This window comes from Galleria mellonella, unplaced genomic scaffold (genome assembly GCF_026898425.1).
Source record: "Galleria mellonella isolate WM207_F2 unplaced genomic scaffold, CSIRO_AGI_GalMel_v1 utg223, whole genome shotgun sequence".
NCBI classification, from domain to species: domain Eukaryota; kingdom Metazoa; phylum Arthropoda; class Insecta; order Lepidoptera; family Pyralidae; genus Galleria; species Galleria mellonella.
In genome coordinates this window covers 3,670,221-4,133,308 of record NW_026442042.1, presented here as the reverse complement: position 1 = coordinate 4,133,308, position 463,088 = coordinate 3,670,221, and the positions used below count along the sequence as shown (strand labels likewise).

The 463,088-nt window shown below is 32.0% G+C and overlaps 6 protein-coding genes and 1 long non-coding RNA gene across 13 annotated transcripts; 3 read left to right on the top strand and 4 right to left on the bottom strand.

Moving 5' to 3' along the window:
- The first annotated feature begins 11,256 nt into the window (after positions 1–11,256).
- LOC113517449 (transcription factor E2F4) lies at positions 11,257–16,293 on the top strand. The gene is made up of 7 exons (XM_026902114.3): positions 11,257–11,473; positions 11,588–11,697; positions 12,598–12,699; positions 12,957–13,128; positions 14,291–14,371; positions 14,793–14,871; positions 16,023–16,293. The coding sequence occupies exons 1-7, from the start codon at positions 11,363–11,365 to the stop codon at positions 16,121–16,123; spliced, it is 756 nt and encodes a 251-aa protein (XP_026757915.1). The 5' UTR covers positions 11,257–11,362; the 3' UTR covers positions 16,124–16,293.
- On the bottom strand, positions 16,279–22,226 carry LOC113517447 (WD repeat-containing protein 46). The gene is made up of 11 exons (XM_026902113.3): positions 22,064–22,226; positions 21,865–21,990; positions 21,434–21,660; positions 20,793–21,044; positions 19,371–19,521; positions 18,637–18,872; positions 18,060–18,224; positions 17,547–17,686; positions 16,940–17,130; positions 16,512–16,610; positions 16,279–16,426 (listed from the first exon to the last, which is right to left on the bottom strand). The coding sequence occupies exons 1-11, from the start codon at positions 22,079–22,081 to the stop codon at positions 16,304–16,306; spliced, it is 1,728 nt and encodes a 575-aa protein (XP_026757914.2). The 5' UTR covers positions 22,082–22,226; the 3' UTR covers positions 16,279–16,303.
- Positions 22,227–25,762: 3,536 nt separating this feature from the next.
- On the bottom strand, positions 25,763–315,387 carry LOC113517419 (myelin transcription factor 1). 4 transcript variants are annotated; one of them, XM_031912258.2, is made up of 20 exons: positions 315,090–315,387; positions 302,503–302,608; positions 149,735–149,774; positions 92,768–92,799; positions 69,286–69,341; positions 44,585–45,645; positions 43,785–43,857; positions 43,467–43,507; positions 42,376–42,534; positions 40,498–40,747; positions 39,863–40,060; positions 39,421–39,631; positions 39,131–39,294; positions 38,930–39,027; positions 37,678–37,888; positions 28,567–28,776; positions 27,725–27,787; positions 26,986–27,275; positions 26,418–26,578; positions 25,763–26,051 (listed from the first exon to the last, which is right to left on the bottom strand). In XM_031912258.2, exons 2-20 carry the CDS (start codon positions 302,605–302,607, stop codon positions 25,908–25,910), a joined length of 3,567 nt encoding a protein of 1,188 aa, XP_031768118.2. In that variant the 5' UTR covers position 302,608; positions 315,090–315,387; the 3' UTR covers positions 25,763–25,907. The 4 variants fall into 4 exon arrangements, with proteins under 4 accessions (XP_031768118.2, XP_031768119.2, XP_031768120.2 ...); XM_031912259.2 differs by having other exon boundaries at positions 28,567–28,761; positions 315,090–315,386; XM_031912260.2 differs by lacking the exon at positions 27,725–27,787 and having other exon boundaries at positions 315,090–315,384.
- On the top strand, positions 37,350–42,869 carry LOC128200617 (uncharacterized). The gene is made up of 2 exons (XR_008252806.1): positions 37,350–37,663; positions 42,382–42,869. It is a non-coding gene; the product is annotated as an uncharacterized LOC128200617 (long non-coding RNA).
- A 29,463-nt stretch (positions 315,388–344,850) lies between the features above and the next one.
- Positions 344,851–360,392, bottom strand: LOC113517204 (armadillo segment polarity protein). 4 transcript variants are annotated; one of them, XM_026901785.3, is made up of 16 exons: positions 360,254–360,392; positions 359,890–359,958; positions 358,046–358,170; positions 357,152–357,257; positions 356,606–356,816; positions 355,654–356,236; positions 354,403–354,549; positions 353,982–354,104; positions 353,413–353,583; positions 352,489–352,659; positions 351,493–351,711; positions 350,648–350,762; positions 350,150–350,304; positions 349,059–349,125; positions 348,348–348,380; positions 346,714–346,819 (listed from the first exon to the last, which is right to left on the bottom strand). In XM_026901785.3, the coding sequence occupies exons 2-15, from the start codon at positions 359,924–359,926 to the stop codon at positions 348,376–348,378; spliced, it is 2,235 nt and encodes a 744-aa protein (XP_026757586.1). In that variant the 5' UTR covers positions 359,927–359,958; positions 360,254–360,392; the 3' UTR covers positions 346,714–346,819; positions 348,348–348,375. The 4 variants fall into 4 exon arrangements, with proteins under 4 accessions (XP_026757585.1, XP_026757588.1, XP_031768155.1 ...); XM_026901784.3 differs by lacking the exon at positions 348,348–348,380 and having other exon boundaries at positions 344,851–346,819; XM_031912295.2 differs by lacking the exon at positions 349,059–349,125 and having other exon boundaries at positions 346,682–346,819.
- A 2,128-nt stretch (positions 360,393–362,520) lies between these two features.
- On the top strand, positions 362,521–380,422 carry LOC113517418 (uncharacterized). The gene is given in 9 exon segments (XM_052894605.1): positions 362,521–362,889; positions 364,243–364,398; positions 365,034–365,157; positions 365,697–365,800; positions 370,663–370,812; positions 374,872–374,952; positions 378,698–378,785; positions 378,788–378,855; positions 380,061–380,422. Coding segments are annotated over 9 exon segments (1,425 nt in total). The 3' UTR covers positions 380,346–380,422.
- An 80,739-nt stretch (positions 380,423–461,161) lies between these two features.
- LOC113517642 (dynein light chain Tctex-type 5-like) lies at positions 461,162–463,004 on the bottom strand. The gene is made up of 3 exons (XM_026902395.3): positions 462,727–463,004; positions 461,837–461,983; positions 461,162–461,415 (listed from the first exon to the last, which is right to left on the bottom strand). Exons 1-3 carry the CDS (start codon positions 462,892–462,894, stop codon positions 461,179–461,181), a joined length of 552 nt encoding a protein of 183 aa, XP_026758196.1. The 5' UTR covers positions 462,895–463,004; the 3' UTR covers positions 461,162–461,178.
- Between the last annotated feature and the right edge of the window lie 84 nt (positions 463,005–463,088).

Here is a 463,088-nt window from a genome sequence, read left to right as displayed (position 1 = left end):
GCATCTAAGTAAACGACTTTTGTACAAAGTCTCCCTCTGGTAAAATAAACATATTATGAAAGATATCATGGAAACCAACCAATTTTTTTTTAAATGAATGATAATGGAATGATCACTCCCCCTGTGCTAACGGTATACGTTGGCAGTGCACCAGTAAGGGATAATAGATGAAAATGAAAAGGCAGACCAGTTAATCACCATGACGAATTTACTTGGAATTGAACAAAATAGTTTCCAAGGAGAACCGCGAGGAGGTCAACCTGACACTATACCGAATATATTCTGTATTGCTAACAATGGGGATACTAATCCCCATTGCTAATACCAATCTGTTTTCCCCGACCAGCCAATTTAGTTAATAATATGTAGTCAAATTTTAAAGATCATGATCTTGAAATGTATAATGAATCATCAAATTATTCTATACAGATAGATTATTTTGAAACACATTGAAACGAAGTTTTAATTCTTTCCATTCGCCCCGTTTTATGCTATTTCCAAATTTTGTTAGTAGGGTGAAGTACCGAGTAGAAAAAAGATTTGTATTCTGTGGTTCGTAGTTCCAATTGACCCATAGGGGAAAAAAGGCGGGAAACTCGAATAAGAACAAGCGGGTTTTTTAAATTTTTTTTATTAATTTATTAAAACTATCTCTATCAATTCTTATTATTGAATAAAATATTATATTTTCACTAAATTCAGCGACAGTAATATAATTAGCATTCATGGGGAAGCGCAGTTGTAGAAAAAGGAAAAAAAAAGATGACGATTCAGGTGATGTAGACCATGAACCTTGTAATGACAAGGATATATATTCGGAAGATACTTCTACTGACTCAGAATCTGAAATTGATAAGGCCGATAAGTATAAACCTTACTACGTCACAGATTATATTAGAAGATATCCCGAGGAATCCCCTGGGACAGAATTTGTTGTCTTTGTAGAATCCTCAGATAGTCAGAAAACCATTGGATCCAGAGACTTGCTCTCACTCTCCTCCTGTTTAAAACGATTTAATAAAGGGGTAACTTATCTTAGATCTATAAATAAATTCAAAATCGGAGTATACTTTCAAAAGCCAGACTTAGCCAATGCTTTTTTAAATAATAAAACTTTTTTAAATGACTACCATTTTAAGGCCAGTATTCCTGCTTCTTCAACAGAAGTTACAGGCGTTATTAGAAATGTACCTACAAATATATCTAATAAAAAAAAATATATACTATGATATCGAGTTCTAAGAAAATTATTGCTATTAAAAGAATTTTAAGAAAAAATACCTTGACTCATGGATATGTGTTACAGCCAACTCTAACCGTGACAATTACTTTTGCTGCATCTGTATTACCTGAATATCTGGATATTGGAGGTTGGCGCCACAATGTCACTCCATATATACCACCAGTTAAACAATGCTACCGGTGCTTGAGGTATGGACATTTAGCTAAATTCTGTAAGAATTCTGAGCGTTGCAGCATCTGCAAAGGTGAGCATAATTATAAAACTTGTACAACTGGAATGGAAAACGCTATTTGTGTACACTGCAAAGGAAATCACACAAGTGTATCACCGCAATGCCCTGTTAAACAAAAGAAAATTGCTGAAAATAGATCTAAATTCAGACCTGCTTCTTTTGGAGATATACTTAGCACTGAAATATTTCCTAAACTGGGTAACAAACCTAAAAAAAATGTAGACCTAATTTCAATTCTAAATTCTGATAACAAGAGTTTATCACTTTTAATAGAAAGCATAATCAAACTTATTTCACTACATAACACAAAGAACACATCTATTAACACTAAAAGTGTTTTGAATGTGTTATATGATACTTTTGGTAATAGACCTATTTCACAAAATTCAATCGAGACCAATTAACTATCATACAGTGGAACGCTCAGAGCCTACTGAGCAATCGACATATTTTTACACAATTTTTAAATGAACATCATATTCACATTGCTCTCATCTCAGAAACTTGGCTAAAACCACATTACAAATTAAAAATTAAAGATTATTGTATAGAACGAAATGATTGTGGTAATAACCACAATGGAGTAGCGATTATTATACATAATAGTATTAGATATAAAAAACTTCACTCTTTTTTCGACAATGCTTTGCAAACTATAGCTATTAGTATTGAAGTTAATAATTCTTGGTATTCAGTTGCCAGTATTTACTGTCCTACCAATAGTACACCTAGTTTTACTAAAGCCAAATTTAAGTTCTTTTTGGAGTCTCTTCCTAAACCCACTATCATATCTGGAGATTTAAATGCACATCATACTATGTGGGGTTGTACCTCCACTAATACAAGAGGTAAAGACATTCTTGATTGTTTAGATGAATGTAATTTGGTACTATTAAATGATAAGCAAGTTACTACTGTTGGCTCTCATATTTGGAGACCCAATGGCCTTGATTTAACTATGGTATCCCCATCCATATCATTAAAATGCGAGTGGTCGGTTCATGATGATCCGTTAGGAAGTTATCACCTGCCGACTTTTACTAAAATAAACACAAAGAACTCTTCATCAACTCCGTCAGGTGAACAACATGCTCCTATAGATGAAGTTAATAAACTTTTGTTAAATCGTATAAACCTACGTCTCGTTAATTGGGATCTTTATTCTGAAACTGTTAATCAATTACTTTTGGATTTCGAATATGATGTCAATGAACCCTTAAACAATTACAATAGGTTCTGTAAAATTATTTTGACAGCTGTGGAACGTTCCGTTCCACGTAGGAACTTATCAAATAGCGGTGCAAATACTTCAAAGAGGCACAAACATATTGCAGTACCTTGGTGGAATAACAGGTGTGCGACAGCTGTCAATGATAGTAAAGCGGCTTACCTTAGGTTTAAACAAAATCCAACTCTCGATAATTACATAAATTTTAAAAGAGTTCAAGCTGTTAAAAAGTTAGTAATTAAGCAAGTAAGACAACAGGGGTGGCAGGAATTTTGTTCCAAATTTAATAGATTAACACCAATTTCCACTGTTTGGCAAAATATGAGAAAACTAAATTCAAAACATCGTCAAAATCATTTTAAAGATATATCATGGGTCAATGATTTTTTACGCAAATATACTCCTGATTTTGTACACTCATCTTTTGATGACAAACAGTTTAATTCTGTTAATTCATGCCCAAAATTTCTCACTGACCCATTCTCAATTGATGAAATATCCAGTGCAGTAAAATCTAGAAAAGATACAGCTAGTGGCCTTGATCGCTTAACATACAATATGTTTCGATTGCTGAATAAAATAAACCTTACTAAACTCTTACAAATTTTTAACGATTTATGGAAGGACTGTATTATCCCACCAGAATGGAAAATGGATTGTTTGATTCCAGTAATTAAACCCGGTAAAGATCCTACAAATTTCGACTCCTATAGACCTATAACATTGACGTCCTGTGCAGGCAAATTATTCGAACAATTAATTAAACAGCGTTTAGAGCTCTTTATTGAAAGTAATAGTATATTACCATCGAATCAATTTGGTTTTCGCCGTGGATATTCAGCGCGCGAAAGTTTAGCGAACTTCTATGTCGACCTTAGTACTGCTTTGAATAACGATGAATATGTTCTATCTGTTTTTTTAGATGTCGTAGGAGCTTTTAACAATGTAAATTTAACAGTTCTATCTTCGATTTTATCCTCATTTCTTCCAATGAAACTTATCGAATGGATTTATAATTTTCTTAGTAATAGAGAAGTGTATGTTAAAGTAAATAGTAAATTAATAGGACCTAGGTTAAGCTCTAAAGGAGTATGTCAAGGTGGTATTCTAAGCCCGCTACTATATATTTTATATATCTATAAACTTAATTCAATTTTAGGAAACAGTGTGAACAACTTGCAATTTGCCGATGATTTATTAATTTATATAAAAGGAAAGAATATTATTGATATGCAATTAGTGTTAAATGAGTCATTAAAAAGACTTGAGAAATATTTTTCTCTTCTTTCCCTCGATATTAGTTTAACCAAAAGTAAAGTAGTTGTTTTTCATCAAGTTCATAAATATGTTCCATTAATGAATATTATATATAATAATCAAACTCTTCCAACAGACTGTAGCGTTAAATTTCTGGGGGTAATTTTTCATCAAATATTAAAATGGGATCTATACGTTGATTGCTTAGTAGATCGTGCTTTAAGAGCCACTAATATAATAAGATCTGTAATTGGTCGTAACTGGGGAGCTGATCCTAAAATTATCCTTTTACTTTACAAATCTCTTGTTAGAAGTAATTTTGATTACGCTTTCTTTTGTTATGCCTCAGAACATAAATTAGTAGAAAAACTCGAAAAAATTCAAAATATGAATTTAAGACTTATTTTAGGTGCTATGTATACTTCTCCAATTATCTCAATGCAAGTAGAATGTAATTTGCCTCCTATCCTTCTTCGTTTCGAATACCTAAAACTCAAATTTCTCTTCAAAGTTTTTTCAGTTTCCAATAACTCTCTCATACTCAAATTATTAAATTGCCCCATTTCTATGTTTTTGAATAAAACTATTGAACGGTGTGGACTGCCGTTCGGTGAGCGTGGACTGTAGGGGCGTTGGTTCAGGCTGGAGTGAAACACAGGGATTACTATTCTGAAGCCTCCGGTACCGTCTGAAGAGAGTATTTTTTCTTCTTGTCCTATTTCTTCTCGAGTGTAGTGCGTCGCTGCCCGGAAGCGAATGCCGCTCGACGAGAGGCGGCCTATCTTTATACCCGCCCGCTCGCATGATAACGTTTCCAACTCGCGTTAGCGAATCTGCGCGAGCGGGACGGGGCGAGAAAGAACGAGACGCGTGTCTCTTCAGATCGGTACTCTATAGCGTTTATTTATTGCAATTTACAATTTCTTAATTCTATTTATTGTTACAATTTCTATTTCTATTCGTAGGTAATAATGACAACACACAAAGAAATACTTTATTTAACTTACACTATCTTAAATCTATACAAATCTATATAAAATAACAGAATACAAAACGATTAACTAGGACTTAACAACTATAAATTACGATATATACAAATAATGTCGCGAACATAATCTCCCGCCGCAGCTCTCGTAGCTGGAGTTAACTCGTGTTCGCGTCGCTCGATGTCGATGTGGGCAGTATGATCAGCTTCTTAGTGGGTCGCCGTAGGATGCCCTTGTTCGTCCGCACGTCGACTGCTCGAACCTCGCCGTCTGGTCCAGGGTAGGTCGCCACCACCACGCCTCGCGGCCACGTGTTGCGAGGCAAGGTCCCATCAGCTATCAGGACCAGGTCGTCCATTTTGATGGCTCCGTGTGTAGCTCGGGGCTCCCGCCGGTGTTGCAACTCGGGTAGGTACTCCTTCACCCACCGGTTCCAGAAGCAGTCAGCTAGCCTCTGGCTGGCACGCCACTCCTTGTGTCCCGCCGCGTCGCTCTCTGTGAAGCTGCCTGGCAGTGGGACGCGCGATGGACCGCCCAATATGAAGTGATTGGGGGTTAGGGCGCTGTCGTCGTCTGCCGATGTTGACACGTGGGTTAGCGGTCGACTATTGAGGGTGTGCTCGACCTCGACCAGCAGAGTGTGGAGGACTTCTTCCTTGGGCGCCCGCTCGTTCAACGTAGCGGCTAGTGCGGTCTTCACGCTACGCACCAGCCGTTCCCACGCACCTCCCATGAAGGGTGCGCTCGGGGGAATGTAGCGCCACCGGATGAAATGAACTGATGACTCTTCTTGGATGGCTTCCTCGGCTGCTTTCTTCAGTTCGACGTCAGCACCTTTGAGGTTGGTGCCTTGGTCGGACCATAATTCCGTGGGACACCCTCTGCGGCTTATGAAGCGCCGCAGGGCCATTATGGCGGAGTCCGTGCTGAGGCTGCCGGCGATTTCTAGGTGGACTGCGCGCGTCGTTAGGCAGGTGAAGAGCACTCCGTATCGTTTCTGGTGAGTGCGGCCCACTGTCACGGTCATAGGCCCGAAGTAGTCTAGGCCGGTGAACGTGAACGGTCGTTGATGATGCGCCAGCCTGCTCTGTGGATGGTTGCCCGTTGACGGCTGCGCCGGTCTTGCTCTTCGTAGGCGGCACAGCTGACACCTCTTCAGTTCACTGCGGACGGCGTGTCGTAGGCGCAACACCCACAAGTGTTGTCGCACCTCGTTCGTGGTGATCTCGAAGCCGCCGTGGTGAAGTTTCCGATGCACCCATGCGATGTATAGGCGCACCCAGGTGTGGTTTCCGTCGACGATGGGGGCTCTCGTTGCTCGGCTGACAAATCGGCGGCGGCCGCTATTCTCGATCGAAGTCGCAGAATGTCGTCGTTGTCTATGACGACCGACAGCTGTATGAGTCGACTGGATGACGGCAGCTGTTTCCCTTGTTTCAATACTGCGATTTCGTCGCCGAACGCCTCTTGTTGCATCGCGCGAATCCATAGTCGTCGCGCGCGATCTAGGTAGTGTGTGTCTATGGGGATGAAACACACAGATGGACTATTGTTGTTCTTGATTTTCATCTTCGTCTTCTCTCTATCGACTTTCTTCGTGCGGGTCCAAGTGGGGTCGGCGCTCTCTTTCTTCTTGTTCCTCTTTCGGATGGCGGTACAGCGTTGACTGGTCGGTCGCAGGAGGTCGATGAACTGCAACACCCGTGCTGAACTGCGAACAAGTTTCAACCAATTAGAAAAACGTGACGGATCGGGTAATGCTATAGACAACTGCGTCGCGTTCTGTAGCTTGTGTACGCGTTCTTCTCCCGTTTCCGCTTGACTATCGTCGCTCGTACTATCTTCACGCGGCCACTGTTCTTCGTTTTTGTCGAATTTCCTTTCGACCAGTTGGAGACGTCGCATTGCCGATTCATAGTTGTCCGGCGGCACAGGGTCGTCCTTCTTCCACAGTAACCCCGTCTCGTATCCTCCCGCCGGTAACGGACGAGTTTTTCTTCTAAAATGCGTAGGGCGCGACGTTCTTCTTCATTGTAAGACCTCTTCGGTGCGATCCCCAGCGATTCGAGCGCGAAATGTTGCTTCATCATTTCTTCCATCGATTGTTCCTCTTCATGTGTCGTCACTATGTGGCTGATTCTGTGCACCTGCTGTCTTGCCCTGCCGCGACTCGTACCGTGCAGTACCCATCCCAGGTCGGTGAGTGATGCGACCGGCTGCGTGTCGGATCCTCTTCTAACTTCGTGGGCCAGCAGTAGGTGCCAGTTGTCTTGCCCCAGCAGTACCGTCGGTTTGCCCTCTTCGTAGACCAACTCCCTCTCTATGTCTCGTAGATGTGGACAGCCCTTGATGACGCTGCGCGGTACCGACTGCGGTGATAACTGCAGTCTGTCCATCGTCCGTGCCCCCACTGTGTATTCTTGTGAATTCCGCCCGCGGATCTTGAAGTGAACACGCGTCGATTGAGCTGCGTTGATCCGTGCCCCGGCCACACCTTCCATGTAGAATGGTGCGGGGGACCCGTAGCACCGATTCGCTCCGCCACCGTCGTCTCGATGATGGTGCAAGTCGACCCGTCGTCCAGTAGCGCGTAGGTGTCGCACGTTCCCGTGGGACCGGTGACTCGTATCGGCAGGATCTTCAGGAACGCGATCTTGTCGTTTCCCCTTGCCGATGCGGCGACTGCGGCGGTCTTGTCCTCGACGACGTGTGTCGTTACTTCATTCTCCGGCTGTTGTCGCGTGGTGTGCAGCAGAGGGTGATGAGTCTGCGTGCACTCATCTACTCCACATCTCTTGCTCTTGCAGGCGTGGCGAAATCTTCTTACTTTGAGGCAGCGGAAACACAGCCTATGAGTCTTCGCTAACTCCCATCTCGCCGATGTGTCTGCTTCCTTCATCGTCTTGCAGTCCGATGGAGCGTGTCCCTCTCGTCGACACATCGGGCACGGTGGTGTAGCGGGTTTCTCCTGCGTCGCGTATGTCTTCGCCGTCTTCCTAGGAGCGGACTCCCGCCGGTCTTCGGACGGTATCTCCTCGGCGGGGGCGAAGTTTCCACATCGTGCGGCGGTCCTTTGCAGGAACTGAGAGAGTGTTATGAGGTCCGGTTGTCCCTCCGGTTGGTCGTTGGCGAAATCGTAGTACTTGAAGCGTAGTACCGACGGCATCTTCTCTGTGACGTTTCTCACTATTTCTTCGTTGTAGAGGTAGTGACTCTTGTTCAGCGCTCGTATCGTGGCGACGACGTTCTGCACCTTGCTTGCGAAGAGGCAGACGTCTCTTGCGTTGTCCGAGAGTCGTGGTAGCGCGCGGAGTTTGTTCAGTTCGGCTGTGACGAGTGCTCCAGGGCGGCCGAACCTCGCGGCTAACATCTTCATTACTTCTTCTGCGGTCGTAGACCCGACGAATAGGGAGCGTGCCGCGTCCTTTGCGGCCCCCTTCAAACTTCTGCGCAGTCTTGCTAGGTTCTCTTGTTCTGTGAGTTGACTTGCGCTCTCTTCATAGGCCATCTTCCATGGTAACCACTCGCTCGACGATCCATTGAAGACTGGCAACTCGGTGACTCTTGACGCTGTGGAGGGCAGTATGTTGCGAGCGGCCATCTGCATGGCGATCGCAAACTCATTACAATCGATGCCCACCTTCAGCACCGGTTCTTCTTTCTTCATCGACTGCATCGCTGCTGCTATCGTAGGAATGGCGGCATGTGGGTCAACGTGGCGTGCGTGGTCCCGGTGAAGTGCGTCGCTGCTCGGCTGTGGCGGCGGCGCTCTCGAATCCTCTTCAACGGGTCTCGATGGGACGAACCCCTGACGCTTGCCGGTGACTTCTTCTATCTCTGGTACATGCGGCTCCATTGTGAGTGCCAGCGTGCTTCGACGAACCCAATCCGACGTTCGTTCTCTTCTGACGGTAGCGTCGTCGTCTTCTACTTCCTCGTCGTCCTCTGATTCGGCTTCCAGGGCGGCGACACGTGCGGCGGCCAATTCCACCTCCTTTCGAAGTAGCTCCTCCCGTGCCTTGGCCAGAGCCTTCTTCTTCTGCGAGGCCGTGGTGCGAACCGTGCGTGCCGTGCCGTGCTTCGGTTCCTTCTTCCTTGCTGTCTCCTCTGTCGTTCCTGTGGCTTCGGTAGTCTCCGTGGCTCCTGTGGTCGTCGTATCGCCGGACGTGTTCGTAGTCGATGTGGTGGCGGCGGTAGACAACGTGGCAGCGACAGAAGGCATTCTGACAGCCGCAGACGACGTGGTGGCAGCAACGGACGGCGTGGCAGCGACGGACAGCGTTCCGGCGGCCGTAGTCGACGTGGTGGCGGCGGACGTTGTGGCTTCGGTGACGGCGATTTTTTGTTGCGACGACTTCATGTTTCTCGTAGTCGGCATTTCAGCGATCCGGCTTCAGAATGGTCTTCCTCCAGCGATCCGGCTTCTCGATGTACCAACGGTGTTCCTCCAGCAATCCGGCTTCTCGAAGGACCACGATGAACGGTGTGGACTGCCGTTCGGTGAGCGTGGACTGTAGGGGCGTTGGTTCAGGCTGGAGTGAAACACAGCGATTACTATTCTGAAGCCTCCGGTACCGTCTGAAGAGAGTATTTTTTCTTCTTGTCCTATTTCTTCTCGAGTGTAGTGCGTCGCTGCCCGGAAGCGAATGCCGCTCGACGAGAGGCGGCCTATCTTTATACCCGCCCGCTCGCATGATAACGTTTCCAACTCGCGTTAGCGAATCTGCGCGAGCGGGACGGGGCGAGAAAGAACGAGACGCGTGTCTCTTCAGATCGGTACTCTATAGCGTTTATTTATTGCAATTTACAATTTCTTAATTCTATTTATTGTTACAATTTCTATTTCTATTCGTAGGTAATAATGACAACACACAAAGAAATACTTTATTTAACTTACACTATCTTAAATCTATACAAATCTATATAAAATAACAGAATACAAAACGATTAACTAGGACTTAACAACTATAAATTACGATATATACAAATAATGTCGCGAACAACTATTGTCAATGATTTGAATCTACGAGATGAATATAACATCTATAGTTCCTTGTTATAATGGCCTTTATGAGAGTAAGTTCTGTAAGATCAAAATTGTTATACGTAAAGACATAAAAGAAAAGCACGATATGTATGAGACTTTATCAGAATTTATTGACTACAGGCAGATATATACAGATGGTTCCAAAAATGCACTTAGCACTTCAGTGGCTTTTTACGATTTGTCAAATAGATTTGGTCACGGTTATAAAATTTCAACTTTGGCTAGTATTTACACAGCAGAAGCAAAAGCTATATTTTTAGCATTAGAATACATAGAAAAACAGGTACTATATTCGAAATGGATTATAATTACAGATAGTATGAGTGTTCTTATGGCATTAAAAAATAACACATTCATTTCATCATCAAACTACTTAATTCAAGAAATTCGTAATAAATATTATCATCTCTGTACTATATATGGAAAAGATATTATCTTCATCTGGACCCCTTCACATATTGGAGTGTTTGGGAATGAACAAGTAGACACTTTGGCTAAAATTATTAATTCAAGTGCTGCTCGTGTTCAAGATTTACCCCTTTGTTACTCAGATTGTAGTATTGGAATACATAAAATCGTTACAACTAAATGGGAGGAGCATTGGACTCAAATATTACAGACTAAAGGCAAATGGTACCGCAAAATTAATTGGCGTATTGGAAAACCGTGGTTCTGCAAAGGAAAGGACACAAACAGAAAATTTTACACCAATATTTGTAGATTACGAATCGGCCACGGACATTTCAACGAACACCTGCACCGAATGGGCATGATCGCTTCCCCATCATGCACATGGTGTAACTCAAATACAGCCCAATCTCTACATCACCTTTTTTTGATTGCTCTGAATTTGTCATTCAAAGACACATTATGTTTGACGAACTTAGGATTATCTTCAAAAAACCCGAAAATATCCCGCACTCAATCCCGCTTCTCTTAAGATTTCCTTCTTGTTTCAAAGCTATTTTCACTTATATTACTACAACATTCAAGGAGCTATAAGAATACTTTTATTGAATTGCAAGACAATGATTTTTTATAATTATTTATTTTTAATTTGATAAATCCACTGGTTTAAGAAAACTCAAGAAAAGATATTTATGAAAATGTACTTACCGGATTTGACAAATGAAATATTGAAGATTATGACAATAATTGAAGCGACATTAGAAAAATAAAATTCCAGACAAATTATCTTTTTGAAGACTAGGCAGCATGGTCTCCGACCTTAGCCTGTTCCAAACGGAACAAACGTACTAAAAAAAAAAAAAAATTGACCCATAGGTACCAACTTTTAATTAATCCCGCCGCGACGCAAAATTTTTGTTGATTTGTATTTTTTATTTACAACTGAACAATATTTTTAACGATGACGGAAGTAATTAATTACAAAAGATATGAAAAGTCTTTAGGTCTTCTTACAACAAGATTTGTGTCACTATTACAAAAAGCTAAAGATGGAGTTTTAGATTTGAAAATCGTAAGTATGCACAGGTATGGAATATAACATCAATAATCTGTCAAATGTTATTTAGGCACGAAACATAAACTTGGAATTTTATTGATATTAATTTAAAGTCTATTTATTTTTCAGGCTACTGATCTCCTGGCCGTGCGACAAAAGCGGCGTATATATGACATTACTAATGTACTCGAAGGTATCGGTTTGATCGAGAAAAGAAGCAAGAATAGTATTCAATGGAAGTAAGTGTTTATTTACATTATTGTTTATATTCATGCTAGGTCGCATGTCGGTACGTACAGAGAATCGAGTTTCGTAGACCGCTGATCTTACACACTTTTCTTTATCCATTTTCATAACAGAGAGAAGTCTCAGTGTACATATTGTGCACTGAACAAAACAAAACGCCGGTAACTGTAACTTCTCCCTCGCGCAATAAGTGATCTGTATTTATACTCAGTATTGAACAAAGCCCGTCAGATACCCAGCGCGGCAAAGCTAAAGGAGGTCCCTAGTTTAAGAAGTTGATATAATTTTATAAGTGTTTTATTTCGATGTGTTTCACCTCAAAACAAGGCAACTTTAACCGAATTAATAGATTATTACTCGGAGCCCAGTGTTGTTGTTTATTTTCATAATCTAGGCAATGAATATGTGTCATGATATGTGTGTGGACTGAATACCAAAGATTTTTTTTATTTTAATTTTTGTTGAGGCTTTAGTATACCTGGATGACTATGCCAGACTCAAAAGGAATAACTGAATGTTTGGTTTGTCAATTTATCAGGGGCACCTTTACCCACAGATAAAGGCATTTGGCATTGCGACTTCCAGGTTGACTGAGTATAACATTGATACTACTACTATATATACCTGTATATTATATTATTATATATATAAGATATCAGCTTAAACCCTTCGACTCAGTGCAATGATGAGCTATGAGAATTGTCGATGATCCCAGGCTTGCAAGCGGTATCAAACCCTTAAGTCTTAGGAATTTTGCCTCCTAAATAAATATTTTAAATAAATATTAAATAATTATTTTTATACATTCATGTATAAATATTTGCAGTTAAATTGAGAAATACTTTTTTTTATTATAATGGGAATGTGTTAATAATAGATTCTTAATGTTCCAGAGGTGCTGGACCAGACTGCAATACTAATGATATTGGTGCAAAAGTAATGTCACTAAGGAGACAAATTGGGCGTTTAGAAGAACATGAAAAATTACTTGATAAGTATGTGTTTTGTGTGAGTTTCCTATGAGAACTTAGATCAGTATTTATATAATAGAAACAGGTTTTTCTTTGAGATTATGAATGGGGTTCTTCAAAAAGGGTATAACATTTTCTTTAGGGTCAGCAATACCCATGTGATACTCTTGGTGTTGCAATTTATAGTACTTCATAGGCTATAGTTACTGTTTACAATTAAAGGAGTTTTGGTAAATTAATGTACATTCTTGTTGGTAACTAAGTTTCATTTCTTTTTTCAGCCAATTGCACTGGATTGAACAAAGTATAAGAAATGTATTGGATGATATGGACAATCAAGATTCAATTTATGTCACAGAGAAAGATATTAGTAAATGCTTTGAGAAAAATCAAGTATTAGTTTTAGAATCATCATTAGGAACTGATATCACAGCTGCTGTATTACCTACTAAGGTATTTTTTTTTATGTTTAATTAGCATGTAAATACATAAAAAAAAACTGGATTTTTTAGTACCACTTAAACCTCTTGGGCTTGTGTGTGATACCTTACATTTCGTTCTCAAATGTCCTTGCTAGTACAGCAGAATATTAATGTGATTTATAAATGAATACAATACTTATTTTTGTACTGTACATGTAAGATATATAAGAAAACCTAATATTATATACATTGTTTTGGTTTTTATTGCGTTTAGAAAGCCCCTTACGGCTTTATAAATGTAATAAACACCAAAACAATATTTTTTTAATTTTTTGTCCGTTTGTAAGTTTATGCACACTAATCTCAGAAGCCGCTTAATCAATTTTAATGTAGTTTTCACTATTGTGTTGCAGTTTGCTCTACTTAATATTTAGTGTTTCTTTTATTCCAATCAATTCATAAATAAAAAAGTTATATCATTTAAAGAATCATATATAAAATGCTATAAAAGGCGTATATTTTATGTACTAATTCACGCAAGTGAAGCCGCCAGATACTGCTAGTATTAGAATATTTTGGACTAATAAGTGTATCTCTGATATATTTGAATATTTCATTATATGTCATACCAGCCATTAACGATTCACTGCTGAACATAGGCCACCCCTATTGGGAGGTTTTGCCAGGAGTTTCTATGATTGGCAAGCAGGTTGGCATCTGCAGCTAGGTTTTGCTGATGTTTTAAAAGAGATGCTGCTGCCCATCCCTCCACTATTAAGTTCTTTTATTAGTTGCTTCTTACAACACTCACAGGAAAAAGGGGTGGCCCATTCTATGCTAGGATGGAATATGGATTCTATGATAGGATATACTGGATTTACCACATGGCTACATTAATATTTAAAACAAGATCTTCAATATTCTTTTTTAAATATTTTTTTTCACATAGCACATGAAATAGTATATATTCTTAAGAAAACTAAAGTTTTGATAGAAATGAAATTAATATTTCTAATAATAAAAGTGTTCTTTCTCAAAATCATCAAGTTTTTTAGGTAAAGCAAAAAGAATGTCATCAGCATATAACTTCATAATCAAAATAATGACATATGTATATGATAAAAAAATGGTTCCTATAGACTATTATTTAATTTTAATATTTATTTTTTATTTCATTATGAATTTGTTCACAGGATAAGGAGCCACATTATCTTTTACATGTAAAATCTACAGATCCAATTGGAGTAATATTGTGTGACAGAGACAAAGAAAAGGTATGTAAAATTTTTCCTTTATCTGCTGTAAATTGCTAGCAATATACCCTCTCAGCTCGATCTCCACGTGGCTGCTCTGGAGATCATTATGCTGAATTACAGGTGAATTCATGTTGCGGTGGGCTAAGTGACCTGTAATTTAATTTTCATCTATCATTCATCATTGGTGCCCCACTAGTGTATTCCGCTAGTGAAGTCGGGATTACCATTCCATTATCGTCTATTAACCCATACACATATCTGATGTTTCAGTCACTCACTTGTTCTTTCATACAGTCCATAATTTTTCAGTTTTTCCTCTTCTGTTATTTTCTTCTGTGAATTTTCACAGAATGACTTATCATTCCTTCTCATTACGCGTTTATACTAAGTTAACATAATTAAATAATAAATAGTTAAGTAACATTTATTTCTTTTCCAGGACTTGGAAGAAGATGGTATGATTGATAGTGAAGTGCAGAGTTATACAGAAAACATTGACAGTACATTGCAACATGGCAGTAAGTAATACAGATATTTTAATAAAATGAATTGTAATTATTTGCTAAGTTCGTGTTTTGGGTATTTCCTAAAAAAATATATGGATTAAAGGTGACATAAAATAATTCGGAATGAATGATTATGATACGGTCATGATATAATAGGAGAGTAAAATATTAAGCTATAAGACGCTTCTTTTGTCCACAACTTACACATCGTAAAACATTTTTTTAATGGGTAATAATGGAATGGTAACCCCGCCTGCGCTATCGGTATATTCTGCTTTCTAAAGGCAATCTGCTCTGTAAAGTCCACTCACGGCCAACAGCATAGACATTCAGAAAAAAAAGATAGTTTCCAGTGGGAACCGCGTGGAGGTCGACCTGATAACACAATACACCCGTATTGCTAGTAATACGGGAATTAGACTCCATTACTAACAATCTATTTCCTCCCACCGTAAAGCATCAACACAACGCAGGCTCTATCTCTTAATCAGGGAAGAGCGAGAATTTTTTCGACATCTTTTGTTTGACACTTCACATATTTTCTCCTTCGGTTTTATGTTAAATAATTATTTCCCAAATTTTCAAAAATTAACTTTTAGTACAAATATAAATTCTCGCGTCTCTCATTGGTGCAATTTGAATTTTATTTTGTGCTGAAATTGTTTACTGCATTTGGCTTTTTAGCGCCCCTTGCCATCGCCTAAATGATAATAATGACGCCTAAAGCGACCGCTTCTCTTATCTTAAGGCAGCGTTTCATTAACATGTTGTGGACGAAACATTATAAGCGTTTTGATAAAATTTACATCTGTGGTGTTTGCTGTAATGAGGTGTGGTAATCAGTTGCTCACCCATAAAACATGTGTTATAAGGATGTTGTTAAATGATTTCAATTTGGTCTAAAAACGAGCAGAACTTGTACTAATTGATCGAGATACTTAAATACATATGTTTGATATATAAAAAAACGCACAGGTTAATACAAAGATGTACTCATGAATACAAACATTTATATAAATAAATCGTAGCCATCAGGTGATGCAATGTGTAAACCGCTATACTATCCTGGTTAAGTTAACCAGATTATGATGAAAGTTATTTTTTCTGTTCTCAGTTGGCAACATTATACACATATCATTCAATATTCTTTTATTATTTTTCAGATTACCTCCTTCGTCTAAGTCCGCCAATCACAAAATATGACTTTACATTTACGTTACGTGGTACAGAAGGCTTGTGCGATTTATTTGATATACCTTGTTAAACCCCTATCAAAATTTAGTTTTTATAAAACTTTGAAGGACATTATACTCTTTGTTTTTTGATCATGTTGAAATTTATGTATGTAAATAGTACTTGTAAATATAAAGAAAATATATTACCCTATTGGATATTAATGTGAATATAAAATAAAATAAATTTTATGACTAAACAGTTATTATTATTATTTCCTAGATTTAGGTTTGGATACAAATCGGTCTAGAACTCCAAATGATTGTTGTGGTGTAGTTTGTTTTTCCGATAAATCCAACATTTTCTGTGCTTTAATAGCTTGTGCAATGAATTCCTGAAATAGAAAAAATGTACTTGCATAGTATACAAATTATATTTTTATAGAATGACTCAAAAAAAGTTAAGAGGTTGTTTATTACCTTTCTAGTCGTGTCTTTAATGATTTTTTTCCTTGCAATGTTGGTTTTACCTTTATTCTTGCGCCGCGGAGTCGTATCTACTTTTTTAGGTTTTAGATACTGTAAAAATATTGTTTATTTAGTAAGAAAAAAGGATAATTATAAATAAATAACATAATGATGTTATATCATGACATGAGTTCATGACTATAAGCCCTAATAAGGCAGTCAGATATTTATCAACTATTGCTATTTTACTGAATGTTGGACGCTCAAATTTAAAATTAATTGTGACAGGGGAGCGAACCTACAGCCGGGATTTCTTTATATTTGGAAATTTTCGGGGTAGACATCATTGGTTTATGGGAATAATATCAACGGTCAGTTAGTTTTAAATGTATGTCAGATTGTTGAAGAATCATATTACTAAAGATATTGTAAAGACAAACCAATAGTTTTTTCTTGGCTTCCATCTGTTCTTGCATCGTGGGTACATCTACTTCTGTGACCTCAAATGGATTAAGAGTAATAAGCTCGGCAGGAATTTTCTCAAGCAATGCTTTGACTTCTGCCTCCTTCCTTTGTTTTTTGGTTTGGAATGGATTGCTCTCTAAAGCATCAAAGTTGGGTTCTCCAGATCCTGTCGAGAAAAAAAAATAGTTCAATATGAATCTGAAATACAATTTTTTTTTACCAATACATCTATAATCATAAATAATAAAGGTCTCATCATGAAACAAGTGTATTTTTTATTATCGGAATGATATTGCAGCAAATATGTTTTGTTTATTAATTAGTGTTTATCATAATTATTTAGCTTATCAATCATTCATTGTTTTATGTATTGTTGTTTTTCAACATTTCACCCTAATGAAAGTCTTAAGCCAATAAATATTTTCAAGATAACAGCAATAATTTTGTGGGATTCTGTCTTGTATTAACACAGGTAAACATTTGGGATTCTTTTTTATATTCAAGCTTTTAAAGCTTCTATATTTTCTTATTTATTTATTTTTTTGTATATTTTTAAGTTTATGAATATTAATATTTACTGACCTGGTACTATAATACTGGTGAAACCTCCACTTGTTCCAATTCCTAGTACATCTTCATAAGGACAGAACTTGAAATTATTGATGGATTTAGACATTCTATGTCTTAAATAAGGTCTACTTGCTGTTTTAGAACAACAATCACTGGAAAAATAAAAAAGTTTGAATATTATCGAGTTAAAAACAACAAATCTAAATCTGTTGAAACTAGTACATTAAAATATAAGGCAAGTCAAATGTATTCACCACAACACACAGTGGTTAACTAAGGGTCTCTGCAGATAATAGTCATACTTGTATGTACGCTGTATACTAACACGACATTTTAAAATGCAATTTTTGAAGTTCTATTATGACCCAATTAAAATTTACGCCCAGGATTCTCGTCGTACTCGTCTGGGGAGAGAAGGTAAACAATGGGAAACGTTATCTGCAGACAAAATGTCCCTTGTTTACACAGGTCATAATGCTTCTAACTATTATTGTAGGTCCAATGATCCTACTAAAAAAAACATACTTGTATACTTCTACAACTTCTCCAAGGCCAACGGCTAACATATCTTTTTGTGAGAACTCTAATTCAACTGGAGCACTTCTTAGTCTATAATCTTGCAATGGGCCATCTAGATTTCTTATATCCCATATTTTCATACTACGGTCTACTCCAGATGTGGCCATGTACCTGAAAATTCAAATTAAGTTAAAAATTATTAAAGTATTGGTTCTATTTAATTTTTTCTTTTAAGCGTATACATTGCCTCCCTGATAAATGTCAATTTGATGAATTATTTTTAAGTTACTTCGAAGGATACCGAGTCCGTCTGCATTTTTTTTATGAACATAAACAGAAAAAATTGCAGGCGAATTCAATCTTAGCTAATCCTTATCAGTTTTGACAATTTATATTCAGTAGGAGTTACTCTCTTGTTGAGAATAATAAGTTATTAGTATATCTGATCTGATAAAGTATAGGGTAACTATCTTCTATAGACGTGAATAGCGTTTTAGCATTATAGAATGCTGTGTGTGTGTGCGAACATAGCTTTTTGTTTATAATTTGATAAATGTCAATTTAATTATAATAATTAACATACATTCCTCTATTATCCACGGCAACAGCTGTTAATGGGGTTTTATGACACAATATTTTTGCCAATGGTTCCTTGACAGTTGGTGACCATAAAGATACAACTCCCTTTGAGTTTCCTAGGCAGATAGTAGCATTGTAAGGATTTTGGGTCATTACTGACGTCCTACCACAACGATTATTATAATGGCCAACTACTTGTCCAATAGATACATCCAGCCACGTCATGAAACCATATTCATTCTGTAATAAAAATGCAAATTTTAAATATGTAAAAATTAACAGATTTTTTTATCGTATTAGACATAAATTGTCCACTACTGAACATAGTCTCCCTAATAAGGGGGGGTTTTGCCAGTAAGTGTGTTGGCAACCTCAGTTTGTCTTTTGGTGATGTTTTAAGAGTAACAATGCTGCCCATTTTTCGATCATAAGTTTTCTTAGTCGCCTCTTACGACACCCATGGGAAAGGAAGGGGTGGCTTTCTTTATGCCAGGATCTACAAGGTTTATTAACTGATTGCAGGAGTATTTTATTAGTTTTTAATGGCCTTTCTAATGTTTTCTTATTGCCGGTATCGGATCTATTGAACGTGTATTAATTTAGAAAATCATATATGGATAGATGCCTATGTTATGTGTATTATTACAATAAAATTAGATGCAATTTATAATTACTTAAAGGCTTTAATTTTAAACAATATATTGAAATTAATAAATTATACAATATATATATACATACCACAGCTGCTAACAGGAAGTGATAAGGCAAGAATTCCATTCGTAAAATTTTATCCATATTTTTTAAGCAATGTATTTCAGTGCCTGTGTTGTCATAGATGTATAACCATTCCTTCTGAGCTACTGCTAACATTGTCTCAATATGTAGCCAACTGCAGAATAAAAATATTATACATTAAATATAAGTATAAACGGTTAGTTTTGTATTGACACTTACCTCAATGTATATTTATGAGGTAGGAATATTTGTAAAAAAACATTTGTATTTATTTACAACAATGACAGAATATAATAGACCAGAGACCCCACAAAACTGAAACTACCCACTTGTAAGTCAACGCTGCATCAACAAAATTGCGGTGTAATGGCTATTCAAATTTATAATAGGATACCAAAAAAAAATAAGAGAATTGCCATTAAATTATTTTAAATTAAAATTGAAAACATGGTTAATAGAAAATAATTTTTACAATATTAATGAGTTTTTGTAAGATATAAATGCTGTGACATTGACTTAGTTTGAAATTTAAATTGTAATTTTAATTTTATTTGACATTTTTATCATTTTATTATTTATAGTAGCTTTATTGACTGTTTGTAATGCATGACCAAAGTGACACTTCGTACTAATAGTGATTTATTGTATATGTAATCGAAAATTAAATATATGATGTACCTGTATAAAATAGCCAATGGATAAATTCAATAATTAATATTTGCATGCCATTTGATGTGGCGAAACATAATGGACATCTTATAAACTTCACAAATGCAACACTTTTTCTACAATGTTTCTAGCAAATAAATTTCATTTCAATTTAATTTCATTTCATTTCAATTATTCACTAATATAATGAAAATGATCCTATTAATTAGGCTGTTTCTATTTTACATAAGACATTAAAAACCTATAACATTTTATAACAGTAAACCAACTTTTTCATATATTTGTAAACTAGACACATCCTGTGGCTTCGCATACGTGAATCAATGTATACTTTGGATTATGAAGTATATAGATTGGAGAAGAGATAATAACATATATGTTAGAGTGAAATAGACAAGTAGGACACTTATTTACACAATATATGCTAACAAGTTATAATTATTTTTATGTTTGCATGGCTGTATTTCGGTTTGAGGGGTGGGATATGGTAGTGAATTTAGAGGGTACAGAGGAAAAACACCTGAGTCCTCAGAAATGACAACACATTGGAGATATCATGGGTGAAACAGTATACTCTGTTATGTCTACAGTATTGTTCATGTCTATAGGCGACAGTTACTACTTTCATTAAGTGGGCTGTCAGCTTGTTTACCATTCTAAGTAGCATAAAAAAATAACAACTTTTGCATATATAATATTACTATTTTATATTTGTTTATAATAATACTAAATAATTAAGTATATAACTTCATATACCTTATATCATGTATAGATTCCATAACATTTATTTCACAATGCAATTTCTTCGTAACCCAATCAAAAGCTGCCAAATGCCCTCTTTTGCCACCAAGAAGTAAATGTCTGCCATTTCGAGAATATTTTGCTCTATATGAACCAAAATCTAATTTCAGATCAAATATCTTTGTTGCTGCTGCTATGTCCACATTGTTAGCTATTATACTTTGTGTTATTGCTGTAGTTTTCCTGTTCTCTCCAACGTCTAGAAAGCTTAAGAAATACAATCATAAGTACATAATTTGATTTTGTTATAATTAACTTTAGTACAATTCATAAACATTATATAGTAATATTCATATTAAAAACTAGATTTTACCTGTATTTTCTATGCATAGATTTTGGAAGAAGGAAAATAAAATAAATCACTTCTAGATGGTGTACTAAGATAAAACTTAAGTACACCAGATTTAGGAACACAACTGATGAAATCGAATTTAATTTGGTTCAGTAGTTTTTGTATGATGCCAAAAAAAAAACATACAAACAGACAGATGGACTAGTAAAACTTCTCAAGTTTTGGTCTCTATTTTTCTAATTAAGATTCCTCATATAATTTTTTTTAAATATCTTCTACATAAAAACATTACTGCACTACTTACCCAGTCTCTTCTGTCAGCAATATCTCAGCTCTAGCTGCTTCTTCTTCAGCATAGTTATGTTTCCGTTCTTTTTTCTTCAGTTTTGCAGCATGAAGTGGATGCCTTACACCTTTTCCAATTCCTTCGCCTCGAGAGTATTGTTCCAACTTCTTTTTATTAATGGGAGCTTTGCCTCTAAATATCTTTTTATTTTTTTTAATCTCATCTCTATTAGTTTTGTAATTTTTCTAATAAAATAAGTAATAATTAGTGGCGTAATTATATTATCTGAGGCCCGTGTTAAATTCATAGAATGGGGCCTTCCTTTATTTAAATAGAGATTATGTCACAGTATCTGTTCTGATACTTCCATAATCAAAGATATTCATATGAAATAAGCATAAAACTAATAAAAATGGGACAAAACGAATAAAGAGCTACAAAATACTTACATTAAATGATTGAGAGGGTTTCACTTTGTATCCCGGTTTAATTTTAATATTAAAAATTTGAACATTGTCATTCTTTTCCGATTTTGTATCTTGAGTGTTTTTCTCGTCTACATCGTAGTACCGTTTCTACAACGTTAGAGGTTATATTTACAACTATTCATAAGAAATAAAAATATTACAAATATAAAATTATTCTCACCTCTTTTCTAACTTTCATGGTATAAGATTTTTAATTATGATTTATATTATTTAATTGAAAAAACTTTTTAAACATAACACGTGACTTTTGTTTAGATCGCTAGCCAAGGCCTGTTTTGATAACATATTACAGATTACAGAGACTGCGTCCAAAGACAGATAGGAATATCTTACAGAGTAATTTGTACGTTAGTGATTTCACATTTCAAAGAGAGACCAATAAAAGAGTTATAGCTATCGATAATTGTCGCTCGAAATACCGATAATAGTGTTGTGCTACCATATTGATATTATTGTTCTAATTTAGTATAAAAATTTTATATTTAGACATTTGTAACAATAAAAACAATAGAAAATATAAATAAATGCTACCTAAATAATCTTTACACATACATTTGATGAGATGTGAGCCATTTAAACATTTCATTGGATGTAATGAGTACAATTGGCCTTTATAGGTTACTTAACATTATTACTTAAAAAGTTTAAAGGGAGCTGCTGAAGCTTAGCAAATTGCAGTGCTTATGGATTATTCCTTATTATTATTCCTTATGGATGTTCCTTCAGCACTTAATATAGATGTGAAATATTAAAGTTTTATGTTTAGTAAAACTTTTCTTTTTAAATATAAATTCTCCATATCATTTTCACAATTTGTATAAATTAATATAATACAATATATAAAATACATAGATTTTAAAATAATTAATAAATTAGTCAAGTTCGTTAGATTTTTACCGCATAATTTTTCAATTTCAAAATTGAAATTAAATTGACTAACAATCATGGAACAACTGAATTACATAAATAGGAAATTTACAGAATAAAAACTACAAAAAAAAAAAAGAAATTAAATACATAAAAGATCATATAATACATTATTAGGTCAATCTTCACGCGATTCTCCCTAAAAACCATCGTAGTTAATTCCTGATTAGTTCATCACAATGGGCTATCTGACTTGTTTTTATCCTCACCTATTATCTTCCATCCTGCTAGAGTATACCGTTAGCGTAGGCGGGGTTACCATTTCATTATTATCCAATCCCATTATAAAAATAAAAATACGCATCACTATGTAGTTTCTTTAATAGATAGTACGTTATGTCTATGGTAGTTTGTGATTATACATCATGGGTGTTCCACTAGTGTATATTGATAGTGTAGGCTGCCTTATCATTTCATTATCACTCATTAAAAAAAATATGCCTCAAGATAAAGGGCTACATTCTGATTATATCTGCATTTAAGGATAGACTTGAAATTTGAAATATGTCTTCATTATTACAATCATTAAATATGGTCGCTATTTTGATTAATAGGCCTACATATATTTTTTTAGTAAGCGTATAAAAATATTATATTATAATAATATACTATTAATAAAAAATAAATTAGTTACCTGTGGCGTAACTCGCGTCAAGTAGAATATAAATATCCTCTTTGTTAAGATATAACATTTAAGAATATAATCTACCCGACATCAAACTTCATTCTAATCCGTTCAGCCGTTTAAGTTTTAAGCGTGATTGAGTAATATTGAAACATCCAAACATTATTATAAATTTTCACATTTATAATATTGGTAGGATTGTATAGTACTATTACTTATATTATGTTTTTATATTATTGAGAAACATAATGGTAAATTGATTATGAATTTTGAATATAATTACTTGCAACCCCGAAAATTAGAGTGCATTATTTTGTCTTAAAATTATAGGTAGGTTATTTGTAATTTTTTTTAAATAAATAATTGAAAACAAATACTGTGCATGCGTATTGCACCAGAAGTTAGAAAACTATATCATAGTGGCCATTTGTTCTATACAAAAACACTTTTTTCATAGGTCTAATCCGAGAAAATACTATTAAAAATTTACTTTTACAAGGTTTAGTTGCCAATTTTATTGATATCTAATTTTTTACCTTTACTTGATGCACTTGTATTTCAGGAGTAGAAAAACTAATTAAATAGACTACTTTTAGACGGCGTACCAGATTTTAAGTTATACTATAAGGATACAACTGTGAAAATCCCATGCAATTTGGCGCAGTAGTTTTTGTGTGATGCCGGAACAAACATACAGACAGACAGACAAAAATTATAAAACGTATAGTTTTGGCATCTATTGGTTTATTAAGACCCCTGATATACATTTTTTTTTTAAATATTTCCCATGTACAGACATTGTCTAGTTACAATTTTATTACATTATACGCATATAGTAAGATCAAAACAAATCTCAAGTTTGAAGGTTTAAATTGTATAACTCAGCATTATAAACATATGTAGGCAGATCAAAAAGTATATAATGAAAATTAATTGGGTAGATAATAAAATACGACCTCAGTATTTATTATTTTTATTCTCTTTAACAACACATACTCAATATTTTACAGAAACGTATATGACAATCAGAGTAAGTAGTAACATAGTAATAGGTTTTAGTTTTTAAATGCGAATATTATTCATTTCTGTGTATTGGTGTGAATGTAAATAAAAAATTTGATAAAAGAAAAAAAACAAATTGTTATGTAAAATTACAAAAACAACGATTGCACAATGTTCGCGTGAGGAGCAGCGTTGTAACTGAATATATTGCAAATTAACATTTAACTTCATTAATTAAGCTATCACAATTTGTAAAGGTAACAATAAATAAGTAATAACACGTAACATAATCACAGCAAAGTGAACATTGGCTAACAAAGAAAATTTTAGTTTATCCTCTAAAATTGGTTATCAATTAATGAGTGAATTATTAACTTACTCGATCTAATGAGATCTCGTTATTTACTAATACAAATAAAAACGTCCCTATGACGCGACAACTATTATTCACAATTATTTACAAAACTGACTAGAAAGAGCTTATTATTCTTGTTTACATCGTTCATTATTCTCTATGTCAATATTTTAGTCTTAATACACCAGCGAGCGAGTCTGCGATAGCTGCTGTGGTTGAGAAGCGTTTGGCACAATCCCAGTAGGTATGTGTGAGAACTTAATGTCTGATAAATTTCATCTTACACACTATTTATTTGGTTTCATAAAAATCTGGGTCTGTATGAGTTCGTAATTTCACTAAAACCGTAACCATTTTCATGACAGTTTGATATATTTTATTTATATCGAGATGTACTTAGGTACAATATTTACATAGCCGAATTAACGCGTTTGTGGGGCTAAAATCGCTTACATACAGTAGTATAAACTTCTCCCTAACAATTAGGTAGTTTAATTTTAAGCATACGAGTAACAGTGTTTAAAATTTATTTAGGTCTATATTTAAGTCCACCTTATCGATAAAAAGTCGAACGAATCTTCAAGTGTTGACGTGATGTCATAAAGAAGTCACACATCGTATACAACGGTTTATAAAATAGACATCGGTTGCTTAATAATTAGAACACACACGTCCCGATGGCACCGCGGCATGGGTTATCTACGTTATGTAGTGAAATCGTAATATCTCCTCACTAATTAGTCAAATAGACAATCTTTGGTAAAATAGCTTTGAGACACTCACGAAACACAAGAATTGCACTAAGTCCACTGAGTCAGATACGCAAGCTCCGCCGATCGCAAACGCGACGTCCTATCATAGTTCACTGTCGTTCAGTATCGGCGGCGCTTTGTGAACCTTAAATAGGTGTTGGGAGCACTGTGAAGTCCTGAAGCGCGCTTTTAACAGTTTCGTAGATGGGGCGATTCTCGTCGGGGCAGTAGCCGTCGGGGGAGCACAGAGTCTGCAGTTTGGTGAGATAGGAGTCGAAGTTGTCATGGGCGGGTTTCTCGCCTGGTCCGGGAGGAGGCGCTGCGCCTGGTGGGCCTGCACTGGTTACTGGCACCGCTCCCCCCGCACCGCCCGCACCCCCGCACCGCCGGGGATGCGCACATGTTCTAGTAGTGTGATCACGTTGTTGCGAAGACTTTCGTAGTACTCGTTGAGGTTGTTGTTCCTTTGAGATATTAGTTGCTGCTCCTGGAAAGACGAGAAATACTCCTTTAACAGACTCTTATTGGTACCTAACAAATATTTTTGTGGTGACTGGTGATTGGTGACTCAAGACCTATCTGCTATTCAGTGAGTTTCTATTTGCACAGAGTTGTTACTGAATCGTGGTACCATAGACTAAATAGTAATCAATGGTACTCACGAATGTTTTGTGATGTTAGTAGCACTCAAAGTTGGACGTTTGAAGCCATGACAGTACCATCTAACATAGATCAAACAAAAATATAGAATTATAATAAGTTGGTATATTTTGTAATAACTGATTGTATATTTACAATAACTAAGGGAATTTTGAAAACGCACCTTAAATAACTTAATAAATGTTGAACTTACCCTTTCTCCGTGATTTAGGTGCGTCTCCATCGCATTGATATCTGATTTGAGGCGAATCATTTGCGACTCCACTCGAGCGTTTTCACGTTGCAATTCTGTTATCTCCTGTTCAAGAGCCATCAAATCTTCGCCGTTCCCAGTCTGCATGTTCATCTCCATACCTATGTAATGTAATAATTATCGTTCAAAATACATTTTAATATTTCTAGTAATAGATTAAAGAGTGTTAAATATTGAATTTGAGTGTTTTTTATTTATAGACTTCGGAGAAGAAAAAACGATCTGATGACCTAATTGATGTAAAGCGAGTGGGTAGCCATTTTTCACAGACAGGTATCTTAAATTTTATGTATGTCTGATGTCTTCTATTATATGCTACAACATTACCGTTCCTCTACAATTAGGGTGATACTGCTCTTATATTAAATATTGCGCTGTATATCTTACACTAATAAAAAAAAGCCCACCTAATTGAGGCATCTCAAAGCTTTTAAATGTAAGGTTTTGAGCTCTACCATTCAGTGAAACATCTATAAATAAATGACATTCAACAAAAAAAAGTACATACCTGAATAAGGTTTGGGGTAGAGAGGCGTTATATCATCAGGATATTTTGGTTTCTTTGGTTGAGGTGTGGGTGTCGCGGCGCCAGCAACTGGACACCCTGACAGGGACCTATGTGTGAGGAACGAGCCGTTTATATGACCCGAGCCGTCACAACCGGGCGTTGGACAGTTCACCCCGTCGAACTTGATGGCCGATGCCGCCGCTGCAACGGCCGCCTTGTGCTGTTCCACGGTCCCACCGCTTTCCAGCACTCGCATCTTGTTGCGATTCGCAATCGGGCAACCAGAGGCACTGTTGAGTGAAAAGTTTTGAGTACTTTTAAATATGTTTTTGGCATTAACAGACGGATACAACATGGTGTTGAGTTTTGTTAACTGCTCTACTAAATACTTATTGTGATCATAGTTGTGTTATTATCAATATTAATAATATCAAAATCGATACCGTCTGTCGACATATAGAAGTAGAACGAATTCTGAATTTTTTTCGAAGGTTTAATAAGCGTTTACGTTTATACGAGTGCATTAGAGGTAGTATAAGTAACAGTACACAAATTTTTGGATAAATAAAAGAGGTGATGCGTGAATTTGCGATACAGGCTACAATATGTCAACTTATGTTTAATATCCATCTGATTTTATCAGTTCTACGTCTTATTTATTAATGTACATAGATTTTTTATAAAGTCTACTTATCTAAAATCTACGTCAGTAATATTACTCCTGTGTTTGTACTCTTACCTTCGATGCGACAAGAATTTCCCTGTAGCGTGTCCAGACCCGTCACAGCCCGGTATTGGGCATCTAAGCAGCGTGTAAATAACCAACAAACTTATTGTGAAGTTGTAACGTAGGCAAGTATAGAAGTTTTTGTCCGTATCAGTAAACAATCGTATTGCAGTATAATGCTCAAGGACACTTCAACGTTGTAAAAATATTCACGTAAATAAGTAAAAAAAATAACAACCATAAGTATGCACGTTGAAATTTTACATGTCAAGAGCATTAACCTTATTAGATATATTATGAGATGTGTTGCAATTAACGATTGTAGTATCTGTGTCGTTTGCAATGCTTCATATATGTTGAATACAGAATTTAATATCATTAGTTTATTGACATACTCTACCTACATATTGCCAGGCTTATTACCTAAGCAGTCGACTGTACTAAAACCGATAACAAATAATAGGAAGGAAAATAATTCAATTATAATAAATATATCATGTACCTCCTACCTATATGCATACAATGTATACTACTAATTTTATTCTCAAATGTTAGCGTCTATGCTTGTATTAGGTACCTATTATGAAAGTAAGTACAAATAATGTAGATATTATCATATAGGTATGCATCAAGATACCTATTCGTGTAATCTAAAATCTCTTATTTACAATCTATATAAATAAATGAAGGGAAAGGTGTTTTATAATTAGGTAAAAGTTATAAGTAGAAATGTAATTAATAGCCGTCTTTCTCGTCTCGACATTTAACTTGATTAAGTTAATCCAAATTTTTATTCTGTAAACGTAACTAAACTCTAAATTATATAATTAGAATATGATGAATAGTTATTTTACCTCAGAGGTTCAGAGTCCTGTCCGTCTCTTGGTTTGCTCTTTGGTTTGTTAGCTCTCGGACAACCAGATAGCGAGCGGTGTGACGAGTAGTTGCCGGTCACGTGCCCAGAGCCATCGCACCCTGGTGTAGGACACTTCAACTCCTGAGAGTGTGGCTGAAGTTGTGAGCGGTCGGCGCGCGGACATCCCGATAGGCTGCACATATACAAACTGCTTACAATGGCGTGGCGGGGCAACATGCCAAAAAGTTGGCTGCACATGGAAATTGCTTGCAATGGCGTGGTGGGATAATATGACAAAAACTTGACTGCACATGTACAACGCGTACAATGGCGTGGTGGAGTAATATGCCAAATGTTGGCTGCACATGTACAACGTGTACAATGGCGTAGTGGGGTAACATGGCAAAAAGTTGGCTGCATATGTACAACGCGTACAACAGCGGGGGAGAGGATTGTTAGTTATGCGGACTGTGAGTCCTATTGCTAGCAATATGCCTCATAAGGTCGTCCTCCACGTGGTTCCCCCTGGGAAACCGCCGTGCTGAATTTCTGGTGTATTCATCACGATGGGCTAACTGGCCTCCTTTTTTATTCTCACCCATCACCCCTCACTGGTGTTCCGTCAGGGATACCGTTAGCGCAGGTGGGGTAACCATTTCATTAATCATCAATAAAAAAAAAAGGATACAATAGCATTGTCCAATATGCCAAAAAGTTGGCTGCACATGCATAACGCTTACAGTGACGTGGCGAAGTAACATGTCATTATACTAGGTGCCTATTGGTTGGATTTATAGTTTGTATAATTACATACGAATAAATATACCTCACTCAAATAGATATATGAGTCCTACGTAGTTTTAAATGACACATAATAAGAAATATTTATTGAAGAATAATGAGTTCTCATATTGAATATTATTGTTACGTGGTTTTACACAACAAATGGATTATTACCGGTACGGTTTGTACTATACGTTTAAACTACAAAGTACAGTCATGTATCTATAAATATATATACATTTGTTAACTCGGCTATATTATGTAAGTACGATGTTTAACGTTTGAGTTGATGAACCTTTTAGTATTTATTTAGGTATCTATAATAATGAAAATATTTAAATACGACTCGGTGTATTTAATATTTTGTCACACTAGCAGCATCACAATTAACGTAATATAATATACTGTATGTATCTACTTAAGTCTTTAATTACATCAAATTAAAGGCTTGTCTGTAAATTAATATTATATTTTAACTATATAGGTATATTTATAATAGTTACCTGTTCGATTTATTAGCATTAATTATAAATTTATATTTTAAGTATTTACTTTAAATAATCAGTTTGACATATACATAAGTATTTAACATTAGTAATTATATATCTATTTATTATTATTATTGCAAACTAGCCTATGTCCTTCTCCTTCCAAAACAATCTAAGTGTATATCAAATTTTATGAAGATCGAGTAAGTCATTAAGTTGTTAAGAGTTAACAAATAAATAAACAAACAAATTCACTTTCATATTCATGATATAACCTTTTACAACCTGAACGACTTCACCAATTGTGATTAAATTTGGTATATATGTACAATTAGGCATAAAGAAGGACATAGACTAATTTTATCCCAGCCAATCAATATGATTATCAGTCACGTGAACGAAGTCGCGGGTAAAAAATAGTAACTAGTATAAAATGCTCTACTGGTCCACAAAGTGTATGAAGTAAGAACGAATATCTATGTCGTAAATCATACAGTATTATAATTATTTAAATTGGTTTTACTCACGTATTAACTTTGGGGTTACCCAACTAGTTATGAAATTGATAGGAGATCATATTCATAAGCACAGTAAGAGTTATATATAAATAATTATAATAAAGTAAAAAGGAAGTTAATTTTTTTATGCAATTTACAATGGCAAACAAGCTGACGGCCCACCTTATGGGAAGTGGTAATCGTCGCCTATAGATATGAATAGATTCTCTTTTATAAATACCTATTTCAGTCAAATACCAAATAAAATATATTTAAGAGGTACTATCCTTTCTATGTATATATAGTTTACAGATTTTCTGGTAATAAGAAAATCCAATTGTTGCGCATGGATAGGTTTCCGAAGAATAAAAAGTCATCTTTTTTGTTAGATTTATATTTTACTGTATTCTTAAAACAGTCAGGTCTAAATATATCTATTATTATTGAGAAATAGGCTTTTTCAAGTAGAAAAAAGTGTAACATTGCGACCTCTGTGATTTTTTGTGCTAACCCTTTTTAAAGTAGGCGGCTAATTTCTGTTAATGATGATGTTTAAGATGTTCTTAGCAACGATGTTTTTTTTATATCCTTACGATATAAAGTATTTTACAAAGGAGATATATTGTTTATGTATAAGTGGGCTATAGTCGCAAATTATATGCTGTGGTGTTTCTTCTTCATCTTGACAAAATAAATAGAAGCTATCTACTTACTACCATTTTTTTTGTTTAAATATAGTATCTAAGAATAAAAGATATTTGAATAATAGATATTAGAGTTATATTGATGTAAGTTATTGTGTTATCAGTTTAATGTGTTAGTATCTATTATAATGTAATGTAGGACAAAGTTTTTACCAATGTCTTCTTCCGCATGGCTAGGATAATATCATGATTAACCACGATAAATGTATATCCGTTTTCTTCCCAAATATTATGCGTAAGCTAATTTACAATGATTATTCATAATTTTAAAAGGAGTTAATAAACAGAGATAAATGATTACAAATTGGTATCCCAAATACAAAATACAGTAACCGAAAGTGAGGCAATTAAAAAGATGGGAAGACGACGTAAAAGCCATTGCTGGAAATACATGGTCAAGGTCAGCTAGAAACAGAGAAGGATGGAAGGAATTGGAAGAGGTCTATGTCGAAAAAGGCAAACGGATACGATTGTCGATGTAATACGAGGTCTGTCCGGAAAGTTCGTATAAACTGGAATGCGAGAAAGATAAATTATGTCCCTAACAATGCTTCAGTTCTGGTCTGACCGCCGTTCCACGCCAAATACAACGAAACCCCGTCGGCAACAGCGAAAGTGAGGCAAGAATTGAAGAGAACAATTTATGGGGATGATGCTGTGAAGGAACCAACCGTCCACAAGTGGCTAAAAAGATTAAGATAGGGCCGAGAAAGAGTTCGAGGTTCGGGGGATTGTCCATCAAGAATTCGTCCCTCCAGGCCAGACAGTTGATGGAAAATTCTACGTCGATGTGCTCAGACGCCTCAAAGCTCGTGTGGCACGAGTTCGTCCAGAATTGGCGCGGGAGGGGCGTTGGATTCTTCACCACGACAATGCCCCTGCCCACACCTCTCTTGTTGTCCGTGAGTTTTTGAGTAAAAATTCCATTACGACCGAACACCCCCCTATTCGCCGGATTTGGCCCCGTGTGAAAAAACCAAATTGGTACTTCGGGGGCGGCATTTGGGGGACATAAATGAGATAAAAAAAGCTACGACGGGGCAGCTGAGAAAACTACAACCAGAGGACTTTCAAGGAGCCTTCTCACAGTGGAAACGGCGTTGGCACAAGTGCATTATGTCAAAGTGGGAGTACTTTGAAGGGGATAAAATTGATTTACCTGAATAATTGTAAAATAAAATTTTTAAAAAACTTTTATACGTACTTTCCGGACAAACCTCGTAGAATAAATTAACTAGAAATAAGAATAAATATTATTATCCGAATTAAAGGCAATTATTATTTGTTTATTACTAAAGTTTATAACGATTGGTTGAGTTGTTAAGGGATGGAACAAATTCATTTTTACATCTATAATATAAATAAGGATAAAGTTATTGAATTTTCTTCCTTACTAATGGAGCAGTTATTTACTTACATACTCTTTTAAATTATGATTATTAGTGCACAATTTATGCAGTAAATTATATTTGGCCTCGTATATAATATTTTGTATGTATAAGTAATGAGAGTGCTAGCTTTACTGAACATGTGTAAGTAGACGGTGGTATTGATAAAATTTATTTATTTATTTAATATTTTTAGTTAAGTGCAATTTATATAATAAAAGAAAAATTTAATGCAAATATTTATTTTCTAGAAAATCGAATGAATAAATGAATGAGTATACTTTATTTGCATTATACAATATAGGAAATAAGCAAGTCAATTTACAAGTGATGTTTTGTCTAGATTTGAGGCGTAGAGGCATTTACACAAACTGCCTGTATTTTAGAATTTAAAAAGATCGATATTTCAAATTAAATAATGTAACTTTATTTCGGTAAAATAAAAAATAAAAAGTATAAAAAACAAATGATACCATCTTAGATCAGAAAAACCATTACGTCAAATAAAATTTAATATACTCATATTAATATTATATTTATAAAATTTTAGTTGCATCGTGTCATAATAACTGTCGGTGTAAATGGGTCGTCAAGCACAATACTGAACATGGTAAACTTGGCATGCGGTTATTGTGTTCTGCAGTTGAATCTCGCGAGACTTCAATTGGGTTCGGAAATGCGCAAATTGTCGTTCAGGGGCGCATTCGTCGCTGCGCTCTGATATCACCGCGTTTCACGAATATTATACCCTTTTATAAGGTTGGCACAAGCGTGATTTAAAATAATGTTATTATTAGTTTTAATATTCGCATTCAAGCAATTTATACTTTATTCGATTATTTCTTTCGTATATTAATTATTCTAAAAAAGTCTAATATAATAGTATTATATTATGTTTATTAAACTTTCAAATAAATAATTAATAATATATATTATTAGACATCAGTACACCTTCTGTATTGTGGCCTAGTAAATAGTGTTAGTATGTTAAAGTAAGATATATGGTACTCTCTATTGAGATTGTGGAAGTAGTTTAAATTACATTAAGTTGAGCATTATTTGTAATTGTTTATAATTTATACTCATATTTTCAACAGGTTTAAGGACGCGGCAACCCTATATGACAATATTGCCACCGCGAAAATACGTGTGTACCGCACGGATATTGGCGCTTGCCTGCGGTGCGTAGCGAAGTTGCCCGATATGTGACCGGAGCCGTCGCAGCTCTCGACGGGGCACTGGATGAGCTCCCTCGATTCCCGAATCCGGTAACCCAGTTTGCCGTAAAAGTCGTCGCGATGGAAGCTAGTATGAATAAATACATACGTATTCATATAAAACAACTCAATATGAACAAAAAAGAAATTACACAACTAAAAATAGATAATACTAAATGAATATAAAATTAAGATTGTATAAGAGCGACCTTAATTATATGCTCACTCGTAGACATACTCCACAAAGTCGTAGAGTGCGCAATGTATCAGCATGGTGTTCTAAATAAAGAATAAACAAAGTTCTATCTTTAGAAGATCGCTATCTACACGAAGTAAGCACCAAATGTTTACAAAATTATTAATATTATTACTCATTGTTGTTTACACGTCTTTAAAATTCAAATGGAAAACTATTTCAAACTTTTATAAACTTTTGTATCTCACCTGTTTCGCTGCATATCTGTGCACTTTGTGATGTTTACGATATAAATAACACTATAAAAACATTAAATGTGCGTATATCTTATCGTTCAAAAAGTTTATCTAGTTATGCTGTTAATGTGCGCATAGCGTGGAGCGCGCCTGCGCTCGCGCAGGTATATTTAGACTGATCCGCCGAGTGTGACTGGGCTGCGTTCGAAAACGTTCTGTTGATAATTTTGTAGCATTTTTATAACCTAACGCTTGCAATAATTACACGTGGTTATCGAACATGAATTTACGTTCTGTTAATAAATTTAAATAACTTATGTTACGTAATGCAATAAGATTTCAAATTGTATTTTTAGATGTATTCTTTTTATTTATATACTTCCGTATTCATAATAATATGTTTATAAACAAAAAAAGCATATCGTATACAATACTCAATGTACTTAATACTTAATAGTGTAGATGTATGAAAGATTTTTAATTCGTCTTACGTATAAAATATTAGGAGCGTTTCCGAACGCATCGGTCGATTGTCGCCATTGAGAAGTGAGTCAAAGTACGTTAAAGCCGTAGGTAGAGCGAGAAAGCGAAACGAACCACATACGGTTTTACTTACATCATACTTGCATGTCATTAATTTTTTTCGTAAGTAACCAAAAGTTTTACAATAAAAATAAAATGACAAATAAGCAACTCAATTATGACAAAGTTTTTATAGATATGTGTACATTATTATATACGCCTAAGGTACTTGTCAAGCGACTTCAAAAGGATTCCAAATTTGCCTAATTTATTTTCAGTGCGTTACGCTAAGATATTAATAGTTTTTTTTTTAGTTGATAGGGTTCACTTTTATAATAATAACTTTGTTACGATTGAATGGCACGATTTTTTTTTTGGGGTGGTAAATTTTATACTTTTTGCTTAGTATTTACTTACGAGTACCTATGTAATGAACAGGTAATTATTGGTATTCGATAGAAGAGTTATATTAAAATTAAAACAAATATACTAGTAGACAGATATTTATCTATCAAATAACATTTAGTATGTTTATATGTGTACTGTTGGACATTAGGATTAAATTTAATGTATAACATTTAAAAATTATACGTTGGGTAAAAATAAATGAAATAGTAAAAAAAAATTATTTAATTTAAATTTGTCTAAATAGGTATAAAGTAAAACTCAAATTATATGACTAAGTTATTAAATACTTACTTTACGTAATTATGAAATAGCAGTAGTCCATGACATCACGAACCTATTTATTTTGTCAAGGCAAATGTGCTCGAATGTGCTTTCCTTTGTATATGTTATGTCTTAGAAATGTGTTCATATTGTGAATGGTCTTATAAAGGAGCATAACAAAGCAAGTGGTTTTTAAGATCTTATTAAGTAGGAAGGTATTGATGGACTACTCTTGGATAGTATTCAATACAAACATGTTGTTTAGAAAATCAGAACCAGTAATAGTTTTTAAACTGTAGTTTAACTTAAATACAAGCTGTATTCTAGTGGAACTGCAAACAAGTGTGTTGGATTTCATAAAAGTATCTGCTTTTGTGAACTTGTTTAGTCTTTAATTACGAAGACTTTACTATTTAAATCATTTTAATTATAAATGTCAGTAAATATCTAATACAACGTCACGTAAAATATATGGGTAGCGCATATAATTATCTAGAAAATAGTATAATATAATGAATTTTGTTATCTGCTTTTACAATATAATTTAATAGAAAAATTAAGAAATATAATTATTATTACACTTTATTCTTACATTATTATGGTTTTCTAACTACTTATACAATCATGGAAAATACATACTTTATATTTATAAGATAGAAATTCTGCAGCTTATTATGGTGTTTCATAACAGGTCAATGTGATCAACAAATGCCAATAAAACTAAAGGTTAGAAACAAGTATCTACGTGAATTATACAGCCATCGTTCTTATATGGTTCGAAACATAAAAGAATGACATTGAAGTCTGGCAACAATAGACTGTGTCGGTGTTGAGATTGATTGAGTCGCTTTTCTCTAAACCTATCTTTAAATCTAATATTTTAATATGGTTGTTTTGCAAAATTACAGTTTTATGAACCACATTATTATATAATAATTTTCACTTAAATCTATTAGAAATTTAATTTACATTGATTCTTAGAATAAAGACTTCACTGTGATATTAAATGGAAATATTAATTTTAGAGAGAGCCTTTTAGTCTTAGACAAATAGCGCCTCAGAATCTTTTATGAATTTAATGTGGTAATTAAAAAGAAAGAAATGACGCCTTCGATTCGACCCTATTAAGAGAGTACATAACAAAATGTGACATTTATCTGTAAAATTTTTAAAAATAATTGAATTATTTTAAATGTTTTTGATGGATTACCTATTTAAAAAGTATTTTACCTACGAAATAAAACTATAATCACTCAGCAATATTTTTATTAAGCTGTCACTGAAAATTTGGATTTTGATAGCAATTTTTGTTAGTTTTTGAAAGTTTTAATGATATATTTATATGCAACGAATTCTATGTTTAACGTTTTGGTTAGCCAACAAAGGACTTTTTAGATAAACAATCAGAAACATTAAAAAATGTTATATATTGTTTTAAATTGATAGATAATTGCAATGTTGCCGTACTTAAACAAAAGTTATGAACACTCTTAATAATAGAACAAGTTGTATTAATCAACTAACGAACTACATTTCAACTTAATTTTTTGCTTTTGAAATTTACAATAACTTTATACTCCTTACAAAGTTGAATTAATATAATAAGATTTGAATAGCACGATAATTATTTTAGATCGTAAATGACGCTGTTTATCGGAGAATACTTTTAACCCATTTATGGATTAAGACGCAATTATGTCCCGTACCTAATACCCAAAAATTTTTCAACAAATAACAACCCTCCGTTGAATATTGGCGCAGATTTGGCTGTTATCCTTACTAATATTGTAACTGTGAAAGTGAGTTTGTTTGTATGTCACTTTTTGGAACCTTATTGGTTAATTCAATCTTCATAAAATTTTATACATACCTACGTAACAAACTATTTGAGATGATAATAGCTAATATTTATGTCAGCTAATTAACATGTCCTGGTCAACAAACGAAGTCGCGGGTAAAAGCTAGTAAGGAATAAGGGGGTGTTCAAGGCGTTCAATTTAGGGAGGGGGAGGGGGTTTTGTAAAACGTAACGATGCTTTACAGGGTGAGATGGTGGTTCGAAAAACGCGTTACGTAACATTTTTTTTTTATTTAAATAAAAAACTAAAATTCAAATCTCCATAGTTGGTAACCCTTTTCGTTTATGTTTTAAGGGGAATCCCTCGACTGTATTACACGTAATTTTTATTTTGTTTTCATTGTCACTAATTAGTTAGTGTTGAGACTTTTAGGTCAAAATAACCACTTATGTGTTAAATATCGTTTAGTGAGAGAACAGGGAGGGGTGGGCTTACAGAAAAATATTACGGCGAGTTACACAGGGAATGAAGAGTCAATAATATTCAAAAATTGCGTAATGTAATACATGAAAGTCCCATAAGGAGATGGTAACACGGTTGGTATATTCACCTGCTGTCTTTGGGCTTGTCGTGCGGCGCGTGCGGCGGTGGCATATAGCAGGGCGGTGAATATGGCGGCGCGTGCGGCGGGTACGCGGGCGGCGGGTACGCGCCGCACTGGTATTGGTAGCCGCCGTAGCCTGCCGCTGCCGCCGCTGCCGCGTAATCCGGCTGCCCGAGGCCGTAGCCCGCAACAGGATGGGGACTGACGCCGCCGTAACCTGGTGTCAAGGAAAAATCGTTTTAATTTTTTTATTTCCCAAAATTAGATGTCAGTAATGAGAACATTGTGTTATCGTATACAGCTAGCGAGACATCAATAAGAGATGATAGATGAAGATGAAAGCAGGTCAGTTGGCTCATTGTTATTAACTAATGTTTCCAGGGAGTTAATCGGGGGACCGCGTGGAGGTCGACCTGGCAGGGTATATTGTTAATGATGGGGTTCCTGTTAATGCCAATGCTTCCCTATTCTCCAATAATGCGGATTAGCAGTCCCATGAAGTTAGTCAAGCTCAATCAAATGTGACTAATATAGAATTAACTGTATTTTTTATATTAGAGCGAGACGTCCTACTTTATCGTTAGCAAAAAAAAAACGTTATATAGATATAGAAATAAATATATGAAAACCAAAGGATCGTCTTTTGTTTATATTGTATTCATAATACAAATTATGTTATTATTGTTCCAATCCTTATAAATCTACCATATTAGTAGAATATGTTGGATATTCTACTAGTATGGTAGATTTATAAGACATGATGATACTTAAAGCTTTAAAATGCACTAATACGCAAAAACCTCTGCATAGAGTACCACAGGGTCGCACAACTTAGTAACCGGCGTCGCGGCGTGAGGCGTTTGTATTAGCAGCATTACTTCGGGCGCATGTTGCGGTTCGCGGGATACAGCGGGGAGTCATTACGCGGTCGCGTTTTAATTTGTACGACGTGTTTTACGGCACCGCCGCGACGCGTCGTATGCACGGGCCTTAACCCTTACACGTATACGGAACATGTGATAGCTCATCTGGTTGATTATTGTAGGGGTGTGGAGTGAAGAATTCTTAAGTTTCATTTTAATTATTAACGCTTTCATTATATTTAATTACTAGCTGTTGTTATCCGGGCGAGATTTTGTTGGCGTGTCTTTATATTGATTTTTATTTTCTATGCGCACATTATTTGTTTTATAATAAATCTTTGTAATTGTAATGTAAATAAAGGAGATAAACTTCTGTATTGTAATAAAAATATTACCAGCTGCGTCTCGATGATAGGCTTCTAGGTATGGATGACTTCCCCCGCTGTCTGGCGTTGATTCTCGACTGTACGACACACCACCGGGGAAACTGCGACTGCATAATAAGAATAAATATTTAGAATATGTTAATTTCTGATGTGCAATGGTTTTACGAAATATTAAGTTGTCATGCTATTAGTTCCTACTGAATGCCTCACCTATGTGGTAAACGTGACACACTAAGGTCGAGGGTCTGGCCCTGCGGACTGGGCACCTGTGGACTGGCGGTGAGCTGGGGCGAAGCGCCCGGCTGTGGACTGCCTCGGGCTCCGCCCCCGCTGCCGCCACCGGCGCTCGTGTAAACCGGTGACGCATATGGACCCTGTTGTAAAAATTTACTTTTTATATTCGGGACCAGATTATTATTATAGAAATGGATTCATTATTTATATGTCTGTTTGTTGTTTATTGTAGATCTATCATAAAGTTGAATGTCTTCAAATCTCACCTGTGGACTACCACTAGACGTGGAAAGATCTATGGCCGGACGGGGATCTCTGGGATCTCTTGGCGTAGGACTGCGCGGTCGTTGCGCTTGTGCCGCCGCTATCTTCACCGAGAGGTTGATGGCGGAGAAGCCTGGGGGCACCCCGGGCCCCATTGCGCTGACGCCGCCCACTGCACCTACTCCGCTACTCGTTTCGTAGTGGTACATTGGTCTAGATGGACAGGATGGGCCGTTGAGGATCTCACTGAACGCTATGATTCTACTAAATATGAAAAAAGACGAGATACTAGGCACCGTACTGCGTAAGTAGATGCGTAATAGTCACAAATAAGCCGAATGTTTTTCGAGTAGAGAAATTTTAAGAGGGGTCTCGTTTACCACAATAGATAAGGCATTTCTAAATTTAGCTTAAGCTAATGACATGGAAGTTTTCGCAACGTACCTAGGGTAAATTGGTCCGGAGCTGGCCTCCTGTTCGGACTGGTCTGTTTTCATAGGCGTGGGTAAGTGAGGGTCGTGGTACCGCTCTTCCTCCCAGCCATACGAGCGCTGCGGACATTGTGCCGGATCATACCGCTCGAAGGCTGGAGCGCCTTCGTAGCACCGGGATTCATAACCGTACCGCGCTTCGTTCATTTGACTACGGGAAAGATGTTTAGGTTATATTGATTTGCAAGACTTATTAAAATATTATATCTTACTAATAATAATATATTATGAATACGCATGTCGTGGCGGCCTTTAATTGAGACAGCATTTTATAATGTAACCATATTATCATGTATTTTTAGTAGATATAAATGTATGCTTTGTTGGTTGTTCTTAAATAAATAAATAAAGTTAGTACGCTTCTGTCAAAAAATAAAGACTCTTAATTCTCGTGTAACACTGCATTTTTTTCCTCAGAATTTTAATACAATTATGTCATTTGTATTTCCCAATTAACAGTTATTTTTAAAGGAGTGGCTGTGTTATGTTTCTAGGGGTATTTTTTCCATGATCATCATATTAATTCCCTATTCCTGAAAATGGGTCTTTCAGTGTTTTTTCTATAAAGATAGTAATTGAAAAATATACCTGTAAGAGCGGACGTGGTCATCTAGTGGCCGCTCATACGGCGATCTCTGGTCTGGCGGCGCGCCGTAGCCGGCGTGGCGCGTCTCCATCCCGGGAGAGTCGCGCTCGGGCTCGGCGGCCTCGCGCTTAGGGACCAGCAGTTCGGGAGCTTCTCGCTTCACCGCGGGACTGCGCGGCGATGCCGCCTGCTCGCGTTCGCGCACGTTCACTGTGCTCTCGCTTGTTATTGTGATTGGAGTTTGTGGCGGCACTGTGTAGGCATAAAAAACAATTAAATCATCATCATCATTATACACGCCTTTAACTGTCCACTGCTGAACATAAGCCTCCCCCTTGGGGGTTTTTGTCATTAGTTGCCATGTTTAGCAGACGGATTGGAAACCGCAGTTAGGCTTTGGATATGTTTTAAGAGGGAGATAAAAAACAAATAAATACCACCGTATACCATAAATCCCACAACGTCTGTATACTTTTTTTGTAAATGTAAACTTAAACCGCTTTTCTACCAAGGATGTTAAAATTAAGTATAAACAATCAACATCTTCAAGCTGCTGCTAAAGCCTATCAGATGGCGCTAAAAAGTAGTATCAACAATCTATTCATCAAGATCTACTTAAGTTATTAAAAGTTAGTGTGTCTATATTATTTACAATATTTTTCCCCTTGTTTTCTAGAATTTACTAAGCAGATACGTCGTGGAGTCATTAATTACTAAAGGTTTTTTAAACTCCATCTTATAATACTACTATCACATCAGTACTTAGAAACTTCATTCTTGTATTGTTATTGGGTCTTTCTAAATTTAGTTAGTAATACAAATTCGTCTATTTGTAGTAATCTTTGTTTTATATAATAAAGCAATCGAGCTGATGGCTCATTCGATGGAAATTGGTAATCGTAGTTTATTAAAGGGCTGCTCGTATCACCGAATACAGCTTTACATTACATATTAGATTACAAATACTTTACGCACCTCAGACTACTAACGTCAACCCAAGTGTCAAACGACTGAAATTGGGCTCCGAGCTAAGATTTATTAATTGCCTAATGATACCTAATTTAGAGGTGAAATACGTGTCGTAACATGTACGTAGACTGAATAATGGTCAGCGATTGATAACTAAAAGGTGAGGTCGTAGAATTACTATTAATAATTATAATTAATCTTCAAATACTGGCATATTTCAGGATTGATTATTATGACGCATATGGCAATGGTAGTGGAATGAAACAATTTTAATCACTACTTGATTGATAAGTGATATGGTCTCCTGCAAAATAACAGTGAAACATATTATGGCTGGAGTTACGTATTCCATATTCCTTTTCTTTCTCTATGAGTTCCTAACAATATTACCGAATCGAATTCGAAACCATACTTAAAATAACTAAATAATGTACCTACTTTTGTACTGTAAAGAAAACTTACGACGTAATAATATTACTCAATATACTTTTTTATTCATACTACGAACGTTAAATATTTATTCGAGCTGACCTCATTTTTCTCATTTGTAATTCGGATATAACAAAGAAATACACAACTTTGCTACTTACATAAAACATATATTTTTATGCATGTTTTAGTAACGGCAACGGATCAGGTCATTTTAAACTAGGTATTTCTTATTTTATTTACAAAATTGTCCACGGTGTTATCAATATATATCTATAGGCGACGGAGGGCATTTTTCCTCAGGTGGGATCCCAGAATTTATGTCATTCTAAGTAACCCAAAAAAAAATCTACTTCCTGCCATGTCTCTTAGTCTGTATTTGAGATGCGTATGTGTTGAGTGTTACGTTTACCAAAACGGCGACAGTCGACAATGACTCTGATTACACCAATAAGGATTATACAGCATTTTTTTTTATTTACCTGTAGGCCTAGCTCTTTGTGACCTGGCGGCTGCTTTCCTGGCAGCAGCGGTCGGGCAGCCGGAGAGCGAGCGGTGTGTGCTGCGGTTGGAGCTGACGTGACCGCGACCGTTGCACCCCGGCGTGGGGCACTTCAAGATCGTCTCGTGCAACGCCAATACTATACAGAACGAATTATAATGTATAGAATTTGTGATTGGAAGTGATCTACTCGTATTATAAAAATATATAACAACAGTGCTCAGGAAATAATACGTATTTCTTTCTTTTTTTTGTTTAATGTATTAATTATCATATTTTTTCTGATAATATATAACTATAAACCAAATCTTTTTGTAATATGGATAAAATCATATTACGCTGACCCCAAATGATTGGGATAGGGGTAGGAAGATGATGATTTTTTCTGAACAGTAACCGCGTATTTTATTATATGTTACGCAGTGTATTTACAGAATAGATTCCTTCATCGTAGTACTTATAATTAATCAGATTTTTTTAATCTGATACGTATATGGCTTTGGTTCTCTCACAGTTTTTTTTTAAATTTAATTATTAGAAATAGATCGATTGACATTAAGAATGTTTTTGAGTAGTTTGTCCATTATCTGGTTTGTCGACTGTACCTATGTTTTATTATGTTTCTTAAACAGTCTCTATTTCATGTCTGTACCTATGGTCTGTAAAGAGATATACAGTTCTTTCTGTTTACTCCGTAAAGAGTTGATGTTATTCTAATTATTGTTCTGATTACATCTATTTTTATACGTTTCCATTAGATATTTGAAAGTATCTACTCCTTTGTTAATATGCACATAGGAGACTACATATTAATATCGAATAATTAAATGAAATCTACGATAAATAAAAATTAAGTTTACTGGAAGAAATGAACATATTCCGGCACTTGTGTGTGATAATACAGGTAAATCGCAAATAAAAATAAATGATTAAATAAAGTAAGTAACAGTAGCAAATAATGAAAATAATAATTGGCATGTAAAAAATAACTATTTGACTAAACAAATGTGTAATAGGTTATAATGATAAAAAACAATATGAGAAGGAATATTGTTATTTGATTTTACTCACTCTCCGGTGTGACTTTATCCTTTCTTGGGCATCCTGACAGACTAAACAACAAACGATAATATTTAAGTATGGATGTAAATTGTATATGAAAGTTGAAGAATAGATAATATACAATATATTCGATGTAGGTACGTAGTTCAGTTGATCAAGATTTGATATAGATTTTGTACAGGTATAATTTAAAAAATTAACTACATCGTTATTGTTTAATCGATAATCGATTTGAGTTTTGAAAGTCACATTCTAAGGTTAGTATTAGGGAGGATCTCGTTCGTTTTCAGTTACCACTGCAATGCATGAGAGTCATCGACAACTCACCTCCTGTGATGCGTGTACAGGCCGGTGACGTGGCCCTGCCCATTGCAACCGGGAGTAGGACACTTGTTGCCTTCTGTGAACAAATCGACCGGTGCACAAATTAGTATTTTCCTAATCATCGGGTGGGGGCGTGCGAGGCCGATCGATACGGGCGGGCGTGCCGCCGACGAGGCGTACCTGCGCGGCCCCGCCCCGCACCCGCTCTGCCCCACCCCATCGTCAACTTCAAAGAAAAAATAAAGAACGCCAGGCGGCTGCGCGCGGACTCACAATTTTTCTTTCAGGAGTAGCGGGGCGGCGCTATAGCGCCCCGCCTACCGCCTGCCCTGACCCGTTTTTATTGCGCGTCACCCTGACATAAACCTAGCTACTGAGCAATACGAGGAAAATGTTTAGGTACCTTATATACGATATCAACGTAGGTGGAGTCTAACCTTACTTTAACCATCGTTGACTAAATTATGAAAGACATTTTACAAACGAGATAATTTGTTGCTAGCGTTCTAACTAACTGTCTAAAGAAAGCAGGATTATCTTAAACAAATATACTTAAATTGAATTATAGACATCAATTCATATTTAAGATTTATACAGAAAGTTATCGCTTTATTGAAATCACACAGAAATAGAAATGTAACAGTCCAAGAACAATAGGATTGACATCGACCTCGCTATGTTATGAGATATCGCGGGACGACCTTGAAACAAACTTCGACTTAGTTCATAACGGAGCGGAGTTCCGTGTTATAGCCATGTCGTTAAGAAAGTTTGACTATCGTTGTCTGTGGTAAGACCGGTACCTCTAGCGACCGGCGGGGAGAGTGCGGCGAGAGGTCGGGAATCTCGCGATGGTTGCGCTGAAGGCACAGTCCGAGCTTCTTGAAGGGCGGTAGCAGCACGAGAACCCGCTCCTGCCGGTTGTAGGACTGTGTACTGTTTGGACCCTTTGTGAATTGAACTCTTCTCGTGATCGTTGGAATATCCACCAAACGGTTCACTTGGAAGTGTAGCTCCGTGAATTCTATGTTTAACTTCGGCTGGCGGTTTGAAGGCAGATGTTGTAGAATACGGTAACGCTGCAGTGGCAGCTTTGTATGCACTATAGAGCGATTGCTTGTTCACAGTGATCATTTCGTTCTTACGTTTTAACTTGGAATCTCTTTCGTCGTCGTATTTGTCCTCGTTCCGATCTGACATATCTATTTCTAACTCATTGGAAGACGAATCGACGAGCTCGTCGAAATTTGGTGCATCGTAGTTATTAGAATATTTGCTATGTTTATCGTAGTCTTCGTTACTTCTCTCTCTATCAGACCTTTGAGATTTATTTGTTTTTTCTTCATTATCACTAGTACCGTTCGTATTGTGGTCGTCGGTTTGATGATGTAAACTATAACTTCTTTGTGAACCATCAGCACTTTCGGAAGACGGCGAAGGGGAAGACGGAAGCATTTTATCGGAACGTTTATCACTGAAAAGGTTTTCAAAACCATTGGCATCATCATTATCGTCGCAACTATTTGTCGAGCCCTGGTCCCGAGGCCAGCTACCTGAAAGTGTTTTTAGAGCGGCTTGAGTTTCCCGGATGAGTGTTTCATCATCTTCCTCGGATTGCCTGCACGCTTGCGGTCTATGTGATGTGGGTACAGGACGGCGACGAGTGTCGGGTTCTTCGCGTCGTTCATCATCGAGGAGACGTCGTCTTCGCTTGCCTAGTATTTCCTCTTCATCCATGGAGCCCTCACTACCGGCACGTTCGTATCGCCTGTTATTCAATCTGAACGTTTCAACATCCACGCCGAACTCCAATCTTCGTTTGTTGATGTGCGATAGCGATGACTGCGTATTCAGTGGCGCCGTCCTGTAACAAATACCGCTATCAGATGCATTCCCAGGATAATTCAACACCAACATCAAATATTTATTGACATTAATGAAATAGAAATATGTATTGTACTTGCGATTCGATTTTCCATCCACAATCAAAATATTTTTACGCGGAAATGATTCTCGGCGTTTTGAATCGACGTTGACACTTTAAAAGCACTTGGTTATATTTATTTGCACAAAAATCGTTCCCACGTAAAAACCATTTCACTCAAGAGCTTTCAGACCAAGTATTTTTGACATTGGTGAAGGCATAGGAGTAAATATTATCAAGTTATGGTAAATAATTAAAATAAATCAAAACGGTACTGTTTCAATTGAGTTAAGAACACCTCAATATTTCATAATGAAGTGGGTAAGTATGTAAGGAAAATATAATGTTTAGTCCAAATGGATTAATATGTAGACTTCTAATTACTATCACACCACGCATTTCCATAATTGTTTCTTAAATATTTCTATTTTTATATTCCTTTAACTTATTATAGAACACAGTAAACTTTGTATTAAACTTTTTATTAAACTTTTCTCAAGTTTTTGATTCACGTCAAAATAGATTTTTTTTTAATTATTTTGCATCGGTATCTAGTGACGGCTTTTTTGAGTACATATAGGTTGCATATTTGGTATTTTTTTAATGTTGTGGTTAGTAAGGTTAATTATAGCATTTCAATTCTTGATTTGAAACATTGAATAACAGATTTGATAAATATGAATTAATATGGTCATAATAAATCCGACTATGGTCATCAGTGTATTTATTTGTTGTTTTAATTAATTTGATCTTTTAACTCGAGCAGTTCCATGTAATCAATTAATAGACAATATATTTACACACAATTTATTGAAAATTGTGTTTTAGTACAAAATAAATTTATTTACGAATAAATATTGATAAGTGTATCACTTCAGAATGTTTGAATCGATTTTAAATTTTTTTAATGTTTATTTTTTGAAACTATTGTTAAATAAATTTTATTTGATATTTCTTACTAACGAATTATATTATAAATTTCATACTTATTACTTATATTTGGATATCGTTTTAATGGAGATAAATTTTGATAATAATATTTATTAGTTTTATTGATACAATAACGTATGTACTTTAATCATCAATTTTAATTATAATATATATGTATATATATATATATATATATATATATATATATATATATATATATATATATATATATATATATATATGTATACAAATATAATTTCTTCATGTTAAATATTTTAAGAAGTAAGTAGATAACTGAGTGCCAATAGTAATGAGTGGTTTATATGCGTCGCTTGTGTCGCTTGAAATTATTTTTATTTCGTTTTTTCATCACAGCGCCGTAGTTTGTCTATTATAAGATCTTTAGCATAAGAATGGTTAATTATATTAATTATAAAATAAAATAAATTATTTCGCGTATTGTATTGTATATAAAAAATGAAGTCTATGAAAATTAAGAATTTTGACAAAGTAAAAACAAACTTACACACACAGAAACTAACTACTTCACTCATAAAAAATATGCAAACTATAATAAATTAATCCTATCCTATTTGAATGAAATAATATTATAAATGGTAAGTTTGTAAAGATGTTTGGATATTTATGATTCAATTATATTTAAGATGTTTAGTTTTAGGTACAGTCATTGTAAATATCCCAAAAATTTCTATATATTATACCTACTGTAACTATATATTATTAGAAAAATGTAATAAAATATATTTACCTAACAATTACTTACTTGACACAACAATATTTTTGTTGTTTTATGTTTGTTTTTCGTTGTTTTACAGGTTTTGCTATCTTGATTATAATTTAATTTCTCATATGGGTAAGGATATTTAATATTTATACTGCAAAGGGCTTTTAAAATTAATTTAATTAAAATGATGTTCAAAATATATGTATTAATTTATAAATGAAAATAGAAACCCCACGTGTTTGACAGTTCTTTCTTTATAACTATGTATATTTAATATTGCATCCAAGTTAATTGAAATGACGTTCTTGTTCCGTCATGTTTGTCTTTATTTTGTAATTGTTGATTTTTAGATTTCTTTTATTTTAAAGAATAAAAAATTTAAGAAAATATTGTTTGTAAATAGTAATTTTTTAAGTAATCCGTAATCTCTCTTTTAATGCAATTTGTTACTTATTTGTATGTGCGTATGTGAGCATAGTATATGTAAGCCATATCTAATTTTTAAATTTAATGTGTATGGTGCAAGAAGTTAGTTTTTTTTTTATTAAAATTATCGTTTTAAATATACAAAAGCGTTTATTCCGAGTATATTTGATTTTCTATATATTGCTATTGTATAATTAATGACTATTGCCATTTATTGGTTTGTTCTCTGATTAATAATTTTCTAATTACAACATGATGTGAAAATAAAAAGTATAAATCATATAGTTTTTTTTCAGTCATAGACAACCTAATAAGTAAACAGAATTTGTAAAAAACCAAAAAATTTAATTTTAATTTAAATATAGAATTATAATAATTAGTAGTAAACAATTACATAATATTTTAATCGCTGTATAGATAGTATGAAAACAACATAGGAATATATCAATAATTTCATAGAAGTTTGTTTGCAATATTTTCCATGAATTTTTGATTACTGTTTAAAAAGTACGATATATCATAATAAACCAAATTCTATTATATTTTTCCAACAAAATAATATGTATTATTGTTATTTTATTAGTTTATATGTATTATTATTACTTACATATGAAGGTGTAGTATACAAATACTTATTATCGTAATATATGTTTAGTTTTAATAAGGTATTATTAAGTTTTATCTTTAGCTGTATAGTTTTTACCTTCGAACATTTTAGTTTTCTTTCAGCTTTTCATAGCTTGATTGTAAGAGATCTTTCCATGGGATCAGTCCGCCATTGTAGATTAAATCTTTTTTATATGTCCAATATACATTTTGTTCAATAAAGATTTTACAATAATACTGACAAACTAGCGAATCGTAACCGCATACAGTTATAGAATTAGATTTATTGATCGGGATTATTTCCTTAATTTTGTGCAATATGCGTCCAACTTTGCCTTAGATAGTAATCGATGGCCCTTGACGAAGATACCTACGAGGGCGCCCATAGGAAGGCCGAAGTATCGATAGTACCAAAATCCGGCAAACATTTACGTACGTGACGCATCCCCTAGTCACTGTCGACGTTAAGCGAAGTTACACGAAACGTGCACCGTATTCGGATGTGGAATACGGTTTGTAACGCGCGTTACTATGTAAGGGAAAACTTTTGTGTTAGCGTAGGGTAATTAGATAAACCCTGAGGGCGGTGGATGCTTAACCGGTTTAAACTAGTGCTCGTGTGGACCTTTATCAGCGGGTGGCGAGTGGCGGGTTATCTCTGGGCCGCGTTAATTGTAATGTCTAAAGATTAGGGCGCGATATAAGGAGCGTCGCGAGAATAAGCAGATGCGGAGGATTAACCGAATATCCTGGAGATGAGACGTGACTATTTTGCATGATGGTAATATTATATGATTCATGAATACAAGGTATAATAAATGTAGTCAAGATCAAAACGAATATGTTACTTTACGAATAAGGAATTTTGTATTTTGCTTTAAAAAGAGTTATTTTAAGCATACATGTTAATAATACGCCTATCGTAATTGAATTGATTTCAAGATTTGTATAGTGGCTGTTTGATTCTTTCCATTTTCACTTCAGGGTCCTTATGGGGTAAACTGAAAGAATCAAGTGGCAATAATTTAACCTTAACTCTAATCACACACTAAAAGTATATAAAAGAGTCATGCAAATAATTATATTTTTATCTTTATATTTTATAATTATATTTATATAATTATATTAAGTATGTTATTATATGGTATTTTTATTATAGTAAAATGTCTATATATTTATAATACATTCTTCTTTTATAAGTTCCTAGGTATAAATAAAATGAAACTGCAATGAGGACGTTTCTATACGTCCAATTTTTTATAAAAATATAACGTCGAAGTCTCAGCCCAGGTGTTTATCGAATATTCTCCTTACATATATAGCATTTCTTTATATAAATTGCAATTATTAGTAATTCCTTAAGACTGTGCATAATTCCTAAGAAGCCAGAATGAACGCGTAGGAGGCGAGACCCTTTCACCGCGCAGCAATAACAAACACGCGCGGGCCACCCGCAGCCCGACATCGCGGCACCCAAATTCAAATTGCACCTTAGAATTCTTAATTATTGAAATCATAAATCAAAAGGTGCCGTCTGTAGAACCGCCATAAAATTCTTAGCGAGGGTCCGCAAGCAAACTCAAGTGTGGTAGGATTAAGACATTATCACTTTTCTTTCGAGCAGTCGCGCCCTCGCTCTGGCTTGGCTCGGCTCGGCTGTAAATCAGCGGCTAAATCCTCTGGATTAGATTCATAGAGTTGCCGCTGCCTGCGGATCGCGCTCTAGCGATAATGGCGTCGTGTGCTCGCGTGATTTTGCTTTTAAATCGACTCTTTGGAGAAGATAAATACACTTCCAATTTGGCCTCAACCCCGAATTGAGTTCATCGTTTAAATGGCTTTAGCTGGAAGTTAGTTGGAGTTTATAGCGAATAACAACTGACGGCTACTGATAACTGGACACCCAAGATGTAAAAGTTATTGAACAAAACAGGCTGTCATAACTTATTTGATCTCTGGGATTAAAGGTGCTTCAAAATGATTAAACAGGTCCCATGTAAACACAGTGAGTAAAATTATCTGCAAGATTGTTACAAAAAGAAACTAAGAATTTTAACTTAATAGTAGACAGGGTGGTGAACTCTGTATTTGCTATGTTGGACTAGAAAATGATTTATCATATAATCAGAATCAGAAATTCTAGATAGTTATGGTATGTTTTTATAGTATTGCAATTACAATTGAAAAATGTTAATTACCTATATGTCTTGAAAGTTGGTAACTGTCATCCAATATAAACCAAAAATAATAGTAAAAAATGTATGTTTAAGAGTTAAACTACGTTGTATAGAGAAAGCATTACGCGATACCACTTGTGATAAGGAGGTATAATGTTATTTATGTCAGAGATTGGACTCTAATACTTTACTTTTATTTATGATCTAAAATAATAGTAGTGTATTTATAATATAATCACTATGCAATATATTGACGTGTATTTTATATATGTATGTTCATCTATACACGCTTATCGCAGATAGATATCTGTGTTTGTAAAATTAATTATATGCATATAGATAAAATTCATTTTTTATTATAGTACAAAACAAAGTAGCTTCCCGTCTGTCTGTCCCTAGATTAATTTTGAAAAAATTACGCAATGGATTTTGATACGGTTTTTTTAATAGATAAAAGTGACTCAAAAGGAAGGTTTATACGTATAATATTTGCATAATATAGTAGAGAAATACTGATAATTTTAGAGATCTCTAATGTGAGGTAACATTTTGTGCTTTTGCAAATGCTGGCTGAACCCTACTAGATAGATCAAAATAATATACTACACTATTATACACCTTAAGGTGGTCTACAAAAAAGTCCGCGATGGTATATGGTATGATATATTTATCTCTTAGGGATAACTCGTAATAACCATTTTTTATCCTTAACTTTTTACGAGAAATTTACGAATCGATTTGACGAGACTTATTTACGAATTGATTTTAAATAATACAGCATTAATCTTTATTTAATTAAATACCATAACTACATTGTGCATTTAATATAGATTAATATGGTCCTTTATAGCATGTAATTTAAATGAATATTTTCGAAGATATTTACAGATTTAGATTTAAAATACTGGGACATAGCGGTTGCGGCGGTATCGGCCGAGGGGCCGGCGGCGCTATTTAGTATTAGCATTGTACCTGTGCGAAGACGGGGTGGATCGCTGGTTTTAATTAAAATACAATAAATAATAAATTGCCATGGACAATTCTACACCGTCATCTAGTACTAGGCGGATACCTAATAGACAATTATAGTTTTGTAAATGTGTTTAAATATAATACACAGAAAATGTTTAGACCAATATTGTCACAGTAATGAATAAAAATGTTTATACTTATTGTGTGGAATTGAATTCGCGCCCAATAAATGGTGATCAAAGCTGTTAGAATTAAGTTTGATTCCCAAGTATTTTTAATTTTTTTAATTCTATCGCTGGATTCGTCAGGTTATTTCTGAATTTGAAACAAGGCTCATTAACAGATTTAGTTGCTATTTATCTTTTTTATTATGTATTTTTAAAATTCTATTCAATAATAGACAAAGGCATGAGAATTAGGCAGTAAAAAAAATTTATAAAATGATAATAAGGTAGTTTTATGTAATAATATAATGTCTTTTTATCTAATAATGTTTCTTTGAAATTAAGTATACTATAATTAATAATTACACCTATTATATTTGTTAATAATTACCGACAAAGCTGTATGATTAGTATTAGCTGTATGTAGTAGTTTTATTTACTAAAAAAAAAATAAGTATATTTTGTTTTAAAACAATAGTAACCTTGGGCAAGAAAAAAGCTACAACTTTCTTTATCATAAATACCACACATATTTTAAATTTATGACGATTGGTCGAGCCATTAAGGTGTCAAGAGGTGATAAAAAAAAATATTTTCAGAATTTTTGAATAGTAATTTTTTTATGAATCTTTTATCTATTCGAAATACAAGTTCAGCTGGGAAGAACGAGTAAGAAATTCAACGTTTGCTTTTTTCACAAGAGTGATTTAAATTATTAAAAAATCAAGTCCTTTATTCTTTAATACCGGTGATAGTTCTTGCGTATATACAAAATATTTGCATATATGTAAAGTTACAGTAAGAATAATAATTTCTTTAAATTTCTTTCTCAGTGAAACACGACTTCCTAAACAGTAAATGGCTCAAATCGCATATTTCTACAGAATAAAATCAGCTGCTGTTTCCAAATACTATAAAATTACTTAAATATACAAATTTTGCAGTATCAGAATTGCTACTCGTGTCCTGTCTAATTTTGGGTAGTTTAAAAGCCGCAGAACTCAGCTTGACCGCAAGGCTTTATATATGAGCAAATGATTCTGAGAAAAATAGCAGAGTCTACAACGTCAAGAGTAATGTAATCTATTTTAACATTAGCTTCTATCTGCGAATTCTTCCCTGTGACCGGGATATGTTTATTAACCGGGATAAAAAAATAACCTATATTCTACTACATCGCATATAGTACGTGTACACCAAATTTTATAGTGACTGGTTTAGCTGTTAAAGCACTATAAGATACGAAATAATCTCACTTTCATATTTATAATATTAGTATAAATTAGAATTAGATTTGGGATACCTAGAATGTGAAAAGTTTACACATTTTGTTTTCTTAGAATTTAGTACAAGATTGTTAATATTAATTCAATTTAGGAGACATAACAAAACATTATTTAGTACGTTAAATATTAAAGAGTGTCATCTATCTTGCATGGTAAAAAGCAGATCCTTTACATATACTAAAAATAAAAAGTACCAAGGATTGATCATTTAGGGAGACTCATTCTTATAAAAACATGAATTCTATCAGTCAAGATTAATTTAATTAAATATAAAGCTTTATTTTTAACTCCGTAGAAATTAAGTTTATCGACTATTAGTATCGATTAATAAGCGCAATTTTTTCTTAGTTTGTAACTAAATGTGTACTGATATATAAAATAAATGATTGTTTTATGAATTTCTCTACATCCGTCTTGATATCGATGATGCCGTAACTAATAATAATCTTAGCTACAAGTTCTTATCATGTACTAAAGTAAAAGAATACAGTTGGCGGAGGAAATTAGACTAATTATCATTGGATAAAGCGTGTATTGTCAGAGGAAAAAAAAAACATTTCGGGAGCCAACGGGTATACATAAGACGATGAGCAAGAGATGTATGTGGATAGTGGAATATTTGATTATCTCTGTTTATTTCGTAAGGGACGTGACGTGAAGATAGAGATTAACAGATATATAAAAAATTAGAATTATTACCATCAAGGGATTTTTAGAAATCGTTGAATTCGAATACGATGTTTAAAAACGTGATAATTAAAAATGACTCGAGAAAATGAGTATAATAAGTTTCTCATTTTTGTCGGCTGCAATTTTGAATTTTCATCATAATATTTGTGCCCTATACATTTAAAAAATGATTTTCATGTTAGGAATATTTCTTGGTTTAATAATTTAGTTTAAAGGTAATAAGTTTATAATTCAGTACTATAAAAAATATATTTAACAATATGGACTGTGCTGTGTTTGTAAAGATGTGTGTTACTTAATTAAAGTTAAATGGCTAAAGGGGTTTTAATGAAATATGGTACATCAAAAGTCTATTTTTTTTATACCACTGATATCAAGCATATGGCCCACCTGTTGGTAAATGGTTACCATAGCCTGTGAACGCCTGCATTACCAGTGGTATTACGCGCATGTTGCTGAATCTGAAGAAAGTTCTTTACCCCCTTTTGAATAACCCCATGCTGTAGTCTCTTGGGAACACCTCGGCATGGAGCTCATTCCATAACCTGAGTGTTCGTGGGGGGAAAGAGTTTTAGTAATGCGTTCTAACAGTTCCATTGTAAGCAATATATCCTAACAAGTCGACCTCCACGCGGTTTTCACTGTAAATCATCAAAATTAAATCTTGTCCAATTTTTCACGATGGGTTGACTGCCCTGCCTTCATCCTCACGTATCATCTCTCACTGGTGCTCTGCTAGCGTATACCGTAGCGTAATCTGTCTATATACCTTAATTAATTACAAAAATATATGTCGAGCTACCATATACCTAGTCAGATGGGTTATACATTATTTTAATTTAATTTATGTAGGCGATACTGAGTAGTAGGAGTAGGAGTTATTCACTAATAATTTATGATTATGTTTTACTAAAATCGGCTTCAATATTGATTAATTTAGTATGAGAAAACAAATCTTTTGGTTGGCTCGAAATTAATTTTAGAACAAATTAAATATAAAGGAGGTTTTACTGTAAATTCTGTATAGTTTTAAAAAATTTAAAAGTTATTAAAAAAAAACAACATTTAATATTGTGATTTTTCTTAAATTTTAATTATGACTTATAATCGTTATCTAAAAATATGGAAATATTCTTAATATAATTATTGAGTGATTAAAAAAATTGTTTTGGAAAAAGAATAGACTCATATTTATATATACTGAATCTTGATAAAATTTATATTATCTAAACAAACCATTTGACCAAATAAAGAAATTACAAAAATGATTCGAATTAATAAATATAGATTATAGTTAATAAAGCATTTTAAGATTAAGTTTCAATATTACAGTAAAGTCTAAAATGAACTCGTCATAAAGAACATCTTAGTAAGCAAAATTAATATAAAAATCTTTTAAATAAGTGTTGAGATTTACCTGTTATATTTATTTGATGAAAAAGATAGAGGCCCGTTATTCAACAGTGAGATAATATATAATTTTTGCTGATAACAAATTTTGAATACGATTACAAAATTAATACTCCGACCACTTTTTTATGAAGGCCTATTAACTACAATACATAGCATAAATAAATACCATCATAACTGAAAGATAAATAAAAGACCGGAAAACGAACACAAAAAAATGAAACTTTATACATAAAAACCTTCGTCTTGAAACACTATTTTTTGATAAAAACCACATTTAAATCCGTTGTGTAATTTATAAAATCTAGGCGTACAAACGGCGGAAAGCGACTTCATTTTTTATTAGGCAGATATATATGCAGAAAGGGATTGCTAATTATAATTAACAATTATTGTGATAAAACTTGTAGGTAAAAGTATAAGGAACATTTTGATCTAACAATATATATAAAGGTATGGTATTAGACCAGAGTCTGTCACACTTTAACCCCATTTTATACATACATAGAAAATACATAACATATTTGTGTTGTGATAAGCCAGTGTGTTAAACAAGTATACCTTCAAGGTTGTCAGTTGTTATTAATAAATATCTATTTAATTTTGTCGTTATAATTTTGTGAAGTAATTGAATTGATTTAATTTCCCACACAAGTCTGATGTTTAGGTTTGGTAGGTATTAGGTAGAAATTAAAAAATATTTGTAGGTATTCGAGGATTCCTGATAATCGTAAATATCATGTTAAATATATTGAGAAAAATGTTTGCAATATGATTAATATACAATTGAGACTATGCGTTTATTTATGAATGATGAATAATGTTTTTCAGAAAATTGTAGATTTTTATAAGTTAACAAATATTTCTAAGTATGTATGATTTTTGAAATAACGCGAGTACTATTAGAGATATTTTGAGAAATATATTTTAATGGCTATAACTATATAGTTATATTTATTACACAGGAAGAGTTCATTATTTACGTTAAAAAATAATAATCAAAATGGATTTTTAAGTAGTGTTGTTATTGTATATACATAGTATACACAAAATACTTATCGTATAGAGATGATTTGAGAGTAACTTCCTTTCTTTTAAATCGAGTTAAGAAAAAAATTATTCATTGCTTATTATTTTGAGTATTCAATAAATACAATCATTTATGTATCTATAGGTGTTAAAATTATAAAGAGGAAATATTGGATCGTTTGTTTATATCAGATAAACTCTAAAACTACTCAACCGATTCTTTAAAAATTCTTTCACCTACACAAAATTACATCAGTAAGTAACACAGCTTATATATTATTTTCGAAAATTATATCTACCCGTGCAAAGTCAGGCCAGATTGCTAGTTTATACTAATTATGATATTCTTATTTAAAGACTTGTTTCTATAGGTATATATGAACAAAGATTATGTAAATTTAAAGAATCTTTACTGCACGGTAGGTGTATAAAATAACATAAGTGTATAATAATTTTAAATTGAACATGCATTTTATTTCTACAGTAAATAATTTTCATAAAATTATTATACAATAAAAATAAACCAGTAAACCAAATTATAATGGCGTCATGTGAAACAAAATTAAACAGAAGTTTCTTATCGATTATTTTTTGTAAACAGCAAAACACATGAGTGCAAAAATCAATAGCGAAATAGTTTAACTGAGTTTAAATAAGTGGGGTAATAGTACCTCGCTGCATTGTATGCAGTCGGCAGCCTCGCAACGTGCCCTTGTTCAACCCTCGCGAATTACAATCAGGGTTGCCAATTCTAGCTAGTTTAGTATTTAATATAAATATGAACTATAACGTCAAATATAACAAAATTGTATTATCTATTAAAATTTCAATTAAACATGATATTTTTTATAAGTTCACTAAAAAAGTAGAAATAAAAATTTTGTATACTTTTTTAATCAATACGTAGCAAGTAATATCGACTAAAAATTCACAAATTTACAGGGTATTTATTTAGTTACTCTTTATTGCACCACTTAAAAAATAATGCAAAAAATATATACATTACATTTATGAAGTACAAAAGGTGGTCTTATCGCAAAAGTAATCTTTTCTAGATAACCTTTAGGTAGAGGAGAAAAGGTATGTTCATTAAATGAATACTAATCTGTTTATTTGTGAAAAATTTGGCAGACTATAGAAACCAGTATATGATTGTAGAGATAACAGATGAAGTAAGTTTAGTTCATGTATGTCAAAATTTTTGATTAAACTTCGTCACTTTTTTAACTAAAGTTGATGTAACTACTTCAAGGGAAAAAACTAGAAGAAAAATATGTGGATAAATAAATAAGGAATTAGACTGTTTTGATATTAAGTGAAAATGAGTTATTTTATTCATATATTTCATAATAAAAGATTATTGTTAAGATATCGCAAGAGGTAACTAGTGAAATAATGCACAATGACTACAAAAGAAGGACAATTAAAAAATTTTGATTAAGCCACCTGGCTAACATTGTAATTAGAAGCTGCATTGTATCTAAAAGAATTAATTCTCTCTTATGAAAATTGTTATGGTCCGTACAAAGTTTTGAATTCGAATCGATGTAGAATTCAAAATAAGTCCTGGTAGTATTCATAGAATTTAAGGAATAAAATCTCAAGAGATAGATACGTATAAGAGTAAATAAGAGATTAAAAAGAAAAAGAATTTTAACTGAAATAATTTCATACCACAATTATATTCTCCAATTCGCGCTTCTATGTGTATAATAATAAAGTAGTCGTGAGTCCAGATAATATGTCTAGGCACCACTTTTTTGAGAAAGTAATCTACGTGAATTGGATGTAGAGTTGTATAAAGTAATTGTGTAGATACTTTATGTAGACATTTTTATATATATATTTTTTTAAATCGAAAACGGTAAACAAGGTATTATATAACAATCTTTCTGTTGAAAAGTGCAGATCATCGCCTAAAACATAATAATAGATATAAAAAAATACTTTAAATATTTTAACATTCCTGTGATATGATGTGTTATGCTTTTATTCAATAATATAATAAATCTTCACATCTATAAATAACGATTGTGTTACGATTTTCTAGATGGCAGCTGATTTTATATGATTTTGTTATAATTGACGAAAAACATAAAAACAAAATGATATATATATAATTTTTATGAAAATTGTATAGCGACAGCCCTAATTGTAGGACTCACTCGGGGTGAGGGTTATCGCACGGTGTATCGGACCCTCATGCATGCGGACACGTTCACCCTGTTTTGTTATTAAATTCAACACACGGTTTCTTTAGAATCCAGTAAAATATTTAAGTTTAGTGTTGTTGGAATAAAACCTTTAGGAACAATTTGCTTTTTATTGGTATAAATAAACTGAAATAAGTAGGTAACTGCATAAAACAATTACAAAAAATTAAAAAAAATATTTTGTATATCTATAAACTTGATTACTTTTTATATAGATTTGTTTTATAAAGTAATGGAAAAATTGTACGTTATTACATAAATATTAGATGCAAGAATTTGTCGTGGTAACTGTACTAATAATTTTAAAATAATTAAATTACATTTTTAGGTTCTGTTGTAAAACTTATTCAGTATGTTATAAACAAGATAAGCAAGTAATATGTGTAGTACGCTAATGTTCTTCTTGTATGGGAAAGCCTATGCCTAGTAAAAGTCGTTATGGTTATAGTATAGTTATAGACTGTGACGATGATAATAATAAATTTAAATACCTACATTTATATTGATAAAAAAATATTGAGGTGAAATCACGCGGCAAGGCACCAATATTTTAGTTTATTGCAACCTTTGGCGTTTTTCATACACATTTAAATTTATTTTTGGAACTTCACATGACACTATTACAGGTTAACAGATCAAAAAGAAACTAAGAAAAGCAAAGTAACACCGACTTGTTCTTATTCGTGTTGTTTTGTTCTTGTTTGTAGATGGGACATTAACCAAGTATTATATACAAACTTGGATATACACGTGAGTATATGGAAAAATTGAAATCATTAGCATTATTGCTTTAAAATCTTTCATGCTAACTGAACTTGTTCAGCAATCAATTGAGTACGGAATGTTTCTTTACGGAAAACGTTCAGTTATATTGGTAACACATTTAAAAAAAAATCAACATAACTTCACTCTGTAGAGGAAGAAAACACTTTTTAGAAATTTAAACAATAATAATTCATTAAAGTTTTTTTTATCAAATATTTCTTTATATATATATATATATATATATATTAATTTCAGACAAATGTGCATTATTATTTTTAAATTTCACTATGTATGTATATGTTTTTGGCTAATTTCCTTGTTCATAAATAGCCCTAACTTTGAGACTCCGGAGACTCTGGGGTGAGGGTTATCGCGCAATGTATCGGACTCTCGTACAGACATGTCCGTCTCCGTATGTATAAGCCCTATTCGTACCTTTAACATCCATTACACAAGAAATTCTTTAAAACTTGTCTCAAAGATTTTTAGGAGACTCAGAAGACCTATAGGTCTATTTGGTGTATTATAGACATTAAATATATGTACCTATGTTTGCCGAAAGTATTTTTAGATATGTATATACACATTAATTATTTATTTCTTCATCATATATCAGCTTTTAACTATCCATTGCTGAATGTAGCCTTGGGGGGTCTGGCCAGTAGTTGTTATGTTTGGCAGGCGGATTGGCAATCGCAGTTAGGATTTGGAGATGTTTTAAGAGGGACACTGCTGCCCATCCCTTGCCCTCCCTTAGTCGCCTCTTACACCACCCAGAGGAAAGGAAGGGGTGGCCTATTCTATGCCAGAATCACACGCAATTTTTTTTTTCTTGCTAGAGTTCAGAAGTGTAATTTTAATTATATAAATAAAATAAAGAAATTTAGAGGAATGTATATATATGTATGTAACTATATATAAACCACGAAATGTTTCGCTGATACCTCATATTGTAAACAATTCGAGTTTATATATAGATATGCTCTGCAAAGAAAAATGGCAACATTAACTGTCACGAAAATAAAATCATAAGCTAATTACAAAAATAGTTAAGAAAATCAGTTCAGAATTTCCGACGTAATTACATGACATAGTTACAATAATTTAGACGATTCGAGAGCCTTCTTTTAAAAGAACTTTCTTAATTTTACAGTAGTATTAAAGAATATTTATTAAAAGTACAAAACAGAGATCACGGCTTGTCTCAATAAAAAATAGAGTTACGGATTTAGGTACCCGAAATATCTATTAAAATAATAAAATAATGTTTTCTATAACAATGAATACAACAATATAATCTGTCTGATCATAATAAATGTAACAAACAATAAAATAATATCATGAAATAGGCAACATTTCCAATTTGACACAGAACTGTGAAATGTGTGCCGAGCGCTATTCAATCAGAACAATACACTAGTACTATACACGAATACAAAATAAAGCACAATTAAACAGCAGTCCCATCAGATATGTGCAGCGGCGGTGTGGAAACAATTTAAAGCCGCTATCTGATGGGCCGCCCGGCGCCCGCCCGTGCCTCTGAGGCGTTACACGTGAAATCGTACTAAATAGACGAATTAAATGTTTACGCAAACAGGTGTACTCCGGTAATGGCATAACCCTATCTGTGTGGCTAGAGAATTGTATGGTAAGTTAATGTAATTTATTTTAGCAAGTTTCTAAGAGTGGAGGATATTTAAAGGTTTATTTTATATTACTGGCACTAGGTGATAGTTTTGTATGAGGTACCACTATTTTAATATCTGCTGGCTACTGCAATTTTCTAATAGTCCTTCTAAAGTTAAATAAATATAAATCGAAATATAAATCTTAAACAGACGAGGGTTACCACTTTTCATTACTGTATATTATTATTATGTTCTCATTTAATTCAGCAAATGTGAAAAGATAAGTACCTAATTATTAAGATTTTGTTTCAAAATAAACTGATTTCAATTCTGATAAAAAGTAAAATTCCGATTAAACTTTATAATAATTGTTAATAAATCAAAATGGAATAATTAATACACCTATATCTTATAATAAAATTTTCATTGCGTAATAAGAAATAATTATGAGTTCCATGCTTACTAAATTAACTATTATCTTTATAATTTATATAATTATAAAAAAATATGTAATCCGAATAGTGGAAGAGACTTGTCGAATAAATTCTACTCTCTCCCTTTTTTCTTACATATAGCTGCACAGAATATGATATTAGTAATAATTTTTTGTATTTATTAATTAGCAGTTATATAAATTCATATTTAGGTATTAATATTTATGTGTATAATTTCTTACAATTTCCATTTATATTACATTCTTACATTTTCCTGTTTTACAATTGAAACGATAAGTTAATTCGCATTTAATGATGCGAAGACACGCAGATTCCAACAATTATTCCAAATTTAAATCGCCTAATTTTCTGGCAGTATTAAATACAATCGGTAAATGCATTTTATTTCACAAACGATAGATAGGGAATACAAATGAAAAAATAAATATTATGTTTCGTACTCTTCAGACTGCACTGTAGAAGCAAATCGAAACGGAGTGAAATTTAAGGTATAACAAATTTACTATACTTCTTGAAGAATTAAGTAAGATTGACTGGAACGAGACTCAATTGTAGTGTATACACACATTGTTTTTTACGTAATAATATTTTACCGGACCGAGAGTGCAGCAAGAATGGATCGAAAGCGGTACTATAGTGTGGATCCAACTTTAAGGTATGAAATAAAATTACTCGTATTATATTTAAATTTCAAAACTTCAAATTGCGAAAGTAGTTTCAAAATGGTTTCAATAAACTAGTGTAGTAAAATTAGATTACAGTCATTACTATTAGTAGATTATGGTTCTGTGAGCTATAAAGTTTTCGCAACGTTAGTTTACTCTTAAATGATAAATATATTTGCATAATTTAATATAAGTTTCATTTAAAATTCATATAAAACTGTTGTAAATCTAGGTTTGCTTATAAATACTATACTGAGTCTTATCAAATTGCATTTAGGTAAATGAAATTTATTAAAATAATTACATCCAGTTAAGGAATAAGAGCTTCAACTGTTTTGCCATTTTCTTAATTTCATTTTAACATTTATGAATTTTGATTAATTCTAAAGGTTAAGACAAAATTGATTTTGAATATTGACTCTACGACAGTTTAAATACTAATAGTTGTTCAATAAGAAAGATGTGTTTAGAATGATATAGTTGGTTGACCTTTATGGATGGTAAAGTTTGTCACATTCTATCACATTATCGAACTCATATCTTAATATTTGTGTGACATTATAACAATATATTTTTTTTATTATGAAAAGTCAGTTGGTTAAGTTGTTCCCCATTATTATAGTTCTGTTAAGATGATAATCTTTAAAATAGCTAAATTAACTTAAAGTACGTCAATATTCTTTAAGTTGGAGCATGAAATACTGGAACTAGCCTAAAAATTGTGAGATTTATGACTGTTAATTTTATGTTGTGCTTCGGAAATTACGTATCACTTATTTTTACTATCTAGATTATTGTACATTTTAAAGTTTAACGTATCAAATAATTAGTGTATCCAAAAATGTGCCATCTTTAACTATATTCTATTGAATTAGGTGTTATTTTGGAGAAATTTATATTACTGGTTAGTTGTTTAGAATTATTTGGTTTAATTAAACGCGCTCACTTATGTCAGCAGAATTAATATAAAATAGTAGTGTACGGATTTTTTCTTTTTTCTAATTATTCTTATAGTTACTATAATTTGATTCCATAGACAATTCTTATTTTCATATATACTCTTATGATATTCGTCTACTACGTTCGTAGACGAATTTAAGCTTAAGTATATACATACTTGCTGAAGTACGTAATAAGTACCTAATTATATTTTATAAAAGGAAAAAAATACGTTGAAGTTTCAATAAAATTTAATTCGAGTGTTTTAATACTTACTAATCGAAAAATCGTTATTTTTCGATTAGTAGGTATGAATATAAAATATTTATTCATATATAGTAGAATCTTTTTATCATTTATTTATTTTCGGAGTTGCTTCGCTAGTACTAGATTCGATAAACAAATATCGAAGATAAATATATATGTAATCCCGATGTATATATTGCTAATAATAAATACGATTGATCGTTCGTTAGTCTTTTACCTGTTAGTTTCTTATTAAAATATATTAGAGACAATAAAATAACAGTATAAAATTTTATTTATTTGTTAAAATTTATATTTCGCCTTATTCGCAATTAAACGTTCTTTATTTTAACTATTAATGTGGTATTGATTTAATTTATAATAGACTGATTTTTGCAACTCATATTTATATGTAATGGTGGATTTAAACAGCATATCTATATTGGTAATCATGAATATTGTTTAACATATGTAGAGTTATTATTTATATAATAATTACTAATATATATATTTATTATTTATATATAAGTACATATTTTTTTATTAGATGCTAAATAAAAAAAAATACTAAATGGTAATTAAGTAATGGGTGTTAATATTAAGAATCCCATGTGGGTCTATCTCCACTAATGTTGTAGATGTTTGCCGAATCGCGAATACAGTTAATGAAAGCGATTAAATTACTGCAGATACGCCAAACATTGAATCTATTAACAACTGTCAGAATACCAAATACACACAACCTATTCACTTAGCATTCCATAAACGCAAATTGTATAAACATCCATGATGGTTAGGTAGGTATATTTAATTGCGCATATCAACAAGAGACAATTTGAAAGCGTTTCGTGAAATGGTTTTACGGGCGTGGGATTTGTGCGTAAACGATTTATTTGAACTTTTATCTTGACACTTCTTCAGTTTTTTCACGTTGAAAATTCGTCGCTGAAATAAACGTACGTATTTAAAATAAAACGCAAACACTATATATTGCACGTTCAACTATTCGTCTCTTACGAGTAAAAAAAAATAGTTGACGGGATCGGAATTGACCTTTAAAATATATCGAGCGACTTACCAAACAGGTCGGACTAGGGCCGACATCGCTACAAAATGAGGTGACTCCACATCGCGCACTAAAGTTTAATTTTTTTCGAACACGAGCTCACTAATTTGAAAATAAAGGTTTTCACAGCACAGAGAGATAGCACTTTGTGTTAGTGCGCTACGAACGTATCGCGGTGTCGTAGTACGGCGTAGCGCTACGGAAAAGTTTGTCGACGAGGCGATGCAGGCGCGGCGGCGAGTGTGGAGCGAGCGCCGCGGTGCGGGTGGCTCGCGGGGCGCGATTCGCGGACTACGCGGAGGTTGCGGACAGGGCTGGCTGGCGGGGCCTGCGGGGCTGGCGGGGCCGCGCGGGGGGCGGTGCGCGCGCACGCCGCCGCCCACGCCGCCCCGCCCCACACACCCGCAACCTATTTATTTCTAGTTACGTAAAATTTACGCGCAATACCCGATACTGCATTTAGCTTATGTTACCATCACTTTACCGTATATAATGGAGCTATGTGTTTTATCACCATCCTATAACGGCACTCTTTGTTTAAAACAAAAACTTAAATCAATCTTGTTTACGGCTACTTCATGACGTTATAAAGGAAGTGTGCGTAGGTAGATACGTTATATTATTTAACTTGTTATTGTCAATAGCCGAAGAGCTGTAGGTATTTAGAAAAGAGCATTTAAGAATTTACAACAGCATAAAAGGGAAATGTTTATTAAACGCCAATCGGTGTATTTTACGCAAGGCCACTTCTGGCCCCGGGCAGGTGAGGCGTGAACTGAAAAAAGAAGTCGCCGCCGGTCGCCGGGGGCGCGCCGTCAAATTTGGCAGACGAGTTTTTTCGGCCGCAGCCGATGCTATCTATGTCACTTAAGCGAATTGAATAAACGAGTCGGAGGGCGCCTGCTGTCTGTCTGCGGGGTCTCTCGTCACTGGACTCTCTATCAATTTTCATACAGTGCGAAAGTTGCTTTTATTATTCACACCATGAATATTTCATATTGTCATATCTTTCATCATATGAACAATATATAGGTACAAAGATAACGATACCGAGTGAACTGTAAACGAATTAAAGCAAAAGTTCGATAAACTGTGTCGTCATAATCAGCTGTTCGCGCCGCGAGCGCAACAGACAATGCGATTAAGATCTACGCAGGACAACTTTCGCCGGCGCGCCGAGCGGCAGTTAGTTGTTATGAAAGAGAGAAATTTGTAAATTGTTGGCGCCCGAGTTCGCGAACTCCGTCGAACTGGAGTTTGTTTTAAGAGTCCAACCTTGAAACAAGAAGAAAAGTAGTCCTGTAAAACAAAGTTTTGCGGCCGCCGTCGCCGGCGCAAGCGGTTCAAGGATTGTGCCCGAACTGTCTGTCTGTACAACTTTACCGATTAAAAGCTCAAAAGCTTCCAAAGTCATTTTAAAAGTTTATCTGGTGGCGGGCGAGGAGGGGCGCGCTGCGGGGGGCGCGCGTAGGCGCTGCTTCGTTATCACCCTGCCACAATACTTTAGTTAAAACCTAGTTAAACTTATTTATAAAACGTCGCCGGTCGGCGGTCGGCGGTCGGCGGCCGCGGCCTCGAATTAAACTGTCAAAGTAGCGGAGCGGCGGCCGGTGAGCCGGTGAGCCGGTGAGTGTGACGCGAGACGCGCCTACCGCGTACCTATCGGAGGACATGTGTTCGGGCGGCTCGCGCCGTCTCTCGGCGAATAGTTGCCAACGTACACACTAAGTTCCTAGACCCTTCGCTACTTTGTTTTACAGCTGTTCCACTTAGCGAACTATGCCTCGAGTTGAGCGCGAGTTCTTGCATGTGTATCGGCGGCACACACCCGCATCCGAATAGTTTCATAAACATAACCCAACTTAGTTTTGGATAACTTTTCAAAGTCAATGCATACTAACTTTCGATGTCTGGGAGTGCGATATTACGATTGGATCAGTTTGCGGGTGACTTTAATGCATTCGTTTGTTCGAAACTTTGTTTTATTGGATCAAACTTCGCAACAAGGTTAAGTATCTTCATTTACTTTGTGTTACTGAACATTGTTACTGTAACTAAGTTTTGAGCGCATTATATTTATGTAATTACTTAAAAAGTTTTCAGCCCAAACATGGGTTTTCTGATAAAAATCACTCAAGTTTTGACATAGGTTTGAGAGGGGAATTACTACAATGAGTCGTGTAGAGATGTAAGGTAGATGTAATCTAGGCATACTGGCGGACATCGATGACTGAAACTATTAGTTATAAAAAAATTACACAGTAAATAACATATATACAGTAGACGAGAAACAAGAGAATATTTTTTATTTTTTTTCTTTAAAGAAGTTGAATGAATGTTGATATTTTATTAGCCTTTTTTTAGAAATTTAAAAAACATCAGGATTTTGGGTATAAAGCTAGGAGACACATGTTTCAACATTTTTTGAAAATGGATAAAATGAGGCCAACAGAAACTTGTTTCAGTATGTTTTAAATAATTAACTCTTAATGAGCTGATGTCGATGCTGAATCCAGAAATAATTTCAAAAATATTTAAATCGATTTTATAAATTATTTCACTAGTAAAAAATTACATTATTTTTCAGTAAAAATAATTTATTTTTCAACCGACTTCAAAAAAAATCGTCTGCTATCGGTTTTGGCCACAACCGCAGCTATTCCCGTAGAGGGTTCTACGGGGTTTCTAAATTTTTCCAATTAATAAATTATTACTGAAATATATATTATTGTAAATATATAGGTGTCTATTATATATATAAGTTTGATATTTATATGTTTTGCAATATAATTAAGAAATGCTTTTAGTTAATTTTATTTATATTAATTTTACTTATACTATATATTTCATTAATTTATAATAAATAAAAACAAAGACACTGTGTGATCCCGGCATAGAATGGGCCATCCTTTTTTCCCATGGGTATCATAAGAGGCGACTAAGAAAACTTAATGGTCGAAGGATGGACACCAGTGTCTCTCTTAATTAACTGCGGTTGTCAATCCGCCTGCCACGCTTGGCAACCGCACCACAGGCGCACTACTGGCAAAACTCCCGAATTAAGGGAGGCCTATATTCAGCAGTGGACAGTTAATGGCTTATTTATGATGATGATGGTGATGAAAGACGAAGATAATATTAAGAATATTGGATAAATAATCTGAAGTATTTCAAATCAAAAATATACATTTAATTCTATTCGGCTAGGTATGTTATTTTATTGGAGCCTTTCTAATTCAGCACCCACCTCCAGAAACCGGTAAAGCACGATTCGTTCTCATAATCAGTGTAATTATCGAAATTTCTGTCGGAGAGTCACGATCAACAGTGAAGCGAGGAGATAAAGCTGTACCACGACCCTCGGTGCGCTGAATGTCATCGCCACAATAAGTTGATCCGTCCTTCCCCTTGAGTATTTAAACATTCACATATAATTGCAGTAATAGTATGAATTTAGGGGGTCTCGGTATTCCGGTCGCGACGTACGTGTTATCTTGCTTCGGCAATAAGTCACGCAATAATTACCGCGAGTCGAGGATCACGCGCGCCCCGGCACATATTTATGCACGTTACATAAATAAATAAATATGGCACGCGACAATCGTAGGCGGGTTTATGGTTGTGCAGTAATTGGCGCCGCGGGCTCTCGGCTTCAACTTGCCAGTGATTGTGTTTTGACGACTTTTTGTGACGTACACTTTGTTGTCGTACGATTAAAAATGTCTAATACTGGCGTTGTTATTCGTGAGACTGGGATAAAAAGTAGATTACGTTTTCATTCAAATTTCATAGTGATTGTCAAACAAACAAAATAAAAAAAAAAAACAAAATAAGAAATAAATTTCACAGTATAAAGATCTGCTTTTCATAACTTACAATGTGATATTAGTAAGGATTTAAAATTATTTTGTGATTCTTCAGATGGACAATTTCGTTAACATATCAAATAAATTTGTGTAATGTTGGTAGGCTTGCTACCTGCCGCATTAGTTTCTAATATGATTAATTAGGGCGAGAGATGGGCTGCAGTAACTAACCAAGCGTAGTAACTACAGGCAGAATCCTCCAAGGGGAGGCTTATGTTCAGCAGTGGACAGTTAAAGGCTGATATGATGATATAATGCTTGACCAAATGTCAGCATATTAAGTGTTACGTTCAAGACAATGGTAGCAATTCTAGGACTGTTAGTAATGGGTTCTAACAGCTCTATTGCTAGCAATATACCTTATTAGGTCGATCTCCACGTGGTCCCCTCTGGAAACCAATGTGGTTATTTCTTGCTGAATTCTTTACGATGGGCCAACTGACCTACGTTCATCCTAACCTATCATCTATCACTAGTGCCACGCTAGCGTATACTGATAGAGCAGGCGGAGTTATCATTTCATTATCATCCATAAAAAAATGGTAACAGTCGACAAATGCCTTTGACTACTTTATTATTGAACATAATAGTGAGTTTAAACAACTGCGGGATCAGGGGTCCATTTTTCAAATAGTGTGTAGTAAGCAAAGAATTCTTTTACGAGAAATAAATCGTCAAAACATAAAATAAATAAATACCTAAAATAAATTACTAAAAAAAAAACCTTGAAATACATAATAAATTTGTTGCCAATTTCCCTGAGTAATTAAATAAATCATAAAAACATAAAATTTAAACTACTACGTTATTTCCTAAGTCACACATCAATCTATTAAACTCTTTAGAATTAAAAATAGCAACCTATAAATTCTAAATCACTCTTCACCTCATTCATGCACACATACCTACATGCAATTATGATATTTAATAGATAGGTAATGGTATCCCGTGTTATTGTACTGTCAAAAATTTTATTTAAATTCAGGTAAAATCATTGTATATTAAGAACAATGTTTGATTTCTTCAGGTAGAACGAAGCAATAGTAGTTTATGGTTTATCTGTGATATGCATAAGTATGTTATAACATGTAACAAATAAACAAATATTTATTTTAAATTAGTATAAAATGAATAGAGTTAAAAGCTGTGATTTTTATAAATCTCTTGAATATACCAACTTTTTTTATGTTATTATACATTTTGATTGTGGATAGAACAATAAAGTAAGTGTGATTATATTTAAGCGATTAATTAGCAAAATGTTTAATATATCGAGTACAAGTTTCACTTTGTACTTACGTTTTTGAAGTTGATGGCCGGAAAAGTTTATGGGTTATCTGCTCATCATCTGGCGTCTGAAACAACAATTAAAATAACCTATTATTTTTACTACATAAAGTTTTAAAGTAATAACAAATATGTTTAGTGAAATAAATAATACGGGAAATAAGTAATAAATTTAACTGTTTATTTGATTAGAATTATTTTGTTTAATTTCGTTACTACTAGTATGAGTTTGTTTAATTCCGTTACTGCTCGTAATAGTGTGACTGCCAATACTCGAAGATTGACCACAACTGCCATTCGACTGTCGGAGCTTGATGGCTAATATGAAAGGGTTTGGAACTTCAGGTAGTAATAGTGTTGGTTAATCTCCGAGTGTTGGCAGTCACACATATACTAATGGTAGCAAAATTAAACAAAATAATTCTAATCAAATAACCAGTGATATGGACGTTCGTAAGATAATATTGTATTTAATTCAGTAAAAGATTTATTCAATTTAATAAATATACGTTATACTCGTATTACAATTTCACTTTTAAAGCGCTTTAAATAGGAGGTATTACTGATAATTTTTTTTAAATAAAACATTCTGTTGTTTAATTTTCAATTAAGAAGACTGATAGAAAAAGAGCATGGCTTGCATCAGGTTTTTTTTTATTTAAGGTTCTTAAATATACCTTTTTTCTTTTACAATTTAGTCTAAAGACTAATAAGTAATATAAACTAATACAGAAAATAATATTAAGAATATGTCCAATAACATTATGTTTTTATTGTATGTATGACGAGGAAGACATTTTGTTTACTTGTTCTTTATAGAAAGCATTAAATAAATTAATTAATCTACTAATTTCTTTGTTTTAAAATATTGTATTTTAGTTTGAACTACTAAAGTTGTCAAAGAATCCGTCGCGTTTTCATTTTACGAAGGTCAAATAAAACAACAGTTCGAAAGGGATTATCAAATAACAATAATTATAGTTTTAAAGCTATTTTCAATAGTCGTGCGGCTAATCAGTGTAGTCGGGAGGGCAACAAAGCCTAACGTAATTACGTAAGCAGTGGTTTAGTATCACTACGGTATGTTCATGGAAATGAGCACATTACGTGTTTACAGGACGAAATGCGATTTTAATTGATGTTACACTGGTCAATAAACTATTTATTTTGTGTGGATAATATTGATATGACGGACATTTATGGGTTTTAAATTATTAATAAAAGTATGATTTAATTCGGTTTGTCACGAGTCACCGAGTATATCTTACTAATAAAATTGTAACTAGACTGTGTCTGTACATGGGAGATATTCAAGAAAAATTAATATGAGGATTTTTAATAAGGAAAATAGAAGACGAAACAATAATTTTAGAGATTTTATCCGTGTATCTGTATGTCTGATCCAGTATAACGCAAAAATTGGATGCGGTTTTCACAGTTGTGTTCTTGAAGGTCGAACTTAATTTCTGTTTTTGTTTATGTTTTATGATGATACGTTATCTAGAAATTATAATTTTATTGGTTTTCTTAGTTCTGAATTTAGAAAGTTGTATATATAGACGGTTTTTTGTTTGCACGAGTTGTTAGAAATACAAAGTGAAACTATTAAGCAATCTTTATTAAAACCATTAATATAATGAACTAATACTATAAATGCAAAAGAGAATTTTTTTTGTTTGTTACCGCTTGGTGTTTTAATGGCTTAACTAGTCACCATGTATTTTGGTATAGAACGAAAGAAAGAATTTTAATTCAAGTGAATTTAAATTTAATTATTCTTGAATAATCATATGTTTTGGGCTATTATTTATCTTAGTTATCTAATAAAAAGCTAGACGATATGATGTAATTAATTTATTAGATGCAAAGTCAGCTTCATAACAAAAAACTTGACAGCAACAATAGAGGTTATATGTCACGAAAAATTGCAAGGCTAGATGTTCTTGCACACGACATAATAGGCAACTTTAATAAGAACGAAGAACCATTATGTTTAAACAACATTATTGAATAATCACTTATAAATATTAATTAATCCTCCATTACTGAACATAGATTTTTCTCATATTTTGGCACAACTTATGATGCAAAATCACATGTGTCACGTTACGACAGACAATTATTTACTCCTTGTAATATTTTGAGATAACTAAAACTGTCTAGAATCACAAAAAAAGGACAATATTAAGCATAGCTCAAACCGACGCGAGGTTATGGTACGGGGTGGTCCGTAAATTTGATTTTAATATTGAGCACGTAATGCCTGTTTGCTCAGGGTAGTAATTGATACGTCCCTCTTAGCACGCGTCTAATGTCCGTCATTATTTTCCAATTCGTCGGCTTTCGCTTTTAAACGGTGGATTACTTAAACCTTCCTGGTCCCAAATTAATTTTGGGTTACAGCATGTTTGTATAATTGTAACTTGTACAATTTATCAAAACTTAGATTAGCTGGTTTAGAAGAGAAATTAGTCAGACTGAATACGTTTCATAACAAATTTGTTTATTATTCATTTGGTATTTTGTTTATTAATATGGACGGGGATTAGGGACAAAAGAATATATATAAATATGGATGTAATATTTCAGGTTTCTTTATCTCCTATAAGGTTGTGATATAAAAATTTAGTTGGTTGTCTTAGTCCCAAATACACTACAGTGTTGCAAAATATATAACAGTTAGCATGCATGTTTAATGTAGTATTTGTTGTAATATACATTTATTACATTATATATATTATACAATGAAGTTACAGGGTACAGAGACATATTACCTTAGTTCTCAGGAAAGACAACGTATGAATGGTGTTATGGGTGACATAGTATACTGTGTTATGCACATATTGTTCACGTCTTTAGGTGATGGTTATCACTTATCAGATGAGATGTCTGCTTGTTTGCCATTCTAAGTGGCATAAAAAAATATTCTTTTCTTATAAGGAAAACGTTTTTATTTCATGTATAAGAAGCTTTCCTAATTAAATATTTTGATTTAACCAAATTGAAACTGTTTACGACGACATAATTTGATAGACAATTGTAAAACCGATGGGAATAATATGTGTTCATCGTGTCATTGTAGATTCATTAAGTGAACTCTTATAAAAAGAGTAATAAATTTTCAAATTCAATTTTTTAATTAATTATTTTATAATTAAAAAAATATTTTTTTATCGAGATAAAAATAGCCTATATACTTCTTTGACAGTAAGTGCATGCCAAATTCATAACTAATTCTGTTTTATAGTTATATTATTAACAAAAATAATATATACACGAATTAAGTCCATCGATAGATACCTATATGTTAACAGCAATTCATATCTAATACAGGTGAAGGTGCGACTCGCAAGACTCCCCTCAGCCGCAGAGATTATGGCGGCGCCATCAAATATGCATAAAAGCCATAAAATGCCGCACTTAACCGCTCCCCGACGCCTCGCGGCGTTGTCACCTGTGTGGCTCGGCGGCTTGAGCATGAGCTCAGCCACCATCCTCCAGACAGATGCTCAGACGTCGTAGTAATTAAAAATTGCGTCACATAAATTTGCATGCGACGCGAGACATTGGCTGCTTTTATAGATTGTAATTCGGAATGCTTCTCTTTATTGTAAGGGAGACGAGTGGTTGTATTAATTAAGAAATCATATGCTATATGGCCCTGACTTTAATAGATTGTTGCTAAGTAAAATCAATCATCTAAAAGTATATTGGTAATTGTTAGACTTTAGAACATATCTTTATAAGTAGTGGAAGTTTCTTTTATACCAGTCATTTTTTTTTTACATTTATTTTTGGAGGTTACATAAGTTAATGTATTGTGAGGAATTGGTGTCTGAAGTAGGATAAACCTGTGTTACAGATCACCAGTCATTAACTGTCCACTGCTGAACTTAGGCCTCCCCTATAACGGGAGTTTTGCTAATAGTTGCCATACTTGGCAGACGGATTGGCAACCACGGTTACGTTAGTAATGAAAGTAGTACAAGACATTTGCATATATAAAATTCAATCTTAAAGTAACTTTAACATGTTTTGGTTAAAAGAATTATTGATAAATTAATCCTGACTGATACGTTTATTAGAATTTTAGAGTGAATAAGCTAAAATTTATTTACATATAAAATTATTCTCACCAATGATAAAATTAGAGAAACAAGAAAGAACTAAACATTTTCGATTAAAAAAAAATACACAACATAGAAACATTCATAGAAACATGAAAATATCAAAATCTCTACAGTATTGTTCATGTCTATAGGCGACGATTATTAACTTTTTCTATGGTGCCATTCTAAGTTAAATATAGAAAGCCTTTTAGAAATTTCACTAGTTTTATTTTATCGTATTGGTAAGTTGAGTTCAGTCAGTGTAATTTAATAAAAAGTAGATTCTCTATATTACTAGTAGATATAGAATATTAAATCTGTTCTTGACGAGTGCCGTACATTTACAATGTTTGTACATATCAAAACTTCAATTTCGTAGCCCCCAGTTAATGAAGTCGGCACTACACAGACGCTAATATCAACTAGTCGACTGCATCTACAATCCCATTATAACAATCATCTCCGTTCATTACGCGAGCTAAGATACTAAATTTAAATTAACAGCCCCTTGTTAGTTAAACTATATAAGTATATCTACGTCGGTGTGAATGCTCGTTTCGTAAGTGAAAATCACGACAGCTTTGCATTTCACGACACTATTTTTCACTAACTTGAAAAACAAGTATTTCAATTTAACTGCATATTTATTTTATGTATATTAATATACCATAAAGAGAAAATGTAGTCCAATTGAATTTGATAATTGAATGTGATTATTCCAGCGTAAAAAAATTACTTTAATATTGGCCAAATAATGGGACCACACTTTGTTTCGTAGAACATCAATATAACTTTCAATGTTGAATATTTTTATAATTTAGAAATTTTTTCAAATATGTATATTTATTTATTAATTCTTTATTGCGCAATAAAGTATTAATATACATGTGGAGAGCTTAATACCATATGATATTCTCTACCAGCTAATCATTAGGTAAGAACAGAAAGCATATAAAGGGTAGTGGCGGTGAAATATATATATATATATATATATATAAATATTATAAAGTTTAGCAAAAAGTAGTCTGTGAAATTGTCACTGGTGCGCTCCTATTGTACCTAGTGAGAACAGCCAATTTAGCCTTCTCCTCCGCCGTCTTTATCGTATCTTTAATGAACACTCATAAGCGCATACTACTTAACGTATTGTGTTGGTTAGACGGTGACACTGTAACCACTATTCCCTGCAGACGAAGCCGCAGGCTTTGTGGATTTGCGTTTTGTAGATATTCGCGTCACTTCATTCGCGACTTAAATTATTACGTATAGTTTTGAGTCCATTTATTTGTATTAAGAACCTTGATTGGAGATTGGAATGGATTGAATATAGAAGTTGGAATATGAGCGCAAACTTTATTAAAAATCATGTTACAAAATATTCTAACAATCGAAATTGTATTACATTGATTTCTTTCTTTGTTTTAATACCAAATTTTTATCTTATTACCCTCTAAAATTCACTAAAAATTTTCATTGGCAGAGGTTTTGTTTCAGTTAGGTTTATCCAGACTTTCCTGCAAATATTTCAAATAAAACAATTCCATATAAACTTTTTGTGCCGATACGAAAGATTACAAAGTTAGTCCTTAATATCCAAAAAGGTTTTTTTTATACAACTTAGAATGGCAAACAAGCTGACGGTCCACCTGATGGAAAGTGATAACCGTCGCCTATAGACATGAGCAGTATTGTGGGCATAACAGAGTACATTGTTTCGCCCATGATACCCCTCATGCATCGCCATTCCTGAGGACTCAGGTGTTATTCCTCTGTACCCAGTAAATTCACGCCATATTCCACCCTTTAAACCGAAACACAGCCATGCAAACAAAACTGCTTAACGATTGAAACACGAATGGGACAGAGGTACCCAAGCAATCGACTTTTGTACAAAGTCTCCCTCTGGTAAAAGGTGGAATACAAATTAAATTGAGATGTAGCAATAGCATGTAATGAATGAGTATACTTAGTATACATAACATAGGAATGCAAAGGGATCAAAGTATTCGTACCTTTGCCATTTAAAAAGTTTTCTCCTAGGTAACAAAAACTTTTCCGACCCTTCGTAGACATCCCTGTGAAACAATGTAGGCCCCGTACGGGAAATGCTAATATGGGGCCGTTCGGTACAAATTGATACTCGATCGTCGCTCATATAAAACACTCTGCGAGCAAGATCGCCTCATGAATAATAAAGAATTGCCAAACGCCGACAACGCGACGCGAAATGTGCTCCGGCTCTGCTACGACGAAATTCACCAATGTTATCTCTAGATATTACGTTTATATATACTTCTATACTTACGCATTGTTTTATATAGTTAACGTACAAATAATAACAATGTGAATTTCCACATTGTTATGTTATAGGAGTAAATATGTCAACTTACGTGATTTTTTTATGCCAATATATAAATATATACTACATGTCTTTATTTATAATAATTCCTACTACTTTCAACTTAGGATGTCCTGTATTATGAAAAAGCAACTAATGAATATTTTGAGGTAGTTAGACACTTTCTCCACATGTTCAGTTATAGTCAACACTTATACAATCATTATCATTTCAACCATTATTCGTCCACTGCTGGATATAGGCCTCGCTCCATAGACTGCCATATAATAGTTAAGAGTAATTTAGAGAAATTTGTTTCTTAAATTAATAAAATCAAGAAACAAATAACGGACCTCATTTTCGCATGCCAACGTCATAGAGGCGATCAATTATATAAATAGTGGCACGGATATACTCAATACAATACACACTAACCTTTTAAATAATAAATAAAATATTAAAAATACGTCTAAGGAAGGCGGCACATTATGGTTCCTTATTCAATGCGCGTCCACTATAAAACATAACTGCGATTTTCATAAAGCCTCATGTACACAGTTCTCTTGTGTTTTCATTCTGTTAAACATCTCCCCTTTGTGACACATAAAAATACCCCAAACGGTTGTAAAAGTCAATGTCGCCGCGTCGAGAGAGCAATATTTAAATTACAGTATCATTGTAATGTTTTCGCAATTTTTTATTGTTGGCAAATAAATTGGTAAATATATATATTTCTAATATAGTCGATAAATATATTTTTCACATAAATCAGTTGATATCAAAGTTGAAACTATTACCATATCTACTAGAGTTATTAAACAAATTATAGATTGAAATAAAAATGTTACCAGATACTGAAATAATTAATATTATTTTGTCGATACTAAAAAATACTAGGCACAGTAATCATACTTCATTAAAACAGATTTTTATCAATAATTTATTTAGCATATAATAAGTTCCCGTGTGATGGATTGCTTGGTTAATTAATATTATCTATATATTTTGTGTTTACAATTTTCTTTTTACTATTTCACAATCTTCGAAGGCAGTATTTTTTTATTTCATAATCGTTAATAATTATTAACGATTATGGAAAAGATTTTCAATTTACAGCAATTGCTATAAATTGTAAATCTTATAAATTACGCCATTCTATTACCAAAATTGCGAGGTTAGAATGTAAATTAACTTAATCATACGTCAGAGTGAAGCAGCTAACGTATTAAGTGAAATTGTCATCAAACGTAACCGCTCGCATAATAAATATTAGTAGGAATTAAATCACTACTCGTGAGTGCTCGTTACTCGTGAATTGCAAATAACCGGAGCTTATCGATCTTTAATGTAGTCGCGTAGTAGTTTATATCAATCTTACGTTAACACTTAACGTACGAGTAACATGATAATGATGATATTTGTTTTAATTTTTTTAAATATTTTTTAATCTTTTATTGTAATCGCATATAGTATGTAGCGTTATATACAGATAGATTAAAAAATATCTTTATTTGTTTCATAAGTATTGTATGCATTTGATAAACTTTTTGCTGCAATGTTCATTGTAGGTACTTTCTAATCTTTATATTTATTAGGTAGTCGGTCTCACGTAGTCCATAATTTAGTATTATAATTAGGTACAATGTTTTAATTTTAACTAATATATTTTTTTATGCCTTAATCTGGTTATTGTACAAGTAATTTAGTTTAGTCATTGCATTATGGAATATATTTATCGCATGATCGTTTCCCTTAATTAAACTATCACTTAAGAAAGACGTTAAATATGTAAGCAGTTTAAAATAATCAGCCTCTACAAAATTGTATTTAAAGAAAGTAATTTTATTTAGTTACTATTTTTATACATAAAGATCTCTCAAATATGATTTCTCTGTACTACACGAAACGTTAACGTTAACGTAACCGGTTAAATCCCTTAATTAATTACTCGAAAACCACAATCGTATTCGTAATTCACAATGTGTGGCAGTGTGTAAATGGTAGAGGGCGTGTAGTGTTTACCTGCGGAATCCGTACAGACAATTAGCTCTTTATGCGATTAAACGTTCGCATCAGCAGGTGTCGACTACATGACACGCGAACGTTTGCGTAACACGTTGTTGCACGTCACTAGCGAGTGATTTGTGAATAGTAGTATTGCGTTTAGTTAATGATTTGTTGATTATTAGTTCATTGATATCTACGTGTTTGTAAACATTGCATTGCGTTGAAGGTTTACTGCATAGATTAAGTTTATTGCTTCAATAGTTATGTATTTTGATGTATTAGCGTAATTTCGACAAGTTAATTTAACTACTTGTCATAAGAATATTTAACTTAGTTTATAAGTACATATATATGAGTAAATATATCATATATATAAGAGTGATATATTCATTATACCTGCAAGCAATTACCATTGTATTATAGAAACTATTATTTCAAAGAAATAAGTAGTGAAAGGCTAGGATTAGAATATTAATTCTGATTCTAATATGAGGTTGTAGATTCAAATTTTGGTCGGAGCAAAGGAAATGGATTTTTTAATTTGGCTTGAGTATGGTTCATTGAAGTGATAGTATGCCTAGCCTGTATTCTTTTTTACAATACAGTGAATACAGTGAATTTTAAAACCAGGCTTAATATGATCACAGTTAATATAATACTATACTAGATGACTTATACACTATCAACTTTATAACTGATGCTTCCACGGTTACTTCTAAATTATAAGTAGGGACAATTCCGAAGGAAGGTAAAATAACAATTGTTTACAGTATCTATCATCACTGGATTAGGTTAGAGTAACACGCATTAAAAATGTTAGTTTCAACCTTACATATTTTTTAAGTCGTAATGGTGTATCGATATATTTTACGATTTTCTCTGTGTTATAATTTTTTTGGAAATTAGTTACATCGGTTTTTAATCAGTTTAATTAATATTTAATAGAGATAGAAAATAAATTCTATTAATTCCATAATGGTAGATAATTCTTTCATAACAAGCTTAGGTTTGTTGATATGAAAACGAAACAAACAAAGACGTCGGCACATTGCACCCCCTTTATCTCGGCGGTGTGTGGAGAACATCAAATGTGCATTCAGCATTCAGACAGGACGGCGAGTGTCGTGAGAGACAGCCCTGAAGGAAGAAGGAAATGGAGCACAAAGCAACGGCCCTGACGGCTTGCTGGTGTCTCGGCGAACTGAACATAGATTAATAATGTAGATGCGACATTTCTTTCTTTCTTAGTAACGACTTGCCTATATATTTTACAGATGAATAAAAGTATTTCTGTTACGTTGGTTCGATATTTAAAACACATTTTAATATTCGTATTTACGAGTAATACGATGTACTTTTGATACTTTTTTAAGTATAAAAATAAAACATATTTAGAGCCATAGGTTTGCTCTAAATATATTTATATTTCTAAGTTACTGACATTAGTGATTGATGCAAGTGAAGAATTATAAGGAAGAGTAACTAAAATATGCCCACATCTTTTATTAAACAATTCTCTTAATTATAGAATAACTTTTTAGAGTACGAATTTAAAAATTTGACTACAATTTAAAATGTCCATTTGGAATAATCAACGCATGTTAAATGTAAACGACATTGCCATCTGATGTAGTTCAAGCCGTAAATGTAAAATGAATAATATATAATTTATAAAATGAAAAGTTATAGCTAACAAGAATTTTTTGCACTGAATTACGAACATATAATTTCTTGACAATTTACAACCATTATATATGAATTAAATAAAATATAATATAGTTAGAATATGTTATATCCTTGCCCCTTTCTATCCTAAATACTAAGTGTATGCCAAATTTCGTAAGGAATGTTTGAGCCGTTGAGGCGCCAAGTGGTAACAAACAAACACACTGTTATGTTTATAATATTAGTAAGGATGTAACCTATCTACGGTATTTATTCTATCCGTGAAACGGTACTTACCTTAAACGTACCCAAGGAGGCTGATTCAACAGCAAGTGCATCAGCCTTCAGCGGTAAGGAGTATAAAGATATTGAGCGTGCATTGTCGCGGGAAGCATTGTGCGCGCCGCTCACCGCCCGGCGCGAATCATACGATAAGGACTGCCGCCACCGGCCGCTTTGTCTCCTTAATTGTTATATTCCAACAAAGCGCAAGCAGAAACAAACGACGCCACTGCTTGTTAGCTCCCAGGCTAAACGCTTATGTTATTACATGTCTACGAACAATTGTTCAATGTTTTCAATACGTTAGGAAATTGACTATACGCGATTGCAATGCGACTCGACCGGCTTTTGTTGTGAACATAGATTGTACCTTTAAACGTTGAAATCTAATCTGTACTGCCGTTTTGATTGACAGGTAGCTAATAAAAATGAACGAGGGTTGTGAAGTAAAATGCAAAATTCCATCGTTAATAACGAATCGACGGGAGCTCGGTATCGATATAGCGCTAATGATCTTCATTTTGGAACCGTTCGACATTTATTCGTTTTAAAATGCACAGGCGAGGCAACGGCGGCGTCTCTGAGCGATCGCCCCCGCCCGCTCTATGGCATCAATCATTTTTAGAGGGTTTCGCTTATCCAAGTTTTCTTCCTGCCTCCGTCCTCTACTTCCAACTTTTACATCGAATGATCTCCGCTGAACCAACACAGCGTTCGGAGTAACGGCGTTTTGTATTATTTTTTGTGAATAAATAATATTATTCCATCGAGGGAAAGGGGATTGGATTTCGTTAAATATGGTTTAGTAATTGAATTGAAATCTCTCAATGTCGACGTTCAATTAAGCTTTAGATTCCGTGCTTGATGAAGGTATTTCCTTTGTTTCTTACTTAGCAATAATTTAATTTATTTGAACTCTTGGAATGCGAATCGAATTAAATCTTAAATTGTAAAGTAATTACGCAGTAAAATCGAAATTTCAAAACACTATACTTACATTTGTCGATTTCGATGAAAGTTTAATTTGAGAATTTTGTTCCTTGTCCTGTATTTAATTCCAATATAAATTTGCAGTTTATCTGGTACATTTCTGTGACAATATTATTAACATTTTCATAATTATTTGGGACTCGTGGAAAGACCGAAAATAAATTAGATTCTAAATGGTCCAAATAGAGGACCTAATTCACATATTATAGTATTTGAATTTCAAAATTCAGATTACCAATGCATTAATTACATCATATCCATTACAAGGGCTGTCAAAAGTGATTAATGCTAATGTCAGACGCAAGATTTTTAACTAAGTTAAGATTAAAATAGCTTAGAGTATTATAATTCTTTGGCTCCGGGCGGATCCGTCATCTCTCCCTAGCAAATTATAATGACACATCCGCGGGGAGGTTTTAAGCCAATTCAACTTTCAGGATTGCTGATACCGAGGGCAGTGGATCCTGTGTAAGAGCGAAAAATTATAGACGTCCCTAAAAGGTAAATTAAGAGATTACTTTAAATGTCATAGGATGTTTTTGTCAGATTATTTGTTGCTAAATGTTTTGATTGAAAAATAATTATTTGTTACTTGTTTATAATTGTAATCTTTGTGATTTTGTAATTGTTATCAAAAAATTTCTTGATTAATAGATGATGAAAGTTGTCAGCAAACATTTTGTAGGTCTATTATATAATATAAGATCTATTTTAAATTATTAACACTGATTTACAATTACTAGAAATTGAAAACTGTTCAATTTCTAGTTACTACGACTGAAATCATCTGATGTAATATCTAATTGATGGAAAATCAGTCAATATATCGTTACATATGTATATATATGTATAAATCATGTAAAGCATTTTGAATTTATTTCTTTGGAGAAATATAGCAATGTCAAGTATGCAAAAATTTGTTTTTGTTCATAAAAATATAAACAAAAGCTAATTTCCATAATTTACGTTTATCTTAAATACTGTTTGAAATAAATTGTTCTACCGGATATTAAATAAAAAAAAAATTGTTACCTATAATAAATTACGCAAATGAACCGCGGGAGTGCATCGAATGGCTCGTAATCCCATGTGTTTTTTCAATGCTACTCTAATAATAATTTTAAAAGCTGCCATTCCAAGCAGTATCGATTCACGGGGGTTCCGTTACGAAACAATTTGTGGTAAAAATCTGCGCTGATAGGCGCCGATATGAGCAGCGGGAGAGTTTTTTGCTTATTTCTACACGGGGGAGATCGCGACTGATCTTTGTTTTATGAGAACGATTAAGAAAAGCATATTTGAAGTGTGTACTCCAGTTTTATTTGCGCCCCGCAAGGGAAGTCACGCTTCATTGATCCGTAATCGTTTTTCACATTTTGCTGCTACGTATTAAACAAGCGTGGGTAATGGAGTCACATTATGTGTATGTGTTGATATGTTGCGTTCGTTCTGGTATAAATCGTGGTTGGAATTAAATAATTAGAATGAAGATGTTGTTCGCGACATAATTCAGACGGGGCCGTGTTGAGATCCTGTTATTTTCGCACTTAATTTTGCGCTGTTAAGGGTTGTATTGTGGCGGGAGGCGGCTGCTTGGGTGATTAGAATGCTAAGTACGCTCCATAAAAGGGTTGGTGGTTCTCTTAATTTTGACGTGGTCGCGGACCACACGAATCGAGCATTGGCTGAGTAGAACGATCAACTTTAATGGGAAAATAAGGAAATTATGCTTGAAATTATTTAACGCTTCATCATTCATTTCAGTCATTAACTGTCCACTGCTGAATGTAAGCTTTCCCCATAGGGAGTTTTGCCTGTTGTTGCCACGCTTGGCAAACGGGCTGGCAATCACAGTTAGGTTTTTAGAGATGTTTTAAGAGGGACCTGCTTGCCATCCCTCTACCATTAATGTCTCTTAGTCGCCTCTTACGACACCCAAGAAAAAGGAAAGAGTGGCTTATTCTATGCCGGGACCACACGGCTAACATTTAGGTACTTCTAAATATCAATAAAAGGATCTTACTAGACTGTTTTGTTTAATTTTTTACTGTTGTTTATTTACAGGATGTCTATTAATAACGTGATGTATTTTTTCTTAATTTGGACCGATTTTATGAAACCCATAATTTTTTGGAAAACCATTCTTATAATCCCATATATGAGATTTTAATTAACTTCATTCGATATGATAAATTCTCTTCAAAAACCTATTAAAATACTAACTTTATTTTTTCATCATCATTTCAATAATAATTTTATTTAAATAAAATCAAAATTTTATCTAACATTATTCTAAGAAAATATTTGCAATGCGGAATTTCTGTGAATTTAGAATGCTAAATGTGGTCGTTAGTGAAAATTTAACTGAACAGGTATCCGCTACACTGTTAGACACAATTAGAAATAACGCACGTTCCGTTTTATATTTAAATTAAATTTTGTTACAGTCTACATCTTTATCAGTATGAATGTTATTTAAACTAGGTAAAGAGTAATAACAGTTGAGTTTTATTAGAAAGAAAAATGAAAAACCATTGTTTCGATGTAGGTAATATTTTCGTTGGATAGCCTCAAACGTTGCACATCATCCAAGTAAATATTCCATCTACACAATTCATAAATTAACTCGGTGCGGTCCTTTTGTTTTGTGGGAGCATAACACAAAATAGAGGCGTATTAATTATTCAGAGCCACACTCGACGCAATCAGAATAAGTGCTGATGTTTCTGTCACCCGATGCGGCGGCGGTGGCTGTGGCAGTTGCGGTGCGCATGATTAGAATTCTTAAGCCGCGCCGAAGGCTTGATTAGAGGAAATTAAAATCATTATACTTCGGCGCGCACCGCACCATCGCCACAATGCCGTCATTTTACCCGGCCGAAGGAAAAATGAACGGGAAACGCACATAAAGAAGGCCTGCCGGAAACGGAAGCGGCACCATCTTGGAGCCGCCGGGCGGGGAAACAATGGATTCGTTAATTAACATTTTCTTACGCCTCGCGGCTGTCGAACGAACGGTTTATCGGACAAAATATTTATGACGCAGACGCGATGGAAATTCCACCATGAAATTGCACAAGTGAAAATTCGGATCGTTAAGATTATGAAAATGAGTGCGCGCGTGCCCCTTGATGGCTTTGTTCCCGATTGTACGTCCTTAAATTAATATCCACCGTTACATAAATCTACAAATGTATACTTATTAGAAAATGAAATTATTTGTATATATTTTAATACCATTTCAGAACAGTAGTACAGTCGACCGTGTGGTCTCGACATAGAATGGGCCACCCCTTTCTTTCCCGTGAGTGTCATAAAAGCCGACTAAGGGAACTTAAAGGTCGAGACAATGACAGCAATGTTCCTCTTAAAACATCATTAAAAGTATAACTGCGCTTACTAATCTACCTGCCAAGCGTGGCAACTACTAGCAAAACCCTCTCTTATAGGGGAGACTATGTTCAGCAGTGAATAGGTAACGGCTGATATGATGAGGATGATGTAGTATGTAACCATGCATTTGCAATCAAATTGTATTTTATTTTTTCTATCTGTTTGTTACATTGATTAACTGGATTCAGATTCGAATTGGATCATGTTCGAACAGCGCAATGCGTGAAATGGAGATGGAGTGTTTGGCGCCTGGGGCAAGCATGTGATGGGCGCTCTGAAAAATACTAGCCATCAATAACGAGATATCGATAGAGATATCGACGAGTGATATATTGTTCTTATTTGTACCAATATTACACCTATATGGCATGTAATATTTATCTAGGTCTAACAGAATATATTTTTTCGAAACATAATTTTTTTTAGTTTAGTCAATTAAGAAGGTGCCATTTCTTAGAAATGATCTAGAATAAAACTTGAATTCTTATTATGATGTTGCATGCCCTTTTTATTACTTTATATAAGCATCATAAATATATGATATACTCATTTTTTACTCTTAAAATTAAACTTATATTTACGTATATAAATAACAACTTATTAATGTCACACAGCAATATACTCGTATATAGGGTTTCTCACTATAAAAGTAGAGAATTATACTATTACCAGGCTTAGCCAGATAACGTTATTGGTAGTTTTTCTTTTTTTGTACTTTTATATTATGCTTTGCTTTTTAGTTATTTCTTACAAAATTTTGGGCAGGAAAAAGAGGTAATACATTTTTATTGTTGTAGTCCATCAATATATGGATAAATCTTAAAATGAGAATAAAAACATTGAATATAAAAACTAATAAGTAACAGAAGGTACAACACTAGCATATTGAACATTCATTGTGTTCGTATTGACCTTTTGACGCAGTGGTATTATTCGTCAAACTGAGCGTAGTTCTATCGTGCTTGCAGTTTGATACTGACGGGAACATTACTCGTGGTCACTGTTGACATATTGATACTGTTGAATAGCTTTCATATTGTGTACTAGCTTTTGCCTGCATCTTTGTACACGTGGGTTATGGAAGTAGATAACCACTGATGGTGTTTCAAAATAATACATATCAGATTTTAAGTTACATCTTAAAAAATATGACTGTGAATATCGCATTCAAATTGGTGTAGTAATTGTTGCATGACGCCGGAGCAAACATACAGAAAAAAAAATTGTTTCTATTGCTCTTATGTCAATCTTTTCTCTTTTTTTAAATACCTTTAACGTATTTACTGATATTGTCTAATTACAGTCTTATTAAATTAGATAACATAAGACTAGTAAGATAAGATTGGTCACATGAATTAAAATGAAAAATGCTAATGCTAGGAAAATAATTATAACCAATATAATGTAATAAACGTTTAAAAATATTTATTATACAGAACAATGTCATCATAAAATCATCATTCCTTTTAAGGCAGTATTCTATCAATAAAACTAAATATGTCGTAAAGAAATATGCTCGAAAAATAAGATTTAGACCCCTAATTCTGATGTACGTAAGAACAATTAATTATGGTATACGACAAAGACGTTTATCAAATTATACTATAGCTATAACAATAATATACATCAGAAAATTTAGTCACACCTTTGCAACATGTACCTACCGGATTATCACATAGACAAAACTGTGGGCAGCCAGCATCAAATTAATGGACTGAATTAATTAAAACACTACATTGCAATATTTAAATAGCCGAATGTGAAGCGGCTGCGCGTGGGTTTAGACAGTCGTTACAGCGCAGTAAATCGTTCTTAGTACCGGATTACCGTCATTAACAACACCGTCAGTTGTAAAACGAGTGATCGATGCGAACCTCCATGTTTATTGTCTTATATGGACGAGGGACACTACTGATGGACTCTGTACACATTTGTTTATGAGTTTATTACACTGTACAAGTTTATGCAGAGGTTATGGACGGGATCTGTCGAGCCTTGTTTTGTTATTAAGGACAAGGTTATTAAATAGTTAAGTACCTATTAATTGTATAATCATTCAAAGGAATTTATTTTTATATATTATACAATATTATAAAGAGGAAGGATTTGATTTCTTGTATATTTGTTTATAATGAATAAAAGGAAAAACTACGTAATCAATTTAAAAAATTGTTGTACCTGTGAAGCTACACTATAATAGATTATAAATTATTTTTGAAAATTAGAGATTAAAAAAAAATAATAAATACAAATTACTATAATGTAAAAAAAATGCCTATTAAAGATACTGTAAATTAATTAATTAAGCTAAGACGGATTGCTAGTATTAAAGAAAAAAATCGTGTTGAATATATGTAGAGCGCAATAACTGAATACTGAACCGAATTCCCTTATTTAGAGCAAAATACAGGTAGTTCGAAAATGATAATGGCTTTTTGTGGGTTAATGAAAATTAGATGGAAATTAGAGGTTAATGGATATATAGAAATTTTATTTATTATATATATATATATATATATATATATATATTAGGAAATTTAAGAAGTAGTCTACCGGAGGCCACTTGTTCTCAACTTTGTAAGTAAACACACAACACTACAAAAATTTCTTTATATTTTTGTGACAACAACAACGAAAAGGGGAATACGTAATTTTTAAGACACAGCGGGCGAGGACTTGAAGTCTAGAGTACAGCCGCAATCGCAATTGTCTCGATTATTAATTGTAATTTTTGACAGGCACCTGTCAATTTCGCAACGTTCAACCCTTCCTAATCCACCCCAAGATGCGGTACCGGGACTCTCCTTCTCCTTAGCTGCTCCCCCGGAATAAATTAGCTTTCTCCCGGCCACATCGGGATATAAAATTTTGAATATGAATGGAAAATTTTGCATTCGTAATAAACCGCTTTCGCTTGTAACGCTGCAGATGCGTACTCGCGTACTGGATAAAAATGGAATCCGCAGTGTCGTTTCTCAGGTGGCCCGCCATAAATATTTATTAATTATTTTTTCAATAATCTCTCCTCTCTCGTATCCTCAAAGGACGGAGGGATATCTCCTCCGTTAATTGCTTTTTGTTTCATTTGAATAAGTATTGTTTTTGACTGCTCGAGCGTTACGCGGAGTTTTATAAAATCTCAACGATGAATAATTTTGTTGAAACAAAGTTAATTGAATTCCTATTATTGACCAAGTTATTTTCCATTGGAAATATTCTAATAACAATCAGAATTATTAGGGACAGGGAAATTATCAGGGTCTCGTAATAATGCTTACAGTGGACTTATTGAAGAGAGTTTAAACATCGTTCGTCGCATATAAATGGACCATAGTATTTATATTGTAGGAAAGATGTTTTAAAAGTAGGTAGGATTAAAATTAGTTTATGATCAATTAAAATAGAATTCAGATTTTTATTCATTTACATATTAGAAAAACCATTTATCTATATGGGATGCATCAACTGAAATAATAGTGAATTTTACATGCATTTTTCTGAATACGAACGGCAATATAATAAAATTCATACATAATTTTATTGAACGGGCTCGATACCGAGCCTGATCTCCATAAATTATTCTAATTGAAACGAAGGATATTTGTGATTTAAAAATACAATGTTGTGTTGTTTAAAATATTGTATAAATTACGTAAATAAAGTATCTATATACACCTACGCTTTGTCGTGAAAGAAGTTAAAAATTTAGATAATGGAATTGAAAATACGTATCTATATGAATTGCTTTTTATATAGATAACCTTTGTAAATGATAATAAAACTTGCGTAGGTTGGTTTCAGATATAGTTTGAACGATTGATCCAATTCATTCACGTAATACGTGGCCACCCCTCGCGACATGTAAATTTTTTATTCGATCAAGATTGGTACCGTCGCGAGCAAATAGTTTGATAATAAAGCCAATTTTTTGATAATGCCATGTCTTAGGACTTTAAGCAGTTTATTCTATTAGTAAGGGGGAAATTACATGAGCAGACGTGTCATTTTCTGGGCAATTTGAATGTCGTTTGATTCTAATTTATCTCGTTTACCGAGAATTCATTTATTTAATGAACAAGGTAGTTTTTTTGTGCGGCACATAACTATTTCATTACAATTGAATGTTAAGTAATTGATGCGTATCAGAAATAAATTACTGTTTTTAATTTTTTTATACCACTTAAGTGGTAAATAAGCAAATAAGCATACAACGCGCGCGTCTATTGCAGGCGTTCATGATGGGTGGGCCGTATGCTTGTTTGCCACCTCAGTGGTATAAAAAAAAAAAAAAAACCTGATGGTAAGCGGTTACCATAGTCTATGAACGCCTATAACACCGGGAGCATTAAGCGCGCGTTGCCGACCATGAAGGAATCTCTTTATGTCTTTTTTGAAGAACCCTCTACTGTAGTCATTGAAATAGCCTCGATAGGGTGTTCATTCCATAACCTGAACGTTTGTAGGAGAAAACATCTTTGAAACCGCGCTAAACGCGACCATCTAGCTCTAAAATAATGTTATGTTTTTTTAATATATTTTTATATTAAAAAATCAGTTTTTAAAGTGAATACTTAATTTGTAAAGCCAATAATATATTTATAAAGTACGTAAAGGTAATGTAAACGGTGTTAAGTATTTTTGTAAGACTGTCTCGATGACAGGCAATAAACTAATATAATTGTAATTTAATTTCAACATCAACAATTATACGGTGTCATCGTCCATTTCTTGTGTTACACCGGTAATTTGTCCCAAAGGCATTGTTATCCTTAAATTGATAATCGATGGATGAATACAATGGACCGCTAACGAGCGACTCGTGAGCATTATCAATCTTCGTGGTGCGACGTCACGACACGATGCCAAGGTCACAGATAATGGGGAGTTGAATGATGATATTTTCATAGGTATATAATTTATTGTAACAATTTTGTTCCTCTAGAATTAAAAGTGACTGTAATTAGAAGAAAATTAGAAAAAAATGAATGAATAAATGAATGAGTATACTTTATTTGCATTATACAATATAGGAAATAAGCTAAACAGATAATAAATTGTAATGATACAGTTGTATAAGTATAGTAAGGCGGTCTTATTGCTAAAAGCAATATTTTCAAGACAACCTTTAGGGTAACGGACTAATTGTTAAAAATTGTTTACAAAAATTTACTATTTTTAAGCTAGAACTTAATCAATAAACAATAAATTAATATAAATTGTGAGATATTACAGTTAAAAACACACACGTTCATTTATAACATGATTATAAAAATATTCTAGCAAAGCCAAATATCATGAACCATTTCGAAAACCATGGAAGTTTAATCAATGTTGTTCCGGTGGGTATCTAGATGTCGCGATAGGTGCACAGCGGCCCGCTATCCGCGCGTAGAGCGGGTTAATTTGTTACTCGATGTTTATCGGTCAAATCGACCCCGCGTACATTTGTCTGACACGATTGCTTGATATGAGGATGACGGGTGCGTTTAATTTTGTCAATGTCGATCAGCCATTGCTAGCAGCCGGAGGAGTTTGCGTGTCGTTTTTGTATTTTCTGATGCAAAATATGTCATTTTTTTGATACGTAAAATAGAGTTAATAATTATATAAAAAAGTGAGGTAATCTGTTATCGACGATTAATTTAATGTTTATACGTGATTTTATTAGGGATAAGGTATATACATACGCTGAGAAAGTGAGTGAAAGACGATTGAATACATTTATTTCACGAGGTTAACAACAATTCCCGAATTGCTTATTGTAAGTTAATTAAGTACTTGTTTATAGCTGTCCTAAAATATGGATTTGAAAGCAAATTGGTAGCAAAGTGATTTGTCCACAGATGGACTAGATAAATAGACTTTACGATGTCGCAGAATAATTGTTAATACGTAGATACGTACATTTATTTTTATTATTATATTGCCCAATGCTAAATATAGGCCTTCCCCATAACGGCAATTTTGGCAGTAGTTGCCACGCGTGGCAGGCGGATTGGCAACCGCAGTTAGCCTTTGGTGACATCCAATCAAATATCAATCGATATCCAAGGGAAATAAAGGAATACGTGTATAATACACATAAATGTATTTACGGGTAGGTACATAACTCATAGACATAGGTCGCATATAATTCGAGGTAATTTAAAAACTTTTAGAAACGATTCACAGTAATTGTGGCATGTTATCAAGGATTTATTATTGACATTAAACCGCTGTATTAGCTTAATAAAGATGATGACTGATGTGATCCAGCAGCGCTCGTAAATCAAGCGGTAACTGACTCTCAGAGACGTTTAGGGCAGAACCTTAACTCGCGTAGGTTAGGTACATATTGCGTGTTTTTAAAATTGCTTCCACTGACACTGATTTTTTTTTTATTTAGCTGTTAAAAATAAATACTATAATAATTACTAGGTATATAAGAAAATAAACATATAAAATCACTAAAAATAACATTTTATACATTGTTATAATTCCTATTTTATACAGATACTTGCATTTTATTAAATTTAATGTGATTTCGTCAGAACATCATATTAAATAAAAAAAAAATAGTAAAAGTATCTATGACAAATATGAACGAGAATAGTCACAGACAATCCAGTGGTAATGCTCGGATCGCGTGAAATTGAACAATATCTACCGTCGATTGACTTGCTCCAAGGAAATGAATAGATTTCATTTTAGTGTCATTTGTAGAGCTAATGGCGCCTACGACTAATGTCGTGGTGAAAACGGCACGTGTAAACACGGGGCGGGTAATGTTGATGGTGAAGTATTATCGACTCGCTGACAGACTGTAACAGCGTGGGAATTGACGCTGTAAGGAAAATAATTGGCTTTACGTTTTCTAGAATGAGATTACTCCAATAATTTGTGCAAATTATTTAATAACTCAAATAATTATTATTTGACTAATTATATAATTAAATTATATAAATTATTTGACTAATTATGTAATTAAATTATATAAATTATTTGACCAATTATAATTCTGTTAACAGAAAAGTCTGTTAAACATTGAATGTAATTTTGTTTAAAGCAAAATTATGTCACTTCATATTTATCTCTAAAATTATCTCTAAAATAAGTTTACTATTTATCCAGCCTTCAAACTGAGATAAACATGCAAGCATAGCTCCTTGGTGATATAAACATGAGTCGGGCAAACGTATAACTGTACAAGCTTTTGTATTATTTCCCTTGTATTTTGAAAGATATGGATAATAATAATAATTTTTCATTCACATTTACATTTTATTCGAGATTCTTATATTGTGGTATATGCAGCTATCATACAATATATTTTAATCGGTATCTATTTTGGTTTATTAATATTATGCACATAATTTTGCTGTGTGGCCCCGGCATAGAATGGGCCACTCGTTCTTGTTCCGTGGGTGTCGTAAGAGGCGACTAAGGGAACTAAATGGTCGAGGGGTGGGTAGTAGTGGTATAGAAGAGAACTATGTCCAGTAGTGGACAGTTAACGTCTGATATAATATATAATAATTTGTTACTAAGACAAATTTATAGCTAAAGCACTTTTTTAAAACAAATAACTCCTTATTCACGAGTACGTAACAGTCAGTCGTTATCAAAGATTTCAAATCTACCTATAATATAAAAAAAAAAATGTTCGATCCACGGTAAATTGCTGTTGCCCCATATAACATCGCTCAATTACGTCGCAATGTCTTTTTTTGTGTTTTCCCCGAAATAAAAACCTCCCTAATAAATAATACCGTATGTCATTTCTCAGCACGTATGAAATTTATAACACGCGGAACGATTTGGTGGGGCAATTTATTTGTGATAGAGACTTGGTGGGGTTCACCCAAGAAACGTCGACAGAGAAGTTAAACGATGGCTTTTCTGTGACATAACTTTATATGTCCAGACTCCATTGGATATCTTACCAATACTATAAATGTAAAAGTTTGTAGAGATATTTAGATATTTGTTATTGAAATACGTTTAAATAGCTGCAGGGATCTCAATGTTATTGACACTGATGAACCATATTTTAAAACGATACATTTTTTGTGTTACGAAATGAGTTAAGACTAATGTGATGTTAAAATATTAATTTTAACTTTTTCACATAAAATATCGTAGAAAATCGTATCGTAAAAAGAACTTATTTAAATTTTAGTACTTTCCGAAGCAATTTTTTTGATATTGAGACAGTGATAGAAACAGATAGAAATAGGTAGATAGAGGAAGAATAAAAACTTTAAATTTAGTAATTATTTTAAAGGTTTACAAAATCGATGAAAGAATAAATACGACTAGTAGTAATCTATTGTTTAATAGTCTTAAATCTATAGCTGTAGTTAGATCAACTTACGTCTAAAAGTCATAGAACAAATATACACGAACTAAAAAATAGAAAAAAAAAAAACAATAAATAGAAAAATATAAATTAGAGACCGACCCTCGTACGTTCGGAGCAAAAGGCGCCATGCCGCCACGATTTGTGACTTAATCACTTTATTGGCAGCGGGGGAGCCGGGCTTATCGGAAAGAAATACCAGTTCGCTGATATATGAGTAAACAAGCTTGCACTTTTCCAGAGCGACTTTTGGCGGTCACACAGGCCATAATCTCGTCGCCGAAGTTTTCGATTGCGCTATGGGAACGCCGGAGTGGTTTTAGAACGTTGTTTTTTGTTGAAGCGAACTCTAACTGTAATCTTTTTATTTACCTTTTTAGAGTCCTCGTCGCAGTCACGTGCATCTGAAAACAAAAATAAAGTATTCAGTAATGGATAATGTGGCTGATAAGGTATTTGGCACAGGAGTGGAATTAAGAGTGTTTGTACCATGGTTTGATAATGTCTGTATTTATTAGTCATGTTCAAAAATAACTGATATATTTTTTTTTTATTATTGAAAATAAAGACGCTGTATTAAAACGTTAGTTATGCAGTAAGATTAAACTATGATTGAAATTTTGACTTATTTATTGCAATAGATTTATATGCTATGATTATCTATTCTTATGATTAACGTTTAAGTTTACTAGAGGAGCATATTTGAAGTAATCATTCAGAAAATTGGAAATCATATTTGAAAAATGATTTTTTTTTCTAAATTAAAATTGCAAGGAAGCTGATGATCTACCCGATGGAAAGAAGTAAGCGTCACTTGATGAAACATGAACAGAACTATAGATATCATATATCACGCCGTGTCAGCCTCGGTCGGCTACTATACTATACGACTACCCGGTGGTTTGATTTATATACATATGTTACTTATTACGATTCGTGTTCCTACCGTGAAGCAGTTGCGTTTGCATGGTTGTGTTTTGGTTTGAAGGGTGGGATATGGCAGTGAATTTACAGGGTACAGAGAAATAGCACCTGAGTCCTCAGGAATGGCATTGCATGGAGAGTATCATGGGCGAAAGAGTTTTCTCTGTTATGTCCATGGTACTGCTCATGTCTATAGGCGACGGTTACCACTTTCCATCAGGTGGGCCGTCAGCTTATTTGCCATTTTAAGGTGCATTAAAAAAATAATATATATATAAAAGAATATAATTATACGTTTCACAGGTTCATCGACTATTAATAAAAGATACATAGATACGGATAAATTATTATCAGTTTTTCTTTTATTATCATTTTCCGAGCAGAAACGACTACCTCTCAAATATTTATTTTTCGCTTAAATATTAATAATAACAAGAAAGGGGTACATAAGGCGTTGAATATACAAGCATCCTTCGCATCCCGGGCAGTGATTAGCCAGCGCACACTACCGCACGGCACGGACCTAAATATGTTTGTATTTTGGCTTTTCTGGTACACACACCCAATATCGGATCCCTCCTGAGGATCAGCTATTACGCAGCCTCTTAACGTCGGACGGTTTTAATTAAAAACTTCTTGCATTAGCATGTGTCCGTCCAATCATGATACTAATCCCTTCAAAATATTATTTAATTTCGGAGGGCAGTCTTATTGGATTCTAACGATGTAACCGTTTTTACGCGTGTAACTAGATCTGATAGTGGTATACTGCCCACGTGAATCCGGTTTTCCTGTTTTTGTGGGAATTCTGAAAATTCATTAGTAGATGTCTACATCCCATTTGATTTTACGGAATCTGAGCTGCTTAATTAAGCGGCTGAAACGTTGATGATGATATCAGTTGCTAACTGTCTACTGCTAAATAAAGGCCTCCCCGATATGGCCTTTTGCCAGTAGTTGCTACGTTTGGCAGTCGGGTTGGCAACCGCAGTTAAGCTTTGGCGATGTTTTAAGAGGGACGCTGCTGTCCATTCCTTGACCATTAAGTACAAAGTCACAGTGTATATACAATTTTCAAGTACATATCTACTATTATTTATTGTATACCAAGGGTTGAATTCTATTATAATATCAACCGCTACCGATTGTTTTGATTATGCAGATAACCGGTATGAATATCGATTGCTATTTTCGAATGTTATTGGTGCATCACAACTAGGTCAAGAGGGTTATCCTATCTCCTAAGCTAACAAATACATTAGGATGGAGTGGCGCAGTTTCACCAGTAATAAACAGGCTCAGATATAGCTACCCGTCCGAGCTTCAACCGCTGCTGTCCGGACTAACTTGGAAAGTATTCGTAAGCGTTCAAACATACCGGCCTCGTTATGCATGCCTCGCTGGGTTTAATCACGGGGCAACCCCGCCCCGGGCGGAGCTAATGTTTTCACTATGTATTTTTTAAGTACCGGTAACTTGTACCGGTATTCGGAGGCCGCGAGCCGCTCTCTATATTCTTATTAGCTTGCCCTTGCTGAGTACCTACTACATAAATAGGTACTTCATTCGTAAAAAGTAGAAATTGGAAATTTTTTATTAATTCTTTTCTTCAAAATGATAACCTTAATATAAGTAAATCGCATCGAACTAGCAGACGTTGAGTGCTTTATTGACGTTACACGTGTCAAAGTTGTAGTATCGAGTCGAAGGTCCTCAGACATCTATTAGCAGTGTTGTATCCTACATTCGCCCACATCCGACTCTTGGTGCCCATTATGTTACGTGTCCAATATTGACACGGTGTCCCGCCGATTGTGTGCACCTGACAAAGATCCCTCGTCAGTTCAGTTGAATTTGGGTTTCAGTATGTCGCTTAGATATCGCCGTATTGTGTAATACAGTCTATTGAACAATAATGTGCTTATGTGAAGACAGTAGATTTTTGATGCCTAACTTGGCTTCAACGAGATAAATTTAAAAGGTTATTAATCACAGGGCACTCGGCTAACGCTCGATTTTGTTTGACTTGGCGAAAGTTGTGCCGACTCTTATTTATTTTTTATCAATTTCACCCGAGCGAGCCTTAAAAGCGTCGCCCCGTTTTATTATAGGGACGTGAATTAGCAAAAAGAGAATGGATTTTAGCTGTGATTATGTCAAAAATAATTAATTATTATCGATTCGTTGGCGGGAAGGGGACTGGATTGATGGAGGCATTGAACGCAGCCTTCTTTAAATTGAAAAGCTAATTACACGTTTACGAGAGAAGGCCTGTGGTAAACTAAAATTTTAGATATGAAAAATATGTAGTACAGAATTGGTTTTACGTATGATCTTGGATTACAATTTAATGAAACATTAAATTGTGTTGAGGAAATCCAGTCACTATATTTAGTTCAGAATTTAAGCGAGGGAGGGCAGGGCTAAAACCACGTTTGAGGGGTCCTGAATTTCTTCATTCATTAACCCGGTGTAGCATCGTGATCGGCCTGCCCAAGTAGTAGTTACATTGTGTACAGAGTCGATGAACAAAACTTTAATTTAGGCTTTACTGTACCTGCGGCCACTTGGTCCATTCATAATGAATTGCGCCCTCTGTTTTGTTTTACAATGCAATATTTGGTATGTGACTTACATTTTCTATGGTGGACATTTAAATTGTGAACAAATTCTATGAGATGCACTATTGGAGGTAGTATCTGTGGCATCAATAAATCACCACGCTGAAAGTAAAAGCGCTAAAAGTAAAATCACAGTCATCGGCCTCTTTTTAAATTAACGCCATTAGCTCAAGATTTTCTCTTTGGAATAGAGTGCAAAAATTACCTCTCTCCGTCTGAACGAGTCTAGTAATTAGTAACGCTCGAGTTTTATTTGTTGACGTTCATTATTCGTTGATTTTGGTGTGGTGTGAGAGCGAGAAGGATATATTCTTGGTATGAGGGTGAAAAGAGACGCGAATGTTCATCGTGAGGCTGCACCTGCCGCCGTCAAATTTGCAATTTAAATTCCTAACGAATATTTCGAGAGGACCTTCTTAACACGACATCTGCTTAAATCGTCGACGATAGAGTGACTGTTGAGAGCTGTGGTCTGGAAACTCTTTGTGATTGCGACTTAATTGAAATAAAACAAAACCCTTTTATGATTGGAGGGCGATTAAGAAATGGGATCAATCCGTGGTTAATTACGTTTCAAATTGAATTTCATCTTTAAGTTTACAGTAATAAATATTTAATAATATTAACTTGTAATTTAAATTCCAATTTTAATTTTGTACAATAAAATAAAAACAAAAATAGTCTATTCTAATTAATCTGAATACTTATAACTAGGTACTATTTTATAGGTCCATTGGTATGCTTTTATATTTAATTTTTTTTTAGATGTGTCATATTATGTTATATTGTTTTATATTTGATGTTTTTAATTCAAAGGAATACGAGTATATAGTAGTTTCTAGAATGTTCGAGAGACGTCTTGGGTATCTTAAAAAAAACTTTTTAATACATAAATTCAATGTACAGAACTACAGATATAGATTTTATTCTCTCAACTCTTTTGTGTAGGTGAATATTTCTCATAATTCACTATAGAAATCAAACAAACAAAACGAAGGGTTGTAACGTTTATAATTTGCGAAATTGATTGATACGCCTGTAATATGATGATGTATTGCATTTGTTGACGTACGGGACACGGTCGGTTAATAGGTGTTAGTGGGTGAAAGAAACGGGCGGAGCCGCGGGTCATTAATAACTATCGCCCTACCACTTCATTAACAATCAATCACATGTGGCCGTTCTTGGTCGGGACAGGACGGGAGACGGGTATTTTTGTTTGATTAATACTTTTTGGATGATACGTGATCTTGGTAAGGGCAGCGAGAATAAATATGAGAAGTATAATAATGTGTAACAGTATATATATTTTTTTTTAATAAAATATATAGTTTTTTGTCTGCGTTATCGGTGTACGCTAGCAAATCACCAGTAAGACATAATATGTATAGATGGAATTAAGTGAGGCAGCCAATCATAGCGTATATTCATTACAAATTCCTGATTGAAAACTTTGACAGTTTTCAAGAGACCACAAGGAGATAGCGTCACGTAGATATGGTTATATAACTTGCCATAAAAGGAGAGTTGACATGAAGAATAGAATCCAAGGAAAACCATCTACAGCTTTTCTTTCTTTATATTCTATATTCTTTGTTGGAAAAAGTTATTTAATTTCATGAATAACTACTATCGTTGGATAACGATTTGTAATACCTTATACACTTATTTATAACAATGACTAAAGACTAACTCTTAAGTAATAACCACCCTTTAATAGACCCAAAAGCAATATTTCATCAAAGTAAGTGCGGTGAGCGTTCATGTACAAGAAAGAAAGAATTACTCTACGAAAGCAGTTAATAATCTTATTAATTTGTTCGCGTGTTACCCGCGGTGAGCGCGTTGGTCCCGACGTTCTTTGTAATTAATGAGAACACCTCATCTATTAAATTAGTAGAAGGGCTCGTGGATACACACGTGTGAAACGACCTGCCAGCATTTCTTGACCCATTATACTCTCCGCTATGCCTTCAAAAAAGGATCTCGTTAGAGAAATATTAAGCCAACTTATATGTCTTCATACGCTGGTCGGATGTCATACAGACTTAACACAATAAATAAATTGCCCGTGAAGAAAATGAAGTAAGAAAATTAATTTATCAAAAGTGCATGTAACACGAGTTTCGACATATTGTATGATTGATTTGAAAGTAAATCGTATTAAGTGTGTCTTAATTGGTTTTGCATGCGAACCTTATAAGACTAAATATAAATTACATTATATAACATTCAAAAACATAATTACATTTACATTCTTCTTTTACATCATTATTATTTCGGATCATAACGATGATAGTACAGTTACAAAATTTTTCACTGCTTTTTTTTGTTCCCAAGATCGTACTCACCTTAAATTAAAAAAAAAATTCAATCCATTTTACTAGAGGAATTTACATTTGTACAAAAGTCGATTTCTTTTGATTCGTGTTTCATATAAGCAGTTGTGTTTGCATAACTGTGTTTCGGTTTGAAGGGTTGGATATGGCGTGAATTTATAGGGTACACAGGAATAACACCCGAGTCCTCAGGATTGGCAACGCATGGGGGGTATCGTGGGCGAAACAGTATACTCTGTTATGTCCATGCTACTGCTCATGTCTATAGGCGACGGTTACCACTTTCCATCAGGTGGGCCGTCAGCTTGTTTGCCATTCTAAGTTGTATAAAAAAAAATCCATGTTTGGATCATTTTAAAATTATTTCTTCAGAGGCATATAACGCAGAGGCATATATCAGAGGCCTTCTACCTGCAGGGACACACGTTTAAGGTCTTCACCTCATCTATTTGGTGTAGTAGAATCATTACTTTTGTCCTGCCGTACGAGAGTCTGTATTCCATATCGGTTATCAGATGTCTTGAACTGTGTAATTACCTCGTGTTGCGTGTAGAATATATATATGTATGAATTTAGATTATTGATTCTGACTATTTTGGGTTAGTTGTTTTTTTTTCTATATATTTTCATAACAAAAAAAAATGTTATAGGTAGAGACAGAGTAAATATTTATAATGAACACTAGCTGTTTCTTTCGAAATCGACTGCGCATTTTGTGCCTTATTTCTTTGAAAACTATATGTGGTTGTTATATAATTCTCAATAACAATAAATACTTCTCAATACTATTATAAATTTCATGTTTCAATTAGTGAGTTCCTTTTCTTATAAGATACGAATAATTTTTGTAGTAAAAATATCTTCAGTATAAGTTCCTTAGATAGTAATATAAACATATACATACATTATAAAACACATACAAAACAAATTTATAAGTTTTTGAGTATTAAAAATAAAATGATATCGATTCATAAATCGAGTCTCACTAAAGGTTGACAGTATCAAAAGCACAGTTATTATATGATATGTAGTGTAAACATTTGGTCACAAGTACTGTACCGACTCTAAAGAGCTCTCGTAATATTACAGTTCACAAACTATACGCTTTGATCAATTAAATTTTATTACTGGCGTTAATTAAAGGGCGGCCTAAGTGAAAGATTTATTGGAGGTTTATCCTCATAACCGTAGCTTAGAGGGCATTACTCAATACGAGACGGGCCTTTCTTGGGATAACATCTATGAATACATGTGAAACTATGATACGTCTACGAACCATTGAAGTGTGTACTCCGAGATGAGAATGTTGCAAATTGATGTATTTTGTATCATATTCGAGTAATATTAAAGCGACATCCAAAGCGGAGGATTTTAAACTTGTCTATTATTTTTGCGTGTAGATTAGTACTTTACATATTTTTGCCATGTAAGTAGATATGGTTTAATTCCATATTGGTCCCATATTAATTTTGTTCCGATTTTTTGTCACGATTGGATAAATAATTTTTTTTTGTATATTGAAAAATTATTAGTACCTTGTATTATTTCGAAGTGTTTTTTTTATATATTTTAATTTTTTTTTATAGTAAATAACTTTTGTAAACTATAAAACCATTATTTGAGGATATTTGTATTTATATTGAGTCATGCAAAATACTATCATGAGTTTTGTAATTAATCTAACAGCACCTAAACGCTTAGTTGGCGGACGTTCCGGCTGCACTACACACGAAATAATTAAATGCGTTATAAGCGAGGATTTTGAACCCTTACACCCATTTATATTCTATAACTACATTATTATGTGGGAATATATTATACAAGGAAATGAAGTAGAAAACATCACAAAATATTACATTATATCGGTATAAATATTCTTTACATGTCGCGTCCAGCTGTGATATCCCACGATGGATTTTTTGAAATTTTTCGAGATATGTTTTTATTTTGGAAAAAAATGTTCTGTTTCACAACTACATTGATTTGCTTATTTTATACGTTCTAAGAAACGAACATAAGCTATTGTTTCCTATATAGAACTATATGTGATTTTAATTCGGATTCTCATTTATTTTGATTTATTAACATGTAAACAAATACTATTATTAATCAACCTAGCTTGTTCTCGCAGTTCAACATTCTAACGGTTTTTATTTCTAGTCAAGGAAATGCTTGGAACTAATACAAAAGCTAATTACACTGCGCTTACATAGTAGACAATGTAACATTGCTCCACAGTGATATATGCGCAGTAAATTCTAATGCGACCGACGGCCCCGCGAGGTGGCGCTGTAAAGCCGCGCCGAATACGAAATGATCATAATAAAGTATGATTTCTTGGTCGGGGACGCGGCCTTAACTCGGATAATCACTCCTCCGGCGTACCCATATAATTCCTTAGTGCATAATGAAAGTTGATTAACATTATACCCGTACGAGGCCGCGCGTGTGTGTGTCCGCCACAGATTCCGAGTCCTAATTAAGAGCGAGGGAGGAGAGGGTCGCGGCCGCCGGCGGGGGCGGGGTATCGATCATCGCCCGCCAAGGAATCGACGCAGGGACCCGCAAAAAGGGGATGCCCTCATCCGAAAATCAGCGGCTAAGCCGCCGGCCGCTCTCAGCACATGTGTTTTGATTTAAATACGCGCTAAGGGTCAGTTTAATACGCGTGCAGAAACGGAACGCTTCGGGCGCGATTTGCAAATCCGATGTGAATAATTACACGGCTTACGAGCGCTTACCTACTGCCTTATAGTGATTTGCATATTTTCTTGTGGCTTTGTGCCGGCTGTCCATCGAGGTGTAACCTAAATATGTTCACAGAATAATTACTTAAACTTCATTTGAATCTTTTTGATATACAATTGAAGTTGTTCTAAAAATAAATCATCATTGCCTTACCATTTCCCATTTATTTGGGGGTCCGATAATAAATACACCTACAAATATAGTTTCGATATATTCACTATATGTATGTAGTACAAATTTATGATTAAGTAAAGGGTTGGAAGGGAGCGACTTAAAAATGACTATGCAATGTTCCGCGGTCCTACACAAGGGGTTAATTTCCGAGTTATACTGCAAAATCGTATTAGCCTGTCGAAACTGACAGGTCTCGCAAGATGAGTGAGTTCTTCTATAGCCAGCATATTTAAACATCACGCCTATTATTAAATTTTACTGTTAGTGAAGAAAAACATATAATTACGTATGAAGAAGAAAAATATCAATGAAAATAGAAATGTAAAGAAATTATATGACAATAATAAAATTTATGTAATTGACGAATCATAAGTATAAAAATTGAATAACAGTTATTAATACTTTGTTTATATTAAAGTTTATATAACGGATTTAACACCTAAGGACTTTATCTACTAGCCAACCATAATGTATAAATAAATATTTCTTAAAGGGAAATGCCCTTTGAGAGAAAAGAAATAATTGGTGTCCATCTTGTCAGGTCGTCGAACAAAAAAAGTCCGAGTAACACGAAATACTAACAAAGCTGCTTATAAAAAACGTTGAAAAACACTTATCCCGCTTGAGTGCAAATCGTCGGCTGTCACTTGAAATCCCGTCGGCGGACAAAACGGGAAAAAGTAACAAAAATAACAATCAAATAGAGCATCCGAGGAAATGAGATCTGAAGGAATGATCACGCGCGACCCCGGGGACCGGTTGCCTCTCCAAAAGGACTTAATCTCTCAATTCACTAAGGAGTTAAAGCTTTAAAAATATATTTCGATAGGCAACAAAGGGCCCCTCTGTAGTCGCGGTGTCTTTGACACGTCGTCGGATTTTTTCGCGAGACCTCTTTAGAGACGGGATGTCACTCACTTTGTATCGGCTTTGTCGCGAGAGGTTAAGCGCCGGTTTATTAGGATCCACTTCCGATTTGCAAACAGAGGGGCCGTTAACAGAATCATTTTCGATGTTCGGATTGAGTGTTGATAAAAAAATGAATCGCTTATCGTGATGTATACTGCGATTATATTCGATTTGACTCGATGTGAAAATGACAAATGGTTTCCCTACCGACTCTTAATTAAGAATACGTGACAAAAGACGAGACATGCACATAAATACAAGTTGTATTGAAAAAGGTCCGGCACGGCACATAATCCGCCCTGTAACCCTTTTGCGCTTTTGATTTTAAACGTCGCGTGAAGTGCGAACCGGTCGTGGCTTTTAATTTGAAAGAAGACTTGACAAATCTGGCTTCGGACGGTCCCTCGTTTAATCGAGCTACACGTGACGTCGATATGAATGTTGATACAATGAAATAATAGCGTAGAGAGGCGGTTACTATGGCAACGGGTTGGGTTGGACGGAAACCTTATTTGAATGGAGCTGCGAAAGGCTTTTAGCCCCGTTTGACCATTTGGCGTGGGTCAGCGTTTTAGGTGCTGACGGTGCAATGGGATAATTAGCAGGCAAACAAGGAGCAGCTTGCGGGCACAACTTCGCGGACCATTCAGGTGCTCAGCAAACAGCAATGCAAGAAGTTTAACAGCAGTTTAATTGCGGAACGAAAACAGAACCGTACTGAACACAGTTTATTTCAGTGAAAAGAACCAGCTACGCTATTGAGGTTGTACAAGCGCTATGAGAGTTTGTGTTCAAAGTTTATTAAAATATGAAAGTGTGAAAATTTAATGGAATAAATTGTAGGGGTTTTTAGAAATAAATAATTAAGACGTAGTAAGAGTAAATAATTTATAAGAATATTTTGTTAAAAATATATTAAAGGGTAGGTGTTTTATATTAAATCGTTATTAATATTATGAATATGAAAATAAGTTTGTTTGTTTATATTTTTTTGACACCTTAACGACTCAACCAATCGTTATATAATTTAGTATCTACTTGTACGCAGTTTTTAAGATAAAGAATTCATCTTGATAATTTAACATTTTCGGGCTATGCGGACGAAGTCGCGGGTAAAAGCTAAAAAGTAATATGACAAATAATTCGATAATACTAATTACCAGTTGGATAAAAATTACCTATTAATTTTTGAATTTTATTTTAATGAATTACAAATATTATAAGTTCTTAATAGAGCTAAATGTATGAATTAATTTCTTATTATAGTTCTTTGAATTAAACCTTATTTTGTCAAAGCCTTAATATATTTCGTACTATTAAAATTTTGTAATAGGTTTACCTACCTAAGAGCAGTGTACATTGGTCCATAAATCGGACTTGTCAACAACAGAGTGGGGTAAAGGTGCGGACACATGGGTGAGATAAATTAGCGAGCGGGACACGCGCGTGACGTGCGTGTCGTAGTTGTAAAGCTGGGTGTACACGAACGTGACGAGAGGGTTACTTTCAAGGAAGAAATTAAGAACTGGATAACACAAGGATTCATTATTATGTTATATACCGACTAGAGATCCGCTCCGGCTTCGGATAGATTGAAAGATAAATTAGTCCTTTATATTGAATAGGATTCAATAGCCAAATTTTTGGCACCTTATTTCACAATATTTTAGTACTTACTTGCTATGTTACTTGCCAGGAACGTAGTTTTCTATAGTTGTTTTTTTTTAAATAGATTGAGTAGTCTACGTTTCTTCATCACAATCAAAATAACATAAAATAACTCGAGTCTTTAGACTTTATAATATTAATACAGATATAGGTGATAATATAATTATGTATGTATGAGCAAAGTAAAGAAAGACTTGTGTTTAAATACACAAGTCTTTCTTTACAGTAGCTATAATAAGCGTGTACAGTTATATTTTGTTTTGAAGTATTGTTTGAACTAATTTAGATAAATGTAATAACAATTGGTATATTTAAATCTTTTACGTTGACGAAAGTATGCTCGATTTAGGACATTATGTCGACATTTCACTTAACTAACTTGAATGAGAATAAAAAAAAAAAAAACAAAGTATACTATGTATATTATAATATAGGCGACTAGAAAAATGTAGACTTATTTTTTTCTTCGTATATATTTTTCTTTTAAAGGCTAATAAATAGGACTGATAAATAAATAATCCTTCTAGAAAGAAAATGCGTAATCCTTACTTAATGTTATAAATATGGAAGGGAGTTTGTTTATTTGTTTCTTATTTCTAAGCGTCTAGTTTAATCAATCACGTATATTCCCGTTATTTACCTTAACTTTAACGAACTTAATTTTTTTGCAGCTCCTTAAGAAATTAAATTAATTTAAAAAGTATCACGTGAGATTTTTTATTAAATAGCATAAAAAATTGACACCAAATTGGTGAGACGTTTCTTAGTAAATAATATAACTTTATAATCCCAGCGGTCTCACACGAAAGTCTATATAGCCAAGTTTTGTTTAATACGTAATTGGGACCAAATCCCTATTGGAATCCGGGTACGGAGGGGCTGGTTTCTTAGTGCGTGTTCGGGGGAAATTAATGAAATTAAACAGTAGGTATATCGCAGAAAATAAGGAAGGTAGATGACAGTAATACTACACTTGTTTACTTCACTGTGTACAGATTAAGAGAACTTGATTTGTTCTGAACAGGTATAATAGTTCTAGTATATATCTTATGCATAATATTTAAAATTATAATGAATTTATAATTAGGTATAGAACTTTTCCACTGCAATGTGTTTCAGTAACAACTGAGAAAAAAGAGAAATGTTACATATTGGCATTGTTCAGAGTATCTTGTATATTTCAATTTCTGAAGTCGCTTTAAGTCTTTGTCATTTCGTAAGTCATAATCTTGAGTGACTAAATATTATTATTAACTTAACTTTCCACTGCTGATCAGGGTGAGACCTACCCTATTGAGATGTTTTGCCAGTAGTTGTCACGTTTGGCAAGCGGGTTGGCAATCGCAGTAAGTTTTAGTGATGTTTTAAGAGGGACGTTATTGCCCATCCCTCGACCATTAAGTTGCTTTAGTCTAGGGTAGTCCATTCTATGCCGGGACCACACGGTAGCTTGAGATTACATTTAATGATATCTAGTTTAGTAATATATTCGAAGATATATGATTTTATTACAAATTCGTAATGTGGCAAAATAAATATCCCTGTAAAAAAACAGACAAAAAGTTATATACGTAGGTATATTTGAACAAGATTTATGTATTAGTACGATGGAGAGTAAAAATAAATAAATGTAGGAATTTTATTTTTTTAATTTATAAAAAGGTGAAGTGACAGAAATAAAAGTACAATCAGATCGCAATCTTGCGGCACCCCGACCGCAGTAGATGGCGCTATGTCTCGACCGCACGCCGCACAGCCGCTGCGGGCAGGAGGTATCTGAAGCGTGCCGCTAAAACATTTTCTCGCTGTATTATTATCATATTTAAATTTAATTATATTTGAATGGCAATTGTGTATTTTTTATATAAATTATTTTACTATAAGTGTTATTATTACTTAATATATCTAATAAACTATAAATTATTTGGAGGTATTACTAAAAATAAATCTAACATTTTTGGTAACTTCAGTAAGAACAAGGTTTAATATTAATTTAGCTATGATGTATTCATCATATGTAGAGATTCATATTTATGTAGAGCACAGATATTAGGACCGATTTTTTGACCCATTTATCGTACTCCTCAATATTTTAGAACTAAACAGTTATGACCCTGAAAACTGTAATTTTGATAACTTACGAGTATCAGATTTTGATATTGTACTTTTTAACTTGAAATTGAAAAAAAGCAAAGAAAATAACGACTATATCACAGAAAAAGGCGTCATAATTATCATTCATATGTTGTCAGTGCCATTTTTGTACCAAGGTGCACTTCTTGTATCAGATGGATCAGAGATCAGATTCATAAATATAGACGATACCAAGTAACATAATATTATAAAATTTTACTTTTATTTAAAAAAAAGCAATAGTCAAGTTGCTTATCTATTCTCTTTCGCTGAAACAGTTTTCATAAATTTGGTGAAGAAATTAAAAAAAAATATTCACAGGTACTACAAGTAAACTTTATTTTAATAAAATCAATTTTATACGTAGTCCATTTTCTTGTGTGACAATTTCATCGATGATTTAATGTAGCTTGACCAATTTCAAATAAAGAAATAATTGTATAATTCGAACTATAGTAATTACACTGACGAAGGGCACTGTAAATATGGATGAAAAAAATGGAATTCAACTTGTGAGTGGGCGCAATTATTTTTCGAAGTCAAAGGAGCAGCTGTAAAGGCAACATTCAAATGACATAATAACCCAAATTAACAAGTGAAACTAGCTGTTGTTACGTTCATTACCCCTGCTGTAATTCCCGGGCGTACCTCGTATCGATCGCAGCGAGCGACAGAAAACTTTCTAGACAGCTTTTATATGCACCGACTCTTTAGCCTGTAAGTATACACCTCGTTGTATGGAGCATCGTGAAATATAGTGTGAATTATAGTTCAAATAACTTGATGTGGATTCTATCAATATTTTTAATTTAATAAGCTTTGTATAGATTTAACTGGTATATTATTTAGATTATTCCGACGTCAGTGATTACGGTTATATGTCAGCAAGTGTAGATAAACAAAAGATTTGGTTTTCTTAAAATAAAATGAAACTACAAAGCTAAAGCTTCTTTAATTGTTCTATTTTCTTTATAATTTGTTAAATCATTATTTTTAACTGTATTCAAGATAATTAAAAGTACATAATGTGACTGTTAAAGTTACAGAGATTATTAATCTGAAATTTACATAATTATTTAAATTATATACATTTATTATAGATTGTGACCTTTTTATATATGTATTAGCATTTTGTATAAATGACATCACATTAGGTAAGTGAAACATGGATTTCTCAAGATACATCAGGGACAGATCGTCCTGAGGTGCATTAGTCTAGGTACTTTTTATACTTTAGATACTTTTTATACATTTAATTGCATGAATATGTATTTTATGAATTACATAATAATAATGTCCACAAAATAGGTCCTTATTAAGGTATGTTAATTCGTTAGACAAAACTCAAAATACCCAGACTTGAGTCCGATTCACACAAGCTCATTTTCTAAATTGGTCCGATCGAGACATAAACCCGAAACCAAAGCAACGTGCCACAGAGGTCGTTGTAATAATAATTGCAATATTTTGAATGTTTGTTTTGATTTGTTAAGATGTCAAATACGACATCCATGGCATGCGGCCGACAGTTGATAGGGGTGTACTATCAACATGAAACCCGAGTCGCAATTTTGATACAATGTTGACACAGGATTTTGTAAGGTATTTAAGGATATCGTAGACTCAATTGGATAAAAAGAATGTTATATAATAATAATTAATTATCTTATAAACCGACTTTTTCTAGATCCTATTACAGACTATTTTTTTAATTTGTAAAATTAATACGTTTAATTTTGCTATTTTATGTATAAATATAAAATACTAGCGAATCAGTTTAACTTTGCACGGGTAAACAGAATTTTCAAAAACGATATAAAGCCTATATAACTCGTTAATAATGTAGCTTTCTATCGGTAAAAGATTTTTTTAAATCGGGTGAGGAGTTTGAGTTCATCCACACATTACAAACAAAAAAAAAACAAAATCATTCCTATTTTATATATATATATATATATATATATATATATATATATATATATAGAGAGAGAGGAAAATAAAGAAATAGATATATAAAAATACTTGTAGATGAGCTTTAAAGTTTATTTTCATTATGAGTTAAAATAAGAAATTAAAAGTGATTTCATAGTATTTTAAGAATTGAATAGAAACGAAAACTTAACTCCCAAACTTTGTAAAAAGATATTAACTTATTAAATAACTTATTTTAGTAAAATTGTATACTTTCGCATTTTTTAATAAAGACTTTTTTAACTTATATATAACTCAAGGTTAGTAAGTATTCTGAAAACCAGTGTCCATTTTAAACTCAACGGTAACGTATAATGCGTATAACGCAATGAATACCTAAATATAGTAGTTTAGTAGGTAAGTACTTGGTAGTTACAATAGTTTTAATTATTGTAAAATTATTGAGCAAAATTTCCTTCATTCATATTTCTTTTCTGTAAAACACATGTATAATGAAGAATCTCATTTAATTGTTATGTATTATTTTTATATCAATCAATACATATAATAAAATTGTAACTGATCGCTGTTTGTACATGGAAGATTTATAATTATTATACGGGGGCTTTATGAACGCAATAGAACTCAAAACAATGGTTTTTTTTATCAGTTCAATTTTATTTCAATCAGTTCATAAATGAAAAAGTTATATCAATCTAAAGAATTACATATAAAATGCTATAAAATAACCGATCAGTTGAATTGGCTGAAAGAAGGTATTATGTATGTAAATATAATTTAAGTATATAATACAATATAAGACCGGTTCATGAAGGGTTTCAATGGGAACTGCATAGAGGCGGACAACGCCGTGGGAAACGGATAGTTATCACAATATTTTTAGGATAGTTTATTTACCTATAATATAAAATTCTATGTGTAATAAGGCTTAACTAATTATCTTCATGACATATTAGATCCTTTTGCATTGTTTTAACTCGTCTTTTTGCATGTGCGCTTAGTAATCCCTCTCATTATTTTATTGCGAAAAAAAGGATAACACGTAATTATGAATGAAGTTGCTTTCAGAATTTTTGTGTCTGTCTTCCATCTGTGAGACGTCAAATATGACATTAGCGTTATGGCGTGGATCCGACAGTTGATAGGGGTAGCATCAACATGGCAGCTCGCGTCGCTATTCTGATGCACGATTCCATTACAATCTCGAATGGCACGCTATGAATGACATTATAGTAACATTAAAATAAACGTAATTTGATTTGTACCTACTGATAAGTCTAAGGAAATAATAACATTAGAACTTCAACTGTAAATTATATCATGTCTTCAATTAATAAAAATACAATGATAAAAATTGTATTATGATATAATATAAAAATGATATAGAAAGCGTAGATACGTCACAAGTATATGTTTTTTTTAATGGGTGAAAATCGAATGGTATCCCCGCTCGCGCTATCGGTATATACCGATGAGGCATCAGTGGAAGACGATAGGTGAGAATGAATGCAAGTGAGTTGGCCCACCATGATGAATTCAATAAGAATTAACCATGATGGTTACCAGGGGGAACCGCGTGGAGGTCGATCTGAGAGGGTTTATTGCTAGGAATTAAGCTATTAGACCTCATTACTAACAATCCCTTTCTCCCCACAAGTATATGATTGTAAGGAATTTACAGGGTACAGAGGAATAACATCTGAGTCCTCAGGAATGGCAACGCATGGGGGGTATCATGGGCGAAATGGTATACTCTGTTATGTCCATGGTACTGCTCATGTCTATAGGCGACGGTTACCACTTTCCATCAGATGGACCGGCAGCTTGTTTGCCATTCTAAGTTGTATAAAAAAAAAAGGAATGGTACTATATTCTTGTGATTCTACCCATTATGATCCATTTTATTATGATAAACTCGTGTGCATGAAATATGGGTGATATTATAATTCATTTATGTCATATGATATTAGAATCGGTCTATGACTATTTATATCTAAATCTATATATGATCTATCAATATTCTGTAGGCAAAATATTTTCTAGAATTGTTTTGTGGTTTAAATTAAAATCAGTAAGTAGTAAGATAACAGGATTGGATATATTGTGAAAGTATTTTCTTACATTTATTATAATAATAATAATAAATCTCTTTATTTTCAGGTATATACCCATAGTTTACAGTTACAAAAGTTATTATATATTAAGACTGATTTTGTATTCTTCCTATGTACAATATCGTCAGTATTATTCAGAATAAGGACATAACGTAATCGTGCGATCCCATGTGGGGTTAGTCTAATCAGCTATGAAAATTAGGTTCCGCCGCGTATCTTCTGCTTTGTACTCGTAATGTGGAATTTAATTACTATTTCCAAATATTATATTGCCTTATGATGCTTTAGATGGAACATTCTTGATGTCTAATTTACGTTTAATCATAATATTTACTCCTTGTCGTGGGACTCAGTTTAATTTGATTTGACTTTGATAAATACCTATAATATTGGGTTGTTAAAGAAGAATTTTTTTTTGATGGGTGAAAATAGAATAGCTTGCGCTAACGGGATTCGCTGGCGGAGCACCAGTGAAGGGTGATAGATGAGAATGAAAACAGGCCAGTTAGCCCATCATGATGAATTAATCAGGAATTAACCATGATAACCCGGGGGAATCGCGAAGAGGTCGACCTGGTTGGGTATATTGCTAGCAATGGGATTCTCAGTTTCCATCACTAACAATCCCTTTCTCCCCAAGAAGAAATATTTAAAGTCCTAAGATTACCTTAGGTATGTGTAAAACATAAGTTGATTAGAGTTAATATTGTTTAATTGAAAGCATTTTAATTTGTTATTGCTTTTGAGTATTTATTTGTAGTTGTCATTAACCTTAATTGTATATATTATGTTATTTAAACCATAATGAAAAACTGAACGTTGTCATCCAAATTTGGCCGGAAGCGCACCTGCAATGCTTCTGGTGTTGCAGGTGATCATGGGTGGCAGTAGTCATTTACTATTAGGTAATATCAACAAAATATCAGCCCCATGCTCGTTTTCCTCTTGTGTTATAGAAAAAAATGTTTTCTTCTTTTTTATTTTTATTCTTTTTGTAGTTTTATGTATATTCTTAATAATAATAAAAAATAAGGTTTATTTTCGTATTTTCTAATTTGGGATGAAATATTTCTCTACAGTAAAATATATAATATATTTTTTACTTATAGCCTAAGCACTGAGTTCTTTTTACATTAAATTTTATAGTTTTTGCTATATGCGTGCATAGACTCGATCTAGTTATAGTTATACTACATACATTATTATTATATTTATTTAAATACATAGATGAATGATGAACGTGTAAATATACAATATCGCAGTGCAATAGATATTTTAGAGCACCGCAAAGGTCTCGAAGCCCGTGGTCTTAGCATCGATCATCCAATTAACTGGACTATCAATCATCGGGCCGATCACTCCCCAGGCCACACACCTCGATGATTTTTTTCTCTCACTCTTTCGCATCTGAGCCGCTGGGGACTTGTTAATCACTCGCGTGAAAGATAAGTCGTGTGAAATGTTGATAAATTATTATTTTTTATTCTATTTCAATGGATATGGTTTCAACGAAAAACAAAATGAACAGAGAATGTTCAATAGGTGTAGCCTGTTTCAATAGAACGTTAAAGAAAATGTTCTTAAATTAATAAATTGATCTGACTATAAGATTATTTATTTATCTGCTAATATCTAACAGCATTAAAAATAAACAATCGTTAGATTGATTAAATAATTGAATTCTTTATTTGATGTTGATGACCGTTTACCATCGGACGAGCTGTATGTTTATTTGCCACCTTTGGGGTATAAATAAAATTTAATTGAATTTTGTTAATTAAATTTAGAGTGTTCTTATGGTAATATTAACAAAATGTGGTTACCTCTCAATTAAGTTTTATCGAAACAGTCTATAATTGATTTATTTTATGTTTTTATATTACGAAATTTAGCTTATAATATATATAGTGGGTATTCGGAATGGAGAAAGATATAGGCTACCTGGTAACAACAAAAAAGTTGCGGCCAATTGTATAATAATAGCTTATATATTATAAAATAATTAAATTCAGTCGACGATTATTCAACTGACATCAACTTAGAACATGTAGATTCACAATTTGTTCGTTATGTTTCATCGACTCTAAAGATAATTGAAATTAGAACTTCATTTAGGAGAATCAATGTTGTTCTTATTTTTAACGATACATGATAATACAATATGAAAATAATGAGCTATATTGTGCATTATATACTTATTATATTATATATTTGATTTAAATTATAGTAATAAAATTATAATGACATAATTTTATATTTTTTAATCGCATATTTTATTTAAATTGTTACGATAGCAATATTTCTTTTCATTTATTTATGCTTTATGGTCTAATGTGGTTAACACTACAAAAAAATATTTGGCGCAAAAGATAGACTCAATACTATAAACCTTTTTCCCAATCAACCTTTGGAAAAACTATTTGGAAAAATTATATGTAATTATGTGGTGAAAAATATTGAAAATTGTTGTGAGTAAATAGTTACAGATATATCTGTATTCACTCATAAATTATATAATATATTATAATATATATGTAGAATTATTATTTTTTACTTATATTTATTACAAAAAAACTTCTACATTTTTTACCTACTCATATATGGTATCCACTTATACAGATGTTAAAAGAATATATTAGTAGATTTTAGTCTATTGATCAGTCAGGCTATTTACTGTCTTGCGTGAAAATAAAAAAAAAAAAAAAAAATAAGCGAAAGACGAAAATATATATGAAATATTTTCTGATAGCGAGTGTTTCAAATCGACACTCTTTCAATCACAGCAATATAAAACCCAACAAAACGGTGCGCTATAAAAAGATGAACAATAATTCTTTTTTATTACGCGCCAAAGTGGGAATCTCATTGTCGGCGAGGAAATAAATAATATCAGGAAGGAAAAGAAAAAGGGAAATAACACAACATAAAATATTAAGATTCACCCTGGATTGGCATCATTCTGCGGTCGCCACGATTTCTTTTAGGGGGCGAGGATACCTACATCTTTGAATGTTAATGTTATTTGCATATCCGAAAAGTCATGAAATAAATCAGCCGAGACGGACAACAGGGACGGCTATTCATTACGCTTTCTTTGTTTGCACAAGTAGCAATTAATGTAAAACATTATTTGTTATTGTGTGATTCTTTTTCTTTTGATTTGAAATCCTCTGATTTATTCAAAGTGTGCGATAAAAATATATGTAATAGAATATGCTTCGAAATCTCTAAAGCGAAGTGTAAATCACACTTTCCATTCAAAATCCCTATGAGTCAAGAGGTGAACCCTTGTGCGGATAATGCCAGCACACAACATCAAATTGCTCCGTATTGTGCTCCAAATGCGAGAAAAACGAAGAAAATGTTAGGGCAGAATTTACATAAGTTGAGACAGAGGGGCTTCAACAATACATACAAAAATATTCAGGGCCGAGGTGATGAGAGCCCTTCGGGCGACTTCCATGCATAGCCTTTATGATGGGGAAAATATTTACAGGCGGCGCGAAAACGCAATATTTATGAAGCGACTGAAAATACGTAGATCAGCTACTATATGAGGGAGCGCTGCAGAGATGATGCGGTTTATTGTTACCACATACGGACATAATAAATTACAACTTACGTTGCACGAATTCATAACCTTCACGCAGTTTTATGGATACAATGAATTTACGAAATATCTACTTCTTCTGCATCCTCCAGCGTGTGGCGAGTAACAATTTATATAACTCACGGCCTAGTAACGTGGTTTTGTTTACAAGCCGACAGTGTGATCGTTATCGATTGCAGGCGGGAAAGTTTTTATGAATTAACCGTCAAACAAGTAAAGAAGAACAATGAAAAAACAAACTCTTCAAACAAAAATCGATGACAATCTGGGCCAAAAACTTTGTGGAACTTCGCCGGCAAAAAGATTTATATACTTATAAAAAGTGAGCGGGAAAAGAAGTTTTCGAAAAACTTTAAATTGCGACCTTGAACTGGCGAACTTTGTTTCAGATTACTATTAGTGAAGTTGAAGACTGGAAGTTTTTAATAGGAAGGGGTTGATATTTGCAGACAGCGCATGTCAGTGGCCCGGCGTAGTATAATGGGAATATTTTTATTTAGATCGAGTTTTATCTTCCTGTTTTAGTTTTGGTATACACGTTTTATAACAGTGAGTGGAGTGCGATGAACCAGCATCGATCGTGGATGGGTAAGAGCCTGCCACCAAAACTTTTGGGTCCGCTTTAATGAAACAATTCCGCCAGGCAACTCTGAATTTAGGTCATGTGTACAACACTTGTGTTTAAGTCTCGTGTATACACAGTACAACTGTACCACTGTGGTATTTAAATACTGTAATGTATTAAATACAAACAAAACTAGGTAGCTATAGTCAACATAAAAGCATAGATTATTACATAACATTGAATATGTAGGTTATAATTATGACAATTAAAAATAACATAATTACTTTGTTTTTAAAGACTTAAAATAACACATATATACTGTACTTGTATTTGATATTTATAATCTAAGATTAAATTATTAAAGACATTTAATTTTTATTATTTTGTATCTGTATAAATGCTTACAGAATTAGAACAATTTTCGTGCATTTGAATGTATATTCCCTTTGTGGAAATAAAAAAAAAAAAACAATCGCGAAAAACAAAACGGTCCAATTTGATTAGTCCATTCACAATGGAGTTAGCCGGAGAGGCTTGTAAAACAATGTGCCGTCACATTTCCATCTAAAAGGTATTTAAAAAAGCAGGCCCCGTCAATTGGGACATCGTTTTCTTTTATTAACTGTTAACTAGGACCGGGTATTTATGTAAATTGTTATTGCTTTTTTAAGAAAAAACCTCGTTTGACACGTCGCGACGCAGCCTCGTTATTACTGAGGAAATCGCTTGGTCCCGCTCGGGACACAATGGGATTTTGAAGGTAAATAAGTCTTTAAAAGAGGAATAAGTAAATTAGAAGCGACAAGATAGGAATCTCCCCTATTTTTTCGAAGCCTGGGGTGAGAAAAAAGGCGATCGCCTTAACGTAAGAGTCAGTGGGTCGGAAAAGTGTGGAGTCGGTTTTTTTTAGTTCATTATGTAATAAGATTGTTATCGACAATACATTAAAATATATTGTTTAATCCATATAATATTAAGCGATTTTACTGTAATAAAAAAATTCTAGTCATAGATTTTTATTATTTTCGCTCATTGGATGTTTGTTATTTAATTAAGCTGAAATATGGTAAGCACATAAAAAATATCTTATATTAAAATATAGAATAATGGATATCGTAATTTAGATATGAAAAGTTATATGTGGAACAGTTGAATAAAAATTATATATTAATATTTGTAATTTACTTAATATGAATGAAGGTAACCTTAAATTGATTAACATGTTATATTTTTACTGTAATAATTACTCTAATATTGGTAAATTTTTCTACTTAATTTGCAACTTGTACTGACTATTTCTTTTTGTTATTTTGTTTGAATAGTTCTTTAACTGCTACAGAAGCCTCTTCTATACTATGTGGAAAGAGAAAAAATCTTTTAAGGGAGAGCGCGGTGACACTCGTCCGGTATCATAACAGCTGCTTCCAGCGATACCTACTTATTAAGACATCGACCGCTTTAAGTAGGCTGCTAGCTAGTCCTCCTCCTGCTTGTTCATGTTTTTAAATTAACATCACAGGTGTACTAGGCTGCAGTGTTAAAAAAGAAACTTAATTTTGTATGTAAACAAGCCATGTAAAACCTATGACGTGAAGACAGATATATTTAATGCTTCGGATGGGAACTTCTAGAAGTAGTCGAAGCTTCATGAAAAGTATCGGTAACACACTAAGATTATAAGTATCGTTCCAACAATCTGTATACAAATATACCATAGTCAAAATTTTACTTTTATAAAGGGTCCTTTGATTGCTTGGAAGTATCTTATGTAATTTGTGTAACTATTTGATTATAAATAGGAAAAAATTTTTATTGTGATAGAAGTATGAGCTAGAAAAATCATACTCTTGAACATTTTAGTTTAAAATAAAATAATTAAAAAAAATCAACATATTTTGTCAAAGTCTAGTAATGATTTTATTTACTTATTTATATATGTAAGACAAAGGAACATAATGCTACATAAATGTAATTGCCATTATAGAAATCCAAGATTAAGTTTCTGAGGAAGAAATTTGATAAATACATGCCAATTTTTGTTTGATTATTAAAAATAAAAAAAGGTCGAAAATAAAACAGAAAAATGTGTGCAAAAGACACCTGAGATTAACTAAATACCTACTTATTAAGTTACTAAATGTTCAAAACGAATTAGCTTCGTTCGCCGGAGGGCCAACTGATTGTGTCAGCTGTCAAACTGTTGCTATCCCGGGAAAATTATTATTAAAACTTCCAGAGTGAAGCTCCAAATGCGATGATCATAATTTAAACGTTCAAATATTCAATGCGAAAATTGGTAGATATGACCACACAGAGGGAATGTAAATAGTGATAACAAAGTGACATTATCAGCAAAGAGCATTGTCTTTATTTATTGTATTTTTAAAATATTCGTTTAATTAAAATGTAAAAGTCAAGGTTCTCTTGTGGAATTTATTCGCTTCTTAACCAAAATGAAGTTTTTAAGAGCGGTTGTGTTAATTTTTTTATGCTGTGCAATATCTTCGTGAAACCTGATTAGATTTTGAGGATTCTTTTTGGTATTTATTTGGTTTATTTCCACATTAATTTTGTTATGATTGTTTTGTTTTTATTTTGAGATCTAAATCTTAAATCTATACTAACATAATAAAGCAGATTTTTTTATTTTTTGTATATTTGTTTGCAATCAATAAACTCAAAACCTACTCAAGTTATTTAAGAAAAACTTTCATCTATAGAAAGCTACGTTATCAGCAAGTTACACAGGATATACGAATCAAAAAGTTACAATAATGTAACTCAATATTTCAAAAATTTACCTATTAAAGCTAATATTAAATACTAATATATCTTTGTATCTATCTACTCGTGTATAGTCGGGGCACATTGCAAGTTATTTTATGTATTTGCTATGACAACTTATTACTTACATTGTTTATTTTTTCATTTAATTTTCTGTTTGTTGTCTTAAAATATATATTTATACCGAAAATAATGTAAAATATTTTCCATACTTCAGCTTGCGCTATCAAAGGTAATTTACAAATGACTCCCTTTTACTGTTCCCAGAAGACGACAAGAGTTTTGCAGTGTCTGAAAATGATCTTACGAAGTATAGGCCGCCATTGCTCCCCGTAGTCGCCTGGAGGCTTCAAAGCGAGTGTCGATACAGAGTTCTAGAGTTATGCAAATGTTATGGACAGCAAAAAAGTTAATGTCAATGATAAGTGCGAGCCCTGGGGAACGATCTTGTATACTGTGCGCTTTTTCCTGGCACAGTGGGGACCAGCTTTTCTTATTTGCGCTCACCCGCCATTATTCTAACCCTCTTTAATTTATTTTGCAAGTTGTTTATGGTGCTCAATTGATGATAATCTTGTATTAGAAACTTTGATGCCCAAGTGCTTTGTTTAATGAGCAAAATGAAAGTTTGTTCTAGTAGAAGTCTATTAACTGTACATTAAATGATATAACTGTAGTATGTTAAACCTTAATTATTGAATTAGCTTAAATAAATATCTTAATTGATTATACCGTTTAAAATATTATTTGAAAACCTTGATTGCTTTATATTTTTTATTTTTTTTTAAATTTGATCCGGCTGGAAGGACTACTAGATAAGTTTTTTGGGTAACAAATAAATTCAATCGATTTTTATTAATATAGATTTAATTAGAGAAGTACACAATTGCGAGCTTAATCGAATAGATCAAATAAAGAGTAAGGAGAGAAATAGATAAAGAGAGCAGGAAACCTCTGCTGTTAATGTAATAAGTAGTAGTGATGCATTTATGAATAACGCTATCTATTATATTAACAGCAGAGTTATAGATTCAGGTAAATTATACATTATTCACATATTCACAAAACATTTCTTACCAATATATTACTTATGACAGCTTTATTCTAAATGTAGAGATCTTGTTAATTAGATAGCTATGTTTATAGAAGAGTCTACTAGGTGGTGTTAATTTTGAAAAATGTCTATCATTTTCATGTTAGGTTTTTATAAATTCATAACAGACAGAACAGAGAGAACTAAGTGTTAAAAGCTTGTAATAAATAATATTTAATAATTAAAGTAATATTGCAATTGTCTACTACCATGATAATAATACCACGCATACCAAGCTACGGGTACAGCTAGTATAATTAACTCGACATTCTTGAACAACGCCCTTCGTTCCACCTAATCTTGAGATGGCGTAGTTGAAGTTTTACATGCAAATGAATTAATTCTTCTCGTCGGAGTGTTCGCGTTCGCGGTGCATCAGTGAGGCGATGCATCGTTGCATTTATAATGTGAGTTCATTACCTTGTAGGGCTGAGACTACGAGCTCCCGTAATGGGTTCGGAAGAACGTTCACTTCAATTATGTGTGGGATATTAAATCGGCAGCTATCTATCGTTGGTTATATGCAGAAGGTAACGAATAATGGTGTGTTGGTATATTTGTGTACTCATATATATAGATATAATATCGTGGTATTTTAAGTGACTATAATAGAAAAAGTATGAGGTCCTAAATACGAATTTTTTGTATGCACACATTATGGTATGTTTTTGCTAATTATACTATTTACTTTTACATTGATTTTATAAAAAAAATTAAAATGAGAATTAGACTTTTATTTGTAGTAAAGTAGCTATGCGTTATTATTTTAATTGGAAGGGTGAAAATATCAGTTTAACCGCAGATATCTCAGTACTTAAAACATATGAGGCTTTTAGTGTTGAGATTGCTATATAGGTCATTTATTAACACTTTCTATCAATTGTCTTATCCGTTTATTTACAGTAGAAATTATATATATTGATTAAAGACATATATAACGGGTACTTTCTGGATTATGTGATTAGTAGAGGGTTTATGTGAAGTTTACACAAAATCGGTCGAACGGTTCTTCATTTATCACATTTTTTGTAACAAATGAATTCAATAAATGGTGGATTATTTTGTTAATGGGGATTTTTGTGTCAAATTCAAACTATTTTTAAACATATATATATATATATATATATATATATATATATATATATATATATATATATATATATATATATATATATATATATCTTACTTATTTTTTATACCAGACACAATTAGTTTGTACTACTGTAGTGTACAATAAAATATTAAACACCAACAAGTGATATTCATTGTGATATTAATAAATGAATTTAAAATGAGAAAATCTTATATTCTCTTAGTTTAGTTTCATTAAAAGTAAAACAACGCGGTTCATTATAAGAAAAACGCGAGACTCTTTTAATATTTCATAGCTATTCGGTGGGTTTAACATATTTTCCTTGAGGCGTCGCACTCGGTGTGTGCATTTTTAATTTTTATGCCCACTCTGTGGATGACTGTCTGAATTTTTACTGAAGCCTCTTTCTATCTTATTAACGGGGGTGGGTTAATTGCAAAACAAGCTTAACTGACACCCATCGTTGCGACGTAAAGAATTTCTAGTAGTAAATTAATGGGAAATGTAAAGCAAGCCTTACACAGCGTTTTCTTAATTAAATGAACGTGAAAACTTATAACTTGAGTGGAAATCCATTTAAATCTTTCATTTCCATATATATTTTATACTAGCTGTATATCGTGGTTTTGGTTACTTAATTTAGGTGAAACGTACCCTATGTATTAATCTGAGTTCTGTTTTAAATTTCATTGAACAATTTTAAGTATGTCGAATAACAAACGTCCAAATTTCTTTATAAATGTAAAATAGTATTGATATCTTCTAATATAAAACGTTTTTTAATTAAAAAACAAACACATTAATTATATGTACTTACCTAATAATATCTATAAATCATGATAAATAAAATGAAATGAAATATGAAGATTTCATTGAAACTTTTCTTCATTATTGGATGACAATTCTAAATTTAAAAGATCAATTTATTAATAATGATTTCCCGTTCATTATCCTTTCTAAGAATCATATTATATAATTAAATATATATCTAAATCTATTTTCAATTTATGAAGTTTGTTATATTATGTTGATATCAGTTAATTTAATATTGCACAATGATGCATTTTCAATACGTTGTATGACTTGAGAATAATCAAGTGAGATTGATTATGGCTTATATTTTTTGTGGTTTATATTTATGACTCATAATTATTGTTATGTTATGTAATGTATTAAATATTTTTAGTTTAAGTTTGATATATATTTAGGTTAAGGTATACGTTACTAGAAGCCTGTGTAATTTAATATAGTACCCTACTCAAGGGTCAAAACAAATAACTTTTCAAAGACAGAAAGCAAGGGTTGATATATGTTACGTCGTGTCTAATAAAATATATACCCTTCCGATATGTTTATCATGACACCATGATTTAGAACTCGACAGTCCCATTTCACGTGCGTTTCCAAATTGAAATGATATGTTTCCGCTAACGTCGGTGGTGTGGCGGGCTACGGCATTTTTCCGACCATACCGCGTATGACGCGGCTAAGCGACCGGAAAATGGTGTATGGTTTGCAAATGTATTATTATATAATTATTACTAAAATTTTCTAAATTTCTATATGTCGAGTAAAAACAAAGCGAGTAATGCTCATTTATTTTTTACCTTTACATATAATGCTTAGGCATAAAAGAAATATGTTTACTATGCAGAAATATATAGAAGAATTTTTATATTGTAAATTAACCTATCGTGATTATTGATAGCTGAAAAAGAAAAAGATGAATCATGAAAGAAAAAGATGAACATATTATACTTTGAAAATTACAAAATATCCACCACACTAAATTATTTATTATAAGTATTAATATTATGTTGCTTCTATTCCTGTTTTATATTATCTGTAGAGAATGCTAAGGAATTGCATGATCTGGTTTTATCATTATCACCAGAGGGCGAGTTTGTACAAAAGTCGATTGCTTGGGTACCTCTGACCCATTCGTGTTTCTACCATGAAGCAGTTGTGTTTGCATGGCTGTGTTTCGGTTTGAAGGGTGGGGTATGGCGTGAATTTAATTAACATCTGAGTCCTCAGGAATGGCAACGCATGGGGGGTATCATGGGTGAAACAGTATACTCTTTTATGTCCATAGTACTGCTCATATCTATAGGCGACGGTTACCACTTTCCATCAGGGTTTCAGCTTGTTTGCTATTCTAAGATGTATAAAAAAAATATCACTTCACATTTCTCTCCAAAGAATTAGAGTTCTTTCAAGGCCACACGGTCTGTTTTTCTTTAGACATGTAAGGAAAATGTCTTCTATTTATTTTACATTATGTATTCTTCTAGGCCAGTACCGCAGCGGTAACCATCCTCGTCTTACAAGTGTTTGCGGACAACGATATTCACTTCCTATCAGGTGAATCATCAGTTCGATTATCTTATCAAAAATAAAAAAAAGAAATAGTTGATTTTTGCACACCGTACACATCACGTGAAGTGTGAGATAGGGGTGCAGTAAAGAGTGCAAACGATCGGGTCGCGGTGTCAGATCCCGTCGCGCAACGCTTGCTAAAAACATTAGCAATTTTATATATCATCTTAGCTTACTTTGAAGATTTGCTGTATTGTTTTGAGCATTTACTATTAAGTATAGAGGGACTTGTATGATTAGTATTTGTTGAATATGTATAAAACAGTATCAAGTCTGTAATTTTTCACACATGTATGAGATGACGATATAAATTTAATACCTAGAATATCTCTAAATAAATATGTATGTATGAATAATTGATAATACTCGTACACTCTATGGTAACTTACGTTGACATATATATTTATTTTTAAAACTTTTTAGATGGCGGTTCTCGTTTGCCGTTTTTGTATAAAGAACACGAAAATGCAAACAAAATAGTCTCCCACCGATAAGCAGAGCCTTGCGAAACTTTAAAAATGTCTACAGTAAACTATGTCCCCTGCAGCGACTACGGCATAGAAAGGCGCACCTTGCCCTACCGGCTGTATCAAAATGATAAAAATGTAGAGATCCAATAACCATTCATCCATCAAGTGTCAAGATATAATCTTGGGATGGTGGTGCGACTTGCTTAGCCCTTAGGCTTTGGTTTGCATTGCGGAGAAATAGCGGATTTGTAAGCTTTGACTTTCGAGACTGATATTGTATTAGTATTTTATGCTCAATCGCGCAAAGCGAGTATAAGAATATATTAAGATTGAACTATCGTATGGGGCCGTACGTTTGTTTGCCGCTTTAGTGGTATAAAAAAATTAATTAGATGCGATATGATGCGAGTTACAGCAAGTAAGTCAATTAAAATAAATTTACATAAGGCATTCAAGTTTATGACATTGACATTGACAATGAAAATTAACTTGTTTAATTTATTTGAAGTTAAAGTTGAAGAGAAAAAGACAACTAACATAATTGTTGTACAAGTAAAGTACAAAATCTTAATGCTATCATGATATGTGATAATAAATTTATAATCGTTACTGGTTTTATACTTGATACTTGGTACATGTGGATTTCGAAACTTGAAATATTGAAATAGACTACTTTCAGATGTTTTGTGGTTAGCTACAAGAATGACAAGTCCCGCTCCTCGCCGTCATTCAGTGCGCGACCGAAACTTAGGGTGAAATTGGCGAATATAAAAATGCCTGAAAGATTTACAGGTTCTGCTAGAGAGATAAAGTCTACAGATTTCGGCTGCATTGTGGCGCGCCGCTTAGCTTTAGGTAGCTTCAAATATAAGTTGACTGTAAGAATTATTGCGTACACTTTATTTGTTTCTGATAAAGATATTGTATTATTACTTTGATTTTTTTTACCTGCTATCGAATAAAAAAGCATATGTAACTAATATATATTTTTTTATTTTGTATTATCTTATTATGTATGTAAGATGGTTTGTTCGGATCTTTAGCACAACAGGTTGTGTGTTTTAACTGCTTGATTGCTTTTATTATCAATCTATATAAAAAGATACTTAATATCTAATTATAAAGATTTTAGCTGAGTTAAAAAGTAGTATGTATATTAATTTAAGTTAAAGGTTATCAAATTCCTTCATCTGTTTAAGTGTAATTAATAAACTTTTAAATATTTAAATATCATTTATAAAATATATTAAGCTGAATGCACCTACTAAAAGATACGAAAGAGCACAATCCTAAACTTATTACCTTTCCAAGTAGACTCTCAAGATATCATAACCCGAGTGTGGGGGCAGTCAAGAATCTGTTTGTATCTGGCATTCCGGTCCGCCGAGCGATTTAAATCTCTTAAGCTGGGCGCCACCGGCCGCGGCGCTCCAAGAACTCACAAATCTTTCATAATCTCGTAGAATCCCACGAGGGGCGTTTTTCATAGTGTACTTGCGACTTTACGGGGACAAAAAGAACTATTTTGTAAGGCGATGTATTATTTGTAAGTACTGTAGTTCTAGTTTGCATTAAGGGTAAGTTGAAAATTGTTTGATATACACGAAAATTTATTTATTTGTGTACATATATTTTAATTATACAATATTCCTGTGATATAATAGATCTAATATTTTTTGATGCAATTGTCATGAATTATACAGCAACAAGAGTTGTAACCAACAAGTTCTAAAAAGTACGCCTTTGTTTTTTCATACTATTGACGTGAGTAAAGCCTCAGGATACAACTATTTGAATGTTTGTATAGTTATTCAATTACATTTAAACTGCTAAATAAATTTTAGTAAAATATGGTATACAAAAAAAAACAAAAGAATTTATATGTTTTCCCCAAAATAGACTCCACCGATGACATTTTAATTTTATTTTCACGTATCGTATCATATATTTATAGGGACAATATGCCGGGCACGGGCAGGTATTCATAAGCAAATACAAGGTGGGGGACCCTATAATTTTCGGTTTGCATTTTTCCATCTCGACCGCGAACTCGATTTTCACTCCCAAGGGCTAGCGGGCGGCCGGCCTCAAAAATATTAATGAAAATTTTTACATAAATTTATTCGAGGGGCCCAGTCACCGAGTCGATGGGGTTTCGCTCCTGTTTTTTATTTATTAATTTAATGGTATTTTCGGTCTAATTACCTGGCTGAGGTATAATTCATTGGCTTCGCATAACGAGTATTTGTGGCCGCCGTGTGTGGATATATCGAATGTAAAATTTATGAAAAATAAACATGTTATCAAAATTTTGGGCGGTATTTATATTGAAGAATAGAATTAGTGATTAAACTTAATGTTGTGTTGTTTGTTTAATACTTTATACATTTATTTGTTCATTTTTAGTGGGTTTGAAAAATTCAAAAAGTTGATGCCATAATACAGTTAAAATTCTAGTCCCAAAGCAATCGCTTGAAAGTTCTGCAACTTGAATGCATGAATTTATTGATTCCTGTTTAATTTACTTCCTAAAAACATTTCATATAGGCTGGCATCGGGCGTAACCCTTCGGTATATTGGACTTGGTATAAAAAGCAAAGCATTCTTGGCTTAACCCTTCACCGGCTTCAAAAGAACAAACGCAATATATCGGGGGTCGGCTTAATTTGCCCGCTGCCTAACTTTAATGCCCGCTCGGATGCTCCAAATTACTCCGCTATATTTTTAACGTACGGAATGCAACCGTTTTGGGTTACGCGAACAATATTAACCCGATCGCCGGGTAGGGTGTTTACAGGTTAAGAAGCATTGCTCAATGGACGGTGGATTTGTTTGGATGGTTGTCTCTGTGGAATGCTAATTTTATTCGGCAATAAATATTCTTTCTATGTATAGTAATCAATTCGTGATCGTAAAGTCAAAAGCATGGATACAAGCCTTTGGTTTTATTAAGACCCCTTATATTAATCATCATCATCATCATCAGTGGTCAGTTGTTAACTAACCACTGCTGAACATAAGCTTTCCCCATAAGAGGAGTTTTGCTGGTAGTTGTCACGATATGCAGGTGATTTGGCAACCGCAGTTAGGTTTTTAGTAAGTGTTTAGTGAGTGCTGTTCATCTCTCGACCATTAAGCTTCCTTAGTCGACTCTTACGCCTCCCACAGGAAAGGAAGGGGTGGCCTATTCTATGCTGGGATCACACTGGCAATATATTATTATAATAATAATTCTTAAATATCGTCGTACATCGTCTAGGTACAATTCTATTATGTTAGTAAGATTTTCTATAGGCTCTAACGATAGAAAATATAAAAAAAATTACCAATTGTTATGAGTAAAAATTTTGATTTTTATTATTATGTATTTATCACAATACTTTTTACTTGCATGCTGTTAGAGTTTGAGCATAAAATTAAACTGAATTTTATAATCATCCCAAAATCTCTTTCTATAAATATATAATATTAAATGAATATGTTTAGTTATAATTAAAAATAGGTTATAAGAAAATCGTTGATTGAAGATATCACATATCATACATATAAAAATAGAGGCAAGTTCAACGAGAATCTATTTTTAGATTTGAATGCGAATAAAATTCAGGCAGGGGAATTAATTCGTCTTGGTAAGACCCAAATTTTTTCTCCAAATGAATTTTCCATCTTGGGGGACATTGGCTTCTTGGCTTGTTTGCGAAGAGCGTCCCACTTTGTTCTCTAATGAAATTATCGGTTTACTGAGTAAATGAACAAAGCCAGATTTCGCTTTCGACGGTTGGTCAAAAAAGGGGCTTGTTTTTGTTTTGAGTCGGAGGTGGTTATCCTTTGTGGTTCTATGGCGTAGTACTTAATCAATTATGAGCGATTCGTTAATTCAAGATGCAAAGGAGATTAAATATGCGTTCTTATTCTAAGATAAAAGTAATAGATGTTGTTATGTTGAATTTGTTAAATAAGATGTTGGGTATAATTAAATTTCTTATTTAAAATAAAATTACTTTATGCCACTTATTAGGGTAGTTTCATAATAATATCGTTTCTTACATATTTTGTCTTATGATCTTAATGATTATAAGTTACAATAACTGAATGTTTGTTTATGTTATATCTATCAAAATATTGGAGTTGAATATGTTATCAAAAATTTTACGCGAACGGAGAGCCATTCAATATGTTATACAACCAAATTCAATATTTTTTTTTCCACATTGAAATGGTATGAATATAATACATACATAAGAATATGTATGTATATATATATATATATATATATATATTGTAAATAAACGGATAAGACAATTGATAGAAAGTGTTAATAAATGACCTGTATAGCAATCTCAACACTGAAAGCCTCATATGTTTTAAGTACTGAGATATCTACGGTTAAACTGATATTTTCACCCTTCTTATTAAATAATAACATATAGGTACTACTAATATATATATATATATATATATATATATATATATACACACACACAGGTCTCTCCTTAATGGGATGTTTTACTAGTAGTTGGCAGGTTACTAACTGCGATTGCCACGCTTGGCAGGCGGTAACCGCAGTTAGGTTTTGGTGACTTTTTGCTGCCCACCTCTCAAATAGTTTCTTATGACATTCACAAGAAAGGAAGGGGTTGCCTTTATCATTAATCCCTGCAGGATCAGAAAAACGATCGGCTAAAAGAATGAGCATGAGATTAAATGTTTATATTATTAATTAAAATTATAAAACCTATAAAAAAAATTAAAACACAAATAAAACGTGTTCTGAGTACATATAAAGTACATTCACTACTTATCAATACTTACGAAAGCAAAAATGTATAGCGCGGCCAAGTCAACAGAGTCGCAATTAGTTACTACCATGAAAAGAACATGGCGTCCCTCGCCTCGCGACACTAATGGCCATTCCACTTAATTATATAAAGTGCTTAAGTAAATGATAGCTAATTCTGAGTCGTGCTCGTTGCCCCGTAAACAAGAGGTGTGACTTTCCACCATTGTCGGTGATCTGTCACTTCCATTTCCGCTCTCCACAATTCTTTCATTGTTGCCTTTTGCTCTCAAAAGAAAGAATTCTTTTCTTTTTTTTTTCATCCGGTGCTTGCAATTGTCACCCCCAGTCAGTGTTTGTTGATTAAATACCGCTGTCAAATTTCGTTAATTTTTCCTTCCTGTAGAATCATGGTTTTGACAATTTAGATGCAAAAATAAAGAGGTTTAGTATTTTTAAATTTTGTTTTACTCTAATAAGCTATAACATTTATTTGTTTGTTTGTAATGAATAAATTAAAAAAAAAATCACTTAACCGATATTAAACATTCTTTCACATATAATAAGTTATCACTATACATTGTCATTATTTTACACTACCATTATAGGCCCATATATTAATATCTATCTACTTGTGCAAAGCCGGGGCTGATTGCTAGTATCGTATAATTTTACGGAAAGATTTAATAAAAAAGGAATTTAGTATTTTAATGTTCAATTTTACGTCAATGATATATTTAATAAAAAAAATTCGAAAAGAAATGAATGGCAAATAAGTTTTTACATTTTTATGCATCTTGATTTTCCTTTTCCCAATTTGTATAAGTACCTACTTTGCCCTGATCATTATTATTTTGCATTATTATGGCGGGCCCGTCAAATATTTTGATTCTAAATTATTTTTTTTATCCGTGTCGTCGGCGTGTCGGGCTGAATTTACATTTAAATAGAACATCTGCGAGCAGGTCGACCCTCTTAAGGTTTCCATAGAGTTTTTCTTACCCGCTAATTTGTAAATCGCTCCGTAATATCGAAAAATTAAAATGCTGATGTCATATTTTACTCGCCATTTATATGCTAATATTGACGTTGCGATCGGCGAAGGGATGGCCCTTGATTAAAATATCAATGGGTAATTTGGGAGGTGCCAATTTAAGACGTTCTCATTGTGACGGAACATGTCTAGAATTGAAATATAGGCGCTTGAAAAACATTTTCGGTGGAAATTCTAATACCGGCTATTACAATGCTAAATTTTCTCCAGTATAACAGCTCTGATGAGCTTTAATCGTGACGCTTATCCCATTCCTCAAGGCGTAACACCACTGCAATTATTTGTAAGACGAAGGGTTGAGAGTGGCGCAGTAAACGTTATGCCGCAATATTTGTAAATTAAGAGTCCTCGGCACAGTGGGCCCAGTAAATATTATTTTTTTATGTTAATGACCACCCGATTGCGTTAATAAAGCCTTACATCTAGTAATTAGTCGAGCCATTGTCTGTCGAGGCGGCGGAGCGGAATACGCAAGATGAATTGAAATATTTTAGAACGGCTTGGCTATGAATTTTAATTTATATAATTTTTATTATGTATATCTATATGTATATATGTAACATAACCTGGTGACTATAACTATAATACAGGTTTATCACCTACCACAGGCACCAGTTTCCACAAATATCCAATATTCTAATTAATATGGTAAATTAAGTTCCACAATTGTTTGAGATACAATATATTTTTTTTTAGTATGTGATAATATGACATGTGTATTGCGCACTGAATCTTAACTCCAAAGTTACACTTGAAAGTTTACCTTCTCAAATATGCATACAATCATGCATATTATTAATTGTATAGTGACGGTTTGATTTAATTCTATTATCACGGGGAAGCAATTATTTGAACTGAATCTCCATGTACAGACATAGGGTAGCTAATCTGTGCCACTGCGGAACACCGCCTCATCATCGCTTCGCAACAGTGGGTCCATTAATTAATAAATTAAACAATGCTCTTCTTAATTTTCAAGCTGCTGGTTTAAGCCGCAGTCAAAATATTTGCCATGTATAAATTCAGGCAGCGTGATGAAGACAACCCTTCGACGCCCAACCTTCTTTATAGCTCTATTTGTGTGTTTTAATTACTGTCATTATATGCTAATGACGACCATCCCTTTTTCTTATCCGTCTAAATGGGTTATTGCAGACTTATATCTATATCGAGCAGTTTTGTCGACTCATTTTGAAGATTTAAATAATAATAATGGAGTTAACTGGCGCGGAAGGATTGCTCCTTAATTTTTTTCTCGGTCGAATGTTTTGATTAATTGTTTCGGTGCTGCTCGGAGATTTTGTTCGTAATTTGTTTTGTGTTATTAACTTGACGAGGAAGTCGTTTGGCGGCCTGGAAAATTCGGCCATTTTATTATATTTGCGACTATGCTGATCATTACCTAGACAGCTGTTGAAAAAAATTTACTGCAGCGGGTGAAAAAGTCACATTATTGTATTTTATTGTTACACTTAATTGTGTTTTAAAAGTTGTTACAAACTACAGTGTAAAACAACTCATAAAAGATAAAGTGTAACATTTTCTAAAAAGCATACAACTATAATAAAGTTTGTGAGTTAAAATTATGTAAGTAAAATATTATAACATGTTTTAAACAACTGATACGTGGGATAATAAAAAAAGTACTTAGCTTTTCAGAATTGAAGACAGAGAATATCTTAAGTTGGTTATTATCATAAATGTAATATCGAAAAAAATAACACAAAACAAATGAGTGCAATTGTATTTAACAAATGTTTCCTAACGACAAAGGGATGTATGAAGATTTTGTGAAACAATGCGAAATGTGATATAATAATGTTTCATCGTGAGAAAATACACCCCAGAAAAGAGTGTAAAGATGCAAATCGGTGGCAGCCACGTCTTAACGACACATTCTCTTTCCCTCGAGTGTGGAAATCTCGGAATACTTTTACATAATCATGTGTTGAAAATATAACAGCTTTCTAGGGGGGCGCTTGATAAACTCGCATATGCGGTTTGAGTTCTTATTTAGCATAATCTTCGGTTGATTTGTATGCTGTTCCAGTTATAAATCGCTCACTAAACAATAAAATGAATAAAATTGCTATAAATAGTTATACTATATTTCTTTTTAAGTTTATGTAAATTTAATTTTCTTTTTGTTATATAATATAATATTAGATTTATATAGTTCTTTGTAGGTATAATGTAAAAGAGATTTGCATAATAATGCAACGTAATCGTGTTAACACTCCTATGTTTGTATAAAAATAAAGCTTTATTGAACCGAATAATTGATGATAAATTTGCAATGTTTATTTTTTCTTTACTCATCTCAGATTATTGAATCCATTATGTAAATGGTCAAATATTGTGTGTAGTTGTTTTAGTAAGTAGGTTTTTAATCATAATGTGATAATTATTATTTTAAACATTTGTTTAAGAAAAAATGAATCCTTTCTCTCAAACTTATCTCAAACATCTATTAAAAATATTTAATAGATGTTTGAGAGAAAGGATTCATTTATTCTTTATTGATGAAGATGTTTGGTACAAAAGGCAGACTTAATGCATCTGTCTAACAATATAAATACTATATTGCTAGATAAAGTATCTAAACTGAATTGTAAAGATATTTGGATGTTTATTTTTCTTTTATTATGGTTGAAAATGGAATGTAACCCCGCCTGCAATATCGGTATACACTGGCGGGGCACCAGTGAGGGATGACAGGTGAGGATGAAAGCAGGTCAGTTAGCTCATTGTGACGAAATCAGCAGGACTTAATCACAATGGTTTCTAGAGGGAACCGCGTGGAGGTCGACCTGATAGGGTATATTGCTAGCAATGGGGACATTACACCCCATTATTAACAATCCCTTTCCCCCTTTAGATGTTTATAAGTTATACTAAAACAATTGGATGGATTTGAAAGGATTGGTATATATATATATATATACATACATATATATAGATCATATATTAAAATAGGAAATTTACGTAGGGAAAACAGCGGGTTACTAACAGAATATTATGTAGTTATCGGTGTTTTCAAATATTGTTGATTAGTTAAGTAATTTCAGTGCTTGTAGCACAGAGACTTTATGATTTTAATACTTTAACATCTGTTAAGTGATACAAGGAATAACAATAAAAAATTAGCTTTACACGTCTCCCTAGCTGCGGTAAGAGCGTCTTTACAGTTTTTACCGTAATTCAGCCGTCTGAAGACATCGCCTGTCCATATTTACCGACATCGTTGCTTTTTACGGAGCGTCATTCCATCGTGTTTACGACCGCGTCACCGGTTTATTGTTATGTTACAAGAAAAGGGGTTAATGCTGCATTTTTGTATCGCTGCAGCTGAACTTTTAAAGCTGAAAATGGTTGCGGTAAAATAGAAATTCATGGGGGATGTCTAAACGGTTATTGAAACTCAGTAATTTAAATATGGTTGTGTGTGCTTGAAAAATACTATAAAATATTAGGTGTTGACTAGAATAAATATATAGCATTTAATTATATATTTTTATATTTAATATAGAAAATAAATTATTATATGAACTAATATGGTAGGTGGTAGACAATCAAAGATAATCCAACGATTGCTCGTGACACTTGGATTATTATTGATTTACCTTTTTCAGCTAAGAAGTAGGAGCGGCGTTTGATCATGATTTGTGCAAGGGTGGCGCCCTCTGATATTAAGAGTTTCTAGACAGCCTTCATTTTTTCCGAATGCCTCAGACATGGCGTTAAATGATGTCTTGATTTTTGAAATACTAGAGATATAAATTCAGTAGTAGAAGGCATAAAAGTATCGTCATAAGTGTTGCTGGTAACAGGCAAGCTCACAAAATATGAATGTCGAATATTGAATTACAATTCCTCACAAACAAGAAACATAAATACTTGGCTTACACATTTATTGCTATTGAAAATTCAGTTCTGGAAACGTATTCGAGCGTACGGAGCGTGGCATGTTTCCATGTCACATTAGGCATAAGTAGTGCTCTCTCCTCACCCTATTAACCGTGATATATGCGACAATTCTTTTCCCAAATCCTCGAAACAGAAGGGAACCGGTGTCATATCGCGCGCTTCACTTACGAGCGATAGAGGAGCGCTCGCGTTGCGCGATGCCAGTACATGCTAATTCCACGTTGATAAATCATGGATGGGGATTGTTTTTGCGATTCATCGTCTGTTATCGGATTTAACTTGTATTACTCATTTGAGTTTTCGAGGAATTTATAAAAATGATAAGAATCAAATACAAGGGTTTTAATTGCGTATTTTTTTTATTATAATCCCCTTTTTCTTCTTTCGAGTCAATAGGAAATCTAAATATATTTGGACCAGAACTTAGAAACTTTCACAGTATAGTTAATTCTTATTTAGGTTTTCATTTGTCCGAGATAACTGTGATTATACAGGTCGACTTTGCTGTTCGTTGAGTTAGATGGTAAAGCGTGCGTGCAAGAAAGGAGCATCCCCATGGCGCACTTGGAAACAGTTGGACATGGTACTACAGTATCCAGACTGACCAATCCTCTCACCACAATGGCAATCCCAAATTTAATTATATAAGAAAATAATAATCATTATTTATGTCTAGTAAATTAATTAATCTTTAGAGGTAAAGTTTAACAAACATGTTTATTTTTATTATATATTATGATTATGTAGTATAATTATGTTGATATAGTTGGTTATAATTTTCAGATATGTATTTTAGAGTCAATTTTACTGCTTCCAGGAAATACTTAATTTGAGGCAATTCAACGTAATCGTAGTTTATATGGTTGGCAATGCTGTTTAATTTTATTTTTAGCGATTTACATAGAAATGATATATATATATATATATATATATATATATATATATATATATATATCGCCGTCAGCTTGTTTGCCATTCTGTCATATAAAAAAAATTCTTTAGGAATTCATTGCAATTATATCTGTTTATAAAGTAACGACGAAACATATTTATTTAGATCACATCAGCCGTTAACTGTCCACTGCTGAACATAGGCCTCTCCTAAAAGGGGAGTTTTGGCAGTAGTTGCCATACTTGGCAGGCTAATTGGCAACCGTAGTTAGTTAGACAATTTATGTGGATATTGTAAATTAATTATTATTTTTTTAATAGATAATATTTCAACGACGAAGTAGTATTTATTATATTACGTAATAAGTATTATATATTTTAGACTAAAATAAAGCAATTTTATGTAACGTTTGTATCCAAATAGAAAGGTGTGGAGACAACGTTGTAGACATAGCCGGAGGGCGATTCAACGAAAAACCTTTACGCAATCCAGACTAATAAGAAGCGAACACGCGTCCCAAACGCGGTTCACATGTTCAGATAGAAACCCCGTTCCCCTCCTAAGACACCCGTGTGTGATGTATGCAAAAAGGGAATTGAATAAGGTGATTTCGTTCCGCGGGGTCGCTCCCGTAGGAAAAGAATCCGGTAATGGCGAATACAATAAATTTTCATAAACAAATTGCAATTTGATGGCGGCATATCGGAGCGCGGCGCGTGTGCCAACTCCCAATAAGGATTGATAGGGAAACAATGTTGCGACACTGATTGAATGTCAATTTGAGGTTGGCAACGTTGCGGCCTGTCGCCCGAATAATTCCGCGTAATGGCGTACACGTCGCCTTAACGATGTGTGGATGGGAGACACGCGTAGCAGAATGGAAATCGCGTCTTGTCGCCGAATCGTTTAGGATTTGGTATCGATTTTACTTCATATTACAAATCAGAGAGATGCTTTTTTTATAAGAACAAGCTAATGAGTACGAGGTTAATCTGGTAGCAAGTAATCATCAATGGTTACTAGCATTAGAGGAGTCGCATTTGCGTTGCCGGTTTTTTATGCGCTTATGGTTTTTCAAAAAATATAAATAAAGTAAACTGAAAGTTTTTCTGCCTGTTATATGTTAGTTGAATTCGTACACTGAGGGTTCCGTATCAATGAAAAGAGATTGGATAACACACAAATAAAAATATTTGGTATTAAAGACTATTATTTTTTAATTAAAATTATACTTAAGAGACCTCAAGTTGCACGTATTTTTTTTTCTTAAATACAATAAATAGATTATTCATATGGCAAAATAAAGAGTGTTCTGTCATATTTATGTTGTCTACAGTCAAATTAACATTTTCGATCTGATAGACTATCAGCCATTCAGTTGTTTGTATATATAAATATAACATTATTAATATTTTTTTTTATTTATCCGAATAAAAAAGATATTATGTACATTAAAGAATAATATTAAATTATTCTTTATGAATCAAATGTAAGCCAAGTGACGGATTTTAAAAGTGAAAGGTGTGCTAATTTCTAAGTTGAGCGCACCTGTGCTAGATGTGCCGACATTTACGCAGACATAAATCATGCGGGTACTGCGTCACACGCAGCCATCGTCTGCTGTGAGATACGACTTGGTGGAGGGAAAAAAGTTCAGTAATTATAGACAGGTACGGTAGGTACTGAAAAGGTTTAAAAAGAGCTAGGAATGTATAAAAATAGGGAAAGCAGTATGCTTATTATTAAACACTCGGAAAAATAAAAATTATAAATATAAATGATAATATAAATAAAAATGGGAACAGTTCTAATTTCAAATGTATCAAGAATTGATGTAATTTTTAATTATACCTACTTACTAGTTATACTTTGAAATTTATTGCAAATTTGAATTAAAATAATTCTAATTCTCTTTTGTAAAATTTAAATAAATTAGAAAAGACGTAACCTATTATTATTATACAAGTTGGGAATAAGCGACCTTGTATCACGTACTGCGCAGATAACAAGAGAAGTGTAACATATGCCGCCTACTACTACGTACTGGTGCGAAGGTAGGGCGACAGGCGGGCACGGGAGTGCGCGGGCGAAGAGTTTTGACTTGCAAAGCAGCCGAGCCGGGATTTTTCTGGAGGGCGGTAATGACTGCTTGATGTGTTTTGTGCTTATATGATGTGGAAGAGACTTGTTTACGCCTATTTTTGGTATTAAAAGAACGTTCGTTATCGAAATTCTTTAGAGAAATTCGTTACTTAAATTGTTAGGAAATTATTTTGGTTCGGTATCCGAAATAACATCTATGCATAAGTACTTTTTGCTAGTCTAAAAAGATCTCAATCGTAATAATAAAATTATTAATTAGAATACGAAATCGCGTGACTATGAGTATATTTTACTCTACAAATTTTTATTTCGCAAAGAAACACGTCACATATTTATTGTCATGAAATTAAAATGAAACTAACGTGGCAGTAAACCTTATCGTTAAAATCGACTAAGAATTATCGAGGTAATCGAGTAAAACGTTTTGAAAACCTTTTTCTTTGCGAAATTATTTAAAAACAATGTTAATTCAGATTACTAATATAATATCAAATAAATATACAGAATAAAGCCCATAATTCATATAAGTCAATAACGCACCGCATTATCAGATATACATATAACGATTCATACTTGTAGCACACAAACTGGGACTTCTCATTAAGCATTCAAATACCATTTCCTCACATATGAAGGAAACGGGATTGTCACAATCCTCATTGTTTCGGATCTCATAACCCGTAGCCCTTTGATGGAACATTTCCATATAGCACAATATTCCATACAAAACGATACAACATAAAGGCACCTCCACACTTGGTTAGCTCCCAGGCGCGTCACCTTTGATGCGCGTATGATTGCCCGCGCCCGCGACACATTCGATCTATATTGTTGTCTTTTTCAAGTTTCGTAATAAGGGATGAGGGTGTATTAAAGCCTTTTATCCGGCTCGTCACGCCGGGCGTGGGGTCGGGAAGGGGTTTAAGGTGAGCAAACATTAGCTCTTTTACATTTTTGCAATTTCATCGACGGAGCCTCACGACTGTTTGCAGTGACTGGAGTTCGGCACGGGCCACGCTTCTCAAGGAGGTTTTCGAGGGTGTTACAACTTTAACTCTTTTAAAAAGGGCTTGGTAAAGTAAACGAGTTTTTAATGTTCCTCTAGTCAGTTATTTTGTTATTCAAAAGCTTATAGTCACGCGCAAAACATCGAGTGTTAAAGTTAAGCTCCCTATTAAGCCGGTGCTAGGCCCGAGGCCAAGTCTCTCAGCCGCAGACTGCTTGCAAATCTTGGCTGCATTCTCGAACATTCCAGAAGGTATAGTGTGGATTAAACGAGGTAGTATATTCAGCAATTACAGTATATCCGAGTCTTGCAGGTAAGACTGCATATTTCAGAGCGAGACAATATTAACCGCAGCGCTCGACTGGAAAATGAGACCGTTTTTGGTGGCTAATTTACAATGACTGAAATGTTGCGGGACATGTCTAAGAAGCAGTTTGCTTGTTCGTTCTTTAATTAAAAACTATTTTTTTACCTTTACTACTAATACCTGCGACTTTGTTTGCGTGTTCAAGACCTATGTCCTTTAGTCCAAATGCAATGCAACGATTAGTTGAGCTATTAAAGCACCAAGAGGTAATAAACAGACAATCAAACTTAATTTTGTATTTATAATATTACGTTACGTTAGTATAGATATAGTTTAATTCATGACTTTGAAAGTATCAAGGGTCAGCTACTAAGATTCAAAAGACGTTAGTCACTGTGAGTTTGAATCTGGCTAAAACTTTGTGTATCAATTTAAATTTCCGACCAATTCTGAAGAGTTGATAATAGGCATAGTAAATATATTGTTCTTATAATATATGAACAATATTGTGAAGGACGTTTGCGGTAAATAACATCTACATAGATTTACCATCAATAAGTAAAACTCTACCAGGACGTTTTACAAGTGATAAGATGTTTATCTACTGATGGATATTTTTACTTTTGCTACAATTGCCACTTTTAATGCAATATCTAAATCTTAAATAACTACAGTATTTATTGTAATAAATCTTTAAGAGTAGGATTGTTTATCTCTCGTTTATATTTATATCACTGCAAGGCGTAATCAATAACGAGATAGAGATTCAAACGCTGCACTGTTAATTGGCGCAAGTGTTAAAGAAGCTAGGCGCCGCGGGCGTCCACAATTCAGAAGTGCTCATAATTCAAGTGTAATCTGTACCGCGGCGCGACACCGCTGCATCCTGGATTCCTGGGGTTGATAGCGGCATCGCGCTTTGTGCGTTTGTGGCAAATAATTAAGTATCGTACCACCTTTATCTGTTCCGAGTATAAGAGGTACCTATTGTAGTTCATTATTGTAGTTGCGATTAAAGAAATTTTAATAAAGATAAAATTTTAGTAATGTGGAAGTTGGAATACTAGAAAAATGTAAAAATAAAAAAGACTATTGTTGTATATATAACATTTTTCTAAGATAGGTTGGTTCATTAAAAGTATTTATCTTTCTTTCCGCTACAATTAACATGCGTGCGGCTTTTGTAAAAAAAAAAATTAGTGATATATTTATATAAAAACAATAAGCATGATTCGAGTATTTACTTGATGTATAAATGTACATGTGATGATACTTATTAGAAGATAATTATATTAAAAAAATAATATTGCAACATACAAGTTTGTATAACAACAATACGTACGATAAAATCTATTGAATTTTACCAGAATTTAATTTTTGCATCTATGAGACTGATAACTATAAAACGTATACGAATTTGAAGTAATGAAAACAGTGTAAAATAAAAATCCATCTCGAACCGAGCGAATCCGGCATACAAGGTAATATTAAAACAAACGCCGTTACAACAATGAATGTATTCAGTATTTAGCACATTATTCAAAAAGCACGTGATGCACGAAACCCTTAAAATTACACACGAAACAGTGCTCTTTACCAACTTTCCCATAAGAGCCCATTATTTACGGAGCCACCGTACCATTAAGATTCTCCACATATCTTCGAAAGGCGCGTTATGGTAATTACGGGTCGCCATTTTATCTCGCGACTCTTCGCGATTAGAACTCGCGCACTCCCGCTCGGTTGCACGTAGAAATAACAAGTCCGCGAACTTAGTTCGTTTCTGAGGAGGAACGTTCTGAAATTAATTCGGATGGAAGATATCGGGCTGCGTGATAGCGAACTCTCATTTAGGGTTGCCATTTAGGAAACTACATACGTATAAGTGACCCATATTGCGGTACAATTACAATGAATTTAATGTATCGAGATTTTTAATTCGTGTCTGCTGAAGATAACAAGACAGTCTCTTAGAAATGTAATTACTTTTTTTGGAATATTCGGAATGAGAATGCAGCTATACAAACTTATAGACAGCCCTTGCTCCTTCCGCGCCATTTATTGCTCGTGTGGTGGGTATCGGTGAAGGGGTAAAGAATATCAAGATGTAACGAGCGGCAGCCGGAAGGCTCGCAAATGAGCTCGGCGACTTATCTGTGTTAATGTGGGTTAGGGTTAATTTTGTCTTACATGAGCAATTTAGAGATACGGCCCCACGAAACTTACATTTGTTGCTAATATACGAATATCTGTTTCGCTATAATGCGCAGTTGCTATCGTGAATTCGGTTCTTGAGTGAACTTTTATCGCATTCACGTTGGATGTAGTTACTTCATTATTCGTTTAATGTAATGTTATGTTTAATGTTATGTAGAATTATAGAGGTGCTGCTGCTCGTATCGGAATAAATCCATTTATTATTTTATTGAATATGTATTTTGAGGACATTAGAACATTATTATTATGATGAAGTTGGTACGATATGAATGTAATATCTATTATCATTATCATATCAGCCTTTAACTGTCTACTGCTGAATATAGGCCTCCCTCTTGAGTTTTGCCAGTAATTGCCATATTTGGCAGGCGGACCGGCAACCGCAGTTAGCTTTTGGTGACGTTTTTAGAGGGACGCTGCTGCCCATCCCTTGACCACTAAGTTCCTTTAGTCGCCTCTTACGACATCCATTGAAAAGGAAATGGTGGCTCATTTTATGTCAGGGCCACCCGGCATAGAATACATTAGGGTACACCTTGAGCTGTATACTGTAATATTATAATCTATTATTATATGGAAATGCCATTACTATATAAATATGTTGGTATATATATGTTAGTATATATATTTCTTTGTCTTTTTATTCTTGTATTAGTATCTGCACTCGACTTGCTACAACGTAAATACCTTGGTAATTGGGAATAAATTTTAAATTTAATTAGATGTATTATGGTAAAAAAGAAATTATGTCAACTAGAGATATTAAAAGCACGCTACATAATAAAATGTATAGTTCATTAGCTTTTTCCTTGCTATTTGTACGTGTTATTGTTTTTTTTATGCATTATTTATTTCAGAAATAGGAAAACCAATGAAACCACTTCTAGATAGCGTATTAAGTCAATAAATGTACCAGATTTGAAGTTAGATGTTTAGGAACTCAACTGTGTAAAATTCTATTCTATTTGGTACAGTAATTTTTGAACCAAATAGTGATGCCGACCAAATAATATAGGTACAAACACGAAGGTATAATTTGTAAAAATATTTATTTAGATTTCTACTGGTTTTATTAAGATCTCTTATACCTATTATTCTTAAATATCTAACAATACTAGTTAATTAATTTATTTTTAGTATTATATTAGTTATATAAGATTCCGTAAACAATAATAATTAAATAATAATGAATCATCTTTAGTTATAAAACTAAAGCTTTAGGTAGCTATGTTTCATAAATATGGAAATTTTAACAAGGTGAATCTCTCGGGCACTTTACTAATATCTTACGAACATGTGTATTAGCAGAGTAATAAAGTAGCAAGAATCTACTTAAATATTCGTTAAGATTTCGTCTAGACAAAAGGAAAATATGGTAACGTCTGTGGCGTAAAATGAATGCGGTCGTGCGCAAACACGGATAGATGGCATACATGAGCTTGTACGAGTATTAACATAAAGCAATAGTTAGATATTATTATAGGTAAGCGTACCTTAAGATTTTGTTTGAAGGCTTTTGGCGAGATTCGTAAAAACTGAATATGTTATGGGATATTGATTTACCAAGTGCTGTTTTTATCAATATTAGAATTTTGTATTATTGGCTTTTACGCCTAAAGAGTAATTGCAATGTATATTTTTTCATATAAAAAAAAATATATTTTTTTTTTAAATCTTGTCTAATTGTATTCCTGTGATACATTAACGCTACTTATATTAAGGTAATATATTTACATAAGTAAGGTATAGATTAATTTACAGAATTGAACCGCGAAAAAATAAATCCCGCAGAATTAAAAATATCTAGTCCAATGTGGGGAATAGTTCTACTTTCCTGATATAATTTATTGAAAAACTACGAAATAATATCTCAAAGCTGTGTCTCTGACAATTGTCGAACTGCTGCATGGATTAATTTTACTATGTATTACAGAATGAATCGAAATTAAGTCTCGAGTGCGATCTGCGATGTATATGTTATAAATACATACATTTTGCACAATGTGGTATCAAGTACAATACAATTTATCAAACATTTACTTAATGCTTGCGTTCAAATATGTACTCTATTTAATTATAGAGCGAAATTACATTCATTAATATTACTACAAGGGAATCTTCTCAGCCAGCCAGCGGAACTGAATATTTTCTTAAAGAAATTTGGGTTGAAAAATAACGCGTCCAAATAACAAGTTGGTATGGAATGAAGATATTTTAGTAGAACAATTTAATGGTTTCACCATTACTCTGCTTAGTCCAGAAAATATAGTGTAAGTATTGGGTTTCAAGAGACGTATAACGATAATATTGTTTTCTGTTATTATCAAACAGATATAACTTTGTTAAATTAATTATTTATATAATTAATTAATAAAATTATTATTAAAGAATTGTCGTAAAGAAAATCAAAATTCGATATATTTCAGGAAGACAATCCAAAAAGTATATTTCTATAAATTGGCCTGTGTCTAAGTATTCTAATTTGAGGGCCAGAGTTTTTTTATACTAAGAAGTTGGCAAACAAGTATAGCCTGTCTGATGGTCGATCGGTCACTATAGCATATGAACGTTTGCTGCTATACTAGAGGCGTCACGTACGCGTTGCCGACCCTGAAGAAACCTTAATATACCCTTTTTGAAGGACATCAAGACTTTTCCCTAGAGACTACAGTAACATACTGTAGTCCTTAGGGAAAACTTCGACACTCATTCATTCTACAGCTCAAGAACCGCACTATTTGCGATTATTTAGGTACTAGCGTGTGAGGATGAATTCCCCGTCGATGGCGAGCGGTACGTATTGATGTGTTTGATTTCTTATTTATATAGGTACCTGAATGATTAGCTAATTTGTAATCATTTGTATAGTTATTATAAGCTATTAAATAAATAAATTACTTAATTTAACAATTAATATTAATAATTTGTGATACTATAAATGTTTTATAAAACGGAATAATGGTAGATGAATATTAAATTTATATACATTTATATTAGTTTTCTGTGCAATGGTAGAATAACAATAGATTTATATAAAGCTGGATAAGCAAAGCGGCGAACTTCGAAATAGAATAGCGGCTATTCTACGGATTTCCCACGCTGAAATATTGAATACATTGGTCAAAGTTGGTCTCATGTAATATGCAAGGAGGCAAGATCAGCTCAAAAACCACTGCTACGCTGTTACGTCTGCTACGTGATCGGTACGACAACACTGCTACGAATATATATTTATTTTACTGTAGTATTAATATTACTTTACTGTACTATTAATATTAGTTTTAGCACTAGTTATAACTCGTGGTTTTGCTTGCATAAAGTATGATAAAAATTTCTTTCTAATTTTCTTTATACGGATTGATTTGTTACGTCAACAATGCTATGAATATTTTAATATATATTTTAATGTAAGACTTTATTATATTTAATAGTGCAAGTTTACTATAGTACTTGTTTTATTTGTGGCTTAACTTGCATATATTATTATCACGTGATAATGAACTTTTATCATAAAAGTTCATTATCATGCGATAATTTAGAACATTGACGTGGTACTGAATTAACGCATAATGTTTTAAGACTATGACAAGACTTTTTATGTACTTATCTTGTTTAAACGTCAGATTTGTATGAATTTATATTTAGAGAGTAATAAATAAGTGTTCGTATATTAGTAAGATTCTATTATTAAATATTTCAATAATCAAATATTCTTAAGAGTGATTATAACTTTAGCTTACTCTAGTGTGGCAATTTAGCAATTAACTATCAATTAAAAAAAAAAAACAATTTTTAATGTTTTAACTGAATGTTTAAAAAGTTCTTTACTAGAGAACTTCTTAGTTCTCTAGTAAAGAACTTAGTCATACAGTAATATTCTTATTGTTATTGAGAATTTTGATAGTATAAATATATTTAAAAATTACAAAACAAATTATGCAGTAGGTAAAAAGTTTTTAGTGGCAGATTTACAGGCAATGTAATCTATGGTTAGCATTTTAGTTCGTTAGGAGAGCATTTTTTAAATATACAATCAGAAACATTGTTACGTGTTCAATTACTTTTGAAAGTAATGTAACTAACTACTTTTGTATAAAGAAATTTATTTATTTATTATTATTATTATTATTACTTTTGAAAATTGATAGATTATTGCAATGTGATCATATTTCAACGTTCTTAAAAACAATGATTTTATAATAGGAGAGGAGGAAATAGGATATATAAGGATAGGATTTACTTTAATAATGACTATTTAAAAAAAAAACTTATTTTATAAAATATAAAAAGTAGTAACTACTCGATTTTCAATTAAATAAAAACATTTACATTGCACTTCAAATAAATAACAATTTTGTTTTGCTTTGAAATCTATCGCCCATACAGCTGTATATACAAAGCGTTTGCGGTCGTAGGTGCGATCTCAAAGGGCTAGTTCACACTGCAGGTTGCGGACGGCGCGCGGCGTCAAAAGGATTGACCGAGAGACGTCCGGCTCACGCCCAAGCCGCAATTGAGTCGAAACGACCACGTTTCGTGTTTTTGTGTAAATATCTACTACATTTCGAGGGTAGATTGTGTAGTTTGCAGACATTTGTTATGTGTACGAAAAATATTGAGACTTGTAGGTATTAATAAAATAAAAATTGTATGATTAAAAAAGAATGAGTGAGTATATGTACTTTATTTGCTTTATGTAATATAGGGAATAAGTAAGACAATAAATATAACGATACAGTTCTATACGTACAATAAGATGGTCTTATTGCTGTGGAAATCTTTTGAATAAATATAAAATAATTAAAATATAAAAAACAGTGAACTCTTTTGTCTCTTTCTTCCTTCGTACATTATTGGTTACTATTTTTTATATTATTTATTGTAATTATTCCATTGATACTTATAATTATCAAAAGTAATTTCTTTGTTATTTTATTTTTAAGCGAAATTACTAGCGAAATATAAACGAATAATTAAGAATTATATTTTGAGAGAGAGAGAGAGAGATAGATACATATTCCATATTCATAACTTCATAAAGGAGGAGATCCTCACTTTGTCTGTATTTTTGTATGTACGTATGCTATAACTTTACTAGTTCTGATTGATATTTTTTGAACCTTGTAACGATTGAAATATTTTTTTTAACGAAACAAAAGCTTAAATTATAACTATGTCTATATGAGTACAGTTTCTCAGTATCTTGAGATAATATATAGCTGTACAGAAACCTTGTACATTTATATAATAGGTAACAGCAAAGGTAGCAAGCAGAAGGAACTGTAAACTAGCTGTTTACGTGAGGGCCTCCGGCAAACACCTGTAAACGCCTTTGCCTCGCTTCTATTTGAACTGGACGGTCACGAATGCCGCGTACAATTAGCCTTAGATGTCTCACCCGAATACAAATTTAATATATAGCACTGAGAAGCCAATTCTGGTTATATTTTGAACTTTATATCCTGTATTTAAAGTTGTTTTTATTGTTTTAAAACAAAATTGTTAGCGTGGTTAGTTTAGCATTTGAATTTGGTGTCGCCTTTTGAGTATTGCTGAGTACTAGATCGTTGTTAATTTGGAAAATGTTGGATCTCACCTCATCTTTCCTTATGGAATGATTTGTTTTTAAATATCTTTATTTTTTTACGCAACTTACATTGACAAACTAACTCACGGCCCATCTGATGTAAAATGGCAGCTGTTGCCTATAGACATAAATAGTACCATGAACATAACAGAATGTACTGTATCGCCCATGATAGCCTTTATTCATGAGGACTAATGTGTTATGCTTCTGTATTCTGTAATTTCATTCCCATATACTACCCTTCAAATTAAAACACAGCCATGCAAATACAACTGCTTCACAACAGGAACATGAATGGGATAGATGTGCCCAAGCAGACGACTTTTGTACAAAGACTCCCTCTGGCACTTTAATTCTTTAATTATATAAATAATTATTTTTTCTATATTTAATCTGAATATTCAGATGTATATAAAAATTTAAACCCGAACTTATTCAGGGAAAAAATGAAAAAAGTCGATCAGTAAGATCGACAAATGTTATTACAATATTGACGAATTTTTAAGTAAAAATTATAATATGTTTTCTTTTGACATTTACTAATTTATAATTTTATTTGATTTTATGACTTTATTAATATTGTCCTCTTCTAACAGTAATATTGAAAATATTTAGTTTGTATGTAATTTGCACAAAATTATAATACGAGTATATTTTGTGAGGTACTTAAAACTGCCACTGTCCTTGGAAGAACATTTTGCACGCTAATTAATATTGTTAATATTAATATTGCTAATGCAAAACATATTAGATCTATACAAATTTAATGAATAATCAGTATATCTTTGTACCTACTATACATATGTTTGCAAATACATTTATCTTTATCTTTATAATTCGTTTCAATTTCAAAAACACTTTATTATTCTTTATGAATTCTTGAATCACTGTTGACAAGAATTTTATAAATAAAATTATCGTCAACAATGCGCATTTCATGTTTACAAAAATATAGTCTATGCTTAAATAAAGAAATGCAATTTTCAAAACCATACTAATATTACCATGCCCCTTCAAGAGCCCTCCATCATTTTCGCAATGTTGACTTCTGGAAACGGTACGACCTCTCGACTCGACATGATCATAATACCCTCCGCTGCATCCAACAACCCTTCTACATCCATAAACCGGCAACAAATCTTAGCCAGCGTTCGGCATCTTTATAACTCGAGTAGGACGATCCTTTAACCCAACATAATGGCCAGGTTTACTGAAAGGACCGTCGTAAAGTGTCCCGTACATCGCGCTCCACGCTCGGGACCCTTCGAAATTTCACGAACTATTTGCCCCGCACTAGCCCTCCCTCAGCTTTTTTACCGGGCTTTATTGTCCGGATTTTCTGCTCACCTTTATCGTTATTGTATCCGCTCGACTTCATAAAGGACTGTACACTATTAGGACGTCATAAGCGTGGGAAAAAATGACCTCTCTGTTCATTTTACTGTATACGTATTTATAAATAACAATTGTAAAACCCAAATTTTTTATTTGCCTGTACTTTTATGTAATTTAAAATTATTTTTGCAATCGACAGGATTTACTTGTCCCATGTGTCGGCCCCATAGAAATGCAATTAAATTGTGACAATTAAAATTGCCATTTTTCTTCGCAGAGTACGAAACTGTTCGTCGCAAGGCAAAATCTACTTGTACAACATTTTATGTTCTAAACTTAATTAAGGGTTACTATTATGTTAAATATTTTTTTCTACACTTTCTCCCAATCACAATTTTTTATTCATTTTCACTAAGCTTTGCTATACAACTAGAGAGCGATATGTATATATATATATATATATATATATATATATATATATATATATATATATATATATATATATATAAAGATCTAGATAAAAAGATCCTTCTCATGTTTTATATTTCTTATCATCATATTAACCAAAAGCGCATGTGCCAGTAGCAGTAAGGACATTATTATCTTTTATTATGATTGAAGATGCTACCTTTTTAGCTAAATGTACTTGTTACAAATGTAGAAGTGCTATCAATAAATTTTGTACAATTGAATGGAATGCAATGGGTGTGTTAATTGATTGGGTGCGGCCGTTGGTCGTGGAACGAGTGGACAGCAGTCATTGCGTGAATGATAATTGGTGGATCGCAGGCTACCGCATAAATTCGGACTATCGGTGTGGAATAGAATGGATGCATGTTCAATCTAGTACGTGATGTCGCGGATGTAGAGAATTGAGTTTTCTGGATATGAGTTTAGCAATAGAATTATATTGACGTTCAGAATTCGACTTCTGTAGCAATTCTGTAATAATTCTGTAGCTTAAAATTCAGTCATAATTTTTATGCTTTATTCTGTGAAAATTTTATTACAATTTAGTTAATTTTAAGCTAGCACTATTTACATTTGTTTCGAACATTTAAAATCATGTTAGGTATCTTCTATGAATTTCCATTTGTAAACTCAATCATGAAAATTACGAGATGCACACTATAGCCTTTGCAACTTTTGTTTGTCGGTGATATCAATAAATACAATTTTATTTGCAGCTACTTATACCTTAGTATATGAATAACCTTGTTCCCTAAATACTGCCTAAATAATTATAAAAAAAAGCATAAAGTATTTTGAAAGTCTTACAATTACATGTACTACCTGATCTTTATACTATTTAAAGATATGATCATCACAAAACCCAATCAATTAATAGTGGTACCAAATATTTTCTATATTCGTGTCTGAGCACCGACAGGACATGGGCCCAGTGCATATTGCCCGTAGAGATAAACGCATACGATTACACCGGCTCCACAGGTGGTGTATAACATTTTTCAGGCGGGAGTGCGGGTCGGCGGGCGCACTGATGGCTGCCCGGCTTAATTCGAGGACCTTCCATGGTCGATTTGCGCAGTTTGTTTTTATTGAAAACCGTGGGAATGTGTGTCCGATGGCGGTGTTTATTTTCATTTTGTATCGGCCACACGTCATTGGCTACGATGGGGTTGTCAATGACTGTTGCCTTTTAGGGCGACTTTGTTTAATTTTATTTATAAGGTTCATTGTACTGTATTTAAAAAATGAAAATGTGGTATAAAATCGTGATGTTTTGTTCATTCAAATCCTAAATTGGTGATTAGAAATGCAAGTCTGGTAATACAGAACATTGTACAGCAAAGTTATCGCGATATATAAACGTCTTTATTTTGAAACCCGCTTTAATATACATTAGAATATTTGTTGTAAAAATTAGGTTATGTTGCTTTATTATTCGAACACACAATTCCTAGTAATGGAATTCAGAGTAACTCATTGATAAATTGCCACAAAGCCTACATGTCGTTGCAATAATTTGATACAATTTTGCCGCCTTTTTGTTCACGGGCCGGCATTTACATATGCGGGGCGGGTTATGCAAATATATTTTTTACGTACTGTTTACCCTACGGAAGAGGAAACACTTCGGGCGCGCATTTTAAAAAGATTTACGCTCTTTGTCGGATCATTAAGTGCGGAACTAATTTGCTTACCTTTGAAATGTGTTAAGCATTGTCCCGAATAATTGCTGGAGGGTAACCGTCCCCGTAACGTGATATGCAGATTTTCACGAAGTGTGCCGTTGGCTTTTCCTGGCCCTATATTAGTATCTACTAAACATAATATATTATGAATGTTACTTTAACTATCTAAAACTAAAATTCTAAATTCTTGAAGTTCATGTCAATGCTTTGGACGATTCCAACGACATAGGGTTTTTGAGAATAGAAAAATAATCTAATTGGATGATAATGAAATCATAAGAAAAATGCCATTTAAATAAACGAGCACAGCATATTTGAAGACGATTTCAATAGATTGTAGTGAATCGAGCTTTAGTAGTCAAGATAATTGAGAATAATACAGATAATTTATTTATTTATTTATCAGTACCAGTCAATCATACTATACCATAGTTATCAAACTAAGATATTTTTTCTTTGAGACTACGAGATGCAGATTGTTTTCTAAGTTATCTTGACCGAGAACTGGCGTGTAACTAGATAAATGAATCGAGGCGCCATACCAGTTTTTAAAGTAGGCAATGTATAAAATATAAATAAGTAAATTATATTTTTAATAAAAAAACGCCGTAAACTTTATCGCCTAAATATTTTAGAATATTAATATAAAATTAGTCATTAACTACGATCTTATAATTATTTGAGTCCACAGATATTTTATGTAAATTAACTTAAATTATGCATATTACTCGTAAAAGTAAACACTAGATAATATGTTATGCATGTTATTTATATATATATGTTTGTTTATATATGTAATTTTATTATCTATGTATATCAATAATTAACAGTATCGCATTCGAGAATTCTGACACTTCCCTATGGTTGACTGGGAGAAAATGCTTTTAGCATTAAGTCCGCCATGTACACATATATGTACTAATAAATAAATAAATGTAAAGGCTAAAAGAATAAAACCATATCTAGAAGACATGGTTTTACTCTTAGTTATATAAGAGAGAGCGAGTGAGCTCGGAGTTTCACTGTGCAATGGAACTTGAAAGGAGTACATATATCCAGTAAAAACAATCTACATAAATCTGATTTTTTTACCTAGAAATTCTGAATAAATTGTAAATTGTGCTAATATGGTTATTTATAAGGTATCTATTTGGGGTATAAACTTAAAAGTGTATAAAAAAAAACTAAATTAAAGTAATATAATATAATGAAAATATAAAAAAATATTTTTTATAAATGCATAATATTTAACGGAAAAATAATAATAAATAAATTATTGTATTTGTTTTTAATTTTCATCGTAATAAGAGCATAACTTCTTAGCGATATTGAGTATGTGGGAATCGTCGAAATTAAATTTTCTTTGTTTTTGTCGGGCACGCGGTAGACTCTTGGCGTTATTAAATTTCCTTGTGTTTTTTAACACAGCCGTATCATTAGATTGAGGGTTTCCGTCAAGAGGAAATTGTGGCGAGGGGAGCGAGCTGAGCACCTAAACATATTGAAAAAATAAAAATCCTTACTACTTACTGTGTACGCGTATAGTAAGTTTCTCTACTTAGGCTTTATAATGGTTTTTTAGACCTATAAGTAAAAACGGTATCATTTTTTTAATTTTTCGTACCCATAATTAAAAACGGTATCATATTTACTAATATTATAAATATGAAAGCGAGTTTATTTGTTACTTTATAGCGCCTTAATGGCTTAACTAATCACTATAAAATTTTGTATACATGTACTATATGAGATGGAGAAATATATAGGCTATTTTTATCCCGGTCAGTAAAAATTTCCCAGACGAACTCGCGAGTTGAAGCTAGTATTAAATAACTCAACTATTGATAAAAGAATTCATATGAAAATAAAAAAAAGATTATTATATATATTTCATTTAAAAGTATCATGACTTTAATATTATTTCGAGATTAATTAACTCATTTATATACATACATAAACATTTCATATTATAAAATAATACATATACTAGTAAAACCGAACAGATTTGAGTTACAAATGACATTTTCTCACCACAAAACTTTAAGTAGAGCCACTTCGCTTATCACAAAAAGCACAGAAAGACGTTTGAAGTGGTTTCGTGTAATAAGTATAGCCGCGACAGAGTTCCGCCGCTTGGTTTAGGAAATTTTACCTTAAATATACATATTACATTACGTGAAATTGCCCATTTTTTCCACTCTCCACCCCAGCAATTAGGGTTCTTCCAGTATAAATATTGTATAGCCCTCATTAATGTGCGTGTACGTTTTACTACATATTTTTACTGGTCGCCTTTTGGCGTCTACGAGCGAAGCCGTGGGATGTGATGAATAATTAAGTTTGAGGGAGATTTTTTTTCTTTAAGACTGATTTTTTATAGCTTTGCGATATCTATGGGTATGATATTGCTTTTTTTACTAACCTTGTTCCGATGGTGAAGGCATTCGATGTCGCAGTGAGGCCTGTAAGAAAATGAATTTTATTTAATATTAGAGATAATATTGTTTTAAAACATCATCATAAAATGATAGAGAATGCAATGAGCATTGTTGCAAAAGAGGGTTTAAATATTGTAATTTTAAAAGGCTATAAAAATACATACAAATACAAGCAATGTATAATAAGTCAATATATATTTATGAGAAGACGCAAGCGACGTTTTATTTTTTATTGTAATTTAATTATTACAATGACATTCAGCGGAACCTAAATAAATAGAATGAAGCAAAACAAGAATGATGACGGTTTTACTTGGAATTAATAATATTTTAATATTTTCATTTTATATATTATTGAACGTTCATATCTAGTTTTTTTGTTATTCCAAGCTGCATAAAAAAATTAATAATGTATTCAACAGTACGTATAACTGCAATATTAAAATTCATTACTCAACTGCCAAAAAATATTTTGAATACCAAAATTAAAATATGACGCAAGTGAATGATTAAAAATCCCTCCAAGAAGATTGCATTTCGACAATTAACGCATTAGAAATTCGTTCGCCAATAAGGAGTAACTCTTAATTAACGGTCCCTGTTAAAAATTGAGTACAAATTCAAGTAGCAGATTTCGCCCCTGCTGGGGTGGGATCTAGTGAATGGCCTGTAATATTTTAGTTTGCTTGAAACAAAAACGCGTCTCGAAACCCGAGGGGTTGAGGAGTTGAGGAGCTGTCACGTAGACACAATAAGCCTTTTAATTCGATTCGTCAGGACGGACGCAGGAGACAAAGGGCCGGAGTTATCATTCAATGGGGCACTTCTACCTTTTCTTATTACTTCGCTTCGGTTTTTCTGAGGTGGACTCGAGTGCTACCACACGACGTGATTATCGGAGTAAGATAACGTTAACGACTTTACTTCGAGTTTGTATTAAGTATTTTAGATATTAGTGTTATTTTCAATAGACTTCAAAAAGAAGGAGGTTCTCAATTCGGTTGTATTCTTTTTTTTATATTTGTTATCCCATAATTCATAACAGTTGTAAACCGGTTTGGAAAATTCCTTATTTATCTGAAAGGTTATTAATAGTTATTAAAGGTAATTAAAGTTTATCAATAGATTGGTACTATAACAGTAGTTTAAGTGAAAATTATTTGCTTTGCCAAAAAAAATACCAGTAATTAGAAGTATCAAAAACTTCATGTCGTATTGTGCCCAATAAAAATCGGTTATTTTTGTGGATCACAATTTTAATTAAGACATGAAGTTTTTGAGACTTCTAATTACTGGTATTAAATAAGTACATTATATTTTATTGGAAACTGTTTAATTTACTGTTATAATAATGTTACATTGTCGAAAATGATAATTGTTTTCTTTCCCTAAAAATATTCATTAGTCCAAATGTTTCAAGTGATGCTCTTACCAACAAATATGCCATTCGTTGGTAAAAGCATCACTTGAATCACACTATAAACTTTTGTCATCATTATCAACATCACTCTTAATATTTATTTATTTATTTAACTCTTTATTGCACCATAAATAAAAATATACAATGACACGTGAATAATTCATGTGAAATACTGTAACATAAATACAGATTGAAATATACACATAAAGGTACAAAAGGCGGTCTTATCGCTAGGGCAATCTCTTACAGACAACCTTTATTTATTTATATAACCAATAAATTACAAGAGAATAATAAAACAGTGTTATTCTAGTAAAAAACTACATGGAAATAAAACATACACATTTTATGATAACATAATAAATAAATCCAAAATATTCAATTTCACCTCGTGTGTATTGTACCTATGTAGTGCACTTGATCCCGTGTGCGCCCGTGACCCGACTACCGATTCTCAGCTAACAGCTTTATTTGTTGCCACCACTCTTTAAAACTACCCCTTAATACATCTATCTTATTATATTAACCCCGTAACTTCCAAAGTGTAATCGTCATGTTTATTAACTGTTGAACAGTCGTATATTATTAAGAACGTTTCAAATATTAATGTTTTCTGTCTTGAGAGATACCAATAACCTTTAAATGCAGTATATTACTCTTTAGGTCGGAATATTAACAAAGAATGTTTACAAGCACATTTTGCTTTATAATTTCAGTAATGAATATATACATCGATGAACGAAAAGATGTTGCTTCGTCACATTACATTAAAACAAATATTTAAATTTAAAATATCGAAACGATATGAAATCAACACGGGTATAAACGTTATAGATTGCAAACAGTATCGTGATAATAATATTCAAAATAGATGACATAATTGCATAATATTCATTCATTCTTCTTTTAAAGCCTTTTTTTTCTTAAAAAGTAAGAATATTCTTGTAATATAATATAATAAAATAAAAATTAAAAAGAAATAACTTGTGACTTTTTTATTTCGTTTTTTTTTTAACATCACATTTCATCAGGTGCAGGGCTAGTAATCAATAAGTCTTCAACATTGAATATTTCATAAAGGTAGACACGTCTCGAGACATGATAGCTATCAGCACATTTCAATTTACCAACGTCGGTTTTATCTTTAATGGTTGGTTGGTAATTATGCCCCAGACAGGATTCCAACCCCTTGTTAACCTACGTATCAGTTAGTGCTCCTGTATACATTTTATTTTCAGTGTTGGCACACTATGTAAATTAATTGTGATTTGACATGCAATTCTGCTATAAAATTATTGATTGATTCATTGATTGGTTTTGCTTCTGAAATATTTTTTCGAAGTCATTAATTTTCTAAAACACATTGGACAGATTAAAACTAAAGAGATTTTGCTGTATGTGTACATACATCGTTTTTGACAGCGATTATAACTTTATAACTGTTATAACTATACATATTATAACCTGTTAGTGCACTTTTCTTTGATTAAACATTTTAGTCTATTTAAAGAGTTACCAAAATTGTAAAAGTGGTAGTTTCAAATAATCTTGTACTAATTTAGGATTAAAATATTGTTTTTTTTTTTATTTTTTTAAGAGAGTCATGGCTTATCAACGTTTTGTACTAACTGTATTTTCTTATAAACGAAAATTTACTATTTTCCATTAATTAAAAATAAAAAATAGATTGACCTTAATAAACTAAGCTAATATATTTTAAAAAACTTGTCAGTTTATTAAATATTCATTTATAAATAACGAAAAATGATCCTTGACTATTTGCATCGATTGAAACTCACTTGAAAATATTAAATAAGGATAATGTTTAATTACACGATAAAAATATGATAAATCTTAATGTTTGTAAATTTATATACTAGTCTAAATGGAAAAGTTTGAAAACACATCTGTATAAATAATGAAAGATTGCAGTTACTTCACGAAGATAAACAATAATCCGAGAGTCGCGTTCGCGTTAATCACAATATGAAATGTGTTCGCTAAAACTGAATACTTTAATTAGTCTAATGGCACGAATGTTAATTACTATAGAGATTGGAGTGGGGCGACGAGTGCGCCACGTGAATTATACAATGATGTATTATTGTCATTTTAATGATAATTTGTAAGTTTAATGTGCTTTTAGGGCTGCGAAAAACTATCGAGATAGTCGGTTTTTGCAATAGACACTGCCAGAAGTGGCGTTATATATTTCTTTTCTTAATCTTAGTTGTATTGTGATGGTATTCACTAATTTAGACGGCTTGATAAAAAATGGCCTTTCAACATTTTATTATCATTGTATCATTGCTGGATCATCAAGCCTCGCCCAAAACGGGGGAGGGTTGTCAATAGTTGCCACGCTTGTTAGGCGAGTTGGCAACCGCACTTAGGCTTAGGTAAAAATATTTTACGAGAAACGCTGCTGTCCATCCCTAACCATAAGATCTTCTTAGTCGTCTCTTACGATACCTACGGGAAAGGAAGAGGTAGCCAATTCTGTCGAGACCACACGGTGATCAACATCTGCTACAAATAAACTTTGAAGAAAAAAACCATGGAATGTTAATATTCATACACTAATGGAAATTGTGTAACAACCAAATAGATGTCCATCTACTTAATAAATAAAAGTGGTTGTTTTTGGCACCTACCTACTACATACAGACTGAAAAAAATTGTTTTGATAAGCAAATTTTAGACACTCCTATTATTTCATTTGGTCTAGAAGAAATTTCTCAAACTTATGGCTTCACATAGCCTTGTTAGGCTTTTTAAACCAGCGCGAATCCTTCAAAGAAATGACTATCGATAGAACAAATAAGGTATTTATTAAAAAGAGATACAAAAGAGCAGTAGTTAAATATTATCTCTATTATTTAGTCAATTTAGTATGACGGGTTTGCTTGTTTTTTTATGTAAATGGTATCGATTAGGAAAGAAATTTTACTCAATTTGAATCTTAATTCAAATTCATCGATTAAACGATACCTGTATTTCACCAGGTGTGAAAATCCGTTCTTGTATAAATACAAATTTTACGTAACGGCTACGTGAAATTTGTTGCGAAACATCTACGATTATTTGGTGCACTCCAAGTGGTTCGCGTATTCCACTTTGAGAAACGCTGGTCTACATTAAATATTATTGAGATAAAGACTTTAAGTAATAAGAATGTTATAGTTCAGTATAAGTGCGTACATAAAGGCCAAGTAAGTAAAAAGTTGTAAATAATAATAAAAAAAAAAACAATACAAAAAGAGCGACAAGTTGGAAAATATCACATCAATTATAGTATAATGAAATGGGCGTTAAATCATGCTAATTGCGCTCCATGCCGCTTTTGTTTTTATTTTCGTCCCATTTTTTTTTGTTTCGCGCAAAGCGTCCTGAATGGAATGCTTTTATTCGCCCGAGCACAAACAGCCTGTTTACTAAACCGGTTGTCGACAAAAGATATTTAAAAATAATGTCCGCGATAAATTTAGAAGCAAATATATTTTTTTCATGGCTGAAAGAGCTACCCGATATTAATAATAAAATATAAAATTTTTATCTTAACTCTCTTAACTTAAACTTCGCATAGTAATTTATAAATAAATAATAATACGTATTTTAGGAGACAAAGGTTTCCAAACTTTCGGTCTGTATATTCTGTATACAATTTTACTGAACTAGGCGTAATCTTTCGGAAGTCCATATCACTGGTTATTTGATTAGAATTATTTTGTGTAATTCCGCTTCCATTAGTATATGTGTGGCTGCTAATACTCGAAAATTTACCATCAATATTACTACCAGAACTTCCGTAATCTTATATATTAGCCATCAGGTTCCGACAGCCATTTTGTTCACGCACGTTTTGTGACACGTGTTTTAACTCTAAACAAGGCATCTTCGGGCAAATTTTATTTTATGTGATTATTAGATCTGTCTAATTATATCAATTATATATATTATATATTATAGTCTATATATTTCAAAAAATATACAGGGTGTTTCAAAAAAATGTATACACACTTTGAACTTATTTATCACAAAGTTATATATATATTATGAAACATAAATTACAAATGTTAATACTGTTCAAATTGGTGACCTGCAGCATCAATATATTCTGAAAACCACTGATTCTGTATATCAAAACGTTCAATGAGATTTCTCTACACACTGCTTGAATCTCGTTCCAAAGAATGTCTAGGTTACGTGGTTTACGTTTGTACACCTCATCTTTTACTGTGCCCCACAAGAAGAAATCCAGTGGTGTAAGGTCTGGAGAGCGTGCTGGAAACTCGATTGGCCCCCTGCGTCCTATCCACTGGCCCGACAAATTTCGATCCAGGTAAGCTCGTACGTCCCTGTGATAGTGCGGCGGGGCACCATCTGACTGGAGAAATATAACATTAGCCTTGTAGAGTGGGAAAACTACAATAGTTTAAAGTGTGTATACATTTTTTTGAAGCACCCTGTATATTAATGTTCGAGACGTAACAATATTTTTTTAGTCATTTGCGGTAATTTATAAAATAGATAGGTACCTTATAGAATAAATAAATATAATATTGTATAATATATATAAATAACATATAAGTACGAGTAATTGTAATAATTTTTATTAATATTATAAAAGTGAAAGTGCGTTTGTGTGTTACCTCTGGTGCTTTAATGTGAGACATTAAAAATCACAAAATTGTATACACGACCTAGTTGCAGATGAAGAAGATGAAGAAGCATATAATCTACTTTTTATTCCGCTTAATCAATATATCCCTGTTATTCAAAGTCTATAAAGTATAGACTAGTATTAATATAAAATTAATCTTTGAATAGCCGTCAAAAAGTCTTTGACTATGTGTACAGGAAGCATCCGTCTCCGGACCCATTACGTTCCGCAAGCGTCCTGCGCGTGTCCTGTGCGTCGTCACGCCGTGGTCACCCCACTCATCTTCTTAATTGTTTTCTTTAGCAAAGCACTCATGTCACAATGGATAATGACACTAGCTTTGATCTGTTGCGTATTCACAAGTTAAAAGAATGGACTTGTTTGAAATAATAGGTATGGTTTTTGTTACTCGTGTTCTCTTGTAGATTCCGTTCTCGTTATTAGAGTTTGTTTCGATTTTAAACGCTTATGCTGAAAATGTGTATGAATTGAGTTACAAATTAAATTTTCTATATACATGCTGCTTTTAATGTTTAAATTGGAGATATATATTTATGAAATCTTAAGCCTAAATATTGGTGTAGATAATATGTTAGGATGTCAACAAGCATTTTAATGTCGATAAAAATGCTGATATTGAATAGTAAAAAATGCGAAGTGATTACCAGTATCATGCTTGTACTCATCTTAGGTTATATAGACAGAGAGTCTCCATACAAATGCTTCAAAAAACAAGACAAGTTTTTCATACAATTTTGCGTGATAAATAGTTTAGAGTGTTTCATTTATAACCTATATGTTTATTATGTTTTATAATTTTTGCATCTTTTTAATGCGTAAAAACACTTTTTGTTTATTAAATAGTTAAATATAGATACGTCAAGATACGTTATGTGCGTAAATTTTATAATTAATTGAAAAAAGTTGAGACTTGATGCTCTATTTATATAATCTAAGGTACTCGTATATAATTGCGAATAAGAGATATGATTGCTGGTTATGATTACGTACTTGTATTTAGTAGGCACCGTTCGACGCCTTGTGATTTCTAATTATTCCATACGAGAAAATTATACAGCTTTTTTATGTATGCTTTACAATTATTTTATTTAAAAACACATTTGTCATTGATTAGCAATCATATCAGTAATATTAATAATGATTTAATTGACATGATATATAATCATTTTCATTGCACATATATAATTTAAAAACCATTGTTTATATCCCTTAATAGCCAGAGTCATCTAATCACGTAGGTCGAAGACACGTGACATTTTGGGAACAGCGGGCGCAAAACAAAACACAAATTACGCGGCGTGTCGCGTCGGTGTGCCGTTTTCGACATCGAGTTAGTACGTTTGTGTGCGTGAGCCTGAATTAGACGCGAAACTTTCAAAGTTTTCCCAAATTTCTGCCCCCGTACCCCTCCCAGGCCCCCGGATCGATAGCGGGCGCCGAGCGAGCGAGCTCCATTCGCATCTCATGAAAATACCGGACAACACTTTGCCTAGTACATATTTGCCGTGACGTGTTTGCGGCGAGAATTGCGCTCTTTAGTGGGATTTTAGTGAGTGCATAACTGATTTGAGTACACTTTAATTTGTAATGCGCTTGTTTATATTGCTAACACGAATGAATGCAGAATACAGAATTTAGTTTACGGAAAGCGGGTATTCGTTTATAATCCAATTTTTAAGCAATACGAGTATTAAACAGGATAAGGCTGTTAAATCGACTGCATTTTATATACGTTACATAGAATAATTGCTAGTCCTGAATTTCATTAATTTTTTAATCGAAAGAGTTTTACGCCGCGTTGATCCCATATTAATTTTGTCAAGATTTAAAATAGCTCATTTCTGTAGAATAAAAATTTACATTACAATTATTAAATAGAACTGTATCAATTTTAATATAACAATGACAGTCGTCGTTAATCTAATTAGAATAGTTGGATTGGATCTAAAACAATAGTAAAGCTAATACCGTCTGTGGATATCCCATTAAACCTGCGATGTCACTTTCGCTTGGATAATCAAAAGTCAGGAAGATCATCTAAACAGAGACGAGGCGGACATCTTGTGTTACCTTCGTTAGAAAACTTAACAAGTCAATCGCACTGGGAATAGGCATTGCGTGAGCGGGTGAGACCGACCCGTGCCAACTGTCACAGAGCAAAACAACAACGACAACTGAAAATTGGGCGCGTGAGAGGCACGCCATTGTTTGTCATTAATTGAGGGCTTTGCGATGATCTTCGTGCTGAAGTCCCGCGAAAGGCCCGAGGGCGACACTCTTGGGAGATATCGGCTCGCCAATCGCGATGACAGCGACCCTCCCGAACCCACTGGACAGCCGAGGTGGGAAAAACTACCGGCTGACACTACTTAACGGGCCGAGTACGTTTTCTTGAGTGCTTGTTAATGTTTTATGGGCGGAACTTTTTCAAAGTAGTGCGTAGATTGACGTGTTAAGTGTACCTACATAATTTAACACGTTTCCCTTTGGACGTATGATTTGTTCGACTTCAACATTAGTATTTACACGGGCGGTATCTACATAATGGATTGTCCATTAAGTACTCAACGTGTAATATACGTCCGCATGATAGATATGACTAATTTTATCGTAATAAAAATCCAATTCCGAGATCGGATATAAAAAAACGGCACGATAAAGTTTTCTGATTTATAACAATTAATATTTGAAATATTGACAATATTAAGGGAAATGGCCGACAGCCGACAAATCATATAAAACCGCCCCGGAAGGAGGAAGCACTGGCCCGCTGCTCAGGGACTTTATTTGGAAATGGAAAGTCTAAAAAATAAACGACAGCCGAGTGCGGGGCCGTGATTTATATGGAGCGGCTAGTACGCGTTCGATTATCGAGATGATATTTCTCGATATTAAAGTGTTGCGAAGAGGATCGCGGACAATATGACCCAGGGAAGATTTATCGGGCAATTCGGATGACGTCAACGGCCGTTACGATTATTTCATTATATTGCCGGCGCCGTAAAAACGGTTAGCGTTTTATTTTATTGCTGGCCCGCGAACAAATTTTTATTCCAATATTTTATTGCGTTGTAAAACCGAGCTGCAGTGAATTTTGCTTTGATAAATTTGTGCATATAGTGTCCCCGGGAATGTTAGGCGGAAGTTGAATTGCTTTTTGTAGCGAACCCTATGTCATATTAATACTGGATATTATAGAGATATATAAATGCTACTGAACATGTATAACTTGAAACTAATAAACAAATAAAGCAGAGGTTAATCAGTTGGCTGGCCTAACCAGTGTTACATAATATTACTAGAATATACCATACCGTATCAGCTGTTAACTGCTGAACGGAGGCCTTCTCCTAATAGGAGATTGTACCAGTAGTAGTCACACTTGGTAGGCGGGTTGGCAACCGCAGTTAAACTTTGCTGACGTTTGAAGAGAGATGGAGGGAAAAATGTGTGACTAAAAATATTTAAAAGGTTTCGACTAGTATACTCTGCTGGTCAGACTACTACTGAAGTCGTTTCATCACAAACACAGCCAGAGCGCCACGTCTGTATATAATCACATACATTGGAGTAAAAATTTGGATAGCGTACCATGTTAACGTAGGCAATCTATGACTGTATATTTAGTCTAGCTAATCGATTGGAATTCAAAAGAAGTCAGTACATCGATATAACTAAAGTAAAAGTTGAAAGGTCCACAGTCGGCATGTCGCATGATTTGTGCGTCTCGCCGCGCGCCACGCTACCCATGTCGGAATATCAGGGGACAACGCGCGTGTCGGCCGCACGTGTGTGTAGGCATGAGAAAAAAAACTTCGCTCTCGATAAAAGTAGCTATGTTATGATTAATCGTGATTTGAACACTAGGTAAGGAATAATTAGGACTTAATTAAAACTAACTTTAAGACGTAACTTCGTTTACGTAACCAGGATAAGTTAAATGATCAGGATACCATGTAGTATGTCCTTTTCCATACTGCGTATATATCAAATTTTTTGACGACTAGTCGAGCTGTTAAGGCAAAAATGTAAAAAACAAATAAATAACCTTTTTACATTTATAATATCAGTATAGTATAAAGAACTTTTCATTGTGATAATATTCAAGTTATTCTTATATTATTTCCATCAAATTATCTAGTGAAGGATAAATAAGGAAATTATTTCTCATGATTTAAACATAAAGCAGAGGTAACTTTAATATTTTGTTCCAAAAACAAAAAAAAAATAGTCTTTATTGATTGATTAAATACTTTTTTTTTAATATTAATTGGTTTCTGATTGTAATAAAAAATACTTTGTAGAATATATTAGTCATTTAAAAAAATAATTAAAAAGTCGTCTATATGTGGGAACAAAATTTTATAAGAAATGATATTTATAAACATTGAATTAAACTAATCACATCACTAAATATCTTAAATGTACGTATGTCTACGGAGCACGAATCCTTTCACAGTATCGTAAATCCCAACCTCTGTTGGCTTATTGAATAACTGCATGAATCACTGCTGCACGCACCGCTGCGCTCCCCATACGTTTTGTCCAACCTTACAAACTTCCCTTAACGTCATGCTCGGGAATGCTTTTTATTTGCTAAAATCTTGTCTTACATGAGCGACTAAAAGCGATGTAATGCGCTTTAAATATATTTAGTAAACAACATTTTACAGGTCTTAGTAATACGTAAATATTATTGAATCCATTATCCAAAGTTTGCATTGAAAAGATTGCTTTCAGCATTAAGGGACTACTAATATCAATTGTCTATATGTGTAATACTGATATTTTTATCTAAACATACAAATACATGCATCGTGCAAATAAAACATGTTCTCTCACTCATACTGTTTTCGATTCGAATCATAACATAAACTAAACAACTCTGATCATATAGTTTATTTTATTTCGAGTCTATAAAAATATCATAAGCTACATTCCTTTTCTTTCCCGTGGATGTCGTCAGAGGCGCCTAAGGGAACTAAATGGTTGAGGGATGGGCAGCAGTGTTCCTCTTAAAACGTCACCAAAATCCTAATTGCGGTTGCCAATCTGCCTATCAAGTGTGGCAACTACTGGAAAAATCCCGCTTATGGTGGTGGCTTATGCTGAGCAGTGGACACTCGGTAACTGATATGATGATGATGATAAACAAAATTAAAAAAAATATATAATTCAGTAATTGACGACTATATACAGAATTGTATTATGAAGTAAGCTATTCTAAATAACCGCAGAATTACCACATTTTACAATATTTTTTAAGATAGTATGTCAGCGCTCAGGTATGACAACATATCAATTGTTGTATCTACTAATATTATGTCATTTTTATCATGATTAAGAGTTCCGATCTAAGTTCTGATATTGCTTTTAAATGTCATTTATGTTTTTGTTGGCTCAAAATAACCGAACTTTCCGCATCACAAATGCGGGCGTCTTTTATTCCCTGATGTCAAGACTTTTTGTCATATCCAAGGTTTCTTAAGAATCTTTAATAAGAATTTATGGTTCAGTTGTCGCGAACATTGGAAGTCCACTGTCGTAAATGCTTCTGTTAAAAGCAAGTAGTCAATACTAATCAAAAATAATAATAAAATTAGTCTGTAAATATGATTAATAATAAAAAAAGAAAAGAAATATTAAGACAATACATACATTGTTTTTTTACTGAAGTCAAAATGAAATGTGTGGGTTCCGTAGTGCGATTTGAAATGCGAAAAGCCTCAACATTACTTTTGCTAACGAATCAACGTCCAGGGTGTAGCATAATACGAAATCAACTCTGGCGCTCATTGTAGAATTGTGGACTTATCGCGGCATTCAGCCTGTCGCACACAGAAACTTGCCAGCCACGTGAATGGCTTCACATCAGGAATTTGTAAAGAGAGGACGTGTGACGCATGCATATGGCCAAGCTTTATCTTGCTGTTCTCGAGTTTTCAAAGACGGCAGAAGAGGATAAGGTATCTACCATAGCCGTAGATATGAATAATATGGAAATTGGCTTAACTTTGTAAAATATAATAACCATAATTATAAAGCTTTATTCACATAAAACATGATACAGTAATACAAATAAAGTTTACACGTGTAAGCGCCTTGCTATTTGAACATTTACAAGTAGCAACATTGCATATCAATTAGATTGACGAATTGTGCATATTTTATTATTGTAAAATTGATATTATACACATAATTTTTTGGCATTTTTTTACTATTAAAAGGTCGCGCGTTTGAGTAAGGTTTTAACTAATGATAAGTGACTATAAAATCGAAAATAAAGTTCCAAACCCACTAAATAGCCCATTCACTTTTGCTTTGAAGAGGTTCAGATTAAGTAGCTATTTCTTATTTTATTTTTTTTATTAGTGAAAGATTTTAATTAACAATATCTTTTACATCTTATTAATTATTTTTATCAAGTCAAATTCCCTTCATTCCATCCTGTCAAATTGTACAATCCTAAATCTTTCTTATTCTCTTTATTTTAATGTCCTAATTATGTTTTACTTAACGTATCTATATATTATTGTATGATGTAATAAACATATCATAATTATTACATTCCAAAACATATTTCAATATATATTATCCTTAATTATTAATTATTCAAGATTGAATAAATCAGAAAATATAGGATAAAGGTAGAGTTGTCCCACGGTATACCTTATCCATGCCTTTGTCTAAATGTGAGTCGACGCGAGTCTGATAGTTCCGGCCCTCACTCAATGTACGTGTCAAAACTGATCTAGCTAAGGCAATGTTAGCTCTTGCCCACTCTTGGGAGTTAGGGTGATGTTTGTTTGTCTATTTTAGTTAGATATAGTAATAATGCATACTTTGTTTTTGGGAGCAATTAATAACGACTTGGTCAAATTAGCTCTATTCTTTTTGTTTACACTTTAAGATATTTGATGTGAATATATAGATTACTAGAATAGATTATATTGGAAATGGATATGGTAATGAATGACAAAAACTTTTTTAATATTAAAAAAATTCGGTGAATATAATACCTACTTAGAAAAAAAAAATCCTCTAAAGATGGAGTTCTAAATATTATTTTTGTAAGGTATAAACATAGTTGAATTAAAGGCAAAACTAATCCCCTGAGAAAGACTGTTATTAGAGCCAAATGTAGATTGAGTAAAAGGCCGGATTGACTCTCTTATTATTATTTAATTATCCCGCGGGAATCACACGAGTGAGTCGCAGGGTGACCTGTCTGGAGCCGAAGCCTCGCCTTAACTATGCGACGGCAATTAATTACGCATAAACTTCTACCTACCTGAGGTGTCTATTTTAGCTTACAAATATTTTAAATTATTTCTATTTGTATATTCTTTAATATTATATTATTAGCAAGTAATCACTAGAAATATAAAAAAACGGGCACATTAAGCATTTGCATAAGAAAAGATTATATATGTATATTTTATATACTTTGCGTGATATATTCGACAATTCTTCTGTTTCTTTTTCAATCAGCCAATAGAGTTTAATCTCGTTGTGTTCACATTATAGTATTATACGAATTTTATCAAGATTGAAACCAGTTTTTCATTATGAAACAAAAACCTGCAATAAAAGAACGTCAAATAACAAAAGAATGTATTGACGTAACTAATTAATAAAAATCAATAGCAAACTTTCCCGAGGATAAAATTGTAGGTACACATTACTATACAAGCAGAGGCAAAAACAGGATGGCGAAATAATTTGAATACGTAACGAATCGGAGGGTTACGGACGGTCGTGCCATTCTTTAACTCGCTCTCCTATGGATAAAGAGCTAAACTTGTTTTTAAGGGATGACCGATCGTGAAAATTTATGTATCGCGAACAGTGCCGCCGGCTGGACCCCGCAAAAAGAGGTATCCGCTAGGGTAGATACAGGAAGATGGCAGATGGAACGAAGAATTATGCTCCCCGCAGGCTGATGAGGAAAATGTGATTGTGAACTTTCGGCTATGCAAATCAGACAAGCGAGACGATATACGCCGGACCGACCGGATTCTGTCACGCCGATACGTCTCTTTTATTTACACGAATCTGAATTGACGTATCGGGGGACTGAAGTATTGTAACCGAATGGTCTATATTTTTTGTTCGCTTGTAGGTATTCGTAACTTTATGTAAACTTTAGTTAGCTGTTGTCTGAACTCAATATATTCAAATTGATGGATCGTTGGTCTGCGAAAATACTTGAGTTGAAAACGTTACAATAACAAGCTATTACACTTTCAGCGGTGCTGTTTCGATATTCGAATCATAGAATCTGTTTAGATAGGGCTAGTGGTGTTTTATTGAAATACAAATGAGTGTTGGAGGAGCAAGGCGACCCATGGTCGGTGTGTGCTTCGAATAAAAGGGCCACATTAGAATAATTTGACTACCGAACGAACACAATTCTTCACATGGAGAGACCTTAAATTTTACTATTTTACATAGTCGGGATTATCATATCTGCTCGGGTGTCGAGGGCCCCGGGCTCCGCTTTTTGTTATCCGCACCCGACCTCTATCGGACCGTCTCCAAAATATTTAGTTGTTACTTTTTGTTGGACGGTACGTGAGCGAATTCTTAATCATCGGGAGCGTTTCGTTTTTGCGGGTATTTCTTATTATTATTATTATAAACTAACGCTTTTTTGGGTTGTAAATGAAAATACATCATTGTAGGTATGCTGAGTAATTTAGGTTATTAATATATAAGTAAAATTAATACATATATTGAAAATATTTATTTCAGGATTTCCACACACCATAGGCTGTATTTTCACTATTAGAACTATTTCGAGAGTAAGTACATCTGTCGTATATTTGTAACGAAATACTAAACATTAGACCTCAGTTAACCCGGGTATCGGCTGTGCGGCCACAGTTATTGTCGACGCTAACCGAGCTCGCAGACGAAGCCCCTCAACCCGAGGGGACGAGTCGAGCCTGATCGAAGGTGGGCGAATTAGCCCAACTCTAAAACCTCAATTAAGTCTCGTCTAGCGCGCATTCAGAACGGCCACATCCAATTATCGCGGGAGGAGCATTGTTTCGATTTCGAAACCGAGACTCGGTTGAGATCCTGAATGGTATCGTGAATGTATTGGTAATGCTTGCTTTGCTATATATCCAATTAGAATTTCGTTGTTAAGTTTCATAATTGTGTTTTTATTTTTAAGCAAGATAAGGAATTTGATAATAGTATTCGACAATGGATATAGTTTAAGCAATTATATATGTATCATAAAGCTATTTACAAGAATATGTAGGAAGAGATATAATGTTTTAAGCGAGTTTCCAAAGGTGAAGGTGTGAGGTTGTGAATAAGTTATGTAATATTTTCGCTAAATTTGTATCGATATTTTTATAATATTACTATATTAATAAATTTTATTCGTTTTGAACAGTTGATAAGAAAGTTCTTATTGCATAGGTCAAGAGTTCTATTATTTAACTAGTAGAAGGCATTAAATTCTCGTGTTTATTTTTGACGATTAAAGTTGCATTTATTATGATGTAAATATTTGAAGTACTAGTAATGCAGCAATATACAAGAGTTTCTTTGACTAGAAGTATATGGCTAGACAAAAATAGCTAATCACGTTCATATAATCAGTCACGGGTTCATGGATGATCTTACAATTAGACGTCATAAAGACGGCGTGACACGACGGGCCCGCGGCGATGACGGATGGCGCGATAGTCATCGTCAAATTAACCCGCGTTAAGTGCGGAAGTGTGTACGGTGTGTCGCACGAGACAATGGCGCAATTAATGTCTTTTACCCTTTATGTTTTCTGTAGACGGAAGAGATTCTTTGTCTCTACGGTAATAAAGGACTTATGCGACAAGAAATACACTATTAAAATAGGTCTTTATAATTATGAGGTCTAATGATATCTTATAATTAATTAAATATACACAAACTTCAAGTACTATATGCCTATTTACAATACTATGAATATTATATATATCACAGTAATTCTAAAAATTATTATTGCATTTTATGTATATGATTTAAATGTATCTTTAAGAGGCAAGTATAATTAATTTAATTATATTTTAAAGTATTTTACATTATAAATAATATTTTAAAGTTTTCCGTAAAAAAAGGGTTTAAAGGGACAAATACTGAATTCATTAAATGAGTATTCAATTATCATAACAACCTTTAATTGTCCACTGCTGAAGCATCGCCGTCGCATAGTTAAGCCTTCCCCAGAAGGGACGATTTGCTAGTAGTTGCCACGCCTGACAGCCGGGCTGGCAACCACAGTTAGGCTTTTCGTGATGTTTTAAGATGCTCGCTGTTGCCCATCACTCGACCTTTAAGTTCCCTTACTCGCCTCTTATAGCACCCACGGGAAAGGAAGGGGTGACACATTCTATGGCGGGACCTACACAGGGAACAAAAATTATCGGCAATAGATGTAAAAATAACTTTTGTATGTTGATTCTTTAAAGAGGCAAATTAAAGGATGAAAATATTTCAGGTCTTTTTTTATTAATTATTTTATATTTTAATAATATTTATATCATTCTATGCTAATATTATAAAGAGGAAGTATTTGATTGTTTCTTTGTAATGGCAAACTCAAAAACTACTCGATTGGAATTCAATGTGCTTTCATCTATTCAAAGCTACATTGTCAACGAGTAAAATGGCTTATATATATTTTTTTAAAAACTTGTCTACCCGTACAAAGAAGAGAAGGATTGCTAGTTTTTTGTAAATAATGATATATTCTTTCGATAATATCTAAAGAAAAGACCTTCTAAGAATTGAATGGTTGGTATAAGAAGAAGAATAGATATAGTTACTATCAGTTCCCTCTAATGAACACAATAACTGATGATCTAGAAACAACTATTAAATGCTTTAAAACCACAGTACTTACAAATAACACTAACATCTTTCCCTAAAGGGATAACAAGATACAGCATGGTTATAAATCAAGCACAATGAACTATAACGAGAAATAAGGCGGCAGATACGCAGGCAGGGAACCACCGCTAAAATACAGGTAATTGTGACTTAATTTGTTCCTTTCAGACGTGGCTGTCTGTTCAACAAATTATCCTGGCTATAATATTACCTTATTTATGGTTTTGTACAAGAATAAATCAAGTTCAGAACGAACAGTAATGAGATTTTGCTTGGATTTGGATAGATCTTGTCAGAAGATGGATATGTACTAATATACAATTTAGTAGACGGATAACATTGGACTCTAGATATTGATAATGACAAGCTTTATATAATTTTGTACTAACTTTAATAATTCTCAAGTAACTTCTGAATAACTTTGATAGATACACGATATAGTATAAACGAGTATAAAAACAACAATTAGGTACATAGTATGTAACAATTATACGAGTACTAATATGTATATTCTGCTTTGTGAAAAATCACTGTTTTTATTTTAAAGTGACTGAAAGAAATATATCTCGTTTCGTGCAGCTTTGCTATTGGTTGAAACAGTATATAAAATATTCTATGTGTTAAATTAGGATATACTCTACCCGTATACTAAAATTCATTCAAATCCATTCAACCGTCTAAGCGTGATTGAGTAACAAAACCAATAATTATCTTTACAAACTTTCACATTTACAATATTTGTAATAGTTTGTGGAATAGTAGTATGTATTTTCAAGTAGATGTTAAAGCTGTCGTGTTTGCATGGCTGTGTTTCGGTTTGATGGGTGGGACATGACAGTGAATTTATAGAGTAAAAAAAATAACACCTTAGTCCTCAGGAATGGCAACGAATGGAGGTATCATGGGCGAAACAGTATATTCTGTTATGTCCATGGTACTGTTCATGTCTATAGGCGACGGTTACTACTTTCCATCAAGTGCCCTCTTAGTTTGTTTGCTATTCTAAGTTGCATAAAAAAAGAATATTCTGATAAAAAATAAGTATCGGGAGTAAAGCTAATCGATTGCAAAGGATTATCATAATCAGTTTAAATTCGATTCAACAGATATTGCGTAACATGCATACAATAATTTAAGATTGTGTTCTATAAAAAAAATACTTCAATCGTGGCAAAGCGAATTATTTTAATTTAAAAAATTCAGACATTTTGATTTAAAAATAAAAATAGTGAACCGATTTAAAAAAAATATGGGTGACCAATCTGAAAGTATATTCTTTCAGATGAAAAAAGAATATTCCAAATCGGTTTACAATTGACGTAGTTATGAGGTAATAAACATAAAAAATATACTACAGAATTGAGGACCTCTTTCTTTGGGAGTTGCATAATTAATTTCGCACCTACGGGGAGGAATATATTGATCGAAGCGCAATTTACTAAGTATCTATCTCCTAAATTATCTAGTGTCTACTCGGTGTTACCAGTAATTAATTTTATTTTATTTCTCGACAGCGCACCCCACCGTGTTGCCATCGCGAAATTCTCCTAGTAATTGGGAAATTTATTGCAAGGTGTACACACAGCGGCGTGATGTTTCACTTTGCCGCCAATGATTTATTGTGTTTCGAAACAATTTTAATTGCTCTTAGTGACACAATGTAAACAACTATTCGATTAAGTTAATTCCATTATTTCAGAGCGTAAGTAATTAATTTAAAAGCAGCTCGAAATGGGCTTTAAATGGCGAATCATTTGGCACTTTCTTCGATAATAATGTTTCATTGTTAAGCTATTACTTATTTTTTTAATAGTTCAATACATAATTTAGTATAATTATCATTAATTATAATAATTAATATTTAATGTCACAATTATTGTAATGCAGGAATATTTTTGAAACTCATCAAAGGTTCCGTCATAAAAATAAACGGACGTTCTCATAAGCTGTGTGCAGACCACAAAAACAACTTTGAGCATGCGAGCATTAGTAATTATAATTAAAGCTCTCAGCAACCGACCTGCGGCGATAAGATGTTCTATCGAGCATGAAATAAGGCCCTCTCACACGTGCTCGGAGTCTGCTCTGTAATATGGTGGTCTATGCAAGTTCAGTCATGCGTCCTGTATGAGATGCCTTTGTCGGCAGTTGAAGAGTTAAGTGGCTAGGTTCGCTGGAGTATGTTCTAGTATTTATAAAACTTTTTAGATATTATTCAATTGTGGGTAAATAGGTAGTAATATAGACATGTAACTAAAGTCGAAAATTGCACGCGAAATAGAAGTCGTAACACACTACGCATTAGTGCTACGAATGGCGCCTACGACATGTGTTTATTTTTTATATTTTCCACAGATTTTTTATGGCATTAAAAATAAAGCATATTTGGACATGTTTCTAGAAAGTAATGTTCCTGTTTAGTAACTACATATGTTACTTAACAGTAACATTAATTGGTTATTACGATAGTGTACTTTGTACAAGAAAAGATTAGAGGAACCCACTAGATGACTAGATAGGACGACGATCTCAAATTTGTGTAGGAAGTCGATAGATAAAAGTATATTAGGTAAGTATATTATTTTTTCTAATAATAAAAAGTTTTCTCAAGAAATATCCTGTATATTATCTTAACTTTGTTATGAAAATCAGCTACGAATAAATAATATAATATAAAAAAAAAAACAAAATAGATACATAGAGATATTTCGGGGAAGTATGGTCATATCATCTGGTGATTCTGTTGAGTTTTGGCAACCCGCTACGGGCAAAAAATAGTTTCAAAAGTTTTTTCCATACTAACATAATAATTAGACTAAATACACTTATATTCTTATGGTGATAGCATGAAGGTTAACCATATTTTGTCGTTATTCGACTCGTATTTATTTAGTAAATATATTATTTTATTGGTATTACTTCTTTTTTAAGAAGCTTTCAATGAATAAACAACAGTAAGTACAGGTCTTAGATTATATAGATAGAGCATCGAGCCTCAAAAAAGCGTCAATTTTTTGTCAACGGCTCGTTTTTTTATCAGTATTTACGTATAAAATGCATCTTGATGTATTATTTAATAAATAAAATAAGTGTTTACGCAATAAAAAGGTGCAGAAGTTGCAGAAGAAGACAAAATACATATAGAAGTTATAAAGAAATCACTTATAAATATTTATCACGCAAAATTGTATGAAAAAGTTGACCTGTTTTCTCGAAGCATTTCTATGGAGACACTCTATCTATATAATCTAAGGTACGAGTATATTCCCTTTAGTATTTAAATAGCATAATAACAACGTAGGACACTGACAAACTATCTCACATCCGGTGGTACCGAGATGCATTAGCGCCGCGCTCCTGAATTTTGTTACACGAATTACAATGTCGACATGTTATTTTCATGAGTAAGTTCAATGCATATAAACATATAATTGTCTGTCATATAATACTAGTATTAATATTATATGTCCAAATAATGAGATGGTGATGGAGTAAAATTATAACTGTCCCCCTTTCTAATTTTTCTCGATATCGTAAAAGGTGACTAGTAAAATAAAACGCAATATTCCTATGCAAGAAAAAGTAAGCTCGATATATAATAACCTTTAATTAAACCATTTGATCAGCGTTGGGCTTCCTCTTCCTTTCCTCTGGATGTGGTACGAGGTAATCAAGGAAACTTAATGGTCGTGGGATGGGCAGTAGCGTCCTTCCTAAAACATCATCAAACTTTAACTGCCAACCTGTCAAGCGTGGTAACAACTGGCAAAATCCCACTTATGGGGGAGATGTATGTTCAGCAGTGGACAGTTCACCGCTGATATGATGATGATAATGATAGGTCATCTAGTTTAAAACTAAGCAGAATCAATTGTATTATTATTACTAAACAAAAATGACATTTTTCTTTCATAAAAACATACATAATTTTGCATAAAAAATAAACCTAGACCAATACAAACAGATGTACTTATGAGTACAAATATTAGTATTGTACGGGGTATGAACTGACTATCATCAGATGACGACGTAGTGTGTTAATCCGCTACTTCATTAAAGTCGTTAGTAATTATAGTAACCTGGTATTTTTCTCTTAGAACGAAAGATACTTGACTCTGCCAGTGGATCACTATTACATAGTACAGAATTACATATACATATTAATATTGAATTAGATTTTTACATATAAAACTCATAATTTATTAAAATAAAATTATTCAAGAAGGTGAAATAAAATGAAATTATAAAACGGGATTATTTCATTAGATACAAATTTAATTTGCAATCTCATTTAAATGCATACTAATATACCTGGTATAGAGGTCGAGAACCTAGTCTCATTACACGCTGTGGTGTACTAGAGTATTAATTCCCGCGATATTCGCTCGGCAGACAACCGGTTTTCAGGTTTCGGGATCTTATACAGTTTCCAACGCTCAGACTATTGTTAATCGATCGTTTATTATTCGATTCTTGGCTATTGGCTATATTATAGCTATATTGGCATGCGATAAGCGTTGCGGTAGTGCAAGCATTTGGTATTATATTGGTATTTGATAGGTAGGTATGAGATAGATTGCATATTTTTTTGGTTATTTGATTAAGCTAATATTTTTGATTAAGATTAATTAGATTCAGTTCGCCATTCAAACTCCGAATGGTTCACTAGGCGATCTAGTAATTTACCTGAAGATGCCTCGTTTAGAGGTGAAACACGTGTTACAAAACGTGCGTAAACAAATTGATAGTCCGAAATTGATGGCTAATATGGAAGGTCTGGTAGAAATAGTGGTGGTCAATCTTTGAGTGTTGACTGCCACACAAATATTGATGGCAACGGAATTAAATAATATAATTCTAATTAAATATTCAGCGATATAGACTTCCGTAAGATTCTAGTTCAGTAAAATATATTTCTTTTTGCTATCATCTAATTATATTTAAGTTACTTCTAAAAGAAGGTTATTCCTAAATTCGTATTTTTTATTATAACTCTCTACGCGATTATTCGTTAATTCCCCATCTGTTTATTTTTTAATCTCTTAGGGTTTACTTTCATATTGGTTCTATATTAATTTTGTGACGAATTTTCTTTACGAAGTGGAAGATGGTTGCGAACTCACGAAGCAAAAACTAAATACGACATAATTCAAAACTTAAACATTATCAAGCTAACGTGTTTTTAGATCTTATCTTTAGTTAGTGTGTTTTTTTTTCACGATTGAAGTCGACTCTTTTTAACCACCTTTAAAAAAGGACAAGGTTCTCAATTCGATCGTTTTTTTATGTTTAATTTTGTCAACTTTTAACTTCGTCAGTTGTAAACCGATTTGGATTTTTTTTATCTAAAAGGATATACTTTTAGATTAGTTCCATAGAAATTTTATCAAAATCAGTTCAGTATTTTAATTTCTAAATCAAAATAATTAGATTTATTAATTACAACAATTGATTTTGCCACGATTGAAAGATCGGTTCATTTGTGGAATACAACCTTAAATTAATATGTTAAATCAACTGTATTTTTTTATATTTATATATTTTATAGTTGTATAATTTTGATAAATTTTGATAAAAATTATACATATAATATCTTTGTATGTACATCGGTTTGAAGGATGGGATATGACGTGAATTTGCAGGGTACAGAGCAATAACACCTGAGTCCTCAAGAATGGCAACGCATGAGGGGTATCATGGGCGAAACAGTATACTCTGTTATGTCTACGGTACTGCTTATGTCTATAGGCGACGACTACTACTTTCCATCAGGTGGGCTGTCAGCTTGTTTGCCATTCTAAGTAGTATAAAAAAAATTAACAATTTTTTTTCAATTCCTAGCGAAGCATGACATCAGATGGGTTCCATTTTAGGATCGTATATGATTATAAGTTACATCCAAAATATTTTTTTTGCTGATCGAAATGAGATTCAATAAATCGGAAAAATACTAGCAATCGTGTCGCACCATATTAGATTCTGATTTATTCGCGGGCAGCACTGCAGGGTGGACGAGTCTTTCCGTTTCGGTGATCTGATGACCATTTTACTACGACCTCCCCGGCCCCTCTATGTTTCTATCGAACTAGGCACTAGAGGGGATTTTAATAGTAATTCAGGTATCTTCCTAAAATGGATGTCTTATACATTCTCAGGAAACAGTGATTGCTCAATACGGCCGATTGAACGCATCTCCCCATACTAACTTCCCTCCCATTTAACGCGTATCCATGCAACAAAGGAGATCCCGCGTCAAATAAGAAAACTAGCAATCCTTCCGTGTATGAGTTGGATGTAGATTTTACTAAAGGATTTTATTGTTATCTATATGATCCTTAGAGGTGCGATCGCGCGAGATAAGAAATATTGTTGTGTATAAACGAATAAGGCTGCTATTGAAATTGGATTTGAATAGACGAAACGTTTTTTTATATAATACCAGTTTTGAATTACGTAAACATATTTACTTTATAAAATATTTTTACATAATTCAAAAATGTTGCTTAATAAAATTAATATCAGTAAATGATTGTAACATAGACCTATTATCAATAAATTTTTCCACAATTTTTCTGACCATTTGTCTTCTTAATTTAAGGAAATATTGTAAATATGCTTCAGAAAAATTATAAAATTTTATTGATTAAGAAACGTCAAAATTATTCATTACAATACAAATATTTCAAGTGAACCCTCACTAAATGTTGAATACAATTGCCCAAGGCCCAGTATTTGCAGTATTCTTAATAATTACTTCTTCCGATTTGTTTGCGAGCATTCAAGAAGGGTGGGGGTGAAGTGAAAAGTGAATCCGGGACGGCAGAGTCAATAAATAATAATACTAAATGCCCATCGGGTGACCGGGGGCTGTATTTCGGGGTAGTTCTATTTGGGGCATTATATTTGGAAAATGTTGATATAAATTGATTTTTAAAACACCTACAGACATAATATTTTTTTAATATAATTACAAGTACGTATTTGACGAATATTGTATAGACAATTATCATTAAAGTTACATTAATAATTTAAAAATAAATAAAGTGTTTCATGGCACATGTACTCTATTTGGACTCATTTCACGGACTCGATATTTTTAGAGTTCTAGTCTGTTGAATAGCAAATTATTGAATAAATGACATCAGCTACTTTTATATAATTTGTAATATGGAGAACGACTAAATTTTGTCTTCAATATTTTTTATTTTATATTTATGTAATACGGTGTCAACAACATCATGTTTTAATTGTTCTCAAAATTTTATTAAGATGTTTATAATTTCCACTATTTATTTTTTACTATTATGTGTATGTTTATGTCTATACCATTTTCCGTCAGTTAGGCCATCAGCTCGTTTGCCATTCTAAGTTTCATAAAAAAAATAAACTATTATTGTTAGATCGTATCATTGAAAAGTTCCCAAATGGGTATGACCCCGGCCGCTAATTATTTAGGATCTATTTTGTTAGGACACAGTAGGGCCCTCAGCGTTTGCATGTTTGGACCAACTGGCTTCCACTCGATTCGTTCTGACATTTTCGCTTTTAATAACGGACGCTTAGGAATGTTTGAAGGGAGTTTTATTGGTTGCATTAGAATTGATTTCAACGTTTTAAACGAATGTACATATCTAGTCGAAGAAATGAAAATATAGAATAATATATTATAAATATATATTAATATTATAAAGAAGAAGTATTTTAATTTTTTTATATGTTTGGTTGTTATTAATGGATAAAACTAAAAACTATCTAACAATTTTTAAATATTTATTTATTTATAATAAGCAATATTATCATAGAGTAATATAGGTTGTGTGGTTCCGACATAGAATGGACCATCACTTTCTTTACCGTGGGTGTCGTAAGAGGCGACTAAGGGAACACAATAGTCGATGTATGAGCAGGAGCGTCCCTCTCAAAAGGTCACCAAAACCTAACTACGGTAGCCAATCCACCCTGCCAAGTGTGGCAATTATTAGTACTCCCCCTCCCAATAGGGAAAGGTCTATGTTTATTAGTGGACAGTTAACGGTTGATATATTTTCCATCTATCAGTTTGTCATATTTGGTTACTGTTATTCTTTGGACATAATTATTTTAGAACACTCTGTATAGAAATAATATATTTTTAAAAGTAAATTTCTTTGCGTAGGTATCTTAGTACTTAACATTGAATAAAACAATTTCAGCTTTATCAGATCGAAGGCTGGCATAAGACACCGAGATGAGTCGTAAAGAATAGGCGGCATGGCAAACTTTTCCCATGGAGGGCATAAATTGGATTCGGAAGCAGATCACGTAACGGTTAAGAGTTCACAAAACTGTGCTATAAATCGGACGCGCGGAGGTGCGCCGGAGACAAACGGCGCCGGACGCGAACAGGGAACGAATGGAGACATACTCCTATTGAAATATATCAAGTCATATTTTCAAGGATTAGATATATAAAGCTAACTACACGTACTAGCTGACAATATGTGAAATTTATCTCAATTAGCTTTCTAGTTCTTTTTTTAAATATCCCTTTTGGACTCTAGTATATATTATACAAAGTGAAATTGAAATTAGTATCACCTTATTAAGGAAATGTTACTACTGAAACTAAACATTTTCTCCGAAGAAAGAATTAAGAATAAATTTTTGCGTCTCATATTAACATAGCGTGCCGAATTATCAACTGTCATGTATATATGTTTAGGTAAAATTTTTAGTTACAGTTGTTGAATACTTGCCTAAAATAAGGTTAATTAAAGATTTCGACTTCTTACTGTGTGATAGAGTATAGTTTGTATTGATTTTTTATTAACTATGTTGACTTCGTCCATGTCAAAGAAATATTGTTGGACTGGAATAAATGCTACATTTTAGGAAAATAATGAACTTATTTTAATTTGTAGGTAATAATTTTTTTTCTAATGCTTATGTTTACATTTTCTTTATTTCGCTCTACAGCCTCTCAAGTTTAAAACCAATAGGATCCACAAAGGAGCTATTTAAAAGATAGCATTAGGATAAGCCCCCGGGCCTAGGCGGGCGTGTTATGACCGTGTAATTCTTATGGTACACCGTATTCATAATATGTTCTAGAGAGAGAATTTATTAAAACTGGTTGTAATAATAAAAGTTAATATGGAATTAGATTTCATTCGTTCATAAAATAAAAAGGAATTAATTAAAAAAATATAATTAGCAATAATGACAAAAGATATGAATATAAATAACATAAATTTTATTCACTGTCTATGTGGTGACAGTGAGATACAGTAAAAATATTTTAAATAATATTATATAATCGATAAAATAAATATTGTTTCATAATCTTGTAAATATATAATAAATCGTAGTGAGTGGCAAACTTATGTCCAGCACAAGAGACATGCTCTTAAATGGATAGATGATAGAATCTTGTAAATGGCTTATAACCATTCCTTTTGGCAATATTTATAAATAATATGTATTAATATATAATACATAATGGATGATGAATTTATAGATAATTATAATTTTCAGAATGTTTATAAATAATAGTATTAATATATAAACACAGAAAAATGTTTTGATTTAAATAGTTTTTATGTAATTATATTTTCAATGAAACACAGAACAGTTAAAAATTTCTAACATGAATAAATGTAAGAAAAAAAAAACAGGAAGATTGAAAAACACTTTTTGTATTTTAATACTTTTTATATATATGTATATATATATCAGATATTATGCCTATTATTAAATGGGCTAAAAGTTTCATCATAATGATAAAAAAATTCGTTTTCTTCTCGTATCAAGTTTATACTTGTTTTATGTTCTAAAGAACACAATATCTATAAAATTGAGAAACATCCAATAAATAGCACTGGAGAATACCGCGGCCGCAGGCGGTGGAGCGAGTAACGAGCGTATAATTCTCTCCGCCAGGTGGCGCTGTGGTTTGTCTCCGTGGACGCATAAATGTCGGCTAATTCATGTAAATAGCTTCTTCACCTCACCCTGCCATTTTTGATGGCCCGTGTTGTATTTTATAGGACAAACCTGATAGAACTGCCCCGTTCTCTTAAGCATGAAAGTTTAGCTGTTCCACTTTCTAGTTTATTATTATAGTCTTTTTGCAATCAATAATTTGTATGTTTTTATTATTATATTAATAATATATTACTAAATAAATTAATGGTTGTTAGGTTACTAGTAAACAATATATTAGATGTATATTTTAGTATAAAGCCTAGGATTTATATTAAATTATATATCTTTTATATTTATATTTCAGTGGACTAAAGAAAAATTTTATATTTGAAAATAAATAAAAATGATAAGAAATATTGAGATTAATTCGATTATTTCAATATATATAAATTAAAAAAAATATTGGACAGAACAAAGTTATAAGTACCCAAAATATATTGACATAATTTTGAAAATTATATGAAACACATTATATACATACTTGTATAGTATAATACCATATTAATATCAAACTAATAATTATTTTTAATTGTGTTGTTCAGTGGCTGATTTATATCATCATACAGAGTTATAATCATCATAACTTAGTTTCATATATCTAATCCGTTTATAACAAAGTTTAATCAATATCATGAGGACATATAGATGTCAATCCCTTGCATTAACATTAAATTGTATATTCACAAGCATATATAGATTGCAAGACTTAGGAAATCCCATTTCACGCGTCTAATACAACTCCTTGTTTAGAGGTCTGGCTATATTTAGAAGGTCGGAGGCAATCTAAGAGGTATTCAGCCTTAGAGCCGCCGACAACTCGCCGATGCCCCACGTAGGTTTTAGGTCCCTGAGGGGTCTTTGAATAATATACAATTGGATAAGGTAGTTCTTACATTATTTAAGGAATGACGTCTTTTTAAAAACACATACGAGTACGTTATTAAACTATCTGATAGTGAATGAAATTTAAATAATTATTGATATATTTAAAAAAAAAGTAATATAATTATTATCAATCATAATTTAAATTTATATCAAGGCCCAGGTAGTGATGTGTGTGACTTTAAAAGACGTTATACTTTATTCATTTTAAGATTTAAAATTTAAAATGACTAAATGACGAAGTCTTGATATCTTTGTTAAATAATTCGACTGTGAAAAACGGAGGGTTGCTCTCTGTAACATTATAAAGTTATTTTGACATTAGTTAAAAATTTTATTATATCAATAATAATGTAAATTTAATAAAAAATAAAAGAGAAAGTTTATGTAAAATAATTCCTAAATTGCTCTATAAATTTTAAATTGTTTTAGATATGGCATTGAGATACTTTTTAACAGCGAAAAAAATATTTATTAAATGCATAATTGGAATGGGATTCCAAATACAGCTCATACTGGCTTATTCTTTTATACTAATACCGATACAAATGATTTCTAATACTGAAAATGAAAAATTGCATAATTTGTCATAAATTTCAACTTTTATTTATAATTTTTATTACGGATAATATAAATATTATATTAAAAAGAAAAAGTACCTTATCTATACACCATTAGTCGATTCGATCAATGCGCACTAGGGCTGCCCTCTCATTATTTACGAAGGGCCGATGGGTGAAGTGTGTGACAACTGGCACGTACGGACGCTAACGAGACGCTTTGTGACCGTCCACTATCTCCAGTGAGTGTGGTCAATGCTTGTTGATTTTTTAATGGACAAAAATATATTTATCCAAAAGCCCGCGGAAGTTGCGTGCTTTGTTAAGTCGCTCGTCTTTTATTGCATCTACGGACTTGAAAACTGCATGCATGTGGAGTGTTGCATTGATTACTGAATGAAATAAAAAAATAGGTAACTTATTTAGGCCGTTTGCAGAGTGAACATTGCTATTTCTACTATCAGCCAATTTTTTATATAGCAAGCAGATGGTTTACATGGAAAGTGGTAAAATTTTGCTGTAAGCAAATATTTTTTACTTTCCATCTACTGTTACCATGAATATGACAAAATGCGATATGACACCCATGGTATCCGTTCATATATTACCATAACTAGAAACTAAGGTGTTCTGTCTACCTATATATTATACATATATATAATATAAGCTGTAAAATTACTATTTAGTATTACTAATCGGTATTTTGATTTAAAATAAAAAAAATGTCACTGGAAGAAAAAAGTAGGATACAGTTATTTACGCAGATGACTTATGTTTGATGCTTGGAACTTATTATGCAGAAAACAGCTACATTACTAAGAACGTTTATAGAGATAGTAGTTTGAACGTAATAAAATCTTTTGACTAAATAACTCATTGTATTCATATAACGAAATAGAGTACTAATTTCTATGCTGCTACATCCACAATATTCCCATATTCATAATATGGACAATGAAGCTTAGACATATTGAATTTAGAAACTCGACGTAATTCATACTATCCCAACAATCATAAAATCACACTCGTATTCTCTCCGAATCCAACTATAAAATCGAGCAGACACTGCGAAACCGCTTTCCTCCGATTTGCTCTCACAATAGCTCATTTGTTATAACCTGATAGCGTAGCGTTATTACGGCCAAACAAATTGAGTCGAGCCTTCGCCACCTCAGACTAATGTAATTCCAGAGTGCGCGCGCTCAAGAATAGATATTTAGAGTGGATTGTTTTCGACAGACCGTAATGAAACTCTGATGCCGGGGCCCAAATCAGTTTCGGAGGTGAAAGCGCCGCAGGGGAGGCGAGCTACATTGTAATAAGACGAGGAATAACCTAAAATAAACCGCCGAGTGTGGTGCAGTACAAAGATGGACACGGGCGGCGCGGGTAGGCTGGGCCCCTTACTGCTTAATTTGCCTACCGTAATTACTGTCCTCTCGGGTTGGGGAAGGACCCCGGGGCTCGACCCAGCCGTCTTGCAGGTTATATTGCGAGCGTGCGGGCGCCGCATGTATGCTTAGCAAATACTACTACTCCCTAGTCGTTAAGTATGAATACGGGTGTGGACAAAATGTATTAGCTTAGGCTGAGATTCGGACCGTGTTTGCACAACGATGATAGATTTATAGTAATTGTGTTATTAACGTTATGGGATAAGGGTTTTACGGGACTTAAGTAATGAAGGCTTTTACCTAATGCTGGGATTTATAGTGAATTTGCACACGTGGTGCGCACTGAGTAATCAACTTAGTTGTTTGGCTCGCAAAACGGGAACCGGTTATAGTCGTACCTATTTTGTAATATTATTTATATTTATTAAATTATACAGAGTAAAATTATAGGAATTAAAGGAATTCTTAAAAATTTACAAAATGTTACGTGTATCTTCTTGAAATACTAGCCTTAAACCGAGGCTTTGCCTGCGTGAATTTGGTCAAAAGTATTCAGCTATTACGTCCACTGTGTGTGTATTCAGGTACACAATTATATCATGTCTTTCGACACTTTATTCACATGAGTTATTCTTGATAACAGCTCAACATGTGGTTACACCGTCCTGTGTGAGAATATTGATAATATGGTCAATGAATACGATAAACCGAAAAAGGGAGTTTTGATTGAATGGTATGCTTTATTTGTATTATACAATATAGGGAATGAGCAAGACAATTAATAAATGTAACAATACAGTTGCGTAAGTAGAGTATGACGGTCTTATTGCTGAATGCAATCTTTTCAAGACAACCTTAGGGTAACAAATTTAATTAATAAATTTAGTTTGTTATCTAATTTTGTAATTGTTGTACAAGTAAATATGATAATATTGTATAAATTAAATATAATAATAACTATGTTATATTAATTATTGTACGAGTATATATTGAGTTCTGCCGTATAATCGTGATTAAATAGCAAATATCCAAACACAGTAAATTTTTTCCTCCTTTATAACTTTAGTACGATTGAAAATAAAAAAAATCATTACTTCTTATTTTCTTTTATATGTTATAAATACTGGTTAGGTATATTCAAATTGACAAAATTTTCACATATATAGGTATCGATTTATTTTCCATATTTAATGAACGTCATTAAGCGGAAAGTATCTAGTACTTATTTATTTTTAGGTTACCTTCCTCACAGGACCAGTAACGAGTAAAAATGCAAAAACTTTTGCAAACTCATAATGATGAGGACATACTTTTTTTGTTTTGGCGCGAGCTCCAATTGAATAAAACATTTATGTCAATGGAGTCCATTAGGATTCGACGAAGTTCGAAAAGTTTTTTTAATGTCTTCCATGTGTATTTGTCGAACTGGTATTGAAATCGTAAATAGGTACGTCTCTATTTATGATTCCATTACTCTGTAATTACACGTGTAATTTGTCGTGTACCCAATCTTTAGTCGTCATAGTCGGTCTGTCAAGCGAGGATAACTCCATTTTGTGAAACATAATTAACACTTTTACGGCGGCGGTTACTCGGGATCATCCCGTAATAACCTTGTTAACCCTGGCGCACCGAGCGAGTTGCCTTTTAACGGGCATGTACATAGCATTAATCCGAAAGCTATCGGTTTTTGTCCCTTTCATTCGTTGGGTATATGGTATCTTTTGTTTCTCGTCTCCACGGGTCCAGTCCGGGGACCGTGCCTTTTAGTGTGAGGTTTTCGCTCGCCTTAACGAAGGGAAGCAGTGCAAAGGTCGTCATTAGGGCAAGCGCGGTGTAAACAAGGTCCGAAGCGCCCGCTAATGACCAATTCGTGCGTCCTTCTAGAGGTGACCCCAGGTCCGTCTCAGGCCACCGTAAATGGGCTTTTAATTGCAATTTTGATAGAACGCGCTCGGATTAGTTTTAGTGTGTTCTCGTTTGTATAGTTTGTGTATACATGTAGAATGTAAGCGAAAATGAAACTAATATTTTGTATTAAAGCATCCTATAAATTTATATATAACTCATAAAACTTACATGTGTACGCAATATAATGTCTATATTATTACATATTATGTGCATGTAATTTTGAATTGAAATATTTCACTGAAATTAATTTGAAATTACTGGGTCTGGAGGTATAAAACTTTAGTTTTCAGAAATAGTAACATACAAGGCTGTACGGACATCATTTTTAGTGTATTTATAGTGCTATTTATGTTGCTTCTTCTTTTAGATTTATTGATATTTCAATCAATGAAAAAAATGTGTCTATATTTTTGACACCATTTCCTTTAGAAGAGGCAGAGAGAATTTAGTGCCAATCGTCTATCTTGACATACACTTTTCATTTTGTACATTCGTATCTCATAGTATGTGCATGCAGTTTTAAAAACTTTTAACCTTAGAAGACGATTTATGATTAGAAGGAAAGAAAGTTCTGATCTATTACACATCCAATTGTATCATACAGTAGTGTGAAGACCTGTTAAGAAATAGCTATTATAGGTAAGGTAGATAAATATGTAATAAATATATATTTAAGCTATTCTAAATATTAGAGTCTCTTAGAATGTGTTTCTTAGAAAAAAAAATGCTTCTCTTTTAGCAATGGAAGAATTCTCTCTTCTCTTTGCTGCAACCACATCTAAAATAACTAATTTGTATTTGTAACTGATTTGTCTTCCGGCGATTGTGTCTATTTATATTCATACTTTATTTAATTAAAAAAGAACCCAAAATTGAAAACATATCTAAACGTATGATGACATTAGTAAACCCAATTATTTTTATTAAAGCTACGACCGACCGCGCGACACCGTTACCGCAGCGTCGCGCGACACGTGTTTGTCGCGGCGAGTGTTCTTGTTCGGATGTGAAATTTAATTTCCGCTATGCGGGAATCTGTCAGCAAGCGACGAGGCAATGGCGTAGCGGCGAGGGCACCGGGGTGGCGGGGCTCGAAGAAATATACCCCGCTCTAAACTTTGTCAATTTATTTGTGGAGTGAAATTAACTCGATCCAATCTGCGGGCGACCTGCGTTCTGAAACCGCAACATTCATATTTTTGTTGCAGGTAGATAAGTGAGCATAGCACTTTATAAATTGATAGATATGTAAATGTGTCTAGAATGATTATATACATTTCAATGCTTTTTTTTATACAACCTAGAATGGCAAACAAGTTGAAGGCCTACCTGATGGAAAGTGGTAACCGTCGCCTATAGATATGAGTAGTACCATGGACATAACAGAGTATATTGTTTCGCCCATAAAACCCTCCATACGTTGCCATTCCTGAAGACTTAGGTATTATTCCTCTGTACTCTGTAAATTCACGCCATATCCCATCCTTCAAACCGAAACACAGCAATGCAAACATAATTGCTTTACGGTTGAAACACGAATGGGACAGAGATACCCAAGCAAACGACTTTTGTACAAAATCTCCCTTTGGTAATCGATGCTATGATAATACTAATCGAACAATGATTTAACTTTTATTTAAACAAGTATATTAGTTGTACCCCTCACTACATTCGCTTTGTAGTTAAAATTAATTGGCAAAATATTAATAGTGTAACATATCAGAGTAAGAATATTCATTTGCAGAATGTTGTTAAAGATAACCAGTGGAACCACAATGTATTAGTACAAGAAAAGGAAAATTTTAAATAAAGTCCAATTGACGAATTTTATATACCACAAAGACAAAGGCGACTATTAAAGTGTATCTTTGACATGACTATAATTGTGATAAAAGATAAAGAAAATCTAAAAATTTTACACCAATAGTCAAATACGAGACGTCCTGACAAAAATATATAACGTCCAAATTACCTCTTAAATTACGGAGCCAACCATCCGTGGAAAAGTAAAAATACGCATTTTCAACTTCGTTATCCATATCACAGGGCCGCGACTCTCCCGAGAGCGTATTATTAAAATATATTGTGCACACACCTTCATTTTCAGTACCCGTGCCGACTAAGAGCAAATAAATTAGTTATGCCCAATATTTTCACCCCTAAATGTTCGAAATGTATGCGCACGCGGAAATTGGAAGGGTATTATCAGATGAAACGGTATCTTAGGATCGACCCCCACTCCCACTTTCTCATTCTTATTATGAAGTGCAGAAAATTTCCGATCTCAGCTATTTTGCATACAGACGCCTCGCACACAGGTGACGCCCCTGTAATTACATTCGAGAAGTTTTGGCCAAAAGTTTATGTAAATTGTGTAGCTAGTTTCTTTGGCTACTCACCAAATAATATATAAATATTAACTTAACGTTTTTTTACTACAGTATAAGCAAAATATTATTATATAACCTATTCTAAAATATTACGATCCAGCATGAGATTGTAAGTAATAAGAAATTTTTATAATGAATGGTTTTACAGTTGAATTAAAATCTTAAAGAATATCTAAGACAATAATTTCAGTTCTTTTTCAAAGCACCTTTTGATACCAAAAGGACTTTATTACAATCTAGTTTAGAAGCATTATCCAGTTATAAAAAGCATAAAAATGTAACAATGGTACAAAATATTCCAAAAGGTAATATTATGTAAGTACCTATCCATCTTTTCAACACAATATTAGAGTCAATGTTCTAAATTTCTCATAAATTATAATTATAAAGTTATCTACAACATGTAAGAAGATTTTGATAAATTGTAACAAACATTTACCCTCATAAAGCTCGCTAGCAATTCTCATAGACTCAAAGAGCTTATTAAGCCTAAACATCGGTTATTAATAACAAATATTGACTACCAAATTAATAAGGAGTTTCTTTTGAGAATCGTAAACGGCGTCGCCTCTTTAATTACGGGGAATGCAAATAGAGGCGTGTTTAATCAAGGAACGTATCTTTACATCGGCTAAATGAAAGCTGAAGAAGTCGTCAAGAAACTATACGTTTCCTATTTACTTACGCGGGGGAGATAAATAAACGATTGCGCAAAGAGACTTTAATTATGGAAATGCCTTTTTCATTATTTTTCTAACTTAGATAATATGGGTTATAGAATATTTTAAAATAATATTTGAAAATTGTAAATTAATAGGCGGAAAAATATTATCTTGTTTTCTTTTTTAAACAGGTTTATTTATTTGATTTATTTTTATTATTATATAAGGTCTAGTGTGATGTAAAATTTATTATTGATATATTTAAGTTTGTATATATAGGATTAGAATCTACGTCTGCTATCTCCATCAATATGTATATAATAAGCGTAATCTCTAAATATGTGACATAAATTGCATCTATTTAAAAAAAATCTTATATATTTTTATTTCACATTGGAAATCCCACGGAAAAGAATAATAGTAATGGTTAATTTTATTATCTTCGGATTTCTAAATCTATACTGTAAACGTTGAACAATTTTAATAACTTTTACATAAAATCAGGTCCATTGATCAACTTACCTTTTGTCGTGAACTTTGCATGAAAATTGGTAAGTAGTATTAGTACCTAGATTATCTTTGACTATTTTTAATGAAACTGATTATAGTTTTAAATTTCTTATAACATTATTATCTATCCTCGTCGCTTCTAGTTATTCTTGCGTTAAGAGTTGCAAAGTTGAGTCGACAAAGGCCTCGAGAGGAAACCATTATGGCACTCGACGTCGTCGGCACCGCGGCCGCTTCATTAGAACCGCGAAAGAGTGAAGTACCCCGCCCCGCACACGCCCTTCCGACCCCGCTGGGTATATGCATGCAGTCGGGGGACCGTGTTGATAGAGGTTCCTTATATGGCATTCCTTATTTCAGGCCTTATTATATAAAATATACAATAGTAGATGCAATTCGTAGCTTTATTATAAGATATGGTCATCCTTATTTTAAATTTGATTAAAACCCCATTTTTCCGTTTCAGGGTGATCGAGTAAAATACTTAACAAATATATTTATGCACTTTTTTTTCTATAAGTATGTGCATGTAATTTCATACAGTTTTTTTTATGGGTGAGGATGAAAGGGTCATTCCGCCTGTGCTGTCGGTATACACTGGCGAGACACTAGTGAGAGATGATAGATGAGGATGAAGCACCAGTTACCCTATCGTGACGTATTCAAGAATATACCACGATGGTTTCCAGGCGGAACCGTGTGGAAGTCAACCTGATAGGGTATATTACTAGCAATGGGAATATTAGACCCTATACAGCTAGAAAGACCTTTCCCCCAATACAGCTAGAAAATTTTCACAATATATATTTTTAAATTTACAAATATTAAAAAAAATTACTATAAAATATATACTTATTGATATTATTACCTAAGTAATTTAAGATAGCAGACGCCAAGATCTCTTGACACGTCAGTCACGTAACCCCAGTTCTAAAGGCAGATGGGAAATCGATGTCATTATGATAGATTATCTGTTAGGGCAGCGACGTATGCCGTTGATTGGCTTTGTTAGTGTTGCCCGTCTTTGGCACCTGAGAGCCCACTCTATTGCGACGAGCGACTAATTTGACAGATCGATGGTCGCCACGCATCTCGAGGAGTGTGGGATGACCTTAATGGCTTCGTGGATGGAGGTTCAGTGCTTGGGTAGTTTTGCTATGTCTATATGTGTGTTCGAACTATACTAAATTCAGAGACATCTCAAAATATTAATATTACTGTATCTTCGTTCGTGTATTTGATTTTTTTAACATTTATTAATAAAATAAACAAGACGTTAAAGTTATAGTAAACGTCAACATCAATTAATTATATACTTATTAAAATAAAATTATATTTAAAAATTATCTTTCGAGAAATCAAGCAGTGTATATAACGAAGCACATTTCAGACTTAGCATATTTAGATATATAGATTATATAGTTTACAATGACTATTTCATTGTTGACTGAGAATTAGGAAAGAACACGATGCAAGTTGGTTACCACTAGGTTTTATTATTATTTTGCTGAACTATAATCTACGAAAAAAATACATTTGGGGTTTCAGCAACATACCTAATTATAGTTATTCACTTCATGATATAACGGCCGATTCCACACTTGACAACGTTGTGTAAGTAAGTTAAATATATTATATTTTAGTAAGTGCTGAGGTCAGTGTAGTATTATGTTATATAAGTCAGCATACTAAACTGAACCAATTTAGAAAAATTTGTATCTAAAATAAACCCAACTGAGACTCGACTATATAATAATAAAGTGTAATAGTTATATGTATGTATAGTAATAACTATTACACTTTATTATTATATATCATAAAGTCTGTATACAGTTATAGACGCAATTGTAACTATTCGTCCCGTGATGTAACGGCCGACTCCGCACTCGACAACGTTACGTGTATGCAAATTAAACGTATTTCATCTTGGCATTTTCACGGGAGCTTGTCACTGTCAAGCTCATATGTCTGTTTATTAACTTTTTGCTAATTAGACAGGCTCCGGGCGTGTCTGCGAGTATGTTGGCATTTTTAATTACGCGCGATAATTTTGTCTGGTGTGCTGGCATGCGCGTTCACGTACTGGTTAGGTTGAAACGTATTACACCATAACACACAATTAACATCATTGTGTAATTCTTGTTTATTTAAGTGCTTTTATTAAGAGTGATAAGTGAAACGAGAATAAAAGGTTACAAGGCTATATTTATGTTAATGGATGTATGATTATTTTGATATATTATTACTTGAGTGACGGTGATAGACTGTCTCCTTGTTATATTGGATTTTAATATGCTCGGAGAAATATGGGTATGCTGAGTAGATACGATGTTCACAACAATGGCAGTTGACAGAAGACTGTGATTATCAGGTATATTTTTTTTATATACAGCGTGACTTTATAAATGCTCCGTAATGTGAATAGTTTGAATTCAATTTCTAAAATTTTTTATATCACTATTAATACACTATCAACAATAAAGATAATTATACATACGAATATATTAAGAATTTTGAATAATGGATATACCTACTATAAAAAATAATAAATATAAAAAAATAAATCAAATTAAGACAAATCAAAACAAATTAAGGGTAGGTATGTAATGTAATCACTTGGATCTGTCAAACACACGCGCAGGACCAGGTACAAAACGAAAGCATTTAAGTTAAAATTTTCACTCCCCAGTAGCTTTTTACTAATTTGCCAAGTGAAAAGGGTTCGAAGTAATACAGTTTACTGCTTATTCAGTATTTATACGATTTGGGGGGCTGCCATTCTAGCCGGCGGATGTAAGGATTTGTAATATTTGCTTCAATTAGAAATGTTCAATAACAAATGACTACAAAATAAAGTTCACCCACTTTGGGTACCTACGTATTTATGTCTGGTCGATTTTCATGGTTCTTTTTCCATTATAAGCGTCAGGATGAATTAAAATAAAAACCATCGTCTACAACAATGTGGATATTATAAAATATACTATAACTCAAGAAAATACAAATTAAAAAAAAATAACAATTGAATTTCTTGTTCGTTCTTCTTAGCTAAAACTATATTCTGAATGGGTGGTAGAATCATAAAAAAAATATTATTCATAAATGCTTAAATTAACGTTTATTTTATGTCTTTGTATCATATTTTGATTACCATTATCAATCCTACTATCGCTATGTGGTCCCTGCATAGAATGGGCCACCTCATCATTTTCCGTGGGTATCGTAAGAGGCGACTAAGGGAACTTAAAGGTCGAGGGACGAGTAGCAACATTCCTCCTCAAAACATCACAGTGATGTTTTGAGAGGAACGCTGTTAACTGCTGTGAACTCTAGTTAGCTTAGGTTACCAACCCGCTTGACAATAGTGGCAACTATTGGCATAACCTCCCAATTGGCATAATCTCCTCTATAAAGGAGGCTTATGTCCAGCAGTGGATAGACAACGGCAGATATGATGAGGATGATGATCCAGCCCTACCTGCAGTTTGCAGCATCGCCGAGGTAAGAGAACTGTTTAGTGGTAGAAATATAAATGTGACAGTGGTAACTCAGATGAACTTTGTACAAAGCCTTCTTTAGGTAAATTTATACTTTACTTGCTATATTTATTTACAATTTGTTAATTTTTTGTTGCTGTTTCAGTTATAATTTTATGTCAGTTAAAACACACAGGCATTTAGTATACATGTAGTCGAATCTCGTACTCAGTGAAGGCGAAATAATATTAAAATCCAGCAAAGTTAGATAGGCAATAAAGAGTTAGGGTGTAGGAGCTTGGGAGGCTCTTTGTTTACGGGCCGGATCACATATCCAATCGCGCGTAATGTATTTATGATTATTGTAGTACAAGGAAAAGGTACGCTTGTATGTATGTTACCTATATATTGTTCAACTATTGATATACATTATACATGGTTATACATTTTTGACTTGTTTTTTGTAATAGAATTAGTTACATTAGCTTATGTATCAGCTGATAATTAGCTACTGTTGAACATAGGCTTCCCTTTAGGGGGTTAAGCCAGTAGTGGCCACGTGTGGTAGGCAGGTCGGCAATCACAGTTAGGCCTTGGTGATATTTTAAGAGGGACGCTGTTGCCCATCCCTAGATCATTAAGTTCACTTAGTCGCGTCTTACAATACCCGCAGGAAAGGAAGGGGTGGCCTATTCTATGCTGGGACTATACGGTAAAGACTATGTAAATTAGTCTTAAATTATTGTATTTTTTTAATTTAGGACATAGTTTATCTGTGTATCAAATTCGTCTCAAATCCGCTCAGTTACTGTGTTAGTAGTAATAAAGAAATTTTAATTTTACAGTATTTGTTTAGTAAATTAAACTGTATAATAATCTCTAATAATCCTTATTAATATAATAAATGTGAAAGTGAGTTTGTTTATTACCTTATAGTGTGTTAACGACTTAATCAATGACTATGAAGTTTGGTATACACGTATTACATGGGATGGAGAAGTATATAGGCTATTTAATCCCATTCAATGAACATATTCCGGTTACATGTACAAAGTCGCGGGTAAAACCTATATTTTATATACCTATGAAACCAGGAAATATTTATAGAATCCTGAGCGTTTCTCGGTTAAGTCTACGGGCGTGCAAACATTTATATATTAGCGTCGATGCCCTAAATATTGGAGCCTCGTCTTAATCCGGCGGTGGCGAGACCAAGCCGCTCCTTAATCCATCACGTAACTGAGAGCCGTCGAGAAATCGTGTTACATCAACGAAAAATGTATTATAGAGGGGGAAACCCCCACGATCGGACAAACTTTGCTAATACCACCCTCTAACATAATCGCAGAGCCTTTTACGAGAGGAATTTATGAGGATGGTCCCGATTTCTTGGTGTATTTATGGTTGAACGTGGCTGTTACGTGCTGCTATGGCTCGGTAGTTAATTACAAGAACTAAAACAGCGCACACTTCGATGGAGTTTACAGGAGTTCTACAGTCTATAATGGAAATAAAAATATTTGTTGTCAACTAAGTTAGCTTATCAATTAAAAAGTGAACTAGAAGTTAATTTTACACCAGTCTTTTTTATTAGATCTCTTATGCTGGAGGTAGGTTGAAGAAATTGCGTAAGCATCTATGTTTCTTGCTTTATATGAACAATTTAGTGAATGTATTTTAAATCTTATATATAAAAACCTCGTGTCACGATGTTTGTGGTCGAACTCTTCCGAAAAGGGTCGATCGATTTTTAGGAAATTTTTTATGTATATTTGTTAGGTATGAGAATAGGTCGTAAAGTATATTTTTTTATCGCTAGGTGATTAGGATGTCTCTATCCAGAAAAAAAATATTTATATGGCCGCACAACATTTGCTGAACCCAGCAAACCAGCTAGGAATATTATAAAAAATTGGTGGTTTACTAATCATTCATTTAATAAACTTATATTGAAATTGCTAATGATTCATTTTAGTGGGTGTATAAATCTCTGAAGAAAGCTGCTAGATTATTAGCATGCACCTACCGTTGTGCTGAGTTGCGGAGCATTCAAAAGGTATCGATTGTGGTCTAAGCTTAGTAATTCAAGACTGCATCGTACTGACGTCAAAGTTGCGAAGTCTTACCAAGTCCGGGCCCCAGGTGAGAATGTGCTAGACGCTAACTGGCTAGACGAGCCACGGGCTACTCGCGAGCCAATAATGTTCTATGCGAACGTAGCTGACACATCGACACAGTCAATAATGAGTAAACTAACAAGCATGGACAATTTTCATTTAGATGGAGCATCGAGTGTTAAAAACTATCATTTAGTTATGGTATTTTTAATATTTTTAATAATTTTATATAAACAATGGCGTACTTACATAAGATAAAGAAAAATAAGGACTAATTTCAGTTTGGGTAATTTAATGTACCTGTTCGTGCTTATGAAGTCGCAGTGTAAAACTTAGTATTTAAAGAAACTAACAAATTCAAAATCCATTAAATTTCTTACTAAGCTATAAAAAAGGATTGTCATCGTAACATATTAGCTAGGATCTCATTTGGTATTCCGAGTATAGTATGGAAAAAATCTGTAAAGATTCAAATCTCATCAATTTTAACAATCAACCCTTTAGTCTGTGTGTGACATTGACGTATAAGTGAATTCAACAATACGTGTATACTCGTACTTATATATGTGAAGGACGCCAGTTGCGGCTTTGTTCTGGTAACTTCGTCTGCCATTGTGATGTATCTTATTGCACATGCGGCCACGAAGGTACAGCTGCCTTTGTAATGCATTTCCACGAATTTCTAACACATATGGTTAGTTGTTTGCTTTATAAAAATAATATAAATGTTGAGTATAGAAATTGAATAATATTAGTAATATGAAACTTGAGTTCATTTGTTATTATTAATGTCTTGTGTAAGGCTGGCTTCATTTGATGTCAAGAGTTTTCAGATTGCCTTCGTTGTCATTTAATGTAGTTTATTGGCAGTCCAATATTATATACCCTTTGAAGCATAAAGCAAATGAGAACAAAAGAAGTAGAGTCTTGGAGTAACAACGCATTAGCTTGTTAGCTATTCCTAGTTAATATAATTTAAAATTGTATTTCACAAAAAAATATTGACTTTGATAGTAGCAAAACCAGATATTTTTATTTAATAACTAAACTACTGAACAGATTTTTACAAAATATCTCTCATCTAAAAGTATATATGTATATTCTTTTATATAAAAAAAGGAATTCTTCTAAATCTGATTGTAACTGATGGAGTTATGCTGTTTAACATAAAAAAAAATACTACCGAATTGATAATCTCATCCTATTTTGAAGTATCAACTGACACTAAACTAGTATTTGCCTCAAACACTTTCTTGATGCTGTATTTTGAATTTTTAACCTAAATACCATTCTAAAACTAATTGTCATTCCCAAAACCATAGACTCGAGTCGGCCCGCACGAAATCTTTACGCTTCAATTGAGCTAGTTTATGGCAAAATTAATTGCTGGCTAGAGAGGATCGAGTATAATAGTTTCCCAGTGAAATTATTATTGTGAGGGGACCACGGCTGCCGAAATTGTGTCCGAACAAGAAAATTAGTGAGCGTAAAACAGGGTGTGAATTTGGGAATCAAGGAGGATAGCAAAACTTGTTTGGAGTCTATTGTGATGGCCGATCATTTACATGGGATGCTACGCACATACAATTCAGACAAATTATTCGTTAGAGTATTGGGCTTTGATTGAAATTAGTAGGCGTAGGCGGCTCCGAGTATGTGATCAACAATAGACCTTCGTTTAATTAATTTATGCTTTTGTTGCAGGTAAAATTTTAAAACATCAGATTAATTATTTCCGAAGATAAAAGTATCGTATCATGTCGTAGCTGTATCCGCGATTTCGTTCGACCGCGATAAATAGTTGCCTGTATTTTTTTTAAATTTAAATATTATAGGTATATTAAGTTTTAAAACCTTTTATTGAGCCCATGATTCATAAATGACTAAAATTTATTAAATACAATTTATAATATAATATCTACAAATCCTTAATAGATTAGTAAAAATGATATGGAATACTTGTTATTACTTTTGAGTTCACTGAGTTCGCCCACATACCTTAGAGCCTGGATGGTTGCGTATAGCGCGGACGTTTAGGTTATGGAATAAGCTCCCTGTTGAGGTTTTTCTAAAAGACTACAGCATGAGGTTTTTCAAAAAGGGGTAAAGGGGTTTCTTCAATGCCCCTGGTATTACAGGCGTTCATAAACTACAGTAACCGCCTACCATCAGATGGGCCCTAAGCTTGTTTGCCATTTCAGTAGAAATAGTATATAGAAAAAAAAAACACTGACACTAAGTTATGAGAACGAACATTTATGGATTCTTTAACCCTTATATTATAACCGTGGAAGATCATAAAGTGGTTTCGATATTAGTTACTATATTCCACTTAAATATTTGATGGGTAAGAATATAAATTTGTATACAAGTGGACTACATATTTTATCGTCTTTCTATATATAAATTTTATTGGACAAAGAATAGATTTATCAGGCGGGTAAAGCCGTGAGATATGGTTAGTTTGGCATAAACGTTCAACTTCAATAATTTCTCAACTGTTATATGTAGAATAGAAACAAGGAGCATGTCGGGAATCAAACGCGCTGTCTCTGCGGTGGAGATATTGCGATATATGGCTGCCTAGGGAGGGGCCAGCCGAGATTTACCAAACCAGATTTATGGCTCACCTTGAAGAATATTAATCAATTCGCTTCTACATATTATATTTGAATTGAAATATGAAAAGAAATACTAAACAATTTCAAATGTTGTATAAATAATTTTTTTAGTATTAATCATTATGTAGGCAAGTCGATTATTGTATTTATCATAAATGCTGCAACAAATATCTCTTACCACTGTATTAAGGATTATATTGTCTAGAATATATTTTTTTCTTATTAATCATGATTTTTATTTAGCCTAATTATTGTATTTAGTTGAAAATAGTATAGTCGACTATAATATAATAATATTAATTGACAGAGTAGGTAAAACAAGTGGTAGTATTGTTCCGTAATATTTTTAGACAATCATAGGGAGTATGAAAGATAAGTTACGTTTAGATATTATAGTTTATTGTGCCTATGTTATATAATATTCTATTATACGGATACATTATCTTGACATTTCAAGATAGAAGTTTTAAAACTAATTTTTTTCCTAATTATTTAATGTGTAATTAAGTTTCTATACTCGAATTTAAAATATTTATTAAAAACTCGTTTCCGGTATTACAGGTGCATAAAATCGCCACAGTAATGGTAAAAGACTAGGGCCCATAAACTACATCAAGCTCTGTAATACAAAAGAATTAACTATGAAATATGCGAAACTCGGGTATAAACTGATTTATGAGACAGCGATCTCCTTTAAATATTGTTTGGTGCGTCTTAGGACATTTGTATAAGGGATGCTATGGGGATATCGGTGTGTTAATATTGTAAAATTTTTATGCCTATTTCGTTCAAATGTAACAAAAAAATTTTGTTATCAGTCCTTCCGTGTGATCATTGTGTTTTCATATTTAAAATATAGAATTTATTTGGATGACGATTAGCAGTAAAACAATAAAAAAATGGCATAATAATAATGTAATCGAAAAAAGATAAGTCGTGCTAAATCTAATTTGTACACTTTAAATAATTTAATTGAATATAAATTAACATTTTTTTCTATCTTACTGATACATAATTGTTTGTTTGTTATACTTTACTGTACAGCAGTCTTAAATTATAAGATACAAAGTTATTAAGAAAAGAATGAGGACAATGACAGATTTATCCCATAAAAGGAATCTCTTCCAGTCAACATTTGAATGTCTGATAGGAATTGTGAATTTGTGGAGACAAAAAATAAAAGGTGTTACAGTTACAACATGAGCACAATATGGATACTGTAATATAACACATCTACATGATACCTAATACATCTAAAAGGATTGTAATTTTAGCATAACACTTCTAATATTATAAATAAAGAGGAACGTAAATTTTATTGTATTAACTTAAATTTTTATTTTATTGGAGTCTTTACTGTTGTTAGTACCTTTATTGTTTACTACAGATAGTTAACAATATTCATCATAAAATTCTTCGCACTGAACATTAAAACTTGCAACTAATTTAAGCCAAGTTCATTTCGTTGCACAGCTTTACCGCGACTCTGCAAACGGCCGGCTGTAAATCCCGCCAGACAAAACTGATTCACCTGCACTCATTATATTTACGCCGCAATAATAAAACTTCCCAACTTTGAATATTGAATTTGTCGGCGAGAGTCGCCTTACTTATTGCCGTCAGTTATGCAATATGGTGGGTACGTTTTAATAAAGGCCTCACCAACAGGGCATTTCGAAAAGTTTTCGTTTCGCGAAGGCGGATGCTATTGCGTCGACAGTGAGTCCACTAAGCCCCGTCAAGCCGAGTTGAAGCGTTTCGTTTGACTAATAGCGGCAGTTCATTTTGTGCATCATTGCTATTTTGTATACAGATATGAGGAAGGATATACGTAAAAGTCTCCTTTAAAATGAATAATCTAAATAATCGAATGTTTCAACGAAATTTGTCTAAAATTTTAGCGGCGTTAGAAGCTGACGAATTATGAAGTGGTTTAAGTTCTTATGTATGAAATGAAGAATATTAGAAGAAGAAAGGTTGAGGAAGCAGTAGGTGTACGAGTAGCACGAGAAATTTAAAGTCTGCGTTCAACAACGACTGACATTCTATTTAATTTTAATTTATTTTAAATTTCCGTAAGAATTTTGAATAATTTAAATTTACTTTAATGATATTTATTTCATTTTTATTGCACATACAAAAAAAAACAGAAACAAGTTAATAGAAAAGTATTGGAAGAAGGGCACGTATAATAAAAAAAAAGATGTCTTCCAGCAAACCTTCATGCTATTTTTTTTTATCTAATTCGCATTGTAACTCTTATGAATAGATGAAGTATTTATAATAAGTCTTTAGCTAAGCTATTATAACAAATTTAATCCTGCATCAATATACTATTTCATTTAATACCAACACAACACTGTTAGGTTAAGTGAAAAGTTACAGCACTTCCGAACAGGGTAACTCGTGAGCTCGTCAGACAAATGGGATATCAGTGATGCGTCAGTGCACCCGGGCAAATGCAGGTAATAGGATCCTTTGCGACGCGTTCCTTAGATGAAGTTATGAAAGTCTAGCTACTTCAGACTACGCTCATATTTATTTACATCGGTTTAAGAAAACAACAATAAAATAATAGAGAATAATCCAAGAAGAAAATAAGTTTTAGTAACTTCTTTTAAATAAGGATTTATGTACAAATCTACACAACTTTAACTATATTATTAATAATAAACGATGCTATTAATAATTTAATATGAATATTATTAAACTAGATATGCATTTAAATACTATCACTACTTTCTAGGTATTAAAGAGAATTAGAATTGAGAATTGCTAACAAATATATATATAATTTCAGATACAATAAATTTCATCAACATCATCATATCAGCCTTTAATTGCCCACTGTTAAACATAGGCTTCACCCTTGGGGGGTTTTGTTAGTAGTTGTTATGCTTGGCTTGCGGATAGGCAACCGCAGTTAGGCTTTAGGATTGTTTTAAGAGGGATGCTGCTGCCAATCCTTCACCCTCCCTTAGTCGCCTTTTACAACACCCACGGGAAAGGAAGGAATGGTCTATTTTATGCCGGGATCATACCGACTATAAATTTATCCATTTAAAAATGTATGCTTAATACTATATTTTTGTAGAAATCAAAGTTTTGGATTCATAAGCCAATGTTAACATTAAATGTTTAAATTTAAAATACAAATAAGGTTTAGTATAGAATGTTTGTGCACACAAGCGCATAGGTGCATCGGGCTGTATGTCTAGGTGAATTTGAAAGTTGCGCGTTGAACGCTCGGGCTGCGGAAACACCGTAGCTCGCAGGAAATTGAAGTCACCTCACCGCGTGCTTTGTGAAACAATGCTTTGTGAAAGAACGTCTAATTTATCTGTGGCTTGTTTTCAAGAACCAGTTTAAATTGAGTATTGATTTCGAGACACTCATCTAAGTTATAGCTGTGCTAGTTATTGAAAAATTCTAATACAGCATTCGTGACGTCATGTCAGTTTGCATAACATTTTTAACAGAACTTATTCTTCAATCTTATTTTTAACTAATGTGGCTGTTATCGAACACTACCCTACAATTGTAATTTTTTATGGTTCCAATAAATACATTAAAAAAAAAATGGCTGGGCTCATTTTAAAAGAGACGAGTGTCATATCTTCTTTCGCGTTTTCATCTTTTTCATTTTGAAGAGTGATAATAATACATTTAAATGAGGTAACAAGTGTAATTGTAATTTCTATTTATTTTCTTTTATTTTGTATTCAATTATATAATAAAAATAATATTATATATATTATAATAATAAAAGCCCGAATTTTAGAGAGAGGATTTAATTTTGAAATATCATATGATTGTACTTTATTCTTTGAATTAAGAGACTTAAGTATCCGGGGACTCATTAAATCTCATGTTTGATCGTCTCAGATAATGTATAGCAACCGCAAGGCAGGTGGCAGCGGCGCGCCCGCCACGCACGCCACCCATTGTAAATATTAGTTAGCGAAACTCATCAATTCCGCGCTCAAACTTAATAAAATACTTGGCGCTTAATTGAAAATGAATACTGGCAGCCGATCGATAAAATATTCCGCAGCTCTAATCCGCGATAATGAAGCGCCCGCGAAGGGTTGCTGAGGGGCCCAGTAATAAATGTTGCGTCCCAAATTTAAAATCAAAGTGCGGAATAAATTTTGATTAAGCGATTAGCCCGGTCCTGTGAGGTGTTTGTGTTTCTTCAGTATGCTATTAGTGATGCTACGGCAGTTCGGTTGACATTCTCGTGCAAGGGATTTAGTTGATCCGAACGGTGATTGGGTTTGCAAAGAAATTTCCTATTAGCTGATATGGTCGGAATTTTGAATCTAAATTAACATATTGCCCGATTAGTTAGAATAATAATTACTGGATAATGACTACTTTGTTTGAAAACTCAGTAACTTTCAGTATTTCGTTAGTTTTTCGTTTTAGTTTTCTGTTGTTTTCTATTTCTGCATGCATTGTGATGATTTAGTCTAAAGAGTTTAATCATTGATACTTTAGCCTATAGGTGATTTTGCTTTTGTCTTTTTTTACCGATTAAGTAGGTATACCGATTTATTCTTGTTAACTCTTCATATCTAATTTATAATTTATTTATTTCTTTATAATATAAATAAATAAGCTTTACATATATATTGGAAGTAAGTTTGTTAGATATGATTTGTAAACATAGCACCGTATCCAATCAGTCATTATTTTAATGCACACGCGAATTCGTATTTGATAAAGCGGGTATAATGCACTGCTGAGATTCATTATAATTTTATTCATGCACCCGTTCAGAAGTTTATTAGCAAGTAGGTACGGGACTAGATATCGTCGGTCTGCGAGCTAAGATTTACATTCTAAGAACGTCTGCACGTAATGAATGAGTATTGCCTTTGCATTTAAATATGACGGCATAACATTATGTCGTTTAAACTTTACATTATTTTTTTTCTAATCGGAATCACCATTATATTTACTTAATAACATTAGATTATGGAAATTTCAAAAGATTATGACCTAAATTAAATGTAACTGGAAATCTACGTCGAGCATGTATAGTGTGCCAACCATTCTTTTGTTGCCACGGTTTTATGGATATGAATAATGAATTAATATAAATTAGATTTATTATTAATTTAAAATCAATAAATTTAAGAGAGCATCGCTTTGAAAGTAAAAAATCTGAATTAATTTAATTTTAATCATTTAATTCAGGTATCATCATCATCTTCCTCATTTAATTAGGATAAGGGTTATCCTAATTATTATTCGGGGTCGGCGTAATATGTTTTTATCCATATTATAAAAAGATTCGGCTTATAGTTTTACAACCGGTCGCCTGCCTGACGTCAACCATCATTTAATTCAGATATAAAAAAAACAATTATACAACAAGGGCTAGATTTTAAATTCTCTTACTCAATAGAAAATATTGCATTTTAGAAGTTCTCTTTATCTTACAATATCAGCCGTTAATTGTCCAGTGCCAAACATAGGCCATTTCCTATTGGGGGTGTTTGCCAAAAGTTGCCAAGCTTGGCAGGTTGGTTGGCAATCGTAGTTAGGCTTTGGTGATATTTAAAGAGGGACGATACTGCCCATTCTTCGGTCCTTAAGTTCCCTTATCTGTCTCTTACGATACCCACGGAAAAGGAAGGGGTAGGGCAATCTATAACGGGATTACACGGCCTCTTTACTTTATTTCGTGAAATACTCAATGGGGGGTTTCCCCATGCGTTGGCATTCCTAAGAACTCAGGTGTTATTTCTCTGTACCATGTAAATTTACGCCATATCTCATCCTTCAAACTGAAACACAGCCATGCAAACAACTGCTTCATGGTAGAAACACGAATGAGACAGAGATACCCAAGCAATCGACTTTTGTACAAAGTATCTCTCTACTAGATAAAATTAAATCATTGACATCAATTTTAATGGAATGTACTACTAGTGAAATTACAATTTTTTTACAAAGGAAGATAAGTCGAGAATTGATAAAAATAAAAAGCCTCTTTTACTAACCTGATGGCCGACGCCAACATTTTTTTTTCTAGGGGAAAGAAACTGAATATTTTTTATTGTTGTATTATTAGAACACTTCCTTAAAAATATGATTTCAATTTGCAAGTTTACTCCGATGTATATACAGAAATTTCAAGACAACAGATCCTTACAAAATCCTAGACAAGACATGTACATGCCCCATCTCCCCTTCAGGTAAAATTTAGCATCATACGGTTAATTACGCGATGTGCGAATGTTGTGATTTACGACGTCTGAAGAAAGCAACGAAACGCTGTTACGTTGATGATATGCGAAATTAAATTTTATGCTTCAACCATTTCGACATGCCATATGAAGTGTAGCATTATTATGAAAAGAAGTAATTTATTTACACGGTAACGGAAAATGAAATAATAAATAAATAAGTGTTATTTACACAAAATGATTGAAGGAATCAAATAAATATGAAGTAAGAAAAATGATAAGGTCGTGTGGTTCAGGCATAGAATAGGCCACTCTTTCCTTTTCCGTGGGTGTCGTAAGAGAGGGCGAGGTATGAACAGCAGCGTCCCTCTTAAAACATCTCTAAAGCTTGACTGCGGTTGCCAATCCGCCTGCCAAGCGTGGCAACTACTGGTAAAATCCCCCAAGGCTTATGTTCAGCAGTGGACAGTTAAAGGCTGATATGATATGATGAAGAAAACTGGTATATGTATAATATAATCTAAGTTTATAATAAATGAGTAGATTTTGCTAAGAAAAAAATACTTTTTTAATTGTAATAAATAACAAGAAAGCAAAACTATCGATTTGGAGGATAGGATATGGAAATGACAATTTATGGTATGGCGATATAAGAGCATAGTCCTTAGGACTGGCAACGCATGAAAATCAAAAATAAAAATTATTTCTGAGATATTTATGTTTATAGACTACTTGTGAAACGTTTTATCAGGTGAGTTGTTAACTTATTTGTCATTCTAAGTTTTATAAAAAATAGTGTAATATAATTAGTTATTCTTTAAATTTTTAATAAATAAAAATATAAGTGAAGTGTAGTTTTTCCGAGTTTTAATTATAAACATAACCTTATCTGATATTTATTAATCGTGGTATTGATTATGAAGTTTTGGCATAAATAAATTTCTAAAACAATATAGCTAATAATAGTCTTACGGATGGAAACAATAACGAGCGTGTGAAATAAAAATTGTTATTATTATTTATGATGTATATAATATGTAGCGTAATAGGTTTTCATAGTAATTTAACTACGTAATCCTAACTTTATATATATATGATATATTCTTTAGCATTAAAGGTTGTAAGCCTCTTAGTAATAAATAGAAATGCAGCACAAGTACTCACAGTTTATTTATTTTGGATGTCATACTATTAAATCATATATTTACTTATTTTACTTAATATATAACAAATAATATAAAATAAATACCCAACTTCTGTTAATTCATTGACACTTATTTAACTATAGCTTCTTTAGGACTTCCATCAACAATAATTGTGATATTGTTGATATATTTTATATAATGACTATGTGGTTTACCATACTTGCTCGCTCTTGATGCGTTAGGGAGCTCTTTAGAAAATTTGGTATAATAACAATTTTAACATTTTATTATTTTTATAGTACGTAGTTAGTTTGATTTTTATTTATAAATGTAAGTACACATTTTGATACAAGATGTTTAAAAAAATTAATAATTTAAGAAAATTAATAATTAATAAATTTATAATTTAAATATCTAACAATCGCAATTTTTTGTGAAAGATCTTTTTATTACGTTAGAAATATATAAGAATGATTAATTAATTAATTGTCATGAAATTTATTCGTTGAATATTACGCAGTTATGAATTTACTTTTTTGGTCAAGTCAGTTTTAAAAGTTTAGCTTGAAAGTCTTTAAGTACTTGAATTGTAATTAAAACTGACCTTATTTATTCGTTTATACATATCATATTTGTAATTTAAAAAAATTATTTGTTGAACATATTGTCAGTGTGTATTTATGATACCTACTGTTCGTGTCCTAACACATTAGTGGAATTATTTGGAAATTAAAAGACTTAAGAATATCAGAACTGTGTGTATTTATGATGTTGTTACTCTTGATGTTTGTTTTAATAGTTTTTAAGTTCTTGTATTGCAATTAAAAGTGACTATATTTACTTATGATAGAGTAAAATGAAGTGACGACCTTAAGTGCATTGCAGGGAGTCAGTAGATGCAAGTGGTTCAGGACCGTTCCTTATGGCAGTCTATCAAGGAGGCCTATGTTCAGCAGCAGATAGATAATGACTGAATTGATGATGATGCAGATATTTACTTATCCATTTAAATCAGATTTGGAAATTATAAAATTTATTCGTTGAACGTTACGATCGTGTGTATTTTCAGTGTTGTTCGCCTCCTAATACGCCGGTGCACTAGAGGAGAGTTTACTTCATCTCGGCCAAGTAAGTTTTTAAAAGTCTAGTTTCAAAGACTTTAAGTACTTGCATTGCAATTAAGACTGACAAGTTTAAAATGCTTTGATGAGAGCGTCGGGCATTTTATGAAATGGATATATAGGTAATTTAATTTTGCAGTTTGTCTTGCTGTTTTGTCTATTAGAGCTTCAAGTTGTAACAGAAATAGCTCAAAGAAGAATACAAGTAACGCAAGTTTTCTTGTTGACGTTTTGTTACTATTTATAAAAATAGGGGAGCTGGGCTTCTTTACTTATTTATTTTTGCATTTATAACATTGATAGGTATATAAAAATTGCAAGAAAGTCAACGTTATCATAAAAGTAATATATTGTAAATTTAATATAAAAAACTGTAATAAACTTTTAATGTGAAAATGTTTTGTAAACCATAAAATTTTTATTAGTTTATCAGCCTCAAGGGAATTTAATGAAATTTGGTATTAAGATATGTCAAATCTCAAAATAACGCGTAAGATTATTTACACAAATTTATGTCGGCAAAACCACAGAAAATGGCCATTATTTACAATATAAATACTTGAAATATATGTAGAGATAGATAAAAAAAAATTACTTAGTGCAGAAAGCGATAAATCCAATTGTGATAGTTGAAGCACAAAAACAAAACATTTTTCATCGGTCCCGCTTAATCCAGGGGAGTTGTAACAACGTTAACCGGTCCATTTCTCAATTTGCCCCAGTATATCTAAGACCCCTTCCTGAGATGGACTCACAAAAGATATACCTTAACCCTTCGACAGCCCGCGGCACTTGCTAAGTCAGGAACTGCAGCGCGCTATCTAATTTTATTGCTTTTCGAATTCTGCGGGTTGAAATTTAACTTTTACTGGCGATAAATAGATTTATTATAGGTATGTATATTTTTTTAGTGTATCCATTGTTATATCGGAACCTATTATTTAAAATTTAATTAAAGAAACGACAAGAGAATTTATATTTTCTTTACCAATGCTATTTACTTATTCGTAATTCCATCTCATCATCATCTACTCGCAACTCCATACGATGGATTTTGGAAAAAAAATAAATGACGTATCAAGACGAAACGTAGACCAGATTTTAAGTTAGATCTTTAGAAATATTACAAACATTATAACAAACATACAGACAGACAAAAAATACTAAAATTGCTTTGGTTTCTATTGTTCTTCTAAAAAATCACAAAATTTCTGATTTTTTTAATATTAGTCATACACACACAGAGAGACATCATTTAGTAACATTTTTACTATTATAAAATAAAATTAATACTTAAGTAAGTCGCAAATAAAAATATGACTGCCTTGTCAAAACGAACTATTTCCAAAACCTTTATAGCCATAGTCTGATTTAACGACACCCCATATACACATACATTCATTTTGAAAACATTACCCTCTTGTTTGAGCAGTTGCGTAAATATACCTCTAAAGAACACCGAAGAATACATTGTAAAAAATTCCAAAATTTTCTCAATCCATCTCTCCGGTCCGAGCACTCGAAACAACACGAGTGGATGGCGTCTGCCGCGGTCGCATCCGCCTCATGGCATTATATTAAATTTTATTATAGCCCTGGACTAAGTAATGGGAATATCGTGTAAGGAGCGGTCGTCCGGGCCTCGAGCAGCGGGGGGGTTGGCGGTGATTAAAATTTCGACTCCCGTTGGTGATGTGTGCGACAGTATCGTTGACTGAAGGGATTAATGCTGGCTATGTGAGTGTATTATATTATTATAGAGAGCTTGGACAGCAGTGTAGCTTAATTTCGATAGTCTATTTCCATTATAAATTTATTATATATGTATATATTACACACACACACACATATATATATATATATCCGTCACGTCTGTCTTCCACTGGAATAGGCAGAAACACCACATATTTCAAATAAAACTGACCTTTGCATTTAAATTATATAGAAATTTTGTTGATGAGCTCTAAAGAAAATTACTATGACGTATAATAATGATTATCAAGTAAACTTTTAAGTTCAACAGAGATACATAAAATAGGCTACCATAAGAAATACTTCAAGTACTCGTATGTAATGTATAAAAATGAAATTTTAAATTCTATATTACATTTTCCTTTTAAAAACGTTGGCAGCACACCTGCAATTTCTCCGGTGTTGCGGGTGTTCATAGATCCATTTTTACCTATATTATAAAAAGAAAACACATATCTCCGATTTCTAAATTTGAGTAAGTATTTAGTTTTAAAAATAGCATTTGCAAGCGAATTATAAAAACTTTTAAAAATATATTATCGAAAATAAAAAAAAATATCAAAATATCTATAAAATTATTCTTAAATCAGTAAATTATAAGTTATCAAGTTCGTGGCAAATTTGTATAAAACATTTTTTTGTAAAGATGAATAGAAAACTAACGAACAATGAGACATAGATAATATTCAATTCGGAGAACAAACAAAATTCCAGACTGGCAGTTATGAGCGTTATCGTAGAAAAAACTATTCCATATTTCGAAATGCGACTGAAAAGACAAATAAGAAAGCCAATAAAACTAGTAAGTGTCCCTTAAAACGATGATAAACTGAAAAACAAACGTATAATCTGTACGAACTTCTCCTATAAGTTACAAATATTGTATTCTTTGTAATCACTGCGTCTATTAATATTAAACATATATATTAATCAATAGTTCTTTGAATACGATAATGAAGTAAAGTTAGAGTGGGTGTATGCAAAATTTCAAGATATGCAAGATATGCAAGATTAATCAATAGTTCTTTGTGATAATGAAGTAAAGATACGAGAAAAGGGAAACTCTAAATAAAATCTATTCATAAATTTAAATATGTAAGTATTATATTTTATTTATACCACTGAGTTGGCAAACAAACATACGGCCTACCTGATGGTAAGCGGTTACCGTAGCCTATGAACTCCTGCAATACTAGGAGCATTACGTGCGCGTTGCCGATCCTGAAAAAAATCTCTTTATTACTTTTTTTAAGAACTCCATGCTGTAGTCTTGGAAAAACCTCAACAACTTATTCCATATTAATTTTAAATTAATATACTTTGTTACTTTCAAACAATTTATGTACTATATTATTGTTATTATATTATAATAGGTACATTGTTATCACAAAATATATTCATTATGTTTTCCAGAAATTAAAGTAGAGAAGCAATTACAATCCAAATGTACCCAAATTAATACAGTTCTTAACTTACAAAATATTTAAATTTACTTTAATTACTTTTATTTTAGCCTTTAATTATTTCCCAATAAATCTTCAACGCCGCCTGCGTTGATCTTTCAAGTGTGAAGGTTTATTTAAGGGCGGCAATATTTTTTTCTCCCTCCACTCGAAGCTCACTTCGTTATATTTATTAAAACATCGTCCGAGATTACAAAGAACACGATATTTTTTACACTGGAAGATGTGAAAACCAATTAAGGAGATAAAAAGGGAATCCAGCGAGGTGCCTGCATTAATTTCTTTTTTGCGGGGATTATTTTAAAATTGCATTATATTCTTGTTAGGACGCCGAGCGAGCTCCCGGTTAATGATACTACTACCCCTTCTTTTTTAATTGCCTAAGGCTATTGCGAAATGAGTAATCTAACGGTGCTCGGTCGCTCTTGAGATAAAACTCTAAAACTTTGACTTATGAAGTAAAAACTGTTTATACTTATAATTCACGAATGGTAGATTAAGACTTAAGATATGTATAGTGATATGAAATGTTGTTAAACCAAACAAAATTTCTTACAATGGTATTTTTATACCTTGTTTTATCAACCGTTAACTGTACACTGCTGAACATAGTCTTCCCTATAAGGGGGTTTTGTCAGTAGCAGCCACGCTTGGCAGGCGGGTTGGCAACCGCAGTTTGGCTTTTGGTGATGTTTTAAAAGGGATGTAGCTGACCAACTCTCCACCACAAGTCACCTTTTACAACACCCTTGGGAACGGAAGGGGTGGCCCATTCTATGCCAGGACCATGTAGGTCCCGGCATAGAATTTTTATTACTATTAGAAGTAAATTATTAAATATATTGTATATGTTAAAAACGTGCCATGTTGTATTATATGCTCGACGAAATACGGGTATGTTGAATGTTACCTACACCACAACAGCAATAGTTGACAAATGCCTCTAATTATGTATTAGGGATCGTAATCGTAACCATATAGAGTTTATTTTAAATTCTTTTGTATACTAAATTTTAGACTACTTGACTGTTGTTGGGTTTTAGATAGAGATGACTTTAAGTTTATATAAATTAATGACTTCTGTTTCTAAAGAAAAGCTAAGTCGCTATCTTATATTCGCCATTACTATCTTACCTTTTTACATTATATTTATAAACCTATACCGTTATATATCTGACTAGTCGTTGCACATTTAGTGAACAAGTACCAACCTTTAAGTATTACATGACAATAAGAGGAGTTACCTCTCCTACATCCTTTTGTTTGAAATAAATAGTTGAAAATACTTCAAAGTTGTTGATAATAATCGTATCATATATATATGATAGTATATGAATACTATATACCTATACAATAAAAATATACGTTTGAATTTCAAACCTCTTTCGATTTGAAGTTGGTTTTAAATTCTAAGGCACGATATCAGATATCATGATTTAATAAATAAATAAACAATTAGGTACTGAAATAATAAGCGAGTATCGTGTTTTCGTGTCATGTTTCACATTATAAATAGACACGACACGCCATCATAGAAATGGAAATGAAGAAATAATTCCCACAAACGTATAAATTGTGCGTCGATACGGTTAAGTATAGATATAATTCTGACACGGATCGCTCAATTCGGGGGCGAACTTCTAAAGTGTTCACTAGAAGTGGTCACGATTATAACCGAAAGTAATTTAATGCATTATCAACATTGCAGACTAAAATCATCCTTATGGTTGAAAAAATAAAGTCGATTCAATACGCACGAAAAAGCTTGGAAATCGTTTGCGATTACATTCGTGCAAATAGATTTTTACAATTCTTTAGGCCTTAAAGACATTGTAATAAGGTTAAGAATTATAAATTTATGTTATGTAAATAAGTTTGTGCGAGTTTATTAGTCATCGATGGTGGCGCGATACGGTGGTACCAGGCGCGGGCGGCGCGCACGCATTCTGTCAACACCGCCCTAATGAACGACGGTTATACAACGCACGTGATCCGAAACGTCCGTATACTTCCTGGCGTAATTTCACTGTAATTTGTGCGTATTTGTCATGTAAGGAGAAATATAGCTCTATTATAATCAAAGAATTGATAACGACAATTGAAATTGTTAACCTTGGTGGTTTTGCTTTGTTGTAACATATTTTGCCAAGAAAGCAAAAAAAGAAAATATTACATCGTTAAACATAGTTCATGTGTTTTATATCTGTACGTAATATATGTATATATTATAAAAGGCATAATTGAAATAATCAGCAATATTTTAAGGGGGTATTCCTATTAGTTAGACTCAAATTTTTTACAAAGAAAAATAGTAGTAAGAAATGTAAAAAATCGATAGTGTTAAAAAATTGTAGATTTACAAAATTTTTTGATGCAAAAATATTCAATTTCAAAACCTTTTTTTTTAAGGCTTTTAATGATTTAGATTTTATTACGTATATTTTGATAAAACAAAAGAAAAAACCAAATCACACAATAAATTTATTTAACTAAATTTAGAAAATAGTTAGACTTTCATAAAATTAGTTATTTATTCTCCACTGTTGAACACAGGTTATACTTATAAAGTACGGAAAAACTTAATAAGGAAAAATACTGACTCATTTACTCTACATACTATTACTTAGGATGGTAGTGACGTTGTTTACGCTGCGAATTTTCGTATTTTTATGAAAAAAAAAACATTTTAATATAGTAAATAAAGGCCTTATATATTGAATCAGGTACAATGTTATCACCATATAAAATTTAATCAAAATCCGTCCAGCAGTTTATTATGATGCTTGCACATATAAAAGAATATAAAATAAAATGTGACGTGATCTAGATTCAAATAAAAATATACAAAGCAACATCCTCTGTTAGTTGCATTCACAGTCTCCCTATAACATATTCGAGGAAGATTGTCAATTCACCTAGTAGATAATTATCCTATACTACGTTTGCTTAAACGAGGTCGTTAATTAGGAACTTTTTTTTTCGCAAATAGATACAAATATTAAAGTGTATTTCATTGTTTCTTCTTAACCTTGTTTCTTTAAACTATGTATTTTATTATAATTTTGTACTTTGTAAGCAATTTCACAACAGTTGCAACCTTTGTTTTATTATAGTATTTAGTGTGCACGAGAAGTAAAAATTAAAACACGACGACACAAATCATAGATACAAAAAAATCCTAGATTAACAAAAGTTATTCTTAAAAGTATTCCAACTTAAAATAAATTAGTAGTTAATATAGGACAGTAGATAAGAGGAGTTGATTATTTGTCGTAACTAGGTCATAAATATAAAACTCTGTTAAGACCGCATATTTTTACAAAATTCATGAACAGATTTCAGGACATTTGGTTATAAATGTTTCTGTTTGATTAAAAACGAGTGCATGATTTGTTTCAATGCGCTCTATTACCGTACCGTCTTTTATTGTTCAACTGTGCATCTTAGATTTTTTGTATATCAATAACGACTATGGAACGAAACGTGCGACGACGAATGCTAATTACCGTCTATATTTATGCGACTGCGCCGCGGTCGCCTTTCGTGACACAGCCTTTGCAATGGAATAAATCGCGTTAACTTAAAACTCCCGTTGCTGTTTGTAGATTTGAGCCATAAAGTAATAGTTGGGCATTTTATACGTACATACTTGATACTATATATATCTATGCATAGACAGACAAAAAAGTAAAAAAAAATTGTTGTGAAATTTGTATTATCCACATATATTTTAACGCGCGCGTAATAACCTTGGTATTGCAGGTATTGCAGGCAGGCCGTGTGCTTGTTTGCCATCTCAGATGTATAAAGAAAACATGGTAGACGTTTTTATAATTTAGCATAGCACGACACGATATCGTATGATTTTAATTGCTCTTAAATATACGTTCAGGATATCTTCGTGGAAAAATAAAAGCGTATTAATATATCTTAATAATAATATTTAATGTACTAATTTGTCTTTTTCATGGTTTTCTCTTGTACTTTTATTATAATTTCAGATTAATATAAGCTTTCGTCATGATATGCGCCTGGGCAACCTACTGCTTTCTCTAACTAGAGGAAAATTGTCAAGTACTGCGTTTGTTGGTATAGGTTCACTCTTTGAAAATAATTATTTTTCATTAATTATAGGTTTTTCGAACTATATGGTAGGTTATTTCCGCGTGATAAATTGGCTATTGTAAGACAAGATTTTGACTCGGAATATTTTAAATACTTGACGTTCTACATGAAAAAAAGTGGCAGAGAAAAAGATATTTCATAAAATAAATTATGACTAATATTTTATTTCTAAACGTATCTAATACGTGGACAACAACAACAGTAACCGTACAATATGCACCGGAGTTTGTTTGTGCGCACGTGACAATGCCGCAGTGTTGCGGATTTACTACTTGATATACTGTGATTAGCTTTATATTTTATTACTACATTTTATAGTACTAAACAACACAATAAAATTTAAGTACTTGATCAGTACTAGATACAAATTTATTTAAACAAAAAAAAAACATAATAATCTTTTTCTATTTGAAGCTGTACTTGCATAATTGAAATATTTGTGTTCATATGCGACCAGTTGACTTGATGAACGGTGTCTTATCCAAGAGTAATTTTTTTCTCCTAAAGAATTTAATCAAAATTACACGATAGAAAACGTTACAACATAATTCTGGAAGGACAAAGATTATTATTAATGAGTCCTCATTAGATAATTGAAACTATCTATATAATAAAATAATAATATTTTTTTTAGGAATATACCCTGTATCTGATTTTCATGCGGTCCGCTTTGCATAATTAAACGGTCGTGGTTATTTCCTAGTGAATTTTTTTTTTATATTTTTTATAGAACTTAGAATGACAAACTCTGACGGCCCATCTGATGGAAAGTGGTAACCGTCGCCTATAATTAACACGGTTTCGCCCATGTGGTTATTCCTGAGGACTCAGGTGTTATTCCTCTGTACCCAGTGGATTCGTCACGATGATTTTTTTTATGCAACTTAGAATGGCAAATAAGCTGATTGTCCACCTAATAGAAAGTGGTAACCGTTGCCTATAGACATGTGCAGTACCATGGACATAATAGAGTATACTCTTTCGCCCATGATACGTCGATGGGGAGCCGTACGATGGTAGAAAGTGGTGTTACATCGTAGGTAAAAGGAAAACAACTGTTATGTTTTAATTAAATTAGTTTATTTACCTTAACTAAGTTTCGCCGAACAACGTGACAAACGCATTGTTTACCTGAAACAATACAAACATGTTAAACATTACTTGCCACGTAATAACTATGTTACATTAACAGCGAACCTCATCGTTGAACAAGCGCAACAAAATACGAGTTCCATTACGAAGTTAAAGTAAAGCGGTAATTTTATAATCGGAGCGTGCAAAACCAACATCGTAAAGCTTTCAACGGCGGTATATCTCAAATAACAAAATGGAATTTCCCTATACGTAGCGCCGTGCTGAACGGATGCGGCGTGCGTTTGGCCGGATGCGCTGTAGCCCACATCCGTATCAAGACCGCGTTATACTTTGAACAGCTTTGACCGGTGGCAGCTTTAAAATATAAAGTGACATTCTAATTTTAAAAATTGTACATATTTCATATATGGAGTTTGATTTTGTCGAGATTTTTATGGCCAAGTATTAGTATAATGTAACTAAATTTATATCTATACATATAATAAAACTATAGAGATCGAATGTCTAGATGTCTAATGTAATTATAATATATATTTATGTACATAGAAAAAAAAACGGTAAAAACCGAGCCAGGGAGATGTTAGAAGTGAAATAGAACACATCCAGATTTTTTCAATTTTTTTATTTCTCTGTCTGTTTATCAGTTTGTCTGTTTGTACGGGCTAATCTCCGAAACTGTTAGACTGATTTAAATGGAATTTTGCATGGTGGTACCTTATAATCTCGGTCAACATTATAGATACTTTTAGTCACGGAAAATTAAAGAGTTTCCGTGGGATAGTTAGTACACAACTTACTTAAGTAAAGTCATTTTGCTCTGAGGCAAAAAGTGAGAACGACACGTCATTTGTTAATTTTGGTCCAGTATTCCCAGACATAGCTCACTACAACAAGGAAGTGAAAAATCTTAATCGAAGGAATAACAAATACCACGCGGACAAATTCGTGGACATCAGCTTGTAACAAATATAACAAATTTTCGTACATTCACAGATCACGGAATCGGACTAACGGATCGGATCAACGAATCGGATCATAGAGATCGGATGTATCGTTTGTTTGTTGCTAATTCTAGCAATTTTACATAATTTTATATTTTATTGTATGAATTTATTGAAGTGTATTACATTGTTAATTTGAGTAACTATTCATTTTTAACATTTTTATCAATAATTTGCAGTTGACGAAATACATTTGATTACTACTATTGGGAATTATCGGGAGTATAGTTTTGAGTTGTATTACTATTTAAAATTTGTGTTAAAATACATTTGAATGGAAAGTTCCCAAAAAAATAGTATCCTGTTATAACTAGTATGGTATCAATACGGTGCTAAAGCTTGTAATTGTAATGTAATTGTATAAGTAAATATTGAAATATACTTTAGAAGTAGTGATGATATTATGTAACATATGTAGGTATACATACAAAAAAAAAACATTGTTAATTGAGAATATGTAGTATAAAATAAGAAGGGAAATTTTTAATGAGAATACATTTTTAACCGACTTCAAAAAGGGAATTTTTATTTAAATTGCTAGAAAATATAATTACAACACATATTTGAAAGCTGGTTATATACGAGGCATTTTATAACCGTGGCAGTTCCTATCCGCGCCTGGCACCACGAGCCCCTAAACGCATTAATTGATTCACCAGATAAACCCGGAATGTCACTAGGCGGATGCGACGGACGTGACTTGTGTATTTTGACTGCGGATTTTGTTATTTAACGCTTGAGTGAGCGGTTTGATTTTATTGTGCCTATAGAGGCTAATGTTTGAGGGCTCAGATTTCATTATCACTTTATCGTGGATAAAGTTTAATTAGTAAATTATAATTAGCAAAAAAATATATCATTGCATTCCCCAGTCATTACCATTTGTATTATCATTACCATATTAACAGTTTTCCTTCATATTTCATTGTAAAAAAGGTTTTTACCTATATTTTGTCGGCTTCCTTTAATCTTTCATTAATTTTCTCTAAATAACAAAAATATTAAGTATCTAACATTTACATACCTATGTATGATGAAACATGTGCTTATTGTTTTTTTTTATGAAACTTAGAATGGCAAACAAGCTGACGGCCTACCTGATGAGAAGTGGTAACCGTCGCCTATAGACATGAGCAGTACCATGGACATAACAAAGTATACGTTTTCGTCTATGATACCCCCCATACGTTGCCATTGTATTTTATATGTAACATTCTGTATCTCATGTGGATGATACATAAACATTAATAATTATTACATAACTGAAACAGGATTATGTACATAAAATAACTGGAAAAATACCTTTATAGTATTATATTATATTATAGTTTGATAATTTTATGGTAACAATACAAAGCTGCAGAGGTATATTGTAATGTAATGATATTCATCTTTATATATGTTTTTATTATATAATTTTAGTCAGTATTTAATTGTATTATAGGAAATCAGTCGATGCAGGGGGCTTAGGATTTTATAGCAATCTATAGGGCAGGCCTAAGTTTAGTATCTAATATGATAGTGATGATAATGATGAATGAAATCAGATTATTTTAAACTTAAAAAAAAATAGAACAAAGAATGCTCTCAAAAATTCTCTTCAGATATAAAGACTATTGGTTAAATAACCACGAGCGATAAACGTAATAACATTGATATTGATTCAGTATAATTATTGTTAAAGTACACCATATATCAAAATAAAATTTTAAGACAATTAAAACACAACGCATTAATCATAAAAGCGATTCTTTTATGGGGGCCTTTGAAAATCCATAACAACGTTAATATTCCCACCCTCTAGAACAATCTATGTAATGAGAGAGCATAAAACAATGCCCCTGTAATTTACGAGTTATACTGGCGTTGAGAAAACTCGGACCTCTCCAGATTTTATATTTTACCTCGACTTCTATTTGATAATGCTCCGGCTTTTAAAATGAGCATTAAGATTAGGAAGGAAAATGTTATTGGGGTAACCATTCGCCGTGCTTTATTATTCAAGCCTTCAAAGGAATAAAAATCTGTTAGATGGATATTCTAGTCGTTTCGATGTGATGTACTCTTGTCCGGGAAACTCTTGTTTGACTTTGTAATGTGGCATTAACATAATATTTAAAATATTGGAATTTATATCAACCTGTTTAATTTTTTTATTAATAAATTAGATGGTTATTGGTTTTTAGTCTTTGTTTAAGTTGTTTTCATTACAATAACATAAAGAAAATATGGAATAAGTATTAATGCTATATAAAGTAGGAAAATTATATTTTTATATATGATAAAACTACTTTAAGTTCTAGATGTATTACGTTTTAGAGATAAAAGATATTGATATTACCAATTTTTATAAAACTTAATATCTGTCTGTTCATTAATTGTATATATATCTACAATATCTTCTGGTTGACGAAAGTGCATATTAGTAGTCTAAAGATCATTATTTATTGTTTTTTTAACACATTTTAAACATGTCACAATGAAAACTTAAAATATTTCTTTGATTCTGTTCAATGTTTAGTTTATCTGATTTGAGAGTTATAATAGAATAGATTTATTTATTTATTTATTTTGAATACAGTTCTCATTTATTAAGTAAACAGTTTTTTTTGAAAATTATATGAATATAGTATTTTATAAAGTCGCTAAATAATTTTACAACATATAAATAAATTTACAATAAATTTAAAATATACGAATAATACGAATTGTATATACGTCATCATAATTATTAAATAATTTATAATAATTACATTATAAAAACTATAACAAGAACTATAAATATAGCCTATGATCTCATATCTATAAAATTATTTACAGTGTAGAAACATTTGTCAAGTATTTTTTTTAAAGGTAATTTTAAAACGGGTTAGGTATAATTCTCTTGTATTTTTGGAAATTCTACATGTTTATCAACATAAAGTAACATTTACACCTATGTTGGTCTTATAAAAGTTTTGTAATTATTGAAGAACGAGATCTTCTCTTTTATTTTTCAATAAATTTGCATCTGATATTGGCACGGAAAATAGATTTTCATTGTTAAATAACAATTTCCATTACTATGACAGACAGCAATCGCATAGTCTTACAAGTAATATCAGAATAACAGATATACAGAAATCAATTTTACAATAATACCCACATAGGTATAGTCGATAGCGTAAGAAATATAAATTAAAATTTGAATGGGCGGGCGGTAATTCGACAATAAAACGCAGCTGAGTCGCGCCCCAATCAGATGGCGATCTTGATAAACGACCGCCGTGAGACTGCATTCTTGCCTTCGCTGTTGTATATCACAGCACGATAGAAATATAGGGTATAAAAAAATAAAATTTTGAAAGAAACTAAAAACTAAATTGAAAATTTAAGAATACCTAAGAAATAAAATTTAACAAGTAAAATTCGCAAGAAAAATTACTTTAATCATGAACACACATATCATAAATGATATTTTGTAGATACAAGTACATTATTTAAATATTTTTTTTTATGAATAATAATGGAATGGTTACCCTGCCTGCGCTATCGGTGTACGCTGGTGGGGCACCAGTGAAGGATGATAGGTGAGGGTGACAGCAGGCCAGTTAGCCCATCGTGACGAATTTCACTAGAATTAACCAAGATGGTTTCCAGGGGGAACCACGTGGAGGTCGACCTGATAGGGTATATTGTTAGTAATGGGGCTGTTAGATTTCATTATTAACATTCCCTTCTCCTCTATTTAAATATTTGAATATTGAATTCTGAATTGAAAAAAAAAACTTCGTTTCGTGAAGTAGAAAATTCAATAAAATGTAATAAAACAATATGCATTGGTAATGTTAAAATATTAAATAAAATTAATATTCTTCTTTCGTGACACTCGTATAAATACGAATTTCATCTTGGTATTAATCTACGAGTATCATTCTCATCATCATATTAGCCTTTATCCCACTGCTGAATATAAGCCACCCCCTTGGAGGGTTTTGTCAGTATTTACCATGCTTGGCAGGTGGATTGGCAACCGCAGTCAGGCTTGTAAGATTTTTTAAAAGGAACGCTGCTGCCTATTCCTTGCCCTCCCTTAGTCGGCTTTTACAACACCCACGGGAAAGGAAGGGGTGGTCTATTCTATGCCGGGACCACACGGCCGATCTATCTATGAGTATCTATGACAAAAAACCACTAACAATGAAAACTAACGATCGTCATGCCTGCATACTGATCAACAGTTTTCATACACATTTATCACTATCACAGATTAGTATCTGAATTATGCGGTAATTAAAACAAGTACTTTGTTGCGCTCAAAATGTAATAGTGTACGCTGACTTGCACTATTTGAACTTTCTGGAACATTCTATGTTGCAATAATTAAGGTAGCTATCTTATTAATTTTGCTCAGCTGATTGTGGGTGAGTTTGTTTATTTAGGAAAAGTGCCTTTTAGAGGGAGTGACTTGAAGTCAAGATGGTTTTCAAATAGATATATTTACACTATCATAAAATCGCAGGCATCTATTATTTTATAATATAATGAAATAATAATATTAAAAAATATTTATTAGAAAACCTGCAATAAAATACAATGGAAAAATAAAAGGATGTAAGTATGTAAGGAGGAAAAATACAAAATACCCTATAAATATCTATCTATAACTATTTGTAAAATGACTACATGTGACTTGTGAATGTGAGAAGATGTATAATGTAAACACATTAAATTTCAAATTAAAATTAGTGCAAAGTGGGTACTGTATAGAACGACTGTACTTTTTTTTTGGTGGGTGAAAATGGAATGGCAATCCCACCCGCGCTAACGGGATACGCTGGCGGAGCACCAGAGAAGGGTGATCGATGAGAATGAAAACAGGCCAGTTAGCCTATCATGATGAATTCATCTGGAATTAATCATTATAATTTCCAGGGGGAACCTCAAGGAGGTCGACCTGGTTGGGTATATTGCTAGCAATGGGATTCTCAGTCTCCATTACTAACAATCCCTTTCCCCTGTACGACTGCATTCAGATAAACAGTTAGTTATTAACAATTTTGTTTTGAATTTGCTGGAGGTTGAATATAAAAAGATTTACATACTTGTATTCCTAAATTGCAGTTGTATTTAAAAAGAAAGCATTATATTGATTACATACAATACAAATATTTATTTTTTTATCTGTTTTCTTAATTTCAATAAATGAATTAGGTTAAGTTAGTTTCTGGTAGATGAGTTGGCATCATCAGAATATCAAATAGTAATTGTCCACTGTTGAACATAGGCCTCCCCCATAAAGGGGGGGGGGGGGGGGGTTAGCCAGTAAGTAGTAAGTTGGCAATCGCAGTTAAGCTTTGGTGAGGTTTTAAGAGGGACGCTGCTGCCCATCTCTCGACTATCAAATACCCTTAGGGAAAGAAAGAGGTGGCCCATTTTATGTCGGGATTACGCTGCATTAAAAAAAGATAATTTAGGATAGCAACTAAATATATCCAATATTTGCTTTATCAATGTACTTATTAAAAGCTAATTCCAGTTGAGGCTTCACCTATAGAATGATGCCAACACATAAAAAATACACGGCAATGACAGAATAGAAATAATTACTTCGTATCCCGGGCAAGGCACCCGTAACGTTCAAATGAAACGTGCCAAACATCCATATAACTATCCTTTTCGGCCTTGTAAAAATATTCGAAGAGTAGAAAGAGACGGTTAAATGTTGCCTAAATAAAACATAACGACTGAGAACACGAGCCATATTGCCTCGGTGGAAAAGTTTTTAAAAGTTTTCTTTGCGGACCCATTACAAGTACGGCGTCTTTGTGTGTGTGCGCTCGATACACGCGGTCGATGAGCCCGTTATGTGTTATAAAATGGCCACAGGTTTAAAATTGTGTAAACTATAAGATAGGTTTGATACAAAATAAATATTAAATAGATATGTTATTATCTGATAATTATAAACACTAAAAATTTCTTCGGAATCGGTTGTGTCTATGTATTACTCTTAGTGTTGAAAGTGTACTGTAACATTTACCATCAGGCAGACTGTATGCTTGATTGCGGCGAACTTACGATATGAAAAAAAAAATAATAAAAAATGTTTCGTTCGCCTGATTGTAAATAGACGTAATCATTTAGTATAGTAGTTTTAACCTTAAGGCCCTACATTATTTATTTTAAAGGATAAATAGGGGTTTCCACTATACTTAGTATTTGCAATAACCGTCACATACCAATCCATGTGACCTCCACAACTCTGTGTGGGTGTACAGTTACACACACAAACGAGTAACCGTGTACACAACGAAAGTAGGTTTATTTCCATGAAAAAGTTTTGAAAATCGATGGCTTTAGCTCCTACGCTGGCAAACTTTTACGCCATATAACCATAAATACGCTCGCTCCGTGTTTTGCTCGCTGCGCCTGTAGACATTTAGCCGCTGGAATTTTCTTGTAATATTTTGTAATCTACGTTCGCTATGAATGTTTTTGGTGTAATAAAAAGTATTTTTTAATATTTGAGATTGGTACTGGTATCTACTGCATATTGTGCGATACGTTTTTATATGAAAACGGAAAAAAATAAAAAAAAGCTTTAATTAGATTTTAAAAAATATTTTTTGGTTATTCCTTTGTTCAAATGAAATAAAAACTATAAATTTATAAAAACAGAGTTTGTCAGTTCTTTTTAGAATCGTAAGTAGGTTTTATTCGCACGTTGATTTTATATTTATATTGTCACGATTGAATTTTCTTGCGCAATAAAATATATTTGTGTTAAACATCAAAAAGGAATATTATGTAAAAGACACTGTATAATATTATGTATTTATAAAATATGTCGGCAAATATATACACACAAATAAACTCCTTTCCATACTTATAACTTCAAAAACTAATATTAATAATATACAAAACAAAATTTTACTGTAATAATAGTAATACTATTTTACTGTAACTTTACTTCAATACTGTAAAAATCGTCCACTTTATATTCACAAATGAGAGTATATAACCTCATCTATTTAACATCTCTGCGCAGTATGACGCATCGCTTGGTCTGCGGCGTGCGCCATCTTGAAAATATCGCTTTGATATATTATTGTTTATAAATAATGACTCGAGGACCCTCCCAATTTAATTGTGGTATCCTCTAGAATGGCTTATTAAACGGCCGGTTAATATTTCCTTATTGGGCTATAATTAATTTCGTTAGTCAGGTGCGACGCCTGAGGCGGTTGTTCGGGCCTCTAAGCGGTTATTATCTACCGAATTATTTTGTCGTGGCCAATTTGTATGAGGCTTTTGACGGCTGAAGTACAGTTAATTAAGTCCTTCATCGAAGATAATTTCGATTTTGTTGTGATGCCGTTCAGTGATTGCCGCCGGTACTGACAGGGCGGGAAAGGTTCGAGGAAGGTGAAAGTTGAATTTTTTTTATGTATAGTAAATTTATTTATTTAAATAACTTTATTAAAAAAATGGTACAAAAGCCAGATTTAATGCAACTACTACTTAGCCTTTGGGATGAACAGTGAATCACTTCATTATTGGAATAACACAATAAATAATACATACTTAAATAACATAATAATACATAAACAATAAAAAATAATCATTATTATAATATAAAGAAAATGTATATATACATGTATAGATAAATATAAATAATAATAAATTAAACATAAAAGATGATGACTAGTCACTATTATTGTAATGAGTTCACAAGGTAAGCATGGTTTTTTTTATAAAGGACATTGTAGATAGATAAGTTTTTTTTATAATATATCGTAAAAGTTTATTGATCGTTACTTAGGTAAAAAATAATTTACATTATAAAAGATAAGAAACAAGTAGATATTAATCCGCAATAAAAACAGGAATTCCAAACGTAACAAAATTATAATTAACTAGTAATATCACTATAATATCATATATTTTAAAATTAATAAAATGCTCTTTAATAAATATGTTAGATTTGAAATATTTAAATTTATAAGTGCATTTTGTTTTATAAAAAATATTGTCCATAAAGAAATAACGGCATATAAATTTTAATAGATATTAATCATCTATGTGACAAAGTAAATTAAAATAAATAATTACAATTCCTTTATAATAACAAGAGACGATGCCTGTATCATAATATTTTTTTCTTCTTAAACAAATTTGCAAAACAAAAAAAAATGTGCTTTAGACTATAAGGCGAATATTTATAGTTCACAATAAATCAAAATCTTAATAAACAATGTATATTTTCTTCATAAGTTTAAAATTAAGGCATTGGAGTTCAACATATAATATAAACATGTATATAAGATTTTAGAATAAAAAGATTCAAAAATATAGAGATTTAAGCCAAATCTTAGCAAATTTCATATGAGACGAACATCTACGTAATCGCGTAACATAACCACGAAAAATTTTGACGAATTAAGAATATCCTTATTTTGGTAATTGTATTTGGTAGTTTAAAAATTTAACTTTCCTTTTTTCAGCAATTGAGTAAAGTAATTGAGAATCTTATCGTTTTAAAGTCGGTTAAAAATGAAGTGCGAATTACAGACGACCGAGTTGTAGGCAAGGTCAAATTAGCGCCATGACCTTCTTGCAGCCCTGGGTCCGAGTAGTTTCGAACAACTGCCATAACTCGGGTACTCTGAAACTGGGTGACGGTAGCGGCCGTTGACTCCGAGAAAAAGTTCTCTTTAAATATCCGCAACTTTAGTTTAGCAACTCAAATTTAGTTTGGCAACAGAGCAACAACAAGTCGCAACAAATCCCGTTGGAAAGTTGCGCGCGAGTCGTTTTCAAGTTCATAGCTCGGCGTGTTGTGTGAGAATTCCTGTTGCTGCCTTTAAAGTTGAGCCGAAACTATCTTCTTACCCGACTACGGAAAAATTAAGGGTAATGACTTTCAGGTATATTTTAGGACCTTGCTGATTTAGCTTAATTATATGAGTGCTAAATATCATGATAAAATAATAGAAATACTAATATATATAAATATACTATAAAAACCTACCTACCTACACACTTTGTCGACGGATTTGTGTATTTTATATGTATAAAATTTAGAATATACATATTTTTGAAATATATGTTACTTTCATAATTTTCCATAATTGCATTGCAAAAATAATATAGATAAATAACATTTTTAGAAAGTGTATTTTGTGCATTAAAAAAAATAAAAATTTTATGTTCTTATGGAATGCGAGTAAATAATTATTCAAGTGAAGATTATATTAATTTTTATTCAAATATATGTTCAATAATTTATATTATGTAAGTAAATTACTTTTTTCAATATCTAATCTCCGTAGCTCTCCCTCATGCTACGTCGTAGGACTGTAGCCATGGGCTACAACGTAGGCGGTGTCAAGCTGCCCGCTACGGGGTGGAGATTTTGTATCGATTGCTTTTGCGATACTCTTAGAATGACCTAACTAGTTTTGTTGTCTATGGTTTTTTCTTCATACTTAAGATTATTATTTTTTATTTATATTACCTCTGTTTCAAAAGTAGTGAATATAGCTAAGTAATAATTAAAAAGAAAACTGTAAGAAAGGCATGACAATGTTTAAAAACGATTTGATCAGGTTACGTCAACCATACTGGTTACGTAACCACCATCATGAGTAAAGAGAGACGTAAAGCCCCTGTGTCGGTACCAAAGTCCTGTGTAGGACTGTCACGTCAGCTTTGCGGCTAAAGAAACGCGCATGCGCCCACCCTCCCCCCACCTCCCTCTACCCGTAACACGGAAAACTTTTCCCCAACATAGCTATAAGCACAACCGCTCACCCGTCGGCAACACTTTTTGCCCCCCTATGGGTAGGGGAGGCAAAAGTTTCGCAGCCCGGCTCGGTACTCCGTACACATCGCTCTTCCACTTTTTCCTGTATATTGAAATGGAGGTGCGGAGAAAAGAGTAGAATTTAGAAGCTGTCGTACAAATTTTAATGAGGAGTGAGAAGGTGAATGTTTTGTGTAACAAGCGCCTAGGCTTTGTATGGACATTTTAATACTAATATCAAGCCGTTTGTATCATTCAATTTTGATTAATATTACATATTGAAAATAGTTAGCAAAAAGTCTGAATAATATTGTACTTGTTAGACAGAAAACTCGACTCTCTATTATGTCGTAGTCCTTTAAGTTTTAGGAGGGATCGGTTGAAATTAATTTGGTTTAGAGACTGATAACGTAGTCGAGAGCTGTGTTTGTCCATAGATATACCCTTAGGCATAGAGCAGTGCATAAAAGATGACCGTTGGTCAGTGGTGGTAGTAGTTAGTGATAATGACAATTACCTGAACCGCCACTTCATCACGTTGCCACTATTTGATAACGCAGCTATAGTGAATGATTAATAAGATGAATAGAGGTTTGTTTGCCGTCCGACCGTCCGGGCCGAAACAAACTTATGAATATGCCGCGTTCAACTTAAAATCGATTTTCTTGAACCTTCGTTACGGTATCCTCTTAATTGCATGGGTTATTCAAACATTTCGTCGGGTGCTGTCAACGGCGAGATATTTGAGGTCTGCTCAAGGTACATTCATCACGAGCGGGTAGTTAGTGCAACGTGACCCTACGTTATCTTGTAAGAGCAGCGACACGACCCAAGTGACTGATGACCCGCTTTAATTAAATTTTATGAAGCCTCAACTATTTAGTTGGGTTGCACATAAAAATAATGTACTCAGTACATTAAACCGCAAACAAAACATGGGTATGATCATGAAGCTTTGTAGACGAAATAATAATGTAATAAATAATAAGTACCGTTGGAAACATGCGATACTTATGTTACAAATAAAGTAACAATACAATTATATATTATATATTTATACAGACGTGACAAATAAAAAACGTATTGTGTGTTCAACATCCTTTTTTTTTTAAATTGATTTGACAGATTACAAATTATTTTCAATAAAAAATGTAACTGCCAGAAACAGGTATAATTTAAAATCCAACCTGCCACAATTATAGTCTTTCAAAAATAATGAAATATTATTTGACCTTTACACGTTAGGTTTCTAAATGCTCTCTGTCTACATCTAGTCATGGAATAGGAATATAAGGTCCATCTGCAGATAGCAGGTAATAAACAACTATTTTTAAATATCTGTCATTAAGAACTCCTGATTCTTTCATCCTGATTTTCCTGATTTGATAAAGGTCTACCTTAATTGAATACTAGAAGCACAATTTTACTTAATATTCATATAATTAATAGTCTAGGTTCCGTTTGTTGTAATTTATATAGTTAAATACAATTATGTCCACATCAATAAAATTTATCGTTTTTTTTACTTGTATTTTAGACATTAAGAGATATTATCTAACTAAAAGGATTTATATTAACATTAAAGAAAAGGAAAGTAACATATCAAAAAATCGCAGGTTATTTTGAGAACTTTCTATTCTATTCAGTTAAAAATCAACGTTAAACATAATTAATGGACTGCATTCCCACAAATCACTAGAAAATTCTAATGCATTTCCACCTGTAAACGAGCTCCGACATCCACATCCAAAATTCAAGGTATAAAGACACATTCGGTCCGTTGGAGTCAGTTTCTGATGTGCGCAAATCAAAGACGATATTCCTGAATTAGAGCATGGAATTAGTCTGACCGGCCAGCTTAAATAAACAACCGCGGTATGTACTACCTCCGTTCTGTTTTTGAATTTGTGAGTTGCTATGTAAATAGTGAATGTAGCGACGATGGATATAGAATGCTTGCGAGCTGTTGATTTTAGATTATTTAAAATATTACAAGCGTCTGCTTGTAATATGCTATCTGTGTAGGTTTAAAAATACATATTTACCGCCATGTTAGCTGGTATTATCGGGTGGTATCTCTCATTATTAGTATTTTGGTTAGAAAATTCTAGGTCACTATAATTTTAAACAAAGGTCTTATGGCTTACTGGACTACGGCTTTACTTAACTGGGTTATATCCATGAAGCAAGTGACAATATTTTTCTAAAGATTCTGATTAAAAGTGAGACGGGCTGTATGATTGTTTATCACTTATGTAGTATAAAAAGTGTCTTAGATGACGACACTTTTTTAAATGCTTATCTGACCAATAAACTTGACATATTGTAAATTTATGTCGGCTTTACTCGCTTTATAAATTCGGGGATGCTCGACTAGTTTTGAACAATAGTAGTCCGTATTTAACAGCGTGCTGGTCACGCAGTGCTACTTGCGATATATTCGTGAACCGTGCTCATGAATAAGGTATCCTATTGAGTTCGAAACTAGTTAGGCATCTATAAACTTAAAACGTAAGTAAAGCTAATGCAAATAATTATAGCACAGTATGACTTCCGATAGTTATTATTCAAACTTTATATAATTTTTCATTCTTATTTTTTTTACTATTGAAGGATCCCGCGATTGATCACGACCTCACTTGATGGAAAGCTAAGATGTGGTCTAAGTTGGGGCTCGCAGACTCACAAATAGCCTATTCAAATTTACATTAAATTGGTACAAATTATATTACGATGAAAAAACATAAGCAAGGAGATCTTATTAAAGGCAATAAATAGATATAATGTGTATTTGAGAACGTGAAATTAGGAAATATTTTTTTTAAAATCGATAAATTTAAAATCGGTATACCTTTCAACTTTGCTTTTAGCGAGTTGGAACACAGCCATTGGTTATAGACTGGAACGTTCTATTAAAATTATTCCAATCGATGTTTTCGATTCAGTTTTACTCTAATTAAAATTACAGCAGCCAAACTTTCGAGAGAAGTCACTTTTTTAATGAATGAAAATAGATTCTAAATGGAGTTTCAGAAACTGTATTTTTACGTGTGTCTATAAAATAGGAATCCAGCTTAAAATTGAACACTCTGTAATAAAGTTATCAATTACGTTATTTAATAAAAGAATATTATACCCCAGCTATTAGTAAATGTGTATAGTTATTATGTACATACAAATTCTTGAATTTTGATATTCTTAGATTTATTTTTCTAATGATTAAACCTAATATTTGTGATAATCTTTGCCATTTTGCCGTGTGGTCCCACAATAGAATAGGCTACCCCTTCATTTCCCGTGGGTATCGTAAGAGACGACAAAGGAAGGGCGAGGGATGGGCAGCACCGTTCCTCTCAAAACATCTCTAAAAGCCTAATTACGGTTGCCAACCCGCCTGCCAAGCGTGGCAACTCAAGACTCCCCTTATGGGGAAGGCTTATGTTCAGCCATGGATAGTTAAGAGCTGATATGATGATGATGATTTGTGATAATCAGTTACATAATTAAATTTATTAAAATACTAACTTTTATCCGTGACTTCGTCTATGTGATAAGGATATGTTCACTGATAGGGATATAAAGTAGTCTTTATCCATCCTATATAGTGGATATCCATCAAATTTCACAATAATTAATTTAACCGTTAAAGCGCTAAGAGGTACAAATAGGAAACAAATAATACTCAAAATCACTTTCAAATTTATAATATAATGGAGGACATATAAATGTGAAAGTCTATAAAGGTCTTTGTATTTGTGTTACTATTTTTATATATGATTTAAACAAAAAATAAATATACCATTTTTTAGAGGAAGACATTTTTGCCTTAATTTTTATTAAAAAAACGCCGGGTTATAGCTAACATTATTATAAATTGGATAATATTTTTTTAATTTTAATAAATTATTCGAAAAACCAACCGTGAACAAAACAAACCGTGCAAACATGTTATCTGTTAATAAATGAAAACGTCAAACGTCACTGCACCTATCGTACTTCGTAGCAAAACAAAAGAATGTCGCGACATTTAACCAAAGACGGTGCCATAACTCAGTCTCTCAGAGCGGCCCGCTCAGATTTATTGGCGCAATTGACAAAGTGGCAAATGGCCCATTAGAAATTAGAAGTTTCACGAGAAACGCGCACCCGCCACCGAAAAATGTACCGCAATATTTTCTACTGTACGCAAAATTGTAAGCAATAAATAATACCATAATGTTGTGTGCCCTCTATAGTTCATTTTGCACAGAATACGAATTAATTTTGCAAGCCGCTGATTCCGTAACATAATACTATTATAATTCAAAAATAAGACTATAAAAAATTATGGAAAATCTATTTTTTATTTGTAAAAAAATATATAAAAGAGAATATATATCACTTATTGATATAAAATATAATTAAATTTAAACTATACTTATCCCTTTTTGAGAATTAGACATCAAGTCACAAGAAAATGATACAAACGTAATGAGTTGATTATTTAATTAATTTATTTATATTTTTTGCATTCCATATTAAGTAGGAAGAAATTGTATGTTTTTGTAAGACTTCATAATTAATAAATTACAATTCTATATAAATTATGATAACTGTCTCTAATAAAACCACCGCAGATTAAATAAACGGATAATTTGTTCTATTCTATATTTTATTTTATGAAATATTTATTAAATATTAAAAAAAGTAAGCTACTTTCAATGATCGATTTTAAATAAAAATACCTGCAATGCTATATACATTATATAATCGATATTTTATATCGATATAAGCAGTTGATGATTATAAGTCTATAATATATAAATTTGCGTATAAAACTTGATAATCATACCCAATAATCCAATCGCATCAGATAAATGGGAACTAATCCTATGAATGTTTTCAGTCGATATCTTACGAAATGTTTATCGTCATTGAGCAATAAAAATGCGTCTAATGACACGGGAAACTCTGTAAAACTGAGGCGGAATTGTCTCACTATTTCATATATGGGTCAATAAAATTTTATGTACAGTTAAACTTTGTTAAATGTTTCGCATTCTGCAAGGAAATTAGGTTCCGATAGTATAATATTATTGTTTGTTTTTACCAAAATGTTTATGGATGGCAGGCAATCAGTTTGTCATTTCATGTTATTTAAAAAAGACTTATCTTTATTTATAATATTATGTATTATATCAAAACTATTATATAGAATTATAAATTATTAGTTCATACGGGACATACAATATTAAAAATATTTAATATAAAAAATAAAATACGAAAATTATATTTCTACGAAAAAAGGTGTTTTTATTCATATATTTTAAAATGTAAAAAAGAAAAAGGAATTAAGACCAATATTTTCAATTAATGAATACACATATATTTTTGTCACTTGTAGGTATAATAATAATATAGTATAAATAATGATTGATTATAAAAAAAGTAGTTTAAAATACTTGTTAATATAAATTCATACGATATCGTGGGACGACGATATGTTATGATAAATTAATTATGATATGTTACGTATTTAATTATTTATAAATTGACCTATTATTGAAAAAAGTTAAGCATTTAAAAAAAATTGGATTAAAGTTATCCTGGGAAATATTGGTCTTTGTTTTTAAAATTGTCAGCAAACACATTAGTGGGTGTTCGGTATAAAAAGATTATCTGGTAAAGGCGGAAGCGAGTAAACAGATTATAAAAAAGACGTTTCTGTACAAACCCCCTCAGGCTACTTGTATTCATAGGGATACGGTTAATGTTGTCTCTTGCCGGGAATGGCAAGAAATTGTCTACGTTTCGGAGAGTATATTTTTATTTTATTACTTTATTTTTAGGCATTTTCTACTAAGTTCCTTAACCGTGTTTTTTGTTTGTAATTTTTACATTGTTTTTATTTATTGTATATTGTAATTTATGACTAAATTATGGAATAAAATTGTTTCAAACCATCAAAATTATTTATAAATGAAGGTATATTAAAGTTATAATGAGATAATTTTTGTGTATATAATTTTTATTGCATAGAAGATTTACGTGAGTTATTAAAACGTTTAATTTTGTGTAGAGACTGATGACTTGTTACTAAAATCTACTTGTAATAATAATTAAATTAATTTACAGTATTTTTTGTATTAAGTATTATTTTACATATGTACAAACCATACAACGGAAAATATTTTGAATAAGAAGATATTTTGTTTCCTGATTTGAGTGTAAGTGGAAAGTTTTTTACATCTTCAGTTACGAATATCGGATACCAGAAACAAACAGATTTCCTCTTTGAACCTCTTTTTTGCGTTCCCGCGGGTGCAATTCGTCGATGTCCCGTTGTTACGTTCCTGTAGCCATTTCTAACCCCTCACCCCCTACCACTTCCATCTTCCGCCCGCTTGTTCGTGCGTGTCGATAAAAAATAATTGCTTCCCGCGGAACAAAATTACAATATAAATAGCAACATTTTCTTGAATTACATAAGAAGTTTTTGAATATTTTTATTGAAAAAATATGAGATATATAACTTTGGATTATGATCTAAAATAGAACATACATTTTTCATTCTCAAATGTATCAGTCTGAGATATTGTGTCATGTCTTATGAATCGTGATCTTAAATCAGTCGCAGAAGCTACTTGCCTTTCATCTGTGCTTATTTTTTTTTTGTAACTATGATATATATTCCTTCAAACCAAAATTCTTATGTAAGGAACATCTTTGCGCAATTTATCAGGACCTGGAGCGTAGGTCAAACTCTTGAAAAAGTATTTAAAACATCCTATTTATTAATCTGAAATACATACACAAAATACACAATATATACTATATTTTATTAAACACTGTCTAATGTTTCCTGTGGAGTAGTACAGTAGTTAATATATAAACATACAAACTTTTTTATTTATAATATTAGTAGAATTTATGGCTAAACGCTTTAATTAATTTGGACAACAATATTTTTGAATAGCAATTTATAATGTGGACTGCATAAATCAACCATTAACAGTCTATTGCTGATTATAGGCCTCTTCTTATTGGGAAATTTTGTCAGTAGTTGCTACTCTCGGCAAGTGGGTCAGCAACAGTAGTTAGGCTTTGGTGATGTTTTAAGAGGGACGCTGCTGTCCATCGCTCGAACATTGAGTTCTTTTAGTCGCCTCTTACGACATCCACGAGAAAGATGGGGCATGTGACATATATGTTAAAAATATTATATATAATACAGACATTTATAAATCAACTATTCAGTTACAGCTAAATGTAATAGTATAGGTAAACATATAAGTAAGAGGAATATTATGTCTAACTTTGAATAGTTAATCTGCGTTCATTTTCACATTGAGCCAGTTAGTTCACTGACTGGACTTCAGAACAATGGATTCACTGAAGTAAGATTCGATACTAAGTTACATTATTCACTATTTCAAAGTAGTGCGTGTGATTAGTTTGCCTTGATCGTTGGAAATATGTAAAATATTTGATGGTAGTTGTAGAATTTTGATGCCTTATTTATACTGCTTGAAACAGCAATGGGTGCATTTTGACCTAAAATCATCTGCGTCATTATTTCAGTTAATTTCTGTTCACTGTTGGACATACATAAGTCTTCCCTAATGCCTTCCATCATCTGGGGTCCTCTGCTTTTCACATTAATCCATTTTCGGTCATCATTTTAATATCATCAATTTTCTTCTTTTTTTTTTAATACTCTCTAATATCACCTATTATCCCTATTATCACCATCATATCAGCCATTAACTGTTCACTGCTGAACATAAGCCTCCCCCTTACGGGGTTTTGTTAGTAGTTGCCACGCTTGGCAGGCGGATTGGCAAACGCAGTTAGGCTTTGATGATATCGCCATGAACGACAGAGAATATTAGAAATATTTTGTGATGTTCATCCATGTATTCAGGCTTGTGCTTATTTTTTTCCATCTGATTGGTTATTCAATCCGATTTTTCCAATAGAATCGTATTAATTAAAACAGCATTATATCAATAACATTGATAAATACTATTTTCGAAAGCTATATTAAAAAAAAGTAGGAAAAATTTAAAAAAAAATTGCGTAACAAAAGCTTTCCTAATCATCTTGCAGAGTTTGCGACAAATAAGCCGAATGCACACGTGAGGGCTCCCATTCAACAAGTCAAACGGCCACATTGTGCGCGGAGCCGCGATCAATCATAATCACGGGCTCTTTCACGTCGACTAATGGCGCACGAAATGTTGGAACGCGTTTAAAATCTGCGAACAGTCGGGGGCCACCGCGTATTTGAAGGTAACCGTTCGGAAATGGGCACAAAGAGACTGGCTGCGGGCTGATCCATCATGTGTCGCGGTGTGAGCGCTCATACTTGAAGCGGTTTTGGTTATTGCTTTTAAGCAAATTGCCACCCTTAATTTCTTTTGTTTAGCTATCTCATTCGCTGTATAGGTTTCAATATAATCAGTGTAGATGATATTGAAATCTACAGACTAAATATTAAGAATTTTGAAAATTCGAGGTAACCGATATTTCTATTTTTTTTCTTAGTTATCTAATCTAATATTAAAAAAGGAAAGATTTGTATTTTTGTATGTTTGCAACGAATAAATTTTAAAATAAAACTTACTGGGCTGATTTTAAAATTTCTGTCATCATAAAAATGACTTATCACACAGAATACATTATCCCTGAGTAACAAAGGCTATATATAATATATAGTAAAATTATTTAAGTCTATCCGTGCGGAGCCATGCAGGTCACTAGTAATTAATAACTGGAAAAGTAATTTACTTAAATATGTTTTTATAAAGATCTATAGCAAAACTATCACTATTACAATAAAAAACAAAAAAAATCACAGTTTTCTTTAAATGAACATGATTTTATATCAATTTTCTATATATGCAATTTTATAGTAATTGACATTGCACATTAATAAAAGAAATATTTATGCAGAAATTTACAAGGAATTTAATTTTACAAGTTTTTAAGTCACGAATACAGTACGAGTACAGCGTCCTAACGTAAATCGGTCGCCTTTTCCCCGCGCCGATCCATTGTATTCTCTGTTATTTTAATTTTTTCCCCACGGAGGAATGTCTTTGAGACTGTTCAAATGACGCATGTAATATCAAGGTTTGGATTCGTTTGATGTGGAAAGATTACGGTATTTGTGATGAGTATTTTTCACTGCGAATAAAAGCGATTTTCCGGATCCCTTTGCGGTGTGCAGTGTTCGTTTACATTGGTTTTTTGATGTGGCTACTTTGTTCCGATGTCTGTCTGTAGCGTTGAGTTTGTTTAGTACTTGCTTTCGAAGTTCCAGAGGTGGCGGTAAGTCTTGTTGGATGCTACTTAGTTGAAAGTCGGACAAGCCGTGGTCGCAATAACTTTCTTAGTTTTCATTTGGTTAGAAAAATATTTTTCTTTTAATTTTTTTATGTCCATAATATTATATAAATAAACGAATAATTTGATTATTTTGAAATAATCAACGATGTTACGATAATTTTTTAGAAGTTGAAATTGTTTTTACTTACATTTTTAATTTTTACTACAAGTGTGCTTGAAAAAAGTTACAAATATTTTGTGCTCTACTTATTACTGTTTTTTTTAAACAAGTTTAATTTTTATTATTTATTAAAAATTTTTGCATATTGCATTTTTTCTGTAACAAGTGATACTATGAGAATGCTCTCATACAATTGTTGTTATACTATCATAACGTCATGTTTCTATCACTTGCGCTTTCATTGACAACGAATATGTTTTTGTTTAATGATGTAGTAAGATATATTTTAATGGATATTTAAAAGGAAAATAATTAATCATTACCTAAATTAAAAAGTAGGTAAATATCAAAAAGGAGGTCAACCATAGGAAATAATTTTAATGAGAAATATCAAGTAATAAATAAGTTAACAAAAAGCATAATTGTATTTGTACTACTATTTTTGATTATTCATTAAAATTTCATTTTTCGTTAATAGTAAAATTGTTTAAATATTAATGTATAAAGTATATTTTTATCCTCGAGGTCAGCTTGTGTATACATCCTGACATATCAGATACAGCTCTGTAGAAAGTTGGAATATAACACGAAATATATCCAAGGCACCGCATGGGTCAGAGAGCTGTCCGTAGCAATCCACGGACGCTAAGCAGAAAATTCCATTCCCGCAAAGTTTTGATTGTCCGAGGCAGCTGGCATTCTTGGACGACACATTCCGCGAATCACTGAGGAGAGCCGTTTTATTGTGTTCATATCGTACAAGTTTATTCTCGTAAACTCATCGGCAACTGTCATTTGGAAGGACATGAATGTATCCTGATATTTTCCAAATATCAAGCACAAATTAGTTTTGCGTGTATTGTATGTATCTTTCAAAATAATGTACATTTCTTTCTCAACAGGAACTTCGTTTTATGACAGTTCAAGTTTTCCATCCAATAAACATACTAGCCAACTGTTACGAACTTAGTAACCATCTAAAATATTTATAGTAACATCAAACTTTCAATCTAATGGTTTCATTTCAAAAGGGAGCTATTTTGAATACTTTATCTAGTGAATAAGTTAAATATTATTATATCATTGATTCAATAAACATGTTAGATTTATAACATTTTTAGCACCTTAATCTTTAATCCTTTACAATTAAAAAAAAAATATACAATATAATCACATGATCGTACTCTCACAGAATATATAGTGTTTTAGCAGTTTAAAACTAGGAATACCCCCAATAAACCGTTCAAAATTAAATTGAAACTGCCTATACAATTACCATATCCGACCCTTGTCCATTTTTATCCCCACTAATTGTAATTTCATTGATAACACAGTTTACAGTTTGACCGGTCCATTAGAGAAACAAGGTGGCGTCCGGCCTTTTGGGGGTATTTATAACCTTTAGTAGGTATAGTTGTGGCAATAATTTCATTAGCAGGGCACAACTACCGGACAAGACAAATGGTAGCCATTAGGAGCCCTAACGACGGCCCTCGTCAGCCCCAAACTTTTAACGACGAGAATCAAAGTAAATACGCAACGTTATCTTGCCGATTTGGCGTAATCATAATTCTAGGTGGGCAAGGGTTCCGCTAATGGGGCGTAGCCAGGTACGTAACTAATTAATACATATAGTAGCCAATTTAGATGGACATTGGCCAGTGCTTTGTAGTCTCGGATAGATTGTAGATACAATGAATGCAACTTTTAATTAGCTATAATGGAAAGCGTACTTCAAAGTCATCTTTGAAGTTTATTTGATTTTAGATAGTACATACATATATAAGTTAACTGCCTACTATGTAGTAATTATTAGTTATAAAAGCAGAAATGTTATGACAATTGTCTTGCAAGTGATATCTATGGTCTTGTTAGTGTATAATACCCCTTTACAGATGTTCCTTCAGCTTATTTGCAAGTTGTATATAAAATTCTTATATTACCGTTATATCAAAATTATCTGCAACTATATTCGAGATGACAAAATAAAAATGGCGGGAAACTCATCATAACTCCTTATAATGTTCCCTTCCATCCTCTTAGGCCGGGTCTCGCGGGACAGTCGCGGAAATCAGTCGCGCATTCGTGCCGGCCTCGCGGCACTCACACGTTATTGTGTCCAACCCCGGTCATTAAGGGCCATTCGAGGTGAGTAACTTCTTCTGGCAGACCGTAATGTGTTCGGGCTCTGTAATATTTTAGACAAGACGCTCTTGTTTGTTTATTGTATGTTTTAGAAACTATTAAATCAGTCCCTGTAATTGTAGAAGCTATTTATTATTTTTAATAGATTTTAAAAAAGAGAATTTTCCCATGCCACTGTCTGATTTAGTTACGTCGTGGATACTGTTATTTAAAGTAAATCTATTGTTAATTAATAAATATTCTTCTTTTTTTGTTAAAAGTTGTTTTCGTTTCTTATTTGTTTTGTTAAAATTAAAATTGACAAAATGAGGCTGTCATTGTTTTTCCGTTTTTTATGTATCTTGATTTATAATTTTTCTGTTGACAAATGTTTTACTTTGTAAATAGATAGTCCAATTAGTCTTTTTTAATGTGATTTTTTTTTATTACAAAATCGTACAGTGAATGTATATTATCAATCGTAATCATAACTATAGTACAAAATGGTGCAATTCATTAATGTGTACAAAATAAAGCTTATCGAAGTGAACATTCAACATGCGTAATCCCGTGACTGTATACCGGGGAGGGCTGTCTCGTCCGATGCCTCAGTCGCGCTCATTACGCTCATTACCTCCAAGACTCGTGTGATGGGGACCTAATAATTTGGATCGACTCGATTAGTTGACTTACTGGTTGGTAGATGTGTTTTGTGAACGTGATAACTACTTTATGTGTTTAGATATACGTGTATCAAGCAATTTGTACATTGGCCATCGCCGCATAGTAGATATTTTTAAAATCCTGAATTTTGGAATCTTAGTAATATAATAAAATTGTAACTAGACGATATCATTTACATAGGAGATATTTAAAAAAAAATATATGATGTGTAAGAGTAATAGAAGCTAAAAAATAATTTTAAGAAATTTTATGTCTGTTTATATCTGTTTGTACTTGTACACGTATAAGCATCTTCGTTTCTTGTTCAACCAGATTCTGTTTCTATAACTGTTTCTTGATTTATGCAACATTTTTCAAAGCAATGAGATTACTAATGCAGAGCAATGAATAACTCCTTAACCGCATTTAAGGCATCAGCTCTCGATGCCTGTACATTACTGCATTTTATAAAAAGATGTATAAATAAGATTATAATTTGCAAATTTATGATAAAAAAAATTAAAAACCACCCAAGACATGATGGAATTTCATAATTAAATAAAAACTATTTATAATTATCAATGTGATAATATATAGTATTCGAATAATAAGTTATAATAATTCTAAATTTAGTAGGCATAATACAAAAATTTTGTAGAAAAATACAGTGGGATTACAGAGGATCTTCATAAAACGACTCAAGTGTCGGGCAGTGACGCGAGTTACGTCAACTCATTTGTAGGGCTGATGAGTAGCAATGAAATATATGTATACAGGATCGATACAATTAGAGCGACTATAGGGAAACATTTACGAAAATATACTAGAGTTATTGAATAAATATTTGCAATATTTTATGTCTAGTTTACAATTTTGAACATAATCTGCATAAAAAATCTCTTATTTTTTATGTAATCGAAAATTGAAAACAAGATGACGACCCATCTGATTGTAAGTGGCAACCGTCAGTTTTAATTATAAAAGATACTCGTGGACAAAATTAAGATAGTGTTTCATTAAAAACAAAAAAAAAGTCTAAGTAATAATTCTAGTAAGTCGTGTTTGCCACGACTTACTAGAATTATTTTTATTAAAAAACTAAACTACAGAACTAATTTTGTTTAAATTTCTACGGGATCAATCTAAAAGTATATCTCATATATATACAAAAGAATGTTCGAAATTAGCGTATAAATGACGGAGTTATGAAGTCACAAACATAAAAAAAAATACAACCGAATTGAGAATCTTCTTCTTTTTGAAGTCGGTTGACAAAATACTAAGTGACGCTTATAGCAAATAAATATGTTGTACAAAAAGAGAGCATATTTACCACTGTAAAACAAAACGGCTACACTGAGTTGTAATATGCCCAGGTAATTTAGTTTGATTTAGTTAATTAGTTATTAAATAAATCAAATCTTTATTCCATGTTCAAATAAATACAAAAACAATAGTATTTTTTATACAGAATATAACAACCTGTATAGTTTGTGTATTTCATTTCGCACATATTGCTAAAGTACAAACCGTGGCGTATTAAGTTAATGAGAGACAACACGCGTCATTCCAGCGCGAGCTAGGGGATATTGCGGCCGAGTGTACTTCATACGTCGCATTCGGAATACGAATTTATTGTTTCATTAACACGGGATTATATGACATGTGAGTCTCGGATACAGCCACTTGACGCGATGACACCCTAAATATTATGTAGGATTTTGGTTACCAATGATAAAGAATAACTAACACCATGATTTACGTTTGTTTTGGAATTATATTTTTCTTAAGAGATAATCTGCCACCTTTCATTGTAATTGTGTGTGCATGTTAAAGTTCTTTTTTTTATGCAACTTAAAAAGGTAAACAAGTTGACGGCCCAGCTGATGGAAAGTGGCAACCGTCGCCTATAGACATGAGCAGTTCCGTGGACATAACAGAGTATACTGTTTCACCCATGATACTCCCCATATGTTGACATTCTTGAGGACTCAGGTATTTTTCCTCTGTACCCTGTAAATTCAATGCCATATCCCACCCTTTAAAGCAAACCACAGCCACGCAAACATAACTGCTTCACGGCAGAAACACGAATGGGACAGAGGTGCCCAAGCAAACGACTTTTTTACAAAGTCTCCCTCTGGTGAAAAAGAAAATCATATATTTAATGAGGCAAAAAAATGCAATTTACTATTTAAATTCGTTGTCAATAAAGATAAATCAAATCTACCTGTTATCTATTAAAATATTTACTTTTTAAAATACTACCATAATATATTGCTTTAATAAACAAAGCGTAATTAAATGTTATACACAATTACAAAACCTGTTTAATATCGATTAATAATGACATGATTTAAGAGTTTATTTCTCAATAATAATAATATAAATATGAAACCAATGTAAACACTATCGATATAAGAATTAAAAAAAAAATCTTATAATGAAATATTACTTTTATCATAAACATATACAAAAAATTCTGTAGCAATGCAAACTAGCAAAAAGAAGTACCGACTCTTATTTATAGTTATTAGAAAAATAAAAATTACTTAGTTCGAAATATGAATATATAGATTTGTATCTAACTCAAGGTCGCTGTATCCATCTATAAACTTTCCAGATAGATCAACTTAGAGACAACAAGAATCACTCAACAAATTATTCAATGATGAAATACTTGATTTATTCAAGAAAAATATTTGGCTTCAATAAAACATTCTTTGGAGACGAGCCTTTATGCACATTCATATAATTAATTTTATCATAAACCTACTATAGAAATTGAAATGGAGGGACGGGGGTAAATGGAACACACGGCCGCTAGGTACTTTTTATTAATTTACGAAATAAAGTTATAATCTTGTTAGCGTCCCGGCGACTCCATTGTGTCGAAACGTTACCTGGACATTGTAATAGGATCAACTTATTAAACACTAAGTACGAAAACATCAAAAGCATTTTCGCGAAACGAAAGAATGGTGCTTTGTTAAGAGGCTTTTTATTTTTATATTTTGATTCTTTTAGATTAATTCTGGTTCAATACCTACAGAAATATTTTATGACAATAAGTATATGAAAACAAAATTTTGTATTGTTCAACGTGTATCACAAAAGTTTTCCATTCTAACATCAATAATAACATGAAAGTGCTTAATATAAGCCCACTTGAATAAATAAACAGAGTGTACCGAAAAGCAATAAACATGATAACATCGTTTTGCTATAACAATTATGGGGCAAAATATTTGAGATCCATTTACCAAAGATATTAGCCGTTAAAGAGGTGCTTGAAAGGCAATGGAGCCTTTACCTTCGGACCCTTTGGGAGGCGTTTCCTCAAGGAGCTAAGGAAGGTGTTGCGCCCCAACCTAAATACGATCTAATTACGAAATAGTTTCACTTCTTGATTTATAGATTAAGTTTAGCCAAGCCCGGGTCGCACACGCGGCGCAGTGGTACACCACTGACATATTAAAATCCTTTCTCGCATGTCCTTAATCGATATTGTTATTTAGTATATGGAATTTAATAATTACTATGGTGTTTACAAATATGACTGAAAGTAACCTATGTGTTTCATAATAATAATTTACTAACCATATTCCCAGTCAATTTTGTTATTATAACTTTTAATTGAACAGACTAGGAAGTAACAGGTAGTATTATTGTAGACCCGATTGTGTAAATAAGAATATAAAAATGCTAGTACTAAGGTATAAACTTGAATAGAAAACTTGGACATTGCAAATTTGAATGTGTTTATATTGATATTGTAACGTCTTTTATAAATATTTAAGTCAAAGGAAGTTATTTAACTATCCATTGAGATACAGGCTCGGCCTAGTTCGGTGGCTATTAGAATTAAATAAATGCAATTTATTATTAAATAAAGACAGTAATTATTAAAAAAAAGGAACATATTTTAATTAACAATATGAAAATAGTATATAAAAATAATATAAAGCTATCCACTAGTATATTATTTGTAAAAATTGAATTAATCAAAATTCTGATACGGTAAAACGAAAACAGCATTTGTTGCCAAACACACATTTTCTACATAGACTACCATTATTAAGGTTATATCACGGAAATATTAAGATACTATTTCATTAAGGAAGTAAATTGCCACATGCAATCTTAAATAGATACATTATCAATTTTGTATAAACACTAGAGTATTCATATACAGGAAGGTATCGAGAGGTGTTAAGGGAAAGACGGGACAATCTCGAAGGCATTATCGGATTCCGCGGGTGTTCGGCCCACAATAGATGTTCCTGACCGAGCCGAGCTTATACTGTGGGCCTAGTGCTTTGTACCAAATCACTTCGCGTAGATTTATTGCCTACTGTCCCCATTACCCCACTCTCCCCCTATATAAATTGTGGAATAAGTGTTGCCATATTTACCGGTGACGTATTGCTAATCGGGCGCCTTCTGGGCTTGCCAGTTGTGACTTGTGAGTAGTGAGTAGTAATAATAAATCTGGGCATCCTGATGACGAATTTGAATAATTTATATTTGAAATTTATAGCTGTGAGGTCCGAAGATCGAGGAGAGCGGAGGAACACATGCGACGTCAGTGTAATCAGTGGATTGTTTCACGCATTTGTAAAAGTACAGATGTGGTTTCATTTATGGTAGTAAATATATAATAGAATATATTTTATTTATAAATAAAAAAATAAATTCACATCACATACAATTCTTTTTCAAAATAGCGATCTTTGATTTGTTATTTATATTTATAATAGAAATATATTTTTGTAGATATTTTTTAATTAACTAACATTTATAGTAAAGAGATTAGAAATTCTCTAAGCAATTACACAGTTAAACATTGGACCGCCGGTACAAACCTTCATTAATTGCCGATTCATCAATCGAGCACGATGACCGCTGTCAGTCAAACGAACCGCGAAAACCAAATTAACCGACCAGTTTAGAGTGACCAATGACAGGTGTTTAATATCGAAATGTAATTAGTGAATGCCTTTCAGTGGGTATACGTTTGCTAATGGCCGGATTATTTCGAAACAACAACCAGACCAAAGTGAATTTGTAATAGGGCTGAGAATCTTGAGCCTTGCCTTCGGCTCAATAATTTATTAACTACTCTGATGATACTTATTTAGGCAAGGGTAAGGTGTTGGTAGTGTTTAGTTTAATTTGAATAATAACTAGCTATTTATAATTTTACGATTATATGCGTTAGAATTAGTAGCCACAGGATTTTTGGTTCGCTTAGTCTTTAATATAAAAAAAAAAACAATTGTCTTTCGTTTTTTAGTCACGGCACAGCATATGTCAGAACGATTAGGACATTAAAAAAATCGTTTCCTGAATTAATTTTAGAATCGAAACTTAGATCTAGTTTATCCAAAGAAGTTCAAATTAGACTCAATAATGTATGCTCTTGATCTATCGAGTTAAAGCTCGTTAATACGTTGTTGTGGCTTTTTACTATTATTGTTATTTAAAGTTTGAGCTACCTCAGGCAAACCTATATCACTGCGACCATCTGAATTTATTGTGTTCGCACATTTCTTGATGAGACACAGAAAGAAAATTATTAGGATTATTGGGGATTGATATTTGCTTTTATGTTACATTTCAATAACTAGCTATAATATAGCATTGTGAAATTTAACAATTTTCTCAAAAAAATTGGGATAAGAAATGACAACTAACTTATAATCGGCAAAATAGCAGAGTTTGTTAAAAAAAAACGTTATTGTTCATTACTGTCTCTCTATCATTAGATATTAATAAAAAATAATGATTATAATTATTTGATTACTTTTACCAGCAAGGTCCAGTTAATTAACAACCTAAAGGATTAATTTTTAAACCAATGAATTATATTTTTAAGGGATCTTTAGACCAGTAAATGTTAGAAAAAATGATTCCCAGAGATATAGTAGGACTAATATAATCTGCTAGAATTAACTTACGCCAGTGTTTAACAAATATGTCCATGATTATAAAATGTAGATCATTGCTAATCCAAGTTTGAAGCAGCTAATCAGTGAGTTGATGTAAGCGGATGCTCAACCCACTCTATGCATTTAATTAATTGAAAGAGTCATCGCGAAGCTACGAGGAAACTACTATTCCTGTTTACCTACGCCAGTATTTGTGCAACTAACGAATGAATCCATCTCAATTATGTATTAATTTATTTAATTTATTATCCACTACTAGAAGATAAATTGCATCACATACCCAATAATAGTAATGTACTAGCAATTACCACTCCTTTGTCCTAACAAAATTAATCATATTTGCCTTCCAATTTACATAACAAAATTTCCGCAAGACCCAATTTCAGATAATTATCGAATTAAAATGGGCCGTGCATCCGTCGGGTTGGAGAATTGCATTAAAGATCCTTATTAACCGGTTTAATGTGGAGGTGTTAAGTAAATTTGGGTGTAATCGTGCTAAGCCTTTTTCCGGGGTGGCGACCGATAACTGAGCCGTGGGGCTGAGAAAAATGCGTCGGAATTTATTGGCTTGTTACCGGGATTTAAAAAAGGAGCGGTTCAGACGGGCCAGTCGGACGGGAAAGAATGCGAGCGCCGGTCCCGACTGTCGGCGCATTTGATGGTTCAAAAAAGGGTACTTGGTCTGATGTTCATTTTTGTAATCGTTTTGATTTTTTAGATTAATTTCTTCTTTTGCATTGCGAATCCAAGTATTCGTTATTTGGATGTACTACGGTATTTTACTTTTTATAGTACCTTTTATAAAAAAAAAAAATATTTGGTAAATGTAAATTATACAAATGAATAATTTGTTTATTTACACAAATTTTTTTTATACCACTGACAAACAAGCATATGGCCCAACTGATGGTAAGCGGTTAAATAAATATAATATATCGTATTATAAATGTGAAAACTAAACATATTTGGATATTTGTTTTAGAAATCTGTTTAAACGGCTGAATTGATTTTAATGGAATTTGGCAAACAATATATATTTTTCAGTTTATATACTTAGGTTATATTAATGTATTTACTATATATAATGGTTAGCTGGTAGAGAATGCCATATGGCATTAAGCTCGCCACTTGTGCAAAGTCTTCTTGTGCAATAAAGAATAAAATAAATAACACGAGCACAACCCAAACATTGTTATTTCATGACTGCAATATTCAGCAGAAATGCAATTGATATAGAAATATTTAAGCAGATGACTTGTACAATGTCATGATTGAAATATAATAATTAAATTATGTTTTACAAAAAAATCTACTCCAATTGTGACTAAACCAGTTATTTTGATTTAAAACTTAAACTACTACACCGATTTTGATACATTTTCTATGAAACAAAGTTGTTGGTCTCTCCTTTGAGATAAAAAAAGATATTTTTCAAATCGGTTTCCAACTGACGTAGTTATGACGTAACAAATAAAAAAAAAACGTACAACAGAGTTGAAAACCTCTTTCTTTTTGTAGGCATTTGATAAAATAGCTTATTGTATACAAAATAGTCGACGTCTATATCAATATTGAAATATGTTAGTTGTCTTTTAAATAGATTGCGGGTCTTTCTGTAACTTGATTTCTCATCAAGCATTTTAAGTGACTCCTCCCAACCTCTTGAGACTCTCTCAAGGGCTTCTTAAATATTCACAGGGAGTGTTCTCGATCGTATCTTTCAGTTATAGGAACTTTTATAAACTGGAGACCCCTCAATGTTATTAGTTAATTCGAAGGCTAGTCTTGCGATAGGATATTTATACCTTTTAATTATATAGATAATATTCTAGTTTAATGTCTTGTACATTGTTCGATATACATTTTGTATAATATTTCGTAAGTAATACTATTCTTGAAATTTTTTTAAACGTGAATGTGAGTTAATTTTCTTGTTTATCATCTCTTAGTACTAATCATTATGAAATTTGGTAAGAGATGGAAAAAGATATAGGCTGCTTTTTATCTCAATCAATAAACATATCGAGATAGGCAGATGTTATAATATCACGCGGGTGAAGTCACGAGTAAAAGCTAGTATATAATAATTTAATACATAAATGTTAATCCATATAGCTATTAAATGTATGAAATAAAATATAAATAAACCAATCGAATAATACCAAAACAATCATTCTTTTAATACGATAAATATTGAGACCATAAAACAAATAGAGCAAAACAAAATGTCGAACAAACAACACGGGTTCGAAAATACTGAAGTCGCAGACTCATGAATATTTTATATGTAATACAAAACTCTTTTTACTCCTTCCGAATTCAACGTGACTCGGGGGAACAAAAAATAAACGAGGTAAATTAATAAAAGGAACGGTTAGTTACAATTACGTTTTTAAATGTAAGCAAGCCGGCTTGTTACGCTTTGATTTTTCTTGTGCGACACGCCATTTGTCGGTTGAATACCATGATACAGGCGAAGAGAGGCGTTTCTGAAAATTTTCAAATCTTAAAATCAAAATAAATATTTTTTTTATATCACAGGTGGCAAACAAGCATACGGCCAACCTGATGGTAAGCGGATACCATATCCCTTGAACGCCTGCAATACCAGGGATATTACCCGAGCGTTGTTGACCTTGAAGAAACCTTTTTACCCTTTTTTCGAAGAACCGCATATTTTGGAATGACCTCGACATTTCATAACCAGAGCGGTCATAATATTATCAAGGATTATACTCACGATTATAATCCTTGATCCTAATTAGAGGTGCTAGACGAATTTTCAATTTTTTTTACCAATCGATTGTTTCTATTTTTTTGCCAATATGATTTAAGGCAACTCGCTTCCCATTAATTGATGTTCTAATATCGATTTACTTTTGTTTATGTCAAATTTAGATTTTTACCCAATAGTTGAAAAAAAGGTAATATTAATAAACTATACTTTTAGTATTTATATTTATTTAAGAACTAAATAGTACTACTGTATAACACGGTTATGAAAGAAGCTGTCTATTTAGTTGGTTTTCCTACTTCTGAAATCCACGCATACGAAGCAGTGAGCAAAACTTAGTGTTATACACAAATATAAATTACGTATTATATATAAATATAAGTGTAAAGTTTTATTTTAGATGCTCAGTATTTCAGTAACTATATAATATATATTTTTAATTTTAATTTGAACAAATTTTAGCTAAATCCATTTTCGTCTTACCCGTCATTAAGCTTTGATTTCGTCGCGAAGCGCAGGGGTTGAAATAAAAATCGCATCCCTCCTGAGAAAAATCGGGGCAAGAAAGGGTTTGTAAAAAGAATCCTTACCCGTTGTTTTTAAAGACGAGGGTACCCAGGTATCCAGTCAAATGAATTGTAAACAGCATTATTATTTCCTACAGGAAGTCGTATATATTGCGGGGCGCCTTTATTTTAACGTTTCTTGCCTTATTCATTTTTTACCCCTTTTTTATAGCTGACAGTCTTGTAATATATTGTAAACGCACAGCAAGTGCCGGCTGTAAACAACTATTACAAGTTAATAGAAAAATGGGGTGTTTTTTATGCGACTTATTTCTTTTACTTTCAAGATAATTTTATTAGATTTCTCAAATGAGATTTGATATATTTTTATTTAAATGTGACTCTAGAACATGTCATATTGATTTTTTAAATATAACTATATTAGGTAATTGGATATAATTATCAATTAAATATTTATATATATCTATGATACAGAAGCGATACTTTTTTAATCAGTTTACTTTTTTCGTAGAGAGTTTTTTCTATATTACTAACTACAACTAACCTAATGTAAAAAAAATATAAATATACACAAAAAAAAAATATAAAAATATTAATAAGAATTTTTTTTTTATTTAATAACGTCTATAAATCGATATTAATTCTATCTACATCACTGTAATATTACATCTATGTATGTTATTATTCGAATAATTAGCTTGAACAAAGACTTTAACAAGATAAGATCCTACATTCCTTGGATGAATAGTTTCGCTCATAAAATCCGCTATAAAAGGGCGATAACGGCCGATTATGGGCTTTCTAACGGCTCTCTAATAATGAATTGTCTTTAGTATAATGTTGATCGTGATTGTAATACAGCTAGCCTTTATTCTAGATTAATCTGTTGAAAATTGTAATTGTTCCAATAACGGTTACAACATTTTCGACAGCCTCATTATATCTTTAGAACTGAATTGAAAGATTATTTGGGATGTTATTTATGTTTTTGTTTATACCATAGAGTATAATATAAATTAAAGTAAAAATATAATAAATCTGCAAAAAATGTTTAAAAGATCGATTTTAAGTTTATTTTATATACGTTTATTTGAGTAAGTAAATTAAGATATTATCATAGATATTGGATGTTTGTAAGTTAATTAGTTTATAAGGCAAATTAGGTTCTTTAGAATATTCGTTTGAAATAAATAATTCAAATATGTTTTTATTTAAACAGTTATATTATTCATTTATTTATAACAGCAAACAAAAAAAAAACAAAAAACAAACATATTACAAGTAGATACGAATCCTTCTATTATTGTATCATGTAACCGAGATTTTTACTATAATGTTTTAAAACTTATAACTAAATGAAAGATATTGTGTGTATAAATATTTGTAACTCAGTCACGATTAAATGACTGATTGTATTTTTGTGCACAGATAAAATCATATCTTAGATTGACACAAAACATACGGTATATAAAAATACACGTAAGCAAAGTCACCAGACGTGGTTAGGCACTTTTTTCATAAAATAAAAAATAGGAATTATATCTGAATAATTTAAAATTTAGTTCTTCAATTAAAAATGTGATCAATCTGAAAGTATATTATTAAAAATATAAAAAAACAATTTTCCAAATGAGTTTATAAATGACGGAGTTATGAGGTAACAAACATAAAAAAGTACAAACGCATTGAGTACATCCTCTTTTTTTGAAGTTGGTTGTAAAAGAAAATTTAATTTTATCTAGCACATTCTCTTTTTATTTAATTTAAAACTTGCAAAAATTTTTATCTGAATATTTATATATAAGTCCGCAACACTGTACGTCGAAACAAAGGCTAATTCTTCCACATAATGGTTGCACAACATACGTGTAGCTATTTGAAGAGCGTAATAAAGCAGCAGAACGGAGCCAATAAACGTAGATTATCGGGAGTTATGATGCGATTCACGTTAATGCGACATGACAATAGGCCCCGGGCCGGGACCCCGTGGAGTGGATGCGTTTGCGTGGAGATAGAACTTGTTATGGGAATTATTTATTATTGAACCAATAACTTTTGATCAGTTCTTTAGACGAGTATTTATATTATATAAATAGAAATGTATATAATCACTACTACAATTCCTGAGGACGGCTACGTTTTGACGAATATTTATATTTATCAAAATGTATATAAATTTGCAAGATTATTTATTGTTTAATAAATATTTTCTTCTAGCAATAATACATATTATACGAGTAAAATATTTGTTATTAATAAAGTCGAATTTATTTTCATTACGAATGAAAACAATAAAAGTCAATACTGTTGTGAAATTCGACATAAAAATTTAAATATTTACATAAAACTAGCTTTTATGTATATATGTATTATGTATGTGTATTTATATAAATTATGTATCTTATTACAAGTCATCGTTTATATAAACAGTTATTTTTATAACTAATAGAAAAAAGCCTCTCAAGAAGTAAAAATATAGATTGAATACTATATTAAATATCTATAGTTTTTTAAATTCTTTGACTGAACAACACAATGCACCTACTGTATAAAGAAAATAAACCAATTTGACCTACCCATTGTGCAAACTTCGACATCGAGTCAATGTTGACATTTTCTCGGTCACCCCTATGCGTATAACATCAATAAACAGTATAAATAAATTACTTTTTGTCATTCTATGTACTTCACTCTTATTTGTTTCAATTAGCCCGATAATATGTTGTTATTTATCTTTTTTTTTTCTTTAAAGTAACTAATGTCACTCAGCATACTCTACTAGTAAATTATTCTTCAGGAAAAAGCAACTTAAAAGATAAATAATTCCTGAGTGCTCTGGGATCTTGGTACTTTAGTACTACTATGTGTATGTGTTACATATACACACACTGATAAATGATGAGATGATTTGTATATTTCATTGAAAATATTTGAATTTAGAACGTAGAATCGTATTTAAGTAAATGGAATTTTTTCGCAGTAAGAAGTATTTCGCTTTGTAAAAATGGTGCTTTTAATCATCATAAAATTTCATCAAAAAAGAATAATGGAAATGAATTTCAAAATAAAAGTAACGTAGTTAAATAATTTTAAAATAGCAATATAGTAACAAAAAATCTAATGAATTGAGAATCTCCTACTTTTTTAGTCGAAAAAAGAAAATGAACGGTCCCGTTGGGAAGCAATAAAATCCTATTTGAAATTTCAGGGTAAACCAGAGTATAAAGATATCGATGGGAGCAAACAAAACGGTATGTTGACCGTGCATCGTAAAAAACACGTTAACATCCATTCACATTTATGCCCCCTATTTGTGCGGATGGGAACCACTGGCCACCGACACAAAGTAACTGATTGCTTGCTACAATGTGTATGGTGGTTTTTACAAAACCAATCGTATTTTACAAATGTACTTATTTATTTATAAAATATAAGCAAAAACCAGTAATGAGAAATACGTATTTGAATGAACATAATAATTGAAATTAATTGATATTACGTATTTCATCATATGATGAATTAATACTCTTCATACTTAGAGAATTATGTTATTAATTAATGGAGCAGAAACATAATTATTTAAAGAATAATGTAATTTTTACATAATGTACGTAATAATTTAAGAAAACCTCTGCACAAAAAAATTAATAAGATGAAAACAAAACATATAACAAATATTCAACAGTTTAGTTTATCAGTTTGTATGTTCGCGGTATTATTGATAATTTGAGAGTTTGGTTCATACAATTGATTTTGATTGTTTCAAAATGTGTATGGGACCAACACAGGAGTACATACCACTTGAAAAATAAATTATGTAAAACGCTTTTCAAATTGCGTAGATACAGAAAATATGTGTAAAGTAAGAATCTTAAAAAATCGCTTACAAAGTGAATAGGTATTATATGATGGAAAGTGCTTCAAGCAAAATTTACTTGTACTTCAAGTAAATAACAAACATGAAAACATTAAAAATAGAATGCAAACAAATTGGTTTTACTCCATGACTATATATAGTAAAGTAACATCCCCTCCCCACCCCCCTAGCCCCGAGTTAGGATCGAAGGTGCTCAAAACAAAAGTTTCTACAGAAGTTTTATCAACGCTCCCCTTTGGCCGAAGGGAGCCCTTTGACCTATTTTTCTCGAGATGATCCACGTTTTGTTATAAACCAGAGATATTTTTTACTCTCTTTTTTTTTTGTAATATAATAAAAATGGGAAATAATTTCAACATGGCGCAACATATCGGTCTTATAAGTACTGTTTCAATATTATACTGAATTATACTATGCAATCGCCCGAACACTATATAAAACAGACTTATACCTGGATGTCATTACTACTAAACAGATAAGCTTTATCCATGGTGAAATGTACCGAGTGCGCTGCATTGTTTTCATATAATAATGATACTTCAGTTATGTTTTAGACTGAAAAGAGAAGGAGGAGTTCAATTCATGAGAACAGCTGAATTTTTTTTTATAATAAATTTTATTTAAAATTTCTTATTGTATTTACATTTTTAACTACTTCATATTGCATAGACTCAACACTTATAACTGGAAGGAAAGGTATTATTAGTAATGAGATCAGCCTTAACAATATATCCTAATAGGTCGATCTCCACGTGGTTTGCAATTAAGGCATCGTGGCTATTTTTTGATGAATTCACCATAATGTAACAACTGACCTACTTTCATCCTCACCTATCATCCCTTACTGATGCCCCATCTGCGTATGCCGATAGCGCGGGGCGGGATAACCATTCCATTTTCACCTATTAAAAAAATAAACACTTATGACTATGCGTTAATTACATATACATTTTCTCCTTTTATTTAATACACTAGCGATCTGATCCGGCTCACCATGAGTAGATAGATCGATAAATGAGTATTTTAAATTAGTACTTTACTTGTACCAATAGAAGATAATAACAATATTAAACGTAGGGCTCTTATATCGCGGTATTTTTCATACTTTTACCCGAAGTAACTACTTAATGCAAGTACCAAACGAGTACTTTATCAGAGGGAGACTTTATATAAAAGTCGATTGCTTGATTACCTCTGTCCCATTCGTGTTTCAACCGTGAAGCAGTTGTGTTTGCATGGCTGTATTTCGGTTTGAAGGGTGGGATATGGCGTGAATTTACTGGGTACAGAGGAATAACACCTGAGTCCTCAGGAATGGCAACGCATGGGGGGTATCATGGGCGAAACAGTACACTCTGTTATGTCCATGGTACTGCTCATGTCTATAGGCGACGGTTACCACTTTACATCAGGTGGGCCGTCAGCTGGTTTGCCATTCTAAGTTGTATAAAAAAAAACAATTCGTACGACTTAGAGAAATTTACATTATATTTTATGAAACTATTCAGTTGTCATAAGTATTAACATCATGAAACGAATGTTATCATCTCTCGATGCTACCCGTACTTCGATTGACTAATTGAAACAAAAATAGATTATTCTGACTAAAATTAAAATAGTTAAATATATAGTCTCGCGGACGGGTATTTTGGGTAATAATGGGTAGTATAAATATGTAGGATATTAATTTATGTATCATTAATCATTTTTGCAGCGTACGCTAAATTATGGCTTTTATAGGAAAATTTTTAATACCTTGGATTACTTTGTACTCGTAGTAATTTTCGTAGGGACCGCAAATTTTTTAAATAGTAACATATACCTACTATAGCCTACATTACTCACTAATAGTGTAGATTTATATAAATGTTTTTTTTAAATAGGTTTGTGGTTCTTGAGTTAATTTTTTTTATAACACCGAGGTGGCAAACAAGCATACGGCCTACCTGATGATAAGTGGTTACCGTAGCCTATGAACGTGAATGTGCGTTGCCGACCCTGAAGAAACCTCTTTACCCCCCTTTTGAAGAACCCCATGCTGTCTCTTGGGAAAACCTCGGCTACCACCAATATACAAACGAACATAAAAAAAATCAAATCTTTATCTTTTATAATGTTAGTTTAGATATACGCAGTACAATATGTAAATAGAACTGTAAATGTTTTGTATCGAATCGAACATTTCTCCTATCATGCGTGCACCAAGAATATCTCCGGGCAGCATATAAATCCAAGATGGCAGACAGTCATAAATACACGTCCACGGGTAGACATACAGCGGGCTCGCTTATTGAGTTATCACAGTTCCACGCGAGCAATAGTTATCGATTGTACAACTCGTACGTCTTGAGAAGTCACAGAGCTCATGTTTAATATCGTTTCATAAATTGACTAGATAGTAACACGGACAAACAGTGCAACTATGAGTGTAACTTATTTAATTTTTTTTTTATTTCGTTACATTTTTAAACAACTTGAAATGGTTTTTAATTCATTTTTCTAAATTGCAATAATAATAATAATAAAAATTATCTTTGCACTTTTTATAAATTGTGAAATGAATTTTGATTTTTTATTTTTACAAACAATCCTTGTGGCTTATTACCGTTATGGTTCCTTATTACTGTTGTGACGATAGTAGCTGATGATTTTATTTGAAGAACGAAACAATATGAAAATATTTACAGTTATTTATTATTGACTAGAGATCTGGCTTGGCTTCGTCCGGGTAAATATAATTTTCAAAAATAATATATAACCGATATTACTCTCTGATAATGTAGTTATCTATAGGGGGAAAAATTATCGATACGAAAATATCAGTTCAGTGCTGTTTGAATGTAGTTGTTACAAACAAACAATCAAATCTTCTTTGTATTATTAGTATAAATTTACTGAGTATTTTTCTCTGATTATAGACTCTTTGCTGACACTAGTCCATACAAATAGATAGAATGACAGACAAACGTAGCTTGAAACTTTGCATATATTAAGGATGAAGTAGCAGTATTACTTCTATAGTAATTAAGATACTGAAACAAATTAAAAAATAAATTAGTCAATTCTAATTCGACATTGTCTAGTTAAGATATAATCTAACTTCTCTGTCATAAGGGATGTCCCAAGAAATACCCGACAATTACCGTAAATAGATCAAGGAGAGAGGCAAATAAGATTCGTCTTCGATCTTATTTATTCTCCTCTATAATTCGTTTGCCGACCCCGTTTAATGTTGATTACATTTCACTTCTAAGGTTCAACTTTGAGATGGAACTCGTTACATCTATTAAGTAATTAGTCGGTATAAAGCGATGCTTAAGTAATGAAGCGTAATTATAAGACAGGACACGTCGAAGGAGTTGAATAATTAAATCAATCATCCCTCTCCATGGTATATAATCTTTTCTGAATCAACTTTCGAGTCGAATTCTCTTTTGAAAATCGGAAACTTTAAAAGTATTAAGGTATTCTTAAAGAGGAGTAACCAGTAAAAAGGAGTAAACTTTTAAATATATAATTTATATCAAATATGATTTTAATCAATTCAGCTATTCATCTTCTAGCTTGAATATGTCTTTCTCAATGACGTTTTTTAGATATTTAAATGTAGACAACTGAGTAAATCTTTGATTGAAAAAATCAGTTCATTCGCAAAGATATCGCGTGACATTTATATGATAAAATGCTTGCAGGCGAATTGAGAAACTGGTTTTAGAAGTCGTTTAAAAATTAAATTAAAAAAAAAATTCAAGCACTCATATTTCATTCATATCGTAACAAGTGATCAAGGATTAATTCATACTAATCGAGGCACTCTATGAGGTAGACCTATGTTTAGCAGTGGACGGATAATAATCGAGATGATGATAAATAGCTTGATAAATCTCAACTAATATTATAAAGAGAAAAGATTTAATTTTTATTTATAATGTTCAAAAAATACTTAACCAATTTTATTAGTTCTTTCATTTATAGAAAGTTACATAATCAGAGAATAACATGGGATGTATTTTATTTAAAAAAAAAATCGTGCGCAGCCAGTATGAGTCGCTAGTTCAGAAAAAAAGGATAGCTTTTTATTTTCACTATAACATTTTATACAAATAATATTTGATTGGTAGAATAATTTACAGAGATCGCTTGCGAGCCCCAGGGAGGGCTGGGTCCCACCGAACTTTTAAAGATATTATCCGAGAAGGGTTGAGACGTGCGTCCTACGTGATCCGGCGCGCCATCTGTCTTCGGCGAAGCTAAATTTGTTTATCTAAATTATAGAGGTATAAGTCACAATTCTAAGTTACACTCCACCATAATTATCAGAAAAACGACAAGGTAAAGATTATGAAAATATCAATAAATTTTGCAAATTTATTGACATTTGTAGTGTAAGATAATAAGAAGATTGTTCTTCCTAATTGTCGATCATCAAGTTTGCTGAGAAAGGGATTATAATGAAAAGTAATTGAGTCTAAAAGCCCCATTGCTAGCATAATACGCTATCACGACGACTTCCACGCAGTTTTTCTGGAAGCTTTTTTTTTTTTTTTTTACAACACAGGGGGCAAACGAGCATGCGGCTCACCTGATGGTAAGTGACTACCGCCGCCCATGATCACCCACAACACCAGCGGCATTGCAGGTGTGCTGCCGGCCTTTTAAAAAGGAATATATTATTCTTGAAGGTTATGTTGTCGTATCGGTTCGGAAATACTGCTGCTGGAAGTTGATTCCAAAGAATGGTTGTGCGTGGAAGAAAGTGCCTTGAAAAACGCACAGTGGAAGACCGCCACTCGTCCAGATGATTGGGATAAAACTTTAGTTTGTGGCGGGTTGTACAGTGGTGAAAATCAGCAGCAGGTATCAATCCGAACAATTCCTCAGAACACTCCCCATGATAAATTCGGTAGAAGATGCACAGAGATGCAACATCCCTGCGCAGTTTCAGTGGATCAAGTCGGACAGTAAGGCGTTGACTATCGATAATTCGAGCCGCCCGACTTTGAATGCGGTCTAACGGAAGGATTTTGCAACAGGTGAGAACAGTATTCCATATGCGGCCTGACTTGGGCTTTATATAATTTCAGGCGGTGTTCTGGCATGAAATATCGTCTCACCCTATTGAGCACTCCTAACTTTTTGGAAGCTATCTTAGCCTTCTCCTCCAGATGACCGCAAAACTGGACGTCGCAAGATATATCAACGCCCAGAATTCCTAGACTCGACTTTTTATCAAGGGAAGTGCCCTGAAAGTGAGGAGATACGACAAACGGCATCTTTTTTGCGGTAAACGCGCAGACTTGTGTCTTTTTGGGGTTAAATTGGACAAGATTTTGTTCACCCCAGATCGAAACTTGATGGAGTGAAGTTTCGATTTCAGACATTATTACAGAGCTATTTATTTCTTGTCAAATTCGTCACAATGGACCAATAATTTGCTTTCATATTCACCAATTATTACTCCTTGGTACCCCACCAGCGTATATAGATAGAGACCATTCCATTTGAATAGTTTCACCCAAACCATTAAGTTTAAGTTAGGAGTCTTATTTGTACTATTTTGTGGAAGGATCACTCTTTCAAAGAAAATTTGTATTTTTTCTTTATATTTTGATATAGTTTACTGCACATACATAAATTAAAAAGAAATAAATAATAAAATATAATAAAGTATAGAAACGGACTCATCTTTAGGAGACATTTATTCCAATTATTCTTGTGAAGCAGGAAGTTTTTTTTTAATAGTGTACTATCCTATAATATTTTACCTTTAAAACCATGCGAAATATGTCGATGTAGAAATAATTTAATAGTTTTACAAATTTATAACTTATTAGTGAATTTAAATACTGTAATTATAGAATACTTAAAACAGAAAATTGGTTAGGCAAAATTTTAAACCCGAATTAGAACCCAAATTACACGTACATTTAATTACTTACTTCGAATGTATTTAATTTAGAAAATGACATGGTTAACTCAATAAAGTTTAATGTTTTCTCGGTACTAAAAGAAAGGCAGGTTTATTAGAAAATATTTTCCAGAAAATACGAGTACAATGAAGGAGAAATATAACATTTTTTTCAATAGCCACGGACGTTGCCTTCAAGAAATCCTGGCAATATAAATTATGCAAAAGTGCCGCAGTAACCATAAAAAATCAAGACTTTTTCCTCGGGAGACGTCGAAATGTATCGGGACGGAACTGGACGGACATAAATTTATCATTTTCCACTGCATAAAGCATAAATTCGAATCATTGGTGCTTCCTTGAAGGGCTCTTTGTTGCAAAAATTTTGTTGTAGGTGCTCACTACAAAGTGCGTCATTGAATATGTCAACAAATAATTCAATTCATATTAACAAAAAATCTACCTCATTTCAAGAATTTTATTTAATTGGGGGGAGCTTTTTCATATAGTTGCATACTACAAAGATTGCGTTCTACAAAACAACTCACTTTAATTGTGGCAACGTCAGTTACATGTATTTCGATTTCAAAATTAAACTACTCAATCGATTTTAAAAAATAAATTTCTTTGGGACCAATCTGTAAGTACATTTTTTCTGATAAGATTCTTCCAAATCGGTTTAGAACTGCCAGGAAAGAATAGGCAAATAATAAACTACTTCTAAAATATATACACTAAAACATATACTAATATTAAATAAAATATACAATAAACAATGTACATATTTAAATTTTACAATGCCAAATGGAATGTATTATTGAAAATTGAAAAAAAGAATGGTTGAATAACCTCACCACCTTCGTACAATACAGAGTTTGCCTTCAGCGATCCGTGCCCACTCGTCACACAGGGCCGAGGGTCGAATCTACATAAAAATATCCATATTTTAAATTTGATTTGAGAACTTGTCCATGGATGGATGTTTGCTATTGAAATACAAGTGACGTGACAGAAATTCTATGGTCGAAACGGTGCATAATAAAAGACACAGTCTGTCCTGAAAATATTGATTTATTTATATGTATTCATTTATACTATACTTATTTAAAAAGGGTTTTTCAAAAAGGGTATACTAAGGTTTCTTCAGGGTCGGCAACGCGCACGTGACTCTCCTAGCATTGCAGTCATCCGTAGGCTACAGTGACCGTTTACCATTAGACGGGCTAAATGCTTGTTTGACACCTTTGTGGTGTAAAAAAAATTTGGTACATATCTCATATTAAACTAGTTTTTACTCGCGACGACGTTCACGTGACTGAAATATGTTGACTGATAGTCTATGTTCTCCTAATCCCAATATGCCATTCCAAATATTACAGGTAAATGTGTTAAATTTCATGACGCTTGGCTGATTTTTTAAAACGGAGAGGTAACAAAAATAACTTTTTTTTTAAGTTATGGTAATAGAAAGGCTAATCTGACGAGATTATTTTGTTAATTTCACGAGGAGCTTTAAAATTATGATAGTGACATACAGACTGACAAAAAGAAAATTTGATAAAAATATAAGAAATTGGTACCTATATTTTAATCAACTTGTTCACAGAACTCTAAATGTAGTTCTTTTATCATTGTTTATTCGATCATATAAAATGATTTCATATTAGAGTTATATATTTAGATTAAATGTCGTAAATACAAATTGATATATGTAACATATATATGTTATAATATGCGGACAAAACAGAATGGTTCTCTGGAGATCCAAAATACCAGTGGTTACACGAAGTACCGCGCCCTCCGTAAGTAAATAGTCATGTCTCAATGCCCGCTAATAACCGTCGCATAGGCGCGTCTGTCCCGAGGCGTTTTCCCTTGCCAGTGGAAAACTTTGGACGCTTGTATACAGCATTGTACACATCTGTGCTGGCCGCAGACCAAGTTCTGGTACAGTGTTGCGGTGCTGACGGCTCCCAGATATGTCATATTTGAAACTCCCCCCTTTACCCGCGCGCCGCACCACGCTGTGGACATCTTCTCGTAATGCGCCGACTGATGTAGATAAATAGCGGGTTAAATTAATTTTGATATTTGATTTTGTGTACTGAAATGAAAATAGCATTGTAATAATACATTTTAAATTATTAGAAATTATCAGTATTATGTAGTAGTCTTTTCCACGGTGCTGTTCATATTTATAGACAATGCCTACTTTTTCTTATAAGGTGGACCGTTACCACTGTTAGCTTATTTGCTATTCTAAGTATTGTAAAAAAAAAAATAAGATCTCAACTTGGGGGTTCGATAAGGTTAATTTAGTAAATTATTTTTTCTAATCTATTAATTTTTTTCTAGTTTTCTATCGGGCATAGTTAAATGAATAATAGTGATTCTGATTTGAGTTCGATGTATAAAAAGTATTTCAAATAGAGTTTAGATCAAAAATATTGTTTATTTCTATCATTAAGTAAATGTATTGCATTTACTTAATGATAGAAACTACATTTGTATGTTAATTTAAACAATGGTCTATTTGTATACCAAATATATATATATATATATATATATATATATATATATATATATATATATATATATATATATATGCAATAATAGGTGTATTAGTTAATAGCAAGTAGCACGTTTACTATCAGATGATATAAATTCTTTGTATTAATTATTAATAAGTGCAATCAAATATCAAAATCATTCAAGTCTTGTATAAGATGGCGACTGAAACGAGTTGGTTTGCCCACACTTGGCAAGCAAGTTTTCTAACGAAGACGTGGCATATGTGACCTACTCACTGATTTAACCGTACTGTTTGTTATTTCGAATCCAACAATATGAGTAGTGTACATATCATTATATATATATATATATATTGTATATAGTGTATGAGTATGTTTTTTTAACACGAGCGTTCATTCAAAGGTTATCTCAAGAGATTGTTTTAGCAATAAGACCGCCTTTGGTAATTCAGAAGTGTAATATATATAATTTTGGTATTATTCTTTACATGATACAATAAAGAGTAAATAAATGTGGCCGAGATCCTATATTGGAGTACCACAGTCGCAGGCCGTCGAATTAGCCCAGCCGTACTTATATATAGGATTGGCAGCGACCGCATCCAATTCTCAATCTGTTAAGGATTGATCACCTTCTTCTTGGAAGTGAGAAGCCAGGAAGCATCATTGAAAGTTTGAATAATATTCCCATACGCGGTGGAGGTTCGGATCTCTACTCCTTCCCATTCCTCTGCCATATCAAACGTACTATGTACTATGGTCTTGATAGTCTTAAATAAATAAATAGCTCAGGATTCTAATTTGTAAAAGCTACGTTATTATCTACATTGAGGCAACTATTCTTTTTTTATTTTCAACTTTAACCATTATTTATTAGTAATAAATAAATGTGCATAAATTTTACCAGTTATATGAAATTGAAATTAATAAAATATTAATTTAATAAAGAAAAAACAGGAATGCAATTAACCGATTTATTCACATAACTAATAATTACTTCGATTAAAATCAGGTTTCAAATAAAAATAATCACGTTGAGTTATATACAGAGAAAGGTTTTAATCTTATTACAGCCTACTATTTGTGTTAAGGATTAAAAATATATAAAAGAGCCTATAGGAATATATAGTAAAAAATATGTATTTGGATTTAAAATTTAATGATAATTAATGAATTTTTGTATTCATTTCTCCACCTTGTAATCTTTAGTATATAAAAAATAATACGTACATATGACATGTAAAACATATTATATTACATTTTATTAAGGTTTTTTTATAACATAGAGAGCAAACGACTCACCTGATGGTAAGAGTAAGTGACTACCGCCGCTGTCCATTATTAAGTTGTAGTTTTGTAAAACACGCCTTTGCATTTCTTCTATGAAGCAACAATCATCAATATAGAAAACGTTCCATTTTAAAAACTAAGTACACTCAATAATCCAGAAATAAAAAAATAAAATGTTGTTATTGTTGAATAATAACCATGGAGAGTCATATCGTATTATATTTAATTAATTTCATGTATTTAACTAACGTATTTAACAAATTAAATAAATATACGAAGGAGAAGATATAAGTAGACGAATAGAAATATTTCTCTAGTTCAAAAATATTCATTGGTTGACTAAAAAAACCTATGCTTTAAATGCTTGAATTCCATAAGTAAGTTTACCCCAAAGTTTAAGTTCGAGCGCCATGTATCTACTTTAAAGGCGAGCTGCAAATTCCTGACAATCCTTTAAAATCAGCGAAGCGATCTAGTCTTCTACGTTGGAGTGACCGCATCCTGATTCCATTAATACCTCACCGCCTCCCTCTCCCCACTCCCTTTCTCGATGCCCAAAGGAAAGTATCTCTTAATCTAAGCTGGACATCGCGATAACAATATTATAAACCATTGCCGCCGACTACAATTCGCTTTTAGAGGGGCATTACTAACTTCAGCGCATTTAATCTGAACCCCATTATAGTGTGAGGACCTCGGGGTAGTGGCGCAGGGTTGTACGATTACTTTTCGTGTATAAGTATGTGAGATTAAAGGCATTGATAATCTCGATAATATCAAGATGTACGTGACTGACTGTCAACGTTTTATATTAGCATTTTGGAGAAAAATCGAGAAATACATGTTAAGTATTAGCTTTAGGTATAACTTAAACAAAAAAATTACATTAAATTACTACTTACTGTTTAAGTTTACATTAACATATATAACGAGTATACGAGTACAATATTATTATTAGCACGTAAAGTGACTAATAAGTGATTATAATGTTTTTGATTACGAAATACGGTTTTTAGATTTTTGTCAACCCTATACCAAGGGTCAGAACATCGTCTAGTAATGTCCACCGAAGGATTGTCAGGCATCTGTGTAAAGCAATTAGCGCCTCTAATGTGGTCGGGCTTTAAGACAGACCCTAAGACACGCTATAAGACAGACTGCATTTTCAGTGTCGGAATTCTTGGGACGGGTTGCCATAGACGGAATGTCTTGTAAGTTTTAATGTCCTGAGGGTTTTATGGTCTGTTCCGATTCAGTTTACTTAAAGGTGAGGTTTAGAGATGTTCTACTAAAAAAAAATAATTAGTGTTGCCTACTAATTGATTATCAATTAATCGATATTATTTACCAAGAACAAATAAACTATACAATAGTATTAGGTTTGCGCAATTATATCAAAACGATATAATAATAGGTTATAAATGATTGCAGTATGCAATAATATGGATACTATCGATTAGATTAATGACTACTTAAAAAAAGCTATTTTGTTAAATTATATAATGATTTATATAATCTTGCATGTGTAGTGTCGTGTTTACCCTTTAAGTTAAAATTTTCAATAATCTTTTCCTAATAGATGCTTGTAATTGATTACATCTTATTATCGACTAAATAATCGATTAATACATGATCTATTTGCGGCTCTAATCGTGGCATTGATACTGCACTATTCGAAACGCATGTTCACATATTATTTAATTTTAATTATTTCTTTAGGAGTCTTTTCTTTCTTTTGCTTTAAGCATTAGGTTAAAATTTGCAATAATGCAAGTAATTAAATTAAAAGTTTTTTCCAATACTACATGGGATCTCGCAATTTTTTACAATGTAGAAATTTCTAATCTATATCTGAGACTTGACATATAACAATGTTTATTTAGTAAATATTCTAGTAACTGCTATAAACTTTAAATTAATAATGATAATTCTTTCGTCTTTATAAATCTGTCAGTGCTGAGGAGATCTCTTTAAACTCCATTATTCGTCTGGTCTAACCCTTTTAAATCCACTTTTTTCTATTAGATTACAATTAGTAGGTACGTCACATGTGCATAAATCCTTTTTCAAACGATACGCTACAAGCAGGATTGCCTTTTCGTGTAGTGTCTAGATTATTTACAAGTTTTGATTCATTGATATCTAACAGTTTTTTAGAGATAACAAAATAGGCATGTACTAAGTTATACACATTTAGGTATTATAAATTATTTTATTATTAGCTAAATTTAAATCAAACATAATTTAATGTGCATTATATTACTACTATTTAATATAATATCTGTTATAATAATATCTAGCTATCTATATGTCTAGGTATTTGATATATACGAGAAATGTAAACTATACTAAAATTAGAAAAGTATACTATCTTATTAAAATTTAGACACAGTTCTAAATTATCTATGTAATAATAATAATACTTAGTAAATGTAGAAGGAACTTAAAAGAATATTGACCTTGTTATCAGTGTGCACTTTGACCATTTTAATGAGAGATTTTTGATAACGGCGAGCGAAGTAAGGTTTTCAGCAAAAGCGGTCAGTTTTGAAGTAAGCGAATGAGCGTGAGCTTATTTTTTAAATATTCTTAATTTTAATCAAAATTCTGAATAATATACAAATAAGAATAAGAATATAAGAATAAGAATAGGAATAATACTAGGTTATCCGATCCGGCTGCGCATATGTATATTAACGAAGAAAACATTAAACTAAATAATTGAACGTCAACCTGGTAATTATGTAAATATTTTTTAAGATCTCCCCATTGTCTTATTTCACTCACTCATTTCTTATATGGAGATATTTTAAGCCAAACTTTTTCATATTTTTTGTAAACAATTTCTTTCATGAAAACTTGACAATTATAAAATATAAGAAAAAAAAAACATAAGCCAAATATGTGTAGCCTTTTTGGAGTGATATGCTAATATATCGTAACCTATGTGAACCATACGTAAACTGCTGGTTTACCTCCCTGATAATTATATTATTCCCAAATTCATGTATAATATAGTATATATCATATATGTGTAAGTATATTTGTTATTCATATATATTTATTCGTTTATATATGTAATTTTAGTATGTATGTATATCAATAATTAGTAGTACCGCATTCGAGTATTCTGACACTTCCCTATGGTTGATTGGGAGATAATGCTTTTAGCATTAAGTCCGCCATGTACACATATTTGTACTAATGAATAAATAAATAAATATATTTAGCTAATGATTTTCATTTATACATAGATTCAGAGAATCAATTTCAAGATATAATAACTATAACTTCAAGTATTTACCTCAATGGTTTATGTAGCGTTTAGATAAATTTATTAGATCAATATAGTTGGAGAGGACTAGCCGGGCACCGTAATGGTTATCGGTCTAACGTTTAATTACCCCACTCGAAGACAGTGGTTAATAAGAAACGACGCCTCAGCACTATTCCTTTGATTTATAGAGGCACATTCGTAGTTTGTGCAAGGAGATTAGACGTACTAACAATGTTTATAGGTGTAGGAAATCTATTGTTGTATAATTTATTTGAATATTAGTAATATTGGAGGGGAATTGGCTTATACCAGTATTACGTTACTTTCATGTGATCCGGACAGTATAGTCATACTATTATATTATCTATGGCATAGTTATTGCATTTCAGATGCAAATTTTGAAAGTACTTTTTCAAAAATAATAATATAAATATAAGTTTATAATAAATAGATAGATACTCTTTATTGTTTCCTTCATGAGATTAAGTTAAGTTAAGTGAGATCAATACCAGAGGGAGACTTTGTACAAAAGTCCATTGCTTGGGTACCTCTGTCCCATTCGTGTTTCAACCGTGAAGCAGTTGTGTTTGCATAACTGTGTTTCGGTTTGAAGGGTGGGATATGGCATGAATTTACAGGGTACAGAGGAATAACACCTGAGTCCTCAGGAATGGCAACGCATGGGGGGTATCATGGGTTAAACAGTATACTCTGTTATGTCCATGGTACTGCTCATGTCTATAGGCGACGGTTACCACTTTCCATCAGGTGGGCCATCAGCGTGCTTGCCATTCTAAAATGTATAAAAAAATACAACCAATTAACAAGAAAATATTACACTGAGAAAACAATTGGCGGCCTTATCGCTAAAAGCGATCATTCCAGGCAACCTTTGGATGGAGAAGAGGAATTATAAACAGTGAATATGATAGTAATTTCGAAAATAATGTGGAGGTTGACCTGACAGGATATATTGCTAGTAATACGGGCTGTTAGACCCCATAACTACAATCCCCCCTCCTACGTGTAGGTAGGTTTCATACTGTACATATTATTATAAAGCTAAGCAACTACATCAAAGATATCCAGTGAATATTCAAAAGGATTGGATGGGCATTATGTTGTGAAACTATTGGGAACACCTCGCCATCCTAATTGATTGAAATATATTCAGAGTAACAATTTGAACTAGTGTGGTAGATTTGGTATTGGACAACAGTCTTACAAACACAGAGTAGGATTCAGGGGTATGTTCTAAATTAATACTTAACAATTCAATACTATATATACTTACTCGATTTTTACAGAAGGAAGATCAACATATTATTTTAAGTCAGTCAAGAAAGTTAACTTTCCATGCAAATTTTTGTTTATAATTTATACTTAAAAATATTATAAAATGTGCTTTTTATTAATTATTGACATTTTAATATATGTATGTATATATATATATATATATATATATATATATATATATATATATATATATATATATATATATATATATATGTATTACAGTCATGGGATGTCCTCTCTATTAATCTGTCCGATTGTGGAGTAAGGGCATACGGGTACGCAACCCCGGCCTCCATAGCTACTACAGTTACAAAACCTATGTCCTCTCCGTAGCTGTAGTATCCCCCATTTTTCCTATAGTTCCTTTCCACTTATCACCTCCTTTCCTTATAACCTATTCCTTTCCCAATGTAACCTATTTCCTTTCCCTATCCGATGTTAAGAAGAGCAGTTCTTTTTCAAAATGATAAGAGAAATTAAAACGCAACTACCCCAGGAGGGTACCGGCACTGCCGGAGAATCCGTCCCTGAGTGCAACTCAGGCAGTCCCATCGTATCTGGGGGGGACAAATTTCTCATCGACGGCGATGCGTTATGCCACGGGTCACGTCATGTAAATGGCAAAAAGAGGGCAAAGGAATGCCAAATTGCAACGATGAATGTTTGTGGAGGTATGGATAGTAAAATAGACGAAGTATGTGAGATGATGAGTGAAAGAAGAATTGATGTATTAGGAGTAAGTGAAACAAAAAAGAAAGGCTGCTCTATTACTACTTATGACCGATATACTGGGTACTGGTCCGGAGTTAATGACTCTGAAAGAAGCAGCCAAGAATTTGAATTTGTAAGTCCTAGACTCCTCTGGATACGACTGAAAGTTGGTTTGACCCGTATTTTTCTCCTTTGCGCTTATGCCCCAGATATGTCCAAGCCACCAAAGGTCAGAGAGGATTTCTGGGATAGTGTAAGAGAGATTATGACTAAATGTAAGGAGAATGAAAGAATTATTTTGATAGGTGATTTTAATGGCTGGGTGGGAATCCGTCGCGATGGATATGAAAGGAATTTAGGAATGTTTGGAGATAAAAGAGTGAATGAAAATGGTGAAAGTTTATTAGAAGTATGCCTGGAGAGAAATCTGGTGGTGACTAATACTTTGTTTAGTCACAAACTGATTCATATGTATACATGGCAAAGGCAAACTGAGAGAAGTATGATTGATTTTGTAGTTGTGGATGAACGATTGAGAGCGAAAGTGAAGGATACAAGAGTCTATCGTGGTACGAATGTCGGAACCGATCACTTTTTGGTGATATCGAGAATAGGTGGCTTATTCAATAAATGGCGACATCGTCCACGTGTTCGTATGTCAGAAATAGAAAGAGTAAGAGTAGAGAGACTGACAGAAGAACAGGTTCGAAATCAGTATCAAGAAAGATTGAATGAAAGATTTAGAGAGCTACTGAAGAAAGATAACTATGAGATAGAAGAATTTTGGAAGGAATTTAAATGCGGAATCTTTGATATAGCTACTCAAGTTTGTGGTGTAAGTAAGAGGAAGGATGTTAAGATGAGAATGAATGTATGGTGGGATGGCGAAGTGAAAGAAATGGTGGCTCTAAAGAAAAAGGCATGGATGGATTTGTTAGCTACCAGAGCTAATAAGAGAATGCAAGGTAATGTAAGTGACATTGAAAAAATTGCAAAAGAAAAGTATGATGTAATGAAAAAGAAAGTTAAAGAATTAGTAAGCAAAAAGAAAGAGGAATGTAAGGATGAGTATGAAAGGAAATTCTCTAGAAATTTTCGAGCTAATCAAAAGCTTTTCTGGCATTTAGTTCGAACAGCTAGAGGTAAAAAGAGAGATCCGAAAATGGGCGTGATAAGGGATATGGATGGTAATGTTATCACGGAACAAAAGGAAGTCTTAGATCATTGGAAGAGATATTTTGAAAGTTTATTTGAACGTGGAAGTGAAAGAAAGAATGTTGAAAATGAAATAATGGACGAAGAAGTTGACAGTGAAAGTGATATAAGTATGGATGAAGTAATGAATGCAATGAAGATTATGAAATTTGGTAAAGCAGCGGGATTCGATAGAATATCTGCCGAAATGCTTAAAGAAGGTGGAGAAATCATTGTAAACCTTCTGTGTCTGCTGTTCAATAAATGTTGGCGGTCCGGTTGTGTTCCAGGTGACTGGAGCAAAGCTATTATTGTGCCACTATATAAAGGCAGCGGGTCACAGCAGGAGTGCAAAAATTTCCGCGGAATAAGCCTTCTTAGTGTTGTAGGCAAATTGTATGCTAGGATTTTGATTAAAAGAGTGATGAATGAGACGGAAAGTAAAATTTGGGATGTGCAAGCAGGGTTTCGAAAGGGTATGGGATGTACGGATCAAGTCTTTTCCTTAAGGTGCATAACAGAGAAAACCTTAGCTCAACATCAGAAGGTTTTCTGCGCCTTCATTGACCTTGAAAAGGCTTATGATAGAGTGGAGAGGAATGAACTGTGGTCAACACTGGCAATGTATGGGGTGAGCAGCCATTTGATACGGGCATTCAAATCTTTATATAAGGATTCAAATGCCTGTGTCAGAATAAATGGAGTCTATACAGACTGGTTTGGCATTGAACGCGGTGTTAGACAGGGCTGTGTAGCGTCTCCTTGGCTGTTCAACCTATTTATGGACAGTTGCTTGACCGATTTGAAAGGATCTAATTGTGGATTCAGGATGAATGAGTCTCTGTTTAAGACTCTTTTATACGCCGACGACCAAGTACTTTTTGCATCGTCGGAGTATGAATTACAACAAATGGTGACTATAATGAATGAAGCGTATGCAAGAAAAGGTATGAAAATAAATGCGAAGAAGACGAAGGTAATGGTTTTTGAGAGGAATGAAAGTTTAACGGCATTTATGATAGGAGATGAAAAAGTGGAGCAAGTGAGTGAGTTTCTATATTTAGGTTCTTTGTTTACGAGGGATGGGAAGTGTGACAGAGATATTGAGAGGAGAGTAAAAGCGGGAAACAGTGTTAACGGTGCACTGCTCTCGATTATGTCAAGTAAAAATGTATCGAGCAAAGCTCGCCTTGCTATAATTCAAGGAGTACTGACACCAACACTTGTATGGAAGCGAATCGTGGGTATGGCAGAAGAAGCATGAAAGTATAAATGCTGTACAGATGAGAGCTTTGAGAAGTATGTGTGGTATTACTTTAAAAGATAGAGTAAGAAACAGTGTGGTTAGAGAGAAGTGTGGACTGAAAGACGATGTAGTGACAAAAATTGAAAAAGGAATGTTGCGTTGGTTTGGTCATTTGGAGAGGATGGATGAAAGAAGAATTACGAAAGAGATTTATCGAGCAAGAATGAATGGAGATGTCGGTAGGGGCCGCCCTAGACGGACGTATGTCGACCAAATAGGCGACGTGCTGAAGAAGGGCCAAATTAAAAGTACCCGTAACCGACGAGCGTGTATGACAAGATTGATGAATGTGGAAGATATATATATATATATATATATATGTATGTATATGTATGTATTACAGATTTTGATCTTTACTTAAATCTAAAATGATTTCAATTAATTTGTATAATTTCACCAAGTACATATTGATTATATTATATTATATTTATTATTTATATTATACTATTATATTTTTTATACTACTAAGGTGGCAAACAAGCATAACGCCAGTCTGATGTTAAACGGTTACTACAGCCTATGGAATTATTGAAGGAAATCTGATCTAAAACGTAACAAAATACGACCCTGTCTTACCAATGTAGATGAAAGGCTTCTAAATAATTGATTAGCTTTTATAAGACGCTCGAGGTCGCAGTGGAACACCCTAAATCTGTGTTATTCAAATGGGTACAACCCTACAGATCCTTGTAGATTTCTCAGACCAGAGGTCACGCCTCGTAACTATGGTGGTATTTATAGGCTAAATAACGTATATTTATTTTAGTTACGATATATCAATTTATATCGTATAAGTATATTATGCAGATATTTCTGAATATGTATAACAAATTTGGTTTGACATCATTCTTAAAAAATAATATATTTCATATATTACATATTAAATATAAAACAAAAAAAAACAAATAATGAGACTAATTAAGTAAATTTAATAATACTATAACTAGACCGTAACTTTAAATTTTAATTATAAATGCTGTTTTATGTCCTTTGTTTCATGAAGTCAGTGCAGGTGGTTCAGGATGGTGGCACTCCTTATTGCAGTCTATGTGGGAGGCCTATGTTCAGCAGTGGACAAATAACGACTGATAACATATAATAATGGTGATGTATATATCCTATGCAATGCAAAAAATAAAAAAAAATAGGTGATCTAATTGTTGTATGTTTGACCTCCTGGCTTCATTCCTACTTAGAAACATATTTATTTCAAATAAAAAATAACAACCATTTCTCAAGAAATATAAGTATCAGTTTTATCAACAAAAACTGTTATGCGATCTCTGCTATCTTCTAAAGGCAGGGACACATCGGACACAAGCGCCTACATAATCTGCGATCTAATGAAACCGCGCCAGTCAGCTGACGCCGCGCCGCGAAGCACAACTTTTCTTATCTATCCAACACTTTTCATAAGAACGGTGCACCACTTGACTCATGTGGGGTGGTTTAGGGATGTAAGAAATTATGGAGGAGAAATTATAGTACGAGTATTAATATATCAGTAAATACTTGTAATGTATACTGTTGATTTGTGTTGTTATTAATTGGGTATACTGTGAAAAATAACATACACCTTTTTTACTGTCCTTTTTTTGTTTTCACATAAATATATATATATATATATATATATATATATATATATATATATATATATATATATATATATATATATATATATATATATATATATATATATATATATATATCGTATCGGTCGGCGTAATATTTTTCACTCTTTCTTAAATAATTGGAATAAGAGTAGAAAGATGGTAATAATAAAATTATTACTTATTTAACACAATTCTAAACTCGTTATACAAAGGATATGTTTTTTAGTTTATACGTATTTGTAGACGATAGGACTTATATATTTAAACTTCAAAATAAAATTCTCAATTAAATGTTTTTTTTTAAGTTATGTATATTACGAAATCTGTTCGCTTATTTTATTTATATCTATTTGGACGAGTATTTTAAATGGTAATTTCTTTTTTAATTATATTTAATTTAGAATTATTTCATCAAATTAATAAATATGAAACCAATACGGAGGAGTATTTAAACCTTATTGATTGTAAAAAGAATTAATCAATACGAAAAAAATACACATCTTTTTTCTCATTTCGCCACATATATATAGTCGAATTAATATCAGATAAAGTTTTTTTATGTTAAGTAAGTTATTGCTCTGCTTCACATCCAAACAAGACTATTCGCGGATCGAGGCGCATCCAAACTCCGTACGCAGCATTGTTTACCAGTCGCGATCGCTCGTTACCGATAATGCCCGGCGACATCTTGCGTGGCGGTGTGGGCACAGCCCAACGATAAGAGCAAATGAGCGACCAGATAAACGCAATGCTGCCGTTTTTCTTTTGTTTCTGAAAACGCCACATCACTTGTTCTTTGTTTTTTTTTTTCTATTAGTTTACTGTATAGATTATTCGAAGTAGACGATGTAAAAGAGAACAATGGGTTGGAATTGACATAGCGTGCGCTTGGAACCTATGACTTTTAACAAAACATAAATCATTTGAAAATATTATTTAATATAAATGCCTTACAACTATATAAATCGCCTGATCTTCAAGCTACGATATTGACGTATAAAAAATAAATAAATTCTGTATTTTTTTATTACACTTCTGAAAATAATAAAAATATGTTTATATTTATATAATTTTTATTTTCAACATAAAAATCAAAATAATAAACATTTAAAGGTACTTTTTCATTATCGATATCGCTAATAGAACGCCAGGCACTTTGAGTACCGGCCATCTTAGTATTATAGTAGGGTCCGGATTACGTACCTTCGTAGCTTGAAATATTTTATTAATAACTTCTTACTCATACTCAGTTTTTCTTTTTATAAACTTTATCTCGATTGTTCTTGGATTACTTTATATATTATTTGGAGTATATATAAATTCATTTATTCATATTTAAACGCTACGTTCTTGTCGGTGGATTTCTTGCCAGTTAATACTATTTTCAGTGACTCTCATACCTCTTAATACGACACAACACCAACTTTTTCCTTGGTCTGCCTGATATAACTCTGCTCTAGTTTCTCCCTACCTTTCCTCTCTTCCATTTCATCTTATAATGTTCATAAGTTTTTCGTGTTGTATCGTATAGTCCCAATATATTCTCCCTTCTGATTGCAATAATTTTTATAATTTGTCTCTCTTTTTTTAATAAAATACGAGACAATATTTAGTTATATTTATATATAGTCTTCAAGGGAATATTTTTAATTAATTTTGTATTGGAAATAAGCTGAGTGTCCATGTGATAGAAAATTTCTTACATATATTTTGTTATATTTCAGACAAAAATGCAAAAAGATCTGTATGTTTATAATGATTTCATTATACATTAACTAATAATTCCTACAAGTTTAAAGATATTTATTACAGTATTGTTGCATATTTTTTTTTGTTTGCTATATGTGATAGTGGTAATGGTACAGCAGGTAATGGCGTCAAATAACAGTTATTAAATATTGAATTATTAGTGAGTATTTAATTCTTTTATTAAAATATTTTTTTAATTTTTAATCTTAATGTTTTCAACACACATTTCTTTTTTTTTCTTACGTTTTTCTTTTTTTTGGTCCGTCACATTGCATCGTCAATTATATTTTCTGTTATTCCTATCTACACTGGACTGGTAAATAATTATGGTGGTTACCCCACCATTTATATTATAAGGACATTTATCTTCTAACAAACTTATTATTTCTTAGGTAAATATACCTAAGAAATAATAAGTTTGTTATATTTATTGGAGGATTGATAGTTGCAGACTGTTGTGTAGATGAACAGAGTTAAGCGAAGACAGTGCAGCGGCCTTCATATTAAATTTGATTATTAGTCCCACAAACTTTGATCGGTGAGTTGACCCCGACGGGTTTATCGATCCGCCGCGACTTTCACCCGGATCATAAACTGAGCCACCCACTTTCAAAACTGAAAAAACAGTTCCCAACTCACTTCAAAACTAAGTCTTCCTAATCACGCGGCGCGAACAAACTTCGGCCAAGTTTTTTCCAAGTTCAGTTTAACTTCATTGATGTGGAGATCGTTCACCCTGCTAGGGACACTTGCATACGGCTCCGGTCGGCCCATTGAAACAAAATGTGGAGCAAGGTTGGACGGTATTACTTTCGACCCAACTTTCCGCCGATCGATATGAAAGTTAAAAGTTTATTATGGTGCTGCGACACCGCTCGTTAACCACCAGCCCCCGGCGCCATCGCGAATATTCCATTTACATAGCTATTTATAATGAATCATCAGTTTACGACGCAACCCGAAACAGCTGCTCCGTTACATAAAAGCCTTAAAGAACCTTTATTTACTTTACATATCAGCATTCGTAGCTAACGAGCATAATACCTGCTCAGCATTCGTATTCACAAAAGGTTTTTCTACCTACGCCGGCGACGGGCGTAAAATAGGAGGCGAGCGGGAAGGAGGCACAAAGGAGAAAATAAAATAAAGACGGAGCGAACGGATGCGAGGTCCGCGAAAAAAGTACAAGGAAAGCGGGCTTAATGGTGTGCGCAGGTGAGGTGGGCGGGGTCGGTGGGTGGTTTACGAGGATTGGTCGGCGCCGCCCAGCCGAGAGTACGCCCCGTGCCCCCTGCCCCTTCCCCCGGGCGCCCCCCACACCCGCGACCACCGGCTATCGCCTGGCGACCACCTACAGCCACCCGGCGCAAGCTATGCCTGTGTCGGGAATTAGTTTCCCAACTCGCTGTCTATGGCGGTACTGTAAGTATGGACGACTGGCTGAATAATCGATAAAGGTGTTTATTGAAAACGGGTAAGGACGAAGCTCTTTATTGCTTCTTTATTATTAAAGTAGGCGCTGGGATACTCGCTTAAGCTGAGGAAAGGGCGGCCTCGATGTAGTACTTGAAACACTCGATGCAGACGTACTTAAATATCACGAACAGAACTCCTTAATTTATGGGTACACTTATATATTGGCAAGATTTATCTTCAATCAATATATCGAACAATATTGAAATGTTTATCTACCATTATCACCAAGCAATCTTCGTGCTAGTTCAGATTTAGTTTAATTCGTGCTAGTTTAGTTAGATATTTCGTGAGACCTACGCTTGCTGCCATCTTCATTTTCCTAATTACATTATTTAAATACTTTTTATATTCATAATTTTTACTTGAGATACAGTATTGTATTAGATGTTATTGTTTCACAGGATAAACTATTCAAAGCGAACTTGATAAAATCACAAGTATGGGAAATACACGTGACATAAAAATTAATATGAGGTTTTTTAATGGACGGTAATGAAATGGTATCCCCGCCTGCGCTAACGGTATACAATACTGGGGCATAATAGGTGAGGATGAAAAGGCAGCTCATCGTGATGAATACACCTGGAGTTCAACACGGTCGTTTCCAGGGGAAATCGATCTGACAGGGTATATTGCTAGCAATGGGACTGGTAGTCCGTATTACTAACAATTACCTCCTTAGTTATTGATATGGAATTATTTAATAAAATTTGTAATTTTATTACCAGCAACCTATAGAAATGGCTATGTTTGAAGTTTCACTAGATAATATAATCCAACAAACTGCCAACAAAATGTAAGAACAAAATGTTGCTAGTGACTAGAACTTTTATATCACTTTATATTACCTGACTATTAAGATCATTAGAAAATAATCCGTTAAATCAAAACAAACATGGTAAGCACTATTCATGTCTATAGGCAACAATTACTACTTTCTATTAGGTGGGCTGTCAGCTTGTTTGTGATACAAAGTTGCATAAACAAAAAAGAAACCAAATCCTTGGAATTGTATCCCATGCAATTGTATGGTAATTAAAGGGAAATCTTGTTGATAATTTCAATTCCAATTTGTAATATAAAAATCTTTAGATTATTTAACAACAAAAATAGTGTTATGAAGTAGGTATACTTCGTTCCAATTTAAGTATATTAAATAAAAAAAAAATCTATTGAAAGATCACAATACAAATGGTGAATTATACGTATTGTCAACATTTTACTGCATATACAAATTAAAGTCAGAACGTATTTTCTTCGCCGAATTTTCTCATAAACATATACGAGCACGTATATGACTCGTGAACTATTACAATATTAGTGCTCAGGTACAATACACGTCATAGCGTCTATAGTTCCCCTTAAAGACGGGGGCGACAACCACAGCGCCCTAACATGTTTATGTAAATTCTGCCCATGCCTGCCTAGTCTTCACTATAAGGAGAAGTACTTACCACACAACATGAGGTTTAGAACATCCTTTGACTAATTCGTTAAGAAAATTGGATTATTTTTACTTTAAAGTGAGTGGTTTCATTTACGTAATTAATTAATATAAATAAAATAAATAAGTAAATAAATTCAATAAAAATAAATCTGTGTGACGGCGGTTGGTTCGACTTCTGATAGACAGGATTCCAATATGTTAGCAAAATATAGCAAGTTGAGTATTACGTTCACTACAACAAATATTGATACATGAAACACTTTGTACTTCTTTTTACGAAAATTGCATGAACGGAGGAGTATGAAATTTGGCACACTTATAGTTTATATATAGAAGGAGTGCAGAATACTAATATTTTTTTTTTAAATTATGCATAAACAATATATTAAATCAATAAAAAAATACACTCACTCCCATATATTTGACACAAAAACGCATATATATTCTTTTGTTTATTGTTAAAATCTGTGGATAAATTGAGAATAGATTAATAGTGTTTGTCTTTAATATTATTTATCTAAAGTCTTACTGAGTGTCAAACATAATCATAATAAATTAATTTATTATATGTTATAGTCGAATTTTGACCACTGGGCGATCTCTAGTCAAATATAAATACAGCTGACATTATATTCTGAGAATATTTAACTTTTTATTCTTATAAAAACTTTTACGATAAACATTTACTTTTAAAATCTGTGCTTTTTATGTGTGACAAAAATATTGGATTGTTACGTTATTATCTTCATAGTTCTTATAAAAAACAAACTCATAAAGTATATTACACTCCTCACTATCAGCTCGCAAGTCCGTCATGGCGGCCATCATTCATTATTTCATGGTACATTTAACACGAAATTCACACGAGAGGGAGTTTTTGTATAAGACTTCCTGAACAAACATTTGTTATTTGTGACAAATAAAACTATATTTGAATTACCTTAATTTAATTCTCAAATTATAAAAATATAAATAATCTTTAATTCTCTTTTTTTACTAATATTATAAACGTTAAAGCGAGTTAGTTGGTTTATGAGTAACCAATAATTATAAAATTTTGTATTTGGGATGGAAAACAATACAAGCTACATTTTATTGCGTACATTTAATTGAACGGAACCCCAGGTAAAATCTAGTATCTTATAATCTAGTAACGTGTTAATAACAAGGCCGTGTGGTTCCAGCATAGAATAGATCACTCCTTCCTTTCCTTTGTGTATTGTAAGAGTTGACTAAAGGAATTGGTAAAGGAATGGGTGACCCTCTTAAGATTTCTCCAAAAGTCTAACTGGAGTTGGCAACCCACCTATCAAGCGTGGCAACTACTGGCAAAACTCCTTTTATAACAAAAGCTTATGTTCAACAGTGGACAGTTAACGGCTGAAATGATGAACGTGTTTATAACATGAAAGTTTGTTTGTACAGTCCATATTAACATGTATAGTTCGATAAGTTATATGTATAAATAATGTGCGAATTACAGAAGTTTTACTTCAATCATTTCTCATATGAAAGAATCATATGCCATTAATTTTATTTTGGCATAATTATTTACACTGATTTATTTTTATCTCAATCGAATTAAGGTCAAATCGATAATACAATCAAATTATAAATATAAAGTTCATTTGATTTATATTAGATGAAACTTCGATTGAAAGTCAGTCTGCAGTTCATTTACAAGCAAAAAAGTTTAGTCTTACAATTTAAAAGGATTCGATGCTAGCCAGTTACGGAATTCGAAAAATGCCGATAAAAAATAGAACATAATATCCCCTACCATTGTCCGCCCGGCACAATGCCTTTACGACACCGGGTAAATAACATTGCGAAAAATGTAAAAAAGTACACAGTTTGCGGGTTCCGGGTAAACACGTCCTCGTACCCCTTATTGAGTTGATCTGGCCATTTGAACGGTCCCTCGCCCTTTGCATTTTGAAAAAAAAAGGAATTCGGTTTGCGAATTCAATTTTCGATATTCATTTTTGACGTTCCGTGATTAGAACTCAGCTTGATCGTTACCCGGGTATGTTTTCGATGGCCGTTAGCTATCGCAAACGTTTATTTGATCCTTTTTGGTTTTAAGTGAATTCGACAGTAGATATGGTTTCCATGGTCGGTTTTATTAAAGGAAGTATCTCTCCTCTGTTTGGAAACATTCTCAATATAGAATGTGCATGGTTCTTGTTTTGTTTTGTGGATATGATAATGTTACGTTTTTATGCACGAAAATTTATTTACACAAGTATTTATTTCTAACAACAATCTGAACCATTACAATTTTATTTTGAAAAAGTTTTAAAAACAGAAATGACTTTTTTTTCATTAAATCAATTTTCGTTCATTAACAGTGAAGTAAACGTTGTGTTATTAATTATTATAATTACGTTTGTTAACGTATATAGAATCATTATACTATTATACATTAACCTTACTCGTGAATAATGCCATCACTTTTGTAATATTAATGAGTATATATTTTTAACTGACTTCAAAAAGAGTAAAAAAAAATCTATTGGACTTACAATGATACCATGGAAATTTTATCAAAATCGGTTCAATAGTTTAGTTTTTAAAGCAAAATGACCAGATTTATTACAATTGAAGTCGTTTTTTCTTTTATAGAATACAATCTTAAATTATATTAATTATTTAATATAATTTTAATATTTTTAACATTTATAAGTTATACAGTAGATAAATATTAACACACTAACAATCAGTTAAAGTTTCGTTTATTTATTTGTAATAAATTTGTTGACCATTTATTACATAGTTCAAAAGACAGATTTAATACTGGTAGTAGATGAAACCAGAAATTGTTATTTTTATATCTTTGGTAGTATAGCGGTTCAAGGTATTGTCTCATCTTCTGATGATGGCGAGTTCGTTTCTAATATAAATAAGTTCTACTTTGTTTGGGAGTTAGAGGTGGTGATCAGCAGTGTTATTCATTTATGCCAGTAAATATTATAATGAGAAAGTTTGTAATAATGTTTTTATGTTTGTTACTCGATCACGCTTAGATAATTGAATAGATTTAAATGAAATTTGGTACACGTATAAGTTTTATCTTAGCATACATACATTCATTACATAGAATGCTTTACAAATTGATTCGGGCAGGATCAAAGCTGCGGGATATAGCTAGTTATTACTGTAGCTGGGGCTGGCTGGGCTGTGCCAATCCTAGAATTGTCTAGTTCCTACCCCAGAATAAAGAATGGAGGTTTCAGTTATAGGCAAAAATATGTCCGAGAGAACATGTGTACCTTCACCCCTTCCTCCTTTATGTTTCTTCAATTTATGAATGCATCGCATACTTATTTGTTTGTCCAATAGTTGATTAGTAGAGAACATTGTCCAGTTTTAAGTCCGCCAAATGAACATACATTTCCATTGTGCATTAAAATTTAAATAAATAAATAAGTAACTATAGAGTATTAATAAATATAATTAATATTTTCCAATAAATTAATAAAACTATCTTCTAATACATCTCACGAATGTCTCCCAATTGTCTTGTAATAATAAATATATCATAGTTATACCCGAGGGGCGAATAAAAGGGAAAATAAAGCAAATCGGCCCAAGGAAGGGACGAGAAAGAAAAGCGATTAATATTAACTGAAATTGTTATTGCCTCTTTATAGCGTCGATTTAATATTTTTACTGCCGCCTTATGAAAGAGTTGAGTCTTTGAATTAGATACTCGTTAAATTGGCAATTATTAGAATGGCACGGTTGATGCAATGTATTTGTACCTATATATAATATGTTTTGTAAATAGAGATGAACGAAATAAGAAAATATATTACGCTAACTCCAAATAGATGTGGGAAATGGGTAGGAAGAAGTTACTATGTGTTTTGTATTATAGAGTGAAATTATTAGATAGCATGTTCTTACGTCGTGTGGTCCCGCATAGAATAGGACACTCTTTATGTTCTCGTGGGTGTCGTAAGAGGCAACTAAGGAAACTTAATAGTCGAGGGATGGGCAGCAGGATTCTTCTTAAAACCTCACCAAAAGCCGTACTACGGTTGATAACCAACCTGCCAAGCGTGGCAACTATTGGCAAAACTCCCTTAATGGGGGAGGCCAATTCATGTTCAGCAGTGGACAGTTAACGGCTGATATTATCATCAACATTTCAGCCACTTAATTAACCAGCTCAAATTTCGTAAAATGTAAAATGATGATGACCTTTTTAAGGAAGTATTCCATAAGGTGCATGTGTTCAATAGAAACGTGGGTCGAAATACGACAGTAAATTTAAAGCTTCCCTTAATTACTAACTTGACAACTGGATACTCTGTATTGGTATGGAAAGGTCAATATTTTTGAAGACTATAAATAAATCATTTACATATATTTCAATTCTAATTATACCATTCTAAGTGTCTATACGAAGAAGCGGAACAAAACCAAGAATGAGAGCAAGAAAAATGAAATATACTTTAATCAAATCTCAGTCCATAAATACACAAAGCAAAAAGAGTCAATAGTGCCGCGGACGTGAAATTATCCCCTTAACGAGCGGTACCGTCACGGTATTCTTGCATTAAAATGTAAACATTACTACCCCTTTACTGCCAAGTCGATGGAGGGCCGAGTCGTCATTTTGTCTGCGACATTAAATTTGGCCAGTTCGGCGTTCGAGACGCTGCGGTTTATAATTGACTTTTTTGTTTAATTTTAAATTGCGACCTTCAATGATAATACTTTGTGTTAATAGAACACATTTGGGAAGAAGAGATTAATAGTAATGTGGACTACTATTGTTAGCAATATTCCCTGTCAGGTCGACCTCCACGTGGTCCCCCTGGATACCATCATGCTGAAAACCAGGTGTATTCATCACGATGAGCTAACTAACCTGCTATCCCTATTGTTCTTACCTACAATCCCTCACTGGTGTGCCAGTATATACCGTAAGTGCGGGCGGGTTTGCCATTTCATTATCATCCATTAAAAAAAATACCACGTCATTTGTTCGTATAATTGAGACAAATATTTGTGGTTGTTGTGTATATATAAATAACACTTTAAAAAAATTATATCATGTTAAATTAAGAAACAAGTTGAAATAATAAATGTAAGTAATATTTCTCACTATTCTTTACATATTATTTATTTATAAAATTATTTTAGTGTCAATAAAATAAAGCTAATAATGTATCATTTTTATCTAAAAAGAACTAAATCGATTTACGAGTGTTATGCGATTTCATATCTTTTGAATAAAACGTCGCGTGAAAACAACTCGTGTACATTGTCCCTATAATAAGAGGGTCTCATCTAAGCATAGAAGCTCCAGAGTGGTCATCTCAGTTGGGATCACTCCCATGGGTGCCCTAGACCCAGGAATCCGGGATTTATTCCGCAGGAATAGCAGCGCGCCAACGACACCGTTGCGACTCTGAATGTTTTATGGTGCAATGTGAAAATGTCTTTGATTTAGATTAAAATTGAAAGTGTAAAACAAATATTCACGATATCCAGATACGAATACATAATGTCTGTACATGTCGACAATTAATTTGATTCATAAAAAAAAAGTTTGTTAGTAGAAAAAGAAATCTGTTTTGTAGGAAATAGGAAATTAGTATGTATATCATCATCATCATATCAGCCCTTAACCGTCCACCGCTGGACATAAGCCTCCCCCTTGGAGGGTTTAGCCAGTAGTTGCCAGGCTTGGCAAACGGTTTGGCAGCCGCAGTCAGATTTTAGAGATGTTTTAAGAGGAACGTTGCTGCCTATCCCTTGCCGTCTCTTAATCGTCTTTTATGACACTCACGGGAAAGGAGGGGTGGCTTATTCTATGCCGAGACCACACGACTAATATGTATGTATATACTCGTATATAATATCTATAAAAACTGGGCACGAGCCTTTTTTATTTATTTAAACTTTATTGACGAATAAAATGTGGTATAACATGGTCTTTCCTCATAAAATACCTGTAGCTTACTATTTACTAGTGCCTAATATCTATAGCTTACTATTTACTATTATAGTTAGATGGCTTAGTACAGGATTTTATTTCAATTATAATTTTCTTTTATTGGTGTATCGTGCTTTGTTTTCTTAGTCGTCTCTTACGACATTCTGGACACAAAAATCTAAGGTGATAAATTCTTTTTACTCCGCCACTACACAGAATAAAACAAAAAAATGGTATAAAACCAAGTTCTTGTAGCATGCAAAAAGGACCTAAACTTAGTAAGTAGTTGCAAGTTTTAGTTTAAAGAAACAGTCGTGAATTTTATTTGCATGCAAAACAAGTCTAGACGTAATTGAAATCATTGTAAAATTAGAATACTAGAAAGATATAGATGTAAACAGTGTATACACGTATATGTTAGTGTTCTTATTGGATAGTATTGTTATAATCAAATGTTTCAGTTTTGTTAATAATAATTTATTGATGATTTGGTGATTTCTATTTTATTTGATATCTTCTGTCGTAGTCGGACATTAATTTTGTTAACATTCGATTTTTTAATTAAAATAATTATATTTAGTTCTTACCTACCAAATACTTTTGAGACAGCGAAACTTTAGATTAAAAACACAATTCGATACATCAATAAAAAAACCTTTAATTAAAAAGACACCATGTCACAGTTTAAATATATTAAAAGAAGTTCAGTGCCCAAATCAAATTTGCGAAGTTTCGACCGGTTCCTTAATTCCGTCTAACGACTGTGAAGACGGTCGAATTCTTTAATTATTTAGCTCTAATGGCGCCCGGGTTTGTCCTTTGACGTCGCCCGGTTTAATTTGAGATTCCTCCCCCAAATTAAAAATATAATGAGACCAAAGGCGGTGTTAATTGGAAACCGATCTATTCGAGCTTAGTTAAAAGTGTCCCTTATCTGATCGTCAGAGCCATGGTTTCCAACGAAATTGACAGCGAGAAATATAATTAAGACAGCGAATAAGTAGAACTTTGGAATTTTCTTAGAATGTTCTTATTTTTTTTTTAGAAGAAAATAAGAAAATATACTCCCGACTACAACAATCCCTGTCAGGTTAGAGGCATTTGTTGACTATTATGGTTTTAATATTTATTTTCTCTTAAGATTTAGGTACAAATCATTTAAATTAAGAAAGAAAGAACTCTTAACATCCACTTAATATCTATTGTTGGCGCAGTGTAATCTATTGAACATCAACTGAAAATAAAAAATCATTCGAAACTACCTTCATTTTATATAATAAAAATATATGATGGAATGTCATCAACATCATTTCAGTTATTATTTGTCCATTGTGAACATAGGCCCCCCCACATAGATCGCCATAAGGAACGGTCTGAGCATCTGCATCCACTGACTCCCTACAATGCAATTAAGGTGGTCACTCCATCTAGTGGGGGTGGGGGTCGTCCTACACTGCGTTTGCCTGTACCAGGTCGACATTGAAGATACTTTCTTTCTCATCGGTTGTGGGTTCTTAGAGCTATGTGATCAGCCCATTGCCGCTTCAGTTTGCTTATCCTTTGCCCTCGGTTACTTTGTTTTTTTTTGTGGATACCTCATTCATCACGCAAAAAAACTTCGAACATAGCCTTCTCCATAGCTCACTGAGTAATTTGTAGATTTTGCATATGGGTAATTGTGTAGGATCATGCTCGATGGAATGTAAAGCGACTCAATACAACAGGCCATTTACAATGTAAGAACAGTATTTACAATCTTCGACTTGTTGATTATTACCATTATGTGAATGTAGAGACTAGAAATATTCACACACGACTTCGCCGAGCATATATTGTTCTAATTGGTCATGTTGTCCCGGCATAGAAGGGGCCACCCCTTTCTTTCCCGTGGGTGTCGTATGAGGCGACTAAGGGAACTGAATCGTCGAGGGATGGGCAGCAGTGTTCCTCTTTAAACATCACCAAGGTCTAACTGCGGTACCAACCCGCCTACCCTGAGTGGCAACTACTAGGAGGGGAGGGGCTATGTTCAATAGTGCACAGTTGACAGTCAGAAAATTTATATTATATAAAATAAAGAGTATTTTTATATTTTCATGTAGTTTCCAGAATTTACAAATTAAATTCTAATAATTATTTTATAGTTTAAATATAATGTATTAACTCTATCTGATACTGAAAAAAAAGTCAAATGCTAAAATTATACTTTAGTAGAAAATATTGCCATAGATAAATAAATGAAAAAAAAATGAATAAGAATAAAGGTTTACAAGGGGTAGATACACGGGTAGGCCATCAACGCTCGTGTTTTTTTAAACCATTGACATATTTGCGACTTGACGTAAGTAATCGTTCTCATCTGTTAACTGAGCAGATGGTGTAAGCGGAGACACGAGATTATCGCGTTTCTTAGCTTTTCTCTTTTTTTTTTTTGAATAATGCTCCGTGAATTTGTAAGGGGGTTACCTTGTCAAATGTATCTCGGTGACACGTGACGAATTATAAGTCGCATTTAAGAAAATTCTTTTATTTTATTTTTTTATTTTATTTAATTTTTCTGTTTATATAATTAACGTTTCTTGTGTTTTGAATTTCCTAACTACCTGTGCGCTGATTTTTTATTTTTGTTTTAGTTACTATTTATTAATAATAAGCATCACACAGTTATGTCAATCGTCTTGTCTTCAAGTTAGAATATTTCCTGTTATGAGGAACTAAAACGTAATGTATTATTTAACTAGTACGTGTTTATTATTATTGTCTTTTTGTGATATATATTGTTATTATTACACCTGCCGGCGTGAATCTGTACATTAAGTACATGAGGGATACTAAGTTTGATGCGTAACAGAGTAATATATCCATCCACCATTACAAAATTTCACTTTTATTGTATTAATAGGATTTAGGATAACAAAGACATTTTTATTGTTTTTATAACACTTAACTAGTCGCAGGAATGACTAGTCGATTATATCTGTATGTACATATCTGGCGTGAATTCGTAGGGTACAGAGAAATAACACCTGAGTCCTCAGGAATGGCAACGCATGAGGAGTAGGATGGGCGAAACAGTATACTTTGTTATGTCCATGGTACTACTCATGTCTATAGGCGACGGTTACCACTTTCCATCAGGTGGGCCCGTCAGCTTGTTTGCCATTCTAAATTGTATAAAAAAACACATAATTTTATTAAAATTTGTTTAGCCATTTAAATTGGATTTACTAACCTTCAAACATTTTTACAAAACTTCCCATTTTGTAATATTAGTAAGATGTTGAAATTTTTATTGTATTTATTAAGAGATTTAAAAAAAAAAAAATATTGTATATAAATGATAAGCCTTCTCCTAGCACTCGTACTATGGATTCATTTAAACAGTAATATAGACAATACGACTTTTGGGGGACAAAGGCGTCTCCCAAAAGTATCAAATACCTTCAGAACTAGCGACATTCATATTCATAGGGCCGGTCGCGTCGCAAAAAAACAGTAATAGATTCAGAACAAAATCCATCAGACTGACATCGCGTGACATTGGATGTATGTGGGCATATTGTCATTCTGATGTATACAGGCTGTTTGTTTTTATACGTTAAAAAAAAATATAAAATATAATTTGCGTCGTCGATCATTTTGTTTGATCTTGTTCGTATGATGCAATTGGATAAATTGCCTATTTGTTCATGATAGTAAAATTAAAGAATCCAACACAGAAACAAAGATCATTAAGCAAAAAAATGGAAAGAAAAATTTTCCATACGAGATGGACATACGGATGATTCCTTGTTTGTTCTTTTGTCCCGTAATTTTAATTTTTTTTTATTTATTTTTTATAATACAATAAAAGTTTGTATAAGTAGCTAACTTAATGTCATATAGAATTCTCTACCAGCTAACAGTTTTTTGTTTTAATTTTTATGTTTTATACAATGAAACAGAGTTACCTACTTGATTTATTTTTCTTCGCTTAGATACTTTACTAATATAAAATAACATAAATTAATAAAAAAAAAATAACTATTCAGGAATTCCGAAATTTAATTTAACTTGAATAAAAATATTTCTTTTTTTCAATGTGTAAAATATTTTTTATGTATTTTTGTGCGTACATATTTATATGTATATATATAAATAATATTTATTATTCATATTTCTATATGTACAGATAAGATCTCTTGCCAGTTCTTCTCAGTTGACATTAGTATCTGAACTAGAAACATTATGCCGTGATGCGTGGTGGTTAACACAAGCCTTTAAATTGGTAACAAGTTAATGAAAGGCGACCGCTTGACATCAAATTAATTTATTGATTAAGTACCATATTCCCTTTCCAATTTATAATTATACTTTAACGAACGAACACTAATGCGAGGTATATATATTCATAAAACAATCATCCCGTAGCTACCGTTTGTCTACGCGGGCACTGCAATATTTTGCTCACCTTTGGGGTCTCCACATTATGCATAACTGATAAGCTCGATTTTGTATGCATGCGATCCTTGGCCTCCGAGCGCTGTACGTTGTGGTAATGACGTCGTGGCCCCTGAGAATAGTGTTTTTGCTAGACCTTGTTTGACTTCTTCACTTGCTTGTTAGTAGTGATCATATTTAATAATAAACAAAATATATTTTTTATACAATTTGGACTGGCAAACAAGATGATGGCGTACCTGATGGGAAATGACAGACATTTACAGAACCATGGACATAAAAAATATACAGTGATGTTTATATTAGCTCTTAGGGATTTATTTAAAATTATGTTTATGATTCTAAACATACGAAATTGAATGAGACAACAAAATCTTGCGTTTTAATCTTTCTCGTGTATGCGGTAGAGTAAGAAAAGTAAGAGTTGTTTTACAAATTTGTCGCTAATCTGAAGAAATATCAATTATCATATATTGCGTTATACCAATATACATACACTAATTTTCATTCGCTTCAAATTTTCTATATTTTATCTATCAATAGATTTTATATATTTGATACAAAAAAATCGCAGTGTAAATAACACTATGATTATTTTTTATCTACTTGTCTCATTTTTTCACAAAATAAGTTTAATCCATTTTTTGTATTTCCAAATAAAGACAACAAGCCAGTATCAAAACAGGACCGCATTTGAAATTCCGAGCCCGTACCAATCACAAAGCGAGTTACATTCCCGGATATTCAATTCGTGGACATGTCCGAACTAGAGCGAAACAAATATTTATCAAAACCTGTAAGGAATACGTAAAACGACATAAAACATGTCAGGCCAGGACAAACAAATAACCGCCCGTGATAGATTATTGCAACTGACCGCCTCTATTTCCTATTGGAATAAGAAATTACCATATGCGCCTCCTGGGCCGTGCGACCTACGGCGTGATACTATGGAGATGGCGTTTGCTATATCACATTTTTTGTATTTTTTGAACAAACTACAAAGGAAAAGATACTACGGCCAACAAGCATACGACCTTAAGAAAAGTGGTTACCATCGCCAATAGATATATGTCCATAGTGCGCTTCACGGAATATACTGTAATCACAATATTACTCTTTTTGCATTGCCGTCTTTTCCATCTAATGGAAGAAGGTTACCGAGGATTATACTTTCTTATATATGTAACTGTAAAGAAATCTTAATTTCTAAGAATTCCATATTGTAATCTCTTTGAAAATAGGTAACAGATACACAATATTTTATATATATTGAAATAATATAGTACCTAGTTGTAAATAATACGCTTCTAATTAAAATGATCTTTGACACTGTGATTCAATCAGTCAGTTTACGTAAATCGATTATAAATTGCATGCGAGTATGATCAATAATAAGATAAATAGTATTTTAATAAGTTATTTACAAAGCCATGAAAATTAGATAAACAACACAATTACTATGGGATAATACCAGAGTAAATCCTTGTGGATAAAAAATAACATCAAATATGGTTTTAAAATAGGCGAAAATAATAAAATCAAGTAACATTCACACACAAAAATACACTTATTTTTTAATTATTCCAAGATTAATAATGCTATAATTTCTTAAAAATGAAATAACAAAATATTTTTGTAAAAGCCTCTTCCATCCAAGCGTAGCATTCATCACGTTGGTCTGGTGCGGTCGGCGTCGTGCCGGAGTCCGGGAGACCCTTCAAAAAGTTTCATAATAACACCAGCAGTGCCGGGGAGCGGTAATGTGACAGCCGATACGTCGCCACCAGCCCGCCATGGCCACCGCTACTGGACAATTTAAATTTCGAACCTTCATTTGTTGCGGCCAGTACCATTTTTGCTATTTACATGTGGGAATTGAGGTTGAGGAATTGTGGAGAATTGTATGAGGTTTTATGATAAAAAAATCTTTAATTTCCTTAAAAATATATCTAGCGCCAGTTTCACATGTTTTTTTGTATGTTAATAAAATACAGCCCATGTTACTCACTAATAATGTGGCTTTTTGTAGGGGAATTTTTTAAAAAATTCGATTAAGTGGATTTTGGGTTTATTCACTACAAACAAACAAACATACAAAACATCTAACCTTTTTTTTTTATAATATTATTTCCGATTCTGATTATAGTGAAATACGTGTCAGTATGAATTAAAAGAAGTGTTGGCAACCGCAGTAGTGGGCTGGGTTGGGCTTTGGTGATATCTAAAGAAGGACACTGCTGTCCACCACTTGACTATAAAGATCCCTTAGTCGCCTCTTACCACACGGCAATTACATTGTAATAAAATTATAGATTGCTAAATTTTTACCACAGATATATCTTAGTATATATATTTATATAGGTATAATATATGATGTTAGTGCGCCTCTTTTATATATATTTTTTTTTTTTTTTGATAGGTGAAAATGGTAAGGTAACTCTGCCTGCACTAACGGGATACTCTGGCGGGGCACCAGTGAAGTGTGATAGATGAGAATGAAAACAGGCCAGTTAGCCCATCATGATAAATTCATCACGAATTAACCATGATAGTTTCCAGGGAAAAAAAACAATAGGAGGTCGACCTGGTTGGGTATAATAGCAATGGGATTCTCAGTCTCCATTACTAACAATCCCTTGATCCCTCCCAATATATTAATATTACTTCAATATCCTTTGCTAATAGACAACATATCAAACACTTCATAATAACCACTCTGTTAAAAAAAATTACAAGAATGCTAAACATTATCAACATGATAAAAAAAAAACATTATCTTTACCCACGTCTCATGATACAATAGATTAACCGAAGTAATAACAAAACTTGATCTCGCAAAAGAAACGCGGAGACGGCAATGACAACGCAGCGTGGTAATGATAAATGAGACATTCATGAGGTGTCAGCCGACAGCCGTGTGGGATTACACATGTCGTTGGTGGTGTAATGCAGTGGAAACCAGGGGAGACACTGATGACGTGACCATACTGGGATAAGCGAGGTGGATGAAAAAAGGAATGAATCGTCACTATGCGATTATTTACTAAGGTAATAATTCGAGTAATTATTACGGCATGGTAATGATATGCTAGCGATAATAATTAGACAAAAAATGTAATAATAATACAATGGCTAGCATGTAATGATAAAAAAATAACATCTATGCGATTATCTTTTATTACTGAGGTAATAAATAATTTAAGTAAATATTACGGCATGGCAATGATATGCTAGCGATAATAATTAGACAAAGAATGTAATAATAATATAATGGCTAGTATGTAATGATAAAAAAATAACATGTATGCGATTACCTATTATTACTGAGGTAATAAATAATTTAAGTAAATATTACGGCATGGAAATGATATGCTAGTGATAATAATTGGACAAAGAATGTAATAATAATATAATGGTTAATATATAATGCTAAAAAATAATTGATAAAGAAAATAAATTGATATTATTTAATGAGATAGTTTATGATTTTTTAAGTATAATTTCTTAGAATTATTATCAACTATAACGGAATACTAGGTACTTCTATAGCCAATAGATACTGTGAATGAAATGAGGGCTACGTTAAGTTACTAGAGTTCTAAACTATTGTTATAAAGACAATATTTTTGATTTATGTTTGTAATGGATGAACTCAAAAAGTATTAGGCGGATTTTAAATATTCTTTTACTTATAGTAAGCTATGTTATAAGCAAGTAACATGCACTGTACTGTATTAAAAAAATCCGTTTAGCCTCTTACGTGAAATGAAGTCTAACTGTCTACCCGATAGAAGCTGGGGCGGCTCATGAGTCTAGTCTTTTCTTATCTAAAATGTCAAAAATGAGAATGTAGATTTGAAATAAATCTGTACCAAATAATTTATTATTTAAAAAATGTAACTAGTAAGCTGTTAACTGTCCACTGCTGAACATAGGCCCATAACCCATAAGGGGGGTTTTGCAACCGCGGTTAGACTTGGGTGAAGTTTTAACAGAGACGCTGTTACACATCTCTTGACATTAAATTCTCTTAGTCGTCTCTTACGGCACGTACGGGATTTTGCTTAATACGACAAAATATAAAATCAAAATAGGAACAAAGTTAATCGATTTCAATAAAATGACCAAAATCTGTTCTGAGGTAGTAAAGATATCATATGTCACACAAAAATAAATACGAGTCCAGAATTTTCTCCTATTAAAAGTCATTTGAAAATATATACTATATATCTGTTACTAAAACACTATTAAAATATGTAAATCATATTCTAATATAATTATTGTGTCATTAAAAGAATTTCAAAGCGGACGGTGTATGAACCCACACCAATTAGGAACTAGCACTATCTTCAGTGGCTGTGTGGTTCCGGCAAAGAATAGGCCACCTCTTCCATTCCTGTGGGTGTCATAAGAGCTGACTAAGGGAGGAGAAGAATGGCCAGCAGCATTCCTCTTAAAACAGATCTAAAGCCTGACTGCGGTTGCTAATCCGCCTGCGTAGCATGGAAATTACTAGCAAAACCCCCCAAGAGGGAGGTTTATGTTCAGCAGTGGACAGTTAAAGGCTGATGTGATGATGACTACCTTCAGATAGTAATTATAAAATTTTCTCCTTACTTGTATAATATTAGTCGCAGACATAACAGTATAACTCCATGTTCTCAAGTACCTATCTATTCGGTTGACATTTTGCCGAATCTGGTTTAATTTACTGAAATATTCAATTATCTGTCGCCGTATCAGGGCAATAATTTAGAAAGTTGTACATATGCCGACGAAAATACCTGCGAGAAACGCACGAAAACATTATGTTTTCCACGTATCCACTAGTACGGCGAATGTCGCAAAATAATGCTTGGTGATTCGTGAATTAATTCTTTTGGCAACTTACCAATTTATTGGTGTAATAAAAAATATTGTTATGTTAATATAAGAAATGAATTATGGTTTACTCTTCAGGCATATAAACATCATTTTTATGATTATGCTATTTTCAAACATGCCACAGATCGATAAAATAATAATAAACACTATTATAAGATGGTGATGGTGACGATGACGATGACGATATATATGTAAATATACATACATACAGCTATTTAGTTGATTTTATTATAGGTTATTGTATTTTAGTAGCAATTTGTGCAGTGCAAGGATAAAAAAATAAGTATAATGACAATTGTGTTAAATGTACTATTAGAACTTAATTTCGACGTGCACCACGTGGTCACAATAAAAAGTAGGTATCCAGGTTCTATATACCTGCAATTTTTCATCGTGTTAGGTCCCTATAGGGAATTTAAAATATAGGTAAACAATACAAAATTTTAAAATTTATTATAATGACAATATTTGTTGATATTAATCACTTATATTAATTTAATTTATAGATCAATAGAACATTATCACTGCTATACTGTAAAGATTCGCATATACATACATATATTCAAACTTCAAGAAAACATTACCTTCGTATGACATTTGAGTTAAAATAAACTATTTTATTTAAAGTTTGTAAAGTATAGCTTTATGTTAAATCTTAAATAAGGAACGAATCTTCACTAATTTCACAATTGAAATAGCGCAAATCAAGTGTCTTACTTGACATTTACAAAGGTTGAGTGATGCGTTGTGACAAGTCAGATGCTAATCAGTCAACCCTTCAGGTCGACAAATCGGAAATTAAGGACGCATGAGCGCTCGCGGGTTAACCCTACTTCTACCAAACCGGGGTCTTTTCTACCCGGGAGGCTCCCAATCCTGTCCTGTTCTTTGAATATTTAACACGACACAAATGCCGTTTCACATGAACAACGGAAATGGACGTGGAAAAGTAGTTTTAATCCATGTCGGGAGGTTTCACCCTATACGTCAACTTTTGTACTCAGACCATTCATAACGAAGTGTTGCAACGTCGCATTTACCTGTCAATTTTAAAAAACAATTAAAAAATAGTCAATATTTCTGATTGATTATTTAAAAAGCGTTCTGCACTAAAACGTTAATTATAGAATACGTTTTTTCTTGCAATCAAAATTCAAATTTTTGGTCACAGCCTACAAAGTATATTATTGCATGATTAACGTTTTAGTTAAATAACAGAGTATTTTTAAATAATTAATCGGAAAAAATGGAAGTTATAAATTATTTTTGAAAATTGACAGATAATTGCGACCTTGCAACACTTTGTCATGCTAAAGTTATGAACGCTCTTAAAATGATAAAAAGATTGACTAAAAAAAAAAAAAAACAAAAAAAAAGTCCAGGTAGATGTTATAGGCAACATTATTATAATAAAAGTTAATAGTAAAAGTATTTTCATAAACGTTCAATATAAATTCATAATAGTAAAAAACAAATAAATAATGTCTTTTAATAGATAATTACAAAATAAAACAATAACGTCTTAGAAAAAATCATTTTTAATATAAAATGTATGTCGCATGTGATGGAATACCAGTCAAAACACCTTGGGTATTACAGACTACACTATAAGATCAATAACGTCTCTCATACATTGCCATTTCTAAGGATTCGACCTTATAATGTACCTAATAATTTATTTTTTAATACATAATAACTATTATAGAAGGACTGCCTAGAAGCAAAAATATTTAATCAAATAATTATACTTTCATTGTAATGGATCCAAAAATTCCACTAAATTAATTTAATTAGTAAAAGCAGGCTGATAATTTATAGATATCTAAAGGCGATGGTAACCACATTCCATCAGGTGAATTATTAGTTTGTTTGTTATGTTGCGTGCAAAAACAAAACATTGAATGCAAAAATAAAGTTTGTACGCAGCAATTGTATTTTTGACTCTCTATTATTTTGGTCAATCCTATATTAAATCTGCACAGAAAAATGAAAAATAAATATGAAATAGAATGTAAAACAAATAAAATATAAAAATACAAAATATAATATTAAATTGTATGATTACTTACTTATACAGGAAATATCTAAGAGAATTTATCTATACCTAATTATGTATTTGTAGTTACTTCCCATATTGTTTTACTTTTTACTGTTGAATGTGTATTTGGTATTTCTGTCTATTCAGTGTTAAATATGTTTTTTTTTTATTATTTTTTTATACAACTTAGAATGGCAAACAAGCTAACGGCCCACCTGATGGAAAGTGGTAACCGTTCGTGTTCTATTTACTTGTGGAAATTTTGCTAATTTGTATGTTATTTATATGTTAATACTAATTGTTTTTTTTTTAAATATAAGAAATACTGGCTGGCTAAATTGCCAGCAACACACATAATCAGTACATTATATAGTTAGATTGGAATGTTATCTACTTTGATCTGGTACCGTCGATCGTGGGCGTATTTAAAGAACCATCGATTTAGGTGTTTGAACTTTAAAACGACTTCGGAAGACTTTATAAACACAAGTCTTTGAAGTTGCGTTCATAATGACTGGTATCGTCTTGCAAGTACCCGTACTAGTGTTATTTAGTGCTGTACGAGTATATACGCTTAATTTAACAGAATAGGGAACAATACAGTATTATTTATTTTTATAATAATTAATTACAGAATAATTAATAACAGATAATTATTTTTATATTTGTGAGATTTATTATAATTAACCGACTCCAAAAAGAAGGAGGTTCTCAATTCGGTTGTATTGCTTTATGTTTGTGACCAGTTCTAAACTGATTTGGAGATTTTTTTTAATTATTAAAAAGGATTTTTACTTTACGGATTGGTCTCATGGAAATTTTATCAAAATCAGTTTAGTAGTTTAGTACTGGAATCAAAATAACTGGTTTTGCTACAATTGAAGTCTTGTGAAACACAATCTTTATTTACATATAATTGGACAACGAGAATTTAATGAACCTATATATATTTGTCATTTCCGATAAATATTTAAAATATTAAAAATAAATAAATATTTTTTTATTATATTTTATTGTTTACTAGTTTATTACGATAATTATAATAAAAGTAATGTGAATCATACGTTTTTAAATAGGTTATATTTTTGTCAATTCTTATCCGATTTTATACATTCTTTTAGTGTCCCACAATGTTTCCATATAAACTTTATAACGATTGCAGTAGATTTTTTTATATAACAAAATCTTATTTTTATTATGATAATAATCGTGATATAATGGCACTTGATGGGACTTTATACACATATTGATAATACAAATGTGGAAAAGTAAATGTGTTTTTCTAAGAAACAAATTATTTGTATAGAAATATTTTACTAATATAATAAATTTGAAACTGGACGATATGGAAAATATTAAAAAAAATCTGTTAGTAGTTTTTTTTTATATCCAAAGCCTAACTGCGGCTGTCAACCCGCCTGCCAAGCATGGCAACTACGAGTACTAGCAAACCCCCCAAGGGGGAGACCTTTGTTCTGCAGTGGACAAATAATGGCTGATATGATGATGATGAGGGATTTTAATCGGAGCAACAGAAGCCATAACGATAATTTTTAGAAATTTGGTCTTTCTGCCTGTCTGTATGATTGTTCTGGTATCACGCAAAAAGTACTACATCAAATAGAATGCAATTTTCACTGTTGTGTTCCAGAAGGTTGAACTTAAAGTCTGGTGTTTTATATTAATATGATACTTAAAAATGGTGTATTTTATTGGTAGCAAAACCTGAAATTCGCGCGTACCAAGTAACAGGCAAAAACTAGTAAGTTTTAAAACAAAAAATAACTGAGTTTTAATTAACAACAACAATACTTTAGACAATTTTATTTATTGTTTCCTATTTCGAAAAGAATTATGACAATATTAAATTTACAACATTAGAGTAATAAATAATTAAGAGGACAGTACAATATGCAAACACATTCCTTGATGCCCAGATGTTGGCGGATATCTTAAATGGCGACCCTTTCTTCAGCTGTTGACTTTCTTCCCTTTGCCCTCTCATGTGGGGTTCATATAATTAATAAATGACCACCACAGACCCTTGTATCCCTGTGTAGTAAGAAACTCTAAGTAGTATTTTAAAATAAAAATTGGCTAAGAACAGGTTGGATGCGTATTTCAAGAGTCCCGTAGCGTAATCTGTTTTTTATTTTATTTAAATAGCATTTGATTACAATGTTGTGAATAGAAATTTATTATTTGGAAACAGTAAAAATTTCATTGTCAAATTTCTAGCGTTTTAGATAGATAGAAATACTTGTGGTGACCCCTATATTAGTTGTACCATAAAACTGAATATATTATATAGTATTTTCATCGGAATTTATTGTTATTTTTTTATAACATGCAAAGGCAAACGAGCATGCGGTTAACTTGATGGTAAATGATTACCACCGCCCATAGGTACCCGCAACATTAGATAAATTATAAGTGTTTTGTCGGCATTTTAAGTAGAAATCTACTCTTTTCTTGTAGATGTCAATGAAAATCTTAACCTAAATAATTCCTATATACATTGCTTTTTTGGAACTTGAAATATTCTACTGATTAGACATAAACTGATGATGCAACTAAAAGAAATATCTGACGAATATTTTAAACATACGATCGCAATAATCATAGCATAACGATCGAGATACGATCTTAAACGACCCGCACACACCCACAACACCCATTAATTACTTAAATTTAATTCATACGAGGGCCACCACTATTTACATTCAAAAAGCAGCCCACCGCGCCCGCATCGTAACCCTTGCCAACAAACTTGGCGACCCTAAGACGCTAACTCCTAAGAAGACTTTCTTTGATAGTGCGCTCCGCTGGTTCTAAATAAAGGCCATCGGGTCGATAGAGTTTTGATCTGTAATTTTATAGCTTTGAGGCCGCCCCTAGCTTACGCTCAGAGGATTGTGGCATATCGATCTTGTTCTGTTTTTGTTAAGATATTAAATGCAGTTATGGATGAACTATAAGCCTATACCTACAGGTACGGGGAATACGAAAAATAATATATGATTGCGAGTGCATTAATTTACTTGATAGAATTTAGAAATGTTTGCGAATCTTGTCTTCGCAGTCTTTTTGAATCCAAAATTGAATGACACATTAAATATATTTTTAAAATGTTGTTTCAAATTTTTTAATTTGTAAAATAAACCTATGGCTCACTACACGTTTTGGGATATTGTAAGTGTGATGAGTAATTTATAAATGAATAAAAGTAAACAATAAATTTGAATAGATACAATTTAATTATAGTTATTTGTAACAAAGTTTTTTTGGTAATTTAGTTGGTATAAAGTAATGATTTATAAATTACTTTTCTTGTTTAATATGGTTTTTTTTTACAGTTTCATCATTATTATCATCATATCAGCCATTAATTGTTCACTGCTGAACATTGGCCTTCACCTTGAGAGGTTATGCCAGTTGTCGGCTTTGATGAAATTTTAAGAGGTATGCTGCTGTTCATCATTTAATTATAAAATTCCTTAAGTCGCCTCTTACGTCGCCCACAGGGAAGGAAGGGGTGGCCCATTCTATGCCGAGACCACACCGCGATGGCGTTTTAAAGTTTAAAGTAAAAATATATTTTAAATTCGAACTGTTTTTGAATAAGAAATATTAAATCATGTTTTCATTCACATACAAAATCATATTGTTGATAGGATTACATGTTAATATAAATTTGAATAATAAATGATAATTTACAATTATCATATAAACAAAGTAACAGAGGTTCCATTGAGCGATTTGATAGAACGGTATATAAAAAAAAAATACTTAGGCGACATAACTATTTCACTAGTGAAGTGCTAAACTCATGTGAATACTTCTTAGTGTCACGATATCTCAATGTAAATACCTTTAAAATCTAATAAGAAAGATCACTGCCAAGGAAGGGATAAGCTTTATCGCAGTGCACGTAAACCGGCGATACTTATATGAGTGGCCCTTTTATTGCATTATACGGGAAGGGTTGCTTCCCTTAGTAGAATACAGGAAGAATTTATAAATAAGTTAAAGCGGGGGTCCTTATTCTTCGCCTCAGCGTCTTACTTTGTTTTATCATATTTAAATTATTAGAGTCAGATGTGGAACGTGTACCTAATTGCTGTACTTTGTTTAAGATAATGTACCTTTGGCGCGACTCCACTTTTGTTTTGTTGTTGTCGAGATATAAATCCAGTAGAGGACGGCCTAACTTCGCAGTTCTGTTTTTGTGGACGCTCCTTTTGGCGGGAAATAAAATTTGTTATGCAGCTCCAGGTTTAAGGTGGTGGTAACCTCGAGATTTCGTCGAGTAAAATTAAGAGATGATTTCGAAAGTTTTCAGACGAATGAATTACGGTGTGCAGCGGTTTAACAATGAGATGCAGGTAAATAACAATGATTATTTTTGTTGATAATGGCTGGAAATATTTTGATATATAGACTCTGACATAATTTTAAAATTACTGGTTCGATATTACATTTTGTTTTCTTGTCCTTCATTATTGTAATAAAAATACACAATTCTTTTTGAATAAATTTTTCTTTCTAATAATCACTATATATTTCATGATTTACAACAATTCTATTTATTGTTTTCATATTTTGTTCTTAATATGCAATTTTATAAAAAAATGCATTGCAGATGTAACTCTATAACGAACATGTCATCAAGAAATATTGTTAATCAATTATACTTAATTAGCATTTATTTTTGTCTAGTTTTTCCTTCGACATCGTCAGTGTCACCGGGATATATTCATTTACTGGTATGAAAAGAGCTTCAGTTTAAAAGCCTATGCTCTTCTCCATCCCTTATATACATGTAAAAATTCATGACGTTGAACTGTTAAAGTGCAACGAGATAATAAATAAATAAATCCACTTCACATTTATAATATTAATAAGGTAATAATATTTAATTTTCATAGGAATAAGTAAGTATTAATAAATAGTGAAAATTATTGAATATATTCTAACCCTCGTTTGTTTCATTTATTTTTCAGTGACGTATGTATTAAGTATATGTTGTGTATATTTTAAAATAGTTAATATTATATATATTATAAAAATATTTTTTAACATATTAATAAATAAAATACAACTATCTTATATCACCACTAAAATACCATATATTAAACATTTTAATTTACATTTTAATCGGAACAAAACAAACCTTAATTTAGTCAAGAAAACAATATCTCATTCATATTATAATATATTTAGCTTCATAAATCAAATTTAAGTGTTATTTCATTTCCTTGGCCCCGCATGCAGCACACGCATCGAACGAACAAGTAATTGAAACGAACTTTTGATTTTACGAAATGATTCCACCCCACGGAATCTTGTGAAATTATTATGAATTTCCCGTTTAGCTGCCTACTACATGGGCACGTCTTAAGATAAATGGCTTACCTTTTCATGTGCGCAACGGGAAATTTTCTTGCTTGAAATCATGTTATGAGAATGTTAAGTGAAAACAGGTAAAGGATTAATGGGGAAGGTTACCCTGTGTGTTTGACTTGGGACTGAAATGTAGAATGACAGTGTGGAATTTTTAAATTAATAATAGTTTCCGCGGCAAACATTACTTTGCTGCCTTAGATTATATAGATAGAGCATCGAGTCTTAAAAATAAGTCAACTTTTTGTCAGCTAAGTATCAAATTAGCTAACTCGTTTTTTTATCAGTTTTTTTACATACTTACGCGTACAATGTATCTTGACATATTATTTAATAAATAAAATGAGTTAAAAAAATGCAGGAATTATAAGACAATATAAATGAAGTTATAAAGCAATGACTTATAACTATTTATCACGAAAAATTATATAAAAAAGTTGACTCATTTTTTTTTGCAGCATTTGTATAGAGACACTCTATTTATATCATCTAAGTTTGCTCTATACCACCACCACTAGGTTAATTGTTCTTATCAAGATCTATCTTATCTCTAAGTTGGAATAAATAATACGTATTACTGCGACACAGTCTCTGTGACTAATGCAGTTATTATCGAACCTAAAAACAAAACTGTAAATTAAGCTAAGGATCCCAAATAAAAGTATTTACAAAATTTCATTAAAATTAGTTGAGCGATTTCGTGATGAACATCGTGACACGTGATTTTTATATATGTTTTTGCTGATACAAGTAGTATGATTGATTTCTTCGTACTTAATTTACATGCTTTTATTGAATTAATTTTAAAATAAAAACAAATTATCGAAAACTTACTTGTATTTTTCATTTTTGATCTTTTTAAACAATTGTAAAATTTATTAAGTATTAATTAAGTACTGAACTTTCTTTTGTTCTATATTTTACTAACTAAATGTACAAAATATTGTATATTCAATAAAACACAACACTATTAAGTTACTTCTTACAACTATTGGCCTGAAGGCTTGATGACAAGATATTGTCGAGACCCTCCGACACTAGAGCTTGTCAACAATCTTGTCAGATACCATTTGAATGGCACAGCTACAGGAAACAACAGTAAAGTTGCTTTTACATGTATATACAATTTAGAAGTTAGAATAAAATTGGTATATTCTATTTTATTTACTTTTTAATAAGAATTAAATTAAGAATTATTTAGGAAGAAATGAACGAGAAAATTTTGAAGGGTCTACGAATACAAAATAGAATCGATTTGTGGGCATACATAGTATTTAATATACAATTCTATTTTTTTCTTTTTTTATACCACAGGTGACAAATAAGCATACGGCCCACCTGATAGTAGGTAGTTATAATATGAATCTATGAACATCTGCAATATCAGGGGCATTACGTGCGAGTTGCTGACCCCGAAAAAACCTCTTTATCCCTTTTTTGAAGAACCCCATGCCGTAGTTTTTTGGAAAAGCCTTGAGATTATTTAGATTGTAAGTCAGTTTATCTTAAAATATACTTAATAATCGATTAGTTGACTATTCGATTACGATTCGACGTTAAGACATTCTTATTATTCCGATTAAACTCGTTACAACGAGCAAGATGTTTGCAACACCAATAAACAACTACAGAACGCGCGCGCGAACGCCAAAAGTTTCAAGCGCGCGGTGAGTGCAGAGGAGCCTTAATGAGGGTTAGAAATTTCGGCACATTGCGGCCCAAACCGCACCCGGCTTCTTGGCTTATTATTAATTCCGTAAGACGTGTCCCCGATGTCCAAGACGTGCGCCGAGATTCGAGACAAAAGTCACAAGGGCGGAAGGGACTCCATCCCACCACCCCACGTACGTGTGGAGCGTCGACAAGTCGACAGGAGTGTGGGATTTACAGGTGGTTTTAATATCGGCTGCCACTAATGTCGCGTGATGAATACTTAATGGACGGATCATCGCAGGAGCGGAGAGGATTCCACGAAGACAGTTCACTTGACTAATAATAAAGGATGCATTGCTAAAATGGATGATAGCTAATTAAACATAAGGTAGTTAACCCCAATAAATTATATAAGACTGAACATACATATAATACTGAATACTTATAACTAATATTACAGTGTAACTGAAACTTTTTACTTTGAAAGAGTTTGAAATGAAAATGCAAAAAAAACTTACACTTTTCAGTACTCCATTTCCGTTCATATCCATTTCCAGTAGACAACAATTTAGTTACAAAGTGCAAATCCCTTTAAGATGGCTTCCTTGTCAGGGGTGCTTTCAAAAACTCGTTAGGCGGTTGGCATTCTGCGGTGGAGGGTCACGTCTCGCGATGCTCCGTGGCCGCTTCCAGACAAAGTGTTACAAAGTTGATGGTATATTGTCAAATTTCAAGACATTTATACGTTACATAGCTACTACTGTAATAGCATATGATTTTCATAGTATACTCTGTACTTGAGTGAAACTTTGTAAGACTAAATAACGATAACTCGTATATATGTGACTATTAATTTTAGGTATTAATTAATCTGTATAAATTAATCTGTATAAATTAATCTGTTCGATTAGCAGTCACAACTGAATGAGAAGTCCGAAGAACCAGCAATCGGAAAATCATATTGGTACCAATACCTTTGAAATAATATTTAAAACAAATTTTTACATAAGTTAAAGAATCACTTTCGAAATTCCAATGAAGCAGATGGCGAGCTTATAAAATAAATTACCAAAAGTGTTTCCTCTTTTTCTTATTTTACTAGATTTATTTTAGTGAAATAATGTATAACTGTGACACCAAAGATATGGTAGTATTTTGTTATATAATTTATTTTTATATTTATTACTAGATTTTTTCTTCAAGAAAAGCTCTCTGAATAAAATATTGGAAGATGTCCTTCCACGATTTCATTACTTCCTTTGATATTTGATGAATTTCCTTGTTTGATCTTTACAAACTTTCATTTTTCTTGTGACATATAGAGCATGCTCGTAATTTTTAAAAAGTATAAAAAAACAAATTTGTAGGCCGTATTTCCAATTATTTTTAAACCACGCTATTGTTTTCGATACGCGTTTCACTGTCATTTACGTGTCAAATGTGGGGTGAGTCATTATTAATATAACACATATTTCTAGCATTATTAACGAGAAAATTGCCAATAGTCGATAGGTAGGTAGTTAGATTGGCACTGGCATGAGCTCGTGAGTCGCACACATTACGACCGTTTCCAGCCAAGTGCCCACCCGGGAGCTATATCCAACGGTAAAATGTGCAATTGTAACTTATTGCGACAAGATCTATAGGTTCGCGTGGCCAACGTGTAACTGATTGTCTTGCCATTGAAAAGTTTAGTGAACACTTTAAGGAGTTATAATGGTAATGTGCACGCATTTGACGTTATGGAGTCGAGAATTTATTATTTCAAGGTTTTATGATTTTGTGTGGTTTATATTTTTTTTTATACAATTTAGAATGGCAAACAAGCTGATGGCCCATCTGATGGAAAGATAACCATCGCTTATGGACATAAACAGACCATAGACATAACAGAGTATATTGTGTCGCCCATAGTACCTTTCATGCAACGCTATTCCCGAGGAATAATTATTACTTATTAAGTTATTAATTTTTTTAACTTAATTCATTCAATTATTTTTCAATTTTATGACGACAAGAATATATTATATTAAATCAATAAAAAAATGAAGCCATGACAGAATTATGTTTCCTATGTAAAATGAATTCTTTGTATTATTAATAAGTTTAAAAAGAAATTTGTTTATTTGTTTTTTACCTCATGACAGCGAAATGTTCATGAAATATGGCATATTTTATAGTGTTATTTTAATATGGTATTAATTCATATATTTTTTGGGATGGAACAGGACACAGAATACTTTCAACTAGATTTTATCCACGTTACAATGTTGAAGTCCCGGATAAAAAGCAATCCCTACTATTATATTTCTTTAAAAGTAAAGACGTGATCAAACATCTACATATAAGTGTTTTCACTCAATAAATAACAATTAGTCGTTAGATTTCAATCGGACAGTCGTACATTACACGGGTAGCGGTAAATTACCGGCCGAGGCGCGAGGTGGACGGCGGAAAGAAATATCGCCGTCAGCACCGTTGCACTTGGCCTAGAGATGAACCGTCATATTAGAAGTCTTATATCGATATCGATAGTTAATCAAATCTTTTTAATATAAGTATTCTTTGTTTGTTCACTACTTTATTCTTGTGACCAGTATAAAAATCTCTATGTTCATCATCATTCAAAATGTTATATATTGTATGTCAAACTACATGCGGATTAAACGAATCATTAAAGCGCTAAGACAACAATAATAAATAAACAAATACTAATACACGTCAAGTCTGGATTGTGTATCTAAAATATTTATAATATTATTAGTAATGATATACTCTCGAAGAACAGCAGTAGTCTATTTGAACACAGAAAAAAAAAAACCTAGATTTCTAAGTGTAATTATAATTTTTGACAACATCTTCAGTGATAAATTTATTTATATGACTAAGATAATTAGTTAGAGAGATAACACTAAGGCTGCCAGTATCAGACTGTGTAGGAAAATAAAGCTACCTTCATTTCAACTGTAATAGTCTCTGACTACATACCACAATACTTTCATAATATAATATAATAATAATCCTATCCATATTATAAATGTGGATATTTGTAAGGATGGATGGATGGATGTTTGCTACTTTTTAATGCAAAAACTATTAAACGGATTTCAATGAAATTTGGTAAACATGAGTTATATTCTAACATAGCACACATGATACTTTATGTACTGATTCGTGTAGACAAAGCTGCGGCAAATAACAAATAGGACATAATTATGTTGAAGGTAATTTATGGATACAATTAACTCCGATAGGACTTTTCAGCAGTTTTTAGCAGTAAGTAACAGTATTGAGAATTGTTTAATAACCATTTCTCGTACATTAAATTTTTATTGATTTTATAAAAAAACCTTCCCAAAATTAATTATTGTTCATCGATATATGATATAAAATAGTTACCTCACTAATAATCAGAGCTTTTATAACTGTTTAACAAATCGGCGTGTAAAGACTGCCGGGTTGCCGGCCACCCGCTGAGCGCTTAATCACTTAACACTCACCGGATTAACGAAAATTTATTGTACAAAAATATCCCTGTATATGTAACTAATGCTAAACTTTTTGACGTAGGCAATACAAACATATATAAAATATATTATGTCATTGTTTGTTCTATAGTTAAAAATAAAACAGTAATTTATTATGTTAAAATATAAAAAGATGGTCATCTTTTTTTATATATTGCCCTTGCAAGGTATTACAAGATAAATTATGTGATGTTCATACACTATACGTGTGTAAAAATACTGAACACTGAAGCAATCAACTTATAGTTAAAAAAATAAAATGAATCTCATTTACATTTGAACATACGAATATGTGTCTATTTGGAATAGGAATTATTGTTGCTTTACCTTATTACCCGATAAAAAAAAAAAACAAGGAAGAAATATAATTAAATAATGAATACGTGAATTTACTTAATAAAAAAAAATTACTTGAAGCAAATATCGTAACATACTTGGCTATAAAATGAACATGTCTTCCTAAACCACGTAGTAACCGAACAAACAAATCACAGTGAACTTTGCAATGACAAACGTTGACCATCAATCTCGGACACGAGATATGTGTACCCTCAAAAAGACATTAATTCTTACAGGAATGAAATGAGAGAGCAGGCGGACAGGGGACGGCTTGCTTTATACGCGAGCCCCGGAGGCCGGAAAGAAACCCTTTTTCTCAGACGTGAGGTGATATATGGACATAACTTTTATTTATTAAGTCGTAAGATACTATTAATAATTGTGTATACCTATTTGACTTTAGTATGTAGCTAAATATTCATCATCATCATCGTCAGCTGAATATTATTTATTTTAAGAGGGACGCTGCTCCTACCCACGAAACAGGAAGGGGTGGCCTATTCTATGCCAAGACCACACGGCAAATATTATATATATATATATATATATATATATATATATATATATATATATATATATATATATATATATATATATATATATATATATATATATATATATATATATATTAAAGTAATAATGATAATGACAATTTGACAAATATGATTAGACATTATACCTGAAAAGGTATGAAGAAATGAATGTTTGTGATGAGTTATATATAAAAATCCTTCCAAAATTTCACTAGGATAAGTGTCACATTTAATTTCCTATTTTAATTTGTAGAATCCATAATATTAAAATAGTCCATATTAAATAATCTATGTATACATATACTATGTATTCTAAACAACTCTATGAGTTGTTAGAATACATTTTACTTAATTTAGATAAGGTGGTGCTGTATAACAATAATAAATAAACATCACAAATTGAACAAATTATGTTCTGCAATAATAATAATTTATATATTAGGCAATAAATGTTAAATGTCTATATGGCAGTTGCTAAAATTACACAACTAAATTTAAAATATGTTAAAATAGTTTACACTGACTATTGAAAAATAAGTTGTCTCATCCTCATTATTCTTTCGTCACCCTTTACCAAAAGACAATCGTATATTTGTACGAGATCATCGGGTGATCAAAGCGATCGCCCAATAAATAAATAGTTGATTTGCTTCGTAAATAAATACTGAAAAGTTACGCCGGATAGTTTGACAAGAATTCGGTAGGGTACACGGGCAACTAAGGAGAACTAAATAGATTTGCTTTTCAGTACGGAATTCCTTTTTTGGGTAATTCGTTTGAGAATCCTTGTCGTTTTTTGAAAATTTTTGTCGTCGTAAATTTATCAATTAAAAGAAGGCTACAGTAACCGTTCAGCATCAGACGGGCTGTATGCTTGTTTGACACCTTCATGGTATAAAAAAGTATATAAAATAGTATAAATAAATAAAATATTTAACGGTAATATCATAAAAAATTATATACAAAATGAACAGATTTCATGTTTTATTTTTTAAAGCTTTAACTTTTATTCATTTTACAATAAAACAGTAAATTTTGATGCTAATCATGTTAAATTTGGTTGCACCAAAAGCATCTTAAATATTGTAAATTTGAGTATGTGTTTTTTTATAAATTTAGAATGGCAAACAAGTTGACGGTCTACCTGATGGAAAGTGGTAACCGTCGCCTGTAGACATAAGCAGTACCATGAACATAAGAGAGTATACTGTTTCGTCCATGATACTCCCCATGCGTTGCCATTCCTGAGGACTCAGGTGATATTCCTCTGTACCCTATATTACCCTATATGTAAATTCACGCCATATCCCAACAAAATAACTAAACACATAAAATACTTCGAATAAAATATCGAGAGCGCCATCTAGTCGAGGGTAGTAAAACTACGAGAGGCTTCCCGCCCTAAATAAAGCATTCATTCACCGTTACTCACAAGGCTAGCCTACGAAAAGCAACCAAATGGTTCGTTTCTAAGCCAATATTCGGCAAACACGACATTTCCATACTTCTAAGAATAAGTAAACGAATAAGATTTTACTATCATGTTTCTTTATACTACTATTATATTTATTATTTTATCGCTTTAAAGAAAAATATAAACAGAATCATTTTATGATATTAATTATTAATAAAACTGTTTCTTAAAATAATTATTACATAATTTGATAAGTAATAACACAATTCTTACTTTTAATGTGACAATGCCATCTAAGTGACATAGCAACATAAATGTCTTAAATACTTATTATGCTTATACAAGTCACAAGTGGCGCCACTAATAAAGAAATTGTACAGAAATAATGAAGTAAGGAGTCGATTCTAAGGAGCTATTTCTTTAAATTTACCTCTAAAATTTTAATAATGAAATCTTTATTGTAAGGACTAATATGGACTAATTTTCTAATTAATTTACATCAAAATTTTAAAGTAAAATAGTAGTTTAAGTGATAAATTTAGATAAATGACACCTCAGAATCGGTTTCAAAATTAAATATGAATTGCTTGTATATTTTATTTAAATTGATTTTTATATTGGTAATATAATGGTAGTACTTAAATTGTGATAACTTATTTCATTTTCGATAATATAAAATAATTTTTAAGTTAAAATTTGTTGTACCTATATACAATTACATTTCTCCGAGCATTGAAATAGTAGTCATACTGCCTTTTTAAAGGAAAATTTCACCACAAACCTTGGCACAAAACATTTTTCTCAAAAAATAAACCCCTTTCAAAAAAATATTACTAGGAGAATTTGATGAATAATTTTGATTTTACTATATCTAATCTATATCTGGACGACTAAAAGTGTGCTGCATTCATTACCAAACTACGCCTGGTGAATGTAGTAACTTTAACAGCTAATAAGATTTTTTAGCAACACGGGCTAATCATAAATATTATATTGAAAAATTTCACTTCGCGATTGCTTAATCGTCATGATTCGAATCCTCATTATCGTCTTATCCGGATGAAGTGCTTTCTCTGTTATACCATGAAAGGAATTATTAAATGAAAATTTTACGTAATAATGTAATTTACACGTGTAATTGTGAAATCAACCTGGACTAAACTGAATATTCATGAAAATTTAATATTCAGATATTTAAAAATTAATCCTTCACTCTTTTGTCCGAGCTAAAATAATCTTTGTTATAATTAAAGTAAATAACATTATAAAGAGATGAAAAAATAGTGTTACTAATATCTAGAGATACGATTGAATGTAAATAAGATGTAATAAATACTTATTTATATTCGTATGTGATATCACCTACGAATTTCTTTATGAACTATTCGCTTCGATAAATCAATAAGGAACAATTAAAAAAAGAATACTTTTATGTCATAATTAAACGCTAAAGTTCACTCGAATTAATATTAAAAGATAAATATGCGTATGTTTACTCCACGGAGCAAGATAGGCCAACGTATTGTTCTAAAATTTACTCCAATCAGTGCTTTAAGGTCGTGCTTTATCGTTTGTTCATTAATGCTTTATCATTTATCAATTAATTCATTAATATCGTGGATTAGGATTATAAATAAATTAAAATAATATTATTGGCACAAGATTATTTGTTTTAGGGTATCATCATCATCACCATCACTTTAGTCGTTAACTGTTCACTGCTGAACATAAGCCTTCCCCATAAGGGGGGTTTTGCCAGTAGTTGCCACGCTCGGCAGGCGGGTTGGCAACCACAGTTAGGCTTTTAGAGATGATTTAAGGGGGACGCTGCTGCCCATCCCTCTACTATTAAGTTCCCTTAGTCGCCTCTTACGACGCTCACAGGGAAAGAAGGGGTGGTCTATTCTGCCGAGGGCCACACGGTGTTTTAGGGCTTATTATAAATTAATAGCATAAAGGTAAAATAAGCATTCGTATATCTTGATAAAAATATTTATTTAGTAGTCATTGGTATCTCCATGGGAGTCCCACAATAGAATTTTATTTATTAAAAAGACTATGTAGTTTATTCCTAGGTAAGTTTTTTTATTTATAAGTGGATGCCAGTACATATGAAGTAATAATTTTAGTTATTAATAGATCTTACTTTGTATGTGTATGTGGTTTATAACACAGATAATACGTTTTACAGCTGTTACAAATGTCAATGACCTTAGTCCAGCTTACAAATACACTGACCTTGATACAGGGTCCAGGTGGATGACCAGCGGGGGGACTGCGCGGCGCATTTGGCAACTGTAGGAGGTGACGAATGCTGTACCCCTGACGGGACTTCCTTGACATTCTGCAAAACATAAAAATCATTTAAACACAAACATTTAGTCGAATTTCTTTAACTCCATAATATGTGTTTGAAGAAATATATGATATAAGTTTGTGCAAAAAACTACCTTTCGAAGACATGTAAGTAGTTAATTATGTAAATAGGTGAAATAGATAGAGAAATATTTATTTATTAATTCTTTATTGACCACATTGCAAAAAATGTTTACTACATACATACATCAAACAGTCTCATAAGAATATCATAATGAATATGTTCACGGCTATAATCTGTAATGGGGTAGTTAGAGATAGTCAACTGTTCGTTACGGGGAACGTAACATTCGATATGAGTACATTTTTATGAGTGTATTAGAATCCAACATGCCAGGGGGCTAACCTATCGTCGTTACTCAGATTCATTAGAAAAATAAAACATTTATAATCATCTTCCTACCCTTATCCCGATTATTGTTTGGGGCCGGCGTAATATAAAGAGAAAAGAAAAATAAAACATGAGTAAATATTGAAACGATATAAATAAAGACAATAATTAAGAAGCACAAGCAAGCTGTGGTGGCAAACTGATAACCGATAAGGAATAAAGATTCTTAAGTGGCAACCCAGTAGGGGCAAACGCATTGAGAGATGGCACCCCACTAGATGTAGTAATAATCTCTAATGTTGTGCAAGGAGTCAGTGGATGCATGTGCTGATGGACCGTTCCTTATAACAGTCTATGGGGAAGGCCTATGTTCAACAGTGGACAGATAACAGCTGATATAATGATGATGAAATAAATAAAATAATAAGATATAAATGAGAGAATAAAGTACAAGACTGACGACACTAGAACATATAAGAGGCTATAGAAGAAATCCTAAAATAAAACCTTTTTTATCAATACGACTAGGCAGCGTAGTGACACTTTCACTTCTTCTTTCGCGTAATTTCTCGTAAGTTTTTCTAGTAGGAGTTTTGTCCATCAGGGACGAAGTATTGAAATTACATTCCCCTCCTCACACAAATAAAGGACGCTCAGTTATATAATTTACTGAATTAATTATTATGTTTAATACAAGTGAGTTAAAGTGATTTCAATCGTGACCTATTTAAACAATAATACGGGTCTTTAGAAAGAAGAGACCTTGCCTAACTGGATGTAAATAATTGGATCCCAAACGAAAATATTATAGTAACATTTACCTTAATTTATATTCATTAAATACATTAGCGGAATAAACTTCGATATTGTGTTTGATTTGATACGAAAATGAACTTTACGTCGATGAATTAAGTCTTGTTTTAGAATGACGTATTATAGTTGATCTACGGGCTCTGAAGTCAACGTTAGAAGCTGTTGAAAGAAATTAAAATTTAATAGCTTGCAATAGAATTCGTATAGATCTCCTTGAAGTTTTTAGTATTCTTTGTACATTTCGTTTTTAATCTGGAATTTCAAATTTACATATTTGTAAATTTAATAAATCAAAGTTTAAGACTAACAATAATATTGTTTTCTCTTAAAGTCAAATAATTTACAAGTTTTATCGAAAAATAGGTATATAAAACATACGAGACATAATATAAAAGGTTTTGCTTGACTACTTTGCTGTTTAAGTAAGCTTCCGGTATTCGTATTAAGTTCATCATACATACAGATATATTTATACAGCACATTAAATTGAAACATAAATAAATTTAAACGTTTAGACTTTTATGCTGCATATTTTACGGTTTAAATAAAAAGGGGAATTAACGCGATTATTTAGGCAAACTATGATATCTACTTTACGACTAGGTTATGCTAATGTCGGGTTAATTCTGGTAAATTGTCACAGTTTACTTAAATGATTTAACGCGATAATTTTTCATCATTGCATGTTTTTTATTAACAATAAAATAAATGTTAAATAGAAAATGATAAACATATTTAAAACAGTAATTTTTATCACCTATGTAATACTTAAAATTTAAAAAATAAGGCGTTATATCATATATCAGTAGAGAGAGACTGTACAAAAGTTCTTTGCTTCGGTACCTCTGTCCCATTCATATTTCAACCGTAAAGCAGTTGTGTTTGCGTTTGGCTGTTTCGGTTTGAAGGGTATGGCAGTGAACTTATAGGGTACAGAGGCATAACACCTTAATTCTCAGGACTTGCAACGTATGGGGGTATCATAAGTGAAACAGTATACTCTGTTATGTCCATGGTACTGATCATGTCTATAGGCGACGGTTACCGCTTTCCATCAACTGGGCCGTCAGCTTGTTTGCCATTCTAAGTTGCAGAATAAAATATAAAATGATACCGAATTGGCGAAGATATTAAGCAACATACAGAAAATAATAATAGATTATTTAATAATTAAATTAATTTTTTTAAGGTGTCCGGTGGAAAGTATGTATAAAAAATTTACAATATATTGAGAATCTTTTCTTTTTAAAGTCGGTTGCTAATTATAGGGAAAACCGAAAACAAAGCCAAGTAGACAAGAGGATGTCATGACCTGGAACAGATTTAACAATGCTTTGGATGTATGTCCAGATCAGTGGACTGTGATGATCGGGATGTACCCACACACCTTGGAATGCCGATTATTCTTTATGCTGGATCGATAACAAATACCTAAAACATAAGAATAAATAGTCTTCTTCTACACAGAACCTATTGACAATCATATACTATCATTTTTGATGCAGCAATCTCGTTAAAATATATCCTTTTTTCTTACAGACCATGCGTAGATCGGAAGGGTCGTCACAAACTTTTGCACAAGCATTTGTTTATAATTTAATGAATGTGTGGCGACTCAATTGACACAAGTATGAGTGAGTGCGATATCTATCGGTAGCAAGCCCTGATTTAATGAACGGAACATGAACGCGAGCCGTCAGTGTGCCATTCAAAATTTCATTATAGATTTCATAAAAGTATCAAATACATGCATCAGAATCGGTGCTAAAAACTGATTCGTATAAATTACAGAAATTAGCCGATTAACTCTAAAAACATCCATCGAGTAAATGCCAATATGAAAGTGCTTCAATGATTTAAAATCAATAGACATGATGATAATATGCTTCCGCTTAACATTGTCTTGTCTGTCTTGAGTTTAGAGTCAATAACTAACTCAATATTAATCTGTTCCAATGTCATTTTTTTCTCTTTCTAATATTAGGTTTTCAAAAAGATGGAACAACGATTTTAGGCTGTAATCATGATAAATGGGATATCGATTAAAGTTGTTATTAAGAGCTAAGATCTTATCGAAATTTAGCGACATCATCTCATCATAAGAAACGTTCACAAATAGAGCATATTCAATTCCAACTGATGTATTGAACAAATTATGTTCTTATATAATAAATCCTTACCCACACATGTAGATATAATAAATGTAGATACGCACACATACATTGTGAGAAACGAATCAAAACAAGATGAAGGTCGCATTTAATAAGCATGTTGTATCGGAAGTATTTACTGTCAAAGGGGACTGGAAGTTATGGATGTGGTTATTAGAACTTTCACAAATAAGTTGACAAGGGTAGATTAAGTATCAATTTCAAATATAGACCTACTCCATGCCATAATAGCATGGTTGATTCGTGTCGTTAATAAATCAATATTATTAAAATTGATGAACACATTTGCATTTATAACTATTATTTAAATATGAAATTATCCAGTAATTTAAAAAGAAATCGAAGCGGTCAGGGTTTGAACTCGCTCTACTAGAGCTAATAATAAAAAAATATTGTCAGTTAAAAAAATGCCAAGTCTCAAATAACAAATTTAACAATATTGTAATAATTAGCAAATTTTTTTTGTTTTTTTTTTTATACAGCTTAGAATGGCAAACAAGCTGACGGCCCACCTGATGTAAAGTAGTAACCGTCGCCTATAGATATGAGCAGTACCATGGACATAACAGAGTATAATATATAAAATACAAAGTCTCCCTCTGGTAATTACCAAGTTACTGAAATTATCAAGTAACTAAATTAATGATATAACATTGTGTTTATTTTAACTATCTACACCTAGATGATTAAGAAGACCTAAACAGGTGTCACATGGAATCCATCTCCGTGGTTCTAATTTTAAATTATCACCTTAACTATAACAATATCATTAATGTACAATAATTACAACTAAGTAGTATCTTGTATATCTAAAATAATTATTTCTATTATTTTTGATGTAATGATTATTATTTATTATGCTTAGTTATATTACACACACAAGTTTCCCCTGACTCTTTTAAACATGTTAAAGAAGTACAAGTATATGTATGAAATAGCGTTCTAATAGTTGTTTTATGACTTGTATAAACTGTGGTAACTTGGTTATTATACAACACAAAAACTAGTAATAGGTAGGGAGTTATTATTTAATATACTTATATAGGTATATACAGCTTAGTTCCATTTGTATGAAGTTTTTGCAACTATATTGACATAATTTGTAACAGCCATAAATTTAGAATGGTTATAGAGAGGTATATATACAATGTATTTTTTTTTCTACAATAGATCTAAGCATATAACGCTACAAATAATTTAAATGTAGAAGTTTTATAAAGTTATATTTGATATAAGCATTTTATGTCCTGATCTTTTATGTTACTTCGATAACATACAATATACTAAGCGTATTGAATAAAGCGTCTTTAAAAATAGAAAAATTTAAGTGCAGATTTATAAAATAAATACGTATAAGAGCTGCTGCATCGAAATAGAGAATCATACTCTTTTATTGTTTCATATTGTGGTACAAATTTTCGTCTTTCTTTTTGTTACAGGTAATTTATATTTATATTTTTTGTCTATATGTTAAATATATATGTCCTTCTTGTTTCTCTCTCTGATCTGATCCTTCTATATATATTAGTCTTGCTTATTATTTTGGTGATCTCATCAAACCATTCCATGGATTGCCTTCCGAATTTCTTTGGACTAAACTTCGCCTTTAACATGAAATATTTTATTTTGGTCTCCTTTGTTTAATTTTCTACAAAATAGTGGCCCTTCAAGCCGTATACATATATAAGATGTAATCGATATACAATCTACATAACAATAGCATTTTTTATGCAACTTAGAATGGCAAATAAGCTGACGGTCCACCTAATGAAAAGTGGTAACAGTCGCCTATAGACATGACCAGTGCCATTGACATAACAGTACAATGTCTTGCCCATGATACCCTCATACGTTGCCATTCTTGAGGACTCAGGTGTTATTCCTCTGTACCCTGTAAATTCACTGTCATATCCCACCCTTTAAACCAAAACACAGCCATGCAATCATAACTGCTTCACGATAGAAACACGAATGGGACAGAGCCGCCCAAACAAACGACTTTTGTACAAAGTCTCCCTCTGGAGCATAAAATAACTTATTTGTTTTCCAATAAATGGATTTATTTGATGACATTATTACAAAACTTACTACAACTTTATCATTTATTAGTTACATTACCTACGTATATATAGGGTACTCTGACCTTACAGTTCTATTTCGCAGACTTATTCCCTATTCATGAATTATCCAATAAAATCGAAGGCGGCCTGTTTATATTCGCATAATATAGTTAAGTCACGTACCTATACAAGGCGGTTATATAGACCTGAGTCATTTATTGTCGAAAGCAAATATAAAGAAGTGGAAGAAAATTTAAGCTACGAATAAAAATGTACAAATAGCTGTTACATAAAGAAAATTGAGATCTGTGTAAACAAAATAAGGCATAAAGTGGAATTGTTTTGTATAAGTCATTAACGGAGTTCCTATCTCGACTGCGTAATTCAGAGACTAATGATGAATTATGAATATTAGTTTAGTATGTCGTGTATACGAGATATATAATTTAATTAAAACGTTACGTGATTTATATTATTCCTGTTTAAATTAAAACAATTCTAAAGAACGCGGTGAGCTTGTCCATTGGCGGATTTTAATGTTCAATGAAATGTGGGTCAGTGGTGTTTCCGTTCATCATAATATGTTGCTGGCAATTTGGTCAAATGGCCTTTTTTATATATTTGTATTTTTATATATATTTTTGCATTACTTTTTATATACTTTTTCGTTAGCTCAAATAATTATGTACAGATTTTAGTATCGTTGTATATATATATATATATATATATATATATATATATATATATATATATATATATATATATATATATATATATATATATATATATATATATATATATATATATATATATATATAATACCTGTCCCCGTAGCAATTAATTTAATACTCGTCTAAGCATATATTATGTTAAATCATTATATGTTAATAAATACCACAGAATATGTGTAATATTTGATTCACAGTACAGGTATATAGCAATTAATAAAGATGCTTGCGTAGTAATTCCGCCCACCGCTTATAGCCCACTAAATATATTCGTATCTGTAATATTTCTCTATTGGTATAATTAGTAAACAAAATTAATTAATGATTAATAAATTTATCTTGTTGTCCCGGCATAGAATGGGCCACACCTTCTTGTCTCATGCGTATCGGAAAAGGCGACTAAGGTAACTAAATGTTCGAGGGATAGGTAGCAGCGACTTCTTAAAACATGTCCAAAACCTAACTGGGATTGCCAACCCGCCTGCCAAATTCGGCAACTATTGGTAAGACCTCACTCAATGAGGGAGGCCTATGTCCAGCAGTTAACAGTTAACAGCTAACAGAAAAATAATAATAAATAATTTTGGCAAATCTATACTTAATACACTTTTTTTAAAAAGAATATACATAGAGGTTAAAAATATTAATCACGAATATCTACCAGAGGGTGACAATATATAAAAACCAACCGCATGAGTACTTCTATCCCACTCGTGATTCTGCCTTGAAGCAGCTGTGTTTACATGGTTATGCTCCGGTTTGAAGGATAAAACGTGATATTAAAGTTAAAGGGTACAGAGCAAAGTATAAATCTTATTTCTCAGGAATGGCAACCCATAAGGGGGTACCATAAATATCACAGTGTGATCATGATGCTGTTCGTGTCTGTTCGTGTCTATAAGTGACAGTCATCACTATTCATCATCTGTGTCGTCAACTTGTTTGCCATTGTTTGTTCCATAATAAGTATATAAATTTTAAACGTTATTTTAGTTATCTCAGTGCTTTAGCGCCGAGAGCGATGTGACTTCAAGTTACAGATCTCAAAGGTCGTGGGTTCGGATCTCGTCAACTACCAAATTTTTTATGTACCTGTTTCTGATCCGTTTAAATTACTGGTGATGAAAAACACTAATAACAATATAAATACTATGATATATATATTCTGATATATACAACGAAATGAGGGGGTGTTGAAATGAGGGGAATGTTACGAAAACGGCATTAATCGACAAATATATTTGATTACCTCATTAGGAATTTTAGTCGTGGATATATTTATTTTTATTTTTTACGTTGTTTTATTATTACCAAAAGAACAAGGAATAGATACTGATATAAAAAGAATTCTCAGTACCTCTTTCTTATGCTATTACTTTGTCCAAAAATAACATTTTAATACAATTTTACATAAATATATTCATGGCAATCTAAAGTGACCTCTTGCTCCTTTTTCTAAGAAGAGGATGGAAGTTGAGTATATTTTGTCTGCAAAATTTTTATGTCGAGCGATATTTATTGATTCTCTCATTGTACTCAGTGGTTTCATTAAGTATTTCTGTTGCTAAGGATTTGCGTTTGGAAACGAATGAAACTGACAGTTTTACGATGTAGACTAACTTTTTATCGTTTTTTGCAACTGACATTGTACTTTGCTAAAATGAAAAAGTAAGATAGTTGAGCGAATACTTTTAATAAGTATCAATTTATGCAATGGTGCCTTTGTCATCGCAATAAATTCAAGAGTTATTCAACTGTGTTGCAGTCATAGGTACCACCGAGGCTATTGTTTTGCTAATTTTTTTAATTTCTGTTACATTTTAGGAATAGTAATCCCCTTATTCATAAAAATTAAAATCCACTACAAATCTATTTTAACTATTGAAATGTTTTGCCACTTTTTTCTAATCGGGAATGTAGCGTAAAAGAAAGAGATAAAACAGTTCAACAGCTAAAATAGATTAATGAGACATTTGAAGATTTTAAGAGTAAGAGCTTAAATGTTTGGAGTGTGTACTCTTCCTAAAATATTTTACTGAACTAGGTGTTATCTTGAAGTCTATGTCACTGGTTATTTGGTTCGAATTATTGTGTTTAGTTCTACTACCATTAGTATGTGCATGACTGCCAACACTCGAAGATCGACCTCCACTTTTACTACCATAAGTTCCACAAACTTCCATATTAGCTACGAGTATCAATCTTCGATTGCCATTGTGTTCGCGCTCGTTTCGATAAAATATTTGTAATTCTATAATTTACGCCTTTTAAAGTGACTTTTAAAAAAAGAACGTTCTCGTTTCGCCTGTACTTTCAAAATTTTTTCAAGGTCAAAATAAAAGGTTAAATTGGTAACACTCTGGGTTTGTTGCACGCGTCCGTGTAGCCTTACTTCAGGTTGCAGCTGAAAATCAGTGCTTTGCTTTTAAGCAAAGGTATCACTTTTTTTTGGGTCACTGCGACACACTTGCTGAAAACATATCTCCAATATTAATTTTTTTGTTTTATATGTTGTTTTATATTTGAAAAAATGAAATAATCGTTCTCGTTGTCGTCTGTACTTTTTTGTGTATTATGCAATTCAAAACAATTTTTTTTTGTTTTTATTGTTTTTTATGTTCATTCAGTTTACTAACGTATTAGTCCCATAGCAGTTTTGTTATGCACATTTGTAGTCGCTGTTTGTTTTTTTACAATACATCTACCTGTTATGATATTATGTTTGACGTATAATTCCATAGTACTTAATTAAAATTTAAAAACTAATCTGAGATTAATGTAAGGACACAAATAGCAATGATAAATTCTATTGTTGTGTAGGGATAGAACTATTATAATATCATTAATTATATTGTATAGCATTAGCCGTTAACTGACCACTGGTAAACATAGACCTCCCCCGTAATAACGGCGTACCAACTTCTAACAAACATCCCATAATGGGGGTTTACCAGTAGTTGGTACGTTTGGCAGGCGAGTTGTATTGTGTAAATTATATTACATAACTTTTAAGAGTACCATGTAAATTAAATAAATCCAATAGAGATTTTATAAGTAAATGTACCTACTATAAATCAACCAGTATTATGATCAGATTTATATTTTATCTTGCAAAACTTTTTTATTATACTTCTATCGTGGCGTTAATTGAAAATCCAATTGGTTCTTGGTACTTATACATACTTCTTTATATATGTATATTCCTGGTGCTTATACATAGTTGCATTTATATTTTATGCTTGGCACAGATTGCTATGCGACGTCGAATTGCTCTTTTTTATCTAATATGGGCACTACATATAATGTATTTTTTTTTATATAACTTAGAATGACAAACAAGCTAACGGCCCACCTGATAGAAAGTGGTAACCGTAAATAGACATGTACAGTACCAATGACATAACAGAGTATACTGTGTCGCTCATAATACCCTTCGTGCATTGCTACTCGTGTGGACTAAGGTATTATGACTATGTACTCTGTAATTTTATTGCCTTATTCCACCCTTTAAAGTGCAAGAAAGTCATGTAAACACAATTACTTCACGGCAGAAATATGAATGGGACAGAGGTACCCAAGCAGACGACTTTTGTAAAAGTTTCCCTCTCCATCAATGTAGAGTTTACTTTTAAAGATACTAAGTTGATAGTGTATTAAAGTTTTAAATAAGTCTTTACCTAAATATTGATTTGAATCACGTCTCCAAGCAGTGCCCAAATTGTGGCTCGTGTATTGGCAGTGACTTACTTAAAGTACATTGAAACAAAACCTTAATGCGTTGACATAAGACTTACTTTGGTCCCGTTCTGTATATATCCCGGTCGCTAAACCGGCATAGAGATCCCTGTTAACTCCCGATTGATATTGAATCTAAGTTGTATTAAGTTACACAGAGGTTCATAATGAGTTAACCTTGCCGATTTCAATATCCGTTGCGAGCCAAATAATGTTTGTTTAGGTAGATAAAACACAACTTGAGTAAATCGTGGCCTACTATAAACTGATAATAATTTCTGAGAACTTTTGATTGATTTTGATTATGAATTCTATTAATTTATTATTTGTTTATTAAAAGCTTATTACGTTACATTAAAATTTGTCAATTTAATATTATAGTGACTGACAATATATTTTTTATGAAATCTCGTAACTTTTAACTATACGTTTTCGATATTGTATTTAATAATGTTATATTTTAGCGAATTATATTATTATAAACAAATAAATATTAAAATCAAATTATACATTATAAATAAAAATAGAATGAAAAGTTACGTTATCTATGTGTGTGTTTATATATGATTATATTTTCATTTTTTTATTAATCCCCCTCCCTTCTCCTTTTTCCCTTTTTGAGAAAGATCTAACATAGATCCCTCTCAAAAAACGGAGACAGTAAACGGCTGATATGATATGATAATATTTTTATTTATTGTAATAAGTAAGACAAAGGAAAGTTTATTTGTAAGCTCCAATAACACATATAAAATTATACATAAGAGAATATTTAATATTATAAAAAGCAACAGAACATGAAAAATTATACGTATAATTCTAATATTATATATGTAGGTATAATAACTGATATAGGTAATAAATGATGAAACAAATAAATTAAGCAATAATAACAAAACTGAAGCATTTATCTTGTTTATAAAACAAAAAGCTAGAGAAATGAATTGTTTATAAATCATTATGTATTATAAAAGCTTCTATTAAACTTCTCTACTTTATAGAACTGTCAAACAGTGATTACATCATAAACTCAAGATAATTTCGCATTGATCACACAAAAACATCAGTGAATCGATACACCCATAACACAGCTGCAGACGACGCCATTTTGAAGTGCTTATTTCCATTATAACATTGTACTAACTACACTGAAATGTTCTACAAAAGTTCGCGTTTTGCTTCGCGAAGTCCACAACTTTTATCTTAGCCAGGCGCACTAACTCCCCAATTGGCATTACGCAAAAACAACGTTTATTACAAGCCAGTACAGATTGAATTAGCTCGCGGTGAAATTCCGCTTACAACTTTCCGCAAATACGCCAACTTCAAGTTATCTGAAAAGTTATTTAACAAAGTTTCATAGCTTTCTTGGGCGTCGCGCGAGACTACGTCCTAACTTGTTAGAGATTAGGTTAATTATTGTTTGAAGGTCGTACTGTTGATCAGACCTTTTGGATTTAAAGCGCATCTGCGTTATCCCATCGAGAGCCGTGACTGTAGAAAGATTTTCCTTCTACAATGGACTGAGACTGGGACCGGTTGCTGAAATGACTTTGTAATGGCGTCCTCAATAAAACGATCCAATATCGTAGGCCTTTTACTTTATTTATGACTTAGTGCCGCAGAAATATCTTCAAGGGACATGTAATTCTGAGAACATGAGACTTTTTTTATGAAATATGACTTGTTTATATAGTGAATATTATGATTGGTGAATACATTACAATGATTTATACTTTTTATTTATTACTAATATTTACACGAATAAAGTAATGTGCCTATTAAATATGCATGTTCAATGTATAACAATAATTTACTTAAGTAGTTTGAAACCACTATAGAGGGGATCGCGATGTAATGTATGTACGAGTATTCTGTAGCTATGTAGATAACTTTTAATGAACTCAATTCCAACTTAGAGTTTCATCTAACACAATTTGATTAGTTAAATTCATACAAGAATTATTTACTAAACTATCAAATTAACTTATACTCGTACTTTGTACTGTAATACTTATGACAGTTATTGTCATAAAATATAATAATAGTAGTAAATATATCGTAATATTATTTAAAGTAAGATTGATTAATAAAAAAATATTAATTAACCAATACGCCAATACAAGGTTATATCTTCCACAATAAATTATTATTTTAAAATTTCCTTTCTGTGATGCTCATAGCTTCGAGACCTGTTTACTTTGTTTCGTTTAGAATAATTTATTTGTTTTCGATTACTTTCTTACTTGTTTTACATGTTTACAATATGAATAATTTAATCAAAATGTTAATGAATTTGAAGCCGTTATTTGATTCATTGATTACATTAGCAAAATAAATATATTAAATATTAATGTAAATATAAAAGTAATTAATTTTCATATACATCAGGTAATTATAATATTAACTGAGATAGGTGCATTCGCTTACTTAAAAGCAACAATGAAACGTACATTAGGTTCCGTCAATTAAACTCTCCCCACTTTGTTATCGTATGTGTTTTACACTTATGTCACTGAAGTAGAACTCGTGAATACTTTTTGACTGAAACTTTTCAGTACCAACTTTCTTGTGTAGGAATAAACTAGTAAAACTAAGTTTCACTCGTCACCTGTCACTTATCCTTGTGTCCGGACCATAGGCAAGGTCAAAAAGTGATCGCAGCGTCCCCCTTACAAGTGTTGAAGTAAACACAAATTACAAGAGCGTCATCCAACAAACGTCACCTGAGTTACACTTCAAAACAATAGCTGAAATCGGCACAAACACTCGTATCCGACATGTACACAGTAACTATAACACAAAAACAACAGCACCGAGTTACCAAAACGTCTTTCGTCTTTCAGCATAACCTCAAAACATCTTACTGACACTCCGCGACCCACAGGAATTAATAAAAAGTTTCTTTATAAAACAAGTGGGTTGTGAGCATGTTCCAAAATGGCGGAACTTTGCGTTAACTTCGGAACGTAGAGCGACGTGAAGTTGTAGGGTGCGCGACTCGCGCCGGCCGCGGTGCCGTTGCGCACTCACCCCTAACTTTTCTCATAATACCTAACTCACCGAAAAAACTTGCCAACACCCGGTTTATCGATAGAAAAGTTTTTCAGTTGCGACAAAAGTAATTTTAATAGTGTATAAATGTATAAAAGTAGTTTGGAGAGCGTCTACGGCGAGTTGCGAAGTGGTGTATCGCGTGGAAACTCCCTTGCAAGAGCGCGAGCCGCTTAGTCGACAGGGGTTCGGTCGTAGAAAATCAATAACTTACGGCCGACTCTCTCCGCCGCTCTCCGCGTTTAATCATACACTTTGTGAGCAAAACATTAAAACTTGTCCGTTTGTTTGTTGGAGGCGGATCGTCTGCGATGCGAAGCGAGGTAGCGAGATGGACGCGGGCGCGGAAGCGACGAGCGGAGCGGACGGCGGTCGGTCGGAACTAGCTCGTCGCCGGCCGAGAGTTTACTTCGTATAAAGTTTTGCGAGGTGTTCTTACAAAGAAGTACGCTTTTGTACTGCAATGTGAGAAGATTGGCGGCGGCCCCGCGCCCCGCGGCCGGCTGTTTAACTTTGGCTGCATTGTTATCGGTAGCCAAGTTCAAATTAAAAGTTTGTCGGTTGTTTAATAACTTGCCGTAGTCGCTGGTACTTAGAAGTATTACTTTCGCGTCCCACTTTTAGATTAGTTTTTAATATGCGTGCGTGACTTGTAATGTCACAGTGGCGCTTTAATACGTAGAAATGATTTTGCTACGACGATGAATGAACATTAATTATTTGCTTAAAGAATTAATTTCCAATTTAATCGTATGAAAATCTGTTTGCATTAGAGAAAAATTCTCGTGAAATAAATTATAATTTAATATTCATAGAAATGTATTATGTAACTATATTCAAGGTTTGTGGTTTAGCGGTTCAGCAGTCCTCTTCAAAAACCTCTGCGTCATGAGTTTGAATCTAACAAATGAACTGATTTTGTTTTGTAATTAAAGGATGTCTATTTCTAATATAATGAAAATGATACTTTAACAGTTAATATCTACCTTAAAGAGCATCAGAGAACAAAAAGTTTCTAATATTGTATTAGTGAATGTGAGTTTGTTTATTTATTTGTTCCTTTGTTATCTTCCCCCACTTTAACCGCTTACCAATGGTAATAAAATTTAGCATATACGTCGTATTTAGGATAGAGGATTTACTTTTACTTTTGATTACTTTTATCTCAGTTAACTAATATATTTCAGTTATACGGACGAACTCGCGGGTAGAACTTGTATATAAGGTGTACCACACTATAATAATTGTAAACACCATACTATATTATTGTTGTTGTCGTATTTGTTGTTTGTAACAATTATGTTGTCTAGTCATTGTGTGGTCTTCTATAATCGTATGTAGACTAGACAAAGAAAACCGGGGTTCTTAGAGCATAATTCAGAACTAGGTAATCTACTATAACGAAAATAACTCTAAATCACCAAAATTCTAACTTGGAATTACATAAATTGACCAAAGTAAATATCGCCCGAAGTGATTTAATTCAGTTAGTAGTGAAAACAAGTTCGTCCTTAAATTATTGCTTTACCACATGCCTTCGTTGTATCTTCGTCAAACATGTCTCTAAAGAAATCTACAATCTAGATAACCAACATTAATTGACCTGCAATTCCTCCCTCGGGAGCAATGATTTGTAAATGTAATAGAGACGAGTAAATAAACTTGTAGAGATCTTATTAGGGTGGACGTTTTGCTAGACCGGTTGCTCGATTAGTCTAGTTTAACAGAGGAAAAGTCAACTCAGTCCAACAACATCAGTCTGTATACAGTATTAACAAGTATTTTACGAGATAAATAAGTTAGCTTAAGAGACTGTTGATATTTGTACGAATAGAATGTAACTTAATACTTACCTACTTTTGAATGTTATGTAAGTAATTCTATGTTTTATGTTATCAATCTTTATTATATACTTGTTTAGAGAGATGTGGAGATTATATAATTCTAAGGCAACGGTTATGTTCAACTTTTCTGTTTTACAATTAAAATATTAAGGGTTTTTTTTTGCAAAAAAAAGTAATTGACTTCAACTGTGGTAAAACAAGTTATTTTTATTTTGAAACTAAACTACGGAACCGATCTTAATAAAATTTCTATGGGTCTAATTTGTAAGTATATCTTCTCACATGACGAAAGATTTTTTCAATTTTTTTTATGTAACTTAGAATAGAAAACAAGCTGACGGCCCACCTGATGGAAAGTAGTAACCGTCGCCTATAGACATGAGCAGTACCATGTACATAACAGAGTATACTCATGTATATAGTGAGAGTGTTTCGCCCATGATATCCCCATGCGTTGCCACTCCTGAGGTCTCAGGTGTTATTCCTCTGTACCCTGTGAATTCATTGCCATATTCCACCTTCAAAGCAAAACACAACTATGTAAATACAACAGCTTCAAGGTAGAAACAGAAATAGGACAAAATCTCCCTCTGGTAATTAAAAATTAGTTTATAATCCACGGATTTATGATGAACGAAGAAAAAACACCGGAATTGAGAATCTTCTTTTTGAAGTCGGTTAAAAATAAAGGTTTACTTTCATCAATTCAATTCTGGTAATAATAAAAAAAAAGAACTATATTGAAATACAATATTTTTTGTTTATTAAAGACAACAAAAAATATTTTAAAATGCGGTATATTAATAAACATTTTCCTTCAGATAATATTTTTTATGACATACTACAAAGCGTTGTCTAGGCACAAAATAGGCAGTACTTCTACCATACGTACAAGACAATATAATCAATAAATACCTATTTATATATAACGAAGCAAGAGGAAATTAATGAGAAAATGTTAATAAATAAAAGTTAAAAATAAATAAGTTTAGAAAGCATTAAAAATACTTATTTATAAATGTAAACGTATTACTCTGCCCACACGTCTAAAACGCTCAAATCAATAAAAACAGACAGAAATATGAATACAAATATTTGTATTGTGTGGGAATTGAGCACGCAAATAGCAGAGGTAGTGCGTTAAACTGCTGTACCACCAAGGTCATATATTGATACACATATCATAAAATCCTAATTTTAAGTCCTTATATCACAAAAAATTACTCTTTTTTATAAGTTACGAGTGAATAACATATAGATATGGCTTTTTTATTAATAAAACTGTACAGTTTATAATAATGATATATTAAAAACGAATTATTTAGTATAATACATAATTTATCTCGACTTATAGCTTTTATAAAGTACTATATTTATTGACGGGATAACAAAATAGTCTATGTCTTTCTTCGTCTCAAATTATTTGTAAAAATTCTTTTGTAAAAAATCCATAACGATAAATATGCCATTTAAGAACCAAAAAGTAGAAAATAGTTAAATAAACAAACAAATATGTAAAGATATTTTTTAAAAGTATTCTTTTATTAGATAATAAAAATATATGTTATTACTATTTCACGAATAATAATTTAATATACATTATTAATAATTTAATACAAATACAAATAATATGTGAACTGACATATCAAACTACAAGGGTTGATTGACACGAGTTTCAATTCTGCACGAAGTTATGAAGCAGGGACTGAACTCGACAATAGTTTTGTACGTAATATGATGCAAATTAAATTAAACTGTCCGTTGTATCTCGGTCAGTTGTTTTAGGTTAAAATATATAATTATTTTCTCGTTAACATTCCCTTTATTTATCATTTAATTTTAAATATTTTTTTTTTATTACAATAAAAAGATTGCCAGCTAACATAGTAGATAATTCATTGTTGTTCTTTTTAAATAAACTTATTTGTCAATAAGACTAATTTACCGATTATCAACAAATGGCTTTTTCGAGGCAAAAAAAATATATAAATAAATGATTTAAAAAAAATATTTTATGTAAGGAACCATCGGTATGTAACTTCAACTCGCACTAGACTGTTTTTTTTTTCTACTATAAATATTTATTTTTAAACATCCAATGATGTACTACGAATTTACGTTGATCCGTAGCGAACCGTAGCTACGCCTACGCCACTTGAAATAACGATATTATCTCTTACATTATGTTCGTCGTTTCAAAATATTAATTTGTAATATAATTATTTTCCATTATTTTAAGGACATGTTTTAATAAACCTGGCTACTATTTGAGATTTCATAGAACGAAACTAACTTGACAGTATAAGTTTAGTGACCTTATAATGTCAAGTTTGCTTTTATCCGTATGCCACAAAGTGTTAACTTATAACGTTTCCAATTAACTTCAAAAAGAAAGAGGTTCTCAATTCGGTTGTATTTCATTTATTTTGATTACCAAATAACACCGTCATTTTTTATTCGATTTAAAAAAATATTACGTATTGGTTCAACAGAAATTTTATCAAAGTCGTTTCAGAAATTTGTTTTAAAAAAAAAACTAATTTTGCCACTACTAAAGTTAGTTTTTTTATGAAATTAAGATTGTACCTAATTTTGTTAAGTTACATTTGTATGATATCTCATAAAAATATTTTTAAAAGATAATTGTCACAAAAGTATTGATTAAAACAAATTTACGTGGAAACAAGTGCAAAGTTTTAGAAATTAATACACTATAATTAACCCGTGGATTTTGTAAGAGGTGATTAAGTGAACTTAAAGGTCGAGGATTTAGCAGAAGCCTCCCTCTTAAAACATCACTGAAACATAACTGCAATTAATAGGAGGGAAAGGGATTGTTAGCAATGGAGTTTGACATTCCCATTGCTAGCAATATACCTTATTTAATCGACCTTCATGTGGTTCCCCATGGAAACCATCGTGAACAATCCTTGTTGAATTCATCACGATGGGCTAACTGACCTGCTTCATCCTCACCTATCATCTCTCACTGGTGCCCGGCCAGTGTATACCGACAGCGCGAGGTGGGGTTACCATTCCATTATCACCTATAAAAACAACTGCAATTGCTAATCCGCCTGCTAGACGTGGCAATTACTGGCAAAACCTACCTTTTAGGGGAGGCCTATATTCAGTAGTAAATAATAAACTGCTGATATGATATGATGAATTAATATAAAACAGTACTATTATAATATTATATATGTAAAATTTTGGAAAGATGTTTGTATGTTTGTACTCAATCACGTTTAAACAGGCAAGTTATATTCGAACTTAACACATAGTATAAGTTCATATAGACGTGTGATCCCGGCACAGAATAGGCTACGATTTCCTTTCCCTTGGGTATCGTAAGAAGCGACTAAGGGAGGGCGAGAGATATGCAGCAGCATCCCTATTGAAACATTTCTAAAGCCTAACTGCGGTTCTCAATCCGTCTACCAAGCGTAGCAACTACTGGCAATACCCCTGAAAGGGGAGGCTTATGTTCAGCAGTGGATAGTTAAAGGCAGATATGATGATAACTTCATATACTATTCCATGAGCAAAAATTGCAGTAAACAGTTATTTTAAAAGATATCTATCAATAACGTTTGTACACAATATCTTACACAGTATCTTCGCCATCCTGTAAAAGACCTGTCATGAATATATAAACACGGATAGAATCATTAAAATTGTATTAGCCCACAATTAGTCAAAATACGCCTATAGTTGTTTTTAAATGAATTCAATACTTAATTCAAGATTTTAATACTTAATTTAGGAACTTAACACGTTTTCCCTTTTCCCCGATTTTGTTTCCTGACAAGTGACATTCTTTAACCCTTTCACGGGTCATATTAAATATCGCCCTTTAAAATATATTCTTTAAAATGTTAATTAATTATGTATCACCCCATGGGATGGTCGGCCGAAAATAAAATCCATTTGCCATTTTTGAACCACGTTCTTTTTTCGTCCACAATTCCACACTTTATAGAGAGAAAAGTTAATTAAGATTTGATGTATAATAAATGCGTTAATTTAAACAAATGTTTAAACTAAGATAATCTTGGTTCAAATTTATTATATACCAAAATTCTTGTCCATAACTGAATAATATTATTTCATACTTTTCATTTGATAAAGTCGCAAAATATATCACCAACTCATGATGTTAGTATTTTGCGGTTTATAGATTATCGGAAGTTTAGATTGGGTTAACAAATATTTGCTTAAAAAGTAAATAATAATAATAAAGGTGAATAAATGAACTGTTGAACCACCCAGCAGATCACCCATTTAATTGTTGAGTAAAAAATATGTGGCCAACTATATTTTAAGTAACTTTTATATTAATAAATTAAATATCTATGTATATAAACAGATAAAGCGTGCAAAATACATAATTGTGTAAGTAAATATTACAAGAAAAATAAAACTATTTTTAACCCACCTCTTTCTTTTTTAAGTACATTAACAAAAATATTTCTTACTTTTTGTACAAGTATCATTGTTCACGTTTCAAACAAATACATTAATATACTCCAAACATATGTCTTATTTCTTATTGATATATTTTATTTGATAAGAATCTTAAGTTAATAACTAAAGAAATCTAAATTAAATTATAGTATATAATTTAAACACGATTATAGAATAAATTGTACTGTACAGATATAAATATATGGCCTCTCACCCTGGGAAAGGTCATGATTCTTAATCTGTCTCGCGTTCTCAATCCGGAACTGTAGATTACTAATGGCAGAAAATAACACCTTTTAGTAGATTTTTGTATCCAACTAAAATACTATACGTATTTGCAATTTTGGACATTGTTAGTGGGCCAGATACAGGAGGACTATAAGAAGGATGATGTTTATTTGTATTCAAAGATTACGTAACTTAGTGAAAACATCTAGTTAATAGTTGCTTGTACCTACTAAATTTATACTTATGTATGAGATTATTATATAGCTCTGTTACTTAGACCTGTTTACTATTATCAACGCGAAATTTGGTAAGAATTGGATAGATAGATGTTTGATATTCTTTCACGAAGAAACTATTGAATAAAATTTGATACACGGACATTATATCTTAACGTATAGGATACTTTATATATTGATTCATGTGGGTAAAGGCGTATGTTTATAATAATAATAATAAACTCTTTATTGCGCACAGTAGAGATGTATACAAGGAGTATTTATACAGAATGTACATATACAAAAGGCGGCCTTATCGCTAAAAGCAATCTCTTACAGACAACCTGGATTATAGCTAGTTATATATTTATAGTAATAGTTTCTAATTACCTAGTAACTTTTCTACGAATGAAGAAAACATAAATCAGCGTAGCACTTAATAATACGAGCAAACAGTATTCTGTGATCTTTGACTAGCCCAAATAAAAGTATATAATAAATAAATCAGCTAGTAGTAAAATAATTCCAATTTCAAAATTATATGATTTCACGAGTTCTACATACCTATTTACAATATATATGTAAGTAGTTGCATGAACTGAGAACGTACATCAGCTTGGAGCCGTTCGGTCCGTCGGAATCTATTAAGAGGATTACTAGATGCAGCCAAAAGACGAGGGTCGCATCCACGTCTCATATGAATTATGGACATCCATTACACCGACACGTAATGTTTATATATTTATCTCTAGACGGTAAACGTTAGAGGAATTACTTACAAAACAATTTTGTAATTGAAATTTTAACAACATTCTTTATGTCGCTTAAAAACAGATATTTTTTTTATACAACTTAGAATGGCAAACAAGCTGAAAAGTGTTAACCGTCGTCTATAGACATGAGCAGTACCATGGACATAATAGAGTATACTGTTTCGCCCATGATACCCCCCATGCGTTGCCATTCCTGTGGACTCAGGTATAATTTCTCTGTACCCTGTAAATTCACGCCATATTTCACGCCACTCTTCAAACCGAAACATAGCCATGCAAACAAAACCGCTTTACGGTTGAAACACAAATGGGACAGAGGTACCCAAGCAAACGACTTTTGTACAAATTTTCCCTCTGCTAAATAATAAAATACTTTTAAAAAGCGAAATAATGGTTAAATGATTTACTTTATTTGAATGGTTTTAATAATAAATGAATGATTGTAATTTGCGGATATAAAAGTACATTTACTATAGCTATGTATTTAATTACCTGAGTGTATTATCTGATGAAGAAAAATTGCCGCTACAGGTAAAAATAATATTTACCATCATTTTAAACGGTCAGCATCTTTTAATTTTATCACTATGGATATTTCGCTCGTTTTCTCACAAATTAGACATTATTTTTTCTTTATTATAGATTACAAAGATCCATTTTTGTTAGTAAAATTTGATTTAAACTATGTTAGTAGAAAAAAAAATACAAAAATCATTTTATAGCCCCTATAATAATTTGGACCCACAATGAGAGGATTGGGCTATAGTAGGTATTTATTACACAATGCCTACTTATTCATATTAATAATATTTTACGTACTCGTATATCTATTGGTGCGAGTTGTGACCACTTACTATTATTGTGAATTGATTCCTCAATATGAAACCATAGAAACGTATGGCAGCTCTATTATTCCTTTGCTTGTTGATTCTTCGATTAGGTACTTTATTTCTTTCCCGGATATTCTTATTTCGTATTCACACAGTGAAACTATGAGCATATTATGATACATAGCTAGCTACACCATATGTACTATCATACATAGCTAAGCAGATTGACGTTTCCTCATATTTAGATAAGCTAACAATGGCAAGCATTTATGACATTCCATTAACGTCCCACTATTAAGTATGGGTTTTTTCTCACGTGAGCAAGCTATCAGCCTAATATCACCACATAATTCAAGCAGCTTGGAAGTAGGGTTTTATTTCAACTTATCCCTTTTTCCATTGGTATGTTGCATTTTATTCCATTTGTTGCTTTTGACCACAACCTGGGAATGTAAATGAACGTATTTCTTATTCGTCGACCTTGACTTAGCGGAGGGGCATATCGCCTTACCATTATGGGTTCGATTCCCGTACAACACAAAATATCTGTGGTCTGTTGGTCTAGGTATTTTAATGTAAATGTATAACTTGTTAGTATTTAACAAAAAAACGTATTTATGTATTTCTCTTAGTTATCTAAAATTCATAGATATAAAATATATGCTTAGTTAGGAATTAGTTGGCGTTGTGTGATTTGTCCAAGAGTATTATTATTATTCCTTCATTGTACTTATAACCCTAATGTTATATATAATGTATAATCAATGACTAGGGTAAAAAGTAGTCTTACTCCATCAAATATAATACATATGTACTAAATTTACATAAACAAACTCACATGTATATTAATAGTAATGAAATTTAAATGTAATTTGTATAGAAAACAGTATGATTGTTGCACTACACTCTGAATAAAGTCGTCCTTAATCCACTGTCGGCTAAATTATTTATGCATTTAAAAGGATTTACTCTTTAATATGAAGTGTAGCAGCGCGGTCACGACTTCCCCACTCCACGTCGGCTACGAAAAGTTAATTAGGGCTGCCATAATTAATGTATAAAAGTTACTACTACAGCTGTCAAGTTTTTGTTTTATCCGATTATTGTTATAGAAAATTCTACTACTTATAAGATGGAAACTAAAACTCAATTGTGAGAAAATTGTGATAAATTCGATTTAGGAAGAGACCTAATAGAGCGAAATTTTTTCTCATGAATATATAGTGGGAAGTAAACGAATAAACATAATATTTTAGTATTAATATAAGTGGATATTTAACATATAGAGAAAATATTTAAATAATATTCAATTATATAAGAACATCATCATATCAGACGTCAACTGCTGAACATAAGCATCCTACTGAGGATTTTGCCAGTAGTTGCCACGATTGGTAGGCGGATTAGCAACCGCAGTTAGGCTTTAGAGATATTTTAAGAAGGACGCTGCTGCCCATCCCTTGCCTTCCCTTAGTTGCCTCTTACGACACTTACGTGTTGTAAGTGTGCAGTTACGCTTTGGAGATGTTTTAAGAGACCCCTTCCTCTTATGGTACTGACGGGAAAGGAAGGGGTGGCCTATTCTATGCCGGGACCATACAGTCAACATATAATATACCAAATAATATACTAATCGATTACTACAAAATACATTATCACAAAATACCACGCGATATACAGTAAAAACACTTACTCAAAGTTACTGTACTTATACAACTGTCTTACTTATATATGTAACTTATATAACTGTATCATTACATTTATTAATTATCATGCTTTTTATAACGGAAATAGGCCACCTATTCTATGCCGGGACCACACAGCCAACATCATTAATGGTTGATATAATATCAACCGTTAATTGTTCATGGCTGAGCAAAGGCCTGCCTGTACTGGGAGGTTTTGCCACTATTTGCCATGCTTGACAAGCGGGATGGCAACGTTAGGCTTTAATGACGTTTAAAGAGGGACACTGCTGCCCATTTCTCGATCATTAAGTTCCTTTAGTCCCTTACGACACCCACTGGAAAAGAAGAGGTAGTCCATTATTTAAAGGGTGGTCCCTTTATAGATCTTAAATCTATATATAATATAAAAATGTGCAATTATTAGTAACAGATTAATATTTACACGTGCGAAGAGGATTAAGAAGTTTCTATGTAACCTGCGCTGGCTAATTTGTAAGCTACGCGAGCGAATCTGTAAATTTTCTATCTAGTTACATATTGAAATATAAAAGAATTTTATATACAAATAACACAGCGAACAATCTATCACCACCAAAAAGGGTCTCGACATTTCAATACAAGTTGAAGCAGACAGTTTCAGTCACCCGGAAATTGGCAACGGGAACGTTTTCAATAGCAATATATTCCAAGAATAACAGATACAATATTTTAATAGAAGTTCATTAGGTACGTCTATACCTATGTATGTATGTACATAGTAGAGTGATAGATAAAGGTAGTAATACCAATTGATATCGACATTATTAGCATCCCTTTATTGTTCTTTTATCAGCGAAACTGAACGTTTTTCAACCGACTTTAAAAAGAAATAGGTTCTCAATTCGGTTCTATGTTTTCTTTAATGTTTGTTACCATGAGGTTATGTTATGTTATGAAACTCTGTCAGTTGTAAACCGACGTTATAAATGGAAAATTATTTTTTATTTGAAAGGATATACTTACAGATTGGCCATAGAAATATTATCGAAATCGTTAGAAAATAAACTACTGTAGTTTTTAAATCTAAAATAATTGATTGTGCCACATTTTTTTTTTGGAATATAATTTAATTATCCTGAAGGAACTTGGGTGCAAAAACTACAAAAAAATTGTCAAGCACTATGAAATTTGATATATACGTACGATATAAGATAGAGACACGTGGATGAAGTCGCAGGTAAAGACTAGTATTCACATAAAGTATATTAAGAAAATTAAAACAGTAACAAACATATATCTTATGTCTAGATTAAACTTTTTTACTTTTAGGTCGAAACAACACTGGCTGCGTTATTTTAATATAAGAAATTATTGCTATAAGATAGAAAGAAATAAGATGTACTACACTATCTTATTTCTTTCTAACTAGTTTAAGTTAAGTGAACATGTTTATTACGAGTCTATTTCCTCTATATATTGACATAAAATAATAACACAAGAAAATAATCGGAATCGAATAGGATAATCGAAAATAATCTCTGATGGGATGTTAAGTGAAAATTTTTATGTCGACTTGATTGGAATTTATGACCTTTGTGGTTATATGTTGGAGTAGTATCGCTAGGCCACAACACCCTCAACATACCTTCTACCACTTAATAAAGTAACGCCTACAAAAGACAACAAAAAGAAGCCCAACAACAATAGAGCAGTAACATTTTGTTCAAACAATGCTGAAATGTTTTAAAGCAATTCCTAATGTTACACAACGTGGCCTTTTACTTTTGTTGCGTATGTCGCCCGCTCGACGCGCAGCTATTGTTCACCTCGTTAATAACTGCGAATAGCGTCAACACCAATTATAAAGTTGGCACACCTTTCAAAATGGTAGGTAACGCGGGGATACAAATTGCCTTCGCACTTCCAAGTTGCGTCTGATTGACATGTTTTCAGCGAAATGTTGACAATAACTCCGAAATGTTATTGTCGACTGAACACTGAGATTGTACAAATTCTATGTGTATGATTTATTTAATACTAATTTTTACATGCGGCTTTGCCTGCATTAATATTGATTATTGATAATTCTTTCAACAAATCAATTTCTAAAACAATATTGTTGGTATAGGTAGAGATAAAATAGATACAAATATAAATTCATCTTTTTAAAGAGTAGTTTGAACAAAGAAATATGAATATTTTAATTATGCATCGACATGAAACAATAATTCTGCAAAGTTTAAAGCAAATCGGACGACGCAAAGTTTCATATTAAAATTAGTCCTTCCTCCCCCCACTCCTATAAGTTTTTCGCAAGAAAAATTAGCCTATAACTGTTTCCAAATCATATCTATCTCTACACCAAAATTCATTATAATCGATCAAGCGGTTTAAGCGTGAAAATGTAACAAATGAACTCGCTATTACCTTTATAATATTAGTTAAGATTGTGGGAAAAATCTTCTTATTTGATATTATGCTGAGTAGGGTTTCAGGTGTGTACAAATTTTCCTGTTTAGACATAAACAGGAAAATCTGTAAGGTATCATAAAGCAAATCTGATTGACTGGTATATTATTATTTTATCTACGCCGGCATATAATATTTAGAAGAAAAATTACTGTACAATCGAGCTATAATAATGGAAAGAAGTTTTAAATATTCATTTGGTAAAAGTTTATTAGAGAAGTTAGCAATTTATGAAACCATTGGATTGAAAAATCAATTTATCAGTTGTATTTCTGGAAGTGTTAATACTACTGTTGCTAAGTAGCTTGATTGCATACTGTCGTCATTGTTATCATAATTTTAACTATTCGTTATCTATTGTGAAATATAAAATTTTTGAGTATTCAAAAAGTAAGGTCCTAAGCCACTTGCATCCACTGATTTTCTGCACATGCGATTTCGTGGCTCTATCTAGTGGGAAGATTGTCTAACAGCTTGTTTACCTATACGTGGTCACAATTAGTGATAATTTCAATTCTATCATTTGCTAAGTTATTCTCTACCTACAGATTCGTCCTTGATATTCTGATATATGTATATGCGTATTGTAACCATATCATAAGAACCCATAACCTCTCAAAATTGAGCACAAGTCTTCGTATTAAAGGAAGATATTTTCACGATGGCCAAATGGCTTGGTATACCTAGCCTTCTGTTTTGAGTTCACACTAATATACAAATGATTAGGTAGTGATGAAGTAGGTAGGTTGCACACGCAGTCGTAGTAGAACATAATCTCATTCACTATGAGATTATGTTATATTTATGTTATATACATATTATATCACTGTCGTTTTTATGTATATTACTTGTAAAAAAATGTAACAGTAAAATAGACATGACATTATGAATATTCTAAAATAAATTTATCGACTTGTTCGTAAAAACTATAACATATGATTTACCTATGTTAAGTACTACGGACTAAGTAAATTTGTTTTGTCACTTTCTTTCTAAGTTAGGAAATATGTTCTAAATAATAAGACAAAAAATGTGTATTCTAAATAATCTACATCATTTAATTCTCATCAAATCAGACCTCAACACTTAACCGAACCTTTTTAAATAAACCGCAAACCACAATATACCCTTCGAGATTTAAAACAGTCTTAACTCAACCGCAAACGGGGCAGACGAATTCATTTCTTCTTAAGAGTATTAGCAGTAAGATTTCTTGGGCTCGCAAAACTAAATTTAAATTGTGGAAATATTTCAAAGATAACATTGAGGGCATTTACTTACTTTTTGTAACGAGATTACATACTTATTATAATTGCTTCAAAAACTAGTAAAACATTTATGATTTCGTATATGAATGTGTCTGTAGATAAATAATTCAAATAGAGAGCTTTGAACTCCTAATAAGATAGACATATAATATACTCATATTTATATATTACTCTATTTATAACTAAGGTAGGCAGACCGTCGATTCTAACAGACCTCTTTTCATCGATAGAATAACATCTATGCGTTAGCGTTTTTTTTTTTATACAACTTACAATGGCAAACAAGCTGACGGCCCACCTGATGGAAAGTGGTAACCGTCGCCTACCGTACGCCACCGACACGTAATCTTTATGTATTTATCTCTAGACAGTAAACGTTAGAGGAATTACTTACAAAACAATTTTGTAATTTTAATTTTAACAACATTCTTTATGTCGCTTAAAAACAGATATTTTTTTTTATACAACCTAGAATGGCAAACAAGCTGACGGTCCACCAGATTAAAAGTGGTAACCGTCGCCTATAGACATGAGCAGTACCATGGACATAACAGAGTATACTGTTTTGCCCATGATACCCCCCATGCGTTGCCATTCCTGTGGACTCAGGTGTTATTCCTCTGTACCCTGTAAATTCACGCCATATCCCACCCTTCAAACTGAAACACAGCCATGCAAACAACTGCTTTACGGTTGAAACACAAATGGGACAAAGGTACCCAAGCAATCGACTTTTGTACAAAGTCTCCCTCTGGTATTGTTATTTAACATAATCTGTGTTTTACCACAGAAAATAATTATGATATTACTTTTAGCTTAGCTAAGTTAAATTCAGTATCATAATTATTATACCTAATAGATAAAAAGTAGTATATGCCCTTCTCCATTCCATATAGTATAGTATACATTTCGTGACGAGCTGTTAAGTTGTTAAAGCAACAAACAAAAAACAAACTTACTTTCACATTTTAATTTTAGTAAGGATATTAGCAATAATAGTATTACATAAAAATATTTATTTCTTAATATTACAATATCTGTATTTACAGTCACTCACTTTCAGTCGGTAAATAAGTTGCAACCTTTAATTGAGAATGCCGGTTTTCGATGGTGACATTATTTTTGATACGGTGGACGCGGCCGTAGGCGTCTTAGCAAAGTTTCTGCGACCGGCTCACGGGACTAACGAATAACTTAAAAGTTGTCGTCTTAAGTTGGCCTCTGCCGTTAGTTGTAAACGTAGTCAGTTTTTTCTTTATCGGCGTCTTCCTCACTTGATCCAGAACGTGGATTTAATTTTGAGAAAATATTCATGAGACTTGTATTTTATACCTATAAATATGTATCTATTAATGATAGATGGTAAGTGCTATCAATCACCAACCACATGACTCTCAAGCTAGGATACTTTGTGTTAGAACTTCGAGGATTCAGATAATGAACATCAAAGAGTACAACTCAAATTACTCAGACCTAAACCAATTCAGAAAAGTTCGTTTCCTAAATTGGCCCGCCCGAGAATCAAACCCGGGACCTTATTTGCGTAAAGCAACGTGCCCTCCACTGCGCTACGGAGGTCGTTGACATATTTGTTCCACTACTAGGTATATTTCTTTTTATCACAGTTATTCTAGTTTTTGTTCTATGCAGAAACCTGAAACTTCGCAAAACCTTTTCAAAGGTTTCGTTGAAATAACATACGAGTTAGTCTCAAATAATAAGCATTATAAAACAGCTTTATATGTAAGTAGTCAGTACAGAAACCTAATACAGGATTTATAAAATAATTAGCTATTTCCTGCAGCTTTGTCTACGTGCTTTAGTATAATAAAGAACACTATATATTATATTAGGATATAAACTGCACTTGTTTCAAATTTTAATTTTAATTATTTATTTATTTAATTATAAAATTTTAAAAATTACTTTTTCTCATGATAGTGTAAGAGAAAGAAAACGCGATATAAAATCGATATAAGGATAAGAGTAAGCAAATATCCTTCTTTTTTGGGGAGAGATCCATGCCCACAAGTGGGACCATAATAAGTAAGATATATAGGTATACCATACTATAACAGCAGTTAATTGTTCAATGACGGACATAGGTCTCTCCCTATTGGGTAGTTTTATCAACAGTTGCCACGCTTGGCAGACGATTTGACAACTACAGTTAGACCTTTAGAAATGTTTCAAGAGGACGCTGCTGCCCATTCCTCAATTAAGTTTCCTTAGTCAGCTCTTACGACAACTATTCTATGCCGGGTCCACACAGCAAGTACACGGTGTATAAACAAAAAAATATACAATTTTTTTAATAAATACTTATTCATTGATAATAATAAGCTATACCTAAATATTCAAGTACCTTTATAAATGAACATTGTTTGTTAGCGACACAAAAACAGACTCCGTAATCGCGCCGAGACTCTGTAATCTAATAAACAAATAATAACAGAACAAAAGGAAAGCACTCAATCAGGAAATAATGAGTCGGAAGATTAGATAAAACGTTCCGAAGTAAATTCCATGGGACAGAGGCAATAAATCTCTCAGTACCAATTATAAGTGTATGATTGTAGCACGACGCAGGAATCGAACGTTGTCCAGTACAATGGCCCTTTGGGGAAATACTCGCGACAATTGGGGTCGATCTAACCTCGGTAAGGGTTAGATTCTAATATCCAGGTTATTGGAGGTGTTGAAATTGTATTTTGGTTGTAAAGGAATAAAATTTTCTTTAAGATATGATATATTTAATAGGTATTTTGTCTTTCAATAATAGAAAAAGATTTATCCTTATTGTAGTTTTAACTGAATCAATTGTTAATAAATTCATTACTATTTATTTATACTTTATTAATAAATACAATAAAACTTTGCACAAGTGGCGAGCTTAATGCTATATGGTATTCTCTACCAGCTAACCATTAGGTATAAAACAGAAAGCGTTTGAAGGGCTTTATTGGACATTATTCAATTGTTAATAAATTCTTTAATATATTAATAATAAATAAATAGTTACACTAATATATATTAAATGTATACATACATATACATATAGTAGATATTTAGAGTAGAAAACGATGACATGACATGAATTGAACTTTATGACAATAAGTTCTTGCTTCATCATCATTTTAGCCATTATCCGTCCAATGCTGGACATAAGCCTCTTCCATAGACTGCCATAAAGAACGGTCCTGAGCCACCTGTATCCACTGACTCCCTGCAATGCAATGCATGTTCTTGCTTAAATTCTGTTATTAAGATAATTTGTAAAAAGTTTCTACGCGATTCTTATTCTTACGCAATTGTAATCTAAAATCTGATAATAACTATCATGAGGCATAATGTCTTGTGATTATTTATTGTCAGCTTTACTCATGTTTTAAATTCATGGATAATAGTCACCACAACTATGTTGTACTGTTCACGATACAGCCGTGAGCTGTATTCATGAATAAAGATATAAGAGTTCCTATTGTGTTCTAATAATTTCATCATAAATAAATATAATAAAATCCAATATACTATGTTTCTAGTTAAATACGCAGATCTCAGATATTTAAAAGGTATATAAATAATTTCATTTTAACAAAATACCAAAATGGTATGAATAGTATAGGTAGGTATATAACTTATTTTCACTTTTTTATCTTACAACAATAGCTATGAAATAGTTTCAGACATAATACAAACAATATAGTACCTACTTATACACAAATAAACATAATAAGCAGGCAATAAATGAGAAAGAAATCATAATAAATCCACCCCTGAATAAATGAACTAATCAGAGCCAAGAGGGCAGAATGGGATTTTTTCGCAGTCCAATAAAAAAAACAGTTCGCTGTTCGTAAAAAAAATCTCATTATCCTTTATTGCAGTCGGCCTAATTTGAATTGAGTGCTATGCAGTTATGAGTCAAGAGAGTGGATAATTTTAAGTAACTGCGGACGGGGAAAGACGTAAACAACGTTAGCTGGGCTTAACATTGGACCCAACGTTGGCACCAAGTTAGGAAGTAATCCATATTCCGCCCTAATTTATTTTCAAGAAAATTCTCTTTAAGTAACTGCTGATTTGTAATTTTGCATTATAATTTATCCAATTCAAAATTTTGCAGAAATAGATAAGTATGAGTTTATAAATATGTTCTAGCATCTTCGGAAGCTTTTTCATGTGGCTTTGTTCGCAGGAAACTGTATATTCATGTATACTAGTACATTCTAATCTTTTTTTATTTCTATAACGAATTATTAAGTAATTTAAATTATGTTATTAGTTTTAAAAGTTCCATAGTTTCAGAGACAAGACCACTATAATAATAAAACTCATATAGAGCATTTCATGCACGCATAGTCTAATATTAATACCCTAATTTGCAATAAACTTATCATATCAAATGATAATTGTTTCGTAGTGACAATAAAATTTTGTTAAACTCCAGAGATTCGACCCGGATTTATAAGGGTCAATAGAATTTTAGAAATAATATATAGTTTTTTTTTTTATACAACTTAGAATGCCAAGCGACGGTCCACCTGATGGAAAGTTGTTAGACATGACAATAACTGAGTATACTGTCTCGGATCCCTCCAATTCCTGAGGACTCAGGTGTTATTCCTCTGTAAAAACATAGTATATGTTATTCCCTGGTAATGTAATTTTCTATTATACATGAAAGAAGTTTTAAAATCGGTTGAGTAGTTTTTGAGTTTATCTATTACAAATTTTGAATGTTTAATCAAATCTTCCCTTTTTATAATATTAGTATAGACTGTTGATCCGGTCCGGCTTCGCACGGGTTGATAAAATTTACTTGGGCTCACCTTGACTGCAAATTTAGCGTAAGTGGTACATGCTCAGGATGCACCAGGTTTCAGGAAACCACGCTTCGTGAATGTCACAATGGCGCGCTTTAATTTGGTCTACTCGTAAAAACTACACTATATACATATATCAGGTAAACAATTACTCGCGATACTTTGGAGTAATCAATAGGGAATGTCCCTGGACATTCATGAATTCTCCACACAGTAAGAAGGTTCTTGATGAAGGTAGGCACAAAAACAGCAACCTAATGCAGAGTGTTACGCGGTAGACTGGGGCCGACCATTTGTCTGTTCGTCTTAAGTCAGGGAATGCATAGAATATTACGTGATTGGAGGGTATTATAAAATTTATAGGGATGTGACTTTCTTAAACAAATATAAACTATTAATTTTTTATTAAATCAGAATCTTAAAGAATAAATTTATTATTCACTTATTTATGTTATCTATAGCTATTTGTTTTGATATTACGATTTTAGAGGGGTGTAAAAGTAGAGCACCTCAAGGCGACAGCATCCAACTCTTGTCTGGACCCTTAATTTATGTGTGCTAAGATAAGGCTTAATAAATACGCAGCAGGAATAACGTTTTAAAATAATCACCATTAAATTGCCGTTCGAGTAAAACAATAAACGCGTAGAGATGCCTACCTTTTTTTTTATTATTTCGACCCGTAAATTCAAATAACTTTTGCGTGATATATTTTTGTCACAAAAATACCTATAGATGTAGTATGTATCTAAATCAACGCTTACAGTTATAAGAATATTTATTTTGAACATTTCAGATCTATTTTACTATAAAATCGAATAGATTGAGTTGGATTTTACCCATTTTGTTACAATTAGAAAATCAGATAATTATACAAAATTTTTATTTCTATATGTTATCTTATTACTTATAAATGCGAAAGTTTTTAACCGACTTCAAAAGCAAGAGGTTCGACTGTATATTTTTTTGTTGAGGTTTATTTGTTCCTCTTTCACGCAAAAATATACTGAAAAGACATGAATAAAATGTGGAGATTGATTCTATTGTAGTATAGAAGCCAGGATATTTTATGTACATGTAGTTAGAATTAAAATTATTACGCTATGGGGGACTAAGAGATAGGTCATTTCTATTTTGTAAGCTACAAACCAACTAGCAACTCAGCAATAATCATATATTCATGGAAATATTTTACTAAACTAAGTGTTATTTTGTTGAAATCTATATCACAGATTAGTTCATTAAAAATTATTTTGTTTAACTCCGTTACCATTTATATGCGCACGACTGTCAACACTCGAAGATTGACTACCATCATTAGTACTAACCAGAACTATTCATGGTTTTTGTCATTGTATATACACATTCCTTCGGTATATGCTCATCAGAATTTATTTAGCACAGGTACCTAATAAAGAGGGTTCCAAGACATTTCAGTAACATAATTCTGATCGAGTCGAAATTTTATCTTAGTTATAGACAACTACGACATTATCTAATAAAGTTCAACAAACGTTGATTACATTTGTAACGTGCATCTTCATAAGTTTTACAAGCTGGCTATATCCGTCATTAATTGGGATTACTAGATAGTTAGCCAAAAATATTTAAAATATATTCTTACAGTTTCCTAATAAATTTAAAGACTTAATTTTCATAACAAACAATATATTACGTAGACATAAACCAATCTAGCACCACTCCATTTAGTGCTCTGTTCCATTCGTCTTAATTTTAAGAAGAATGGTTGCGGAACGAGTGCCCGCGGCGTTATAATGTACTATTAGGTTGTACGTCTGGAAAATAGAACGGTGAACCAAGAAAATCTTGGTTACATAATTTAAAATGTATTATGTAAAAGATACCTTATATTATAATAGTCATTTAGGGTTGTCAACACTAAAATATTCTTTTCACATAATTTATGATAACATAGAAAACATAACAACGCATATTCCTTAATAAATATATGCAAAAACTACATTAGCGTATGTAAGATTATTATCCAGGGAAGGCCAGGTCCCTTAATAAAAGTTCATATGCAGTTTCAGTATGTTTTTGTAAAGCTTTGCTCGCATCCTGAGTCGGGTAGAAGATGATTCTGGGATGGGCACGACCAATCTGTTCCTCCCAACCTAAATACGCCTATAAAAAACTATGTACAATAAATTTTCAAACTTATGGTTCTTCATATGAATTTACTATTAATTTTACAAGTCAAAGTGACTTGTAACATTAATAGCAAACCAATTCTACGAATGTGAATGGACTTACTTAGCTACAATTTATTTAATAGCCCATTCAGCCATTGCTTTTTGGTGCCTACTAATTTACTAAGTGTTAAAAAAAAAGTAATTGCTGTATTTGTATTTTTGTATGTGGCAACATTATTCTGTTTCCCGCGTTTTTTACAGTTTCTATCGTTGTACCTATTTTTTTATTATGTGTTTAAACTATATTAAAAATAAATCATAAACGAAGGTTAATTGTATAAAATAAATAATATAATATAATAATAAATATTCCTAACACTAAGTACTCGTATTTTATACCCATATAGACGTAACTACATATTTTTTATATATTATGTATACAAAGTTACATTATGTAATACCTATTTACAAATAAAAATACGAAGAGAAAACAAAAAGAATCAAGATTAGAACTAAATTAAAGTAACGCTTAAAAACTTCTCCGAACTCGTGAAACTAATCAAAGAAAAAAGACAGCAACATAAATGCGAAATAGGTAAAGTTTCTCCGGTCTTCGGGTGCGCGGAATTTAATTAACATTCCGGCGTGAGCACCACCGCCGTCGCCGGACAGTACCGTCGGCCGCGGCCGCCCGTTCTAATTGCGGACTGTCGCCACCAGACTTCGCTCACCCTACTCCCAGTTTTCCACGTCAAAACCTTTAAACTGTACGCTACGGGTTAAATTTGTCGTTAATAAATAAATACTATCCTTTTTATTCATAAAAATAAAACCTACAAACTTATTTACTTAGGCTTTGGTAATGTTTAAAGAAGGACGCTGTTGCCCATTCCTCGACTGTTAAATTCCTTAATCTCTTACGATACCCACAGGAAAGAAAAATGTAGCCCATTTTATGCCGAAACCACACGACGAATCTTATACATAAAAATCTCGTATTATTCTCGGTGGTTGTGACCTCCTTCGAAACGGTTCGACCGATTTTTATGTATTTTTATACATATATTTGGTAGGTGTGGGAATAGGTCGTAAACTATATTTCATATCGCTAGATGATTAGGGTTTCCCTAGTCAGAAAAAAATATTTATATGAAAGAACAACGTTTATCGGATCAGCTAGTGTGTATATATATAATGGGAATTTTTTAACTTACTATGAAATCGCATTCCTCGTATTTGAGGCACCATTAAAGTGATAAACAAGCATACAACCTGCCCTAGGGAAGTAGTTTTTAGTCCTCATAGGCGCCTGCAATACCTGGGGTAGGAAATACGTGCGTATTGCTCTCTCTCTCTCTCTCTCTCTCTCTGAAGAAATCGTTCGGTTTTTATTTTATAGAAACTTTAAAATTTCACTATTTCTTTTTTTTTAATACAAATATTAATTATCTAAATATTAAAAGTCAAGTTTATCTACAATACGAGTATATCTGTGCTCATTAAAACTATATTCAAGCGTTGGGATGGAGCATAAGTGGTACTTTTAATGAAATAGAATTTCCAGATATATAGAGAGTGTATCTAGTACCTACTTACATATCTATTTATAGTATAGGTAAGCAGGTAATGTTTAAAAAGTAGTAAAAACTCTCCGACATTAATCCGGTAACAGTTGGCAGGTGAGAGCCGGTCGATACTTGAGGATCCCCTTGTGAAATTAAGAAACTTCCAATAACAAGCTTAAATGTTCACCAATTTTAGGGGTTTCTTTAATTTATAAATCCGGGGAAGACCGACAAAAGTAAACATAAACACTGGTAATATACGTTAGCTCAATAATTGATTACTTTCAAATAAACAATAAGGTCATTTATTTATTCAAATATTTATATCACTTTCCGTTTAAACTTAATGTTGCTGGTTTTTTTTGAGTCATAGATTTCTATTTGCTCTTCTATTACAATTAATTGTTAAATATAGTAATATTTTATGTATTTATATATTTATTTATTTAATATATTATGCGTATGTTTATATTAGTTTAATTATATGTTTATATTATATGAAGTATTATTTTATTTTTCTTCTATTCAATAATGCACAGCCTACTTGTTTCTCGGTTTTCCCAATGATTGATTGGTAAAGAATACTGTCCGGTGTTAATTTCGCCAAATGTAATAAATGTAACTTCATTTGCGTGACCAAATGGTTTTTGCGTGACTGAGATAAAAAGAAGTCTATGCTCTTCTTCATTCTGAATTACATGAGAATTGGTCGAGCCAAATAAACTAACTTCAACGTTTATAATATTTATAAACAAGGAGAGAATCACATCTCGTCTACACATAATGGTTAAATTGAAACCACTCAGCTGTTAAGCATGACTGAATAACGAATGTCCAAATATTTAAACATCTAAACATTTTTAAATTTAAATATATATTTTTAATATTAATAGAATTATAAATAATATTTGTTTATTTATTTAAATAACTTTATTGACCAAAAGGAAAATATGGTACAAAAGGCAGGTTTATTGCTAGTAGTATTTTTCCATACCAGAATTTTTCAAATCACTAACATGTGTAACATAGGTTTAACAATTCATTAACAAATTCTGAAATGGAAAATTCAAAGATGTTATCTTGACTTACCCATTAATTAACTGGACAGATGCTGTTTCCGTGTTGTCCATAAAACATTATCTTCCGCCCTAAAACAAAGGTTTATTAAACAGTCGTAAAGGCGAGCACTGCAGGGGATCTCAGATACGATGCAACCAATAATGATACCCGTAAATGAAATATGCCATAAAACTGATAAAATCTTATATTTTTTATGAAACAAAGAGTTTAAGCTTACGTAGTTTCTAGAAGTGCTTGGTATAAATTAATTTTAAAAAAAAAAAACTGAAATTATGTGACCATCCTTATAAGAAAATGTGGAATAAGATATGATTCGTAAGACTTCATTCATGACTTCGTATCTTATTATATTGCGGAAGTAGGTACATATCACTGGTAAATTAAATTGAATTATTCTGTTTAATGATAGCGAAATTAAACAAAATCATTCTATTCGACTAACCAGCAACATGTAATATGTAACTCACCTGAGAAGTTATTCCGATTACTTCTTCTATACTGAATATAATTAATAATTCGTAGACCCTCGATTGTATAACCGAAATACCAAAGTGTAAACCTCATCTTTTACATTTAATTACATTCATAAGAGAAATTGATATAAAATCTTATTGTACTAATTTCTGTCGTGAATTTGGTAATTGTTGTGCTTTGATGTGAAAGACAAGAAAAATATTTCGTTGATATTTTAGAAAAATATTTTCCCACAATAACATATATTCAAAAAAGTTCAATTTTGCTCTAGTTCTTTTCCATGCAATCAATTGAAAAATGGCTGCAAATTATCAGAAATAGGTTCAAATATATATCATATAGTTTTTAAAAAATGTAATATTAACAGAATAGATTAATTATTTAATTTGTTAGAAATAATTTATCATTTGATCTATCCCGTATTCAGAATAATTAATTATTTAATATACATAAAAAAAACAAATAAACTTTGGCTGTTTCCGTACCATGTAATAATCGTTTGTACATTGCGATATTGAAACTAAAAGAATAATTTTTAGAGCTCTATTGCTGTATGGCATGAACGGAATGTTGAAAATATCATACCTGTCTTACATACAGCATTAAATAGCATTACCTATATTTTTAAAGCTTAATTAGATTTTCAGAAATTTTCAGCAGATGCTTCAAAAATCTAATTGCATAGGTAATCCATTAAACTAAATAATGTTTTACATTTTGGTAATAGATATGTTAGTACAAACCATTAATTACACCTCTAATTAGTACTCGAAACATGTAAAGCTGTCTAATAATGAATTATTAAGTACGTACGTACGATTGGAATTTCTACACAATAATTTTCGAAATCCCTGTTCACAACTCACTTGGCCTATGAAATTTTGTAGCTACACATACATTTAAGTTCACGAACAATAATTATCGACAACAGTTCACTCCTCAATAATTATTAATAGTATTTATATTCAATTCAAATTTGAACCTTATTCCCACTAACATGAAGTACACGAATTATTCATGTAGCATTAACCTTAATTACTAGTGAATGTCGCATGGGAAAAGACCGAACCATAGAGTGCCTACAAGAATGAAACATGAGTAGGTAGGTATCTAAATGATTGCCGGTTTCTAACTGTGATTTGGAAACTCCCAGGTGAATAGTAAATAGTAGCGTTACTTGAATTAGTAGTTACATTTGTTAATTTTCATAGCACAGTGGTAAACTTTGCTTTGCGTATATAAGGTCTTGGGTTCGATTCTTGATAGGATTGTTTTAGAAAATATGTTTTTCTAAATTGACTGCGATGGCTGGATGCTTCCAATTGCTCCAGATGTTCGTCGTACAAAGGATCGGATGCTTCTCTTGGTCATGGTTATAGGTGATGGTTTTTTTTTTAATATTACTACTTGCTTAATTCATGACGATCCATCATAATGGGTGATATGATTTCGTTCTCACTCTCCTCACCTATCACTTCAATTAGTACATACCCCGGCAGCGTGAACAGTAACGCTGGCGGGGCACCAGTGAGAGATGATAAATTAGTGAGGGATGCTAGGTGAGGATAAAAAAAGGTCAATTACGTCATCGTGACGAATTCCACAAGAATTAACCATGATAGTTTCCATGAGAAATACGTGGAGGTTATCCTGATAGAATGTATTGGTAACAATAGGGCTGTAAGACCCCTATTACTAACGATTTCTTTTCCTCTCGCGCGGACTGTTTTTTTTTAATGGATGGTAATGGAATGGTAACCCGTTTGCGCTATCGGTATACGCTAGCAGGACACCAGTGAGGGAGGGTAGGCGAGGATGAAAGCAGGCCCAGGATCTATTGGCCCATCGTGACAAATTCATCAATAATTAATCACAATGGTTTTTAGGGAGAAACACGAGATCGTCGACCTGTTAGGGTATATTGCTAGCAATGAGGTTGTTAGACTTCATTACTAACATTCCCTTTCCCCCGCGCGGACGGGGTTATCATTCCTTTGTCAATTTGAAGACCTACTTAGCGTAGTGGCAAGGTCGCTTTAGGAAACAAACATATCGGAATTGGCTTGGGGCTGCTTATTTTGGATTGTGTCCTCAGATATTTGTTGCCTGTTCCCTCATAATACAGAATGTCTTAGTTTAAGAACCTGGCGATTGGTATGATTGTTTTTTTTTTATAATACAGGGAACAAATCAGCATGCGGCTCACCTAATGGTAAGTTACCACCGCGGCCCATGATCACCCGCAACACTAAAGGCATTGCAGATATGTTGTCGGCCTTTTAAAAAGGAATAAGCTCTTTTCTTGAAGGTTATGATGTTGTATCGGTACTTATTACTTACTAGTTAAATCCCGTAGCTTTACCCGGGTATATCCTTACTAATAGTCATGTGGTCCCGGTGTAGAATGGGCCAGCCCTTCCTTTACCATGGATGTCATATTAGATGACTAAGGGGACTTAATGGTTGAGGGATGGGCAACAGTGTCCCTCTTAAATCATCAGATGGCAAGTGTGGCAACTACTGGATCTCCCCCCCCCCATCATAGAGGAGAGCTATGTTCGGTAGTGAACAGTAATCCGCTGACAGATGATAATGATTCTTACTAATATTATAAATTCAAGTCTGTTACCTTATAACTTTGCACCTTAATCAATCACTATGAAATTTAATATACATGAGCTATATGCTTTGGAGAAAAATATAGATTATTTTAGGTTCCGGTTAATAAACATATCCTGGTCACGCGAAGGAAAACATGGATAATATAAATAGTATATAAAGTAACCTATGTGTTAAGTACTTGAACCTTTCACCAGAGATTTGGAGTTCACCCATGTGCATGGCATAACACTACTGTCCATGCATCCCGTTTATTTCTACCTCGTATATCTAGGTTGTAGAATGAGCTCCAGCTTTCAATTTTCCCTTATTAATTAGGAGAATTTAAATAAGTATTGGCAAAAAAATATATATAAAAAAAAAAATTAATGTGCCTATAAACATTTAAAAGGCCGGCAACGCACAAGCAACTCCTTGTTTGTTTCAGAGGTTCATGGGCGACGGCCGCTTTCTATCAGGTGAACCGTCTGCTCGTTGGCCTTCCTACGATGAAAAATAAAACTAGAACCAAATTTCGTTCAACTCAGTTTTTGCGGGGAAAAAGCGGCAAACGTCCATCCATCCTAACCTTCGCATTAATTTATAATGAGACTTATTAAATAAATATCTTATACGTAGATAATACAAACTGCACGACTTTTAGTTTATCAACCTCGCAATTACAAGGGGCAACTATTTTCTCAATATAGAAGCGCGTCGAAGTTAGTGCAAGATTAGTGCTCACCTCTGTCTAAGTCCTAATTGCACATAATAACTATCAGGACAAAGGTGGGGGAAGTTGGGTCGCGGCTTGCGGTGTCACCTAGCTTCGCTAACAATTTGCGGACTAGCAGAGTACGCTGTCTTTGGTTCCATGTAGTTTAACCATATACATATTACTTTGAAGTTAAAGCTCAAATGACTGTTGCATTTACTTGTACCTATAGCACTTGAATGCGCTTCAATTAAGCAATATCTGCTTATCAAACTATGTCCGTAACCGTTTTTATACACCTACCTTAGATCAATTGTTAAATCAACTTGACTGGTATGACACACGGGGAATATATAATTATGTCAGTGATTTCAATTTTAAATTTCAAATCTAAAAGTAGTTTTAAAGATAAATAAAAAAGATGTCTACTTCTCAAAATTATGTTTTGTTGGTTTATTTCTAAAAAACATTCAATTCTTTCGGAATTTCTTTCTTTGGTTTACCTGACAACTGACAGGCCAAATCTCTATCGTACAGATAGGTATCGGTATAGAAACTATCCTATCTTTTAAGTTGGCAAAAACAAAAGGCATATTTAAGAAATTTCATTAAATTATAGACTTAATAACTTATGTATTATTTCATAATCTAAGCATTAAATTGAGTGATTTTGGTAATTAGTATGAACAAGTATTTTCATATACCTACATATTAAAACTGCACTAGAGATGTCCGATATTATCATTTAAGGTGGAGGTTCTCAATTCAGTCATACTTTTTTTATTACCTCATAACTCCCGTTATTTAACGATTTTTGAATTTGTTTTTATATGCGGGGACATACTTTAGGTATTGGATCCACAGACAATTTATTAAAGTCGATTTAATAGTTTGGTTTTTAAATTAAAATAACTTGTTTTATCACGATTGTATTATTTTTTATGGAACACAACATTAAATTATAATATTGTATCTTGTTTTAATGACCTATTTCATGTTTATTATAAAAAAAATCATATGGGGTGGACTTTTAGAGCCTGAAATGGCTCCTAAAAGTCCACCCCAAACTAAACTTAATGTAATAATTTCCCGATATTATTGTTTTATGGTTGTAGTGTTTACCTCTCGGTGTGGTCTCTGTATAGAATAGCCCATCTCTTCCTTACCCGTAGGTGTCATAAAAGGCGACTAAGGGAGGGCGAGGGATGGGCAGCAGCTTTCCTCTTAAAACATCTCCAAAGCCTAACTGCGGTTACTAATCCGCCTGATACTGGCGAAGCCCCCTAAGACGAGGCTTATGTTCAGTAGTGGACAGTTAAAGGGTGATATGTTGATGATAACTGTTTTATGGATAATTTATAATTGTAACTTAATTTTTTTAAAATTTTGTTGACATTGGTCTTCGGAATAAAGATTCGACTGTTATATTAAATTGAAAGTTTAATGTTAGAAATAAATTTAGAAAAATGGCGTCTTAGAGGCGACCCCATTGCCCAATTTATCTATAAAATTTAAATTTGAGTTTAGCAAAACTATCACGGCGTGTACCATCGAGAATTAAACGCAACTAAGTTCTGACGTAATTCTATTAAAAAAGTTTGTATTGATCTTTAGAATCATCATTTCGATGTAATATAATATTGAAATTTTAGTTTTAGAGATAAATTAGGTAATTGGCTCGATTCTAGTGTGGAGTTGGTGGTTCAGAATTGACTACAGTATTTGAATGTTTCTATTGTAATTAAATTTAAAATATGTAAAGCTCATAATGTTGCATGTCTACAGGCGACGGTTACCACTTTCATCAGGTGGGACGTTGATTTGACATTCCATGTTATGCGACATAGAAAAATGGGAATGAAATAATAGGATAGGATAAGAGCTGGTAGCTACTTTGCCCAAAAGATAAGTTTGGCAATCCAAAGAGGTAATGCTGCCAGTATCTTGGGTACGCTGCCTCGGTGTGGTGCGTTGGGAGATTACTTTTAATTGTTATTAGTATTTAAGGAATTTTGTAAAAAAAAAAAAGAATTATATTTGTATTAGATTTGAACAAAAATAAATATGAAATAATATAAGCACTATAATCAAAAAAAAAAAAAAAAAATAATAGGATACCGCAGTAAGTATAAATAATACAAATATATTATTTAAATTAATTTTATTATCCATACATAAATGGACACAAAATAATTTGAGCACTGTCTTCATAAACAATGAAAGCAGTGACAAATTGTGTAATAGAAAAATTATAGGTTGACCTAAGAGAACATTATGTAATTATTCCTAAATCTTACCCTAATACAAGAGACTTCGTCAAAGAAATCGCTGAAACCATGGAGTGTGGTAATACGTAATTAATTTTATTTCACCAACGACAAAGACGTTTGAAGACCATAGTTATACGCGTTGTATTTGACGAAGTTAGGATTACATTATTCTATACGATATATTCTGCTATGGGTGGGTTAGTATTTAGTATGGAGTGCATTACTAAGTCTGAATATCATAGGTAAAAAACTGATAGTGAAATGTTTTACTTAAGTACAATTTAATCATACCAAACGAAATATGACTTGTATAAAATTGAATAAATAATATAGATATAACTGGGATTTATTTATTGTACAACTCATGCAATGGAAAGTATAAAGCGGAGTTCATCCAGTGGAATATTGCAACATTGTCTGTATTGTGAATAATTAAAACGCATAAAATTAAGTCCAAATAATGTCTACTTAACAAATATTGTAGAGAACATTGCCTCTTTTACTACATATCTTAAGTCAATTAAAAAAAAAAACGCATCAAATGGCAATTATTACCAATCACACTACCGTAGTTTGGCCACCATCTATTATATTAATAAAAAAGAAATACACAGTTCTGTTAAAAATGGCAGTCACCCATTAAATACATGCCTATCAATCGACCAGTCTTATCCATTATTTAAATAAAACGCTTCATACATTAATTTTATTGCAATAACAAAATACACACGATAAATGATTCATTCAGTAATTAATTAAATAAATCAAAATACTTTTTTAAATGCGCGTATAATTTCAATTACATAGACAACTATGAAATACGATTTAAAGCCTATAAAAATCTTAAAAGTTAATTTACCCTATTTCCCGATTACACGCATTTTATACGTACGCGTATAAAACGAACGATATAATCAATGCAGGGCGTACGCTTTCACACAATATCTTTTTTTTTTAATAATTTTTTTTTCTCAAACTTAGCACCAATTGAAAAATTAAAAGGGGGTGAATTGAGTCTGTCATTTTGTGTTTTTTTTTTTTCTTTTTTATCGAGCGCTTTTATAGCTGCTTAATTGGTATCACAGGTATTTTGTTCCATTTGAACGTTAACTTCTCTGATATTGTTACGAGTTTTGTGAAAATTTATATCAACAGCATACGAGTTCAACAGCATAAGTGAGAATAAATATTTTGGTAACGCCTTTTTAAACTACATATCCTCGCTAGATAAGGCAAAGCTTAGCGTAGAGGGGAAATAAGTTTTTTTTTTTATTTCATTGAACAATATGCTGTTGAGAATAATTAAGATAAACAACGTACAGTATTCTTTTTTTCATGGATACGGTATTTTTCATTTTGTCATTCACTTATTTCTTTTTGAACAGTGACAAAAATAGCAAAATCATAACACTATAAATGAATGAAAATAGGTCTAAAACGAATAAAATTAAAGCGAGTCTCATGAAATAAAACGTTTGGACTAAAAAACAAAACTTTCATTTCTTACACGAAAATTCTTCAATTTTGAATGTCAAATAAATTTTGTTAACTTGAAAAACACAACCGTAATGTCATCATCGTAAGATTTAATTTCATTTTTTAGTCCAAAAATAATGTAGGTTCGTAAAACGCAGTCTAGTAACAACATCTAATCGAAGTCGTGGCGGGATCACAGGTCGGTGTCGTACCAGGCCGCCACGTTGTTGTTGTCATGTGGCGGCTCAGGGAAAGCGAGGTCTGCCGACGCCGCGCCTGCACCTTCTGTTTCACCTATATCCATTTCCATGCCGAAACCGCTGCCAATTTCTAGACCCTGCATCGAATCTATCGGTATTTGATCGTACCCTGTAAATATTAATGTGGTTATGTATCTCAAAATCGAATACAAATAAAACATATTTGTTTTTTTTTTCTTGTTTAATAAATAATGTGTGGTGAATTTTAGAAATTTTATATAGTTTTACATATTTTTTTTAAATCTACCATACAATGATAACATTGGAGAATGTACTAAACACAATAGTGTAACAGATAATTTATATATATATACATTCAGTAATTCTTTAAATTAGCAATGGTACAGCCACAAATGTCTCAATTAATTAATATAATTACCAAACTGGAATGTGATCTTTATTAAAATAAATAGTTTGTATGATGCGTCACTTGATAATTTAGAGAGTGCAAGAGTTTGAAGCTTTAAACGTATTATATTATAGTAAAATATTGCCAGTTTCAATATGGGTTATAATTGAGAATCTTTGATAGATATTTAATAACTTAAATATGACAGATATTTATGTGACGCTTGATCTTTATTTAGAGTAGTACAAATGACAAAATAGCTGAAAGTCGATTAACAAAATGGTAATCGACATCTATAGACAAGAACAACATGATGAATGTTATACTGTGGACACATTATACATAGATTTTTAATGTAGGACGTCGAGAACATTAGTGGCCGTGATTGCCGAATTGGACTTCTAATAAAACTTAATTCCAATTTAAATTTCAACGAATTCGGAAGTAATTGTCGATACGAAATTGCAGTAGAATCGTCTGCCCGTACGTTAGATAAAATATGCTCGATATTTGCAAATCGTGGACTTGAGTAAGTTCGACGAAATATGGCCATGTGAAGTGTTACGTTTACCACAAATGCAATAGTCGACGTATGCCTTTGAATTAGGGATTACAGTCATGAGCATCTTTATTTTTTTATTGTTACATTCACTACAACGGTAATTATCGACAAATTATCCTATACGAGACCAATCGAGTAGAATTTATTTGATATGAATCATATTGTTTTAAGATAAATAATTAGATGAACACAAATACGATTTAATAATAATATTAAATACAGCAATGAAAGCAGCTGCTATTACGATATAGAATGAAGCAGCGTCTCCAAGCTATTGATATATGGTTCAGCAAAGCTAACACAACAAAATATTATAAATTTGCCATGTTACTTTATATCAAGCTTCATAGTGGATACTTTGCCATTGTTTTGCAGTTACATAAAATGTAGGTCAAATTATGATCATGGATCGGAACATAAAAAAGGGTATAAAAAATTAGTTACATGCTTGTGGCACAGCTAATTTCATAATAGCCTTTTTATATAGAATTTAAAGTATATTTTACATAATGAATTATGAGATCATATTATGGAGATGAACAAGTTATGTTTGATAAATTTAAAAGGTAAATTACACCCACTTACTAAATATCTGATAACATGCTAAACGCATTAAAACAATATTATAATAAAACTTATGCATATGAATACATTAAAAACATTAAATAAATAATATAAACATGAAATTAGAACACAACATAACCATAAAAATAATATTCCCATCACCTGAGTTTAATGATAAATAGGGCCCGGATTAAGCTGCGTGAAAAGGACAGAGAAAATATATTTATAAAGATAACATCAAATCTTATATGATAGGAACATAAGGTGCTCTTAATTATATGTGTATATTGAGATATATTTCGATACAAAATACGTCATTCGAAAATAGAGACTTTTTAATTTGACGTTTGCCGAAATATCTCCCAGAATAAACTCAAGATATTACAAGAGCTACTTTCATTAAAATAAACATGTTATGGTATATTATTATTGAAATAATGTACATTTTTTATTTTGCATGATTTTTTTTTTATATTATTTAATAGTTTCATTTGAGTTTGGATGAAAACTAATATGAAAAATCCCAATACATCTCATAAGAACTACATAAGAAAATGCATCAAGCACTAATGCATACCACAAAAGAATTTTGATAAAAACTATTTCGGTTTTAAGTTTTATGAATAAGACTTCGTATTTCGTTTTCCTTCTTGGATTTTTTTGTGATGATACTTTCTAAACTTTTCTTATTGCCACATTTTAAAACTATATAGACATAGACAATATGCTTTTAATCAGCTGTTGTAATACCTTGTACCACTACATATTAAAATTGCAATGTATGTTACATACATACTCAATAAATGTACGTCACATACAGAGTTCATATTCAGTGTTAGTTATACAAACATGTGCACGCCATTTGCATCTTACCTTGTTGGTGAAATGATGGACGCGTGCCATACAGCCCTTCGTAGCCCTGTTCCGGCCCGAGCATGTCCTAATGAAGGGTATCGGATCATAATCAAACGAAATAGGAGTGAATTAGGTCTAAAACTAAACAGGTTAAACGAAAGGGTGACGTTTGGAAATAAATTTTAATGAAGTGGAAGTTGAAATTTTGCGTTTTTGAAAACCATGTGTTGTGCGAGGAATATTAAATTCACAATTTGCAAATGACACGAGAGAAAAGCCCTTCTATTAAATAATTAAACACCATGTGCATTTATACAGAATGTAAGGGAAACAATTCAGAAAACTGAGAATAACATTTGTTTTTTAACAAATTTCAAAAGATACTTAATTTGACAATTGAATAACGATATCTAATTGTAAACCAAATTTATCTATTATTTTAAAATAAAAAAAAGGTTCAAATGGTGGTTTCAAATTAATTTTATTAATAATTTCAGATATAATAATAATATTATAAACAACATTTAGTAAGACGCTCTTTCGTATATTATTTTGTAAAAAATACCTTTCCTATATTTATTTCAGTTTTCAGAAACATTATCTTACATCTATGTGATGATCTGGTATAGAAAAGCGTGTAAAACACCAACAGTAGATACCAAGTTGAATAGATATGTGCTCAAAATTAACCATCTTATTATATCAGTATTGTGCATGTTTGTTTTGTAGAAAATTTAAAAAAAAAGTAGCAACAAGAGATATAATAGTATATTTAGAAAAATAAAATCCTTTTCTTAATATTTTTAATCAATAATTTAATCAATCAGTTCCAATGAACTTTAATTTGTACATTATAATAATTAACACATGCAACCTATTTAATTTTTTTGTTAAACAGGACCCACTATATTAACATAATTGACATATCTAATTAATTTAGTATCTGTGGATCAAATCCGTTACAATTAAGTTACATATTTACTGTTAACTTGTATGACAAGAAATAGAAGTATTTCATATCTTGGAGGACTATTGCATTTTTTCTAATATAACAGTAAATATATAACTGGAAACATAGTATAGTGTTATGTGTAGGTGCCATATGTTACCTGTAACTCCGGTTGCATAGCCAAATCAGCTGGCCACATTTGTGGATCTTCACGGAATAAAGAATTAGTCAATTCCATAGAGAGTCTCTTCTTATAATCGTGAGGCTTATCTTCAGACAGACGGAACAACACCGCAGCAGCATAAGTAGCGACACCTATTAAGAATTATTTATGATTAATTTTAGTGTGCTCTTTTTAATCAGCAAATGCCTCCATTTAACTAATTCTGGATGAACAGTTATGAGTATAAATTTTTTGTCATGTACTATCATAATATATACTTCGTACATTTTAAATGTTTTTCGTTTCCAGTATGTTTAAATTCATCACCATATATATGTTACTATTCATTTATTGATAAAGTAACTTTTAAAATCTGGGTGAATATCACCAACTTATGGGATGAAGAAGTAGCAACACTTTTTACTACATCTTACTTTGGCATCACACAAAAAATTCCTATTAGTATATAAAACAAATTATCATTAAAAAACGTACCTTCATTGCGCGAATGAAGTAGTTCAGTTAACGGAGCAGTAGCGCCTTCAGCCTCTATCATCTCTGCGCCTTCTTTGTCTACGGCCAGCTCGCAGAGTACTCCAGCAGCGACACGCTAAAATTTAAGCAAAACATAAATATACAAGTACACTATTTTACTTGTACTTAAATATACAAATGTAATTTAATACAGTTTTTTTTTTAAACTTAAAAATAAGTCTTCAAACAGATTATAATATACATTTTCAAATAGGTTATATGTTCATTCACATTAAAAGAAATAAGTATCCATGCAATAAAAATATTCTATGCATTTTCAATCTAAGTTTTTAATAATTTAACAATAACAATCTCAACAAAATTGGTATGGAACTAAGACTGCAAAGAACTAAGAATTCAAAGGTGGTTGATCAGTCTTTTAATCCAAAGGTGGAAACCTTTGGATTAAAAGACTGATCAAAATAGGTCTATAAATATTGAAAATGTCGTCTTATACATATAAATAAAATCTAAATACGGTAATATGATCGAAAAATAATCTTTCAAAGTTTGAGTACCCAAATAGTTAACACTAGACTCAGAGCAGCGATTTAACAATTTGCCTGTGAATGCCTCGTTTAGAGGTGAAACATGTATCGCAAAACGTGCGTACACAAAATAGCTGTCGGAAATCGATGACTAATATGGAAGATTGTGGAACCACTGGTAATAATGGACACCACTGCCACTAGTATTAGTATTTGTGACTATCAACGCTCAAAGAATGACCACCAATTTATTCTTCGAGTGTTGAGAGTAGCGGAATTAAAAATAATGCTTATGAATGAACGTAAAATTGTACACACTTGTATATTCTCGATCTCGTTGAACAGCAACTGAACAAATATCGGTATGACGTTTTGTTGGCGTATAAGTTGTTTGTTGAGCGAGTCCCTAGCGAGAATATGCAGTGCGCCCACAGCGCCCTCTACAATCTCTTCCATGCGGACGCCATCTGCGTAGGCGCCTCCTGCACCACCGACACCGCCAACGCCGCCACCACCACCAGACACCGAGGACCGTTGCTGTCAGAAAATTTAAATAATTTTTATCTATAACAAATCTTGGTTCCTGACAAACTGGCCTATTCGTTATAGAAATGGTCACTTTGTAAAGTAACAAATTATTGTTACTTGTAATTGCATACATTCGCAATCATAGATGTAAATAGAACCATATTTATGTAAGTAAAATATTTATTTATTTAAATATTTTTTAATTATCAAAATAATTTTTAAACTTTCTAATATTATAATAGTTTATTTTCTTCAGAATACCAATAAGTATATCTATTATATTCAATATAAATTATTACAAAGAGATTTATGTTTTTTATTTTACACTTTTCAAACTTTTACAAATATTTTCTTCTTTTATAATCTTTTCTAAATAAAATAGTGAGTATGTTTAAAGTAGTATGTTTTGTTTTAGTTTCAATTTATTATAGTAACGAATAAAAAGAACAAGCACTAAGAATTAACCTGCCCTTTTCTCCTTTTTCATCACAAAATAATACTAAAAAATAGTATAATTTTCATAAATAATATTAAAATAAAATGTTTGAATATAGACAATAAATTGTACTTTTTATTTATGTGTAAAATTTATTTTCTTTTACGATATTTAAGCATGATTAAATAACACTTTTATTTCTATAATATTCACATAATTATTATTTAATTTAAAATTATCCTATACTCATATTTCAATATGATGGTGATTGTTTATTTTGTAAAAATTAAAAGACATATTATATAGATTTTTAAAAGAGAAAGCTTGATAAAATCCATTATTACACTGACCCTTTGAGTATCGTTGAATGCACGCATCAAAAGTCGAACGAGATGATGAACAGCACCGTGTTCACGCAGTGGCCCGTAGTTAGCCGAGCACAGCGCTAGGTTGCGAACCAAGCCAACCACAGCCTTCACTAACGGCCAGCGAGAAGGTGGCTGCAGCAGCTTCACTATCACCTGTGGAGTGTATTACATTTCTAATTACATATTTTTTATAGTTATATATTAGTCCCTGTAAATGTATAACTATGGGGATGTATAGAGACTCCTGCCATCTGTTGCGGACGTCGCGCAACAGTAGTGTAATTATGTACTATTTTTTTAGAAATTGGTGCAAATACTCGCAAATCATCAATCAGTTTACTTCAGGTGACTTAAAGGATTATTATTTTATTTATCTTCTATATATGTATACATAAATTATTAAAAATAGATATCGACAATGCACCTTACAGAAGCCCTGGACAAACTTTTGCTAGCAATATAGGATATATTTTGTCTAGTTGACTTTCACATGGTGGAGACTGTTGTGATAAAGGTAAATTTGTCACAATGGGTTTACATATTATCATCCCTCATCCTTCACTGGTAACCTGCCAGCCTAGTAGCACGGGCTGGATGGCTATTACATTTTCATCTCATAAAAAGAATCCCATATCCATATGTATTAATTTTATTTTATTAATTAACATTTAAAACTACCTGTAATGTTATTTTTGTCAATTATATATTCAATATAATCCTATGTACGCCTGCAACACTAACTATAGACATAAAATAAAAAAATATTTTATGTCTATGTGAAATACACAATCAACTCCATGAGCATGCGTAATAAGCACCATGAATCATTTAGCACAATGATTTTTATTATGTCTGGATGTAATTCAGAATTAAAAGCATTAATATTTCGTATCGTCTCTCACTCACCGGCAATCCGTAGTGCAGGCGAACGGCGTTCTGAGCCATCTCGCTCTCGACGTGGCGCGAGGTGAGGTGACGCAGAGCGCAGACGGCGGGTTCGGTGATCTCTTCGCGATCTCCCGCTGATACTACAGTGCGAACAAGCGCGTCTACACCGCCCGCCTGACACACTGTTACCTGTACAAATGAAAATAAATAAATGTTTATTTCTATTAAAAACTTCTATACATATGAAAGCTGTCGTTCAAAAAAAAAAAAATTTGAAAACATTAACCCATTTTGGAAATTGTTTTTCAACAGAAGTGATTTTTGAATATATTTAAATGTTCATTTCTGTAATACCCTTCCAATTAATTTAATAAATAGATCAGTAATACACGTTTTGTTGACTTTACATCATGTTAATTTAAAAAGTCAAATTAAAAAAAAAAATTAAGATTAGGTAGTTTACTAACTACTTAATCTTATTTAAGAAGGGTCTTATGATAATAATATTGTAAACATATTTTTTTTTTCCAAAAAGTGTGTTAAATATGAAAGAATAGAATAAATATAAATAGTGTAACATCAATTACCTTATTACGTTGATTGTTGCATGTCAAGTTTGATAGAATGCCAGCTGCACAGGTGACAATGTTGACATCAGTTGAGGCAAGGACTTGCACCAGACTTTGTAACAGACCTTCCAAGCCCTCGACCTGTAATTTGTTTTTTATTTGTTTTGAATAGGTGTTAAAAAGTTCTCACTTAATAAGTAGAGAGCTTCATATTTAGCTAACATTGTGCATGCTAATTATATATAGTTCTTTTTTAACATTTCTAATTAATTTTTAATTAACAGTACATAAATTCATACATGTATACTATGTTATATTATTAAATAATTTAAATTAGGAAAATTACATTATAATGACCTAACTACAAGAAAAAGAAATACATAGTGGCTTCGTGTAAGTACCGAATCAGAAGCAATAATATTGATAGACTAGTATTTACTTTAGTGGCAGCATCAGAAAGATTCCTCAATGTCCAGAGACAGTTCTGAACGAGTCGGCCACTTGCATTACCAAGATGCATTGCTAGAGCTTGCATGCCTCCAGCCTCGACAATAGCAGGCTTGTTGCTTGAGCAGACCGAAAGCACCTAGACAAAAGAAAAAAATGTTATATGTATTATTATATTGTATGCTAGCGGCCCGTTCCGGCTTCGCACGAGTGGACATTTTTAAACTTCGACAAAAAAAAATGTAATTATAATCGTCAAAAAATGTTGAATATCGCTTACATCCGCTGAGCAACCCGACCGCGCGAATGAATCTATCAGCTTATAAAATGTAAAAAGTGATTGTAACAGACCGTTGTTGGAAAATGTTTTTATGGTAGTTATCAAAATGAAACGGATGCTTGCAAGACACTTTTTTAATTAATCCACAAAACAACTACAAACTAACAACAACTAACTCGTGCACACACGTGTCACAGGGCAATCGTTTGGCGCATGCGCGCCGGCATTAATTCAATCAAATGCTAACAGATGGCGCTAGTGGTTACAATTATAACATTTTACGAGGTGCGAGGTACATCGCTTACAGTGATTATTGTGACATAACGATAATAGTTGGACATATAGTATCCCAAAGTTTTTTGTAGTTATTGATATTTTCTTCAAATATTGTAGAACATATTTTTGTTCTATCACAAATAGTTTCCGCAGCGCACGGGCCGAAAGATATTTTATAGCATTGTTTTTACACCTTGAGTTACGTTACTAAAGTTTTAGTAAGGATCCCTAATCTTTTCTAACAATAAATATAGCCTATGTTACTTAAGGTGAATGTAGCTTTCTAATGGAGAAAGATTTTTTTAAATCGGCAAAGTAGTTTTTGAGTTTATTCATTACAAATATACACACACACAAAAATACAAATCTTTCCTCTTCATAATATTAGTGTACATAAAGGAGTAACTGATATTTGTTTTTGATAAATGTTTATTGTACTGGACCTAAAGCTGTTCATAAGCATTGTTTCAAATGATATGTTATGTTATATATATTATTTATGTTAAGCATGTAAGGCACTTTTACACATATTTTGGTATAGGAATCATGTATTTATTTAACTAAACACTATATAATTCTAAATAGGCATGAACAGAAATATAAATCGAGGTGGTCCCGCATCTTTCACTAGAATTACATTACCTATTATCAATAACATTTTTTAAAACTTAAAGTACTTGACCTTACCTTTAAAACTCTTGAGGTGGTCCACAGCAGCTTTTCGTAGTCGTAAGAACGCATAATTCGTACCAATTCGATCGGTCCTTGAGAAGCAAGGATAATAAGTTTCGATTCTTGATTACCGTATGCCAAAATCTGCAGGCAATCTGTCACAATGGCAAGGAATTTAACATTATTTCTTTGGAGCAGAGCCACCATTTTCTGCAGACCTCCAGCCAGTCTTACGGCCATTTTGGATCCATCCTGATGTAATAGTAGGTTGTGAAGAGTTGTGATGGCATAGAAGAGGACAGACTCTACTGGCGAGCTGAGTAACTTGACCAATGCTGGTATTCCACCACTCTTGAAGATAGCCAGCAATCCTTGACGATGGTGAGATAAATTGTGCAGGGTTCCAACTGCTCCCTTTGTTGTCTCCAAGTCGTTACTATTGGAAATAGCGCGAACTAAAGCGGCTACCATCTGTGGTGAATTCATGATAGCATGCCGTGAAGCCTCTTTCTTTGAGAGCTGGTGGACCATCATGGCAGCTTGAGATACAACCACTTGATCTTCATCATTCAACAATTTGATCAACTCTGGTATAGCTCTGTAAAAGAAAATTAAAATCTTCTAAGTTGCAATTTTAGATAAAATTTATTTAATTATATTAGCTTACGAAATTATATAATTTACATGAAACATACATAAAATAAATAATATATAAATGCTTTTAAATGTGGCAAATTATAATTTGTTGAAAATTATAATCAAATTATTAATTATATTTCTGCCAAATATATTTATTATTTAAATTAATCCACAGCTTCTTTCTGTCCAGCTTTGTCCCAGGATAGTCTTAATCTAAGGTATGGTCCACTCTTGTACTATTTTTATTCAGTCATTTCAAGCAAAAAGGCACTTAAATGTTTGTTACTTTCTGTAAAAGGATGAGTATGCTAAAAGGCTTTATTCTTACCTTGTAGCCAAATCAGCATCATCTTGGTAATTGATCAGATTAACAACAGCATGCTTCAGCATCTGTGATGGTTCAGAAAGACGTTGGACTGCAGTGGGTTGAGCAGGATCAAGCTGGGTAGAAGGAATCTCAATGCCTTCTTCCAGTGTCTCAGGGAACATAGCAGCACGAACACGCTGAGATCGCGTTTGTGAAAGCTGTTGATTCATATCTGGAAATAATTTGCAAATAAAATTAATTGTATTGAATGTAACACTTAAATTGTCTACATTTCATTGGACATATTTGAATTTAATGGAGCAAAAACCAAGGCTATCACATTCACTCGGCTTTATTTGGTTTATTAATGGTATTCCAATACCTGCAAAAGTATTAGGAAAGATGTCCAAAAGACTAGAATACCTTAGTCCTATTATAAATTAGTGAAACCATGGGTGATATAATATAAACTGTATTATCCATGGTTATTCCACCTTTATCTAGCTGGTCGAGTTTCTCTTTTTCAGTATTAAAATAAAAATAATTGACTACGATATTAACACCTACCATCAACTTGTTCCTGAGTAAAACCTTGTGCAAATCCTTGGTCCAAATCAAACATTAGTTGATCGCCTTCCATCTCGTCATCTTCCTTTCCAGTAAGTGATGGAACCTACAAAAACCAATAACTATAGCATACCATATACTGTAACTAGAATTGACTGACTTTCATCATTCAGGCTATACAACACCCTTTGACATAAGATCCGCCTCAAGCTAATTGATATTCAAGCATAAACTATGTCCTTTTTATTTAGAATCCCTAGAATCATAATATATTTTAGACATTATTGATTCCCTTGTATTTATTTTTTGTCTGACATTATTTTTTATTATATAATATATAGGTTATTTATAAATTACTGTTTTTCTTTTTTATTTATTTACTTATTATGTTGCACTGTCAATTATATTTTCTGTTATTCCTGTCTACAGTCGACTGATAGATAACGACATATGGTGTTAAGTCCGCCACTTACACTAACTAGATGAATTTAATAAATAAATAAACTATGGTAAAACCATGTTGAGAAATTTAATGTAACATTAGAAAATATGCCTGAGATCTCACTATCCCATTGTGATATGCAAGTGTAATTTTGGTGCAAATGTAAAAACATAGTTTTCTTGAATGAACCAATTTAAAAATTATTGCATTAATAGAAGGCATACAGTACACCCAGGTTAGGCAAGCTTCACCCTCATTCAATATATTTTTAAAATTAAATTTCGTAAAGGGTTACAAAATTAAATTTAAAAAATACTACTTATTTTTTTTAATTTATAGATATTGATCTTTTTAACCTGATTTATATAGGCATAGCTTAGTTACATAACTAGTAATAAATACATATGAATAGTAAACAAATTTTAAATTGAGAAAATAAAAATATAACATACCTGAGTGGCAGCTCCCGAGTTAATACCAGAATCAACCAAGTAGGAGTTCTGCTGCCACATGAGGGTCTGCTGCTCCTTGCTTGGAGCCATGGGCACATCAGATCCACCATAGTTGCTGTGAGACACTGTAATCAAAAAATATTTATGAAAGATGAAAATAATTTTTAAAGCATTTTATAAAAGTATTTTCTTTACAGCAGTTAATTCTATTTTTTTTTATTTGATTATAATTATTTTATTTAATTCCATTACTATCAGTTTGTGTGTGACTGCCAATATTCGAAGATTGACTACTATTGTCATTGTCTGAAGATGCCTTGTTTAGAAGTAAAACACATGTGCTGTCGAAATGGCAGTTGGAGATAGATGGCTAATATGGAAGATTGTAGAACTTCACATAATAATAATAATTATAATAATAATCATCATCATCATCACATCAGCTGTTATCTGTCCACTGCTAAACTTAGGCTTCCCCTTAGACTGGCAAAAGGGACAGTTCTATGCCACCTGCATTCATTGATTCCTTGCAATGCATTTGAGGTCATCTCTTCATCTAGTGAGGGGTCATCCTACACTGTTTTTGTTTATATGAATATGAACCAACAACCATTTATATTTAATTGCTACTTCAGGCTTATAATTCCAGCTATGTTGGTTACTTTGATTCTTTTGGGTATATTCTCATTTCTGATTCTCTCATGCAAAAAATCTAATAATAATAATAATAGTAGTCAATCTTCGAGTATTGGAAGTTGCACACATACTAATGGTAGTAGATTTAAATAAAATAATTCTAATCAAATAACTAGTGATATAAAATATTGCAAACTAACACCTAGTTTAGTAAAAAATTTAACAGAATAGGCATAGGTACATTATGAATTATTATACTATGTTTTTTATCATTGTGTATGTAGTATCATTTTCTATCACTCATTTTCATTCTTAAAAAGTTGTATGAGATAGCTAATGGATCAAAATACAATACATCCTACTTTTCTTGCCAGTGGAAGTGCTATTTCAAGCTGCCTTATCAATACATTCAAAGATTAATTACTACTAACTGCAAATACATGCACATAACAAGATGTAAATTAATTTTAATGGGTATGAGAATAAATATCCTATAAGAGATGAAAATAAACATTATTATTGTACAAAAGTTGCCAATATGGTCCCACTAATGTTTCTGTGATGAAATAGCTGTGTTTGCATAGCTGTTCAGTTTGAGGGGTGGAATATGGTATTTATATTTAGGGTATGGAGGCATAACATTAAATTCTTAGCAATGGCAATACATGAGTACCATGGGCATCTTAGTATTCTGTTATGTCGGTTACCATTTTTCAACAGGTTGTTTATCATTCTATCATAGATAAAGAAAATTATATATAATTATTTAACTGGTATTTCAAAATAATACTCGGTTGATTTCAGTTAATGATATTGCTTATCCATTGACAATAAATAAAGTGAAAAAAATATTTCAGTATTGATTAAATTTATAATATGTTTATTTTACGAGTATTTCCTTTCTAAAGTTAGTTGTAAACTATACAAATGATATTTATGTTTTAGTGCATTTAAACAATAAATCATACTCAACTTTCACCACAATTTTGTAACAGGATAACTTATAAATTTTAAAATTAATCCCTTTGTGGCTGGTTTATCAGATGTACCCTAGGTTACAGTATTTCTCTACAAGCAGTCAATATTTCTAGCATGAGTCACAGTATACAATACTAACGTACTACTTAAACATGACCATCTCTATACACTTTGTTAGCAAGTGTATTTAATATTATTAGATCAATATAAACATGATAAGATTCACTTACTGGTACGGCTCTGTGACGATGGCATCTGATAACTCATGGTATATTGGATGCACTAATGCACCCTTGCACCTACAGAAGTGTAAAAACAATTACATTAATGACTATGCTAGATGAAAATATAGATCCATAAATACACATAATACAAATATTAATGAATAACTATTAAACTTGGAAACTGTTCGAAATGTAATAGGTTTTATGCAATCGAATTGACTATTTAACTTCGATTAAAACAAAACAAACAAAAATCTAATTCGTGAACTGAATACCACACCCCGATTAGATTATAGGATTTTATAAACAGAGTTTAATTTTACACTAAACACAAACTTTTCTGTAACTATATATAGTGACTGGTTCTTACCTGTATTTTATAGATATCGAGCAATTTTCAATCACTGTTTATTACACCTTTTAGAAAATTCAATTCACAATACATAGAAGGAGCGTCACAAAATCTGACATTACAATATGGCGCCCGGTTCGGCAACTTTCGTCTTTACTGAAATGTATCGATAACAATAATATTTCTATCGCAACTCTTCATACACAAAATGTATATAGGTGTTTCTTTCTTTCAGATAGGATCCAATAATACCAACATTACTATAGTAACTCCTCAGTTTTTTTAAGATTTTTTTAAAAGACGTGGATACCAAGTTTTAAGCCATCTCTTATTAATTTTTACACTCAAATAATAATTACAATATTTTAGTATCATTCATAACTTAACCACTTTAATTAAAATAAATTTAAATAATAGCACAAAATATTTTTTGTTATTATTATTTTTCAGGTCTCAGAATGATTTGCAATTAGGGAATTTTATAGCACACATATTTTTTATAGAAGTTCGAATGGCAAACTAGCTAACAGTCCACCTGATCGAAAGTGGAAACCGTCGCCTAAAAACATGAGCAATACATACAGATATAACAGAGCATACTGTTTCGTCCATGATACTTCCTGTGCGCTGCCATTCCTGAGGACTCAGGTGTTATTCCTCTGTACCCTGTAAAATCACTGTCATATCCCATCTTTCAAACCGGAACACAGCCATGCAAACATAACTGTTTCACAGTAGAAACACGAAGTATTTTTATGAATAAAAGTATTATTTTCATTCCAAAAAAACTTATCTATTTAAATATTTTTACAAGCATGCACAGAGCAAATAATCACTACGATAGGTAAAAGTGGAAGAAATTGTTTTCGTTGTCGATGATGCATGAGTTTTGGCGGTAAAATAATAAATAAAAAAAAAAAATAAAGATAATGTTTATGGTAAAATAAAAATTGTATTAAAGTTGAATAATAATTTACCTATCTGAAATTTTATAATAGGTAAGTTTTATATACTCAAACATATAAAGATAGTGTGCCATAAAAAAAACCAACTTCGGTTGTGACAAAATCAGTGATCTAAAAACTACTTAACCGATTTTCATAATATTTCTATGGGCCCAATTAAAGTATAACTTTTCAGATAAAAAAGACTTTCAAATCTGTTTAGAATTCACAGAGTAATGAGATAAGAAACAAAGAAAATACAACCAAATTGAGAACCTCCATCTTTTTGAAGTCGGTTGAAAAATAATCTCGTCATAGGGCATAAAATAATATTTTTAATGTAATGTGTCTACGAAACACATGGCGTTCATCAAATTTTTTTTTTGTACCGATTAGTCGTTGGTTTTGTTCATAAAGCAAAATTTTGTCATTTATGTATATATGAATATCAGTATATAATATTAATGAATCATAAAATATTAATACATTAGATATGAAATTAATGAATTATAAAAGGAAAGGATAGTTAAAATATAAAGGAAGACGGAGAGGAAAATATTGCGTCGTTCCTAAATATTGACAGTTAAAGGATCAAGGCTATCATGTTACGGAAAGCCTCAAAAATACTCGTAAGTGAAAAATGATACAGTTGATGGGTTGACATATAAATTATGTTTATTAACGGTGTCCATTACGAATAATAATGTTATGGGAATTGTATTTTCTTGTGAACTATAAAGTTTACTTTGTTTTAAGACTTACCTAAATAACAGAGTACTAGAATTGTGTAGAACTTCAATAATCAACGTATATTAACTGACAAATATATCATTTTTAAAATAATTTTTGTATCATCATTTTCTTTCTTTTTCTTTTATTTATTTATTTTTATTATAAGATGTACTAACATTAGGCTAAGATTATGTTACTAACAAATTAGGCCATTGTAGCCCAGAATAATAAAGATTATTATTATTATATCAATGAAATAAATAGTTTTTTTTAGTGATTACTTCATCAATTTTAGATAAGGACAAATTGAGTAAAATTTCGAGTGCTATAAAAAACATATTAAACACATGTTCAACATATGAAATGTGACAGAAAAAGAAAAAGCAAAGTACCTTAATATAAACGTAAAATACTTAAAAAAATTAGATGTAGGTGTTTATGTGAGAAGATTCTCAAGGGTAGGTTATTACGCTAAGGTGTACATTTGTTTTAAGATATAGAAGACAAAAAGAATGTGTCATGTATGGGTTTGGGAATGACACTGTCACTAATTTTATTTTGAGAATTGTGATTATAATTGATCTTAATTAACTATTCATTTTGTGAAATATGTCTAAAAGTTTTTATAATACATCCAATTTAAGCAATTTTAACGTTATTACTTATAGCCGATTTAATTTATCTGAGAATGAATCAGACATACATGTATTTGTCGACGAATATAAAGAGCGTATAAAAAAACAATTACTTCGTGAAGAAGAGGCTGCTAAAACGCAATTTGTATCGTTCGCCGAGAAACGGTTCAGCGTTACTGATATAGAATGGCTTCAAGACAATGAAGAGCGATTCTTTAAGGACACAGCAAATGAAAATTTGTTAAAAATTGATTATTTATCCGATCTAGGATTCATTTGTTGTATGATTTATTCTCCCGATGGAGAATATCTTATTGTTGGTCACTCTACTGGATTAATACAGGTATCTATAACATATTATAGGTAAGTAATAAAATAAGAAGATAAATTATTATCATATCGAATCATTTACTTACAACATTAAATTTTTTCTTCCGTCAAACAATCTACTTATTTGTACGTAGTTCCTGCTATAGGCTGTATTTTTTTGATAGTATGTAATTTAAAAACATTGTCTTTTTCGGCTTTATATTATTTATACATACCTATCTACCTAAATATCTATAATAAGTGATGATCTAGTATGTCATGGTGCAACCATATTATATTATGAGTGATATAAATTCTATTCTTGCGGAATTTGCTAAAAATCTTCACATTTATTACGACAATGAGAAGAGCCAGAATATTTGGTATCCTATGTTTTATCGAGGAAAAATTCGAAAACCGAACAGTCACCCTTGGGTTGAAGAGAATTATAATACATTTCTAAAAGGCACACGGAATGAAATCACTTATAATAGATGGTATTCTAGCGAATATGGGCCTATATGTTCGCTAATGTACTCTCCACACGGCTCACATATTATCGTTGGCCATTTGTCAGGATTAATCCAGGTATAAATTATTGTTTGAATAGAAATAATACATTTACGTAAATGAAAATATATTTATGTATGTAACTTTAATATAAAATGTATCAAAATATAGATGAAAATTTTCATTTTTAGGGAGACCGAAAAGTTTCTGAAAGTAAAAAGAGACTTTTTAATTTTCTACTGGCTTCGACTGTATCCCAAAGATAAAAGGTCGCGCGTGTCATCCATCCTAAATAATAATTAGGAAAATGACAAATTTTATAACAATTGTTTGATTAACAAACAAAATTCTTAACACACTTTTAAATTTACTAGTAACTATCTTTTGCCCGCAACTTCTTACGTATAGATTTTAGAAGTATGAGTAGATATATATTTATCGAAAGTGTATTAAGATAATAAATCTTATGCCAAATTTTAAGTTTCACCTTCAAAACCACAATTATGAAAATGGCGTTCAATTTGATGTAGTATCAAATTGAACATCATCATCATCATATCAGCCTTTAACTGTGTACTGCTGTACATAGTCTCCTCCTCCTCTTATAAAGAGGGGTTTTGCGAATGGTTGCCACGCTTGGCAGGCGGTTTGTCGCAGTTTGGCATTTGGTGTTGCTTTAAGAGGAACGCTGCTGCCTATCCCTCGTCCTCCCTTAGTCGGTTCTTACGACACTCACGGGAAAGGAAGAGGTGGCCTTTTCTATGCCGGAACAAACATACTAACAGAAAAAAAACTAAAAAATAATTGTTTTGCCTTCTATTCAAGTTTAAATATCTTGTATGTATTTATTGTAATTATGATTTCTATTTGTTGCCAGATGCGACATGGCAGTACTGGGACAGTGTTGTGTACATTACGTAATATACAATTCCCGCCAAAACCAGTCTATGCTTTATCGTACAGTCGGCTAGAAGAAAAGGTTTGCTATGCAGCTTGCATGGATGGAGCAATATATAGAATCGAAATACCAAATGTACGTAAAAGTAATATTATTTTTCTTTAACTGTGATTCTTAACATCATTTATTTTAATGACTTTTTGCCATTATTCATATAAGTGTGTTGCTTATTTATAGCACTAGTAAAACAACATTGCCGTCAAGCACGATTGGTACTACACCTATTAACTATTATTCCATATTTTTGATATATTTATTCACTTTATTATAATCTTATTTCTAATAATATAATAAATGCGAAAATTTGTAAGGATGGATGGACGGTTATTTGTTATCCTTGGACGCAAAAAAAATCATGTACCTGATCCTTTGTTTGACGTGTGCAAAATCTTTAGAAAGACCGTCCCGTCTCTCGGAGGTAGAATGAGGTGTATGGAATTTTACATATAAAAAATTACATGATTTGAAAATGGAATAATAACCTTGGCTCTCTGTCGTTATACATATATTGGCGGGGCATCAGTGAAGGATAATAAAATAGAATGGAACCAAGTTAGTTGGCTCTTTGTGACGAATCCACCAGCAGTAAACCATGATGTTTCTCAGAGGTCTGCATGGAGGTCAATCTGACGGTATATTACTAGTAATGGGGTCGTTGTATCTTATTAAAAGTAATTCTGTATCTAATATCTACCATATATTTATATCAGGTATCTGCATCGACAGACTTACCTCCAGAATATTGTATTCGAGCAGACCCGGGTCTTGAGTGCCTTAATATGCAGTTCTATGGAACACCAGGAATATCGTCACATTCAATTCCTTTTATCACACGTACGTAAATTATTTAAAAATACTAGACAGTTTTTATGTTTTATTTATTGGGACTATTAGTAATGCGGACTACCAATCCCATTGCTCGCAATATAATTTCTCAGGTCGACCTCCACGTGGTCCCCCCTGGAAACAATCGTGCTGAATTCCAGGTTCATTCTTTAAGATTAGCTAACTGACCTGTTTATTCATTCTCACCTATCATCACTCACTGATACCCTGCCAGCGAATATTGTAAGTGTAGCGGGATTACCACTCCACTATCATTAATTAAAACCTATGCAGATGTATTTTTTTTGTGTGGTTTTTACAAATATAATAACTAACAATACAAGTAAATACTGAAGATGAAGCTCTTCGTTTATTTGATGATGACGTCATTGTGCATATATGACGTTCACAACAAGTGAGGCATTATAGTTATACTGTGACATCTACATGTTACTATAGTATACACAAAGTGATGTGATATATTATACACACACATCTTCCCAATATGTTATGAATATCAATAAAAAATTGAACTTATTTTTTTACAGAAAGATCTCCGGCGCTTTCTTTGGGATTAACTGCTGACCAATCGAAGATGGTCGTTGGATATGCTGACAGTTCAATAAAAATCTATGATATGGAAACCCAAGAGGTAAGGTATATTATAATAAATTTTAGGAGTAGACACAATGGTTACGTAATTAAAAATGCTTAACTATACAAACTGAATTAAAGAAAATCTATCTACATATTGATAATTTATTTTGAAATTGCATATTAATTAAATCTATATCGATAAATATAGAATGTGGAAAGAGAATTGTCAATTTTTTATTAGCTAATAATTAAGTAAATTATTCTATTTTTATGTAATTCTAGATGAATTACATAAAAATAGAATAATTTATAAAGAATTCCCTAGATAAGTACAGACGATATAATGTTTAAAACTGATATACCTATTCCTGATATCAAATGTATAATAGTGCGTATTCTAAACATTTTATTTGGATATATATAAGGATAATATTGAGGGTATCGTAAGAGGCGACTAAGGGAACTTATGGTTGAGGGATGCGCAGCAGCGCACCTTCTAAAACAACACCAAAAGTCAAACTGCGGTTGACAATCCGCCTGCCAAATGTGGCAATTATTCCCAAAACTTCTCTTATAGAGGAGGCTATGTTTAGTAAGGGAAATAGTGTAAAAGTATCGAACTATTTTTTATAACTAAGTAAGTACTTCAATTTCTAATCTACTCATAATACACCTATTTATCACGACTTTGTTCTGTGTACATATTGCCAGAATATTACCTTTGCCGGTTTTATTGTTTGTTATTTTACTGGAACAGAATGGAATAGTTAGATACTAAAATGTTATTTTGTTAGTGAATATGTAAAACATACCTAAATTACATATACAATGTGAGTGAGCAAAGTGATTTAAGATTTCTCGACGTAGTTCAGTAAATTTATACTCATTGGATATTTTATTATCTTCGAAACGAATATCTTTGAAACCTTAGGAAAGCAATAACAATAAAGGTATTTGCATCTAGGCAGTTGGCTTAACATTTTTATATCATCTGTCTTCACGCTAGATCTTATACTTTTATATTAATATCATTATACTAAAAGGAAACACTGCGGTTTCGCCCACGCGGAACCTACTTTCATTTATTCTCGTGGGAACTTTGAAAAACGCTTCCTCAATATTTACTGGTAAAGAATCTATTTACCTTACAGTTTTGAAGGTAAAAATATGGTGGTTAGTCAGTTTATATTATTTATAGTAGTATTTTTTCTTATTTTTAAATTTTAAAGTTTAAATTGCACTTTATACTTTTACGACTTTGAGGAGTAATTTTATACATCTTTGTTACCTGTTACCTGCTAAAGCCACGATGATCTAAACTACATACTCTCTGATTATTCTTACTTGTGTTAGGGACATGCGCAGTTAAACTTCCCGCTTTTATAATATATCGAAGGTCTAGCTTTTGTGGCTCTTGCTCTATTAGACCAAAACATTGAACACTTAAATAGTTAATTTTCTAAATTGAATATTCTAACAAGCTTTTAACCTCTTTGTAATCCTTTAGGCGATGCATTTTCATAAATCAATTTGTGTCTTCAATTTTTTGTAGAACTACAAAAAAATACTGTGTAAATTTGCATATTCTTAATATGCAAAGGCTTATATAAATCTAAGCTTCTACTGAGAAATGCTAGTTAGTACTTTTTTCTTTATAAACTATTATCATTTTGATTCGAATTCAGTCTTTTGTTTTAGATAACTAGTATTTTGACACGTTATGTATCTTATTAAGATATTAATAAAGATATCTTCACTTTTCTTGCACCATTAGAAAGAGAAAAATTTGATTATTTGAAAGAGCTAAAAAAAAGGTAAAACTTGATTCATATCCTTTCTCACTAGATACATAGAAATTATTAATAACTTTTAAAATTACAGTAAACAGATCAACCTGTCCGTTATTTGGGTTGATGATACGAGTATATCTTATAAAGTTTATGTTACAAATTATTGTTATAAGACTTCATTACAATGAAGGATAACACCACAAAGCCCATTTCAAAAGGATAATCTAAATAATATAATGCTCACAGCAAACCACGTAATACCCAACGAGTTCGCATGAAACGCAATATACAATAAAAGATTACAGCCTAATCTTAGTTTATTGCTACAATAAATTCAAACACTGCATCGGTTTATGAGGTCCGTGAAAGCCTTTGATCCTTCAGGATGTAGAATACGACTAAATACGAATTATTATTATCATAGAACTTTTGATTTTTGAGAGTTTTTGTAATTTGTATGCTAATAAGGTAAACTTATTTTTTCTCAAAGATTAAGTAGGAGCGAGTATTTAGTTGACTAAAATTTTATAAAACAATTTTTCATTCCAAAATCGACAGATGTCGATATAAATGTATTATCGTAATATCTCCTCCATACAAATAGCTTACTGTGTTATGATTTCAGTAGTTTTTTAATGCCACTTAGAATGGCAAACAAACTGACGGCCCATCTGATGGAAAGTGGTAATCGTCGTCTACAGACATGAGCAGTAACCAAGGATATAACAGAGTATACTGCTTCGCCCATGATACCCCCATACGTTGCCATTCCTGAGGACTCAGGTGTTATTCCTCTGCACCTTATAACCCACCCTTCAAACCGAAACACAGCCATGCAAACATGACTGTTTCACGGTAGAAACACGAATGAGGCAGAGGTATTCAAGCAAACATCTTTTGTACAAAGTCTTTCTTAGTTCCGCTTAATAGTAATGAACTTCGTTAGAACTTTTTTATTTATAACATAACATTTATTACTCTTTGAAGTAAAGACGATAGAATGCTATCATCATTTCTTTCACCATTTTTTCTACTTTGTGAATTCAAAATTTTAGAAAATAAAAACCAATATGACTAATCTAGTAATTTAGTGACATATTTTTTATTTGATGATTATTTCGTAACGCCATATTTATTATCGAAGACTTAAACTCGACTAGGAAAATTTTCTTTTAAGAGTCACAAGGGATCGCCTAAAATAATAATCTTCAATTTTGACGCTCAAATATTGGACAATCTTGTACTATAATATTCTTGTTTTTTTGCTAAGAACAATTTGACAATCTCGTTATATATGTATTCTGTAGTTATTATTTATGATTTTTTATTTAGTATGCTTATTATTATTAGATTCAATAGTTATATAATATATATGTAATTTTAAATGAACTGTAATTATAGATATAACTATTGAATAGATTTTGAAATAATATCCTATGTAAAAAACATCACAAAATATGTACTTAATATTTCTCCTTAAAATCATGATAGGCCTAAAAGTGTACATGTAGTAAATATATACTTGTATATGTACTTTATTTAATCATCGAGGGATGAACAGTAGCGTCTCTCTTTACACATCATCAAAGCCTAACTGCGGCTGTCAATCCACCTGCCAAGCGTGACAACTACTGGCAAAACTCTCCCAATTGTGGGCTTACATTCAGCAGTGGACAGATAACGGCTAATATGATAGTAATGACATGTACTTTAAGTTTGTTGTAACTGAAATTAAAATTGATTATTTTTATTATCTTATACTTACTGATTCTCCTTTTAGTAATGAAAAATACAGTAATAACCTATATATAATTAAAAAAAAAAAAACCTACATTAATATCTATCTGTCTGAGTTAATTTGATATTTAACGTTTTCGTTGTACGATAGAACTGACGCACCTAAAAGGACAAGCAATTTTAAATAAAGACCAAAAACTTTTTCGTAAATATACACAATAACTATAAATATCTTTAGCAAAATTTCTTATTATTTTCAATCTGTCTATACCATCTCTCATGCATTATCACTTATTTTGAGACATGTTCGTTTCTCGAAATTATTACACAAGTAAAAATCTAAATACGGCATTTATACACTATTTTTCATGAATGACTAATAAATAAAAATTTACATTTGTTATGTGCAATGTGTGCAATGTGCAATATGTTTAAGATTACGTTGAAGTTTTCACCATTTAACTTTAGTGCTACGAGTTATCCCCAGTATTCCTTGTAATAAAGAGTTCTAATTTAAAAATGGAGTTGTAATTGAGATTTCTATTTTTTTTTTAGGTTAATTTAGGAACTGAATATTTCTTAATTATATCCGGTCTTGTTATGCTGGAATGATCCAGAATAACTAGTCTCGAATCAATTAAGAGAACTTATTTTTTTGCTTGACTTGCTCTTATAAAAGGATGTTCTTGTGATAGATATTCTTGATTACGAAATAATTAGTAAGATTGTTACGATAGTATATAACTGCTAAAGAAAGTGTTCGTGATATATCTCTTAAACTATATTTATATAGCCTATCATATACGAGTACATGTAGGTATTAATAAAATATATTTTATTACATCTAATTACCTACGACGTTATGTAGACAGCAAATTGGCAACATGTAACAAAGATGCGTCAACAGAAAATAAAATTTTCAAATGAAACCTCTATGTGAAGAGCTTAAAACATAGATAAACAAAATATATTTCATTTATAGAAATATTCGGATGGACTTAAATAGTTACTCGTATTTTGACGGAGAATGCTTAACTTGTTTAAAAAAACCATCTGTGAGCCTGAATGACAAACATTCGTCATGATACGAACGTTGATCTCTTACTCGTTTTAGACTTATAATATTTGTTTATAAAATTTAAATCCGTTATTTGTTGTATTTATAAGATAATCAGCATAAAGTTATTTTATAAGAGCTGTTTGTGTGTATGTGTGTGTGTGGATTTAATATTAAATAAAATAAATAATAATATAAAACTGTTAATAAAAATATAATACAATTGATTTTATTACTCAAAGATATATATAATTAGAATTGTAAACTACTCAGAATTAATATTTGAATATTGTTTGTGGGATTTTATGGTCATTATGAATTTTTGTATTTCAGGCCGCAGTGACTTACAAAGTACATAAGTTGCGATTACAGTTTATACCCAAGAAATTACAACGTATCCATTTTGGTCAAGTGTGTGCTTTACGATGTCATGACCAGAGACCTTTTATATTCGCTTCCGGAGGTTGGGATAAAACTTTAAGGGTATGTATATATATTTTTATGACACTGATAATGCCGTAACACGGCGTAACTGGTCAAGTCGTTAATTTTTTTTAAATGAAATAAAAAATGTGTTTCATATTATATTATCAGTGATGTAGCGGTTAGTTTTTGATGCACGATGCCAATGCCAATAATGATTCGAGTTTCATAATAACTTTTGTAATTAATAAGGACTGTTTCCGTTGTTATTTCATAGTAACTACCCTCCCCGATTTCGCACGATTATACTAAGTTTTAACGCAAATATTTCACTTTACCATAGGATTTTTCAAACATTGTTTTTCATACAAATCTTTTCCTAATAATTACAAATACAACCAAAAAACTAATTAGCCAAGTAGTGCAGCTACTCTGAAGTAATGCACTTACATATATTTGGCAATTAATTATTAAGTTTATATCGATTGATCCCGCTTTTTTATTTGCGCAACATCTAGGTACATAAATCACTTTTTAAATTCAAATATTTATAAGACTTTTCATGCTCCATGAGCTATTTGATCTTAAATTCCCAATGTATCTTATCTATAGTATATATATATGTAAAGTGTTTGCTGTGCATTTGACTCTCGATATACGAGTAGGTAGAAACTGTTGGTTCTCTCGGGCTTAGTCCGAGCGGTACTCTTTATCTTCCATTCCTGTAGGAACTCTTTTGTTAGCAGACACTAACACCCATTAAGGAAAGTTTAAGCAGAATTTTATTCTTTTATTAATTTTGACTACATACTTATATATTAGTCAGTCAGTATTAATTGTTACATTGATTTAACGAAGATTATTAGACCATTGCTTTAAGTGACGGTCGAAATACTCGTATCAAATGAGATTCAAACACGAATTTAAAAATTCGGAAGTTTAGGTCATATCTCGAATTTTGGGATCCCTCAACTGACTGCAGTCAAAAGCTGTCTCAGCAGCCATAACAACTAGCTTGTGATAGCTATTATACAGATAATCTAGTTAAAAACTAGATAGGGCATTGAACTATTAAAAAAAAAAACAGGTATACAAAGATTTGTACAAAACAAGTAAGCGTTTAATATTTACTTTAGCAAAGCGCCAACCACAGCCAGTACGTTTATTATTGCTCACGAAGCTGCTTTACAAAATTAAAAAAAAGCAATGTACAAAACACTTCAAAGGCTAGGTCTGACGTAGTTTGGTGGCTGTCATGCCTATTAACAGAGAACAATGTGTATTGTTATAGTTTTAACTTTGTTGAAGCAAACAAAGTTTAGGCATTTTTGTCATATTTTTTTTTTAATAATATAATACGCAATAACGGGCTTTCAGTTTTAACTAATTATACAAATCAGACAGTCGGAAATAAACTTTGTAAATCTAAATAGATTTTTTAATTTCCAAATATTTTTAATTATATCTCGTTATATCAGAAATAATAGTCTAGATACAGATTAAGAGCCTTTTTAAAATAGTTGAAATCTTATTTACCGTAATCGCGAAGAAGTACTGTATGTTTACAGAAATATTAAGTAATATTGTACCTTTACACCTGTAATTTTTACTTATATAAATAGGCACATTACATAACTGTTAATCAACCAATGAATTGATTAATGATAAGTTTCGTGAGAGTTATAGTGCAAATTTATCGTTAAATGTAAGTGTTGATTGTAGTTATATCCAAGTGTAAAGCGGTCAGAGACTTGCTTGTAAATATGAACAGCATGTAGATTGCACAAAAGTAGCTATTCCTGGAGACAAGGATTAGGGCTCAGCAGTATCCTGTAATATAACTACTATATTCCACTTTTCAAACTGAAACACGGATTTTCAAGCACTGCTTTCGAGAGGCAGAAACGTGAGCGAGAATTATCTAAACGACTTTGTACGATGTGCAACTCTAGTGCTGTTGGAATACATTTTCAAGATTAAAAAAAAAAGATAATAATAAACATTAGACAGCGTCGTGACCAAGTAGTACCATTGATTATATGCCGCAAAAATCGTGAATGCGAATTTATATACCGATACTAAAAAACTTTGTGTATTAAATTATATAATACTTTATGTTTTTAATGTTTGGTAAAAAGAGAGCATGTCGAATGTTACATTTACTACAATGGCAATAGTCCTCAGAATGGTAACCTAACCCGCGCTGACAGTATATGCCTACGGGTATCATTGAGAGATGATAGGTGAGAATGATAGCAAGCCAGTTAGCGTCGTAATAATATAGAAGGGGTAGGTACTATGAGCGTCACAATGTATTCTGTAATAGCTTCATAGACGTTATGATGCTTTTTATATGTTTAATTATTCGATGGTTACCACTCTCAGTATACTGTTGGCTGTTGTATAAAAACTACCTCTGACTACTCACTTTGAGACAACATATTTTTTCCTGTTTATAAGGATTATTTAGATTTATTTCGAAGTTATAAAGGACAGATCAGTAGTTTCGTATATATCATTGGTATTCATTTAAACACGATATACTTGACTGTTGCTTAGACGCAGCGGATGATACGGTGAGCCGACACAGCTTGCAGCCTGAAACCACATTGTGAATAAAACAACGCGGCCAACGACCGTGTACAGACACAAAGCATCTCTGTCGAGATTAAAATATTTCGCTTAGCGGTTAAACTGCTCAAATTATTTATTAAACGCTCCTTTTATGTCGCCACAAAGAATTGTCCTATGCAGGCACACGTGCATTATCTATTTGAATTTCCACATAGTTATGGCCATTCCGCTGTATGTAATTTTCTTGTTATATCATTGCTTTATAAAACTTTTAACAATTTGTTGCACATTTTTATATTAGATGCAAAATCATTATTATTGATATATGAAATGGAATTAGCATCACCAATCATAAAATATGTATGTTTTCTACCTCAATTAGTTTTATTTAGTAAATTCATTTCATCCTCATAATACTCATAATAATCAGCATTATTCGTCTACTGCTGGATATAGGTCTCTCCCATAGACTGCCATAAGGAACAGCCGTGATCCACATACTTCCACTGTGTGTGGAGTGGAGGGTCGTCTTATCACGAACTTTTCTTCCCCATCGGTTGTCGGTTCTTCGAGCTGTGACTAGACCATTGCCACTTCAACTTGCTTATCCTTAGGGCTATGTCAGTGATTTCGGTTCTTTTGCGGATATCTTCGTTTTGGATTCTATCACGCAAAGAAACTCCGAGCATAGCCCTCTCCATAGCCCGCTGACTAATTTGAAGCTTTTGCAATCGTGTAGGATCATGTTTCGGTTTCATAAGTTATCACTGGCAATACACATTGGTTAAAGACCTTTGCCTTCAAACTTTGAGGTATTTTTAAGGAAAAGATGTGGCGTAATTTTCTGAAAGCTGAGTTGATGTCGTCAGTTAGTTTAGTCTTGTCCATGTTCATTTTAAGACCTACCTATTGAGAAGCACCATTGAGGTTATTGAGCATAGTATCTAAATCCTCGTAAAATCTTGGTAAATTCATTTGTTCTATGACAAATATTCATATTTTTTAATAAAGTCCATCCGTATTTTTCTGTTTTATTCTTTCTTTTTTTCTGTTCATAATTTTATTTGAATTTTTTTATCCTTTGTATAATATCCTAGGGGCAAGGACAATACATTGTATTTATTCTTATTCCGTGACGACACGGATGTAACATGGGTTCAAATGATACATTAATTAAATTAAATAATTCAAATTCTAATAAACGTTACACCAGATCGTAGACCCTTGTTGTATACTGTAATTAAAAGGGGAGATCCCTCACTCCGCGTTGCGTTTTATTAAAATTATTTACGTATAATATCTGTCAAATGTAATTTAATGTATTTAAAGGACAAATAAATATTCAATGCAGTGAAATATATTCTTCGGCAGCATTCAATGTATGTTTATATGTTACTTTGAGAAGCTACTGTAGGAATTTTGATACGGTTTCCTCGGAAGTTTGTGTTGGGAAATGTCGTGGCCAAAACAGTAGTTTCTATTCCGTGATACTGCGATAGTGTTCATATATATATAGCTTATATACAAATCTATCTTTTGTTCCAGATCTGGGACACTCGTTGTAAAGTTGGGTGCGTGATGACTTTTGAAGGTGTCGATATCTGCAGTGATAGTATTGATTTAAATGTTAGTATTAATGTATGTTTTACTAGTAGTATTATAAATTATTTTGATTGATGAGAGTGTAATGGAAAAATCATATCTTTGCCTCTCCATCTCATTGCCAATTTTTTGATCGTATCAATTTTTTTAATATATTACTGAAATAAATGTTATCTTGCGTAAGTAGGTTATTTGATTAGATTTTTTTTTATTTCGACTACTCCTATGTATGTGTGTAACTATCAATAATTTAAGATCAACCATCATTATTATTATGAGAAGTTCTACAACCTTTCACCACCAATTCGCAGTTTGGGTGTCGAACCGTTAATACTAGGGTTCAAGTAGCAATCTAATAATTTATCTGAAGATGCCTCGTTTAGAGGTGAAACACGTGTCGCAAAACGTCAGTGAACATAATGGCAGCCGGAGATTGATGGCTAATGTGAAAGGTTGTGGAACATTGCGTAGTAAAAGTGGTGGCCAATCTTTGGGTGTTGACAGTTACACATATAGTAATGGTAGCGGATTAAACAAAATAATTATATTTTTTTTTTATACAACTTAGAATGGCAAACAAGCTAACGGCCCACTTGATGGAAAGTGGTAACTGTCGCCTATAGACATGAGCAGTACCATGGACATAACAAAGTATAGTGTTTCGCGCATGATATCCCCTATGCGTTGCCATTCCTGAGGACTCATAGGCAATTTACACAAAAAAGGAATGACTTATGCCTATCACTATTAACTAAAAGATATTTTACATATGCAAATACATATGCGTGTATGTACCGAGTGTCGTATGTTTTATTTTTGAATGGTTATATTTTTTAATCACAGAAGGGTGAAGTCAATACTAGTGAGTGTCAGGGGGTGACCATACTATACGGAGTAGTACTTACTTATAATTTATCTTAAGTTATAAATAGTTATATATAAATTAACTTTAGTTATATTTATATCAGTATACACAACAATATTATTTGACCCAAGTTGGAAAATTACTTGCGAAATGTTTAATATTGCGCTGTAGATAATTTGTTTTCTCGGCGGGACAAAATCGCAACGAAATATTTTAGTATTAATATTTTTTGTCAGTAAAGTAGACAAGACTGGAAAAATACCTAGAAAAATTAATTTTATATCAAATAATACCGAGAGCCTAGTAGGATTATTTAGGATTACCTACCTATTAGAAATTTGGTAGATAAGGACAGGTCACGTCTAGATTGAAAAATAGAAATAGCCTAATGGATGAAAGATATTTTAAGTTGAAAGCATTAATAGTTAGGTAAGAATGTAAGGGATGGCCTATTCTATGCGGGGACCACACAGACAATTATCCTATACTCACAGCATATTCTGTTATATCCGTGGTTTTGTTCATTGTCTAGGTATACGGGGTGGATAATGTAAAGCAATATCTATATATTTTAGTTACATTATCTATATACTGGTCCAATAACGAATATGTTAAGAGTCTGTTATTAAATAATATTAGATAATACTTTTGCTTTTTTACATAATATATTTGAAAATAAATATCCGATCAACATGGACGATATCGAAATGGTGGATGACTTTTTTCGCATCAAGGATATTTGATCGATATCCATCAACCTATGCCTTGTGCTATCCGTCTTTTGTTTGTCATTCTAAGTTGTAGCAAATAAAAAAATCTTAATTATTATTAAAATTTAATGAACCATCATGTTTAAAAAATAGGTAAAATATGTTTAATGAACAAATTATTCCTATACTCGTATATCAATTTATTATATTTACGTCTACTCCGAACGAGAGACAAAGAGAAAAATTTGTTGTACTCTTTTTTCCCAGTAAAATGGTAATAAATTTCATTGTGCGTGCAATAAATATGACCGTTCTGCTAGATGATAATGAATAAGTGTCTGTACAATACACTATGTAGTTAGATATTCTTCTAAGTTACTGTATCTATCCTACGATAAATAACCACGGCTACAAACCTCAATGGCGGCAGCTTAATTTTATTATCTAGAAATCTTTGTTCTGCGTAGAATTGAGTAAATTACCCCACGGGGACATTACTGTAAAAAATCATGTGTTAATCCAGAATAATAATTTTTATCTCTCTTAATTCAAAGCTACCTATTACGTCAAGTGATTTTAGGTATTTGGCATACGATTGAATAATTTGTTTCCTTTGTAACTTTACAAGATAGATTCAATGTAAAAAGCTAAGTACCCATCAATAAGTATCTTCATATTGCATATTGGTGTCGGCAGTTCAAACGATCTTAGTTAAAACAACTTTACCTATATTCAAAGTTGTGTAAGAATATTGTGTAATTTTACTCCTATTGCATTATACTATACGTGCTCGAAGCTAAATTCGAGGCACTTTTAATTAAAAACTCAGCCTTTGTCATGTTACCAACTTGCCAGTGTTTCATCTGCTAAGTCGTGTCTCCCTCATTATGAAGTTTGAGGTTTTCATAGTTTGTTGTTCGTCTTTGAGCAACGTTATTTTTCCACCTTCAATTATTTTAGTTCGCCAATTCCTTTAAGTTTGACGTGTGTAGTTTATAGATAAGACTATTAGGTATATAATCCTATTTTATAAAATAAAATTGTAGCGATAACTATATAATTAAAACTTATTCAGTAATAACTTTTATAAGCTTGAACTGAATCTTTTTATTACCTCACATATTTATAAATAAAGGCAAATGTGAATATAGTCGATAACAGTAATTTTAAAATTATTAAGTATGGTCTCATCTATAAACGAGATTAGAGCAGTTAGATTAGTTTATCTCTTTGTACTCTTATAGAGTAGGTTCGCCGAATTTTGTAATTTATTAATAAACAAATGAATTCTTTCTTAGGATTCATCGAAGAATTTGTTGTATATCTATATATGTAATGTAAGTCAGCAAGGTCGCATGATATTTTATATTTATGATATATTATTAATGAATGTAGAAACAGGTGTGGTCTTAAAGGCTTTGATAATTATCAAATAAATCTAAACTTATTTATTTTTTAATTTACGTTTCTAAGTTACATTTTGATAAAAGACTAAGAGTTATTGGACAGAGTTGCCAAATATCTTATCACAATCGGGAAAATTTGATTACGAACGACGAAGCATAGAACAGTCTAAACCAATTTAGAAAAGTCTACGCATATTAAATTGGAAGTGGGTACCTAAAATAGAATTGGTTCAACCCCAGAGTACTATTTGGAGGTCTTTGTTTTATATTACTAGGAATTGCTATTGTAACTCCTAACAAGATTACGCTCCATTTGTTGGAAAATGGTAAACCTTTGCTTAATAGACTTGAACAACAATAGGGATGTCATATACCTCACTTATCACTTTATTAATGTGTATCTAATACCAATTATGTAATGTTTATGTTACTGTTATGGACCAGATACGGAATTTAAACAGGAGCTGTTCAACATTTAAAATAAAATGTTACTAAGCATTTGAAACAACAATGTATAACTATAAAAAATAATTTAATATTAGATTTATTAAATATTGTTCTTAGATATATTTAGAGTAAATTCGATAATGGATCTTCATAGAAACAGTATCCTATAACATTGAAGTATACAGGTAGATTGCATTCTATTACAAAATCTGTTATATGAGATACATTTTATCTTAATTCAAACGAGTAAACCCGTGGGACATAACAAACCTAGTAAACTATTTTTGTGCAAAATAATCACTATAGACCAGTCTAACAGAGAAACAATTCATACTCTTCAGAGAGATCACTGCATCGCTGGTAGTTGGCAACCAACAGAAGCACTCACTGTATGGGACTTGGTCGCTCGTAAGCGACTCAACATCATTAGGTACAAAATCGTCGCCCTGATGTTGACGGTGAATACATTTATGCCTGTAGATATTGGAGATCTTCACAGGTAATATATCCAGTCTATGTACCTACTTATCTTAATTACCCTCAAAGGACTTATCTAAGAGAAGCTATTATGTAAGTCGTCAGCCCATTTAGGAAACGAAATAGGAAAAAGGTAACAACCTTAGGTAAATTTATTACGATCCCAAAATTAAATACAATCCCATCTCGTTGAGATATAAAAAACTCATCTGTATTTATAATGAAAACATAATTTTCTTAAAATAAACCTTACAATTGAATCATCACGGAGCTGCCATGAACAGCGATAGCTGAGATTTCACAACTCTGTTTTCCTTTAATTCCCTTCTCGAGCACAAAGTACTAATATTACTGAAGTTTTGGGATTTCGGATGTAAGGTGCGGTCATGTTGAAATCTTGGTTAGAAAGTTGGAATGTTCGAGTTTAATTAAATTGACATAAATTGTTAGGTAGGTACCGTTTCTTTAGTTAATTTTGGAGGTATTTAAAATAAATGTCAAATAATAAATTATGGCGAAACAGGCTTTTAGTTGATGAGATTTTGGGTTTTAATTAAGGTTTGGAAGACAAGGATATTTACTTTGAGGATGTTGTTTGGTTATAATGGAATACTTAAATGATGGAAAATGATGACTGCCCTCTGAAGACAAAGAATATCACGACCTTACTGTGTTTGCCTCTTACGCTTTGCTACTTACGATGTCATAATACTTCTTGTATCAAAGATAGTACTGACAATTAATATAGTTGGTGCAACTTATTATACATTTATTATAATCATTATCGTCATAATATCTTAACATCGTAATATAGCAACGTAAGCATTGCCGCTTCATGAGAATACCTATTTAACATCTAACTGAAACTTAAACTTTCATTGTGTTACTAGTATACTGTTGTACTTAATAATATGCCATCATCATCATAATCGTTTTTTGATCCTGTACTGGTCATAATATATTAAAGTTCCTCACTTTTACTTTCCATTATGATTATATATACTTTACTAAGTACTTATACTTCAAAAGGCGGTCTTCATGCTAAGTAGAAATCTCTTTGTTTCTAGTTGAGATTAATGGTTATGGGTAAAACGATGCTATAATGAGGTGAAGCAGTGTTGTAAACTACTTTACTATCGCTACACTAAGATTAGTTTGATGAAATGATGATGATGAGCTTTAAACTAATTAAACGTTATATTGTATGACAGATATTCCTTTTTTCAGTATAATCGTAAAGGCAAGTATTGTATTATTGGTGGAAGCGGCACAAATACGATTGAAGTTATAAATCTTCATAACAGGTATATAGCTTGTTCATATCCAGCAGCTGGAACTATCCTTGCGATAACAAGTCACGAGAATCGTATAGCATTCGGCGGAACTGCTCCAGTATTCAACATTGTATCATTCCACGACCCTAAACATGAAAAGTATGATGCTTTCGAAAATTCTGATGCAGATTATAATAAAGGCGTTGTAACATTATTCGATGAAGATAATAAATATTAATCAGGTGAAGTAGACGATGAATATTTTTAATCTACTTGAGCAAAACTAGGTCTTGGAATTGAACTGATTCTGCGATATGTTAATGGCTTTTATTCAGTACCTAGATGATTTAAATATTAAAGAATTTGAAAACAAAATTGATTTTATTAGCTTTAAGGCTAACATATAACATTGTAAATTGAATATGCTTTGCTTTACGTAGAGTATATTCAAATAGACCAACCAGGAAAATGTTCGTAAACACTTAAAATATATATTAATTGATATAAAATGTACCTACTACCTGTTAAGGTAAATTTACAACATCTTAATTTAAATGCTTTTACTAAGACAAATCTAATAAATAAAATTATTTCGATATAAAAATTTCGATATTTATTGGTACGCGAATAAAGCATCACGTTCAAGAGTAATCCGCTTCAATTTTGTTAAAGTGACATTTGTGTCCATTTCAAAATTGTGTCGTAGCCAGCTCAGCAAAACATTCTCGCAACCATTACAATTTTCAAAGCTTGTTTTAGCCAAATTGGACCGCTGGTGTAATAACAATAAAGGCCATTCGGGAAAAAACAGTGTTGAAATCCAACAACTCTAAATTGAACTTCTGAAGGGGTAGAAAGCAATTGCACAAGTTCTCGCAAAAAAAGTTGGTGTGCTACATTGAAAAATTAGAGTTGGCATTGCGAATTCAGTTGAGGCTACAATGGCGAACAAGTTGCAATAGAATTTAAATAAAGAGAGCGTTCCCTAACTGCGCGAACCGTGCGCGGGGCGTTGTGAACTTTCAACTTTTACCCGTTTATGTAGCGCGGGAAACGTACCTCCTTTCAGTGCGCTCCTCCCTCGTACTGGTAGGGGGCTTTCCGTACTTGGAGCGAATATTTACAGCGCAACCTAAATATAGCGTGCCGTTGCTCAGCTGGCACGGTTGAGGGAAGGTAGGAGGGTAAACATTCTCCCATCCATCCCCCTCGAGCTGTTACTGCTCGTAGAAGGCCATTCGGGCACCGGCTTCTGAGGTGAGCGGACGTTTCTTGTTTAATACAAGGGTAGCAATATGGCCATGACCGTTGCCTGAGAGGTGGACGCACGGTGTTTCAAGGTTATAACTTTAGAATCGATATGCTGCGATAATTCTATAAATGGTACTCTTTAATAAGGATATTTCTAAATATAAATAAGCGTTCTATTTGTTTATTTACATTATCACACAGTACAAATAAGCTATTAGAGCTATTACGACAAATGTTCCTTCGTTATACTATTTGTGAATTATTACAAATTTTTATTAGCGATGAAATAATATCAAAAATGTCATCAAATTGCTATCATATCATATCACTAGTGATAGTATAATCTTTACAGCCATAATATTAAGATTGGATTTTAAATGCGTAAATACTTTTATAACGTTTGAATGATTAACATGTAGGCAATTTGAATTCATGTGCATCTATTTATATTAATGTGTATAGACACCTCTGGATTAAAATAAATATAATGATATACTAGGCAACTTTTTGTTAATGTAATTATCTGGGTTCTCGTTTGTGAGTTTATATTAATTTGGAAAGCCTATAAAATTGTTTTACCTCGAGTACACAGACTCTCCATTACGTCCAGTGCAACATTCTGGATGTAATATTTCATTTTGTGATATTTTTTGTCTGTGTTGCAAACACAGCTCTTTTTTATCAAACGTGTTAACTTTTGGATGGAAAATTAGGTACATGGGCTTTGCTTAGGCAGAATTTAATAGAATTATCTTTAACACTTGCGAAATCTCAATTAGAGTAAAATATACCGTTATTATAACAAAAAGAATCCCTAATGTGCAATACATATTTTCTGCTGTTTTTATTCAATATTTGTATGTACCTAAGTATAAAATGTATTAAAGGATTTGACCTATTAAATAATCAATAATCAAGATGATTATTAAAAAGTAAAATTTTTGTAAGAAAAAGTTTCACATATGTGTATAATTTTATTATTTTATAGCTGGTGGCTATAATCTTACAAATAAAGCGTAGGTATATGGATAGATAGTTGATGTGTAACCATAGAAAAAGAAATGAAGTATTATTATTTTGTCGATGGTATAAGTAAATACGGGACCCAATCTATTTTACCGCTCCGGGCAAACATAATATTTACTGTCCTTGATAATGACACTTTATAAGTTTTATATTATTTTGACGACGATAGCAGAAAGCGCTCACTCTTAGTTAGCCGTCAGCCGTTTTCAATTTTGTAATTTTGCCCCCTGCCATTATTGCCCCTCTGGGCGAATGTTTGGTTGCCTCTTTCCCTAGAATTCATTCTGACAAAATTGGAACAGGTAATAGACTAAGGTACCTACTACAAAATTTTCGGTCGTAATGTTTATCTAGTTTGGTTCATTGAATATGAAACAAAAGCATTTTGATATGATATCATGTTGAAATTAATTCCATTTGTAAACAGAAAATGGAGGTGGTATGGTTAAAAATATTTAACAGTAGCCCATTTAAGGTGATCTTGTTACGTTACTGCGTAGCAGACCTCTTTAATGGCGGTTATATGTAACACAGCTGTAATGTAATATAACCATTTCGAAATATACAAGTAAATATTGCTTTTGTAATATAAGGAATAGAGCTTTATAATTCGTGGTTTCAATAATGGTGAATATGAAATGAGCTGAACATATCGATGTTTGATATTATATTATTAATACGTTTATATATTAATCTCGCCAGACACAGACTTTTTTACGAGTATTTAAAGTTGTTTACATCTACATCTATCTTACTTGATTTTACCACCAAGTAGTCATACTTGCGTGGATGCGTTTTGGTTTGAAGTGTAACATGGCAGTGAAATTACAGGCTATAGAAGCATACCTTATTTCTCTGTAATGGAAATTCATCTAAAATAAAATATACTTATAAATTCTGTGATTATAGTGATTTTTAAAAGATTCATGGTGCTATTCATGTTTATAAACGGTAGTTACCATATTCCATCATGGTGAGTGGTCAGCATGTTTGTTGTTACAGGTTCAAAAAAAAGAATCAATCATGATAAAACACTACATAAAAAAACACAAGGTTACGTAAACATTTTTAGATTGAAAATATTTATATTTACAAAGTAGAATCGCAACCAAACCGCAACTCTAAATATAATAAACCAGAAGGATAATAATTCCTATTGATCCCAAAGAATGATCAAAGTTGTTTAAGAATTGGTGTCGCATCTAATTCCGTAACACGAGTATAGTAACAAAATATACAAACGAATTGAGTTTTACTAGTCGGAATAAAAAACCACTAGTTCCCAACTCTTTTACTTTCTTTTGATCACATAAAATAGACCAAATTTGTATTCAAAGCATGACGGAATCATGAATGCAAAAGTTAAGACTTTTAAATTCAATACAAAATGTCTATACTTATGCCCAATATAACTTTTTTGTTATTGATTTTGTCTACTCGTTAGTAAAGAGTACTCGTTAGTATTTGATTTATCTAATAAAATATAAAAATATGTATAACATTATTAAAAATATTTTTAATAAGTTATTTATTTCTTGAACATTTTTTTTATTAAAAGTAGCCTATTAATTGAGTATATTTAGTAAGTAAAGTTTTGGTATAATTTTATAAGTAAGATATATTAATACAACTAAAATATTATTTATTAATTACGTAACGCGATATTTAAATTCTGGATTTTTTTGATAATTTATTTACATTCAACAGAGTTTACTTTTATGTTAGTTTCAGATAATTTTATCATAACAAATGTTACTGACTTTTTAAATAAAAATTTTTAGTTACTCGACCAAACGTTATGTAAACAAAACTATGTAAACAAATATTTTTGTGATTCGATAATGTCTCTCGGGGCAAGTTATTCAATTCTGTCCATGCCATCACTATGTTACAAATTAGAACCCCTATTATGAACCGAACAAAATGTAGTTTCTTTTGACTTAAAAAAAATATCTATGTCTCCCGTAGAAAACGTGTATACGCAAAGCTACGAGAATGTATCAGGCGTAGCGTGCGGGGCGGCGCGGAGGCAGGGCGGCGCGGCGGGGGCTCGCACGGGCACAGGCTGCATCGATCCACAGGCCGTGACCTTGACACGACCGCCTTCCCGGATGTGCCAGCTCGCCTAGTTGCGCCATTGTCGCTTTATTCAGCCCTGCCTTTTATTAGCCCCCGGTTATTTCTGTGCTATGCTATTATGAAATTGAGGTGTCCGTTTTATATTTTGTTTAGACTACTATTTTGAGAAATGCATCAAACGTGGCCATCTCAAACGAGTCAGTCTTTAAAATTAAAGTAGCTATTTTTATCACCATCTTTCTCAGTAGAACGTTTTTGGTTAAAGTTGTGTTACAAATGTTTGCTAAGTATGTGAAAGTGTGTTTGTATATTTGATAAGTACTTCTTCTTCGCCTTAACAAGTCAACTAATCGTTATGAAATTTTGCTTACACATAATAATATTGTGCTTGGTGTTGATATTGAAGGACATCTTTTTCATCACGATGTATCAATAGGTATAATCCGGTCACGTACAGCTAAGTATGTCAATAATTCTTTTACCGCAGCACAGATTCTGTGGTTCAACAAAATACATACTAAAACATAATCTAATACAAATAATATATTACTAGTCTTACAGATATTGTATGTAGTTTTAAATTAACCTTTAAGTTTTATAAGTAATGAAAACAGTTTGCAAAAATATTGAATCAATAGGCCTAAGTACAATTGAAGTTCTCACCTCGACCTTTATCTGTTTACACTGAATATTTTTTAGATGAATAAGTTTTTCAGCGCCTATTACTTGATTTTTCGTTACTTACGATTGACCTATATTACAAATTTTGTAGCTAGGTAACTGTCTATTTGCTAAAATACATATATTTACATACTTATACACTCATGTAAGATATTTATTTATTAATTGCGAATATTTTTTATAGAAAACACTTTGTTTAAATAAGTACCCATATTTTATTACTAGCTGCTGTAACAATTTATTTAATTACTGCGTAATTACATAAAGACTTTTAACATGAAAACATCCTAATTCTAAATTTACTAAAATACAATAAAATTAAAAGGAAAATAGGTGATTGAAATAATAATTATTTGTCTATGTAATATAGAAAATGAAATATATAAATTAGAAATTTACTACTATTTTATAAATATCAGTTTAGTTAGTTATTAAGTTTTGTGGTTAAATATCGGATAAAGGAAATAATTTTGTATAATTTGTATACTTTGCTCGTACAAGGGCTTAATTTATTGAAACACGGAATTGTAAAAGAAACCAAATTATATGCCACATCGAACTCATGAAATGTCATAGGTATTTACTTGTACAAAAATAAATTGAGCGTACTTTTAATATATGGATAAGATAATGGTACCAAAATGATATGGAAAATATTATATATTACTATAATATTCATATTGTTTTTGTTAATTTTATACCTTTCTTCTCAACTATATCTTCAACATTAATATATCAACCGTTAACTGTCTGCTGCTGAACATAGGCCTCCTCTATAAGAGGGATTTTGCCAGTGGTTGCTACGCTTGGCATGCGGATTGGCGTAGTTAAACTTTTGATGATGTTTTAAGAAGGACGCTGCAACCCATCCCTTAAGATATGCTTTTAAATTGGTTCCCTAGAAGTTATATCAAAATTGGTTTAGTAATTCAATTTTTTAAATAAAAGTAACCGATTTTGTTATGATTGAAGTCGGTTTTTTTTTCTTTGGAACATAATCTTAAATTATCCATTAATTATTTAATTAGTCTTGCCATAATTATTAAAGTAGATAAATGCTTACTTATTTATTGAATAAGCTAGGATTTATTCGAAGATGAGCAATGAAGTTTATTTCTGGGAAGTTATATTAAATACTCGTATCTTTAATCAATATTCTTTCTTAGAAATATTACATTAATGTCGGATTTATCTCGTTCAATAAGAACTCCATATCGATACAGATGTTTCAAGTAATGCCTAATGTTTATTACTGAGGGCTTATATTAATTTTATTAAAACTGTAGTTTTTTTGTGGGACGGTATACGAGATAAAGAGTTTCTCCATTAGTTAATACACTACTTTAGAACGGTTAAATTGAATTGGTTATTTTTATTGTACATAATAGTGTGCTTAAAGTTCTTAAAGAAAGAAAACATTATTATTTTTGCAGAATTTTTTATCAGATGTTGAATAAAACTTAGGTAATTATAATGTGTAATATTGATTGTAGGTACATATGTGCTTCGTGTGTATAATTCGACGTCTTGATCCTACTTTAAGAAATAAAACATGTTTGTGACAGAAATATGTTTTTATAGACCTGAACATAATGATGATGAATACTTACAGTTATTATTATTTACTTATTTACAGTTATTATACACCCTTAGATTATATATAGATACAGTGTCTCCGTACAAATGCTCCGTGAAAAGTGGGTCAACTTTTTCATACAATTTTGCATGACAAGTAGTTGTGAGTGTTTCCTGTATAGGTAACTTATATATTTATTTTGTTTTACAATTTTTGCATCTTTTAATGCGTAAATAGTTATTTTATTTATTAAATAATTAAATATAGATACGCCAAGATATATTATGTCCGAATACTGATAAAAAAACGAGTCAGCTAATTTGACAATTAGCTGACAAACAGTTGACCCGTTTTTGAGACTCAATACTCTATCTATAAAGCTAATATAGGGTACAGTCTTAGGTTATATACCTAAGACTGTACCCTATATTAGCTTTATTAATTACCAGCTACTCGTAGCGTGTCCGCTTCGTCGCATTAATTTGAGTTTAGATTGACAAACAAGCTGACGGTCGTGGTATACCGCATGCATTGTCATTCTGTAATTGTTATATCTCGCCCTTAATATTGAAAAAAAAACCATCAAGACAGTTGGCAGAAGGCAGAAGTAATCAACAAACCGACGGAAGTATTAACATGAATTTTTTTATAAAATTCCAAACGTACAGACGAAACTAATTTCAAGTTATCATCTAAATATTCGAATATACCTACCTCACGGCCTGTCACGTGTTTTCCAACAAAATTATGCAAATGCATGCAATCTGGTCGGTGGGACTACTGGTGGCCGTGCATAACAATGTATGCTAATCAAAAGATAGCTGCGGATGGTTCGTGGACATACCGTAATGTTGATTTTAATTTACACTTTCTTAATGTCCTTTATATAATAGTAGGTAATCGGATACCAGTAAATAACATAAGTTCGGTTAACAGTAAGTTCTTAAAACAAATAAAAATAATTTTTTAAGTATTTTTTAATATATTTCTAGAGATATAAATATTTGTGTATTTTTTTATGAATTACTGCCCAGTTTGGAATACAATATCAGCTGAGGCATAAAACTCAGCTGTTGTTAAGTATTAATTAATTTTAAAAAATCAAATAAAAATTAAGTTTATAACAAAAAATGTGAATGGATAATAATAAAATAACTTAATATTTATAAAAAAAAACTACAATCAATTACAGTATCCTTGAATAGATCAATCACTACTGGAAGCTCCCTTTTACGAGTATGACGGATGAGTCAGCCATCCTTGTATTCGACCGTATTATAGGGAGCTCCATGTCCCAGCCTACCAAGCCACCACAAGACTAGACATTACAGTGAATATGACTTGTCATACGCGATTACGTCAAAAGAATTGAAACCAAATTGAATGTGACAATCAGTACACCCACTCGCTACAACATTAAAATTTTATTTATAAAAATGGACAATTTTCACTTATTCTATTAATTTAAAAAATCTTTAAAAAAATTACGGCCCACAGTACTCTATATAACAGATTTCCTTACGAGGTAAACAAAAAAATACAAGAGACACAACTAGCAACAAATAAAAGAAAGTACCGCCACACACCTGTCTGAAAAGACCATCTAAACTCGAGATCTCCTGAATAAGAAATTATGCTTTTCACTCAAAGGAATAAAAAAGAAATGTCCGTCATAGGTAAGATAAATAAACATAACGACTTGTAGGTATTTCGTCTTTATTCTGTTATTTTTACGAATCTTTATTTCTTAAACATTATTTTCATAAAATATACGTGCGTACGTTCTACTACATTTATGATAAAATTTGTCTATATTTTCATGAAATGTGTTTATAGGTACTGTCAAGGAAGTTTTATTTGTATTGACGTAATGTATAAACTCGTTGAAAGTATTCAATAAAATTATTGAATGAATGTTTATTGGTAGGTATATTTTTTTGTTATCTTATAAACTTATAAGCATGACCCAACATATGTGTTTGTATAGATTATTATTGGCATTCTCGTGTTAAGGTAGAAGTCACCACACATTAAAGAAATTGGTAGGATGTTGCCCAAAATTAATGTATAAAGTATAAAGTCGTTTATCTGTACAAATTTGAACTTATGAACCTGTCCATTTTCAAGTCAGAATAAGCTAGTAAGTTTATTGGGACTAAAAAAAAGGAAAGGAATGCTGCACTTATTGAAGGATGCACTTATTGTAATTGCAATGTTTGAAAGTTTAGAAGTAAACTAAAAAACCAGTAATTAAATAAAAAATAATATTAAATCTAAGCCGTGTATGCCCCGGCATAAAATGGGCCATCCCTTCCTTTGCCATGGATGTTGTAAGAATCGACTAAGGGAGGGCGAGGGATGGGCAGCAGTGTTCCTCTTAAAACATCTCTAAAAGCCTAACAGCGGTTATAAACCCGCCTGTCAAGCGTGGTAACTACTGACAAAACTTCCCTTGTGGGGAAGGCTTACGTCCAGCAGTGGATAGTTAACGGCTGAAATTATATAATATATAGAGAAAATAAAAATTAAACCTAACTCAAATGTAGGTTACTTTAACCCTACAATAAAATAAATACTAATATTGATAGACGTGGATTGCTCAGGATCAAAGTATAACATTGAAAAGAAATTTTGTTTTGAATAAAGATTTAAATGAAAGCTCTTGATTTTGTAGAATGTAAAGCGAGAAAATTCTACATAAAACATTATTACGCAAGGGGCTAAACAGTAGCAGAATGTCGTAAGATCGTAGATATGGTTATTGGTTTAAAAAGGTACTGGTGTTTATTATTTAAGTAATCGGGAGAAAGCGTCTTGCAAAAAAAACGGAGATGAATGCCCAAACATTCTAAGATTTCTTCTTTTCTTCTCACCTTTCAACTATTTTTATTATAAAAGTACTCACAGTTTTTATTAATGAATCTTTATTATACATAGGTCATTAATTAAACATTTTGATATATAAGGTACAATTAGCATAAAGTAAATAAACACAACTTACACACTTTAGGGATTTCGTCATTGTGTAAATATCGGATTATACGTAACTGGGGGTCGTAATTAATTTAACAGGGTTGCGCCAACTTTGACTTAACAGTCTAACTTTTATTGCTGTTGTATTCATGAATAATATTCAACAAAGTTTAATTTAAATGTTATTGTTAATTTTTATGTTTATATTATAATATTGTTTTTATAGGTATATAAATTTATGTATTTACATGCAATACAGGTACGTACCTGTTTCTGGCATATCGAATATAGATTTTTATGTTATTTTGCAACAGGCGACTAAGCAAACCATAAAATGTAGCATAGACTGTTAGACAAAGATATATACTTTACTATAGACTTTTAGACCAAGATGAAAAATTCTAAATTCTATATTAAACTTTGTGAGAAATAATGCCTAACTACCTGTTACCCGTAGCTTTGGCTACGTGCATTAATAGGTATTTAAACTCTTCTATGTATCAAGATATGATCAATCTATGTACTATATCATGCATATTAAATAGTCGTTTAAGTACAATAAATATAAAAACTTTATCATCATTAATATTTATAAATTTTAAAATGTTAATATTATATATTAAAAAAAAAAAAGATTATTATCTATTCGAGGACGTTATAATGTGTTTTTTGCTCTTTGTTATTATAAAAAATAAATCAATACAAAATATAAGGAATGTTTCATCTTGCTGAGTATTCACTATTTATTTGGATTAAGAGATCCGTTGGTATCGTTGCCATCAGTGCTATCACACGATCTAACTAGATAATAGACGAGAAACAGTTTAGCACTTAGATCTAGGATTTTAGTGTTGGATTTTATTATTATGTCCTGTTTTATTTATAAAACTTATGTTTAATTTAAACGATATTTATGTATATGCATGCAAATGGCATTTTACGAATTTACTGTATGTGTCGTTTCCAACAATTGTTTCGGCTTCATCCGGAAATCTTTTTGAGGGGGCGTATGACGGCGCTTTGCGTCACAGCGAAGCGAGTACTATATTATATTATATACTATGTTATATATTATGCCCTGATTTTACCTTATTATTGAAGTTCCATTTTTTCTATCTACTGTTGATCCTGTAACTAAATGTATACTTAATTTTTTAAGTATATTTTACATAAGTTTTACATCAGGTAGGTTGAGACCCACATATTGATAAATATATATATTTTGTTACAGTCTTACCCTATTCATCTTAATTCTTCGAGATTCCTCGTTAAAATAGATACCTATAAGACAGTTAATCGAACTTTTTTTTAACATTGAGTATCCACCAATTGACATTGTATATATGTATGTAACTACTCTGTTAATCTACATAAATGACAGACAAATGTATTGATAAATATTGTCGTGTACATCAAGTTACAAATATAGTTTTTTGTTTAGTGAGAACGAGACAGCAAAATTTGGTGGCTTGCTCTTATAGTGTTTATGCGAACGAAAATAAATCTCCCAATAGATTAATTTTCCACTTATCAAAGAGAAAAGAACGCAATACAGTTTATATTGACATGATAAATAATACGAAAAGTTATCGGTATCGACCTAGTGGCTAATGTAATTCAATTTTGTTCGGGTTGTTTGTAGGTGTGTTAGTATGTTTTATTTTCACAGAAAAAGTCCTAAACCAACAACCGGGAAATTTTCACCTACAGGGCCCGTTGTTAATCAAATTTGCAAGCCGGTATACGCTGTGACTTACCTGCAGTATTATTAAATTGGTGATATTTGTTTATGCTGTAAATAAAACAGAAACTTTGAGCAACAATAATATTTTAATTGTGTATTATTTGTTTTTCTAAAACACCATGTAAATATTACAATAAAATAAAGTACCTACGTAAATATGCGAGTTAGCAAAACAATAAGATAAACTCATATCTATTTTTAAATAGATAAAATTTAATTATTAGGTACTAAGTAATTGGAAGAGGGTTAAAATATTGCAAAAGTATAATACAGATGTATCCCAATCATCAGGAATATTATCACGTGAGAAGTTCTACGGGGATAACAATAATCTATGGTGTTCGCCTACTCATGTAACAATTACCACTACCGAGGTGCATTGTTTGCACCTGAAGGGTAAGGGAAGTGCAGTATTAGTCGTGGGTGACTACTATTACTAGTACAAATAAATATGATTATATTGCTGTAAATCAAACATCCCTCAAACATCCCGGACATAGAATAGGCCACCCCTTCTTTTCGGTGAGTGAGTATCCTCCCTCTTAAAACATCTCTAAAGCCTTACTGCGGTTGCCAATCTATCTGCCAAGCATCACAACTACTGGTAAAATCCCCCAAGGAGAAGCTTATTCTCAGCAGTGGACCATTAAGGGCTGATATGATGAAGTCAAACATAACATTTGGTCTCTAGGTCGCTACGTAAATTAACTTTACTCCATGGTAGCTTCCATTGGGATTGATTGTGGCATACTAGCTTAATGTATTTTAAACGAATCAATCAATTATGGATACAGGACTACCAGTTGTGTGAAAACGAAAGGAGAAAGGTAGTGAAATTTTTAGTATGCAATGAAACTGTTATGTGCTCTTGTGGACGGTGATATTGCAATATCTTAGATGGAACATTTTAAGCTAAGATGATACAAATATAGCAATAGAAGCCATTACAGTATTTTTAGTACTTTTGATATAGATTCAACCAGATAGGTATAAAGGGCTTTATGGGGGCTCTATTTTTGTTATTTTTCCAGAATAAACACGTAAGCAAGAAGTTAAAAATGAGTTAGTCAATTATTATTTATAAACATAAATTCAAAACATACATAATAACGAATTAAAAACGAATTATAAGAAAACAATATAATGAACATCAAACATCATACATCTTTATAAAATTTTACGTTTGTAATATAACAAAATAAAAAATAATATAGTATTCATAGCTTGCTTAAAATTAATGTTTCATGAAAAGGCTGATTGAATATTTAATATTGAAGCTTACGTTTATATTAAAATTAAGGTAATAATAAAATAAAAAAGTTATGTTATAAATATAATAATTTTACTTGTCTATTGTAGTACGTAAGGGAAGGACTTGCCCAAAATTAGAACACTTTAGAGGGCACAAAAAGAAAAATTCAAATATTTCTTTACTTCATAACTTAAAACAGATTTGGGATAAGAGAGGGAAACACTGACAAGTTACTGTAAGCCACTCATCTCCCCTTTATCCATGCCTGGTTTTAACTGACTAATATAACTGAGGACTGCTACTAATATACAACTTCAGCACTAGTGACAGAGCAAAGTAGGTATTTCAAAGGCTGATACACTTTCAATAAAACATCCATTTCACATTTAAAATATTTTAAGTATCTAATACATTTATAGAGAAGCCAATTTGTTTCGAAAATATCTCAAGATTTCATTTTACCCAAGTAGTCCCTTTCCAGGTAAGAAACAACCCTTTTCTCCAATTTAGAAATAACAAATAGCACTTATTTTCTTTGGGCTTTATACCTATTTATAATTTATACAGTGTAAAAAATTGTGTTACTTTCACTAAAACAGTAACAGTCGAAGAATGCCGCCAATTATTTCATTAGTAATTACAATAGTGAGCATAATTATTTTATAAAATCTGGTATAAAGAAAGAATTACGAAATTGTTTTAATTCCACTAACAGTTTTAGAAAATCTGATAAAAAAGGTGACTTTTTATATTGATGTGTAAGTTTACACAACTACAGGAAATAAACGAAAGTCTTCAAGGAAAAATGGTGTACAAGGACCACTTTGTTCTCTAGATTACTACTCGTAATGTGTACTATAGAATGTCACAGATTCTTCATAAAAACACATGTGAATAAATTCAGTAAACGGCCTTCTGCCCTTTATTTGGGCTTATGCCAACTGTTTTTGTCCTCTAAAACTATTCGTGTATGTAACATACATGATATCGGATATCTTTACATGACAATTCTAGCTACTTACTGTACTATTACATAAACAGGGCAATGGCGTGCCTGAAGTAAACAGATGTTACATGTGTTCATTCTTATTTACTTAATCTCCTCCCCCCCCCCCCTCTACATATATTGGTAGCATTTTATTCATTACGTTACGAGTGTCCTTGCTTTTTGATTTTGCATCACTTGGCCTTTATCTCACTGTTTGACGCAGTACGTTTTCCTTTTCTTTTGATCTGTCAGCTTTCGTAGTCACGTTCACTTTTCTTTAACACATTATCGATTTTTATTCAGCCTGTCATATTTATTTATCCTTTCCTTATTTTTAAATTCATCCACGTTTATAATAAAATGTATATTATAAGCATACAAGTATAATTCGTTAACTTGCAACTTTTCCTTTTTAGTAATTATTTAAAACACTAACCGTCTTAGCACAAAAACGTATCTAACATCTAAACAGATGTTAAAATAAATATGTGTAAAAAAAAGAAGTTTGGATTATTAAAAATAAAAGGCATTTAATGTAATAAATTTTGTTACAATAGTTTATAGATTTTATTTCATTACAAATAAGCATTATTACATCGAATAGATAATATTTAATTATTTAGATAGACTTTTCCCAAACAGTTTTTTTAAATTGTTTTTGTAGTAAGATTGTTAGTTTCATTATTTTTAACCAACTGCCAAAAAAGAAGGGTAATATTGTTTAGTCTATATTTTTTATTGATCTTTTAAGATTTTAAACTGTGTGACTAATTATTAAAAATAATATAAAAAGTTGAAAGTAAAATTTTTGTGACATTCAAATACATATCTAAATATAAATCTAAAAGTTTCAATGAGGCTTACCAATCTTACAACTTTGAATAATCCATTATACTTTCAACCACCCACATGGTAGGTTTTCTTTGATGTTACCTACTAGAAAATTAATGATTAACTCTTTAGATATCAGACGACGAAGTCAAATCATTACTTACAAGGTTTTTACATGTTCAAGATGTCTATTATTTACTGATGCCCTTACATAATATTAAGTTAACAAGACATCAAAGACTTCCCTTTTCACCGTTTCTGTTTGTCGTCAAACAGATTTATCAATAGAAATTCTTTGCTTCATTTAACTTAAAGCATCGACGATTGTAAAAAAAATACAGAGATGTATAGATATGGTGCTGTGAATGTTTTGTAATGAACTTTTATTTTTAAGAGTACTAATGTCACCAACTTAGTATATTTTGGTGATTCTAAATATTTCACTAGCAGTATTTCCAAACCGATACAACATCATAACCTTCAAGAAAAGAGCATATTCCTTTTTAAAAGGCCGTTAGCGCACCTGCAATGCCTTTGGTGTTGCGAGTGCTCATGGATGGCGGTAGTCATTTATTATCAGGTGAGCCGCATGCTCATTATGTTATATGAAAAACTACTACTAACCAAACTAAATCCTAACTAAACATAACTATGTTATAAAAATACACATTAAGAAATTATTCAATATTCAATCAAATGATATAATTCAAAACAAACAGTGACTTCTTTAAAGATTTTGTTTTTTTTCTTTAACTTAACCTAAATGTATATTTTATCTCTTGGTAATTTATTTTGAGATAAAATTATCAACATTAAAGAAATATACCCTCTGGATATTTAAGTATTAATGTCTATATATACTTCATTTAATAACTCTGGACTTGACAGATTTAAGATTAATAAGTTCAACGTACCGACGCCTACACATTTATTAAGATTACTTAATTAAGTAAGTATATCTTTTGATAGCTAATCTCTTTGATAATATCAAAATAACAGAAAAGTATAACTTTCCGCTTCGTTTAATGTTCATTCGTAGCCTCTATTACCCACCATTATCACGCTGAAGATATTTTTATAAATTTGACCTTTTATTGATTTTGAAAATATATCCATTTTTAAGTTGAGCTAATATTTTTACACTCATTTTCTCGTCACCACAAGAAAATAAGTGAACAAATAAATACCAACGAAATTTTGATACATCACGTATCAAACGTCTCTGGCTAATTTTCTAGAATATAAGTTGGAGAAAGTATACAAACTTTTTTAATCTAGTTTTTTTTTATGGAATATTTGCCTACTGATTTATTTTTAAAAACCTAAATATGTAATGTCTATAGATAATATAATAAATACATAACAGGTATAAAGTGAAATAGTAAAAGTATTTTTATGAAAAATGTAAAAGTATAAAGTTTCGTCAAGTATAAACTTTTTTTAAACATGCTTGGAAATGTGAGTATTATTTTGACAATTTTCTTTGAGATAAATCAAAATTGCCGTACTGGCCAGATACATGCGGGTAGCGATCGGCATAAGTTGTATGAAAATCCATATCTGTCGTGTTTTGCGGGCGGATAAATTACTATGTAAACTTATATCTATTCTGTAATTTAAAAATGGAATGACCTTTTACTTCGAAACATGGCTGCTAAGGAGGTAACTAATAAAATGTTTTATTTAAATTTCGAACTGGCTTGCAAATAGAAAGCTGTTTATTGAAAAAAAAAAAAAAGGAACATTATGGCGCGTGAAAAATTATTATTGTTCGTTATTCGTCATTGAACTTAAAAAGTAAAATTGTGTTTTTGATTTCCGCGCATTGTTTGAAAAAGTACTATACAAGCCTTGGCCACAACTAGGCGTTGATGGACTCATGTATCACACTCTCTCACTCGGCCCACATTTGCACGTTCGTCCATCAATGCCTCAGTTGCTGGCTGCTGCAGTAATGTACTATAAATGTAGATAAAGTACCAAGATAAAATTAATATTGTAATGCAGGAACCTACCTATTAACAATAATTGGGCATTAACAATAAAATTATTATTTACCGTTTGAAACTGAATTGATTAATATTTACTTATTCCAATCAAGCGTAGCTACCTGATTTGATTAAGTAAATACGAACCTGACTTATTTAGTAACGGTCCAATTAGGGATTTAATGAAAATTGCCGTAATTGGAACGTTTATTGGAAATGGGCCGTTATTGAAAATATATATTTTTTGTGTATTTATATTTTAAGTAAATGTGTGTATACAATAAATACGCAGGATAAATTTATAATATTTTTTTAAATAGCTTTTATACAAATAAATTTAGACTTTGATCATTTTGTTTTATAAAATAATCTATTATACATTTTAATTATTTTTGTGCTAATAGATAAATTTTGGGTTGACAGTGTAGTGACTAATATTTTTCTGATTGTAAAATGAGTATTAATAAATTAATAAAAATATTTTTTATTGTGATGCGATACGATAATAGGCGATGACTTTAATATCAGTAAGTACAGAGTGAAATCAAAATATTATTAACAGTTTTGAAGAATATGTCATTTGCTCTGAACATTTACAACTTATTAGTACTTCTTATTAACAAAAGTTATTATTACCTGTAATGTATTTTATTAGAATCTGTATTAAGCCCAACATATTAAGAATAACAATATTCTACATATGACGGGAATAATCCAATTACTACAGACCTAAGTACTTAATTACCTTCACGTCAAAGTATTAATCAAAACCAACACCTGCTTTCTACCTATATTTAGGATTTGGTATTGGTAACTGTGATGTATACAATAAATGTTGTAGAGAGTAGATCAAAGATGGCGATACACGCAAACAAGTATCTGTTATTTGAATGTAAACCCAAGGAAAACATACATGAACACAACACTAGCAATGTATTTTTTTATATAACACAGTGGACAAACGAGCAAATGGTTCGCCTAATGGTAAGTGACTACCGCTGTCCATGAGCACCCGCAACACCCGAAGCATCGCAGGTGAGTTGGTGCCGGCCTTTTAAAAAGGAATTTGTTTTTTTCTTGAAGGTTACGTATTTGTAGAAAATTTAATCGTAATAGAAAAGGTGAACTGCGAAACATTAGGATACGATGTTATAATTATAAATTTGATTACTATCCTACTATTATAATACTGGCTTTTGCTCGTAACTGTGTATAGTCTTCAGGAACTGTGATCTGTGTGTGACATTTAGTTTAGTGCAGTAGTTTTTGCGGATTAGTTCCGGAAAAACGGCAAAAGAGACATAAAATCACTACAGATCTTTTTTTTTTGCTTTTATTGAGATATTATTCTTGTTAGAAGCCTTCATATGAATTTTGTTTAAATATTTTCAATGTACAAATAGGACAGAAGAAGGATATTTTTAAATTAATTTTATAATATACGAGTATGTATATTAAAATTGAGATCGGACAATAAGATTACAACGCTCAAATTCATCATCATTTAATTAAAATTTTTGGACAAGAATATTGATATAAATAAGAAAGTGTTAATTCATATTTCCATACAAAACGTTCGATTCGAGAAACTGTGCTTGTACAATTAGGTTTCTGTTCTGTGGATCTCGATCGATTTGCCTACACAGACACATTTGGAATATTGCCAAGTGTTATTGCATCCTCGCGGTACAATATGCTACGTAGATTGCAGACACGTTATGGACTGAACAATCTACGGTTTGTATTGTCGCCTTTTTATATGTATTATATTTGTACTTGGGCTAAATTTTTATTTCATCCGGCGCGACTTCAAAAAGGAGGGGTATTTTAATTAATAACAATATTAAGTACTACACAAACATATTAACTGCCTGGTTTTCGAAGTATGATATTTTGTGTTATGAGATATCAGAAAATATCTATGGTTCATATAAGAATATCCAGACCAGAGTTAATTTAAAAAGAAAGTGCTTTTCCTAAATTGGTCTAACCTTAAATTGAATCCTCGAAATTTCTTTTTTAATATTTAAGCAACATTCAAAAGAAAGAAGTTTCGATTACAAAGAATTGCCAAGTCTATTTTTCATAGTTTTTTTTATAAATCGGTAGAGTTTATAATTACATTGAATATATTACTTATTAGCAATAAACTATAAACATATAATTTCACGTGATCCAGCGTGATACTGAGTTTGTGGAAAGAAATAAACAATGGAACTCTAAAATTTTAACTCCTAACGAGTTACCAAGGTTTATTATCGATAATTTGATGCTGATCCTTAGTGATGTATCCTTAATACAATGTTAAAGGCATATAGATGATAATTCCAAGCAAAATTTTCTAATAGCATTTTGCCCAATATAAAATATTACGATAAATCTCCCAAAACATAATTTGAAAGTAACAAATGATTTGAAAATTTAAGAATTGTTAGTAGTCTGCTACATTTATTTAAAATAGCGTAGACGTAGGCGGGTACAAGTAAATTGTATTCTGGAAAAAAATCTTGATAAGTATTAACAGTAAGCAGAAAGAAGTAATAATATAAAATTACTTTACTGTGAATAATAGTTCAGACCTAATTAAATCTACAAAATAGAATTTATATTCGTGAAAAAAATATTTATATAATAAAAAAAAACATTCGAAGTACATATTTAATAAGTAGAGTCCAATTCTGCGAATAGATTATTTGGAAAAAAAGCTGGCCTACAATTTAAAGTAGTAAAAATAATCTATAGATATAAGTAACACGATAGAAATAGCAGTTGTGTAGTAATGTCTGTGTCACTCATGGTGTTGCTATTCTCTTTTTTTGTAGAACAAGATGTCCCTTGTATTGAAGATTGTGTTGTACTATTTAACCCAAAATATCAAATAAGATGCCAGTCAATCGAAACAAAATTTGAAGACAAAACATTTATGTGATTTTGAGAGGAGAGTAATTTTTATTTTATTTCAAATAAAACTTAGGGAAAATACTTGTAGTTCAATGAACGGTTGGGACTTTCTGATCTACAATTAAAAAATGTCATTACAAACAACAAAATTCAGGGAATGTCACCGACACAAACCGGCTCAGCGCTGGCACAGAGCCAACGACTTTCAAACCTAGATGAAGACTTTGATATACCGCGAAATAACTTATGTGAACTTTCAGCTGTATTCACGCCAGTATGTCTTTCTGCTATCTCTTTGTTGGATATACAACCTATTTCCTAAAATCTGACTTTGAATTTAAATACCCGTTACACTAATCTAGTATAGTAGCCATTAATCATTTTGCAAATTCCATGCGATTTCTGTGATCTGAATGTACTTATAGTTTGTGAAAATCGTAGTATCATTTCTTTGATACTACTATTAATAGACTGAACTAATGGAGACTATAATTAGCTGACAAAATAGCAATTAACGTTAACATTAATTTTATTTAGCCTAAATAAATTTTCTACAAAAGCACTTAAAACTACGCTTTGTCGCGTCCTAATTTCTTGTTCTATTTCTTTATGAGTATAAACGTCTTCCAGCCTAGATCTTTCCTGGATTATTACGGAATATAAAATTGTATTTTTAACTTACTTTTAAAAGATTCTGATATGTTTGTATTCTTGTGTGTGTATATACAATATTATATATATATATGTAATATCTTCGCTAAATCAAATAAATTTGACACTTCGAACTGAAATGGTTTATCTCCGTTGTTTTCATACGAGATTAACTTTTACTAAGATTGAAGTATGTTTTTTTAGAATAAGTTCCTATATCATTTGGCAAAAGTAGTCTTTAAAAATAACATCGTCATCATCATCTCAGCCGTTATCCGTCCAGTATTGAACATAGATTACCATAAAGAACGGGCCTGAATCATCTGCATCCACCGACTCCCTGCAATGCATTCGAGATTGTCACTTTATCTAGTGGGGGCTCGTTCTACATTGCGCTTGCCCGCACTCAAGAACCTTTTTTTCCTATTAGTCTTAGAGCTGTGTGACTAGCTCATTACCACTTCAGTTCGCTTATCCTTCGGACTATGTCGGTTACTTTTGTTCTTTTGCGAATATCCTGGTTTTGAATTCTGTCACGCAAAGAAACTCCAAGCATAGCTCTCTCTAAGCTCGTAATTTGAGTAAAGCTGAGTAATTTGAAAAAATTACATAGCTCGCTTTAAATGAGGTGAATACAGTACTAAAAAGTATTGCAAAACTTAGGTTTATAATGTTGCACTGAGTGGATCTTTGGCATGAGTCCAAATGTGCTACGGTCTCGGTTTATTTTCCGCTAGTTAACAAAAAACATCCCCACGTGCACAGTAAATACATTTTAACATAACAAAGTAATAAGTGCTTACAATTTGTTTAATACTAGTTGTTTTCTTCGCCCATGCCAACGTGTTATTTCTCACTTCTGTAAGAATTTCTCGTTTATTCATTGAATCCCGAAAATGTTTACTTTAGTACCTATTTACCCTGTAAGAAATCTTGTTACTAGAATTTTCTGCTTCTTGTTAATAGGTCAGTTAGTCAGTTTCTTCTGTTATTACACAGATTAATTGAAATTTGCAGCTTATCACTCATTCATAAGAATTGTTATGTGATAATATATATTTTACAAACATTCGAGTTTATGATATTAAGAAGTTCTTATTGTTTTTATAGTAAAAATTTTATAGAACCTTAGAGGTGTTAGGTTCTGTTCTATATTAAGAAACTAAGTTTCTTAACTCAGTTGCCAATTGTGACGAATTCAAGAATTAACCACGTTCGATAGATCTAGATAGATCATCGCGTGATGGTCGACCATTTAGAATATATCGTTAGTAATGAACCTGTTAGTCCCCTTTATTAATAATGACATCCTCCTTTATATTAGTAAATAGGATCTATTATTATGATCTAATAAATAAAAATACGTACTTAATAAATCTCTAGTGGGGTCTAACATCGCCTTTGCTAGTAATATATCCTATCGGGTCAACATCTACGCGGTTCACCCTGTAAACTATCATAGTTAACTCTTAAATTATAATATTATGACTGGCTGGCCTGCTTTCATATCCATTTATCATCTCTCATTGTCGCTAACATATATCGACAGCGCAGGTGGAGTTACAATTCTATAGTAATCCATTAAAAAATATATATAAATTCTCACAACAATACATTCTAAGGTAGCCTGAAAGAGATTGCTATTTATCGATAAGGCCGCCCATTGTTGCCTCTTTTTCTTGCTTTTATGTAATTAAATTTATGTACTTGTAATTATTCATTTTGTTTATGTACATTGCGTTAATCTTTATAATCTGTATTCTATGAGGGGAACAATAAAGAGTTTTCATTCAATCATTCAATAATACAGAAAAAAAAATTAAATTAGAGACATAATTTTTATTTGTCGGCCTCTAGGGCATTATGAATCTACTTCACAAAATACCTTTAATATATATATAACAAATACAACATGTGGAAAAAACATTTTCCTGTTCCTTCTTTGAATGACATTAATCATTTGTAACTCCATAATATCTCATGTTTTTCCCATGAGCGGTGAATTGGGAAATGATTCAAAATAACCATTTCATGTTAGGAAGTTATATTTATAGGTTGGCGTTGCAAAATTGAATGACGTCACGTTTGACCTAAATACGGTAAACGTTAATTAACGAATTGTATAAGGCATAAAAAGCGACCTTTGTTCTGACAGAGGTATCAGATAATGAGAATCGTTCACCGAATATTTGATGAGCTTTAAATTAAAACATTTATTCTGGACTCGTTTGTTATCATTAAAACGTTTGTAAACAGAATAATTCCAAATATAATATTTGTAAAGAGTTATGAATTTTATTATTTCACATACTTAAATATGAGTAATAAGTATCTGAAAGTATTTAAATTAGATATACATTAATTATAAATACAAAAAAAATCATAAAAACCTTTTTGCTAGTCCTCTGTAAATTTAAGTTTGTTTGTTTGTTATTTTTTAGCGTTTCAATGACTTAACCAACTACTATGAAATTTTGAAAACACAGTGTAAAAATAAAGTAGTTACGCGGACGAAGTGGCGGGTAAAAATTAGTTAGTAAAAAGAGATATTCGTATTAAAACCGTTATTTTTTATGCAACTTAAAATGGCAAACAAACTGATGACCTATTTGTCTATAGACATAAACTAATGTTCATAGTACTCCATCTACATAATAGAGTATATACTATGTCGCTCACTATAATCTTTATGCATTACCATCAGAGAACTGAGGTGATATGCCTCTGTATTCTGTAATTTCATTGCCATATCATCATTATCATCATATTAGTCTGTAACTATCCACTGCTGAACATAAGCCTCCTGCTTGGAAGGTTTTGCCAATAGTTACCACGTTTGGTAGGCGGATTGGCAACCGCAGATATGCTTTAGAGATATTTTAAGAAGGACGCTGTGCCCATCGCTTGCCTTCCCTTAGTCGCCTCTTACGACACCTACGTGAAAGGAAGGGGTAGTCTATTTTATGCTGGGACCAAACAGCAAAATTAACATATCACACCCTTCAAATCAAAACACAGCCTTACAAACTCAAATGCTTCACGACAGAAACACGAATGGGACAGAGATACCCAAGCAGATAATTTTTGTACAAAGTCGTTCTCTGGAGGTTATGTGATTTTAAAAGAAGTTAGCGTAGAAATAGACAGATATAGTTAGAGATTTTATTTTATATTATTTAGATATAGTTAAATATATAAGAGAACATTCGTATCCTATACCGTTTTCCAATAAAAATCTCAGAGTTTTCGTACGGGCAATAAGTATAAATTTATTTCTATCAATGCGAGGAATCTCGGCTGAAAGGAAGCCAAAGGTCGAAGGTTTTATTAAAAGACTTCAATGTGGGAATTGACGAAAATATGACTCCAGCAAGAAATCCACTTATTACCACTTTATTGAATTTCCTGACGTTTCACCTCGAGAGTGCTACGGGAAAATCTCTCTGCCTTCTACTAACAATGTTAAACGTGAAAATGTGATTTTTTTTCAGGGGGAAAAAAACTAAAAATGTAACACAGGTCCGTGTCCAATATTTCTCAATTTGGTAACTTTACCTTAGCTAGGCACTAAAGAAGACTTAGTGGAACAAATTACTTGCAAACTGTAGCGGGGATTGATTGCTTTATATAGGTACTCATAAAATACGGAATCGCTGTACCAACTTTGTAAATTTATCTTCGGTAATCGAGGTGTTTCTCGTTTATATTTGCGTGGAGATATTTTTCCTTATTTTCTATTTTAATTATGTAACTTTTACATTTATATATATATCTCGTGTCAATTTAAACTTTATAAAAAGGTATCTACTAATAGGAAGGGCTGGCCCTTATCGCTTTAAGAAAGTTTAATCGACCCTAAAATAATATCTTTTGTTTGAGAAAAAAACCGCTTTGGCATTTTGAAAGCGATCCGCTTTAGTCGACTGAAAAAAAAAACTTTACCCAGTCTGAATTTTTCATTGTTTCAAAAGGATACTACTTCCCATTATTTCCTTAAATATTTGTATAAGAAACCTCGTTTAAAGTAATTCCTTTTAAGTAACAGGACAGTATAGTCCCGTTAATGGAAGTTTTTGTTTCATTTTACTTTATCTTTTTCTTTAATTACAGGTAGATAATTTCATTAAGGGGAAAAATACTTTAATTAAGATTATTTTTACCAAAGTTTGTATACTTACATTTTTAATTAATAATAATTATTTTTATAATTGAAATAATAGCTGGATTTTTTCCTATAATGTAACCAAAATAGTCGACAACAGGAATAATTTGTATTGCTATTGTTAACTATTATCGGTATTATATTTAGTGCATAAAAGTATATTAATCTGAGCAGTAGACACTTTAAATTTTTTTTTGTAATTCATATCTTCTCTTAATCTGACCATGTAAGAAATAAATATATAAATTATCTGTTTTGTTAATATTATACATACGAAAGTTTGTAAGGATGAATGGAAGTTTGTTACTCTTTCACGTAAAAAATACTGAAAGGATTTTAATAAAATTTGGTTATATCTTATCTAAGCACATAGGATTATCTTTATGTACGTATCCACACAGATAATGTGTGGGATACAGCTACTGTAATATAATGTTAATATTACAAATTAATATTAAATAATGTTTTTAACACAAATCGTTAAATACACAGACAAAATGATAAACAAGCACAGGGTTTGACAGAGATACCGGAACCTATGATCTTAATTATTCAATTGAAACATTATGTAAGATTTGCCAAATATGAAGAAATCCTATTGAAAAATCCTATAGTCTTTTGAAAAAATTTAAGCATAACTTCCTTTTAGAACTAACTTATTATTAACCATCGTAAATTGCCTTATTATCTAAGAATAGGAAGTATAAATTATAAGTATCTACAAATTTCGCAAAAATTTTCTCAGTTTTTATAAGAGAATATTTTATATATAAAACTTAGATTATTGCTTTATCTTTATCCAAATTTGGTATAAACCTGAATATTATTACGTATTTGGTGTAAAAAAGCAGATAGAAAGAGCTATTTTCTATTCAGTTTCTCCCGGTCACGCGGATAAAGACGATGACACAGCTAGTGAAAAATAATAATGGCTCGATATATAAAATTTTCTTAATGTAACAAGCATTTTATCAAAGGATTCATTACGTAATGGAAATATTCGTTTGTTTGTTGGCTAACAGTAAGGATTTGCTATTATAAGTGGTTCCAAATTAGGGAACATAAAAGCTTACTCCGACCCATTTCGGAACAATGGCGAAGATAAATAGGTCGTCCTTTATGTTTCCTGTTTCCTTCAATGGCCGGCACCTGGTCTCCGAAGGTTGAGTATTATTATATAAATTATATGTATCTACCATTTACTAGCCGTTCGTATATGGAAGTTAAGATATATGAACATAGTTATATAAGTTTGTAAGTGTATACGTTTGACTCAATAGGCTATGTTCAAAGGATCTAGCAGTTTAAGTATACGAAAACTGTACTCACGTCTGATAAAGAGGTCTTACCTTGTTTCTATTGTTCTTTATCTCTAATAGCCATACATTTATTTTAAACAAAAAACAATAAAAATCGTGAAAAACAATAAAGGCCGTGTGGTCCCAGTTTAGAATAAGCCATCCCTTCCTTTCCCGTGGGTGTCGTAAGAGGCGATTGAGGGAGGGCGAGGGATAGACAGTAGCGTCTCTTTTAAAACATCTGTAAAGGCTAATTGCGGTTGTCATTTTGTCTGCCAAGCGTAGCAACTACTGGCAAAATCCCCGAAGGGGGAGGCTTATATTCAGCAGTGGACAGTTAAAGGCTGATATGACGATGATGATTCTATTTATTTGTTTATTATATTGCATAGTTATTATATTTTCTGTTATTCGCTCGAAGGTTATCTAGTAGATAGCATTATATGGTGTAAATTCTCTTTACAATGTTTAGATGTTTCACAATTTTTAAAATCACTGTGAAGGATTACTTAAGCATTTTTTGTGAATCATTATACGATTCGTTTTGTATAATAGGTACTCGAGTATTTTGTGCTAAAGTTGTAATGTTATAAATCAGTGATTAAGCCTGCCAGCGAATATATATATATACACCACCGATCAGAAAATCGTCTATAATTACCAATGCTCTTCGCCTTATACATTGCCTCTTTTATCTGATATAAATTTTTTAAAGTTTATTTTGATTAAATTTCATTTCACTTATAAAAGCATATAAATTACTGATATTGGTACTTACAATTTGGCACCGAAAAGGTAAAGTGTAAAACAAAAGAAAGACTAAAGAAGAAAAATCCGATACATTTATCGTTTTCTGTATCTACTCATGTTATGTTCTAGAACAATTAAAAAGTGCAAACTGGACTTTAAGAGATATAATTTAAAAACTTCCAAACAAACAACAATTACGGAAGCAATCTTTGAGTAACTAAACCGAGATACGGACAAACTTGAACGCGACGATTTATTTGTTTACGCCTACAAAACAAAAGTGGAGCAAACTCTGTCGAAAACAGAACTCCTTAAGGATCTAATTAGAATAAACGAAATTAGTGAGCTCTGTGCTCTCCTAGGTACTTACTCTCTATTCTAAGTGCTTTATTTTTATTTTTAAAATGTTCCTCAGTTTTATTATTTTGTTTAATTGCGGGTAGTTTATATACTAAGACTCTAAGGAAAATCATTACAGTTCTTCTGAAGCTCTAGGTATTCTCCAACAATTTTAAACACAGAGTTTTTAGTGTCTATCCAGTTTCTACTTTTATACTCTTAAAAAGCTGTAGACTATTTATTTATACTTTATTGTACACAAAAATTACATTATTATAATTATAAATTAAATGAAGATGGCTATGTTATATTTTTATTATTAATGTGAGTTTTTTACAGGGGAATAGCGTCGCTTTCAATATATATTTTTAATCCCGTATTCCAACTTTTTTAAATTTAATCACTGAGAATGCAAAAAAGCTGATATTCTACGTGACATGATGGAAAATGGAAACACTAAAGTAGATAATTATCATGATTTTATTTTCTATCGCTGAATACAACAAACAGACTCGAGTCAGATGGAGTAAGAATATAAGAAAACCTATACAAATTGATTTATTATTAGATACTTGGCAAATCTATTCATTGCAGATAATTATGAATTTATCATGAATACATGAAAGTAATATTCTAGTCATAATTATTATTTGATTGAAAATAATTTCTCAATGGTCAGAGTTAGTGATAAATGATGGGCAGAATATTATTTTCATATTTTAATAACATTTCAAGAATATTTATTATTTACGTCTTTCAATTAATTAATGTAAAACAGGACTGGAATTGTGCTCGTAATAGCGGTAAGAGATTTCAGTGTCTTGGCGTCTTCAACTATTTGAATAATTCCCATTTAGCACTGTTCCAATGCGGATCTCGGAGGAAGCGGTAAGGAATTTCGATAATCTACATAATATATACAAAATTATATTGTCAAGTAGATGATTGTATCAATAATTGAATATTGAATTTATTGTACTCGTATTTAGTTATCAAGTGTATAACTTATATAAATGATAAGAGAATAGCATATATTTCGGGTTTATTTATTCATTTACTCGTTATTATTATATTATTATGTTATTATATATATATATAAATATGTATATTACTATCATCATCATTTCAGCCGTTAACCGTTAACTCTGTTAAGCCATAAGAGTGGTTTTGCCAATAGTTGCCATGCTTGGTATGCAGTTAGGATGTAATATTTTAAGAGGGTTGCTGCTGCCTATTTCTCGCCCTCTTTTAGACACCTACGGGAAAGGAAGGGGTGGCCCATTCTATGCCGGGATCAAACGGCAACATACATACAAATATTACTATACTTTTAGTGTATTTTTTTTATTTTTATGTGAAATAGTTGCAAATTACCATGTGTTTTACCTAACGGGAAGTGATTACCTCAGTTCATCGACACCAGCACTACCAATGAATTCGTCGATGCGTTGCAGCATTTTTTAAAGGTACAAACTCTTTTCTTGACTATGTGTTTATGACTATGTGTCAACTATATGTATCTTGTATATGTGTAGATGTATATATCGATTTTAGACCAAAATTTAATTCAACATACACACAGAGCAGATTTACAAGAAGCTGTGAAACCCTACCATTCCTAATTAGTGTGAACCGACGTCGCTTGTTAACCTAGTTAGAAACGCCGCCGGAGGCGGTCCGCTCAACATCGCGGCTTCTTTCGAATTCTATAAATGAATAGTTACAAGTACGTTTAAAATTTATCCAGACTATTCTACATATTTATAATTTATTTGTAGGTACCTTAGTCACTAATTTGCGTCTAGTTATAGGTCAAGTAAAGCTACAGTAGGTATAATCTGAGTGGTTATGCAGTAACTACTAATAATATTATATCATTATATATTTGATAGATATTTGATATCTAGAATAAAATGGTAAACAATCTTTTAAATTGTATACATGACAAAAATATTTTTAGCAGCTATAAGAAATCGTACAGTTAAAACTAGTACTTTTATTTAATGTATTAAAAAAATATTTTAGCCAATTTTCCCAAATTCTCTCAAACAATTAAAAAAAAATCTAACTAAAACGTACTATGAGAATATTATTATAACAATTAATTTTTAGTATTTTGTCTTACTAAGTTTTGTATCTGAAGAATCATGAAAATATTGAATATTAATGAATTGAGATAAAGAAATTATTTATAATTTTCTTTGAAAATTCTAAACAATAAATAAGTAGCTTACTATCGACAATTCTGTTCAATGTATATACTATTATAGTATATATGGCATCTAATTAAGGTAGTTTTATGATAATTAGAGCTTGTATACATTGATAAGATAATTTATGAAAGGTCTTTGCAAGGGGCGTTGCGGTAAAATTAAGAGACGTATTTCGGGGACGTTATGATTGATGATGATTTTGAGGCCTCGGTGAGCCTGTAATTAGAGGAGGTAGATGCCAGCATTAATATTAAAGACGTACAGTTTATTGCAGACAAGGATTTTAATATAAAACAAATTACATCATTCAAAGCGGTATAGCAGTTGGTAATCTGTAATCTTATTATGTATACACACATTTATATATATATATATATATATATATATATATATATATATATATATATATATATATATATATATATATATACATGTTTCTTTTTTGTATATTAACTTTCTAATACATAGGGTATGCTTTAAAAAAATATAGAGTCGATATATTTAGTTGGTCCAAGTTATTAACTTCGATAGATTAACTAAATGTTAAAGTCGACAGGAATCATGAATATGGTAATATCCTTTTAATAAAATTTACTAGTTTATTTTAATTATGAGAGAGATCAATTCTTGTTTGATTTATAAGTAATAATAAAGCAGTTGTATAGATATTTAATTTGTATGTAATAAAAATTTGTAATCAATTATTATAATAACATTAATTGGAATAAAAAGTATGTTCAGAATAGATAAAATGAAAATAATAATTTCTTTAGTTCATTCTTACATTGTTTTAATAAATATTTTATTTTTTTTGAAAAAAAAACCTAATACATTTTATTTTGGTACCACTAAGTTCACAAACAAACATTAGAGATGATAAGCCGTTACAGACGACTTTGTCTGCATATAATCTGCTAACCCAAAACTTTGATGTCATTTTGGAAAGGCCAAAGCTTTGATTTTTCCATTGAAAACCCTAGTAGTATTACTTGAGTATTACTTTTTCCACGCAACTCATCTATATAAGCCGATTTAGTATTTACTTATATAAAGGGTTTTTATTCAAACCCGTTTTGTATAAAATTGACTTCCTTGCTTCAATGAGCAAAATGAAGGGATATTGTATTGTTCATAGGTTCAATATCTATGTATCTATCAACATAAGCTGGCCTATTCATATTTATATTGCCGTACTTGTATAAATATGAAAATCTATTAATTTTTCTGAGTCTGCGATCAGTTTAACGTAGGCGATTGCGTTTTAGGAGTTACTATTGGGTGCGTAGGTACGTAAATACCTATGCATTTTATAGCTTTACAGTGGTGTTGAACAATAAAGTTAAGCGGATTAGGCATGCAGTCTAGTGTCACGGTATTGTGTCATGGGTCTTGTTTGTTATAATTATCGCTTCATCATTATTTTAGTAATTTATTGTATGCTTTTTAATGTAATAACTATCGGTTTTATTTGTGTGTAATTAGATCAAGAAAGCTCGATTAGTTTCGGGATTAATTCGTGATCCTTTATCATAAGCGACTGTGACGCGAGTGCGAGCCTGACTTCGCGCTTCGGACTGCTGAGCGCGAGGTGTAGGCGATTGTGGCACCGTCACAGATAAGAAAAACAGCGTTCGGAACTCTTTTGGTATGAACGGCTGGGCTTCGTAGATTTTCTCTTCGTTTGCCGTGTTATTGTCACTGACTGTACTGGTAAGCTGTCGTGTAAATACAATGCTTATAGCATAGCTCATAGCACCTTTTTTACATGCTGTTGAAGAAAAATATTTTTTAGAATGCATATTAAATATTATGTTAAGATGTCTTGTAAGACAGCCCTGGTAAATAAATACATATATTAAATGCTCGCTAACACCTTGCGTTGTTAAATTTTATTACGCCCTGTAACTATTATAGACATAAAATGTGCTAGCGTTATTATTTTTAATACAAAATACCTATATGTATGATGTTATAAGATATAAATTTCTTTTATGTGTCATTTAAAATTCATCTCATTTCTTGAAAGCCCATAACCTTTGCAGGTGAATTACAGGCTTTATAATGCGAGCTATTAATATTGATATTCTAGACTTTTAGTACCAATATTTGATATATCAACATTATATACAATACAAAATTGTATTAGCTTTTAAACAATAATACTCCGATATAAGATTTTGCTTCTTAAATAAATATCGACTTCAACCAACCGATTTTGATAAAATTTCTATGAGAATAATTCGAAAGTATATCCTTTCTGAAAAAATCAAATAGATTAAAAAAATAAAATTGTGTTTAATTTAAAAAAGCCTACTTTAATTGTGATTAAACCAGTTATTTGGATTTAGAAACTTAACTACTTATCCGAAAGTTAGCATGCATACAAAAAAATACAGTCAAACAGGTGGTATGAGTTAGTTACCAATGATTACAAATAAAAAAGACATCTTCAACCATCACTAAATCAATTAACAACTGTGTAAACCCTATCGATTATAAAAAGATTCATAAAAATCGAATTAGAATTGGTGAAACTTTATCGAGTATCATAACCACAAAACATCTGACAAATTAAGAACCTTCTTTTGAAAGCCGGCATACTTAAGCATAAAAAAACTATTTCGATTAAAAAAGAATCATCTAAATCAGTCCAGTATTGTAAACAATGTCATGTAATGTAGACATAAAACATGTAGGTACAGTGGTTTTAAAACATTCTCCTTTTGAAAGCTGAAAATACCAAGCAATACAAAAGACTTGTTTACCGCACTTGTTTAGACAGTGTCACAACGTCCCTTAATATAAATTTCAAAATAACAGCCATAAATCATTATGTTAAATATGAATATGTTTGTGTCCTTGTACTTTAATGCCTATATTTATATCGATGTAATATCAAAAGCTTACAAAAACAAGGCACTTTGATGTATCGCCTCCCCTTTTAATCGATTAGAGAGATATAACGACGATTGCATGATCATCGACGTCGAGTCGACAAGGTCATGTCATGTCGCGACCCGGTTTAATATATTGGGGTAAGTGTTTGTAGGGTAGTATGTTCTAGTATTTCTTTTATCTTAATCGGAATCGATTTATAAGTAATTGATAGATAATTGCGCGTTTACCTATAACGATATCTTATTGTTTAATTTATATGTTATCTTTTTTTATTCTTTTATACTTCTGCTACCTATTTTTTAGAGCAAAATTTGCTTATCTGAACTAACATTTTATCTTGTTATAATCAGTAAATGATAAAATTTTTTTGTTATAGCACTGAGGACTGAGAATCCTTATGGATATATATATATATATATATATATATATATATATATATATATATATATATATATATATATATATATATATATATATATATATATATAAGAGAATGTTCCATTTTCAACGGAAAATATTGAATAAGAATATTGAAATATTATAATTTAAGGTTCAATAAATCAAAATCAGTTTTTTTTTATTTAAAAACGAAACTACCAAACCGATTTTCATAATATTCCTATTAAACCAATCTGTAAGTATATATTTCCAGATAAAAAAGTAATTTTTTAAATCGGTTTACAACTGACGGAGTTATGAGGTAATAAACATAAAAAAAATATAACCGAATTGAAAACCTCCTTCTTTTGAAGTAGCTTCATTAAAATATAAAAGTTATATTTCAATAGTCATTGAAAATTTTAAAAGTGGGCGGGATTTGAATTAGCACATTCTACGCCATGCCGCGACCAGTGTTGTTAGTAGTTTTATTTTATTGGGTAAAAATGGAATAGTAACTCGCCTGCGCTATCGGTATATTCTGGCAGGGCATCAGTGATAGAATAGGTGAGGATGAAGGCAGATCAATCGGCCTATCGTGAAGAATTAGACAAGAATTAACCACGATGGTTTCCAGGGGGAACCACGTAGAGATTAACCCGATAGGGTATATTCGTAGTAATGGGGCTATAAAAACCTATTACTAACAATCCCTTCTCCCTGTATTGCTACTAGTTCAGCAAATGAACGTTCCAGTGAAGTGATAACTGGTAAGAAGGAGAAAGCGTGGAAAAGAAGTAGAAAGTGCTGGTTTAAATTCCATCCATTTAGTTTTTTTAATACCACTACCATTTATTAATAGTAACAGTTTGTAAGTATGTAGTTATTTATCAAATGTTCAGTCATTCATAAAACTGAGAATATTGGTTACTTTTTGTAACTGTAACTAATAAAATAGTACGCGTTTTATGAAACTAAAAATCAATTTTCGTGTTACATTGAAATATCAAGGCCATATCAAGAGACATGTCTCAATGTCGCTATTCAATATTCAACCACATTACACTTTCAGAATTGCTTGTTAAGTACCTAACACGTGTCTATACTTGTTCAATAAAAAACTTTACACATACCCTCAAACCTTATTTCGTTGCAATAGGGCTCATATTTTAAAACTTAATGTTACCAGATAGAGCTCTACTTTTCTTGTAGCCTGTATGTGAAAATTTTCAACAATCTGTGTTACTATGATACATTACTTCATCGAATTCAAGTTTGAACGTCATGTCTAATGCACGCTAGAATTCCGTTTGTTCGTATGTGGATTCGCATTTGGAATATCAAGAGACTTACGTAACTAATGTTAAACATTCTTCCGATCTTTTTTTAATGGGTAAGATTGAAACGGTAATCCCAGTCTGCGCTGTCGGTAAACGCTATTGGGGTACCGGTGAGAAATGATAATAAAGGCAAGCCAGTTATCTCATCGTGTCACGAAAAATTAATCACGATGGTTTTCAGGGGGAACCACAATGGAACTTTTAGACTCCAAAATCCCTTTCACCTCAATAATCAGGTGTTGTAAGGACTTATATCAACAAAGTAAAAATAGTGTAATTTATGAAAGAGCCAGGTGTAAAAAGATCCTTGAGTAGGCGTATTAATGCAAATACAGGTAAAGACAGTTAACGCAAATATTGTGTATGAAAATTGAGGGTATCATAGCTCAATAATTTGTTGTGATATTACAAATTCATTGAATGCAAATCCTTTACAAAATGTAAATTTGTATTTGTAAATTCTCAAAAATTTTAAACACAAATTCAATATAGAATCAATATTTAGCTAGAATAAAATCTTTTTGGGTTTATTTTATAGTAAAACCAAATCAAAACAATAAATTACCTATAATTAATTCGAAAATCTATTTATGATAAGGAAAAGATATCCTACGATAGTACTATTAATGTAATTTTTATTCAAATTAAAAAAGTAAACGGGTATCAACTTGTGGCGGTGGATTGAAAAGTACCCTACGTAACTATGAAAATAAACAGTTACCTATAAGGTCAATTATACTCCTATTGATGTAAAAAAGTAGCAGTCCACTATAGATTATAACTAACCGAAATGCAGTAATGCACAGACGCAGAAATGCTTGGTGGAGGAAACATGAATGTCACGGCGGTAGGTACCCACGCACAATACTTTTGTTAAAATCTAAGAACAAGGAATTACATAGAAGGTATGATAAAATAAAAACTGTAAATCATATAATTGCCTCCTTTTTTTATGCTTATGCAAATATTATTAGTAAAAAGATAGGGACAATAACGGGTCATTGTCCATTAAACAAACATTTATACACAATAGGAGCCACAGACAGCCCTCTATGTCGAGGCTGTTTCGACGCTGAAGAAACGGCTGCTCACGTAATCCTGGAATGTACACTATCAACGTTGCTATTTTTGTTAATTTATAACAGGCTAGTGTACTCGTATAGAAAATGTTATACGGCTGTATAACCCTACCAAATTCAGATACAACCTGCTTGTATACTTTCTACATAAACTGTGTCGAATATATAATCTAGTAATGTAATATTTGTCATTGACAATTAACATATCAAATATTTTGTATATACTAGCCTGCTATGAATTGAGAAGAATATCAACTGATGATGTATCTTTCATCTTCTTTTTACTAATTATATTTGAATGAATGAATAAAAATTTATTTCAATAAAACCATAACACTTACATATACTTAGATTATGAGTAATAACAAATTAAAAATATATATATATAGAAAAAAAGTTTACATTTATATATTCTTTATATGTAGTAGAAATCAGTCAGTGTTATGGTAAAGAAAAAGGATGCTAATTCAGCTAAAGGTTCCTGCAAAAGCAGAAACGCTGATTTTCAATTAGCACCTCATCACCTAGCCCGGTCCATCAAGATCATGAATAAGTAACACAATACACAAACATGCGCATAACAAAAGATAATATTTGCATAAGAAAAAGGAGGACAACCATATAATTTTATCATTCCTTCTATGTAATTCCTTGTTCTTAGGTTAAAACAATTTATCTTTGGGGTACTGGATTATACTTTCTGTTAGTAAGTATAATATATGATGATGACCTTTACAGATACGTATTTTCATCTCCGCTAACGCTTATTAGTACGTGATCACCGTAAGCAAGGGATGTGGACGCGGGCGGCGTAGGCGGTCGCTACATCGATCGCGCGACCCCTGACATTAAATGAAAGACAGAGCCCGTTCAGGGTGAGGGACGACGAGTTCCTGTTGTAAGCCTAGGGTTTTATACATGGCAAATATATATTATTTGACCTGTTTGTTTACGTGCAAAAACTAGTTTAGAGCTTATAACACTGCAGTCTAATAGATGTTAAGGAAAATATAAATAAACAAAGAAATAATTTCAATGGCTAAGTACATTTTCGTTATAATCTGATTATTTATTGTATTTAATATTAAAAATAAATGTACGCAGAATGGTCTGTTGTTCTTAAATAGTTCTACAAATCAAAGGTCTATTAATTGATTGAATGTTTCGATTTGTTACTAATTTCATTTAGAGAGTGTTTCTATGATAATTTCAACAACACATTGTTATCTTTTCATTAAATTCTATTGAAACAGACTATAATATTAATCAATAGTAGCTTAGTTTTTGATAAGACGTTAAATGTAGAACATATTATCTTTTGTCTCCATACCGTTATATCTATTAATATAACAATAAAAATGTTAATATTAAATGATAACAGTTAAATATTGTATTCTACAAAAAAACCTACTTCAATTGTTACAAAACCACTTATTTTGATCTTAAAATTAAACTGCTAAACCTATTTTGATAAAATTTTGTATGGGACCAATTTGTGAATATATCTTTTCAGCTGAAAAAAATATTTTCCTAATCGATGCATAACTAATAATATTTTAAGGTAACAACCCAAAAAAAAAACGAATTTAGAACTTCTTTCTGAAGACGGTTGAAAATAACCAATTATATTCTTTCAGAGTTTCCCACCAACCGAAGTTTGAAAGTACAATATATAAAATAAATTATATGTTACTGTAATAAATTTCCTTCGTTTGCAATAAAAATATCTGGAATTATATGCCAGATATTTCACTCGCTCCATATAAACCACCCACTATAGAGGCAGTATTATCTGACATTATATGAGAATAAGCTGGCAACCCTAGCACGGATGTAGGCCACACACACTCTGGCGCCTTGCACACACGCATGCTAGTACCTACAATGTTAGGGCTGTACGCAGTCTCTGCACGTAGCTACCTGGCTCTGGAAGTGTGTAGGTATACAGAACAGTATTTTAATAGTAGTCCGGTTATATTTAACTCGGCAGCTTAATGTTAGTTGTTCTGTCGTAAATTAGAGGCGTGCGAAAGTAAAAACCTTTTATAACATGTTGTTTACTTATGGAATCCAAACACCACATGGCTTGGGCGGGTCATGATTAATTATGGTAACTCAATTTCTTTAGAGATTAAATGTAGATGTATATTAAATATGCGGTGAGATCTCGGCATAGAATGCCCCTTCCTTTCCTGTGGGTGTCGTAAAATAGTATGGTCGAGGGAGGAGCAGCAGCGTCCCTCTTAAAACATCACCAAATCCTAACTGCGATTAGTATCCTGCCTGCCAAGAGTGGCAACTACTAGCAAAATCCTCCTTATGGAGGGGGCTTTAGTCCTGAACAGCAATATGGGCATTACAGGGTACACTGTGATTGATATTCATAATGTCATTCAAGCGTTGCCATTCCTGAATAGATCACCACATCCTTTCCCGTGGGTATCGTAAGAAGCGACTAAGGAGGGCGAGGGCCTGGCAGCAGCGTCTCACTTAAAACATTTTCAAAGCCTAACTGCGGTTGCCAATTCGTCTGCCAAGCGTGGCAATTACTAGCAAAATTCCTATGGGGAGGCTTATGTTCAAAATTCCTATGGGGAGGCTTATGTTCAGCAGAGGACAGTTAAAGGCTGATATGATGATGGTTTTATGCCTGCGTATTGTGTAATTTCATCGGCAAATTTTATCTCTCAAACTTGAGCATAATCGCGCAAGTAGGTATAAAATAGTCAACTGTTTTACAAAGTCTGCCTCTGGCAAATAATTGGTCTAGTGAATATTACATCTATTATATTTTAAATTAAAGCAATTTATATTAGGGCTCATTGTGCCAAACAATTCGCCCCTGTCAAAAAGATAACATTAATTACGTCAGCTGTCTGAATTACAAAAGGTTAAGCCTATTGACGAATCATGTCCCACTTGAGTACTTGAGCGATAAATTGAATTTCTGAAGAGATCCAATATATTACATTCAGATTTGGCGGCTGATATTGGATCGCAGTATTTTCATAGTTTTGCTTTAGCACTAGCTGTAACTCACTGTTTTGCTTACGCTTATTCTGTAATTTGTTTTTACCGCAACTTCCTACACGAAAATTTGGCAGTAAGTAATAAGTTCTAGATAGCATATTAAGCAAACATATATATCAAATTATGTAAAACTTTCAGGAACCAATTAAAATCTAGATATCATTTTATTATGTTAATAATTATATAAAAATTGTAGTAAGTAAGTATTTGTATTAATCTGTAATATAAAAATGCACAAAAATTTTACTACTATATATAATATATATACTTTTACTCTTTGATAAATATTCAAACATTTTCATAAAGTACATACAGTATGAGAAAGAAAGTAGAGAAACACAAATTAACATAAGGCTATCCATTGATTCAGTTATTTATTTCTAAATGAAATACAATTTTGTTTTTGTTATCAATATTTTAATAAGTCTTATTTTTTTTTTCTAAATTATTATTAGTATTCAAAACATTAAATTTGTTCTCGTAAGCTCTGACAAAGTTGATCATAAAAGTTATTATGATTTAAAAATTAAAAGCATTTAAACGATTGTTCTTTTAACTTTACCCCTGCGCGAAAGTCTAATCCAGTTATGTTAAATAAACTGTTGTTTTCTGTGAAAACAAAGGCCTCTAACTTAATGACTTTCATTTTAGTTTTACGAGCATTTTCTTTACGAAAAGAATATTTTAAATGTAATTATAAGGCTATGTTTTCTAAAAGTTGCCATGCGTATATAACTTGTCGTTTATTTAATGAATTTAAATTAAATTAATCAATTTAATTTTTGTTTTTGTTTTTTTTTTACAAGTCGGCAGTACATCTGTATTTACTCCGATGTTGCATGTGCTCATGGGCAATGGCTCATTTGCCTCCTATCTTATAAAAAAAACAGTTTGCTTTGTTGTAGGTTTACGGTTACCATATTTCATCAGGTGGGTATTAGCATGTTTGCCATTCTAACTTGCAGAAACAAATAATAATCTCAAGGAGTCAAGAGTGTTGCATTTTTCGTTGCTTATTGCATGATATATACATTCCATTCCGATTATTATGATTCTGTTTATAATCAACAGATTTTACCAACTGAACTCGGTGTTTATTGTGGCAAATCTCAACTGTTTATTCGTAGTTTACCATTCCTCAATACACGTGATAACACAATGTTTCTTGATTTCTTTTAGATAGTTAATAGCAATTCAAAGATTTAATCTTTAATATTTTCTTTTAATACGTAAGTAATAATCAACTATGATAATCTATTTATGTGCCACTACTGAGCATGGATCTTCCCATAACTAGAGGTCATATTAGTGTACACATCATCTTCCTCTTCTTGTTTATTCAGTCCTTCTGTTTATCTTTATTTGCAGTCGTCGCAATTTTTCCTTTTCTAGTCACGTTATCTTTCACACAGTCTATACATCTCTTTTTTATATTATTTTACAGATACAATCACCCCATCACACCATTCTCTTCATCATTCCTTGCCTAATATTACTATAATAATATAGTTATTATGAAAATTTATTTTCCATCAACTTAAAAGAAGCTGGTTTTCAATTTATTTTTATATGTTTATGTTTGTTACCTCATAACTCCATCAGTTGTAAACCAATATGGAAAATTATTTCTTTATCTAAAATTATCTTTTTACTTACTTACAAATTGGTCTCATAGAAATTTTATAAATTTTTTTACTATTGCAAGTATCCCGTGATTGATCACGATCACACCTGATGGAAAACGATGATGTAGTCTAAGATAGAGCTCGCGGGTTCACAAATGGGAATAGCGATTTGCCTTGAATTGGTGCAGATTATGTTATATTTGGATGGAAAAACATAAGCAGGGAGAGAGTTTCACTACTTGGCTGTACGCAGGATGAAAGGAGACACAAAGTGCTACGTGCGTACATGTGGTATATTTATGACGTAAGGATGGAGGTTCTTGTCCCGTCTAGTCGTCCGATGTCGAAAGGTTGAAGGAAGAATTGGTTTAGTAGTTCATTTTGTAAATCAAAATAACTAGTTTTACTACTATCGAAGTCAGTTTTTTTTGTGGAAAACAATCTTAAATTATCGTGTTTCAGTTAAAGAAATGTGTACTTTATATATACTCATATTATGTTCGCATTCGATTACTCACTAAGAATGTGTTTAACGTGAACTAGGTTAATGGGTATCAAACACAATGCATGTATCACCTTTCGTGCACTTTACTTCCAAATTTAGTGGCATAGATAACATAATACTTTACGTAGATGTAAGTAGATAATACAGCGTTCAAATTATGTCTGTGGTTCATTAAAATGATTTAATACAAAGAGAGGACACTGAAATGTTATGGAAAGTGCAAAGGTGACGCTGCAATTCAAGTCTATTTATAGCAAGCCCTGGGAATTCCTACCAACCATTCTAGATTCAAAAATTGAAAGCGTTTCATGGACGAGTTACATACCACAGTACTATGTTCATAAAAAGTGTTACTTTAGTAAGTATAAGTTGAGTATATATTTAAAAATACAGTCAATGTATATTTTACACTCTGTGTATGAATATAAAATATTAGCATGTTTTTTTTCGATAAAGTAGTAGTATCCTATTAAATTTATATTGATGGATAAACATACGAGTACAGTATGTTTGTTATTATTTCATGCAAAAATTACTAAATGGATTTGAATGAAATTTGGTACATGGGTAGGTTATATCCTAACTTAGCACATAGTATACTTAAATACTGATACACGTGGATAAAGCTATGGGATACAGCTAGTGTAAAATAAACAAATTATTCATTAATTTATTTCTATTTAAAACCGGTCTGTGGAGCTCTTACTATAAACTACGATTATCAGCGAGTCTCTTCATCTCTTGATATGATAAGATACTAACTTTTTCTTGATTTGCCTGAAGTAACTGTGCCTTGATCTTTTCCTTCCTCTTTTTCCTTCTATTATAATGTTAATAAGTTTGTCGTGTCGTATCAAGTGTCCCAACATTTTCTCTCTTCCGACCACAATAGTTCGCATAAAAGGATATTTTACTAATTGATTATGTATTATTATACATTTTTTTATCTGTATATTTTTTTAGCTGCTGCATCACTGTTGTCGGCCTAGGAAGCAATGTCACGATGAACTAGATGCATTTAAAAAGTACTGGATTCAAGTGGTGCAGAATAGGGACTTTCCAAAGGATATGGAGGTGACCTTTGCCCAGCAGTAGGACATCATTGGTTAATAATAGTTGAATTACTTTTTTAAAAAGAAACGAAATCTCAATTCGCTCGCTTTTTTACGATATATCTTACATGCATTTCTTCATTAGTTCTAACCCGCTTTTGATATTTTTTGTACCCAGTAATTTCACTACATTATAAAGTGTGTAAAGACAATTTAATATTAATGTTGATTGATATTGTATGTCTAGATTTGCGTCATAATATCGACCTTTTTGATTGAAAGATTGCGAGACCGCACACACCATGGATACACACATAGCATAGATTAAGAACAATATCTACGTATGGATAGGAAAGTACATGAGAAGGCAATCATCAAACAAACAACAACAACAAAAATAAGGTCGAATGAAAAACAACAAATACGTGTAATAATTTCTATAACAAATAAGTAGAATCTAATATATAATCGTGAAATATGTTTTGATGTCTGTTACTTATCAATGTTTAGACGGTAAGACGGATTATAATGAAGCCTGGTATACAAATGAACTATACCTTAAATTTACATCGTCATCATCATTTCAGCCATTATTCGTCCACTGCTGGACATAACATAAAGCCATAAAGAACGGTTCTGAACTACTTCCATTCATTGATTTCCTGCATTGCATTTCAAGTCGTCATTCTATCTAGTAGGGGGTCGTCGTAGATTTACATATTACGTAGGTACTTTTATTTTAATTTTAACAGACCCGTAAATGTAATATTTTTATATATGAAGTACCCATTTCATATGTAAAAATTTGTAACGATATTTGACATTCAATCATTAAGGTTTGGAAGTTCAAAATAAAAACAAACAAAATAATAAGCCTTACTCCCTTTATAATAAAACACAGATTGTTTACAATATTGGAGTCCGTCAATATTGTTTTTCCTCCACTTTATTTTAACTGTAATAAAAGTACCGACTGAATGGAGGCGTGTGCGCGGACGCTTTCTTCTGTGAAATATATGTGATTGAGTGTTTTTAAACTGCATGTACCCCCGAAGGACCTATAAGAACTGCCGACCATCTACAGCAGAGAGAAGTCACGAAGTCGATGCCAGAATAGTCCTTCTCGACTGACAGATTTTTTTCCATATAAAACACTGCTATTTCGGTGTTTTGCCTTGATATAATAGTAATTTTAAATATTAAGTATATCCCGCAACTTTGCGCACATGAATCAGAATATAAAGTATTATTTGTGTTAAGTTAGAACATAAGTTACTAGTGTACCAAATTTCATTCAAGTCCATTCAACAGTTTTTGTGTGATAGAGTAAAAACATCTATCCATCCTTACAAACTTACGCATTTATTATATTAATAGGAATCAATAAATTAATGAAACCTCTTTATTGTTCCCTTCAAAGAATGACACAGATTATAAAGATTAATAATATGTACACAAATAAAATGAATAATTAATTACATAAAAGCAAGGGATGTTTATGTAAGGATCTATCTAGTAATAAATAAAACTAACAACTCTGTATCGAAGAAACAGCGATTTTAGTAGTTTGTTTCATGTTTTATCTTCCTCAAGATTTATTTATTATCGAAAGTCTAGGTCAGCGAAAAAGAATTTCTTAATTTGGTACCTTTTTATCTATATCTTCATCTTAACGGTTGGATAAATAATCTGTTTACCTTACAGTAGCTTTAGTACATACAATAAATATTTTGCTAAAATATATATTAATTTAGGTTTTTTTACAACACAGGGGGCAAACGAACATGCGGCTTGATGGTAAGTAACTATTGTCGCCCATGATCATCCACAACACCAAAGGCATTGCAGGTGTGCTGCCGGTCTTTTATAAAGGTATCTCTTTTCTTGAACTTGGTTCGGAAATTATTGCTGTGCTTTTCATATTATAAATGTAACTGTTTGTTAAATTGTTTGGATAAATATTCAGATGATTTAATGAAATTTTATGAATAGATGGACCATATCCTAGAAAATTACATGAGTACTTTATGTATATGCTTATGTTCTCCTCTATCTATATCAAAGGATTCATGACAGATACCGAGAAGTATAAACAGATCCACTTTCACATTCATAATATTAATAAGAATTGTAATTCAGGAGGAGAGAGCCATAGTAATAATCTACATTGCAGTTACATCAATTTATATAGAAAAGGTCAACAATATTTATGTAGTAGATATATCGAATCAATATAAATCTGTAAAAAAATGTTTATGCGGATTCGATACCTACTTACTACGAAAATAAACATATCTACTCTGTTTATGTAACTTTATTTTTTGGAAAGAGTTGTTTTGTGTTTAACAGGATTTTGAACTGTATTTCATTATAGTATATTCTGATCCTGAAGTCTCAGATGTGAAGTCTCAATAAATGCACATATTTACGAAAAGGTCCAAAAATAATCTATTCGGGCGATACTTATAGCGCCTCATTGTTTCTATTTGGGCACATTTATTATTTTACCATCTTATATTTTATACATTGATTGCTATATAATGTATATTTCATACATTTCATGTCCTTGACTACGTAACGGTTTAACATCACTATGGTTGTCTTCGACTATTGCCCAATATAAACAAGTTTATCTGTACCTACAATTTGGACATTTCCTATATATTAGATCTATGTATTTATAAGAAAAATATTGAAATTAAAGGTGTATATTATATTTCACTCATGATGCCATCCATATGACTGGGGTATATTTGTTACCACAATAAAAAGTAGCCTATACCCTTCTCCGTCTCAATAGTATGTATACACCAATTTTCATACTGATTGGTAAAGCCGTTATGGCGCTAAGCGATAACAAATAAACTCACTTTCACATTTATAATATTAGTAAGGATTTCATCTGACTGGTAGCTATGACATATACAAAATTAGGTATTTATGTATGTATTATTTATTTCTTTATAGTTAAGTGACCCAAAAGACATTGCCCTGTTTTAAAATCCAAATTTTTATTTCTCCTTTATTGGAAATTATAATTGGATTATTACGGATATTTGTCTATAAATAACGTGCTAATTTATTTCTATTATTAATTTATGGACTAAAGCCAGAGAATATCATTACTTTAATCCAATTAAGATTGGAGAAGAAAATTGAATTCATAACCTATTAATTCAATATATTTTGCATGTGTAAACAAATCACAACACACAGGTTTTAAATAAATGAATCTGTTTTGTAGACATAATATATGTATGTAGTGATGTACATTATTTAAATTTTAAATCCTAAGAATCTCCCTGGAGTGCCTGCGAAATCGAACTGAAGTTCCATGTTGAGCTATCCGTCCCTCTCTATTGGACCCCGGGAAAACCTAGTTTCTAGATTTACAATTTAACTTTCCAATATAAAGCAATGGAATTTAGACTTTATTTATAGTACAATAAACTCGATGAGTGCGAATAGTGCTTGTTGGCGTGTAATTTATTCGAGCGCTGTATGCAAACCTGTTGCATCTTACGTCACGATATTGGGATCAAATCAATATCGAACGTGGAATGTTTTGCAATAAACGGAATTTATGTGAAGTGTTTTACGTAAATTACGTAAATACGAGCTCCCATAAACTGCGGCAAAGTAAAAGCTGATTTGCATTGTTTTCATTAAGAACTACTTTCACTAGTCAAAATACATTTAGCACAATAGTTTAATTACTTTTATTAAAAGTTCATTAGAAATAAATCATTTTGATTTTATTTATAGGCTAAAAAATGGAATGGCAGATTCGTGGTAATTATATTTCCGTTTTCGGTATCACTGGTGGGATATCAACAAGGGATGAAAACAGATCAGCTACCCATCATCATCTTATCAGCCTTTAACTATCCACTGCTGAAAATAAGCCTCCCCCTAGGGGGGGTTTTGTCAGTAGTTACTACGCTTGGCAGGCGGGTTGGCAACCGCAGTTAGGCTTCAAAAATGTTTTAAGAGAGACGCTGCTGCTCATCCTTCGCTCTCTCTCAGTCGCCTCTTACGACACCCATTGGAAAGGAAGGGGTGGTCTATTCTATGCCAGGACCAAACGAAAAATGAAAATACATTTTCTTTGATTAATATATTTCTTTATTTCTTCTTTCATATTGTAAAAGAATTATGTAATCGCTATTGTACCAAGTTTTACGGACTGTACATACTGACCTACATTTTCTTTCCTATAAGACAGAACAATAACATTACTCGATATATGTCGATATTTTGTGAATTGGCAATACAATACCATGAGATTCCTCAATAATTTGTAGATAGGTAGGTTGTTGTTAATACAATAGGGGCAGCTGTCCTTTTTTCTTTTTTTAATTAGTTAATTAGATCAGTGTTTTTCAATTTTTTTCATAACGCGACCCCCTTATTATGTAAAAATATCTTGCGACCTCCTTAGTTTGTAAAAATACCTTGCGACCCCCTCGGTTTCGAATGTGTATGAATTTTATTATAGTACAATAATAAAATCCGTACAGTTGTGTTTATATTTACAGTTAGGTATCGATAAAATAAAATAAATAATACTTGATAAAGTATCTAAAACAGACATGCAATCGATGTTAGATACTTCATTATGTATTATTGATTGATTTATGTATTTACGGAACTGTTGATTTTTCACTGCTTCGCAACCTTCCGCGACCCCCTTGTCATGTTGTGACACTTTGAAAAACACTGAATTAGATGACACTATTTGTTCGCTGTTTATTACCTAACTATGGCGTTGTAAAAAGGAGGGTTATGACTTTGACTGGTATATATGTACTTGGCTGTGTGGTCCTGGTATGGATTGGTTTACCCCTTCCTTTCCTGTGGGTGTCGTAAGAGGCGACTGAGAGAATGATCGAAAGACGGGTAACAGCGTTCCTCTTAAAACATTACCAAAGTCTAACTGCGTTCGCCAACTCATCTGTCAAGCGTGGCAACTACTGGAAAAAAAGAGATTTTATGAAGAAGGCCTATGTTCAGCAATGGACAGTTAACTGCTGATATCGGAGTCCTATCCAAAAATATGTCTTTTTTTGAAATTAAAGACTGGAATTCCTATGCAACAGCCTTTTACCAAACAAAATTAATAAACAAGCAAGCTCAACTTAGTCTCTGTCTGTTACCGTATCTCGGTATGGTATGTACTTGGATAGCAGTGGTTGCCTGCCGTCCTACATATATCCCATATATGACCATATATATATGATCATATGGTCCCTCTAGACTACGGCTATCCTCTCAACATCATTATGAATATTTGTTGTTTATTTAACATAAAAGTTTGTACATAACAATTTCAGATGATTATATTTTCTTTTGTGATACTTTTTAAGACGTGATTTCTCAGTTGACGACTTTTTATGTTTGAAATTATTTTTAATTATTCCTAGTTATTCTTTGTTAGATTTATAAGATATAAACCTTCTCAAAATAAGATTTGCTCCGGATTTACATGTTTTTATTATTTGTTTCAATATATTTACCACGCGCTAGTTATACGAGAGCGGTAGCGAGAATGTGTAGTGGGTTTATCCCGATGTGGAGATATTGAATTCCCCGGAATATTGCAATGACAATATCGTATACATTTTGTTTATGAGAAACGTGAGAAAGTATAACTTATGAATAAAAATTTCAAAATATTAACAATACTGTGTTACTTCTGAGCCACGACGTCTCTCAAGCGGGGACATCTCAGGGTAGGTCAGATTGCGTGTAGGCTTAGAATCGGATAAGGCAGTGGTTTGATGAAGGAAGTAGATGTATGTGTTATAATAAGCGATACCTAAATATTTCATTGTAACTGTATTTTTTTTATATGATTGATGAGGAAAAACCCGTTTATTATTCAAACTAATGTTAGCTACATGGTTTAGTATAGGGTTGTATTTAGAAATAAAGAAATAAATAAAGAAAGGTATGAAGGAAAAAAGAAAGAATAGAAAAGGAATTCTCTAGTTCCTTTTTGTGTTTCTGTACCGATTTAATTTCTATTATTCTAACTACTCACCTCCTATGATACTATATTATGTATTTAATAAGAGTTTGGTATTTTCTAAGCATGAAAATAAAATATCGACAGAAAACGTTTCATCGAACATCGCAATACAAGAGTTATTCAGATACTTTAATTCTTACCCAAATAAAGTTTGTGCAAAGAGCGAAGAGGTTCCGCCAAACAGGACCTTTGGATCCACTTTACCTTTAACAAACTCAGATAGGTACTTAAGAAAACGTAAGTTTGTTATACACATAAACAAGTTTCGATGTTAGAAAAAGGTCACTCGCTTAAAAGTGTTTTTATTTTGTTTCGAGAAAAAGGCTATAATAAATTGTATTAAAATAAAAACAATGAAGTAGTATACATATTGGTGACTAGCAACCCGCCCCGGCTTCACACGGGTGGGTATTCTTTAAATTGATGTAACTTTTTTATTTATAAACCTGATTGTAATAAAACAAACAATAAATGTTAAGTGACGTAAACCACAATGCATTAGTTAAAACTGCATTCAAATAGATTAAACTATTTCTGAGATTAGCGTGCACAAGCGTATAGACAAATAGACAAAAATTCTAAAATCCATTATTTTGGGTTTTATTGCGTTGATAAAGCTCCCTCCTCCCCATAATAGTATTTCTTATATATCTTCCATGTATAGCGACAAGTTACGATTTTATTATATGTATTGATTGATAGTATGGCATGGTATTAAAATAAGCGAATATGCTTTATATTTTGTTATGTTTTAGGATTTATTGGAATAACTTTTTTATTTTACTGATAATATAAGTGTTGAAGTAAAAATATATTTTTTTACCACAACTAATTTGTAATTTATGAAGTGTGGAGTGAAAGATGATTGCGGAGTGAAATGTTTATTGCATACTTCCACCGTTTTGGGGAAGATGACGGTGGGATGTAAAAACAACATTTACAAGCTACTATCATTATAGATACATAACACAAACGTCGTAAAGTTTACAATACACGTAGTAGATGGCACGAAGAAGGGTATTTACTATTTTTATTCTGGTCACGCAAAGGAAGTCGCGGGTACAGCTAGTAAATCTATAAAAAATGTTGTCCTTTAAATTATTAATGTAATAGACACTATATAAAAATCGTAGTATAATTCATTTTAATATTTTTTTAAGAAATTTCTGCTCCAATTAAGTTAAAGAATTTTACCTCTAAACAGGTAAGTGCGGTTTCATTTGAACCCTATCTCTGATATTCAGGCCGAAATCACTGCTAAATAACGTTCAAAACATGATGAGAACTTTGCCACTTGGGATTCGATTCTCGTAAAAACAACCTGTTCAATTATCGTTGAAGTTAAGAAATTCGATTCAAGTTCTATTCGATTGAATTCGTAAATGATCAATCGATTTGTTCACTTAGAAACAAAAAGAAATCCAGTTACATTTCTATGTGTGCATTGTAATTATAAAATAATGTCTATACAAAAATGCTTATACATTAAATTCACTTGAATAAAAATTATTTTTATTCCTAGTAATTTAATATACAATTCAAATATTTATTCATTGCGAATAATATGTTTGTATTTTTACACACTTTTGAAAAGTTTTCAATTTACCCTCAAGAAGGTATTTTTTTAAATAACAGTAGTCCCATATTTAATTCAATATACTGTGAATACTTAAAAAAGAGGTTTCCAAATCAGTTTATAACTGACGGAGTTATAAGGTAAGAAACCTTTTCCTATCCTGTAGGTGTCGTAAGAGGAGACTAAGGGAACTTAATGGTCGAAGGATTGAATAACTGCGTCCTTCTTAAAATATCATCATAGCGTAACTGTGGTTACCAACCCGCCTAACAAGCGTGGAAACTGGCAAAGCCCCTCTATGAGGGAGACCTATGTACAGAGTGTACAGCTAATGCCTGACACGACAAAATAAAAAACAACTCCAAATTGAGAACGTCCTCCTTTTTTAAATTTGGTTGAAAAGAAAATGGCACCACTTGTTCTTGTACAACTACCTACCTACATCTTTTTTGGGTTAAGGTGACACAAAAATCATTAGAAGTCAGATAATAGCATTAAAAGTTAAGATTTAAACCCAATAGTTTATTCGTAGACTTCGGGTCTAGTTAGGTATAGTGGTAATGTGATAACAATTCGAAATATCTAGACAGACTGAACGTCTTAAAAGTGGGTAAGGCACTCAAAGTTAACATTCAAGTATCCTTTCATTCACCCTATTATATAGTTGGTTCTTGGAATTTAGTCTTGGAGTTTATTTGATACTGATTTTGTATACTTAACTGTTTATATTTTTCTTTTATACAATTTTATACCTGTAGCATTATTCGCATAATAATTGTCTAATAATATACATTATTCTTACTTGTAACACAACAAAATAATTATGATTATAAGTAAAAAGTTATATAATAAAAAGTAGCTTTTTCGTTTTACAAAGAAAAATGACAGCTTCACTTGTGACAAAATTAATATGGTACCAACAAGAGTATAAGGTTTACTAGATTGTAAAATGAATAAGATATCAATACCAATAATAGACTTCGATAAAAAACCCGAAATTTTGTTAGTCTGTATTGTCGTATTGTATCCTAATAGGAGTTATAAAATTTTTGAAAAGAAAATAGCTATAATGGCGAACATATTTAAAAAAGGGGTTTCTTCTATATCTTCCTTATCTCATGTATATTGGTCTATGCCTTAATAGATTATATAACCAAATCATTCTACTGCTTGCGTATTTTTAATTAGCACTTTTAAAGGTTTATTTCATTTTAGGTGTTAATTAGCCGTGAATAAATTAAAATTAATAAAGTCAGCGGCACTTAGCTCGTTAATTTATAAAATAGCCATAAAATTCGTTTACTCAAGTGCGGTTGAAAAAAAATTTCTTGGTGAATCTTAACTTGGCGAAAAATTGCGAAAGAAGATTATATCGTCTAATTTACATAAAACAAACCGCTTACATTATTAAGCTTAAAACCTTCTTTAATATTTATGAACCAATTTCGTCTGACTAATGGTTCGTTGTTTTGTTGATAATTTTTAATTTATTACGGATATTAACAATAGGATCCCGCTACAGAAAGTAATATGAGCGAAGGCGTTTATTATACACGCTGTTAATTTGTTTTATTTAATTATGTCGAAATATGTAAATATATATTTGTCAGTGAATGCAACCATACATAAAATAATTATATTTTTCTTTGAAGCTACGTATTGAGATAATATTTAGTAAATTATCTCAACTATTAAGGAGAAAGCTGATTTATTCAATTCAACCATTCTTAACTTACGATTATTACTTAAATATTTAATAACTACATACAAAGGAGTAAATAATAGCAGTAGTTATTCTATAGTTTATTGTTAGAAGACACAGCTGTGCCCACAAATTCGTCTGCATGATCGGAATATATTGATTAATCTGGAAAAATGTATAATAAATGAACAAATAAATTCTCTTTTATATTTATAACACCGGCAAGAATATTAGGATACTTGCAAAATACATTAACAGCATAGGTACAGCGATGGGAAAAACAAATAGATTTTGCTCCACAAATAAACGACTTCAACAATAACAAAAGATTTAAAAACTAAACTGTGAAACTAATTTTCATGAAATTTCTATGGAACCGATTTGAAAGTATATTCTATCAGATAATAAAAGGAATTTTCTACATTGGTTTATAAATAACGTGTTCTAGGGTAATAAACATAAAAAAATACAATAGAATTGATTACTTCTTTCTATTTTAAAGTTGTTAATAATGACATAGTGAGCTTAAATAATAGAATTACATCTAGTTTAATACACAGTTGATATATACCTAATAATATAAGAAAAAATCCCAATAGGAAGTCTAATTGATCCATTTCTGATTTTCTCAATGTCTTTTGTTAAACTTATTTATAAAACACTGGAACGAAAACGTGACACGAAAAAGTTATTAACGTATAACAAAATGTAGGTTATGAATCTCAAGTTTACGACACTTGCCGCTCAGTACTCGTGGTTTGGCCATAAATAACAACTGGCGGTTCGAGCAACTTGCCGGAGCTAAACGAGCATAATCTTCAGCCCCTATATTGAAGCGTAAGGCCTATCCATCGATCAGTGATAACAAGATTCATAGTAAGCTATCAAATAACGTCTCTATAAACGAATAGGACTTTAGTTATAAGAAGCTGGTATATAGAAGTCACGTTTTTCAATTTCAATACTAAACCGATATCAAAAAAGAAAAATAAAGGTGTCAAAATATAGCAGATTGTAAATAATATAAGATTGTATTTCATAAAAAAAACGATTTCAATTGTGTCAAACCTGGTTATTTTAATTTAAAAACTAAATTATTGAACCGATTTGGATTAAATTTCTATGAGACTAATCTATAAGTATATCCTTTCAGATAAAAAAGGGTATTTTCAAATCGGTTCATAAATAATGGAAAAAATTATATAATATAAAACAAAAACTGATCGTGTTCTAAATTCAAAATTTTCATTATAATGCGCCTTTGTAACGTATTGTTATTTTATTACTTAAGGTCTTTTAAGTTTATTATTTCTATTGAAATATCCTTATTACATCCTAGTAAATAGCTACTTTAGAATATATTTCATAGTGATTATAAATCTGGTTATAAGCGATCAATGACCACGATACACGTTGCTGCTTTAATTTGGGGCATGTATCAGCTACATAGTTTATCTTATAACCTATAAATCAATCCATTAATTGAATAGCAATCAAGCAAGTAATCAAGGAAGAACCCGTCAGTCAATATTATTATATTCAACCATTTAAATAAACAACGCTACTCTACCTTCACTTCAATTTATTAACGTAATACTAATTACGTACAGTTCACATTGATAGCTAGGCTTTGAACATTCACAATGGATGGGCGTATTCTTTTTTTTTAAAACACAGGGGGCAAACGAGCATGCGGCGCATCTGATGGTAAGTGACTACCGCCGCCCGTGATCACCCACAACACCAGCGGCATTGCAGGTGTGCTGCCGGCCTTTTAAAAAGGAATATACTCTTTTCTTGAAGGTTATGTTGGCGTATCGGTTTGGAAATACTGTTACTGGAAGTTGATTCCAAAGAATAGTTGTGCGTGGAAGAAAGTGCCTTGAAAAACGCACGGTGGAAAACCGCCACTCGTCCAGATGATTGGGATGAAACTTTAGTTTATTTTTTATGTAGGTATATCCATAGATTTATATTAACAGAGACATTGTACAGTACTATAAAAGGATAAAAAATGATAATTACTTTATTCTTGCTTTTTCGTATAATATAATATACTTTATTACTTCGATTATAGAAACTGTTAACTGTCTACTGCTGAACATAGACATGCCCCATGGGAGGGGTTCTGCCAGTAGTTGCCACGCTTGGCAAGTAAGTTGGCCACCAAATGGCAATGGTTTTGATGAAGGCCCTCGACCGTAATTGTCAAGGGATGGGCAGCAATGTTTCCTTAGTCGCCTGTTACGATACCCACGTGAAAGGAAGATGTATCCCAATTTATGCCGGAATCACGTGGCAAATACTCTCGATATTTTATTTAAATCATCTCTAAGATAGTTAAACTCTACAAACAGGAAGTTTGAAATTGGTATCAGTAAAAGAAAAATTAGGAAGTAACTTGATGAGTAGATTGTCTTGGTGTGGATCGATACGTAGAAATGAAGAGAATGTTTTAAGTATGAATATCTGTAAGAGTAGAGAAGACCTAAAAAAAGAGATGGAGGGATTGGGGGAAAACAATATGGCTAGAAATAAAATTAATGCCAAAAAAATTAAAAAAAATGAGTAAAAAAGGAAAAAAATATTACGCCGACCTCAAGTGACTAGGCTAAGACTAGGAAAATAATGATGATATATTTAAAACAGAGTACAGAGGCATAATACCTCAGTTTTCAGGAATTTTTAGGAATGGCAACGCATAAAGGATATTATGAGCGAGTATATTTTGTTAAGTCCATTGTACGGTTCATGTCTATAGGCGATGGTTACCACTTTCTATCAGATGGGCTGTCAGTTTGTTTACCATTCTAAGATACATGAAAAAATATCATTTTATCCATAGAATATCGTTCTAATAGCTAAAATCATAAATCTAAATCATAAATAATAGAATAGCTAAAATTGTAAATGCTAGGCTTTACACGTATTTGGTACTGCATTATCTTAAGCTATCTATGAAGGACGCCATTTGGCACAAGAACGGTGGGGACAATCGCCGAAGTCCCTACTAATGGGTAAGTCAATAGACAACTTAGTGGAATTGATGTGAAGAGATGGACTCTGTCTATACTAAGACAAATTGCGTCGTTAATAAGAAATAGTGTTAGTATTACACCCTATTTGTCAGTTAAGTTATAACGTTATATAGTTCTTTTTTTTTAATAAATTAAACAGAAATAGTAACCCCGCTTGCGCTATCGAGGCGAGGAAACAGTGAGGGATGATAGTTGAGGATTAAGCATAACAGCTGATCCATGATGACGAATTTAGATTATATTTTTTTTATATAGTAATTTGTAGTTAATGTTGGTGGTGCGATTAATTATTACTATATTTATGTTGTATTATTATTTGTTAGCTCCAATAAATTAAAACAAATAAACATTAAATAACTACGATGGTTTCCAGGAAGAACCACGTAGAGATCGATCTGATAGGATGTATCATATAGTTATATTGGCAACACTGTTCATCATCTTCCTACCCTTATTCCAATTATAATGTAAGATTAGTGTAATATGTTTTAATAGCATTGATATGAGTTTAAATATTTGTGATAGCTATATATATACATTTCTAATTAGGTATAAGTTTATTTTTGTATTTCCTATTCTTTAAGTTTGTAATTGTTTATGTTTTAGCTGTAATTGTTATTGTGTGTCTATTTTTTGGATCTAATGTATGTACATGTGTTTATTTATCTGGAAAATAGATATTTAATAAACTATGTTAAATGTTTTCATTAATTATTTCAAATACATCCGGAAGTCTTCTTCAGGGTGTATTAAGCCCAATATTTTGCTTGAAATACGCGAATTTATTTATTCTTTATTAATCATCATAATTACCATCATATCAGCCGTTAACTGTCCATATATAGGCCTCTCTTTTAGAGGGTTTTGCTAATGGTTACTCCGTTTGACAGGTGGGTTGGCAACCGCAGTTACGCTTTGGTGATGTTTTAAGAGAGACGCTGCTGCCTATCTTTTGACCATTAAATTCCCTTAGTCGCGTTTTACGACACACACAGGAAAGGTAACCCATTTTATGACGAGACCACTCGGATAAGTTATTAAACATATTTTACAAATAATATACCAATGGCAAAATAGCTGAACTTAATGTTGATAATGTAACATATATTTTATTTAATTTATATGTGTAATCAAAAGCAATTTGAATGTACTTTATTAAAAACAAGCTGTATCAATATAATTAAATTATATGTATATATATTTTAAACCAAATTTCTATGCAGGGAATGGGATAAGATAAATATTCTGTTTCCGCTGGAGCACATTTATAATTCCAGTCCCAATATCTTTTGTCTTTGTACAATCGGAACTAGGGTAAAGAAAACGAAAACGTGTGTTATACTCGTATGTGTCTTGGAAAATAGGATAATAGGATGATACTCAGTCCAAATATGCTTCTCTGTAACTCTTGATATTGATCGTTATATGACGCTAAATAAATTCCTTTTTTGTCGTCTGGAATACACATTATTAATGTATAAAATGTATATTATTTATAAAAAAAAAATATGTATTTTACTTAAAACATAGTATTTTTACAAGACTTTGTCTCGCAAAAAGTTTTCTCCTCTTACCTTTAAGTAATTAATTAGTAATTAGTATCTTTATTAACATTATAAATACAAAAGTAAGTTATTTGGTTGTTTGTTATCTTATAAAACCTTAATGGCTTAATCAACTACTATGAATTTTGTTTTACACATAATATATGCACTGGAGAAGGATATAAGCTACTTTTTAACCTGGTCAGTAAACATATCCCGGTCACGCGGACGAAGTCGCGGGAAAAACGTAGTTATTAATAATGCAAGTACAACTAAAAGTTATATTATACATATATGCATGAATATGTTATAATATTCTGTCGTCTTACTCGCATTACAAATATGAAAATATAAATATTTTCTTACTTAATTACATTTAAACAGGTGGACGGAATTGAATTAAATTCTATACAGTCTGACAATCTGCTAAATTATGGAATAGGTATCTGTTGTCGAAATTCACACGAGTAAAACCATAAGTTATAGCTATTTAAAATTAAAACCCTCATCACAAGGCCGAAGGCGATAAGAGCCTTATCTTCTTACTTAACTTACTTCCGTAGAATGTTAAGGCGTTTATTACGCTACAAAATAATCCGGTGAGGTAGCGAGAGGTTAAGCTATATTATGTACAGGTCAAGGTTTGATTTAGGTCGACATTATCCCACTAAAAATGTTGACGATAATTACATTTCAAAATGTTAGCTACATTAGTGTAAGAAATATGTGACATAAGATAAATCTGTTATTTTTATACAAGCATACATATGTATTTACATGTTATGTAAATGCCCTATTTAAGTCCGCTATTTACACTGTTTAGGTATATTAGAATAAATAAAAAAATCACGGTTATTAATCCTAATGGCGTTATGAAAAATATATTATTATTATTTATATATAACCAAGACTAGTTAGGATGTATCAAATAATATTTTAAAAGCTCGACTTTAAACTTAATTGATTTTGTAACATAATGAAATCCGGATAAGTTGTTTTATAATTGTTAAACATTTATTTATGTACATTTGGAAGTTTGCTGAACGTGAAATTATATAAAAATATTATTAAGTTATAAGACCATATTCCATAAATTACTGTGTGAAATGAAAAAAACCAATAATTATTTGAATATGATTGACATATTTTAATAATATTAATATTTTATAATTATTATGTATTTATTTACTTTTCTGCTAATCTTAATTCTGCAGGTTTTTTTATTATAATTCATAAGAGGATTCAATTTTTATAATCGAGAATAATAATATAATTTTATAATAACATAGGTATTTAAAAATATTATTAGTTAAAATTCTAATGTTATTGACTATAACATTATATGTACCAATTGCTACGAACTTCGTAATACTAATAACCGTGTATACCTCCCAAATAGACAACAAAGGATACATTGAGCTCAAAAGTAACTTTCGTTACAACTTCGCTAATTAACATATTGAATGTCTAAATAAGATACGAAACGTACATACGAAACAAACATCAAAGTAAGTCGGTAAATGTGTTTGAAAATCTCATTGTTTACAATACCCTTATAAAGGTTTACGCCCAATACAGTAATGGTAATCGAGAAGAATATACACGATTTAAACAAAAAGATCTACCATGAAATGTTATTTCGAATTTCAACTATCAACAATGAAAGTACGAATATTACGAAAGTTTCGGATCAAAATTTCTCGCGTGCCATGAAATACATTCTTATCGAAACTGGACTCGTAGATGCGATATTAAGATTTCTTTCGTCATAAACTCCACCCGAAAGTATCTAAACGACCGAGGTGATACCATTTTGATAGCAATTCTTCCGTTATTTTGACATCAAGTTTTTGTTTCGTTCGGCTTCGAAATATCGGATAAACTTTCGTGGTTGGTTAGGTACTTTTTTAACAATTGTAAAGTCTTGCTATTGACCACAATTTTATATAATGAGAAGTGACCGTAAGGAATAACAGGAACTCATAATTAGCTTATTCAGTTTTGCTTTGAAAAGGTTCACATTATAGTGCAGAGGCTGGAAGAGAATTTCATTTCTTAGCTGTGTACATAAGGAAAGAAGACGCGAGCACTTCGTGTGTACAATTGGCATGTCAACAACATAAGGGCAAAGATCCTTCCTCCTATGGTAGTCCGATGCCAAAACGGTGATAAAAATACCAAGTTATTCAGTTCTTGTGCACATTGTCAAAAATGTATTCTGTTAAATATAGAAAGATATTTAATTTTGCGTTGTTGTTCTAAACTCTGAACTTTGGATTATAACAACGAATTATCACCAATTAGCTCGGCGCTCCACAGAATTAAAAAAATGCAGCTAATAGGTTTTATAATTACCATTAAATGATATATAATGCCAGCATTTATGATTAGCATCTATATCTTAAAAATATACAAACTTTTCTCATGCATATACATATGTGCATATATTTTTCCATTGTATACGATTATTGTATATTTTTATCTTATGTATTACATTTTATCCCTCCAATATTTCTCATTTACAGAAGGTATAAACATTAACTTATATTGTACTCATATATATTTGTACAATAATTATATAAACATATACGCTTGTATATATATTAGTCTACGCCTGTTATAACAAATGCCGTCTGTTTGTGTTGGAATGTCTCCCCTTTTATCTACTCATACCTATCCACTTCAGTGACAGTAGGCCCTTAGGCTGTTAGGCCAAAGAATTGCTTTCCAAGTCTACCTACCTATATAATGAAGCAGGACTTACGCCGATTCATAAAGACGGCTTACTAAATAAAACTCAAGACATTGTTCGTTAGCATGGATGGCTCTTTGTTTCTTGTTTTATTCTGGAATGGGATATATATATATTTTAAGTACTTACCTACATTGTAAATAAAGTTATTGTAGTAAAATATTATAAAAAATATTGTCATGTACAATACAGCATATAAAAAAAGATTAATCCGCAAGCTAATGTTCTTTATTTATTTATTTATGTACATTAGCTTAATACTACATAGCGGATTTTAATATGCGGTAAAAAAAATTACAACACATACAATAGAGATTATATAAATATACATACATGAATATATTAAACAATGTAATTAATATATGTAATAATGTGTATAATGTGTATAATATGTCTTTGTTATTACTTATTATTATTATAATAACCTTTACCCGCGACCTTGTTCACGTGGCGAAGATAAAAATACCCTATGATTTTTTCTATCCCATACAATATATTAACATTCATAGTGATTAGTTAAGCGATTTACGCGCTAAGAGGTTACAAATACACTTTCACAATTATAATATTAGTAAGAATTTAACTTATTAATGAACTCCGTAATTATTATGGATTAATAGATAACAGAAATAGATTGAAGAATAAAATTGTACACGTAATGGCAAATACGATTAAAATTTTTAAAATATTAATAAAAATAAAATTAAGTAACTTCAAAATGAAGATTTACAAATCGACAGTATTTTTTATTTTTAAACCGATTTCGAAATTTCAATTCTTCCTTTTATAATCAATAGGATTTACACACACGTTGGTTTAATTTAAATTTTGTCACAAGTAATTTTATTTTGTGACATAAAATTTTATTATAATTTTTATGTGTTTCAGTATAATCTCCGTTTAGTGACAACCCTGCACCAACTTTCGCAATAACAGTTAACACCGTACGAAACTGGAACATCTCAAACTTTTCTTCATGCGGATCCCTCCACTTCAATTGTCTCATTCGAATCTTCGAGAAGATTTCCTTATTGTTTCTGCTCTGAGATATTTTATTGCGCATGAACAGTTTTGGAAGGGACTGTTTTGGCTTTAATTATTTTAGTCTTTTTATTCAAGCGCCATGACATTTTATTTTAAAGTATTGAAACTGATATATTTTGGAAAATCAACGAACTGACAATATTTTTTATTAAAAAAATATTAACGGGTAAATTAAACAAGCATAGCTATCATCATCATCATCATCATATCAGCTTTTAATTGTCCACTGCTGAACATATGCCTCCCTCCAGGGGGGGGGGGGGTACCAGTAGTTGCTACGCTTGGCAGGCGAATTGGCAATCACAGTTAGGCTTTGGAAAAAATTTAAGAGAGACGCTGCTATCCATTCCTCGCCCTCCCTTAATCAACCTCTTACGACACCCACAGGAAATGAAAGGGCGGCCTATTCTATTCCGGGACCATGCGGGAAGCATAGTTATACTCCGGATAAAAGGGTAGGATGTGCCAGTGAAATTATCGCTTCCGAGATACACCTTAGGCCTCTGGAAATCTATAGATGAGGGTTGGAACTATGGGCAATATAATAAAATACGTCAGTGTATTTTGTGATGCCATGATGCTGCTTGAATCTATAGGTCCAGTGATCATTTACCGTTCATATTTATATAAAAAAAATGCTTAAACAAGATCTCATGGATAATCATGAATCATCATGGACTACTTATTCATGAGTTGTTATTGTAAAACTGGAGAACATAAAAAACATATATTTTATTGTAAAGACATATTTAATTAATTTTGTTAGTTTCTTTCAGAATACAAATAGCCTTTAAGTAACACTAAATACACAAGCAGAAGTTTATTTATTGAGATAAATTGTTGCCTAAGTTAATTTCATTTACTCGAAATAGAGAAAAAGCTTTGCTTTTACTTAATGGTATGTTTAATGTAACACTTTATTACACCTTATTATATAAAGTAGAATACATTCGACATATTTAGAAGAAAAGGTATAAAAGGCATTGATTATTTGTTCTTCTAAATAAGCTTTTTAGGAGGTTTTGTTAAGTAGAATAAATATAATAAAGAATTAGCTAATCAAGTTTGTTTTATTATTCTCATAATCTCTTCTACATAATGATTCTTTATCTCTATAGAGATCTAGAGATAAATCTTCTATAATTGTTCACGTATAAATATAATTTAAAGATTAGTAAACAAAAAATATGTAATTTCTGACTATCAATATAAATATGGAAATCGCTGGTTAGAGTCACAGTTGTAATATTTATTTAGTCCACAACGGTATGTTTATACCATTTTAAGTAAATTAACGATACATATGTAGATCTGTATTCAGATGGTGATTACTAATTTTTATCAGGTAGACGGGTCGTTAGTGACGTCCGTATGGCGACGGAATACGGATACGCTGTTTGACGTCACCATTCCTTTGTTTCCCAAGAATATCACAGGAGGCAATTTAAAGGATAAAACGCAGTACACCAACGTTGGAGATGGAGAAATTGAAATAAAAGTCTTAAAACCTAGTGAACGTAGGAATAGTAGGCTAAGTTCTCCTTCGTTTACACTCCCACATACGAGTATCTACGCAAACACAGTGTGCAATTTGTAAATATTTTTACCTAAATTGTAATTGTAATAAGTTTTAATGTTAAGTTTAGCAATTTTATTCATCTTACTAAATCTATTTATTGTAACATTAATAGAATGTTTAATATTTGTTTAGTTCGTGCTGATGGGGTAATAATAACTTTCAATGCAGGTCTTTTTATAACCTAAAAATATATATATATATATATATATATATATATATATATATATATATATATATATATATATATATATATATATATATATATATATATAATTTTACTGGAAGCGGGGGAGTATCGGAAGTGAAAAGACGCAAGAAGTCGTCTGCGATTTAAATATATATATTATATTATATTATATTATTTATATATATATATATATATATATATATATATATATATATATATATATATATAAAGAACTACGCACCCAAAGAAGTCAATAAATATAGAAGAAGAAAATAAATACATAATATTGATGTGGACTGATGGTGGGTGAAAAGTAGACGTAAAAGTGGTTAGAAATATAAATATTTTATATATCATGTAAAAATACTGCTGGAATACGCAACGAGCGTACAAAAAGCATAAACTTAGTACCTCCCTCCAAGGATATCAAATCGTCTCGTAACCAGGTCAAGGATTAAAAGGGGACGAAAAGGATTTCGACAGACGCAATTCGTGTATTTGGGGCACCGTAGGCCAAGTTTGACTTAATCTTACCACAACGGAGGCCAATATTAATTCCATTAGAAGTTCTATTCATTAAATTAATAATTTGGAATTCAGTTTGCGTTTATAATAATTTAATGTTGAATAGTTAATTCATTTTATCAAAAAAATTATAGATGATTTTTATAGCTGTTACTATATACTTAGTACTTACCTACCTACAATCTAAGATAATTCCTTAAACGGACACACTGTAGACATTTTATAGATCTATATACACAAAATGGCTAGGTAATAGCTTAAGTTTTAGACAATACAGGCAAGTAGTAGGTAGATTTCACCGCAAGATCCGAATAACCCTCAAGAGGCTAAGCGGAGTATTTAATATGCGTGCACACGTATACCAAGTACAGGAGGTCTATCGGACCCCACAAATTACTTCAGTGAAGCTAAGATACGAATCGGGGTGTTGACTATTGATTTTATAGGTATTCTAATGCAAATTCGATACTGGAATATGTTCGATGAGAATAGATGTTAATATCCTTTAATGAATTTAAAAAGTAGATTTTATTACACAAAAAAATCTAATGCTCTCGTAGTGAAAATAGAATTAAAATCAATTGGTGTATAAATGAACCAGATTTTAGAGTAGGTTATGTTTACCCTAATTTACAAAAAAAAAATAGAATATATATAAAATATATATATATATAAAATATATATATATATATATATATATAATATATAAAATATATATATGTGTATATATATATATATATATATATATATATACCTCACCTGCATAAATAGTATACGCAGGCGGGGCACCAGTGTGACAGGTCAGTTCATCAGAAATTCAGCACGATGGTTTCCACCTGACAGGACATATTGCTATCAATGAGACTGGTAGTATGCATTATTAATAATTCCTTCCCTCCTATATATTATATAGTAAATCTATTTCTAGTTACAATAATATCTTTTAAAAACGGTAAAGTATTCCATTCATATTTGATTCTGTTATATAAAAACTTACTAAAAATAACATAAGGAAAAGGCGAAAATAAATTACAGCAGATAATATTATTCTATTAAGTAAGCAAGACATCTCTATATATACAAAGCTATGGGATACAAAGAAAATAATATATATCGAGGAATATGTAATTCCTCTAGCAAACATCCTGTGTAGGCACATCAATATTTAATTAAGGCCAAGCCGAATCCTCTAATGGTAATTAGCTCGTGTACAGAAGCTTAAGTCGTGCATATTTATCAAAACGGCCTTACTCGCCATTAAACAAAGTGCCTTCAGATACTAATGGCGCTTTTAGCCGACTCGGAGCCATTGCGCAATAAATATGATTTATCAACCGGATAAAAAACATTTTGTTTCGCGACTCAATAATACTAATTTTAAGTATTCTTATTGGAAAAAATCCTATTACCTTCGTATTTGTAAAGATACTTTCAACAGAAATATCTCTCAATGTTCAAAGTTGCATTTGATATGAAATATTAAATAAAAAATATGTATAATATTGTCATTTCTCCATTCATGTTGTCCTTCATTTATATTAAAATTTGTACAAATAAGACAAAATTAAAATTGATAATAGAGTTGTAGTACAAGTGTATTTCTTAGAGGTTTAGATAAAGAAGTCAACAAAAAAGTACTTAAAGAAAATTGGATTATGGGCAAACAAAATTTTTACGTGTAATAAATTATTTATTAATTTAATTAAATTTAATATTAAAAAAGATCTTGATAATCTCGTATACTAGTCAGAAGATAAATATCGGAGATGAAAACTAATGATGTTTATTAACCGTTAAACAAATGAAATAATTTCAGAAACAACTATAATATTAATTAAGGATGATTAAAAATCATCATAGTCAAAATTTGTTGTATTTTTTTTTCATTTAAGAGTTTCCTCTTGTCGGTGCAACCAATTCATGTATCTTCTTACACCTAGCTCTATCCCAGGCCATATCCTTGATCTCCCTATACGACATGACACCTAGTGTTTCTTTTATCTGTCCCATGTAGTCATTCCTCGGTCTTCCTCTTCCTCTTTTGCCCTCTATTACGGTTTTTTTAAGAGCATAGTAGATGCTCTTAAAAAAACCGTATATATATACCGTCATATCGTATAAGGTGGCCCAGCATTTTGCCCCTTCAATTCTCTATTATTTTAAATAATGTTCTTTTCTCGTTCACTCTTTTCAGGACTTCCTCATTCGTGAATTTTTCTGTCCAGCTTATCCTTTCCATTCTTCTTTGTTATAATTAAATATCACAAAAAAAAAAATTACTTCAATTCTGACAAAACCGGGACTTTTATTTAAAAACTAAAGTATTAACCGAAATATATCCTTTCAGATTAAAAAAAATATTTTCCAAATCGGTTTAGAATGAATGCAGTTATGAGGTAGCACATAAAAAAATACAACCGAATTTGAAAACCTCCTTTCTGAAGCTGATTGAAAAAGGATTTTATTGGCATTTTTATTATTTTTTATATAAAATGAATGATCTAAGCCCTTGCACTATTATACAAATTGTTTACAATTATCAAAATAGATTAATTAATTATATTTAAGCAAGCTTTGATGTATAATTATTGCTTTGAAGTAATATAGTCCTTGAACTTGTCAAAACTACGAAAATGTGTTAAGAGTAAATTGTGCAGTCGGACAATTTAGTAAGTGTTTAACTCAATTAAAGTGTATCTGACGTTAACTTAAACATTAAAGACACTTGTTTGTTTTAGTATATGTTAGACAAACAACACTATAATTACATTGTTTGTGTTGTTTATTACGTACACAACGGAAATACAACACGTCGGCAATATAATGAACTATCACTACTGACATTACAGTTCTTAGAATATTTTTATTGAAATCGAGAATGGACTGATTTCTTACTTTTCAAATTTGAAATGTCTATTGTACTATTCATACATACAAAATGATCATTAATCTTTACTTAAGAAATATAAGAGTCTGTTTTTTTGTTTGTTACTCACAGCCTTAGTATTAACGGCTTAACCAATTTCTTTGAAATTTGGTGTACACGTATTACATAGGATGGAGTCTTCTCTATCCCATGTAGTACATATATGGGCAACTTTTTATACCGATCAATAAAAAGTCGAGGGTAAAAGAGAGTAATAAATATAAATAATAAATAAACTATTTATTAACTTTTGCGTTATAATTATTTTCTTGAAAATTAGTCTAATGTTCTAAAAATTTTATAAAAATCGAGTTAGTTATTTAAGAAACCCAATAGACTTACTATAGTATATATACTATTGAAATATGTAAAAATTGTAAATACAGGCCTATCGGTTACATGAGTGGATGATAAATGATGATACTAAAACTCGTGCGTCATGCGGGTAGAAAGTTTTCTCATCGCAGCCGCACAAAGCCAGATCCAATCACTAGTTTCGAACTGAAACCCAATTTTCTTCATTCATCAATCTATATTCACTATGTTGTTTATTGTACAGAAATGTAATAGATATTATTTTTTTTTCCATATCTTAAATGTAAAATATAAAAAGCGACTAGTTTTTTAAACGTTTGATAACTCATCTAATGATAAAGGGATAATGATTACTAACAGACCAACACTATGGACTTTACAAAATACCTACCTAACTTGAGGTTATATTTTATTTATTATATAGTTATTAGTTATTTATTATTTATTTTTCGTCTTAAAAAAAAACCTGCAACATTAACTAAATAAATTTCGAAACATCCGTTAAAATTTTTAAGTCAAACTGCAAAATTACTAATATACGCATTACGTAAAAAAATTGTTTCACCATAATATACAAGCGAATTGAGAACCTCCTCTCTTTGAAGTTGGTTGAAAATATTATTTTTATTTATTCGTATATATTTAGATTATAAAAAGCAAAGAATTAAAAAAATCTATTTTAGGAACTTTTATTCTAAATATGAACATGTCAGTCCCATTGTTTTCAATAGTATATACAATAAAATAGTATCTAAGAGCACTGTATATACATGTTTACTTAAATTGTAACATATCTCTTGAGAATATAATTCCAAATATGTGAAATGAAATTATTTTAAATATTTGTAACAAGTATTAGAGATCTTTCTAAACCTATCAATACTTGTAATTTTTTAGTACATATTATAAATTATTCAATTTTTTTTTTAGTATGCATCTAATTTTGATTCTGTTTTTATTTTTAAATAAGTAAGTAGTACTTCTTTTATTATATGAGAATGTTCGAGAAGAAAACAAAATAAGTGAAATTTAAAATAAACCTTATTTCTATAACATAAAACACAATTTTAAATGCGATTAAAATTTGTTCTCTTCTCTGAATCGGTGTATGTGAATGGACATTTAAGTGAATAATGAATTTCTAAGTACCAGGAAGTCGTGTTTTATTTTTATAATAAATTCCTACGGTGTGGATATAAATATTTTTTTTAATTGATATTAATATTGATACATGATATATTTTTTAATATATACATTAAATATAATCAACAATTTGACGTTAAAATCTCTAATATTTTATCAAATTTATCATTGCCACATTATTCAAAGATACTTAAAATGTATTTTCCTACTCACAATTTAGATTCGTAAATTGCCCTACTTTCTTTCAAAAGGAAAGCGTCATTATTTTTATATTTTCTTAGATGGAAAAAAGAAAAAAAAAACATTTTGCAGCGAGGCCATTTTGGATTCAATGAAATAGGTAGGCCATCCCTTTGTTTCGAGGGTCGAGCACGCGTTAAGTAGAAGATAAAGCATCTTTATTGCCAGACTTTGTCCCGATTCCGCTATTATTATTCTGTATTATCTGTGGCCTTTTTGATAAAATAAAAAAAAAAAAAAATACGAACGTATACCCAACGCGTAATAAAAATAGTTTATTTTATGACTGATCATTCGATTTAGCTAAGTTATTGGCACTGTGGGGTATAAGCATAGATAAAAAAATACATAGAACTAAAGGATTTATTTTATAACATTACTTATTTTAATATATCGTACACTAAAATTTTAAATACTAAATACTAATTTTGAAGGTTTTTCTTTGGTTATTATTATTATAACGGATAAATTTAAAAACTACTCAATTGATTTTAAAAATTATTTTATCTATAGAAAGCAAAATTTTATCAGAGGGTAACATCCTTACTAATATTATAAACGTGAATGTAAGTTTATTTGTTACCTATTAATATCTTGACAACTTAATCAATTACTATGAAATTTGATATACATACACTATGTGGAATACAGAAGGTTTATTTCGATCAGTGAATACATTCCAATCACGGAAGTCTCTAATTTTAGAAATTTCTATCTACTTGTGCAGGCTTGATCGCTACAATAACTATTAATTGAAATAGAAGAAATAAATTACAAAAAGTGAGTTATATGTTCAATTTGTTATATGGGTTCAAGGGAGGCTGTTCGTAAACGTTTCAAACAAATAAATACAGTCACCTCACTTTAACACATACGGACACATGCTCGTAATGTATAAAAAAACTTACATGATTCTACAAAAGTATGTAATCATACAAATAAAAGCTTACATAATGGAGACAAATTATTGGTACCCAAAACCTCTTTATAATACAGCTACCTGTCTTATATAATACTTAGAACAGAGAGAAACCCAGGCCTTTCAACAACCGAAACCAATTCTCGAAGATTATTTCCCGTTTAAATGGAATTTCTTTTTAAGCGATTTCCAAAGAGGGGAGATAATGAATTTTCCTGTATTTTTTTACATATATCTTCGCCAATTCTAATTTAGATAATTATTTTTGCAACCGATAGGATTTTCTTTCGTAATGGTCCCATTCCCATATCGCCATCGACAGGAAATTTATCCTCGCACCCTAAAACCAAAATGGTCGCGAACATTGCGTTTGCAGAGGGATATTCTCCCGGGAATGCTCAGATTGTGGAATGAGCTCCCTGCCGAGATTTTTCCCAGGGACTTATGGGGTTCTCCAAAAGCGCGTATCTGCAAGGTCGGCAATGCGTACGTAACATCCTTGGTCTTATTGATCCATAGACTACGATACTGTTTACCATAAAACGGTTCGTATAGTCGAATTTTTATGGTATAAAAAAAATATTAATTTTATCACGTTTGATATCGCTGTATTTTGTGGAACAATATCTAAAATTATGTGTTATCAAGTTGAGGTTATATATTAGTGTTGGCTTTATATAGTAGGAGTAAACCTATAATTTTATGCGGTCAGTTAAAGTCACCATAAATCGTCAATAATAATAATATAGGAGGCTGTTAGTTGCGTATTTTTAGAGCTGCAAAGTTGACCTATATTCAGCTACCGTCCGGGGCGAGCTGCCGCGTTCTATTGACCTACATATACGCAGCGCTGACGTCAGAGCGCCGACGTCACACGGCGTTAGGGCTGTTTTGTATTAAAATTGTTGATACTTGCATATCTTGTAATATAATGCGAATTAATGGAATATTACTATTGAAGTATTGTTTAAATATGTATTAAAAAGATGTCAGGGAGGAACTTTCACATATTTCAACTAATTAAAAAAAAAAAACATTATTATTTCTATGTAAAACTGACTTATAAATAAAATATGATTATGACTATAATTTCTATTGGGGTAGTTAGAGGTATTTGTCTATTGCTGTTTTTGTGATGAACGGAACAAAGAACGTGTGTTTTGTTTTTTATTTAACTAAGCACTATCTTAATATTATTATTAACGTATTCTTTTCTACGATTATTTTACCTACTCTTCTACCATTTTTTATTATATTAGTTTTTTAAGAATGTTCACTGGTTATTACTAAATCTGTGGTATTTATTATATTTATTTATTTACTGTATCTATCATAGTAATTCACTAATACCCTATTATTGTATATATTTCTAGTAGTATTGAATTAAATACCGTGGTAAGATTGCAAATACGGAAATAAAATCGATTCACCCGAACTCTTGGGTTCCTACTCGATCACAAGTAAACGTACAATAAATAATGATTTATATTATGGCTTCTTAAACGTGTATATTTAGTTTAAACTTTTAAACATAATTAACATGAAATTTATATTAAAACTAATCTATTTATCGTCAACTTTTTTTTTCTTTACAGATTTTATTTACAACTTTTCATAATTAATGTATGTATTAAAAACAAAAAAAAAACGTAAAATATAATTACAGTTTCAAACATTAATAACGAAAATTCCATGAATCGGCAAGAGAGGATTAGTAAAGTCAGAATACATTCGAGACTTACATTATTTACGTTATTCTAGAAGATTTATTTGCATTGTGAAATAAATAAAGATTCTTCAAGTCTAAACTGCTCCTAAGCAAAGGATTCTAGAAGAGGTGAAATTAAAAATTCTCTATAAATTCCACGTTTCTATTTCAAAGTAATCATTTGAAACAGTGGGCATTGGAGATTTTATTTCTTGTTTTCGTCGAAGAATCCATTAAGATGGCCACGGAAAGCGAACGATTTGCAATAAGATGTAGTTTTCAAGTCATCGGAGATTTTTCTATTACCAATTCACTTGTAGATGTAACATTACAGATTAATAAGAAACTTGTGTTGCATTATTTTTAAATAATATTGTATCATTAGAGAATTATAAACAATATTGATCTAATATTAAATAGCTTATTCAGTATAATTACAATAGTGCTTTGTGACATACACTCTCGGTCCGACCTACAGATTTACTACCGTCTCTTACTCGTATCTGTCAGGCATGAATGATGTTTTTCCATATTCTATATCTAACACTAAATCTTTCCCTCTAAAGAGACAAAATTAATAACTAAAAATCACATATATAATTGAATAAAGTTTATATAAAGTTTAACTTACATACAACGAGATCGAAAAAAAATTTCGACTAGTTTTGGAGTCAATTCGTGATCCTTATTAATGAGTGACTGTGACGCGAGCACGATCCTGACGGACTTTTTTTTTATCTAATTACACGTAAGTTAAACCGATAACTATTCAATTAAAATTAAATATGTGTTTACGAAAGTTGTAACATATATGTAATCTTTAAGATAATTCACTTGTGTCTCTTAATTGTCAAGCATTAATGCTGTATTTTCATATTCTACATATAACACTACAAACAGGGTCCTAAAATATTTTATTACAAACATAATACATTATTCGTTAAGGCTACAAGATAAATAGAAGAGTTATATAGATAGTTTCCTATTATACGGATAGCAAGAAATCTTAAAAAGTTATTTTCAACTAGCAACTCGCCCTGATTTTGCACGGACAGATAAGTAGAAGATCTGCAATTGTTTAGAAATAAAATTTATCCCATGTTATTAGCGGTTAATGCAGCTTTCAATAGGTAAAAGAATTCTTAGTATATATTAAGTGTTTTTAAGTTTATCCATTTAATACAAAAAAAAATCGAATCTTTTTTCTTTACAATATTAGTTTAGATTTAGCCGAGAATGGAACAAAAAGGGTATGATCCATTTGTAAATAAAATTTTTATATATATTTAATTTTAATTCACCCATTTAAGCGGGATCGAGTAACAAATATCTTTACAAACTACACTGCTTTAATTAATAGTGAGATTTCGAGTTTATATCTATCGTTTGTAACAAAGAATCTAAACACCAGTACTAAAAGCTTCCAAGAAATCTCGAATTTACGAGTTCCTTCTTATCTACAAATTTTTATGACAGATGCGTGTATACTCAAGTATGTGAGTATATCAGTGTTTGTTTTAGGCCATAAATCAATATTTCATTATTGAGAAAGTTCGAGATAACAAACAGAATGTTTGTTACTTTACGTGCGCGTCGCAAATGCTTAGTCTTTTTAATTATTATTTATGTTTTGCCAAAATTGACTGGAAGAAAAAGCTATATAGCGTTAAGGCCGTCTTTTGTATCAGACATTTTTGATACTGTGATCAATAAAAATAAATAAAATAAAAATAAATAATTTGTACTAGTTACTCCCGTGATTTTATCTACGTAAAAGATATTGATTTAATAAGATAAAAATCTTATGTTCTTACTAGCTGTATCCCTCGGCTACGCCCACGTGAATCAATGTATAAACTATCCTATATACTAATTCTATATATACCTATATACTAAATAATAATAAACGGGTAAAGTTCCTGCCTAAGCTTAAATAACTAAGACAATTCTGATAAATTACATTTATTTTATAGGCAAAAAAAAACAAAAAGTATAAATTGCCGAATTAATTTTTAGCACTAGCAATTTCTTAATATCTATTATTTAAAATTTAGGTATTTTTTCTAATTCAAAATAAGCTAATTTAATTCTGCGTGATTTGAGTGAAATATTAATAAATATAAACTCATTCATGTATGTACATCACACGACACATCAACCTATGTCAACCACATGGTTTTAGCACGAAGTTACATTAAAAATTCTAAGCCCTAACTATTACTATTGAATAAATAAAATAACTCTCACTAATCCTGAATATATTTCGAATTACCTAACAATTTATTTAAATTTGGAATTTGATATACCTTCAAAAATAATAATTAAATTCAATTCCGACGTTATAAAAAGTAAAATAATTTGTTCTTATTGTAAAATATGAATTCGAAACTGCGGTTTCGAGTTGGTTACACAATATTGTTCCGAAATGTTAATTGAAACGGTTTCAGTATAAATATCTGAATATTCATTAAACACATAAACACACTCCAATGCTTTCGTTAATAAATCAAAAAGCTTCATACCTTTTATTGGTAATTTAATTGCCTATTTCTTTTTTATATTATTCAAAAGCAAAAAAAAAAATATTAAACCAGCTAAGATCTATAAATATGATATATAGTATCATAATACTAAGATTTGCAATGTACAAATATAATAAAATACATAATATTTTTGTTTGTCACCTCTATACAAAGCTACTCTATGATATGATCGTCCTGTCAATATAGCTTTACTCGTATTAAGGATAAACATTTCAAAGACGTAGTTTCTCCTACCATAAAACCAGTGCGGATTACAGTTTTGGCTTATGTACAAATTCATGTTGTCTATGCTTATCTATATTTATAACAAGATTTATACTATAACGATTATAAATGGTGTATTTATTGTACTTACTGAATTCGATGTTTGAACAATGGAGACAAACATTTCAAAATTGAGACAATACACAATACGAATTCTGAATTATAAATTTTAAGAAACTGATGATAATAGATTGGAATTTACGAATACATTATGAAATTATTATGACATGAAACTAGTTTCAAGATAGCAATTTTAAACGGCAGTTTTAAACAATATGTGAAGAAATATTTAAATATTAATAACGATGTCCAATTTTCATATAAAATCTTAAGGACGTTTTACGAAGTACTAGCTATGTTCTATGGATTTTATTATTACGAGTATTGATTATTTTGTCTCGTGTTTGTATGTAAAGTACCCTGTGTATTAATTTATTAATTTAGGATTTGGTAACTTCGGGTACTACGTTGTTATGATACGATACTAAATTTACAGTTTGCCATATCTAATAATTTCTCTATAGAGATTATCTATGCTTCTATACTAATAATATATAAGGTTAATCTATGAATTTGTATGTTCGAAGTAATTTCCGGTACTACTGATTCGATTTTGAAAATACTTCTACTATTAGAAAGATATACCCTTAGTGCTATAGGCTACTTTTTATTTTAGTAAATATATATATGTATTTTCAATAATTAATTACAATAAATATAATTGTAGTAGATAAAATATCTATAATATGGCGTGTGAGGCCTAAACGGTTTGAAATAAAGAAACAAAATGTACATAAAAATATTAATTATCTTTAGCTTTACAAAAAAAAGTCTTCGATATCATATATTTAACTTTAATATCTCAGCAAAAAAAAAAAATATGTAAAATAAAATTTTTTAAGATTAAGTTGGGATACAGATTTGATGTATATTTTACAAATTCTTATAAAAACAAAGTAATAAATCAAAATGAAAATTTCATGGAGATAAAGTTTCCTTTTTAAATTAATTTAACTAATGCAATTAGTCAAAAGATAATGCGAAATAAAAATAATAAGTGTTAAAATTACTGCGTTGTCGCTGCCGCTGGTCGTGCGAGAATAGTAGCGCGGAGGCGAGGGGCGCAGGAGAAAGTATATAAATGCGCGCACATCAACTTGTTAAATAGGCTGTTCATTTTAAATGTTAGAGAATTCTTAGAGAAAATTAGTACAGTATTTTCACATACGCCAAAATATCAGCCTTACTAAAATATGTTGAACAGTTTAAAAGTTATAGAAACAAATATTGCACCCGTATAAAGCCGCGGCGGGTCGCTAGTCTATATATACATATACATATATTAATAAATCTTAATAATAAAATATTTAAATTTATTTACATTTAAATTCTTCGTAAGTCGTGACATAAGTTTAAAAAGTAATGAAATATTCAGAACCAACTTGATTGAGAATATTAAGTTTCTAAATTAATAAGTTTAATGGATATAGAAGTTTAAATACATTTCTATATCCAATACGAATAAGTACAACTTTGACATTTAGTGTAGTCTGTATGCGTCAATTAATACAGACTTTTGTTGTGACCTAGTTATAATTTGGAAAGAACCAGGTGTTGTAGGTATCTAGCTAATTATCTTGTATTTTATTAATATTTTGTTGAAATAATATGCAAAGGCTATCTCTAAATATTGAAAAACAAAATCATTTTAAGCATGTTTCTTATTCTAAATTACTTTACAGATTTCGATACGAGTTTCATTGCCATTTAGATATTTTTCAATTTACTTCAAAGAGCGGAGGAGGTTCTCTGAGCGGTTGTATTTTTTTACGTTTGTTAGCTCATATATCCGTCCGTTTTAAATTGATTTGAATTATAATGAAACAAATACCGTAAGACATTACATTAGTATAAATAAATACCGTAGAAATTTTATTAAAATATGTACGATAGTTTAATTTTTAAATCAAAATAACTGGATATTTTAAATAAACTGGTTTTGCTAAAATTGGGGGTGGATTTTTATTTGTAGAACACAATCGTAAATTATTAGAAATTTAATCTATTATTATTAAGAAAGATTCTTAAGTGACGGCTCTGTACAGGTAAACGCGATGTAGGACGACCCCCAATTAGATGGAGTGACGATCTAAAATGCATTGTTAGGAGTCACTGGATGTATGTGGCTCGGGAACGTTCCTTATGTCAGTCTATGGGGGAGGCGTATGTCCAGCAGTGAACAGATAAATAAATAAATAAATATAACTAAATAAATATAATAAAAATGGGAAATTCATCGTGGATAGCGAATCATTCATATGTCCCCATTTCTCGGTCGAAGTCGCAAGTAAAAGGTTGTAAATAAATTATTTATTTTACTATAGTAGACTAACATTTTCCGCTTGGTCACACTTAGAAATCTTGTCCAGTGGAGCGGGAATACTTTAAAGCCACTCTATCGGTGGATGCAGTGAACTAAAAAATATTATTGGCGAAATAGCTATTGGTTTTATTGAAAGTGTAAACAGTGAGTTAAAGGTTATTATATTTAGATACATATTAAATTATTTATTTTTTCGTATACAATTTTTTTCAGATATATATTACATATGTATTGATATAAATATAGAAAATTTGAGATTTACCCTAATTCGAGTTTATATAATAACAGATATGTTTAGACATGTATTTGTGGTTAAAAAGTAGGTTAGGTTTGGTTTGGTAAAATTTTCAAAAATAGTTATCTTATAAAACTAATAAATCTTACCATTTTACGTTTTACTGGCATGGTAGTTGGTAAATTCAAATCCTAAAATTTACCTATAAAATATATAATAATTTATGAAACTTAAGATTTACTAATTTACGGGTTTTTATACTAACATAAATAAAAGAAATTTGTTGCCTTTTTAAGCTACTTCCAAAAATAGGAGGTCCCTAATTTGTAGAGCGGTTATGTAATTATTTCGCTAGATTATAACCGATTATGACTCCATTTATAGACATTTTGTGTTCTAAATTCAAATTATAATGTATCTAAATTCGTCGTTCACTGAAATGTTTAATCATGACCCTTTTATGAATTGCGAAGGCGAAATTATCTATTTTTTGTTTATAATTAAATTTCAAAATTTATGAATCCCCAAAAATTAAATAATACAATTTACAGAGAATTTTATTAACCCAGACGTCCTTGGCTTTTATTATTGAGTGATGTTGGTGAATAAGATACAATTATAATTATTGTTTAAGACATTTTAGTTTAATCTTAAATTGGTTACGACACTGTGTTCTCTTAATTCCAGTAATTTCTTCTTTGATCAATTTACATTTAACAAACAAGATAGACTGCCGTAATGAATTCATTAAAACGTAATAATTTTAGTGTTAATATAATTATAAGTAACTAGTTCACGCACGCTGTTTTGTCTGCGAAGCTTTTTTTTTTATACAACTTAGAATGGCAAACAAGCTGACGGTCCACCTGATGGAAAGTGGTAACCGTCGCCTATAGACATGAGCAGTACCATGGACATAACAGAGTATACTGTTTCGCCCATAGTACCCCCCATGCGTTGCCATTCCTGAGGATTCAGGTGTTATTCCTCTGTACCCAGTAAATTCACGTCATATCCAACACTTCAAACCGAAACACAGCCATGCAAACACAGCTGCTTCATGGTTGAAACATGAATGGGACAGAGGTACCCAAGCAATCGACTTTTGTACAAAGTCTCAAAATATATTAGTAATATATAGTACAAAATATATTTTTTGACAAGCATAAAATTACCAACAATAACAAATAAATATACTTCCACTCTTAATATTAGTAAGTATACACTTTCTAATAACAAATAAAAAAAATCTAATTTCATCTTACATACTAATTCTATACACATCAAAATTACAAGCAAATAACAGTGCACAATATCGAGCAAAGATAATAAATTAAAATAATAAATTCATAAAATACCTTTCACAACATAGGTAGATAATGATTCTATTTCTAACATATTTTATTGATAACAATATTTTAATATCGTACCCCAATATATCTTCTTTACATAACATTGCTAATTATTATAAATTGAACTTCACACACCAGATTAAACTGTCCCTAATTGCAATACCGGCTTATCGTGATATTCGACCTGTATCCCCTAAATGAATTTTCGTAACTGAAGCTATTTAGTGTTTGGGACGCTGGCGTGAGCTGACATTGAACTTGACACGTTTGGTCAAGCAACCCCGTGGGGGTCAAGCGTCAATGAAATCGATTCATTTATTTGTTTAAAAACATTCCAACAAAAAAGGTTTAGTGGCAGAATAAGAACACCGTATAACATTACTCTTTTTCATTTCCAGGATGTTGTAACACATGATTGTAACACAAGTAAATCTAGAACAATCTATTCGTTCAGGATAAGGAAAATTCCAAATAAACTGTACACCAAATCGTTTGTCTAATATCTTAATAGTTTGGTAATATTATGTAACATTCTGTTCTTCTGGCGGAAGAGATCAATGCTCAGCACCGGGTTTGATATTAATCACTTATAGGGCTTCATGATGACGCAAATGATTTTAGCAATATACTAGTTGTTTATTCACTTGCGTTTGAAAATTTATTATTAGAAAATATTTATGTCTATCTGACGATATTACATAAAATAACGACTTCGTAAGTGTAAATGTAGTATAAGGCAAACCACAGCTAGATGAAGTGATGATCTCAAATACTTTGCAAGGAATTAATCGATGCAGATAGCTCAGGACCGTTCTCCATATCGGCCTTTGGGGCAGTCGTTCAATAGGTAATTGCAAATGACTTAAATGACGATGATGATGCACTATATAATTTAGTTTTTTTTCTTTTCTGCATAAATACACCTAACTGCACTATATCTAGTAATAGTTAATAAACAGTATATTAATATCAAAATAACGTAGCTAGCTTTATGCCGTACACTTTCAATCAATTTTTTAATCAAGCATTGTTTATTTATTGATATTAACTTTTGGCAATTTATTATTCAGTCTACCCGTCTAGCCGCTATTGTTTCAGTCTGAATATTTTCTATGCAAATGATTTGATGCACGTTGCAATGAAATCCAACGTTTGTATCGAGTCACAACTATAATATTAGCTTTCGTTTAGATTTTACGCTCACACAATTCATGGATAAAATACTTTATTGCCTTCAATTTTGAATACTCGTGTACAATTTCAAAATATTTTCGTTTGAGGAAAATATTTCTATATTAAGGAATATAAGTGGAAAATAAATAATTGCTGGCATCTAATTACGTTAGTTTGTTTAACTAAAGAATGAAAATGATTTATTGTCTTAATGATTAATTTAAATATAAAAGTATTTTTAACTTACTTTAGCAGTTATAGTCGATGGTAAAAGCTGAAACAAATATATTTAAAGACTATAATAATAAATAGCAATTTCTTTAAATGTATACTCAGAAAAGATGATTATTAGAAATATTCACAGTTATATATGTTTAAAATGTAACTAAAGAGAGGCTTTGAATGGTCTTTGTATATAAAACGATTTATTTTAATGTATTTGTTAAGTGAATATAATAATTTGGTATCACAATTAAAAAGATATATTAGGTTTACACAGTTATCTTAAAATATTTATTACTATGCAAGTAAGTATAACATCGTAAACAGTAAATTAATCTTCATAATATTGCCTTAATAAGAAATATAAGTATTTAACTAGATTTTCTAGACTTCTGCCCTAGAATTGAATGAATGAATAAGATTACCTACTTTATTTGCAATATACAATATAGGAAATGAACAAGACAATTAATAAATATAACGATATAATTGTATAAATACCGTATGGCGGTCTTATTGCTGAGAGCAATCTTTTCAAGACAACCTTAGGATAATAGACTAATTGTTGTACAAATAGGTATTGTATAAGTATGTAGGTCTCTATCCTTACGTAGATCTCTTAATTTACTCATATTGTTATTTTGCAATAACAATAATTATTCTTATTCAAAATAAATAATAATACATGATGGATATAGATTTGCTTCTAGTACTATAGTACTTCATAATATTATTATGATTACTGTTACAGTACTATAAATTTGTTTTATTTTATATACATAATATTTTATTCGATGTTTAGTTAAGCTCGATTCTCCTCATACATCGTCGTCAGAAGCTTCTGTCCTATGTTATCTTATTGGACCCTTAGGCAATTTTATAAATCTACATTACATTGTACATTCATTTAGGAATATATTTAGAAATAATTAGATGAGTCATTTTGCGTTTTGAAATCGCTGAAAATTGGAAAATAAGAAGAAAGATTGTTGCGTAATACGAATATCCAAATCAGATTTTTTGTGAATGAGGGTATAAATTTTAAAGAGACTGCCTCAATTGAAGTCGCTAAAGAAATGTGGTGTCGACGCTTTTCGGTTTGAGAGCCACAAATTGAATTTGAGATAGCATACTGGAATTGGTCTATGAATTTATTTAATTTAGATGGAGATTTCTCATGAGAGTGTTACAAGTAATTTCTTGAGTAATTTTATTTATTAAATTTATATGAGATTAATACGGGAAAAAAAATTGTTTTAGAATTGGAGAATATATATATAATACAGGATTATATGTACATATATATATATATATATATATATATATATATATATATATATATATATATATATATATATATATATATATATATATATATGTCTATATCAAATAGTGGAACATACAAGGATTTTGAACTAGTCTTTGGGAACATGAAAAATTATGAATAAACGTTGTTATGATATTAATAATATACACACTTCGTCAAATTAAATTAAATTAAATATTCTTCCATGAGATTCAAGTTATCTTCGACTCAAATTTCATCAAAATAGCTCAATACTTTAATCTTTTAATTTAGTCTAAAAATATTTTTATGTAATTATATATACCTAGACATCAGTACATGTAACCTTGAATTGGTACCTATTTCCAGATGAGACATATATTATTACTCCAAAGATGGAACTGATAGTGCTTCTTTTGGATCGTATCCAAGTCGAAAACATAATGACGTCAACACTTAATTTGTGTCGTCAATTTATCACTATGAAGGCCATAGCGATCAAATAACTCGAGAACACTCATCGGCACATGGTAATTAAGACCCAAGCTCGTATTACATTTGAGTGAATATTCCCTGTATAACTTTTAACAGATTCGGTTGGTATAATTACAAATAACATTACATACTAGATTCAATTTTCTGACATTTAAACACAGGTAGCGACAGGTTATTTGAAGCATAGAGACATCCTGTTACGAATTGGTATCGAACGGTCATAGAAGGATAGAGGGTGAGTTTAGATCGAAAGAGCGACAGGAAATGTCCATACTACGAGTATATTGTATCAGCCGTTAACTGTCCACTGCTGCACATAGCGTTCCTCATAAGGGAATTTTGCTTTTTTGCTTACAATTGGCAGGCGGATTGGCAACCGCAGTTTGGCTTTTGGTGATATTTATGAGAGAGACGCTGCTGTTGATTCTCTCTCATAAATACCTCCGCTATAAGCTCCCTTAGTCGCTTCTTACGTTAGCCAAAGGAAAGGAAGGGGTGACCTATTCTATGCCTAGACTTACACAGTTTAGAACTACGAGTACTATTATAGGCACTATTATATATATACTATGATGCGAACTGAAATAACAAAATGTTAATTTACATTCATGTGATGGAAAGTGGTAACCGTAGCTTGTAGATATCAATAGCACTTTTTTATTTAAATCTATATGATGACATCTAAACTTCTAAGCCTAAGTTATTTAAAAGAAAATGGGTTTCTTGTCAATCTATGTAAAACTGTGATGAAACTTATTACATCTTTTACGGCGCTATTAATTTAACGTAGAATGTGCGTTTTATTTATGAAACGACTTTTAAAAGAATGAGCATCTCAATTTGTCTGATATTTTTGTGACTACGTTACACGATTTTCTTAAAGTTTGTTGTCAAGCAAAATACAATTATAGACACTTCAATATGAATGAAAGATTCGTCGTCCATAAGTATGTAAGCCTTTATAATTGTAGTTCTTTTTTAAAGAAAGAAATATTTATTTAGTACTCTACACTTAATAATAAAAATGTTATTTAACAATAAAAAGAATATCACTAGAATAGGTCTATTCTTCATTAAGCTAATTAACATTAATTTTCAACCGACTTCAAAAAAAGGACGTTCTCAATTCGGTTGTATTTTTGAAGTTTGTTACTTCATAACTCTGTCAGTTGCTAATCGATTTGGAAAATCCTTTAGATATTTCATGATAATATCATTAGATATTATCACAATAGAAATTTAATCAAAACCGGTTCAATTCTTTAGTTTTTAGATCAAAATTACTAGTTTTGTTACAAATGAAGTCATTTTTCTTTGCGGGACACAATCTTTAATTATATGACGATTTAAATCGATTTCTTTTTATAGAGCAAAATTTTTCATAGATCGATAGTTAATAAATATCCTATTTTCGCTAACTTTGTTCGTGTACGGACATAGATCTAGAATATAAAGCCAATGGATAGTGGGCGCTATCACAAAGGACGCCCACACTGTCAGCCTAGTTCGTATTGAATGTGTATCCAGCGTAATGACAAACGAACGACAGTTTGCACAAGTTTATGTCACTTTGTGATAGTGTGAATAATAAATAACTTTAGTGTAAAAATCCTCTAAGAAGATCAGTTTCTAAAGAAGTTTCAAGATCGGACTTAAGCTGCAAAAGTTAAGATACTTTGATGTAGGGATTTTGTTTTAACTATAATTCTACTTAAATTATTAATTTTTAAAGTATGGTATGATTTATTGACTGCTCTGTCATACCCTAAACTATTTTTCTGTATTAACTACAAATTTATTTACCTATCTCGCTTATTTAACTAATACTATAAAGAGGAGAGATTTTATTGTTTGTAATAAACTTAAAAAAACCTTACCTAATTTAAAAAAAATCACCTATTCTATAAAAAGCTGTATTATCAGCGAATAACATACACTATACATTATTTTAAAAAAAAACCTATCTACCCGTGCGAAGCGGGGCCGGAGCACTAATTGTTAATAAGTAAATTTCCATCATACGGGATGATTTTACATTAAAGTATTTGTTATATTATATATACATAACTAAGTACATTAACAAATGTGACGATAAACCTACATAATTAACCTAACTTTTATTAACTATAGACTGCAAAATACATAATGTTTGATCTTTGCTTCTGACTTTAAATGATACATAACCGTTTTCATACAGGCGGCACAACATAATCTCCGGTTTATCCGAACTGATTGTGAAAGCAGTCTAGCATTTGCAGATGAGATATTAATATATCCGTATAATAAACGCTGAATACAATGGAGCTTACGTCTCGTCTTATCATTCTGTGTAGATTAAGAATGGCTTAATCTCCGAGTGCGACTGAGCGTATACTTGTAAAATTTGTGGTATATTTTTGTGACTGTGTAGTTTAGAATTGATACATTTTAATTTAGATTCCTTTTACTGTCATACTGTTACTATATTTAGGTTTCATATCATTATTACCATAGCAGCCGGTAACTGCCCACGGCTGAATATAGACCTCCTTATATTGCTAATAGTTGCGACGCTTGACAAGCATGTTAGGAGTTAAGCCTTGGTGGTGTTTTAAGAGGCTGCTGCCTACCCCTCGACCATTAAGTTCTCTTAGCCACCTCTTATAATATCCACGGGAAATGAAGGGGTGGCCTATTCTATGTTGGGACTTACATGGTTTAGAACTACAAGTATAATATAGTGATAAGGGGGGGGGGGGGAAGGAATTGTTAGTAATGGAGACTGAGAATCCCATTGCTAGCAATATACCCAACCAGGTCGAACTCCTCGCGGTTCCCCCTGGAAACTATCATGGTTAATTCCTGATGAATTCGTCATGATGGGCTAACTGGATTGTTTTCATTTTCATCTATCACCCTTCACTGGTGCTCCGCCAGCGTATCCCGTTAGCGCAGGCGGGGTTACCACACCATTTTCACCCATCAAAAAAAAAAATATAGTGATAAGTGTAGATATAGATAAATAAATTAATAAAGTACATAGAAAAATAACAAGATATTTTTATTCAACTAATTTATACAAGAATCGTTAAGTTACTAAATACTCGTAAATAAATAAATTAGGTACTTTGGACAATAGGCAAGTATTAAAAAAGAGATAATGCAAAAAGTTACATCATAAATTCACATCACTTTCAAGATAATCTGCATTGATTCGTAGATTACTTCATTAGCTAATTAATAATTTTAATTATATTTTTATTTAAATAACATAAGACTATCATTCAGTGCAAGATGTTTTTCAATCAAGATATATCCCAAACGTAGTAACTTGAATGAAAGCTGTAGCGACTTCTCTTTGAACGTCGACGTAATTATCTCTTTCGTAGTCCCACAAAAAAGAAACAGCATTGTTATAGCTCTGGGCTCTTTTCTGACCAATTGTTACCACAGTGATGATACGATAGCGGTTAAATGGCATAGTTTTAACTCTACGCATCAATTCACCAGCAATCCGAAGAGCTATAGCTGGAGATTCCTTTAAATAAAATTATACAGGAAGATTTTTAATGACTTAATTTTCGTGTTTCTGCTAAAATGCTTGCATGGTTGTGTTTTATTATTGATTACTACTTTTATCAAGTATACTATCAGCTAATTTACTATTACAAGTTATGTAAAAGAAATAAATATATCCTTTTTATGGAATGAACATGGAATATTCTTCCAGCCTTGGTTAGTTGAGTAACCATTCCATTTTTAAAATAGGCAATTTTAATTATTAAAAAAATAATATTTTGAGTAACCTTATTATTTTAAAAATTAATCGTAGAATTCCATTCAAAAGTGCTACATCATCATCGATCGTGTAAAATGATTATAAAAATACAGAGGTATTAAAAACTTTCTTCTTTAAGAAATTACTTAAAAATGAAGAAATAATGACAAGTATACCTTACCTGAACATTGTATTTATGTTCAGTGAAATATTCATCCAATATTGCATCAGTAGCAAACTTAACAGTCGGTATGTGGAACTTTACGTAAGGATCCAGCTGATAGGTATTTAAGTATAATTGTGGTGGACGTTTAAATTCTATACCAAGCTGAAAATTTTTTAACTAATAAATCTAATAATAATAACTAATAATAATTGTTAACAAACGAAAGAAATCTGAAATAAACCACGTTTCATATATCAAGGTGTTTTAAAGTAGATAATAATGATAATATTATTTAACTTCACGATTTTAATAAATAAAATATCCTTATATTCATATTACTGAAATAATATTAACAATAGTATTTACGAAATCTCATTAAAGTGAGACTACAAAATCGTGTGTCTAAATAAGTACAAATCACCAAGCAGCTTACTTGCTATATTTGCCTTTTGTAAAGGGTGATCTATAAAATTAATGACTACTATAATAATTAAAAAAGTTAATGGTAGAGAGATAAGCAGCAGCGTTCTTCTTAAAACATAACTAAAAATTTAGCTACGGTTTCCAATTCGTCAACCAGGCGTGGCAACTACTGGCTAAGCTCCCCTTATAGGGCAGGCTTATGTTCAGCAGTGGACAGTTAATGGCCAATATGATAATGATGATGATAATGACTGTGATGTGATTATACTCATTAATTTCACTGGCAACATTGTCACATTGACTTTCTAAATTGCAAAAGCCGAAAACGCACAAACGATGTCTCTGCGTTCATAAGCTTGATTATTACCATTGTTGTTTTGAAATTAAAATATACAAAAATTGGTTTATTTTATTCTTATACATTACATATTTTATTTAATATTAATAATCTAGCAACTTACGCCGTATAAGTAAAATGTTACCTGTGATGTCCTTTCTACAGGCCGAATTCCAGGTACGCCAGTGAATCCAAAGGATGCTCGTCTTACTTTCATTCTGCTCATCGACTTCATACCCGCTATTGAACGGCTTTGAGACTGGCTTATTAACATCATTGACACTTTGCTTTTTTTACCTTCCGGCTCTCCCATTTTAAACTATATTTTAAATTGATAATTTAGTTCTATAAATATTATAAAGGTTTACGATTCAATAATTGATGTAAAAGCATAGACTAGTTTTATTTAAGAAAAACTCTAATAAAAACTGTCATTTAAATGTGACGTGAATTTTATTTAGTTTTAATAAAATTAATCTGGCGTTTCTTTACTCTTTAGTAAAAAAT

Bases quoted from the DNA above. Each gene is read 5' to 3' on its own strand.
- LOC113517449 (XM_026902114.3), top strand. From the start codon at position 11,363: ATGACGGAAGTAATTAATTACAAAAGATATGAAAAGTCTTTAGGTCTT. The intron at 11,474-11,587 runs GTAAGTATGCAC...TTTATTTTTCAG, and splicing joins GAGTTTTAGATTTGAAAATC to GCTACTGATCTCCTGGCCGT. The intron at 14,872-16,022 runs GTAAGTAATACA...ATTATTTTTCAG, and splicing joins CAGTACATTGCAACATGGCA to ATTACCTCCTTCGTCTAAGT.
- LOC113517642 (XM_026902395.3), bottom strand. From the start codon at position 462,894: ATGGGAGAGCCGGAAGGTAAAAAAAGCAAAGTGTCAATGATGTTAATA. The intron at 461,984-462,726 runs GTAACATTTTAC...AAAAATTTTCAG, and splicing joins CTGTAGAAAGGACATCACAG to CTTGGTATAGAATTTAAACG. The intron at 461,416-461,836 runs GTAAGGTATACT...TTTTATTTAAAG, and splicing joins AACATAAATACAATGTTCAG to GAATCTCCAGCTATAGCTCT.
- LOC113517447 (XM_026902113.3), bottom strand. The intron at 17,131-17,546 runs GTCAGTAAATAT...TTTTCTCGACAG, and splicing joins CACCAGTATTATAGTACCAG to GATCTGGAGAACCCAACTTT. The intron at 16,611-16,939 runs GTTTGTCTTTAC...ATATTTTTACAG, and splicing joins AAGCCAAGAAAAAACTATTG to TATCTAAAACCTAAAAAAGT.
- LOC113517204 (XM_026901784.3), bottom strand. From the start codon at position 359,926: ATGAGTTATCAGATGCCATCGTCACAGAGCCGTACCA. The intron at 357,258-358,045 runs GTATGTTATATT...TGGTTTTTGTAG, and splicing joins ACTCGGGAGCTGCCACTCAG to GTTCCATCACTTACTGGAAA. The intron at 350,305-350,647 runs GTACGTTTTTTA...AATTCTTAATAG, and splicing joins ACTTCATTCGCGCAATGAAG to GTGTCGCTACTTATGCTGCT.
- LOC113517419 (XM_031912258.2), bottom strand. From the start codon at position 302,607: ATGTCAAGGAAGTCCCGTCAGGGGTACAGCATTCGTCACCTCCTACAG. The intron at 43,508-43,784 runs GTGAGTTGTCGA...TTTGTTGTTTAG, and splicing joins CTGTACACGCATCACAGGAG to TCTGTCAGGATGCCCAAGAA. The intron at 39,632-39,862 runs GTACGTTGCGAA...CTGTCCATCTAG, and splicing joins TCCGGACCAATTTACCCTAG to ACCAATGTACCACTACGAAA.